The sequence below is a fragment of the Lissotriton vulgaris genome, chromosome 7, assembly GCF_964263255.1.
Source record: "Lissotriton vulgaris chromosome 7, aLisVul1.2, whole genome shotgun sequence".
Lineage (NCBI taxonomy): Eukaryota > Metazoa > Chordata > Amphibia > Caudata > Salamandridae > Lissotriton > Lissotriton vulgaris.
Window position 1 is genome coordinate 1,306,694,811 of NC_141695.1, and position 576,716 is coordinate 1,307,271,526.

General features: G+C 47.0%; 1 protein-coding gene and 1 pseudogene across 1 annotated transcript; both read left to right on the forward strand.

Annotated features, from left to right (window-relative positions):
• Positions 1–100,238: 100,238 nt before the first annotated feature.
• Positions 100,239–471,940, forward strand: PFAS (phosphoribosylformylglycinamidine synthase). Its single transcript, XM_086931905.1, has 29 exons — positions 100,239–100,446; positions 145,767–145,917; positions 173,002–173,137; positions 193,076–193,181; positions 193,873–194,059; positions 217,142–217,247; positions 218,689–218,829; positions 223,638–223,762; positions 240,790–240,918; positions 241,268–241,399; positions 247,458–247,586; positions 273,717–273,790; positions 294,998–295,154; positions 295,989–296,050; positions 321,392–321,553; positions 321,679–321,789; positions 338,688–338,819; positions 344,799–345,029; positions 390,054–390,234; positions 397,291–397,374; positions 400,575–400,730; positions 424,006–424,125; positions 439,217–439,362; positions 440,827–441,037; positions 441,511–441,602; positions 442,208–442,322; positions 444,474–444,632; positions 445,136–445,288; positions 470,630–471,940. The coding sequence occupies exons 2-29, from the start codon at positions 145,779–145,781 to the stop codon at positions 470,950–470,952; spliced, it is 3,999 nt and encodes a 1,332-aa protein (XP_086788031.1). The 5' UTR covers positions 100,239–100,446; positions 145,767–145,778; the 3' UTR covers positions 470,953–471,940.
• Positions 313,863–316,331, forward strand: LOC147703556 (uncharacterized; annotated as a pseudogene).
• Positions 471,941–576,716: the final 104,776 nt, after the last annotated feature.

The window sequence follows — 576,716 nt, forward strand, 5'->3', positions numbered from 1 at the left end:
TGTATGGGGTTCTGGCTGTGAAACCTGCGACAGAAGAAAACATGGGTAAGTATATATGGTACTACAATGTTCAAGATGCACCACAGTTTAACTCAACCCAACAATTACCTCTTCTGCCTGTACTCCCGTCTGCCTGTGCAATTGTCTTTGTAGCACGGTCTCACGAACCTGCAAAAGAAATAGGGGTGCAGATTGTGAATCTATTTATCCAGCAACCCCCAACCCAACGAGGAACGTAAACAGAATTACCTTGTCTTTGTGGTACTCGCACCTGACCACTGTAATCCAAATACCTTACAGACTGGAAACCTACAAGTAAGTCAGCAAACGCTCGAAGAATTACAAACTATGCATGGGACCGGTCAAGAGGCCCAAGACGAAAAATGACCAAATAATTACCTGGGATTCCAGCCTAGGACAAATAGGGGTGTGCCCATGTGTTCCATTATTAGCATCCATTATCTTATCTAAACTGGTCTATAAATCTGAATCCCAGGGTAAAGCGGCATCACAGAAGGTGTAACACAAAATACAAATTGTGCAAATGCTTGAGGTGGGTGAACAAGGTAACCCACAGGATGGCTGAGAAGCACACAATCCATCAAAAGATCCCAACTGAAAATGCTGCAGTGGCTGACAAAGAATATGATTGACTACGTTCAAGCAATTTTCAGGCAACCATAAATATGTCAAGATAACTGAAGAATGATGGGTCTGCTGCAGAGAGATCTAGGTTTTGCCTACTGGAAGTTGACTCATTAAGTAGCCGAGGAGGTTAAAATGCCTGATGAAAAGCTAGTGAACCATGCAGATAAAAAAATCACATGTAATGTAACTAGGTCAGTGCATTACTGCTTCAGTCAGAAAGCTCATTTTGTTACTTGCAGTTTATAACTTTAAATCCTAATATAGAACACTAACCTATTAACTACCAAACAGCTGCATTTCCATTCATTGCAATGGCAGAAAACCTGCGACAGACCACCGAGCGGAAGAGTAACAGGTTTTGATTGTAATAACTTAAGGGTGTTTTTGAACAGTAAATAAAACATTTGTAAAAATGCAGCCTTAAATTTAAAAACCTGCATCAAGAGGAATAACCTTCAATCTTGTTTTACTTGCAGAGATTTTTACATATTCCCCACTTCTTCATTGCTTTGATTTTGTTCACAAGAAAATGTCACCCTTAGCCATCAAATGCTAATCATAAGTACATTGACATTATGAAAATGTCACATAAGCAATCGGAAACCTTGGTCCAGCCTGAGGCGCATGATATTGGCATGTAATTGATGCAACAAACGTCATTTAAAAAAATGGCAGACTCATAATTCCAAAAATGGATACCCTAAGGAGTGACAGGATTTTGTTCTGTACACATACTGAAATTGTGGATTCAAAGCTGCTGTCAAATGAAGGAAAAAGGAAGCACTGTGAAATAAAATAACTGCCTAAGATCACATAATGCCTCATCCATTCCTGTTTGGAAGCGGGGACCCCCAAGCAATTTGTACAACTTAAATTTCTTTTTAAAAACGCCTTTTGAAGTAGATTTCAAGAGGGGGACAGCCTGAATTAGGTCTATTGCCATGGACATGTATGCATACAGATGTGTCTTATTTATTGGTACGCAAGGGCTTGTGGAAAGTGAGCACTCAGACAGCACGAAAATCCCTGTCCTTTTTTTCTTCCCTCTGTTACCCTCGCTGTCCCCGTGCTCTCTCTGCCAAGTCTTTCCTCCCTTTGTCCCACTTGTTTTTGGTGCCCTTCTGCCCTCTGTCCCACTCATTTTTGGTGCCCTTCTGCCCCACTCGTTTTTGGTGCCCTTCTGCCCTCAGTCCCACTCGTCTTTGGTGTCTTTATGCCCTTTGTCCCACTCGTTTTTGGTGCCCTTCTGGCCTCTGCCCCATTTGTTTTTGGTGCCTTTATGCCCTTTGCCCACTCGTTTTTGGTGCCCTTCTGCCCTCTGCCCCACTCGTTTTTGGTGCCCTTCTGCCCTCTGCCCCACTCGTTTTTAGTGCCTTTATGCCCTTTGTCCCACTCGTTTTTGGTGCCCTTCTGGCCTCTGCCCCACTTGTTTTTGGTATCCTCTGGCCTCTGCCCCACTCGTTTTTGGTACCCTTCTGCCCTCTGGCCCACTCATTTTTGGTGCCCTTCTGCACTCTGCCCCACTCGTTTTTGGTGCCCTTCTGGCCTCTGTCCCACTCGTTTTTGGTACCCTTCTGCACTCTGCCCCACTCGTTTTGGTGCCCTTCTGTACTCTGTCCAAATCGTTGTTGTGCCTTTATGCCCTTTGTCCCACTCGTTTTTGTGCCTTTATGCCCTCGGTCCCACTCTTTCGGCCTCTGCCCCACTTGTTTTTGTGCCTTTATGTCCTATGTCCCACTCGTTTTTTGTGCCTTTATGTCCTGTGTCCCACTCGTTTGTTTGTGTCTTTATGTGCCTTTATGTCCTGTGTCCCACTCGTTTTTTGTGCCTTTATGTCCTGTGTCCCACTCGTTTTTGTGCCTTTCTGCCCTCTTGCCTCCTGTTCCGCTCGTTTCCCCAACTGCTGTGGCCTTTTGTTTAAATATTGCTGACAATCATAGCCCCTTCACGGGCTCCGATTAACAGCAATACTTAAACAGAATGCCACAGTCTGCCCCGCGCTTTCCTAACAAAAGCGTAGGCAGTTTCCAAACACAGCGTGTACTTTAGCACACGCTGTGTATGGAAAGTATCTACGCTTGTTAGGAAAGCGCGGGGCAGACTGTGGCATTCTGTTTAAGTATTGCTGTTAATTGGAGCCCGTGAAGGGGCTCTGATTGTCAGCAATATTTAAACAAAAGGCCACTGTCTGCCCGCTCCCACCCCGCTCCCACACAGCCGCAGCCGCAAGCACCATAATCACCACAATCCCCACCAGCCCTCCCCCCGCCTCCTTACCTGCAACTCCTCACGCCTGCTCCACCGCCACCACTGGAAAAGTGCCTCATGTTCGCGCCGCTCGCTTTTTAAAAGCGGCGGGCGGCGCGACTCTCTTGCGACGTCCTGTGTGCGCGCTCCACGCTAGGTGGTGCGCGCTGACGTCAGGGAAGGTGCGCGCGCACGGCCTAGAAGGAACAGTGATTGGGACTATCGACCGCCGCTCCACCCATTCCTTTAATCTACCAAGGATTATTTTTGAGAATACCTTTTCTCCAATGTCCAACAAATTGATTAATCTATAGTTCATTGGATCCTTCCTTTCACCCTTTTTTATGTAAAAGTCTTATTATTGACCCTCTCCAGGTTTTGGGAATAGAGCCTGAGTCTAAAATAGCAACAAACATATGAGATAAGAAGCCTGCCCACCAATCTATCTGCGTTTTAATTATGATGGCGAGGAGGTTATCAGGTTCTGCTGCCCGAGATAAGTTCAACTTCTTGATTGTTTCTTTTACTTTCTCTGAATTAAAAGCTGGTTTTAGCGCTTCTACGGACACTCTCCAAATAGATTTTTCCTTATTATTTCCAGAATCCTACGAGCTTTATATAGGTTACCTAGGTAGTTCACCCAAGCCGCCTCTTCCACAACACAGCTCATATTTCCTGAAGTCCTACCTGCGGCATCCTGTATCAACCTTCAGAAACGTTGTATATTTTTAGTTTCTCTTGTCTCTAGTAGATTTTCCCAACATTTTTCTTTAAAGGTCCTTTTCTGCTTCCTTACTCAGGATTTATATTCTTTCTTCAAACTAAGCAGGATCTCTACGTTTCCGTGGTTTTAGCATATCCTCTGACGTCACTCTATTTTCCGAATGGCCTTTTTTTTATTCTGACAGGCAAGGTTAAACCACTTAGGTTGCCTACCGTGGCTATGTGGTGATTTTACCTTAACCGGTTTCTTATCTTTTCAAATGCACTCTAAGGCATTGCACCGCCTGAGCTATTTTATCCACGTACCATACTACCTGCTGACCTTCAACCCTATCCTCCTTTAAATTTTGTTGAAAGATTACTAATTTCTCAATGTATTCTTCCGTCAATTTTGTAGTCAGGCGCTTGCGATATTCCACATCTTGGGGGATCACTCTCTCGCAGTAGTTTGTTGGCCCCCTTAAACATTCACCATACAACGCATTATGATCACTATCCCTGCGCTTGATTACCCGGATTTTTTTTGCCATGGCATAGTTCCAGGCCTGAATAAAGATATAATCTATAGGACACTGTTGATTGCCTACTCTAAAAGTCTGTGTAGCTGGGCGGTCTGGGTCCAACATGCCTTTTAAACATTTTAATCCCATAGAACTCAGAAACCTCCCTAATGCTTCATCCTGTTTATTGGATAGACATGTGGGAAACTTGGCTAACCCTATATTATAAGAGCTCAAAATGTCCTCAAACCAGTGATCTATTTTTTCATAATTTAGTTTGTGATTAAAATCGCCCATTATCACCATTGAGTCTTTTCCGTACATTTCATTTAAATTAGTTATATCCTTTTTAAAGTGCCCCATTTCTGTATCATATTCTTTTTGAGAACCCCATTAAATATATACATTTATGAGAATTGGGTAGTCATCCTTCCCCTTTCTGCCTGGATGGGATACCTTACAGACCAACAACCATTCACATAATGTGCTAATTGACTTAACCTCTTTCACTAGCCTGGTTGAGATGAGAGTCATGATCCCGCCTGAAGGGCGTCCACATTTTTTCATTTTGCTGGCTGGCTTATAGATCCGAACAAACTCTTCAACTGCTGGGGAGTTGCCGCATAGCCATGTTTTCTGTAAACAAATAATATTGAGATACTTTACAACATGATTTAAGCTGTCCACCTTTGTTTGTCCTCCCAACCCATTTATGTTCCATGAAATTATTCTCAGGCTATGCGGCAACTCGGTGTCCTAATCGATTTCACTAAGACACCCTGACTCGTTCAAACCCCATAAAGATATGCTTAAGGTGCTGTTATCTGAGCCCCAATTGCCCCACTTTTTATTAGGTTCCAGGTTCTCCACTGCTATGGTAATGTTTGCCATCTCCCCGCGTCCCCCTTCTACCAACTTCACCTGCCTTTCTCCCAGCCCTACATGGAATCTCGGAAAGTCTCCTTCTTGCTTTTTCCCTTCTTCAATTTCTACCTCAGAAATTATCCTTATGCCCTCTTTCAGTATCTCTTTCTCCGCTTTCTGAATAGCTGACTTAACAAGGCCTGAGTAGACTTGGACCTTTGTATATTCTGCTCATTTGTTGTTACTTCTAAACCCAACCCGTCTCTGATCCTTTGTATCACTTTCTTTTAAATTTGAGCACTTTGCAAAAGCAAATAGAAGTTGGGAACAATTTAGAGGGACGATCTTCCTTTGTCTTTTCCTCCCCATTTCTTGGTCAGTTGGTTTAAAATATATCCACATTTTGTTTTTATTGCTCTTATCTGAAGGCATTTTTGTATCCCAATCTCCTCTTCTCTGCCATTCCTTCTTACTAGGTAGTGTGTTCATTCTACTTTCATCAACTGCTGGTCTTCTAGGGGGTTCTTTCCCTCCTAACTTATTTCTGTTAATTTTTAAACACTTATCCTCCCTACTAAATGTGCAGGTGCAATTTTGCGGTACCCTTCTCCCTTCTGCTTCTGTGTCTACTCCAACAGCCCTTTTTTTATTTCGCAGCATTCCATTTTCATAAATTTGTACTCTGGTCCGCAATTCCTTACCCTTCTCTTTTTTTGGGGCCTTCTTTCTTCCATGTGTATGAGTTGTTCTTTTATAAGAATAACCAAGGTTCTGCCGTTTTGGCCAAGATACATCTCCCCGACTCCTTACCAACATCGGCCATCTGGAGATGTACACATCATGCTGAACACTTCCCTCCCCAGTGGCCCCAGTAGCCCCTGTGTTCCCTTCACTACAACCTTCTATTAGGTGGTCTTGTACTGGTTTAACCATTGTTGGCATCTGCCCCCTTATCCCCTGCAGTTCTTCGACCATTTTTTTAAACTGTATTTCATGGTTATTTAACAGGGTGCTATTTAACACAGAAACTTCTAACAACCCTTGCAACATTTTCTGCAGCATCAACATGATGTCCAACATAGAAGCAGAGGATGATGTTGTCATAGCTAAGCCCAACGTACCATTCAGTAGCATTTCATTTACCGAATCCATGAGCTTGGTGCTTTGATTTCCTACGTGCTCCCTACTTCTTTCCAAAATAGTTCTTATAGCAGAATTTGACAAATCAATGTGGACCCCCACATCTTTAGACCCATTCCCTGCCAATACCTCATCCTCAACCCCCAACAAGGAAAAGATCTGAGGTGAAGATGAAATTCTGGGTTCCAGGGGGGGGTGTCGATGTGGCTTATGTCACTATGTGTGATAGAGGAATCGACAGTCTCCGTGGCCTCCTCTACACTTGGTAGCTCCTTACTACTTTCTTGGACTTGACCTCTTCCCGGTGTAAGTGTCCTCTTAAAGTGCTTCCCCACAAAGTCTTTTATTGATTTGGACACTAAGCCACCTTCTTTTCCACAACCTGGTGTTGTATCCACTGTGGTGGGTTTCTTTGTAATTTTCCTCACCCCCCTTTTGTCGATTTCCACAGGAGTTTTTGTGGGCACCCCTTCAGGCACTTCTTCAACTGTCACCATTTCCAACTCATCAAAATCTTTCGATGAAGCTTTAAATAATTTCCTTGACTTTGCCTTTCTTGGCACTATTCCAATAGGTCTTCCTTATGTAAGCTGTACTGTTTATATGTTACATCTGCTTTGTAGAATTGCCAGCCGGTACAGTGTAAGCACTCAAGCAAATGGTTCTATCTCTTTACACCATACCATGCGCCGCCCACAAACTCAATTTAACCTTTGTCGCAAGCTTACTTCTTGCTCTTCCTGAGATTTCTATGCTCAAGCCCAGGTCTGGAATATGAATAAAAACAATTTAATAATTTTAATAGTTTAACAAACACTTACCTCCCCTGTGTGCTGACTGACTGACCATGGTTCTTAGTTCTTTTTGACACTGGATTTGCTACAGGCTAAATGTCTCTATATGCTGGAGAAAGTATTTTTAAAATAAACGTCTTTGGCTCAGAGCCTGACCAGAGCAGACCCGTCCTCACTAGCCCCACTAATACCGGCGTCTTCCGTCTTCCGGGGGTGTTAAAATGCACAATGCCCCCGCTGCTACTCCTCACCAGGGTCCTAATCTCCCCCTCCGGGTCCGCCAAAAAACCGGATCCACCAGAGGATGCAGGGGGGGAGCTCACAGCTGAGTATGGGTGCTAGAGTTAACGCTAGTGGATGTTGCTTCTCTCACGGTGCCGGGCATACCAGCCGATTCTTACACGACCCCCAACTCGGCTCCCCTCTTGCTTTGCGCACTTATTATCGGCACTTTCAGTGATCGTATGCGGAGCACTCGACTTCTGTGCCTTCCGCACGATCGTCACGTTGCCTACGTTGCCACGTCAGTCACAGTCACAGGGGTAGTGATTTTCAACTAAAACAACAGCCTGAGGTGAAGTTTCATCACTGCGACATAATAAAATAGACTTGGGGTGAAATTGGCCTGTAGGGAAGCATAAGTAGCACCTGATGGTTCCCAGGCGGAAATTTGTCAATTGTGCCCTTTTCCAAACGTTGTTTGCATTTGAGGTTTATGGTTCGGAACCTACTACTGTTTGGAGGCAAACCAGCTGTCCCCTGTTAGGCCTCATCAGCTCCCTGCCCTCTCTATAGGTCATGGATCTGCATAGATAGAGTTCCTTGATCATACCCAGATCCCCTTTTCTGATAGTTTCAGGGGTGGTAAGCAATTCAGGCCTGCCCAAGGATTCCACTTTTTTCGCGATATACTTGAGCCATTGGATGCTTAGCACAAAGTCACACACCAACAGTAACGGCTGCTACCGACCGGGGGTGGGGTTGGGAGGGGAGGAGGAACAAGATAGGGGAGTATAATAAAAAAAAGCACTTACCTCTTTACCACCAGCCGCCGTTTCTTCTTTATATGTCCTCCTCTCTGCAGGAAGCACACACAGCCTCCCAGAATCTCCTGACCAATCACAACGCTGCCTTAGCAGCGTTGTGATTGGTCTGGGCACAGTGGTTCGGCACTCAGACAGGGGCTGGCAGGCTGTGCATGTACTCCACCCAGATTGTAATACAGCCTGTGTGGAGAACATGCAGAGTGCGCATGACGCTTTGGCCATCTCAAGATGGCCAAATCGCCATGCACACTTTAGGTGTTACCACCACACCTCCCGTGAGGCAGGGCCCCGCCAGCCTGGCTTTAGCTGCAGGCTGAATACAATAAACAAAATGTTAATAAAGAACGTTATTATCATGTTCTTTTTTGTATTCAGCTTGCAGCAGAAGCAGTGGGACAACGCTCCTCCGCCTTAGCAGAGGAGCCGCCACTGCACACCAGACAATCTACAATAACCTTTCGGTTAAAAATTGCATCGGATTGCTCCATATGGAATCCATAGAAGAAGTGGGCGAGTCCCACCGTGACGGGAACAAGGCAAGGCCCAGTTCTTTGTGCAAAATGAACTGGAAACTGCCTGGGCCCAAACTTGCCAAGCGTCTGCAAAAACAATAGTGCCCATATCGGCCCTTACACCAGTCCCCTACAATAAGCAGAACATGTAATAAACAGACCAGACAAATTGTTGATGGGAAAACGGTGTGCAGGTTTATTAGCATACAATGCCAACAAGGGGGGTTATCTTACAGATGATCCAAAGGCAAGCTGCACCTCGCAGCTTACAACCTGATGGACCTTGTAGCACCACGGCCTTGGCCAGACGGTGCTTCACAGTTGTGGTGAGAGGACTAGCCCCTCCCAAATCCGGTGAACTCTTTGTCCACCATCTTGCTCATACCCCCCCTACGAGGGGCGGAGCGTTAATCGACCCCCGGTTGTCCAGGTTTCCAACTGCCCGTAGGATAACGGGGCGCAGTCGCACCCCAGGGTCCACCGCACAGATCTCCCGGGGATATTAGGCCTCAGCACCCTTTGTGCTCCTGAATAGGGACTCCTGCGTCCCTTTCGCCTCTGGATCATCATGTAACTCCTCCTGCAACATAAATGACAGTAATTAATACATTAAACATCCCCCCCCCCCAGTTTCCCCCTGCGATGTCGGGTAAGCGGTAGGGAGGGGAACATCATCGCGAAAGTGGCCAAAGAGACCGGGAAACTAGGGGAGGAAGCATATATACTTCCTCCCGCCCCTTTCGCAGACCGGAAGTGACGCGCCACCCCGGAAGAGGTAACCACCCTTGGGCTGGACGCGTGCCATCTTGGGGCACTAAGGGGCCGCCCTCCTATGAGGGTCCCCTGTGGGGACCATCGGTCTGCCCTCTTAGTGCCCATATCGGCCCTTACAACAGCCCCCCACAATAAGCAGAACATGTAATAAACAGACCAGACAAATTGTTGATGGGAAAACGGTGTGGAGGTTTATTAGCATACAATGCCAACAAGGTGGGTTATCTTACAGATGATCCAAAGGCAAGCTGCCCCTCGCAGTTTACAACCTGATGGGCCTTGTAGCACCACGGCCTTGGCCAGACCTTGCTTCGCGGTTGTGGTGAGAGGACTACCCCCTCCCAAATCCGGTGAACTCTTTGTCCATCATCTTGCTCACACCCCCCCCCTACGAGGGGCGGCGCATTAAGTGACCCCCGGTTGTCCAGGTTTCCAACCGCCCGTAGGATAACGGGGATGCCGTCGCACCCCAGGGTCCACCACACAGATCTCCCGGGGATATTAGGCCTCAGCAACCTTTGTGCTCCTGAATAGGGACTCCTGCGTCCCTTTCGCCTCTGCATCATCATGTAACTCCTCCACAGTCCTGGGTGAGGTGACCGCCACGACCAGGGCCCCACACCTGTACCCACCTTCATTACTTGCATCCTGCTGTTCCAAGATCATCTCCTAAGTCTAGTAGGAAAAGGTCCATCCCCACCTGGGATAGGTGAACCCCGTCGCTGTCAAAACAACCTGTGGACTTTGCATGTAGCTCTCCATGTCTTATGAAACCAAAGCCCTGTTGGTCAGTGAATTTGCGCATGGCACAATTAACCCTCCTAAGCGCAACCTCTAGTGCTAGGCCTGATCGCGCCCCGTGCCACACTTGGCGTGGCATGATTTCTGACCACCAAAGTTCACAGGAGCCCAATATGTTACTGATCTTGCACAACTCCTCCTTCATGTCCCACAGCAATATTCTTTTGCCTAAAGCCGATAAGTCGTTCCCTCCAGAGGATGCAGGGGGGGAGCTCACAGCTGAGTATGGGTGCTAGAGTTAACGCTAGTGGATGTTGCTTCTCTCACTTCACGGTGCCGGGCATACCAGCCGATTCTTACACGGCCCCTAACTCGGTCCCCTCTTTCTTCGCGCACTTATTATCGGCACTTTCAGTGATCGTATGCGGAGCACTCGACTTCTGTGCCTTCCGCACGATCGTCACGTTGCCTACGTTGCCACGTCAGTCACAGTCACAGGGGAAGTGATTTTCAACTAAAACAACAGCCTGAGGTGAAGTTTCATCACTGCGACATAATAAAATAGACTTGGGGTGAAATTGGCCTGTAGGGAAGCATAAGTAGCACCTGATGGTTCCCAGGCGGAAATTTGTCAATTGTGCCCTTTTCCAAACGTTGTTTACATTTGAGGGTTATGGTTCAGAACCTACTACTGTTTGGAGGCAAACCAGCTGTCCCCTGTTAGGCCTCATCAGCTCCCTGCCCTCTCTATAGGTCATGGATCTGCATAGATAGAGTTCCTTGATCATACCCAGATCCCCTTTTCGGATGGTTTCAGGGGTGGTAAGCAATTCAGGCCTGCCCAAGGATTCCACTGTTTTCGTGATATACTTGAGCCATTGGATGCTTAGCACAAAGTCACACACCAACAGTAACGGCTGCTACCGACCGGGGGTGGGGTGGGGAGGGGAGGAGGAACAAGATAGGGGAGTATAATAAAAAAAAGCACTTACCTCTTTACCGCCAGCCGCCGTTTCTTCTTTATATGTCCTCCTCTCTGCAGGAAGCGCACACAGCCTCCCAGAATCTCCTGACCAATCACAATGCTGCCTTAGCAGCGTTGTGATTGGTCTGGGCACAGTGGTTCGGCACTCAGACAGGGGTTGGCAGCAGGGCCGTTTCTGCCATTAGGCAAGACTAGGCGGTCGCCTAGGGCGGCAAAAGGGGAAGGGCGGCAAAAAACATGCATGCCTTAACTTTTGTTAAATAAATATACCCCTTTTATTTGTGCTGTACTCGTTAGAATACAGTTTACCGGAGACACTGTGATTAGAGTGAAATGTGGCGGCTACCATCGGCAAAACGCATTTAGCGCATCTCGGTTTTTTTCATAAGGGTTATGCTTTCACACCATCTGTAAACAGCATTTGAAACAGTCCAACAATTATTCCATTTAGAATTCTAGACAGTGACATCTCTGCATAGACAGCGCTAGAGAGATTATTGCACCTAATCTGTATGCAGCTCCAGAAACACTCACAAATATTTTACTAAGAGCTCTAGGCAAGCTTACATCTTTTCTGTATACATCCCTAAAGGCAGTCGCGCAATATTGCATAGATAACTCTAAACAATCTACCATCTCATCCGCATACAGCTCTAGAAACAGTCTTATTCCACACAGAGCTCTAGACAGTCTGGCATCGTATCTAGAGACAGTTCTGGACAGTCACGTAACATCTGTATGCATTGCTAGAGGCAGTCACAGAATATTGCATGTACAGCTCTAATGAATCCTACATCTCATCTGCATACAGCTTTAGAAACAGTCTTAGAAGTATTCCAAACAGAGCTCGAGCCTAGACAGTCTGGCGCATCTCATCTATAGACAGCTCCTGACAGTTGCATCTCCTCTGCACACAGCACAGCTCTAAAGTCACAGATCTCCAGTTTGTGTGCCTCATATCAGGTGCTGTGCGTCCTGTCTTGAGCTTGGCCCTGTACATTGCAGAACCAAGAGCCATACAAAGATGCCCGTGTAGAACTGTACCGAGCAGGTGGCGGGGTGTGCGGTCCGTTGTCTTCGGGGGATCCTGGCTTTGCATCCTGGGACTTGTAGTTTGCTCCCGCACGTGCCCCTCGCACTCGACATGGAGAATGTGTAATCTCAGGAACGAAAGCAATGAGAGATGGGGAGAGAGACGAGGGAGAACGGGGAGGAGGGCGAAGGTGGCGAGAATTGGTGGATGGGGTAGAGGAAGGTGCGAGGGGCAGAGCTGAACAGAAAAGGTGGAGGGAGCGGGGAAATGGTCGTATTATATTGAATTGAGGGGGATCGGTGGAGGACGGAGATGAATGGGAGAGAGGAGCAGCTTGCTGAGAGACAGGGAGAGAGAGAGAAGGGTGGTGGAGGGAGTGGGGATGCAGACCTGACCGAGGAAAGGAAGGGGACTTGGAGACGAGAGGCCGAGTGCTAGGGATGATCTCCCCATGTAATATTAAATTTTAATAGCAGTGAGATTTTGGACTCCTGCATGTCTGGGATCTTCAGATTAAATCACGGGGGTGAAGAGGGGGGTGGTTCTGTCCTACTGCCAGTGTCTGAGGTACTCAGCTTTAAGAATAGTGTGGTCCTGGCATGCTAGTGGTGTCTGAAACCCTTACAATTAATGGCAGTGGGAGATCAGAAGAACTTATTCTTTAACTTCATGGAGCCTAATTCCTGTGCTCGGAGCCCTCAGTGGCAGTCTCTGATTCCGCCTGCTTCTGGTGTCTGTGGCCCACAGCTTTAAGAATAGCGTGGTTCTGACCTGCTGTGGCTATCTGAGAACCTTAGAAATGGCATTGGGGTTCAGACACTCGCCTGATGCTTGTGTTCAGAACCCTCTATTTTTATTATAACAACTTTTCATCAGATTTTGCATGGAACAAAGCAAAACAAAAGTCAAGCCTAGGGTACAGCTTACAAGAGATAAAGACAAATTGGCAATGCCACCTACACATCCACCTGTAGCGGCTTACACATGTCCCATGGGTCAGAAAATGTATTTCCATTGGACACAGCAAACCAAGGGGCCACTGTGAAACGAAGATATAGGGCATCCCTCTCCCAAAACTCAACCTGAGACGAGCTTATAGGAACGCAACTCTGTCAATGAGCCGCGTCCTGGGTGTCCAGGGTTCTATTAGAATCCCTCTATGGTCGGCCCAGTCCTTCTCGCCCCATAAAGCAGCATTCTATGGGCTGGTTTGATTCTGCGTGGGTCTGTGTATCTGCCTGTGTAGGGTGTGATTGGAGGTGGTAGAGGCCAGTCGCCCTACTGTTCTCCCAACTGAAACCCATGATAGCATAACTGAGTTAATACCCTCAGAAAAGGGCAATAACACTTAAATAGCTGAAACAATTGATATAGATGACTTACTTTATTATGGATTTGACAGTCCAAACGAGATATAGAGGCACCAAAGCAGGCCTCTCTTCCCCAACACCTGGATGACAGGGGGAGAGAGTGATGGTAGTAAAAGGGAGGGGGCGGCATTTTTAAATTCTCGCCTAGGGTGGCAAAACACCTAGAAACGGCCCTGGTTGGCAGGCTGTGCATGTACTCCACCCAGATTGTAATACAGCCTGTGTGGAGAACATGCAGAGTGCGCATGGCGCTTTGGCCATCTCAAGATGGCCAAATCGCCATGCACACTTTAGGTGTTACCACCACACCTCCCGTGAGGCAGGGCCCCGCCCACCTGGCTTTAGCTGCAGGCTGAATACAATAAACAAAATGATATTACAGAACGTTATTATCATGTTATTTTTTGTATTCAGCTTGCAGCAGAAGCAGTAGGACAATGCTCCTCCGCCTTAGCGGAGGAGCCGCCACTGCACACCAGACAATCTAAAATAACCTTTCGGGTAAAAATTGCATCGGATTGCTCCATATGGAATCCAGAGAAGAAGTGGGGCGAGTCCCACCGTGACGGGAACAAGGCAAGGCCCAGTTCTTCGTGCAAAATGAACTGGGAACTGCCTGGGCCCAAACTTGCCAAGCGTCTGCAAAAACCATTCTCTTCTCTGTGCAAGCTGATAAGATCTGGGAAATTCCAAGAATCAACACATTCGGGAGCCTCTTGTATTACACATGAAAATCTTAAATATATATAAAAATTCTTCTCTTTATAAATTAACAGATCCGCCTTTTTTAATGATTAGAAAAAAACATGAAAGTTCTGAAAAAGTAGAAATTTGTATTTTGCCTCAGTAATACGGTGCAATAGCCTGCATACGTAATGTGTATGTTTTCTCATATTGCAGTGAGTTTTAAAACGTTTTTTCTACAGTTGTAAACGAAACATCTCACTTGTGTACAACTGTATTTTTCGCAGCAACATAATTGAAAACCCATAAAAAGGTTACATCACGTTTCCATTTATATGGCAGGAATACCGCAAAACCTTATTAATTATGCAATTTCAAGATGTGTCGAAAATGGAAATCTCCACAATTTGAGTGATAAATAAACATTTTACACAGGACTGAGTAAAATCATTCTAATAGCGTTTCTACATATTACAATATCTAGAAATATTGTTCTGTTCAGAGTTCTGACAATTGCCTAGTCTTTTTTCAGATGCACCCTGTGTACGCAAATGGCCTGGTCTCCTTGCAGACAGGCATTGTGACGTTTTCACCTGTGTGATGTCACAGTTCATGACCCTGGGCCATAGCTATCAGGATCACAACAGGATCTTCAGTCTGCCAGGGCAGCGGGGAATGACAGGTGAGGGCCAGCTAGACTCTCGGAGGCAGCAAGATGGAGACCCCAATGACCTCTCCGGTGCGGATCTTTCAAAGCACCCCTGGCCACAGGCCAGTCCGGCACCCGGAAGTCTCGAGCGAATGTTCTAAGAGGTATGAGAGCGCACCTCAGCACACAGGTGTTCAATGGGGAAAGCTACATACGTATTGTCTTTTGGGGTTAAAAGGTTAAGGTAGTCATATTGCGTAACGCGTAATCATATTCTCTCCATCATTGAGTGCTTTATACAAAATGTGCAAGTCCTGAAATTATAAAAGTTAATCGGGTGTGTTAAGCGGGTGGCTGAACGGGCCACCATGTGTTCGAGCTTCCGGTGCTGAGGCAATGTGTCTCTTGGGTCAGATGTCTTCCAGTTTCAACCTCGGATTTGATTTGGGAGGGGTCTGTTACAGTATGTGATGCAGACAGACTTGTAGTCGTTTTTAAGCTGACTGCCTAGGCTTTCATTGTGAAAGTAGAGGTTGTGCTTGATGTGTTTTTTGCACAAAATGTAACTGTTCAGAATATCTTCGTCTTAACATTACTGGCCGCTTTGTTGTTTTGCTTTAACCTTCAATTGTGTTCATTTCATGTTAAGCAGAGAAAGACCGCCCTACCCCCACCTCCACCCCGTATGCCTCATTTCCACAGACCCTCCTCTCGCTGCTCTTTAACTACATCACTCCGAGTGCATAATGTACTGGAGGGGAGCCCATTATCAACACCGACTGTCCGTCCCAATTTCGTATATCTTTCTAAGACTTTCTGAGCCTGTGCATTCAGGCTCAGAGGTATGAGGAGGGCTCAAGTGTTGAGGCTTTGGTTATTCCCGGGCCTCGACCATGCTTCTTTCAGTGCCAAAGTGGAAGGGCTTCTTTCCCACCCTGCTTCACAGGCAGCACAGTAACTAAGCCAGGACCCTCTGTCCCGGAACCTGCGTTTTCAAGGGTCTCATTCGGTGGCATAGCATGAAAATTGGCGCCCTGTCCCCTAAGTCGGTAACAAAAATTACAGACATGGGTCGGTATGTGTCTCCAAGCTCTTCATTCTACCTGCCTTTCCTTCTCTCCACGCTCTTGGTCCCTCTCTCCACTCATCTCCTTCCTCGCTTTCACTGTCGTCTCACTATTCCCTTACCTCTGTCTCTCTTTGGCTCTTTTGTCTCTCAAATGTTCTTATCTTCTACGTTCCCTTCTCCCCCGCAGATCCTCGCGTTTTGCCCCTTTCGCACACTTTTCCTTTTCCTCTTTTGCTTGTCCTTATTTTTTGTCGCACTTTATCCGCTTCTTCCATTATGTCGACTTTCCTAATTTTCTCTTCTTTCCACCTTTCATCCTTCAACTTGCTCTCCTCCATTAACACCTTATCCTCTATTCCCTTGTACCCAACCTCCAAAATGACCTTACTATTTACTAGTAATCTTCATTACTCTGAGCCATAGTCCTCCTCGTCAGAAGTCCTTAACACAAGAGCTCCCCCCCCCCCCCCCCCCCTGCGCCTGAGACAGCTGGCTTTCCAAAGCATAGAAAAAAGGAAGAAACTTAGTTTAAAAACATGTTTCTTCCCTTTCAATCTGGATGCCCTGCTCCCTCCGTCTATCTGCCATCCTCACCCCTGGGGGCTTTCTGCAAGTACCACGCAAAACAGGGGACTGTAGGTGCCAAAGGAATAAAGTTGGGAGGAAGGGGGGGCAGTACTGTGACGAGGCAGACTATGACTCATGGTATTGGAGATTACCAGCAAGTAATAATGTCATTTTTACATGCCAATAATGTCAATCAGAAGTATGTGAACTGGTCCAGATGGCGTTTCTACATATCTTGGTAATGATACTCCACATGCTTCCGCCTAAAAGGTAGCTGCTGCCCTAGTTGAGCGATCTTGTGAATTACGGGTTCCTTCCACTCCCATTGACAAATAGGCTTGGGAAATGACTTAATGCACCCATTTACTAAGGTTATCTGTTGTCCCCCCCCCTTATTACCAGGTCCATAAGAAGCAAATAAATATTCTGACCACTTTAGTTTTTTCTAGTTATATCTAAATGGCTCTTCTATCATCTAGAGATAAAGGAATTGAGTTATCAGAGACTGGCTCAGAAGCAGACTGTGGGTAATGGCCATCTTTTGCGTGACTTCGTCCATATTTTTGCCCTATCTTCTTGCTTCCTTCAGAACTCAGTGCACTTTACTCTTGCTAATGCTAACCAGGAGTAAAGTGCATGTGATCTCCCTGTAAACATGGATACATTGACTTTTTCCTGAATGGCATATAATTCCCTAATATACAATGTATTAAAATGCATCCATGCCTGGAACTTATATACCACTTGTGGACTCCAGCACATATTGTCCATCCACTACAGTGGCAATGCAAACATGGCTATTTATTTATTTATTTACTTATTTATGCGTTTTTATATAGCGCAGACTTTACCCGAAGGTGTCAGAGCGCTTCACAATAGGAACATAACTAATACATGAGAAAATTACAAGTGAGCAAAATACAAAAGCAAACTTTACATTAAATGAAGCAAAAATGACAATCGTGTGCCAACAAAATACAAGAGGTAGCAAACGGTGCATTACAAAAGTGACAATCGTGAGCCAACAAAATACAAGAGGTAGCAAACGGTGCAGGCCTACCATGCTGCAGTGCAAAACCTACAGTGCAACCTGTCAAGATAACCCTTTTGACAGATAAAGACATCCATTTTAAATATTTGGAAGTCACCCCTATGAAGGCCTTGTAGCCCACAAAGCAGGGTGCATAGTATTTAAAAGTGGGACAGGTAGAAAGTAAATATTACCATCTCCCTACAGTGACAAGGCCAAAAATGCTATTTTCACGGCAGCATGACTAGCTGTGCTTTGCAGAAAAAGAATATAGATTAAAATACTTATACTACTGTGTCAGCAACAAGGCTAGTTAGAAAAAGATTTACACCACTAATTTTAATAGTTATGACAATCCAATTTAATGGTGGAGTAGGATTTTTAATTAAAAATTTGTAAGTAGTTCTCAGAAGTGAGCTTTACCCTGCCTTAAGCTCTGGAGGGCTAATTTACATTAGCTCCCCAGCAAACGCCAGCCTGTACTTGGCCTGACTGAGGTATGAAGGAGGTGTAAAATTCCTCCCAGGAGCAACACAATAGGTACATTTGATCAAAAGGTCAACCAGAATGGGCACTGATGACTCTTCTGAGCTCTGTAGAATATTCAGGGTGCAAGCTATGGGCATCCTGGTGGCACAACAGTATCAAATCCTGCCTGACAGACCTGTCTGAAGCACATGTAAAACATTTGTATTCTGAAAGGGATCACACAGAACAAGAGAACAATTATTGTGAATTTCCTGTCTGGGCTCTGAGAGACCCTAGATTTTTCACTAGATATCAATCTCCTAGTTTGATGTGGGCCCTGACTATGCTTCAAACTGGATGTTATTGTTATATGTGTCAGGCACTGCTGATTTTCCTGTGAGACTCCCACACACACACCCAGCCCTCAGAGCCTAGGTTTAGTGTGTGCAAGGAATTTTTCCACCTTGAAAATTCTCCAGCAATTGACATTTTCGACCCGTTTGCAGTAAGGCCAGTGGAAACTAGTACTGAAGATGTGAGTACTGGTGTCCCAGGGAACTTTTAACGCACTGCTTAGGGAATCTTCAAGAGTCACCCCAACGCACTAGCTGGGGGACAGGCATGAATGTGGCACCCCAGGGTACCATCCTCAGAAAACATTTTGGACCTGCAGAAGAAGAGAAGAGCCTAGAAGGACTGGACCTGCTCCCCCATGTACCCAGGACAAAGAAGTAGACCCACAGGTCAGTCGGCTGATCTCCTGTGTGACTACAGGGACATAGCCAGTCCTAAGATGCCTTTTCCCTAAGGTGCCCTGCTGACCAGTGTCAACTGGACTTGGACTGGACTTTGCCACTTTCCTTTGCCTGATACCTGAGAGTCTCTAAGTGCCCTTCTTAAGATTCTGGGCCTTAGAAGTGTACTACTATGGTTGTTAGGGATTTAGAAGAAATGTCAATGTTTTTCATCTGAGAAGTGACAAAGTCCCTTGATGCATTGGGACTTAGAACGTTTTTCAAACTTTTTGACTTTCACCGTGCCCAATCCATTTGTTGTATCCTTCCAGGGCTCCATTGAGATTGAATAAAATCATGCCTAGGTTCCAATCTACTGTGACCATTGCCTATTAGTGGCGCTCTGTGATTTTTGGCTCTATTTGTACTTACAACTTAAAAAATTCATATCTCTAGTTCCCCTTATTGGATTTTTGTTGTTTTTGTAATTTTTTTTAATTAAATTCTTCTTTATTTCTCTAATTTAGTTTATTTAATTTCTTGGTGTTTTGACTTTATTACTGTTTTGGTACTACAGAAATCATCGACAAATCTCAGGTAAGAATTTGAAATAACAAAGCCACCCAACTCCCCCAATCTCCCATGGGGAGGTGATGGCTACATAGAAGCTCACATTAGCGGAAAACCACAAAATGACATCTGATTCAAATTTTCAAATGGCTTTCCTAGCAGACTTCTATTCTATTTATTAGCGCCACTAGTTTTCTTAATCGGATGCTTATAAGTAATCTAAAAGTTCAAGGAACAATCTTAGAAATACCTCCATAATATTTTTAAAACTCTCTAAAGGCTAATTATTGAGCTGACAACAAAAAAAGAAGCCAGGCCCTTTAAAACCCTTCTTTTAAGGACGAACAAGAAATCTCTACTTTCTTCTGCACCAAGTGTCAAACTTCTTCCAATGTTTACTATATGAAGGTAAAGTGAATGGTTTCCTTTATTACTTGAAAAACAATAGCTACTTCTCTAGAGCACCCAAATTGCTGGAGTCCCAAAATCTCAACTTCCATTCCTTGGGCAAAGATGGAACAACTTCTTTGAAAATACAATTGGAAATACCAGAGGAGGCAGCTATAAGGGGAGATAAAAATGACAATCCACTGCCAGCTGATTCGGAGGTGGAAACCATGGCTGACGAGGACGCAAGATGATATAAATCTCCTATAGAATCCTCTGAGGTACCGTAGGGGGGAGGAGGAGAACTAGTGGAAAAGCACAGATAATCTCCTTGGGTAAAGGAGTCAACCCCCAAGCATTCGGACACCACAATTCTATGCACAATTGATGTAGAAGAGCATTAGACAGTGGGGGAACCATGCTCAGCTGTGAATGACCAAAGAGTATCAGGTGAAGCACTTCCTCACTGAGATGGGAACACTCTGAAGATGGAAGATTTTGACTGAGATGTCTGAATGGAAAATTTCCCTCTCTGGAATATGCATTGCTTTCAGGAAATATAAGCAAGACCATGCCCATGTTCAAAGGAGTGCGCTATTTTGGCTACCGCCATTTTTGTACCCCCTGGCAATTTACGTAGTTTCTCTGTCCCATGGACTAACACAACTCTCTTTTGGAATATTGCAGTCTCTCTGAGACCAATTGCTTTTGAACTCCAGCACTTCATAAGTTGCCCCAACCCCCAATGACTCGCATCCTTTGTTAGTATCAGGGGAATTGGGGCCTGCATCACAGCACCTATTTTCTCTGGTACCAGCCACAAATAGAGTAACTGCGAAATGTAGTTTGATACTGGCATCCTCTCCTCGTAGTCTTGCAACACGGTGGACCAATGTTTCAATAAGTGATGCAGAAGAGGTTTCAAATGATTGTGAGTACAGGGCGCCATCAATCCCTGAACATTCAACTATGACCTGGTCAAGGCTTGAGAACATGTCAGGAGACTGGTTAATTAACTTTGCAAAAAAATAAATCATTATTGAATCTGCAAGAACCACATAACCTCTTTCAGTGTTGAAACAGGCACAAATCAAAAGTATATCTTGGGCTTGTTAGAATAAACAACTCAACGAAAGCCCTTGTTACGCATCACAGATCCAGTAGATACTTTTTGGGCCCCCCACTTCTCATTTTCAGGCGAGGGAGTTTCTAGTGAATATCTATGAACCACCCCATTATGTGTATTTTAATAAAATACTGGTGCTAATATCTTGGTGAAGTCTCGTGAGGAAAAGCATAATAATGGTAGATCTTTGAATTGATAGTGGTGATCCTCTTCTGCAGACATAGATGAAATTGACTTCTCTGATTAATTGGAGCAAGGACTTATGCCTCCTGGAGCTCAAACATCACAATGAAGTTTCCTTTGCAAATTAAAGGAATCAAGTACATTAAAGATGCCATCTTGAATGGTTTGTAGAGGACATATTGGTTCAAAGTTTTTAAGTCTATAACTGGTCAGAACCTTCTGTATGGATTATCATTTTTTTTGTGAATATCTTTATTGCATTTTTTTTAAATAATATTTTCTCAGTACAGACAGATCAATCATACGTTTCCAGCACACTTAAAAACTAACTTAATGTCTCTGTGTCGTTCTACATGGTGACTTGAATATTGCTACTCAATGAGCGCAGCACACGTCATTTTTTTAAACACAGATGGTTGCGTGCATTAACGATGTAGTATAGGCATATAATACCCAAGTATGCTGTCGCCTCCAATTGAAGGGAAGGACATGTTAAACATATGTATCCTCTGCCAGCAGTGATTAATCAAAGGCAACCTAGTCCAGTAGCGCAGTTACATACAGTTGGTGTATAACACGATCGTTGAATAACAATGGACAGTGAGGTATAAGTAATTAGAAGTGAACAATGCAGCTAATTATAAGATATCCACCTTTATCTGACATTTGAAACAGAACTTAATAAACTTGAAATGAATACAAAAACGAAAGGAGATTTCAGGTTCATAGTCATATATATGTTACTAGTGTGTTGTGTGTCTTTCAGGGGAAGCCGCGCCAGGCGCCGTGTACTTGCCTGTGAGTTTGGGCTACTTTTCCTGAACAGTGTGTATTCGTGTGAAAGTCAAAGCATCATGTGTCCAGGCCTGTGCTCCTGTAATATTCTGAAGGAATGTGGGGTTGCTGCTCAGTTCGATAGTTATTTTCTAAGGTCTCTTGTGTGCCTGGCCCAACTGTATCACCCAAGCACCTTTTCAGTCCTCATTACTCACTCTCTGTGCGGGGGGATGCGCACTGTGCGGTACCAGTGTGTGTAAGAAGCTTCAGGATATCATCCCAGGCCTGTGCAATGGGGAACTTACGTAGGCCAGCCATTTCTTCTCTATGAAGAGTGATGCTCTCCGCCTGTGGCCAATTTTCTAAAGATTTTAACCAGTGGAGTGCCTCCGGTGGTTCTTTGTGTTTCCATCTCCTAGTTATCAAACGTTTTGCAGTGATTAGACCTAAATTACAGAATCTAGAGCTGACTTTATTAGCTTTTGTTCGTTTGTAAAATTCCAAGCCACACAGACAACTCCTGAGGCGGAAGCCGGGAGTCACGCTCGACAAACCTAAGCACTGTAATTTTAAAACTGTGATTTTACCTGTGTTTTTTCACTTTGCCCAGAGCACTCCCACTCCTCTTAAATCTTCGACTTTCTACTACGCAGCCGATATTAACGCTGCCGCGGGTCTTATCAAACCTTCTGCCGCCATTACCGAGGGAAGTGAGGCAACGCCCACAGTCCTGAGGCCATGCCCCCCCTGACTGCTACTTAAGACGCGATATTGACCCTGCACGCATTAGCCACACAGACAGCTCCTGAGGCGGAAGCCGGGAGTCACGCTCGACAAACCTAGGCACTGTAATTTTACAACTGTGATTTTACCTGTGTTTTTTCACTTTGCCCAGAGCCCTCCCCCTCCTCTTAAATCGCCGACTTTCTACTGCGCAGCCGATATTAACGCTGCCGCGGGTCTTATCAAACCTTCTGCCGCCATTACCGAGGGAAGTGAGGCCACGCCCACCGTCCTGAGGCCACGCCCCCCCTGACTGCTACTTAAGACGCGCTATTGACCCAGCACGCATTAGCCACACAGACAGCTCCTGAGGCGGAAGCCGGGAGTCACGCTCGACAAACCTAAGCACTGTAATTTTAAAACTGTGATTTTACCTGTGTTTTTTTCACTTTGCCCAGAGCACTCCTCCTCCTTAAAATTGCCGACTTTCTACTGCGCAGCCGATTAAGGCTGCCGCGGGTCTTATCAAACCTTCTGCCGCCATTACCGAAGGAAGTGAGGCCACGCCCACCGTCCTGAGGCCACGCCCCCCTGACTGCTACTTAAGACGCGCTATTGACCCAGCACGCATTAGCCACACAGACAGCTCCTGAGGCGGAAGCCGGGAGTCACACTCGACAAACCTAAGCACTGTAATTTTCAAAACTGTGATTTTACCTGTGTTTTTTCACTTTGCCCAGAGCACTCCCCCTCCTCTTAAATCGCCGACTTTCTACCGCGCAGCCGATATTAACGCTGCCGCGGGTCTTATCAAACCTTCTGCCGTCATTACCGAGGGAAGTGAGGCCACGCCCACCGTCCTGAGGCCACGCCCCCCTGACTGCTACTAAAGACGCGCTATTGACCCAGCACGCATTAGCCACACAGACAGCTCCTGAGGCGGAAACCGGGAGTCACGCTCGACAAACCTAAGCACTGTAATTTTAAAACTGTGATTTTACCTGTGTTTTTTCACTTTGCCCAGAGCACTCCCCCTCCTCTTAAATCGCCGACTTTTTACCGCGGAGCCGATATTAACGCTGCCACCGGTCTTATCAAACCTTCTGCCGCCATTACCGAGGGAGTGAGGCCACGCCCACCGTCCTGAGGCCACGCCCCCCCTGACTGCTACTTAAGACGCGCTATTGACCCTGCACGCATTAGCCACACAGACAGCTCCTGAGGCGGAAACCGGGAGTCACGCTCGACAAACCTAAGCACTGTAATTTTAAAACTGTGATTTTACCTGTGTTTTTTCACTTTGTCCAGAGCACTCCCCCTCCTCTTAAATCGCCGACTTTTTACCGCGGAGCCGATATTAACGCTGCCGCGGGTCTTATCAAACCTTCTGCCGTCATTACCGAGGGAAGTGAGGCCACGCCCACCGTCCTGAGGCCACGCCCCCCTGACTGCTACTTAAGACGCGCTATTGACCCAGCACGCATTAGCCACACAGACAGCTCCTGAGGCGGAAGCCGGGAGTCACGCTCGACAAACCTAAGCACTGTAATTTTAAAACGGTGATTTTACCTGTGTTTTTTCACTTTGCCCAGAGCACTCCCCCTCCTCTTAAATCGCCGACTTTCTACAGCGCAGCCGATATTAACGCTGCCGCGGGTCTTATCAAACCTTCTGCCGCCATTACCGAGAGAAGTGAGGCCACGCCCACCGTCCTGAGGCCACGCCCCCCCTTCCCATCTATAAAATGTGCCTGCACCGGAGGCGCGCCAAAGGTAAGCTCATCTGTGCCCGTCCGGGCCCAGCTGGCCCTAGGCCCAGAACCTATGCCCTATTCCACATGGGATCGATACAGCTATACTCAAAGAGACCTCATGTCACTCAGACCCTCTAAAAATTCTAACTGTCACTATATTCATAAAGGGGAAAAGGTCTTCCTCAACTGCGACCTATGCAGCTCACCCCCCCTACTGATGATCACTACTCCCTTCAAATGGCCCTCCTGAACTATAGATCCCTCCCAAAACACTCCCTAGAGATTAATCTACTAATCCAGGACCACAAGCTAGATATCCTGTTCCTTACGGAAACGTGGCTGACACTCAATTCTGAAGCCGACATCGTAAGTGCCCTCCTAATCCACTTCCAGAACAGGCCCCTAGGTAGAGGAGGCGGTCTTGCCATATTATATAGGGATACATTTTTATGCAGGGCAAAAGATAGCGGCAACGAAGACTGTGAGAGTTGTCATTTCTCTATACAAATATCACCCACAGTCTCCCTCTCTGGCCTACTCGTATACCGCTCACCGGGATGCCCTAATCGCTTCACTAGTGCCCTGATAGAAACTGTTACTGTACTAGCAGCCTCTACCCCCAACTTCACCATTCTGGGAGATCTCAATCTCTACTTCATTGACCCCCAGGACTCGGTGGCGACTGATCTCCACCTTGACCTTACCTCCTATGACCTGAGACTTGTCAATTCTGAGGCGACACACAACAAAGGTCATCTGCTTGACCCGATTTTCACCAACATCCACACGCTGAAGGCCACACTTCCCCACCCTCTCCCATGGACTGACCACTTTTTGGTCCCCCTCTTCTGGCAAATTAGAGCCATGCCACCCCAACCCCCCAAGATGCGTGTCATGGACAGAGCCTGGTCCAAACTCTCTGTTGAAGACTGGACTTCCATACTAGAACAGTCCTACCCCCCCCCCCTGCTCTTGACCCTGTGACTGCAGACACGAACCTTGCTAACTGGCTCACCAATTCACTCGACTCTATTCTTCCCAAGAGAAGCACTCAGAAAAAGGAGAAGAGAGCTTACTCTGCCCCTTGGTATACTCCCGAGCTGAAATTACTAAGGAAAGGATGTAAAAAACTGGAGCGCTCCTGGAGGAAAGACTGGGCGAGATCCAGGAAAGATGAATATCGCCATGAGAACATACAAGACGGCCCTGCGCAACACTATGAGGCATTTCCTCGATGAAAGAATTAAAAACTCCTCCTACTCCTCTAGAGAAACCTTTCTCATTGTTAAGGAATTGCTCAAGGTGCCGGACCCCCCTTTGGCTCAAGACAACTCTGAGGCCAAATGCAACAAATTGGCGAACTACTTTGACGCTAAAATTCAAAATATCTTAACTACCCTGCCCCAAGTCAATCACGGAATAGACTTAAGCTGTCATCCAGCAAAACCAGCCATTCAGCTGGATACCTTTGGTCCAGTGTCAGTGGACGAGGTACTCAAAACTTTGGCCATCATCAAAACGGCTCTCCTAGCGACCCGGTACCCATACGGATCCTAAAAATGATTGCACCCACCATCGCCACACCAGTCACTGACCTTATTAACACCTCGCTTCTGCAGGGAGTGGTCCCTCCTGGCTGGAAGAGAGCCATTGTCAAAGCCCTTCTTAAAAAGCCGCTCCTAGACCCAGCGGAACTGGCCAATTATAGGCCAATCTCCCTACTCCCCGGACTTAGCAAGGTTACGGAAAGGATAGTCAATAAAAAACTTTCCCATTTCCTGGAGTCTAACGGCCTTCTCCGGAAATCGCAAACTGGCTTTCGCCCGGGACAGGGTACGGACACCGCCCTTCTGGCAGTCGTTGAGGAGGCCTGATGCATTTTGGATTCAGGAGGATCAGTGGCAGTGATCCTCCTGGATCTAAGTGCGGCCTTCGATACGGTTAACCACCAGGTCCTTATTCAGCGACTGACAGACTTAGGGGTGACAGGGACAGGCTCACGTCATTTTTGAGAAGCCGCACCTTTCAGGTTTGGGAGAGTAACACACGATCAGCGGCAATCCCCCTCCAGTGCGGGGTACCACAAGGCTCCTCCTTAAGCCCCACATTATTTAATGTGTACATGGCCCCACTGGAGGAGGTGGTCGCCCCGTTTGATGTCAAAATCGTGAGCTACGCTGACAACACCCAACTGGTCATCTCTCTATCCCAACTCGACCAAGGACCGGGCTCCCTCCACATCTGCCTATCAAAAATATTTACTTGGATGTGTGAATCCTCCCTGAAACTGAACAGGTCTAAGACCGAGATTATGCTACTAGGGCATAAAGGATCCACCCTCCCTCCAAACATTTGGCCCGCCTGTTTGGGGGAGCCCCCCTCCCCAAAAAATGAGATCAAAAGTCTGGGGATCTGGATGGAACAGGACCTCTCATTTAAGACCCAAGCTAAAAAAATGGCGGGAGCCTGCTTTGGCCTCCTCCGATCGGCTCGGAAAGTCCTGCCTCTCCTTCCGCAGCCCTCTCGGAAGCTGCTTATCCAAGGACTTATCCTGTCCAGATTGGATTACAGCAACGCTATCTTCCTTGGGGCACCGGAAACCACTTTTAACAAGCTCCAACAGATCCAGAACGCTGCAGCACGGCTTCTCACGAGCACCCCAGCCAGAACATCAGCTAACCCAGCACTTACACTTCTGTACTGGCTTCCAATACGCGAAAGGGTAAAGTTTAAATCCCTATGTTTGGCACACAAATTGTTGCAGGATAAGGGCCCCCCATCCTAAAGAACTTAGTCGTGCCCTACAAAGCCAACAGACCACTCCGCTCAGATCATGAACGCCTAGTCACTGTGCCCAGAGTAAAAAAGACACGTACAGGAGGACGGCGATTCTTGGTCAACACAGCCAAACTGTGGAATTCCCTTCCCTTCAAACTCAGGATCGAACCCTGCCATCTGCGATTTCGGAAACTCCTAAAAACCCACCTCTTTCCTTGACCCCTTCCTTTTTTTTCCCTGATACCCCCTCTGGTCTCTCTGTTTTGGTTTAGCGCTGGGATGCTTCCGGGTAATTCAAGATGCAAACCTCCCATGTGTGTGGCACTTCGGTATTAATGCTGTTAGTAAGAGTGTCCGTGATTATGCGCCAATAGGAGTGAAGCAAGGGGCAAGACCACAGCATGTGTAGCAAGTCAGCATCTAGTAGTTGGCACCTCGGGCAAGCGGAAGTGGCAACATTGAAATATTTATTAATCTTATCGGGCGAGAGATACGCCCTATGCAATATGTATGTTTGTATGAGTTTGAAGCGTGAGTTACGTGGTATATGCGTAGCGCAGGCTAGGACATGTTCCCAGTCTTTGTCTGTCCAGGGCTGACCTCTGTCTTCCGACCGGAGTCTCTGCGGTGGCTTTAACACATGCGTGAGTAAGGCCTGCACTAGCCAATGGATCACATGTGTCCCCTCCCCCATCACATGTAGATACTGCAACAACTGATGTGTTTGTGGTTCAGTTGTCAGGTCTCCCCAGTGCAGCGTCAACGGCCGCATGATGGCTGCGTGCAAGAGAAACTGACCCGCTGGCAGGCCAGCATCCATTGTCAGTGTTGCAAAAGGCAACAAAGCACCATCTGTGTATAGGTCTCCCAGTGTTTTCACTCCCACCACAGTCCAGGGCGTCAATGCTACGTCTGTCACAAAATCCCTGCCTCGTGGTGTACCGATCAGCGGCAGTATCGGAGCGTAAGGAGTAGTATCATTCGTTAGTTAGAGGCTTCTTCTGTAGCATCTGTGGGCCAGTCCCATATGTAACTGTGTTGGACGGGGAAGTTTTGCCAGGGGATGGAATAAACTGTAAATTTGCGTCTGTGTCCATGAACACGTCGCCGTGGCTGTGTCAGCTAGGTTCTTGCCGCTGAACCATCGTGCCACCCACTGCAGCTGCGCAGCTAAATAATACAATTCCAGATGAGGGACTGCCAAGCCCCCACATTCCGGTGGCGCGTAATTTCTGCAACGCTATTCTGGGTCGTCCCGCGTTCCATATTAGACCCCTGAGTAACCCCTCCAGTTCCCGGAACAGCCGTGCCGGGACATATACTGGCAAATTTGCAAAGTAGTACAATAGCCTGTGTAGCACTATCATTTTAGCTAAGGTAATACGGCTCATCACATTTAGGGGCAGAGTCTTCCAAAATTGCACCTGCGCCCATATGGAGGAAATGGCGCACACTAGATTGCCTTCCAGTATATCCACAGGGGTTCTGTAGATATATATATCCAGATATCTAAACGTTGTCGGGTGCCAGGCAAGCGTTGCACCATTAATAGTTATATTAGTTGCGCCCACAGCCTCGCCAAAAGAATAAGCGCCGGATTTGGCCCAATTCACCTTAAGCCCCGAGAACTCCTCAAACCGGCGAAATATGCCAGATATGGCCGGTGGTATATTGGGCAAGTCTCTCATGTACAGCAGCAGGTCATCCGCGTATAGGGACACCAAGTGAAGACCATCTTCCAGGGGAATGCCCCAGTCCTTCCCACTGTCTCTTAGTAGAGCCGCCAAGGGCTCTATAGCAAGGGAAAAAAGCAATGGGGACAGGTGGCATCCCTGTCTGGTTCTGCGTCTAACCCTGATTTTATCCGATATGAGCTTGCCTGTGCGGGCCCTCACTATGGGTCGTTGGTACAACAACTGCACCATTTGCAGGTAGTCCTCCCCTAGCTCGTACTTATGGAGCACTGCCGCTAGGTAGGGCCACTCCACCGAATCAAAGGCCTTCTCTAGGTCTAGCACTAAACATCCAGACCGTGACCAATTCTCCACCGAATATTTCTGAACTCTGAATAATCTCCGGATGTTAAGAGAGGTGCTTCTATTCGGGACAAAATCATCTTGATCGCTATGGACCAGAGTCGGTACAAACTGGGATATACGTCTGGCCAAGGTGGAGGCAAGGATCTTATTGTCTGTGTTTAGCAAGGCCAATGGGCGGTAGGAGCTCAGTTTGTCAGGGCTCCTACCTGGTTTCAGGAGGGAAATCAGGGTCGCCTCATTTTGCGTAAGTGTGAGGGTCAAATATTCTAGGGCCGCTCTATAAACCCTCAGAAGCTCTCGTACCAGGATATCAGAGTAGGCCTTGAAGAATTCCGCTGGCAGTCCATCCGGGCCCGGTGACTTGCCATTCGACAGGGAGAAGATACTATCACGTAGCTCATCTGGTAACAGAGGAGCGCCCAGTTGGTCCTGCTGATGCATCTCCAGACACGGCAGTGTCAGGGCAGCGAGAAACTCCTGTATATCCGCATCGTGGCCCGTGAGCGAGACCTATACATTTCGGCATAATGCTCCACAAAGGTATCATGTATGTCTCTCTGGGTATGAACCGTGTCGCCACGTGTGTTTTGTATAGAAATCACAGGCATGGTAACTGTGTCTTGACGTATCAACCATGATAACAATTTGCCGGGCTTGTCACCCATGTGATGGGTGCGCGCCGAGTGTGCTGCGTAATTCAGATTACGGAGACGGTCAAGTAACCTGGAGTGTTCCCCTCTTAGTCTCATCAATGCCCCATCGTCCCCTTCCACAGCTTCTCCCTCACTGCAGAGCAGGCCATCTTCAAGCTGTGTGAGTTCAGTCTCTAATTGTCTACGCATGCCCGCTTGCATTCCAAGACATTCACCCTCTGACCACTACTTTAAACGCATCCCATTCCACTTGGGGCGTTGTGGCAGTGCCAGTATTCTCTTCAAAGTAACGCAGTATGTGTGTGGCTAGCAGACTCCGGAAGGGTGCATCTAGTAAGACATTTGGCTGCAGCCGCCAGGTTGGAATCGGAGGCCGGAGACGCTCCCATGACACTTCCAATATATGTGGGTTATGATCCGAATGCGTCCTCCCTAGGTAATATACTGCAGACACTTGCGGGAGTAGTTCCTCCGAAAGCATGTACCGGTCTAATCGTACATGTAAGCCATGTGCGCAAGAGTAATAAGAGTACACCCTATCATGTGGATTACGATGCCTCCAGATGTTTTTGAGGCGCCACTGGTCTGCCCAGTTAGTCAGCGCCTTTATGGCTATGTGTGTGTTTGTGCCTGGAAGGGGTGGGAAGGAGCGGTCCAGGGAGGCGCCAAGTACACATGTCATCTAAAAAGATTGCCTGATCGGTGTTGGGAGCGTATATTGATGCAATCACAACCTGTCTGCCATCCAGTGTGCCCTGCACAACCACGTATCTACCTCCCCCGTCTATCAATAGATTTGTAACTTTGAGTGGGACCCCCGGTTGCACCCAAATGAGCGCATCTCGTGCATATGCGGAATATGCTGTAGCATATTATTGACCTCGCCACCGGCGGTGTAAGCGTTGGATTTCTGATGTGGCTAAATGCATCTCTTGCAAAAGAGCTATTTGGATGTGGTGTCTCTTGAGGTATGAGTATATCTGATACCTTCTTGATGGTGTATGCATGCCTCGCACATTCCATGTGCCTATTTTAATCGCTTCTGTATGGATTATCATTATAGGGTGTTCACTCATTTGCATGGGGTCGTGGTCCCATACAAATGAGGGAATTATTTTGCCACTGCACCTGTGCTGTATTCCGGACGTTGGCGCAGAGGCAAACATGCCCTTAAGAGGTGCACTGAAAGTGGGCCTCTAAAGGGTGGGCACACTGAAAGTGCGCCTTCTAAAGGCAGTCCTTTGGAGGGGGAGTGGGAGTCCCATGGACTCCCAGGCATTCACCTGCAGGCAGGTGCAGTCAGTCACTGCACCTGCCTACAAGGGGATCTCTCATCCCTCTTGAAAGTGTAGGCAGCATGCCATCTGCACAGAGACACACGAAGCAGCTTTAAACAGCTGCTCCGTATTTCACTTGAAGCGCTGCCTATAGGGCATCGCAAGGTCGCAGCTGCCCTGAAGGCAGCGCATTCATTGTAATAAGGCGTATTGTACCTGTTTGTTCCCAGTGCACCCTTTGAAAGGTGCATCATGGCTCAAACAAGGAAAGTGCGCTGTATACAGAATACAGCCCCAAGTCATCTGTAAAATTACTGTTAAATCAAATTCAGTTTTGAGCAATCTTGCACATCAAATATGCTAATGAATGCACAATTTAACCATTTCAATTTCACAATTCGTTTTATGAACCAGAACTGGTGGAGGGTGGATGGGGGTTTTCCATGAAGATTTTGATTGAGGTAATTCATAACAAATTCATAATTAAAACAGTATGCCGCGCTACAGCAGATTGAAGAGTTTCTGGATTGGGGCACCAGGGGCTCAATTTACTGCACACAGGGTTCACGGTGCATGAGGCTTTCCCCCTAATGAGCATCAGAGAGCAACCAGAGATGTCTGACGCTGCCCTTCGCCTTTTCATAAATACGTCAATTATGACTTAACTCATTTCCCATAGACTATTTAAGGATATGAAAACAACAACGTCAATGTATTTTTCCCATTACCTATTGCACTGTCAAAACAGTGCAGCCATTTCCAGGGCTTGGAGTGCGTGGATTGTCAATGTGCAATGCAGCTGTTGGTGCCAAACGGCACCAAAGTCATTGCATTTTAAATTGTAGGTGCAAAGTTACATCAGCATGGATGCTGTGTTTGTCATCAGACTCATGGTTGGAGAAGAGATAGGATTCCTTTTTTTTTTTTTTTTAATTGAAAGTTCATAGCAATACAATATACACTAGACATGGCAATATATATAAATATAGAAATAAATATACATGATATATAGGCAGGAGCAATTGATGTAGCAAAAAACATTATATAAAACAGAACGAAGATTAAAAGAGTGGTGGTCGATTGGGGAGGAGCCAAGCTCGCGACCGTGTTGGCCGCTTTGTAACTCGGCTCCGTCAACCTTCCTGCCTGAACCGTGAATCCTGTACTCTATCCTGCCCCGAGGAGACACATTCAACGGAATATGGGACTATGAAAGGCTGCTTGCACTCGCCGTTTGTCCCGGGTGCTCCTGGGTGCCGCGGATCTTGAGCTGTGCCCTTGTATGCTCCAGAGCCTCCGTGGCGTGCAGGCCGGGGACTCGCCTGCTACGGTCGGCCGGAGCGGGGTATCGACGCCGACCCCTGGTGGAGGAGAGGAGTCGGCTGGAGAGGCCATTGTGCGGTTGGACCGGTGGCGACTGACCAGGCCCGGTCTGGTGGCCCGGGTGCCCAGCTGCGGGTCGCTGCCTCCCTCGGACGGGGGTTGACCGTACAGGAGGCTTGTCCCCCCCTTTGTTCTCCTGTCCGGCCATCTTGAAGCCCTCCGCCCGGATTCGGCGGGCGGCGTCCATGAGACGGTGGCGCCGTCCATGAGACGGTGGCGCCGGCTACTTCCAGTGTCTTGGCGACCCATCTTTCTGCACCAAGATTGACATTAGCGGGATCCGGCGAGATTCCGCTGAGCCTTGTTTGACGGCCCGTATCGGGGTCGAGGAACGTAGCGGCCTCATTGCGCCGACAAAATGGCAGTCGGCGCCCCGGGTCTCGGTCCTGTTGGGGGCGGCGAAACTGGCCTGTCGAACTGCACGTTGGCTGAAGAGTGTGGGAGTGAGCCCACGATCGGCGATGTCTTCGCCGCCTTGTGTTCCTGGCGTGCAACCATGGCTTTTGCCGCAGCTGTGCAGGATAGCGGTTCTGCCGCCGGGCTTGTTGGGCCGCCCTTCATGTATGCGGCCCGACCAAGGGAATGTGCTGATTTGTCTCTCCCGGCTGTTGAAGAGAATGCGACCGCCGCTCGTCTGAGAGTTCAAATGTCTGTCGCCTCGAGTCTCCAGGAGGTTTTGCTTGAGGTGGACGTGGGAGAGGGCCCCACGCCGGGGTCCATCCAGGTCAGTCTCGCTGGGGTACCCGGCGGTTTTTTGACTCGAAATGCTTGAAGGGGGTCCGGTGACTGTTCCGTGGGGGTAACCCACCCCTTTGGTCGGCGGGACTGTACCCACGATGCCTGCTGCTCCTGGTGTTGTTTTTCGCCAGTCTGGTCCGAGGCCGCCATTATCTTTATTGCTGCTCAAGACTTGGATCCCCTGTTTTGCACCCTTGGCCTGCCTTGTTCCGATCCTATGCACACTCCGTGCTTAAAGTACTGGTCAGGAGAGGACAGGGATGAGTTGGACTCGCCTCGGCGGACTGCTAATTAATGTGTGGAGATGAGGACTGCTCGCAGCTGTAACAGTATGACCAATTCCTCTTCATGTTCCTGATGTTTGAGTTTGTGTCGATTTCACCTCGACGTGGGTTCTAATTGTGTTAAGGTGGGGGGTGGGAGCAGACGGTTCGATTGCATACCTCCTCTCCACTGATTTTTTCTTTCCCTTTTCCTTCCTATTTTTGTCTGTAGTGTTCTTTCTTTACTTTCTGATTCTTCTACATTTCGGGTTCTACTTAGGGCAACAGGCACGCTGCTGGGGGGGTAGGCCGTAGCCTTCTGCAGGGGTGCAGGGTGGTGTGGGTGGGATGGGGTCTGTATATTGTTCGTTTTTCATTAGTTCTATGGCTCTTTTGCATCCCTTTATCGGGACGCTATGTCCGCACGCATGTCCCATGGGGTGTTTGCTGACAGAGTAGGACATTAGTCCTTCGCGTTAATGATAATGATAGCACACTTACACAGCCTACTTGCCTCGATCCCGGTTGTGGGTCTAATATTGAGTGCCTTATCCGCCATGGGGCGCATACTGCGACGCTGCGTTCTTTCTTCATTGTTTTTCACATTCCTTCTTTTACCCTTCCTTTCCTTTTCCCCTTCTTTGGGTTAGTATAGCGGATGGCTATCTTTGTGTTGAAGTTCTGACTCCTTGATTGGTACCAGCACATATTCAAGTGGTGACGTGTGGACGGTGGGCAGCGGTGGGAACTGATTTGCAACGTGGGAACTATGCGTTGCCTTCGCCAATTGTTGCTACTATTTCTGAATCTCACTGCTCCTTTGTATTGCTGCTTCACCAACTGCCCCCATGGGAATTCGGAAACTAATAGCTGCAATGTTCCTGCTATACTTCCAACTATAATATAAAATTAACCTTCTCTTATCCTGCTCCTAGCGGTTACATTGGGACTTTTACTGTTTACTGATTGCTTATTGAATGCTGAGGAACTGCTGGAGAATTTATATCCTATTTTGTGCGCCCGTAATGTGTTGTGGCCGGCCTGATTGGTTGTAGGCCCGTATTTGTATGTTTCTGCTTGCACAATAAAGGTTTTCAACAAAAAAAAAAGAGTGGTGGTCATACCGGAATCAGGGACTTGAAGGACATTATGAGGCCCCACATCTTAACAACCTCCATGTAGCCACTGGTGCCAAGATCCGTAGCCCCATTTCTCTAGATTTAACTCCCTTTAAAGCATACAGTTCTGACTCGATGTTGTGGATCCCTAGCATCCTACAAATCCACATTTGAAAGGTTGGGGCCTCGACATCCTTCCAGACAGCAGCAATTAATATTCTAAAAACAGCTACTGATATAAAAACGAGCGCCTCAATCTCTGTACTTAGACCCAGTTTAGCATCACAACCAATTATTAAAAGTGTCGGGGATAGGTCTATTCTGACAGCTAGCAGCCCTTCTAAAAACGATTCAATCTCCTTTTTGATGGGCCCTAGTTTTTCACAGCTACAAAACATGTGCATGACGCCAGCTGGCCCGTTCCCACACCTAGGGCAGTTGTTGTCCGCCCTCTTACCCCAATCGAATAATTTCGTTGGTGTGTAGTATAAATTAAAAAGGGTCTTAAAGTGCTGCGCTCTTAGGTTTGAGGGTCGCAGGAACCTTTTATCCATTAAAATGGCTCTATCCAAGTCGATATCTGGATCCCCCAGTTTTGAGGCCCAAGCTGTCTCTGTCTTGACCATGTCATCAGGGAGCACTTCCAAGAATAGCCTGTATATTTCCCTGATTCTACAGCCACCCCCCTTCATGTAATCCAGTAATGCACATCCTTTGGATATATTTATACAGGGTCTTTTTGATTTTATTGTATTTACCAACTGCATATACTTGAACTCTTGACACCCTTGTAGTGAATACCGTGACCTCAAATGTTCAAGGGGCCTACATACATCCTTTACCATTACTTGACCCAGTGTAGTGATTCCCTGTTTTTCCCAGTGTCTCCAAGGGCCATCACTACTTAGATGCGGGAATAATCCTGAATTCCAAAGTAAAGTATGTTGATTATACCTTGGAATACCCTGATTTTTCTGAACAGAAGACCATAGCCCCCATATGTCTTCCAATATTTTATACCCTGATGCCTTAAAATATCGTTTGTCAAATTTCCTCAACAGTACCCCATATACTTCACTCCCAAGGGCCAGCTGAAAAATAGAAGGGATATCTCCCTGACTGTACATAGGGTCCTCTGGAAAAAAAGAGTATAGCCATTTCTGTGAGAAGACAAGACCAATTATAAAACCTAAGGTTTGGTATTCCCAGCCCACCCCTTTCCTGAGGAAGAGACATGAATTTGCTTGATCTCCTCACCTTGCCGTATTGCCAGACGAAGTTCATAAAAATAGCTTCCATTTCCTTAATCAATATATCGTCTATTTTAAAGGGAATAGACCTAAATTTATATAAAATCTTCGGAAACATCATCATTTTAATAACATTGGCCCTGCCTATGATTGACAAGTGGAGTGTATCTATTCTTTTTAGATCCTGTTCCATCGTTTTCAATAGCGGTACAAAGTTATCTTTAATAATATCCCTTGGCTGAGCATTAATTGTTATACCTAAATACACTACTGAATCCATATATCTGTCATCCTGTTTGACTATATTTCTAGAACATAGTACCTGCGTCTTCGCCACATTTAAACGGTATCCAGATAGCCTCCCAAAGTCAGAAGTAATATTAACTATTCCCCTCATGGCACTGTCGGGATCCGTGGTGGTTATAGCTAAATCGTCCGCATATGCGAGGACTTTGGTGTGGAATCCATTGGTAACAACTGGCTTGATACTGATGCTATTCATTAGGAGGGTTATTAGGGGGTCTATATATAGCGCGAAGAGGATGGGTGAGCACGGACACCCTTGTCTCGTGCCCCTCGTTATATGAATCTGCCCAGAACTCTCGCCCATAAGCTGAATACTCGCAGTAGGATTAAAATACATAGCCTGGATTGCCTGCCGGAATCTGGGACCAAATCCTCTATCTTCCATCACTCTCCACAGAAAGCTCCACCTAACACGGTCGAAAGCTTTTTCCGCGTCGAGGAGGATCATTGCGACCCCCCCCTCCCCGGCAGCATGGATGTCAAACAATGTGATGGCTCTTCTTATGTGGTCAGTCGTACCCCTGCCCGGGACAAAACCATGCTGCCAGGGAGAAACCAGAGTCCCAATAATCCTCCCCAACCGTATCGCCATGATTTTTGCATATAATTTATTATCGATGTTTATTAACGATATTGGCCTATAAGAGCCGGGGCTTTCCTTAGGTTTACCTTTTTTGTGGAATACCACAATATTGGTTTTAGTCCAAGATTCCGGTATAACTCCGGTATTCATGACCCCGTTAAATAGATCCAAAAGAAGAGGTGACGTTTCTTCCTTCAAGCATTTATAAACCTCCAAAGGTATGGCATCGGGCCCTGCTGCCTTGCCAGCTGCTAAGTTTTGTGGTGCCTCGGATAGTTCGTCCATAGTAATACCCTGTTCCAAGGTTTCCCTCTCACTGGAGGTGAGTTTAATACCCATTTCCGGCCAATTTATACCCGGGCCGTCGATACCCGACTCTTCCTTATATAAGTCTTGATAAAATCTCCTAAAAACATCGAGGATTTCAGTTGGTTTGTTGAAGGTTCGGTCCCCTTCTTTAATTTCAGTAATAATGTTCTTAGATGTGGCCTGCCTTATCCGTAAAGCCAATGCCCTGCCTGTTCCCCTGTTTCGTATAGCCTGGCTCTCTGGGTTTGATATTCTGCTGCAGCTTTTTTAGCCAATTGCCTCTGGATTTCAGCCTTTATACTATTCAGCCGTTCTAGACTCGAAATGCCCTGACTCCCATGACATACATCCCTCCTATGTTGTTCCTCTGCCTCTGCTAGATTTCCCAACAGGCGTTCTCTCTCTTCCTTAGCTCCTTTCCACATTCGGCCCGTGTAGCTGATTGTCTCCCCCCTCAGACCTGCTTTAAAACTATCCCAGACAGCAACACGGGAGGCACTGTATCTATTCGCATCAAAGAATGACTGAGACCAGTCCTTCATGTACGCTATATAATTGATATCCACTAGCAGCTTTCTGTCAAAAGTCTAGGGTCTGGCTTTTTTTCATTTGTTTGTTGATGGCCATTGTTAAAACAAGGGGGTTATGATCTGATATTAACCTATGGAGCATTGCTATTTCCACATTAGGAAGATAGGTAGCCGATATCATAAAATAGTCCAATTTTGTGTGCTTATTAAATGGATGTGAGAAATATGTGAACCCGGGGTCATCTTTCTTTAAGCTTCCCCACACATCCCTCAACCCATGAGATTGAATTATAGAGGACACTGCTCTGAAGACCCGGGGCTTACGACCTGTGTATGGAGTATCGCTTACAAAATTTGCTGAGATATTAAGATCACCACAGATTACTATAGGGGCTGGCCAGTTAGTTAATTCCCTCTCTATGTGATCCATCACCCCCGGGTCATCCAGGTTAGAGCCGTATATTGAGCATAGAGTGATACCTAGGTTCATTTCGCATATTGCCCATCTTCCCAATACATCGGCCTTACATCTTTTTGCCCCCCCAAACCTACCCTGCCAATGATTGCTACCCCCTTTATCATTGGTCTGCGAGGAGCAGGACAGAATTTCATACCCCCTTAAATTTAACCAGTGTTTCTTTTTCCAGGGTAGGTGAGTCTCTTGTAGGCATAAAATGTCAGCTCCTATTAATTTGATATACTCCTCAAACCTGCCCCTCTTCTTCCAATTGTTCAGACCACCTATATTCAGGCTTACTACCCTAAGCCTAGACATAACCCTGCAAGGAACGTAACCACCATTCTAACCAGTCGAATGTCCTCCTGAACATATCATGAATATACCATTTTTCTTTCGACATTTCAGTTATATTGATATACACATTTATTGCATGAACTTTCTTTTCTTTTGCTTTCTCTCCCCCCCCCCACCCCCCCTTCCACTCCAGACCCCCTCCCCCCTTGACCCCAACCCAAACCCCCACCCTAGTGGAGCGCGCAGACTAAGTCTGTGCGTGTGATGGATGCAGCATAGCAGTGGACTCACTACATACGACTTGATAAACCACACCTCAGAATCACCTCAGAATCAAACAATAAACCATCAAATCGTAACACCAGAAAATCAGAAAAACCTAACCTCAGAAATCATACATTGCCCCGAATAACCGATATTCTGCCCCCCTTAGACTCCGTCATTCTTTTAAACGAATCGTTGGAAAACTGGTTAGAGGGCTCGCTAAAAGTTACTAGATTGAACAAGTCTGTTACTATACTGAGTCCAGAAACTCCCGAGCTTTAATTTCTGAGGAAAAGTATATTGTCTTGCCCAGATGGATTACCTTTAGCTGGGCTGGATTGATAAAATACACCTGTATTCTTTTGTCCTGGAAGGGCTTGATTAATTGTCTTAATCTCCAGCGCCGTTCAACGGTGGTGTGACAGAAATCGGGCCTTACGAAGAAAGAACCCCCCTCGAAGGTTCTTTTGGCATCTGGCCTCGCATTCTCTGCAATGGACTGTCTCAACAGAAAGTTCCCTATATAGATCAGAATTGCTCTGGGCTTATCTCCTGCTCTAGCATTCTGCCTCAACTTGAACGGTGTCCGATGCGCCCTCTGGATTTCAGTGGTCCAGTTCCACCCAGCAACATCTGGAAAAGCTTTCTCAAAGATTTTGACAATGAAGGCTTTAACATCCTGCCCTTCACAGCCTTCAGGAATCCCAAGGACTCTTAAATTGTTCCTCCTTAGCCTGTTTTCTAAGTCTTCCAGCTTCCACTGGACATCCTGTGCTTGTGCTCCAAAGATTCCACTCTACTCGTGGCTGCCGCCGCCTCCACTTCAGTAGCAACTATCCTCTCTTCCAGGTTTGAGACCCTATCTCCTACATTCACACAGGCCTTTGAGAGCTTTCTCACCACTCCTTTCATTTTTCTCATCGCTGCTTGGGCCTTGAGGCTATCTGATCTTGTCTCCTCCCGGTGCGCTGTGATCCCTTGATGAATTGATTCCATCATTGACATCATTGAAAGTTGTGTGGTCTCCTGATTCTGTACATGGCTCATCCCCTGGTTTGAGTTTCCTTGTAGCGATGTTGTCGGAGAATGATCCCATATCAGTTCTGCTTGATTTTTTTGGGGGAACGTAGCTTTAACAGCCGTTGATGGTAGCCCCACCTCTAGGTCGCTCTCTGACTCTGGATTGCTGCCGTCGATAGAGCTATGCAGCTCCTCATCCTCTGACCAATCGGCCTCCTCTGTTACGGAGAAGAAACACTCACTGGGGGTCTTCTCCTTCTCCTTCTCCCCAAGGATCGGGCCCCTCTGATTAGCGTTTGTTGGTAGTCGTCCTTGTTCGCCCAGAGCCACTGTGGCCACATCAGTCTCTTTCGATGGTTCGCAGGTGGCCGAGAGAATAGAGCCGTCTTTAGACACCCCTGAGGTCTCTCCCCCTTGACCAACCTGATCACTTTCGCAATTAATATTTGTGGCGGAGGGACCGGCAAGCTGCACCGCCTCACCTTCTGGAGACGTGGTTACCATATCATTAACCGGCGTAGGAGCTTTACCCTCGTTGCCCACAACCTTATCAGTGCCCACCGCCACTGTAATTGACAGCTCCGGGAGGTCCGTCTTGCCCTGAACACCATTCAAGACAACGTCCTCGCCTTCAGATTCCGGGTGTGACTGTGACTGTGGCTGTGGATCTGGCTCAGGCTCAAGCTCTGACTCTGGCTCTGGCTCAAGCTCCTCACCCTCATCTGTAGCCGGTAACGAGATAGTTGCTGCTGCTGGGGCCATTTCTGTTGTTTTGAGCTTTTTTTCCTTGTCCTTGCGATTCATCATTTCTACTATACTTATAGAGGCAGTGGCTGTGGCAGCGGCTTGTCTAGTTCTGGCGGATGGGGGCCTCATCTCTTTAGGGGTTCCCTGTCCTGGTATCGGTTGCCTTGTCCGACCCCCAGGCTGGACTTCGAGCAATACTGCCTCGGTGCCGACACTGTCCGCAGCAGCGCTTGCGGCATTTACGGGATTACCCACTGCACCGGCATTTTCGACCACGTTTCTTTTCTTTGTTGGCGGCTTACCTCCAGTGTTAGCTTTCGGAGCCATCCGTGGAGAAAGCTGCCGCTTCGCCATTCTTTGCCTCCTGTCTCCACAGCCCCTGGACGCCGCTCTGCCTCTGTCTCCACTCGGCTCCGTCCGAGCACCTGTGCTGCTCCGCCCCCTGGCTCCGCGAACTCCGCGAGCTCCACAGGAGAACCTGCCGGCCAACCCAATCCTCAGCAGTAGCGCAGGGGCAACCTTCAGCAGCCTGGGGGGGAGTGCCTTGCGGTAAGAAGCGACCAGAGGCATCCAAACCGTTGTGTTGAGTCTAGGCTGTCTCATACAGTTGATCGACTTCACCCCAGAGTTCTTTTGTATTTATTCACTCGAAAAGTCTCTCCATTGAGCGCCCAGTGACCGGCAGGTATACTCGGCAGAAAAATCACGGCATTCAGACAGCAAATGGTTACGGTGAGCCTGCGACCATGTCCACACTGCTAGCGCTGCTGCTCAGCCGTACCTTACGGCCGCCATCTTGCTCCCGAACCCCGCCCCAGAAATGCCAGTTGGCTCAAACAGTTGGCGCAGTTCTGTGTGTCGAGGAGAGATAGGATTCCATAGTATTGCCATAGTGCCAAAGCCCCCTCTGCAAAGATACAGGCAATATGGAAGGCGAAAATATAAATAGAACCAATGCCCCAAATAAGAAATATAAGTAATGTTAATACAGAGTTGCATGCGGATATAAAACTCATCACAATATCTGGGTCTAGAGTAGTCAGGATAATGCATAGGAGTCTTGACGTAGTAGTAAAGAAGCTACCTTAGACATCTTGAGGCCTAATTTTGGCTCCGACATGTGACTGTAAAGTGTGTGATTCTGATCAAAACACATAAGTTCCCTGTGTCTCGCATGGCAAATATGAGCGAAATGTTACGAAGCTGCAAATGAATGGAATGTCATTTGACTGTGGAAATCTAATGAGTAAATTACTAATTCATTTTCTGAGCTCCATTGCAACCCACCTTGGTATGCAGCACATAAATGCATGAATGCCTTTGTCCATCATGGACTGGGCAAGAGGGCACAGCAGAAACCCCTGACAACTTGTTGTGTGAAAAAGGTTGCTTTAATCGGGCAGGTGCACATCACAATATACCTATAACCCTAAGCCAAACTATGTTCATCGATATACATTAAAATTCAATATTACCCTGGCCTACCCCCCCCCCACACACACCTCTAAGTACCCCCTGAAGTTCCCCAACACAACTGCCTGTTACTGTACATATTTCCTACATCCTACACTGAATTAACTTCATAATAATGTAAATGAGTGGCTAGCACATTCGAGCATTCCTCCTTACCTAACATCTTATCCAAACATGGCAATAGCTCGTGCCACAACATATAACCTTTTCCCTTTCACCTGAACCTTATCCTCTTTGCTTCAAATTCCAGTGCTTCCCAAGTCTCCAATTTGCTTGACGCTCTGCCCACTTCACAAAGGAATGGCCCACTACCCCGATGTTCAATTCCTCCTAGGACTGGGCCTGACACAGAACCTAGAAGAAACAGAAACAGCCCATTAAAAACATAGCCTCATAGTTCCTCACCCGCCACAAACCTTCTGTAACACTTTGGCGACCACCTTCCCAATAGCATTATCCTGCCTTTTGACCAACCCTGCCTGTTTGCTTCCATCGCCACCCCTTTTCTGAAAGAATGTCTCCCATATTCTGTCGCCTAGTAGCCCAAGCTCTTTAACGGCTGGTGCAAAACTTCTAAAAGCTGGAAAACAGTCACCTTTGATCCATTGTCATGTGGACACACTCTCCCTTTCGAGCACCTACGCTGAAGTGTAAACGTGTGTCACCAATAATCAGGAGAAAAACGGCACACTGCATACTACATACTGTGTCAGAACTATCACCCGTCCTCTTGCCCTTTGGGTGAGCTTCAATACTTTTAAACAAATACCAACTCTTCCTGCCTTTTCTTCCATATCTGCCCACTCTAGGCCCCCTCTGCTCCTGCCACCCAACAACTCTGATACTAAAAATGCTCTCAAAGAACATCCATGTCATTAGTAAGACAAACAAATCCACTTCATTGTTAGTTCTACATATACCAAGTAGGGCCTCCATTGCCTTACACAGAACAGGCCATACCAACAGCTTCCTCCTCATGCCACCTACCCCTTTCTCTCTTACCCAACCTTTCAACAACCTAGTCCCCAGTTCCCCATCCATGGGCACATACCCCCACAGCAACTTACTGAAAAATGCAATACCAGCCAACTTACCAAACTAGTGACTCTTGGCCAACTTTTCTATTTCATATCTAAATTAAACTGTATAACATCGCCACCTCTCCTCCACTTATCCACCTCTTTTCATTTCCTCCATGCCCACAACTCTAGAAACTCCTTTCATGCTTGCACCTACGCCTTCCGAGTGGACTTCCGAAGTAGCCTGTCAGCTGTAAGATCCTCATGCACCTATCTGCCACAGATTTTCTGGCATCTGTATTTTCTCTTCAGCCAATCCTGTAGCAAGCCCATGGAACCTCTGCCACTATGAATAAGACAAAGCCTCCACAATATCATTGTCAACACCTGGAACATGTTGAGCCCGGAAAACTATAATATGCTGAAGATGGCCTAGGACAAACACTTGCAGTAACTTCAGTACTTTAATGGCTGTACCTGACGGTCTACTCACAATCTGTACCATTGGCATATGTCCACATTGAACTGTACTCTTTTGTTTCCAAACCTATCACCCCACAAGACTAAAGCTGCCACCAAAGGAAAAAAACTCCAATAATGCTGTACTCCTCCCATCATCCTTTCAACTGTCTGGACATTGTTCTGTACTCCAATGCCCTTTCTAAAAAAAGACCACATCCAATGCCGCCTGCTGCATCCAAAAAGATAGGAATATCTCATTCAGCTTCCTCCTCTAGTCCCCACAAGGAAAGTCCATTTAAGTGTTTCAGGAAACAGTTCTCAAAGCTAGGTGTGCCCACAAAGAAGAAGCATCCAAGTAGTGTATGGCTGTCTATCCTTCAGTCACAAATGTAAACACCCAGTGCAAAAAAGAGCTGAATGTTTGTGCATTAATAGAACAACCCATTGGCAATGTCTTGTTCACATACCATTGGCCATCAAATTAAATATCAAATTGCTCAAAATTTGCGGAGCGTACTGACAGTAAATAGAAGGCTAGTTTTATGTCACTCTTTGCCATATAAGCTCCTTCCATCACCTGCTTTACCGAGTCAATAATCACATTCACAGATGAATACCTAACTGCAAAATGGTCATTTGCGATATAGTCATTCACTGAATGTCCTCCTGGCCATGATAAGTGTTGAATTAGCCTAAATTATTCTTTCTCTTTCTTTGGCACTATCCCAATAGGGGAAACTATAAGCCTGTACATGGGCCAGTTGTTGAACAGGCCAGACATCCTGCAGCCCTACACTTCATTGTCCAATTTGTTTGTCACCACATATTGGCGGTCCAATGCAGACTTTAAATGTTCAGTCCATCGCCTGACCTAGGGGCCAATATAACCCAGTTCAAACCCCATATGAAATCCTGTCAATAACATCTGTGAATATTCTCTCTTGTCATACCACTGCAACCAGTATGCCATCCAATCTATTTTAACTGGTGTATAAGCTCCTACCAGCAGGTCCATGTGTACCTCTACCCCTCCATGGCTGTGTTTGCCAGTTCCCCCCTTGCATTCCTTGAACCCTGTGGCATTTTCTCCCCAATAAATTAGTGGGTGTTTGTCTGCACATCGGGAACACTATTGTCAGAACCTACAATATTCCCAGTTGAAAGCCTAATATGCCCCTCCCGAACCTGACTCCTCTACCCGCTGCTCACATCTCACGTTGGGGGAGATTCCCTTGAAAGATCACTTGCTGTTAAGACTGTTGGTACCTGCCTAGTTGGCGCCATCGATCGTATGCAGCCACAAACCATTATCTAACTTTCACCATTTCCCTTCCGCATCCTCAACCAGTCGTGCCCGAAACTCCTCATCGTACCAAGCTCATGCCTACCCCCCAAATGTGATGTGTGTTTTCCTCATCACATCCATATATTTAAAAGGGCCACATATCATTCTGGGTATTTCTTGCAATAAATGCTCAAATACATAAAAAATGTGGATGTCCAGTTTTTAATTGTGACCGGAACTATTGGCCTTTTTGGTTAATTCATGTTCCTCTTTTGACCCTTCTTGTGCCCTCACCCCCTCTATGCAACAGCTTAATAACGCCTCTGTATTCACCTTTCCAAATAACTTCTATTCTATTTCCCATTAATGGTGGCCCCAAAGGCTTCGTAATTCCCATGGTAACTTTTTTACTTTAAACTCTTTGCACTCCTTTTTTCCTTCACCCGCTTTCCCCTCTTTGTCCTTCTCTGTGGTAGGTAGAAGGTACCTTATCCACCTCTATGTTTCACCCATTGTCTCACCCCCTTTTCAAATCTCCTTCAATCTTTGACTCCTGAACAGACGAACCCACTCCTTTCGTTTCCTCTTTCTCTTCAGTACCAACACCCCTGTCTGCCACATAGGTCCTTTTCCGCAGTCGTACCTCAAATCTCATTATCTGGGCTTCCTTGTATATTCCTCCACGTTATGCGTTCCCCGAGAGACCCCCCAATCATTTTGACTTCTGTTTCCTGGTCACTCCATTCAAGCATTGCCGCCACAATAGGCTAGCTGCCTGAAGCCCCTCCTTTCTGGAGGCCAGCTGCAGTATTGTGCTGTGGCCCCGCTTGTCCTGAAATCATTCTGCTCCCTCAATGGCAGGGCATCTGCTGATGCCGCACAGGCCTTCGCCAATGTTTTCCCACCCCAATCCCCTGGCGCTCCAAAGCTGCAATCGGCCAGTTGCCCGTATCACAAAGCTGAAGATGCTTCTCCAACGCCCCCTGGTGGAGCAGTGTTGTCACTGCAGGCAAACTGCCCTCATTAGCCTCTATATATATCCCTGTTCGCCTCTGTCATGTAATCTAATCCCACTGCCAGTTCCCCAAAATACCTCTTATTAAAGGACATTTGTCTGCCCCCAACACCTACCACGGCACGGAGCCAAGCATGGTCTTCAAGTGACATCTCATGGGCCCCGCTACCTTTCCCCGCTCACCTCCTTCGTCTCAAAACCTCACCACGTGTCAGTGAGCAATCAAAGACTCCTGCCACCGCACCCTCTGACGCGCATGGGGCCGCTGGGGTCTTCCTTTGCGATCATTTTGAATAGCTTGCAAAATGTTCCTATTTATCATACATAGACACCTCTTAATATTAATAGAGCGTTTGTCCTTGCAATGGCATTATGGCAATTAAGGCTGGTTGCATACAAGGTGTGCGGGATGCATCTTTTGAACACCAAAGTTGGAAGTGAGCAATACTTTCTGCCTCCAATGCTGTCTGGAAAAAACTGAATGCATCCCTAAGTCCACTTCTGTACAACCTGCCACAAGGCACTTGTATGTCACAGGACAGAATAAACAGTCCCATGACAATCCCTGGACATAAGGGGCCAGGTTTACTAGGTTCTCCCACAGCACAGTGCAGCAGCCGTAAATGATGTGCTGCACTGCGCTGCCTGAGGAGAGACCAGGAGAGCGCCACATTTATTGAAAAATGGCATTCTTCTCCCCTCTCCCTCGTGCAGGGGCTGAATTCAGGTGCTGTGCGCCACAGAGACACCTTTGCGCCATGGTGCAAGGGTATCTCCGTGAGTCTAGCATAGATTTTGTACTGGAAGAGTCCCGTCCTGTACACAATACCATGCATAGACTGACTTAATCCCTTTTCTGACTTTGTGTGTGCGCTGTACAGTGCAGCAAACATACAGTCAGAAAATGAAGGAGAAATTAAAGGATTTCTCCATCCTTGTGCCTACTTTAAAAGGGGGCAGTTTTCTGACGCTAACCTCTGTCTTCTTTGTTTGATAAGTTGGGTTTAGCATCAGAAACCTTGGGTAGTCCAAGGTATGCCACTTTGGCACTAAGTATTGCGCTGCTTCGCGTTACTTTCCCGGTATTTGAAGCAATAAAATAGTTTAGCGGTGGAATGTAAATTGGAAAAAAAGAGTTTGCGCCGATTTGCGTCACTTTTGTGACGCAAACATGGCGTGAAATCTTAGTAAATCTCCCCCTCAGTTTTACATAATTTAAAGATTTCTATTTCAAAGTGGAATTCTTGGCCCCTACAGTTTCCATTGATTTAAGAATGATTAGAAGTATAATGAAGTGTTGCAATAATGCTGCAAAATTTCAATCTTTGTGCCGCAAAATTTCTATTTTTGCCCTGCAGAATTTGCATATTTATGCTGCAATATCCTGAGAGGGTGGGGTTTTGGGGGTGACTGTTTGTACACTTCTGTTTGCCTGATCCATTAGTGTATATTAGGCAGTCGGATAAGTGTGACGTATCCCAAGCTACATGTTTGCGACTGCCATAAGTCTGCCTGCTCGCAGGTCGGGTCGCTCCCCATGCCGCATGGCTCCCCCTGTGCACCTGTGACTCCTGCCTCTGCTGCTGCCGCCGAGAGTTCGCCACTGGTGTGCTCCTGTGGCCGCGATCTGGTGACTGCCTGTGCCTTACTGTTTTCTCTATTTTGCATTGCCATTTCTTGTTTTGCAGTGTTGCTGTATTGTGGGCGCCCTTAGCGCCCCTTGCCCGCTGTACCCCCCTGCTCCCCGCTTCCCACTGCTGCACCCCTGTGGCCCACCCCCTTGGCCTTCTGTTTCCCGTCCCGTCCCCGTCCCCCACGCCCATTGGCCACCCTGCTCCCGCCTCCCAGCTGCTCCTCCCTCCCACTTGGCCTCTTATGGAGGACGCCGCGCGGCAGTGAATGTGACCCTTGATCCTGCTCGCAGGTCGAGTCGCTCCCCACGCCGCATGGCTCCCATGTGCACCTGTGACTCCTGCCTCTGCTGCTGCCGCTGAGAGTTCGCCACTGGTGTGCTCCTGAGGCCGCGATCTGGTGACTGCCTGTGCCTTACTGTTTTCTCTATTTTGCATTGCCATTTCTTGTTTTGCAGTGTTGCTGTATTGTAGGTGCCCTTAGCGCCCCTCGCTCGCTGTACCCCCCGCTCCCCTCTTCCCGTCGCTGCACCCCTGCAGCCCTGCCCCCTTTGCCTTCTGTTTCCCGTCCCCGTCCCCCACGCCCATTGGACACCCCGCTCCCGCCTCCCAGCTGCTCCTCCCTCCCACTTGGCCTCTTATGGAGGAAGCCGCGCGAAAGCGTATGGGACGCGCCACCGGCGCTCGGAAGGTGTGCCAAAGGCAAGCCCGTCTGCGCCTGTCCGCCCCTGGACTGCGCCCAGCGCCAGAACCCCTGGACCCCGAAGCTGCCACAACACCAGACTGCACTCCGACTCCAGCACCCTCCATGCACTCAATCCCGGACGAGATCACCCCTGCTACAGGGCCACCCCGAAGCGCTCCCAAGGGCCCTTCACCTGCCAGGACTGCAGCTTCTCCAGCATCCGGCCCGCCAAACCATCAAACAGAGAACCCAACCACCTCCGATGCATCCTCAACACCCGCTCCGCTCACAATCACGCCATCGAACTCTGGGACCTCCTAGACTCGACCAACCCCGACGTCGCCTTCCTGACGGAGACCTGCCTGAACACCACCTCGGCACCAGACATCGCCATAGCCATCCCAGAAGGCTACAATATCTCCCGTAGAGACCGCACCAACGGAGTGGGAGGGGGAACTGCCATCATCCACAAGGACACCCTCTGAGTCTCGACCAGCAGTGACGACACCTTCACCACCGCCGAGCACATGCACTTTCAGATCCACACCGACCCCAACACCACCCTCAGAGGACCACCCATCTGCAGACCACCCAGACCCCGGCCACAGTTCAGCGACTCCATCGCCGACCTCATCAGCACCCACGCCCTCACCTCCACGGACTACATCCTCCTCGGGGACCTGAACTTCCACTTCGAGAACAACAACGACGCCAACTCCACCACACTGATCGACAACCTCGGACTCAAACAGCTCATGACGACACCCACCCACGCCGCTGGACACACATTGGACCCCATCTTCTCCGCAAGTCTCCACGTCTCCTTCAACTACACCACCGAACACCACTGGACAGACCACAGATGTAGCCACTTCATCTTCAGGAAACCCACCACACACCACCGCACCCAACAGTTACCACGCCGATGCTGGGGCAAGGTCACCGAGGACCAACTGACATCCGCCCTCGACCGGGGACCACCCGCCGACCCCACTCACCCCGACACCGCCGCCATCAACCTCAAACAGTGAATCAACGACTGCGCCAACACCCTCGCCCCACTCAAGACCTCCACCACCAATCACACCAACAAGAAAGCCGCCTGGTTCACCGAAGACCTCCGGACATCCAATCGCACCTGTCGGAAGCTGGAGAAGAGCTGGCTCCACGACCGAACACCAGCCAGCCACACAGCCACAAGAACGCCACCCGCAGACACCACCAACTCATCAGGACCGCCAAGAGGAACGCCTTCAAAGACCGTCTGGACAACAACGCACACAACAGCAAAGAGCTCTTCAACATCGTGAAAGAACTCTCCAACCCCAGCTCCAACACCAATGACATTCCACCATCACAAGAACTGTGCGATTCACTGGCCACCTTCTTTCACCGCAAGATCACTGACATCCACGACAGCTTCAACAACATCCACGACAGCTTCAACACCACCACCCCCACCTACACCGCCGAGACCACCACCCCTCCGACCACCACGCCCACCAGCCGCCTGTCCACCTGGTCCAACGTCAGCGACGACACCATCAAGACCATGAACTCCATCCACTCTGGATCCCCATCTGACCTATGCCCTCACCACGTTTTCAACAAAGCCAGCACCACCATCAAAACCCATCTCCGTAAAACAATCAACATCTCCTACGAGACAGCAACCTTCCCAGAAAACTGGAAGCACGCAGAGATCAACGCCCTACTAAAGAAACCCAAGGCGGACCCCAAGGACCTCAAGAACTTCCGGCCCATCTCCCTGCTCCCTTTCCCAGCGAAAGTCACGGAGAAGATCGTTAACAGGCATCTGACCCGCTACCTCAAAGACAACAATATCCTGGACCCATCCCAGTCCGGCTTCTGCAGCAACCACAGCACCGAGACCGCCCTCATCGCCGCCACCGACGACATCAGGATCCTTATGGACGAAGGAAAAACAGCCGCCCTCATCCTTCTGGACCTATCAGCAGCCTTCAACGCGGTCTGCCACCGCACCCTAACAGCACGCCTCCACGACGCCGGAATCCGAGAGAAGGCCCTGGCCTGGACCACATCCTTCCTCTCTGGCAGCACCCAGAGCATCCGCCTACCACCCTTCCACTATAAGGCCACCAAGATCATCTGCAGCGTCCCCCAGGGATCATCCCTCAGCCTGACGCTGTTCAATATCTACATGGCACCACTCACCCACGTCGCATGACAACATAGCCTCAACATCATCTCCTACGCCGACGACACACAGCTGATCATCTCCCTCACTGAAGACCCCCACACGCCAAAGCCAACCTCCACAGAGAAATGAAGGCCGTCGCCGAATGGATGAAGGACAGCAGGCTGAAGCTGAATTCAGACAACGGAGATCCTCATCCTCCGCTCAACCCCCTCAGCCTGGGACAACTCCAGGTGGCCAAAATCGCGAGGAACAGCCACAGAGCCCACCGACCACGCACGCAACCTGGGGGTCATCCTCAGCTCCGCCCTCTCCATGACCAGGCAGGTCAACGCCGTCTCCGCTTCCTGCTTCAATACTCTCTGAATGCTCCGCAGGATCTTCAAGTGGATCCCCTCCGACACGAGAAGAGCCGTCACCCAGGCTCTCGTCACCAGCAGACTGGACTACGGGAACGCCCTCTACGCAGGAACAACAACCAAGCTCCTGGGATGGCTGCAACGCATCCAGAACGCCTCGGCATGGTTGATCCTCTATGTCCCCCGTCGCAGCCACATCACACCCCACCTGAGAGGCTTGCACTGGCTCCCCGTCAACAAGAGGATCACCTTCAAACTCCTCATCCACGCACACAAAGCCCTACACAATACCGGACCAGCATACCTCAACGACCGACTCAGCTTCTACACCCCCACCCGCAGCCTCCGCTCTGCCAACCTCGTGTGATTAGTCGATGGATGGGGACCTGCTTTCCATTGCATTGCACTCATGCCACCTTCGAATACTCCCATGGGACAGGCCCACCAGTTCATTAAGTGCCGCCATGGGACACCTGGTTTTATGCATCATCACACGACCTCCACCCCAACAGAACTCCCCGCCCCCCTCCTCCCCCCTAAATAGTACAATCACCTGGGGAGTTAGAAAACTGCACAAAAGGGGGTTCCGGCTCAGGTTTGAAGTCTCTGCAGAGCTGGGGTCCTATTTACACCTCCCCAGGGCTTGGGAGGGGTTGTCAAGTGAGCTCCTTTTGTTGTGTGTAGGGTAGCTTTAGCTGTTGAGAGGCAGAGCATGGGTCCAAAGCCCAACTCGAAGAAGCAGAAAAGTAGCAGGAAGTAGAAGTGAAGGAGACAGCTGCAGGGCTTGTCGAAGAGGTGGGAGCCTTGCAGGCTAAGGGAGCCATCAGCAATGTGCGGGGATGAACCGGCAGGGCACCAAAAGCAACCAGCAGTGTACAGAAAGGAACAGAGCAGCAGCAATCATCTTTACATAGTGGCACTATGTACAGCGCCTCAGAGGCAGTGTAAACGAGCACCCAGTTTGCATCTATGCTGCAAAGCCTCGAACCTCCGGCCCAAGCCACGGTCATCACCTGTGCAAAGTGTGGCTGGGTAGATAACCTGTGAAAGTTTGTTTGGCAAAACCACAATGATTAAACGAGACACTGAGTAAAAGAGGCTTTCTTGAGGCAGTGCTGCATCTGATTATTTCTTGAGCTCTCTTGCAGCCAAAGTCTTGTCACCTATCCGAGACGACACAAGTTTACAACTGCCCCTACTGCTCCTCTTTTCCATCCAGAGCAGGGGGTGCAGATGGGAGCTGTATAAATGGCGAAAGGGAAGAGAGTGAAGGTGAAAGAAACGTGGATGACGGTGAAAGGGAGGTGGGTGAAGGTGAAAGGGGCGAAAGGTAAGGGCATGTGCATACATGGGTCATGCATTTAAGGGTCTTTGGGAATGGAAGAGTGTTGAAGGACCTGCGCAGAATAAAGACTGAGAGATAGGGTCTGAGGGGAGTTGGAGAGGAGCAGTAATAATGGTTTATGGGAATAGAATTGAGTGGGACGGCCTGTGGTGGTGGGCAAATGCGTGATAGGGCCCGTGAAGATGGAAAACGGAGTAATCAGATCTTTGGATATGTGAGAGTTAGTGATAGGGATGTCTTGAGATGAGAGAGGGAGTAATTGAGTATGTGAAGAAGGAAAACTGTAGTGATGGGTTCTGCTGCGATGAGAGAGTGTGATACAGAGTCTCCAAGGGCGGCAAGGGGAGTGATAGGGACTTTTAGGATGAAGAGAGAGAAAGGGTATACGAAGAATGCAAGAGTGAAAGAGTCTGTGAGTCTGGAAAAGGGTGCAGTATGAGAATGAGAGAGTGGTAAGTGCTATGGGTGTTGGAGAGTAAGTGGGTATGGTAAAAGAAGGTGAATTGGGGTAACAGATGTCAAGTCAATTAAAGCCTAATTTAGCATAGTCCCCGGCAACGATCCTTACGACCCTCATGGCCAACTACATCCCAGCACGATCTCTGAGGTCGGCAGACCTCGAATTGGCCGTGGTACCGCGCTTTAAGCGAAGCAGGGCAGGTGGACGCTCATTCCGAGTGCGGGCCGCTGCTCTGTGGAACTCCTTACCCCCGGCTATTCGCGCTATGAGCGATTTGCTTTCTTTTCGTCGCGCTGTGAAAACGTTTTTATTCCCTTAGTTATTTGTTTGTGCTGTTTTTAGTTGTGTTGTGTAGCTGCCTTGTCGGGCGCCAGGACGCTCCTTAGCCGGAGCATCTGTGCGCCAAATAAAAACCACATAACATAACATAACATAACATAACATAACATAGTAACTGAGCACCCCCAAACTATTGAGAAAGACCACAGCCCTCGGAACAGAGCAGTGGGACATGTCTGCAGGTGAGTTCATGACAGATGGCATAGCTATCATTGGTGTAACACATACAGTGTGTGAGAAGTTGGCCTGGTATATGCTGTCCACTAATTAAAGTGGGCACCCTGTACCAGTCCAAACAACCCTTATGGTGACTTAAGAGGTCAGAGATAACCTTAGAAAGCTATCCAAGTGGTATCTGTGGAAGCAGCCTTCAGGCTTAGTCTTGAAGGAATGTTAAGCAGCTTGTTTTACCAGAATGCAACCTTAGAGTATTGGTTAAATCAAAGGAGAACCAAACAGTAGTTATACTAATATGTATTTATTAATATAACTCTCTCTAGTACGACACAGTACAGAGTATCTTCTCTAGTACGACACAGTATCTTCTACACGAAGATAATCACAAAGTACACAATACTGTAACACAGAAACAATAATAAATAGCACTAATACACAGTGGGCTCCAGGGGGAGACTCGACCATATACTTAAATAGTGGTATAAGAACCATGACTCAAGTCAAGATAGTGTCTAGAGTGTGAGATGTTGGCCTGATATATGATGCTCACTAGTTCTAGTGATCACCTTGTATCAGTCCAAACAACCCTTATGGTGATTGGTTGTAAAGTCAACCTTATAGACCAGCTATCCTAGTAGCGTGGACAAAAGCAGTCTTTAGGCTAAACTCTGAATGGCATGTGAAGCCAGCTGTTTTACCACATATAACCCCTTGAATACCAAGTGAAAGGACACCACACAGGTTGTTATGAAAATAAACAGATATTTATTAACTAACATACACCTTTGAACTCTTTATGAGGTCAGAGGGCTAAGCACATGACCATACTCAAAAGGAAATACGAGTTCGCACAATATTTACAAGTGCGCCTTAGGGGAACGACAAACCATATACTCAAAACAATGGAATGCGAGGAAAGAAAGTACTGTAAGGAGATCCAGAGGCTGGAGGATCGCCGGGACTACGCTACAAACTAGGTAAGTAAGGAGCAGGAGGCCCACGGGACTCACGTGCAGAGTGGGAACTCTCACGCGGGATGCGTACCAACGTCTATGGATCTTACAGTTTAGAACGTTACGGATTCCGGACGAACCCGGCTGGATGGAGGGAAAACAACAGTGGACCTGGACACTAGGAGAGTGGACACAGACTTCAGCACCTAGAAGCTTTAGTTACCTAACCCACAGGCTGCGGGTGCATAGGGCTGAAGTTGCGTCGGGTTTGCTGCGTTGATCCCGGTGATGCCTGAAACAAGGAGTTGCTGACAGGCAGCCAGATGGAGGAGTCCGGTGGTTCCAAGGATGGAACTCAGAAGGAGGAGTCCTGAAAGGGAAGGGGGCAGAGTCTCGGTCACTAGCCAATGACGGTGCTGGAACCAGGAGGGAACCAGATGCTGTCGCCGCAGTCAGGTGAAGGAAGGGTCGCTTCTCTCTGTGGCTGCGCGGACCAGGAGCTGCTCTTCACAACCAGGCTGGAGGCACGAGCTGTCCCACTTAGTCTGCTGCTGTTGGCGGTGTTGGATCGTCGATCTGGTCAACAGGCCTTGGCTAATGCAAGCCACACGGTGGAACAAAGATGGTGTCTGGTGCGGACCAGGAGGGTCCGGGGTGCTCCTCTTTTACAAGGAAGCAAGGGCCAGTCTGGGGGACCAGACCAGCAGTGTTGGATTCTTCGGATCATCGTCTCAGAGGTCACAAGCCAGCCGGCAAGTGACCAGACAATAGGACAAGCAGCAACCAGGCAAAAGGGCCCCACGCAGATCTCGTGGATGCTGGGGGGCTGGTCTTTGGTGCAGGAGCTGCGTCGGTGTGGGGCTTCTCAAACCCCAATGCACTCACTCGAGGATCCCTCGGCGGTCGTGCTGGAAGCGCTGTGCAGGTTTCTCAAGATGGCCGTCTCCACGTTGCTCGTCGCACCCACAGGTCCCAGCTGAGTTGTGGATGTGGGTAGAGGTCAGAGAGGTCTGGAGGTCCGGGTCTTGTCGAGCTGGGTCGTCGGATTCCGGGATGGAAGGACTTTGCAGCAAACTGCACAGGAGCTTGATGGTGCCTGCGAAGCAGGATGGTCACTTCCTGACCATAGGGGAGATTCTTTAGTCTTCTGGAGATCAGGAGGTCGAAGGTCAAGAGTTTCTTCGTGGAAGTTGTCAAGATTAATCTAATCTGGAATGGGATCAGCTCCTACCTTTATTCAGCTAAAGGGGGCTGCACTACGACTAGTTCCCTCCTCTGGGTGGGACCAGGAAGGGGGGTGGTTACACCCCCTTTCCTTTGTCCGGTCTGGTGCCAGCTCTGGGGCTGGAGTGCCCCAGGAACTGGTTCAGACCGGTGTATGAACAGGGACACCTTGTGTGCCCCAGGCATGTCTCATTCCTTTCAGCCATGTCCTACCTAATACACAAAATTCTGTCTGGGGTGGTGCTAGCACCTCCCCAGGCAGGAAACCCTTTGTCCGAGCCTCCCTCGCTGGAAGGACTCCCAGCAGCAGGAGGTCAGACTTGTGTCTGTGGTGGCAGCATCCATTTTGTGATGCTGAGGCTCGAGTTAACTTGAACCGGGGTTCACAGTTACATACATGTCGTGTCCCTCTAGAAGGGTGGAATGCTACCCCCGTCGTCAGAATTGGCGAAGGGGTAGTATTCCACTTCGTATGACACCTTACTCGACATGTTTTGATAATGCTATGCCAAAGTTAGCATTGGACCGCGAGGTTCATAATGCACTTAAGAGTATATGGTATAGCGTTATCATGGAACAGCTATTAGGACTTGGTTCCGCAAGCTGCAAACGGGCTCAGCTCATGCCAGAGCACCATCTCACATAATTCCAAGCACTCTGCCTTCAGGATTGATAAGGCCTGCCATAGGAGTGACTGATAGGAAAATATGTGTCCATTTTAGGGTTAGATATAGGGATACTATATCTAAAGCAAAGGGTGATTACACCACCTTGCCCCAGCTGATTGATCAGCCAGTTGTGTCAGATTTGGATGGCCAGCCAGGGGTGGCATAATACATGCTGCAGCCCCTGGTAGTCCCTGGGTGCACCTATGCCCTGGGTACCTAAGGTACACTGTACAGGGACTGATAAGGTGACTCAGTATCCAATTAGATATGTACCTAAGGTACATGGAATCCATTTTACAGAGAGCAGTGGGCCTGGGGTCCTGAATAGCAGGGTCCCAGGTCAACTAAGTCGAAAAACCAGCAAAACACCAGGCAAAAAGCTGGGGGCAACCATAGTCAGATCTCCACCTTGCTACATAGAGGATGTAGAATCGCTGGGTCCCCAAGGAATCACCTAAGGTGAGTAAGTAGGGACCCCACAGAGGAGCGGTGCAGTGTGGGAACACGACTGCGTGCTCCGTACAATTCTATGGGGAAGTCGCAGTTGAGGTTTTAAAGTTTATGGACCCTTCCTAGTGGACTTCGAAGAAACCTTGTGGAAGTTAGAAGGTTTAGGAGCCATCCCACATGTGGATACTGAAGTACCAGAGTTACCTATCCCAGGGAAGCCGGGTGCGTAGGTCTGAAGTGGCATCAGAAACCGCTGTCGATCTCTATGGAGGACTTTGAAGAAGAGCCACTGCTGGGAAGAAGAAAAGTGTCCATCGGAATCCAAAGGTGGATTCTTGATGAAGAGTACCTGAAAGCAGAGAGGACAGAGTCTGGGTCACTCAGGAGTGACCAGGCGCTTGGTAGACGAATGCCCACCAATGCCAGGTGCTTCATGTGCCTTAAGGGGGTTATTGACTCTGCAGCCACAGGGACCAGGAGATGTCGGGACACCCAGAAGCCCGATGCAACCTTTCCCATGAAGGATGCAGAGTGCTGAGGGGTCGGTGTCCGGCGGAGCACCAACAAGCCTTGGCAGAGGCAGCTCATGCAAAAAGTTAAGGAAGGTTACGGTTCAGACCAGCAAGGTCCAGGAGACTCACCAAACACAGGGGAGTCAGGGCAGCCTCTCGGGCAACCATGGGAGCCCAAAAAAAGCAGCATTGACCCTCATGAGGACCCACCGGCGGCCGGCCCAGGAGTCACAAGGGGGGTCTCAAGCCATTTCACAAAGCAGCAGCCCACGGAGCATTCAGAGCAAGGAGGTTGGAGTTCTTTGTAGGAAATGATGCCAGACGATGGGGCTACTAGTAAAAGCATGCTGTGCACAGGGGTACGGGTATTGCAGCCCCCACGAGGGATTCTTACCTCAAACTTGGTAAGAAGCCAGATCAGACCTCGAGGGACTCGGAAAAATAACTCCTGTGTTGCTCTTGCCTTCGGAGTCTGTAGGAGCTCAGGAGCAGCAGACCAGTCAGTTGAGATGTGGTGCCTGCGGTTGCAGGGGAGTGACTCCTTCCCTCCAAGGGAGATATTTTCAGTTTTCCTTGATGCTCCACAGGTCCTGCATGGAGCCTGTATGGTGCACAGGCACAGACGATGCTTCAGACTGAGAGGGAGATCAAGTCGTGCCCAACCAAAGTCCAGCGAAGTCCAGAGTTTCCAGACGGTCGAAGTTCAGTGGTTTCTGGTTCAGAATCTTGTCCTCATCGAATCTAGGGTTCTACAGCCAGGTAAGCCCTTTTGTACCCACTGGAGAGGGTTGGACATATTCAGGGGACCCTCCCTAGGGAGGGTCTGGACAGTGGGGATGTTGCTCCCATGTCCTTTGTCCAGTTTCATGCCACAGCTGGAGCCAACGGCTCCCAGGACTGGTTTGAACTGGACTATGCACAGGGACACCAAATGTGCCCCTCATGCAGAGTTACGGTCACTGGGAAGTGCACCCACAGTAAATCCTGTCTGGGAGGTGGTCACACCTCCCTGTGAAAGGATGCCTATTGTTCTGCCTTCCCCTGCTCGAGCTTGGCTCAGCAGCAGGAGGGCAGAAATGTGTCTCTGGTCTGCATCATCCATTTTGGGCTGCCAGGTACTAAAAGTCTGGTAGCAGGAACACCAGGGACCTCACAAAGCTCGTTTCTGAGGGGTGGAATCATACCCCCTTACCGGTCTGGGGGTATAATTCCACAATGTTTGACACCAAACATGATAGGGTTACTTTCAGCCATTTTAGAGTTGATCATCACGCGGTCGCATAATGCCACTCTATGTCGTAAATGGCTGTAGCACTAACAACCCGGGAGAATGGACTCCGTAGGCTGCAGGGGTGTCCTGCTCATAAAGTTGCACCGTCTTACTAACCAAGCACCATGCCTTCTGAATTGTCAAGGACTGCTATAGGGGTGACTTAAAGGTTTTAAGTGTAGTGACCCTTAGATATAGTAAAAATATATCTTAAGTAAGTGGTGCATGTACCAGTTTACACAGGCTGCAATGGCAGGTCTGTAAGTTCCGTTTTGCATGGCCTCTTATGGGTTGCATAATCCATGCTTCAGCCCATGGGAGGCCTCTGGCTTACCTATGCCCTGAGTACATGGGTACCAAATACTAGGGACTGACAAGGGTACCCCAGTATCCAATCTGGAGTGTACCTAGGTACATAACATAACAGTTTAAGGAGAAAGCAGATCGCCTGGGGTCCTGATTAGCAGGATCCCAGTCAGACTAGTCAAAAACAGTATCACATGAAGCGAAAAGTGGGGATAACCGTAAGAAGCAGATCCTACTTTCCTACACAGTGGCACTAGGGCCCATGAATATGAGGATTTCAGGTGTCACAAAAAAAGTTTATTGAGGCAAAATGTCCATAAAGCTATCATGTATATACCTTCCAATCGAAAAATACAATAAATATTTTGCTACATCTCTTAAAAAGCAAACAATCAATGCATGGGTTAAAGTGCATTTACAATTTATTAGGCAGGGGCAATAAATTCCCTTTATTCCGTTGAATCTTATTACTGAATTCTGGCACGAAAAACATGTGATTGCATCCTAACCTAAATTTGAATGCACACAACCTTAAAGTGGGAGAGGGCAACCTATATAAATACTGAAATGCATCCTCACTTCCCAATATCCCCACAAGTAAAGCTATCGAGGGTTTGCATTTTAAACGTTCTTTGTTCATTCAAGACAATACATAGGCGGATCTTTTTATTGCCAGTTTAGAAGGGGAAGGCAGGCTCCAATTCCACAATGATACCGAGCTCCGTATGATTGTCTCAAAATTCTGAGATTGTCTTCTTTAAAAATTTTGCCCAATTTCTTTCACTGCTGCTTGGGTATTTCCAACAAAAAATAAGGTATCTACTGACAGATTGATAAAATACCTCAATATGTATCATATACCAAGCTGCACGTTTTAATTTGTATCGTATTGCCTGAACCATCGTTCCCTTTGGCATTTCCAATATTCTTTTTAACATGATACTCTCCATAGATTCCTAGCCACTATTTCTATCAAAGCCTATAATTTCAGAGCCATATCGAGCCAGAGTTGCAATATTATAAGCAAAAATAGCGAACACGGGCAACAGTGAGCATCCTCCATTTAAAATGTAACAAAGACCCGGCAGAACGAGGGGTTTAGTCTTACGCCCACCCCTTTCAAAGTTCACCAGCCACCACTGTGAGCATGTCGAGAACCCCAGTCCTTCAGAGATCGGCTTCTTTCTTACTTGTCACTGCCTGTCAGAGCAAGCGGGATGCTTGACGTTGGACATTGAAAGGAAAAACTGGACATTAGAAATGTCTGCGTCTTGTAAGTAGGAAAATGTGTAGTTTCTCACACCATATTCTTTGTACACCTGAAAACTGAGACACAGCCGTTACCATTTAGCTCATTAAGCATGGAATAACCTCACCCCTGTATGAAACCATGGGCCCCGTGAGTGAAACAACACTGGGACATGCAATTCAACAACACACTGTTCAGCGTTAGCTTTGAAGTTTTGGAACTGAAGTGACCACAGTGTGATATTCAGCACTCTACAAAACTCCACAATTAAACTTATTATGAGAATCAGTGAATGCATGTTGCATATAATAGTGCGCTTGTGGTGATTTATGGTGTGTGGTGAGCTATGGTGAATGTGCTTGTGGGGGGGTGATTTGTGGAAAAGTGCAAGAGTGATAGTGAGTTGGTGGCTAATAAGAGTGCATGAGTTGCAGTATATGCACAAGTGATGGTGAAAAAGGTGTACAATGATCAGAGTATGGTGACGGATAGCAACAGTGTGTAGCGTGGTTTTCGGAGTGTGGCACATGGTAGAAACAGTATGTACTAAAGATTTTGAGGTGATGGCAAATAACGTTGACAGTGTGGTGATGCTGACCAGAGTATTAGTGTGCAGTGAGGTGAGTCTGAGAGCTAGCATTACCACACAGTATTACCAAAGTATAGCTTTTTTCACCAATTTAATCTTATCAGGTGTCAGACGACAAGGAATTACAGAGTAAGTGAGGGAATTCTGTTCTTCTAATGCAAGGTGCATACAGGAACATTGATTTAGCAATCTCTTTAAATGATTATGAAAATCACCTGTAAAGAAAAAAACAGAAAAATATTTTTTGCATGTGGAGGAAAAAACGTTCTGCTCGGATCTTCCTAACGGAACTTTACAAACCCAGTTTAAAAGGAGACTCAGGGTTCTCAGGTAGGTTCCCGCTAGGTTACCTCTTTAATACCTTGTCAGTGCTGGTGGTAGAATTCTATTGACAAACAAGAAATGGAACTGCCAATTAGATATAGACTAGAGCAGCTCAAGAAGAATTGAGCAGTAATAAATCCGTCCATGTTGGCACAGCAGGTGCACAATGGGCTGCTTTGTGGACTACTCAGCAGTGTTTGATGGTGTCTCCAGAAATAAGCAGTGGAAAAAACGAAAGAGTTGGAACATCCCAGATAACTTCTTGAAGACTATTATCTCACTATATAGTGACACCTGGGTGAGGATAAAATTGACTAGGGACGTAGGGCCAGATGTAGGAAGCCTAATTCCGGTCGGTAAGGAGCTACATTGGTTACCTCAAAAATAGTGGCTTATAGTTGCACCTACTTCAGTAAGCCGGCGGCCTGGTAATATTTGATCACACCAGAGTAGTTTTACAAAGGGATCTGGATGCCCTGAACTCATATAATGAGCCAATGAGTTAACAGCCAATGCAAGTAAGCCCAATGTGGTAGGTAGTGGGCAGCACATAAGAAACATTCTTCTCAGATGGAGGCTGGGAAAGGGAATGATACGAACAGTAAGAAGCTATAATTATCTGGGAGCATGGCTAAGCAACACAGGGAAGGCAAGGGCACACCAGGCCAAGATGAAGGCCAAAACACAAGCAACTATATATGTGTTATGCAAACTGCAGTAGAAACTATTTATTTTATTTATTTATTTATTTTGAAGCTTATACAGCGTGCTGCTACCCCCGACGGGGGTGTTCCGGCGCTGCGGATAACGGGTCACAGGTGAGATCTAGCGCAGCTAAAGATTGGAAAACAGCCAGGTTTTCAGTTTGCTTCGAAACAGATGTTCCGATGTGATGAGCCGAAGGCCCAATGGGAGGCTGTTCCAGAGTTTAGCGGTCACCACAGCAAAGGCTTTGCCCCCCATTCTATAACGGCGAAATCGAAAACTATGCAGCTCCAGGACTATACAAATCAGGAGAGTAATAATATCTAAGTTGTTAGTAGTTGCAGGGTACGCTCAGCAATCTTTCCCAGGGCAGATGGAGTCTGCACTAGAAAAAGCTCAGTGCCAGAGCTACAAGTGTGTCTTTAAGTTGCCAAAGTACACAAGCAACTGTTTGACCCGGCTGGATTTCAGACTGGGCCAACAAAATATGAATGCATGGGCACCCTTGCAAAATATTATTCCCAGATACTCAAAGTTCAAACAGGATCACTAAAAGAAATACTTAAAGCTATTTTTGAAGAGGGATCGGAACCCTGGAACAATTACATGCAAATGTCAGCGTCCAAACTGACCTTAGCAATAGCCAATTGGTCGTTGAAAGAAGCAAGTTTCTTGGCAATAAGAACAATTGTTACTTACCTGTAAACAGGTGGTTCTCCAGTATTGGTGTCTTTCATAGATTCACATGCTTGAATATTCCCCGTCGTCGGAGTGGGAGTCCCACGGTAAATAAAATAGCAATAAATACTAAATATATATATAATATATAATAAATATATAAAGTACATAATAAGGATAAACCCAAAATATGCATAGAAAAAACATAGGAAACCTAACCACAAAATTCTACATAGGAATGCATGGGAATATAAAAGTTCCAATGCAGCCTATCCTTGTCATTATGTTAGTCCAAACTGCAGCCAATCAGGCGCCAGCAGCCCTCTAGAACCTTCTCCTCAGAGCTCAAGCCCTCAGATTTTCATAGCACAAGAGTGACCACAGAGTCTATGAGGAGAAGAGAGCCTCTGAGGGGAGGAGGGAGGGTCGCATGTGAATCTATGAAAGACACCAATACTGGAGAACCACCTGTTTACAGGTAAGTAACAATTGTTCTTCTCCAGTATTAGGGTGTCTGTCATAGATTCACATGCTTGAATATAGAATAGCTAGCAGTCCGTATCCCAACACAAAGTTTCCAGAATGCAATGTATAAGCAAAAGGTTGGAATCAACAGGTGTAATAACCCATGCCATAGAAGTTATACAAATATATGTACACTTAAAGAAGACATGAATAAACTGGAAACTATTAGGAGGAGGGAAGAACAGAGGCTCACCTTATTGAAAAAGATTACGGAGCACAGCTTGTCCAACTGCGGTATCTCCTTCAGCCATGGCACCCAGATTGTAGTGCTTTGTGAACGTATGCCTGCTGGACCATGTGGCTGCTCTGCAAATCTGATGCAATGGGACTCCGGCAAAGAGTGCAGTCGAAGAGGCCATAGACCTGGTAGAGTGGGCCCGTACTGCAGTCTGTAAAGGCTTTCCCGCCTTCTGATGGCAGAAAGCAATCGCCGAAGCCACCCAGCGGGCTACTGTAGGTTTGGTGACTGGTCGCCCTTTTTGAAAGCGGCCATAGGCTACAAAGAGCTGATCCGATTTTCGGAACTGGGCTGTTCTGCTGATGTAGAACTTTAAATTTCGTCTAATGTCCAAAGAGTGCAAGCGTTGTTCCGCAGGAGATTGCGGGTTAGCAAAGAAAGACTTCAGTATAACAGGCTCATTAATATGGAAGTCTGAAGGCACTTTTGGAAGAAAAGTAGGGTTAGTGCGTAAAAGCACAGAATCCGGTTTAAACTGTAGAAATGGTGGTTTGATCGTGAATGCATGCATATCACTCACTCGACGTGAAGACGTCAAAGCAAGAAGAAGCGCGACCTTCCAGGTGACATACTTGAGGTCTGCTTTATGGATTGGTTCAAAAGGTGCAGTCATTAATTGTGATAAGACAATATTGAGGCGCCACTCGGGAGGGGGACGCCGAACTGGAGGAAAAGTTCGAAGAAGTCCCTTGAAAAATTGACGTATTACCCTGGATGAACACAGGGAGGCGGAGCCATCATGGCGGAAGCGTGATATTGCCGCCAGAAAAACTCTTAAAGTAGCATGAGACAAACCCGACTGAGCCAGTTGGAAAAAGAAAGGGAGGAGCTCAGCGGGCGTGGCACGCAAAGGATGCACTCCGGCGTCAGCACACCAGTGGCAAAAGCGTTTCTATTTCAACTTATAGGTCTTTATAGTTGATGGAGCCCTGGCCTGAGCAAGGATGTCACGACACTCCTGAGGGATGGTTAGATGTGCGAATTCACAGTGTTCAGGTTCCAGGCTGACAAGCTCAGAGAAGAGGGGTCTGGATGGTAGATTTGACCCCTGTCCATGGAGAGAAGATCCATTCGAGGATGAAGAAGAATGGGTTTGCACTGAGACAGGAGGAGCAGCTCCGAGGACCACGCCTGTCGTGGCCACCTGGGAGCAATTAGAAGGATGTGGCAGGGTTCTCTCCGAATCTTCCAAAGTACTCGTGGCACCAGAGGGATCGGAGGAAAGGCGTAGGCGAAGAGATTCGACCAATCCATCAAAAGGGCATTGCCTTGGGATCCTTTGTGGGGATGCCAACTTGCGTAAGCGGGGCATTTGCGGTTCTCTGGAGCTGCGAAGAGGTCGATTTCCGGGAATCCCCAACGACGAAAGACCATATCGAGTGTTGGCTGGTGAAGTTCCCACTCGTGGTTGGATGATCGGGATCTGCTTAGGGAATCCGCCAGAACGTTGGACAACCTCGGAAATCGAACTGCAGCGATTGTGATTTGATGATTGATGGACCAGTCCCAAATCGCCTCTGCTAGGCGGGATAACACCGGAGACTTCGTTCCGCCCTGCTTGTTTATGTAATGCATGCAGGTTGTGTTGTCTGACTGTATGAGAACCGACTCCCCTTGCAGCACTGGTTGAAATTTCAGGGCCAAAAAGATAGCCATGAGCTCCAATTTGTTGATGTGCCAGGTCTTCTGGTGCAGAGTCCATTTCCCCTTGACGGAAAGGTCCTGGAGGTGAGCTCCCCAACCCTCCAGAGATGCATCCGTTGTTAATGTCAGATCCGGGGTGTTAAACAGAAAGGACGTGCCTGCCGCTAGCTGATGAGGTTGTGCCCACCATTCGAGCGCTTTCCTCATGGGGATGGTGATGGTAACCTGATCGTTGAAGGAACCGGTGACTTGACGCCACTGCTCGTCCAGTGCCTGTTGAATAGGTCGTGCTCGTAGTCTGCAATGAGGGACAAGAGCGATGCACGACGAAGCCATCCCTAGAAAGGACTTCAACAAACGGACTGAAGTGCACCTCTTTGCCAGAAGTAGTGAGACTAATCGGAGAATCCTTTCATGACGTTCTTGGGAGACAAACGCCTTTGCTAGTTTGGTGTCCAGCGTTGCTCCTAGGAAATCCTTGCAAGTTGTTGGCTGCAATTGAGATTTCTCCAGGTTGATGGACAGGCCTAAGGAACGAAAGACTGTCTGACAAATGTGAGTATGGTGCTGGAGTTGTGAGCGGGATTGCGATTTCAGGAGGCAGTCGTCGAGATATGGGAATATCTGGATGCCTTGGAGACGAAGAAAAGCCATGACCGGAGCCAACATTTTTGTAAAGACTCGGGGGGCCGACCGGAGGTCAAATGGAAGTACCTTGAATTGGAAATGAAGGTGCCCCACCTTGAAGCGCAGGAACTTTCGATGACCTGCGAGTATTGGGACATGGAAGTAGGCGTCTCGGAGATCGATGGTCGTCATGAAATCTCCGACAGAGAGTAAGCGCAAGATTTCTGTAAGCGTTAGCATACGGAAGGTCTCATCCTTGAGATAGTGATTGAGTGCTCTCAAGTCCAATATGGGTCTCCATTCTCCGTTTTTCTTGACGATAAGGAAAAAACGGGAATAAAACCCCTTCCCTCTCTGAGACTTTGGTACTACTTCCACCGCACCTTTCTGAATGAGAAGGTGAACTTGATGAAATAGTTCCTTGAGGTGCGGGGGTGGTGGTCCGGAAGGTGGCGTTGGAGGAGGTACCTCGACAAATTCCAATGCATGGCCTTTTTCCACAATGTCGAGTACCCAACGGTCCGTTGTAATGGAGGACCATTGAGAACCAAACAGAGAGATTTGCCCTCCAATTCTCAGTTCGACGGAAAAGTCATTGACGTTTGTTGGAAGTTCCCCTAAAAGTGGGCTTTCCTCGATAGTTTCTGGCAGGTTGCTGACGGAAAGATTGTTGACGGTTTCCGGTGAAACGTTGGTTTCCTTGGTTATAGGACCGATACTGACTGCTTCCTCCACGAAAAGTGGACGTAGTGCCCCGTCCTCGAGCACCCCGAAAGGGCTGCTTCTTAAATTGAAGGGTACCCAAGGCACGTGCAGTGTCCGTGTCCTTTTTTATGGATTGCAGCGCTTCATCAATATGCGCTCCAAATAGTGACTCGCCGTCATATGGCATATCCAGAATCCTTGCCTGAACTTCCTGTCGAAACGAAGTTGAGCGTAGCCAACCTTGTCGACGTAGGACGGCCGCTCCAGCGAGTTGGCGAAAACCAGTGCAGGCCACATCCACTGCACAATCAATGAGTTCCTCTGAAGTTCTTTCTCCTTCTTGCAGAATCTTCTGCGCTTCTGCTTTGGAAGCATCCGGAAGTAACGCCACATAGGCCGACATATCTGCCCAAGCCTGACGGTCATAACGACCTAAGATAGCCATAGCGTTAGCTACTCGAACCGTTGTAGAGGACATGGAGGAAAACTTACGCCCAATTGCATCTAGGCGACGGCCCTCTCGGTCTGGAGGAGCGGTGATAGTAGACGCTGGATTCTTCGAACATCTCTGAGCTGCCTGCGTAACGACAGAGTCGGGCTTAGGTTGACCTGTAAGGCATGTCGGAGATCCCACCGGCGCCTTATATTTGTTTTCCAACCTTGGTAGTTGTGCTGGCAAAGAGTTAGGCGTCTTCATTAATTTGACTCCTTCAGCCCAGATGAAATCTATAATCGGGACTGTGTGTATCTGTTTAAATGGTTGGTTCTTGAAATCATACAGGAAGCAATCTTCCTCTCTCTGGACTCGTGGCAATTTGAACCGTTGCGCCGCCCTATCCATTAATAGGTGGAAGCCTGCAATATCTACTGGAGGAGAATCCCCTGGCGGCACCTGAGAAGGGGATGGTGTCTGAGCACGATAGTCATCCCACTCCGCTAAATGTTCACCACCATCACCATCCACATCCGAAACTTCTCCATCCTCTCGCTCAGGAGGATTCTCGTCATCATCATCATCTGGATAAATTGTTGTATGAACTCGAACTGATGTGCTTCTATGAACAGTAACAGGCGGCGCTGGGTGTGAAGGAGCCTGTGTCGGCTCTGTAACTGGGTTCAACACCGATGGGACAGCAGCAACCTGTGGAGATGGTGGGAATCGCCGGTTGTAATCCTCCAACATACTTTGGAGGTTTGATATCATTGATATAGGCAACATTGCAGCTGGTATTTGAGAGTGAGTTGCTTGATGTTGGCCATACTGTTCCTCTTCATCGTTACTGAATTCTTGGCACTTTATGTTCAAGTCCGAAAGACTTTGAGCTTGGTCATCAGACTCCTGATCTGAATCAGTAGCAAACAAAGGAGAGGGAGGATTAACCATTTCTCCTTCTGTTAAAGTCCCGAACTGGATTGATTTGCTGGACTGTAGAGGCAATAAAGGCATTGAAGCAAACGAAGAGGCTGGCGTGGAAACTGTGCCCTGTGCCCGTGTCGACGGCATGATATCAGTCGTCTTCATTGATGGAACTGACTTTGATGTCGTCGTCGACGAGGAGATCGTCGATGGAGTAATCTTCATGGACATCGTCGTCGCCGCCGTCGACGGAACCTTCAATTTTAAGGTCTTCGTTGACGGAGCCGCAGTCGACGGAGCGGTTGTCGACGGAACGGTCGTCGACGGAGCGGTCGTCGACGGGGCAGATGACGTCGACTCTCTCGTCGACGGGAAAGCCGTCGTCGAGGGCGTAGACGAACCCACAGTCTTCGATCCTATCGGCGACGACGAACGGGCTGTCGACATGTGAACTCTCTTCGTCGACGAATCCGTCGACGCCGAAGCTGACGATGATCCAGAGGCCAGCGTCGTCGTGACTGTCGTCGTCGACTTAGATCCAGAGACAGCCATTCTCGTCGACGGAGTAGAAACTACCGTCGTCGACGGAAAATCAGTTTTCTTCACAGAGAAACTGGAAATTGAAGCAGAAGGAGCCTGAGAGCTATGTCTCGTGGGCCCAGACGTGGTAGGTAAAGGTGAAGACACCGCAGGGGTTAAAGCGAGGGATGTTTTCCTCTTTTTTAGAAATGGGGAGGGCACCTCCTGCACACTACCACGCTTAGAAGCTGCTTTAGAGTGGCCTGAGACGAGACTATCCGCATCAGAAAGTAGATTGTCTTTATCCTTTAGCCTTTGAAGCCAAACTAGTAAGCGGCCCTCTCTATCCTTAAGAGTTTTCTCTGAGAATTTTCTACAGAGCTTACAGCTTCCCACTTCATGGTCAGGATACAGGCAGTAAAGACACTTACTGTGAGGGTCGTCATGAAATAATCTTAGCTTTCCACAGGATGAACAAGCTCTGAAGAGAGACTTCTTACTTGAAGACATTGAAGAGAACTGGAAAACACTTGAAGAGAAGAAAAACTGAGCAGAGCTCAGGGAGACTCCCTTACACACGACGTGCGGTAGAAAATCTGAGGGCTTGAGCTCTGAGGAGAAGGTTCTAGAGGGCTGCTGACGCCTGATTGGCTGCAGTTTGGACTAACATAATGACAAGGATAGGCTGCATTGGAACTTTTATATTCCCATGCATTCCTATGTAGAATTTTGTGGTTAGGTTTCCTATGTTTTTTCTATGCATATTTTGGGTTTATCCTTATTATGTACTTTATATATTTATTATATATTATATATATATTTAGTATTTATTGCTATTTTATTTACCGTGGGACTCCCACTCCGACGACGGGGAATATTCAAGCATGTGAATCTATGAAAGACACCCTAATACTGGAGAAAGAAAGCTCTAAATAAACACGTTTTTGAGCTTTCAAGGGCAGAAGATATAGCCAGATATAAGGAAAAGGGAGAATTACCAGTTCTGCCTTCTTCCTATGCAGCAAACATCATGCAGTTATTTGAATAGTGCATGGGAAAAGAAATGCCAGAAAGACATCCAATGGGCCTCCAATCAAGGAATCGAACCCAGGAAGATATTGAAAATATCAGGTAATTGAATGCTGGCTGTGCAAATATAGAGTCATTGCTACACCTTGTATGTTGCTGCCCTGCTTTATTACAACCACGTCAGGTCCTTCGGCATGCGGTTAGGACTTACGCATAGGAAACCTCATGGCTTTTCACCTGTACAATGCCCGCAAACCTGGCCAAATGTGAAAGGTACATGAAAGCGTTTTGAATTGAACTGAATAAGGCAATGGGCCCCAACAAGCACTAGGAATCAGTAAAGAAGTGGAACTCGGAATTTTGTGGTATCACCTGGCAAGTCACAACTGGAAACATTGTTCAATTAGAACCTATTAAGCTGGAGGACAGCTACAGGTGCACCTCCCAGGCCAGAGCCAGAGGCAGTGTGAAGACTGGGGATGGGACCTGCCCTCAGCGGTGAGGGGTAGATTCGCTGGGGCAAAGTGAAAGCACAAAAGCACTTTATATATAATCATGTGATTATCTGAATGTATGAGGAGGTCTTAAAAGCTAGACTCATTTTTATTCCTGGGTGGCAGTCGCAAGATGGATAGGAAATACAGAAGTATTGGTGGCCTTCATCACTGTTTTAAAATATATTTTGCAATCATAGATGCACGTGTTATTAATGCCATCTGTTTTTAATTTGTCTGTATATTTGTACAACTGCAATAATTGTAGGTAATTATGCAATACATTTTTCATTCATTTTTTTGTATTCACAATTGGCTGGGAAAGAGTTACCGGGTCCTAGGGGGCAATAGTTGAGCCTTTGTTACTGACAGATAGAGGGGTCATCGATTTAGATGACCATTTCCCTTCATCTTCATAAACATGACACCTTTTCTTCCGCACCTAAGGAGCAGTGTAATGTGGCTGCCCACTGCAGCCATATGCTAACTTCACTGTGAGTGATGTAATATTTCTCTTTCACCTGGAGCACATGCTCTCACCTCTTTTCTTTATTGATAGGAACTATTACGGCTATGTATGTTTTTTAAACCCAAAAATAAATATCTATTTAATTTTTGCAATTTTTAAAGTGGCAAAAACCTGGCTAATTCCCTAACAACATTAAAAAAAAAGACAAACAAAAGAAGCATTGGCAAAAAACAAAATGCTGGTAGTCAATCCTTTACCTATGTGCTTTGCCAGTGCTTGATTTACATTCTGATCTGATGACAGGCATTGCGCATGGGGAACTATTTGTAACATAAATGTGTATAAAGGAATATGGTGGTATTCTCAATATAGAGGTTCCCCGACACATAATGGTTTATTACCCCATGGTGTATGCTGTAGTGGGCAGAAGAAATATGTGAACAGAAGAGCAGATGACTGACTGACGAGGGCTGGCTGAAACCTGTATAAGTAAGTTTATTATCTATATAACTTTAGTAAAATCTAAAGGGCTTGGCTAGCGCCATACCTGGAGAAAACAAAATCAGTGCTGGTTGAATGAGCACGTACAAGGAAAATAAAACACCTTGGTTGAACATAATTTAATTTAATTTAATTTTTTCAACCTTTATGCATACCTCTAAAACGTTGGAGACTCAAAAGACAGCTAAAATTGAGTTTAATTGTACGATGGTTCCATTGAAATCAATGTGGATGAAAATATCACTGACTGAGAGGATGTTTATCATGTTGTGTGATCCCATTCAAGGCTATAGGAGGTATTTTGCTTGTTTCAAGGAGGAAGATGATTTCAAGGACGGCAAAATAGGATGATTTCACTCCTTCCAGGTTTTCCAGGTCCATGAGTGATACATATTCTGCGCCAGTCCTAGATTTTTCTTTGAATTCTGGGACTTGCAGTCTTCTTAATTTCATTATAGAACAGGAGTACATGTCCTAAAGTTAAAAGAATAAACCCTGGACTGGAGCAGCATGTCATGCATGGAGACAAACATCCACTTCAGCCACACCACGCATCCCCTCTGGACAGACCACCACTGCGTACACTTCACCTTCACCACCACATCCAAACCCAAACCTGCCCTACGTCCGCCACAAAGGAACTGGAGCAAGATCACAGAGGAACACCTCAAAACCACTCTCCTCCTCGACCCTCCCTCCACCGCGACCGACGCCAACTCCGCAGCCAAGGAACTACACCACTGGATCGCTCGCGGCGCTGACAAACTCGCACCCCTCCGCCACCCCATCAAACTAAGCCCCCTGAAGGCCGCCTGATTCACCACGACCTCCAATGTGCCAGGCACTCCTGCAGATGCCTCGAGAAACTCTGGCAGAACAGGAAAACCACTGATGGCCAGAACAACTACAGGAATGCCATGAATGAATACCACCAGTGTAGAAGAGCCACAAAGCGGACCTTTATGAAGAACAAAATCCACACCAACGCAAGTAACGCAAAATAACTCTTCAACATCATACAGCAGTTCACCAAACCCCCCAGGGAAGCCACGGAGTCTCACCATCTCAGGACCTCTGCAACAAGCTCAGCTCCTACTTCCACCTAAAAATCAAGGCCCTCTAGGACCACTTAAGCGAACAGACTCCGGACACCACCCCCCTCTCCACCACCAACAACCAGCCAACCCTAACCGCCTGGAAACCCGCCACCACTGAAGACACCGCCACGGCCATGAAGAACACCCACTCAGGAGCCCCCACTGACCCCTGCACACAGCGCATCTACCATAGAGCCGTCACCGCCATAGCAACCGAACTAGGCTGGACCATCAACGACTCCCTCGGATCCGGCATCTTTCCCAACAACTGGAAGCGGGCAGAGGTCAAGCCCCTCCTCAAGAGACCATCGGCCAACCAGACGGACCGGAAAAACTACCGGCCCATCTCTCTCCTTCCCTTCCCTGCGAAAGTCACTGAGAGATTCATCAACGCCAAGCTGACCACCTTCATTAAAGAGAAGAACACCATCCTCAACTCCTCCCTGTCATGTACGCTCCACAGGATCCGGATGTTGATCATAAAGCCCACCTCCAAACGTCACAAACACTCCGATATATATCAACAGAGTGTTTGAGCCATTAGGCGAGGGGTAAATACGAAATAATAAACAGGGAAGGAAAGGAAGGGGTCTGCTGGGAAAGGGAGATACCTGAAATGACAAAACATACAGAGATAAGAACACCGTTCATTCGGCACTGTCAACACCTATGTACTTGTCTAACAAACTGAAAACCTGTGGATATAAACAGGAATGCGACAATAGGTTTTCTCCGATTCCCCTCTTGGCAGTGATGCTTGTGTCCTATATGAAATACGAATATGGTGAGACCAATATATAACCACAACAGAAGAATTCGAATCTGGTAATATACCGCCTATCCTACCTTCAATATAACATAGCCTTTTTGTAAATGGGGTTCCTGAGGTGAGATACCTCCTGAGACACAAGAGAAATGAGGGGAGCAAGGGTAGAAGCCTTGAAGAAGAAAAGCAGAACACGATAATGCGTGGGAAGCAAGAACCACAGCACTCCGCTCTGTTAATTCCACTGGCCACCACCAAGTTAGTTATTAATCCACAGTTATCAAAATGAAAATGTCCCAAAGGAAAAGAACTGAATATAGTTGAATAGTATTACACCATACTATTACTATTATTTCACAACATCCTATGAATCCATCTATGGCTTACACGGCAACGCGTAGCTGCGACCGCCACCGCGCTCCGCATGCAATTTTAATAAGTACACACCCTGTAACAAGACTCTTGTTCTGATGACACGTAGCTGCGACCGCCCCCGTGCACCACCTACTCACAGTAGTCAGGAAAAGGAAAGGTATAATGCTTTACAATAGATACATGAAGACACGGCGGCGTGTGGTGATTCCAACCACTTCGCTCCGCCCTTCTAAGAGAACCCAAAGCCAGGAAGTAACCTCCGTAACTCACAATAGACACGGCAACGTGTGGCAGAATACCACCACGCTCCGCTCCTTCGATAATACAATCCAAGAATAATGCGCTGTAGTTTCTTCACTACACGCAAGAAAGAAAAATGCCAACGCGTGGCAGCCGCCACCACGCTCCGTTCAACGACGGTTTACAGAAGGGCGGAATACAGCTCCTACCTTCTGCCGCTGGTCCCAACGACAGTGCCCAGAACGTTTCCTTGGAACAGCGAGAAGCGTCCTTCTTCTCCACTCGTACCCAAACACTGGAATAACACGCAACAGGAAGCGTGTCATGCAGACTAAAGTAGCCTCAGCCGGGGCTTCTGGGAAATGTAGTTTTTCTTGCCATATTCTGAATTAACGTAATACAGTCCTCCCAGCACAATCATGCAGGCGCTTAGTCAGACCCTGACACTCCCAGTCTGGATTCTGCAGCAACCACAGCACTGAGACCGCCCTCCTCGCTGCCACCGATGACATTCGCATGCTACTCGACCAGGGCCACACTGCAGCGCTCATCCTACTAGACACCATCCTTCGACACCATCTCACACCGCACTCTTGCTTCCAGATTTCACTACGCCGGTATACAACGAACCGCCCTCGACTGGATCCTCTCCTTTCTCTACGGCAGAACCCACAGGATCAGAATCCCCCCTTCCTCTCCGAACCTACAGAGAGCAACTGTGGAGTATCCCAAGGATCCTCGCTCAGCCCCACGCTCTTCAACATCTATATGGCCCCCCTCGCCACCATCGTCAGACAGCATGGGCTCAGCATAGTATCTTACACCGACGACACTCAACTTATTCTCCCTCTCACGAAGAACCCTAAAGTCACCAGACTCAGCTTCCAAGAAGGAATGAAAGACGTTGCAGCCTGGATAAGCGACAGCTGTCTAAAACTGAACTCGGAGAAGACCGAGGTCCTCGTCCTCGGACCCTCCCCCACTGCATGGGACAGTTTCTGGTAGCCCCCTGCCCTCGGAATCCCACCCATCCCGACCGACCCCGCCAGGAACCACAGCATCATTCTAGACTCCTCTCTCACCTTAACTCGCCAGATCAACGCTGTCGCCACCACCTGCTTTAACTCCCTCCACATCCTCTGCAAGACCTTCAAGTGGATCCCCTCGAATGCAGAAAGACTGTCACCCACGCACTCATAACCAGCAGACTGGACTAACGCAAAGCCCTCTGTTCTGGAATCAACAAGAGCCTGCTACACTAGCTTCAAACCATCCAGAACACCGCAGCCAGACTCGTCCTCGGAACCCCACGACACTCCACATGACCCAGCACCTACGAGACCTCCACTGGCTCTCCATCGGGAAGAGAGTAACCTTCAAGCTACTCACCCACACCTACAAATCCCTCCACAACATCGGATCCAAATACCTAAAAGAAAGAGTCTCCTTCCACGTACCCAAAAGGAACCTCCGCTCCGCCGACCTCGCCCTGGCCGAGACCCCACGCATCCGCAGAACCAGAGTAGGCGATAGAGCCTTCTCCTACGTCACAGCAAAGACCTGGAACGAGCTCCGAGTCAACATCAGAGGCTCCCCAACTCTGAACAGATTCAGGAAGAGCCTATAGACCTGGCTCTTCGACTGATCCAGAGCTGCACCCCCACTCTCCCAGTCCAACACCTTCCCTACTGTTGCGCAGACTGGAGTTGGAATAGTAAATTAAACTATTCCAATATCCAGCATCCCTCTAAGACAAGTCGTTAAAACGGCTTGCGTGCAGAATAAATGCATGCTAAAGATGCATTTGTTCAAATGACAAAGTTTCTAAGTCATGCATGAAAGCCGCAAGCGGAATTCCATCATACATTCTTTCTAAGGCCCACGTATGGCTAGCTGCTAGGTTTGCCACTTTGCAAGAGAAAATTACCAGTCATTTATTGCTATTTTAAGCGTCTGCAAAGTCCTGCATATGATACTAAATAGGACTGAAAACAAAATTGTATAAATTCCATTGTAACATGACTTTTCTGTCTTTGTTTACTTTAATTAGTAGTCATGGACCATTTACAAAGCTCTAGCATGCATTTAAAAATGCTTTGTATTTATATTTACTGTTTGAAGTATGCACAGAAAAAGGCTACAAATACCAGCTTTGGGTGATTTTATGGCAAGATACCGAGGCAAATGTTATGCATATCCCTCTCTATTGCCACACACACACAGAGCAGCAACTAGAACTTAACATTAGAACAAAAGAATTAAAATCTTACCAACATGCCAATCAGATTTAAAACCCTTAACCAAGCAGCTATTTTCCTTTCTTGTTGCTGCTTACGCACAGATAAGTACCATGATGTAAATTTGATTGAATGATGTGAAACTCTTTTATATTAGGTAGATTTATTTATTTCTGGTAACGATGTAAAGGCACATGGTGCAATTCGAATACATGCAGTCTTGATTGTGGAGAGCTGTCAGAGCCATCATTATGAGGGTTTGATGCTGTTTAAGAAATAGGTTGGCATGGGAATTATGCGAGTATCACAGATCTCTAGGGTTAAGTTTGCTAAAATAGCTCAATCAATTGTAGTTTTAGGAATATAGTTCTTATATTGTAGAAAAACGCAGCGCAAGCGATGCATGCAGTTTAAAGGTAATAGGGGTGCATGGGAGCTCAGAGCACTTCACTTACAGCTGGGCCCGAGTTTATGCTCCGCACAAGCATTTCAGTTTGAGCGTATGTTTTCCTGTCGCGCAAAGCAGGAAAAGAGTTGGTTCGGGAGCAGAATGGAGTTCGAGGAATCCACACACCTTGCCCGAACTGGCAGAATCGGTTTACTGTACATGTCATTTATTTATTTATTTTATTTATTTTATTTTTGTGTTTTATAGAGCGCGAACTTGACCCGTTAGGGTATCAGAGTGCTTTACAGAGTCATAGAGTTGTACAAGAGGCACCATAAATTAGTGAGGGTGGGTGGGGTACTGAGTACAAGAGGGATACAAAGTACAGTTAATTTTACAGTTGCTGAGGACAGGCCCCAGGTTTCTTGGTGGGGCGAAAGGTCGACGGAGGGACCCCCTCATGGGTCCTCCCCCGTCCCAGTCCTTACAACGTGAGGCAGTCCTGCCTCCACCCAGCCAATCACAACACCAGTATTCAAAAAGCTTACATAAACCCCTCCCACCTACCGCCATATCTGTTTTTGTTCTGCTCCGATGGCGGTCGGAACGCTGGTGCTCCCGGTTCCCGTTTCTGGTTCGGATTTTCTTCAGCACGGTGTAGTGAGTGTTTCATTTCCAGTTTTATGCTTCTGCATTGTTTACTGTGTGATTTTCTCTTGGCGCAGCCGCTCTGGTTCCCCGGTTGGCCTCGCTCCTGTTCTGGGGTCAGGGACGCTCCCCGTTCATGTGCTGGGCTGGGACGGGGAGTTTTCATGGTGCCCTGGCCGTTCCAGTGATGTGGCTCTAGTGCAGCGTCCGGCTACCGCGGCCATGGTCTTTTGACCTGGGGCTGTGGGTGGAGACTACAGGGCTGCCCATATGTTTTTTCTTTCATTTCACCAGTTTCACGTTGAGTGATTTGGTGATTGGGGGCAGTGTTACTTGGATGTTGCTGGGAACTTCCTTTGTTGCGTGGTGAGTTCTTATTTGGTTTGCTCTGGTTCGCTCACAATGTGTGAAGGGGCATCTTCACCTGTGCCTGCTTGGGCTGTTTCCATACGGCATAGTTTCCTGGTTCTGCAGGTGGTTGACGTTTTTTCAGATTCTGGGGCTGCGCTGAATACTTTAACGGGGTTCGAAACCTACCCATGCTGTCAGATTGCCCTGAGGTGGTAAAGTTTCATTCTGTGCTTTTACACAGTTGATGATTTTGGCTGTCCAGTCTGCGCTGCCGGGGCATGCGGTGCGTTGTCCTGTGGATGATGTTGGGGAATTGGGCTATTCCCCTTTGGGATGGTACATCCAGGGCATGTTTTTTTCTGTTTTGCTGGTCTTTATTCTGTTGATGCATGGTTTTGGCCCCGAATCTCTGGCTGTTGTGCTGTTTTTCCACACAGTATGGTTCCTCTGTGGTGGTTGACCTTCCCTTCGAAGGCAGTTGCCCTGGACACCGCCACGTTTCCCCTGCGTCGGACGCGTGGAGAAAATTCTGAAACTCTTCAATGTGGCCCGGGTAAGTGTAGGGCATTTAAATCTAACCCTCTCGAGTTGCCCAATGTAGTTGCATGCATTTATCGAGAGAGGGGCTCATAGCAGCCCAGGGTAATATGTATTTAAATACCTCACCGCCTTCATGTTGGCCATTTGATTTGGCCCTATTTCTTTAACCGGAGGTGCAGTTCCATGGCTTAACCGTTCGCTTGGGGAACTCGTATTACCGTCGATCTACTTACGGAGTGGGGTACTCCCCTTTGACCACCGTGGGAGCCGTGAATGACCAGTCTCATGTGGAGGACCAGCCCTAGACCACAGCCCACTGCGTGTGGCTCCTTAATGATTGTTTGAATCCTTTTTCCCACCCGAGGTCTGTAAACGTGTTCTTTAAAACATTCTCTATAGGACTAATGGATCCAGCCCCACTTTGATGAAGTTTAGCCGCCCTGCCTATATTCTTGGTCGCCCGGAACGTACTAGGGACTAAACCTTAAGAGGAACGCCAGATGGAGCCTATATCGATATGAGTTTGGTGTCACCTTTTTACCCTTCTCCCCCCTTAATTCGGTTTTCAGGGATGTACTAGCTAGCGCTGTTTCTTTCTTTGTGTACAGCTGTGACGAAAGTCTATTTGCTACAGTGATTATCAATGCTAAAAATAGTGCTGCCCCATGGATTTATTACCGGGGCCCTGTCAATAGAAGAAAGGTATTGATTCGAAATCAGCTTTACCTCTGTCTGATCACTCATGTGTTTTTTCTGGCCCCCCACGCCTGTTTGCTTCACTCTAACGGGGAACTATTTTTGAGGTGTTGGCATATCTGATTATTCCTGGTGTGGTTCTGATCGGTTTCTATCCTCTTCGGCACTTATATTTTCCACTAAATTTTCCTTTTCACCTTTGAATTATTCTGAAGTCTTGTATCTAATTGTCCCTTGGTGTGGCACTGACTGGTTTCTATATATTTTTCTCTAGCACCCTCTACTCTGATCTACTTTGATTGGCTTTTCTGTGCTCTCCATGTGTATAGATTTTCGTTTTTGTGCCTATATACTTGAATCTCTGAGTCTCTCCCTCGTTTTTTAATGTTTTTTGATTAATAAAGCTGACCTTGAAACCACATTTGATAATTCTTGAATTTAAAAAAAAATGTGTGAATACTTATTTTACAGATATTTTTCTCCCCTGAGCCTCCCCCACCCACACTCTCGCCCTGAAGAAGGTGTAAACCTGGTTGGGGCTATACACCGAAACGCGCGTTGTCACCATCTGGGGATCATCTGAGCGATTCGGGATATTGTTCCAACTGTCCCCAATTGATCACAGATTATAACATCTTTGTGGAGTGATATATGAATTTGTTGGGTTTGTGTGATTTGAATTGTATGCATGTTGGTATGCTAGTGTTGCTTGGTGTGTGGGCTATGATGAGGATGTAAATGAACTATTATTATAACTTTCTGTATTTTCCTTGTATTTAACAGTTATGACCTATATGTAACAGATTAATTTGGATTATATTTCTGAAATGGATAAATATGGTCGCATAAAATAAAATAAACTTTTATATCTTTATAAACATGTGTTCAGGAATTTCCTATATGGTTTGAGGTTAGCACGAATATAGTTGGACCTTTTTGAGGCCTTTTGAAGTGTTTGGGCAGGTAAATTCCTTTTGCTTTGATCCCCCTTCCCTTCCATAATGTCCTATCAGATATCCTGACTGATGCATGGCTTACGGCAGATACGCAGGGTATTCCGCCTTTTCTGGGTTGGCGGTTTCACCTGGCGGACTTTGTATCTCACTTTCCTGCATTTCCATATGCTGCTTCTCCTTTTGGGGTGCGTGCTGGCTCTTATTCGGGCTATACTTCACTGGTCCTTCTCATGGGTTGTGTGGACTTATTTGGCTGTTTTTACGGGTTCTGGGAGATCCTCCTTCCTGTCTTGACTCGGTGGGTTGAGTCTTCTCCTCGGCTGCCGTGGCACTGGCGCCTTAGTCCATTGTCTGTTTTTCTGTGGCTACTCGGCTTTTTGACTCCCTCTACTGACAGTGTGTGTGGTGGTGCTCTGTCTTCCTCTCAGCCCTTTCATGGTCGGGTGGGGCGGGGGCTGTGTTCTGTTTGGTTCCCGGCCTCTGTTGCGCCTGAGGCTGCCCCTGGGTGTTGGTCGCCCGGGGCTTTGGGTATTGTTGTACCCTGGAGGGGTCTCCATGACCTGGTGGTTGCGGTTGCATCTCTTCTTCTTTGGGTCTGTGTTCCACTCCGGGTGTTCATCTGGTAGTGGGTTCCCAGTCTCCGTTGCTGTTGTCGCAGTTTTTGGGGCTCTGATCCGTTGTTCCTGGCTCGTTGGTCCAGTCTGCTTTCCGACTGGTGGGTCCTGTCAGTCTTCGCTCGTGGTTGCCGGATTCCTTTCCAGGGCCGTCCCCCTTTTTGGGCTGTTTTCACAGTGGCTCGTGTTTCATTTTGCCTTCTTCTTTGGGCGTCGGCCTGTTTTTGTCTCTGAGCAATGTTGGCTGGTTCCAGTGGTGGAGCGGAGACAGGGTTCCTCTTCCTCTCTGTTCCTGGTCCTGGCGCCCGTTGGTTTCTTCCTGCACAGTTCTGTGTGCCGGAGCTTTGTATGGGTTTGTGCCACTGGGCGCTTGTTCTCCTTGCGGTCTGTCATTCCCCTCTTCCTGGTGGGTGTTTTTTTTTGGCTTCCCTGGATTTGGGATTTGACTGTTTTTCTTGTTCCATCCACCCGGCTGGTCTGCGGTTCCTGTAGTTTGCTGTGGATGGGCTCCTTTATCTGTTTTCGTATGTTGCCTTTCGGCCTCTCTCCTGCTCCCCTGGTTTTTCCCCGGTGCTGGCTCCTGCTGTGCAGGTTTTTTGCTAAATGGCAATTCCACAGTGCGGGCACCTGTTCTTAGAAGTTATACAGGGTCAGGTCTGGGATGGACAGGTGCTGTGGGTTTTTCCCAATGGGCTATTCTGGCGATTTTGGCGTTGATGGCCTTGTTCCAGTTTCTGGGGTTCGTATTGGTTCTGGCCATTTCTCATCTGGGCCTTCAGTTTCTCAGGCCTGTTGGTCACTTTGCAGGGGGCTGTTTTCTCCCTCTGGCTCTGTTCTCTTCCCTGTTGACTCCTTTGCGGGTCCTTCTGGGTCGCTGTTCTGCCCCGGCTCGGGTTGTTCGCGGATCCAGCGGGGGGGGGGGGATTGCCTCCATGGCTGTGGTTCCTTGGGCTTGCATGCTCCTCCTGTTCTTGGTGTTTCTTCTGATTGACTCCTTGGGTCCTTTTACGTGCAGATTACGTGGCTCTGGTTCCTCTCTCCTACTTTGGCCTTGTGGCTTTGCTCTCCCAACCTGGTGTATGGGGTGCGTTTCAGCTCCCTTCTCTCCTCTTGTTGTCCTCAGACGCCTGTCCTTGGGGTTGGGAGCCATGTTGGGGTCCTTGGTGGCCGACAAGTCTGTTGATTCTTGGGGGGGACCAGTTGCATGTCTCTGTTCCTGCTGGCTTCCGGGTTTTGTTCCCACAAAGCTATGGCTCATTGGTATGTCTTGTGCCTCTGGTGGTACTGGCTCCCACGGCTCACTCGGGTGGTGCCTCCTCTGTTGGCTTTGAGTTTCTGTTCGGGAACATCTGCGTTTTCATTCGTAGATGCAGCTTGGGCCGTTTCCTCCTATCCTCTGTTTTGTGCCATCTGGAGCTCGCTTTGGCTGCGCATTTTCTTTGTTTAGTTCGATCTGGTGTGGATTTGCATGGCCCCTGCCCATTTCCTTGGCCTTCAGGCTTTCTGTGTGCCTTTCCTCCTATTTTCAACTCCCGAATAGTCAGGGGATGTAGGGGGGGGGGGGGGGGGGGCGTAGGTCTCTGTATTGTTGGCCTCGCTATCTTTAGTTTTCGCTCCTGCTGCTACTGGCGGGGCAGGTGTGGCCGGCCACCCTTGACTCCTGCTCCGCTTTTGGGTCCGCAGCTGGTTTTTGCCCTGTCTTTGTCGCTTGCTTTGGATGACCTGGCTTTTGTGCGGCTGTCGTTGGCATCTTTGGGCTGTTCCTCTGTGGTGGCTCGTGACATCCGGTTGTCGGGTCGGCCTTCGACCCTTGGGTGCTGTGGTCGTCATTGGGGTTCTTTTGTCTCTTGGTGTTCTTACCATTGGGTTGATCCTGTGCTGGGGGTTCTTGCCTCTGTGTTGTATTTTCTCAAGTGTTTTTTTACAGGGCCTTGCCCCTTCTGCTTAGTCTGCTCAGTGGGTGGTGGTTTGTGCTTGTCGGGGTCCTGGGGCCGCCTTGGTGGTTTTTGCCCCTTTGGTGAGTCTGTTTCTTCAGAGCTTTGGGCTTCGTCGGCTGGTCTCTCCTGTGCTCATGCCTTCTTGGGTTTTGCCTGCTGTTTTCGGGGGGGGGGGGGGGGTCTGCTGTTGCCCCCTTTTCAGCCCTTGCTGGTAGCAGACTTGTTATGGTTGTCTGCTACAGTGGCTTTTTTGCTGGCCATCACCTCCGCTCGTCGGTTGGCTGTTTTGGGTGCATTGCTTGTTTCTTTTCCCTATTGGAAGTTCAAGTCAAGTCAAAAATGTATATAGCGCACTAATCACCCAGAGGGTCTCAAGGCGCTTGAGGGAGGGGGGTTCGCTACTTATCAAATAGCCAAGTTTTGAGTTGTTTTCTGAAGGAGAGGTGGTTCTGTGTGAGGCGGAGGTGGCTGGGGAGCGAATTCCAGGTCTTGGCCGCTAAGTAGGAGAATGATCTTCCTCCCATGGTGGCTTTTCGGATGCGTGGAATCGCGGCGAGGGCTTGATTGGACGATCGTAGTTGGCGGGTGGGGGTGTAAAAGGTCAGGCGCGTGTTGAGGTATCTGGGTCCTAGGTCATAGAGGGCCTTGTGTGCGTGGGTGAGGAGACGGAACGTTATTCTCTTGTTGACGGGGAGCCAGTGAAGGTCTCTCAGGTGACCGGATATGTGATTGTGGCGGGGTATGTCTAGGATGATTCGGGCGGAGGCGTTTTCAATGCGTAGGAGTTTTTTCTGTAATTTGGCTGTGGTTCCGGCGTAGAGGGTGTTTCCGTAGTCCAGTCGGCTTGTGCCGGGTGCTTGGGTGACCGTCTTTCTTGTTTCGGTGGGGATCCATCGGAAGATCTTTCGGAGCATGCGTAAGATGTTAAAGCATGATGATGAGATGGCGTTGACTTGTCTGGTCATTGAGAGGGAGGAGTCTAGGATGAATCCCAGGTTGCAAGCATGGTCCGTTGGTTTGGGTGCGCTGCCCAGGGCCGGCGGCCACCATGAGTCGTCCCATGCAGAGGGGGATGATCCTAGGATGAGGACTTCCGTCTTGTCTGAATTCAGTTTTAAACGGCTGTTCTTCATCCACTCGGCTACGTCTTTCATCCCTTCGTGTAAGTTGGTTTTGGCGGTGTTTGGGTCTTTGGTGAGGGAGAGGATCAGCTGTGTGTCGTCAGCGTATGAGATGATGTTGAGGTTGTGTTGGCGTGCGATGGCCGCGAGGGGGCTCATGTAGACGTTGAAGAGGGTGGGGCTGAGTGATGATCCTCGTGGTACGCCGCAGATGACTTCGGTGGCCTCTGATCTGAAAGGGGGAAGGCAGACTCTCTAGGTTCTTCCAGCGTGGAACGAGATGATCCAATCCAATGCATTTCCTTGTATCCCGACGTTGCTGAGGCGTTGTACAAGGGTGCTATGACAGACCGTGTCAAACGCTGCGGAGAGGTCCAGGAGTACGAGGGCAACTGTTTCCCCATTGTCGAGTAGTGTTCAGATGTCGTCTGTTGCTGCGATGAGGGCGGTCTCGGTGCTGTGTTTGGCTCGGAAGCCGGACTGTGAGGGGTCGAGGGAGCCGTTAGATTCGAGGAAGGCGGCGAGCTGACTGTTGACGGTTTTCTCTATGACTTTGGCAGGGAATGGGAGGAGCGAGATGGGGCGGTAGTTTTTAAGTTCAGTGGGGTCTGCTGTAGGTTTTTTCAGGAGGGCGCTGAGTTCGGCATGTTTCAAGCTTTCCGGGAAGGTAGCGGTGTTTAGGGAGCAGTTGATGATATCTCGGAGTTGGGGTGCGATGATGGAGTCGGCCTTGTTGAAGAGGGAACGGGGGTGGGGCCGCGGGGGAGCGGTCGGTTGGTGCGTTTGGCAGTCTGCCTGCCTTTTCAGTCCTTTGGATCTGCCTCCTCCATCTCTGGTGCTGGGACACTCAATGCATTATGTGACTGCTTCCTGGGCCGGGGCGGCGGGGGTTTCTATCCAGGAGTTTGTTGGACGGCCACCTTGCTCTCATGTATTTGTGCTACGTTCTTGGCTTGATGTTTTACATGCCTCTGCTGGCTGTTTTTCTGTTGGCATCTTGAACTCTGCTGTTCATTGATCTTTACAGATTTGTACTTTGCTTGGATCCCTGGTGTCATGCATTTTTTTTTATTGGTTCTCTGCTTGTGAGTTCCTCACGTTGTAAGGACTGGCACAGGGAGGAGCCATGAGGGGGTAATGTCTTGTTACTTACCGGTAATCTTCATTACCCCATTTAGTGTCCTCCCCGTCCCAGTCCTCTACCCTCCCGCCCTCCTGCTGTGTTTGTGTCGGAGTCTTGTTGATAACAGGCATGGCGGTAGGTGGGAGGGGCTTATGTAAGCTTTCTGAATACTGGCATTGTGATTGGCTGGGTGGAGTTAGAACTGCCTCACATTGTAAGGACTGGGACGGAGAGGACCCTAATCGGGGTAATGAAAACATTTGATATTGGCGGCCCTATTGATTTGGGTTAAGAACATTGAAAGAAAAGAGAATAAAGGTGGCCAATTTCTGGCCACTTTTGCTTAACAGTGTTCAGAAAAATCTCAATATCGGAGGTTGTCTAAAGAAGAAAGGTCACGAAAAAGGAACCTTGGGAAGTGTTGTTCTTTTGAACAGGGAAGAATATAAAACTTAAAATATAGTACATTTCTGAGAAGCAATATAATTTTAACCTCAAGATAATATATTTCTGGAGGCAGAAGATGGAGGAAAGGATGTTTATAGAATAAACTAGGGATTAAAAAGTACAGGAATGCGTGGATACAGCTTTTTTAACTTTGACTGATCAATTGAGTAAAAAGCTGGATGATTGTGTAGGAAAACAGCTGCCGGCTAAGGGAGAAAAAGCTGTTAGAACTGAGGATGAGGAATTTTGGTCTGTGGAGGAGGTTGACGTCAAGGCAGTTGTGCCAAATGAGATTTTTAAGGTGATGCAAAAAAGAAAGCTCCTACATGGAAGAGACATGATGGTCCACAAGGAAAAAAGAGACTAAAACTCATTTGGAGTTGGATGATAAGGCTATAAAGGCCACAAAAAGGGGTCACAAAGTGGTAGCTTGTGAAGAGTCATCAAGTAGTGGTGACATGGGGTTAAGTTGTTCTTCAGATATGGGGACTCCGCTCAAGAGAAGATTAAACACAAAAGACAGAGAAGGAATTTTAATTGCAAGAATCAAAGTCAAGGCATTTTAGATCCTTTGGGTGAGATGATGTGTGACCCTCCACTTATCCAACATCCGTTGTCTCCACAGTGGATTCCAGCAGATCATGTAGCAGAGTACGTTAAGTATTGGGTTAGGCGTGAAATGCTTAAGGACGTCAGGAACATGTTAAGTTCAGAATGTCCAATGACATTGTTAGCAAACAAAGTTGCTTATACCCCAGAAAACATGCTGTTTCTAAATAGGTCAGGACGTGACCCAAAGAAGAGGTTAGATAAGGGCTTAAAAGATTGCCAGGATAGGCTACTAGACATGCCCTAAACAGTATTTTCAATTTGTTTGAAGATGCATATTGGAAGGGTAAAAATATTGATGTTCAGGAATTGCTCCAATGAGTGCAGAGGGCTGTATGGTTATTGGGTAACTCCAATGCAGCTTTATGTATCAAACAAATGAAAAGCATTCTCATGAAAAGAGACCCAAACTGGCTGAGCTTGCAAGTAAGGAACCAGGGCAGGAAACTAATGGGTTGCTTTTTGGGGAGGCGTTTGTGAAAGAAATGGTCAGATATGTTGGAACCTTGAGTTCCATTCAAAGGAACAAAAATATATTAGGAAGGCTTTTGTAGGGGCCTGGAGAATGCTGGGTCGATTTCTCTGCCATAGATTTAGAATCAGGCGAGGTTATAGACCCTCCGTTTTTCAATCTCTGCGATTTTATCCGCAGCTAGGAAAAGGAAGATCAAGGGGTAACAGAAGGTCAAGAGGCCAACAAGGTCTGTTGGGGAAAATGACCTTTGTGTTCCCCATTAATGCTGTGAGGCAGACTTGCCCACTTTTCAACAAAATGGATGGAAATTAAGGTAGATCCATGGGTTTTGGAAACAGTTCAAGTTTACTGTATAGATTTTGTAGATGTACCGCTACAAATCAAAAGACCAAAAGGTTTTACCTTTTTCAACAATTCAAAAGAAAATTTATAAGTCAAGAAGTAAAGGAGCTTTTGGAAAATAGTGCTATAGAGATATCTTTGAAGGACAGGCTGTTTCGTAAGCAATATATTTTTCATGGAAAAGAAAGGGGACCAGTGATCAATTTGAAAGATTTGAACAAGTGGGTGTAATACATTCATTTCAATATGGAAGGTATACATTTATTGGGAGGCCTTCTAAGAAAGGGAGATTAGCTGAGGCATCTAGATTTTTAAAGAAGCATATTTAACAGTCCCAGTACATCACGATCACAGGGAGATTTCAATGGGAAGTAGTAATATGGAGGTTCAGTTGTCTCCTGTTTGGATTGACATCAGCTCCTTGGCGCTCCACGAAAGTGATGAGAAACAATAGGGACTTGGTTGATAGTTTATTTGGATGATATGCTTTCCATGGCAGAGAGCAAAGACCAGGTGCAGGAGCAGACAAACCTAGCAGTTCATGTGTTAGTATATCTGGGCTTCATTGTGGACGGAAGATGTCCTGTTTGGTGCCAAATCAAAGATTATATTTTTAGGTTTTCAGGTACGGATCTTGGAATGTGTGTTGAAGTTGCCAGTGGAAAAAGTGAAGGAACTTCTCAGGGAAATAAGGAAAGAGATGAAGTGCAATTGGGTTACACTTTGGCAGTTAGCAAAGATTTATTGTTTGTTGTCAGCATCATCAGGCAATTTTCCAAGGACCATTACATTATCTTGCATTGCAGAGGTTGAAGGCCCAGTATTTTCCTAAGGAAATGATTCAATTGAATGGGATACAAAAGTAGAATTGGAGTGGTGGAGGAAAAATCTAGAGGCATAGAATGGGAAAGCCATTTTTGGAAAGGCACCCAATTTGGTGATAGAAGCTGATGGAAGGTTAGGAGTAAGATGTGGTTCGGTGACAGGAGGCAAGTGGTCATGGGGGGGGGGGGGGGGGGGAAAGATATGCATATCAACTTCCTAGAGTTGTTGGCAGTGTCATTTGCGGTGCGGAGTGTTGTCAAGGAGTGTCATAGTGCTAGCTCAGCATATACCAGGTTTGAGCAATACAGTGGCAGAGTGGAATTTGAGAGGGACTCAAGCGATTGGATGTTGAACAGAAAAGTGTTCAAGACTTTAGAGACCATATGGGGTACATATGGGGTCCGTTCAAAACTGATCTGTTCGCAAGTAGGTTAAATACACAGCTGCAGCAGTTTTACAGTTGGTATCCGGGCTCAGATGCAAAGGAAGTAGATGTGTTCCTGCAGCATTGGGGGAAGACGCATTTATGCATTTATACCATTTGCCATGATACAGAGGTTGGTGGTGAAAGTGAGGAGAGATCAGGCAGAATTGCTGCTTATAATCTCCCTTTTGGCCATCTCAGGTGTGGTTCCCAGATGTTATGGGCTTCTCCATAGACAATCCAGTGCTCCTGCCGGGTACTTGATTCTGTTGGAGAACCCAGTGAGGGAATTTCACGAACTGGTGCTGCAAGGTCATTTGCAGATGATAGGCTGGATGATTTCAGGAGAATGTGACAGGTGTCAGGCTTATTGTCAGAAGCTACAAAGCTTATTAAAGAATCATGGGCACTGGGAACATTGAAGGCTTATAAACTGGCATGGAAGAGATGGGTATGTTGGTGTTCTGAAAGGAATATGGATCGCATTTTGGACTATGTAGCATGTGTTGTTAATTATTTGACAGGGGTTTTTCTAGACAGGAAAGCTTGCAGTTAGGTTAATTTAAGCAGGTCAGCTATTTTAGCAGGTCATGAGTTAGTGGAGGGGTTGCCTGCTGAGCAACACGATTCACTGAAAAGGTTGATAAGGAGTGTGTATTTTCAAAGTGCCCCTCGGTCTGAGGTATTCTTCTCTTTGGGATGTTAATATAGTCATGAAGGAGTTTGTCAGATTGGAATGTGAATGAGTTACTGACTTAGAGTGAACTTTAAAGTTAGCTTTGCTACTGTGTTTGGTTTCTTTCAGAAGAGTTCACATAGGAAAAGATCTAATAGCATGTACAAAACTATTTTTTACCCTAGTATGGAAGAAAATAGTAAGTTGTGAGTAATAAAGTGTTTGATATAATACGAGAAGAGAACTGTGAGGCTTATTTATAACCCCCTTGCGTTACCACTGTGTTAGTTTTAATATGGAGAAAAAATGATGTACCGACGGCGTAAGGGCCTTGAAAATAAGTGTGTGTGTGTGTTAGGAGATTCTCAATTGTTGCTTTCAGTCAGATATCCTCATAAATCTGTTTCAAGCACTACTATGGCTGGATGGGTTAAGGAGATCATGGAAAAGGTAGGTATTGATATTTCAAGATGTGGGGCCCATTTGGCAAGGAATGAAATGACTTCAAAAGCCTATACGGTGGAAGGAAGTTTTGGCAGCATTCTGGCTTTGCCAGATTGAGAAGCAGATTCTGTGTTTAAAAAATATTTTTTTAAACCAGTGGAGAGCTCTGTGAAGAATGTTATGGCAAGGCTTTGAACATTCATAATACTGGCCTCCAAGCCTTGCCATAAAATTCAGATTTTCTTCGGCAGGGGTGGGTAGAAAATTGTTATTTTATTAAAGAGATAGAGACTAATATTATCCTCCCTTTTTACTTCCCAACCTTTTAAGATTTATTTTGGTCTGAAGGAAATAATTGAACATGACGGAGAAGTAGATGATGGATTAAAACATCTATCATAGAAGAAGATTCATTGTGCATCCTGTTCAAAGATGAGACTTGTTTTATTCGCACCAAAAACGAAGGAAGATGGATGATTGGTTATGTTTTTTTTAAATCTGATTGGAATGTTGTTAAGCTTCTGATTATTATGTTCTAATGTTAAGTTCTAGTTGCGCTGTGTGTGTGGCAGATAAATATTTGCATAATATTCGCCTCTGTGTCTTTAACAAAAAAATGACTTACTACCCACCACAGTTGTGGAAAACAATAATTTTGCTAAATTTTGTACCAGCAGGGACATCAGAATATTGGTGCTGCTGGTAGGAAACCGGTCAGGTGGCAACTGTAGCGGTCTAGTTGTTGGCCGCATGTAGCCCGGGGACTGTTACCCCGGAACAGATTCACATACTTTGTATCACCCTCTGGGCAGGCGTGGCCAGAGGGTATAAATAAACGGGCGGAGGTCGCTCGTAACTTCCTGCCCAAATCCAGTCACTAAGTGCTTGTGTGTCCTTCATTACAACACAACGACATTAGCTGGGCCTACTGCCACTATTACCGGCCAGCAGCACATTGGCGAGGAGGGTGAGGGTCCTGTCAGCCACTTGTTGACAGACTGCGAACCACCTGTATTGAGGCTCCTGCATCGTGCCCCAGCTAAGGACACCGCTGCAGCATTGCACCATGAACGCGTGCTGCATTGGAAAGCTGCGCATGCCCGGCAGTTGCGATGGATGCGGCCTGCCTTCAATGTGGCTCAATCCTCCTACACCGGCAACACCGAGCCGCAGTGAAGGTTCGCGCGCACAGTGGAAGGCCCTAGAAGACACCCTCAGGGAAGAGCACGTGAGGCACATCAAGCGCCAGTTCCCTCCAGTGCTTTGTAAACCATGCCTACAGGCGAAAAGAACAGTTTTCACACAGCAGGAGGCACACGACCCGTGCACAGAGATGACAGACCAACAAGCGCAGGCTGCACCACCACCCCTCCTGCCACACGCCCAACAAGCTGGGCCCCAAGTTGTGCATCCAGCATCAAAACACTCGCAAAGCAATGCGCTTCCACCATTTAGAGAGCTCATAGACCCAGCCACGGCGTCTCCCAGATGGACCCTATGAATCAGCAGGTTGAACAACTACTTCACGCCGACAAGAGAAACAGATGGAGCAGGCAAGCGTTCCCGCCTACTGCACTTCGCGGGTGATGAGATCTACAAACTTGCCCACCTCCCCAACACCAGAGCACCCAACGACTATGATGCTGCAGTTAGGGCCCTGAATGCGCATTTCGACCCCCAACTAAACCCGTATTACGAGAGGTTTTAATTGCGCCAAGCACAACAGAGGGAAGGGGACTCGATAGACGCATTCCACACACAACTGCGTGAGCTGGCGAGCACGTCTATGGATGATGACCAAAACAAAGAAGTGAGTCCCAAGTGATCCAAGGATGCCGGAACAAAAACCTCAGATCCTCATCCTGCGCCAACCAGGCATCACCCTAGAGGACATCCTCATAATGGCCAGTTCGCATGACCGGTCTGATGCCAGAGTGACGGCGATGGACATAGCACTCACCCAACAAGCAGAAAGAGCGGCCACAATCAAGACAGAAAGGGTAAATGCGATCCAACCCCAGAACAGAGGTACCCGGGGCCGATGGCCTAGAAGAGGTGCACAGGGGTCGCGCTGTGGATACTGTGTCAGGGAAGAACACCCATAGAAGGAAGCCCATCCCAAGGGTGAACATGTTCGAAGTGTGGCACGCCCAACCACTTCACAATAGCGTGTGGGAGAGTCCTACGAAATCAGAGAACTCGAGGATGGCGTCCACTGTCAAAAGCAGTCAAACGCCTGTCACTGGACAATCCAGACAATCCCAGATCGGCACGCACAACCACCCGACAAAGGCACTACCTCGAGGATTCATCAACTGACGGAGTGAGTGTTACCTGATTTCCTTTGAAAGTGACCTCAAGAGGAAGAGGCGGTCACAATCGACGTGTGCCATAGAAATTGCTGGATCCCCAGTCACTGCGCTAATCGACACAGGAGCATCGATTAACGTAATGGAGTGCCAACAATATGAGCAACTCAACCCACGACTCGCACTGTCTCTCTCGCACATCGGGATCCTCACGTATGGCAGCCAAACCCCACTACTGCTCAAAGGGAAGATGACCGTCCAAGTCAAGGCAGAAGGGCATGAAATCACAACCATGTTTCACGTGGTCGACAGGGAAGCAGCATTGCTGGGAAGAACCACCATGGCGTACTTTCACACCACCCGTATGACGTAGCTACTGGCAGACGCCAGTCCTGTGGGGCTAGGAGCTCTTCTGACCCAGAAAATGAAACCGGGAAAATAAACTCTACCTGCTTTGGCAAGCAAAGCACTCACACCCACAGAATCCCAGTAATTCCAGATCGAGAAAGAGGCGTTGGCCATCAAGTGAGCCTGCAACCACTTCCACCTATATTTCAGCAAGCATCTATTTTGGGTGGTGACCGACCACTAGCTGTTAATCCCACTATTCAGTGGCACAGCACCACACCCTCCACCAAGGATTGAATGCTGGGCCATACAGCTGCAGCAGTACCAGATGGAATTGGTGTACAGACCGGGAGCAAAGAATCCGGCAGACTTCACGGCCAGTGGCGGCGGAGGACAGCAGCGACCGAGAACGCCTGACAGATGAGTACGTGGACATGATGTCTTAATGGTCCTACCCGCAGGCCATCGCCCTAGACGAGATCAAGGCTGAAACCTAGACCGATGCTGTGCTGATGAGTATGCTGCAATCACTCCAAGGAGGGTCCTGGGAAGACTTTCTACATGGGGCACACAGATAGAACTAAACTGAAAAAGATCGACTGGGAAAACTCTGGAGAATGAGCTCTGTAAGGCAGCCGAAAGAGCCTGGCGTTCACAATACGACTCTGTGGCTAGGCTGACCTATAAGATGGCGGTTAAGGCCTATCACCGGGACATTCGCCTTGGAAAAAAAGCCTACCTTGCAGGGAGGATAGAAGCCGCTTCTAACTCCTGTAAGGAGATTTTCACTATAGTGAGAGAATTCATGGCTCCGCGGTCCAATACATCTCAAGATATGCCCTCCAAATCCTGGGCTGCGGATCTTGCTAACTTTTTCACCAGCAAGATTAAACTTATCCAGGATTCCTTTCCACCGGGGGCGCCCGCGGGGCTGACCAATCCAGAGGATGACCTGCACTTCCGGCCCCGCTAGGTCCGATGTTGGCCGTTTTTCCACCTATTTCAGCCCCTGCTTCCTTAGCGCTTATGGGCAATCTCAAATCTGGGTTGCCTTTGGACCCTTGCCCCGCCAAATTCTTGGCAAAAATGGCGGAAGTGATAAATCCGCTGGCGAATCCACTCCTGAATCTCTCGCTGAGCCAGGGAGTGGTTCCGCAGGCCTGGAAGCAGGCAATGGTTATCCCTTTGCTGAAAAAGCCTGGCCTCGACCCTAAGGCTCGGGTCAATTACAGGCCTATTTCTTTGTTGCCTGCTCTGACGAAAATCTTGGAGAAGCATGTACATACGGTGCTCTCCAATTTTTTGGAAACACACGAGATTCTGCATGCCACTCAATCTGGCTTCCGTCCAAATCTCAGTACAGAGACTGCGCTCCTAGAGGTCTCAGAAACCATCAAAGGGGTTCTGGACACTGGGGGCAAAGCCATGCTGGTGATGTTGGATTTGTCGGCGGCTTTCGACACCGTCCCCCACGATGACCTTCTCGCAAGACTCTATGAGATTGGCCTACGGGGGACGGTGTTCAGCTGGTTTTCATCTTTCCTAGCTGGCCGCCGGCAAACGGTCTGGGCCTCCCCAGATTCCGCCGTGATGCCGCCTTTGGGAGTCGGGGTTCCACAGGGCTCCATATTGAGCCCAACCCTGTTTAACATCTTCATGACCCCTTTGGCCGCACTAGCGGAGTCGTTCGGGGCCCAGATCGTATCCTACGCCGACGACACCCAGCTCCTCTTCTCTTGCAAGAGGGGAGGAGACTTTGATGGAGAGAGTATCCGGGATTGCCTTGGGGCTGTTTTTAAATGGTTCCAGCTGAACAGCCTCAAGTGCAATTCCGATAAGTCAGAGGTACTCTTCTTCGGGTGTGCTACGGAGCCAGACTGGCAAGCTTGGTGGCCCAGTCACATGTTCCCTCCGTCTTGTTCATCCCAAATTGCTAAGAATTTGGGGGTCAAGATGGACAAGGGTCTGACGTTAAGATCTCAGATCCTTGGCGTGACGGGCACTTGCTTCGGCCTCCTTAAGATGCTGCGGAGGTTTCTACCTCTTCTGTCTGAGAAACATAGGAAGCTGACTGTGCAGGCTCTGATCGGCTCTAGGTTAGATTATTCCAACGCTCTCTACCTGGGCCTGCCAGAGTACCTACTGCAGTGGCTCCAAGTTGTGCAGAACGCGGCCGCGAGGGCCATTTTTGGCCTTAACAGGCGAGCAGGTGCTGCTGGCTTGTTGCAGATTTTACATTGGCTGCCCATCCGTAAACGGATTGTCTTTAAGGCATTAACTTTGGCCTACAAAGCTCTTCATGCGGTGGGAGCGAAGTACCTCCAAAGGAGACTTGCCTTTTATCATCCGGCTCGCTCTCTCAGGTCAGAATCTCTGTTCCTGGCGGTTGTGCCACGAGTGAAGAAAGCCCGCATTGGAGGCCGCTTCTTCGGACTGCTGGCGCCACAGTTGTGGAACACCTTGCCGCTAGCACTCGGGGAGCCACCAGCCTACTTGAATTTAGGAAAGGCCTTAAAACTTGGCTGTTTACCCTCTAGACTGTTCTGCTGTTCTCTTTGTTTTCTTCCTGCTTTTTACTTCGTTTTATTACTGTTGTTGTGTTATTTTGCTGTAGGTCTCCTTGTTTAAAGCGCCGGGACACTCTTTTTGAGTAGCCGTGCGCTATATAAAAACAAATATAACATAACATAACGTAACATAACAGTGAGTGACGAGTTGCGTGCTGCAGCAGATAGAGCAATACTAAGAGGTTCTTGAATAGTCATTCCCGCCATCCTCCAGGAGCGGGCCACAGCCTTGGCCCACGAGAGACATCAGGGGACAATGCGAATGAAGTCTTGGATGAGAGGGAAAGTATGTTTCCCTGTACTTGAAACAGCAGTAGACACCCTCGTGAGAAACTGTAGACCGCGTCAGCTTATGAGTAGCCAAGAGCATCCTACCCCAGTGATTACCGACGACCCAGCGACCGCCCCGTGGGCAAGAATCAGCATAGATTTTGGGGGCTTTCCGGATAGCCTTGTGACTGCAGTAATTATCGACAGCTACACCAAGTACCCTGTGGTCGAGGTCATCGCGTCCACGTTTAGTTACTCACCTACAACCCGTATTAGAGAAGACGTTCTCGCTATTCGGGTTATCCCACAAAATCAAGTCCGACAATGGACCCCCGTTTCAAGGAACCGAATTCAAAGACCTGTTAGCAAACCTGGGTATCCATCACCACCGGATCATGGCCACAAGCTAACACAGAAGCAGAATGCATCATGAGGACCCTAAACAAGGTCCTACGAATTGCCGTCTCCGAGCAGACTGACCCAGAGGTAGCCCTGCACAGATTCCTTCGAGAGTACCGCAGCACTCCTCACTGCACTACCCAGAGGTTACTCTGGTCCCTGATGCTGGCGGGTCCCTGGCGAGATACCATCCCTGCAGTCGATGGTTGGGCACCGGAGCCCTATGACCCCAACAAAACCCAGACACGGAGGACCCCGACCAATGAACAGGCCAGCATGAGGAGAAAGGCGAAGACGATGAATACCATGCCAAGGTGCACCGTCCTTGTGAACAACCGCCGCAGCGGCAGGAAGTTCCGCACCCCTTACAAGCCTGGAGTGTGGACTATACTGAAGACAAACGGGACTGCCATCACTGCCCAGAGGAGGGAAGAAGTTATTACCCGAAACATATCCTGGTTCAAGAGAATCCACAAAGTCAACACCGACTGGGTAACCCCCGGCCAGGTGGAAGATGGAAGATCTCAGTAGGAGACCAAGCTGTGGTATGCAGTCGAGGAACCCCGGTGACCGACACTCCCACCAGGTCACCGGACAATCTCCAGACGAGCAGAGGAGGCAGCCACCCATGGTACAAACTGAGACCAAATCTGAGGCCGAGTCAAAGACTTACAGACTTTATGTGTTAGGATTTTCATTTGTTTGATTTGAACACTGACTTGGGATGGGATGTAGCGGTGTAGTTGTTGGCCGCATGTAGCCCGGGGACTGTTACCCCGGAACAGATACACATACTTTGTATCACCCTCTGGCCAGGTGTGGCCAGAGGGTACAAATAAACCTGTGGAGGTCGCTTGTGACTTCCTGCCCACACCCAGTCACTAAGTGCATGTTTGTCCTTCATTGCAACACAACAACATTAGCTGGGCTTACTGCTGCCAACACTGGCCAGTGCCACAGCAACCATGTTATCTGCACCAGTTAGGTTGCAATATTTCTCAAGGAAAGTTAAAAGGCCATTTGCTTATGTTTTAACATTCTGCTAAGGCCTGTACAATATATATATATAAATAGAACTTTATATAAAATAGTCTGCTTTAATGAGACATAAATAGAGCATTATATAAAATTGTCTGTTTTCATTTTTAACATGCCTTTTCTGGTTTTGTTTACTTCAATTATCAGGTGGGACGAATGAATGAATAAAACATCCCTATGGCACACAGCTACTCAAAGGAGTGTCCTGGCACTTATTGGCATCCAGAAAGGCATTGCACAGAATGTTTGTGAGCCCCCCCCCACACTCCCCAACATCATGAATCATTAAGCCAGCACTAGAAAACTTTTACGCATGTAGTAATAAGAGGGGAGAAAAACACTTTATGGTGATTTTCCTAATTTTTGTTTCAGACAGGACATTGAAATATTAATCATGCCAGTAAAAAAACAGCCAGGTGACTTCCCTGTGCACGAGTCAAGGTTTTTGATTTACATTCTGGTACTGTAAACATGCTTTTATAATGGAACAGACAAGGCTTTTAAGTCCTTGAATTCGGTTTTAAAAAACGCATTTAGAGTTCTAAAAAGTATAACGTTTTTAACAAAAATAAATAAATCTGCATGATGTACCAAAAATGTCATCTTGAACCTCATCCAAGATGGCTTCTCGCTGTTTCGTACACCGTATGAACGCTGGAGGTCTAGTTCTTGCGCTTCACTGTCGCGCAATAAGAACAATCCACACCAATATAACTTGTAGCATAAAAGGTCACTTTTATTTAGGACAGTCAAAAACAGATATCCAAACTTTGTCATTGTTATGCATGAGAAAACAGAATACATTTTTCCCCAAACATTTCCATAAAATACTGTAACTTCAAAACATTTCCAAACCATTTTCCCATCTTTGCCCCAAATACTGCAACAAACCCCCATCACTGTTTTTCCCCTTGTTCTCTTTCCTCACCATTTTTCTCCACCCTCCCCCCACCCCCAGAGGGAAAGGATAAGCCCGCTCTAGACTATCCTGACCCCCCCCACAGAGCGCCTAATACTAAAGCACTAATAAAGGATAACTGTAAGAACTGTCCTAACGTGACATCTTTTTTTTTATATATGTATATCTATATATAAAGCAAATAAAGAAAAAGAACAAGAAAGTTAGGGAGGGTGGGTGGGCCAACAAACTGCGCCACAACAACCTCCCGCCTCCTCACAATGACGCCTAATCCCTCCCGCCTCCCGGACGTTCCCCCTAAATCCCGCCCCCCAACCTGCTCCGCCAATCGCGCTGTGGTGGATTGTTCCACCGCGCGAAACATCCCAGGGGGACACCGGCTCGCGCCACGGTCCCCCTGGGTTCCCATCGCGCAATAAGAACAATTCACACCAATATAACTTGTAGCATAAAAGGTCACTTTTATTTAGGACAGTCAAAAACAGATATCCAAACTTTGTCATTGTTATGCATGAGAAAACAGAATACATTTTTCCCCAAACATTTTCATAAAATACTGTAACTTCAAAACATTTCCAAACCATTTTCCCATATTTGCCCCAAATACTGCAACAAACCCCCATCATTGTTTTTTTCCCCTTGTTCTCTTTCCTCACCATTTTTCTCCACCCTCCCCCCACCCCCAGAGGGAAAGGATAAGCCCGCTCTAGACTATCCCGACCCCCCCCCCACAGAGCGCCACCCAGGAAAACCAAAGAGTTTTCCTGGCCCCACCCAAATGTGAAATGCAAATAAAAGTTATTTCAACATGTTGTCACACCACAAGTTCTCCCCCAAATGAAGAATCAAAAAATCCGGAAATCCCCTGTCCCGAGATAATTTGGAAGGTAAAGGAAATAAAGCACCCCATTTCATCCCCCCCACCCCCTTCCAAAACTCTTCATGACCTCTGCTGTGTAATCCCAATCCTCGACCACAAATTGGTTGTTCCGCATATGTAGTCGACCATTTGACAAAAGAATGTCCTATAATCCAGGTCCTCCTTTCTCGTGGTAAGGGCATAACTCGACCTAAGGTAAAAAAGACAAACATAAGCCGGCATACCTACCCAGGAAATGGAAATCAATGACGAATATATCGAGCACAGCAATCAGATTTCCATCTGCCTATTTTCTGTATGTCTTCCCAACCCCAACCCAACCTTAAAGCCTCAGTCGCCGCTCCAATTCGAAAAAGAATGGGTCCCAAATGATAAAGGGTTCTTACCCACCAACGTCAACAGTTTTCGTAACACCGCCAGTAACTGAAAACAGGTGATATTTTCCCCATTTGCATGACAAAAAACCAACCTTTGTCTAAAATGAGGGGATATCAAAAAGGATTCCCATCCTTGCAGAGGGCAACAACCCATTGTGCCAATCCCACATTGTTATCATGTGTAATGGGACAGTCCCTATGGGTGTTTAAAGACTGCAGGACGGGGGAGATAACAGCACGCATAAGAGTCAATACACTTTATTTAGTTATAGTATCGATGAAGGGGGAGGGGCACTTGGTCTAAAAGTTTGTTGGAGCGCTTTTCGTATAAATGGAGCGTTTATTAAAACATGTTTTTAATATTGTAGATACCCCCGAAGAAGGTCTTGAGGACCGAAATGCATTGGGTTGAATGTTTTGGAACCATGAAGTTTTAAATAATTGTCTGTGATTAAGCCTGGATGGGCACTCTCAGAATAATAAGACGCATAAAAACATGAAAACTTCGCATCTTTGACGTGATGGTGAAAAAATGTGTAAACATTGGAAAAGAACTTTAAAAACTTGGAATAAAAACTGTAAGAATTTGGAGTAAATATGGAATACGTGTGTATATCATTCACATTTGTGCATATGGCTGTGCAACTCCTTTGTGGCACGGACACCCCGTGCCGTTTACAGAGCTACGAAGATAAGCTCCAGACATGGCGAAGCCCAAACGTCTGCAGAATGTCCTGCCCGCCCTTACTACTCTGCAAGCAAAATTCAAATAACCAAGTAAGCGCTGTACTTGTCGGAGCTCAATCTTCTGCTTGCAGATCACTTCCCTCAAGAATTAACTAATTTCTACAACTTTCTCAGATGGTAAGCGAGCCATCATGGTCTCTGTATCGATCTCAATACCCAAGAATGTCAATCTGGTGGTCGGTCCTTCTGTCTTCCCTGGTGCTAAAGGACTCCAAATTCCCCCGCCATGTCCTGAAAACCATCCAGCACTGCCTGACACTGATTCGTCTGTGCCTGTCCGATGAATAAAAAATCATCCAAATAAAATGACAGACTGGCGCATGTCCACATCTCTGCACCAAACACCACTGTAAGAACGTGCTAAAGTCTCAAATAATGCACAAGAAATGGAACAGCCCCTGGGTAAGACTCTGTCCACATAGTAACCTCCTTCAAAAAACATTCCTAACAGCTCAAAATCAACTGGGTGAATCGGCAATAAGCGAAAAGCCGGCTGTACATCACATTTGGCCAACTCTGCCCTAGTGCTCGCCAAACACACTAGACGTAAGGCGTCATCCACGGATGAATAGGAAACATTAGCATCCTCTGGCAAGATGTAATCACTCACTGACTGACCCTCAGGCCAGGATAAATGATGAATTAGCCTAAATTCACCCTCTGCCTTTTTAGTAATCACCCCCAAAGGAGATACCATCTGATTGTCTAAAGGACAACGGCGAAATGGGCCCACTATCCTTCCTGCTTGTCGTTCTTTATCCAGATTCAATCGCACAATATGAGGTAGGGCTCTAGCAGACTTCAAATTATCCGCCCAGCGATGGTAACGGGGTCCCTGATAACCAATCCTGAAACCCAATCTGAAACCCCAGAATAACTTGGCCGCTGCATCAGCATCCGGATACATATCTAACCATACTAACATTGCCTGTAAATTAACCGGAGTATGTGCCTTTTGGGGACAACAGGTGTATTGGACCCTCTTCCTCTCTGCCCTCTCCCAATGCCACTAAAGGCTGGACTGGGGAAGTGTCATGAAAGATACTGACCCTGGCCCGAAACTCCTCATCATAATTGAGCCAGGCGTACCCTCTAGCCTGCAAATGTGCCCTCCTAATGATGTCCATATATTTAAACATTGCCACCGCTCTGTCCAGATGCCTCTCACGGTACACGCTAGCATAGATGAGAAAGGCAGCCGTCCAGTTCTCAATGTTCTTGGGCACTCTAGGGCGGCGAGACAGCTCCCATTCTTCTACCTTCGAGCCCTCCCTGGCTTGAATGTCTCTATGCAGTAATCGAAAGACATCTACAAACTCATGGTTCGAAATCTTTTGCGTTGTTTTATCAGATAGGTGCATACCTAACGGCATTGCCAAACCCATATAAGGCAGTTTTGACCTAGTAGTAGCCGCACCTGACCCTTGTTTCTCACTCTGCACATCCTTAACAAAATTTGAATTGTCGACATATGAGACATGTACCTGTGGATCTGCCCCCGACTCCCGAGACACCTTTGACATTGTAGCATCACCTGTACCAGATGCGCCCATTGCTGTGACACCTTTTTTGAAAAAACATTACTGTCACTTGCTACTGGACGTGACCACGCAGCCCACCAATTAGACTTACCCGGAGTAAGCTGCGCAGCCCGCTTCTGAAATTCCTGGGGATTATCGCGCCCACGATGTCCGTCTCGTTGACCTTGATCCGTCGTGAAATCCGCTCTTGATTTCTGAAACATACTAGAAGACGTGAATTTACCCCGAACCCAGCTCCTGAGTGACCACTGAAGGAGCCGCTTGTCTAAACATAATTTCCTTTTGATTATTACCACTGTCCATACCATGATAAAATGACTCCATTTTGATCAACCTGAAAATGTTCCATATTATCACTAGTACTTGGCAATTCGCCATCACCAATTCCCCCATCATATTCTTTCCAAGAGGTCACAGGCCTCCGCTGAGAGAACCCGGCCGTTATACCTGCATCCGCACAAGAGCCGCCTCGTGAATAACGTAACTTACCCAAAGCCACACTATGCTTCGCAACTGTTGACAAGGAAACCTTAGGGCCTGCCCTTGGAGCAAGGTCCGACACCAATTTCTGACCGCTCCAGCCAGAAACCGCCATAGACTTACCTTTCACAGCAACCTTGCTGCCCACTTCCGTCTCTTCATTAGACATGTCCGAATGTTCCACCCATACCCATTGACCACATTGCGGACTAAAAGCAGAGTCAAAGTCCACTGGAGGGTGGCCGGGCGGGTGACGGGATTCCGGAAAAATTGCAACAACATCTGCGTCATAGTATTCTAACAACTGACTTTGACTGGAAACCCCCACAGGCCAAACTTCAAGCCCTTGTTCTTAAATAACATCTTCCTCAGGAATATTGTCTGTGAAAAACAAGTCATTAGTAGGTTCCAGTAGCTGGAGATCCATTGCGCACCTGTCTATTTGGGGATCAATGTGGCCTGGCCGCATGAACCACCCGCTTGGAACACCCTCCCGCCCTGGAAACCCAGCTCCCCGTGAATATGTAGAGAGTCCTCGGCCTCCTCATTAAGCACCTCCTCTTCATCCTCACTATCTGTTTGGTAATCCACTAAAGCCACGCCATGGCCCACATCCAAGACATTAGGGGCTATATACACCATGGCAGCAGCTCGAGCAAAAGCATCAACATGTGGAGGAGTAATACTTAAACCTATGTCCACTTTTTGTAACCCTTGGGAACCTTTTTTCTGCTAAACCTCTGTTCCCCTGCCTGACTGTCACTGTTTACCCGCCCCACAGACAATGGACTGGCCTGCGTGGTGACCATGCCCCCAAAGTTGCTCTTACTACCTATTTTTCCTGCCCTCCTGAAATTGCGTGGCAAAAAAGGACCAATGTTGCCCTGTAAAAGGTCCGGTGCAGAGGCAGTGCGAGGTAGCCCTTTCTTAACACGAGCACACCTCCCAAAAGAAACGCGCTCTCCTCGGCTGCAGGGGCATTCTGGGGGCAGGTTGTGAAACCGGGGACGCACGGCTGGCTAACGGCAGACACGCCGCAATAGCCTGACTCACCCCTCTTGCCGCTGCCCTCTTAGACCGTTTAGCCCCTCCGTCCTCGACCAACACAGCGCCCGGCCGAAGCAGGTCACTCTGCCCTGCCTCCATGAGCGCTCGCACCGCGTCCCTCACAACACGCTCTTCCTCCATGGCAACGCGTCTCGTCAGCTGGGGCCGCCGGCTTCACCTCGTCGACGCCCACTCGGAAGAAAAAGTCGCGCACCAACAAACTGCGCCACAACAACCTCCCGCCTCCTCACAATGACGCCTAATCCCTCCCGCCTCCCGGACGTTCCTCCTAAATCCCGCCCCCCAACCTGCTCCGCCAATCGCGCTGTGGTGGATTGTTCCACCGCGCGAAACATCCCAGGGGGACACCGGCTCGCGCCACGGTCCCCCTGGGTTCCCATTGTCGTGACCCGGAAGCAGTTATGCTTTCAGTCCTCGAAGTCCCACGCTTCTTGAAACTTGTGGCTGGTACTTGCATCTGCACGCTTGGGTTTCTGAGGGCTCCGCACAGCAAAACGAGCGCTACCGCTGCAGCCTCGTAGGAGCCACCTGCATCCATAGATTGAGCACAGAACGGGTTCATCTCTGTGCAAACAATTTGGCTGTATCATTATTTAAGGTAACATTTTAGTGAAAGCATATGAATTAGTCATTTTACTTTAATACTTGTTTAGTTTGTTTGTAAGGTTGGACAGATGTGGAATTTTCTCTCTAAATTACAGAGTATGTGGATTAATGCATCGTATTAATACGTATTCCTTAAGTGTTAAGCAGATATTTTACTTTTGGTTTACATTGTACTAGTATGAGTGCTACACTGGAGTGTAAACGGTCTGGACTTGCAGGGGTTGACTGTGTTTTAACAGAGTGGGGACATGTCAGATTGTGTCACGACATGGAAGGCTAGGTCCTAACCTCGTGATTCCCCAACAAAGCATATCGGAAAATCTTCCCGTCACCTAGTCTCCTCAACGACATAGACTTAAAGTTTAATGTACAAACCCTATTAATGTGCCCCTCTAAATTATGAAGCGCCATATAAAATGAGCTATAACACGCTACAATATAGTGCTATATAAACGATAAGGGCAATGCAATATACTGTGCTTACCATGTGTTTATAAGCAATTATTTGTGTTTTCTAAAGTTTGCCCTTCCTCCACGAATAGTTGTAAATCTCGTATTTATTGTATGCAAAACGATATTCAACTTTGAAAAATAATTGCGGACAGACTAAAAGAACTCTCGTGTCTGCAGTAGTCTAAGGTCAGTGCCCCTATAAAGTATCTCTTTAAAAAAAATCTCCCATAGTAGTTTAAGTTCATGATCTTAAAATGTGGTCTTAGTACTGTGATTTGTATATCATTGAGTGCTTTCAGGCAAGGTACTAGTTCCCTTGCTTTACTGCTGCCAGTTGTGAAGCTACATAAAACTCCTTATAGTTCAGACAAAGACCATAAGCTGCAGCACTGCAAGGCCTGACAGTGTGACACTGAAAGTTCCCAGTTATTTTAACTCTGCACGTTTTGGATTCCCGGTAAAAACGTAGCTGGTTTAGATGCATCTATGATGCACGTTTTGGATTCCCGGTAAAACGTAGTTGGTTTAGATGCAGCTTTAAGTTGGTGGTTCATCGTGATTTCCAACTCCTTTTTCTTTCGTACTAAGTTTTGCAAGTGGGGAAACAGAAACTGGTGCGGCGACTTGTCGTCAGGGATGGTGGATTAGTCCAGCTTTCTTCTTGCCTGCTGCATTCCTAAAAATATTAGCTTCTAAGCCTATAGCAGCCATCCTGAGTTAGTGTTTCTGTGACTGCTTTAGATCTAGAGGCTGGCAATGCCCTCTGTAGTTGTTCATAGTGCGTTCACGTTGTTGAGCACCTGCCAGGTGGGTTAGATCCCTGACACCTTTGAAATGATGTGGGATTATTTTCATATTAAGTTGAAGCTCTTTGTCCATATTGGGGTGACCTGGTTTTCTCCTTATTGGCAATGTTTTTTTTGTTATCCCCCATTCCATCCCTGAGTGTGAGTATTTTAATTGAGAATGCCAAACGTGTTATTGCTGTTTACTGTGAATCGTTTCATCACTCCTACATGTGACATCTGGTCACATTTTTGTGCATTCAAAGACAGAGGTCAAATGTTAGGCTTTGCATTCCAGGAAGCTTGGTGGTTATTTTTATTTTCTGATCTAAACGTGAGACGATTTATGTGACAATCATGCTGGCTAGTGGAGATCTGCTTGAAAATGGCTGTACAGATTTTTTTTCCTCGCACACAATAACATTTAAATATCTAAATGAACTGTGTTGCTGATCAAATCAATACATTAGGTTATGACTTTTCCACACATTATCGTGTGTGTGCTGTATTCTTTTATTAGTAAGACTGTGTGTGATTGTAAAGGTAATTTCAATTGAAGATGTGTTGTCTGTAATGGCAGCACCCTACAATATCATGCATACTCGCAGTTACCCTACTGTACTCTACCTCACGCCAATGCACTCTACCCCACACTACTCTGCTAAGCACTCTGTCCCACTGGACTATACACCAATGCACTCTACACCACTTTGCTTAATATCAATGCACTCTACTCCAATCTACTCTGCACCAAATCACTCTACACCAAATCACTCTACACCAGTGCACTCGAAATCGCTGCCCTCTACGCCATTCTGTTCTGCACCACTTTACTGTACACCACTGCTCTCTTTGACATTGTACTCTGCGGCACTGCACTCTACGCCACTCTACTATACCCCACTGCACTTTACGACAGTATACTCTGCAACACTGCACACTCTGCCACTGAATTGTACGCCAATCCTCTCTAATCTACTCTGCACACTACAACTCTGTACTCTATATCACTGCACTCTTTTCCACTTCACTCTGAAAAACCAATACTCTATATGTCAATCTAGTCTGCATCACTTTGCTGTGCGCCATTATACTCTACTGTACACCATTGCACTCTGTCACTTTACTCTGCACCACTGTATGCCACTGCACTCTACACTAATGTACTCCATGCCATTCTGCTCTACACCACTGTACTGTACGGTATTCTACTATGTCTACCACTCTATATCTGCGCCAATGCACTCTACGCCAATGCACTCTACACCAATGAACTCTACACCAATGCACTCTACACCAATGCACTCTACACCACCCTAATCTACTTCACTCTGACTCTGCACTCTACGCCACTTCACTCTGTCTCTTTACTCTACACCACTCTACTCTATGCCATTAGAAAAATTTACAAGTTGTACGATCTTTCAGGTGCCTTGATGCCCTTGGGCTAAGTTGCGCATTACAAGACTCCATTCATTCATTCAGTCCACTCTATCCCACTTCACTATACACCATTGCACTCTTCACCACCGTTCTCTACTCCACAGCACTGCACTCTGTGCCAATGCGCTCTATGTCAATACTTTATGCCACTCCACCCTACACCACTTCACTCCACTCTGAAACAATCTACTCTATGTCACTGCACTCTATGCCACTCTGCCCTGCTCCACTCTATGCCACTGCAATCAATGCTGCACCACTCTACGCCAATGCACTCTACCCTGCACCGCTATATTCTACTCGGTACCACTTCACTCTACTCTTAAACAATCTACTTTACACCTCTGCACTTTATGCCAATCTACTCCACTCTGTGCCACTGCAATCAATGCCGCGCTACTCTGCTCTACGTAATTACTCTATGCCACTGCACTCTACCCTTCACCACTATACTCTGCAGCACTTAACTGCACTCTATGCCACTCCACGCCACTTCACACCTCTGCATTCTACCCTGCACCACTCCTTTCTACTCTACACTACTCCATTCTGCGTCATTGCACTCTATGCCACTGCAATCTAATCTGCCTCGCTCTACTCTACGCCAATGCACTCTACACCACTTAACTCCAAAGCAATGCACTCTACGCCAATCTGCTCTGCACCTCTGTACTTTATAACACACAAAAGAGCAGATCAGGTCTGGAGAAGAGTGTGTAGCTGTACTGGCCAGGGTGCAGAGTAAAAGGATGCATACATGAACACATGATGTTGAAAATCACTGGCTAGATGAATCCCATCAGACCACCCCTTTGGTGGAATTTACGTCATCTGGGATGTTACTGATCATACCAAAACACAACCGACCATGTAGTGCCGATGTAGAAATGGATGTCAGGAAGATAGCCGTGACAATCATCAAAAAGTGATCATGACTAGGGTGCAGTGCCTATATACCAGTAGTGAAAATAAAATTAACTACATGCGCGTCGTAAGGTATTCAAAACGCTCTTCATGTGTCAAAGGTTAAAAACACGCCGGGTAGTAAAGTTACCCAATGGCGCAGTGATGAACGGTCGACATGTTTCAGCTCTAGGGATTTTCCCAGCTTTCTTCAGGACCAAAGTCAGTATTGCTACTGCAACCGAAAGTGAATGTTAAATCAAATATCAAGCAATGTACTAAAAATTGAGTACATATCTACCAGGAACCATCACCGTAGAATGTCCACTGGAAGGCAAGGAGAACATCTTCTTCCTATAAGATGAAGTATGATTTACAACAACACCATATATCAAATACACATCTAGACATCTACACATAAGCCGCACAGACAAAACACACTTAGCATGAATAATTGACATTCAGCTTAATTTGAAAAAAGCTTAATAGCTCAAACAACATGAGGCATTTCCTCATGATGCTACTCACCCAGCCTTGTGTGGGTGAAGGCCCCACCTCACCCGGCAACCGCTCGGGAGTATGAGGCCCCGCTCTGTAGTGTAGATAAAAGGAAATCATGAGTGCACAGCTCTCTAATTTCCAAGCCAATTGCTCTACACAGGAACCCAACAGACGTGTGATAGTGCCCTTACTGTTCACCCACGCCATACCAACATAACCGTCTATCGGACATCTTACAGACCCAAATGCTAACATACCCCTAGTCAAAGAGAAAACCTACTCATGTTTGAGCCAGTGTAGGTGTTACTCATAGGTTATAAAAGACAATGAATAATTATGTGTGCCCCCAGACACGTGGTCAGGAGTAACCAAAGTAAAGGGTTCAACAGATACCCAACAAAGTTTAAACCATAAAATCCCTGGTGGGCACCTAGGAAACTCATGGGCTTAACAGTCCAACAGATAATTTATTCAAGTTGCCTCCCCTGTACCATGAGACTCAATGGTGCGAGTCACCACAATTCTACCACTAACCAACAGATAATTTATTCAAGTTGCCTCCCCTGTACCATGAGACTCAATGGTGCGAGTCACCACAATTCTACCACTAACCAATAGAAGTTAACTATGGCGGGTTAACCAGAGGACTAACCTGTCCGTCGGTGCCACGGATTGGGACCCGAGCGGAAAATGGAGGTGTCGGTGTGGCCGCCCCTCATACCTTTATAGCCACCATTAATCCAAAAAAGTGGCCGATAATCGCCAAGCAGCAAACTCTGGCGTGAAAGAGAAGACACTGGTCATACGCGCATGCGCAATTGCGCGAAACAAACTGTGGGCGTCAGCGTGAGCAAAGTGATACTACTCTTACGCGCATGCGCTTAGACGAAAAAACTCAAGGGTAATGACTTCTGGACCGTTATTATTTATCCAGTTGTAAGGAGGAAATTCCCAACTTACAGTAAATAGGGACAAGGATACCGGGGGTGCCGGAGGTTAGGACAAAACCCTAATATCCAGGCAAAGTAATTCTACCTTGACAAATGGAGGACCGTTTGGCATGTCCTTTGCCTGATATATATTTATTTCAAAAAGGGTTTAAGGTAAAATATCTCAAGTGAATTGCTTGTGATACGGGGGGGCTTGTTAAGCAATCATGAAAAAGATTTATCTGTGTGGAGTCACACTCAAATGGAGTGTGGCATCCACTACTGATTGTTTCTCCTTCGGAGTATTGTATCTCCAAATACACACTAGTAGTAATGTTATAAAGGGTCGCTTTTTTTATATAAGGCACATCTAGGCCTATGAGTGGGGTCGTTTTATTCATGCTTAAAAGGGATTTGTAATTGTCTCAGATGTCAGAGAAAGTAGGTGCCAGGATGGGTTCATCAGAAGGGAAGCATACACAATTATGTTAGGTGAGCTTCAAGGTTGCAACCAGAGTTGCGTTGCATCCATTCTCAAAAGAAGACCCGCAACTAAAAAGTTGCTCATGATACTAGAAAACAAAACAGGTATGTGGAGGGTCGAGGGGATGTTTAAAGACCAGTCTGCTCATACCCCTAAATACAATTTACAACACACAAAAGAGCAGATCAGGTCTGGAGAAGAGTGTGTAGCTGTACTGGCCAGGGTGCAGAGTAAAAGGATGCATACATGAACACATGATGTTGAAAATCACTGGCTAGATGAATCCCATCAGACCACCCCTTTGGTGGAATTTACGTCATCTGGGATGTTACTGATCATACCAAAACACAACCGACCATGTAGTGCCGATGTAGAAATGGATGTCAGGAAGATAGCCGTGACAATCATCAAAAAGTGATCATGACTAGGGTGCAGTGCCTATATACCAGTAGTGAAAATAAAATTAACTACATGCGCGTCGTAAGGTATTCAAAACGCTCTTCATGTGTCAAAGGTTAAAAACACGCCGGGTAGTAAAGTTACCCAATGGCGCAGTGATGAACGGTCGACATGTTTCAGCTCTAGGGATTTTCCCAGCTTTCTTCAGGACCAAAGTCAGTATTGCTACTGCAACCGAAAGTGAATGTTAAATCAAATATCAAGCAATGTACTAAAAATTGAGTACATATCTACCAGGAACCATCACCGTAGAATGTCCACTGGAAGGCAAGGAGAACATCTTCTTCCTATAAGATGAAGTATGATTTACAACAACACCATATATCAAATACACATCTAGACATCTACACATAAGCCGCACAGACAAAACACACTTAGCATGAATAATTGACATTCAGCTTAATTTGAAAAAAGCTTAATAGCTCAAACAACATGAGGCATTTCCTCATGATGCTACTCACCCAGCCTTGTGTGGGTGAAGGCCCCACCTCACCCGGCAACCGCTCGGGAGTATGAGGCCCCGCTCTGTAGTGTAGATAAAAGGAAATCATGAGTGCACAGCTCTCTAATTTCCAAGCCAATTGCTCTACACAGGAACCCAACAGACGTGTGATAGTGCCCTTACTGTTCACCCACGCCATACCAACATAACCGTCTATCGGACATCTTACAGACCCAAATGCTAACATACCCCTAGTCAAAGAGAAAACCTACTCATGTTTGAGCCAGTGTAGGTGTTACTCATAGGTTATAAAAGACAATGAATAATTATGTGTGCCCCCAGACACGTGGTCAGGAGTAACCAAAGTAAAGGGTTCAACAGATACCCAACAAAGTTTAAACCATAAAATCCCTGGTGGGCACCTAGGAAACTCATGGGCTTAACAGTCCAACAGATAATTTATTCAAGTTGCCTCCCCTGTACCATGAGACTCAATGGTGCGAGTCACCACAATTCTACCACTAACCAACAGATAATTTATTCAAGTTGCCTCCCCTGTACCATGAGACTCAATGGTGCGAGTCACCACAATTCTACCACTAACCAATAGAAGTTAACTATGGCGGGTTAACCAGAGGACTAACCTGTCCGTCGGTGCCACGGATTGGGACCCGAGCGGAAAATGGAGGTGTCGGTGTGGCCGCCCCTCATACCTTTATAGCCACCATTAATCCAAAAAAGTGGCCGATAATCGCCAAGCAGCAAACTCTGGCGTGAAAGAGAAGACACTGGTCATACGCGCATGCGCAATTGCGCGAAACAAACTGTGGGCGTCAGCGTGAGCAAAGTGATACTACTCTTACGCGCATGCGCTTAGACGAAAAAACTCAAGGGTAATGACTTCTGGACCGTTATTATTTATCCAGTTGTAAGGAGGAAATTCCCAACTTACAGTAAATAGGGACAAGGATACCGGGGGTGCCGGAGGTTAGGACAAAACCCTAATATCCAGGCAAAGTAATTCTACCTTGACAAATGGAGGACCGTTTGGCATGTCCTTTGCCTGATATATATTTATTTCAAAAAGGGTTTAAGGTAAAATATCTCAAGTGAATTGCTTGTGATACGGGGGGGCTTGTTAAGCAATCATGAAAAAGATTTATCTGTGTGGAGTCACACTCAAATGGAGTGTGGCATCCACTACTGATTGTTTCTCCTTCGGAGTATTGTATCTCCAAATACACACTAGTAGTAATGTTATAAAGGGTCGCTTTTTTTATATAAGGCACATCTAGGCCTATGAGTGGGGTCGTTTTATTCATGCTTAAAAGGGATTTGTAATTGTCTCAGATGTCAGAGAAAGTAGGTGCCAGGATGGGTTCATCAGAAGGGAAGCATACACAATTATGTTAGGTGAGCTTCAAGGTTGCAACCAGAGTTGCGTTGCATCCATTCTCAAAAGAAGACCCGCAACTAAAAAGTTGCTCATGATACTAGAAAACAAAACAGGTATGTGGAGGGTCGAGGGGATGTTTAAAGACCAGTCTGCTCATACCCCTAAATACAATTTACAACACACAAAAGAGCAGATCAGGTCTGGAGAAGAGTGTGTAGCTGTACTGGCCAGGGTGCAGAGTAAAAGGATGCATACATGAACACATGATGTTGAAAATCACTGGCTAGATGAATCCCATCAGACCACCCCTTTGGTGGAATTTACGTCATCTGGGATGTTACTGATCATACCAAAACACAACCGACCATGTAGTGCCGATGTAGAAATGGATGTCAGGAAGATAGCCGTGACAATCATCAAAAAGTGATCATGACTAGGGTGCAGTGCCTATATACCAGTAGTGAAAATAAAATTAACTACATGCGCGTCGTAAGGTATTCAAAACGCTCTTCATGTGTCAAAGGTTAAAAACACGCCGGGTAGTAAAGTTACCCAATGGCGCAGTGATGAACGGTCGACATGTTTCAGCTCTAGGGATTTTCCCAGCTTTCTTCAGGACCAAAGTCAGTATTGCTACTGCAACCGAAAGTGAATGTTAAATCAAATATCAAGCAATGTACTAAAAATTGAGTACATATCTACCAGGAACCATCACCGTAGAATGTCCACTGGAAGGCAAGGAGAACATCTTCTTCCTATAAGATGAAGTATGATTTACAACAACACCATATATCAAATACACATCTAGACATCTACACATAAGCCGCACAGACAAAACACACTTAGCATGAATAATTGACATTCAGCTTAATTTGAAAAAAGCTTAATAGCTCAAACAACATGAGGCATTTCCTCATGATGCTACTCACCCAGCCTTGTGTGGGTGAAGGCCCCACCTCACCCGGCAACCGCTCGGGAGTATGAGGCCCCGCTCTGTAGTGTAGATAAAAGGAAATCATGAGTGCACAGCTCTCTAATTTCCAAGCCAATTGCTCTACACAGGAACCCAACAGACGTGTGATAGTGCCCTTACTGTTCACCCACGCCATACCAACATAACCGTCTATCGGACATCTTACAGACCCAAATGCTAACATACCCCTAGTCAAAGAGAAAACCTACTCATGTTTGAGCCAGTGTAGGTGTTACTCATAGGTTATAAAAGACAATGAATAATTATGTGTGCCCCCAGACACGTGGTCAGGAGTAACCAAAGTAAAGGGTTCAACAGATACCCAACAAAGTTTAAACCATAAAATCCCTGGTGGGCACCTAGGAAACTCATGGGCTTAACAGTCCAACAGATAATTTATTCAAGTTGCCTCCCCTGTACCATGAGACTCAATGGTGCGAGTCACCACAATTCTACCACTAACCAACAGATAATTTATTCAAGTTGCCTCCCCTGTACCATGAGACTCAATGGTGCGAGTCACCACAATTCTACCACTAACCAATAGAAGTTAACTATGGCGGGTTAACCAGAGGACTAACCTGTCCGTCGGTGCCACGGATTGGGACCCGAGCGGAAAATGGAGGTGTCGGTGTGGCCGCCCCTCATACCTTTATAGCCACCATTAATCCAAAAAAGTGGCCGATAATCGCCAAGCAGCAAACTCTGGCGTGAAAGAGAAGACACTGGTCATACGCGCATGCGCAATTGCGCGAAACAAACTGTGGGCGTCAGCGTGAGCAAAGTGATACTACTCTTACGCGCATGCGCTTAGACGAAAAAACTCAAGGGTAATGACTTCTGGACCGTTATTATTTATCCAGTTGTAAGGAGGAAATTCCCAACTTACAGTAAATAGGGACAAGGATACCGGGGGTGCCGGAGGTTAGGACAAAACCCTAATATCCAGGCAAAGTAATTCTACCTTGACAAATGGAGGACCGTTTGGCATGTCCTTTGCCTGATATATATTTATTTCAAAAAGGGTTTAAGGTAAAATATCTCAAGTGAATTGCTTGTGATACGGGGGGGCTTGTTAAGCAATCATGAAAAAGATTTATCTGTGTGGAGTCACACTCAAATGGAGTGTGGCATCCACTACTGATTGTTTCTCCTTCGGAGTATTGTATCTCCAAATACACACTAGTAGTAATGTTATAAAGGGTCGCTTTTTTTATATAAGGCACATCTAGGCCTATGAGTGGGGTCGTTTTATTCATGCTTAAAAGGGATTTGTAATTGTCTCAGATGTCAGAGAAAGTAGGTGCCAGGATGGGTTCATCAGAAGGGAAGCATACACAATTATGTTAGGTGAGCTTCAAGGTTGCAACCAGAGTTGCGTTGCATCCATTCTCAAAAGAAGACCCGCAACTAAAAAGTTGCTCATGATACTAGAAAACAAAACAGGTATGTGGAGGGTCGAGGGGATGTTTAAAGACCAGTCTGCTCATACCCCTAAATACAATTTACAACACACAAAAGAGCAGATCAGGTCTGGAGAAGAGTGTGTAGCTGTACTGGCCAGGGTGCAGAGTAAAAGGATGCATACATGAACACATGATGTTGAAAATCACTGGCTAGATGAATCCCATCAGACCACCCCTTTGGTGGAATTTACGTCATCTGGGATGTTACTGATCATACCAAAACACAACCGACCATGTAGTGCCGATGTAGAAATGGATGTCAGGAAGATAGCCGTGACAATCATCAAAAAGTGATCATGACTAGGGTGCAGTGCCTATATACCAGTAGTGAAAATAAAATTAACTACATGCGCGTCGTAAGGTATTCAAAACGCTCTTCATGTGTCAAAGGTTAAAAACACGCCGGGTAGTAAAGTTACCCAATGGCGCAGTGATGAACGGTCGACATGTTTCAGCTCTAGGGATTTTCCCAGCTTTCTTCAGGACCAAAGTCAGTATTGCTACTGCAACCGAAAGTGAATGTTAAATCAAATATCAAGCAATGTACTAAAAATTGAGTACATATCTACCAGGAACCATCACCGTAGAATGTCCACTGGAAGGCAAGGAGAACATCTTCTTCCTATAAGATGAAGTATGATTTACAACAACACCATATATCAAATACACATCTAGACATCTACACATAAGCCGCACAGACAAAACACACTTAGCATGAATAATTGACATTCAGCTTAATTTGAAAAAAGCTTAATAGCTCAAACAACATGAGGCATTTCCTCATGATGCTACTCACCCAGCCTTGTGTGGGTGAAGGCCCCACCTCACCCGGCAACCGCTCGGGAGTATGAGGCCCCGCTCTGTAGTGTAGATAAAAGGAAATCATGAGTGCACAGCTCTCTAATTTCCAAGCCAATTGCTCTACACAGGAACCCAACAGACGTGTGATAGTGCCCTTACTGTTCACCCACGCCATACCAACATAACCGTCTATCGGACATCTTACAGACCCAAATGCTAACATACCCCTAGTCAAAGAGAAAACCTACTCATGTTTGAGCCAGTGTAGGTGTTACTCATAGGTTATAAAAGACAATGAATAATTATGTGTGCCCCCAGACACGTGGTCAGGAGTAACCAAAGTAAAGGGTTCAACAGATACCCAACAAAGTTTAAACCATAAAATCCCTGGTGGGCACCTAGGAAACTCATGGGCTTAACAGTCCAACAGATAATTTATTCAAGTTGCCTCCCCTGTACCATGAGACTCAATGGTGCGAGTCACCACAATTCTACCACTAACCAACAGATAATTTATTCAAGTTGCCTCCCCTGTACCATGAGACTCAATGGTGCGAGTCACCACAATTCTACCACTAACCAATAGAAGTTAACTATGGCGGGTTAACCAGAGGACTAACCTGTCCGTCGGTGCCACGGATTGGGACCCGAGCGGAAAATGGAGGTGTCGGTGTGGCCGCCCCTCATACCTTTATAGCCACCATTAATCCAAAAAAGTGGCCGATAATCGCCAAGCAGCAAACTCTGGCGTGAAAGAGAAGACACTGGTCATACGCGCATGCGCAATTGCGCGAAACAAACTGTGGGCGTCAGCGTGAGCAAAGTGATACTACTCTTACGCGCATGCGCTTAGACGAAAAAACTCAAGGGTAATGACTTCTGGACCGTTATTATTTATCCAGTTGTAAGGAGGAAATTCCCAACTTACAGTAAATAGGGACAAGGATACCGGGGGTGCCGGAGGTTAGGACAAAACCCTAATATCCAGGCAAAGTAATTCTACCTTGACAAATGGAGGACCGTTTGGCATGTCCTTTGCCTGATATATATTTATTTCAAAAAGGGTTTAAGGTAAAATATCTCAAGTGAATTGCTTGTGATACGGGGGGGCTTGTTAAGCAATCATGAAAAAGATTTATCTGTGTGGAGTCACACTCAAATGGAGTGTGGCATCCACTACTGATTGTTTCTCCTTCGGAGTATTGTATCTCCAAATACACACTAGTAGTAATGTTATAAAGGGTCGCTTTTTTTATATAAGGCACATCTAGGCCTATGAGTGGGGTCGTTTTATTCATGCTTAAAAGGGATTTGTAATTGTCTCAGATGTCAGAGAAAGTAGGTGCCAGGATGGGTTCATCAGAAGGGAAGCATACACAATTATGTTAGGTGAGCTTCAAGGTTGCAACCAGAGTTGCGTTGCATCCATTCTCAAAAGAAGACCCGCAACTAAAAAGTTGCTCATGATACTAGAAAACAAAACAGGTATGTGGAGGGTCGAGGGGATGTTTAAAGACCAGTCTGCTCATACCCCTAAATACAATTTACAACACACAAAAGAGCAGATCAGGTCTGGAGAAGAGTGTGTAGCTGTACTGGCCAGGGTGCAGAGTAAAAGGATGCATACATGAACACATGATGTTGAAAATCACTGGCTAGATGAATCCCATCAGACCACCCCTTTGGTGGAATTTACGTCATCTGGGATGTTACTGATCATACCAAAACACAACCGACCATGTAGTGCCGATGTAGAAATGGATGTCAGGAAGATAGCCGTGACAATCATCAAAAAGTGATCATGACTAGGGTGCAGTGCCTATATACCAGTAGTGAAAATAAAATTAACTACATGCGCGTCGTAAGGTATTCAAAACGCTCTTCATGTGTCAAAGGTTAAAAACACGCCGGGTAGTAAAGTTACCCAATGGCGCAGTGATGAACGGTCGACATGTTTCAGCTCTAGGGATTTTCCCAGCTTTCTTCAGGACCAAAGTCAGTATTGCTACTGCAACCGAAAGTGAATGTTAAATCAAATATCAAGCAATGTACTAAAAATTGAGTACATATCTACCAGGAACCATCACCGTAGAATGTCCACTGGAAGGCAAGGAGAACATCTTCTTCCTATAAGATGAAGTATGATTTACAACAACACCATATATCAAATACACATCTAGACATCTACACATAAGCCGCACAGACAAAACACACTTAGCATGAATAATTGACATTCAGCTTAATTTGAAAAAAGCTTAATAGCTCAAACAACATGAGGCATTTCCTCATGATGCTACTCACCCAGCCTTGTGTGGGTGAAGGCCCCACCTCACCCGGCAACCGCTCGGGAGTATGAGGCCCCGCTCTGTAGTGTAGATAAAAGGAAATCATGAGTGCACAGCTCTCTAATTTCCAAGCCAATTGCTCTACACAGGAACCCAACAGACGTGTGATAGTGCCCTTACTGTTCACCCACGCCATACCAACATAACCGTCTATCGGACATCTTACAGACCCAAATGCTAACATACCCCTAGTCAAAGAGAAAACCTACTCATGTTTGAGCCAGTGTAGGTGTTACTCATAGGTTATAAAAGACAATGAATAATTATGTGTGCCCCCAGACACGTGGTCAGGAGTAACCAAAGTAAAGGGTTCAACAGATACCCAACAAAGTTTAAACCATAAAATCCCTGGTGGGCACCTAGGAAACTCATGGGCTTAACAGTCCAACAGATAATTTATTCAAGTTGCCTCCCCTGTACCATGAGACTCAATGGTGCGAGTCACCACAATTCTACCACTAACCAACAGATAATTTATTCAAGTTGCCTCCCCTGTACCATGAGACTCAATGGTGCGAGTCACCACAATTCTACCACTAACCAATAGAAGTTAACTATGGCGGGTTAACCAGAGGACTAACCTGTCCGTCGGTGCCACGGATTGGGACCCGAGCGGAAAATGGAGGTGTCGGTGTGGCCGCCCCTCATACCTTTATAGCCACCATTAATCCAAAAAAGTGGCCTCTGTACTTTATGCCACTTCACTAGGCCACTGTACTCCTTGCCACTCTGATGCTCTTCTGCATTAAACTCTGCTCCATTGACCTTCTACTCTACTCTGTGCCATTCCACAGCACTCTACTCCACTCTGTGCCATTCTGCGATACTACTCCACTTTACAACGCTCTGCGCAACTCCCTCTATACCCCTCCATGCCACTTTACTCCACTCAGTTCTATGACACACTACTCCACTCTGTCACTCCACTCTGACAGTATACTCCGCTGTACGTCACTCTATAACACTACTCCACGTTACAATACTCAACCCCTCTCTCCTTTACCCTACGTACTTAGCCATGCTGAACAGCAGCCACCCTGGAGTAAAACATGGCTAAAACATTTTTGAAAGCCAATCGCTCTTGCATAGCCAAGACCTATTGGCTTTGCCAATGCTTGTTATTTTACCAACCCAGGAGAGTGCAAATGTGTTATTGCTATTTCCCTCATCTGCTGCTCCCCCGCTCCATTTTTTTTTTCTATTTAAATCCCCCACCTCGTACTTCTGTCGCTCTCCATAAACCATACTACTTCTGTTCCCCTGCCCTTTCCACTCCCAGCATTATTTAATTTATTTGTGTTGTTAATTTGTCTTGCAGGCATAGAAATATCAACACCCCCCCCCCTGCTCCCCATTGCTTGTGCGCCTCTTGCTGTTTTTTTAATCCACCAACCTTCTTGTTTCTATTCCCAGCTTTATTCAATTTATTTTACTGTTGCACATTTTTTACACACATGGCAATATCTGATACTTTATGGCATAGCACCTGTCATTTGTTCCCGGGCTACTCAGTTTTAAATAAGCTCTTTCGCCTATGTTTGTTTGTTTTTATTTATTTATTTACTGTTCCAAGTAGTGTCTGCCATCTTTGAATGGTAAATAAAACAAGAATTTGCAATGCAATAGGTCTTGCATGTGCGAGAGTTTAAGCTTATGGGCATTGTAAATGACAACGCCTTTTATTATCTGTTTTGATAATTAACACCTTGGCTGCTGTGACTTTTCCCCTCCTGTGCTGACATTTTATGAATCCTCATTATTCATGACGAGCTCAGCTCGTCATAAGCACAGCTCAACCGTGCCACATGACGAGCTGAGCTCGTCATGAGCATCGAAGGGGTTAAAACACAAATAAAACGCATTGTCATATACATTGTCAATAGCTCAAACTCTTTTAAATGCGAGACCTATTTCACTTCAAATAAGCGTCCGCCGTTGTCCTGGGCTGCTTGGTAAGTGAAAGCACACATGGCGCAATGAATGTTGTAGGAAAGCGTGTTGTTCCTGAAGTTGGAGAAACTCATTAAATAAAATAGTGTCTACAGACAAAATAAGACATAAAGTGTAGCACAACAGACGTAAAAGGGCCAGCCCTCATCGGAGGTTACAAATGAAGACAAGGCAGTACTAAGTAGGGACTAACAAGCCTATTAATGAATCGGAAGCCAGCATTGACAAAGGACAATGACACAAGCCAATGAAAAATATGGGCGGCGAGTAGCCAGGTTTCAAGTCCATACTCTAATACACCATGTCTCTCAGAGCAGTGCATGCACTGCCCATGCTCAACCTAAAAATGACACGATGGCTGTTTCATGTTGTGTGTTCTAATGACACATGCACACAGACGTCACCATGCTTGCCCCAGGTTGTTTTTTAGGTCTCGGCTAGTAACGCGCTGAAAGCGCGTTCTCGCCAGAGAACTATTGTCGGCGTCTCAGCAGTCTGAGAACACCGAAGTGAGACAAGACCTGGCCGCGCGCAGCGTTTCCCCATAGGATAATGTGGTGCGCGCGGCCAGGTCTTGTCTCCACAGCATTGCAGGGCAGACAGGATCGCGTCGCGCGCCTCTCTGGAATGCAGGGGGCGTCTGCAGAGGGGCGCGCGGCGCTGATAAAAGCTTCGCTTCTATGGAGGGCATCTGCTGCGCACGTGTGCGTCAGAGGCTCTTCTCCAGTGTACAGAGGCGTGTTAAGGCATTTTTTTTATTTTTATTGTAGTTCGTGTCTTACAAAGAAACCGGTGATGCTCACTAAGAGAACGATGCTTCATTCGTTTTCATATCAGAGCTGGGATTGGATGTTGCAACATGCGTGTAAGAATGGTAGATGAAATGGCCTCGCTGCTGACTTGTTCTGTGCGTTCATTACAATATGATCTGTTTTAAGGTGGCAGAAGGCATGGTGACATCTCTGCAGGCCATAGAGTAAAACCCAGGACTGACGGGGAAACAGAGTTGTTTTTCCAGGGATGGTTTAGCGGTGTCACTTTAGATTACTGCATTCATTGAATACTTTAGAAGCAACGGGAAATCTTTGGTCACTTTTTTGTGGGGAAAACTGACTCCTGACCAATTCGGCACAGCTGCAGAACAGGAACGTGGCATAGATTTTGGGTTGGACATTTATTTTTCCAACTTAATATCCATTGAGTTAATCTTTCGGGTAGCAATCGTCATTGTAACATTTAAACATACTGATTATTCGTTAAGATGCAGTAAAACATTGAAGATGGCAGTAGTCGAGAGCATAGCGTATACATTTATGAAGCCCTATTTCTCCAGAAGCTTGTCTCTTTCGTAGACTAATTTGTGCTTCATCGCATTTCAGCCCGTGCGCTCGACCCTGCAACGCCTGTGTGTACTACGAGTGTATCTTTCCAGCTTAAAAAGGAAATTGCATTTCGCAGACTATTTTTAGAGCCTTGGAAGAGGTTTGTTTTTGTTGGCACAGAACATGCAGTGAAATGTGCAAACCAGATGTTGTCTTACTTTCCAGAGCCAATGGCCTTGTGTGTTTTATAGCTCAAGTTTAGCCAATCTGCCTGTTATTGCACGTAAAGCTAGGAATTGCAGAGGTTATCGGCCTCTGAGTGCAAGAAATATTCTCCCAAGGCATATGTCTCCTGGCTCCCTCTCACTCAATGCGTGTGCCCTTTTTTCACAGGCACAGCCTGTATTGTTTTATCTGTGTGCATTCTTGCTTCTGTGGAACTGTTGACATGTTGGCCACACAACCCAAAAAGAGATGGTATTTTAGGGATCTGTGATAGTGGTTTTTATAGTGATGCATTTAATTTGCGGTTTCTGTTTGTACCAATATAAGAAACGCCGCATCCCCGTTTCCTGCACCCAGGACCCACCACCACACAGCTCTGATGATGCACCTCGGGCAGGTGCTCACAGCTGTTATTATTCACACAACTTTGATGATGCACCTCGGGCACGGGGCTGACGCAGTTATTATTCACTCTCAAAAAAACAGGAGCCTAGGGGGAAACAGAAGCAGGCCGCCCCCCACTCAAATATCTCTCATACAACAATGGCCTGCTCCTGAGCAGCTCAACGGCTAAAAAAGGAAGAATTTACTCTTGTGGTAGAGGGAGTATCTATCTTCTATCCACTGTATTACACACCGTTGTAATTTTCAGTCTGGCAATGTTGCCAAGACGTGTGTATGTATATCAGTACCACCACCACGCTACATATATGTCCTCCCTTCCATACGTGAAAAAAGGGGAGGGGAGGTTGACAGTGCCTCACGGAAGCAACACCAAGGAGAGGATTGTATCAGACTGGTACTCGCCTGATTCCTCACTTCTCATCATCGGCTACTGTCAACCTTAAAGAAATGGGAGAAAAACAAACATAAAGAAAGTGCATATAGGTCAAGCAACCGTGAGGTGTTGTGAGTGCTGAGGACCCAGTGTGATATTTCCGTGCCCAATTAAGTGAAAAAACAACAAAAATACCACTATAAAAAGAGTAAGACTAACTGGCAACTCATGACTTTATTCTGTGCTGTTAGCTCACTCTGATTAAAAGTCAACCAACATGTTTCATCACTTTGCCTTACAGTGATTTCTTCAGGGTTTCTTGGTGGGTCAGCGTTTAACATGCACCTTTCAAAGTCTTCCCTTATTGTACCTGTAGCGAGTGGTGGGACACAACAGACAGACACACACAAATGTTAAAAAGTCTCAGCGGGTAGCACCGAGCCCGGTGCTCACTGGCACATGACAAATTCCAGCTAAATAGATTTACCAGGTGGCCTTCTGTGATGAGCCTACCCGGCCCCCGTGGAAGACTGTTTCACGTGTATCGTTCCCTGTCTCTGTACTGGGACGCTTTGAACCGCCAAACGGTCGGTATCTGTGGCAAAAGACGAAGGCGAGAAAGTTTTAGTTGTAGTACATCTCGCTTAGCTTATGCCTATTAAATTGCGGGCGGACGTGATCTTATCCGGTCCCTCTTTCCCTTTAGTTACAGCTCCTACTCCCTCTATCCTTTAGCAGCCTGGTTACAAAACTCCTTACCGCATACGCGTGCAGGTGTGGTCTCGGCTCACCCCTCGTGTGCTGTAGCGGTGCAGGCCGGCTGTTTACAAGGCCCGTTTCCGGGTCACGTGGACCAGCGTGACGTGCTACGTCACGTCAAACGGCGGGCCCCACAGGGCAATGCCCGGGTGAGGTTTCAACCCCAAGGCACCTCTGACCAGGACCTAGGAGCCCTATTTAGAGCTTTTTTAGGGCAGCACCAGTCCAACCAGAGAGGGGCCAACACGAGAGGCAGAGGCAGAGGAAGGGCCCGACATATAACCAACACAAACCAACAAACCCACTCCCCAAGGATCACCCGCAGCAGGGGTCGCACGCCAATATAACTCCTCCAGAGAACATAGTGGTAAATCTATCTGATTACCAATTGACACCACATGAAAATGCTGTGCTGAATAAAGGTCTCGGCTTCGTCCCTACCCCCAAGCATGATAGTTTCCAATTACGAGGTGAACTCAATGGAGTAATGAGAAAAATCAAATTACGCAAATTCTTTGAGGGGAAAGAAAAACCACCTCCAACACAGATTTCTCCACAGATCTAAGGCGTCCCTCAAACTTTACACCTTTGAATCGGCAAGTGGGCCCCGAGGTGACAGTTTTTGAGCAGAAAGTCCTGCAGGACATTGCGGACTTGGAGAAACAACAATACCCTAACAAACCAAGCAATATGTCAAAAACTGACTGGCTGGCAGTCGAATCGCTGCAAAGCAATGATCTTATCACCATTAAACCGGCCGATAAGGGCGGGGCAGTGGTGGTAATGAATACCTCCGACTATGAGGCAGAGTGCAACAGACTCCTAGGAGTCAGGGAACATTACCAACCTCTGGCTAGAGACCCTACACCTGACCTACAAACGACTATACAGACCATGGTGGCAGCTGCCCGAGAAAAGAAGTGGATCACAGTAAAAGAGGCTGATTTCTTGATCAATCCATCCCCTAGAATACCAGCATTCTATATTGTGCCCAAAATTCACAAGCCACAACGTCCACCGCCTGGAAGGCCAATAGTCTCAGGTATAAATTCTGTACTTGAGCCGCTCTCCCAGTTTGCGGATTTTTTCCTGCGTGAGTGTGTTATTACACAACCCTCATACGTGCAAGACACCACAGACGTCTTGAGACATCTCCAAACGGTCACATATAATCCTGAGGAAAATCTATTGGTGACGATTGATATTGAGTCACTCTATACTAGCATACCCCAGGAGGCGACGCTGGTGGCAGCAGCCCGCTCCCTGGGGGAGCTAGAATGGTTTTACGACACAGCACAGACTCTAGTACTGCAGTGCATCGAATTAGCTTTGACCCGCAATTTCTTTGCACACAAAGACCAACTGTTTCTGCAGACCTCAGGGACTTCAATGGGGGCAACTTTTGCCCCCAGCCTGGCATGTATCTATGTCGGCCAATTTGAAGCCAATCACATCTATCACGCCACCAATCTCTTCCAGGGGAACATTGTCCTCTGGAAGAGATACATAGATGACATTCTGTGCATCTGGAGAGGAACACCTGAGACATTGGACTGTTTTCTAACATGGCTCAACACACTGGATAGATGTCTCAGGTTCACTTGGAATATAGTCCGATACAAAGCCACCTATTTGGACCTGGATATCAGTGCCATAGACAATAAATTGGCAACATCTGTACATCAAAAACCCACAGACAAGAACTCGTTGTTACACTATAAATCATTCCATCCCAGGGCTTTGCGAGACAACCTTCCTGTGGGACAATTCATGAGGTACCGGAGAAACTGTACAACTACCAACAGCTACATGGAACAATCTGAAGAACTGGCTGATAAACTTATCGCCAGAGCATACCCCCGGAAAACCATAAAACAGGCCAAGAAACGAGCACTGAATACACCAAGAGAAGCTCTACTCGAGCGACAACCGAAGGAAACCGAAGATTGTATTCCAGTGATCACTACTTTTGGACCTCACTCCACCAAAATCCGCCAAATAGTGAGAAAACACTGGCATATCCTGAGCACCAACTCTATGCGAATGCCACCACCCAGGTTCGCCTTCAAGCGATCCTCCAGTTTGAAGGACCGGCTGGTCCATACAAGACCACAAGTGAAGCTGCCCCACTCTAATCTTCCGTCTGGCCACTACCCGTGCGGAGAATGTACCATCTGTCCTCTAACTATGAAAACAAACTTCATCACTAGGACTAATGGAAGCACATGGCATCTAAACAGCTTCAGTAACTGTAACACGTGTAATGTGATATACAGACTAACCTGTCCATGTGGATTGCACTATATAGGGCTCACCACCAGAAAAATCAAGTTGAGAATTCAGGAACATCTCAGCACCCTAAAGACAGCAAAACTCTCCACCAAACTGGTACAACATTTTAACAGCTTGAAACACAAACCCAGAGACCTCCGCTGGACCGTGTTAGAGAGAGTGCAAGGTGACACACATAATATGAGCAATAGATTATTAAAGAAAGAGGCACGATGGATCTATGAAGAGTTAACAGCTGACCAAGGCCTCAATGACATTATTGAGTGGAATAAGGTCTCAATGACCTAGAGTGCGATCCTGATGAATCAACATATGAACAAACAGCATAACACTGAGACTAGTGGCTCCCCACCTAGTATGAACATTGTAAGGTGTATCACCCATAGGGGACCCTATGTAGAAGTTTCACACCACCAGCTGTTAAGTCAACCCTTACTGCATAATAAATATCTGTGGTATGGTGACAATAGGAGCATGTACCCGAATGTCAAGTAACCACAAAAGCCTTTGATGTTGGATCCCTATAAAATTATCGTGTCATATTCCACTGTGCTTTTTCATAATGGCAGGGACCTAATAGATATAAGTGTCCCACTCGAAGATGGCAATCGCTGTATAAACGTGGCAGTATGCCATGCAGAGAGGTGAACAACACCATTAGGAATTTACTAATTTGCTTCACAATTTAAATAATGGAAAGAAGTATTCAATTCCACGAGTCCCCGGGGCTGGTTTCCGCTAATTTATCCAACTAGGAACATCCAGCCTAGTGTATCCCACAGTGGTGACCATATCGTACCCTTCGAGATACTTTCCCGTTCAAAGATGGCGCCCGCCGTTTGACGTGACGTAGCACGTCACGCTGGTCCACGTGACCCGGAAACGGGCCTTGTAAACAGTCGGCCGGCACCGCTACAGCACACGAGGGGTGAGCCGAGACCACACCTGCACGCGTATGCGGTAAGGAGTTTTGTAACCAGGCTGCTAAAGGATAGAGGGAGTAGGAGCTGTAACTAAAGGGAAAGAGGGACCGGATAAGATCACGTCCGCCCGCAATTTAATAGGCATAAGCTAAGCGAGATGTACTACAACTAAAACTTTCTCGCCTTCGTCTTTTGCCACAGATACCGACCGTTTGGCGGTTCGAAGCGTCCCAGTACAGAGACAGGGAACGATACACGTGAAACAGTCTTCCACGGGGGCCGGGTAGGCTCATCACAGAAGGCCACCTGGTAAATCTATATATCTGGAATTTGTCACGTGCCAGTGAGCACCGGGCTCGGTGCTACCCGCTGAGACTTTTTAACATTTGTATGTGTCTGTCTGTTGTGTCCCACCACTCGCTACAGGTACAATAAGGGAAGACTTTGAAAGGTGCATGTTAAACGCTGACCCACCAAGAAACCCTGAAGAAATCACTGTAAGGCAAAGTGATGAAACATGTCGGTTGACTTTTAATCAGAGTGAGCTAACAGCACAGAATAAAGTCATAAGTTGCCAGTTAGTCTTACTCTTTTTATAGTGGTATTTTTGTTGTTTTTTCACTTAATTGGGCACGGAAATATCACACTGGGTCCTCAGCACTCGCAACACCTCACGGTTGCTTGACCTATATGCACTTTCTTTATGTTTGTTTTTCTCCCATTTCTTTAAGGTTGACAGTAGCCGATGATGAGAAGTGAGGAATCAGGCGAGTACCAGTCTGATACAATCCTCTCCTTGGTGTTGCTTCCGTGAGGCACTGTCAACCTCCCCTCCCCTTTTTTCACGTATGGAAGGGAGGACATATATGTAGCGTGGTGGTGGTACTGATATACATACACACGTCTTGGCAACATTGCCAGACTGAAAATTACAACGGTGTGTAATACTGTGGATAGAAGATAGATACTCCCTCTACCACAAGAGTAAATTCTTCCTTTCTTAGCCGTTGAGCTGCTCAGGAGCAGGCCATTGTTGTATGAGAGCAGTTATTATTCACACAGCTCTGATGATGCACCTCAGGCACGGGCTCACAGCTGTTATTATTCACACAGCTCAGATGATGAATCTCAGGCAATGTAAATGACACTGCCATTTATTTATGATTTTAAAAAATAAATAAATAATCGGCAATGCCAATAGCTCTACCTTTAATGCTGCCGAGACCATTGCATTGTAAATGCTTGTTTAGGTTGAGCCTAGCAGTGCGCATGTGCTGCTCTGCGAGGCTTCTTGTGGCTTATCTGTGTGGGTCTGACTCCTCCCACACACTGGATTGGCTTTTGCGTGTGTCTTTCAATAATGAAAGCATGCAAATGGCTAAAGGCGGGTGCATGTCCCACCTCTTTTCTAAAGTTCACTCCCACGGCGTTTTGCTCTCGGGAGCGAGCAACAGGGTAGGGTGGCAGTGCATTCCTCGTGGGTCAGGTACTATTTCCACACAACTGCGCAGTGTTTTTGCTTTTGCTTGTTTTACGTTGCGCTGAAGGGTCTGTGGCTGCGAGCGGTGTTCTTCCTGCTCACCCTGGGGGCTGAAGAGAGACTCTCTGCACTCTGTTGCTGTAGCCGTTACTTGCAGAGCACAGTAAGCGTGTCAGTGTTTTTGTTCATAAATATCTGCTAAATTATTATGTGTGAAACTGAAAAGAAGATACCACACTTGTTTTTGTCCTTGCGCCGTCAGGCCTTGTAGTGAATCTAGTTCTTGGAAACATCGGTGCCGCCATGCCTCTGTGCCCTAGGGTTCATCATTGCAGGAGACCAGGTTGGGTACTTCTGTGAAGGGCTAAAGGTAAACTTTCCCTGCGGCACTCATTGTCAAAACCAGGAGCGGACGTGACGCTTTTGACCCTGCCAAAAACAAGGAGCAACCTCCTATCACCTGGGCAATGAGCTGGAGATTTATTTATTTTTCATTAAAATGTCCCATTTTTAGGACTCGGCCTGACGTAGGCAGCGCATGCGCTGCCTCGTCATACGAGGCTTCTTAGAATCGATACGATTCCAGCAGCCTCGTCCCAACTCCGCCTTCAGCTTTCATTCGTGCGCGTCATTTGGCATTGCGAATTATGCCGAAGGCAGTGCAGTGATTTCACTGATGGCATGTCAATCCCTCCTTGTTTCCTCCCTTTCTCCTTTTGGGCACGCCCACTGGGATTGGATCTATTACCCGCGGCGTTGCCTTTAATTACTGGGGAAGCACTATTTGTTTCCCCTTCCGTCTGTCTCTCTCAAAGACGCAGACTTTCCTCTTCTCCGCACGAACAGCCGAGTAATTATTTTGTCTGGATTTTCTCAGCCTCTGGCGGCGAGTCCCGGGACCATGGACTGCGTACTGTTGATCGTGGACTCAGGGGGACTGTGCCTGTCAAGAGTCTGCAAATCCCTCTCAGGGTTAGTAGAGTGTTAGATTTTTTTTTTCTGTTTGACCTATGGGCTCGCCCTTTTAGGAGTCCCCCCTCAGCCCTCCCTTGAAGCACTGCTGCTCTCCCAGCTCTGTCAATGCACCTCGGCCCTTCCTCGAAGTATTGACGCTCTGTCAGTGCACCTCGGCCCTTCCTCGCAGCTCTGCTGCTCTCTCAGTACACCTCGGCCCTTCCTCAAAGCACTGCTGCTCCCCCAGCTCTGTCACTGCACCTCAGCCCTTCCCCAGTGTGGCAGTAGCACCCAGTGGGCAGACCTAGCATGCTACCTCAGGCTCTGGGGTGAGAAGGAAGTGAATGGTAATAGACGCCTGGGACATGTGGTGGTTTCGGAGCCCAGGAGACAGCCCTGTAAATAAGAGCTCCGCTGCCCCCACCCCCAAAGCCCATCTCCATAAAATAATAATGAAAAGCCAGCGGCTCCCTCACACGGCAGCCTGCAGAGGAGGCTGCTGGGAATTTATGTCCTGTCATTTACAGGCTCCAGTGTTATGCAAATCTGTTCCACGGCCTCCCTTGTCCTTTACGGGAAGAGCAGCAGCATCAGACGGGGGACATCCTCCTCTGAGGCGGGGGACATACTACTGCCAGCCAAGGAGGGCACAGCATCCCAGAGAGAGTGCACAGCACTGCGCTCTGGGTCATTCAAGAGACATGCTCCTGCCAGCCTACGGAGAGCAGTCAGCATGGAGCACAGTGTCTCAGAGAGGGAACACTGCCCTACACTGCACTCAGGCTCAGCCATCCACCGAACTGCATCTCAGAGCGAGTTCACTGCACTGAGGGTCAGACGAGAGGCCTCCTCCTGCCAGCTGAGGGAGAGCAGTCAGCACAGAGCACAGTACCCCAAAGAGTGCACCGCACTGGATTTAGGCACAGTCATCCACCTCACTGCACCTCAGAGAAAGTGAACCGCACTCTGGGTTAAGAGGGAGACATCCTCCCGTCAGTCGCGAGATATCAGCCAGTATTAAGGACGTTTCCCCAGAAGAAATACACTCAACTGCACTCAGACGCAGCCATTCTCACTGCATCTCAGAGTGTGCGGCATCCAGGTGCAGCCATCCGACTAACAAAATCTCACATGGAGCACTGCAGACATCAACCTCTCAACATCTCACACAAAGTACTGCAATCCTCCTCACCTACATTTCAGAGTGCACTGCACTTCGCTGCAAAGCATCTCCCAGAGAACACTGGGGCCATCCTCCTTACAGCATCCCACAGAAAGAACTGCCATCTTCCTCATCCATGCATCTCAGAGAGAGTGCACTGCTCTGAGCTGCAACCCATCCACATAACAGAGAGAAACAAGCATTGAAAATGCAATAGGTCTCGCCTTTGATTAAGTTAAAGCCATTTGCTTTGCTAATGGTATTGTATAGCAAATCAGATGGCTTTACCTTAATGAAAGGCTAGACCTATTGCATTTTTAACGCTTGTTAATTAAGTGGGGAAAGCAGGTTCATTTATTTATGACTTTGCCAATGCTTGTATATGTTTATTTAAGCACACTACGAGACAGCAAATGTTTTTAGGTCTCGGCTAGCGTTGCTGCGCACATGCACAGCTCTCTGCGAAATTTTATGTTTTGAAGGTCCTTCATTAAAGGGCTTTAAGCCCCGCCCCTCTTTCCCATTGGCTTGCGTTACCGTTTATGCTAAACGGTGGGCAGCCATTGGGAAAGAGCTTTTCCTGACGTAGACTTTTCTCTTTTTGAGACGGCCTACTTGGACGGGCTCGCCTGCTTTCCTGCTGGTGTAAAAGGCTTCTTATCTTTGAGGCCATGTGTTTAAACACATGGCCCCATAAAGACAAGAGATCCTCTTACTTTTGGGACTGTGCCGCGCTTGTTTTCCAGGCAGAGGGCTGCTGCTTGCTATCTTTCCCTCTAAAGATGACCTCCCTCACTCAGACTTGGTGATTCCTGCCCCCAAGAGGTTATGCATCCAATACATTTCTCTCTCCTTATTCCTCGGTAGATCCAGCTCCCCAGATCTATTTTTCGGTGCTATATCTCCCTTCTCCGGGTGGATCGCCTTTCCCGGAGGAATCCTCGTCTCTCCAGATAGAGATCCGCTCGCTCACTGCTCGATATTTGAGCTGTGTCCTTTCTTGGAGGATCTCTCCAATGAGATCCCTCCTTCCCGGGTGCATCCCACCTCCCAGTGGATGCCTCCCTCGCGGAGCGCAGATCTCGTCCTCCCGCGGGCCCGCGATGCAGCATCGCCAGAAGGAGGCAGCGACGGGCAGAGCCGCCGGACCCTGCGCCTACCCCATGCCCCGGCCACTGCTCCCCGGAGGCGGCTGCACTGCGGACGGCAGCGGTGCTGGATGAGGCCAGAGCCCAGGGCTGGAGACGCAGCGGAGACCGACCCTGCCCCCTTTCCTCGCACCTGCCATGAAGCACAACCCGCCCTGCACCGATGGCCCCTGGCCTGTTCATGGAGGTAAGGGCCCGACTATATCGCTGCGTGCAGAGAGCACTCGGACGGGGCTCTCTGTTCCTCCTTGTGTGAGTGGTGGGGGGCAGTAAAAAAGTGTTAGCTTTAAACCTCTGGTCTCCTCATGCCCCCACCTACAGAAACCAACTCCCTGTCTCTTTTTGTTGATTACATCTGTTCATGTATGAATGCATTTACTGTTTTTATAGCGCTAAACATACCGCTGACATTACGCAATGCCAGGCTGCACACTCCAATCACGTTGAGGGCAGGAAATAGCCCCCTCTCTCTCGCACCTGAGCTGCGACAGGCGTGAACTGTCCTAGCGGACTGGTGTGCACCGCCATAATCCGCTGTAATCACAGAGAGGGGTGCCCCGGGGAGACTGGCATGCCATTTCTAAGCCCACTCCCCATATACTTTTATGTGTATTGAAAGGGGCCTTGTGCTCATGCAGCCGGGCAGATACGGAGATACTAAAATTATGTTATAAAGTGCTAAGTCTGCCACTTAAGCTGGGCAAAGGCTTCACGGGGGCATCAGGCACAACTGGCAGCGGTTTTATGACTGGGCTCGTCTCTTGTATTCCACGGGTCTGGTGGCGAATGGCAGTTGTACGGTGGCACATTTGCAGGGCACAGGTCTGTTGTCATGTGGCAGTTCTATAGGGACACGTCTCCTGCAAACTCTAGGTCTCTCCCTAGGCAATTCTACAACGTGCCCCATCCCCCTGCACGGAACGTGCCTGGTGCCATGTTACAGTTGTAGAAAGGCACATCTCCTGCAGAGCACAGGTCTGGTGTCATGTGGCGGGGCACGTATCTGGTGTCATATGACAGTTGTATAGGGGTACTTGACCTGCCGGGCACAGGTCTAGTAGCATGTTTCAGTTTGTACAAGTGCAAAAAAGAACAATTGATGGACAGAATGCTGAACAATGTCAAACACTTACCCCCAGGGCAGAGATCTGGGCCTAAATTCATCCTTTTCCTTTTTTGCTCTCCATGACATTCGAGGTTGGACCCAGCCATATGCAAATCAGTCTTGACCATGCCCCCAATGAGAACAGTCCAGCTCGAACTGCCAGGCCAGGTCCTCCCTGAACAGGAAACGAGGATCTGGGGACCGGTTTCAGGGTATCGTTTTACACGGGACGTGGGTGGGTTAGGGTTTCAGGGCTTAATGTTTGAGCACAATGACAAAAGCTGCTTCTAAAAACATATAACCACCAGGCACACCATTTACATTGGTCCCCCACAGCCGTCAAAAGGCTGAAAAAACACTTTTATCCTACTGGTTTCTATGCTGCACCCCTCATTGTTGGTTTCTTTGCATAGTTTGTTTTCCTTTTTAGGTTTTAACTTTATAAATATTATAAAGTGCTAAACTCAGCCGTGGCCAGTTTAAAGCAATACAGTAGGCATTTAGGGCCAGATGTACAACCCTTCCATTTTGTGACTCACAAATTGCTTTGTAATGCGACTCGTAATTTGTGACTTGCAAAATGGAATTTACAACAGTGTCTCAGACACTGATTGTGATTCCCAATGGGGTCGTAAATGACCTGGCTCATTTATATCCATAAGGCTGGTCGCAATTTGCGACTCTATTGGGAATGGTTAGCACTCGCAGGGATGGTGGCCTGCTGGGGTCAGCAGACCACCATGTCTGTGACTGCTTTTTAAACAAGCATTAAAAATACAATAGGTCTCGCCTTTGATTAAGTTAAAGCTATTTGCTTTGCTAATGGTATTGTATAGCAAAGCAAATGGCTTTAACTTAATAAAAGGCGAGACCTATTGCATTTTTAATGCTTGTTCTACTGTCTACCTCGTGTAAGTTTTCCCATCTGTTGTGCTTGTTGCCTGTGCTCTTCCGCTTCTGCCCTCGTATGCTTCTCCCCCACAGAGTTCGTTACTTTTTGTCTGGGAGCTTCTGCCCCCCCCCCCCAAACACCCCACGTTTTGCGCTTTCATTTTTTTCTTCTATTTGCCAAAACCTCCATGTTTGTTCTCCCCTCCCACGAGCCCCTGCTGCTGCCTTCTCTCGGCGTTGCCTCACACTCTCTTTAACCTAACTCGCTCAGGTTTCTTTCCCCAAATCTTCTACCCTATACGGCAACTGTCAAAATCAATATGCCTGTCTACACTCAGGATATAAAATGGAGCGTAACCTTTAAACTGTCACGTTACATGCCCAGTTCTTCATGGGGAAGCAGCCTTCTCACTACTGTCTCTGCCGCCACTTAGTAACAGTAAAACAGTGTTGATTAACAAAGATAAAATGCATATTTGCAGTTGTTGCCACTCCTAACATAATTAAAATGCACAGATTGATAGAGAAGCACCCCACTCCATTTGGGCTAACTTTTTTTATTTTTCGTTTACCCATTGAACTTGGGTCCATAAATAGAAAAAAAGGCACTCATGTAATTTTTTAGGCGCATGTATTCTTGGTATGTGTGCCTACAAAATGACAGGCAGGTCGCTCGAGTTTTTCTTTCTTTTTTAAAAGCCATGCTGCTCATTATTGGTGGTCTATGCAACACGGCTTGAACTACTGGCAAAGGCAATAGGTCCGGAAGGCGAGACCTAGTGGCTTTGCCAATGCTTGTTTTTTTTCTGATGGCACGCAGCCTCGGCAAAAGGATTGGCAAAGCCAGTGCAATAACTGCCACCCACTACCTGAGATGAGGCGATAAGTTGCCTCGATGAACATATGCCACCACTGATCAATAAATGTGAAATGGTAATTTTTTCCTTTATCTCATTTTGAAATTAGCATCGTTTTAACAGAAGACATTATTTATGAGTCCAAGGAATAAAAAATAATCAAATTTAGTGAAAAAGACTTACTAATCTTTAATGCAAAAACATCTAACTGTACGGGCAAATTCACAAAAACATTTGACTTTTTGAAAGTTGTACTCCTGGAGTACAACTTCACGTAGTCATAAAGGCCCTTGTGAGTTGGCCCTATAGTTTGGAAAGTAGGAGTATATGAAAAATAGGTTTCAGGTAAGCAAGAAGAACGCACCAAAACTGAAGAAAATAATTTAGGGCCATCGAAAATATTATGGTGCCAATTGACAAAGGCGTTTGAGTACATGTATAGGAACTTTACGCTCCTATACATGTTTGTCTGAATTGACCCTACAAACTCTACATCCTCCAAACTAGGCTAGTTTTTCCATTTTGTGAAACTAAAGATCAGGCGATTGTAAATTTCAAACTGGCTTCTACCGGAACAGTCAGCTGACGTACGCTGTCTCTGACCGTGCAGCCTTGAGCTAGATAATATAATGGTGTGTGTCCTTGGAAGGATTTCAGCTAGATTTACTCCAAAAGCTTGTGGCTTTGCTGGATTTGTTTTAAGGCCCAATAATGTGTATCTGTGTTGGTTAAGGAGGGGCTACAGGTATCTGTGGATTATCTTGAACCCTTCTTGGATTTCGGGTCCTGCCCAATGTTTCAATAGTGTGTCGGCCTACGTGGTCCCAGAGAGGCTGATTGGGTTTGCCCGTGTGTATCGATTAGTTTACTGATTAACGGATGCAGAGGGGGTTAACCTCTGTTCTAATCTGCGTATTTCACCACAAACACTTTAATAAAGAAACATGATAAAACCTTGTTTGTGTCCTACTGCCAGTCTGTTCACGGTGGCTTTTTCAGGGTAAAGCGGAGCCGCAGGGAGTCTGTAAACGGTGTCTCGCGCTTGGCCTGCAAGACAGTCACCAGTTGCAAATTACAACGCTGAATTTTTCGGTTGCTCACTAACCAGTCACATGCCGGGCAAGGGTTTTTGATGGATGGTTGAATTCGAGTTGCGGCGTTGCTACTAAAAAAAATCAAGCGATTTCTTCACGCTTTGAGATCCTAGAAGGGAGTTTTTTTGTTCAATTCGTGTAAGTTCTGTTTACTAAACATGGCAATTCTGAATCCTTTAAAAATATTTATGAATCTTTTTGGCAAATCTAAAGTGTATTTTGCGTGATTTATTCTTTTTACGTCTATATCTCAAATAGGAAAAATACAGCTTTTGCTAATTTTCCCGCTTGTTTTATCTTCCTTGTCATAAGAATTCCGGCTATGCTGGTAAAATCCTGGCATGATTGCTACCCTAAATGGGAATCGTTTGCGCAGATAATTCTGCATGAGAGGTGTGCAGAGCTTCTATTGTTGGATTCCTTAAATTGAGGCACAAGGTGAAGAATTTGGGGATTAATTATCATATGCAGAGCACACGGACGTCGTATCGCAGCCTTTTCATGTTTATAACTTGGTAACAGGAGTATTGTCCAGCCCGTCTATTGTTCGGTCTCTTTCACCGAAGGAGCATGGATGGAAATGTTTGTTTTTCTGTTCTCATTTCCAGATGTCCTAGACTTACACACTTTTAAGTATCACAAGTTTCGCAACCCTTTTTTTGTTTGTTCAGTACCAGAACACCAATTTTTGGGCAACGGTGCGCTCTCCAACCGTACAGTCACTAGAGGAACGTTTTTTTTTGCTTCTCTGACATGAATACAGCTATCCAACGGTACACAGTATGAACTTTTCAGTACCCACTTTTAAGAGCTTCAAATGTGAACACTTCTGATGGTTGAAGATGAAGAGGAAGCGCAGTTTGAGGCAGGAGTCGAAGTGCATTAAAACAAGCATTGGCAAAGTCAGTAGGTGTCGCCTATTCAAGAGCTATTGGCTTTGCCAATGCGTTTTAGCCATGTTGTAGATCAGCATCGTTTAGATAGATAGTACACTTTATTCGGTTTCAGTATACAATAAAACCATAAAAGTACAATGTAAACACATTTATACTAAGGAATAAGTGAGAAAGAAAAACATACATGTATATTTATGGACTTTCAAATGATTCAAATGAAACATAAAAATTATGCAGTATTAAATGTTTAAACGGTTGCAGAAAAAGGCCTTCATAGTATAATTAAAGATTCTTCCTGTGTCTAATACAAAAAGTAAATTCAGAGTCCAGGTGTTGAAGAATGAGAAGGGCGGGGCGACACTGACGTAAGCCTAGGCTTTTTAAAATAGGTACACGATAGAGTTTCCTAGGTTCTAAATAAAATTTACAAAAAAGGGTCATTTGTATCGTGGATTGAGAAGAGGTACCATCGCAGGGACACTCAGAAAGCGCCCTTGACCAATTGTTTTCTTCAGGGAATGTGGTCATCCTGAAAATAATATTTAATCTGAAATGAGTCAGTAAACGTCTTTACATAGCTAATTATAGGGCCGGTTAAGTAAGGCTGAATACACGTCGATGTTTGGATCATTAAGGTGTGCTGCGTTGAGGGTTTGTAAACTTCAGCAGACAAGCGAAGCTCAGCCAAGTGCCATAGACATTTAATTTTTAACACTTTCCTACTGATTTGACTTGACTTTAAAGGGTGTAAATATATTTGTTCTAAACCTATGTCATATAAAAAGCTTTTGACATAATGGAGCCATCCAATCTTAAAGGCGTTATCTAGTTGAAAACAATCTCTCACAATGTTTTGCGTGAGGCATAGCTTTTCAGAGGTCCATATGTGATGCCATAAGAGTATGGGTTCTGACTTGATAAAGTCAGTGATATAAGGCAGGCCCAGCTCTAGATGGCAGCTGAACGTAGAGGTACCCTGGGGAACAGCTAAAAGGTACCTCAAAAACGTGTTCTCCACTGTTTGGAGGGAATCAGCTTGAGCATAGTCCCACACCCCTGCAGTGCTAATACATTTAGCTTGATAGACTCAAATCAATTCCTTGGGCGCTCTTTTTCCTAGTCTCTGCGAGAACTTAATCAGAGCCATTGTAGATTTTAAGTACTTGAATTTTCTAGCCTCAATAGCTTTTTTCCAGTTTCCTTTCTCGTCTATCAGGACTCCCAGGTATGGATAAATAGGAGTATTCTCTACCCTGAAATTATTAATATATATATTTTTCCCATTTCCACGTTTGTTCCCACAATTCATCACATATTTTTTTTATATTAATTTTTAAATCAAGGTTGGACATGAATTTGTTATAGCGGGACAGGGAGTGCTGTAATTCATTTGCGGTACGAGCTATTATCACAGCATCGTCCGCATAATGGAGGGCGGGGATCGGACGATGCTGAATCAAGGGTATGTCCTTTGCCCCTTCTAACATGGCTAATTCGAAACCATTTGAGTATAAAATAAAAAGGAAGGGGGCCAGGGCACAGCCCTGTCGGACCCCTCGCTCTACCTTAAATGAATCAGTCAATTCTCCCCCAGCACCAAATCTCACTCTTGCTGTGGCACGCAAGTACAATTCCTGCAAGACTTTTACTAGGGGCTCCTCTACGCCTAGACCAGTTAAAATAGTCCATAACTTCGAGTGGTCCACGCAGTCGAACGCGGCTGTAAGATCTACGAAGGCCAATCGAAGACTACCACCTTTAATGATAAATTCAAGACCTGCTCAACAGTGCCCATACCTTCCCTGAAACAGTACTGGATGTCCGAAAATATCTGGTTTTCTATAGCCCAGGGCTGGAGGCGATCTAAAATTATTCGCCTCACCGTCTTTCCAAATGAATCCAGTAGAGAAATGGGACGGTAGCAGGTCGGGTTAGAGCGGTCATCCTTTTTTAAATACTGGGATAAGTATAGATTGTGACCAAGAATCTAAAAGGCCAAGTTTACAGGTTGCGTTTAGAAACCTTAATAAAATAGGCGCCCAGAGATCAGAATTAAATTTATAAAAATCTACAGGAACCCTGTCGCGACCCGGCGCTTTCCCTCCTTTACTAGCTTTTAATGCTTTCTTGACTTTTTAATGTGAAGTTAAGGTCAAGATGGAATGAATGTAAGGGTATTGGTAACCTGATTCAATATTAGGGGGGACTGATCTATATTTTTAATTCCCGATGTTCCAAATATTTTTGAGAAATGGGCAATCCAGGTCTGTTCATACTAATCTCTATCTTATTTGAGTCTCTAATACCGGTCAGAAATGGTGAGTTTATCACTTGCCAGAAGGTGGGACTATCGTTTAAACAACAGCTTTTATGCAATTCCGCCCATAGTTCCTCCTTTTATTTTTGCTTTTCTTGTCCTAATCTCTTTATTGTATATTTTTCTAAGGAGGACAATCTCTTTTCTGTCTCTGACTGGCGCATTAAGTGCAGTTTTTAGGTTTGAATATGCTTTTCTACAGGTGGAATTCAACCATCCTGCCTGTCTATTTTTTTTTCCTTTAGGTTTAGAGGTTAGAGCTTTTTGAATGGAATCGGTTACTGACATAAAGTTGTTGATAATCTCCCTCGAGGTAGCAGTATCTGCTAAGAAGATATTTCTTTCTTTAAGGGAGTCGTTTACAACCTTTTCCGTAATTTCAACCGGGTAAATTTTTTCCCACTTCAAAACATAACCATTTGACCTAACCAGACTTATGGCTTCTTCCCGATAGGGATTCCGCTGTTTTTGCCTTTCTCCCATCATAGGAAGAGAGAAAAAGATCGATATAGGAAAATGATCACTAAATGTGGAATCGTGGGTTTGGAAATTTGCAATCAGGGAAGAAGCAGCGCTTGTTACAAAAATAAAATCAATACATGTAGATGCACCATTTCCATGAAAAGTTGGTGTAAGAGGTACCATTTGCGAGACCATTTCATTTGCCGGGATTAATTGGAGACACGCAATAGTCTCATTTAGACAAACCCTCACTCCCCTTTCCCTCACTCCCCTTCCCCTCACTCTCTCACTCCCCTCCTCACTCTCACTCACTCCCCTTCCCTCACTCCCCTTCCCTCACTCCCTCACTCCCGGTTCCCTCACTCCCTCACCCTCACTCCCTCACTCCATTTCCCTCACTCCCCTTCCCTCACTCCCTCTCTCCCTCCCTCACTCCCTCACTCCTTCCCTCACTCACTTCCCTCACTCACTCACTCCCTTCCCTCACTCACTCCCTTCACTCACTCACTCCCTTCCCTCACTCACTCCCTTCACTCACTCACTCCCTTCCCTCACTCCTCCCTTCACTCACTCACTCCCTTCACTCACTCACTCCCTTCCCTCACTCACTCCCTTCCTCACTCACTCCCTTCCCTCACTCCCTTCCCTCCCTCACTCACTCCCTTCCCTCACTCACTCCCTTCCCTCACTCACTCCTTCCCTCACTCACTCCCTTCCCTCACTCCCTTCCCTCACTCCCTTCCCTCCCACCCTTCCCTCCCACTTTCCCTTCCCTCCCACTTTCCCTTCCTCCCTCACCCCCTTCCCTCCCTCACTCCCTTCCCTCCCTCACTCCCTTCCCTCCCTCACTCCCTTCCCTCACTCCCCTTCCCTCACTCCCCTTCCCTCACTCCCTCACCCTCGCTCCTCACCCTCGCTCCCTTTCCCTCGCTCCCTTTCCCTCGCTCCCTTTCCCTCGCTCCCTTTCCCTCGCTCCCTTTCCCTCTCTCCCTTCCCACTCTCCCTTCCCACCTTCCCCTTCCCTCACCCTTCCCTCACTCTCTTCCCTCACTCTCACTCCCTCACTCTCACTCCCTCACTCTCACTCCCTCACTCTCACTCCCTCACTCTCACTCCCTCACTCTCACTCCCTCACTCTCACTCCCTCACTCTCACTCCCTCACTCTCACTCCCTCACTCCCTCACTCTCACTCCCTCACTCTCACTCCCTCACTCTCACTCCCTCACTCTCACTCCCTCACTCTCACTCCCTCACTCTCACTCCCTCACTCTCACTCCCTCACTCTCACTCCCTCACTCTCACTCCCTCACTCTCACTCCCTCACTCTCACTCCTCACTCTCACTCCCCTCACTCCCTCACTCCCTCACTCCTCACTCCCTCACTCTCTCACTCTCTCACTCCCTCACTCCCTCACTCCCTCACTCCCTCACTCCCTCACTCCCTCACTCTCACTCTCACTCTCACTCTCTCACTCTCTCACTCTCTCACTCTCTCACTCTCTCACTCTCACTCTCACTCTCTCACTCTCACTCCCTCACTCTCACTCCCTCACTCTCACTCCCTCACTCTCACTCCCTCACTCTCACTCCCTCACTCTCACTCCCTCACTCTCACTCCCTCACTCTCACTCCCTCACTCTCACTCCCTCACTCTCACTCCCTCACTCTCACTCCCTCACTCTCACTCCCTCACTCTCACTCCCTCACTCTCACTCCCTCACTCTCACTCCCTCACTCTCACTCTCACTCCCTCACTCTCACTCCCTCACTCTCACTCCCTCACTCCCTCACTCTCACTCCCTCACTCTCACTTCCTCACTCTCACTCCTCACTCCCTCACTCTCACTCCCTCAACTCTCACTCCCTCACTCTCACTCCCTCACTCCCTCACTCTCACTCCCTCACTCTCACTCCCTCACTCTCACTCCCTCACTCCACTCTCACTCTCACTCTCACTCCCTCACTCTCACTCCCTCACTCTCTCACTCTCACTCCCTCACTCCCTCACTCTCACTCCCTCACTCTCCCTCCCTCCCTCTCCCTCCCTCCCTCTCCCTCACTCCCCCTCACTCCCTCTCTCACTCCCTTCACTCTCACTCCCTCACTCTCACTCCCTCACTCTCACTCCCTCACTCTCACTCCCTCACTCTCACTCCCTCACTCTCACTCTCACTCCTCACTCTCACTCCCTCACTCCCTCACTCTCACTCCCTCACTCTCACTCCCTCACTCTCACTCCCTCACTCTCACTCCCTCACTCTCACTCCCTCACTCCCTCACTCTCACTCCCTCACTCTCACTCCCTCACTCTCACTCCCTCACTCTCACTCCCTCACTCCCTCACTCCCTCACCCTCACTCCCTCACTCCCTCACTCTCACTCCCTCACTCTCACTCCCTCACTCTCACTCCCTCACTCTCACTCCCTCACTCTCACTCCCTCACTCTCACTCCCTCACTCTCTCACTCTCACTCTCACTCCCTCACCTCACTCCCTCACTCTCTCACTCTCACTCCCTCATCCCTCACTCTCACTCCCTCACTCTCGCCTCCCTCCCTCTCCCTCACTCCCTCCCTCACTCCCTCTCTCACTCCCTCACTCTCACTCCCTCACTCTCACTCCCTCACTCTCACTCCCTCACTCTCACTCCCTCACTCTCACTCCCTCACTCTCACTCCCTCACTCTCACACTCTCACTCCCTCACTCTCACTCCCTCACTCTCACTCCCTCACTCTCACTCCCTCACTCTCACTCCCTCACTCTCTCACTCTCACTCTCACTCCCTCACTCTCACTCCCTCACTCTCTCACTCTCACTCCCTCACTCCCTCACTCTCACTCCCTCACTCTCCCTCCCTCCCTCTCCCTCACTCCCTCCCTCACTCCCTCTCTCACTCCCTCACTCTCACTCCCTCACTCTCACTCCCTCACTCTCACTCCCTCACTCTCACTCCCTCACTCTCACTCCCTCACTCTCACTCCCTCACTCTCACACTCTCACTCCCTCACTCTCACTCCCTCACTCTCACTCCCTCACTCTCTCTCCCTCACTCTCACTCCCTCACTCTCACTCCCTCACTCCCTCACTCTCACTCCCTCACTCTCACTCCCTCACTCTCACTCCCTCACTCTCACTCCCTCACTCTCACTCCCTCACTCTCACTCCCTCACTCTCACTCCCTCACTCTCACTCCCTCACTCTCACTCCCTCACCCTCACTCTCACTCCCTCACTCTCACTCCCTCACTCCTCACTCTCACTCCCTCACTCTCACTCCCTCACTCTCACTCCCTCACTCTCACTCCCTCACTCCCTCACTCACTCTCACACTCTCACTCCCTCACTCTCACTCCCTCACTCTCACTCCCTCACTCTCACTCCCTCACTCTCACTCCCTCACTCTCACTCCCTCACTCTCACTCCCTCACTCTCACTCCCTCACTCTCCCTCACTCCCTCACTCCCTCACTCTCACACTCTCACTCTCACTCCCTCACTCTCACTCCCTCACTCTCACTCCCTCACTCTCACTCCCTCACTCTCACTCCCCTCACTCTCACTCCTCACTCTCACTCCCTCACTCTCACTCCCTCACTCTCACTCCCTCACTCTCACTCCCTCACTCTCACTCCCTCACTCTCACTCCCTCACTCTCACTCCCTCACTCTCACTCCCTCACTCTCACTCCCTCACTCTCACTCCCTCACTCTCACTCCCTCACTCTCACTCTCACTCCCTCACTCTCACTCCCTCACTCTCACTCCCTCACTCTCACTCCCTCACTCTCACTCTCACTCCCTCACTCTCACTCCCTCACTCTCACCCCTCACTCTCACTCCCTCACTCTCACTCCCTCACTCTCACTCCCTCACTCTCACTCCCTCACTCTCACTCCCTCACTCTCACTCTCACTCCCTCACTCTCACTCCCTCACTCTCACTCCCTCACTCTCACTCCCTCACTCTCACTCCCTCACCTCACTCTCAACTCTCACTCCCTCACTCTCACTCCCTCACTCTCACTCCCTCACTCTCACTCCCTCACTCTCACTCCCTCACTCTCACTCCCTCACTCTCACTCCCTCACTCTCACTCCCTCACTCTCACTCCCTCACCTCACTCCCTCACTCTCACTCCCTCACTCTCACTCCCTCACTCTCACTCCCTCACTCTCACTCCCTCACTCTCACTCCCTCACTCCCTCACTCTCACTCCTCTCTCACTCCCTCACTCCCTCACTCTCACTCACTCTCACTCCCTCACTCTCACTCCCTCACTCTCACTCCCTCACTCTCACTCCCTCACTCTCAACTCCCTCACTCTCACTCCCTCACTCTCACTCCCTCACTCTCACTCCCTCACTCTCACTCCCTCACTCTCACTCCCTCACTCTCACTCCCTCACTCTCCCTCACTCTCACTCCCTCACTCCCTCACTCTCACTCCCTCACTCTCACTCCCTCACTCTCACTCCCTCACTCTCACTCCCTCACTCCCTCACTCTCTCACTCCCTCACTCCCTCACTCCCTCACTCTCACTCCCTCACTCTCACTCCCTCACTCTCACTCCCTCACTCTCACTCCCTCACTCTCACTCTCTCACTCTCACTCCCTCACTCTCACTCCCTCACTCTCACTCCCTCACTCTCACTCCCACTCCCTCACTCTCACTCCCTCACTCTCACTCCCTCACTCTCACTCCCTCACTCTCACTCCCTCACTCTCACTCCCTCACTCTCACTCCCTCACTCTCACTCCCTCACTCTCACTCCCTCACTCTCACTCCCTCACTCTCACTCCCTCACTCTCACTCCCTCACTCTCACTCCCTCACTCTCACTCCCTCACTCTCACTCCCTCACTCTCACTCCCTCACTCTCACTCCCTCACTCTCACTCCCTCACTCTCACTCCCTCACTCTCACTCCCTCACTCTCACTCCCTCACTCTCACTCCCTCACTCCCTCACTCTCACTCCCTCACTCTCACTCCCTCACTCTCACTCCCTCACTCTCACTCCCTCACTCTCACTCCCTCACTCTCACTCCCTCACTCTCACTCCCTCACTCTCACTCCCTCACTCTCACTCCCTCACTCTCACTCCCTCACTCTCACTCCCTCACTCTCACTCCCTCACTCTCACTCCCTCACTCTCACTCCCTCACCCTCACTCTCACTCCCTCACTCTCACTCCCTCACTCTCACTCCCTCACTCCTCCCTCTGTCTCCATTTCTCTGTCTCCCTTTCCCTCCCTGTCTCTGTCCCTCTACCTCCCTCTGTCGCCCTCTTCGATCTCACCCTGACTGTGTGTCACCGAGCTGAGACCGCTTCCCCAGCCTGCTTCCCCAGTGCGCACAGACACACAGCCCCACCCGAGCACTTAACAGGTCTTTAAAAAGACCATTTGTTGGTGTATGGGGCTTTGCTGTATTTCACCTCCTCTTAGCGCCCCTGCAGCTCCACTCTGGCCTCCCTGGAATGAATCGCCTGGCTCACACAGAGCAGCAGAGGGTTTGCAGACACTCTTTGAAAACACGGGTACGATGTCTCATGGTCCCCGGGCCGCCACGGAAGTCTTGCCGGGCAGCTGCCGGCCCGCGGGCCGTACTAGGAGTACCTGTGGTGTAGAGCACAGTGGTGCAGAGTTGAATAGATTGGTATAGAGTACAGTGGTTTTGAGTAAAGAAGTGTAGAGTTCATTGGCGTAGAGTGTAGTGGTGTAGGGTGCAATGGTTAGAGTAGAGTGTCGTAGTGTAGTCTTGTAGATTAAAGTCGTGTAGAGTAGATTGTTTCAGACTAGAGTGATGCGGTGTTGTGTGGAGTGGTTGCGGGTAGACTACAGAGGCTTAGGGTAGAGTAACAAAGTGCAATGGTGCAGATTAGATTACAGTGGCTTAGTCGGCTGGCGTAGAGTGCACTAGTGTTAAATTGAGTGCAGTTTTGTAGAGAGGAATTGCAGAGAGTGGACTAGCCTAGACTGGAGTGGTGTAGAGTGTATTAACGAGGAGTGCAATGGTGTAAAGTGGTGTGGAGTGCATTAGCATTAGAGTGGTGCGGATTGCCATAGAGCGGAGTGATTTAGAGTGCAGTGGAGTGGCATAAAGTGGAGTATGCATGGTGTGATAGCACACTGCCATTACAGACAACACATCTTCAAATAAAATTACCATTACATTTGCGCAGACATAGTTTTACTTATAGAAGCATGCAGCGCACAAACGAAAATATGTGGCAATGTCATCACCTAGTGTATTGATTTGTATTGATTATATTTAATATTTGTTTCCACTACACTTCAGAATTGTCTAAAAATGTGCTTCATCTGTGCTTTCATAAGGAGGGATAAACTCAAGCTGGATGGACTAAAACAAATAAAACAGAAAATTAAAAGTATTCTCGGGGTTTTTGATCGTTATTTGGAGAGACACTGTCACCACGTTCAGAAAAAAGGCGGGTCTATCACCCTCACATTCACTCTTAATTGCTCATGTTTATAGAATTAGTATATTGCATCCCCTCTAATAGTAGAACCACAAAGGCAATTATAATTTGGCATAGAACTATTTATTAAAATTAATCGATCTTTTATAAAAAAGCAAATATATATGCTTGAACGGTATGATCATAGACGTTCCACTTTTTAATACAGTGCCTAGTGCTCGTCAATTTCAAAATCACAAATGCACACAATTTTTAATGCAATTAAAAAATAAACAACATATAACAAGAATACAAAAATATTTAAACATTTTGTTTTTAAAAAAAAAAACCTTGTTTGGGTTGTGAAAGCTAGCAAAAAAAACCAAAGCAAATGCGAGTTACAAACCACCAAGCAATTGGTAAACAATGGGTGGAATGCAGTCCCAGGAAAACTTTCTGAATGTCCCCAAGATGTGTTTAACAAACAAGCCAGCTGCACTGTCTGGTAGGCTTTGATTTAAAAAGGGCTTTATAACACAGCCAACGTAAGCCAAGTCGTAGCGCTTTTTAGGTCTCGTTTATTCCATCCCGTAGGGATGGTAGGCGAGATGTATAGTAAGGGTTTCGAAAAGTCTACCCACTGCGGATCGCGTACAGTTCATGGGAGCCAGGCGAGTGCACAGGAATTCGGTCCCCTACCCCTCCCACAAAGCAAGACAAGACAAGAACATCAAAGCGACGGCGGCCGCTCTGATTCCAATTGCCACCAGCCACTTCACGCGCTCCGCAGGTCATAAACAGGACCATCTGCTCGTGCCCAGCTTGTACACCATATAGTTTTATCAGTAAAACTGCATGTCATAGGAAAATGTGCGTCCTTTTCAATGTCCGCATGCTACTACTTCATGATTTATGTATTAATTAAAAGTGATGGGTTTAAAGCATGATTTGAGAAACATGCCTGCTCACGCCCTATGAAAATGCTGTTAATGAACTAAGAGACAAGTCGGGGTCATGTGTATGGTATATGTAGCTAGATTTGTATTATATATGGAACAAAGGTTAAGTCTAATAAATAAAACGAGTTTTTAGGTCACGCCTATCGGCAGCGTGTGTGCGCTGCTCGCTCTGCGAGGCATGCAGTAGTCGAATATGCCTTGGAAGCCTCACCTTCTCTCCGTCCATATTTTTGATTAGCTGGTGTCATTGTCCTTGGTAAATGCTGGTTTCCGATTGATAATAAGGCTTGTTAGTTTCTCCTTGTTACCGCCCTGTCGCCATTTGTTATATCCCATGAGGACTGGATCTTTTACATGTGGCGTTACACGGTCTCCTTCATTAGTAGGGTTGGCACTATTTAAAAAAAATAAATTGCAGCACGGTCCGCTTTCACTTTAGCGGCTGCGCTTGTTTATTTAATTGTTTTGCCGTGCAGTCTGAAAGGGAGTGTTTCTGCTAACTATTCTAGCAAGCATTTGCAATGCATTAGGTCTGGCATTTACAAGAGTTTCAGCTATTGACATTGCAAATAACAATGCCTTTTATTTTTGTTTGCGGTTTTAAAACCTAAATAAAGGGCATTGTTATTTACAATGCCAATAGCTTAACCCCTTAAGTGCTGCGCACGTTCACCGGCCGACGGCACCACTACCTCCGTAGTGCTGCCGTTGAACGTTCGAACTGCACCTGCGCAATGGAACGTCCAGCACTGGAGCTGGATGTTCCATAGCAGCTATGAGGTTAAACTAGCGTAAATGCGAGACCTATTGCATTGCAATTGCTTGTTTGTAAAGCAGTCATGCTGAACTTGCATAATTGAAGGTGCTCCTTGTATGTGAAAATGGCAGCTTAGTGAATTAAAATATTTGCCCAGGATCACATCATTTGGAACCAGTTAGTGGGTCAAGAGCATTTCAGTTAGGTCGAGCAGATTATGTAAGTCACTGGATCTGCAGGTCTAGTTACATTTTAAGATTTTTCGAAGTCTGTGCTGGTTATGGGAGATCTAGTACAGATGGGGATCATGATGGGTCTGGGTACTTATAGTGACAGGGGTCTCTGGTGCTAATGGTGACTGGAGGTACACAGAGTGATGGTGACTGGGGGTATTGCAGCTGATATTGACTGGGAAGCACAGAGAGTGATGGTGATCGAAGACACTACAGATAATGGTGAGTGGGATAATTGGAGCTTAAGGTGACTGGAGGCAGTGCTACTGATGGAGATTGACTGAGAGGCGCAGAGAGTGATGGTGACTGGGGCACAGATCTGATGTTGACTGGAGGCCGTGCAGATGATGTGACTGTGGACAGTGGAATTGATGACTGGAGGCAGGGCTACTGATGTTGAATGGGATAGCGGTACTGGTGTTGCATGTGGACACTAGTAGTGATAGAGACTATAGAATAGTGCCATTGTAACTGGGGCATCTATGAGAATTATTGGGGCAGTGGTATAGAATGTGACTATATGCACTGACCAAGATGATGACTGGGAAGAGGGGTACTGATAGTGACTATTGGCACTTCTACTGTGGATGACTAGTGACATTGGCAATGAGGTAACTAGAGGCGCTGATGATGGTGACATGCCACTGACGGTGACTGGGGTTAATAATGATGGTATTGGAGCACTATTACTGATGTTGACTGGTTTCCCTGATAGTGAGTAGAGGATGTGACACCCGTTGAAATAGTGTCTGGGGACCATTGTGCTGATGATGACAGTGGTAATAATGGCTACTGAGGCAGGCATGGCAATGGCGACTGGAGGTAATAGTACTGATAGTGACACTGGTCGTGGTGGTGACTGGAAACACTGACATTAATGGTGACTTAGGGTAGAGGTACCACTGAGCACCGTGGACTGTGATATTGATGAAGACTACAGTGAAAAGTGTGGGTATTCATATAATAATGACACCGGTAGTTATTATGAATGGGGATTCTGGCACTGCAAGTTGCTGAAGGTTCTGGGTAACTGCCTATTAAAAGCTTTCGATCACATATATCAGTTGGTGACACACTTGCAGTTCTTCTTTGTTATCATCAAGCTTCAAGAGCACGCCATCAGTTACAGCCAATTCCAACTTCCAAACAGATTTTACATTTGCAGATTAACCAATTGCACACACTTGTATTTCTTTCGGACAGCAGACGCCCTGGCTAGAAGGCTTGTTCATTGTTTAGCTGTCTGGCTGTCCTTGGAATTCACGGCACTGTGGAGTCCCTCACATCCTCTTCAGCGGAGGCGTCTTAACTTTTGGAATTAAAAAGTAGGGGAACGGTTTTGTCAAATTAAAAAAGTATGGGCACGTTGTGCCCCTCAAATCCTGCCCACTTTAATCGCTGCTTTGAGGCAACGTGTATGAATTGATTATAGCTACAGCCGAGGTGGGGGAGGAACTTTTATTTCTGCTTCACGAGACTGTAAAAAGATGGTATTGCTTTTAAGGGCCTCACATAAGAACATGTAAGTGGAATGTTAATCCTAACTATTGATTTTCTTGCACCACATCAGGTGCGTTATCCCACTAAGCTCAATATTTGGAGCCATGCACACGTGTGCGACCTCAGACATGCATATGTTGCAGCGTCCTGATGGACAGTCTGAAAAAATGCATTTAGTAAACAACGGGGCATGAAATCCTTTTTTGACCCCGAATTTCAGGTTCCAATGATTCACTTTAGTTCGTCCTCTACTTGTGCTTTACTTCAGGTCTGGAATAGCTTAGCGGATATTTAGTTTGGATCAATAAGAAGCAGTTTTTTGATTTGGCTTGCCAGTGAAAAGGGTTGCAACAGTTATATTGGTCATTGCTATCTGGATTGTTCTTGAGGGGGACCTGTGCAGGGGGATCTGCTAGCCTAGATTGGAAAGGGGATCAGTACTAGAGTGAGAGCTGAAAGAATCTATCGCAAATGTAATACTAGCCCCATATTGCACAGAGTAAGCAAACTGAGCTGGCGAGTCTTAACTTCTCTCTCCCCGCCATCCTTACACCCCGACATAGTATTTTAAGCTCATCAGCTCAGTTTACCAATTCGTAGTTTTTACTCGCAGGTTTTAAGAGAATCGCACGAAAAAGTGGTTGAAAAAATGGCGGTCTACCTACTATACATCTACCCAAACACTCTAGAGTATCTCACTTCCTCGAGAAGCTACACTAGCTTCCAGTGCGCAAGCACATAATGTTTAAAACCCTGACACTGACTCACCAAGCCCTCCACAACAAGGGTCTCTCATATTTGAATCGAGGATCAAGGAATGCAGACCAGGGAGGTTGCTGCACTCTAGTAATGCTGGATTGTTTACAGTCCTCCATTTTAAAAAGCAAAGGAGAGTGGGTTCTTCCTTCATAGAAACGGCAGGATGCAAATGGAACCAAATACCGGGCCATCTGAGATCCTACACTGAGGAAGCAATCTTCACAAAAGCACTGAAAAGTTCCTGTTCAAACTCTAGGGTTGCATGATCCTTGTTGATTCTGCCATCCAGCACCTGTTTCTGATGCCTAGCGCTGGAACACTTCTTGAGTAGCCGAACTATATATAAAAAACATTAATTCATTCAAATAGACAGAACTTCAAAGCAATATCTCTCTTTAGCAGAAAATCTTGTTTGGTCTTACAAGAAAATTGTATGCCGGTCTCTTAGCCTTTCCAGTCTGCTTCCCCCAGCTTTTATACATTTCCCCTGTCTCAATATAGCCATACCGGCTCCTTAAGAGATTCAGAGTGGACTTTTGGCCAGAAATGGTTATATCTGAGTGTTTGCGTGCACAGCCCTGCACTTTTGTGATTCCTAATTGTTGGGATTTTTAAAAGTGGTATGTACAATTGTGTCTTCATGGTATGTATAGTTGTTTTCATGCATCATTTGTATTTTTGTTCTCCACCAGGCCTGTCCCAAAATGACTGTGCATCGCTTTTTCCAAAGTGCTTCCAGTGGTGTGGACACGAGTCACGGGAGCATCCTTAGAGGTGCTGGTAGCAGTTCAAAAAATGTCCTGAGCGTGGAGAAGGAGCTGTGTTTTAATGTTAACTGGACAGGTATGTGCCCCAGTTCTGATTTAAACCACATCTGTTTAATTCCTCACAATGGGATATATCCTTAAACTGTCTTGACTCCACCTTGAATGGAAGGCTGAAATTAAAATGATGTATCCTCCATAGTAGGTCCCTTGTTTGTGTGGTTGAAATATCCACCTTCAAATACAATCTAGACAGACATATTTTTGGGCAAGCCTGCTGCAAAAATGGAAAAGCTGGAGGGTTATGGTTCATTTGGTGATTTCAGTTCACACATTTGGTTGAACCAGTCAGTCCTTTCTATCTTATTGTCATTGAGGTATAATCAAATTTTAATATGCTCTGAAAGATTCACTTATTTTTAAAGTTAAAATATTACTTTAGTTTTATTTATGCAATCCATGGCAATAAAAACATCAAAAAAACGAATAAAAACATAACCATCACTACCCCCTTTAAAAAAATAATAATAATCTTATACTGCTCAGAATTTTCCGATTTTAGAACACAAATGAAAATCATTCAAATCAATCACATAGACAAAAACTTCCTCCACTCTACATATCCAGATGTAATAAGTCTCTTCTTGTTTTGTGTAAACCTTCATAGAATATGAACACATGCATCAGTGACTGAACTGGCCCATGACACAAAGAGCATGTTAAATGAGTTCCCAATTGCTTTTTCTCATTCTTTGTTTGTAATCTTTTATTTTCATTTTTTTAAACATACAAAGTATTTGCTTATTGTGCCATAATTATACCATTCCGGTACCCTTTCAGCTCAAATGAGTTCAGTAATGTGCACCACACGAGTCAGAAAAAGGTGCAAAACCACAAGTCTGCAACCTTAAAGATTGCCAATCGTATGATTTGTGCAGTGTATGCACAAATGTAGCAATGCCAGCTTAATACCAAGATATCTTTAGGGTGTAAGGCATGGGGCATGAGGTCACCATATGCATACTAGTAATCGTTGAAAGTGAACATTGCTTCCAGTGTGAGGGGGCGAAATCTTAGTGCACCATCTCATGGTTGTCTTTAGCTTGCTCAGAAGGAGTGCCAGTGCAAGCAGTTTCCGCGATGCCTTTGGGATGTCCCAGACACATCCCAAAATTGCCACCAGGGGTAAAATGGAGAGTGAATCACAGTAATCTCACGACTTGTGTCCCATATCGGTGTCCAGTAGTTAAACCACATCATATGGCTTAGGTCAGCATTGGGTGTATTACATCTCCAGCAGTTCGGGTTATCTAGGAGGCCATAGCATTGCCAGGCTTCATGGGCTGTAATTTGCTCTGTGTAGGAGTTTTAACTGGATTAGTTTAGGTAGTCTTCCCCCAAACATTTTGCCTACTCACATCTCTTGCTGAAATTCAGTTTTGTTGGCTTTAGGACTGTGTGCACTTAACCACTGCTAACCAGTGCTAAACTGCTTGTGCTCGCTCCTTAAAGCATGGTAACATAGGCCTAAACCTGGATGGCACATTTCATTTACTTATGAGTCCCTAGTAAAGTTGTAGAACAGGTACCTAGAACCTGTAAAGTAAATACTACTTGTTGACCTAAAGCACTCTATGTACCTCCCCCCTTAACAAGCCCTTTAAAACAGTTCAGCCCTTCTACTGCAGTTGTGTATAGTTTTAAACTGCCAATCCGACTTGGCAAAATAAACCTTTTGCCATGCCCAAACCTCCTTATTTAATACATGTCACCCCTAGGGTAGGCCCTAAACAGCTCCTAGTTGAGCTCCTCCTGTAAAGGAAGGCCAGCTCTCCCTTGCCCGAGCTTGTGACTTCGCCTTTAGTCTTCATGATGAGGTCATCATGGTTCAAAGTACTTTGACTTAGTTATAGATCCTGGAGATCGAGTGAGTTTTATCAGGGTTAGTGATGATGAACGTGAGCAGCAACCGCTCAGGGGGTGCCCTCTGTAATATAGGACACAGCTCTTTCATTGAGCCCCGTAAGCCACTATAAACGAGTGAGTCCATCAAGGTATTATGCAGAATTCCTTAGTGGTAACCCTAATGATATGTCAAGAACTGGAAACACAGAACGAGTCTCCCCACAATCTTGAATTGCTCTTCATGATACTTTGACATGCACAATACTCTGATGTGACTGGGAGTTGCGGGTGACGAATAAGAGGTACATGTGGTGAGCGATTGCCAAGATGGCCATCAGCATTGTCAGTCTATTCTAGACTTATCTTGTGCACTCAGTGTATATCTCCCTAGTGGAACGCTGCACCTGCTCTAGTCTATTCTCAACTCAGTGGGAACTGACCAGGTTTTACATTCAGCAACCAGCCTTCCTTCCCTTATTATACATTTGCAGCTTTCCGAGGATGATGACTTTATCATATGATCATACTGTGTGTGGCAGACAGATTTCTGATAAATGGCCCCATGTCTCTTACTGGGTCATGGTGTGCTGCCAAGATGCAGTGCTTGAGGAGAATCACTCCACACTGTCTGATAGCTACTGTGGCTACCTTACAGAATAGCTCCCACTGCTGTTGTCTGTGGTACTTAAATCTGTATTCAACACCTACATCTCGATGCAATAAGATGCACACCCTTTATGAGTAACTTTGTCCTTGAGCAGTGTTTAAACACCACCTTGTGTGTAATGCCTTCTTTTGGTTAAGTCTCTTGCTTAAAGCATATCACCATCACTCGCCCTGACAGCATTGCCTTGTCATTAGACAGAAAATATGTTTAAAGTGGGCATTGTGGCCTGCAACGCTTTGGAGGGCATTGTGAAGCATTGTCCAGGCCACTCAAGTCTATCATGGAAACGATTATCACATTATTGCATTGGCAGTGCAGTATTTTTCTTTCTTGAGTTTTATTTTTAACAACTTTTTCTAATGATTTTTGGAGGATGCCTTCCAAAATGTGCCCCCCACTACCCCCAACCTGTCCTCCCTACTCCTATTTGTAGTTGCTTGTTATGGCCTATATGCTTTAGTATTTTCCGAATACTATTCTATTCCTCCCCGTGCTCTGAGATTTAGCTGGTTGCTGAGGCCCTCTTATGCACTTGTGTTACAAAAAACCCCAAAAACTAGATCTTGTGAGGAACATACCTATAACTCTGCCTCCCACTAATGTACTACTCATTATTTGACACATGAAGACATCACTGATTACCTCACCTGTGACTATTGATCACACCACTGTTTGGGGCGGTAGGGGCAACATAACGACAGAGAGTAGGGTGTGAAGTATGGGAGTGGGTGCTGAACATTGGGCTTTGCCAATGATCAAGCCAGCAACCAGATCACGGTAAGGGGCAATGACTGGGGTTTAAAGTCTTGCCTTATGGCATGAGGGAGGAGACAGTCTGTGGGGTAGTGTCAGCATGCCCCCATTGAGAGTGCTAAGCACAGGCCTTCACCAAGAGCCTACTCAGTTTGACCAAAGGGTGTGCTCATTGGGCTCTTGAGATAGTGGTCTTAAGATTATAACCGGACATGAGGCTGAGACATTCACCCAGTGGCCACTGGGCATAGCTTAAGGCCAGGTTCATTGTTCCTTATGAGTATGATGACTAGTCCAGGGCCTAACTGCAGCGGAAGGTCGACGGCTAGAGGCTGTTTTCATAGCCCTCTTGGACCCATTCTCCCTCCTGTTGTATACCATTCCTTTCTCCCACAGAACCTGCTCAGTTCACTCAAAAGTTGAGCTTCATTGTGCTATAATGGAGTTTTATGTGGTATGAATGAGGTCAGTTATGGAATCATCTGTGATAAAAGTGTATGAGATTGTGAATAATGCTTAGAGAAGGTGAGCTATGGTATCATAGCTAACAATAAATGGGAGCTCAAAGGATATTAATAAAATCCTTTTTCAGGGTGGCTCTCTAGTGACAGAGTTACTTCAGTGTTAGTATGAAGAGTGAACGAGGACAGGAATACGTTTTTATTGTTGTTGGACCTAGATTACCCAAGCCTACATATGGTAGCTTGGCACAGTAGTGGTCTACAGCTAACTCAAGGCGTTGGCTAAGTACTTACAAGTCTCACCCACAGTAACACAGTGATGAACCACTAAAATAAAGACACAACACCTCTGTTTGGAAAAATACCGTTACCTTTTATAAAAATAATATGGCTCTTTGGATTTTAAATCATACAGGTTACAACATCAATTTCTTTTAGGAGTAAACATTACACTTTTACTAGGGAAATTACTTTTCACTCTTCCAGCTCTGGAAAAAGGGCAGTAAATCACATACTATTGTCAAGGATTCAGTAATACATAAAGATAACTCTTTGGATAATTAAGTGAATCTCCTTAGTTTCACACTATGCAGGGTTACTTTACATTAATGCACAATGACACCAATACTTTAATAATAAAACCTGCCAATTCACTGGTTATGCTAACACATTCAGGGTTATGCTCTCTAACCCCTTATCTTCTATGGCACAGAATGAATTCCAAGGGAATTAAAATGGTCAAGGCACCTTGGTTGTTTATAGAACTGTTATGGTAACTGTTAACTTTTACCCCTTAGCGCCCAGCACTTCCTTTCCACACCCCCACTCTCCTTACTGTCTTGGTGGCAGATATGCCACAGTCCACAGGCCTTCAGATGGCACCTGCCTCTTGGGCTTCCCCGACCAGCTGCTTTCCTGTTGCTGGCGTGGGGGGAAACCTTGCCGACTTCCTCAGCCCAAGCGCGCTCCCACCTGTCAGCGCTGGGCTAGGGGGCCTCGTTTCAGGCTCAGCGCGATGATTCCCCGCTGCTGTGTGTCGCTAGGGGCTGGCTGGGCAATCTTCTGCTTTGGCGCTAGTTTCTCCCGATAGTGCTCGTGAGTGGGGGGATTACCGCCGCTGACGCGGCGCTCAGGGGAATCTTCCGGCGCCACCTCAGGCAACCCGATGGACGCGCTGATCTCTTGAGCATGCGCGTCGCTCCTCGACGGCTCCGCCTCTCGAGTCGCGCTGCTCCTCGGCGCCTGCGCGTTCCTCGCCGGACCTCGCCTCACCGGGAACGCTGCCCCCCTGGGCCTGCTCGACCCTAGGCCCCTCCTGCTTTAACTAGCGGTCGCGCTACTGTCATGCGTGGAAGCGTTTCCAGGCTTCCACTGACGCGTCCGGTGCCCCCGGGGTCCCGCAGACAGTTCACACAGCGCCGCTCTCCACACGCTGTCACTTCCCTCACTTGGCTCCAGGGAAGGTATCCTCCTGATCGGGCACTCGCGCCTCCGGTTGCCACAGGTTCCACAGTCCCCCAACCTCACCAAGGCGCTTCAAGGGGTCCACAACTGATTCGACACCCTGGTAGGTGCAGCGCTGGGCAGGGGATGTGGGAATAAGTTTCAGAAGGAAGGTCCTGTCAGTTTTTACGGGAATGCTGATTAAGAAGGGTCTTCCTTCTCACGTAGCTCGATTTCTTTATCAATAGTTGTTGTCTTGAGAGAGGGATCGGTCAAAGGCTGAAGGGGGAACAATCCTCTGAAGTAACTGTCAGCCTCAGTGACAAACTAGCTGCTCTCAGTGTGTCCACCTCCTCTCACCACTGCCTCACTCCTCTACTCTGGGGTCAGCACAAAATGGCTGCTGGTCACTGGCCTTATATAGGGTGGCCTGAGACCTGCAGAAGTCTCTAGTTAATTCCAGAAAGTTCCCCAATGTTATCCTATGGACCTGTCCTCCAGCAGTGTCCGTTATGGCAGTTGGTGGACACCATTTTAGGTCTCTGGAGATCCCTAGATTTTCAAGGGGGTGACTAGGCCTCACAAGTATGAGGGAAGAATGGCGTCATCGCCAAGAAACACCTAGCCCCCTGACAGCATTAAAAATTCCTGATGGACACATGTAAAAATAAAAAATAGAAACTCTGGGAGGCTAAGGGGGACAAAAATAAATCATGATGGTTAGAGTCTTCCCAGAAGCAGACAGGTCTAACAATTGTGGTTTCTGTAAAATGGTTTAGTTGTTAGTCAAAGCTTTTAATTAAAAAAAAAAAATACAATCCAGAAATGAAAGTTATTCTTTTGTTAGTATATGTACCCACTGCCTTGGTGAACCGGGTTGCATGCTTTGTTTCAGCGAAACATTTTTACATTTTCATTTAGTGTTCTTCTCTTTTTCTTGAGCTTTTTTGAATTATAGGAGAGGTGCCATTGAGCATGTGCATGTTGTCTATATATTAGTAATGATCTTGAATACGGTCATGATTGATGTAAATAAATATCACTCTTTGCTTAAAAGTGGTAGTTTTGGCAAGAATCCCACAATGAGAGTGGATTAAAGTTCCTATGCTGCCTTATCCATAAGTGAGCATGCTTTGGGCCTGTCCACTTGGGCAAATCTCACTCCAACTTGTTTGATAGGCCAGAACGATATCATAAACAGAAAAGGCAGTTCACCCACCATGCCTTTGGACTGGCTATGGGAGAGAGTAGAGGGAGGGTGTTAAGACCCACCCTGTTCTTCCATTGGGCCGGAAGGTGACTGATCATATTCCTTTGCCATGCTGAGGGGCTCGTGGATTTTAGTGACCCATCCCCAGTGTTTCGGTACCACAGCCTTGCCTATGGGCTGCAAAGAGATATAGTAAGTAAACGATTTGTAGAGCGCGTAAATGCCTGAAGGCTTCTTGGTGCTAGCAATAGACCAGCAAGTCCTGTAGCAGACCTAATGTGAGGGAGAGCATGAAGATCCCAGATTTTTGCTGTTTGCTGAATAGTAGTAGGTCGGAATGAGCTCCATTATCAAGGTCATATATTTAGTATTGGCGTTCTGCTACTACACCTCGCCCCCCCTCTTTTCATCCTCCTGGGGTCCAAAGACTGGAGCGGGTATACCCACAGCATGGCCAAGCGCCAGGGTGGGTTTGTTAAAACACCCCTTACCCGTGAACTGAGGTTTGTGTCTCCTCAAGAGGGCTTGTTTAGCCCCCTTCCACCCCCACCTTTTCCAAGGTTCAGGAACGCATACCAGGGCAGCTAACAGCCCCCCTTCTATATAGCAAAAGAATACTCCGGTGACTACATTATTCTGGTACTCTTTTAGAGGAGTGTGTGCTCTGTCGTCATTTCACCATGGTATTTACCATGTCACGTAGCCTGCAATGGCAGTCTACATGCAATTTGTCTGGGGTCCTTCATGGTGTCATAAGATATGCTACAGCCCTTAGGGATCCTCTGTGGTACCTGTGCCCTAGATTCCAGTGTGCCATTTACTAGGGACTTATAGAAGTGCCACAGTGTATGCCAATTGTATCACAATTGTGTGTTTTACCTTGTTTTAGGGAAAGAGGTTTTGCACTGGGGCCTGGTTAGCAGGCTTCCAGTTGCACATTCAATCGAAAACATCAGTATTGATTAGCAAAAAGGTGGTGTGACTATGACAAAAAGGGGCACTTTCCTACATATTCACTGTGTCGTGCCCCTTCGATTATTCCTTTGGTCTCCATTTAATTCTTGTTTATCTAATGAAGAAGACCTCCCCATATGAGAAATAAATGACCCATAATCGTGCAGATCCCCCTCAATTACCTATTCTTTCCTTTAACCCTGCTATCTTCCTCTGTGGTAGCAAAATAACCCCGAATAGTCAATTTTTTAAAGTGTGAAAATCACCCTCTTTGCGTGCACTTTGTGATTGAATTGTACATCTATTGGGGGGTCTGACGTAGCATCTACTAAGGGAGTTTTGTAGGTAATCGTTCAATTACGAGCTCATTTGTTAATATATCCATTGTTAAACACTGGAAAATGCAATTGTATCAGTTTCAGGCTAGTCGAGGAGAGTGCCTTAGTCAGATAACAAATGAATTAGTAAGTAAGAAACCCCCTCTAATTTGTGACAAAGCCAACATCTCAACGTTACAATCTGCACTGGGGCTTCTTTCAGTGAGGGTGGGGTTGATCTTACAGTGAAATGCAACATCCCAACCACACAACTATGCTACATGCTCAGTTCAATTGAAAGGAAGGGGTGGGCCCTTAGGGGACGGAGGGTAGGTAGGGCCACAATAATAATGTAAAACAAGGGGATTGTACCTATGCCTCCGGGATGTATTACTAAATCACTCAGTAAGACAATAGATAAAGCTAAATGAATTTGTTTTACCAAGACAATTTATTTTGTCAGTATCTTTAGAATCAGTTTTTTAGATGATTATTTTTTAGGCAAGAGAATCTACATTATCAACTCAACCTCTAGCGACTGAATTTTCACAAAAGACTAATGTACACTTAACATACAAAAAACATTGAATAATCATCAATAGACCTTAACAAAAAAGGACTAATGTACATGTGACATACAAAGAACATTAAATCAACATATATCATTTCATTCCAATTATCAAAAAACAGTTAATCATGGACAGAAAGAATTTGCCAATATTCAATATGCATTCAGTTTCCACAATGTGGTGCACTATTTCTTTTTAGAACCACATGAGTCAAAGTTTAAACATTCCTTTTAAACTTGAATATTCATATTAAATGTATTAACAAGAATTTTATGCGAACTAGTGCCGTAGCCGACTCGTTTCGAGTCCTGTAAAGAAAGTCACGGGGCTCTCATCAGGGCAGCATTAAATGGATTCCACAGGGCTCTCATCAGTTCAGCATATTCTTCTGTCCATCAGCGGGACTTCCCAGGCTTAAGAGCTTGCGTATGAACAACCAGACTGATGATTGTAGGATGTTGGCCCACCACCTACTGGTGGTAGTTCGGGCTGGACTGTTCCCATGAGGCACAGGGTCAGACTGATTTGCATATGGCCATGTCTGAACTGGGGTGGCAGAGTGGGCTAAAGAACGGTGATGGATTAAACCCAGATCTGTTGACTGGGTGTGAGTTTGATTGGTTCAGATGCTCAGTCCATCACCACCCCCTTTTGTACCACTTTGTTTGCCATGAGTTGGCAGGGTATGCTCAGAAGTGAGTCCCTTGCTCACTTTGCCACTGGATTCAAGCAAGCCTGGCTGAAGACGGCTGTAATGCCAGAAACTGGTCCTAGGAAGCTTGAATCCAGTCCAGGGAAGGCATGGCTTGGCAGTTCGGGCTGGACTGTTCCCATGAGGCACAGGGTCAGACGGATTTGCTTATGGCCATGTCTGAACTGGGGTGGCAGAGTGGGCTAAAGAACGGTGATGGATTAAACCCAGATCTGTTGACTGGGTGTGAGTGTTTGATTGGTTATGATGCTCCGTCCATCACCACCCCCTTTTGAACCACCTACTGGGGGCACAAGCACCCCAGCCGCTTCTGTAACAGAACTCTAGTGTTTAAAAAGAATGTTATGCCCATACCTGGTAGATTGTTTGAGTTATTGAGTTTGAGTCAATCGGGAGAACCAACGTTGCCAATAAGCCACTGCCGCAAAAGACTGCACACTATTATTGAAGGGCCCCTTAGTAAACAGTGTAGGGATAAAGCAAATCAGTACATACACCTCAAATGACTTTCCTCTGTGACATTAGCAGCAATTGCTAAAACAGCAGAATGAATGCATAGAAAGTAATTCCTACAGCGACCTCTACCTGTCTCGAGCTTAGCCCATGGAAAGCTGCAGCTCCTAGCCACATGGGATAATGGCTGCCTGTTGTTCTCCTTTCAGCATTGCTTGCTACTCACAACCTCGGCCTGATGCTCCCCTCTGGGCTTGATGCTCTGCACTCCGGTGCTCCTGGGACCCCCCTATGATGCTGTTTTTGTTTTAAAGCCTTGAGAATGTGGGTACATTTTACAGGTACCGTATAAAAAAGTCAGAGCTGTGTTACCACCTTGCAGCATGTACTTTCTTATTTTAAACCTTGTATTCCTCCCCAAAAAACACTTAATAAATTACACCAGGCTTCTCAAACAAGTAGCTTGTGAGCTACTAGTAGTGCAAGTAGCTCTCCTGTATGCAGCCAAGCCTACTAAATTAGACGTGTATGCCCGGCTGAACTGATATAGTGATACTAAAACTGAAAAGTGTGTTCCCAAGATGAAAATGTGTGTATTTTCACAGCTTATTAGCTGATGTTTGGACAAAAATGGTTGACTTTCCAAAATATTTTGTAATATCTGTATCATGTTGCATTGGGAAGACGTTACTATTATTACCTTAGGATTTGTGACCTTCAAATTGGGCCCAAGGGTCTTAAAGTGTGCAGTTGCCTTGCTGAGGGGAGAGAGATTATTTGCCTTCTTCTGAAGGATTTGAACTGTGACTGTCAGTAGCCAGAAGTTCTCCTATTCCGAGCTGTGCAAGAGTAAGCGGGAAGAGCATTTGTGTGTGGAGCTAGTGCATTACCTGTTCACTTAAAGGAGGAGACTGGTGCTTACCATGCTATCCTGTGTCTGTAGGGTGCTCTATTTACTTTTCTTCAGCTACAGAGGTTGTATCGGACAGTCAGCCTACTCACTTGGGATGCCAGGTACAGTTCCACTGGCTGGAGGAAGTCTCCCTTATTCTAAATGTTTGAACCATCTTTCTACCCCCTGTGTTTCTGGATATATCGCCATAAATTTAAGCCGCAGTCGCACAGAATACTGAACTGATCATTTCCCAGTTGGGGTTGGTGCAGCCAGTGATTGCTCTGTGTTCCCTTGCCAAAGAAGAATCTTGACTGCGACCAATAGATCCGGAGTTATACGGTGTTATGGGAAAGGTCACCCTTGGAATGAATTTGTGAGAGCTGATGGTTATTTCTATTAGTCCTCGTCAAAGTATAAGGACAAGCTAGGTTCTTGACTGGTTGGGCCTTTTGCCAGCCAGTATACTTGTTGCATCAGGTATGCACATCTCTGCAGTTAATACAGGCTCAAACGCCACATTACCCATGTTTTCAATTTGAAAGGGTTGTCTTACATTTGTTCCAAGAGGAGCAGATCAGTGCTGGAGTTTCAGGATGCCTACTGACTGGGAAAATTACTCCCATTTAGTTAAATTGTATCAACGTTTTCCCCATATGGATAGCCACAAACTTGGTTGGAATTGATTCCTCTTCCGCTAATCCTGGACAACCGTGAAGCGGGTATAAACAATGCCATCTGTGGGTAACAGGCTGCACATTTAAAGGCCATGGTTTTTCCGAATTGGTGCTTCTTGATCGTAACACTCTTTTTACAATTGACCAAAACGTACTACTGAATCTTGATTTTGAAACTGTAGAACATTGTTATAATTCAAGTTAATTAGAGTCTACGCCAAATAGCTAAAAATTAAAGGCTGGGCTGAGAGGAACATTTATTGCCTGTAACCAAAACAGGTAATAGATTAAAGATGTAGGCTGGAGACCCTTCAATAGTAGTGTAAAGTAGCATGGTTGCCAGACCACCCAGTGCTTACCCTCTGGTCCCTAACTTTCTGACGAGGGCATATATTCTGAAAAGTTGTTAATGCAACATCCTTGTGATTCCAGATTTCCTGGTATCGTAGAATATGTTATTTTAGAATGAAAGCAACCACATCATCAGCTTTTAAAGTTTGATAGCGGCCAATGCATTCCAAGTGCAAGCTATGGCATGTTTCCTTGGGTGGGTGTACTAAACCATCACTCTGTCACTGGAGATTTGACTTCACCCTTGGGCTTGGCACTAATGTATCACTTAAAAAGATATCTGAAGCAGTCAATATCCAAACTCTTTGAGCAGTGTGGTGCCCATGCTGTACTTCCTGACTTTAGTGTTAAGCTCTAGTTACTTCTTACCTTAGCTTGACATCTTCCTTGGCATTAGGTGATCTATGATGCTTGTTGAGTCAATTCCTTTGAGCCCCACTGTCATTTTGATTGTCGGTTACAGGAGGTTTAGGTAGCAATCTGGCATAGTTTTCATCAACCAGCCACTAGATATCTTCCCATCCATAGATAAAACCAGTTAATTATGGGGCCACCCATGTCACTATGTTTGTATCATTGAAGTGCCCTGGCCCTTCCTTAGAGTCCTAAATTCTGTGCTTTCAATCATATTTAAGTCCAGTGTTTTTAAACCGGATAGGCTTGTGGTAGCAGAGTTCTGTTGCCCCAGTGCAAAACATCAGTATTACCGTAGTGGTATACTTTGGATAATAAGTTATTCTGTAGGCTAGTTCAGATTCTTTGTTGACCCCCGTGTGCCCCAGTCTATGGTGGTATGACTGTGAGTGTCATACAGTCTTGATTTAATACTTGCTTTTGCAGCCCATACTCAGGGATCTTAAGATCTTATCTAGCCTGCAGTCCTCCCTCCATAGAGTTATCCTTAGAAGACTGGTTTCCCTATTCTGAGCAGTGGTCTTCAAAGTCCTGTGCTGCATTTTCAATTACCAATACGACATGCTTTTGTTACATTTAAAAAATCTAATTACCATCTGCATGACTTCTAATTCATTCAGTGTAAAAGCCAATGTGTTCTGAGGGTGAGGAGCCTTTTATAAACTCAATGGTTACGTTAGCATAGTTTTGGAACTAAAACTTTGATTTAACAGAGGTGGACATTATCTTGGTTGTTTAATTATCGCGTCTTGGAGATGGTAAGGTTTCCCAGTGCTCTCTCCTCCTCCCCTCCTTTTGTTGAGGTATATGCTTAAACCCTCCACAGTGTCAAACCTTGTGAAAAATACATCTTTAAGAGTACAGAATGTGTAAAGTGTAACTTAATCATATTGTTTTTAGCACCAAATATAGGGCCCCTAAGCCTCATGTTTACGGTCATACTAAGTTGAGAAGGAATTCACTTCCACCATTTGTCACTCCCTTGCCTGGTGAGGGGACAGTAGTCCTCTACTACGGGACAATGTATATTTTGGGTGTACCACCTGTCATTTATGTCTCGGACTATGTTCGGGCAAATGCAAAACATAGAATCACTCCAGGTGGTTTGATGATTTAGAGCCTCGGGGGTCACAACATACATTTTAGTAAATAATGTACAAGATCGAGGGAGAATGTCACTGTGACCTGCAATTAACAGACTTTGGTTTTACAACCTGACACAATTGAGAAGCATTGCGAATATTCAAGTTTTCAGAGCACATTTAAACATGAACATGCGCAACATACTTTAACATTTGTACACTGCAAAGACTGCATACTTCATCTGTAGGACATGACCTTTGATTTGTAAAAGCATGTAATTCTCTATTGAGGGTAGTATGTTATAGAGCAACCAAACTTCACTTGGAGATGAGAAGTATTGTTTTCATATTGTCTAGTTGAGGACTGCATCCTCTTTTTTTAATGCATACATGATTGGGGGTTTCAGACAAAATACTGTTTGTATGACTTCCAGTTGACCAACCTGGTACAAGCTCAGCTTCTTGTCAGATCCTGTTGAATCTTAGGATCAATCAACCAACAGGGCCCACTAGCACGATCCCCAACCAGACATCTAATGTAACCCCAAATCATGTTGCCCAAATAGATAAAATTACATCCAGTAATCTTGATCATCCTCAGGAGCGAGTAACCATTACCCATGGGCTTCCGCAGGGGGGGGGGCAAGGAGGGGTGCTTGCCCCCCCCCCCCCCTGGAACGACCCTCCTTGCCCCCCCCTGCGGACTCCCATGAAAACCATGACTTCAATACGGGGTTCTCACTCTCTTTCCTCTCCTTTCTTGTATTTGCTTCCTTGTGAAATGGATCCAAAAAAGAGACGCTTTTGCTGGAAATGTTGCATTTTAATTCCAAAGTGCAGCATTGGGAATAAAAGGCTAAAAATATGAAAAATAGATAAATAACTAAGTAAAGTAAGACAGAGTGGTAGCAAACTGGCAAAACTGATTTTATTCACACTGAAACACATTAGCGCCACTTTTACAGAGTTCGCCAGTGAAGCGCTATTTTTGTTTTCTTGTCTGTTTTCCCTGGACTTGAAACTAGTGCACCAATCCTGGAGGTACTGCAATGTGTGGATTGGAAAACAAAATGTGTGCTGCAGCTCTGCGTCCAGGGATGTGGTCTTTTTACCATACTGCGTACGTTTTGTAAGGATATAAGCAATGGCCATTGAAATGGGTCCACTCAGGGCCCTGTAGTCGTGTCCTTAACTTTTCAGGCAAAAGCATTCACTGATTTCTGAATAGTGAGTGTAAAAGCATTAAGGTTACCATGTTGTTCCTGCTTACATTTCCCATGGTTTGCTAAATTTTGCATTCCCTATAAGTGTTTGCTTTTTCCAGGATGTTGTAACTTTTTTTTTTTTGTTGGCTGCATATTGCTCTTGTCTAGTGCGTAATTTAAATTGAGCTGCATCTAGGTGTTTATAGCGGCCCGGGTAACAATTGGGTTGTAGTTGTAGACAGTGGGAGTTTTTCTCAGTGGGGCAGTACGGTGTTCAGTGGGGGAGAGGATGTGGCACTATGGCCAGAGCTGCTGAATTTGGAACTGGGAACCAGGTTCAGCCTTAATAACCAGTCATCCAGACCACTCTCCTGCAAGAGCACAATCACATGCTAGACCTTAGAAGGCTTCGCAACACCTTAGAAGTCCTGGTGTCTTTCGCACAAGCATTGGACCCTAGCATGACAAGTGTAGGTTAACCTTCAAGGCTTGTCCACCACTATCCATACTGAAGTTCACCTCCAGTCTTGCGGGCAGGCCTATTGGTCACAGGACCCTTGAGAAGGGCCAGCTCTAGGGCGGTGCAACCAGTGTGACCGCACCGGGTACTGACTTTAGGTGGAGGCATCATGTTTGCAAGTATATTATGGTTTTAAAAACGCTTGCTGCCTCCTTCCTGGTCTCAAGCACTTTTCGGCAACAATAAAAATGTCATGATGACTGGTGATTAATGTTCTTCCTAGTGAGAGATCAGAATTTTGTCTAGTGGAAGTTTTGACTCATGGAAAGGTAGCTCAGAGGGTTTATGTACCGGCTGCAAAGAACATGCGCTATGCAGATCACAAAGTGCACATAATGTAAATAGGTCAGTGGACTACTGCTTTTGTCAGAGAGATCCTTTTGTTACTTGCAGTTTACAAGGTAAAATTCTAACTTAGAACAGTGAGCTATTAACTGTCATCTAAGAGCTGCATACAAACTGCAAGGTATAAATTAGAGCATTATATCCCCCCCGTCTTTGATTATCCTAATGTCTCAAAAAGTGTTCTTTTGGACAGAAATCAATTCTGATTATTAAGGAGAACCCCCAACCATGGTATTACGTTTTAAATTCCGGGTATTGTGTTTCTCCAGACCAATCACTATAAAACTATACCGGCTACTAGTACGGTTGTCATGTGACTCCTACATCTTGTAGTCCTTAGTCTTATGTAAAGTTTTCTATACAGTGATTTACATACATATTGACTGTCTCTGTGTAATGTGTGTGATGTAAAGTGCTCTGACACCCTGGTATAAGTGGCGCTGTAAATCAAATTAAATGCATCTGAGAAAGAGTGTTTATGGAGACTTGGAGGGCACAGTTAAAGGGTGGTAGTGAGGGAATCCATGGCAGAGGTGGTCATTGGGGGCACTAACAAACATTAATGCACAGGACACCACCAGTGCTATGGCTGGCCCTGCCCTTGAGGCCAGTCTGCCTCACCGATAGGTACCTCCATTGACCTTGTTTCAGCAGTAGTAGCTGCAACTCACCAGGGATTGGCAATGCAGGATTTTCACGCACACCAAACTAAGTTCGCAAACTTCACAGTCTCCCTGCTTCATTCACAACCACTTTTAACATGTGCTGCCTGCTGTGGGGCCACTGGAATTAATTATGTAGAAAAGGATGACAACGTTATGCCGTAGTGTTGACTAAATTATGCATTAAAAAAAAGCCTGCTGCGTAATGCAGTATATTTTCAGATATTTTATTACTTTGACGTGTGTACACATGCTAACAGTCTCTGGAAAGATTTTGCCTTATTAGTACCAGTGTAACATACAAACGCAGCAGTGAGAAAGGTGACCAGTCAACCTTTACAATAGGCCATCCACTCCGCAGCAACACACGTCACAGTTTATATTAACTTTTGATATGTTTGAGCTACAAACAATTTATTAGTTTAAATGGTCAGATCATGCAGCAGATCTTGCATTATGAGGCAAATATGGCAGAGCCATAATTTTAGAGAAAACATTTGCAAACTAGGATATTTTGCCATTCATGTTTGAACTGCTGTTGTGGGAAAAGGGAGTAGTGCTGGATGACAGAAACTCCATGGCTCGGAGACAAATGGCTTGTGTTTCCACATTATATCGTATTTGGTACATGCTGTGATTATTAGAAGCATATCCCACTTTGTGAATATATTTTAATGTCAATAACTCATTATAACCTTAAATAATCATGTGTTTCCATTGGTTGATTAAACTGGGCAGTGAAATGCCAAACAAATACTAAAAATTGGGATGTCTGCGCATTCTGGCCACACCTCTGGCTCCACCCACAGATCCAATCCTTGGGTTATTCCCGCCCTCTGATTCTCCGCCCACTGTTCCCCTACTTTTTTTCACCACTTCGACCACTGTGTAAGACTCGGCATCCCTGGACCTGTGATGTGCCGCCACTGCGGGCACCGCATGTGCCACACATTTACGGTGCTGGGCTTCTGCATAAGAGAGCTGGCCATTATTGTATCCCTAAACGTGCGCACGTTGTCAGTTTGACATTGACTACACGTAGAGGGACTCTTAAGTTTCTTTTAAAAAATATAGCTAACATTTGGACCTATACATTTTATTTTGTATAAATTATTGAATGTGTGTAAAATGTAGCAATGCCCAGGGAATTCTAGTAAAGGGAGCACCCATTGGCGAATCACTAGCGTGTGTGATTGCTGCATTATTTATTACTAACTTTGACGTTGTGCTTTAACTTTGGATAAAAGTTATCATGCATTCTAGCACCAAGAAGCCAATATTGGGGAATATGTGTGCTACAAATAATCCCTAACATACACTGTGCATACAGTATATTTAATCTGGTGCTTTAATCATAGGCTGTTTTAAAGTATTCTGATAAAAATTGAATCGTGCTGAAGACAGCCTTGATTAGTGTTGGGATCGAGGACCCGGAAGTCTGCACACCTAGCAGACAGAGATAAAGCGCCTTGTCAAAAAGTTTAGCGTTTTCCCTACAGGTGGTGTTTGTTGGCCTGTGGCAGGGTCAGTCACATATCCTGGATTCCTGGCATTTAATTGAGTCTATCTCAGTTCTGCGCCCCAGTGTTTCTTGTGCCCCACCTGGCACACATCATGTCGGAGGATGGTGATGACGTTAACATTTTGCCCCCCCCTGGAAAAATTTTTGCGGACGCCATGCCATTACCCTCCCTCCAGCATGTTGCCCTTATGTGGCAGTTCTGGCTAATGTCTCCCCTTAGAAACCTGGTGATAGAGAGACAGTAGAAGGCTGTTAGACCTGGCACCATTGGCGTGGGTCTCCCTTCCATTTTTCGCTGTTGTCTCCTCTGTTTTTGCTGGTAGTAGATGCTCTGGGAGCTGTGCCAATGCCATTCAGTGCCATAGCGCAAATGCTCCCTGTGTAAAGAGGACTGTGAATTGGTATATCCCTGATTGGCTTACTTAGTTTACCTGTTAGTCCCTATTAGTGTTGCCTGTGTGTGCCCAGGGCTGATAACCCAAATGCTGCTGTTGGGCCTGCAACGCTGGTTTGCGCCACCCACAGAAGCAGCTTGTAAAGTGTTCCTCAGACCTGCCACTGCAGTGTCTGCGTGCAGTCCAGGACTGCCATCTTGGCTGTGAAGTGCCCACACTTCCCAGCCCCTGAACCTTCCCTTAGAATCATGTCAATCACCCCTATGGTAGGTGCATTGTGTGTGTAAGGTAGGACATGGCTTGATATGTGTAGCATGTCCTGGTTGTGAATCACCCTCCATTTTGTTTTTCACTGCTGCAAGGCTACCTGTTCGCCATAGGCTAGAATGGGCAGACTGGCTATTACATCTTATAGTCCTACCTGACTCAGGGAACATGGTAGAAATTCGAGTTTAGTTTGCCTGAAATCAGAATGATAAAAACATATTTGAGTGAAGTTGGTTTTAACATTGTGTTTGAAAGTAGGTATTTTCTTGCCTAAGCCTTCCAGTGTGCTCTGCTGTTATGTGTATTTGCTGTCTGGGTTTAGAGGGGCAAGGCAGGCTGAGTCAGACCTGGGTTGAATAGAGAGATCTGCATTGAGTACTGGGTAGGAGTAGCTCCTTGACCTGAATAGGGCTGTGCCTGGCAAGGCGAATGCTGGCTCCACCTCCTACTGTGCGTCTGATGGCAGACCCCCTCTTTCTGAAAGGAAGGATGCAGCCTGGTAATCAAAAGGCTACAGGCCTGAGCAGAACTGGTTCTGGCTGGGCTCAGTGACTAGAGACTTTTGAGAACAAAGACTTTTGGGGTATAAATATCTGTGCCCAAACCCCTGATTTTTGTATTGCTCCTGGATGTCAAGAAGAACCTCTGTCAGTGTTACTGAAGGAATCTGCAGGAGAGGACTGTCCTTGCTTGAGCTTATGTGCTGTTTCTTGGATGGGCCTGCAGTAGTTCCCCTTGGACTAGAAAGAAGAGGGGAAAGGACTTTTGAGAGACTTTTCTTTTGCTAAGCGATCACCCAAGAGCTAGAAGAGAGCTAGCCTCCTGCTGGAGTCACAGGCACATCTTCCTCCCCCCCCCCCCCCCCACCAGCCTCCTGATTCCTCCCAGCCAGGATTTCTATTTGCAGGTGAGGCCCCTGTGAGTTCCAGGGCCTCTAGCGACTATTTCAGCACTCTCTTCTCTGTAGTAGACCTAATGCCTGTTTGCGAGCCGCAGCAGCTGAAGAGCGTAAGAAAAATCACTGCGCTGCTGCCGCCGAGTGCTCGCAAACCAAAGAGCATCGCACGCTTGCGGGCCAAAAAGTGCTTGCTAACCCCAGAGATCATCGCATCGCATGTTTACGGGCTTTTTGAAGGCTCGCTACCCCCGGATCATCGCATCGAGATAATCGCATCACGACATCGCAGAGCGGGTGCCGTGCGTCTGCCATTTTCCTCGCGTCGCACCCGGATCGTCGCTCCTTTGCGGGGCGTCATTTTCTTTCATCGCAACAAGATCGTACACGCAACAGGATCAGCACATCCTCCTCCCTTGCGGCAAGGATTCAACGCATCGCCGGCCTAGCGGGGGGAAAATCATTGCTACAGCTCGTTTGCGACATTTTGCTTGTTTTGCTACGAAATCCAGGTACTTTGTAAGTAAAAGGGTCGCAGAGACCCCTGCTTTGAACTGAACCCACACTTGGAACTCTTTTTCCAGCTTTTCAAGAGTACCCCCATTTTTCAGTATTGTGGCTTTTTACCGTTATTGGTCTTGTGTTAAGTCTATATATGAAGATACTTATTTTTTATAACTACTTGTGTGCGGTCCCTTTGTAGTGTCCTTCACTGTGTTACTGTGTATGATCATAAATGCTTTACACACTGCCTCGGAGAGAAGTCTAGCTGCTCGTGCTATGTTACCACAGGATTGAGCAGGGGTTATCAAAGGGTGTAGCCCCCTTACTCTGACTTAGGAAGAAGGGTCCCTAATTGACTGTGGCCAGCCACTGCCAACTAGAGACCCCCATTTCTAACAAAGGCCTAAAGAATAAAGTGGTTTATTGGCTTAGTTCTAAACATATGTTTTCACCAGCTAATGCACACCAAATTCTATTCATGCAGAGAGTGAGGTGGATTGGGGTGAAACCCCGAAACAGATCCTAGGATGCCTGTTTCTGGTCCAGGGACGACCTAGCTTGGCAGTTCGGGCTGGTCTGTTCCCATAAGGCACAGGATCCAGACTGATTTGCAAATGGCCAGGTCTAAACTGGGGTGGCATAGTGAGCAAAAGAATGATGGATTTAACCCAGATCCCTTGACTGGGGGTGAATGTTTTGATTTGTTCTGCCTTCTGTCCATCAATTGTGTGTCTTTTGCTTCCTCGCCCGAATTGCGCCAGGTATGCCCAGACGTGGGTCCCGGGTTCACTGTGCTACTGGATTCAAGCTATCCTGGCTGATGAGGGGTGAAACTCCCAAACCAATACAAGTATGCTTGTTTCCAGTCCAGGGAAGACCTGGCTTGGCAGTTCGGGCTGGACTATTCCCATGAGGCACAGGGTCCAGACTGATTTGCAAATGGCCATGTCTAAACTGGGGTGGCATGGTGAGCAAAAGAATGATGGATTTAACCCAGATCTCTTTATTGGGAGTTAATGTTTTGATTTGTTCTGCATTCCGTCCATCAATTGTGTGTTTTTTGCTTCCTCACCCTAAGTGCTCCTGGTATGCTCAGACGTGGGTCCAGGGCTCACTGTGTCACTGGATTCAAGCTATCCTGGCTGATGAGGGGTCAACCCCCGAAACCAGTTCTAGGATGCTTGTATCTGAAAGAAACAGGTTAGTATTAGATTCCTTACCTTAGAATAACCCCAGGCGTCAGACTGGATCCGAAAACTTTTGCGTAACAGTACCCATGCGCGTCGGTAGGCCTTGTCTGCGGCTCCGCGTCCGTTGACTGCGCCATTGGTGCCGGGATGACGTCGCCGGAGTACTTAGACGCCGCCCTCGCGCGCTGATGTCAGTTCTTCTTTTTTCCGCGCCAGCAGCGCAGTTCCAGAAAAAGTGGTACCCATAGTCAATTTTTGACTAACTTTTTCGATCCCTTCTGATCATTTTTCGAAGTCTTTTCGACTCTGAACGGTGCCGGTAGGGATGCCTGGATTTCAACCCTGTGAGGACTGCAACGACTGATGTCAGTTATCGACCTTCACCGCCGGTGCATTCACGGTCTCTGCTTCGACCAGGACGACAAGGCCTGCCCCAACTGCCGAGCCCTGTCGGCGAAAGCTAGGCGGGAGCGGTCCCGCAAGCGGTTCGAGCTCCGGCAGTCGGCCCGCGCCCCGAGAGGTCCCGGTCTGGAAGGAGGTCGAGGGACTGGTCGCGGGGTCAGAGCCATCATAGCTCCGGGAGTTACCATCGGTTTTCGGGCTCGAAGTCGTCAGGTAAGCACAAGAAGTCGAAGAGGCTTCATCGCTCTTCTGACTCCCCCCCCCCCCCCCCCCCCCCCCCCCCCCCTGACGCTCACGCGATGCGGCTGGGGGTTCGGGTGACACCGCCCGCGCGGCTCCGTCGGAGTCGCGGGCGTCGCGGCCTGCTTCATACCCTCCGGTCCCTGGGCAGCATGCGTCGCCGGAGGAGATCGAGCGCTTCCTCATGGCCATGAGGTCTCTCTCTCTCTCTCCTCCGACTGGCTCCGCGGCGCCTTCGGGCCCAGTGGACCCGTCTTGGGCCCCAGCGGATCGGGTGCTTCGGCCCAGACGCCGGCGGGTGCTTCGGCCCCGACGCCGCAGGGCCCTGCTGGACCCGCCTCTGGATCCTGGTCGTCGCCGGTTGACCTGACGACCTCACCGGCGCCGATCCCTAGGGTGTCACCTTCGGGCGCAGCCGTCCCCGATGCCTCCCTTGATCCGGTCCCGGCGTCAGAGCGGCGCCGCTCTCGACGCCGCTTGGAGAGTTCTACTTCAACGAACCGGCCCCATCCTTTGACAACCCTGATTATCAGGAAATGGGTGATGAGGTGTATTGGGAGGGGTCTGAGGACCCTCTGACACGTGATTGTCAGTCCCGACAGGACTGGACAGGTGAACTTGGGGATGCCAGTGGTCTGGACACTTCGCCAGACACTGGTTTTGTCTCACCCCCTACCGTGGCTACGGAGGAGGAGGCAACCTACAGTGTGGTGCTGACGCGGGCGGCCAGGACCTTGGGCCTTGAGCTCCCCGTCGCTGCCGTGAGGACTAACCTCCTCACTGAGGTCCTTAAACCGCAGTCAAGCTCGGCTGAGCCTCTGCTGCCGTTTAATGAGGCCTTGACTGACGTTCTTTTGGGCACTTGGTCCAGGCCCGCTACAGGTCCGCCTGTAGATAGGAACGTGGCCAGACGCCACCGCCCGGCCCCGGGTGACCCTTGTTTCCCGTCCACCCATCCCACCCCGAGAGCCTGGTCATCCAGGCCTCAAACTCCCAAACCGCATTCCCGACGGCTCTGCCTGATCGGGAATCCAAGAGGTACGAGCAATACGACAAAAAGGTGTTCTCCTCCCTGAGTTTGGGACTGCGGTCTTCCAACACCGCGTGCCTCTTGGGCAGCTACACCCACTCTCTGTGGGACACGGTCTCGAACGTGCTGCCAGACTGCCCGGCGGAGGTCAAGGCTAAACTCGCCCAAGCCCTTGCGGAGGGTCGAGATGCGGCACGTTTTTCCATCCGGTGTGGGCTGGATACCACAGACTCACTGGGCAGAGCGATGGCAACAACCGTGGCGATTCGTCGCCACGCCTGGTTGAGATCCGACAACTTTTCGGCCGATGTCCAGCATACACTCATGGACATGCCGCTTGATGGCCGTCGCCTTTTTGGGGACAAGGCAGACCATGCGCTTGAGCGCTTTAAGGACTCCAGGGCTGCGGCCAAGTCCTTGGGCCTCTCGGCCCCGCGCCAGCAAACGGGTGCCTTTCGCTCCTTTCATGGCCAAGGAAGGGGCGCTCCCACACGTGCTGTCAGCCACGCACCGCAGACTAATCTCCAACGCGGTGGCGGCCGTGGAAACCGCCGTGGCGGCGGTCGAGGACAACGACGGGGTCAGTCCACACCTACCCCTGCTGCATCCACCTCAAAACCCTCCTAGTCCGAGCTTTCAGGCCCATGTGACGCCAGTGGGGGGCAGGGTTCGCCATCACCTCCTCCACTGGCGCACTGTCACATCGGACAGGTGGGTGCTGCAATTCGTCCAAAGGGGCTACTCTCTCCCCTTCGAGGCGACCCCTCCAGCCATGCCACCGCAATACCACCGCGTGTCGGGGGATCACTTGCGGCTTCTGCAGGAGGAAGTTACGGCCCTCTTGGCCAAGGGGGCCATCGAGCGCGTTCCTGGGCCAGAAGTAGGCCCCAGTGATCTATATTTTAGTCCCTGTGATTGATTGACAGAGCAAACAAAGCACAATGCACGTGTTATTGTTCTACAAACTGTATCAGAATTTTAGGACGGTATTTGATACCCATGCTGGTTGCCCAGAATATTAGATCTCCTAAAGCTGCAATGAAATACTTGGTGACACTAGGCGACCCTGTCTCGTTTTACAGTATTACACTTTTTAGGTTTCGAACCTGGCGAGGGGCACGAAGTGCCCCTCCCAGTTTGAAAACTATTGTCTTCAGTATGGATGTCGGCCCCGCCTCTGCCTCTCATTGGTTAGCTCCATAAATGGAGGCTAGCCATTGGGAGGCAGAGGCTGTCAATCGCGCTTTCTCTCGAAAACGCGATTCGGGGGCGTTTCTGGTGCTTTTTTTAAGCCCCGCCCCTTTGTCCCGGGCCGCGCTGCCATTGGCTGCCGGCCCGGGACACCCCCGTGACGTCATTCCTGGGCCGCGCTGTGATTGGCTGCCGGCCCGGGACACCCCCGTGACGTCAGCCAATCACAGCGCGGCCCGGGACCTGACTTGTTGACTATCCGATCTCTTTCTCCTTTGGGCTCTTTCGGAGCCAACGTACAGCTAGTTTATTTTCCGGGGCTGTAATAATTCTGCAGTTGTTAAGGTTAGTAACTGACACTACGGAGACCAAACTGAGAAATGTTGTAAATACTCCTCCTGACTGGATATTTGTGAGGCTCTCTCTCTCTGCTGCTGCTTTTCCATAAAAACGATTTTATAGGGAATATGTATTGCTTAGGTTGAAAAAATGTGAATAAGAAATCCACCGAAGGTTAAAACCTGGCTACGAGCACAATCAGATTACATTTTCCCCTTATAAAAAAACGCCCTGCCCTGCCTTGTTGCGGCGGATGTAGCAGTTCGCTTGGCTACTGCTTATCTGCAGAGGCAGTCCCTGGCGTCTCTGGTGCTGGTAATGATTGTTTTCACGAACAGGAAAAAAAAACGGCAAAGCAAGGAGTGGGCGCGAGCTCCGCTCACCTCAGGTGACCCATAAGCCGAGTTTCTGAGTCTGTGTGCTGACGTAGTTGGGTCACGAGGAGACCGTTAGGGAAGGTCAACAAAGTACTAAGAAACAAAACAAATAGATTTTTTTCTTGAGGGCATATAATATAACGTGTCTCGTGCTTTTTTGTACCCAAATTCCCTTCTCTGCCAGCATGCGGAATGCTTAAACATGTTTGCATCAGAGCTAAAGAAACTCAGCGGCCGTTTTCATTTCGTGGAGGGTGTCCCCGTAGCACCAATAAAGGTGCTCCCTCTGGGTCATACCACCACACTGAAACAGAGGGAAAGGTACATGTAGGGGGTCAGAATCATGAAACAGAAACTTCTCAAACGACAACACTGCGCCTTTAAAACAGCTGCTAAAATCAATGCCAGGAAAATATGCATCCTTGAGCAAAATGGCCAGTCAGGTGCCCACTCTACCTAGACATCATACTTTACAACTCTGGCAGGCTGAGGCTGATTTCTCGTGCTAAAGCAATAACCATTGTAAAACTGGGCGGATATTTAACATTCTCGAGAGGCACCTGTCATGATTATATATCTCGCGCACGGTGCAGTTGACTGCACATAAGCATTTCCATTATCCATTAAGTTTCCCAATATGCTGATGAAATGTAAATTCTTTATGACATGTTGGAGTGTGTTCCTACAATAATAATCCCTGTGGCTTGTGCATAACTCCATGTGCAGTTTAATATCATTTATAGGTCTGGCCATTGTTGATAGGTCTCGCCATCCTTGTTGATAATAATTAAAAATATATTTTTTTAAATCAGAAATAAAATACATACATACATACAGGGCCAATGGGTTAGCCCTTTTCATCCATTCTCTGTTCACGTAAATGTTGCTTTCACTTGGGTCAATGGGTTAATGAACTTCCGACATTGGCCCACCTGCACTGTGAATTACGACGTTTTCCTGGTCACACGTGCACATATAGCTACAAATAAGTGCCAGGGATAGTGGTCAACACTATACTTTGACAATGCTTCCTTTCCATTCTTTAATCTTTTTATTATATTTTTCTATTTATCTCTATGTGCTTAAATTAAACATGCAGGTTACAGCAATGGAAGGCCACTAGCACTTTTCTTTTGCACCCATTGGAATCATATTTTCCTCTTTCATATTTATATTGATTCTTTTTGGCAAGTACATCTGCTTGCTCTGAAGCACCTGTACTGTTCTATTAAAATTAATATGCCATATTTGTTTAAATTTACATAAAAAGTAAAAATAAAAAATAAAACACTGCACCATTTTGCCAAGGACAGGCATATCGGTTTTGCCAATGCTTGTTACTATCTACATGGCCTTGCACCTGGATAAAATTATGGTGTATTCTGCAGATTTAACTAAACATACTCAACACGTGAAAGTAGTGGTATACAGAACTGGAGATCTAAAACTGGTTTAGTAAAATGTTGTTTCCACAAGATACTATTATAGGCGCTATTAAAGGATATTACATTCTGATAACATTGTTCAGTCAACTTCCGGTTAATAATACACATAAGCTCGTCGGATACTGCCTGGTTTAGCACACGCTGAGGAGCCTCCACGAGCAAGGTGAACACTGCATTCCAAGAAGAGATGAGATTGGATACAAGGGTAAACAAGCACAACGAAAGCCAATAGTTATTGATTAGGACAAGGTGCCTCTGGATACACCCATCCACGTTGTCACTCATCCACCTGTCAATGTACACGTCCATGTGCACAATCATTCATCGCCCAAACACTTATTCATTCCTGCACTCACACCTTCATTTACCCACCTCTTGTAAGGACCGCTACTAAGCTGAAGGGAAACATGCCTAATGGGCATCAATGTGGTGCTGAGGCCTACTGTATCGCCAATAAGACTCAGATACTCAAGGGGATAGAGAGCTCAATCTAGAGTGAGAATGCGATGGAGTGTAGCAAGGTCAGTGATGTGCAATGTGTGAGATTCCAGTGAAGTATAGGATATTAGTGATAAGAAGGTGAGACCGCACTAAAGTGTATGAGGGCAGTCATGTGAAGTAAGACTCCAGTGAAGTGTGAGAGGGCAGTGATATGTAACAAGTGAAACGCTAATGAAGTGAACAGTGATGTGCAATGAACGAGACTTCAGTGAAGTGTATGAGGACAGTTATGGGAGGATGAAACCCCGCTGCAGAGTACAAGGGCAGTAATCTGTAGGTGAGACCATAGTGAAGCACAAGCGGATAGTGATATGCAAAGCTTGAAACTCGCGTGAAGTGAATGAGAGCAGTGACATGCAATGTTTGGGACACCAGTGAAATGTATGAGCCCAGTGATAGAAGATGAGACTCCTCTTACCTGCATGAGGGCAGTGATTGTGATTGGTGTTGTGAATGTGTGCTCGTGTTTGGCTTGTGGCTTCAGTCGTCTTTTTTAGCAAGATAAAGGTGAGTGCAGCGTTTCTGTAATGCCCCGTGTTTTGAATGTTGACTTTTGCACCGAATGCTCCTAACACGTAATGCCCAGTGTTGTGAATGTGTGCTCGTGTTTGGCTTGTGGCTTCAGTCGTCTTTTTTAGCTCGATAAAGGTGAGTGCAGCGCTTCTGAAATGCCTCGTGTCCGAAGGCGAAACCGTTGCATTGTAAATGCTTGTTATATTAAATGCCATAAAAATAAGAAAAGCTTATTGTAATAGCTAAGGAATTGATATTTATGTATTTTTTTAATACTTTTAATCTGACTTGTATAACTTTTTTTTTAGATCGATCTCATCGACCGTTGCCTAAACACAATTGATTAATTGCATATTTGAATTGTAGGAGATGATCGATTGTATAATCTGTTATGCTTTATGTACTAAATAATTCGCAATTCAGGATGATGTGACTGGGGTTTTTATCGCTTTTATTGCTCCTATTTATATATTTGTATGTGTTTTACCTATGTACTTTTATGGTTGTTATTTCTTTCAACCAAATAAAGTTTCTGAATGAATGACTTCCAGATTTTTTTAAATTCCCTAATCATTGTATCCTGCCTTTCTTTGCACTTTTTCCAAATTGTGTTTTCCATTCTTCCCTTCTTTACTACTATTTTCTATCAAACTTTTCTTCATTTATCACTTCTCTTTCTGTTTGCTCGTTTTCTCGCCATGCTCCTATTTACTCATCTTATTCTCTGTTCTCTTCCCCGTATCCCTTCACTCTCTTTTAGGAGATACTCCACCAAGTTCCCACCAGAAGGAGATCCTGCAATGGTTGTTTGCCTGCCCTTTTGATTCTAATGCTATTTCCAGCTCCTCATTCCTCACACCAAAACCTTCAGATCTTCTGGTGGAGATTGGGCCCAGGTAATTGTTAAACTAAGGGGATTTTCTCTCCTGTCACTCTGCTCTTGTAAACTGCAAACAAAAGCTCGTAAAGGGTCCTGGATAAAACAGAAGCGATCTCCAAGAAATTCTAAGTTGACAGAGGTTCGTACAAGCTAGATCATTAGCCGACTGTTCTCAAATGTACTTCATTCATCAAAATCAACTGTAAAGAAATTGACTTGATAACCTGCATCTCACCACTTCCCCTTGTCTCTTTCTGGAGATTTGATGCCACATTGTTAGCTAGTCCTTTTTCTCTGACTCTTCTAACTCCACCTTCACTACCACTTTTTATCAGGAAGTAACTCCAATTGCAATATTTGGCTGAATTCGGAACGGAAGATATGCTTAATGAGGTAGCCTGGTGGTTATAGAATGTGTTCATCTTTTCACTGCGAGCACATTATACAAAGTGACTTTATTATGAGATGCCTGCTGACACTTTCCTTATGTGAGCTGTAGTGGGTGGAGGCACTCTCACCTACCTACATCAGGACACAATTCTTTTCTTAGTTCTGTTTTTTTTTTTTTTTTTTTACTGAACTCGTTGGCACCATTGATGTAAAGCAATCTAATACCTGCAACTTGCCAACCGAGTTTTCGTTATAAAACGGTGCATGAATTTGTTATATTGTAGCATCTCTACAATACCTGAAGGTAAGTTTTGTGTTAGTCTTAAAACAGATCTACCAAAATTAGGTGGCTGCTTTACACTGTTGTATGAGTAATAAAGGGGTAGGCCCTTAGAACTCGAGGAACTGGGTCCATATGACAGTACAAATAAGCGTTGGTCCGAGTTGCAATGTGACTCATGTACAATATTTAGTCTGTATCATATCGAACTGACACTCGCCACATAAACATTTATCATAGATTAACTCACATTTATCAAAAGGAATCAAAAGGAGAAAGATTTCTATGCATTTATTTCTGCATAGTCAGTGTTCACCAATACTGGTATTTGCGTACATACATTAATATATTTCTTTGTGTCCAGGACACAAAGAAATATATTAATTTGACCTATGTGTGATGCAACTTTGGAACCTTGTACACTTTGATTGTAAAGGCGTGTTTTGATTTCAACGTGATGTCTTTAAAAAGTCACACCACCTTTACCCGGTCCCTCACAACCTTCACACTTTCCCTTCCCTTCCCACTGAGAGCACTCTGAAATGTAATGATTTAATAATTGCATTCAAGTACTTCTGTGTTTTTTGAAATATTTGATACAACTAAGCTGATTAATGTACGCAAATACCAGTATTGCGTGAACACTGACTATGCAGAAATAAATGCATAGAAATCTTTCTTCTTTTGATTCCTTTTGATAAATGTGAGTTAATCTATGATAAATGTTTATGTGGTGAGTGTCAGTTCGATATGATACAGACTAAATATTGTACATGAGTCACATTGCAAATCGGACCCACGCTTATTTGTACTGCTTTACACTGTTGGCCTTTTATTTGCATATCTTATCTTGGGTAGCAGTTTGGCAGGATTGATGAATTGCATATGTGGCGTGAATTATTGTTGGGAAGTTCTAAAGGTGTAGGGCAAGAAGTAAAATGTGGAAGGGGGCCTTAATTATGAGTGCTGATGTGGTACTTAGATTGGATATTAATAGCCCAAAATGTTTAGCTTGTCTGCAAGGTAAGATGGCTATTGTGTGTGGAGTTTTTGTGTGCAATTGACAAGGATTTTCATACGGCATAGTCTAAGTGTGGTAGTGCTGTAGAGTTGTGTTCTAGTACTAAATCTCTGCAAGCCTCCTTTTGCTGTGGTTGCAGTTTCAAAATATCTCTTCCCTTGATACCTTTAAAGAAAGATTTAGGCTAGGCCGTTTATGACCAAATTAGTGCAGGAGTGGTGAGTGATTCAGGTTATTTTTTATGGTTCGTTCACGCTGCTTGAGGACTGCATCAGTGCTAGTCTGTGTAAACACAGAGGTCCAAGCTTACCCCAGCATTAAATGCCCTGTACAGCAAAGTAGTGGGCATGGTCTTCCTTCACACTGTGATTTCTTTATATTCTTAGATATCGCACTCAGTGAAAATTTATTAGAACCATTATAGTCTACCTATAGTCATACCTGCGAGGTGCATGGAAGCCATAGCTGGTTTATGGCTAGCATATTATCGTCCACATATAACACATTCTCTCCATTTGATGTCTTTCATCTGCTCATGCATGGCATTTTGGGTATTTGTTTCCTGCTCTTTTCCACAAGGGGATATTATGACTTCACTTATATACTCTGATTACACTTCAACCAAGCATCTCTACACAGTCCAGTTGCCCGTTGGAAGAGATTCAGTGAACTTGGGAAGTCTGGTAAAAGTAACCCAGAGTCCATGCTTAAAAAAATATGATTGGGAGTCCCTCTAGGCACATTGACAGCTGGGTATGATTTGTTTTAAGAGACACTTTGAGACTAAACCATTACTGCTCTAGAAATATGGAGAATAAAAATGTCATATTCTTATGTACAAGATTTTTTTTAAACTTGTTTTTGAGCATTTGCATTACACACGGTATGACAACGTAGCATATCGTCTACGACATTGTCTTAGATAATAAAACGGTACAATCCAGTGCAGCCGTCCATCGATAAGGAACAAATAAGACAATGATCCAGAAATTGGGGCCGAGTGCCAGCAATAGCAGTCAATTTTGGTTAAACATGAATCTACTTATATCGTATACATAATATGCGTCTCCGCATATGCATTGCAAACTTAGATTGTGTTACCTAAGCAACTAAATGCAGCCAATGTAACAAACGTGAAACATAAAGAAAAAAAACAAAAAACAGACCGCACCCAGTGTGTGCACTCCAAGTGGCAAGGTTTTTAGGACAGAAGGGGGTCCCATGATATCCAGAGCCAACCCAAAGGGGGTGCCCACCTCCTCCCATCGGCTAAAAACCCCAGGCAGACACATGGTCCAGGAATTTGGGGGCCCACCCTACATATCCACCGAGTGTGTCACCGAGTCCATAACTGGTGAGTGCACCATAGGGGAGGCTATCTGTGGCTCCTCTGCCATCAAGCCTTCCAACATGTCACCCCAAAGCTCCAAGTCTCTCCGCATTCCCATCTGTGCGGACCAACCTTAACTGCCACTCCTTACTCTCGCAGGTCCACCCTCCATGTGTCCAGAGAGGGGGGATTGGGACACGTTCAGTGGATAGCAAGCCGCCATTTAGCCATCACCAAGTCCAACGGGGCAAACCTGCGTTTCATCAATGACCCTCGTTATGGGATCTGTAACACACCCAGCAATCAGTGTCAGATTGAGGTCTCTATCTGGACCTCGGTGATCTCCTGCAGCTCATGTAATATCCAGTCCCAGTAGTTCTGCAGTTTAGAGCAAACCCAAGTCATATGGAGGAATGTTGCCAGCTCCATCCCACAGCGGGGGCAAGCAGGAGATCGCGTGGTGTAAAATCTTTTCGGTCAATGACCATTTAGGTTGGTGCAGTGCAAATAAAATGTTTTCAGATTGGCTAAGCTTCAATTGGGCATTGCTGGCAACCTCCTGAACTTGTGTGAAAGCCCGTCTCCGCTCCTCCTTTGTTAGGGGCTCTAGTAGGTTAGTCAACAACCTATTGCGAACTCCTGCCACATCCACCCTGCACTCAAATTTCAGGGCTTTTTATATGCAGGAGATCAGGCCTCTGGAGGAGCCCGTGTCCAGCAGTAGCTGCAGCGTTTGTGACTCCTCCGGGTCTGCCAGGAAGTCGACCCAGATCTTGCGTGCGGTCCGTGAGATCTTACCACTTTGTAAGAATGGACGGGTTCATAATTGAAAAAATTCTAGTTCATCCTCCAATGTAATAAAGGTGCCTTTGAGGTAGAAGTCTACAGCTGTGGATCAACCTCCTCATACCACTGTGTTAGATCCATTACGGAAACAGGGTAACCATTACAGGGGCAGCAACCTATCATATGTGGCCCTACAAAGCATAACCGCTTGTTACGAAACCTCTGCAAGCTGACTGACAATAAATGGGCAGTCCGTCGGTACCTTCGATCCCCTCATCAGTCCCCAGGTTAATGCCAGCCACTGAGTGGAGTACATGGGACACCCTTCTCAGGTTCATCTGTGTTCCCCCCACATTGGTCATGGTGGACCAGTCGGTCAACACCCGCTGTAAGCGCCAAGGCCTTCTCCAGGACCTTCGCATCATCCCCTATCATGGACAGGGGAGGGTTGGAGCTGGGGGTCCATCGGGTCTTTGCCGGGCTTCGGGAACATGACAATCTGGCCCCCTCTCATTAAGCACAGCAGCAAATCATTTTGACTGGATTCATGAAGAGTCTTGAGCAGGCGGGCAGCAGGAGTGCTGCAAAGACTGCTAATATTCTACTGGAAGCACACCCGGGACCGGAGCCGTACAGCGCACCATGGTACTAATTGCCTCCTGCAATTCCTTCGAAGTTACTCCTCGAGTCCTTGACCCTGTGCTTCCGTGAGGCGCAGGAGTACCAGATCATTCAGGCTTCCCCTGCGGCAACCAGGGGATTCTGAGGACCCCTTCTGTAGGCAGTTGCCAAGAACGAAAAAGAAGGGTACACTGGGCAGATGGGAGCGATGATTGATGTTTTATGGGGTTAGGACAAGTGTCCAGTGACCAAATCCCGGTCCAACAGGGTCCCCGGAGGGGCAAGCCTCGGGAAGAAGGTCCCAGGGTGCCACGGCACCCCAAAGTGCGACTGGCCTCAGCAACTGTCACGTCTCAGCTTGGCCTTACGTGCACCCTGTCATTCAGGATCATTGGGCAAACCAAGTACTAGGAGGGTCGAATGTGCTGGTAGTCATCCGCGAATTAGGCCCATTAAGGCAAGTAACAGGCCAGTCACTGGGTATTAGGGAGGCCAAGACGAGCAGTAAATGTCTCAGTTTGGGGGAGTGTCTTGGAGATGGACAGTTGTAGGGGCGCATCAGTATCTCTTTGACCATCTAGTGCAGGTGAGAGGGATTTGTCAATTTCCTGGAGGCAGGCTTATTAATGTATGCTGTGTTGAGCACGCCTGCGGGGCCTCCATGCCGTGGGGCCTCAATGCTGTGGGGCCCGCACATCTCCTCCCCCCCCCCCCCCCCCCCCCCCCCCCCCCCTCACCCCACCAGTCCAGGCCAAAGTTCAGGTGTGGGGAAATACAATCTTTAGTGATGCCTCTGCACCTTATGGGGCCCCCACAGCCTCTCAAATCAGTCAATGGGCATTCCCAAAGGCCGATACACCCCTGCGATGACCCTCCCCACATGGCCCAGGCCACCGCAAGCAGGAAGATCTTTACTCGGACAGTGACGATCACTCCTTTAGGGCTGCTCAAGACTTTTTTTTTTTTATTATTAAATATTTTTATTGGGTTTGCAATACGTAAAGCATTCCAGTGCAACAATCCCCCCTCCCTCTGATCTGACTTTGATTACAAATACTGTATGAGCAACAATGCGACAATCCCCTTTCAGGTGAGTACACAGCCATTTAGCCATCAACCCTTAGCTGGGCAGGCGGCGATCGTACCATATCCACAAATATGCATGCCAATCGGTTACACGACCCCCTGCACTCCAATGCATCAATCTCCTCCATGCAGTCTTAATCTAGAGTCCCCGGTCGTCCTCTGTGGTGGGAATGTCACTGTTACTGTTAAGGTATGTCTAGTACAACCCCCAGAAGTTTTTCGGACGACTAGTAGGGGGCAACATCTCGCTGTAATTCTCGGACTGTGTACAGCAGTATAACATATCATGTGCCCAGCGCTTAGGTGTAGGCGCAGGGCCTCTCATCCAACAGCAGGCCACCACCCTCCGGGCTATGAGCAGTTTCATGTCTACCAATCGCCGTGTGGCCCTGGGGAGCTTCTTGGTGTATCCCAGGTGCGCAAGCGCAGGGTCAGGTGTGAGTTCTATTTCTATTATGCTGCTTATCTCAGTAAAGATCTTGTCCCAGAAATACCATATGCCTGGGCATTGCCATGCCAGGTGCAGGAAATCTGTGTCCGGGACGTGGCATCTTTTACAGTCCGCAGTGTCGCGGAGGCCGTACCTGCGCAGCTGCGCCGGTGTGTAGTACACCCTGTTGAGGAACTTGAAGTGAACGAGCCGGTGTCTGCCATTAAGGGATAACTTCCTAGTGTTAGTGCAGCAGTATCGCCACATGTCGTCGTCAATAACCATCTGCAGATCAGTTTGCCATGCCAGACGTGCCTTCGTGTATGTGTGTTCCCTGTGCGCCTGCGAAATCTTATATAGGTTGGACAGTAGTTTTTGAGGAGTCTCGGCCTTAATGACATACGTGAGTTCCGAAACCTCAGGTGGCTCAGCCATGTCCTCGCCCAACAGGTCTGAAAGAGCGCATCGCACCCTGTGGAACTGGAAGCGGGTCAACAGAGGTGCATCTGCTCTATTAGTTGTTGCTTGCTCCCAAGTTTTGGCTATCCCATCCTGGAACAGATCCCCTGCCACTTTAACGTCAATATTGTGTAATGCAAGGACCACCCCTTTCTCCTTGATGGGAGACAGCCATCGAGCCCAATCTATCGGCATTATTGGGGTGTATAGCAGGGCACCCCCCTGTAGTTGCAGCAGGCTGTGCCATGCATGATTGGTTGCGGCGATTGAGTCCAGTATGCCGGTTCTGCGATCCACCGGCTGGAAGATCGTGGACGGGAGCGAGAGAGGGCTGGCAAAGAGTGTTTCCATTCGGACATGTGGAATACTGCCATCGCCGGGGAGCCAGTTATGTAGGTGCGCGGCTTGTTCCACTCTATAATAAAGCTCTAAGTCTGGGGCACTGAGCCCTCCCATGCTGTAAGGTAATGTGAGTAGTGTCCACTTGGCCCGGGGTTGTTTCCCTGCCCAAGCCAGTTTGATCAGAAGTTGTGTTAGTACTTCCCAAATCCTTTTTCAAACAACTATCGGAAGTGTCATAAATAGGAACAGGAATCTGGGCAGCACTACCATTTTCATTATGGATATTCGTCCCAGTAGGGAGAGTGGGAGCCTACACCAAGCTTCGATGTAGTCTTCCAGCCTGCTGAAGGCAGTGCCATAGTTTGCTCTAAATAGTATCTCAGCATCGGTGTGGAGTTGTATACCTAAGTACCTGACTGTATCAGTAGTTCACTGCAGTGGATATTCCATTTCAATGTTCTGCGTGAGAGGGGTTAAGGGGAAGGCCAGTGACTTCGACCAGTTTACCTTCAGGCCCGATAGGGCTCCGAAGCGGACCACTTCTCTCAGCACTGGGGTTAAATTGTTGTCAGGGTCACGAACATACAGCAAAGTATCGTCAGCGTACAAGGACACCACTATCTTGTATGTGGGGAAGCCTATGCCTTCATTGCCATGATACTCTCGGAGTGCACAGGCTAATGGTTCGGCAACCATGGCGTATAGAAGGGTTGAAAGCGGGCACCCCAGTCTGGTGCCTCTACTGATGGGGAAGTCTTCGGTTACCGAGTCTGAGCCTGGCTCGCGGGCAGTTGTATAGTGCCCCTATCATCTGGAGGAATGGCAGCCCTAAGCCCATCCTCTGCAGTACTAAGCGCATAAATGGCCATTCCACTGTGTCGAAAGCCTTTTCCATATCTAGGAATATAGCCAGTGCTTTCCCATCCTGCCGGACATGCGGATGTTATATATCCGGTTCCTGCTGGGAATGAAACCAGCCTGTTCAGGGGCCACCAGTCGAGACGCCAGAAGCGCCAGTCGGTTAGCTAGTACTTTGGCAAACAGTTTAGTGTCTACATTCAGTAGGGAAAGAGGTCTATACGAGCTGCATTCGTCTCGTGGTTTGCCTGGCTTTGGTATCGCAACCAGAAGTGCCTCCCTCATGGATTGCGGCATACTGCCCTCTACGCAAATATCATCAAAGAGCGTAGAGAGGTGCAGGAGTAGTTTGTCTTGAAAGGCCTTGTAAAACCCCACAGTGAGGCCATCTGCGCCCGGTGCACTACCAGCTCGCATACTCGCCAGTGCTTCCGTGATTTCATCCTTTTCTATTGGGAGCATCAGGAATTCCCTGTGTGTATTAGTCAGCTTAGGTACATTGATGTGATCCAGGTAGTCTGTGATGTCTTCCTCAAGGTCTCCACTTTTGGACCTGTATAGTCAGCATAGAAGGCCTTAAAAGCTCATGGTATGTCTGCTTCTTCCGTCAGCACCTCCCTGTCTTCCGATTTTATTTCAGAAATTTGTTGTCGCCCCCTTTTCTCGCTTATGACCCTGGCCAGGACTGAGCTGGGTCTCTCACCCTCACCATACGTTCTCGCTGTTGTGTACTTTCCCATGTGCGTCACTTCACTGTCTGCTTCCTTATGATACTCAGTGAGGAGAGTCTTGATCTCTTCACCTGCTGTACTGTCCGTTTGTCTGCTCTGTCTGTCCTCAAGGGCAGCCAGACGTCGCTCAAGGTCAGTCAGTCTCTGCCTAATGGACTTGAGCACACCTGAGTGTTTGGACATTGCTATGCCTCTAATATATACTTTAAATGTTTCCCAGACTACCTGGAAGCTGTCTACAGAACCCACGTTGGTCTCAAAGAACACGTCTATAGCTTCCGCGAGTTCTCCTCTAAATACCGGGTCCAGGAGGGAATAGGGAGGGAATCTCCATGTGAAGGGCGGGATGGTTTTGCCTGGAATGTCCAGCACCAAAAGCACCGGTGAGTGATCCGACAAGGTCCTGGGAAGTACCCTGCAGTCCCTAATCTGCCCCAGCCTGGAGGCCGATGCCAGCCAGTAATCTATTCTGGTATGGATATCATGGTATGCAGAGTAGTGAGTATACCCCCCTTGCTCTGGGTGTCTGCACCGCCACACGTCCTCAAGACTCATACTCGTTTTGATGCTCCTCATTGCCAGAGCTGCCATCGAGGGACGGTGGGGTGGGCCAGCCGATCTGTCCAGAGCGGGTTCTAGAACCAGGTTGAAGTCCCCACCCCAAAGTATACAGTCAGTGTCATATTGTCTGGCCATGGCGGCTAGGGTTTGAAAAAAGTCGGGGGAGTCATAGTTTGGGCCGTAGGAATCGATTACCACCAAGTCTATGTTAGGCCCTGTGCACCTAGAGATAACAAATCTGCCCTCCGTGTCTGCACATAGAGAGTGCAAAGAGAGGCCAGACTTCGGGTTTACCCAGGTGAGCACTCCCCTGGCATGCGATGTGAAGCCTGCCACTGTTATATTACGTTCCAGCCCTCTGCAGTGCAGCATTTTGCTGGTCATGGGTTTCCTGCAGCAAAGCTGCGTCTATGTGTTGGCGCTGTAAATAGCTAATGACCTTCCTAACTTTACGGTAGTCATTCAGACCTCGCACGTTCCAAGTGAGGGCCCTGAGTTTGGGTGTGTGCGCAGCGTTGCTTGCATTGGCCATTTCAGCCATTAAGGTGAGCTAAGTGCGCATTAAAGGTGAATGCCTTTCTTGCGCCCAAAATCTGTAGAATGTCTAGAGTCATATACTATACCCCCTCTTCATCCCTGAAACTGTCCCATCCCAAAAACCCTGCATCCCCCCTCCCACAGCAGACCAACCCCAACAAGGCCTCTCATGAATGACCCCCCCCCTCCCCCCCCTCCCCCCCACTCCCCAACTGGGTCCTCAACTGTTGAATCCCCTTTCGGGCATTCAAGGTGCATTACGAGCAGGGGCCAAGGTTGCCGGACAGCAATCAAGTGTTAGTTTCAATGCCTGCCGACAGCCCCACTCCAAGTCCTCGCTGCACCATGCAATTACATCAGCTTACATGTAGTTACCAACATTGATTATCAAGCAAATCACACTGGCACAAGGGACACATCCCAGCCATTGTCTCTCGCCCACTACGCGCCCCCAGCATCTGCCTGGGCAAACTAGCAAATAACAGCCCCACTTGGCAATCCAATACTTAACGCGTGATTTAGTTGGGTCTCACCCATAAACTGGTCCGTCAGGGTATCAGGGCTCCGTCGGGAGAGCCTTGCTGGCCCTTAGCTTCGGGGGCATAGTGGTAGTTAGCTTCGATGTCTCCATCGGAAGTGGCCCAGTGTATATTGTCGTTGTAGACCTGCAGAGTCCGGTGTCTCCACATGTCGGCTGTAGGGCAACGCTATTCTTGGTCATCTAGCTGGCTTCGTCGGTCCTCGCAGTCTACCTGACTGTTGGAGTCCGCAAAGAAATGGGAATGCCCCTGCCGATTCACTCGCAGTTTTGCAGGATACAGCATGGCATAATCTAGTTCCAGTTCCCAAAGTTGTTTCTTAAATGGGGCAAAGTGTTTGCGTGCCTTTTGTACCCTCGCAGTGAAGTCAGGGTATAGGGAAATTTCCGAGCCCTCGAACTGTAGTGTCTTCTTATCTCTGGCTACCCGGAGGGCTGCGTCTCTGTCTCTATAATTGAGGAGCTTGGCAATGATAGGACACAACAGGACCCCCGGGCGAGGTCGTGGGCCAAGCGAACGGTGAGTGCGCTCCACAATGAACATTGGCGAAAATACATTCTCACCCAGCAATGTGGCGAGGAACTTCTCGACAAACTTATCCATGATGCCAGTCTGTGTCGTCTCTAGAACCCCCGTGATGCGTATGTTCGAGCCTCTCGAACGTGCCTCTAAATCTTTAGTCTTCTCCTGGGGCGATTGCATAAGTTTCCCTATTTTCTTGTGGTCGGAGTCCAATTCCGTTTGTGCTTCCTCGACCTCAGTGAGGCGTCGTTCGGACATGTCCAGGCGCTCCGCATGTTTGTCTACGCGTTCCGCCATGCGGTCCATCCGGTAGGTGAGTGCGTCTATTTTGGAGCCGATCGACGCCATGCTGTCTTTTTGGTCTTTTTCCATGGCTAGTAGCATGTTTTTGATGTCCGAGTAGTCCATATTCCCCACTCCGTTCGCCGAGTTGGATTTATCCGCCTCCTTGGAGTCTGGGGTCTTAGTGAGACGCTGCTCAAATGGAAGTTTGCTTTGGGTCTTATCGCCTTTCCCCATGTCGACGTCCTGAAATTTTGACACCACAACAATACGTGTGTTAGTACACGTACAGCAGCGAACCATAGACTTCCAGGACATAACTCCATAGGGAAATTGTACAGACCCTTCATTACGACAGATAACAAAGAAATGTCTTTTTAAAGGTGGACTCCATTTGTACTGAACCACCAAAACGCGTCAACGCTTTTTACCATTGTACAATTTAAGTCTCCTTCACCTATGTTTATATTCAAAATTAATAGTGGTGAAACATAGGTGTTAATATCTGGCAGCTTTAAATGTACCAACTGTATTTTACAAGTTTTGTGTTTTACAATTTTTGTCTGTCTTTTCAATTGTGCAGGCCACAATAGATTGTGTTATTACTTGTATGTTCTTTTTAAATATTTGATTAAGTAACCATGATATGTATAGGTATGTAATGATTTGTTTTTAATTTTCGGTTGCATAATAAATATGTTGTATCTTATACTTTTGTGATTGCATTAGTTTTGACTATAGTGTGAACTCTGAGGCTATGTTTTAGCTTTTCTTGTATTTATCTCAAGGGAACAACTTCTTTCTCTGGTTAGATAACCTCACTTCCCTTGACTGTTTTACAGGGTTCCTCTCTCTTTCTTAATGATTATGAATATCCACAGGATCCTGAGCCACAAAATGTACCATGGGAGGAGCCAACTGACCCTTACAACACCCATCCCATCCCTGATGTCTCCTCCTATCCAACTAAACCTTCACCCACTGATGACATCATTGTCTTCAACCAATTAATAGACAGGCCAGTACTATACCACAATGTAGATATGCACAATGACCCTGTCGAAGAAGACTTCTTATTTGATACCTTCCCAACATGAGAAAAAAGCGTCAGAACACTTCCCCTGCTGAAGGGAGTGTTAAAACACGCACCTGACATTTTTAAAGACACAGCCAGGGCACGGGTAATCAATCCCAGGATTGAAAAAAAGTATAGGGCAGCCCTAACAGACCCTACCTACATCAGAGGGCAGTTACCATTAGACTCATTAGTGGTAGGTAATGCATGCAAAAGGCCAACTCACAGACAACGGGGGAAGCACCTCCCCCTGATAAGGAATCAAAAATATTAGAAGCCTCCGGTAAAAGAGTAGCAGCACAGGCCTCCAATTCATGGAGGATAGCCAACATACAAGCTCTGCTAGCTCGTTACGACAGGGCGCATTATGATCAGCTTGAAAGCTTAATGCAACACCTACCTGAGCCTTTTAAAGCCCAAGCTGATGACCTCATACAGGAGGGAAAGTTCATCACAAACGCCTCTATCAAATGTGCGCTTGATGCAGCAGACACCTCAGCCAGGTCTATTAATACCAGTGTTCTACTTAGGCGACATGCATGGCTGCGTATTTCGGGCTTTAAGAATGAAGTGCAGTCCACTATTCTTAATCAGCCAGTAAACCAAGACTTCCTCTTTGGCCCTGCTGTCGACACCATTTTAGATAAAATGAATATGGACACAGAAACCGCAAAGTCCATGGGAGCATTGCAGTTTCAGCAACATAGAAGTTCCTTTCGACTCTCCTCATACAGGGCAGCTACACGAGGCAATACTTCCCAGACGTCATCATCATACAAAGGCAATACACAAAGTTCCTTTACCAAAAACTCCAACAGAGGAGGTTATAGAGGAAACAATTATAAGGGAAGAGGAAGTGGAGGCAATAACATCAGAGCCTCCACTGCCACAAAACAGTGACTTCCTCACGTTTCCTCCAGACCACCGAACACCGGTCGGAGGCAGACTACAACAATTCCTACCTGTCTAGAACGCAATTACCACGGACAGGTGGGTCAGACAAATTATCCAGTATGGTTATTGCCTGGAACTCACTTCTACCCCACCAAACATACCACCCAGACACCGTCCTATGTCCAAAGAACACATCACCCTGCTACAACAAGAGGTGAAATGCATGCTGGAAAAGGGGGCCATAGAGCCAGTCTCTTTCCAACATCAAGGGACAGGAGTATACTCCCTATACTTCCTTATTCCCAAGAAGGACGGTTCCCTCAGACCAATATTGGACCTCAGACCTCTAAATCGATATATATTGAGAGCACTTCCACATGATCATAGTACAGCAAGTGCTCCCATTACTACAGCAAGGAGACTTCCTAGCAACATTGGATCTCTAGGATGCGTATTTTCACATACCCATCCATCCATCCAGCTCACAGAAAATATCTCCGGTTCACAATAGAAGGTCAACACAGCCAATTCAAGGTTCTCCCCTTCGGGATAACCACAGCTCCAAGAGTGTTTACAAAATGCTTAGCGACAGTAGCAGCACACCTCGGGAGGCAACACATCCACGTGTTCTCGTATCTGGACGATTGGCTAATACAAGCGAAATCGTACCAACAGTGTGCAGAACACATGTCCCAAACCCTTCAGCTGCTGCACAGCCTAGGTTTCTCAATAAACTACCCAAAATCGCATCTGCAGCCATCCCACATACAACAATACCTGGGAGCCACTATAGATGCATCAGTGGCGAAGGCATACCCAAACACAGCGAGGATAGCCAGCATGCAGATGCTCATTCGGAAATTTCAGACACAACACTCTCTGCCAGCTCGAGTCTTCATGCAACTCATAGGCATGATGGCATCCTGCATATTCATAGTCCCCCCCCCCCCCCCCCCCCCCCATGCCAGACTTCAAATGCGCCCATTGCAAGAATGCCTAGCACGGCAATGGAACCAGGCTCAAGGGCAACTAAAAGACCTAGTGTTGGTGGACAGTCGCGGTCACTACTCTCTGCAGTGGTGGAACCCACAAAACTTTTCCAAGGGGCGACTGCTCCAAGAGCCAGTTCCACAACTAGTACTAACAGCGGGCGCATCATTGACAGGCTGGGGAGCCCACCTCCTTCACTACACAGTACAAGGGCTCTGGACAAACAAACAAAAGAAACTGCACATCAACCAACTAGAGTTGCTGGTGATATTCCTAGCCCTAAAAGCATTCCAAAAGTACTTGTGCAGCAAGACCGTGTTGATCCGGATGGACAACATGACCGAAATGTACTATATCTAGAAACCGTGAGGAACACACTCTCCACAGCTGTCCCACTTGGCACAGAGCATATGGAAGTGGGCAACTCCAAAATACATCTTTCTCCTAGCAGAACACCTTCCAGGGAAAGACAATCAGATGGCAGAACTGCTCAGCAGGCACAGCCAACAACTGCACGAATGGGAGATTCACCCCAAATTTCTCCAGCCATTCTTCCAAAAGTGGGGTCACCCAGAAATAGACCTGTTTGCCACAAAAGAAAACTCGAAATGCCAGTACTTTGCTGCCAGGTTCCCACATCCGTTGTCACAGGGCAATGCGATATGGATGAACTGGTCAGGCATATTTGCTTACGCTTTTCCCCCAGCACCGCTGATTCCGCTGGTGGCACGCAAACTGCTGCAACAGTCACTCACGCTAATCCTAATTGCTCCTACATGAGCGAGACAGCCATGGTACACAACGTTCCTGGAGCTTTCAGTAGTTCCTCATCAAAGGCTGTACTTCGCACCCCATCTTCTGACTCAGAACCATGGAGAAATCAGACACCCAGATCCCAATCAGATGAACCTAGCGATCTGGCTCCTGAAGTCTTAGAGTTCGGATACCTTAATTTACCTCCTGACTGCATGAACATTATCAAGGAGGCTAGGCGACCAACTACAAGAGCGTGCTATGCAGCAAAATTGAAAAGATTTGTTATTTACTGTAACAATAACCAAATCAACCCATTAGCTGCCTCCATACAAAACATTATATATTACCTACTGCATCTTCAAAGATGCAACTTAGCATACTCTTCAATAAGATTACACCTAGCTGCTATAGCGGCATACCTTCAAAACTGGCAACACCTTTCACTGTTTAGAGTACCAGCAATCAAAGCTTTTATGGAAGGTCTTAGAAGGGTGATGCCTCCAAGACACCCTCCTTCCCCAGTCTGGAATCTAAATATAGTACTTACCAGACTTATAGGACCTCCCTTCGAACCACTACACTCATGTGAACTGCCATTCTTAGCGTGGAAAGTGGCTTTCTTGATTGCCATTACCTCACTCAGACGAGTTAGCGAATTACAAGCACTAACAATTCAAGAACCTTTCATGCAAGTACATGCTAACAGGGTAGTTCTTAGAAGAAACCCTAAGTTCATGCCAAAAGTAGTATCACATTTCCATATTAATCAATCTATAGAACTCCCAGTGTTCTTCCAAAATCCACAGTCAGTAGCCGAGAGAGCCCTACACACACTAGATGTAAAAAGAGCTCTACTTTACTATGTGGACAGAACAAAATCATTTAGGGAAACAAAGCAACTATTTGTTGCTTTTGCACCACAACATAAAGGGAATCCAATATCAAAGTCAGGAATAGCCAGATGGATAGTTAAATGCATTCAAATATGCTATCAAAAGGCTAAACACACTTTAACCGTCCCCCCAAGAGCACACTCTACAAGAAAAATGGGGGCATCCATGGCTTTCCTAGGGAATATTCCTCTTGAAGACATATGTAAGGGAGCCACATGGACTACCATACACACTTTCACAAAACACTACTGTGTAGACGTGCAAGCAAAACAGCAAGCTGCTGTAGGCCAAGCTGTCCTCAAAACTCTTTTCCAAACTGCTGCAGCTGGCACAGGTGACCACCGCTAGAGGAGATACTGCTATACAGTCTATGCACAGATATGAATTCAGCAGCCCACATGCCTCGAACGGAATATGCTACTTACCAGTATGCATCTGTTCTTGGCATGTAGGGCTGCTGGCATTCATATCGCCCGCCCTCCTACCCGGTGCCTGTCGCAGCTGCAGCATTATCTTTTGCATGGCCATCTCTTTCTTTACTATCGCCATCTCTGCCACAATGGCGAAAAACAATCTGAGGATGGAGAAGATGCCCATGCGCACTGTAGTCCAGGGGAGGAGTCACCTATCTTGTGATACTTCGAAGTCGCTTTCAGGACAACAAAGTACGATCATCCGGACCTAACACTAAGTGGCGATCTATGCACAGATATGAATGTCAGCAGCCCTACATGCCAAGAACAGATGCATACTGGTAAATAGCATATTCCTTCGGCCTGCCCGGTCAGTCTTTGGGCCACAAGGTCACCGCCTCTCACCATGTGCTGCGTCAGAAATGGCCCTGCATCCACAGTGGGGAAGGATGCCCCGAGGCGAGCACTACAGGCGTCCTGCTGCCGTTCTTGCAGTCATGTGCGTGTCCTCATGCCTCGGGTATCCCCCCTGCGGCTCCCCCTTGCCAGATCCAGCTGCCGAGGCCCGAGTGTCATTGGCCAGTGTATTTCCCTTACCAGCGTTGCAGCAGTGCCCGGAGGGAGGGCCCACAGAGCTCAGTTGCTAACCGGTTGCAGCAGTGTGTGGGGAGGCGGGTCCGGCTGAAGTGTGCCTCCCCCTCCCGAGGTCCGGGGCTCACCGCTTCTCGCGCCGGGACCGTAGCTCTCACCGGCCTCAGGCGCCTCAAAGAGCCGCACGTCGCCGCACGCAGTCCGGCCTTAGGATCACTCAGGGCTGCAGCTTGTGGCCTCCCTCGCCGCAGGATTCCCCTCCGCCGCCAGCCCTCCGCCGCCAGCCCTCGCCGCAGCGCCTCCGAGCGCAGATTAGGCCACCGCAGACTGCCGGGACACGGAGGGTGCTATAATTCGCACTTTTTAGTGTTCGAGTCTAAGCTAATGAAGGATATTTTTTAATTTTGTAGGGCAGCGACGCGGAGCTATGGGGTTACGCGTCCGCCATTGTCGCCGGCAAGCTCCGTCCCCCACCAGGGCTGCTCAAGACTTCATCATACCTCCAAGGTCTGCATTAGGTCTGCCAGGAGGACATTCAACCAACACAGCATTCATACCCTCTAGGTCACAGCTCAGCGTGGACCGCACATCTGAGTCGTGGCGAGACCTCAGTTGCTCCAGGAATCCCTTGAAGGGTGGCCTCATCATGCAGATTGCCCCCGGATCTTTCTCAGGCTGGTCACAGGATTTGTTAGAGCACGACTGATGCGGCTGCCATCTTGGCCACACCCCTCATGTACATGATTTCGTCTAATTTGCATTTGTTGAATGTGGACTGGGAATTCCAAAGTCCAGGTGTGCTTCAAACTTATTAGAAATCTTAGGTGGCGATCCATGAAACAGGTCTGTTTCCCCTCAGGACATTAAGTGAACATTGACGTAAGTGGTCTTCAAATGATAGATTGGAAAGTCAGATTAGCCAGGGTGGACACACTCTGTTTTTTGAGAAGCCAATTTGGATCTTTTTCCTTATTCTGATTGTAGCACAGTAGTAACTAAAACAAGGTTTTAAAAAACTGTGATAAGAGGTTTGCAAATCCTCAATCCGATTACTGAGGCTTTCTAACTATAGGGCTCATAATAAACAGTTGAGTCAACAACCGCCAAGCAACTGCATTGATGATTGGGGAAGAGGTAATGATGGGCTGTTTAGGAAGAGAGTTTTTGCGTGTAGCATTTTGATGTCTTTATTAGTAGCAAGTTCATATCCAGACATCTACAGATTAGCCTACTACCATTGACTCAGAGCCACAAAGCGCTCACTGAATGGATCCGAAACTGCTTCAATGCCTCCAAAGAAATCTTTGCCAAAGTGTAGGAATTTGTTTCATGCCACCAGCTCCACTACTATCACCCCTTCACCGGACCTCTGTTCTCATCAATGTCACTACTTCACTAACAAAATTAACACCATTTACAAAACTTTGCATCTCAACCTGACATCTCCTCCCTTGCTATCTTCCACTCAGATGACAGACACTCCGGACACCACCCAGACCTGCTGGCCAGGAATTACCACACTGGAAACTGCCAACACGATGTGCTCCATTTAATTGGGAACTTTAAAACGTCCAATCGACAATCAAATCTCGATGTCCAAGAAAGTCAACATGGTCATTTCAACCTGCCTCTACACTCTTAAGCTCCTCAAGAAAGTCTTCAGATGGCTAATTTGAATGTCTGTCACACAAGCCCTAATCACCAGCAGATTGGACTACGGCAACCACTTTGTCCGCATCAGTGCACTACTTACCAAAAGGGTCAATATCGTACAGAATACAGGAGCCAGACTCACTCTCAAACTACTACTTTACACACACAAACACCTCAAGGAGCTCCACTGCCTCCCTATCTACAAATGTGCCCTCTTCAAATTCCTCACGCACCCCTACACAGCACTGTACAGTCAAGACCCAGCATACCTCAACAGCTGCAACCAGTTCTACACACCGACCACACAGCTCTGCTCAGCCAGCCTTCTCCTACCCCTGATCCACTGAATTCACCAAGCTATGATCTCCCTTACCACATCACAGCTGCTTCTTAGAATTCTGCATGATACTGAAAACAATATCTTCCTGTTTGATATGTGCTATACAAGTAACCATAACCTAGCATGATGTTGTATTTTGGCATAACCGGTTGAGAGGAAGGTGGACCGGCACTTGAGATTTTGTGTTCCTGGGAGTACCATTGTGTTACTATGTCCAATCTGCTAATATATTCTTGGGTATGGGAATGCCCCTGCATGGTATTCAGACAAATACCCCTTCCTTTTGTGCCGGACTGGTTGTATATCTGATATCCTGCATTAATTTTGGCCCTGGCATCACGGTCTTCTAGCATGTGTGCAGAGTCCTAGGCCCGTCCCTGACAGTAGCTCTTTTAGCAACGCTTAATTTATGAAAAGGTAAGTGGAAGGGCCCATCTTAGGATGCCACTGCATCTTGCACCACCTATTGCCCATGCCAGGGCTGCTAATAGTACCAAAACAACTACTAGCCACCACACTCTTGCAAGTCTGACAATTCAAACTATTCCAGTCACCCAAAGATTTAACATTTTTATGTATATTGGATGATTAAACAACAACCATTGTTTTGCTCATCTCAAAATTAGACAACAGCACCACCATGTGGCAAACTGTCATTAGAACCGGTGCTGAGAATTAAGTGCTGGTGGCAAGCACAGGAGACCACCGGCTCAAATTAAGCATGTCTTCTAGAGGACCGAAGACAACTGTCCCTGCCCTGGGTTTAGAGCATATATTGCTGGTGGTAGCATTGCATGTTTTGTGATAATATATAGCTGCCCAAACCTCTAAATCTATGTTAGTGATTACTCTTGTATAAAGTTCCACTGTTATGATACCCATAACTTTGTGCTGAAATCATGTGTATATATCAAATCACTGTGCAAGTTTGGTATGCATGTTTTACATGAGTGTAGTGTTGTGTGTATGTATGTATGTGTGTCTGTCTGTCTGAGAACTGAAGCTACTGGGATCCATTTTGAATACCCCTCATTGACATGGCACAAGATGGACGGGGTGGTGAGGACAGCTTCTCAAGACTGGAAGTGTATTTATTACCTGCATTCCTGTGACTGAAGGGTGGCGATTCATGCACAGAAGCAGTAGAATGGAGACAGGGCTACCTATATGAATACCATGAAGACTTGGTTACCAAGGGCCTCGCCGATCTGTTTGGCAACAATCTATCCCGTTCGACTTCTGTCTGCGGTGCCTATGGGTCTAATGTGTGTCTGTTTACTGCTGTCAAAGGAGGCTAAGTGCTCATTTGTACCCCAGAGCTAGTGAGATGGTGTAATGGATATTTCATCTCACATGAAGCTTACTTTTATCGCTTGTTGTTTTGGCAGCTCTGATCACATTTTACTTTGTTTCAGTAGATGCATTCTGTTCTGATAGGCTATACTTCTAGAGCCGCAGATGAAGTATGACATCCAACTCTGAAATAAAATTCCAGCATCTACACAGACTGTGATTTCAGTCCTTTTTTTATTTTTCTGATTTTAAAAATCTCTTTTGTCCTACGATCATGGCAGATTGAACTTCTCCACTGCTTCATCGACCAATGCTGTGTCTGTTTGTCAAGCTGTCGGCCTCAGCAGTGTGGATCGAATTGAGTGCTCACGAAGGTACCTGATCAAGGTGAGATGTGGGTGAAGGAACAACTTGTGAGTTGTCCTGGGAAGAACTGGGCTAGCCGCTTGGATAGGCACTTATGTCTGAGACACTTTTTGACATTTTTACATTAACTTTTATTAAACATTTGAGTTTACAACTTAGTTTATAAGATACACCACTGATCTTTATATCTTGAGATCTGTTCATCATTGACTTTAATAGTCTCTGTGCTCGGGTAGGGCTTAATTTCTGAATCGTCTAATGCACTTCTATCATTACAATGTCTGTGGGCCCATTCATCTAGAGTGATCATGACCATACTTCTCATGTTTGAGATTAAAGAGTTATGATGCACTCTTAAAGTATCAGTAGAGTGAACAAACTCATTGAGCCCACACACTTGAGCATCACCTACTAGAGATGAGGAGGGAAGAGAAATAAATAAGGTAAACACAGAAGCGAGATGGATTACATATATGTCTAAGCACTGAAACAGTGGCTATGCTTATGGAGAGTAACAGAGATTTTCTCAGTTTTAGTTTACAACTGGTGAATGGTGTTGCTTTTGCAATGAAACATGTTATAGAAGGTAGACAAACTGAGTAATTATGTAAGTGAGCTCTAGAGAGTGCTAGGTTTTAGGAGGTTACATGAATGGACTATTGGACTTGTTCCATCCTCTGACATTCTTATTTCACATTTTCTTTCTTGCCAGTGTCAGAATCGTCCCTCTCTGTTAGAGGCGGAAGCCATTGTGGCTCCCCTCTATGACCGCATGACAGAGTGTTGCTATGATCAGCCTATTGAGAGCTTCGACATCACAGCAAGACCTGAGAAGGTGTTTGAGGTAGACGTGCTGGGCCAAGGCCGGGCAGCACTTGAGAAGGCTAACAAGGATCTTGGTAAGAAACCATCCTCCCCACAGTGGTGAATTGACTAAGTGGGCAAAGGGGTGCAAATGACAGAAATAGTTGTGGTGTTTGCTGTGATGACTTTCTTAGCTACATGAGCGATGTAGCCCGTGTACAGGATTTTGTGCGGAGGTGGAATGAGGCTGGGGTTAATGTGGTAGGGCGCAGGTTAGGATCAGATTAATCTGGTGGGATGCCTATGGATTGAGTTGAACCTAGAGGGATGAAAGCATGGCAGAGTTCAAGATAACATTCCTTTGATAAAACTACTCTACTGCAACCTTTTAAATGCTCTGATGTATATATTCAGTTAAGGCCCAGTCATAGACTGATTATGTTCCTTCTCTTCTGAGTTACTTCCCACTTTCTTCTACCACCTTCTATTACACGTGCTGCTGTCTCTTTCCTCATAATATGTTCTCCTCTGGCCCTTTCACATACCATGATCTTCACATTTCCTTTCCATTTTGGGCTAATCTTCCTCTGTCTTCATTCCCCTTCTCTATCTTTTGCCCCAATCTGACTTTACACAGTGTCTATGACTTCTATCCACCTTTTTTGTTTGCTGTCAAGTGTTTCCCTTCTCCATCCACCTTTGTTGTGTTTCTTTACATTGAAACCCTGTATTCTCTTCTTTCTCTCCTAATTACGTAAGTCTCCTAACCCTCCACCATACACTCGCATTGTTCCTTCTTCACAGGCCTTTTAACCAAGTCAAGTCAAAAGCACTTTATTCGATTAATAAAAATCATAAAAGTATACTATACAATAATAAATAATGCCAAATTTACATCAGTTTCAGTTTACAATAACAACAAGTTAAAAAAATGAATACCACGTTAAAATCATCAATTCATTATTTCTTAAAAAATCATAAACTATGGCACTATTATATCGTATTTGCCAGTCTAACTTTCCTGCAGCGAATAGATACCACAAGAAAATTTGTAACACCAAACATGATCACAGGGAGTTCCATTAATTGCAGGTAAAGTAGAGCTGGCTTAGTTTGTAAAAAACCCTTATTTTTTAAAAGTGGGAAAATAAACTTTTTCCTACCTATATTGTAAAAGGAACAAAAGAATATAAAGTGCATCGTGTCTTGGCGTGAATGGCCATCACATTTACAAGGGACCGCATCCTCAGGCCTACACCACCCATTAGGATCAGATAAAAACCAATGAATTTGATTGAAACGGAATTTCGTTATCAACCAAAGATGAAAAGGAACCGTTATAGTACTAAGGTATGGTTGGATGGATAGTCGAGATGAGTAGGAAATGAGCCCTAACCGTAGGTTTATTTAGTTGAACAAATTCCCGCTCCTGCTCTCTAAGCTTAGTAAAATTAATTTTAACCCAGCTTATATCAGCTTTTAACAGACCCTCCGGGTTTGTGAAGATCTCCGGGCGCCCCAGTTCCCTGGTAGTTGTTTTAATAAAAGACAGCCACTGGATTTCCTTTGCTTTTTCTAGTTTCATACAGTCCCTTATAGTCGCATGATTCAGAGTGAGTATAGGGTTCAACCATGTTTTTATCCATAATAGAATAGGGGCTATGCTTATAGTGTCTGAGATATAGCCCATCCCTAGCTCTTGATGGACCGCAAAGGTAGCTGTTGATTGGGGGAGAGCTAAGAGGGCCCGGAGGAATTTATTTTCCTCTTTCTGGATAAGCTCAGGTTGTTCGTACCCCCATATGCCAGCCCCATATCTTGCAATTGAGATGGACTTAGCTGTGTAGATGGATAGGATTGCTTCACATGGTTTCCCCCCTAACCGCTTCGCGAAGCCTAAAATTGCAGCACATAAATTGCCTTATACTCTTCATCTCTTCTCTTTTAACTTTTGTGTCTATTTAGTCACACGGCCTAAATTGTTGCCTTGGTGGTACCTGAAAGCATACACTTGTATTTGTTTTAGCAATGTAACCAAATAAGCCACAGTGCTTTTGGTACTATTTAATGCAGTCTTACATTGCCTGACCCGCTCATGGTTGAATGAATTTAATGGACTTAGTGAAAGAGCATTGCAGATTACCCATACAGGGAGACAGAACTTTGTAGGCTGATTGCTCTTCCTTACTGGAAACATTTTATAATTCATCATAATGAATAATTTTTGAAATATTTGTTAAATAATTAGACTATTAGGGTATATTGGAGCCTGAAAATTGTTGTAGGTCTATATAGATAATAACGATTTCAAGTAGTTTTCTGTAAAATCGTTGTTCACATTTTACCAAACATTAATAGACACACTTTACGCTTTAAACATTCTAAGATGGCAGTCAAAGTTAGACATAGAGTGAGCTGATGACTGACATTTTAGACCTTTCAGCGATATCTGCTGTGCAATTCCCTCCTGTGCTGCAGTGACCCAGGTCATGTTCAGGCTCCTTTGCCGCTGTTGCAGAGAAATTAGAAGCAAGCCAAGAACAGAGGAGAAAATGGACCACCCTAGTTACAGGATAGGGCATGAGGAACTGGAAAGTAAATGCTCTGTCTTTGTGGAGTGCATGAGGTGTGGCAGTTCTCTCTGACTCGGAGTACCATCAGACTGGAGATAAAAAAAACTGCAAATCCTCGGAAGTAATCCATCTACATCTTTGCTTCTACAATATCTAACAATATCTCTACACACAACAAGCTTGCACCATAATTTTTACAGTTCAAGAAAGATATGATGGCCTATCTTTAAGAGGCATATTTTATCCACTCCCTGCTTAGGTAACAACCTGCCTTAGTTTATTACCGGTTCTGTTTTTTCTTGTGCACAGTAACTTCCTCTTTAAGGGCCACAGAAACACATTTCCTGGCATACTAGCAAACGTTTTCTCCCAGATGCATTATGGTAAATGAAGGGCATTTTGATAGAGACTTCTAGCCACAGGTTCTTCACCTTTTGAATATTCCCCAGGAGTCAGATTGGATCCGGAAACTTTATCAGCAGTGCCTCTGCCTTCTGGGGCGTGGCACCTGCTGCTCCTCACTGACCCCATTGTGCTGTGGAAATGATGTGGGGCCTATATAGCTACCACCCCTGCACGCTGATGTCATTTCCTTTCTTTCTGCACCACCAGGTGCGGATCCGGAGTGCTCGGGCCTTCACAATCTCCACCTTTATGCTTGGAGATTGAGCAGGGACAGCGTAACACCTTCGACCTTCCTCCCGAGGTGATTGGTTGTCATCTTGGCAGACAAACATCCCTCAAATGAAAACTGTGTACTCCTTTTGGGACAAATTTCTCGCTAGGTGCGGCACATGTCAGAGTTACTCCCTCCAGGTAAAGTTACCTGAAGTTCTTTTGTTGGTTCTGGCAAGGCTTTGCTTTATGTACAGTTAAGGAATCTCTTTCGGCCCTTTTGGCTTTCTAAGAGCTGCTAGATCAACCCTCATTCTTTAAGTCACCAGTTGTGATGCAATTTTCAAAAGGGCTTTAATATCTATTTCCCCCTTCTCCCTTTGTATAGCCACAATGGGACATTAACCTGGTCCTGACTTCATTTTTGTGCCATCCATTTGAGATACTTCAAACCTTTCTCTTATGCGTCCTTACCATTAAGACTGTGTTCCTCCTCTCCATCATGTCACCATGGTGAGTGAGTGAGCTTCCAGCTCTTTGTGTCCATCCACCATACATTATCTTCTTCCCAGTCAAGCTGGTTCTGCGAACTCTGGCATCCTTCCTGCTTAAAGTTGTGACCCCATTCCATGTTGGTCAAACCATCAACCTTTCGGCGTTTATGCACCTCCTCGCCCCTCCAAGGAGGAGTAGAGACTCCATCACTTGAACCACAAGAGAGTGCCTAGCTTATACATAGATTGTACCCAAAAATACTGGGTCGGTTATCAGTTCTTTGTGGGGTTCTCTCGAGCAAAAAAGGCAAAGCAGTACAGAAGAGAAGCAGCTCCACTGTATCGTGCTCTGCATAAACATCTGCAATACACTGGCTAAAAAGCAGCCTCCTGAAGAACTCATTCTACTAGGGCCAAAGCTGCTATCACTGCGTTAGCATGCGTTGTCCCTGTCCTAGACATTTGTCAGACTACGTGGACCACCTTCCATATTTGAAGCACCATTGCCTGGACAATCGGGTTCAATGAGATCATTCTGCCCACCCTGTCCTGCAGGACCTCCTGGTTTGAGTTCATTCACAGACCCACCTCCAAATACCTATGGTATCTATTCAAAAGGTGAGGAATCTGCAGCTAGAAGTCTCTAGCAGAAGAACAAGTTACTTATCTTCAGTAATGCCTTTTTGTAGCGATTCTATGTAGCCACAGATTCCTCACGGATCCTCCCCTTTCTCTGATGGGACTATATTCTTTAATAAGAACCCAAGCCTAGGAATCTGCACTCTGTCTACCATTTCAGCCACAGCGTCTGGGCGTTCGTACCGTCTCGAAAGCAACTGATGGCAGCGTTTGAGAGTGGCGCCTATATAAGCCCTGCACGTCACTTCCAAAGTGGAAAATGTCACTATGGAGCCGCAAGATGCCACCTTCTGACACACAGAGGTACTGCTCAAAAAGTTTCCTGATCCAGTCTGATGCCTATAAAATATTCTAAAGGTTAGGAATCTGTGGCTAGATATTCTCCACCAGAAAGAGAGTCAACAAAGGTTAATAACTTGTTTGGTAACTCTCTTTACATACAAGTATTGATTTGTTCCCCATTATTGCCATAACCAGTGCTGTATATCCCTAGGCATGTGCATCTATATTATTACCCTTCCTCAGCGGGGAGAAACATGTCAGCTTGAGGGTGCTTGGAAAAATTGCTTAAAGTCTTTTCAGATTGAGTAGCACTCTTGGAGTGCAGGTGCATCCACAGGGGCTCTTCAGCCTATTTTCCAAGGTAGAGTCAATAAATGGGGAGGGGCACACGCTGCCCGGCATGGCATCACACATTTTCTCCCAGACCTTTTATGGCAAATGCGATGCTTTCGAACGGTCACTTCAGTTTAGTCACATTCATTAGCAGCGACGACCACTTAAATACCTTTGAGTGGTACTTAACCTGAAAAGACTTTGAACAGCATTTCCAGACTCCCCTAAACCACTGTGTTCCTCCATGTTGGTGTACAACAAAAATCCAGAAACATATGTACATAAATATGCAACACTGGCTGCACCAAAAGGGGGAACACTTCAATATCTGTGAGTAAACTAAAATGACATAATGCAGTACATTTGCAACAACGCTTCTGGGAGAAAATGGATGCTGGTACACCAAGCAGTGAAACAGTCCAGTGGGTGAGAGGGCAGAAATGGCCTTTCAAGTACAGATAAAAACATCTCACTGTTATTGTGCTAACATGAACACTTATTTAGTAACCATTGGTAAAACCAATATTTCTGGATTTAATGTGCTAATGCATGCAGCTTTTGAACATTCGAGTGAGATGCACGGTAGGGATGCAGAAGAAGGGAATATAGGGAGCTATAGTTGTGAATTAGTCCCTCATGCGGGTGAGTGGAGGAGGAAGAATACACCAAAGCAGCGAATAGCATTAAGTGAGAGACAGAGAGGGAGACTACTGGGCCCAGCCAAGACACTATTGACAATCTCAAACTAATGAGTGAGGGGTTGGTGGAAGAAAGTTGATGGTTGAAAGGGGTGGACCCTAAGCCCACTCTGTATTTTGCAGGAGGTCTGTTAGACTGCTTTTTTAAAACCTAGATCTAAGAAAAAGGGATTCTAAAACACCTTACATTCCACAACAATGAAAGCAGCAGCAGCTGTATTTGCCTGAAGAGACACAGAAACGAGCAGCGTGCTGACTCTCCTGTTGAGGATCCCAGTCGTAAGGACTCCCGATTAGAGGATTCGTGTCCGGTTCCTCCGATTGGGACTCCAACATATGAACTGTACATAAAGCATGGAGTAGGTCCTATCACGTATAATGAAGTATGGATAAAATACACCCGCAAGGATGGTGTTTTAAAATGGCCCCAATATGGTAGTTTTGACGCAGAAATTTTAGATAACCTCGAGGTCAAACTATTCAAGAAGAAAGCCCGGCCGGCGATGTTTGACTCTTTTCGCTTATGGCGCAAAGAAGCCAAACAGAAAGAAATAAAATTAGCAAAGAAGAATAAAAGAGGTATGTCAATGGTGCAAGCTGCCATTGCATACAGGGATAATGAGGAAGAGCAAGAAGGTGAACAAATGCTCAGGAGTAAGAAACTAGCAGTAGATAAATGCTACCCGATGTTGCCCCATGAAGGACAAGATTCGAAGGGAACACCCGAGAAAGATCCATTAATGTCCCATTTATTGAATTCACCACCCCCGTATACATAGAGTATTACTGGACCCCCGAAGCGTTTTGTTATACCGCGCCCCGGCGCACGAAATGCAGCTCTTGCACAAGCACCAGCTCCTCTTCAGCTGGTTCCTACCTCTCCAGCACTGCCCTCTCAAGGGCCGCCGCCTTTGCTACATACTCCATCTACTTCTTCTACAACTTTGCCTACTGCTCCAACTGTTTATCCTGATACTACTTCTGCCACTGCTTCGACTTCCTCTGCTATTGCCTCGACTTCCTCTTTACATCAGCCTGTCTTTTCCGGCACATCTGCCTCTCCGCAAGCTTCTCCTTCTGTTCGACAGAGTGGCAAGTACTGTCACTGGTCTGTTCTCACCTTTCTTTGGGTCGCTTAAAACGACCCCTAAAACAGGACGTAGACAGTTGCGTAGTCAACTGCCTGATTACGAGGAAAGAGAAGTGCTGAATGAGTTAGCACGCAAATGGGTTACTGACACTGTTAGATACGATGTTCAGCCTGTTATGGAGGTCTTCCGACAATGGGATGCACCCACTCAGAGATATGTATTCGAGGAAATGTGCGTATACCTTTGCGAAGACTTGGAGACAAATGATCCCAAACGCAAAAGGCAGGAATTATTTCATATGCGTTTTAAGTTCTATGAAGGCATGATTGTAGGTGCCGACGTTGAAAAATCAATAGATTATTATCCTATAGGAGTAAAGGAAATGTCTCTAGATCATTGTACGAAGATGACGTGTCAGGTAGGAAAAAGGCGCGACAGTACCCTATGAGAGAAGTTCCTCCAGTTTGGAGGGAAGGTGATGCGAATGCACATCCACCCGTTCCACCGCATTTCCAGCGTGTATGGGTACATGTCCCCTGGAAAAGATCTGAAGTTTTAGCACTCAAGCAGACATTACCTGATCCACGTAAAAATCCTGCTGGGTACTATAAGGAGTTATCACAGACTGCCAGCCCATGTATAATGAATTTAGCAGATGTAGACATGTTGTTTGGGAACGTCGTTCCGCAGCCTCTATGGAGTAAAATTCGTCATACAGATCATGATCAAGAACTAGGCGACACATGGGCTAATATTACTGCTACAGATGCTAGACAAATTGGTGGTTCTAAACCTGAGCCTTTAGTAGCTGAACTTCCTGGTAGAAATATCACGTACATGAAGACCTTAATGCCTGAATTGCGTGTACATTGGGACAAGTTGTCTGCGTGCAAGCAGAAGAAAGATGAGAATGTGTCTGACTTTTTCACAAGGTTTGAAGAAACTTTCGTCGATCATAGTGGTCAGGATGTGGCTACCGAGGGTGGCCAAAGATTGTTTGTAGACAAATTTGTACATAATTTGCTTCCTGAACTGTGCAATAAACTGAAAGATTCAGAGAGTGCTTGGGCCGTTTCCACGTCAGCGCAGATTTTAGCTACCGCCCAGTACTACGAAAATAGACGCAAAGACGAACTAGATAAGGCAGACAAAAAGACTAAAGATTTAAAAACTAAGGTTCTTCTCAAGCAAGCCTATCCGCCTCGTACTGCTAGTCAGCCCAATTATCAACAACCACAGCAGCATTCGAGAAACCCACAAGGGAACGAGTTTTCCCATCAGCGTTTGCAGTACGGCCCGAATCAGTGTGCCTATTGCAAAGAAGAGGGTCATTTCAAAAATAATTGTCCAGCTCTGGCGCGCCGCCTAAATGGTGTTTCCGGTGCAAGAGGTAGAGGTGTTCAACAGGCTCCTAGGGGTAGGGGCCGTGGAAATTTCCCCCAGAATACCGCTTCTTTTCCGCCTCAGAATTCTATGAATAGCTTTGATCAACAGAATAATGCGTCTTCTAGGTCAGCTCAGTACTATGCTGATGACTATTACGCCGAAAACGAGAATGAGAGTAATAATTGCTAGGACTGCCATGGACAAAGAGAGGGAGTTGTTTCAGTTCCAGTAGATCAGAATGGACCTTATGTCGAGGTGAGTACATCAGCAATGTCAGAGCCATTTCTGCTGGATACTGGTGCTACAAAAAGTTCGATTATGCACTCAAAACTTCCTGGCGCACCTTTGTCTGGCGAAATGAATGTTTCAGTAGGTTTTTCTGGCGCCCCGGTTAGGAACCCGATTTCATGTCCTATGTCCCTTTCTGTTGGCCCATGCGAATTAGAAACACCCCTCATCCTTACAACAGGTGTTGGCGAAAATTTGTTAGGTTTGGATTTGTTAAAGAGATTATATGCTACTTTGTACTGTTCTCCTTCCTGAGTACAACTTACACTTGGTAAGAAAGTGATTTCTCCAATGTATTTGGCAAAGGAGAATATTCCAATTGAATTGTCATCTCTTCCAGATATACTTTGGGCTAGTGGCTCTAATGATGTAGGTCGTTTGGAGATAGCACCGTATGTCATAACATTGAAAGCCAATGTTAGGTTGCCACGTATTCCCCAATACAAGATCTCTAGCGAATGTGAGCAAGCATTGTTGACGATTATTTACGATCTGATTGAGAAAGATGTAATTGAAGAGACAACAGGCAACATTTGTAACAGTCCTATTTTGCCTGTCTTAAAGCGTACTGATCCTTCGCAGCCACCTGTGTACAGGTTTGTGATTGATCTCAGAGAAGTGAATAAGATTATTGTACCACAGTTTCCAGTTGTCCCCGACATTACTGCCTTATTGACAATGGTTCCAGCTTCAGCCACTTGGTTTTCGGTGATTGACCTGAAGAACGCTTTCTTCAGCATCCCGATTGCTGAGGAGAGCAGAGATATTTTTGGCTTCAATCTAGGCGGACGAAGCTTCCGCTTCAAGCGCGCTCCTCAAGGCTACTGCGAAAGTCCATCAATATTCAGTCAGGCTCTGAAAACACAACTAGACATGATTGTCCTACCTGATGGTTCAACTCTGATACAGTATGTGGACGATCTCCTGATCGCTGCAGACACTGAAGAAATTTGCAAGCAAGCCACATTTTCGTTATTGCGTCACTTATGTGACATGAAGCACAAATTCTCTCTTTCAAAACTGCAATTTTGTCGACAAGAAGTGACCTACGTAGGTCACATCTTATCGAAGGAGGGAAGGAGACTGACCCCAGAAAGAATACAGGCAATTGCAAGATTGAGTGCCCCCAGGACACAGAGAGAAGTTCGGGCTTTCTTGGGCATTACATCGTACTGTAGACAATGGATACCGAATTTCTCACTACTGGCTAAACCTTTGCTGGCACTACTCTGTAAAGACACACCCGATCCTATGCCCTGGTCTGAAGGTTGTCAGACAAGTTTCCACGAGTTGCGTGATGCATTGTGTTCGGCTCCTGTGTTGGGCAACCCCGACTACAGTAAGCCTTTTACATTATATGTCCATGAGAAGGAAGGTTGCGCATTATCAGTCCTGACGCAATACTTTGGGGACAAACAGCGCCCATGTGCGTATTTCTCAGCGACTCTAGATCCTGTGGCTAAGGCATTACCAAGTTGCTTGAGGGCCACTGCTGCAGCAGCTGTCTGTATTCGACAGTCTGCTGGGTTAGTCATGAATAATACTCTGATCGTTATGGTCCCACATGCAGTAGACATTTTACTAAACAGAACAAAAACACAGCATTTAACTAGTGCTCGACTGTCCAGCTATGAGTTGACACTCTTAGCGAGTCACATACCCATAAAGAGGTGTGATACACTCAACCCCGCTACGTTATTACCCATTTCGGCAAAGACATGAGATTGAAAAACATGATTGCTGCTTTAGGACAGAAGAAGAGACAAAAGGGAGAGTAGACTTGCAGGACACTCCCCTTCCTGAATGTAATGATACTTTATGGGTTGATGGTTCATGTTTCAAGTTGCCAAATGGTGATACGACTGCAGGATATGCCGTAACGACATTGCACACTATTGTAGAGGCCGCACGCATTCCCCACAATTCTGCGCAAGCAGCAGAGTTAATCGCACTTACAAGAGCGTGTGTGTTGGCAACAAGAAAGCGAGTGAATGTGTATACTGATAGCCAATACGCCTTCGGCGTGGCCCACAGTTTTGGAAGATTGTGGCGTGAACGTGGGTTCCTGACGTCACATGGTGCAAACATCCAACATGGTCAATTAGTTAACGAGCTTCTCGAGTCACTGACCTTGCCCCTACAAGTTGCGATTGTGAAATGCAGTGCACACAGAAAGATTCAAGATGATGTTGGTCGTGGGAATGCATTTGCAGACGAGGTTGCGAAAGAGACTGCAAGGAACACAATGAGTCGGATGTACGTTGTAGGTCCTGCGAGATGGATTACTGATGTGGGTATGTGTGAGGACACTATTGAAAGTGTGAAGTCTATACAATCTGATGCCACTGAGAAAGAGGTGAACGAATGGAGAGAAAGCAAGGGAAGATTGGATGCAAATGGTTGTTGGGTCGAATTGTCAGAACATCAGCGTTGGCTATTACCTGACGCATATGTACTTGCAGTGGTGACAATGGCCCATGGAATGGCGCACATCAGTGTGAAAGGAATCTGGAAACTGTTGGCCCCAGTATGGCAGAATAGTGGTATCCCAAAATGCGCGGAGAATTGGGTCAGGAACTGTATGGTGTGTTTGAAGCACAATCCCGGTAGGGGAACCCCAACTCCAGCTGGTCATTTTGCGCCTCCAACGTATCCGTTCGAGGTTTTGCAGCTCAATTTCATCCACATGGAGAGGTGCAACAACTTGAAATACGTGCTTGTCGTTGTTTGAGCCTTCTCCAGGTGGGTGGAAGCGTACCCCCTTGAGGACAACACCGCCTTGTCAACTGCCAAAGCCCTGGTCAAGGAATTCTTCCCTAGGTATGGTATGCCTAGAATGGTCTGGAGTGATAACGGAAGTGAATTCGTGGGACGAGTGATGAAGAGAGTGTGCGAATGTCTAGGCATACACCAGAAATTCCACGCTGCAAACCACCCCCAATCAGCGGGATTAGTAGAGTGCTACAACGGCACGTTAAAGTTAAAACTAGCCAAGATGCAAGCCAGCACCGGTCTCAAATGGCCTGACGCCCTGCCTTTAGCACTCCTGTCCACCAGAATGACTGTCCATTCCAGACTAGGACTTAGCCCCCATGAAATTGTGTTTGGCCGCCCAGCCAACATCTGAGGTGTGCCAAGGCCCAAGAGACTGAGCGAAATAGAGCACCCTGTACTGCTTGACTATTTGTGTGAATTGACAACTAAATTGCGTGTTTTACACCAACAGGTCCACAGCTCCTCTCCACCAGCATCTGACGATCCAGGCCACGCCATTGAACCTGGCTCCTGGGTCCTAGTCCGGAACTTCAGGCGAACCAAGAATGAGGAGCCTCGCTGGACCGGACCTTTCCAGGTCCTGTTAACTACCCGTTCTGCAGTACGTGTCCACGGCAAGAAACATTGGGTGCACGGCGCCCATTGCAAACGGGTCCCGTTGCCCCTTCCATATGACCGATGGGTCCAGGAGGGAATCGCTGACTCTGAGACCGAATCCGTACCGCGCTTTGCGCCCTTCAGCGATGCACGATTGAAAGGAACTGGCACAGAAAAGGAGAGTGATCGTATTTTGCAAGGATTTGTGCCACCGTCAATGCAGTTGGACACTACAGAACCTGAAACATTGTTTGAAGACCACACCGTACCTGGGAAACGATGATATAATCTGAGGTCAAGAACAAGAGACTAATAAAAACAAATTAATACGACCCTCCTTTCCCCCAAGAACTATTTTTGATTTTACAGCTCTCTCGCCCAGGGAACTTGCTCATTTTTGATTTTCGAACCGCCATCCGGTTCTGCTGCTAGGGTCGCGGTTGATAGTCTGGGGAGTGCAGCTGGGGACGTTTAGGTCAACGGTTCTGGTTGGTCTGAGGGAATTACCCCGGACTGAACAGAACGCACTCCCTGGCCGAATCAAACTCCCATCGCGGGCAGCAACTAGAGGATGGAGTTTCCGAGGGTAGAGAGACCTGCTAGACCCACGAACTTTAAAAAGCAAATATGCACAGTGATGACCAGAAAAAGATTTCTGATACTATGTATTTTAATGTTGTGTAGCAGAACGATGTTCTTGATTGCCTATACTCTATCCACGTTTCAAGTTACCTTTGTAAACAACACTCAGCCCACACCTCCTCCTACTGTTCCTACACACTCCTTTCACCCTCTACCTGAACACGAGTCTGCCAGAAGACTAGAATTTGTAAATAACTCATTCATCCAACTCCTACACCAACACCAATCTATAATGAACACATCGAACTGTTGGATATGTGGACTTATGCCGCTCACAACCGATAAGGGCATCCCTTACTTTGTCCTGCCATTCAGTTACTATGGTTCTCTGTGGGCTTTCCAGACAATGTTCCTGTTTTCCATAGAACCATATCCCCCGCATCCCATAGGGAGCAATTCCAGCAACAAGGCACTAGTGGCAGGAATAAGGAATATGAGCAGGGATATTGACACGTATCGGACAATTCCCAAAGATGAGTTTACCCCGTACAGTAGGTGGAACAGCACTCAGTATGGGATTTCTTTGAGTAAGAGCCAGAAAACACAGAAATCCTCTCCGGTTTGGATAGTACCCCACCGAGGTCACCTATGTCTGCAAGGTATTGGCAGGGATCCCAAAGCACAGTTGGGGAAGAGCGTATGCACGGAAACGTATGTGTTCGCATCCCGAACTTCCCCTCCATTCTTAGCGGCTAAGGGTACATACTTCGTCTGCCATGACAAAGCATACACATGGTTGCCCCCTGACTTCTCGGGCACAAGTTTTATCTCGTTTCTGCTGCCACCCACCTACACGGCCGGGGCAGATTACCATCGGACAAGGACAGTTAGGGGTGTCGTGAGTCAAGACGACACTGCGGGTCAAGAGTTTGGGGACTTCGCAAAGGGTTTTCTGACGTTTTGGGGGCCTATGGTGAACAGCAGGAACATTCGCCAGTTAACAAGGATAGTTGAATCCGCCGTGACTGAGACGGCCGGTGCCCTTAGTAACCTGACTGCCGAGCTCCAATCAGACCGACTTATGACCCTTCAAAATCGGGTTGCCCTAGATGTCATACTTGCAGACCGTGGTGGTGTATGTAGAGTGGTCCAATCCAGCTGTTGCATTTTTCATCCCTGATAATGCTCCGACAGTGTACCAGGCCATCTCCAAGCTGCACAAAATCTCTGATTCCCTTCACGTGGATAAAGGGGATTGGTCCTTGCTAGGGTGGTTCTGGGAACTGATATCTTCCTGGGGATGGAAAACTCTGATCTTCATTGGGATGATCTTAGCCATTCTGTTTATGTTCTGCCTGTTTGTGCAGTGCGCTCCTACAATATGTGGCCTCTGTGCTACTTCATGTGTAAGGAAGCCTGTGTCAAGGGACGAATTGAGCAACAGAATGATGCTACAGGAGCATCTCCATGAATACAGATTTGGACTCAGATTAGCATGAGTTATTGCCTAATATGAGGGCAAAAGGAGGGTCTGTGGTTCTGAAATTCTGGACCCTGCTGTAATATGGTACCGAGGTCCAACCCTCGTGTCACAAAATATCATCGTACCATGACAAATTTGGTATCGGCAGACTGGTAATGATTAGGACATTATCCCTGTACATTTGCGTCGTGATTGAGCGATGCTAACACCCTTAAATCATGGTTTCCGTTCTGAACCCTCGGACTCCATTTTGTGAACGGCATCCATCTTATGGCTTGCCCTCATATAAGTCAATTGATTAAAGCTGAGCTTGATCTAAAAGGACACGTCCACCTTAGCTGACTTCCCCATGACCTGGCCAAACTGACTCCACTGCCTCCAACCAAACCTGTTTGGGCAGCTCCTCGCCCAGTGGCCGAATAAGATAGCATCAATGCATAACATGCCATAAACCATTCACTACCTACAGACCATGTTTTCTACACACATACACCTGTCCATGTTCCTTGTTTATGGCCGGTTTTACGACAAGGAGGTGCCCTGTTTTATTGGGGTTTCATCGATATCTGATGGGAGTTCTGGGCCTGGCTGGGTAATCTATCACAAACTGGACGTCTAAAATATGGGTTGGCCAGCATGACTTCACTCTTTGCCTTGTTATAGAAATATGTGTATAACCGTATCATAAACTCAAGAATTCTTGCCTGCAGCTGTTATTTTCGTATAAAAGGAGAAGGCTGGTTCTGTAAAATCGAACAGTCTCCTGAGAACTTACGACCCGTGCTGTTGTAATTCTAGGACGCATGTTATTTGGTTGCAACCAATAAAACTCGATCTCTGACTTCACCTAGAAGACTCTTGGTTTCTGTGGTCCGGAACAGGGAGAACTCAGAGGTCTTCGGGTGTTATCCCCGGGCACCACCGGGTTCCTAAAAACCCGGCACCTCAGTATCCTGCGAAGGCCTCCGGTGCCCCTGCATTTATGATCTTTCTGCCCCACACCCCATGATTCTATAGCTGTCCAATAACATGCTTCCTGTAGCTCACAGGTTGCCTCTAAGTAGCTGTCACATAATTGCCTGTTACATGGTTTGAGACAATGCGTTAAGTGCTGTTAAAGCAGCACTTAAAAACACTGTGTGCCTGGCTCTGTTAGGCCTGGGAAGCTGACTGGTCAGTGCACCCTTTTCTGAAAACGGTTTACTTTCTTTGTTTCTTTCTTCCTTTCTCTTTTTCTCCCATCTTTCTCTCTTCTCTTCCCTTCCTTCATATTTTTCTACTTTTGTTCTTTCTTGTTTTCCACTCCCTCTTCATTCTCCTATTTCTTTTTCATCCTTTTCATGCTTTCTCTCCTTTCCTTCTTTATTTTCTTTTTCTTTTTGTTTTCATTCTCTTATGTTTGCTGTCTTCTCTCATCTTTTTTCTCCTTTTCTCTCTTTTACATTTTGACTTTTTATCTTTATTTGGCTCATTCTTGGTCACTATTTCCTCTTTTACTTTAACTTTCCCTGTTTTTCATTTGTCTTGCTTATTATATTTTTGCTTTTCTACTTTTTCACCCCTTTGGTTTTTCTTCTTTTCTTTTGCCTTTCTTCTTTTCTTCTCCTGCTTTTGCTCCTTTCTGTGGTTCATATTTCTTTTATCTTCCTCTTTTTTGTTCTGTCTTTTGTATTTTCTCTGCTTCTTTCATTTGAATTGTTCTCACCTTTTTTCTCCTTCTCCCTTCCTCGAATTCTCTTCCTCCTTTTTTTCATCTTTTTTGTCATTCCTCTACTCTTTTTATTTCTTCCAGTTTCTTTACCTGTTCTTTTCTTACCGTTTCTGCCTATCTTCTTTTTCATCCCTCTTTGATTTGTTCTTCTTTACTTTACTTTCCTTCCTTTTTTGACAGTGTTTAACTTCTTGGAGAAATCTCTTCATGTATTACTTTGGGTCATGATTGGCTGACAGGCATGCCCTGAGGTACTGACTGCAGAGGTATGTTTCGTAGCAGAGAGCTATGCAGTCTGAATGTGCCTTGCAAAATATACTATAGCTAATGGTTCTAGTTAAATTTGCAATAATTATGTCAAAAAATAACTTTCTGGTTTGCTTGTTTGTGGATGCTAATCAGTGATGCAAATTCAGGCAACGGGCCATAGCTTCTAGTGCCTCACTATCTGGAGGCAGACTGAGTTTCCTGCAGCAGCACTGTGTATTGTCCTTTTTCAAGCATTAAGTGTGGGCTACATCAACATTTCCCTTACAGGTGGTTTTGTTTTCCAAATTGTGTCTGTGGACCATTTTTCTTTCCATTCCTAGACGTTGCCTTGTGGTCAGAATCTCCATCTGGCTGGTGCGGCATTGTTTTATTTATTCATATACTGCTGTTTGAAAAAAAAAAAATGCAGGGACCTCAAGGCTCATTTGTTTTTGCATCTGCTCAATATTCCTAACTGAACCAGGCTCAAAACTCAATTGTACTTCTATAAAGTTTTTATTCGTTTGATGTGTGAAGTGTTATGATTGCATAATCCGGTCTCAGTTGCTTGAGGTTGGTGGTCCATTACCTGAACCTTTATATACACCCACTTGGATCTCTTTGAACCTCATACGTGTGATCACTTGAGTACTTAGCACTTTGTTTCTGTCTGTTAGTGAGCAATGAAAATAAATAATGCATTATTGCTGCTGAGTGGTAGTTGTTGTGTTCTGGCCTCTTTCTCTTTTTATGATGAATGTTTACCAAGCTTGTGTATATATGGAAAATTGATTCATCTTTGTATTGTTGATTACATTGATTGAGGCTCAAATGTTTTAGCATACACTGCCGGGAGCCAATGTTTCGGTGTTGACTTTATTGCTCCAGGTTCTAGGAGGTAATAGAGCTGCCCTTGTTATATTGGGAACCTGTAATTCAAAAGAGGAAATGAGAAATATTTTGTATAAACGTGCACAGGAAAGATGATGATCAGCTAGTAGCTAAGCTGCGAACTTGGAACTAGGGTACCTGGATTTGAATACTGGCTGTGGCACTTGATTAAGAATTGTGTGGGTCTAGGCAAATCACTTAATCTCCCTTTGACTAAAATTATAAATGTGTGGTTTGTAAAACTGTTGTAACTTTGTGAAATATAATGTCCTTGTACATATCCCCAGTTAATAAACACTTGTTTTGTCTTCCTACACACAAATTAATGTAAAGCATTATGTTGCTACCCATCTGGTTTTAGATTGCATAAATACCAATCATACCTTTTTTTAAAATAATTTATTTATTTATAATTTAGGTAGAAAAAAGAGCAAATCATTACATATGATCCATACAATTTCATAGTTCTTAACAGAAAGCCTAGTTTAAATATATCTTTCCCCAAAATTACACATTTCTTCTAGGCGTTCCCTGATGTAATCCGCTTAAAGCACATAAAACTTAAAACTAAGCTTTGACTCCCAAAAGAAGAAAAAAGAAAAGTAAAACATGTTCCCAAGCATTGTTCCTCTTCCCAAATTTTATGGAACTTCAATATGGCACCCAATCTGTGGAAGTATAATTTTTCCTTGGATTCCAGCTGTTTCATCTTATGCACTCACTCATTGGTCGCAGGTTGGAGTTGTCACCAGTTTCCATTTTTGAAGGATCAAAGATTTGGCCACTAATGATGAAATAAATAGTAGCTCTTTATGGCGCAAAACTTGATTAATTTCGTTTAAATGGAAAAAGAGGAAGAATCATCATTTTTAGTAATGCTATTTGACCAATAATCAAAAGTGGGAGAGACTGCCATTGTCTTAGTAAGTTCTTGGCCTAGGAAAGTATTTAAACATAATTGAACTATAAAAGCTGCTTAAAATCATGGGGTAAAATAATACCCAAATATCTGATTTAGCCGGACCTGCCGACTTGTATCTGGATCTTGATCGGGAGTACTTGGACCGAGCAGTTGAATAACAGCACCTATGACTTTGAATTGTTAATTCTTTAGCCCCCTAGCTCTTAAAATGTGTTAATATTGCTAAATAGGCTAGCGATGTTTTGTTTTTCCGCCTCCAGGTAAAGGATTCAATCATTAGCAAACAATTACGTCTTGGGAGTCCCTGGCAAAGGTGCCCTAATCTGAGAGTCTTGCCACAAAAGTGAGGCTAGAGTTTCAATAAATCGTGCAAACCGCACTAGCGACATGACACAACCCTGATCGGTGCCAGGTCAAATTTCAAAAGATCCTGTCATATGAGAATTTACTATGATTTTTGCCTCTGCTTTGCTATATAAATTCCGAAGGATCTTCACCACTTTAAGGAAAAAAATTAAACCTAAGTAAAATAGCAAAAAAAAATCCCACTGAACTAAATCAAAGGCCTTTTCTGCATCGACCATGATGATCGCCGCTATATAATGATATAGCATTATTGGGGGGGAAAAAATCAACGGCCTGAATTATTAAATTAGTATTAGTTGCGATCGGTCCTCCTAGCAGGAAGCCACATTGATCCCATCAACAACTTCCTACGTTGGGGGAGTTATTCTAGAGGCCAAAAGTTTAGTGAACAATTTATAGTCCTTATTAAGTAAACTAGTGGGATGATAGGATCCCAGCTCGTCAGATGGATTTTCCTTTTTTAAAAATCTTACTATTGCAGCTTCGGACAAACAAATTGGGAATCTTGCATCCCTCGAACATTTAATTGAATAGTTGAACCAGCAGTCTCTCCACTTGAGCTGTAATTGTTTTGTATAGCAATGCTGGCAAACCATCTATCCCACAGGCTTTCCCATTAGGAAAGTTTTTGATGGCTTCCTGTTCTTCTGCTACTTTAATGGGAGGCACAATCTGAGTCTGTTGGTCTCTGCTAAGCAAAGACAAATCTAGTGCCTTAAGTTATTCACTAATCGACTCCGTTGCAGTAGGAGATGAAGATGTGTATGATCTTTTATAATGCCTGAGAAATGCCTTCTCAATTTCCGCCATTTGGTCTACCATCTGACCCCTATCCTCCTCGTAGATTTATTTAATGGCAGCATTGTTGCGTCTCTTTTAAACTGACCATGCCAGAAATCTCCCCACATGCTCGACCTCTTCATAGAGTTGCTGGAAGCATGTATATTGATTAACTGTCTTCTGGGTGTCATAGTGTTTCTTTAATTAACGTCTAGCTTCTCTCAAGTTCTACTCCGTTGTTTGGGAATAATATAATAAATGCTTTTGCATTGCATGCTCAAAATTGCACTTTAAAATCATTGTCTTTTCCCTCTTTAATTTAGCTAACCTGGCTTTATCCCCGATAAAGGCTTTGCATGACTCCCAAATGTAAAATATGGATGCTGATCCAATGTTCCTCTCTAGAAACTCCGTGAGACTGGCTTGCCTAACTGGGACCTGACCCAGCCAGCCTTGATTTATAAAGTCTTATCTAGTGACCCCCAAGAAAATTCTGTCTGCTTTATGTTAACCCCTAACTCCATTATTGAAACAACATGGTCCGAGAACAGATTTGCGAGGAAAAAGTACTTCCCTCTAATCCATTTGGACGAAATTATGAAGTCTATCCGTGAGGCTGAATTGAACCTCTTAGAAAAGCAAGTGTATTCCTGGGCCAGCGAGGACTGAACTCTCCAAGGATCATGTAATGCTATCTCTTGAACCATTCTGGCCAAAAACGTTGAAGATCTAGGTTTGGGATGAAAATAATTTAATATTCTGCAAGATATTAAAATAACCCCCGTTTACCAAAAGGCTAGGACGTAGATGCAACGCTTTCTCGAGATCTTCAAAACGAGATGTATCATCTTCCATTGGCCTATAAAAGTTCACCGTCTGGAGACACTGATTATCAATTTTTACACTTGCTATTATCCATCTAGCCTTGGACTCTTTAATGACCTGGTAGACTTCCCCCAAAAAGTTATGCGTGAACAAATCCGCAATCAACGTAACTGCTGCTCCTACCGATGCAAAAAAAGGATTGGGAGATAAAATTCGGGATTCTAGGTGGAACGGGTTGAAATTTAGGGTGAGTTTCCTAAAGCAGAATTATTTGGACCTGTGTTGACATAAGCCATTACAGCATAGATTTAAGCTTAATTTGATTATTGACCCCATTACTATTACATGAAGCTATCTTAATAAACTACCTGTCTGCCATTAAAATTAAAAAAGCTCCTCAATCACCGTACTAGCCCTCTTTTGAAGCCTTGCTCCCTAACCCTCTTTGCTGCAAATAGCATCCAATAGGCTTCTCTACATATACAGGCTTGTATCCCCAAAGACCATATCACTTCCAATCATCTCTACCTGTGAATTCTTTCCACTTTTTTCCCTCCGTGCCCCGTAGACCCCAATCCACTCCCCCTACCCACCTAAAGCCACAGACTTTTCCCCAAACCCCAACCCTCCACTTGTCACCCCCCCCCCCCTTTCCCACTGGATGAGTACCTTGGTATGGTACTGTCAGAGCCCTTCCATGTGAGAGGAAAGCAAGATGGTTGTAATACATTACAATGCTAATTCCACCCAGGCACAATTCTATACCATGGAGATTCTAAAAGGCTTAAGGAGGAATGTCCTCTAGGAGCAATGCACCTATTTTAGCAGAGCATCAGAGATTTGAACACCTTATCTCCCAGGATTGCTGTCTCTGTGTCCACCCTCCCCCCCGACGAAATGCAAAAGTGTGTTAGTTCTTTCGATAGACTGAAATATATGCAACCAGCCTTTAAACAATACTGTAAATTTGGAATTGCTGCACAATAGCTGCTGGTGCCCCCTGGCACTTAAAGTCATTAGTCCAACAAACTCCTGAATCCGCCATACAGCTAGGATCGACATGTCCAAATAAATCGAAAGGTAAAGTTGTCCGAAGTAGAAAAGGACTTATTTTTAATTGTCTGTGACAAAATCTGTTGTTTAATCCAGACATCGCCAAAATTGGTCAGGATTGTGCGTGTGTACTTGGCGTTTGTAGACCAAACTGCTGGAACCCGATGAGCCTGGACAATGGTTAAATCTCCTGCTGGTTTTTCGTGAAAGACATATTTGTGTACCGGGTCCGATATAAGCTTTATAGCAGTTTGTCCTGCTTCCTGATCCTCGGGTATACCAATGAAAATCAGATTGGTGCCCCGGGCCCTGTTCTCGACATTATCTAGCTTTAATTGAAGATCTTTTAGCTCTCCTTGCATTCTTGAGCAAATTCATTCCTGTTTTTGTAAGTATCTTACCAGGTGGATCCCTTCAGTTCCACTTGGGTGATGCAAGAAGCTAGTTGTTGAATATTTTCATTAATCAGCTCGAGTTCATTGGTTTTCCGATGAACATTTTCTTGGGAAAACTTCATTTCCGGGGGCTCATTTAAAATCCGATTTAACTTACTCTCAATAGAAGCCGGCTGAAAAGTGCTTACTGTTGACTCTATTTGGTTTCCTGGTTGATTCAGATCCCTGGTCGTTGAGGTTTCCTTTTCCAGAGCTGCGGCCAACTCCACACTGCCCTGTATATCCATCCTTGCAGACGTCTGGTCAGTTCCACTCTCTCTCTGTACTCCCTTCAAGCTTCACAATGTGAACAGGTACAGCATTTTCCCTTTGCCAACTAACAGGTCATCTATGGGTTGAACTGCCTGGGCTGTAGGGAGTTCAATTATAGCTGGAGTGGGTGAAGAGAGATACTCTAGACTTAGTGAGGATTCCAATCTATCACTTGTGTCCCATAGTTGGTCATATCAGACCCTATCTAGGGATAGCGCCTGCTAGGCTGCTGCCTGTGATCATATTTTGCTGCTGTGTTCTTTCACCTGCTGATAGCGTCCTTTCTCACTTTGAGAATTTTTTCTAAAGGTGCTTGTGTTCATTGAGGGCTCTTTTGAAATGCGTTTCATTTAGGAAGATGGTCTGCACAAAAAAAGTCAAAGAACCGCCGGGTCCACTTTACACCATGGATTTTACACATCTCCTCTCAGTGTCTTCTGGAATAGGAACCATTTTATAAGCATTAGAAAAGGTTCTCACCGTCAGCATATGTGGAGCCAATCTTCAAGTGCCTCTATCCTGCCCCCGCAGCGATATCCAGAGTAGTTGTTCGTTTGCACCCTGGGATCGGACAACAAAAAATAAGGGGGGAGTGGAGAGTTAAGCGACTTGGTAGGAGCGACTCCAGTTGGTACACTGATCTGCTGCTTGGATAAACTCAGCTTTCCAGTTGGGCGGCCTTAAAGCAGTGAGCGTAATGGTGTAGTAAAGTGCCAGGCCGAACGTTCCAATGTTACGGCTCTCCAGCTCTTTAAACCTTTTGCCGCTTTACCCCTACTACTATAGAGGGGCTAGCGCTGTGGTGAACTCGACTCACCGGGTGGGCATTTCACTGTTACAGCTTTCCTGCGATTTTAGTCACTTTTGCCACTTATTGCTAAAGAGGGGATGTCTCTCTGGCGCTGTAATGATTACCGGCTCTACAGCCGGGCGAGGGAGGCGGCCTGACTCCTCAGAAAATGAGGGCGTGCCAAGGTGCTGTATATTTGCCGCTTGCCACTTTTCTTGAAGATAACTCTGGGTGCATTACGAGATACTCTGCTCGAGAGCAAAGCGCTCTTCGGTATCCATCGGCCATCTTGCTTGCTCCTCTGCGGAACTGGCTCAACTGCGTAGCATGACGGGAACTTGACATGGTCCCTAAATACTAGTAATACCTACATGCACAGGGAATAGGGATTCTCTTGGCAGCAACGCATGGGCAGTATTTTTGTGTGTAGTAATTGTTGAAAAAGCAATCTGCGCAGTGTAGGTGTATGATCTTACCAGTGCTCTGACTTCATTAATTGTTAAAGCTGATCTTTGCCCTTTATACATTTCTTTTTCACTATTACAGATGTGAGCTGCTGGGACTTGTGGGCATTTATCTATCTAGATAGCTGACTTTTGAAGGTGACCAAAATTGTGTGATTTTATGCAGAGCATTTAAAACACCCTAAACGCTCCCAACGTTTTTTTCTGTAAGTCTGTGTGCTTGAGGTACAGAGACTATAAGTAATAGAAATGTTCTTAGGAAGGGCTCATTTGCCCCTTGAGGGTTATGAATGTGCTGTGACAAATTCCTAAAATGAACTATGTTTCTTGCTTCTGCATCATGACCCCCTGAAATCCAATATAGGTTTTGTGAAATACTTTTCTATCCCCCACCCCATGCTGCCTGCCCTCTTCTCCACTTATATTCCTGTGTGTGTATATACGTGTTCTTGCATTAAAAACATATTTATTTTCTGCGCAGAATCTCTAACTGTTGCTTTGCCATTGTGTGTTTTTTCTTTATCGGTGCTTCTTGTTGGCTCCTGGCTTCATTATTCTCACGGGTTGCTCACATTTCTTTCAGGTTTAGCTTTCGACTCCTGGGATATGGATTTTTACACCGCTCTCTTCCAGAAAGTCCAGCGAAATCCCACCAGCGTGGAGTGCTTTGACCTCGCCCAGTCCAACAGGTGATGCTTGAACCTGGGAGGTGATGGGTAAATATAGCAATGGTGTTTGATTTAATGGCTACAGATAGGGCTTCAAAAGTCATGAATGGGTGTCGCAAGACTTACCCAGATCGAGACAGCTAACCTGTATTGCCCTTTGCCAAAACCTAGAATGTGTGGTTTTTGCAGTTTTGTGTAAATAACTGTTTTTGGCATTGTGTTGGATAAAGCAAGGACTAATGGAAAAAAATGCTTATGGTCCTCTGAACTTTTTGTACCGCTCTATCATCCCAAGAAGCATCTTGACACTAATTGCAAAGGTTTGATTGTTTCCCAAGTTAATGGTACTCATTTTGTCGCCCTCTGTGGTCGAGAGGCTGAGTGTCTTTGCAGTAATTCAGTCCTCTGACCATTCCAGCAGTGGATGCTTTAGTCAGCAGTTACACTTCTTCTTTTTCATATGCTACTAAAAGGTTGACTGGATAAGGAAGTCTCCATAAATAGAGGGACTTTGGCTGTCACTCTGGCTAGAAAATTCAAAGAGCTCGGTATTATTCATGCAGTTGCTGATGGCTTAACTGGGAATTGCTCTCTACTTAGTCCCTTTGAATTTTTACAAATGAAAAATGTGAGCTGCTTTTTTTAATGCAACATTACCTATTGTAGTGGCGCTGTATATTATCTCACATGATTAGTTGTTGAACGATCTTCCGGTTGTATGTAATTCAACAACACAAGAAATGCCAGACACATGTTTCACTTGGATATGTATATCCAGGAGATTATTTCAAGGCAAATTGTTTATTACATCTTGTTGGAGTAGCGTGGAGCTCCATCTGAAATGATCAGAGTAGAAAAATCAAAAGATCTAAATATCACAATCTGATGTCGTAGACTTCAGAGAGATACAAATCCTACAGTAATGCTGCTGGTAAGTTATTTTGAGTGTACAGGATTCATAATTCTGAAAAAAACAAAATGCTATATGCAGCACTTTAGGAAATTCCTTAATAATAAAGGATGGGTTTACACATTCTTAAATGCAATGGCCTTGACCGGAATTAGTAAAATTATTATGGAAAGCTTTATTGATCTAGATGATGAAATGCTTCCAAATAAGTCTTAAAATAACAGGTGAAGCTACTGCCAAGGAATTGAAAATGGCTCTAAACCATTTCAATCCAGCATGAATTATTCCTCAGATAGAGGATGTAAGTGTATTTTAAAAATGTAATTGTGTCAAGTTCACCAGCTTGCCAATATGTGAAAGAGCAGACATTTTGTTTTCATTTTGCGTCCATAAGTTAATTTCCTCCAAATATAACCGTGCAATGTAAAAAAAGGAGCAATTTTGTCTAGAAATGCCATGTTTATATTTCCTGATTCCCCCAAATAAGAATTCTTAGATTTTTTTTGTTACTCCCAATTAAAAACCAACCTGTCTTCTCTCCATCTCTGAAAGTGAGCACAGTCGACACTGGTTTTTCAAAGGCCGGCTCTTCATTGACGGGGAGGAGAAGAAGGCATCCCTGTTTGAAATGATCATGAAAACCCAGGAGAGCAGCAACTCGAACAATGTTATAAAGTTCTGTGATAACAGCAGGTGAATGCCCTCATTAATTTGTGATCCGACCTTCTTTCGCACGCATATTCATGAACTGTAGGTGCCAAGATAATTAACCATAAGAGAAGACATTGTTTATGTGTTTATGTTGGAGTCATATACACAAGAAGTGAAAAGTATGGCATAAGGTGTAACATTTTTCTTTGTAAGCTCTAGGTGGTAATGAAAAACAGTCTCCTGATACAGCATTCGGAAGTTTCCCTTTAGTGGGTCATGAGTATTTACAAAACCATGTGCTCTGTGTCTCTGTAAATTGGTCATTTTGCCTTAAATGGACACAGTGTGTTGGTTGAATATTTTGACACTATTTAACATGACTTGCAGAGCATTGGTGTTATTTTGTTCAACTTAGATTGGATATTATCACTCCTCTTGCATCCGTTGGTATATGGCAGTGTTGATTTTCGTGGTCCATTTGACCACACGTAAAAGTGTTCAGTAGATTGTCTGTCCGATGTTTATTTTTTTTTTTGGGCGTCTCAGACTATTTGTAACATTCAGTCTCTGAGTGGGTTGTTGGTTTTAGCCTGTGGGTGTTTTGGTCAGAACTAGTGCGTGTTAACGTGGTATACATAGGATGGTAGTTTGCATGTAGTCATTTGGATCTGCACATTGTAAGTTGATGCACCATGAAACTCCACAAATTTTTGTATTACAACTGTCCATAAATGTAGGAAAGTGACCCTTTTTGCAGAGCTCTTTCCCAAAATTCTACTATTGTTTTCCTCAAATGGCAAAACCTTTAGCACCCTCTGTAAGTCCCTGGTAAATGCCTGAGGTACTAAAGCACGCCCTTAAGGGCAGGAGCACAAAGTTTGCCACACTAATGGGCCTCTCACCAAGTGCATGCAAGACTACCATTGCAGGCTGCGTTTCTTGGTGCAGACAAAAGTGAAAACACAACATGACACACAGTCCTGCGGGCCATGTCTCCTAACACTGCATGTAATATTTGTAAGTCACCCCTCCAGCAGCCCTGACTGCTCTAAAGCAGGGTGCTAAATATACCATACAAGTCATACCTGCATGAGCAGATATGCCCCTGTGCTGGTCAGTCCTATTGTTGCCAGTACAAGTGACCAGGGAAGCCATTTTAAACCAGGTACTGGGCACTGGTTAAAACAAGTTCCCCAGCTACATGATGGCTTTACCGAAGAAAGGGATATCGGTTATTTAGCAACTCGTATTGATAAATTCACACTAATTCCAGGTGCCCCCTGAAAACTTACCAGCCTTGGGTCTGGCTGTTGAGTGGCCTCTGCCAGCCTGCCACCCATGACGCTGTTCTGACCTCCAGCGAGAGCTTTTTGCTCTCAGGAGACCCAGAACAAAAGCCTATCAAGGAAGAGGATTTAACACCCTCCTCACACAGGATGGCCTGCTACGTATCTTCCCTAAAGGGACTAGCTTCATAGAGATGCTGCCTTTCGAATGCAAATCCGGCTCCCCTCACAGGAGAGGGGGCTGAACCCCCTTTGTCCAACACTTTTGACACCTGGACAGGTGAGAAAATTAGCTAGTCAGTAGGCATGCTACCCCCAGGTTAGTACCGCCCTTAAGGTGGGCAAACTGAAGTAGATAAAACTTTTCAGAAGTGGCCATCTGTGATAGCATACCTAAGAATTCTGGGGCAGGGTTATGCCCACTTCCCACAGGAAGTGATCATATACAGGGCGTAGTGACCCCAAGGGTCAGTAGCCCATTGGTTGCTATCCTCCCCTCCCCTAATACCCATAAATTGCATATTTAGGGCAGTCCCTGGCACCAGAGAAGCAGATCCGGATGACCTAAGAAGAAAGAGGACACTGGAGAGCCGCAAAAGCACAGAGGAGAGAAGTGACTGACCTGTTACCAGCCCCAATGGCCTGTCTGCATCTCTCTTCGAAAACTGTGCCAAAATCGACTCGTCCTGCAGGTGTTGACTCCAGAAATGTGGGAGGACTGCCTGCCTTTGATAAAGAACCAGGACCTCACGTGGGACAGCGGAACTGTTCCTTGCATCTCTCAGCAATTCTAAAAGAAAGGACTTTGAGACCTCCAGGAACTGACCAAATCCGACAGCTAAAGCCACCACTGCACCTGTCGTCCTGAACCTGAGTCAAAGTGGGTTAACTGTGCCATCTAAGTCTTCCAGAACCCAAGTCCATCTTGGTTTCACCCCACGTGGACTCCCCGACGTCGCCTGCAGCCTCTGCACGCATGCCTCTACCGCGAATGCTCCAGTAAGGAAAAAAACGATGCTTAGGGTCTCTCTTGAAACTGTCACCCCAGGGCCATTGGGAAGAGAACCAAAGGTGTCCCTACATTACCGAGCATCGTGAGACCTGAGCCTCCCTGTTGGTTCACCCCGACTGGCCTCCTAGCCAGAGCCTGCAGCCTCTATTTGCAGAGACTGATCTCAATAGAATAATATTGGGCTCCCGGCACTGTTTTGCAACCTGCACCGGTCGCCCTCGACCCACTGGGAGTGTACTACTGGTGCTGCCTTGGACCTTGCCCACCACTCACCTGAACTCCTGGAGATTAGTCCCTTAAATTGCTGTAATATACCTGTTTGCAGAACGTGTTCTTCCTTCCATGGTATAACCCTGCAGAACTCAAATATTGCACTGTGTCCACTTTTTGAACTGAAAAGAATTCATATTTAAAACGTACTTACCTGAACGATTTTTCTCTGATTTCTAAACCTATATAAAGATACTTGTTATTTTTTATAAATTGTTATGGCTCTTCTTCTTGAGTTTTGTGTCCTTTATGGATCACTAGCTTGCCCATCGTGCGTTGCTGCGATCTCAGAAGAAAGGAAATTCAAGGAAACTCGTTATGATAACATTAAATTTACACTGTGTCATTGTTATTGAAACGTATTCATTTTATTTTTGAAAACATTTCTAAGTGTGGCTTGAGCAGTGCGTCCTCGATTGGCTTCCAATCTTGATTCTGGTTGCTCTCCTATTTCATTCAAGCGGGCTTGAGCAGTGCGTAATTGATCGTTTTCCAATCTTGATTCTCGTTGCTCTGCTGTTTCATTCGAGCGGGCTTGAGCAGAGCGTAATCGATCGGTTTCCAATCTTGATTCTCGTTGCTTGTTCCTTTTAGGAGAACGGGCTTGAGCAGTGCGTACTCGATCAGCTTCCAATCTTGATTCTCTTTGCTCGTTCGTTTGAGAATTACGGGCTTGAGCAGTTTGTATTCGAACAGCTTCTAATCCTGCTTCCCGTTGCTAGTCTGTTTCTGAAGCTCGTAATGCCTTTTTCTTTCGTGCTTCTAATGTAGATTGACCAACCGATTTCCGGTTGGGGGTCATAACTGTCGACGATGCTCGCAAATTCGCTGTCTATTTCAGTATTCGAAAGATTATGAGGGCCCTGGAGGGCCGATTTAAAACAAAAAAAATAATAATAATTTGACAGAAACCTTTGCGGGAGTGTACTCAACAACTTCCCAAAGTTTCATGGCGATCAGATGAATGGTGTAGTAATGCATAAAGGACAAACAGACATACTTTCGTTTTTATATATATAGACTAGCTTACCCGTCGCGCGTTGCTGCGATCTCAGAAGAAAGGAAATGTAAGGAAACTTGGTATGATAATATTCAATTTACATTGTGTCATTTTTATTGAAACTTATTCATTTTAATATGGAAAACATTTTAAAGTGTTTTAATTCTGTTTATTTATTTGAGTGCTTGTGGATACACGTTTTTTTTTTGTTTTTCCGTCTGGTGTGTACACGAATAAATCAGAAGGTTTTCCGACGCGTGAGCTGGCCACATACAGTTGTCTATGTGAGGAGCACGGATTCTCCAAATCTAGTCCACACACTTGCAGCGATTGTCCTTGTGCTTTGTTGATGGTTATTGCAAAAGCGAGTCGCACCGGAAACTGTAAACGTTCAGTATTGGAGATTGAGTGCCCTGGGTGGCCGGGGGGCCGATATTTAACACATTTTTTTTTTTTGCCAGAAACCTTTGCAGGAGTGTACTCAACAACTTCCCAAAGTTTCATGGCGATCGGATGAATGGTGTAGTAATGCATAAAGGACAAACAGACATATATATATATATATATATATATATATATATATATATATATATATTACGTGTATCTGGAGATGTCTTGCACTCTTCTCGGTTAAGCCTAAGGCTGCTCGACCACACTTCCCCTAACAAAGCACCTTGGGATTGCTATAGCAAGCCCATGTCGACTCATAAGGGAAACCCTGGAGACTCTACACAGTATATCAGGTTATAGATATGTCACATGAAGAGCCAGCTTCATATAAGAAACAATCACATTTCAATTTGCACTTTTGCTCTCTACTGTATGTTTCTGGTAACTATGGAGAGTGATTCCATTAGAAGGAGGGCAGTGGTACATGATTTTAGCGAAGAGGTTTCCTGCCATATAGTCTCTTGCAATATTGATCTTGTTCCTTTTCATTTTACAGGCTCAACATTCCCAATCTCACGATGGCCACATTCCTTTCTGCTATCCACTATTTTTATATGCATGTCTCAATCTGAAATTTCTGTATTCACTCTACCTGTACAGATTATACTGTTCTCCAAAATATCGTGCTATCCCTGTATAAATAGTCCCACTTTTTTTGTTTTCATGCATAGACTAGGGCATTCCTACTTGTGCTTGCTCCTTGTATGCAAACTTCAACATTCTTCTACTTGCACATTGTTTAACTGATCTATTTAATCCTTTCTTAGTCCATTCATTAAAGGAGCTGCCAGTGAAAAGCTGGATCAAATTCTTATTTTTGGGTTTTTTCCAGTGGGATTCAAGGAAGGGAAGTGTTATCCTTGTACCCTACAGACCCATCTAAAGCCAGCCACTTCGAGCAGCAGAAGTCAACCCGTCATGTCATCTTCACAGCTGAGACACACAACTTCCCAACGGGTGAGCAATCATCAGCATCTTCTCTTTATCTACACTCATTCCTTTCTTGTAATGATTTTAGTGTCACCCTGACCTGCAGGATTCCTTCCTTTCTTATGCAATGTTGTATTTTCAGAACTCTCTTGCGTTGCAGTCCTATGTCCTCTTTTAACTCCACGTCTTACATTTTTCTTTTTAGGTTATTTTATCATTCTTCCTGCCATTTTCCTCTCTATTTCTCTTCCTTTTTTGCTGAATGACTTTTTTTACACTGCACCCCCACCCCATCCTTTTTAGGTCTTGCCTAGACAGCTCTTGCACTGTCTCTTCAAACAGGTTGAAAAACTTTGCATGCAATTTGTGGATGTAAACCTGTTAAAAGAAACTGTTAAAATTCTGCTCCTACGGAATATAGCCTTACACAAGCTTTCTAGAGGCACTTAAGAGATGACACAGTCACTTCCCACTGTAAAAAATGAAGCACAGTGCGTGTCGAGACCCCAATACTTCAACAGTGCAATAAATAAGTGTTTCTTTTTAGCCATAATTACAATTTGAGAACACCCCACAGAGATCCTTTTTAAATACTATACAGCAGTACATTCAATAATACAAAATATTGTTACAGTTTATGCAAATCATATACACCATACAATAACTATGTATGTAATATAAAACATACCATCAACTTAAAAATATAACAAGGGTATTGATACACTGTTGCACTTTGGAGAAAGAACACTTTGCTTTGGTTCGGGTTTTCAATGTTTATTGAATGTTCTTTAGGGAATCAGTTAGTTTATTCTGGTTCTCTTTGATAAAGAACTGTTTGTCTTGGTTTCTTTCTTCCTGGGTACGTCTCATAGTGTTTCTCGGGAGAATGAAATGGGAACTTATGAGGACTTTGTCCCTGTGTCTCACAAGTGTAGGGAAAAGAAGTGAGGGTATGTACGAGAGCCACCTGTCTCCACCACCAGTGTCGTTTTTTAGTGTTTTACGCGGGCGCCATGCAAAAGGTTTACACAAAAAGCTTACCTTCCGTATGCACTTTCCAGGAGCACTCAACCCCCTCCCTGTTACACAGAGGAACCGCCCGTCTCACCAGGGCCCCTCTGAAACATAACACGAAAACCTCAGACAGCCACGCTCCTCCTGAAGCATGGTGGGCTAGTCTGTGGTGCTTGATGGGTCCAGCTCCCTCTTTTGCTCGGTTCGCGTGGAATTATGTTCTGCAGGTCGGGTTTCTGTTCTGGACGCGCCGAGGCTCTCTTCCTCAGTTTGCGACTTCTAACCAGGTTGGGTGTGGATTCCTTCCTCATTCTCCATACAATTCTGCCTTTGTCACGGGACACGCTGCCTATCAAGGCGCCTCTGGATTCTCCTCGTTGGGGACGGGTTCACGTGACGTAGTCATGTGATGGTCCTCGGAACCCTCGAAGGTCCCTGTAGTTAACAATGCTGTCCTGATCCCTCCTATCTGGATCCTGTGAAGATGAAAGATAGAGGAGAAACGTAAGGGGGGAAATATGGACTCGCCTTCTCCCTCCCATCACAGCGTTCTCAAGTACGTCGTGACCCAAACATAGTAGCAATCATTAGTATATTCAGTGTATGCGTGTCCATTCAATGCCAGTTCGGCAGGTGCAGTCCTCTGCGTCCACTTTAAGAGCACCCTCCTGGAACAGACACTCGTTCCAACAGAATGGTTTTGTCTAGGGTCAGCTTCCTCTCCAGTATCCGCCTTGCCCCGCACGGAGCACTCCTGGCCCCGTACAGTGTAGTGTTGCAGAGTAAAATATAGTGGCGTAGAGTAAACTGGTGTAGAGTGCATTGGTGTTTAGTAAACTGCCATAAGTTCGAGTGGCGTGACGCATCATTAATTGCAATGGCGTACAGTGCAGTGGTATAGTGTGGAGTGGTACAGAGTGGATTAGGTCATGTTTAGTAGATTGAAGTTGCAGGGTAGAGAAATGGTGCAAGTAGAGTGCAGTGCTGTAGAGTAGGGTATTGCATAGTGCAGTGGTACAGTGTAGATTAGAGTTCAGTAGCATAGATTGTGATGGTGTAGCGTAGAATGACGTACAGTGCAGTAGGTTAGAGTATTGTAGAGTGTAGTGGCGTAGACTGCAGTGCTGCACAGTAGAGTGGCAAAGAGTGCAGTGGTGCACAGTAGAATATAGTGGAGTGGTGCAAAGTAGTTTGGCGTAGAGTGCATTGGCATTGAGTGCAGTAGTTAAGAGTAGAATGCAATGGTGCAGAGTAGAGTGTAGTGACGCAGAGTAGATTGGTTTGACAAAGTAGAGTAGGGTGGAATAGAGTACAGTGGCATAGAGTAGATAGTTTCAGAGTGGAGTGGTGGGTAGGGTACAGTGGTGTAGAGTGCAGTGTTGTAGGATGCAGTGGTACAGAGCAGATTAGAGTGGATTGGCTTAGAGTGCAGTCGTGTAGAGTGGAGTGGTGAACAGTTAATTGCCATAGAGGGCCGTAGAGTGATGCAGAGTAGAGAGCAATGGCATAGAGTGGTGCACCAGTGATTGCAGTGGCGTGGAGTGGCGCAGAGTAGAGTGGCTTAGAGTGCAGTGGCATAGAGTAGATTACTTCAGAGTAGAGTGTAATGGTGCAGCATAGAGTATCTTAAATGAAGTGGTGCAAAGAAGAGTGCATTGGTTTACAGTGTACTGCTGTAGAGTCGAGTCCTGCAGAATTGAGTGGAGTGGTGTAGATCACAGTGGCAAAGAGTGGAGTACAATAGAGTGCGTTAGACTTCATTGTCATAAGAGTGGTATAGACTAGAATGAAATGAAAACAAATATATGAAGCGCACATATACCCAAAGGCGTCAAGGCACTTAAGCCATTAATCCACCTGCGCTTAAGATCCAGTCAACACCCTGGGGAACTAACAGAGCCTGGTACACTATGAGGTAAAAGGCCAAGTTTTAAGGGCCTTTCTAAAGACCATGTAATTTTTCCAGGCTTGTAAGATGTCAGGGAAGGGCTTTCCACAGCTTGGCTGTGACCCCTGAAAAGGATCACCTCCCCACCTTGCTTTTCGAAATTTTGGAATCACCACCAGACTGTGTTTAGCCAAGTGAGGGGCCTGGTCAGCAAATACCAATGGATGATGGCCTTCAGCCCCAACATTTGTAAGGCATTATGTGAAATGCACAGAGATTTAAATAGGAATGAATGAATGAATGAATAAGGATTTGTATCGCGCAACTATGCCCAAGGGCGTCAAGGCGCATAAAAGATGGTACCACTGCTGTAGGTGTAAGGCGTGCGCCGACTATGGATAAGCTTCTAAGAAAAGCCAGGTTTTTAATGCCTTGCAGAAAAGCAAAAGCGATGTTTGTCCTTTAAGCTCAGCAGGAAGCATGTTCCACAATCTAGGAGCGAGGGAGGAGAAAGCCTTCCCTCCCCATCTGGCTTTGACAACTTGCGGAACAGACAAAGAATTCTTATTGGCCAAGCGTAAGGCCCTACTGGGAGCATAGAAGGACACAAGGGACTTAATGTCTTCTGCTCCCGACCCATACTGAGCAGTATGGGTGAAACATAGAATCTTGAAATTTATCCTGGACTGAATAGGAAGCCAGTGCAGGTTTTTCCTAATAAGAGAGCCTGAAGAACGTCTCGGGGCGTCGACAACAGACCTGGCAGCTGCATTATGCACAGTTTGTAGGCGATGAACCAGCTTTTTGTTCATGCCTAGGTACAGTGCATTGCAGTAGTCCAGCCTTGAGGATACGAGGGCGACCGTGACCTGTTTTCAAGCTTCAGGGGTAAGATAGTGTGTAATCTTCCTCAAGATTCTAATCACACCACAGCATGTTGACACCGTCCTACTAACTTGTTTGTCGAAGGAGAGCATGGTGTCTAAGATAACCCCAAGGTTGCGGGCAGAATGGGAGGGCAGAGGGCAGGCTCCAAGGGTGGAGGGCCACCAATCGGTGGACCAGATCTCCTGTTTGCCCCCGAAGATAAGGACTTCGTTTTTCTCCCCGTTTAATTTCAGAAAATTCTTAATCATCCATTACAAAACAGCTTCCATGCAGTTCCTGAAATTGAGGGCGGTGCCACTCACCGATTGCGAAACGGAGACCATGATCTGGGTGTCGTTGGCGTATGATAACACTTCCAGCCCAAACGATCTTACAAGCCTGGCGAGCGGGGCCACGTAGATATTAAAAAGAGTGGGGCTCAGGGACGAGCCCTGAGGGACCCCTCATTGCACAGGCTTGATGGGAGAAAGGAAGTCGCCCAACTTAACCCTCTGTTTTCGTTGGTTAAGAAAGGAAGTCTGGAGGCTCAGTGCTGGTCCACCCACTCCCATCTCTCTAAGGCGAGCCACCATGATGGAGGGGGACAGGGTATCGAACACTGCTGTCAGGTCGACAAGGATCAGAAGGGTAGTCTCGCCACTGTCGACCTTAGCGCGGATGTTGTTGATGACCACTGTGAGGGCGGATTCAGTACTATGTGCCCTCCGGAAGCCATGCTGAGAAGAATCCAGCCGGCTGGTGTTATCCAGGAAGGTACTCAAATGGTGGTTTAGATGACCCTCTAGCATCTTGGCGGGGGCAGGGAGCAGGGAAATGGGGCGAAAATTCTTTAAATCCCGGGATCTAAAGTAGCCTTTTTTAGAAGCGGTTTAACTATCGCCATTTTCCATGGGGCAGGAAAGATGCCTTTAGAGATTGCAAGATTGATCACCTCCATAAGAGGGGGCAACAGTACCTCCCTGCACTCTTTAAGGATCTTCAAGGGGCACGGGTCCAGAGGAGATCCAGATTTAAGTTTATCCAGGAGCAAATTCAGTTGTTTGTTCATAGTTGAGGAGGGGGAAATTGGAGAAGTTGAAACCGGCATCATTGTACTGGCCTTCAGCTAACAAAGCCACCAGAGAAGTTGAGACCTCTAGGTCTAGATTTAGGATTTCCAGAGCTGAGTGAATATCCACTATCTTAGTATGGAAGAAGGTGGAGATCTGATCACACAGCTCCTGGGACGCCACTATGGGATCTGGTGACTGGAGGACGGACAGGGAATCTATGATTTTAAAGAGTTCCCTAGAGCAACTAAGAGAGGTCGTCAGCTTAGTAAAATGGGCCTTCTTTTCTACCATCACCGCTGATTTGTACCCCTTAAGGAGAGTTTTGTGTTTTTCTTTCCTTTTTCCTTCGGATCAAGGTGAGACCACCAACGTCTCTCTTGTTTCTTACAGCCCTGCCATAATAGTCTGAGGGAGTCCGAATACCAAGGAGCAGATGGTCTTTTTCTGGCAGAATAGTGCTGTTTGACCGGAGCCCTCTCAATGGTGCTAGAGAGATCAAGAGCAGCTGTGTCGGTGTCCATCATTATGGGGGGCCTGAGACTGGACATCAAAGGTGCAAGTGTGTCGTTGTTAATTCCCCTACAATTCCTTTTCAGTTCCCACTTACTAGGGTCCGACAGGGACACAGAGGGATGTTGAGATGTGAATTCAAGTGGGACGGCCATGTGGTCTGACCATGACAAGGGGAGGGGGGAGCCTATTACTAGCCTTGAGTCGTTGGTAAACACTCCATCCAGAGTGTGCCCGGCTGAGTGGGTGGGGCTTCCCACTGCTTGCAACAGTCCACAGGATGCCAAGGAGTCTAGCAAAAGAGAAGTATCGCCAGAGTTCAAATTGTCCAAATGGAAATTGAAGTCTCCCAAATGGTCATGTTAGGTCTGTCAATGTATGGTTCCAAGATTTTCAATAGCTCATGACGAAAGGCAGACCTAGAGCCAGGAGTCCTGTAGATCAGGAGACCAGAGAAAGAAACAGAAGGAGAAGGATTAAGGGAGAAATACATGGCCTGGAAAGAGTCCAGAGGGGAGGGGAGGAACTCGGTCCGGCATTTTAGTGAGTTTTTATACAGTATGCCTAAACCACCCCCCCTACGACCCACTCTTATCTATTCTTGCCAGGGCATAACCCTCCGGAATGGTATTAACAAGCTCGGGTCCTGTAAATTCGGACGCCCAGGTTTCCGTGATAAAAGCCCAAGAAGGCTTTCTTTCAGGGATAAAGACCCTGAACGCGATATTGTTCTTAACAAGAGACCGTGCATTAATAAGAAACATAGTATCCTTCCTGACTGAGGAGGGTTCTCGCTTATTAGGCATGGGCTGCTTTTTTAAGGGGTCTGAGGTGGTGGAAAGACTTTCTATCCTAGTACATCGACACTCAAAAGTATAGAGGAGCTTCTCTGGGGGGAACATATGATGGCAAGGCTGCCAGAGTGGTCTTAATGCTTGTAGCTCGTACGGGGTATACAGAGGACTTACTGAGGCCTGAGTATGTGTGGCACCGGCCTCCCTGGCCCCTCGTGCTTCCTCAGTGCTGACGGGCGCAGACGGGTTGGACTCAGGCGCGACTCCGGCGCGGGAACCGCGCGTCCGCTGCGCGGTGGACTGTCCATCTCCTTATATGCCTAATATAATTTGTTTCCTAAATGGAAGTGAATAAAGCTTAGCTAACACAGCCTCACTTCGGCATTCTGGACAATTTGAAGCTTATTGAGGGAAGATTTGTTGATGTTTAGATCAAGATCGTGAAACAAAAAAGTCCCTAAAGACAATAACGTTCTCTAAGGATGTGAGAGTCTATTCAACAATGCTGGTAGTCCATAATTATTGACTACCAGCATTGTTCGATAGACTCTCACATCCTAACAGAACATTACTGTCTTTAGGGACTTTTTTGTTTCATGTACTTTCCCCTTTCCCCGATTGGACTAGTAGGGGACCTCCCTCTCTTTCTCTAGATAGAGATTGTTACTGTAGTTCATACTTAATGGAATCAAGGCACCAACAGTTTCCACAGGGATATAAGGGAACATTTTCTGAAGTATCGTGACCATATTAAAGCATGCTGAAACAATTTGGTTTACCTGCAGGTCAAAGGATACGCTATTGGGTGATTAGCCGAGCTTTATGAATCCTGGATGATTGATTCTTTCACAATAACACCACGTTTTTTTTTTTAAAAAGACCTTTATTGACCATTTGCGAACAGCACACAGCTTCTGGCCTACAACCTCTGGGGCCGGCCGCCACCTTATCGTATATACACATTATGTATTTGATTACACAGCCTGTATGCCGCCACCCCGGAGGTGCGGCGGCGTCAAACATTTACATGTGCCGGTTGTTCGTGCTCAGCGTGCGAATATTGACAGGTCTTATTTTATTGTATAACAATAAACAACATTAACATGAAGTTGCCACTTTCGGTCATTCAATCTACCTGAAATGTGTGTACCACCCCCAGTCCGTTTCCAGTCACCAGGCGTTCATTTTGTGTATGTAGATCTACGACCACTCAAGGTGCCCAACAGCGTTTGCCATACTCAGTAGGGTGATTCTACAAGACAACCAGTAAGTACCTCCCAACCCTCCTCCCCTCCCCTTCCCTTCCCTTTCTTAGACCTAGGTATCCCCTCTGGTTTCCATCATTCCCTCCCCCACCTCCCTCCCTAGTCGTCCCCGCCCTCTTCATCCGATGTCAATATGTCTTCCTCTTCCAGCGGTTCACATATGTCCCCCCTGTACATGTTCCATGGGTCCAGATCTTGTTCCATTTACGTGGGCATGCTCTACTTGTGTATACTGTTCTCTCTATGATCATAACCCTGTCCATGTTGGAGCACCATTGTGTCAGTGTCGGGGCATCTGCCGCTCCCCATTTCTGCGCTATGTCGCGTTTAGCTATCATCATCCCTATCATGGACCACTGCTGTCCGTGTCGCGTAAGATCATTGGGCCCCCATATGTTGAGCAGGCATTTCCGTGGTTCGGGAATCGGGAATAGCCCCAATGCTTGAGACATGGTACGCATGATTTGTCTCCAGAACTCCTGAATGATACAGCATTCCCAAATAGTGTGTGAACAACGCGAAGGCAATACGGAGTTTGCGCCCTTTGTATCCTGTGGAGCAGCGTCCTTGTGTAGTACACCCTATGTAAGATTTTGAGCTGTATAAGCCGAAATCTTGCCGAAACGCCAGCCTCCTTGGGTGACGCCAAAGCCTCGTTCCATTCGGATTCATCCATTTCGCCTAGATCTTCCACCCATTTGTCCCTCAGCTTTAGCGTTGGATCCATAAGGTTATTGATCAGTTTGCGATACGTGAGTGACGTTGCCCTTTCCTGCATATAGTCCGTAAGGAGGCGGTCCTCGAGGGGTGATGCCTCCGGAATTTTCGTGCCACTTGGAATGACTGATAACAGCGCGTGGCGTACCTGTATGTATCTAAACAGTTCTGTGGGCCCCAGCTCGTACCTCTGCCGCAATTGGTCAAATGGGATCACAGTGTCTTTTTCCCACAAATCCCCCACTGTAGACAGACCAATGGTGTCCCACAGTGCGAACCCTTTACTACACCTCAGGTTGCCCATCGCGCGCGTGTCCCACAACAGAGTAAGTTGCGTAATTTTCCCTTTCCATCCCAGTTTTGCTTGTGCGGTATGCCACAGTGTTACCGTAAGCTTGGTGGGCCCCGTGAGTGGGCGCATTTTTCGTTGGTCGTAGAGAGGAGCCGGTAAGTTATTAGTACCCAGCTGATCTCTGTCCGCCTTATACGCTGGGTCTTCCTGAGGTACATGCAGCCACTGGTTGATGGGCTTCAGTTGGTCGGCCCAGTGGTAGAGTTGCAGGTTTGGCAACGCAATCCCACCATCGTACCACCCCCTATGCAGTTTGGCCTGGGCTATTCGTGCCGGGCGGTTGTTCCACATGAGGCCGGCTATGGACGCCAACACCCTCCTAAAGTATCTTACGTCTACTGGGTATGGGGTATTTTCTAGGATATATAAGAATCGGGGCAAGGACATCATCTTGTACAATGCCGCTCTGCCTAGCAATGTCAGTGGCAGCGCCGCCCAGAACTTAACGTCCTGCTTCAATCGCTCCAACGGCGGTGCGAGGTTCTTCTGGAAGAACTCAGCCGGATCCTTCGTCACATGGACGCCTAAGTATTTAAACGAGGTCCCCGCCACTTTTAGGGAGCATGTGCCGCCCAGTGTGGGAGTCGAGCCATGCAACACCTATAGTTCCGACTTACTCCAGTTCAAAGTGTACCCCTATCTCTTCCCTTGCTCGTCGCATAACGACAGCAGCGCCGGAATACTCCGTTCTTGTTCCGTCAGATACATCAGCATATCATCTGCGTACAGAGACAGGCGGTCTTCCCATCCCTCCGACCAGGTAATCCCCTTCAGCAGTGAGGTGGAACGTATCCGATTCGCTAATGGTTCTATTGCGATCGCAAAGAGCAGTGGTGACAGGGGACAACCCTGACGTGTTCCCCGCCTTAGTTGGAATGTTCGAGAGATATGGCCATTTGCCACCACCTGTGCTACAGGCTCTGTGTATAGTAGACGGACCCAGGCCACAAATTTAGGGCCAATTCCCATGTGTACCAGGACCTCGAACAGATACTGCCACTCCACCATGTCGAACGCCATTTTTGCGTCTAGCGCCAGTACAACTGCATTTTCCAATAATGTGTCTGCTCGAGCCAGCACACTGTGTACCCTGCGCAGGTTGAGGGCAGTATTCCTGTGTGGCATGAAGCCTGACTGGTCGGGGTGTATGAGTTGCGGGAGATGCGCCATCAGCCGGGTGGCAAGGAGCTTAGCCAAGATTTTAACCTCAGCGTTGAGAAGGGAAATAGGGCGATATGATGTACATTCTTCCAGCTGTTTCCCTGGTTTGGGGATGGCGACGATGGTCGCCTTCCGTTGATCCAACGGAAGTTCGGCCCTATCCAAGCTGTCTTTGTACATAGCCAACAGTGGTCCACTGAGGCTCTCCGAAACGGTCTGGTACCATTCTATCGGGATACCATTTGGTCCTGATGCCTTTCCCAGCTTGATGGCATGTATCGCCCTCTGTATTTCCTCTTCTGTGATGTCCGCCTCTAGCTCCGTCGCAGCTTCTGGCGTAAGTGTCTGATGTGGGATGTATTCCAGCGCTGCGCACGCCATCTCTGCTGACACTGCAGTGCCTGGGGTGTACACTCCCTCAAAATACTCAGCTAGGGTCTCCACTATCTCCTCGGGGCTCGTGTGTATCTGGCCCTGTTTGTCACAAATGCACTGTATCCCTCTGGCTCCACCCCCCCTCGTGTCTAGCCAGGCCAGCAGTTTCCCTGCCTTATCCCCTACGTCATATATTCTGTGGGCCGTCTCTGTTAACTGGGTCATTGTCTGTTGCTTTACATGTTCCCTATATTGCTGTTGCTTTAGGAGCAGGGCCTGGGATGTTTCCAGCGTAGGACTCGTATCATGCGTCCTATTTGCGGCGTGTAGGGCCAGTTCCAACTCGGACAACTCACGCCGTCTCTCTCTTTTATGACCCGTTATGGATGTTATGGCCTGTCCTCTCAGCACCGTCTTGTATGCCTCCCACAAAATAGCGGGGGACTGTATAGATTCAGTGTTCTCCGCAAAATAGTGTGACGTAGTCGTCTTGAGTGCCTTCCGCACCTTAGGAACCTTAAGATATGACGCGTGCATTGGGTAGATTCTCCTACGTGATTTCTCTTGCATAGACAATGTGAATGTAACCAAGAAGTGATCCGATATGCCCCTAGGGTGTATATCAACAGTGCCCACGTATTGTATCCCCCCTCCTAGCGCTAAGAAATAGTCGATCCGTGACAGGCTGTTGTGTAGTGGTAAGTGTACTGCCTCGCGGCACGGTGTGTGCATCTCCATATGTCGATTAGCCCCATTGCGGTCAAAAATCTCTGCATCTGTGAAGTGCCCCCCGCTTGGGTCAGTCTGGGAACCTATCCACTAGGGAGTCTACTGCTGCATTAAAGTCCCCTCCTAGTATTATGTCACCCCAGGTAGGTCCAGTAAGAATTCACCCAGTGCCAGAAACATGACCGAGTGCAATGCCGGGGGTATATACACTGACACTACATTTAGGAGCCTCCCTTCCCACTGCCCCTGTTTATCTGCGAAGCAGCCCTGTGCGTCTATCTTAGTGCTTAGCGTGATGAAATGTGCTGATTTCCTAACTAATATGCCCGTGCCCCTAGAACCTGTGGTAAACTCTGAATGTACCGCCATTTTGTAACCTTTTCTGTCAAGGGCCTTGGTTGTATCCCCTGTGAGATGCGGCTCCTGGGGGAGTACCAGATCCGGCCCCTTCCTCCTTACTGCATTCATTACCAGCCCTCTCTTTATCTGATCTCCTAATCCCCTCACATTCCATGATATGAGCCGGAGAGGCACCACTCGTGATCTCAGCAGCCCCACCTCAGATGTCTGTATTTGGGAGTCTTGCATTGTCTGGCTTACATCTGTGACATTGTGCGTCGGATCTCAGTTCAGGGGGTACCTCCGGCAAGTACTCGGTCAAAACCGTCTCCGTGGCCTGATACTTAGTTTGACCTCATTCGTGGAACTTCAGCAACCTCTAAACAAACCCTTCCTTCCTCCCCCCTCCCTGCCTCCCTGCTTAACGGGCCTTCAACCGCCCGCCTCCCCAACATAGCAGAGTGCTTAACCCATCCCTTGAACAGTGTACTTGCGCGCTGGGGTGGAATGTCCTCCGGAGCAGGCGACCTCCCTGCCCTCCTCCGAGCTCCCCAGGCCAGTGTCCAAGCGTGTCCGTTTTGCAGAGTTCTTTGGTTTACAGCATAGTGTCCAAACACCGAAACATCAAGCTTCCACTCCTCCTTCTGCTCCCTGGAGGTCGGGCGTTGGTGACCTAGTCACTCCCCCCCCTTCCGGACATTTGTGATCCCGTTTACCTATGGTCCCGGCGGTTTCGAGTGTTTTTGTTCGAGCGGTGAGCCTTTCCTGCAGGCCTCTATCCCTCCAACCTGTCCTGAGCCATTTCCGGCGTTTCAAAAAACCAAACCTTGTCCTCTGCTACCACCCTAAGGCGCGCCGAGAACAGCATCGAGTAGGGCAGTTCTTTAGCCCGCAGCACCCTCTTAACATCTAGGAAAGTTCTTCTCCTACGGGCCACTTCGGCAGTGTAATCCGGAAAGAAGGCGATCGTGGAATTCTGGATTTGAATGGCCGGAGAGACCCTCGCTGCCTGTAAAATAGTATCCCGGTCGCGGAAATTGAAAAGTCTAGCCTGGCTTTGGCTTCCCACCGGGTTCCCCCATGGGCCCTCTCCACCGAGAAGAAGTGCGAGAGGCCCTTCGGGTTTAACTGTGTCTTAATCAGTTCTTCCACGTAGAGATCCATTGCCCCTTTACCTTCCGATTCCAGAATTCACAGTATTCGGACGTTGTTTCTCCTCGAGCGCCCTTCCTGATCACCCATCTTTTCTCTGAGGGATTTGTTCTCGACCACCATCTTCTCCATTGCCACTTGCAGCTCGGATACGTCTTCCACCAGGGATTTCGTCACCACCTCCACTTGCTTCACTCTCTCATTCATTTTTTGGAGGTCTGCTCTGATCAGGGTGACCTCTGTAGCCGTAGATCCCACCGTGGTTTGCACCTGTGTCAGTGCACGCATCACGTCTTCTAGTGTCGACTTTTTCATCCCTTCCCCTTCCTGTGTCTTCCCCGTCGAGATGCGAGGTTCCGCCTGAGGAGGGTTGGTCTTTTCGTAGGCGAACTTGTCTAGTTTGGCCTGCGTTGAATTATGTTTGGATCCCCTGCCCGCCATAGTCGTTCTTGTGGCCACCTCACACCCTCGCTGTGCGGTTGCCGCGTCCCTAGGTTCCTCCTGTGAGTCGCTCCTTCTCCTCTCCGATCGCAGCCTCCGGGACGTTTGAGGGCCTTTGCTCGCCAGTGCAAGGCGTGGAATGAATCGGCACTGTGGGATATGTGCCGTGCTTTCTAGGAACGCATCACCCCTCGAGATGGTAGTTCGTCGGTGACACTCTCGCCAATCTTCTCCTGTGCCCCCGTGCCTGCGCGTGGGTATGCTACTTGCAGCGTCTTCCTGGCAATCAGCAGCTGCCTGCCCAGGGCACTGGTCACTATCTGCCCTTACTCTTCCCCTCCGGGCTCCTCCACGAGGTGATGTGATGGTGTATTGCAGGCGGAGCTAACTGTCCCGTGGCCTCGACCTCATCACGGGTGTGATCACTGTTCATTCGGTCAGTCTCCACCCTCCTGCATTATATCTCTCCTCGGGCATGGCAGTACCTCCCAGTTCCGACCTGCGTGACGCTCCCGCTCAATACAGTGTCACCTGGAGTCAAGAGTACTAGAGGGTCTAGTTAATGGCCGAACGCGATTTGGGCGAATTGCCCCGTCACTCGTGGGCTCAGGTAGATACAGACCCCCACCGCCTCAGTCCGCCCGTGTGTCTTTGTTCGTGCCTCTCCCTACCTCTCCAGTGTCTTCTCCACAGCACCGGGAGGGTGGGGGCCCCAATACTGCTGCACTCTTATGCTTCTCGCCGTGCGGGTCGCGTCTCGCTCTCTCCTGTCTTCCGGGAGTTCCGAGCGTTATTGCTGTCTCCAGCTTGCTCACCGATCTCCGTGATGCGTCACTCCCTCCGGTACTCTCAGGTTGGTGGCCGATGTTGTTATGGCTCCTTCCGTCACCAGCTTTGCCCCCCGTTTCGATTTCAGCAACACTTCCAGCGCCTGCTCCCAGTCTTCTCCTCACTTCCGCCCGGGCACTCCTGAGGGACAGTCCGCTGCTTGCCGCCTCTTCTAGGCCTCGCCTCGACGGAATCCAATTTTCGCGTTTCCCGGTGTCGGCCGGTTTGCGCGTTTACTCTGCAGGGCACCGCTCGCTCCTCGACCCTGTTCGCCCCTTCGGAGTGTATTCAGTGACGGATTAGTGTGCAGGATTGATGTGGGAGATCGCCTCGCTCCTGGAACTCCTCAGCTAAGCGGCCGCCATGATCGGCTGCTAGCCACGCCCCCAACAACAACACCACGTTTTTTGTCTTTTTGGTAGGTAACAGCAGAGTTCTCAGTACATCTGGCCACCAATTGCTGTTGCAGATTGAGGTTTAACCTCCAAAAAATAACTTTAATTTCAGACAGTTATACCTCATCCAGATGGAAATTGCCTTCATGCAGTCAAAAGTTTACGGCGATTGGATGTCCATCATCTGTGATATTAGCATAGGAGAGGGCCAGTAGGCCTAAGGACCAAAGCATTACAGCTAAAAGGGATATATATAAATTTAATAATTTAGGAATTAGGACAGATCCCTGAGGCACTGTACATGGGAGAACAAATGGACTTGATTTGAACTGACTAGAAGTTACTATTTGAGTTCTGTCACTTAAAAAGGACTTCAAACGATTCAGTGCTTTCTCCTTGATACCTAGCTGGGCTAGGAGATAGGTGAGGCCAGGGAAATTGTGAACAAAGCTGCGGGCAGATCCAAAAGGATCAGTGCTGCAGCCTGACCAACATCGACCAGTGCTCTAATACTTCCGACTGCTGAGAATAAGGCTGTTTCAGTACTATGGCAGCTACAGAAGCCAAATTGAGAGGTATATAGCAGCTTGTGTTCCTCAATGAGTGTTTTGAGATGTTTCTCAAGAATGTATGCAGGGATCAGCAAAATGGATATAGAGCAATAGTTTTTTTAGGGAGTTAGGGTCACGGTTTTGCTTTTTTAAAAGAGGCCTACATGCTGGGTTTTTTCTAAAACTATGTAGTGGGACATAGAGTGTAGTGGAGTAGAGAAGAGTAGAGTGCAGTGGGCTGGAGGGGTGCAGAGTGAAGTGGCGTGAAGTTTATTATGTATGGTGTGGTAGCGCACTGTCATCACAGACCACACATTTTAAATTGAAATTGCCATTAAATTTGTACAGACATATGGTTTTAATGATAAAACTATACAGTGCGCAAACAATAATGTGTGGAAATGGCAACACCTAGTATATTGATTGATCATATTCAAATATTTGTTTCCCCCGCACTTCAGAATTACCCAAAACTACTCCACATACTGCTCTCGTATCATGCTGCTGCTAAATGGGTGTGGCCAATTTGCATCACATGTTCCATGTGCAATGCTTGAATTTTTAATCGTCCCTGTGACTTAAGTGACGTAACTATGAAAATTGTTGTAGTACCATTAGCTACTCATTTTTTGGTGCGGAACTGATTTTCCCCTCATCAGACATTTCCTGAGAGCAAGATAGGAAAACAAGATGCAAACTGGAAAGGAGAAGGATGAGAGACTGAAAACCCATCACTAAGGGAATAAAGTAGGAACTTAAAAAAGTGGAATAAAGGGGTAGGAAGTGTCTGGTAGTGGATTAAAGAGTCATGATATGGATTCAGGACTACTCTGCCTTGGTATTCAGTGCCATGAGGTTTAATAGCACCAGCCAAGTACTTTTAGGCACCACTTTGGGCTCTGGCACTCAATAGTCTTCAAATTGGGCACTGTTTTTAAATCTTAGTATTGGTTCCTACATGTGTGACCATACCTTATTTCAGACTGTTTCAATTAATCTGGCCAAGAATGTAGGCTCTCGTCTCGGTTTGTGCAATGCCATCAGTGGTAATACAATGTGCCCACGTCCTCTCATTTGACTCTTGAAACTGCCTCTCTGTTCTAATTCAGTTGAGGGGGGGGGGGTACTGAGAATCACCTAGTTCCCCATTTTGTAATCTGTCACCTGTCTTTAACTCATCTCATGTGCCTGCTGGTTTTCCTGTGTCATACTGTTTTGCTCTGTCTCTGCCTTTCCTTTGTCGCTGCTTCATGACTGTCACTGCTATCAACGCTTGGTTCTCTTGCTTTCTCCACTTAAAGTCTTGAGCCTTAATCTGTTCCCCTTGCTCTGCACCCCCCCCCCCCCCCCAATATCTTACATCTCCACCAGTGGCAGACCACAAGATGATGGTGTCCTGAAGCTGAATGTGGTGAGGGGTCCTTCAGAGCTCCGTAACTCGCAGGTTTTCAGGGGTGCCTCTTCATTCTAAAGCCTGTGAAATGTGATAGGGTCCTGTTGCTTTCCCCTTCGTTTTGCACTTGCTCTGTGAAATCATCTTACAAAGGCACTTTTCACTCTGCATTGGATCGGTCCAAGGCAGTTTTTTCACAAGGTGCATCTTATGTGGCATTCTTTCGGAGACACGGACCTGATTTGTAAAGCATACATTGTAATACTTAATTTTAGTTCTTCTTTTTCTCTCTGAAAAGCTGCTCTAACACCGTTATGTACATAGTGGGAAGTTGAAGGCTGCTCCCCTTTTTGACCCTGCCTGTTTCTCTCCTGATCTTATTGCTGTAGGAAGGTATGAATGTGCCTTCTCTTGCACTGTATGCACTTGCTGCACAGCTCTTGGCTCGCACTGCATGCATTTACTGCACAACTCTTCGCCTGCACTGCACTCTTATGTCTGCACATATGTTCTTATGCATTGCTGCATTTTAACGCCCTACTACATCCGCTGCTCCCCTTTTTTCACTACCTACTCTTTCACAGCAGCACCAGCACATATTTATTTAGCATTTTCCCCTTCCTTGCACTGCTCTACTTTGTCGGTCAGGTTCAGGAATGCTCCCTTTTCTACCATTTGGTATTTGTCCAGCTCTCTTCGTGCACAGAGTTTTTTGTATTTACTGATTTCTCGCACCTAACTTGCATGGCTCTGTTTTCTTGCACCACTCTACAGGTTTGCATGGGTTTTTGCACACTTCCTTTATTAACCATTTGTCTCTTTCCCAGTTGGCCATGGTATAACTCAATTCTAGGCATATATGGCATTTTGCATATTTAATTTACCTTTCTGGGTAATCTTTCCTGCTTGAGTCTTTTCCTCACAATCTGTTATTCTTGTATGCCCCTCTAACTTTGTGTATTTTACTGATCCTTTGCTCAGATTGGCTCTTTTGCATGAGTCTTCAGCTTTTTGATATCTATCCAATGCACATGATGATCTGCATAGTTCCTTTTTGTGTCTTGTACTATTACTTTTTGTGTTTCTCTTTTTCACTGCCTTTTTGTTTGATATGCATTGTGTCCTATAGGAAAAATTATTGTCAAGAGGCAATTTATCTAAGAGTACAGCACACCTTTAAGTGACATCATGTCTTTCTCCTCCAATACAGGTGTAGCTCCATTCAGTGGTGCCACCACTGGTACAGGTGGCAGAATAAGGGACGTCCAGTCAACAGGCCGTGGTGCTTATGTGATCGCAGGCACTGCTGGATACTGCTTTGGCAATCTACTGATACCAGGTAAGTGGTATGTGTCTAAAGCTGAGTAGATAAAGTTGACATGTAAAAGTAGGCAGGTTATAACAAGAGTTGGTGGAGGAGGGGGGTATTGTGGGTGAATGCAATGTTAGTAGGATTCAATGTTCGTGGTTGATATTTTATTAGCTGGACAGCATTCACATCTATCCAGAGTTTGCAGTTCACACCTTCACTTTCTTTTTATTACCAAGCCTGCTAGCTGTTATATTCTATTCCTTATTTGGACTCTTTCATCTTCTCCTTTTAAAACTTTTGCATTCTCTCTCATACTTTGTAGGCCTTTGCAAATCCATCTTTCTTCTTAGCTTTCTCCCTTCCTGAACTTTTCCAGGTTATGAGCTTCCATGGGAGGACCCATCTTTCGAGTATCCCAAGAACTTCGCTCGTCCACTGGAGGTCGCTATTGAGGCCAGTAATGGAGCATCAGACTATGGCAACAAATTTGGAGAGCCTGTCCTGGCAGGTAATACCTAGTATAGCAGTTGATTGTATGGTGTGGTGGTTGATGAAAGTTTAGGATTGTGTGCCAGATCCTCCGCTAACAAGCTAGGATGACAGCTAGTTTATGTGAGTGCAGGAGATTTAAGGTTTCACAGAGGAACCAATATGGTGCTACGTTCTAAATTCTCTGGGAAGCCAAAATTCAAACGTTAATCTGCCTCACCAGTGAATCAACTAGATAACCCAAACTCCAGAACATCATTTAGAGACATTAGATATCCGTTGTCTTAGCAGACCATCTTAATTAATCTTAATATATGTATCACTGCATATATAACCTTTAGTTACTGTTTCAGTAATTGTTCGTCCTTGGATTTACTGTTGCATTAATCCATCTGAATCAACCCAGTAGTGTTATATTTCAGTAATCAACCGACATAATGTGGCACATTTGTCAGTCTGATCATTTGATACCATGGTTTTTCTCATGCATTCTGCGGGTTTATTCTTGTGCCATTACTCTTCAACAACTTCATTATTCTACCGGCCCACATAATCGAAGGCCAGAATGTCATTTATCACACATCTGTATATGGAATCCAGTTTTTAGGAATGTTCTGGAGACTGATGCCTAATGATGATCTTCATGAAAATAGTAGAACAATGGATTTACCACAAATGGTCATCTATAAGTGACTCAAAGTCAGGCTTCCTTCTCATGAGACAGTTGAGTTAAAACCCTTTCTTTTTGGGGAGGAGGTAAGCTCTGGTGAGCACGGCCACTTCGCCCTAGTTCTCCCCAGACTAATTGGCACCAATCCAAGCTCCCATTGTCCCTTAACAGTCTGCTCCCCATGACAAATTCACAATTTGTATTAGTAAGAACAGATTTGAATGAGATCCACTTTTAAAATATGCCTAGTGCATAATCAATACAAATTGAAAAATAATCTTTAAAAAGTAAAAATGTTAAAACACATTTTTTCATTTACTGTATTAAATACCAATTGCAATGCATCTTTTGATGAGCGATCCACCATATTTCAAAAACAAAGATTTCAGCAAACTGCGTCAATTAGCTAGCATGCAATGCCGGTCATGTGAGAAGAACAAGCACAAGGGTTTGGCGAGAGTCCCCTCAAAGATCACATAGTCTATTTTCTGAAGTAATCCCTCCGCAAGTCCGTATGACAGAATTTAATGGCAAAATATTCATGGAAAACAATATAAAGAATTGTCAAACACCACGTTCCAAGTTCCACTAGCTATAATCTCCATCTTCCTCTTTCCCCTACACAGGATCATATCATGTTTCATTGAACTGAACTTAATATTGTGTTTCAGATAGTTCTTAAGAGCATTACAAGACATTGCCATTAGATCAGCTCTGCTCAATCTTTAGTGCAAAAGTGCTTGATTAAAACTCTTGTACAAAGTAGATTCCCTTCTACATTGGCCCAACCCCTCCAAGCAAATTAGGCCTCCAAAATATTTCCCCTTATTGAGCATGAGCGTATGACCCCCATCAAAGAATTCCTACCAGCCCCCGAACATGAATACTAAAAAGACCAATTCAAGGCATATAGCTTCAATGGGGTCAAGTGTATTTAAATTGTAAATTTTACAAAAAATGTCCCCCCTATTTTATGTGGAGCTGCAGGATTGATTTTCCAATCCATTACTCTTTTTGGCAATATACCATGAAAGAGATGCACATTAAAAATACATGAGCCACAGTAAGTTAAAATCAACATCAACATGTTACGACAGATAAAACAAACCACCAAGTTATAAAAATACAAATAAAATTAATGCTTGGGCCTCCAAGTTGATGTATGATTGTAAAATGATTTTAAAAACTTTTTAAAAAATGAATGCATGGGCCCTGCAAGTACATAATATCATAGATCCACGGTTGAAATGTGGAATGGAATAATTAATGAATTCATAGATTATACAATACCATAAAAGTGCCAATTTAAATCAAAACAGTATGTTCCTGTTTCTTATCAATCATGCATGAAACAGAAACCTAGACAGCGCAAATACCAGATGTGGGGTCCTGTCGGCTTGAAGGATCCTAAAAGCTTCCTCATTCCTTGAGATGCCTAATTCCCTGAAAATAGGTATCAACCATTTTGCACATGATCCTTTATAGGCTGGACAAAAGCATAGCAGATGGGGTGGATTCTCCTTCTTGTAGCCACACATTTGGCACTTCTGGTCTATGGTATTCAGGATTCCTAGCCATTTTGATTTAAAACTGTTGAGGGGGAGGTTTCCATATCTAAATTGCACATAACGTTTTTTAGCTGAATTTTACTATGTCATTGCTGACATTTTCCAAATGGAGATTATCTTTGAATACCTGAAAGTAGGTAGAAAAAGTGTCTTCTGCATGCATTAGAAGGTTACTGCGTTTGTGATTTTAAAATAGTTTTTTTAACTCATGCACAGTAATTATTGGGCAGCAACCCACTGAATCATGCCAGAGATTGGACATGCCAGTCTCCTTAAGGGAGGCTTTGTCAAATTTGATCCAGGGGAGTTTGGTTGCATTCAGATGGCTGAGAATTTCCTCCAACCCATTTCAATATAACGAGAGTTCGGGGGTAACCCAGATGCATCTCCGATAAATAAGCTGGAGGAGCTCTGTCTTGTCAGTAATCTGCCTGAGTCCCAAATCAAGCCTCAATGGTAATAGGGGAGTGCTGACTGTTAGACATAAAAGCTGCCATATAAATCTATGTTCGAGGCATATGAGCTGCAGATCACACACTGTCCATAGATCGCCATCTGTTGTTGGGCCCGGATGTTTGCACTTTGTTGTTGTTCTGGAAGAGTCTTTGGAAGTCACGAGATAGGTGACTCCTCCTTTGGACCAATTGACTCCTCCTTTGGACCAATTGATGCATATGTGGATTGAGAGACTGGGCAGGCTTTGGGCTAGGACAATGTGCGACATAATTAAACAACCAGTGCCAGGAGATTTACCTTACTACAAGGGAGTATGGTGTGCTAATTTACATCATTGCTATGCCATTGTCAATAATATCAGACACAATAGCATATGCATCCCTACCTACCTCTTCATGTTATACGGTTCCTAGGAGTCTAGCAGGACTGTGTATTTAGAACAACCAAACTTCATAATACCTCATCCATATTGCCCAACCCCATACTTTTGTACTGTCTCAGGAAGCCGCCCTTAGTGCATTAACAAAGACACTCCATCTTGAGTGTGCAAACCTGCACACTTCTCCCATAGCTATCTTCCTTCTCAGGATGAAGGTCAGGGACAGTGGCACTGCATCTCAGTCACAGCTCACAATGGCGTTCCATGATGACCCCGGCGGAAATTGAACCTCTCACCGACTTCAGCATTGATGCTGTTTTTATAATAGAATGGCAGGCTGTTCACACTGTGCCAGTGGTGCAGAACACTTGAATTAGAATGAAGCAGAAGAGTCGTCTTCTACAAGCACAGAAAATAAAACCATGTATCCTGGTATGAGTTGAGGGATCCTGGAACTAAATGTGCAGACTACAGTGCGATAATGTTTATCTGGAATAAATCTGTGCACAGCACATTTTCGCAATGGAGAAAACGTGCAAACCACCATTAGAAAACAATGGTAAGTTAGAATGAAAAGATAAATTGGAGACTAAATGTAGGCCACATAAGAACCTTCCTTGGTCGGAAAAAGATGACTCAAAAACAAATAAGAAAATGTTAAAAGCCATTAAAAATGACAAATTAAAATGCCACACAAACTAATAAAAAATGAAGAAAAGAATTTCATAAAATTAAAAAGCCAATTAAAGTGTCTAGGGGGCATCCAAATTGAATTGTGGCATATCCACCATGTCCTCTACATCCATATCCAAAATGTTGTTGGGGCCCAGGGTTAAACCTGCATCTGGAGACAACACATGAACAGAGGCCTGAAGAACAAGATCCAAGGGACACAGAGATATTTTCAGCTCTTTCAACAGATGTCGAAGTGAATAGTGGCAGGAGTGCTGCTTCCGAAAAGGTACCAGAAGTCAAAGGAGCATCTGGCAAAAGCAAAGGCAGCCCGTAATAAGCATCTTTCAGCAAAGGAAGCATAATCGCAGGACAACACAATTGATGCAACCGCAAAGGATGCACAAGCTGATTCAAGTCCGGAGTCTGGGACATTTGCATAGCAAGGCCCAAGTCAATAGCACACTCGAAAGAGCACCATAGACAGTAAAACACAGGCTGCACACTCCGACACCACACAGGCCGAAAGGGCAGAGACCATTTCTCATTCAGTTCCAGTAACGACTCCAAAATACTGTATTGTGTGTTCACAACACAGGAGGATGTGTGGCAGTTCCAGTGGTATAACACCTTGTTGTGGGACATCCATTGCAGAGCAACAAAAATAGGACTAAAATAGCAACCATAAGGAATAGCACAATATGAATGCTTCCAAAAGAGCTGGAAACAACGACTGTATAAAAGACACAATAACTCCAAGCACAGTCTGAAACGTAGAAACAAATCCAGACCCAATCACTTTAAAAAAGAGTGCGCCGCTCCAGTGGTGTTAAAAGCATTATAAATATGGTGTATCAGCTCACAGAAATGCTGTGAAAATTGAGTGCATAACATTGGTTGTACCTCAGTCAAGAAATGGGCTACTTAGAGATCAAAAGTTTCCCAGGTAGATGCTAAAGCAACGTCTTTTTGAATCAATAATGGTTTCAGTCTGCTCAACGGATTCGAAAGAAGCCCTTTGGGCAACAAAGCAACTTTCCCCATAGAGTGTGTGGGGGGGATAGAAGATGTTAATACAGCAAGTCACAACCTTGGAAACAATGATTATATACGGTATACCTGGTTTCCTCTCGCAGCAACTCTGATAATTTAAAATTAAGGATCTGCCATTGAGAAGTAACAAAAATTCATAATTTATCAATGGTACGGGAACATCATTCAAATAACACACAAGGTTAGTTGTGGATGCATTACAGACCTCATGAAGTTGTATTTCTCTACAATTGAAGGAATGACTCGAAGTGGCACACTCATGCTGACTAACAAAGACCTCATTTGTTCGTGCCTGCATCTTTATTCAAAGGGGAGTATCCACATTTCATGTAAAAGAAATGTGAAGGCAAGGACCCAGTTTCATGGCACACTGCAGATTTCATACCTTGAGGGCTAATTGGCTCATTCCCTATTTGGGTGTAGGTAAAACAGTCTTTATATCCTGAATATTCTTACAGTCTAACACTGTAGCCTGGGATAAAGCTGGCACTAACCATCCTCTGCAATGGGCGCTGGTACACATTGTGTGAACCTTTCAACTGCGTAGTCTAGTTTCTAACAATGAACAGTGTCCAGGAGACTTACAGAATGTTGAGTCTCTACAGGTGGTAGAGTGGAATGTAAAGCAGGTAACAAAAGGAAATAGGGTAGAGCTGATCAGCTTATCCACAACATGCTAGGATTTACCTCTCTTAATTGAGCAAGACCTAAAAAAATATTAATTTCATATTTAGCAGCAGTAAAACCAAATAGATCATTTGCACTGGTGTATTGATCATTTTAAAATGTCATCATTGTTTGAATTTCCCCAATGAAAGTCATGTTAACAATGATCAGTTTATTTCTAACTGGACTAAAGTTTATATGTAAAATGTAGGATTGGGGGAAATAAGCGCTTGGGTTGACACCCATTAACAAAGAGGATTGTGTGATTAATAATGTGTCACAATACTGGCTAGCCCTTGCTTGTTAATGAGGTCTAAGGGAAGGTGCTTGTACTCCTATTCAGGATGTAGGTGGTTTGGTTGCAGGTGAGGCCATTAGATGAGACTCTGGATATGTAGTAGTTTAGTGATAACAGTGGTTCGCCTCGGACGGAGTGCTGTGTGAATGGTCTGAATGAGTACTTAAGACTTGTGATGATGGGTGAGAATGTCAGAAGACCGAATGTTCTTATTACTCTGGATTGTGTGCATGCATTGGTCTTGGAGCTCTAGTAATGCTCCTGCCCTGTGGTTAGGCACAGAAACCATTGAATGTGCTGCATGTTCCCTTGCAGGGTTTGCCCGTTCCTTCGGGATGTGTCTGCCAAGCGGAGAGAGGCGGGAGTGGATTAAGCCCATTATGTTCAGTGGTGGCATCGGATCCATGGAAGCCATTCACATTAAGAAAGAGCAACCAGAGCCAGGTAAGATAAGGTTGTCTATGTATATCTGAGTCAAGAAGTATTTGCGTGGCTTGTAGTATGCTCCTGTCATAGGTGATGGCATGTACGGGTAATGGGTTTCACTTTCTAGTGAAGATAATTACATAACACTGTAATAGAACTTCATCATCACGTCATGGCTTTGACAAGACACTGCTACTACAGTGACCAGGAATATTCACATGATGTAGTTATCGAGAAAACACTAACATTAATATGAGGGAATCTGCCTAGAGGTTCTGATTCCATTAATAGGGTACACTTTGCTGTGACTGTTCTTGGCATATCAGTCTGCAGAGCTTTCAAACACCTTTACACCAGTGATTCTGGTATTGGGAAACACTGATGATCCTTGTAATGTGCTGCGTGATCAGAAGATGTAGTAAGCTGTACCCTTCTGCCAGTAGGAACATGCCATATGATGCTCAGTGCTTTTCCATGTCACGGGATCCTTAACACTGATTTACATAAGGATTGCTGGACTGTCCATGTATGAAAAGACAGTGCTGCACAGGAGCAAAGACCCCAGCATTACATTATTGATTAATGGAAAACAATAGCAACCAAATATATTTTTAATCACACTGTTAAACACCGTTCAAACTTTGTATCATGAACAAAAGCACACTGTAACAAAATGGTACCACCATCTAAAAAGCCCTCATATGCTAGTTGGAAAGAAAATGTTGGCATTCTAGTGAAGATCATTCCCCATGGTAAAAACATGTTTAGACCAAATTAACCTAATAGCATCATGTAAAGTTATCCCAGCCGCTGTATTATAAAAACGCACTTTGTTTGTGCCATGTGATTTTTTTTTTTTTTTGTGCTGACACTCATCAATCAGATTCTTCTGTCTTGTCTTGCTCTCCCCCCCTGTATGGTACCTTGCCTGTGGGTAAGAAGTGGGATTGGATATAGTCTCAGATCGGTCACTGGTCTTCCAGTACTTGCTTCGCACTATCCGTCGAATGTGTGGGAACTAAGGTGCGCTGCTCTTCTTGAAAGAAAGGGCAAGGGCAATTTTTTTCAAGACTGTGCTAAATGTGCTTACTTGTACTTGATTTTTAATAACGTGCAACTTTTTGATGTGAAAAGGGTAATGTAATTATTCTACATCATGAGACCGCATACCCACAATGGTACATACAATATAGCTAATTTCTTTGTAGCACTATACAAAGACCCTGTTTACATATGGTTTACATATTTTGACATCCATACTTCAGTCTGTATGGTATGTAGGTTGACTGGGTTCGAGGCATGTGGGCTGCTGAATTCATCTGTGCATAGATTGCCGCCGAGTGTTGGGTCCGGATGATTGCACATTGTTGTCCTGGAAGAGTCTTCGAAGTATCACAAGATAGGTGGCTCCTCCCCTGGACTACAGTGCGCATGGGCATCCCCGCCATCCTCAGATTGTTTTTTTCCGCCATTGGGTTCGGATGTTACTATCTTAGCTCAAGTTAGGAAAACTTTCTATAAAGCCAAAAGGCTTTCGATAGCGACGGTATTGTTTCGTTCGGTATCAGTGCCTTTGTTTAGTGGACATCGAGGACTCCACTGGTTTTTTCTTTCCACACTCGACTCAATCTTCGGTCTAACATGGAAAGAAGTCCATTCAAGCGGTGCCCGCTTTGCAATGCAAAATACCCGCACATCGATGTCCACCCGATGTGCAACAAATGCCTGTCCCCAGACCATAACGAAGCAAACTGTATGGCCTGTGCCCCGTTCAGGTCTAAGAAAATCCTCAAGATTCGAAACGCGGCTCGACTGGAGTCGAAGAAGTCAGCGCCTGTTCCCGAGAACATCTTCGGGACCGAAGACGAGGAGGTCGTTGATATGGAGGATCAGGAACACTGCTCCGATCCGGCTTTGGGCCATGAATCAAAGTATGACGCCGAAGACGGAGAGGTACAGGACGAAGAGGGGGACGTCGTCGATAAGGTAGGAGACGACATGGAGGCCCTTGGGGCCTGAGAAGATAGCTCAGGAAAAGAGCTAAGCCAACTCACTGACCTTTCCTAACCGTTGATCTCACACCCTCACTCATCATGCGGCATTACCAATAAAAGATCTCTGCTCAAGCGACCCTTCGGGGGACTCGTAGGGCATTACTTCATTGTATCTTTATTCCGACAATGATTTGTCATAAAAGAACAGCAATAAAACAGTAGAAATGATACAATAAAAAGTTGTAAAGTTAAAAGACACAAGTAAAACCAAGCCATACAATTGCTAGTTCCAAAACGTATCAGTTAAACCCACTTTCCCAGCTAAAATTAGGGGGCTGGCCCTAACACAGATCTAGAGTAGTGCCCTCTTCGTCCCAGCTTATGTATTAACCACCAGTGGCCTTCTGATATTCCACATAGCTGCTAGAAACTTGGTAACAGCAAAGAGCACGACTGGTGACAGATCAGACTTGAAAATCCTGAGTGCATGTGAACAGTGGATTATCCCCAGGTTTTTACATATCAGGATAATCCACCTCCGTCTCTGGTTCAGATAAGCAGGACATAAGAAAACAGCGTGCACCTCATCTTCCAGATCAGCGGTGCACCCTGGACAGTTCTTGGGAGATGCTGGGCACCACTTTGACGTATATGATCTTATAGGAAGGGATTCATGCCGCCATTGAAGAAAAAGCTTCCTCAACGGGGCTAACATCATTCAAGACGTTCTCAAACAAATAAGAGTCCTTGGGCATTAGAAAATTAGCAGTGAGAGTTCCCAAACGAGAACTAGAGACCAAGAGAGCCCTATTATTGTCACGGAACAACTGAACCAGCTGGCTCCGTGAAATTCCAACGCAAGTGTGCTCCGGATCGGACCACATCGAAGCCAGGCCAAGCTTCTCGAGTTCCTCTCTAACATGCCTAAACCACGGAGGTTTGCCCACATTAGACAGCCCCAGGACTTCAGTTAGTTCTTGCCTATAAACATTTAGCTCTGGGGAAACCGAATGTCTCCTCCAAAAGGTTAGGGGTCTGAGGGCCAGTTCTTCTTCAATTGGTCTGAGGCCAAGATCAAGTCTTAGCGGCACTAGTGGGGTACTCGGGGGCAGGGCTACTAACTGCCTTAAGAATCTGTTCTCTGCTACAGGGATCGCAGGGCCACACTTGAATCCCCACAACTCGGCCCCATGGGTCACTGCCCCACGTGCCCGCAGTTTGTAAATTTCCAGTGGAGGGCCAATCGGCTTAACCGAGGATTTACTCAGGAGTTTCAGAATGGCCCCAGCTACTTGGGTCAGCTTAAGTTGTGATTTCAGCTGGTGCTCGACCCAGGTAAATGTTTCATTAAGGATGAGACCCAGATAATCAAAAGTGTGTACTCTTTCTATCCGCACGCCCTCTATGACAGGGTTTGGGCGTGTTTTAGCGGGGGGTTAAAGATCATAAATTTGGTTTTTAGGGTATTAATTTCCAAACCCCGCTCCCGACAAAAACAGACAAACCCGTCCAGGACTCGCTGGATACCCATAGATGTCTTAGAAAGTAATAGGGTATCATCCGCTAACATAATTGCGGCGATCCTCGACCCTGCAAGCTTGGGGGCATCACTGTCTGATACCGCCTCCAGATGTGCGATTACCCAGTTGACATAGAGGCAAAACAGGGTGGGCGCCAAAAAGCAGCCCTGCCTTACCCCCCTGTCAACGGGGAATCGAGCTGACAGCGAGCTATCACCACCGCAACTGACCTGTGCATAGTTCTCAGCATGTAGTCAGATTAGCATGTTCAGCATTGTGTGTGGAACACCGAGCTCCCCTAATACAGTCCACAGTTTCTGCCGTGGGACCAGATGGAATGCCGCACGTAGATCTATGAAAACTGTGTAGAGTGACCCACGCCGATCTTGACAGTTTTCCAGTATAGCATATATAGACGGAAAATCTGATCTGTTGTGGAGACATTCTTCCTGAACCCAGCCTGATATGGGCTCAAGATAGAATGCTCCTTCTGTCCAGTCTAGGAGGCGATTTAAAATCAGCCTAGCATAGAGGTTTTGGGGCACATCAATGAGACTAATTGGCCTGTAGTTGGCTGAGAGCAGAGGTGAACCCTTCTTGAAGATGGGTACAATCTCTGCGCCCAACAAAGTACTAGGTACCTCCATGCCACCCCATATGGCATTAAAGATAGCTGTTAGATAGGGAGCCCAGACCGCAGGTTCATGCTTTAGGAGATCACCTGGTTTTTTGTCTAGGCCTGGGGCTTTTCCTGACGGTAGTTTGAGGATAGCAGACTCCACCTCCCCCACTGCAAACTCTGACCCTACTGAGCCACTCTGGGTATTAATGGGGCTGGTCCCTGCCAGTACCGATGTCCACACTGGATGTCCGCCCGGTATAAAGCGCGAAAATGCTCTTCCCACACCTGAGCAGCAATATTGGGGGCCATAGCCGCAACAGGTTCATCAGACCCTGTATTTACAATTTGCTAAAAGTTTTGCGCATCTTTTGTTGCCAGGGTCGTTACTAAATTGGCCCAGTGGTCCACTTCCCACTCTGCTTTAGCATGGTGGATTAACTGCCTGTATGCAACCCTTTTTTAATTTAATCAGTGCCCTGTTGTGATTTTGTTTTAAGGCACTGAGGAGCTCTGTTTTTGCCTTCCTACAGGCCGAGTTAAACCAGGTAGATTTTTTACCTGTTTTTTTCTTTTTTCCCAAAGGATTCAGGATCCCGGCCAGGCTAGTAATCAATTCCTGGTGCAGAGCCCCGAGCTTTGCAAAGGATAAAAGGGAAGTGTTCTCAGAGATCAGGGCACCTGCAGCTTCCAATGCCGTAACTACATGGGCATAAATTTCAGCCACTAACTCTGGGCGGGTTACTGCTTTATCCCATCTAATTCTTCGTCTGTTACTTGAGAGGAGTGCCCGGTTATCTGGTCCACTCCCACCCCTATGACTATCTATAGGGAAACCCGGGAAGAGGAAATCCAAGATTAAAGCATTATGGTCACTATCACCCCTGTCTTCCACCTTAAAATCCACGACCTTGTCCCAGGCACAGGTCTCTACAAATATATAATCCAGACGAGCCTCCTGGCCAGGTTTATTGAAAGTGCACCTAGCGGGTGTGTCTGAGATTACACGTCCGTTGGATGCCCTGATTGAGTGATTTAAGGTCAGGGAAAGAATTTGTACCGCCAGTGGCGCCCAAGACTTCGGCGGGGGTCCCACCACCGGAGGAATTTTCCAATGGTCGTCTTCCTCCGCAATTGCGCCATCCATTAGATCCGCCAATGGCTCAAAATGGGAGTTTAGGTCGCCACCCACCACAAAAGTAAGCCCCTGAGGGATCCTAGTTAGGAACAGAGCAAGCTCATCAATGGTTTTGGCCTCTGCTGAAATACTCACTGGTCTAGAGTGGACATTAACCAGAGCAAGTCTGGAAGCATTAGGTCACTCCAGTAGGATACACTGTACATCCTCCGAGGAGGTGTCTAAGATCTTAGCGCTACACCCCAGATGAGTTTTTACCCAGATTGTTAACCCCCCCCGATGGCCTTCCCCTCCCCCCCACTTTGCAGGCTTGGAGAAACTAGCAAAACCGGACCGAGATTGCTCCTCTCTTGCCCAGGTTTCTTGAAAGAGGCAAACATCATTCGTGTCAATAAAGGAACCCCATTCTGGGCAGGCCAGTTTGTTAGATAACCCTGCAATGTTCCAAGACAGGATTTTGAGTGGTCTTGTATCAATGGTTGTGTTTGGAGGTGGCATAGAATATTCCTTCACCACTTTTTGCGTAATTTCCATAGTTAAAGTGGCATCCCCCCTATCGGGGCAGTCAATGTTAATTGGCCCTCGCAGTACCCCCTGCAGTTCCCCCTTGTCTTTGTCCGGGTCTGTACCCTCCTCCACTGTCGGCTGACGCTTCATACATCTCGGCGGGACGACAAGTCCCCCCACCTCTGATTTCGGATGGTTGTCAATCTACCTGGTCCAAAAAGCAGAACCTGTTGTCGTGGAGGAAATTGATGGGCATAGGGGTGGTGTGAGGGTTGCGCCTCTGCCCTCCATTGTATCTCCTAGGACCCCCCTTGTCCACCCCTCTTCGCACCCTGTGACAGCTGGATCACTTAGGGGAGGGTGAAAGAAAGCCAGCGGGCGGGTCTGGATTGTGGTGCCAATTGTGCCACCCACCCAATTACAAATATGGGAGACTCGCCCTGCATCCCTGAAGTTAACAAGAACACAGTCCCCCTTGATGTTTGTAATGGTTTGACCCACCCATGGGACCCTTCTAACCATCACTATTTCGGTTGCCTTGTGCGATGGCAGGGGTCTGTGGATGTTTAACCAACTAACCACTTTATTTTTTAGGGAGGAAAACGTTTCTGGAGTAGAGCCGCTGAGCTCAGGAACTCCAGTGAGTACCACTACCAGGAGAGCCGCCGCAGGGGGCAGGTTAACTACCTTGCTCCATCTTACACGGCCATCCTCGGCGGTTGACCGCTCCACCCTCTCCCCACCCGTACCGCTACTTCTAGAACAGGGGTCTTCAAAACGGTCCTCGAGGGCCGGATCCATGCCAGATTTTTAAAACTACTACATGTATCTCAATGGGGATATCCAAAAAATCTGGCATGGAACCGGCCCTCCAGGACCGGTTTGGAGACGCCTGTTCTAGAAGGATTTGCTCTGTCTCTGCCTGTCCAATTTTAGAAAGGATGATTATAGAGAGTATTCAATTCGAGTCATTCTAAACATGGAAGGGGAACACAGGGGGCCGCAAATTAATTAATTAATACATAAACATGACTCCAATTATTTAAGAAGAGAGCCCTCAGGGTAAATACCAAACAGGTAACTCACCGAATCTGGTTCCAGGATGGCAATAATGGAGGCACTATTAGGAGCAACCAGGACCAGATGACTGTGGTTCCAGGATGGCAATAGTGGAAGCACTATTAGGAGCAACCAGGACCAGATGACTGTGGGGGTCCTATAAGGGAATAGTGTAATCCCCCTACTTCTCGGGATCGAGGGTATTGGTAAGAAAAACCCACTACAATAATGGTACTGCTATGTTCTTGTTTAATATGCACAAGTACACATAGATTAGGGAAAACAATAGTAAGAGCGATTCTAGTCTCGCACTACCAGGTCTCTCATACGTTACCCATCAGCTGTTGGCTCCTAGTTCATTAGGGCCGATGATCCAACTGTCCTCTGCATGGACACCGGTCCCGGTGTCCGGCCAACAGAGGACACTGTGCAGTGAAACGGCCGACAATGCCGTTCGAAAACGACTGATGGGGACTCACGCTGAGGCGTCCTCTTTAAATCTGCAACTCGCCTCGGGAACCCCTAGCCTGGCGCTCCACCGAGGGGCCAGAATCAAAATCAATAACGTCCCAAAACAGAGGCGCAGCAACCACCTCCTTTGGTGGGCGTCTCTGTTCCTGTCCATCCCGGGAGCGTAAAAACCAACGCTCGACCAGGACTCCAAATGCTGCAGAATGAAACGAGCGCTGCTCGCTTCCAGGAAACAATACCGGAGTTCCGAACTGCGGTACTTACTTCCAACGCCGAACTGCTCACAGCTCCTTGTTCCGTGAACCAAGGGAAATCAGGACACAACGGACCGTCGACCAGGAATCAAAATATTCGACAGTGTCCCTTCGTCCAAAGCGCTTTAAGTACGCATTTCCGGGTGCGTGATGCGCGCGCTTAGCATGCTGGATCTTGTGGTTCCTGAGCCTTCCGTGACGTGATCTGTTCTTCATTGCGGCTGTTGTTCTGCGTTTCCACCGCGCCCCGGAGATCCTGACAAATAGACGTAGCCGAGGTAAATGTAAGTCAAAGTCCGACCCAGTAATGTTCCGCAATTGAATTACCTCAGTGATGCTCTTCCTTAGTTGGATGTTAGAATCCAAAGGGCCACCGAACCGGAATTAATTTGGGGCAAAACAACACGATCGAGCTGCGTCTCGTCACAGTTTGCAAAAGATGGAAGGCGCGTCCAGTGTCTCCCGCAACGTAAAGTCACGTGATAGAGGCCGCCAACCACTTATTTATTCCGAGGACTGCCTGGTGAAGATAGAAAGGGGACTGATTCCTAGTGTCCTTAATCCGAATACTGCCGGGTAAAAATAAACGAAGGGACTACATTCCCGAGATTGAGGCAAAGATTATATCTCTAGTATACGCCAGTAAAGTGACGAAATACAATCTGCTCGCTGTGGATTTTAAAAGACATCATGTAAGATGTAGGTCAATATGAAACAGGTCCAAATGAATTTAAACACTGTTAATGTATATGAGTTACCAACCAGAGTAAGTGGTAAATTGAAAATATAATTGAATGAGTAACGATTTAAAATTGTTTAAAAACTAATCTCAGCGAATGCATGAGAAACATTAGCTAGGCAACACATAATTAATTGCATAGATGTATCTGTCTAAGTCCAAGTCAATATACAAAACGTCCAACACACCTACATTTGTCCAAAAACAGTTATACATATATGTACAGTTGCTACATCACTAAACAACAAATCACAACAATAACTAGGGGCAGCGCCCGATGATGAAGCATGACATCCCTGGAATATGTGAGGGCATCCGAGACAAGACTTGCGCTTGCCTCAAGTCTGTGGTGCTTAAACCTAGGCTTTTTCCTGTTCCCTCAGCTCTTCTCTCTTTTTTCATGTGGATGACTATTGTGCCCACATTTGGAACAGTTACCCCCTGTTTTGCTTGGGAGATTTCTTAGCCAAAACCTTTCTTCTAAAAAGGCCTGTGCAGCAGTCCATCCGAACAGTTGTTTAGGTGAACAAGTTTCTTGCTATCTGTAATGCTCCTTCTGATGGATGCTTTATATAACTGCAGATTCCTCATCTGCAGAATAATTTCAGGAACCAGACTGGATCCAGGTTTTTCAAAGCAATTGCTCCCACATGCTGACCCCACCTGTCTCCGTGATAACTTTACATTGTTGAAGTGAAGACATGGAGTCTCATTGACTCCTTCTGTATGCACTGATATTGTTTTTGTTTTGGACTTTTCCGAGCCATCAGACAGGGATCAATCACAAACAATTTGGTTTGACTGTTTCCAAAACTAAATTGGGACCTTTACAGATAAAGATAAAGGAGTCCCTTTAACCGAATGTGAGGAGGGTGCATTGAATTATCTGCGGTTAGATCACCCAACAGAAAGAGCGTTTCTGAAAGTAACTGATTTGTCTAAATGATGCATCTGATTGCAAATTCCTTGTCTTTAGATTATGTCCCCAAGCAGTACCTCCCAAAAGGTTAAGGGTCTGATTAGTGAACTTGTAGCGAAAAGTCCTACAAGCAAAATGGCTTTCGCTGAGGACCCGATTGCTGAGGCAGTAGTGCTTGGTAAATCTGTACACAGAAGGCCATGTAGCAGTCTTGCTAATGTCTAAGACAGGAAAGTCGGTTACAAATGCCATATTGTCTTAATGAATAGTATGATCTATTTTGACAATGTCAGGTTTGTTATGCCTTCCCCTACTTCATACCTTCAAAGTCCCTAATAAGCTGGTTGTGCACTCAGTATAAAAATTGAGGGCTGTTGACTGATCAAGCCAGTGAAGCCACTCCTCCTCTTTTGAAGGATGTGATGGAGAGAATCTAGCCAGACCCACGTGAAAAGACAATACAACCTTTTAGGGTAAAAGGAAGCTGTTTCCTCAACACTATTTTGCCAGAAAAGATATTAGGGAGGGTGCATTGACTATGCCTGCTGCTCACATACAGCACACAAAACTAATCACAATTAGAAAAAACTGTCTTGATGGTAAGAAACCACAGAGAAAACTGTACATGTGCTCAAACTCTACGTGCATGAAGACCAACCAAATGACTAATTGAGGCATAACGAAGTACTTATGTAGAAACATGTGCGTTCTACCTTTAAAGAATGTCATCAATAAAGGTGACTTGAATAAAGAAGATTGAACAGGCAAACACAGAAAGGCTGGAAGAGCTAACATAGAATCTTTAACTGTGGCTACCACAAAACCTTGCTAGATCAAACACAAAACAAATAGCAAAACATCTGATAATATTGCTTACACTGGATCATGCTGATGATCCTACTCCAGTCTGCAAGTTTGTCCCAGTTCCCTGAATAGATTGATTAAGTCAAGGGACACCTAGCCTAAAAAATCATATCTGTAACTTCAACAGGTTAGTCAAAACTGCTTAGGCGGTCCAGGCGCCCGTCCGCGCCTGGACCCAGCAAATGCCACCACTCCCGACACCGCTACGATGCCAGAACCCTCCACGCACTCAACACCGGACGACCACACACCTGCTTCCTGGCCGCCCTGAACCGCAGCCATGGAGCTTTTATCTGCCGGAACTGCAGCTTCACAAGCATCCGCCCCACCTTGCTGCCGACCAGGAAAGAACCCAACCACCTCAGATGCATCCTTCTCAAGACCCTCTCCACCCGCAAACACGCTGTTGAACTCCGGGACCTACTCGACTCAACCTCCCCAGACGTCGCCTTCCTGCCTGACCGAGATCTGGCTGAACCCCTCCTCGACACCCGCCATAGCCGTCCCGAAAGGCTACAAGATCACCCGCAGGTACCGCACCAACGGAGCAGGAGGAGGAATCGCTATCCTCCACAGGAACACTCTCCGAATCTCGACCAACTTCGACGACACCCTCAGCACCGCCGAACACCTGCACTTCTAGATCCACACTGACCCCAACACGACCCTCAGAGGAACCCTCATCTACAGACCCCCCGGACCCCGACCACAGTTCAGCGACTCCACCGCCGACTTCATCAGCACACACGCCCTCGCCTCTACGGACTGCATTCTCCTCTGTGACATGAACTTCCACCTCGAGAACAACACCAACTCCACCACCCTGATCGACAACCTAGCCAACCATGGACTCAGACAACTTGTCACAACACCCACCAACTCCGCTGGTCACATGATTGACCCCATCTTCTCCGCAAGCCCCCACGTCTCCTTCAACCACACCACCGAACTCCACTGGACCGACCATCGATGCATCCACTTCACCTTCAAGAAACCCATCACGCACCACCGCACCCAAAAGATGCCTCGCCGCTGCTGAAGCAAAGTGACTGAAGACCAGCTAACCACCACCCTCGCCCAGAGCACACCCGCTGACCCCAATGACTACGGCACCGCCGCCCGCATCCTCAGACAGTGGATCAACGCCTGCGCCAACACCCTTGCCCCGATCAAGAAACCCTCCAACAGTCACATCAACAAGAAAGCCTGCTGGTTCACTGAAGTCCTCCGGGCCTCAAAGCAAACCTGCCGAAAGCTGGAGAAGATCTGGTTTTTGTAAACGAACACCGGACAGCCACGCAGCCCACAAGAACGCCACCCGCAGACACCATCACCTCATCAGATCCGCCAAAAGGGCCTCCTTCAAAACCGCCTAGACAACAACACGCACAACAGCAAAGAGCTCTTCAACATTGTGAAGGAACTTTCCAACCCAAGCTCCAACACCAATGACGTCCCACCCTCGCAAGACCTGTGCTACTCGCTGGCCACCTTATTCCACGGAAAGATCGCAGACTTCCACGACCGCTTCAACGCCACGACCGCCCCGACAACCACTGAGACCTCCGCCCCTATGACCAGCATCCGCACCAACCACCTGCTCTCCTGGACCAACATCAATGACGACACATCTTCAACAAAGCCAGCTCATCCATCGCACCCCATCTCCGGAAAGTCATCAACACCTCCTTCGAGACAGCAACCTTCCCAGAGAGCTGGAAGCACGTCGAGATCAACGCCTTTACTCAAGAAATCCAAGGCGGACCCCAAGGACCTCCAGAACTTCCGGCCCATCTCCCTGCTCCCGTACCCGGCAAAGGTCATCGAGAAGACCGTCAACTAACAACTGACCCGCTACCTCGAAGAGAACAACATCCTGGACCCTACCCAGTCCGGGTTCCGCAGCAACCACAGCACCGAGACTGCCCTCATCGCCGCCACCGATGACATCAAGTCCCTGCTGGACAACGGAGAAACGGTGGCCCTCATCCTCCTGGACCCGTCATCCGCCTTCGATGCGGTCTGCTACCACACACTACGAACACGCCTCCACAACGCCGGGATCCAAGAGAAGGCCCTGGACTGGACCACCTCCTTCCTCTCCGGCAGAACACAGAGCGTCCACCTTCCGCTCCGAAGCCACCGAGATCTGCAGCGTACCCCAGGGCTCATCCCAACTCTGTTTAACATCTACATGGCACTGCTCACCCACATCGCCCGTCGGCACGACCTCAACATCATCTCCTACGCCGATGACACCCAGCTGATCCTGGGAGAACGATCTGGCGGCAGATCGTTCTCCCACCTCGTTGCCAAGACCTGGAACACCTTCCCCATCCACCTACGGCAGACCCAAGACCTGCTGACCTTCAGAAAACTCCTCAAGACCTGGCTTTTCGAGCAGTGGCAGCATTCCCCACCCCAGCGCCTTGAGACCCTCACGGGGGAGTAGTGCGCATTACAAACGATATGATTGATTGATTGCTTAGTTTCCATGCATAGAGGTGCAGACTGTGGAGATTTGGGTGCAGAACCATGCCTTGTTGCTAAGACAGAAGATCCTCCTGGAGAGACAGATAGATCGGAAGGCAAATGCTCAGGCTCAACAAGTTGGGGAACAATACTGTCCTGGTGCGATCCAGGGCAATCAACTTGACCTGGGCCTGGTCTGTCTCTATATTCCTCAAAACATGAGACCGGGAAGACCATGGTGGAAACTTGTATAGAAGTCATGTAACCCATTGTAGGCAGAATGCATGTCATTGGTGCGAATTGCAGCATGTGGTAATCTCAACACTGCACATTCCTAGTGGTGCTGAAAAGGTCTATCCATGGCAGTCACCACTGAAGAGAGTTTTGCTGATCCACTCTGGCAGACCAAAAATGACATGTTTATCCAAAGGTATGCTGAGATAGTCTGCCGTCGCATTTAGTGGCTCCATCAGATGGCTGACTACCAAGAAGATTCCTTGATCTACATGCATCTCCAAATGTGTAGTGCCTTCTGCCACAAGATCCAAGACTCCCATGTCTCCTTGTATGTTGGAGTACTGCCTGGTTGTTGTCCGTCAGCACCTGCATATTCTAATCCTTCATGAATAAGTAAAGATTGTCCGAGCCAGAAGGGTGGCACTACGCGCCAGAAGATTCATGTGAAGCTGTTGATCCACTCTGAAAACGTGGAAATTAAATCCTCCCCTTTTAAGGTTCCAGGAGCTTCTATTACCCAGGATGTCTTGTACTAGCAGTTGCCTTACAGAGTTGCTACTTTTTTTCTTGCTCATGTGACTGGGATCTTGGGAACACACTGGGTGTTTAAACTCCTGTTTTTGAGAAAATTTCTCTCTGAATAGTCATTATTTTGCTTTCACTTTGCACTTTTAGTAAACCTCCAAAGTGCCATGTCTTTTTTTCTGCACTTGTCAAACATTTCCTTTTTTTTTTTAGTGCTATCTCTCTTTGTGAAGTGCCTATTATGTGAGTGAAGGACGCTGCTTTAAATCTGCACAAAGTATGAGTGTCATGCCTAACTCATCATACCCTAGAGAAATGTGAATTGTGCCAGGTATCCAAAATGACCCTCAAGGACTGAGCAGGAATAAAGCTGAGAGCTAAGCTTGAGGGCTAGAGGACTCTACAAAAATAAAACAGAAAAGTCCTCCAGGGAACATTCCAGTTTCACTGGCAAGGCAGAAACGTCTCGCATAGGTTGCTCAAGATACAGAAAAGATGAAAAAAAGAGAAGGAGACATCATAGACACTGTTCTCACCATCAAAGCACCCATTCTACCATTTACAATCAAAGCTTCTCTATCCAACAAATCTGCACTGATGTGCTTTCAATGGAAGTGCTCAATGTTGATACCATGACTTCATTACCTACACCACTCCTTTAGCTCCTGGAGGTCAGGGCACACAACCACTTCCCCATCTATGACTAAGCATTCCAGCCATCAGACAGTGACCCACTTGCCGTTAATACAATCTGTACATTCAACATCATCGCAGTGATCCTCGATTACACCACCATCGTCCACGCATTTCTCGATGTTGACATTTTCACCAACAAAAGGCATTTGAGTTACCTCCAGTGATGGAGTCAACTATGCAAGTGTTAAGGCCTTCAAGATTGATTATTTCAGCTGACAGTCCTCTACAGGTAGTTCAAGAGACTCTCGAGTTACCATTCCTCCCCAAATATTTTCTCGTGCTACATCGATCTCACTGATTAAGAAGATTCTATTGTGACCTAGGCAGCATTCTGGATGATACGTCTCCCTATGCGGGGATCCAAACCTGCTACACATGCCCCAGAGTTGTGGAAGGCACATTGCGATCTATCCCCACTTACTTAACACTCTTCATGATATACACACATCATCCTCATATACTCCAACATCACCAGGTGTATCTCCAACAAGAATATCACCAGTAGATATCACAACTCTCCATTATATATAGTTGTAAGAATGGCAACAATACTGAACATTCCACTCTAGGAGCCCCAGACTACAGTCTCTGTTATAATTTTGACAGTGCAACCTAGATCTTCTACAAAGCCTCTCTCTTCATTGGTTCCAGGCTTTTTGGAACTCTCGGAAGAGAAATTCTTGACCCCGCATTACTAAAAGCAGAAACTCCAAGTTTTTTTTTTTTTAAAGAAAAAAAAAGTATAACCACTTCTTCAGCAACTGGATTTTCTTAAACCTGACCCAGGACATGGTCATTGTCTCATCACTCAAAAAAAAGCTTGCATGAGCACCTGACACCTTTGCATCCCTGGAAAGGGAGAGCTAAAGAACTGATACCTCGGGTAGAAAAATGTGCCGTACAGTAGCTAATTAACTGAAGAATGACAGTGCTACTGCACTCTGGACCTTTATGACCAACAAATATTTTCTCACAACCTACCACATCCTTGCTGGGCAGACTTTAGGGAGATAAAATGCAGGGTTCACTATTCTTCAACCAAGTAATCTGTGCAGCGGTTGATGTTGCAAACCCAGTGGCTTCCAATTTCTGCTACTATGTTAGCCTCAGATGCTCCTCATAGCCTTGAGACATTAAAACCGGATGCTCAGATGAAAATTCTGAGCATAACATTCTCCGCTTCATCGCTATGCAGAGAATATGACCAGGATGAAAACTGAAGCAGAAACTCTAAAAGCATTGGATTTTGAGGGAAAGAAAATATTCTTTGAGCCAATATATAATGGAAATACAGGCATTTTTATCCAAGGAGGGTTCATTCTTCTTCTGGCCCTATTGACCGCAGGAGCCGGAACAGCAATAGTGCCAGAGATTATGATATCATGAAAAAGGGTTCAAAAAGCAAGCCCACACAAGTGCCATCTGCCACCACCCCACAGCATCAACCCTCAAACAGCTGGCAGTGACACCTTAGTACCCCGCCCTCCCTTCATTCTGAACTTCAGTGGCAGAAGCAGTATCTTTCTGCACGAAAAAGAGAGAAATAACCATCAGAGACAAGTGAGAGCTAACTATTGTCAAGCCTGGGTACTTATTTCAGTTCAAGTGGAAACCACAGCCAGTTCCTCCAAAGTGGACGTCTGTGTTCCAACTTTACCAGTTAAGAAAAGAAACATCTATTTTGTAATAGAAGCAAGCTATTGAGCCAGCTGTTCCCTCTCACCAAGTGAAAAGGGATGTATTCCTGATACTTCCTGATCAAAAGAAGGCTCCGAAGAGCTATTTCAGACCCATACTGGATGTACAGAGTACCAACAGTTATCTCAAAAGGAAAAGATTTAGGATGTTATCTCTACTGAATTTACCCTCACCTCAAACAAGGTTACTGGCTTTGTGCCATAGACCATCATGATGCGTTATTTCCACATTCTCATCTACAAAATGAACAGAAAATACCTGACATTTGTTGTAGGAAGCACACATTAGCAGTCTACTGTCTCTTGGCTTGAACTTAGCTGCTTTCACCTTTTCAAAATGCATGTCAATAGTCAAAGCCTGTCTACGTCATAGAGGAATATTTATATATCGATATCTAGATGAGCGGCTGATAAAAGCATGCCTCTTTTTCGTATGATCACCCCCAACTTTTCGACTTATGCTGCTAGTTTTACTCTGAAATGCACTGGATCCTACTGACCAGTCCCCAGTGCATATGCTCGGACCCCCAAAATATGTGTACAATTGGCGACAACCCTATTGGCTGTTTTAACTCACTTGTAAGTCCCTAGTATTTGGTTCAAGAGGTACCCAGGGGTAGTAAGTTAAATGTCACTAGTGGACTGCAGTGCTTAATTGTGCCACCTCTACGGTGACAAAGGTAAAAATGTGACGGGCTGGCCTCTGTAGCCTATTCAGGCAGCATTAAAACTGCCAACTTGACATGGCCGAATAAACCCTTTTGCAAGGTCAAAACATTCTTTGTTAATATTACTGAGCCTCCCCTATGGCGGGCCTTGGTGGCCCACCAGGAAGGGTGCTACATATTGAAAAGAAGGGCATGTTCCTATTTTTTTTTTTTTAATTGGTTCACGGCATAAATACATCATCGTAAATCATAAATGCATCAACATACAAATGGAAAATGGCATATTTCATTCAAAACAAAAACCATAGCATCTTTTATATACAAAACATCCATAATGATAATTATAATCTCATTAAAATTAGAAAGCATTCTCAATCTTCATAGTAATCTGAAAAAGCCCCCCAGATTTTCAGTCCGATTTTTTTTCCTTTTCCTAGACCCAGAAACAGAAAAGAGACCCCACTCCAATTTATATAACTTATACATTCGTGCTCGCCATTGTTGAAATAGCGGTGGATTTTCCTGGAGCCACTCTGTAGCGATACATATTCGTGCTACAGTCATTGTGAAAAAAATGAAATAACGAAAACGATATAGTCTATCAGCAGGGTTATCATTGGGAATTTTCTCAAGCACCAACATAGAGGAAGTGATCATCAGGCGAACATTAAGCACTAAAGACATACATTTTTCAATATCTTCTATAAACCCCACCAATCCGGGGCAAGAAAAGAAAATATGTAAACTATCAGCATGATCGGCTTTACACCGAAAGCATTTTCCATCAAAACCCTCTCCCCATTTTGACATTCGTTGTGGTGTATAATCTAAATCAAATAGGGTTTTGAAAAACTGGTGCCTTTAGATTAGCCGACATTAAAACTTCTTTGGACAGCGAGATGAGATCTTCCACATCTACCTCAGTATCCCCTAAAGTGTTGGCCCATTTTACCCTTATTTTCTCCAAATCGTCTGATTTCTCCTCGAGAAGCATTCTATACAAAATACCAATCTTCACCTGGCGATCTATTCCCTCAACAACTTGGTGCTTTTGTAAACGTAATTTTTTTCTAGTAAGAAAATCCCTAATTTGTAAACATTTAAAAAATAGCTTCTGTGTAGGCCAAACTGCTCGCTTAATTCCACAAATGATTTGCCCTTGCCATCCGCCTGATACAAATCCCCCAACCATGTCACCCCCTTTTTTTGCCATTTCAAGGCCATTCCATCCAAAAATACAGTAGGCAATAACCTAGATGTGGTAAACGGAGTGTAATACGCCAACTTCCCAATTCCAATTGTACGAGTCCGCCATTTCCAAGTCTTATAGGCTCCTACTAATACTTTGAATCGGGTTCGCTTGTAATAACTGCCATCTATTTCAATGAAAAAACTTTGTCTTGCATGTGGCCCCATCAAAATCTCAAATATTGATGGGTGATTATACATGAGTTCCGTTGATTCCCCTATAGTCAACACTCTCATTCTTAATAAAAAACAAACTATATAGTAAAGAAAAAAATCTGGTACTCCTAACCCTCCCCTTTCAAATGGTAGCATCATAAATTTCATGGCCGTTTTGGTTTCCCAGGGCTCCAAATACATTTTCCACATAATGATTGTAAGGCCTGTAACTTGGGTTTTGGAAATTCCAAGGGTATTGACCGAAACAAATATAGCACTTTAGGTAAAACATTCATTTTTATAACGTTAGTCCGTCCAATGACAGTCAAAAATAAACGTTCCCATCTCTCAAGAGAAACCTTAATTTTATCATATACATTATTCCAATTCACATCAACAACTCGATCATATTAGTCTTGATCAATATCCCAAGATAGGTAACCTCCCCCACAACTCTCTCATCCTCCCAAGTTATGGCTTCCGAGCATAAAATCTGAGTCTTTGGTGCATTAAGTTTATAACCAGTTATAGTTCCAAATTCTTTCGCCAGCCTCTCAATCTCTAAAATAGCAGTGTCAGGCCTGTCTGTAACCACCGCGATATCATCCGCATAAGCGAACACAGAAAAACAAAAACCGGATACTATAAAGGGAGGAATTAAGGGATTCTGCCTTAATTGTTCTACAAACGGGTTGATATACAAAGCAAATAGTAAGGGAGAACATGCACAGCCTTGGCGAGTCCCTCTAGTGGTGTTTAAAGAAACGGAAAGCACTCCCAAGGCCGAGTTTTTAGCAGAAGGTTTAACATATAAAGATTTAATTCCCTTAATGTATTGGTGTCCAAAACCCATTTTAGCCATTAATTTCCACAAATAATCCCAACACACCCGGTCAAACGTTTTTTCCGCGTCTAGCAGAAAAAGCGCTAACTTCTGTTTATTTACAGCTGCAATATCAGTTCCTCTTTTAGGGATAAACCCATGTTGTTGTCGAGAAACTAGAGATGATACAACTTTGGATAGTCGATTGGCCAAAATCCTTGAATAGATCTCATTATCCACATTCAATAAAGATATTGGACGGTAAGATCCGACAATATCGGCAGGTTTACCTTTTTTACAAAAGACCGCAATCGTTGCATCCGACCATGTGATAGGAGGATTTCCCTGCTGTGCTTCCAATATTACTTGGAGCAATTCGTCCTTTAAAATATTGAAAAACATTTTATATACTTCAGCTGGTATTCTATCTGGTCCGGCGGCCTTGCCAACTGCGAGACTCTTCACTGCTATCTCTAGCTCTACCATAGTTATTGGTAAATCCAATTCATCTGCCATTAGGGGATCTAAAAGTTTCAAACCTGCCTCCAATCTGTCGCACCATTGCATATTTGTATCTGAACTTTCATCCTTGGAATAAAGTTCAGCGTAAAACTTTGGAATATTCGGAGAATACATTCCGGTTCTGAATGAGATTTACCCTGCGCGTCTTTCATTGAACTGATGTTCCGAGCTGTCTGCTTCATTCGTAGTCTTACCGCCAGACTTTTACCTATTTTTTCCCCAAATTCATAGTTTAGCATTTTGGATGTTAAAAATCTCCTTGCGATTTCCGTGTCCCAAAAGCCAAGAATATTAGCTCTGGCCTTTGCCACCTCATTTTCAACCTCACAAAGCTTTTTTACCCTTAACAACTTCCGTAGTTAACAGAATCTCTGCTTTAGCCAGCAGCTCATATAGTTTATCAAGTTCTTTTTTAAATCTTTTACGTTGCCAAGATGAGAAACTAATGCACTCCCCCCGGAAGACCGCCTTAAAAGTATCCCAGACAATACCAGTATTGGCCGTGCCATGATTATTAATAAAAAAAGATTGAATCCACCTTTGCATATGTGTATTAAATTCTTCATTCAACCCTAATTTCCGATCGTAAGAAAAAGTAGGTGGTGCTGCCCTTTTCGTTTGACTCTGTATTTCAATCATTATGGGAGAATGATCAGAGGTAATTCTGGGATAAGTTCTTATATTAGTCCCTTCCAGCAAATTTTCTGGGGCAAAAAAAGAATCTAGTCTAACTAGTTTTTTATGGGGATGTGAATAAAAGGTAAATCCATTATCCCCCTCTCAAAGCTTTCCCCATACATCAATTAAGCCTTGATCATGTAATAAATTAGCAAGAGCTTTGTAGACTCTCGGTTTCCGGCCTTTATAATTTCCATACCCCTCCAATAAAGCATTATTCATCAAATTTATATTCATATCCCCGCAAATCACTATCGGCTGTGGAAAATTAACTTACTCCAAATAAATTTCAATCAACGAGGCAGAAAATTTACTTATTCCAAATTAATTTCAATCAACGGGGCAGGATCATCCAAGTTAGCCCCATAAACAGTAGCCAACGTTACCTGCCTGCCCCCACTTTTACACTCTACAATAGCCCAGCGCCCATTTTCGTCCACAACCTTCCGTCCAACAATTGTAGTATTATCTTTAATTAGTATAGCTACCCCCCTTATCATACTAGTCTGCCTAGAAGCAGCAACTAATATAAATCCCAAATCATTTAGCACCTCCCTTTTTGACCACGGAATGTGGGTTTCCTGGATACATACGACATCAGGTTGTATATATTTCAATTCTGCAGCTATTTTCTGTCTTTTCTTCGGATTATTCAGTCCACATACATTCATTGAACAAATTCTTAACCCTTTTTCCGCCATTTTAATTCAAAATGTCCACCCATAGCTATGCCATTCTGTCTACCACCCTTTCTCCCATAAACAGAATGAGAAACAGAAATAAGTAATGCAGAACCCTTCTTTTCAAGTAACCTTTTAACCGCATTTTTTCCATGTATTTTGCTGTGAACTCTTTTTTTCCCCTCCTTTTTTACACCCCCCAGTGTCCCCTTTCCCTACCCAACCTCCCTCATCCGTCTCACTCACCCTTCCCCACCCTGCCCTTCTCCCTTGATAGAGGCTTTAGGACTTATGGTCCTGTGATGCGAGTTTGCCCCAGCAGCCCCCTGCCGTCCCCCTACAGAGCTATACCATTGTTCTTGATGAAACATAATCCCCCTAATCTGGTGAAAACTCCTGAGCAAACTATATATCAAAATTAAACATAGAACAATTCAATATCTCTCTGAATTGCAGTTACAATGTCATCAAAAATTCTTTTGCAGGGATTTCAGTCATAAAAAATCTAGTGCGATCCTTATGAATGACTTTAAGCTTAGCAGGAAACATTAAATATGCCTGCGCACCTTTTCCTTGAAATTGTGATATAAGCTGTCTTAACTGCCATCTAGTCTCAACAGATTGTTTGCAGAGATCAGGTCTTACAAAAAATTCACAACCGAGAGCCTTACTTTTCTTATCAGGACGCGCTTTCAAAAATAATTCCTCGCGAGCCTGAAAGCTATTGAAAGCCACTATTATAGCTCGTGGTTTCTGATCTCGTGAGTTAACTCTAAAAGGGAATCTATGGGCCCTTTCCACCTCCCGATCCCAATCCCATTTCTCAACCTCTGGCAATGCTTCTTTCAAAAGTGACACTATAAAACGTTGAGTGTCGGACCCTTCTTTCCCCTCCTTGATCTGCAAAAATCTCAAATTATTTCTCCGGGATCTATTCTCAATGTCTACAAGCTTCCAGTTGACATCTTCCTTGGTGGCCATATGCGTTTCTATAGTCTTTTGTTGTTGCGCCACCTCATCTTCTAATTTCGGAAATGCGTGATTCAGCCTCTGTAGCCCTAGTCAGAAATTCTGTATGTGATTTCACCAGCCTCCTCACGGAATTTTGCAGCTTTTTACAAGAATTCTGCACCCTCAGACTGTCCTCGCGCGTTTCCTCTCTATGCTGCATCATAGTTTGATAAATCAATCCTAGGGAAATATCCTCCATTTCTAAATCCAGATCAGTGGGGCCAGCCTCAGCATTCAAAGACTCTTCTTTCTCTTTGCCACTTGTATCCAAGCGAATCCTGCGAACAGTACCAAGCTCTGTCCCGTCATTCTCCATTGCTTCATTCAAGCTACTGTGCACACTTCCTTCCTCTAAGCATCCATCCTCCATGCTCATACGTGTGGCATATAGTTCTGCTAAATCCTCGGAGGAGGACATAGAGTGCTCTGAGAGGGAAAAAAAAAATCAGTCGAATCAGTCTCTCCCCCAGTAAGTATTGCGGGGTCAACGTTGCTCAGTAAGTCCACTTCATCTCCCCTCTGCATAGAAGAAGTAGTGGGAACACTATCATCAGACTGAGGGCAACTATTAGGCATATTAGGCATATTTAAAGATGAAGGTAAAGCCTGTGATATTTCCTCTGAGCTGCTAACGCTGTTTAAACTCTTAGCTGTACTCATCTCTTTTCTGTTCTCGGTTTGTCCTAAGTCAGGGGTGGAGACAGGGGTTAAAACTGGGATTACTTGAGCTGACACCGTCTTTTGTACACCCTCTGCTCCTGGCCCCCCAACCGCTTTTTGTGGCTTTAACTTCCCTACATCCTTAATTTTGGTTGCTGAAAACATGTCCGGAATTTTCTTATGCGTACCGACAGCCTCCCCCTCCCTATGTGGTAGCGCTTCAGCTTCTACATTATTACTCACAGTGGGAGGCGGAATAGCGGCTGACACCGATGCTGTTCTTGGTGTGGGAGGAATTATTGATGTAGTTGATGGGAGCGCCATCTCCACTCCATTTAGATTCTCCGTGGCGCCCCCCTGGCCCCGGGCTCTCCTACCTTTCGGCCCCATCTCTGCAATCGGTACTGCAAACAACGCCGACCGTTGGCTGCTCGGCTCACCACCACTATCTGAGCTGCCTTGCTTCACTCGCAGGCTGCGCGCGTTCCAGGTGTGTTGAATCAGAAGCCGGGACAGGTGCTGCCAGAAAGACGCCCAGCGGCCGGCGTGCCGAGTCCGGGTCAGTAACTCCGCCGCAGCTTGTAACACAGTCATGGAAAGATAAAGATAAATTTTAAACACTTCCCACTACTGCCGAACTTGTTGGCTCTGTATAACTGTTCACTTTGGCTCGCTCAGGTCCGTTTTTTCACCATAAATCCTTCAGCCCTGAGAGGTCCGTCAGGAGCAGCAAGCTCACGCGTCCAACGCAGACGCCATCTTGCCTCGGCTCCTCAGTCCAGAAGGGCATGTTCCTTTTGTGTTTAAAATTCCCTGACAGTAAAACAATGACATTGCCTGTTTTCACTGTTGCAAGGCTGGTCGTTCCCTTGACTAACATCAAGTTTTACTAGCCACTGCACTAAGCGTTAAGATCCATTTGAGACCACCAAAGATATTACTCCAATTCACAAAATAAATATTCTATGATTTGAATTATTATATAAACCCTGTCTCTGAGTTCGGATTTAAGGTAACTTTTAATGGTAAGGTAAGAGAAAGTCACCACTATGTTGCCCTAAACTCCGGTAGCCTTTTCTGTCTATCTGCAGTCATTGTCAACCAAGACAACATGCTGCCCCACTGGTAGGAAGCAAAGTGGTCCCAGGAAAAGGGAACAAAAAACTGTTGTTGCTACAGGATGTTTATCAGGTGGTGGCCACAGATGCCCCAGCTTCAAAGTTGATACCACCTTAGTGAATGGTGATCGCACCTTCACCTGCCTGCTCCTTTGTGTAGACCGACAGGTTAGCATCTCCAGAGGGCAAAATCTGTTGTAGAACTAATCTTCCTACAAGAGTCAATCTTGTAGGAAGATTGACTCATTACGCTGGGTAACTCTTAAGGGTTTGCCCTGAGCTCTGCACACGGGAAGAAGTACTGAGCTATCCTGGACTCAGGCAGAGATGGGTACTTTGTAATGTTTTTTTGGCCAAGCTCCCAGGAAGTGAAGTAAATTGAAAAGGGTTGTCCAGTGGTAACTGTTTCCCCATTCTTTGTGAGTCCTCCGCTCCCCCAAACATGAAGATGGGATAAAAGTGCCACGTTTGGCACTCAGTCCTCAGATTACTACAGGACTGAAAAACAGACATAAGAACTTTCCTGCTGCTCCCTGGACCCCGCAAAGACTGGCTTCCCCAAAGACTGGACTGCACCTGCTGTACCTGAGGAAGCCTGCTGTTCCCGCTTGTGGAAAAAAAGCTCCACTTGTGCCAGGATAGGAGAAGTGACTCCAATGGCTAGGTGGTTAGACTCCTAGTAATCATCAGGACCAACAGAGCATGGCAAGGGGAAATGGCCGCTAGGAGGTGCCTTTAGGGAGTTCCGTCTCCCCACTGCCTAATCCTTACATTATCTTGCCTTCGTCGCATGAGTACTGTGATATCTGCCCCTCTTATTCCGTCTGGACCCTCTGGGACGGCTTCTGAGTGATCCCACTCGCTGGGCAGGCGTATCTGGCGCTGTGGAGGGGAACAGGGGTGCTTGGGCCTAACTTGGTGAACCCGCTGTGCCTGGCGGGGCACTAGAGTTTCCATCTGCCTGATGGTGACGGCCTCCCACTCTTTCGGACCCCATCAGACCGGCGTGGCCTTAGATTGAGGTTTTTTTTTATCCTGCCGAGCTGTGCTCTCACTGACATACCATTACAACATAATGGCGTTACCCAAAAGACGTAGGACATGGATACAGTTTAGCCCAAACAATCTATTTTCCTCATTGAGGACAGTAGTTCAGTCCAGGCATAGATAATAAGGTTGTTGATGTTTCGACTCAGAAATAATGCGGTCACTCAAAACTTTAATGTGGATCTTCATCAGGTCAGATAAGTGGCGCAACCTGTATGGGGATACTTTCAGTTAAAAATGTGTCTGGTGTGTTATCATAAAACTAACTGCTCTCCTAACATGCAAAAACTAGAGCAGCATAGGTACTCGTCCCTCAGCTGGGCGAGCAAACCTATATGGATGAAGGCATGTGAGCTCCTGGTCTAGGGTTCATGCATCAAATAATTTCTACAGTTTTGAAAAAATCCCCTTGTAAAACCACGTGTTAAAATCACTTATAGAGAAATGCTTAATATGCTTTGGCACTCTCTCAGTGAAAATCGATAATTGCATGGGTGTGGCATACAAAGAATGAGACCCTCAATAATGTAGGTATTGCTAGAAAATAAAATACATCTGATTTAGTCTAAGTCAAGGAAACACAGTTGTATTGCATTAAAAAGGGTTGTATGCCCAAACAAGGCTTAATGCAGAGTACTTACCAAGTTCTCTTGCACTGTTAAAAAATACAGGGTGGGTGTGAGAGGCAGGCTCACCATATACTATACACACAACTGGGTATAGTGTGTAGTGAGTCCAGTGGGTCTCCAGAAGTTGTACAGAGGCTACGTAGATAACACTAATGCATCCTTTTGTTGTAGTTTGGGCAAGAAGTTAGACTTATCAAATGGTTGTGTTAATGCTGCTGTTGTACATACAGTGGCAATAAATGAGACACACACTCAATTAATAAATCCGAGACAAATTTATAAAAATAGTTCTTTGGTATATTTGTTTCCTAAGACGTCTAAACTTTCATAAAAGCAAATACATTTTAAAATAATTTTATTCTCCAATTCCTCCATTAAGTCACAGCAAATGGTGCACAAATGAAGTTCTTTCAGCAGATATAATTTAGTAATGGCAAATGCTAGATGAGAGAAGGGATGCATACCCAAGGGTGAAAGGGTGTTTCTTTGAATGAAGTCTGCGGCTGCCACCCTGACTGCTGGGAAAGAGTGGAAGATGCACCAGAGGCCACAGGAGCAATTTATTCCTCTATTGGCTGGTGCCCCTAGCAACATGTACAGATACAACATGCTTGTATGATCGTGGTGTATCCACCAAACCTCCAAAATGCATGTTATAATAACATATTAGTTACTGGTTTTATGTGCATAGGGTGTTATTATGATCAGTTTATCAGTTGATAAAGCTATGATAAATTGCTTTCTACTTTTCAGTATTGAAGTTTAGTAGAAATCGCCTTCGACCGTATTGATTAGATTAAGTCTCTAAATATAGAACTTATGATAGTTTGATGAGAATCCTACTTATAGACATTTAGGTTTTGAAGACATGTGCCGCTCACAAAATAGTGTCTTGCATAGCTTTCCACTATAATATTGGAAGAGAGACCTTACTTGCCGGCACTGAAGCATTCTGCTGGAAGCATCTGTGGCATTTCAAATGTATGTTCAGAGCTTGAAAACCTGCAAGAACTTTCACATGGTTACTGCTAATGGCTAGAGTAAACTGTCACTACAGATTAGTTCCTGGATTAGTAAAATGTTAAGAGGATACTTTGCTTACACACCCGCTGTACTTCTTAGGCCATCTGTGTGTGGTTCATAGATTCTGTCATAGTGTTCACATATTTGATTTGCCCTTTCTCTTGTATCTTTCAGGAATGGCAGTAGTGAAAGTTGGAGGACCTGTATACAGGATTGGAGTTGGAGGAGGAGCAGCCTCCTCGATACAGGTGAATACTGTAAAAGATTTGCTCAGCTAATTATGGTATGGTGGAGACCTATTGAGGATTCCAACAACCGTTCCACAAACGGCTCCATATTTGTAACATGGTTATTTTCCGACACAGTCATTATGCGAATATTATTTGGGTGAGAGCATTCCTCTAGGTCCTCATGGTTTGCTACTGTAACCACATCGTAGACCCTAGTTATCATCTGGTCGAGCCTCATTGACATGTTCCTGAAAACGTTTGTTTCTACTCGCCAGTGTATTAATATAGTTGGGGACGGTGTCTCCGTCGAAGAGCCAGGTCTTGAGCCTCTTCTCGAATTCTGTCAGCCAAGTAGGGGATGGTGTTTCAAGGTCTTTGCAGCAAAGTAGAAGGAGCTTCCACTGCTGCAGTGGGTGTGGCGGGTGCAATGGTGAATAAAGAGGAGCGGAGGTGTCTAGAGGTTGGTGGAAGTTCAGTTGATAGTTGATCTAGGCAGGTTCTAGTTTGTGGATGGCTGTGTAGGTTTGTGTGAGGATCTTCAACTGCCATCTCTTATTGGCGGGAAACAAGTGGTGGGTCTCTCTTTTTACATGTTTAGCCCCCAGATTTTGCCAGGAAATTGATGTGGTTTTGCTTGTAGTGCACAGGATCCCTGCCAACCAGGTTCCCTGTACCAGTGCTTCTTCCCTAAAAACTATTCCACAACTTGCCCTTCAGGCACCCTCTAAGCCCCTAGTAAGTAGTACCTGGGTGCCTAGGGTATTGGGACTGTAGAGTGTCCCCTATGGACTCCTCACCCAGGCCATGCAGACTGCAACTAGCACTGCCTAAAATATAGATGTCACCCTTCTAGTAGGCGTTACCAGCCCTAAGTCAGGGAGCACTATATCACAGGTGTGGGCATATCTGCATGAGCAGATATGCCTCCCCAATATTCCTTAATGTTGTTAGTGCCATGGAAGCCATAGAGAGTACATGGTCTGACAACTCAAGACCCACAGCGCCATGATTTCTTCACTGAACACAGGAGTGTTTGGTACCAAACTACTCACTATAAACCCTTACTGATGCCAGTGTGATTTTTTGTAGCTTGTACCTAGAGGGCACCTCATTGGTGCCCCATGAAAACCTACCCACCTAGAATAGCTGTAGGTAGCCTGCCTACCAGACATGTTTCTGTACCCCTGGGTCGAGATACTCCGCTTTCTGGGACCAGAAACAATGCAGGATGGGAACCGTGCTTAAGAGGGACGTTTTGAAGGTCTACTACCTTTGTAATGTGACCCCCCCCCCCCAGTCTCTGCTGCTAGCCCCCACTCTGGACGGGAAAATGTAGAGCCCTCTCCAACATGAGGGTGACATAATTGAGGATGTCGTCGCCGAACTGCTACTCCTCGAAAACACTCCTAAATTTGGTATTTAGGTGACTCCCTGGACCTGGAAACTAGTTCCCGGCCAACCTAAGAAGACAGACGAAGAAGACTCTGTGCTGCGAAGTCTGAAAAGGACTACTGACTTGGCCCTAGCGACCTGTCTCCAGCTTTGAAGACCCTGCAAAGAAGACAACACCTGTGGGGAGTTGGATTGTCTCTACCCCTACTTTCTGATGATATCTGAGAACCTGTCATCCAATCATCATGTGGAACCTTAACCATTGTGATGTACTTGTTGCTGTGATGATATTGTTTTATGTTGCATGAATGACTGTTATGTGGAATGCATGATAGTATGACTGTGTAACTTGAATGATGTGTGTGGGAAATGGTAATTATAATAATCTGTTGTGGAGTACCATTTTTGCTATGTATTTATTCCATTAAAGCCTGATTAAGTGTCTTTTGATAATATGAAAATAAAAATGAAAAACTATTTTGTTTAAATAATTTCATTATTGGATCATTATGATTTGTGCAGCTGTCTGCACCAGTGGTTGTATGTAAGTATTAGGACCCTTCCCTCAGGGCCTTTTTGTAATTTGTAGGCAGGTATTTTCTTTATAGTGGTTGACCTGCGGGAGCTGGACCTGTGACAGAAATTGTTGAATGTGGAAGAGATTATCAATAGTAGGTGCCCTTACCCCCCTTGTGGGACGTGATATGAGAAATCTCAATAAAAAGATTTAACAAAAAAAAAAACATAATTTCCTAAAAAATAATACAAATATATTTTGTGCTTGTGTGCTAAAAAAAATAATAAAAAAAATAAAAAATCAATAGCAGGTGCCCTATACAAAGAAGTATAATACATATGAAAGGAATCATTAATTGCCTCTTGCATATTTACCAACTTGCCCCTATGGTTATATATCGCCGTAATGGGAGGTTGTGAAGTGTCTCTCCATAGCCAAGCCAGCATTTTGCCCGCTTTGTCACCCTCTGAGTGTTGACGAGCTAGATATTGCTTGTAATCCAGCCTATCTAGTGTCTCCTTATAGGCCAGACTTGCCTCAGGCAGCAGGGGAACGACATGGGGATCTGTGGGTGCCAATCGTTCACACCTTTGAATTTCCGACTCATGTTTCTGTAGCTCTGACGCAAGTGCCATGCTGGAACCATATGTTGTTTTGATGGTGTGTCTACGAGTGACCAACTTAAATGCGTCCCATCTATGCCTCTGTTGGAGGCAGTACCTGTGTTGATCTGGAAATATACAGTGATCATTTGTGAGAGAGAGGAGCAAAATGTTGTGTCCCTAAGCGCTGTGACAGAGACACGCCAGGTCTGAATTCTAACCCTGTGGATGCCCCGTAAAAGGAATAACTGTAGTGGATTATAGTCAGAGAGTGTGGGCTATATATTCCGTACGTCCTACCTTAGACAAGGCATCCATGGAGCAATATATTGCGTCAATCCTTGTGTGGAGGTCATGTAGGAAGGAATAATGCGAATATGTATGCCTTTTTTAGGGTGTTGACTGCACCATATGTCACACAATTGCATGTGGTCAGCCCAGTCTCTCATGTTTTGTGTTAACTGAATGGATTGCGCCTCCAGAAGTTGCGGGCGCGAGCAATCCTGGTCCAGATCATAGGTGCAGTTGTAGTCTCCTCCCCAGAACGCTGGTGTTGTGGGGGTCAGAAAGTAAAGATGGTGTAAGTGTCTGCAGAAATTGTGCTTACCCTGTATTCGAGGTATAAAGGGAAATTTATGAAAATGGGGAACCATCTAAAAGACCCTCTAACACTACATAACGACCTTGAGTATCAATCCAGGTGTGTAATACTTTTAAAGGTGTGCATGATGCCACCCATATAAGGGTGCCCCTAGCATACCTAGAGTATGTGGTTCCTATGACTTTACCCCTCCAACGCTTCCAAAGTGAGGCAAGTGTTTGTATAGTGAGATGCGTTTCATGTATTAATAGGATTAAAAACTTGTGACTACGTAGATATTGATAGACTTTATGCCGTTTGACACTTCCTGCCTGTCCCCGCACATTCCAGGTTGATAATGTGTAATCACTGTTTGCCATCCAATCAACAGTGGAAGAAGGTAAATGAGCACTACAGTATACAGCTCCCCAGCCCCACTATCCTGTCCTAGCCAATATTCCTGCCCTCCTCCCCATGTTCACAATGCTGTTCACAACAATATTCCTCCTGTATTTTGTACATATCTTAACAAGAGAGAGAGATCACATTAAACAATAATAATTTCCCAACTCCCCACCCAAGCCCGGCTTGCCAACGGGCAGTTTGCCATCTACACTGAAATGCTATTGAACTTATTTTAAATTGAATGCTATAACAGCCACTTAATGTTGCTAGGGGGCGTAGCGATACTCCGCACTATCTGAGATAGGCTGCCATACATGGAATAACATTTCAATATCCTGTGTTGCAGTACCTTGTTTTTTGCTCAAAGAGAGACGAAGGTAACCAAGTCAACCCCCACGCAGGAGACAAATCATACATGCCCAGTCCACAAAGGCTCAAAAAGATTGTCGGGCATCTCCCAAGTTCATCTACTCCTTGCGGAATAATCTCTGGTCCTATTCCTCTCAGCTCTGCATGTTGTGAGTCTATTAGAATAACAACTGATCTTGCACCGCATCAGAGTCAGACCTGGTGTGTGTCATAGAGATAATCCGATGCGCCGCTGTCTTTATTGCCGGTGCACGTTCCTTTGCCAATTGGGCCTTAGTAGGACGTTTTATTCTGTTTCTTCCGCTCCCCCTTCGCGCGCCCACAAGTCTCCAAGTCGCCCTTGAATTTGCCAGGGCAGTGGGCGGGGGATGTGCAAATCTATTTTAGTCTATATGCGACCAGGCCTCCTCAGGGGTAGAAAAGTAGATATTGCTGTCTGTGACTGTTACGCAATTTGGCTGGGTATTGCAATGTGTATTGTATCTGATGTTCCCTGAGACATTGCTTGTCTTCCATATAGGAGGATCTGCGTCATTGCACAGTCAGGGTGTAATAGGGTAAATGTGTACTGGGGGCGTTCTCCTCCTGCCAGGGGCAACTAGATCTGGTCACTTGGAGTATATGGTCCCTGTCACAGTAATTAAACCTCGCCACCACTGGCCTAGATGGGTTACCCGGGCGAGGAGAGTGCAAAGATCTTGATCTTAAAATAAAACTTAAAGCGTGTTTTTATATAATTAGTGTGGATCTCATTCCTGCGTTCCCTATTGGTTAATGTTGTGCAATAAATGTCTTACACTCCTCTGTGTTAGGCCTAAGGCTGATCACCCACACTACCACTAACAGAGCACCTTTGGGTTTACATTGAGCCCTGTACACTTTTCAGTGATCTCTGGACTCTGTGCATGGTATAACCATCTAGCGGCATACCATATACAGAGCCAGCTTCCTACGGGGTTCATTCGGGGAGGTCCAGGATGAGTCTGATTGCGTCGTTCTGCTTAGTCTGGAGTCTTCTGAGGAGCTGGCTGGAGATGCCGACATAGAGTGCGTTGCCGTTGGAGAAGTGTGGCTCAATGGTTAGAGCGGCAGACCCTGGTGCAGAAGTCTAGCCCGGGACCAGGGTTCAATTCCCCGCCTCGGTGGGTCTTGGGCTCAGAAATTCCACGGACCTGATAATTCTCGCCTCGGTGCCTATTACAATCATGGAGTCCCACTCTGCAACTCTGGGCAATAGCTTGCTTAATCTCCTCAACGGCCCCCACAACGCTAAGGATGCCTGGCCTCCACCTTGGGGGTGCCCCGGAGTGGACGCCTCACAGGGAAAGCCAGGATGGGTTCAACAGCGGTATTCGTACAAGCGCCTTGAGACCCTTGCGGGTGAGTAGTGCGCTATACAAGTATCAATTTACAATTTTTTACAATTTACAAGGTGGCTGGTGACGAGTGCCTGAGTGATGATCATTCGGATGTTGGTTGGGATCCATCTAAAGATTCTGCAGAGCATGGGATGTGCGTGGAAGCAGGATGAGGTGACCTTAAGTGCCTGAGCAGACCCTGCGTATCCATGAGGAACCCCTATGCGAGCAGTCCTTGCCCTGCAGCACAAGGGGTGAAAGCACCATCTGATGTAATTCCTCCTATAATCTCGGTCACGGATCTCTCATGGCTGCCCATTAAATGGCACTACCAGGTCGCAACCGGCCACACTTGTGAACCCAGTTTCATTTCAGGGGCACGCCACTCAACAATGCTCTCACCTGTACAAGGGCCTGGGCACCCAGCTGCAATGTCTGCGTCACGATACACAGGCAACTATGGTGCCGCAGATCGCCGCTTCAGTGAATATCCTTCAGAACAAATTTTTTATGACTAATACTATTACCCTGCATTCAATTACAATGCATGTTGTATTACAATGCTGTCTATTACCACACATACCATTACCACGATAATGCCATCACATCGCATGCACTTTTACAACGCGTGCAATGTAATTGCTATCCACCTCGTTGGGAGGAAACAGAGGCTCTTCTGTTTCCTCACAACGTTGTGCACCGCCCCTCAGACGAAGAAGGAACTAGGAGAGAGGAACCACGAGGAGATTAAGGTAAGGGTGAATGGACCTGGGGTGGGGGTAGAGTTGGGGGGGTGGGGTGGGTTCGTGCAGGGTAGTGTTTCAGTGTAGGAAGCGGACTGAAGGTAGGGGGAGGGTTATGCAGGGGGTAGTGTTTTTGGGTTTAGGGTAGTGTTGTGGTGTTTGTGTAGGGTAGTGTTTTAAGGTTTAGGGTAGTATCGGGGGTCGTGCAAGGTAGTATTTGAGTGTAGGGACAGGAGTGGGGGTCGGGGGAGGGTCGTGCAGGGGGTAGTGTTTTAGGGTGTAGGGTAGTGTTGTGGTGGTTGTGTAGTGTATTAAGGTTTAGGGTAGTGTCGGGGGGGTCGTGCAGGGTAGTGTTTTAGTGTAGGGACCTGGCTGGCGGTAGGGGGGTGGGTCATGTTGGGGATAGTGTATTAGGGTTTAGGGTAGTGTTGTGGTGTTTGTATTTAATAGCATGCGTTGTTTTATTTTTTCTGGGTAAATGTACTTTTAATACTTTACATACAAATGTCGTTGTATTTGATTTGTCGTAATAACTTGCGAGGTCATTGAATTTGCGCGGTGAAAAATGTGTTGTAATCGCATGTGGAGAGTTTGATTTCGGGGTAACATCGTATATTCCTTCAGGGCGCATCATCTTAGGTGGGTAGTCTTGATGCTCTCTCCAGGGTCAATGCAGTGACCCAATGTCCAGGTCGCAAACAACACCCTGAGTGGGCGCAGTCACAAAGGCTGCACCAGCTCCTAGGCCTCCAGGGGCAACCATCTTAAACAAGATCTTCTGCAGCCGCTAGCATGGCAGCTATTGTTGCCCGTCCCACAGTGCAGCAAAGATTGAGTAGGTATTGATGCTCCAGCCCCTTCCAAGCAGCAGTTCAAGGCCAACCCTCGCCTGATAGCGGCGCTCAAGCCTCGAACAGGCAAACCAGCAGTCGTGGGCTCTGGCTGCTGCTCAGACCTCACCCCGCATAGGCCACACAAGCCGCATCCAAGTGATCTGCTCTGGTCTTTCTGTTGAATGTGGCCGCAGTGTGGCACTGTAAATTTTTTCCTGTTTAGACAGGATGTGCACTCACAATTACATGCACCAGTGGTTGTTGATATCAGGGAAAGCAACTTTAATAAGTCAGGCTGGAGAGCTCACTAACTAAGCTGCCCTCTTCGGTTCCGGCTCTTTGGCGCCCCATGGATACTCCATCTAACAGCATATTTCTCACTGCTCTCCCACCTCATAGAGTGAGCCTGTTGACATCTAAAAAGGGACCATGTTGGGAATCACCCCACTGTCACAGGCAAGTTGTTCCATGCTCCCTGTCTGTGGTGCACAAGTAAGTGCAATCAGCACACACGTGTCTTGTATGTGACTCTGCCCCGTCACAGCCAGTTCGGTATGGACATGAAGCCATACACTGGTGCTCTCAAGCAGCACTGGAAGAATTCTGTGGATGCACTCTGGTGGTCGGTGATATTCTAAAGGTGAGGAATCCCCTCCCTTTCTGTTGACGTTTAATACAGTCCACGTGTTAAAGGAAAAGGGTGACTTGCATATGAAACTCCATTACGTAGGGGATCTAATGTACTGATTCCACCAAACATTTTGCTCAGGTCTGAACTCCAAATATGCTGATGTTCTGGGTCTATGTACATCCCTTTCCGTTTCTTTGTAATGCACTTACAGTGCCCTTTTTCCATTCACTTCTTAATGCCTGTTCCTTGTTAAACCCCTTTTTGGGACTTTCAAAATTGCCACAGTCACATTGGCACATTGGCAACCAAAATACTGTTATCCCTAAAAGTAGATGTAAACTTGAATTTTGAAACTGGCATACATTAACATATGTACAGTGTGTCTTCTACATTTAAACATTTGTGAGGTAATTAAATGTTTCCTTGTGAATTGCAGTACATTCTATGAAGGGAAAAGCATGGATGAATGCCTGGATTGAAGCTGTGAAAATAAAACTCCTTTGTCTCTGCCACAAGCTAAGTTGTGACTCGAGTCATCGCATCCGGTTGTGGTAGTTAAAAGGATATCCAAGTAAACCACTTTTGGCAAACGTATGCTCACTGTTGCATGAGTGCACAAAATAAATGAGAAGGTGATCATCTTTCTAGAGGTTGATTTATTTGGTCTCTGCAGGAAGAGAAGTTGGGTGATTACAAATCCTAAACTGCTTTGTAATGGATTGAAATGCACCACAGTGGGTTAGGATGTGACATTAATCCACCTGGAAGGTTTGAGAAGGGAATGCACCATTGACCCATTATGAGTAAAACGCCATCCAAATCGGACTCCAATCCCCAACCCTTGAGCAGAGCAACAGAAGTGAATGCCTGGGCCTTCCAATCTACATATCCACATAATTGAACATCCGTGTTAAGGCTGCTAGGTTGATATTGCATTATGATAGAGGATGGTGCTTTTGCTCATCTCAAAAGAGGGTACCTCATACTTTCCATCTTTTGACGATTGACATTTCTGAGAATCCCAAGCTTGATGTGCCTTCTAAACATAGAACCGAATGTCATTTTCTGCCTTTTGCCATTTTGACTCTGTTCACAAAGTATCACTCCTCTTTAAATCTGATTTATACCGATGGAATAGTTACTCTTCAATAGATTCTCCAGATCATTCCAACTCAAGGATTCATCTGCAACCCGCATGAGCAGAATCTCATGCACACTGAACTGTTCAGGCTGGCAATAGAGTAAAATTACTCGCCACCAAAGGTACTGACCAAAGCATGCCTTACAGATGTGCACTCCTTAGCACCATTAGAACTATACAGTATGATTTTTGTATTATTTCGGCCACAATACGGAATACTGTAGTAGCCATTTATTTATGCAATTTATTGAGCGCGCAAATGCCCGTGGGTGTCTCGGCGCCATAGACTATGCAGGTAAAACAAGTGACTATTGATTGGAGAGCCAGGTTTTTATTTGCCTCCTGAATGTGAGTAAAGAAGGGCTTCTCTTGATATGGGGCTGGAGACTATTCCAAAGTTTGGTGGTGGCAACTAAAAAAGATCTGTCACCCCAGGAAGCTTTTTTAGTCCTCTGTACCGTCAGGAGATTTGTTGTAGAGGAGCGTAAACATCTAGAGGGAGTGTAGGCACATAGAGATTTTTTTTTTTTAAACTCCGGTCCGGAGGATTGAATTGCTTTAAAAACGATGCACAGGGCTTTAAACTTGGCTCTGTTTCTGACCAGTAGCCAGTGGAGCTGTCGAATTGTGTTGGGAGATTGGTTTGAATTTGGGGGTGCGTGTGAGCAGTCTGGCTGCTGCATTCTGCACCAATTGTAGTTTGTTTAAAACTCTTTCCTGAGCATTGATAAAAAGACCGTTACAGTAGTCAATCCTGGACATGTCTAGAGTACTGATAAGGGTCTTAGCAGCAGAGGTGGGAAGATAGGGAAGGAGTTTTTTCATCATTTTAATGATGAAGAAGGATCCGGATACAACTGCATTTGCATGGTGCATGAATGACAGTTTGTTGTTGAAGATAACCGCCAAATTTCTTACCTTTGCAACCAGTGACAGTGGTGCTCCCAGCTCTGCTGGCTACCAAGTAGGGGACCAAGCAGGCAGGAGGTTGCAAAAAAACATTACCTCCATCTTGTCGGAATTTAATTTAAGGCAATTATCTGCCATCCAGGTGCTGATTGCAAGCATTCCCTGTTGAAAGTTATGCACAATTTTAGCACCCTTGTTGTTCTTAACTGCCAAGACCGGTTGTGTGTTGTCTGCATATGATGTTATACCCAGGTGGTGGGATTTAATGACCCTCGCTAAGTCAGACACATAGATGTTGAATAAGGTGGGACTCAGCGGGGATCCCTGAGGCACATCACATGGTACGGCAAACAACAGTGAATTAAAGTTGCCAAATGTGACTGATAGTGATTGGTTGGAAAGGAAGGAGGCCAGGATGGCCTTAGCCCTGTGAGAGATCCCGACAGCTGCGACACGGTCAATCAGGGTCGCATGATCGACAATGTTGAAAGCCACAGAGAGATCCAACAATATTCGGACAGCAGCCCCTCCTCCAAGTATTTTCCTAATTTCATCCGAGGCCTTGATAAGAGCAGTTTCGGTGCCATGTCCCTTTCTGAATCTGAACTGGGATTCATCCAGACAGTTGTTTTGATCAATAAAGTTTGATAACTGGACATTCATGACCTTTTCGGCAATCATAGCTGGGAGGGGAAGACAGGCTATGGGTCTATAACTAGTGATGTCTGTTGGATCCAAATTACTCTTTTTAATAAGGGGCTTGATTACCGTTTTATCCCAAATAGAGGGCTATGTACCAGTTTTGAACATCACATTAAAGATATCGGCTAAGTTGGTGCCTATGATGTCAGGGAACCGTTTAAGGGTGGACGGAGGACAGGGATCTTCATGGGATCCCGAATTGATGGTCGTGAGTAGGTGTGAGACCAAGTCTGAAGAGACTTGATTGAATTCCTGAAGCGATGAAGAAGGATTATTGTCTAAGGATGTAGCTATGACAATGCCAGAAGGCTTTTTATTTTCTTGGGAAGCTACTAAATGTGTATCACTATAGATGTGGGTTGTGAAGTTAGAATATATGTTACTAACTTTTTCTTGAAAATAGGTCGCCAGTGAGTTACAAAGGTTTTGAGAAGCAACTGTGGAGGTGGTGGGCCTTGTTCAGATAGCCGGTTGACTTCCTGGTACAAGTGCTTAACCGAATCTTGTGCTGATTCAATTTGATTGCTTTTTTCAGTAACCAGAAACTGTTTATATTTGGACAGAGCCTGTTTATAATGAAGTTTTTTAACAGGATCGTAATCTAAGCGCCAGCGGCGCTCTTGGCGTCTACAAATTTGTTTCTCCAGCCTGAGAGCTTCGCAGAACCAAGGAGCTAACAGTATGGTCCTGTTATTAGACCTTTTTTTGGTAGGAACCGCTGTATTGACAGCGTTGGTAATCCAATTGGTGTAAAAGGTAGCTGCCAAATCGGGGTCAGAAGGAACAACTTGCTGGGAGGCGAGTAGTTTGGATTTGAACACTTCCGATGCAATATTGCCCCATGCTTTGAAGTGCTTGGAGGAAGTGGGTTTGGTGAGTAGAAGCAGGGATAGTTTTAGATTGAATTTCAAAAAGGACTGTGCAGTGGTCCGTCCAGGGCAAGGGAATAATATCACCTAAGATGGTTGGAAAAAATCTAAAGTGTGGCCCGCAGAGTGTGTGGGAGATGTAACTAGTTGAGTAAGGCCTGCCGCTTCCGTTTCAGCCAGAATGACTAGGGTATCTTGGTCGTCGTGGGCTTCAAGACCAAAAGGTATCTTTTCATTGTATCAATTTCTTCCTTTTGAGAATAAAATATGTGGTCTTTGTTTGAGCACTATATTATTATATTATATATAATATATGTAATAGCCATTCTATTGCAACTGTTTTTATTGCAAGGTTTTAAGTAGGCATCTCATGTGCAAGGCCAGATTTCTCATGAGCACCATGTCTGTGCCCGGTGAAGAGTCTAAGGCCCCCAAAAGAGAGCAGAAGATTAGAGCAAGTGTAGAGAAAATAAGGCCAAGCATCACGTGCTTAAGCGGACACTGGGAAGACTATATTTTCTGCGTACTGACGATTGCAGTGCAGATCTGAAAGAAACAGGTTAGTATTAGATTCCTTACCTTAGAATATCCCCAGGCGTCAGACTGGATCCGGCAAATTTTGCGTAGCAGTACCCCTGCACGTCAGTAGGCGTCGTCTGTGGCTCTGCGTCCGTCGTCGGCGCCGGGATGACGTCGTCGGAGTACTTAGACGCCGCCCTCGCGCGCTGACGTCAGTTCTCCTTTTTTCCGCGCCAGCAAGCGCAGGTCCGGAGAAAGTGGTACCCTTTAGTCACTTTTTGACTAAGCTTTTTCGATCCTTTTCGAGTCGTACGACTCCATTGGTGCCGGTAGGGATGCCTGGGTTCAAGCCCTGTGCCGACTGCAACCGACTGATGTTGGTTACCGACCTCCATCACTGGTGCCTACATTGCCTGGGGCCTGACCACGATGCCAAGTCGTGCCCCGACTGTCGGGCCTTGACGTCGAAGGCTAGGCGGGAGCGGTCCCGTAAGCGCCTCGAGCTCCGGCAGTCGGCCCGCGCCGTTCGAGGTCCCGGTCCGGAAGGAGGTCGAGGGACCGGTCGCGGGGCCGGAGTCATCACAGCTCGGTGAGTCGACTCCACTCGTCTGGCTCCAAGTCCTCAGGTAAGAGGCACAAGATGTCGAAGAGGCGACATCGCTCTTCTGCCCCCTCCCCCCGACGCTCGCGCGATGCGGCCAGGGGTTCGGGTAACACCGCCCAGGCGACGCGGCCTGCGCTCCATACCCGCCAGTCCCTGGGCAGAACGTGACGCCGGAGGAGATCGAAGCCTTCCTCCATCGGGTTCCGCAGCGCCTTCGGGCCAAGCCGCCCTGACTGGGAGCCCAAGCGGGCCGGGTGCTTTGGCCCCGGCGCCATCGGGTGCTTCAGCCCCAGCGCCGCAAGGCCCCACTGGATCCGGTTCTGGATTCGGGTCGCCGCTGATCGACCTTAAAACCCCGCCGGCATCGGCCCCTAGGGTGTCATCCCCGGTGTCGTCCCCGCACTACGCTGTCCCTGGTCCACCCCTCGGTCCGGATCCGGCGTCGGAGCAGCGTCGCTCGACGCCGCATTCGGCGCTGACCGAAGAGGAATTCTTCGAAGATCTGGGTCCATCCTTTATCCCTGAATTTCAGGACATGGACGACGAGGGAGACGGGGGGTCTGAGGACCCCCTGGCACGTGAGTGCCAGTCATTTCAGGACTGGACACTGGAACTAGGGGAAGCCAGTGGCCTGGATACCTCCCCAGACACTGGTTTTGTCTTCCCTCCTACTGTGGCTACGGAGGAGGGGGCTGCTTATAGTGTGGTGCTGATGAGGGCAGCCAAGGCCTTAGCTCTTGAGCTCCCCGTCGCAACGGTGAGGTCTAACATCCTCGCGGAGGTCCTTAAACCGCAGGTAAGCTCCCCAGAGCCTCTACTGCAGTTTAATGAGGCTCTCACAGACGTCTTTTTGGGCACTTGGTCCAGGCCCACTACAGGTCCCCCTGTAGATAGGAACGTCACTAGGCGCCACCGCCCAGCCCCGGGCGACCCTGGTTTCTTGTCCACCCACCCCACCCCACCCTAGAGAGCCTGGTTATCCAGGCCTCTACTTCCCAATCCACATTCCCAACTGCACCACCAGATCGGCAATCCAGGAGGTATGAACAATTCGGAAAGAAAATGTTCTCCTCCCTTAGTTTGGGGTTGCGGTCGGTCAACACTGCGTGCCTCTTGGGCCATTACACCCACTCTCTGTGGGATATGGTTGCGGCCGTGCTGCCTGAGTGCCCGGAGAGAGCCCGGGCGAAACTCTCTCAAGCCCTCGCGGAGGAAAGGGACGCAGCGCAGTACTCTATAAGATGTGGACTGGATACCACGGCCTCGCTAGGAAGAGCGATTTCCACATCTGTGGCGGTTCGCCGCCACGCCTGGCTGAGGTCCGCCAACTTTTCGGCCGATGTCCAAAACACCCTTATGGACATGCCGTTTGATGGCAGCCACCTCTTCGGTGGCAAGGCAGGTCATGCGCTGGAGCGCTTTAAGGACTCTAGGGCTATGGCCAAGTCCTTTGGCCTATCGGCCAGCGGCAGCAATCTTCTGCCCAGCGTTGCTTTCGTGGCCACGGAAGGGGTGCTCCCACACGTCCTACCAGCCACGGGCCGCAGACTAACATTCAGCGCGGTGGCGGACGTGGTTACCGTTGCGGCGTTAACAGGGGACAATGGCATGGCCAGTCCACATCTACCCCCGCAGCCTCCGCCTGAAAGCCTTCCTAGTCCGAGCTTTCGGGCCCATTTGACGCCAGGAGGGGCAGGGTTCGCCATCACCTCCTCCACTGGCGCACCATCACATCGGACAGGTGGGTGCTGCAAATCGACCGAAGGGGCTACTCCCTCCCCTTCGAGGCGACCCCTCCAGCCATGCCACCGCAGTACCAGCGCATGTCGGGGGATCACTTGCAACTCAGGTCTTAGCTGTCCTGGACCCGGGAGACTGGATGGTAGCGTTGGATTGCAGGACGCATATTTTCACATCCCCATCCTGCCGGCCCACCGGCGCTACCTGCGGTTCACGGTAGGCCACGAGCATTTTCAGTTTACCGTGCTCTCCTTCGGCCTTACCAGCGCCACACGGGTGTTCACGAAAGTGAAGGCGGTGGTCGCCCCAGACAGGTTAGGGGTTTCAGTCTTCCCCTACCTCGACGACTGGTTGTTGAAGGCGGGCTCGCCCCAGACAGTCATCAGTCACCTCCAGACTACGGCCGACCTCCTGCACCTGCTGGAGTTCTCCATCAATGTGCCAAAGTCACACCTGTGTCCCTCTCAGAAGCTCCTCTTCATCGGAGCGGTTCTAGACTCTGCGCAGTTTCAGGTTTATCCTCCCGAACAGCGGGTTTGGGATATTCAGGCTCTGATTCCGATCTTTCAGCCGTTATCCCGAGTCTCGGTCAGGTTGACGCTGTGGCTTCTGGGGCTGATGGCCTCCTGCATCCTTCTGGTGCATCACGCCAGGAGGCGGATGCGAGCTCTGCTGTGGGACCTGAAGTTTCAGTGGGCCCAGCATCAGGGCAACTTGTCCGACCATGTCTTGATCTCGGAGGGCACTGCAAGACAGTTACAGTGGTGGCTCACGGACCGCAATTGAGTCAGTGGCAGATCCCTCTCCCTACCCCAACTGGAGCACGTAGTTGTGACGGACGCGTCCCTCCAGGGCTGTGGGGGCCACATGGGAGAGGCGGAGATCAGAGGCCTCTGGTCTGCGGCGGAGTCCCGGCTCCACATCGACCTTCTGGAGCTGCGGGCGATCCGGCTTGCACTGAAGGCATTCCTCCCCTCTGTCGAGGGGAGGGGAGTGTAGTGCAGGTGTTCACGGACAACACCACCGCCATGTGGTACTGCAACAAACAGGGCGGGTGGGTGTGGACCCTATGCCAGGAGGATCTGCGCCTCTGGCAGTGGCTGGAACATCAGGGCGTGACCCTGGTGGTTCAACATCTGGCAGGTTCCCTGAACGCCAGGGCGGACGAACTCAGCCGTCGGTGCATGATGGATCACGAATGGCGTCTGCACTCGGATGTGGCGCAAGGTCTCTTTCAGCAGTGGGGAGAGCCTTGGTTAGATCTATTCGCCACAGAAGAGAACGCGCAATGCCTCTCTGAAATTTCCACCTTCTTAAGGCTCCCTGATCAGCCCTCTTTGTTCAAGTCCCCAGTTGTAAATAGGTTTTTGAAGGTCATCACTCATATGTTCCCTCCTGTTCCTTTCGTGATGCCTCAGTGGGACTTGAACCTTGTTCTGACTTATCTAATGTGCGCTCCCTTCGAGCCACTTCATAACTGTCCTCTTTGTCTCCTTACTCTTAAGACTGCATTCCTGGTTGCCATCACCTCTGCCAGGAGAGTGAGTGAGCTCCAGGCCCTTTCTTCTCAACCTACTTTCTTCTCTGTCCATCCGGACAAAGTTATGTTGCGGACGCGACCCTCTTTCCTGCCCAAGGTAGTCACAGCCTTCCACATCGGGCAGTCCATCACCTTGCCCACCTTCTTTCCGCCTCCCTCGAAAGAGTAAGAGAGGCTCCACCGTCTAAACCCAAAACGTGCGCTCTCATCCAGTTCCGGGTGGATGACCAACTCTTTGTTGGTTACGTGGGCGCTAAGAAGGGTCGGGCGGTGCACAAGTGGACCATTTCTCGATGGGTCGTCTTGTGCATCAAGGCTTGTTACTCTCTGGCTAGAAAGGAGCCTCCTGTGGGATTACGTGCCCATTCCACTCGGGCCACGGCGGCTACTACTGCCCTGAGTCAGGGAGTCCCCTTGCAGGATATCGGTCAGGCAGCTACGTGGGCCTCGCTGCACACGTTCGCAAGACACTACTGCCTGGACAGCCAAGTCCGGAGAGATGTCTTTTTTTGTCTGTTCCGTTCTCCAGGACTTTCTGGTGTGATCATTGGTTCGCAGACCCTCCACTGGGGTTGGTATTGCTGGGATATCTATTCTAAGGTAAGGAATCTAATACTAACCTGTTTCTTTCAGATACACAAGTTACTTACCTTCGGTAACGATATATCTGTAAAAAACAGTAGTTAGTATTAGATTCCTTACCGCCCCCCCATCATCCCCATTCTGCGAACCGATATCTAGGGTTAAGGTCACCCCTTTTCAGTTTTCTTGGCACCAGTTTTTTTTTTTTTCACGGCTCTGCGTTTCTGGCGCGGAAAAGCTGTGTATAAGAACTGACGTCAGCACGCGAGGGCGGCGTCTAAGTACTCCGGCGACACCATCCCAATGCCGATGACTGACGCGGAGCCGCAGACGACGCCTACCAACGCGCAAGGGTACTGCTACGCAATAGTTTCCGGATCCAGTCTGACACCTGAGGATATTCTAAGGTAAGGAATCTAATACTAACTACTGCTTTCAGATGCACAAGTTACTTACCTTCGGTAACGATGTATCTGTAAGAAACAGTAGTTAGTATTAGATTCATAGCCGCCCCACCCATCCTCCCCGTTCTGCGAACCGATATCTAGGGTTAAGGTCATCCCCTTTCAGGGCCCCAGTTTTCATGGCACCAGTGTTGGTTTTTATCATGGCTCTGCGTTTGACACGGAAAAGCTGTGTATAAGAACTGACGGCGTGCGAGGGCGGCATCTAAGTACTCAGACGTCATCCCGTCGCCATCGACGACGGACGCAGAGCCGCAGACAACACCTACCAGCGCGCAGTGGGACTGCTACACAAGATTTTCCGGATCCAGTCTGACGTCTGGGGATATTCTAAGGTAAAGAATCTAATACTAACTACTGTTTCTTACAGATATATCATTATCGAAGGTAAGTAACTTGTGCATTAATACAGTAGTTCTTCACATCCTAACACTGTAACTGAACATCAATATTACTTTTTCCTTGGTACACACTCCGAAGTGAATGCACAATGCTCAATTGTGCTTAATCATGATTTAAAATACATTTGCTTTTTTACTATTTTTACACAGTGCATGATAAAACAAATTGACTTTGACTTTCTTACTTTTGCTAAGATTTCCAGTGAATATACAAAGCATGAAGTAAACCATCATTGTGCATTCAGTTTTTTTTGGAAGCAGGGACGACAACACCAGAAATAGAAACAATCGATAAATACATTACTTTATCGCTTTAATTGTGTGAAGACAAACTAAACCTAAAGAATCTGTGTAGACCTGGAAAACATAATCATGGTTCCATCTTTCAGCAATGCATTTCCTGGCTACCAGACATTCCCCCACTATATATGACAGCGAGGGCATTCAAGGCATTGTAGGGAATTAAATGTTAAAATGTGTGCAATAGATGATCTTACCGTAGAGCATCCATGTTGTAATGCCTGTTCCTAGCCCAATTTGTACCCTTATGAATGACATCATTAGATGGTAGCCTCTTCAAGTGATATATTATGAAGGAGAAGAACAAAGCTTAGTCATGTGGGTTTGCAGTGGAATCTTGAGTTGGTGTGATCTGGAGATTCTTTTGAATAACTGCCATTTTGTCATTAAATACCAAATTTGAATACAAGTGATACTTTGGAAACGAGCCCACATGGTAAAAGTCCATATTTTCCCGATGAAAATGAGATATTTTGGATTCATTTGACTATACAACAATTTATAACATTGTCAAAAATACTTTAGCTTATTCTAGTGCATTTCTCAATTAACTTCAACTTTATCCAAATTAACATTTGAATGGCTTGTGATGCAAGTAGCCTGTCTGATATCACTAAACGTCTTGACAGTATGTACACTTGTTCCAGAGAAACATTTTGAGTTTGGCTGGAGGAAAAACAAGATTGTGATTCTGTGAAGGGAGACCAGTAGGCGCTTTCTTTTGATAGGTCCTAAAACCTTGGTGCCTCACCAGTTTCATTGGGGGAATCTAGAAATGATAAACAAGGCCATTCTGTTGTTTGCTCCTAAACTATTACATTGGTCAAGGGCATCAGCCTACAAATGTCTATAGTCAGTAAAAATCCTCTCCTTACTCTTTTGTGACCTTGAATAGTGCACTGGTAATTGGGCTGGCTGGGTTTTGATAATGTCTTCACAAACCTTGCTCTAGTCTTAGTAGTAGTAACAAATCAGTATATTTTGACCTGTAAAAACAACATAAAAAATACTTACACAGTAAATACAATTTGAAAATACATAAGTGCATCCACTATACAGGAATAGACTTAAAAATCTTCCTATAGCACATTCTATGTCACAAATGTCCATATTAAGCCAAAGTGAAATTGCAGATTAGGTTTTGTTCTTACAGCAGAGGTCATTATTCCGGTAGGTAGCCGAGCAGTTTCTTTAAACATTTCCCTTCACACTTATCCCACTTTGAGTCAGAGCTTAGACATAAAAAGTCAGTCCCATCAAAGACTGAGGGGACACTATTGCCCTCCATGCGGTAAACACAGGGGAGAGAGAGGGACCACCGAATACTTTCTTGAGTTTGTTTAACCCCCAATTTATAGATAAGGACTTGGCACCTCCCATTTCACAATATAATGCCCAATTCGATTTCTCAGTAAATTTTATCATTAAGTACCTATATGGGGTAACCACTTTTACAGGCTTTTCCATCCATTCCTTCATATTCTGTAAAATAGCCTTTGAGTATAATTTGGCCCCAACATCAATTACACTTAGGAAACGAAAGCTGTTGGTGTCTGCTGGGTTGTTTTTCTTGTGGATTGGTGTAATTACCACCCTTTCCAGCTAACTGGGAACATCCGAAATTGGTTATTGAAATAAATACCTTGAAGAAAAATGGGACCACCAATCAATATCAGATTTTATATCAAGTGGCAATTAGTCATGTGGTCCGGCAGCTCTCATCAATTTAAGGGTGAATATTATTTTAGTCAAGGAATTTACATTTAGCAAGCTCTTCTCTGGGTGAACCTAGGGGCATGTGCTTAGATGATCAGGAGAATTATTTAAACAGGTTAGGTAGACATCCAAACTTCTTCCAGAAGCGTACATCTTATTTGTTCCTGGACTATCTTACATCCTGTCTGGACAAGTTTTCGGAATTTTTTGGTATCCTTTGCAGTTAGGGCCAATACTATTTCTTCTCAATTTGCTTTAAAATAGTCCGATTTCTTTTGCTTTAGAAATGCCTTGTACTACACTTTGGCCATTATATATTCTGCTCTCCCTCAAGCCCACCAGATATCACTTTTTGTGCCTCACTTTGTGAAACCTTCTCTTTAAATCTTGGCATTGGAGCTCAAACCAGGGATGTTTCCTCACCAAGGAACAATCTCAGCCTTTACAGACAACATTACATTTACCTATTTCTGGCATCAAAAACGACTTCCTTCATTATCTCACCATACCACTGTACCACATCTATGCCCTCTCCCCCTCATGTGGAAATACTTTACTAGCTTGATATTCACTCATATGTGCTATACACATATCGTCAATGAGAGTCGTCGTTCTTTTCAGGATAGAGTTTTCCAGAGGGATCGCAGTTAGTCTCTGGGCGAGTCGCAATCAGAAAACCACCTTTAACCCCCAGTGATCACTTCTAGGGTTTTCATCCACTCTGTAGGAATGGCACAACACAAAGTTCTACGGTTGTAGAAACATATAATCTATACAACACCTCTAGTTGCTATAAACATAAGTTTAGTTTGCTGGAGTGTCACTATTAAAAACTATTAAAGAAACCATTTAGGACAACACATCCTAATTTTTCCAAAAGCTTTGTTAGCTGGAGTCTTGTTGCTCCAGTTTTTTCAACAGATTCTAAAGGTTACATAGCCACCCTCGCAGAACTTGCCTACATTTATGAGGTGTCCACTGGCTTCCAGTGGAGAAAATTATTACATTGAAATTGCTTTGCATCATCCACTCTGGCACAGCAGACCTAGCTAAATGCAGATTAATGACTGCTCCCAAATATGCTAGTTGCAGTAGTCCTTGTTGAGAGAACTTGTTCACTGATCCACCAGTGAGTCTTCAGACAGTAAACCTATGTTTGGCAGTGGCTCCAGGCTGCTGCATGACTTCAGCTCCTGCCAGAGATCTGAACCCTCCTCATTCTCCTGAAAACTGAACAGTTGACGCTGCAGTTTATCTGAAATGACAAGATGACTAAGGTAGTGACTAAAGAGTACCATATAGGTGTACATGCCTCACCTTCATTAGGGCTGTGAAATACTGACAAACCTTTCTGTCCGTGTGCACCCAGCCGATCTTTGGTGATCTGAAGACGTAGTGTAGCAGGCTTCAAAGCCCTTAAATAAATAGTGGTTCCTTTACTTGCGTTTGGTTCAGTCTACTTTCATGTCTGTCGTCAAGAAAATAATATGCTTTGCCTCTTGGCCCTACTTTGTTACTCAGATAGAGAATACTGCATACTTTTTTGAAGGGGCAGGGTTTTAAAAGCTGTCCCTAAATAGAAGCTCAGTTCAAGGACTGATGTGGCAAGTGCTATTGTAGAATTTCCTTACTCAGTAACTCTAAGCTTCACCCAACTTGTCCAGCTTTCGTTGTAGGAATTGCTTTATTTTGATAGTGAAATTAGGGCTTTTTCTATTAATAAATCGCTTAACATTTTTGTCCACTTTGATGTCACTCACTTTCCTTATTGTATTTTTATTGCCACCAGAACATCTTTCCGAACTTTCCACATGAAGCACACATGATTTAAGATTGACAAAGCTACTGTTTCTTTTCTGCAGGGTACACATGTTTGTTACAGTATGGCAATGTCAAATTCAGTAATTACTATGTGGAATTGTAGGATGCATTAAAAAAAATGCACTTTTGGCCCTCTCCATGAAATTTGCATATTGCTGACCGAGAGATCTGCACTTAATTCATTAGATGTATTTTCAGGCTTATAGTGCTAAAGTGGCACCCAGCCTGAAAAGCATACCTTTTCAGGTAAACTTTATTTGCGCCCCTCAGTATTGATACTGCTATATAAGAACTGTGCTGTAAATCCTTAAGTTCTTACCTGTAACACTGATTTCACATCCTGGTATCCTAAATTTAACAATCCTATACCACCTGCATAAGGGGATTGGGCAGTTCTAACAGTTAGGTATTTTCAATGCATGATGCTTCAACATGAAATGTGCAAGTGATACTAAAGCCTTTTGATCTGTGATGCTCTTTGCTGCAGGTGCAGGGAGATAATGCCAGTGAACTGGACTTTGGAGCTGTGCAGCGAGGTGATGCTGAAATGGAGCAGAAGATGAATCGAGCAATCCGGGCATGTGTGGAGCGCCAGAACATGAACCCCATCTGTAGTATCCATGACCAGGGGGCTGGAGGCAATGGTAAAGAACCTTGCAGGGCCTTTGATGAGCAATGAAGGGTTTGGGGAGAGGGCTAGCAAAAGGCATTAATAAAGGCACGCACAGCTTGAGGCCAGGGTCAGTATGGTGGGGTACCTATTTATTCAGCTAGTCCAAGAGGTAGGGAAGGTGATTTGAGCAGCAGCAGCTTCTCTGCCATGGCGGAGGAGCATCGCCCGACCTCTCAGCAGCCAAAAATATAAAACAATAATAAACTCTTGTTTATTATCCTTTTATTTTTCTCCCGGAGCAGAGGCTTCGGGCGGGGTCAGGGTCAAGGTCAGGGTGGTGATAGGCTGGAGGGAGAGTGTTGGGCACTGTCTTCACTGTGCACGCGGGTTTGGCCATCCGTCTCATGCCGGCCAAACCCACATGCACAGTGAAGCTCTCTCCAACCCCAGCTGCATTGCTGGGTTGGAGAGAGCAAGCATAGGCTCCCAGTCTGTGGGAGCGCAAATCATTGGCGCTCAGGCCAATCCTGACGCTGCTTTCAGCAGCATAAAAGCAGCGTCCGGATTGGCCACATTGCAGTCTGGGAGCTTTACCTTGAGAAGCGAGGAGTGTGATGCGGCAAGCAGGTAAGTGTTTCTTCTCATTCCCCACCTTCCCTACCCCCTTATCCACGTACCTCACCTCGCTGGTCGCTACTGGATATGAGAGGCATACTGAGAAGTAACGTAAAGCTGACATTGGGCAGGAGGGCATGGCATGGAGAAGGCAGTTGAAGTTGCTTCATAAGTGTAAGCAGACAAGAATGCTACAGGCCAAGTTGGTTCTTGTTACATTCACTAGATTCTATTTTTGTTTTCCCTTCAGGAAATGTGTTAAAGGAGTTGAGTGAACCTGCAGGGGCTGTGATCTATGCTGGCAAGTTCCAGGTTTGTTTGTGTTTCTTCCTTTGTCATTGCATATGGTCACTATTATCTCAGTTTTCATTGTGAATAAGCACAGCACACATTTTGCTTTCTTGGCTCCCTGGTTGCTCTTCAGCTCTTGCATCTCCTGGGTGCTTCCCTGGTGAGACATCCTTGCTTGACCTCCTTACAACCTCCTTATACACTGCCTGTACTGTGCACTATTTGCTCTGCTCCAATATTCGTTCCACGCCCATGTTTTCTCAATCCCTAGCCCTAGCACTGTGCCCCTATGCACACAACTTGACCCAGCACTGAGCCTCTGTGCCATGGCCAAGGTTCCTGGCTAGGCTCAATCTGGGTCTTTAGCTTTATTGTTTCCCTAGCTGGTCAGATTCTGGCAGTTGAGCTCCTGGTGTATCTCTTTCTTCAAACCATTGCCACCTGTCCCATTCATTTGTCTTTTTGTGTTTCTCTCTATAATAAATATTCCTAGCACCATTCACACCCTTTTCAATGAGATCATTCGAGAGTTCTGTTGTATTGCAATTATTTTTGTCAGTTTATTCTTTTCCTGTGAGACATAGCGCCTCGTCTAAGAAAGTTCTGTTAAAATGCGTTGAGGCAAATGTATTTTTTTGGGGAAAGCTTAATGTTACCACTTAGACCTCTCTAAATTGGGTTTTCATCCTTTGTTTTATACCTCACTCAAGCTGTTAAGAGATGAAACATTGCTTTGTCCGCTCAGCCTAACAGCAACACGTTATTTATTTGACAAATTCCTTAATCCCAACCCTGACCCGGCTCCATTACCTCCCAGCTAGGTTTGGAGTAGACTAGACCAATAAATATGTTCCATTGCTCCACATCTGTTTATTTGTTGATTTGTCATACAAAGCATCTTGTATTAGAAACATTTATCCCTAACAAATAATTTTATTTTGCCTTGAAGTATAGGAACATTAGTTTGTTAATGCTAGCTATCAAAAATTTCCAGAGTAAAATAGATATGTACATTACAATGTTGCACTGAGCCGAAAACAAGCTTACAATTGCACACTTATTTAATTATATTCTTTCAATAACACAGACTTAGTCACATGGGCAGTGGAGAGCTTTACTGAAAACCACACAACCTCAGCCGATTCAAGTTTGAGCATTCCTCTTACCAAAAACAAAGGGCATGCCAGTGAACCCTCAAGCAGATATGTTGAGTAAAAAGGAAAGGGGGGGGGGGGGGTGAAGGAGATAGGAATGACATGGGAAGGTAGCATTGGAGCACTCAGTGAAGCAAAACGCACCACAGTACCAGTCATCAGTACTAGCTACAGATACATTCCCCCAAGTCTCTGTGTGCCACAATATGTGGTTATCAATACGTGGCAAAGAGAAATTCAAAACATAAAACAAAAGAAAACTCATTGACAACATGCTAAATTCCAGGGCTCTAACCCTGCTCTGCTTCATTTTAAACACAGCAAGAGAGACTCTGTGTACAATCTGGCCGCATCAGGCTTTGTAAATAGAAAATGTTTGCTCCATTCACCACTCTTGGCATAACTAGGCTTCAGACCGAAGCGGTCACTCCCATGGCCAGGAATTATATCTGAATGTCTTGGAGATCTTTTCTCTTGTGTTACGTCTCAGGACAAATGTACAGGAGGATCAGGAAATGCCTGCTCTAAATTGGCAGCTCTTCCATTATGGAGTCCAAGGGAAAAGCAGGTTGGAATCGCCAAGGGTCACAGCCGTGAACAATACTTATATTTAGTTGAGCTGACTCTTTTCTGACTTCTATTGACTGTTTAATTCACCATGTCTATATCGGAGTGATCAGACAAAGACAGCTGAAGAGAAAAAAAGTCTCACTATCCATTGAGATAGCACCATCAGAGAGGGAGGTGAGAACTGGTACATCTGCAGATTTGCAGCCCTCTTCATTTTATCCAAGAGTTGAAGTCTACAGTCCAGTTGACACATTGTTCCCGGCGCACCACAAGTGAAGTCCTGCAAACCTTGTGCCTCCAGGTCTGTACCGTTCTCCAAAGTCTTCACATAGCCCAATTTGACGTCCACTGCGGCATCTGAAAAGTACAATCCCATCACCCTGTCCTTATTTTTTTCCATCGAAGTTTCTCGCACCAAGCCTACTTTCCTCATTTTTCTCTGCAAGATATTTTTCAGTCGCTGATTTCCTTCAGCTTCCTCAGCAGCCACTCTGTTTGCATGCCAAAGGAGCAAAGCATTCATGTCTGACTCTTTTGGGTTCCTTTTCTGACATCAGCAGAGCTTCACATTTCTAGAGTGCCTTCACTGTGTGGGAAGTACTCTTCATGGACAACGGTGAGTCCTATTCCCACTAGAGAACACTCAGCCTTATTTTCCACTCAAACCTTCTGGCATCCACAGTAAGTATCCTCTGAAAACCTCAGATCGGTATTGCTCTGGTTATGCCATCCTTCATCTGGCGTACCAGGAGATACCCACACATGAGTCATGACATCCACCGGACGTCAGCCTCCCAGAAAACCGGTCACTGTCTTGCCAACAGCTTGACGGCATTTCCAACGTCTGCTGACACCATATAGCCAAACACCAGTATTGATGGGCGAAGAGCTTCTGTCCTTTACCACACTGAGCGAAGTTACAAACCAACAATGCAAACGGTCTTCCAAGTGGTTACTCTCAAAGTGAATATACACCTGTATACTTGAACTATCAGGGGATCACCTCTGCAGACAAAGACTGGAATCATCGTCCCGATAAACAAAAGCTGGCTATTGCGGTTTCGTACTGACTTGGGTCACCACTTTTAGTAACTTTTTCTCCATTTGAGATGGAAACCAAATTTTAATTTTACTAAAATCTGCAGCTTAGCAGATGGTGGAATAAGTGCAAGTGAGGTAAATCCATCAATCCAGCTGGATTTCCACATACTTCCAGTGGTCCTGCCAGAGGTATAAATAAATGCTACGCTGAAGATGAGCTTTGACTAATCTGTTCAATCTTTCTCTTGGGGTAGGGAATCCAAGGAGGGTCACATGTGGTGCCAGGAGTTTTATTACTTGCTTGTTTAAGGTGTAACATTAAATAAACCAATACTTCAAATCTGGCACTGATTAATCCTTGGGTACTTTCTTAATCAGAAGGGGGAAAGGATCACTTGTCCTGCTTAAACCTTGGGTTCACAAGTCGAGGAACTGGTATCTCCCAACAAATATGACCCTCATACACGTGTATGTTGGTAATTTCTCTTCAGCGGTATATACTGTGTCCCCGCTTTTCTACACATGCGTGCGTAATCATCGAGTCATTTTTTGTCTTGTGCACCCTCCACCAGGAGGTTTTGCCTTAGGTTTAAGGCAGTAGTGATCGTGGAAAGTGGGGGGTCTAGTGGTGGTGTCGTTATTAAAAATCCGGACAGCCAGACAGAGGCAATTTAATAAGTCTGGATTCGGACTATGAATAAAATTTCTGGTGCACTCTTCGAATTGGTAAGGGATTCAAGTGCACTATATATATAAAGTTTAAAAAGAGGTCAACATGTTTCAGCCTTTGGTAGTCAGAGGATCTATAGGCTTTCGTCAGGACCAATGGGAGTGAGTAAGCAGTGAAAAAATTGTGAGAAGAATAAAGGGTTATTGACCTGAATCTTCGTGAGTTAAGGTTTCATTGTACCTTATTATTTCGGGAAATTGCTTCCTCGGGGATTTAGGCTGATCGAGAGAGGCCTTACTTAGTGCCTTCTTACTCGGTCCTGGCAGCATGTGCTGACTCTGCCTGTCGTCACCCGGAACTACGAGGAAGCAATTTCCCGAAAAAATAAGGTACAATGAAACCTTAACTCACGAAGATTCAGGTCAATAACCCTTTATTCTTCTCACAATTTTTTCACTGCTTACTCACTCCCATTGGTCCTGACGAAAGCCTATAGATCCTCTGACTACCAAAGGCTGAAACATGTTGACCTCTTTTTAAACTTTATATATATAGTGCACTTGAATCCCTTACCAATTCGAAGAGTGCACCAGAAATTTTATTCATAGTCCGAATCCAGACTTATTAAATTGCCTCTGTCTGGCTGTCCGGATTTTTAATAACGACACCACCACTAGACCCCCCACTTTCCACGATCACTACTGCCTTAAACCTAAGGCAAAACCTCCTGGTGGAGGGTGCACAAGACAAAAATTATTACGCACGCACGTGTAGAAAAGCGGGGACACAGTATATACCGCTGAAGAGAAATTACCAACATACACGTGTATGAGGGTCATATTTGTTGGGAGATACCAGTTCCTCGACTTGTGAACCCAAGGTTTAAGCAGGACAAGTGATCCTTTCCCCCTTCTGATTAAGAAAGTTAACTACGGAGACTGAAAGGATTCTCACTCTGCCTCCCCCATCCCCATGATTATACTAATCCTTGGGTACCACAATAGGGATCTCAATAGATTGAAGTCTCTATTGTGGACTTTTCAGTACACAAGAAAAATAAAATGTGTCCCACAGAAACTCCATACATCCAAATACCCACCACCAAAACAAGGACTGAACTCCAGAGAAGTTATTGGTGCTCCTTCAAAGATCTAGTGATGAAGTCAATGGTGACCACAGCATCTTGTAACTGTCGTCCATTTTAGACAGAGTTCGAAGTCACTGTTTGGGCTTCTTTCAATGACATCGACGTAGTTGTGGGACAGTATCCATTAAGTTGTCCCTGGAGTTTGAACACATCTGTGGTCTGATGGTTACAGTCATCAGTAACTTTATTCGATCCAATTAAAACATAGATCATAAAAGTATACAGGCTAAAAATTACAAAACCTAAAACGTTGAAAAAAATGAGAGCATGAAAATGACATTGAGTCCATATTAGCAAGACTTCAAGCCTGCCATTATCAAGAAGCGCAAAAAAATTCACTCAGGACCGCCAGGTGGACAATTGGATAGTTTGATTTATGTAACCAAATTCTACGTTCCTAACTCCCCGCATCTTCCCAGAGGTGTATAAAGCCTAAAACAACTTAAAAATTCATTGTACACAATGCAGCTATTGCATTAAAAAACCCATACAAAGAGGGACTGCCTTATAAAACATTAAATTATAAACACCTTTAACGATTGCCCCCTAAAATGTCATTCTAATTAGCTTCATAAAGTGCATACTTTATCCAGATCAAATAGCTTATTGTGGCGTCTGTGTCTTCTCCGCTATAAACAATTACCTCCTCCGCCTCCTACAAGCCCATAAGAAAATGGCTACAGAAAAAGATAAATGGGTCAGTAAGTTTCTCAAGGAAGTTCAAAGCTGGACGACATTGAGTAAAATTATAATGTTGCAAAAGGGGTAAAATATATCTTGATCTTTGTTCCTTGTAAAAGACACAGAAGAAAAATAAGTGGAGGTCAAATTGTTCCAAGGAATTATTGCATGGGCAGGTGGTCAATTCATTAAAACTATACCTCTTTGCAGGGAAGCCCAGCATCAAGAGAATTAAGTTCATTCGGAGCCTCAGTAGGATAAATCTATGATGGGGATATCTTAATATTTCCTTAGTACGAGTACTCTCCTTCCATTAAAAGCAGGGCCATTTGAAATAACATTACGAAGGATTTTGCGTAGTTTGCTTTCTTTCATATTCAGCCTTGGAAATAAATAATGCCTTTAATCGTGCATTCCGAAATTTAGTACATGCACTAGGGTTCGTAAATAAATCCGCTAATCCTAATGAAGTCAGAGTGTACCTTATGTACTGCAGCCATGTGATTTTATATGCATTATCCAGGGACAGGCACTTTTTCATTATAATTTGCGTTAAATTAACTGAGTTCCTTCTCCAAATTGAGTGCCAAAGCAGGAGAGGGCAAGCCATATGGTATCCGTCACATATGGTAAACCTAATTCTAAATGCCCAACCTAATTTGAACAGGAACCAGTAAGGGACATGACCCCCTTAAGGAAACCATGCTCTAACTTATGAAGAGGTTCTATTTGCACCATTCCCCAGAGCCCTGCCCTATAAGTCGCTCCGGAAATGGTCTTCTTGGTATAAACCTTTTTAGAGGCACGATTGGTTTTGATCTCAATTTTTTAATAAACCTAGAAATAGCTGTTATATTTCTTTTCATTACTACGGCCCTGTTTTCCACCATATTTGACCAGGACTGTTTTTTGTCAAATGATACCCCTAAATAGGGAAGGGTGTCCACCACATCCATATTCGGGTCCCTATTAAAAAAGACGGAATTCTTGTGGAGGGTACCACTCCTTTTATTAAAACAAAGTATTTTGACTCCTTTACCCTTAAATCCATTTTTTTCATAAAACTCATGTAGGCCCCTATAAGGCATTGTAGAGCCACCCCAGTTCTAGCTATTAGACCCCCATCATCAGCGTAAGCCAACATCAGGATAGGGAGTGTTTTAAAAGAAGGTTCATCCAGTGTGGAACCTTCCAGTGCGGCCTCAACCCCATTTGTGTAGATTGAAAATAAAAAGGGCAAGGACGCAACCCTGTCTGTCACCCCTCATAATCTGGAAGGATTGTGTGCTTTTCCCGTTTCTTCCATAACGCACACATGCCGTAGCTTGGGACTAAAGCTGGCAAATAAAGTTGATTACTACTTCATCATTACCCATCACTTCAAATATGTTCCATAATTTGGAATGATTCACAAAGTCAAATGTGGCTGTTAAATTCATCAAGGACATGTAAGTTTAGCCACTCTTTGCTGAGGTATGTTTGGAAGTAATCAGGCTCAGATTCAGACACTGATCTATTGTCCCTCTTCCTCTTTGGAAGCCATATTGGCTGGAATCAGGATGTTTTTTCCCTAGCCTATTCTTCCAGCCTGTTTAACAAAATACGGTCCATCAATTTTGAAGTACTATCCAAGAGGGAGTTTGGTCTGTAATTCTGGGGTTTTGCTTTATCACCCTTTTATATATTGGGATGATTAGTTTTCCAGGAAGCTATAGGGCCCAATTTCGATATGGCATTGAATACATTCATTAGAAGTGGGGGGCCACAGATCTTGGTGCTCTGAGAAAAAATCGATGGGAACCCCATCTGGGCCTGGGGCTTTAGCACTACTACACTTGCCCAGCGCTTTTCTTACTTCCTCCAGATTGGATACAAAGTCCTCCTTTGGGGTTGGGTCTACACTAAATTGATCTTGGATAATGTTATTTGTGTACCCAAAAATATGTTCAAAGTGGGCCACCCAAGCATCTTCACTAAAATGAGTGTCCAAAGTTATCTCTGTGTTACTTTTAAAATAGGGATCATTTATCTCCTTCCAAAATTCCAAACTATTCTTAATAGTTGCTGTGTGAGCGAGATTTTCCCAGGCTGATTCCCTCTGATCCCATTCCCTAGACTCCCGTGCTGACTTGTACACCTTTCGTAAAACCTTAATCTGGGCTTGTTCTCTAGTTTGCGGTTTAAGGGCCCTGTGGAAATCTTTTGGGAAATTAGAGCAGACAACATCAAACCATTGATTTACTGGGGCCTCCTTATGGGGGGGTTGGGTTGAGGCAAGTTTGATTCCACCAAGAAATTCTAAAAACAGGGGTGGTAATAAATCCGGGCATAGCTCGGGATCTAAACACTGTAATATTGAAATCAACTTGTTAGATAGAATCCGAAAGACTACTTTTACAGTATCAATTCTTTCCCATTTTAGTTAGTATCCGTTCCTTCTAGCCAAGATTGGCTTTGGTACCTTTACTGTTGGCAGTGTACTGTCATCCACCCCCAACATTACTACAAAAAGAATCACATGATCACTGAAATTAAAAAAAAGTAGTGTCTGTTTAAATAATGATTCCTCAAAGGGGAGCAGAGGCTACTAGAAAATCAATTGTAGAATCGTATTCACTACGTACTAAACTTTTTATAAAACCACCTGTATTTGTATCTACCTTATTGACAATTTCCATATTCCTGGTGGATAGCAATTGATTTAAACTATAGCCTTAGCCATGATGAGTAAAATGGTAAATTATGTCACCAGCCACGTCCACTAGCCCACAAACTATGTTCATTGAGTATTTACAAAACTGGACGTTGAGATCCCCTTACATACATAATGTTAAGATATTTTTGGTCATTGGATTGATTTTACCAATCTCTATTTCCAGTGTAGTTATCACTATTTACATATTCCCACCAAAGTTGTTGTTATAAAAATGTATCAAAAGTAAGTCCAGACACTCACTCCCTCAAATAATAGAAGATGAAAGTTGGGAGAAGGGTTTACAAACTTCTTAAGCTTAATGGGAACGTATTTGTTATTGGGGACAGTAGGCACCTTTAGCTCTATCTGACGGGGAGGGGATTGCTTCCATTTGGAAAGATCGGAACCTGTCTACAAAGATCTGGTCTACTGCCCAGGTCTCCTGTAGACATAATATATCCTGTCCCTGCCAGATGGACATCCGCTGTGGATTATCCATCTTTCTCGCCACACCCCAACATTCCAAGTAGCAAGTTCTGTGACTGGTACACCTCTTCCGTTGTTTGTCCTATTACCATCCCTTAAATTATAATTTAGATCCCACGGGGTCAGTCAATCGTAGGACTCTAGGTCTATCAAATGGGTGATGCGATTCTCTAACCTTATTCCTGCACTAACAGGTCTACCCGGGCCTTAGTTGGCAAAAAGGGTAGGGGGAGCCCTACCAGTTAGGCCTCTCACGCTTTAAAAAAAATAGGAGGAGAAATCGATCTATAGAAGTATTCCAATGGGGACACAGAAATCTGAGCACCAGATAGGAGACATTTGAAAACACCCTTAGTAAATTCCTTGCCACGTTTTGATCATTAAAATTAACTACTACACAGTCACCCGTTTCCTCTTTTGTAAAATGGCCCACCCTCTTTGCCATGATGATATGTCTATCCAGATTACTGCCCCTTATTACATGGTCTCTTATAGGAGTAGACAACCAGTGGAGTACTTTAGCCATAAGTTGTTCTGTTGATTCCCTTTGACCCTGACTCAGCTCTGGGTCATTTACCAAAATAACAACAAATGGTGAGGTGGCTGGGGTAGATCTAGAGTTTCATACTTTTCCCTACAGCTCCCTTTGCTGACGTCAAGACCAGCCCCTACTCCACCCCCACCCCCTATTCCCCTCTCCCCCCTTCTTCCCCCCTCTCCACAGCAGCTAGTTCAGAACAAATAATGCTCAAGGTAGAGAATTTGGTGGGTTTGTGTAGAGGCTGCAGGTACCCCCCCCCCCCCCACACACACACACACACACACACACACAGTGTGCCCTTGGACTAGTGCAGGGTATGAAGGTACACTCAGGCAGCTTTCACCTAATGGCCACTGTTTATGAGGCTGCCTAGTCTTTCATCAATCCTCACCAATCTATACGTTATTGGTTGGAGGAGCAAGGAAAGCATGTTTTCTAGTCTACTATGTAGGTCCTCGTTTATCGTTAAAGAAAAGGAATTGTCAGACGACTTATGGGCCATTGACTTCGCCTCTTTGGTCGATCTGGTTGTTCTAAAAACCTCCGGGTTCTTTGAGTTCAATTGCCCGCCCCCCTCTTTTCCTATTGACTGCTGGCTCTATTATAGAGTCCGATAATAACAGGGACCCAGCTTCATGCAGGCTTGCTTAGTGGCTACTGGTGAAACCGCAGGAGTCCTTCCACCCATCCCGGCCTCAATTAGCGGATCATCCGCCGGACACCGGAAACGGTGGGGGACTCCCAGATGCCCAAGCCGTGACAGTAGGCGCCAGGGCGCCCCACCAACAGCCATCCTGCGCCTGCTTGCTACCTAGGGAGCCACAGGGACGCCTGAGCATCGAGTGGAGGAAGCTCCAGTAGGCCGCGCTCATCCCCGTCCTTAATTAACAGATCATCGGCCGGACACCGGAGGTGGGGGTTGCCAGAGCCTGAAGCGTCAATTGGAGCCTTCAGAATTGCGGGCCCGCTACACCAGGCCACCCATGACCAGCACTTATCACAGGCCCCCGAGGCGAGGCGTACATCCAGGTACGGAGAGGGGCGCAGTCTCAGTCAGCAGCGGCCCGCAACGGGGAGGACAGCACCCCCCTTTCTGAAATTACCCAGCGCTGGAGTTGTCGTAGCCTGCATTAGCTCCGCCTGTACTCTCCCGAACCCACCAGAGGCCCTGCACTTGGCCCTCAACTGGTGGCCTTGGGACGCGACCCGCTCTTGGCAACGGAGTGCTTCACCTGGCTTCATCCCCTTGCCACAATGAACCTTCCCCACGCACCAGGCGCTCAGGGACCAGCAATGTTCCTCACCCCACGGGGTATCATGGCGGCGATCACCTTGCAAGCAGGAATTTAAGAAGATACCCCCCTCTTGACCACGCACGCCGTTGCGGGAATAGAGGCCCATCCAACTATGCCACAGCGAAGTAGGAGCATGGAGGTGTGGATCAGGATTGACAGACCCCGGAGTTGAACTGCGATCAGTCCACCTATCCTGTCTTGCCAGCTGCTTCTCGATCCCTACAACCTGGACTGTGGTGTAAGTCGACCCCTCCTGGTACGCCATCTTTCCTCCCGTACGACTTAATCTAATAACCGGGACTGTGTCTCCCCCTCTGCGGCGGCGAGACGCCACTATCTTCGATTTTGCCTGCGGGACCCCATGGATCCCTGACCGCTGCTGCCTCCTATATGGGTCCTACACTCCTTCCTGACACTCCTCCCTACCTGATACTGGGCGACAGCGGAACCAGCTGAGTATGTCCTCCACCAGGACGAAAAAGACCAAACCTTTAACAGATACCTTTGGCCGCTCTCACTCCAATTCTAATATGGCAAGCACCCTCTCCTGCGCCGTCTCGGCCGTCCCACAGGAGAGGAACCCATCACAAAAGCCTTCATGGAATCCTTGTTCTCCACCCTCAGAGAAGATCTCCAGATGGTGAAAAAGGACCTCACTGTCGAGATTAAGGATGTCGGAAGAGATATGGACGGCATAACGAGCGAGTGGCAACACTAGAGGAACGGTGCATCACTACCGCCACTGAACTTTCCTCCCTCCAGTAAGAGGGGAATCAACTTCAGGATCAGCAATTGGACGTGCAAATCCACATGAAAGACCTGGAAAACCGTTCACACGGACACAACATTCGCATCCCGGGAGTTAAAGCCACAGATGTTACCAACGATCTCTTCGTATTCACAGGGAACTTTTCAACTACATATTAGTTAACCGACCCGAGACTGAGATTAAATTGGACAGAGTTAACAGAGTGGGTGCTCCTCATGCGCTCAACGCCTCACCAGCGGGCATTCTTGTTTGCGTTGAGGACTTTAAAACGAAAGAGGCTGTCCTCAACAAAGCAAGGACCCTCCATCCCATCCACTTTAAAGATCAATCACCCGTGCTTTACCGAGACCTAGCCGCAATCACTCTACAACGACGCCGACAATTCCGCCCAGTCACAGACCATCTCTGACAGCTGGGAATCCCCTATTCCTGGGGATATGCCTTTAGACTCATTTTTCGCCACAGTGGCAAACTTCATCAGATGCGTTCACTCACAGAGACTTGCCATCTCCTAGGAATCTCCCTTCCTCAGGACGAAGACGACCATCACAAAGCAACCTCTGGGCCCGAGATCTCACCCTCTGGTTGGCAGCGCCAGGATAGAAGGTGGCCAGACAAAGCAGAAATATACAGGGGTCAGCAAGCAACTCTTGAGGCCACGTCTGAGGCGCTGGTGGGTGCCCCCTACAGAGACTCGTGAGAGGGCAGGAATGCCCGGCTTTCCTTCTGTACATCCCTAAGCGGGCGGGGCGGGAGCCTCCATCCTTGCTCGCTTTATGGACCCACTATGCAGTTATGCGATGACGGACTACTTCTCTTGATGCTGTTTGACTTGAACCTTTTCGTTGTTGCTCCCATATGGAGCTGGATCCTTCAGGGGTTTCTGTTTTTTTTTTTTCCTTTTGAGATTCCTCGTCCACCGTTCTCCATCTTCTCCACTTACCAGTCAGTCCTCCCTGGGGACCCCGCGCGCTCCACTACCCCTTTTTGCTAGCATCTGCGCACTGCCTCATGGCACCCCTTCGAGTCTATGACCCTGATGCCTCCCAACTCACTCAAGATCCTTACCTTGAACGTTAGGGGGTTGAACAATCCCATTAAACGCAGGGAGGTCCTCTCCTAGCTGGAACATTCCAAAGCAGACACATGTCTCCTGCAGGAGACTCATCTTCTCTCTAAAGACTGTTACCAGCTGAAACACGATTATTCCAACACAGCTGTTTTCATCAAACCCTACTAAATCAGCTGGGGTAGCTATTCTAGTATCCCGGTCCTTCCCAGGAAAGGTACTACAGAAAGAGGCTGAGATCAGAGGTCAGCTCTTCATGTACCAATTTACGGTGGGTGGCATGTCGTTTATAGCGAGATCCATATACGCCCCCAATGAAGGTCAGAAAAGCTTCCTCCATGACGCCCTCACTGACTACTACAGAACGCAGACTCATCCTACGGGTAGACCTAAATGTAGTTTTTGTTAATAGTAACAATCACTCCTGCCAACCTACAGGACAAGCAGGCGCTCTCTCAGCCTCCGGGATAGCCCGCGTGGCAGATCTAGGCCTAACAGACTTGTGGAGGCACTTTCACCCCCACAGCCGGGAATATGCATTCTATTCAGGGGCTCACAAAACATACGCCAGGCTCTATTACTTTCTTACCTCTAGCCCAATGTACGCACTTGTTACAGAGGTGGAGATCCTGGCCGCCTCTTTATCAGACCACGAGCCAGTTAAAACGACACTAAAGATTCCACCCATGCAACACTCAGCCCGCCAATGTCGCCTACGCGGTATCCTCTTCCACAAAGCTACTGTGATGGAACAGATCCAAAAGGCGATGAAGGAGTATCTCACACATAATGCCAATAGCGACAATACAATGGCGACGCAATGGGCAGCCCTTAAGGCAGTCATCCACGGGGAGTTGGTACGCAAAACGTAGTCATAAGAGGGCTGAACTTGCACAACAGGTACACTAGCTGGAGCAAATGTACCAGATGACCAGGGCTCCCAGAATTTGGCGCCAACTACGCACAGTCCGGCGACAGCTCATTGCCCTGGACTAAGATAGAGAAGAATTTGTGGCCCTCTGGTTGCTCCACTCTTTTTACACTGGGGGGATAGATGTGGCCGCCTATTAGCCCACAAACTCCGAGAAGTACGACAGAGCCAGGAAGTCCGCACTATTCGCATCAAAGGGGGCAGCCTGATGGAGGTGGATTCGGATATAGCGGAAACCTTTCGCGATTTCTATGCATTACTCTACTCCGCCCAATCCCTATATACCTCCTTTAGCAATGATTACATGGCAGCCTCAGGTTTAACTTCTCGAACACAAGCGCAAGCCGAGCACCTGGACAGAGACATTAGAATCGAAGAAGTGATCGCAGCCATTTCCCGTCTCAAATTGGGCAAATCCCCAGGGCCGGATGGCTATTCGGCTGCTTTCTACAAAACTTTCTGCACCTTACTAGCTCCCCTCCTGACTGACCATTTCAACTCCTTCACACAGCCAGTGGCAATCCCTGATGAGATGCTAGAGGCCTCCATAGTGGTCATACCAAAGCGCGGTAAAGGTAAAACATCCTGCGGAGCGTATAGGCCAATATCCCTTCTTAACATAGACGTTAAACTGTATACCCGCATTCTTGCCTCTTGGTTGACACCGCATATGCCCAACGTGGTGGAGCCGGATTCATTCCGCAGAGGCAAACGAGCGACACCACCAAACGGGTCCTTCACTTAATCGAGAAAGCCTCTCGGACGCAAGGGGAGTACATGTTGCTTACAATTGACGCCGAGAAGGCTTTCGATAGGGTACATTAGCCATACCTACAACAAGTCCTCATGCAGGTGGTATTGAGGGAGAAGCTCTGAACCCAGATCCTTAATTGCTATTGCTACTATAGCGACAGTCCGGGTTAATAGGCATACGTCTTCTCGTTTCTCTATTAGCAGGGGCACTAGGCAGGGGTGCCCTCTCTCGCCCCTCCTATTTGCACTGTACATGGAGCCCCTAGCCCTACGGGTTAAACGCCATCCTCATAACCGGCATCAAATTCGGGGGGGATGTACACACCATAGGCCTCTACGCCGATGATATTTTAGTCAACCTATCTGAATGGGTCCCTGCCCTGAGGTCCCTTTTTTTTTTTAATAGATAACTTTACACTAACATCAGGGTTCAAAATGAACATGGACAAGTCAGTGGCACTCAACCTCTCCTTATCCCCAACCACCCTTGCCCGCCTCCAAGAAGAGCACCCACTCCAATGGTCCTCCGACTCCGTCCCATACCTAGGGATACAATTAGCTTCCACTATCCCTACCACAGCCGAAATTAACGATGCCAAACTATGCACCCTCATACGCAAAGAGCTGAACCAGTGGAAACGCTACCTACTTTTCTGGCTTGGAAGCATAGCGGTCATCTAAATGACTATCCTCCCCCAGGTTTTATACCTGTTCCAGACTCTACCCCTCCGCCACCCCATTGGCTGGATTCAGCAGACTCAATCGGAACTTGCACAATTCATATGGCAAGGCCGTAAACCTCAGTTCAAGCATGCCATCGTTATCCTCCCTCCAGAGGAGGGAGGGCGGGAGGTTCCTGATCTCCAGCTTTACTCCTATGCCTCGCAACTAAGATACTTAGTCGAATGGTACCGGCTGGAATCAGAGAAATGCTGGCTCTTCCAGGACCAAGCCGTAGTGGCCACCCCCTTGCAGGGAATAACCTTCTGTTGGACCTAGTTCTGCCAAGTCACATAGGGTAGCCTGGCCTAGCGTAAGACAATCAGTAACCAGAAGCACATGTGTAAAGATTACACACCACCCAGCAGTAACTCAATGCACTTCCACACAAAAAGGACACTACACCACAATATTGTAGGAAAATACGTGTCACTTTATAAAAATAATACTTTGTTCTCTTTTCTACTATATATCCTTAGTCAGTACAGAAAAATGCATTTAACAGTGACTTTATCAATTACTACAAGTCTGCGAAGAGATCTCACAATTCAATTTTTCAGCATTAAAGTACAATACATAGATTCTCAGGGAGTAGTGTCTGGCCTCCTTACAAACTCAGGAAATCTTTGGTCCTCCAAGGAAGGTTAATACCAATTACCCCCCACCTGCAGCACCAAGGAAGGATGGCTAGTAACCCCCACCCTGCTTGTTCTGTGTAAGCTCTCCTCTAGATCTGTCACAAGGAGATTTGGTTACCAATACAATTTAATCAGCATTTAAAATCAGTTTTATGGCGTCCCTTGTGGAAGTCTTGAAGGCTCCTGACTGGTTTAATTCACTCTTAGTGAGGCCAACCATTAGGTACCGCTCCTCTGCCCTTTGATCGGGAGATCTACAACCTTTTATATCCCCCTCTCACACACTCCTTACTTTTCAGTGTTGGGCCCACTGGGCCAAAGTCTCGGAACGCCGGGGGAGGGAAGACTACACCGGGGCACTCGGCGTGGATCTGTCTGCCGCTCGACCCTCCGTACCTGCGAGAACAGCCTCTCGTTGTCGGAGCTAGCGCAGGGTAAAGGGCCACACACGCTGAAGGGAGCCGATGCTCGCCTCACGCCCGATTCCTTCTCAGGCGCTGACTCCGCCTTCCTTGAGGGAACCGGCCTGACCGGGCATGCGCGGGAGATTAGCGGCTCAGGGACAGAGCCTGCTCAGCTCCGGTGGACCTCCTCCTTTGGTTCCGCCCTCGCTCCAGGACCCGTGTTCACCCGGCGGGGCCTGCGCAGTTCGGGGATGAGATTCCTTAGCGCGAGCCTTCAACCACAGTCACCAGTCTAAGAGATATTGGGGCGGCCTTTGCTACACGGCCAGATCACTCGGCGTTTCTACCCCAGGCACTCTGCTTTAGCCTCCGTCTAGGATGAACCCGCTACCCCTATCGTAGCAGTTCGTTACCACAGGTACCAAGGGGGGAATTCTGTTGAAAAGGCCAGATGAAGCCTCTCTCTCTCTCAGTTCTTGTTGCGACTGACAAGGGCACTCCGGATTCCCTCTCCTCCACTACAATTCCTTCTTTTGTCTGATCTCCACTCTTTAAGTCTAAACCAGGACCTTTCTTACTGGGCAGTGATTGGAGTTACACTCCAGTTCAACCTCCCTCACCCACTCTTTCTTCTGGGGGCTGGATGGGGACAGGTGCCCAGGGTCTCCAGGATTTCCTCTGGCAGGGTCAGGTCGGTAACTATGAGGAGAGAAGGGTGGTGAAACATTAAGGAAGCGTCCCTACACTGGGAGATCAACCCTCTGATTATCCTACCCCCACCTTATGCTACAGCCTTTACTCCAGCTAGCCTTCTCTGAAAGACAAAATGGCTGCACTGCAGCTGTCCTTTTATAGGGTGGCCTCAAAAGGTCCAGAAGGGACCAGAAGGTTCTGGAAGGCCCCTATTCTAACCTATGGGTCCTGCCTAGGGATGACCGTTATGGCAGTTAATGGCCACCATTTTGTAGGTCTGGGTGAATTCTAGTCAGAAAAGGCACATGGGTCTGAGGTAAAAGACTATGAGGGCAAAAGAGCATCTATCCCCCAGGACAACACCATAAAAATCTAGTGGGCACAAAAAGATAAAAAGGGTATGAGGGGCAAAAAAAGGACAAAATAAATAATTAATAGGAGGGGCTACGCAAAAGGCCAGACAGGTCTAACACCTTCCTTTCGAAACCTCATAGACCACCCAACCTTTATACATCCTGTGTCACCCGATCGACACTTGAGGCTTAGGACCGCATCAACGTCACTCATAAACTGACTACCTTCCCTCCCCACTTACCCCATTATTTGCGAACACAGATTTTCAACCAGGCATGGAGACGAAGGCCTGGCACTCCACAGAATGCACTGCATTTGGTCACCTCTTCGACTTAGATGGGATCATTTCATTCTCACAGCTCAGGGAAGACTATGGCTTCCCGGAAGCGGAATGTCTGCGCTATCTGCAACTCCGATATTGGGCCCTCCACCCTCATATCATGTTTACGTTAGTTATTGCCATCTGTTTGTTTCTGGGCTGCTCCGCTCATCTTCCTCTTGTAACTCTACTGTCTCTGATTGCCATTGTTTGTAGCGCATTGCCTACATGGAGCGGTTGGCCATGTTATTTGTTGAAGAAAATTCTATAAAAGATTTTAACCATAAAACTGTAACTAAATAACAAAAACACTTTTACTTGCCGTTATACCGGACATGTTCCAGTGCAGTATCCAGGTACACTGCACTGTATAAGAAAAGTAATCTGTAAAGTAATCTACTTGACATTCTACTAAAAAGTCAATACTAAGTATATGTACAATCTTTCAAAGCATTGCATTACTAGTAGTTCTACTGTACTCAAATCAAAAGTATATTTATCCAGTATTTGGGTGTCTTTCATAGATTCACATGCCTGAATCATTCCCCGTCGACGAGACGGGAGCCTCCGGTATATAAAAAGTAATGTCCTATAGACATACATATAAAGGAATAGGCCTAAGGATCTCACCTTAGTGTCCTATCTAAGTCCTTATGTAAGAAGGACCAAAACAGAGTAGGCCCAAGGGTCCCACCTTGGTAGCCTATCTATGTCCTTTTTTAAGAAGGACCAAAGTAAAGAGAACCAACCAATCAGCTACTACCTCCTTCTAGAACCTTCCTGTCAGGAGCCTCAGTCTCTCAGATTTTCTACCGCACGTTGTGCTAGGGAGTCTCCACCTGAGTTCTTCTCAGGAAACGTGCTTCTTTCTTCAAAAACGAATTTTTCCCAACTTCTATTGCTATGGCTGATAGCCAGAAAAAAGGTCTCTTTAGAGCCTGTTCTTCCTGCAGTAAAAAAAAGGCTCCACGTAGAGGACAAACATGAGACCTGTTTATACTGCCTCTACCCCCAACATCAGGCCAAGGACTGCAAGATATGTAGAACCTTCTCGAACAAAACCCTGAAGGACCGAGAAGGACGCCTACTACTATGGCTGAACAGACTGAAGAACAAACCAGAGAGCGACTTGGTCTCGGAAGGTGAGAGCATTTCTGGTGCTTCGCAGTTCTCCTTGAAGAGGCCATAGGTTACTTCCCCTAGCCCCTCAGACACCCCTCCTAAGAAGGCCTCCAGAAAGTCTTCAGAGGGCAGAACACCAGTGTCTGACAAGGACCTTCCTGTCCCCAGGAAGCAGCCGCTGATTCCGGCGACAATGACAACGCCAATAGTCACCTCAGCGCAAAGAACCGTCTCGACGTCGACGACAACAGTGTCGACGATGACGGCATCGTCGGCATCTTCCTCGACGACGAGGACGACACCTTCATCGTCGGCGAGTAGACCTGTGCCGTCTACCGTTCCATCGACGACTAGGATTGTGCCGTCGACGACGAGATCGACGTCGAAGACATCGACGACGACTCAGTCGACGAAAACCGCGACGTCGACGAAGCCTCTCTCGTCGACGAGGAGTATTCTATCGACTACGACGAAACCGTCGACGACGGAGAAATTGCCGTCGACGAGGACCACGTCGACGAGGACGTCGTCGACGGACACACCGTCGACGAAGAATAAATTACCGGCGACGACGGAAATTGCAACGTCGGCACAGGCGTCGACGACCGCAGGCACATGGAAAGAGTCTGAACTACTTTCGCATGCCATGGATGCCCAGACATCCCATGTCACAATCAAAATAACGAAAAAGCCAATCACACCAGACATGACGTCACCCAGTAAGGTGCAACAACTGACCCCGTCCTGCTTATTGCAAGATGAAGAGTTGGAGGAGGAGTTATATACACAGGCCACTAGTCCTTCAGAATTGGTGCTTAAGTGCCAAAGCACAGACGAGGAACAAGAAGTGGAGGAGCACATGGAACAGACTATCCATACTCAGGTGCGCACACACAAGTAACACCGATGGTGTGCCTACCAGCATCCATTGTCTCGGACTTACAATTCCTCATAAAGGACTATAAAGAGCGGTTCCCAGAGAAAACCACTACACCTACACCTCCTGCTGCACAGGTGCCTGCGCCTGTACCTCGACATAAACCTCCTCCACTTGTACTTTCTACACAAGAGCCAACACAAGACATTCTCTCGTCCGACGACGAGGAGAGAGATCAAAAAGAAGGGGAGGTCCGTGACGACGACTCAGACCCTGACGCAGACCAGGACTACGTCGCTCAATCCCCGGCCTCTTCAGAGCCACAGTCTTCGGAATCACCACCTGTAGACATTGGTGGTTTCCATAACCTCATAGAGCGGGCGGGTAAACGGTTCCATATGTCTATGGAAACCCAGGAGACTGAATGTTTCCTCTACGATTTTAAGGAGCCTACAAAAAAGACGACTAGGTCAATCCCGATCATTGACTACCTATGGAAACAAGGCAAACAACTAATGCAAACGCCAGCTTCACTTCCTGTGGTAGTGCCCAGGCTTGATAAAAAATACAAAGTAACCTCATCGGCGCCAGCATGCCTCACAGGTCATCCCAAAGCAGACTCCGTGGTAACACAAGCGGCGCAGAAAAACTTGCGCAATCCAGCATCTCCTTTGTCAACGCCACCTGACAAGGAAGGCAGGAAGCTAGATACCATTGGAAAACGCTTCTCCACCACATCTGCAATGACGGTGAAGGTCGCGAATTCAATTGCACTCCTGGGCAGCTACAACCGTCCACTCTGGGCAGACATCGCGCCCTACCTAGCTAATCTACCAGAGGATTTAAGGGAGGAGGCACATTCGCTTCTCCTAGAGGGCCAAACATCTTCCTCTGAACTAATTGCCTGTGCAATAGACGTAGCCATGACTGGCTTCAGGCAGCTGGCAGGTGCCGCTGTTCTGAGACGACAAGGTTGGCTTAAGGCCACCTCCTTCCGTCAGGAAGTACAAACAAAAATCATCGATATGCCTTATGACGGCCAACATCTCTTTGGCGAAAAAATTGACGAGGCCCTCACCACCATCAAAAAGGACACAGATACGGCCAAAGCTCTGGGAACTCTACAATTTAGGAACCAGTCCTTTCGTGGTAACAGAGGAAGGGGACAACCTGCATACAGAGGATCCTACCAGAATAGGTCCTCCTACCCGTACACCCAGAGCAAGACACAGTACCAACAGCGTCAAGGCCAGACAGGACGTCAATCTTCCTACAATAAGTCAACCTACAGGGGAAAAAAAACAAAAGAGACCTGCTGGCAACCGCCAATGACTCATCCCAATGGCCAGCCCATCCACCATTGCATTTTTTAAGACTTGGAGGAAAACTCACGTTCTTCCTGAAAAATTGGCAAAAAATAACGACAGATCGGTGGGTGTTACAACTTATCCAATTCGGACATTCACTAGAATTTCTCTCAATTCCCCCAACGACACCACCAGCCAAACGGTCCCACAGACACCTACGGCTGCTTCTTCAGGAAATAGCTTCCATGCTTCAAAAGGGAGCGATAGAGAAAGTTCCACACACCCAAAAAGGATAAGGATTCTACTCCCACTTCTTCCTAATTCACAAAAAAGGCAAGAAATAGAGACCAATCCTCGACCTGAGAGCGCTCAATGTGTTCCTAAAGAAACAGTCGTTCCGTATGGTCACACTACAAGAAATCCTGGGCCTCCTGGAGGAAGGCGACTACATGACGTCCCTAGACCTGCAGGACGCCTACTATCACATTCCTATCCTCAAGGGACACAGGAAGTACCTCAGGTTCGCAGTAGCAGGAGCCCACTACCAATTCCGTGTTCTCCCGTTTGGCCTCAAATCTGCCCCACGGATATTTACAAAATGCCTTTCTCCTGTGGCAGCCTTCCTTCGTCAACAGGGTCACCAGGTTTTCCCATACCTGGACGACTGGCTGGTAAAGGCACCGTCTGCGAATGCCGCAGCCACGTCCTCCAGCGCCTGTCTAAATCTTTTCCGCCGCCTAGGCTTGACCCTCAACAGAGAGAAATCGACACTAGAACCAAACAAAGTCATCACTTTTCTTGGAGCGACTCTGGACACGGAACGCGTGCGAGCCTTCCCCTCTCAGGAGAGAAAGACCAAACTCATCTCCTTAGACACGTCAGTGGCATCGAGAAAGGCTCTGCCGGTCCGTACCTTCAAGTCTCTCCTCGGCATGATGTCCTCATGCATTATGCTCATTCCACACTGCCGTCTCAAAATGCGCCCTCTCCAGGAGGAACTAACGAGGCAATGGACACAAGCTGCGGGATCTTTCGAGGACCGCATACAGGTCACACGAGCTATGGTCAATCACTTGCAATGGTGAAGGTCGCCCAGACACCTGTCGCAGGGACTGCCGTTCCTGCTTCCGGCGGAACCACACGTAATAACAACGGACGCATCCCTAGAAGGCTGGGGAGCGGTCCTGCAAGAACTCCAGATCAATGGCAAGTGGACGCCACAGGAATCCAAACTCCACATCAATCTACTGGAACTAAGGGCAGTCTTTCTAGCTCTCCAAGCTTTCCTTCCACGCATCCGAAACTCCCCAGTGCTCGTCAGGACAGACACCACGACGATGCACTACCTAAACAAACAGGGAGGGACGCGATCACTTTCACTCTCTCAAGAATCGCAGAGAGTCTGGAATTGACTTCTAGAGCATGGAATAACGCTAAAAGCCGAATACGTCCCGGGCAAGGACAACGTCTTGGCGGACGCCCTGAGCAGGGAAAGGTCACCATCCCACGAATGGGAATTGGATATGGAGGCGCTGCAATATATCTTCGCGGAGTGGGGAACCCCGCAGATAGACCTCTTTGCCACCAAAGAGAACGCCAAATGCCCAAGCTTCGCAAGCAGGCTTCACCAACCAGGAACCCTCGGGAATGCATTTTCCATCGCTTGGCGGAACGTGTTTGCCTACGCCTTTCCACCATTTCCACTGATACCCAGGGTCCTCAGGAAGATGAAGTCGGAGCCCTGCACTCTGATCTTCATTGCCCCATCCTGGCCGAGGCAGCATTGGTACACGGAAATTCATCGCCTATCTGTCCGGCCTCCTCTTTGCCTACACAAACATCCAGCCCTGCTCACAATGTCTCAAGGCCAGGTTCTCCACCCGAACCTGAGCCCTCTGAAGTTGTCAGCCTGGCTCCTGAATACTGCGAATTCAGCCACCTGAACATTCCGCAGGAGTGTAGAGAAGTCCTTGCTAAGGCTAGAGCCGACAGCACTAATAAGACCTATTCACTAAAATGGAAGCGTTTCTGTGTTTGGTGTGTGGCAGAAGGCCTACACCCCTTCCATGTCACCCCACAGCAGCTGCTGCCATATTTACTGCATCTAGCGCAATCAGGCCTTGCGCATGCGTCCATCAAAGTACATCTAGCAGCGATATCCAGGTTCACTAGAACTTCCAAGGGTCCATCCCTGTGGGCGGACAGACTTGTCAAACAATTCCTAAAAGGTCTATTCAGATCCTTTCCACCACCAAGACCAATCCCTCAGTTGTGGCACCTCAACGTGGTCCTTCACCAACTAATGAAGCACCCCTTCGAACCCATCCATAAAGCGGATATCAAATTCCTTTCATGGAAGACGGCCCTCCTCCTGGCCCTAACCTCTGCCAGAAGGGTCAGTGAACTGCAGGCTCTCTCCATCCAAGATCCTTTTTTGCAATTCAGAGAGGACAGGGTCATTCTACGAACTAACCCCCGCTTCATACCGAAAGTCCCCTCTGACTTCCACCTTAACGAACCAGTGGTGCTCAAGTCGTTCTTTCCGAACCCAACTACTGCAGCTGAAAGAACACTGCATTCATTAGATCTGAAGAGATGTCTCAAATTCTACATTGACAGGACACAACACTTCAGAAAGTCATCCCAACTCTTCGTTGCTTTTAGCAAACCAAGGAAAGGCATGCCCCTGACGAAACAAAGTATATCAAGGTGGATCTCTTCCGCAATCACTTTCTGCCACGACAAGGCCGGACGGCCTTTGGAGGCAAGAGTCAAAGCTCATTCAACAAGAGCCATGTCCACGTCTGCGGCACTATTTGCTGGAGTGCCGGTACTGGACATTTGTAGAGCGGCGACCTGGAAGTCCCCGCACACCTTCACCAGGCACTACTGCCTGGAAACTGAGCTGTCGAGGGATGCAGCAGTGGGCAGAGCAGTGCTTCGCCATCTATTCCAGTGAGGTGAGCCTTCTTACATCCCACCATCCTTTACTGGTATGCACATTTCTTTATTCCTAGAAACTACATGACATTGCATGTTGGTGGTTTGCAGTCGCGTGATATGTATTATCTACAGACTCATATATGATGTACCATCACAGAATGTGCATAATGTATTGCTTGCTACTCTGATTCAGGCATGTGAATCTATGAAAGACACCCAAATACTGGATAAGAAATGCGTTACTTACCTGTAACTGCAGTTATCCAGTATTGGTGTCTTTCATAGATTCACATGCACCCTCCCGCCTCCCCTGGAAGGACTCACCTATCTCTCTAACAAGTTTGCGCCTAACTAGCTTGGTGCGTACGAAAATCTGAGAGACTGAGGCACCTGACAGGAAGGTTCTAGAAGGAGGTAGTAGCTGATTGGTTGGTTCTCTTTACTTTGGTCCTTCTTACAAAAGGACATAGATAGGCTACCAAAGTGGTACCCTTGGGCCTACTCTGTTTTGGTCCTTCTTACATAAGGACTTAGATAGGACACTAAGGTGAGATCCTTGGGCCTATTCCTTTACATGTATGTCTATAGGACATTACTTTTTATATACCGGAGGCCCCCGTCTCGACGACGGGGAATGATTCAGGCATGTGAATCTATGAAAGACACCAATACTGGATAACTGCAGTTACAGGTAAGTAACGCATTTCATACAACTGCAATACAAACTGTTTACAAACTGTATTAGTACTGCAAAGTACTTATAACTTACCTGTGCCAGGCGTGCTTGTTTCTAGGAAATAAAATAACTAAAAGAATATTTTGTATACAAACAACATTGGTCTAAAATCAGTCTGAGTGTGTGACAATCATTTGCTAATTGAGTGTGTACAACAAATGCTTAACTCTACCCTATGATGAAGCCTTACTTCTCGCCCACACTACCACAAATGGAGAGTGAGGTGCTATCTACTTTGACCTCTGCCTACCGTTGGGGTTCCACTTGATTCTGTGCACACTATACCTCACTTTGGTATAGTATATACAGAGCCAGCTTCCTACAGAACCACTATCTTGTGCAGCATGTACTGGCATCCAAATCAACCCTCTTATTCGACACATATGTGAATCGGATGACCTCTATCCCCCCAGCCCCACATACACTCACCCTTTATTCATGCCCCATACATGATGAAGGTAAGAAACACAAGTTATGGGGACTAAACAGACGTTTAACCAGCGAGAGTCATTAGCCGATTGGTGAAAACGCCTATTCCCTGAGCTCTAGATTAACTGCCACCTCCGCCAGTCAGCATGTAGCCTGAGTTGCAGCACAGTAGCCATGGCCACTCAGCAAGTGGGGCATATGCTTTCAGTGTAGTTGTCCTTTTGTATTTTGTGGGGTAGTAACTACGTCAAGGATTAGATTTGGGATACAAATTGGAGGTAGGACAGGACCACAAGCTTCCTTATTATTCACTTATCGCATTCTGCATATATCAAAATTGATCTATGCTCTATACATTTAAACGTGCAATGCATTTTGTGTTCCCAAGTATTATAAATCCGATTTTTTATGCCTCTGAATATGTGAAGGAGCATAAGGTTGAAAGTGTATTTTATGGCAAATCCTTATAATGTCCAACATTGTATTTACAGTTATACTATGTCTCCCACTTGTGCCAGCCTTCATGAATTAATTTGCTGATTTATTTTCTCAACATAACTGTTAGTTGTTGCATATTTTTAGCACTTTTCTTGTGAATAATTCAGTGCCTTCTTACTGAATGTATGCTTCTTATGTCTTTAAATGATTTTCATTTCTTCCTTTCATTCTATTCCTGTTTATTTACTTGCATCTTTTGCCTGGCGCAACAATTGCACCATCATACACAGCTCTAAACTTTTCTTGGTATTGTTAACTCTTTTTTATTTACATCTTTTTTTATTGATTTTCACAGTACAAAGACGACCTATTGAAAGCTTCATCTTTTCAGCATGTATCCAATTCAGAATGATAGTTATGCCTTTAGTGATGGGATCACTAAGTATACAGCAGTAGTTCAGTTCCATTTTCCATATGTTTCTTGTCCTGGCCTCTTGACTGTGTTTATGTGCCTTATTTGTATTTGGATACTGTAAGTAGTTACCTGTATCAAATTGTGCTGTCTGTTCTCCCCCTGCAGCTCGGTGATCCCACTTTGAGTGTGCTTGAGATCTGGGGTGCAGAGTACCAGGAGTCCAACGCTCTTCTCATGCGCCCTCAGGATGCAGATTTTCTGAAGAAAGTATGTCAACGTGAGAAGTGTCCTGTCGATTTTGTGGGTGAAATCACTGGTGATGGCCGAGTAAGTGACATTCATAATTGCCAGAGAACCTCTGATGGGAGTCTGAAAATATACACGATTCCCTGGGGAGACATGCGTTCTAGGAGACCACCCCCTACTGACCACACTTGCTTTCTTTGTTTCAGATCGTGTTGTTGGACAGGCATGTCCAGAATACTGTACTTGATGCAGAAGATCGACAATCCAAGCCTGTGGACCTGCAACTAGAGTGGGTTTTGGGCAAGATGCCCCAAAAGGTTAGAACCTTAACATTATGCAAGATGAAATGCTTCAGTTCGGTTTGTAAAACTTCAAAGTTTTCTGTAGTGGCCCAGTGGTTTATCTTGTAAGTACTGTATCTGTCCTGCTTATGTTGTATTCTACTGCAGGGTCTCTCAGAGACCTTTCTTCAGGAGGAGGCTGTTTGTTATTATGTGGTTTGCTGTGCATACTCCTCCACCTCAGTTGCTTCTCCTATGTAGGAAGGTGATCTTTTTCATGTTCTAAAGCTGTCAGCGGTCATATCCAGCAATGTGTATGGTCACTTGTGATTAATGAGCAGTTGCAGTGGTTCTGGGCACATGATTTCTTTTAAGGAGTTTGTTGACAAATGATAGGGAGTAAAACAGTGACCTTCCAAAGTACAAACATTGAACACAATGAATTAGTTGCATTGGTGACCAGCCAGTACTGTCCTCTTGGAACTAGTGAGATTTGTGAAGCCAGCAGTAGAGACCTTCCTGGACTCATTGGAAACTGATAAAGTGCCAGAAGAGCAGAAACGAGCATGCTGAGAGTAAAAGAGAAACCATGAAAATGACTACCTTCAGAGCTTGTCATCAATAGCTTGTGCATGGTCTCCACTAGAAGGCCACTTTATGAAAAGCAGTTGGAGATTAAATCTGCTCCTTCCTGCGAAGCATACTGGGACCTCATTACAAGACCCATGGACAGAAAACTGTATTTCCAACTTAGAATTGGAACTTTGCCCCTTAATGCTTTTACACAAAAGTGGTTGCCGAATAAGGACAATAAATGCCACCATTGCAAAGTCACAGTTGAGGATGTTTCGCACTTCTTGATTGTTTGCCCTCTCTACGACCGCCCAAGGAAAAGGTGGCTAAAACCAGCGTGTCAGAATTTAGGGACACGTAGATGCCTCGTGGCGCTCAGAATATTGGAAACAGACTGTACTCCTCATTTAGCGATTGCAGTAGCAAAATTTTTAGGGTGGGCGTGGATCATACGCACTCGCACTTTAGCTTGCGGAGTTGCAGACAATGTAATGTGATTTAATGTGCCCCATATCAATTAATTATGAACTATGGATGTAAAGTTTTTTAGTATTAATGTTTTTATTCTCAAACATGAAGCGACAGCACAACTAGTTTAATGTGAGTTTTAATATCTGATTGCATTTTAAGCTTAGTATTTATTGATGTAAAGATAGGGTGTTTAATGCTTTTATGACAAACTGTCGAATAAAGCTTTTTGAATTGAATTGAAAAGCAGTACCTCTGAGAACAGTACTAGTCCCAGTATTATTTAATGCATTGATTAATGGCCTAAAGTACATACTTTTGTTGAAAAGTTACACATTATTTTAACTGCACCTGAAGGTAGACAACTACAAATATCACGGATACTAGAAAATATGGCCTCCTATGAATTTCAGTGAAATGTAGGGAAGTCCTTCATGGTGGGCGTAGGATAGTAAAATGTAGCATGAGTGACGTCTCCACAAATCAGTCAAAAATTCCTGCAGGCCGGTTGTATGATGGGACTCCACAAGCCTTTACAACAGCGGTGTTACCATGTGTTACATTACCACGCAAGTCATTACAAGCGGCTTGCTTTATGGGGAACTGGACTGTGGAAAAGTGTACATTAGTGTTCCAACCCCAGTCTATACAACAGTACAAAAGGTGTTGTACCTAAAAATCCTGTACCAGTCCAACAAAGTGCCCCCTACAGCAAGTCGTCGTAACAACTTGCTTGGTAAAGTAAAGCAAGGTAACGTCGCAGTTGGGGTAGTTACTGGGTTGTAAAGGCAGCTCGTTGTTGTGACTACGAGGTAAAGGATGTTCCCCTTCAGACCCTTATTCATAAAGGGCCCAGACATGCATTCTGTAAATATGACTTTTGTAGAATTCACGTAGTAGGCCAGTGAGGTTCAGATTTTCATGCACAGGGTTTTTCAAAAGACCTTTTACTGTTAGGCAACCGTCGAGCTCTTGTGTCTTAAAATTCCTGAAAAGCATGAGTCTAAAGAATGGTTCTAACTGCAAATTCCTTGCCTTGTGAATATCCCCAGGAGCCAGAAAGGATCTGGATAATTATAGAGCAGTTCTCCTGTGTGCCACTAAGTAGTGTTGTTCAGCTCATCCTTGTGTGTTCTCAATTCACTTAAAGCTTTGTACTTGTGGATCCATAATATGCAAAGCACAGCCTTTTCATTGGTTGATAGAGCAGTAACCAGTTTCTAAATTAGTCTACTCTTTTTGGTGGATTCACGTCCACCGGAGAGATTCTGGTAAGCTGTGCAAAGCCAGGTCTTTGTGGCTTTTCAGTACTGAAGGATGCATTTTCTGTGTAAGCCGCTGGATGTATCATTGCACCCTCATGCATTTTCCATTCATACCTTTACTCGGTAGTCACTACCCCAACTGTGATGTACCATGCAAGTCGTTACAACGACATACCTTGGGGGGGCATTAGATTTTGGAATAGTATAAATTAATATTCCATGTCTAGTCAGTAGGGAAGAAGTTGATCTTAAAATCCAACACCAGTCCAACAACGCGCCCCCTAAAGCAAGTTGTTCTAACGACTTGCATGGTAAAGAAATGCATGGTAATGTAACAGTCAGGGTAATGACTGCGGAATAAAGGCGGGTCGTGGTTCTGCCTATGGGATAAAGAATGCTTCCCCAACACAATAAGGTTAAATATGGTCTACAGACTAGACCACTGTTATGTTATGTTATGTTATGGGGCATTTATATAGCGCATTATCACCGAAGAGGTCTCTAAGCGCTGTCCGAGAGGTGTCCATAGAGAGAGGCAGAGAGTCGGGATTGCTTTACATATGGCTCCAAGCTTCCAGGAAGAGAACCGTTTTTAATCTCTTCATGAAGGTAGCAAGTTGGTCTCTTTGCGCAAGCTTTCCGGGAGTCTATTCCATAATGGTGGCATCGTAGTTGAAAAGGCTCTCCGCCCCCCCCCCCCCCCCCCCAGCGTGGAACGTTTAAAACGTGGACATACCAGAAGAAAAGCTTCTGAAGACCGCAGCCTCCTACTGGGGACATAAAGGGTCAATTTGTCCTTGATAAAGTTCGGGCCGAGCCATAAATGGCTTTGTGAATGATACAGAGACATTTGAACTTCACTCGCTGAGGTATTGGTAGCCAGTGTAAGTCCTGCAACAACGGAGTGACATTTGTCCTCCTGGGTTTTTTGAAGATCAGCCTGGCTGTATCATTCATAACGCCGTGAAGCCTGGCCAAGGATTTTTTTGGTAGCCCCACATAAAGGGAGTTACCATAATGCAGACGGGCCAGGATCAAACCTGAGACCGCAGTCCGGATAGTAGAGAAGGATAGCAGCAATGACGGTTTCCGGAGTTGTCGCAGCAGTCCTACGCAGGATCCTACCACCACTGCTGCGACTTGTTGGGACATTGATAACGTAACATCAAGCTTTATCCCTAAACTTTTTACTACGGACGCTGGTACAGAAGGCTGTCCCAGTTCATCAATCCAGACCAGCTCACTCCAGGGGTTTTCTACTGTTGTGACTGCCAGACCCTCCTTTTTATCCGGGTTTAGTTTCAGAGAGTTTGCCGACATCCAGTTCATCGTAAATTTCAGGATGTCTTGCATTTTCGTCTGCGATGTAGGCGACTGGTGTATTTGGATCAAAATTTGGGTGTCGTCGGCATAATTATAAACCCTACAATCCAACTGATTTAGTGCAGCTATTAAAGGCTGCAGATAAGCATTGAAGAGCAAAGGGGACAGAGCTGACCCTTGTGGCACTCCACATGTCAAGGTCCCGGGGTGAGATACCAGGTTAGTTGGACTCTTTGGGAGCGGTCTCTAAGGAAAGAAGCTAACCAAGCGCTTGCTGTGCCCTGGATCCCCAGAGCAGCAATCCGAGACGTAAGTTGACTATGGTTCACCGTATCAAACGCCGCGGATGGATACAGCAGGACCAGAGCACACGGCGCCTTCCTATCTGCTCTCATTCTCAACTCATCCAATACGGAAAGCAAAACTAATTTGGTGCTAAAGTGAGGCCTGAAACTTGCCTGGTTGGGTTCAAGAAGCTGGTTGGTCTCCAAGTAAGAAGCAAGGGACTGCAGCACATGCTGTTCTAGTATCTTTGCCAGAAATGGCAACTGTGAGATAGGTCTGAAATTCTTCAGATCCTTCACATCCGCGCCTGGTTTCTTTAACAGCGGGATCACCCGAGCCTCCTTGAAATTGCTCGGGACCTGTCCGGTCACTGAAGAATGGCTCAGGAGCGGGAGCACCCTGTCGTTTATACTGGGTAGAGCCAATCTAAAGATCTTAGGGGGCAGGGATCTGAAGGGGAGCCTGATTTCACCCTCCACCCAAGCACTGTCAGTTGGTCGTCTGTAAGAGCAGGGAAAGAGGATAGAGTGGCGTCCACCACAGGAAAGTGAAACGTTGGCTCACTTGTGCGTGGGAAGGTTGGGGTATTCTGGATGGTCACCAGCAGATCACTGATCTTTCCCATAAAATAAGTTTGGAATTTTTGGCAATCCGTTTGCGTGAAAGTCGGTTTTTTATCTCTCTCTTTCCTCAGTTCATTTAGAACCTTGAAAACCTCCTTCTGTGGGTTGGCCTCTTCAGTAATCCTAGTCTCATAGAAGACTGCTTTCCGCATTAAAATAGCTTTTTTATAGGCAGCAAATTTTGTGGTGTTGACAGATTGATAGCTCTGAAGAGGGAGGAGTTGATTCAACATGGCATTTCTATCAGAGTCTATAAAAGCCCTCTGCTGACCTCTTGACACTTGCCAACAATGGAACCATTTCACTCCTATCGAGCCTTGCAAAAGTCATTGAATCATACATTAATGCGCTGTTATCCTCTCATCAGGAGGCTACACTATATCTGAATTCACATCAACGCAGTTTCCCCCAGAGCTTCAGTTCTGTCAATATTTACATTTCTAACTGAGCTTCCTGTTTGCCTAGACTTGGACAACACTGCCATCCAAATGCAGATTTTGTAAAGGCCTGGTGGGATTAAAATCATGATATTATTAAAGACACTTTCTCTCTTCTCACCTTCTTCAAACATTTCTGAATTATTGCTGCAGGAAAGAGCCCCTTTTTGTCATGGTCACCCCAATTTATTGCCACTGTTTTTTGACTGATGTGCACTAGGTCCCTGCTAACCAGGCCCCAGTGCCAGTGCTTGTTCCCTAAAAACTAGGCAAAATGGACTAATTGTAACCTAATTGGCACACATTTTAGCACTCTTTGAAGTCCCTAGAAGGTGGTACGTGTGATACCTAGGGCTGGGTACAAAAGAGGGTCCCTAAGGGCTGCAGCATGGATTACGCCACACTAAGGGACCCCCTACAAATTGCATGCAGGGTGCCATTGCAGACTGCGTGTCATGGAGCAAACCATTAGTAAAAAGAGGATATGGCACCCTCACTGTGTGCCATGCTAGTCATTGTATGTAATAAATGTAAGTTACCCCTACAGCAGGCCTTGTATCCCTTAGGCAGGATGCACTACATTACATGTGAGGGCATATCTGCATGAGCAGATATGCCCCTGTGTTGTCTAGTTCCATTACTAAATGGTACAAGTGAACAGGGAGGCCATCTTACGTATATGTACTTGGCACTGGTCTTTACGAGTTCCCCAGCTACAGGGTTACTTTACTGAAACCTATGTTGTTTGATATCAAACACCTTTCTTAATAAATCTGCACTGTTGCCAGTACAATATTTATTATGACGTGCACCCACTATCTAGTGTGCTTGCTGACTGGTATCTACCAGTCTACCACCACAGACTAGTCTTGGACCCATGCAGGTGAGAGCCCACACTCCCTTAGACCTGAAACAATGCCTGCTCCGGAAGAAGGTGTTCACACTTCATCAAGCAGGATGTCTAGAGATTTCGCATATCTAAGCCAGGGGCCTCAAAGCCCCTGCCTCCTTTGTCATACAGCCCCAGCTTCCCCCTGACCTGGGAGATGCCACCCCCTGCCCTGGGGCCCATTTCACACCAGGACAGGCGGGAAATTAGCTATACACACAAGATGATGGACGGAATGTTGCACAATGGCAAAACATTCACCCCCCAGTCACAGATCTGGGTTTAATCCATCGTTATTTTGCTCAACAAGCCACCCCAGTTTAGATATGCCCATATGTAAATCAGTCTTGACCCTGCGCCTCATGGGAACAGTCAAGACGAGCTGCCAAGCCATGTCTTCCCTGGATCGGAATCAAGCATCCTAGAACCGGTTTCTGGCTATCAGCCGTCTTTAGCCAGGATAGCTTGACTCCAGTGGTGTAGTGAGCAAGGGACCCACGTCTGGGCATACCCTTCCCACATAGGGTGAACAGCAAAACACACAAATTAGCTGTGCAATTAGACGTGGTGCACCACCAGGCTATTCACACCCCTGAGGTGGGCTACCTGATGTGCTCCATGATAGAAGGATTCCACCATCTTGTTTTTGGTGGAATTAGGAACTCCTGGACAGGTTTATGCCCCCTACCCACAGGAAGAGGTCATATAGGGAGTGTAGTCACTCCATGGGTAAATAGCTCATTGGCACTACCCTTCACTCCTCTTAGCGCCCCCAAATGTAGTATTTAAGAGGCCGCCTGACACCAGTCTGATTCAACGTACTAAAGAAAAAGGAGGACAAGGAAGAGATGAAGAACTCTAGAACTGTGGACTAGGCACCAAACCCTGCCTACCAGCTCCTGTCCCGACAATTGCAAAGACCCGGCTCGTCCTGCAGCTGTGCATCCTCCCAAAGCCTCGGAGGGCTGCCAGCTCTTCACAAACCAGCCAGCATCTTCCTTCAAGTGGAGGTGCCATTTGCCCGCAGGCACCAACCGCACAGCTCGGTTCTTCGATCTGCTGACCGCTGGGTCCACTGATGTAGCAGCAGCCCAAGAGCAGGCCACTGAGTGTCTAGGAGTTCAGCCCCGTCGATCCAGCCAGTCTTCATGATGCTGATCCACCCCAGAGGCTTCCTGCACCGGGGTACCAGAGCCTGTTGCAGGCACCAAGGCTGGTTTGTGTTCAGTCCTTACACCACCGCCAAAACCTACCTGCACGTCTAGGGACTCAGAGGCCAGCTCCACGCCAGAAGTCGTCTTTCTGGGTTTCTTTCTCCTTTTCTGCAGGTGCACTGAGAACTGAGAGCCTCAAACTCCCTGACCCTCTGTTCAAAACACCTATGCACCTGAGTCCCCCAGCCCGAGTCTGTTAGAAAGTCCCTATTTTGACATAGTTAGCCCCCCACTTTTTTACATGGAAATTGATGTGGTTTTGATCGTAGTGCACAGGTTCCCTGCCAAGCGGGTACGCCAGGCCAGTACTCTTTTCTAACCCTATTCCACAGTTGGCCTTTCGGGCCCTAGTAAGTGGTACCTGGTTACCTAGGGAATTGGGACTGAAGAGAGTCCTCTCGGGACCCCTCACCTAGGCCAGGTAGACTGCCACTGCCGCATGCATGGCCTGATGCAGACAAAGCAACAAAGTCGACATGGCATACTGCCTGTGTGCGCAATGCCAACTAGAACTGCCTATGGTATAGTTAAGTCACCCCTCTAGCAGGCCTTGCAGCCCTAAGGCAGGGTGCACTACACCACTGTTGTGGGCATTTCTATAAGAGCAGATATGCCCCTACAATATTAAAGTCCATTCTTATAAATTGTAAGTGGCAGGGAAGCCATAGAGAGTACATTGGTTGGAAACTCGACAACTCTAGTTCCCCAGCGCCATGATGGCTTTTCTGAACCCAGGAGTGTTTGGTAACAAACTACACCTCTCAATAAATACACACTGATGCCAGTGTGGGGTTTATTACAACATATACTGGAAACCTACCAACTCTTGTGTGGTCACAGACTGGCTTTAAGCAGCCTGCCACCACCAGACATCTTTCTGGACCCCTGGGTCAAGAGCCTCTGCCTCTCTGGGACTACAGACCTGGGCGGAGGTGTCACACCTCCTAACTCAGGTTGGGCACAATTGCTCAAGACGGAAGTGTCAAAGGCCACTGCCTTTGTAATGCAACCCCTAGCTTCTGCTGCTAGCAGCAGACAGCAGCACCCGGTTTACACCCCCACTTTGTGTGGAAAAACGTAGGAAGATTAGGAGGTGTGCCCACCTACGCCAACTCCACTCTTAATTTGGGGGAGGCAAGGTGAATCACATCTTTCAATCCCCGCCATCTTGAAAATGGGGAGACCCCTTCCATCAGGGCCAGAACTATGCCTCAGGTAAGGTATCCATTGGTCTTACCTGACACTCCCTTAGAATGACCCTAAATGTAGTATTTAGGTTGCTCCCCCAGACCCTCAAACTAGTTCCTGCCAACCTAAGAAAAAGGACGAAGAAGACGCCATGCAGCGAAGCCTGAAGACTCCTACTGAATTGGTCCCAGCCCTACTGGCCTGTCTCCAGCTTCAAAGACCATGCAAATAAGACAACGCCTGTCCTACAGCCAGAGACCTCGAGACCCTAGGAGGATTGCCTGACCTTTAATAAAGGTAACCACTCCAGAGGCCAGCGGCTCTGTCCCCAAGAAATCTACACAAAGGACTCTGGTGCCCTCCAGAACTGCGAGTCCTGCCCACTTCGCTGAAGACGCCTCCGGCCCATGTCCGGTGGCCCACCGATCCAAATTAGGTTCCCCAGGAATCCTGACCTCAAGTCCAGCGTTGGCTGACCCCTCCTGGACTCCACGCCGATACCTGCAGACTGAATACAGTGGCTTCCCCCTACAGTAGCTGTCTCTAGTAAGAAAAAAAACATCAAAGGACACCCCTGCACCCAAAGCCCCTGTGCCTTTGGAATCTCCACTTACCTCTGCCGTCACTTGTGTCCTCCGAGCAACCTCCAGGTCGACGCCTGCAGCCTTTTTGTCCACCCGAGTTTCTCTATTAAAAAGCATTGGGCGCCCTACACTCTATTTGCACTCTGCACCCATCTGCTCCTGTGCCGCTAGTAATGTATGTTTGGTGCTGCTTTTGTGGCCCTCCCTGTGCTTGCTATAACCCCCAAAGCTTGTTTCCCTTCAACCGATTAACCTACCTGCAAGCAGCGTTTCTCCAAACTCCCCCAGACTTCATTGAAACGCTTTGGGCCTATCTTCGAATTTGACCTCTTCACCAGTCACCCTTTTGCCGCTGGTGGTGCAGACTTTGTGCTTACCTGTATCTTGCCCTCTGGTGACCTTAACCCCTGAAGATTGGAACTGTAAGTTGGGTACTTACCGCATTGTTTTCATCCCTAGATTAACATTGAACTGGTTGAAAATTGAGCTGTCACCTTTTAAAAGACTAAAGTATTTTTCCTGAAAAACGTACATACCCTTTTGAGAAGATCTTGGTCTTAAATTAAACTTGACCAAAACTTATTTTTTTATAAAAATTGGTGTGGATCTCCTTTTTGAGTTGTCATTTATTTGTCACTGTGTGTACAACAAATGTCTTGCTCTCCTCTGTTTACTGCCTAAGACTGCTCACCCACACTAACACTAATAGAGCACTTTGAGTTTGTTTTCATTGAGCCCTGTCCACCTCTTGGGGAATCTCTGGACTCTGTGTTCGGTATAACCATGTAGTGGTATACCTTGTACAGAGCCAAATTCCTACAGAGTCCATTAAAACTGACAGTGTCTCTGTGGTCCTGAGACCCTCCAGAGCCGAGCCCTCTTTGGGTTCTGCCGGACAGGTCCCTTCAGTCACCCCCTTGCAGCCTTTCTTTGCAGGTTCTCTTCTCGACTGACCTGAACGTGTAGCATTTGAGGCTACTACAGTGAAAAGCACCTCTGCACCTGTACACCCCTGGGCAGGTAAACCTGTAATATTGGTGCTTTTTTGGACCATGACCCATACTTGCCTAACGTCCAGAGGAACAGTCCTGTAGGTTATTTGCAAGTAACCCTATACAGTCTTATGTTTCACCCATAGGATAACATTACCACATTTGAGGCCCATGCCTCAAACCTGACAACTGTAATTTCTGTTTCTGAAAATCGCTAAAACGAAAACTACTTACCTGATCCCGAAGATATTGGTGTCTAAAATTATTGAAAAATCTGTTATTTTTGCAAATTGGTGTTTGATTTCCGTATTGAGTTTGTCTCATTTATTGACTGTGTGTCTCATGTATTGACTGTGCAGTAAATGCCTAACACTCCCCTCTGATAAGCCTAAGGCCGCTCAACCACACTACCACGAATAGAGCACCTTAGGATTGTTAAAGCAAGCCCCTGTACACCAGTAAGGGTTAATTGTACTCTCTACATAGTGTACCTCATTTTAGCACGTATAGAGAAACAGTTTCCTACAATTGCTAATGTTGAAAAAGAGTAAAGTTGGCTCCTGTTGCACCTTTGAAGGAAAGTATCTACTGCCTTCGCCCCTGGATCTGGTTAGGAACATAGGAACTCTAGCATTCAGCTTGTTGGCAAACAGATATATTTCGAAAGTACATCATTTCGACTTCAACCTCCTGCTTGAAGCCCTCAATTTCCTTGAAATACAATCAGTGACAAAATTGCATTACCCTGGGATATGCTGCGCGTGAAGCATAATATTTTTGTCCATGCAAAACTGCAGAAACTCCCTTGCCAATTCTGCCATAACTTTTGATCAAAGACACCTTAATCTCTTCACAAACCTCGCTGCAGACATTGTCAATCCTCAACAAAATACAACGCTTTACTCTCATTCTTTGCCAAATTTTGACTGCAACTGACCCTGCAGCAATTCTAGGTAATTTGGGTATAACCTACAAGCATCTGCCCCCTTTTGTTACTGGTCCACATCTGTAGAAAGTGCCCCTTTTTGCATGGTCACCCCCACTTTTTGCCTGGTATTTGATGCTGTTTTGACTGAAGTGCACTAAGTTCCTGCTAATCAGGTCCCCTGTGCCAGTGCTCTTTGCCTAAAACAAAGTAACTGTTCAATTGTTTCCCAACTGGAAAGACCTTTAGCACCCCTGTAAGTCCCTTGTAAATGGTATGCCTGGTGCCTAGGGTATGGGTACTAAAGAGGGACACTGAGGGGCTGCAGCATGTTTTATGCCACCCTAAGGGACCCATCTCCAGATTAATGCAGGCTGTCATTGCCCACTGCATGAAATTATGCAAGCGTGAAAACACGACTTGGCACACTCCTTTTGTGCCATGCTGATAGACACTGCATGCAATATATATATATCAACTCTACAGCAGGCCTTATAGCTCTAAGACAGGGTGCGTTATATTACATGTGAGGACATTTCTGCATGAGCAGATATGCCCTTGTGCCATCTAGTTCAATTACTAGATGGTACAAGTGAACAGGGAAGTTGTCTTAAGTATATGTAATGGCCACTGGTCACTACGGGTTCCTCAACTATGTGATGGCTTAACTAAGACCTATGGGGTTTGGTTTAAAACAACTCGTCTCAATACAATTATACTATTGATTTATTAAGAGATGCACCCAGAGGACACCTTAGAGGGGCCAACCTGAAAACCTACCAGCTTCTTAGTGTGCTGGTTGACTGGTGTCGCAGGGATTCCGTGCTCAGACAGAACTGTGCATAGAGGCTTGGAACCTCAGTGAATTAGGGTGTACCAAAACTCACCTTAGTACCCAAAAATCCCCTACCAGACTAGCTACAGTGTCTCATTGGTTATTACAAACTCCAAATCCTAGACAAACCAGAACATGAACTTAGTACACCTCAGGTAACGTGGAACACAAGCACACTCTTTCGTTATGCAATCATTTCAATCCAGAACAAGGAGTAAAAGAGGACACGTGCATATTTGAAATGTTTATTCACTAATGCAGTGTTCTCAAACGCAGTATCTTAGCTAATACAAGCAAACATATTATAAGAAACAAAGTAATCAGCATAGTCACTAGTCCATAGAACACAAACGGTGAAAGCATAGTATTATGCTAAAATGAATAGGGTTTAATAAAACCCAATTCTCACCCTCCCTAGCTAGTATATTATATTATATCTAAGAACGTCTCTTGTGGGTTTTAGCAGAGCGGCCCCATTCCTCCAGATCCTAGTGGTAAGGGATCACATCATCAGCAACCAGCTCTCTGCATGCGAAGCACCATCAAGTGTGTTTGTCTGCTCTTGTGCAAAGCAATATAAAACGCGCCTAAAGCCAGAACTTGGCTGCAGCTGCATGTATGTTATGTCTAGGAACGTGGGAAGATCAGTGCTCACAACTACTGTGTTGAGATATCCTTGAAGGTTTCAGCACTCACTGTACAGACACAGCTCGCCAAGCAAGACTGATATCAATGCAACAACATATTATTCTCGCATGAATCGAAAACATTTTACTAGGCTCAAAGCTAAAGCAGTAGATATGTGCCGTGTGCAAATGCAGCAGAAAAGTAAAATGGCGTTTAAACTCCTAAAAAGCTCATGCTAACTTAACACAGTATTCAGGCTACATATATCAATATATCACTGGTATTGTCCAGCCTGCCACCACAGACATGTTTCCGACCCCCTGCAGATGAGAGCCCACTCTCTGAGGCCATAAACAATGCCTGGTCCGGAGGAAGGGGTTCACACCTCCAAGTTCCTGCCGCCTTTGATATGCAACTCCGGCTTCCCCGATAGCTGGGTGATGGCACCCCCTGCCATGGGCGCATTTAGGAGCAGGATAGGTGGGAAATTAGCTATGCAAGAAGGCGAGTTGCACTACTAGGCTAGTCACACCCATAAGGTGAGCTACGTGATGTGCTCAACTGGTTCTGCAGCTGTGCATACTTCAAAAGCCTCAGAGATCTGCCAGCACTTCACCAAGCCATCAGCATCACCCTTAAAGTGGAGGAGACACATGCCTGCAGGCACTGACTGCAATGTCCGGTTCACAGACTGCTGACTGCTGGGTCTCCGGATGCAGCAGCCGCCCAGGAGGAGGTCGCCATCCTCCCAGAGGTCAGATCTGTCTCCCCACCAAGTTTGAAGATTCCGGGACCCCAGGAGCCACCCTGCACCAATACCTGGGAAACTCGACCCCTTGCAGAAACCAAAGCTTATATGAAGTCCAGTCCAGACTCCAACGCTGCAAAGCCCGCCAGCCGATGAGGCAGATGAGCATTGCAGAGACCAGCTCTGAGAGTAGCCCAGGTGTCCTGTTCCGTCACTCTCTGCAGATCCGACCGAGAGCTGTGAGCACTTAGGATGCACTGGAACAGTCGACCCAAACCCTCTGCACCTGAGCTCCCTGGCCTGGATCCACGAACACAGACTGTGCTCACTAGGCTCCCATTAGCCTCCTGAACTGAGCCCTTTGTTGGGAGTTCCTGTACTTTTCCCCAAGTCCCCTCTGCAGCCTATTTCTAGGTGTGTTCCCATACCCTCTCCCCCCCCCCCTCTTGCGTGACAACAGTGTAGCGACAAAGCTACCAACCCATCCAGCACCTCTGCACCTGGACACTCCATGGCAGGTAATCCCCAACTGCTGGTGGATCTTGTGACCTTAACCCCCTAGCATCTTAAGTCCAAAATGGGGACTCCCAAAATACGATTGCAAATATTTATATGCAGTATATGTTTCCATCTCCATAGGAAAACGTTACCATGTAAAAGCGCATTTGGGTGACGTTGCTTGACTGTAAAAATGTACCCGATCACTAAGTTCTTGGTGTTATAAATTATATTATAATATCTCTTATTTTTCTCCTTCAGTGTGTGGCTCATTTATTGACTCTGTTTTTAACAAATGCGTGACATTACCCTCTGATAAGCCAAAACTGCTCGCCACACTACCACAAAAGAGCATTTATGATTAATAATTTAGGTTCTGTAAACCAATAAGGGTCGTCTGGACTTTCTACTTTGTGTACCTGCAATATCCCAATCTGTAGGCTGGCATCTGACTCAATGATTATATACATTTACGATCCAACAGGGAAAGCAGGAAGAACGGCACAACCCGGTGCATTTCCTTTAAGATGAATTTGTTTTTATATTCCCTCTTCCAAGTGCATAAATATAGTGCAGGATGACAAAAAAGCCTATGCGTTTCAACTGGAGCCTTCAACTTTGCCATAGAGGGGTCCCATCTAGAGTGTCATTTTAAGGGCACTGCCCTAAATTCCCCCCTCTACTAGTTAAAGGAGCAGCACTTGATTATACATACATATTAATTTCAACATGCAGCTTGACCTATAACTTGTTTTCACTTTTTTTTAAATATTCTTATTTCATATTTATATTCTTTAGTGCTATTTGCGATCTTAAATTATTTTTCTTTTTGTACTACAACAAAAATATAGATCATTATATCCAGATCGTATTCCTGTAAAGTACACCAACCAATGCAGCTTGGTAGTTTGCATTGTCTGACTACACCTCATTTTAGAATCCTAGGACATTTTTTAGTTTTTTGATTTATTAGGAGAAAAAAAAACTCCCCTTCAGATCCTCAGATCGATCTACATCTATGTTAATGAACTTGTATCTCAGTTACACCAGACTCAACAATCAACCTTTATTTAACTAATTTTTCACAGTTTTAGAGGCCTATTTTCACCTAATCCTATTAATGTTCATGGTTGAAACAACATGATATTTATATAATGTTTATTCCCCTCAATCCTCCAAAGATTGGGTGCAGACATGCTCGCAGTTACATTATTCCATATACAATGGTGCTGTTATGGCGTGTTTCGGCCAGTCCAGTCCAGGCCTTGATTACATACGTGCTGCTTTTTGAGTGACAGACTTGTAGACATCGCATGATGTATGAACACAGACAACATACTGTGAAAATCATCACAAAAGTGCAAAACCTTATGAAACATTATTGTGCAAAACACACAATTTTAAAAAATTCAGATAAATACTATCACATAGCTAATGACATTATTTAAAATTGAACCAGCATAACTAACGTTACTGTTGTGACTTTTAAAAAACGTTCATCTGTTTCAAATTATGTCAAATCAAATCAATTATCTTTATTTAGATATAACACATATATCTTTAAAAGAAGGTTACAAAATTCACATTGTGTATCAATAAATAAGATTAAAAAATCTTGAAGAATAAAAACATGGTCAATTGACAGTCATTATAAAAATGGAAATTGTCTTCTCTTAAGCCTCTTTAAATAAAATAGGGTAGCTTGAAGCATGATGTATAGGGAAAAAAGTTGTCTCTTCCTCCCTTTTATATTATACTCGGCATCAATGGTATCCTACTTTTAGGAAGCAGCCGACATTCCTGAGGTTACTGGTCATTTTATTTTAACCTCCCTAAGGGTTGGAAAGTGGGAGGGGCACTTTAGCAGGGCCTCTTTTGATTATGATTCATTGGTTTAAAAAACGAACAATTCAGTTATATTGCTTCTAATGAGACCGAATGAATTTTACATCCATAACTTGCTGTAAAACCAAAGCTTTTAAACTATCAAAAAAAATGGCAGGTCACCTTTAGTTCTAGATAGCATGGCATTGCCCACAAAAATACCTACATCATATTTATGGTAGCTGGTAACATTCCTGGATAAATCCTTTTATACCTAAAATGTCCGAGTCCTAGGCATATGAAAATCTAACTACCACCCTGCAAAACGAGTAAATATTTGATCAACACTGGTTATTAAAGCAAGTCATTGATAGTCTCACGATTAACATATATCGCTAACATACCATGTTAAAACCCATGTAATTAGAATCAAAATATGGATTGTTAAATTCAAACACTCCAATCTCATTCAGGGCTATAACAATATAAACAACACATATTGTATAAAAAGCCTGAGTCAGAAAACGAAATGTGCCTACATAGTATGACTATTGTATGTAAAAAAAAACTGTAAAGGGAAAAGAGGCCGCTGAGATTTTAAGTCGCATTTATCTTACATACACAGAATATATATTAACTTACATGAATATCTATCTGGAAGATTCATAGAAAGGTGTAAAACTTGTGTTCTTGATTCAGGCCATTTGGAGCTCTGTAGTCAAAATTAAAAAATGTTCTGGTCTCCAGCTTTCTCAACATCTGCTCTCGATTGACACCCCTTGTTAGTTTGGGAATTGCAGCAATAACAAAGTATTTGATACAATTTGGGTTGCTGTTGTGCCTTTCAGCAAAATGGCGGGCAACAGGATATGTTTGATCAACATTGGTGATCGCCCTCAGATGTTGGAGGTTCCTCTTATGGACCTGCAGCTTAGTACTCGCCACGTATTTCAATCTGCACTCACACTCGAGAATATAGACTGCATATTCAGTTTTGCAACTGAATCTGCTCCTGATTTTCTGAGGTTTCTCATTAAAGGGTGTGGTGTATTCATAAGATGTTTTTCCAAATCTACAAGCCCTGCATGTACTGCAATTGTGGAAGCTGTTTCTAGGTTGTAGCCAACTCTTTTTATCCACCTTGTCAGGACTACTTTTCACTAAGGCATTCCTCATAGAGGGAGCCTTCCTGAATGTAATAGATGGTACTCTAGGCAGAAGGGGCCCCAGTGTGACATTACCCTGAACTAGCGGCCAATGTTTTCTCATAGTGGCTCTTAGTTGGTTCTCCTGTTTGCTGAACCTCAATATTAGTCTTATAGTGGAGTCCGAATCTGCAGGGCGCCTATTAAAAAGTAGATCCTCCCTACTTTTTTGGTTCACTTTAACAAGTGCAGAATCAAGTATATCTTTTTTATATCCTCTTTGTAGATTTATAATTGCGTGCATCTATATGTATGGTCTCTTTCCCAACATAAATGATACTCTTCTTGATATCCTGTCGCCCCTGGGTCTTTTTCTTTCATGCTGAGAGACAAAGCCTGATGATTGCTGTCGCCCAAAGGGTCTATATTCTCGTAGATGATGGATTGTCTGTGAAATTGTACCATGAACTGCTTCATGTTTTCTTTTACAGGAGTTTGCCTTTAGTAGAAATGTCACTATCCTAAAACCCCTGATCCTTTCCAGTGACCTCACAGTGAAAGACGCCCTTCATCGTGTGCTGAAGTTACCAGCTGTTGGCAGTAAAAGATACCTCACAAACAAGGTACCCTATTGGTTTCTGTCTGTTAGATTAACTTATTAATGCTGTTTTAATTAAGTAAATGACATTTATTGGATCAGGTTAGTGATTAGTAACAAATTGTGTAAGTTCTAGGTACAGTAATGATTGTTAGTGGTATCTAATGTGGTCTGAGGGGAGTGCTATGTTATGAATGACATAAATGTTGTGTAATGAATGTGGTTAGTGTTAATGGAGAAGCTATGTTGCAAGTAATCAACAAGGTGAGTGATGTGTAAGGAATGAAGTTAGTGGCTTAATATATACGCATATCTTGCACCACTATGCTGATATCTTACACCGTTCAGCCATTGTCCAGCCATGGTGTGACTGCCCCTGTAATTGAGGTAAATTGTTGACACAGACTCTGGTGAGGGAACTGCTTGTTGGTTACTGGGATTAATTCGACCTTAACAAGTGTTGACGCACAACTCACTTTTTAGAAAGTTTTTTTCGACAGAACTTTCTTTGTAGAATGACTCTTTTAAACAACCTTGTTTATTTACATCAATGATGCTCTCGAGTTAGGAAAAGAAGATGAAAAAACAGCCAGTATTTATAAACAACCACGTTTGAGCCGAACCAAGTTTATTAGACAAGGGTTATTTGTGTAAACAAAACTGATCTGTTTCTTAAGGGAAACGGGAAGAGTGAGTATACCCCAGGAGAAAAGACAAACCAAAGCCAAATTTGAAGACAAAAAGGTAAAGTGCAATGTGAACATACACAGTATATTGGTTGCTTTAAAACAAGACAGCAGTATTTCTATTCAGTAGTTGGAGACACCGGGAATTAATCAGTTTATCACAGTTCAAAGAAACTGTCTTTGTACATTTGTCAACAACGTTTCGATCCTTGGAAGAATAAATAGGGTCTCATCAGGACTGAAATTTCTGGGGAAGAGAGGAAAACGGGGGTGGGAGGAGAGTTGTTTTAAGATATTGTGGATACTGAAGAAATTAAATGAGGATAAGTTGAAAGGTACATACCGGCTGATGTAGTGGAGGCCCAGTCTGGGAGGGTAGGACCACTATAAGTGGCGAGAATAGTTGTTCTCAATTGAGCAATATCTGGGATATGAATGGTTGGGGCGGCAATCCCCTTCTAAGTCCCTGAAAAAAACAATTAAATAAAAAGGCATGGGTACAACCTTATGCCGAATTTTGTTTGTTTGTTGAAATTGCATAAAGAGCCAAAATTGGCTCCCCTTAAAGAGTGAGGAGCATCTGTATTTGGCTCTCTCCAGAAGACAAGGGATCTTGTATGGGTGAGGATAGCACACCAACGAACGAAGTAAACCTCAGATGGAATCAGGGGAAATTGACAAAAAGGTGTCTTAGGAATGTTCCTCTTTGTGCATGGTTAGCCCCCACATTTTGCCTAGTTATGATGTGGTTTCTATCGTAGTGCACAGGGTACCTGCCATCCAGGTCCCCTGTGCTAGTTCCCTAAAAACAAATCCCCAAGTGGTACCTCTCGCCCCTGCTAGTCCCTAGTAACTGGTACTTGGGGCCTGGGAGCTGAAGAGGGCCCCCTGTGACTTCCCTCCCTGTGACCATGCCAATGCTCTTGCAGCTTGCATGCCCCTGTGAGGGTGAAAACGACAAAGTCGACAAAGCACTACCTGAAGGTTTAGTTAAGTCACCCTCTAGCAATCCTCACAGCTCTAAGGTAGGGAGCACTGTACCACAGGGGAGGGTATACCTGCAGGAGCATATATGCCCCTACAATATTGGGGTCCATTGCTTAATATTGTAAGTGCCAGTGAAGCCATAGAGGGCACATGGGCTGGAAACCTGACAACTCAAGTTCACCAGCACCATGATGGCTTCTCTGAACCAAGGAGTGTTTGGAACAAAACTACTCCTCTCAATAAACTCAATTTGATGCCAGTGTGGGATTTATTGAAACATGTACTCAGAGGGCCCCCCGGAAAACCTTCCAACCCTGGTGTGGCCTCTGCCCGGTGTAGGCAGCCAGACACCACCAGACATCTTTCTGGACCCCTGGGTCGAGAGCCCCCACTCTTTGGCACCAGAATCAAAGCACATCCTAGTTGGCGGTGTTACATGGGCACAGTGTTCGAGAGGGAAGATTCAAAGGCCTGCCGTCCATGTAAGGGGAACCCTAAACTCTGCTGCTAGCAGCAGATAGCAGCCCCCGGATTTACACCCCAACTTTGGGTGAGAAAGCCTGCAGGGAAAACTAGGAAGAATAAGAGGTGTGTCCTGCAGCCAGCGAGGACAGTGGCTCTGTCCACAAATAAATCAACCCAAATGACTATGGTTCCCTCCGGATCTGCGATCCCTGACAACTCTGTACCCAACAGCTCCGGCCTGTTTCCAGGTGGCCCACTGATTCAGAAAAGATTATACAGCGATACTGAGTCCAAGTCCAGCGTTGGCTAACCCCTCCTGGACTCCATGACAACACAAGTGTGAATACAAAAGGCATCCAAAGACCTCGACCGGCAAGAAAACCAGACATCAAAGGGCACCCCTGTACCTAAAGCCCCTGGGCCTTGGGGAGTTTGACCGTCTGTGTCCCTTTGAGCTACAGCATCTCAACTTAACTCCGCTGTCACTGGTTTCCTTCGTGGATCCTCCAGTTTGTCTCCTGCTGACTGTTATCCAAACAGAGTTTCTTCTTTGAAGGGCATTTTGTGCCCGACACCTTGTTTGCGCCCTGTACTTGGCCGCACCTGTGTCGCTGGTGGTGTATGTTTGGTGCTGCCCACTCGTACGTACTTAAACCCCCAAAGCTTGAGCCCTGAAACAATTTAACCTACTTGCAAGCAGTGTGTCCTCAAACACCCCAGGTCTCCATTGGGTAACATTGGGCCCGATCTCCAACTTTGACCTCTGCACCAGGTCGTCTTTGTGCAACTGTAATTTGGTTACTGACCTGCAGAACCGCAATTATTGGTTTCCTCTATAGGTTAAAATTGCAAGGACTAAAAATTGCACTGTGTCCACTTTTGAAACTGAAATGAATTTCTATTTAAAAACGTACCTTTTTGCGAAGATCTTGGTCTTAAAAGAAATCTTGAGCAAAGCTTATTTTAATAAAATTGGTGCGGATCTCCTTTTTGAGTCGTGTCATTTATTAGTCACTGTGTGTATAATAAATGTCTTGCACTCCTCTGTTAAGCCTAAGGCCACTTGCCCCACAATACCACAAATAGAGCACTTTGGGTTTACATTGTGCCCTGTACACTTCTGGGGGAATCTTTGGACTCTACCACTGTATAACCACCTAGTGGTACACCATATAGAGAGCCACCTTCCTTCAACACTCCACCAGAGTTAAAGGGTCTGCAGCTGCTTTGTTAAGGAATATCCCTATTCCAGATATTTGCAAAGCAGCCACATGGAGATCTGTCCATACGCTTGCCAAGAATTGCTACCTGGACTGTGATGGCAGCGCAGACACTCCAGTAGGATAGGCTTCCCTCGTCTTTTCTACTGCTTTAGGTAAGGATGGGCTTATCTATTCAGTGCTTATGACTATAAATGGAAATCTACGAGAGAAGAAATAGTTCCTTACCTGTAACTCTAGTTCTCTTGTAGGAGAATTTCCATTATAATCCTAAGCAACCCTCCCTCCTCCCTGGTGGAGTGAATAGAAGTAATCAATGGACCTTTATATAATAATCATGCATCGCCTCCTACTGCTCGAAAAGCCAGGTCTTGAGTTGCTTCCTGAAGGAGAGATGGTCCTGGGTGAGTCGTAGGTGGGTGGGGAGGGTGTTGAATGTCTTGGCCGCCAGGTAGGTGAAGGATCTTCCTCCGGTGGTGGTTCTGCAGATCTGTGGGATGAGGGCGAGGATGGCTGAGCGGAGCAGGCGGGTTTTGCATGTAGAACGTGATGCGGTTGTTGAGGTATTCGGGGCCCAAGTCGTGGAGAGCCTTGTGTGTGTGGGTGAGGAGTCTGAACGTGATCCTTTTGCTGACGGGGAGCCAGTGCAGGTCCCTCAGGTGGGCGGAGATGTGGCTGTGTCGGGGGATGTCGAAGACAAGTCGTGCTGAGGCGTTCTGAATGGGCAGGAGTCTTCTCTGTAGTTTGGCAGTGGTCCTAGCGTAGAGGGCGTTCCCGTAGTCCAGACGGCTGGTGACGAGGGCCTGGGTGACCGTTTTCCTGGTTCCAGTGGGGATCCAGCGGAAGATCTTACGGAGCATGCGGAGAGTGTTGAAGCAGGAAGAGGTAACGACGTTAACTTGCTTGGCCATCGTGAGGGAGGAGTCGAGGATGAAGCCCAGGTTGCGTGCGTGGTCGTGGGCTTGGGTGGGGGGCCCAGAGCAGGGGGCCACCAGGAGTCGTCCCAGGCGGAGATGCATGGTACGAGGATGAGGACTTCCGTCTTGTCGGAGTTCAGTTTCAGGCGGCGGAGCTTCATCCAGTCTGCGATGTCTTTCATTCCGTCCTGGAAGCTGGCTCTGGCGAAGGTGGGGTCGTTGGTGAGGGAGAGGATCAGTTTGGTATCGTCGGCGTAGGAGATGATGTTGAGGTTGTGCTTGCGTGCGATGGCTGCGAGGGGGCTCATGTACACGTTGAAGAGAGTGGGGCTGAGCGAGGAGCCTTGAGGTACGCCGCAGGTGATCTTGGTGGCTTCTGCGAGGAATGGTGGGAGACGGACTCTTTGGGTTCTGTCTGAGAGGAAGGAGGTGATCCATTCCAAGGCCTTTCCTTGGATCCCGGCGTGGCGGAGGCGGGTTGTCAGGGTGCGGTGGCAGACCGTGTCGAACGCAGCCGAAAGGTCGAGCAGGATGAGGGCGGCGGTTTCTCCGTTGTCCAGCAGGGTCCGGATGTAGTCTGTGGCCGCGATGATGGCGGTCTCGGTGCTGTGGTTCGCTCGGAATACGGACTGTGATGGGTCGAGGGAGCCGTTCGTCTCCAGGACGGGTGTCAGCTGTTTGTTGACGGTTTTCTCGATGACTTTTGCAGGGAAGGGGAGTAGCGAGATGGGGCGGAAGTTCTTGAGGTCTGAGGGGTCTGCGGTGGGTTTCTTCAAGAGGGCGCTGATCTCTGCGTGAGGGAGTAGAAAGAGTAATAGAGAAGATAGTGCCATCAACGCACAGGAATGCCATATATCTGTGCCTTCACTGTGTACCCTTCTGGGGATACAATTTCACCTAATGACACGCTGTGCCTGGGTAGTATTCTGAGGTGAGGAATTTGTGGTTGGATTTAGTGTTTGTCAGAAAGAGCGTTACCGAAGGTAAGTAACTTGTTATTGAAGTATTCGTGCTTCCTAATTTACTTCTATTTGTATTGCTCTCCCAAGTTTTCAAAGTGTCCCATACAGTAGAATGTGATGCAGTCAGGATCGCTAGGTCCTGCTGTAATAATACCAATCCATACCTTTAACCAGGACAGATTGCGTCTGCCCAGGCTTGCTACATTCTTTCCTGACATTCTGTATGCCAGTGCAAAAGCTGATAACAGATAATCAAACTATGTCTATTGTCAGGACTGAAAACAGACTCTCTCAACCAAGGAAGAATGTTGCTAATATATGCCCAGCACAACTGAGAAGGAAGCTCTGTTCGCGTGGCATGGGTGAAGCTGTGGTTGAGACTAGACTTATATTGCTCATGCAAACCAGACATCTCCATGGTCTCTGAGGCAGAGCCTCTGGCACAGAAGAATGCAAGTTACCATGTCTTAGGAGCAGGTGCAAGAACACATTGAAGGAGAACCACTATTTTGTGCAGGATGCATTAAGCTGCTACTAGTGAGGGAGCCTGCTGATTCAGTAAAGAATGCCCACAGCCTGGGAGCCACTTTATGGGCACTCGTTGAAAAGCGCGTTGCATATGTTTTTGTTCACATGTGAATGGAGCTTCATTTGATTTTTGGAAATATGGGTTTGGAGAGTTAGTTTGGTTTGTCTATAACTTGTGAGTTTTGATTACCTTTTCTTTTTCGCTGCCTATCCTTTCTCACACCCTTCTCTGCTTGCAGGTTGATCGCTCAGTGACAGGACTCATCGCTCAGCAACAGTGTGTGGGACCTCTACACACACCTCTGGCTGATGTTGCTGTGGTTGCTCTATCATACTTTGATAAGGTGGGAGCTGCAACAGCTATTGGTGAGCAGCCAATCAAAGGGCTGCTGGACCCTGCAGCAGGGGCTCGCATGGCTGTTGGGGAAGCACTAACTAATCTGGTTTTCGCCCGTGTCACAAACCTGAAGGTGAGAATAATTTAATATTGTTATGCAATGCAAGAGTTATCATGCAATATCTACAATGCTTTACATTTGTTGATATCTGATGCACTGTGCCTTTGTTCTGTTTGGGGTGGTATTCTTTCAGTAGGAACAAAATTGCTATGATCGTGGTGACGTTTCTGCAGTATTGTTAACTTGTCCCTCGCAGGGGATGTAAGTAAGAGGGAAATAGAGGAACATGTCATCTTACTACATTAGAGTCACACACTCTGCCCTAGAACTTGCCTGAATAACATTTAACCATTACCCTGCCTTATAAGTGTGCCGTTATTAGAGGGGACACTCTGAACCATAGTGTGTTACCTAATAAGGTGTTCATATACATTGGAGGGCGGATGAGGCGCTGTTGCAGAGGAACAGATCATGCTGCTTGATGCATGTATTTTCTAATACTGTATAAGCATACACACTTGTCGCTGTGCTGACATTATTTTGTAGTTAAGGTTGACACCTCAATCCTTTGGAAATTCCTTTACTGTGCCTTTTTTAACTAGGTCTCATTTGACCAAATTGCGCCAAACTAGAAGTAAAAGGCTTTCAGATCTCTGCCTTATGGCATGCTGAATTTTGTACAGCTTAGTAAAAGGAGGCAAATGTTATCAAATGGGTGCCAAAACAGGCTGTTTTTACAGCATGAAATGTCTTCTTAATGCACATTCTGCGCATATTTCTGCCATCTAGTACTTGGGGCCAGAAGTGCTGGACTACAAAGCTTCTCCCCTCTGTCTCTCTCTTTGTGGGGGTACCTAGGTAGAGCCCGAATGTGTCAACCATAAGCCCTCAATGCCCTACACATTACCACCATCTTGGATTCTTTTTTCTTGTTTTGGGTTTGGAGGTGCACGGAGTAAGCTCCCAAAGAAGTTGTCAAAAATTAATCTAGAGAACACTGAAGTTGTTTAGAGAACCTGGGAGAATGACGCTCGATCGAGCTTTCCGTGATATTCTAGGAGAGGATCCTAGGATCCTGCAACATCATTTTGTAATAAGTTCACAAGCTTTAAAATCTGCACAAGCTGCCATCAGAAGTGCACGTTCAACATTGAACATCCATTATATTTCTGCTTTCCAATCAACCGTAAGACCAAGGTTTGCCCCGCATGTTTATTGTTCAAACCCAAAGTTCAAGTTCAAAAAGCTTTATTCGGTTTGTATTACACAACCATATAAGCTGAACAATATAAAAGAAAATACAAGGTTAAAATATTATTACTCCTCTTTCTAAATAATCGTCATAAACACGAGTGTATTAAGCTCCTCTTCCTATCCAATTTTTAGAAAATTATTTTATGGACCAAACTTCATGGTAACCTAATACTAAAATAAAAACACACTGTTATAAATTCAACTAATAAATACTTCAAAAATAAACATTTTTTTACAAAATTCATTAATAACCTAAGTGAACCATATACCAATTCTTTATATTAAAGTGCACTGTGCTAAGAAAATATAATTTGCATAAGTGCAGATGTGCAAAATCGCTATCGCTATATCTAATTCCCTTATACAGTACTCGGGGGACTATGCAAATTCTCTTTAAAGTGATATATGCATAAGAGCGAAATTACAGTTTAGATTAAAATTTCACAAAACCATCTGGTATCTAGCAACTCTGCATTTCATTATAGTTTTTACAGAATTGTAAACAGTGGACTTTACAGTACATAAGGGTGCTCCCATTCTACTATAAAGTGACATATGCATAAGTGCAAATTAGCCATATAAAAACGAAGTTTCACAGTATTATAGATTTCCTAGCAGCTCTACTTTTCATTATAAAATGTACAACATAAAAACAGATATCTTGGCTATCAAAAGAAGATAACAATTTCATAGCATCTACTGTTGTTCGAATTTTATATTTTAAAAGGATAGGCTTTACATAAAATTTACAAAATAATAAGAAATGGCAGCAGCTCTATTTTGAAATATTATCACAAGGGCACTTCTCGGTAGGGCTTTCCCCCATTACGGGGAAGGCTACGAGATAGTGGGCAATTCCCAACCTAAGGCGTGTTAATACAAATCGATGTGAAGATCTTGACACATCTACCAAGTATGCCTGGAGCCCACTTCTAAGTTCAAGTTGCCTATAAAAGACAAATGTCTTTTGAGTCCTAATTAGTTTAACTCGCTCCTCCCTCTTATAAAACAGAAACGAGTCTTTTATCTCTTTCTTAGAAAAAGGTATTACATATTCAGACTCCTTAGAAATATTAAAATCAAATAATAAACTATACCAACGGGTAATAATACTTAGCCATGGTATGCGGGAACAGTAATCCAGCTTTAAGCAATCTCTGATTATGGACTGTGTGAACTCAGTTTCGCTCTTAGACCAAATGGAGCGCCATAAAGTAGGGGACGTAAAGCAGCCAAATCTGATATATAATTGAGGCGAGTTTCTTGATGAATTAAATCAGTGGAAGCTGAGGCCGGAGCACTCAACAACCGTTTGAGGAAACTGTTTTCATCTTTTTGAAGTTGGACTGCAGAGGAGTGGCCCAATAATCCAGCTACATACAGAGCTGAGAAAACACATCTGAAAGAAACACGTTAGTGTTAGATTCCTTACCTTAGAATATCCCCAGGCGTCAGACTGGATCCGGAAACTTTTGCGTAGCAGTACCCCTGCGCGTCGATAGGCGTCGTCTGCAGGCGTCCCCTGCGGCTCTGCGTCCGTCGTCGGCGTCGTGCGCCGTGATGACGTCGCTGGAGTATATAGACGCCGCCTCCCGCGCTGACGTCAGTTCTTCTTTTTTACGCGCAAGTAAGCGCAGATCCGAAGAGCAGTACTCCGGTCTTTGACCAACTTTGTTAACTTCTATCTCTTTTTGGTGCCTGATAGGATGCCCGGTTTCAAGAATTGTGACGGTTGTGACCGCACGATGTCGGTCACGGACCATCACCGACTATGTCTCCGGTGCCTGGGCCCCGACCACGAGTGGACGCCTGCGTCGACTGCCGGGCTCTCACTAACAAGGCTAGACGGGAGCGGTCCCGCTAGCTGCTTGAGCTCCGGGTGTCGGCCCCGCGTCGGGAGCGGTCCCGGTCCGGCCGGAGGTCCAGGGAGCGTTCGAGGGAGCGGTCGCGGAGCCGCGCCGAGCGCTCCGGAAGTCGTCACCATTCGTCGGGCTCTTCAGGTAAGAAACACAAGAAGTCGGGGCGTCGTCATCGTACCTCCGACTCCCCGCGACGCTCGCGCGACGCGGCCGGGGGTTCGGGTGACCCCAACCACGCGGCTCCGCGAGAGTCGCCGGCGCGGCCTGCTCCATACCCTCCGGTCCCCGGGCAAGGTGCGACGCCTGAGGAGATTGAGGCGTTCCTCATGGCCATGAGGGCGCTCAGTTCTCCGGCGGGGCCTACGGCGCCTTCGGGCCCAGTGCTACCGTCTGAGGGCCCTGGTGGGTCGGGTGTCCCTGGCTCGACGCCGTCGGGTGCTTCGGCCCCGGTGCCGTCGACGGCTCCGACCCCGGCGCCGCAAGGGCCTTCGGGGTCGACGCCGGCTGGTCTGCCGACCGTTCCGGCGCCGATTCCTTCGGGGTCGCCCCCGACGCCGTCCCCGCGCGGCGCCGGTTCTCCTGTGCCGGCTTCGGCCGGCGCCGGGGCTCCGGTGCCGGCTCCGGGCGGCGCCGTCCCCATTCCCTCCCCGAATCCGGATGCGGAGTCGGACAGGCGTCGCTCGACGCCGGGTTCGACGCCGATGGGGCCTATGAACCCCGAGGAGCCGGTCTACATTGTTGACTCCGAATATGGAGATGCGGGGAAGGTTGGGAGGGGTCTGAGGACCCTCTGTCATGCGAGTGCCAGTATGACGTGGACTGGACAGGTGATTTGGGGGATGCCAGTGGTCTGGACGACTCTCCTAACCCTGGTTTTGTCTCTCCTCCTTCCGTGGCGCCGGAGGCTGGGGCTGCATATTCTGTGGTGCTGATGAGGGCTGCCAAGGCCTTACACCTTGAGCTCCCCGTCGCGGCCGTGAGGCCTAACATCCTCACTGAGGTCTTCAAACCGCAGTCATGCCCACAGGAGCCACTGCTGCCGTTTAACGAAGCCTTGTCAGACGTTCTGTTGGGCACGTGGTCCAGGCCCGCTTCAGGTTCGCCTGTTGATCGGAACGTGGCCAGACGCCACCGTCCTTGTCCGGACGACCCCAAGTTCCTGTCCACCCATCCCACCCCCGAGAGTCTGGTGATCCAGGCCTCAACCTCCCAGACCGCGTTCCCGTCGGCCCCGCCCAATCGGGAATCCAAGAGGTATGACCAGTATGGCAAGAAGGTCTTCTCGTCCCTAAGTTTGGGACTGCGGTCTTGCAACACCGCTTACCTCTTGGGCCGCTACACCCACTCTGTGTGGGATACGGTCGCGGAAACTGCTGCCTGAATGCCCCATGGAGGTGCGGGCAAAACTCGGCAAGGCTGTGGCGGAGGGCCGAGATGCAGCAAAATATTCCATACGGTGTGGTCTTGATACGACCGACTCGCTAGGCAGAGCGATGTCCACGACGGTGGCGATTCGTCGCCACGCCTGGCTGAGATCCGCCAACTTCTCGGCAGATGTCCAGAATACATTGATGGACATGCCGTTCGATGGCTGTCGCCTGTTTGGTGACAAGGTGGACCACGCGCTGGAACGCTTCAAGGACTCCAGGGTCACGGCCAAGTCCTTGGGTCTCTCGACCCAGCGTTAGCAAACGGGTTCGTTTCGCTCCTTTCGTGGCCAAGGAAGGGGCGTCCCCACACGTGCTGCCAGCCACGCGCCGCAACAATCTTTTCAACGCGGTGGCGGCCGTGGAAACCGCCGTGGAGGCGGTCGGGGTCAACGGCGGGGTCAGGCCACACCTCCCCCCGCAGCATCTGCCTCCAAATCCTCCTAGTCCGTGCTTTCTGCCCCATGTGACGCCAGTGGGTGGCAGGGTTCGCCATCACCACGCTCACTGGCGCACAATTACATCGGACAGGTGGGTGCTGCAACTCGTCCGAAGGGGCTACTCCCTCCCCTTCGAGACCACTCCTCCAGCCATGCCACCGCAGAACCACCGTGTGTCGGGGGACCACTTGACACTTCTGCAGGAGGAAGTTACGGCCCTCTTGGCCAAGGGGGCCATCGAGCGCGTTCCTGGGCCATAAGTAGGGTGTGGTTGCTATTCCCACTACTTTCTGGTACCCAAGAAGGACAAGGGGGGCCTACGTCCTATCTTGGATCTAAGGAACGTCAACGGCTTCCTCCGGAAGGAGAAGTTCAAGATGTTGACATTAGCTCAGGTCTTGGCTGCTCTAGACCCGCAAGACTGGATGGTAGCGTTAGACTTGCAGGATGCGTATTTTCACATCCCCGTCCTGCCGGCCCACCGGCGTTACCTGCGGTTCACGGTAGGCCAGGAGCACTTTCAGTTTGTCGTGCTCCCCTTCGGCCTTACCAGCGCCCCACGGGTGTTCACAAAGGTGTTGGCGGTGGTCGCAGCCCATCTGCGCAGGTTAGGGGTTTCAGTCTTCCCCTACCTGGACGACTGGTTGTTGAAGGCGGGCTCGCCCCAGACGGTCGTCCACCACCTTCAGATGACGGCAGACCTCTTGCACGACCTGGGGTTCTCCATCAATGTGCCGAAATCACACCTGTGTCCCTCTCAAAAGCTCCTTTTCATCGGAGCGGTTCTGGACTCGGCGCAGTTTCGGGTTTATCCTCCGGAACGGCGGGTCCGGGATATACAGGCTTTGATTCCCATCTTTCAGCCGCTATCCCGGGTTTCGGTCAGGTTGACGTTGCGGCTACTGGGGCTGATGGCTTCCTGCATCCTTCTGGTGCATCACGCCCGGTGGCGGATGCTGGCTCTGCAGTGGGACCTGAAGTTTCAGTGGGCCCAGCATCAGGGCAACTTGTCCGACCACGTCTTGATCTCGGAGGGCACTGCGAGACAACTGCAGTGGTGGCTTACGGACCGCGATTGGGTCAGAGGCAGATCCCTCTCCCTTCCCCAACCGGAGCACGTTGTTGTGACGGGCGCGTCCCTCCAGGGCTGGGGAGGCCACTTGGGAGAGGCGGAGATCAGAGGCATCTGGTCTCCGGCGGAGTCCCGGCTCCATATCAACCTGTTGGAGCTGCGGGTGATTCGTCTAGCACTGAAGGCATTCCTCCCCTTTGTCAACAGGAGTGTAGTGCTGGTGTTCACGGACAACACCACCGCCATTTGGTACTGCAACAAACACGGCGGGGTGGGGTCGTGGACCCTTTGCCAGGAGGCTCTGCGCCTCTGGCAGTGGCTGGAACGTCAGGGCGTGACTTTGACGGTTCAACACCTGGCAGGTTCTCTGAACGCCAGGGCGGACGAACTCAGCCGTCGGTGCTCGATGGATCACGAATGGCGTCTGAACTCGGACGTGGCGCAAGGCCTCTTTCTGCAATGGGGAGAGCCTTGGTTAGATCTATTCGCCACAGAAGAGAACGCGCAATGTCGTCAGTTCTGCGCGTTGGAGTTTCCAAGACGGCACTCACACGGCGACGCCTTTCGGCGCGAGTGGAGTTGCGGTCAGTTATACGCCTTTCCGCCTATACCACTTCTGCCCAGAGTGCTGAAGAAGATCAGGCGCGACCGGGCCCAAGTTATCCTTGTGGCTCCGGACTGGGCTCGAAGGTACTGGTATCCCGAGCTACTCAGCATGTCGGTCGGTCCCCCGATCCGCCTGCCCCTTCAGGAGGACCTTCTGTCGCAGCAGCAGGGGACGGTCCTACACCCGAACCTGTCCAGTCTCCACCTCCATGCTTGGAGATTGAGCGGCGGCAGTTGAGGCCATTTGACTTGCCTCCTGAAGTCTGTGATGTGATTCTGGCAGCCAGGCGTCCCTCCACAAAGTCGGTATACGCCGTCGGTGGAACAGATTTGTGGCATGGTGCACAGCAAAGGCTGTGGATCCTCTTTCGGCCCCTCTTTCCGAGGTTCTTCTGTTTCTTCTCTCTCTTGCCCAGCAGGGCTCTGCTCTGGGCACTATCAAGGGCTACCTTTCTGCCCTTTCAGCCTTTCTAAGGCTTCCTGATCAGCCTTCTTTGTTCAAGTCCCCAATTGTAACGAGATTCTTGAAGGGCATCGCACACCTGTATCCACCTGTTCCGTTTGTGATGCCTCAGTGGGACTTGAACCTGGTTCTAACCTTTTTGATGTGTGCTCCCTTTGAGACCCTTCATTCTTGTCCTCTCCGTCTCCTTTCCTGGTTGCCATCACCTCTGCCAGGAGAGTGAGTGAGCTCCAGGCTCTTTCTGTCCAACCTCCTTTCCTGTCCATTCATCCTGACAAGGTGGTTCTAAGGACTAGACCTTCTTTCCTGCCCAAGGTAGTTTCTGCTTTTCACATCGGGCAGTCCATCACCCTCCCCTCCTTCTTCCCGCCTCCGCATCCTTCAAAGGATGAAGAGCGGCTCCATCGTCTGGACCCAAAACGTGCGCTTTCATTTTAGGTTTAAAGTATTTTATTAAGGCATAAAAAAGAACACGGGGAGGGGAGCAGGAAGTCAGGTAAACATACAATACAAGAAGCAAAACGTTGCAGCGAGTCAGAAGGAAAAGAGGGAGACAGGGTGCCCCAGAGGGTAACAAGGCAAAGACATAGGCAATAAGGCATTGTGTACGATCCCCCTGTAGGCCCCCACTCCCTAGGCAAGGTCAAGCGAAAATAACACTCCGCGACACAGTGAAAGAGAAGCATACCGTTCCACCAGCCCCTCGACCCCAGAAGGGAAGGAGAAAGAAAGGCAAAGAAGGAAAGAAGAGAAAACAATACCCCAACATCCCCGTCCGAAAGTCAGCATTAGAAGCATATAACTCCACTTCCCACCCCCAGCCCTCGGCCCCCAATCCGCACATTCACTCCGCCGCTGGCGCCGGCGGCGTCAGCCTAAGGAGGCGCAGGTACCGTGGACACGTAAGCTCGCGGAATTCCGTGGACAGCAGTGCCAAAAAGGGATGCCAGAGCTCCTCAAACTGGTCAACATTCCCAGCCACCGTTAGCGAGATCTTCTCCATGCCCAGTACCTGCCAGAGCCTATGCAACCAACCAGTGATAGAGGGGGCAGTGGGGGTGCGCCAAAGTACCAGTATATTCTGGACGGCGGAGCCTAGCGCAATCGCAATCTGCCTGCCCCTGCGGGATTTCAGCGGGTACATCAAATCATTGGGGAGGCCAAGCAAGACATACGCGGGGAAGCGCGGAAGCTCGATCTCAAAATGCCTGTCCACCTCATCTAAGACTTCCTTCCAGTAGGCCGACAGCACCGGGCATTCCCAGAGAATGTGCGTGAGGGTACCCTCCTGTCCGCAGCCGCGCCAGCAACCCTTATCGCCTATTTTGCGCATCTCGTAGAGCCGCTCCGGGGTGTAGTACCAATAGGTGGACACTTTAGTGAAGGTTTCCGTCAGCCCAGTGTGGTACGCAGAGTGCCTCGCCCGATATGCAATCTTGTCCCACTCCTTGTGGCTCAGGGTCCTGCCCAGTTCCCTGTGCCAGCGCTCCCTCCCTGGGTTATGGTAATGAAACGGCGGGGGTTGGAGAAACTTATACAAATCAGTGATGAGTGTGGCGTCCGAGGCCCGGGTTACCAACCATCGCTCAAAGGGCGTAATCGAACGGGCGGTGACGTCACGCACTGGGGGTTGAAGAGCCCAGTGGCGGACTTGCATGTAACGCAGTCTGTCCCCCTCCGTCAGGCCAAACTCCTGTCGGAGCTGCTGGAAGGGGAGCACGCCCTCCGGCCCGTAGATCTGGAAAAGCGCCCTACATCCCGCGCTCACCCAGTGGGAAAAGGCCCCCGGCTCCAGACCCGGGGTGAAGTCCGGGTTGCCAGCAATGGGAGTGAACGGCGATGGAAAAGTGGTGAGCTCCCGAAGCTCACACACCGCGTCCCACACTCTTAGCGGGACCCGGGTGATAAAGGAAGCGTAGAGATTAGGTGGTCGATGGATGCGCCGCAGGAACGGGACCTCCTGGAGGGTACGGCCTGCAACTGCCTGGTCTTGAAAGAGCCAGTGTTTGTCCGATTCCCACCGGCTCCACTCCACCAAGTACCGGAGCTGCGCCGCCTGGAAGTACTTCCGGAGGTCCGGGACTCCGAGACCTCCCGCCTCCGGGGCAAGCATGGAGAGGACCCGCTTCATCCGAGGCTTACGGCCCTGCCACACAAAGCGGGAGATGTCTGCCTGCGCCTGCCGTATCCAACCCACGGGGGCTGAAGAGGCAGAGCGCGAAAAAGATACAGGATCTGGGGTAGTATTGTCATCTTCACCGCCGCAATACGGCCTAGCCACGAAAGTAGGCCCTTGTTCCATCGGCCGAGTTCCTCCTTGATCTTTTTGCCCAGAGAGGAATAGTTAGCCGCGACCATAGCAGGCAGGGAGGGGGCAAGCAAAATGCCCAGGTAAGCCACCGTGGAGGAGGACCACTGCATAGGGAAGAGACTTTGAAGGTCCCGCCTGGTGTCGGCAGAAAGCGACACATCCAGCGCAGCCGACTTGGCCATGTTCATTTTAAAGCCCGCGACGCGGCCAAAAGCGTTCAGCTCCTGGACGCAGGCAGGGAGTGACCGCCTGGGGTCATCTAGGGTCAGCAAGACATCGTCCGCGTATAAGCTGACAGTGTGTGTGTATTGCCCCATCTTCACCCTAATAGCGTCCGGGTTGTCGCGGATCCTCTGCGCAAACGGCTCCATATAAAGGGCAAAGAGGAGCGGCGAGAGGGGGCAACCCTGTCTCGTGCCTCGCTCAATGGCGAAGCTGCCGGAGCTGTGTCCATTGACACGCACTGACGCCGACGGTCGCCTATAGCAGTTAAAGACCATAGTGCGGAACTTCTCGCCGATCCCCAGTTTCCCAAGAACCAGCTCGAGATATGGCCAATGAACCCTATCAAAGGCCTTCTCCGCGTCGACCGATAGAAGCATCCGCTCCCCCGGGACGCGTGAGGCCTTTTCCAGTACGTGCGTCACCCTCTTCGTGTTGTCGACCGTCTGCCTACCGGGTACAAAACCGGCCTGATCCGCCTCCGCCAGACCTGGTAGGTGTAGACCCAGTCTGGCCGCCAAGATTCCGGTATAAAGCTTGAGGTCAACATTTAGGAGCGAAATGGGCCGGTACGAGCCGCACAAGGTCCGGTCCTTCCCCGGCTTGGGGATAACCGACACAGTCGCCGAGAGGAGGTCCGGTGGAATGGCACCCGGTTCGGAGAAGGAATTGAACAAGCGGGCCAGGAGAGGAGCAACAGTGGGACAGAAGGTCTTGTAGAACAAGGCCGTGTAGCCATCCGGGCCCGGGGCTTTACCATGCTTCAGCCGCGCGATCGCGGAGATGACCTCCTCCACGTGAATGTCCCTCTCCAGGTGGTCCGCCTGGGAGGGGTCCAAGGCCGGGAGGGTCACGGAATCCAAATAGGCCTCAGCCTCTCCCGGTGGGGAAGGCTCTGAAGCGTACAGTGCCTCGTAAAAGGAACGAAAGATATCTGCCACCTCCGCGTCACCGGAAACCGGGATCCCACCCACTCCCACCAGCTCCTTCACCACATTGCGTTGCTGCGCGGCCCTGAGCCTATGGGCCAGGAGCTTACCGCACCTGTCCCCGCCGGTGTAAAAGGCATGTTTCAGGCGCAGCGCTGCGTACTCCGCCCGATCCAGATCCAACGCAGAGAGGAGTTTCCGTGCCGCCTTCAGTTGCTTCCAAACACGAGGAGCCCCCGTACGGCGGTGGACCTGCTCAAGCTCCCTAACCTGCGCTGTCAGTTCCTCCCTCTTGCGCTGGCGTTCCCTGTTTTCCGCCGAGGAAATGGAGATAAACTCTCCCCTGACGACTGTTTTCAAAGCAGCCCACTGCGTAGCCAGGGACGTGTCAGAGTTGTTATTGTGGGTCAAGTAGTCCTGGATGACCTCCTCCACCCGCTTCACTACCGATTTCTTATGGAGAAGCGTGTCTCGGAGCCGCCACATCCCTCTGGAAGGGGGGGCCACCGGCCACGCAAAGACTCCGGAAACCGGCGCATGATCGGACAGGGACAAGACCCCGATGTCCGCCGCCATGGCGGCCGAGCGAAGCGGGCCGCTCACCAAAAGATAATCCAACCGCGAATAAGTGCGGTGTGCGTGGGAGAAATAGGAGTAGTCCCTATCGGTGGGGTGCATGGTGCGCCAGAGGTCATGCAGGTCCAACTCCGCAATCTGGTCCTGTACCGCCTTAGAAAGCTCCCCTGTCTGCGGGAAGCGCTGGGCTGACCTATCTAAAGTGGAGTCGAAGACCATATTCAGGTCTCCCCCCAAGATGATATGGCGATCGGGCGAGGCAGTAACGTCCACCAACACCGATTCCAGGAAACGATCCTGGTGGTCGTTTGGGCTGTAAACCGAACCAACCGTAAAGGCAACACCACCCAAGCGCATGCGATACACTAAAAGTCTCCCCTTCTGCTCAGCATGTTTATACAACACCTCCCCCCCTAAAGGAGCTGGCTAGGAGAATGGCCACCCCAGCGGTCTTAGTCGCAGCAGAGGAAAAGAGTTGCGTGGGGAACTTAGCAGAGCGCAACCTATGGCAATCCCTGGAAAGTAAGTGGGTCTCCTGCAGGAGGCAGATATCCGCCTGCGACCCCTCCAACAAGGAAAGGATCGCCCTACGTTTCACGGGGTTATTCAGACCCTTAACATTAAGGGTCACAACTTTCAGGGGTGGCATCGCCCCCGGGGAAACAACGCGCTATGCCGCAGGCGGGGGATCAGCGGAGGGGGCGCGCGGGGTAGGGGTGCAGGGAAGGCCAAAAGCGGCATCGTACACGTTCGGACAATTTCGGACGGGACCCCCCCCACAACAAACCAACAGTGAAACCCCCCCAAAACCCCCTTATGGCAACCAGCCAAAACAAAAAGCAGAAAACAACACCCCATAGTCTCAGTCCAGCCCAGATGGGCGAGTCTGCAGAAAACAGTCAAGTGGACGTCCAGCCACACACCACCCCCCTCGCCCCCCCAGCCCCCAGCCCAGCATCGTCAAAGCTAAGAGCCTCTCCCCCCGGAGAAAAATTAGGCCGTTAAGGCCACACCAGTAGATTCAGGCAAGTTCCTGGCCGCAGTCCTCAGGGCCTCCGCCATTTCAGATCTGATGGTGGGCGAGTCTGGACGACTCGCCGGTGCTGACGATGGGCGCCTTCTCGACCTCCGTCGGCCCCGCCGCTCTGGGCGCCTCCATGCGGGTGTAGCCCCTTCCTCCTCCGTAGCAGTAAGACCCAGCACTCCGCAGACATCCTGTAAGGAGCGCAGCTGATGCAGCACCCCATTCCATCGAAAGATAAGACGGGAGGGGTGACCCCAGGAATAGGCTGTCTCGTGCTCTCGCAGAAAGTCCGTAGCGATGCGGAAGGACCTGCGCTTCTGTAGTGTGATGGCGGACAGGTCCTGATAGAGCGCCACAGGTCTATCTCGGAAGGTCAGTGGCTGCTTCCTGCGGGCCTCCGTCATGATGCGCTCCTTTAGGGGGAAATCCGGCAAGAATGCCAGGATATCAGGCGGGGGTGCCGATGACTGGCGTTGGCGGCCCACCCTATGTGCCCTGTCAATGCGGATTGGGAAGTCCGCTCCTTCCCCCAAGATGTCGCGGAACAGGTCCTGCAGGTAAGCCACCAGGTCCGCACCTTCATCCGCGGATGAAACACCCCGCACCCGGATGTTGTTCCGCCTGGACCTGTTCTCGAGGTCCTCCGAGTGGGCCTGGAGCTCAACACATTGCTCCCGGAGGCGGAGGACATCCTGCTGGAGGTGGGTTATCTCCTCATCGCGGCGTTGAGCCGCCGTCTCCACAGCATCGACCCGCTCGCCCAGGCCCTCGACCTCCCTGCGCACCTCCCGGACCTCTCCAGCCACTTCGGTCTTAAGAGTTTGAAAGTCCTCCTTGAGGGAGCTGAATAGGTCCTCCATGAAGGACCGCGTGACCGGCGGCTCGCCCACAGTTGCGTCCGTTGATGCCCGGGAGGCCCCCGGGGACGGCTGCGTCCTGTCGCGTAGTTGCTGGGACCTGCCGAGCATTTCCGGCAAAGTGCGGTCTCCTCGGGCTGCGCCTCGTCTTCCAGTCATCTTGGGGCTCGGCAAAGCCCAGGGTCAGTTGCTGTAGGCGAGCTCCGCCGCTCGTGGGCACCAGATGTGAGGCCTTCGCCGAAGACAAGGGTAGTGCGTCACAGGCGACAAAATGGCGGTCTGGGCCTGGGCAAGACGGCCCCTGGGCCAGTAGGACAGGCAGCAACGTCCGAAGTGTAGTCCTCCTGCTTCGTGCTCCCAGGGAGGGCAGCAGATGAGTTGGTGCCAGAACCAGCCGAGGCTCCCGTGCGAGAAGGACGCGGGCAGGGATCACTGGGCTCAGCCACACAAAGACAAGATGGCGGGAGGGTGGGACCCAAGAAGGCAGCCCGGGCCAGCAAGTCCATGGGCGAGTCTCAAATGGTAACGGGTCCGGAGAGCATGAATCCAATGCCCTCCTCCACCACCAGTTGATTTGTCCGGCTCGGGCACTGCTCGAACTCCGCCATCCAGCGCCTCCAGGCGCGGAGTTCGCAAGTCGTCACCCTTCGAGGCCCTGGGTAGGGGGGGGGATCCACCGGTGCAGGGCTAAGGTCCGTCGTCCAGCAATGGTGCCCGCCGCCAGGGCACCGGCCAGGGAGCCACCTCACTCCGCGGAGTCCGTCTAGTCCGCTCCCTCGGGATCACAGGCTTTCCGCTGTTCAGCACTCGGGCCAGCCGAGGCGCGCGGACAGCGCCGCACTACGCTCCGCCTCCAAGCTCTTCTCCTCGGGGCGACCCGGGCTCCACTCCTCGGAGCGATCTCAGAATGAACTTCTCGGGGACTTCCCCCGGGGCCACAGAAGCCAAAGTGGCACCAAAATGTGCCCCACGAACTCCGGCACAGTCCTCTCACCCGCGATGCAGCTGCGGGGGGAGAGAAGCGCAGAAATCGGGGCTCAAGCGGAGCTGGGCCGGAGGAGCTACGGGAGGAAGCGTCCGCTCACCCCGCCATCTTGGCCACGCCCCCGCTTTCATTTTATATGGATCGCAAACGCCAGTTCCGGGTGGATGACCAACTGTTTGTTGGCTACGTGGGTGCGAAGAAGGGACGGGCGGTACATAAAAGGACCATCTCTCGGTGGGTCGTTCTGTGCATCAAAGCGTGCTACTCTTTGGCTCGGAAGGAGCCTCCTGTTGGGCTGAGGGCCCATTCCACTCGGGCCACGGCGGCTACTACTGCCCTGGGACGGGGAGTCCCCTTGCAGGACATTTGCCAGGCGGCTACGTGGGCCTCGCTGCACACTTTTGCGAGGCACTACTGCCTGGACAGTCAAGTCCAGAGGGATGGCTTCTTTGGCTGTTCTGTCCTCCAGGACTTTCTGGTGTAGGAATGTATTGGTTCGCAGACCCACCACCGGGGTTGGTATTGCTGGGGTATCTATTCTAAGGTAAGGAATCTAACACTAACGTGTTTCTTTCAGATGAACAAGTTACTTACCTTCGGTAACGATATATCTGTAAGAAACATTAGTTAGTGTTAGATTCCTTACCGAACCCACCCATCCTCCCCGTTCTGCGAACTGATACCTAGGGTTAAGGACATCCCTTTCAGGGCCCTAGTTTCAAAATGGCACCAGTGTTGGTTCTCACATGGCTCTGCGTTTTCTGGCGCGGAAAAGCTGTGTACAAAGAACTGACGTCAGCGCGCGGAGGCGGCGTCTATATACTCCAGCGACGTCATCACGGCGCACGACGCCGACGACGGACGCGGAGCCGCAGGGGACGCCTGCAGACGACGCCTACCGACGCGCAGGGGTACTGCTACGCAAAAGTTTCCGGATCCAGTCTGACGCCTGGGGATATTCTAAGGTAAGGAATCTAACACTAACTAATGTTTCTTACAGATATATCGTTACCGAAGGTAAGTAACTTGTTCATCTTGCGTTGTATATGGTCACCATGTCATTTATTCTACGGTCCCCTAGTTTGGCAGCAAAACGAAATTAGTGTTCCTGGTCCCCTTATATCAAATATTTTCTTGCACACCAGTCCATTTGCCATTTCCTTCAAAGGTAATACCTATATAACAGAAGGTTTTAACAGCTTGTATTTTAGAGCCATCCAAGAAAAAGGACCTTAATGACTTTGTTGTCTTCCCACATATCATGGTATATATTTTCGATATATTAATTAAAAGTTTCCTGCCCTTGATAAAATCAGTAAATTCATCAATGAGCCTTTGAAGGCCTAACGGGGTACGGGAAATTAAAACAGTATCATCGGCATATAACAATACTGACACAACCTTATTATCTATTATTGGTGCGTCTGCAGAAATATTATTTAATACAGTAGCTATTTGGTTAATAAAAAGGGAGAATAAAAGAGGGGCCAAAACGCACCCTTGCCTAATGCCTCTTCTCACAGCAAAAAAGGGGGTTCGTTCGCCAGTTGGCCCATATCGAACACTGCAGGATAGTCTCTCGTATACCCGTGCTAAAAAGAACACTATCTCTTTTGGGGCCCCAGATTCAAGCAGTACCGTCCAGAGAAGAGAGTGATCCACTAAATCAAACGCACTGCTCAAATCGGCTAAACATAAAAACAAATTACCCCCTTCGCTACTGTGTATTTATTAATGAGTAGGTCCAAATACACACATTGTTCGAGGGTGCCTAGGCCCTTCCTGAATCCATACTGGACTGTGGTTAAAATTTTATAATCTGAGGCCCATGTTTCCAGTCTTTTTAGAAGCACCCTACTCATCACCTTTATGGATGAGTCCAATAGCGATATTGGGCGGTAATTGCAGGCTTCAGAACGAGAACCCTTTTTAGGGCTCGGCCTACGTCACCACTGCTCCGAGCCGTATTGTTACGGGGCGCAGAATAGTGAAGGAAAAATTCCTCAGTGCTTGCGATTTTTCAGTGTTTTTTTCTGGCATCTGCATGCTAATTGGCCCTCGCAGTGCTGTGTTTATGTTAGCCTTCACGCAATAGGCCATCTGGATTCGAGTTTGTCCACTTCTTGCATATTCCGTGTGGTTACACGCAGGGGAGTGCAATAAATTGACAATTACGAGCTGTCAGGGTGCCGCGGTAATTGAAGGCAGATGGTGGGCGCGCGTTCACCACTCTCCAGTGAGTTTGGTGGGCTTGCGTTCATCTGCTTTCTTTCATGTGTAAGTGCTGTCCTGGGAAAAACTGGCTTGGGCGAAATGGTTGCCACAGAACAGAAGCAAAAGTGGAACCTTAGCGGGATGAAAGGCTGAGTACAACTTGTAAAGGCTTGGACACGGGGATCTGACATTGCACGGGTGGTAAGAACCTTGACAACCTTTGTACTGTGTTTGGATTCTGTCGCCGTAGAGTACTTCAAGCCCTATGAAGGATTTTCGGTCTCCGTCATCCAGTTCAGCTACATGGCTCTGCTCTACGTGATTAATGCTCGTTCTGCACATCGCTGATCGAGACCACAAAGGGCAGGCACATTGTCATGTCAGCGAAAGGATCATTTTCGTTTATTTAATACGATGTTGTATAGCACGATCTTTACTCGAGGGGGACAGAGTGCTTTACATGGGTTCCTGTCGCAAGGTATAAGGACGTAGGAGTTCGAGGCATGTGGGCTGCTGAATTCATATCTGTGCATAGATCGCCGCCTAGTGTTGGGTCCGGATGATTGCACATTGTTGTCCTGGAAGAGTCTTCGAAGTATCACGAGATAGGTGGCTCCTCCCCTGGACTACAGTGCGCATGGGCATCGCCTCCATCCCCAGATTGTTTTTTTCCGCCATTGGGTTCAGATGTGTTTCGGTTCCCTCTTCGGAACCGGTAGTAGTTTACGTTTCTACTTGAGACCAAAAGGTCTATAGGCTGGGCGTCGGTATTGTTTCGTTCGGGTTATCTTCTCAGCTCCGGACGCTCTCTGCCCACCTCGTGCTCTCGGCGCGGACGGGCCTACTCGACGCTCCAAGTTCCCATCATGGAACGGACTCTGTTCAAGAAGTGCCCGGTGTGCACTTCCAAGTATTCACTCCTCGACGTGCACCCTGTGTGCAACAAGTGTTTATCACCGGACCATGACGAGACCAGGTGTATGGCCTGCTCGAAGTTCCGGTGCAAGAAGACCCTAAAGCATCGTCGGGCCGCTCGGCTCCAGGCCCAGTTGGCGGCGCCCCCTGCGACCCTGCCGGACAACATCTTTGAAGGTTTTGAGGTTTCGGACTCTAACCCTGCGTCGGAGGAAGAGAACGACGGCGCAGAGGATGAGGAGTTTTATGAAGCCGGCGACGAGGTAGGGGACGACGATGAGGCCTTTGCCACCGTGGGGGATAGCTCGGAGGAAGAGCACCCCCAAACTGACTCAGGGGTCAATCCCCAACATACGGCCCAGGTCGAGGGATCGCCTTCGGGCCTTAACCAAGACCTTGCTATTAGTCCAACTGCCCCGCCTCTCGGCCCGGCCACGGACATTTCGGATGAGCCACTCACGTTGAAGAAAACGAAAGTGAAGCCATCGGGATCCACGCAGTCGGTTTCGAAACCGAAAGTGAAAGCTCCACTGGTGGTGCAGAGGGCTCAGGAGGTGTCAACACCTAAGACAATCAAGATGGCCGACTTGAAGAGCCACGCCAAGTTGGCCGACCCCAAGGCCTCTGGGTCGACGCCGAAGGCAAAGGTGGCCGACGATGGTCGGGGTCGACGACCCAAAAAAGGCTCCGAAGATTCCAAGGCTCCGGCTGTACCGGCTCCGACCGTCGGAACCAAGGATGGCACGGTTTCGACTCCGAAGACGCTGCCCCCGGCAGACTCGGCTCCCGACTCAAGGGGAGCGCACAAGCAAGTCAAACCCTCTCCGACATTAGCGAAGAAGGTGGTTGAATCCCTCCAACGGATTCGAAGCGCTGAGGTTCCCGAGCCGGAGGGGGCGAAGCCGAAGCCCGCATCGAAGCCGGCGAAGGCGCAGACGCCTATTCGCTACACCCTGCCGCCAAAATCGGCGCCGAAGGCCTTCGCTCCGAAGCAGGGGGCGGACGTGCCCTCGAAAGAGACATCGACGTCCAAGGCAACGTTGGGGGTGTCAAAGCCTCGGCTCCAGCCACTCGCAGAGGAAGAGCGCCGAGAGGTCTTCATCGACCCCAATACTGGGAAATTGTCCCTCCTCAAAAGGAAAATCACCACGGAACCGGTGCTAGAGCATTTTCGGATTCCTCTTAAAAACAAGAAGGACTCGACGGGTGCTTCAGACCCTGTGGAGCCTTCGTCTCCCACACATGTGGAACGTTCTCCACCGTGTTCTAATGCGGGGGAAGGTGAAGATGAGGAGGGGGACGAGTACAACTATCCGGCGTACTCGGATCCAGAGGAGGAGCATGGACCTTGGTCTGCCGGAGCCGACCCGGACGACCCGCAATCGGGTCAGGAACCGCAGCTATTTGCGGCAAAGACCTCACCGACGGAGGACTCGGCGGCCTTCAACGCTCTACTCGAGAGAGAGCTGCGGCTAACCACGATGTCGAGCTGCACTCAGACCCTGTGGATGTGGATTTTTTATTTGACACTTTCTCAGTAGCCGAAAAGTCACTCAAAACACTGCCAATGCTTAAGGGGGTGCTCAAACACGCAACGGAGGTCTTCAAGGAGCCCACCCGGGCGCGTGTCATCAACCCTCGCATTGACAGAAAATATAAGGCAGCGCCCTCGGATCCAACATACATCAAGGGACACTTGCCTCTGGACTCGTTGGTTGTATCTAACGCTCGGAAGAGGGCGAACTCGCAAACCACTGGTGACGCTCCTCCCCCAGACAAAGAGTCCAAAATCTTCGAGGCCTCTGGGAAACGAATTGCTGCACAGGCAGCTAACATTTGGAGAATCTCAAATACACAGGCCCTACTTGCACGCTATGATAGGGCTCATTATGACACCTTAGAATCACTGCTGCAACACTTGCCTGACCAGTACAAGGAGGCAGGAGAAATGCTGATTCAAGAGGGAAAGCTCATTACAAACGCATCCATAAAATGTGCGCTGGATGTGGCCGATACAGCCTCCAGGGCAATCAACACCAGTGTGTTGCTTAGACGGCATGCTTGGCTTAGAATTTCAGGGTTCAAGCCCGATATTCAAACAACAATACTGAACCAATCAGTTAATCCTGACCACCTGTTTGGCCCTGAGGTGGATGCGACGCTGGAAAAAATGAAAAAGGATACTGACACTGCCAAGTCTATGGGGGCCCTCCAGTCTTAGCAGTTTCGGAGCGGTTCCTTTCGCCGCTTCCAGAGGCACCTCAAGGGGTCAGGCATCGCAGTCCACCCAGTATTACAAAAGTAACACTCCAACCTCATACAACAACAAGAGTAGAGGTGGCTACAGAGGCAATAACGTCAAGGGCAGGGGACGTGGAAACAACCGCTCCAGGTCCACCACCGCCAACAAACAGTGACGTCTTGTCACTGCCCCCCGACCATACAACACCAGTCGGGGGGAGACTCCAGCAGTTCCTGCCCGCGTGGAAATCCATCACCACGGACAGGTGGGTCAAGTCTCTTATCCAGTACGGTTACTGTCTGGAACTTACTTCCATTCCACCGAACATACCCCCAAGAAGCCGTCCTATGTCCGGCGAGCACTTGACCTTATTACAGCAGGAAGTCCTAGTCATGCTGCAAAAAGGGGCAATAGAGCTCGTTCCGTTGCAGGAAAGGGGTACAGGCGTTTACTCCCTGTATTTTCTAATCCCCAAAAAGGACGGATCCCTCAGGCCCATCCTGGACCTCAGGCCCCTCAACTGGTACATTCTCTCGGAGCACTTCCATATGCTCACGTTACAGCAAGTACTCCCTCTGCTTCAGCAGGGGGACTTCCTGGCTACGCTGGATCTGAAAGATGCATATTTTCATATCCCACTGCATCCTTCCCACAGGAAGTATCTCAGATTCACGATCCTAGACCAGCACTACCAGTTCAGGGTTCTGCCGTTCGGGGTCACCACAGCGCCAAGAGTCTTTACCAAGTGCCTGGCGACTGTGGCGGCGCATCTGCGACGCCAAAACGTCCACGTCTATCCTTATCTGGACGACTGGCTCATTCAGGCAAAGACAGAACAGCAGTGCGCAGACCACGTGTCACGCACTATTCATCTCCTGCACGATCTGGGATTCTCGCGGAACTATCCAAAATCTCATCTCCAGCCCGCCCACGTACGGCAGTATCTGGGCGCGACAATAGACACGCTGGCAGCCACTGCGCAGCCAAATTCAGTGAGAATCGCCAGCATCCAGACTCTGATCCAACGATTCAGACCTCAGCACTCGCTTCCAGCGAAGGTGTTCATGCAGTTGATAGGCATGATGGCCTCCTGCATCTCCATCGTCCCGCACGCGAGACTACATATGCGTCCGCTTCAGGAGTGCTTGGCACGTCAGTGGACTCAGGCTCATAGGCAACTGACAGACCTAGTGTTGGTGAGCGGTCGGGCGTACAACTCTCTGCATTGGTGGAATCCACAAAACCTTTGCAAGGGCCGACCGTTCCAGGAGCCTGTGCCACAGATTATCCTGACGACGGACGCCTCTCTCCAGGGATGGGGAGCGCATGTACTCCAATACACGGTGCAGGGACTATGGACGCTACAGCAAAGGAAGATGCACATCAATGTGTTGGAACTGATGGCAGTCTTCATGGCCTTAAAGGCGTTCAAACTACATCTGTGCAACAAGGTCGTGTTGATCCCGACGGACAACATGACGGCCATGTACTACATCCAGAAACAGGGAGGCACACACTCTCCACAGCTGTCTCATCTGGCTCAGAGCATGTGGAAGTGGGCCATTCAGAGGAACATCTTCCTCATGGCAGAGCATCTCCCGGGCAAGGACAATCAGATGGCGGATCTGCTCAGCAGGCACAGCCATCAAATGCACGAGTGGGAGATACATCCATCAGTACTCCAACCGTACTTCCAAAAGTGGGGTCATCCAGAGATAGACCTGTTCGCCACGCAAGAGAACGCAAAATGCCAAAGCTTCGCCGCCAGGTTCCCACACCCGCAATCACAGGGCAATGCGATGTGGATGAACTGGTCAGGCAGATTTGCGTACGCTTTTCCCCCAGCACCCCTGATACCGCTGGTGGCACGCAAGCTCAGGCAGCACTCGATGACTCTCATCCTGGTTGCTCCAACGTGGGCTCGCCAACCATGGTACACCACGTTTCTGGAACTCTCCGTGGTACCGCATCAGAGGCTTCATCTCACCCCCAGCCTTCTGACGCAGAGCCATGGCGACATTCAGCACCCAGATCCGCAACAGCTCAACCTGGCGATCTGGCTCCTGAAGTCCTAGAGTTTGGCTACCTCAATCTTCCTCCCGACTGCATGGACATCATTCGAGAGGCAAGAAAGCCCACTACTAGAGCTTATGTGGCTAAATGGAAGAGGTTTGTCATCTACTGTGTTAACCACAATATTGACCCGTTAGATGCTTCCATTCAAAACATCATTTGTTACCTGTTCCACCTGTATCAATGCAATTTGGCGTACTCTTCCATCCGCATTCACCTGTCTGCTATGGCAGCGTACCTCCAGAATAGGCAACACCTGTCGCTCTTTAAGGTCCCTGCGATCAAGGCTTTTTTGGAAGGACTCAAGAGAGTCATTCCACCAAGGACACCACCAGCTCCAGAATGGAACCTCAATGTGGTTCTTACAAGGCTGATGGGTCCTCCCTTCGAGCCACTGCACTCTTGTGAGCTTCAGTTCCTAACTTGGAAGGTTGCGTTCTTAGTAGCAATCACATCGCTACGGAGGGTTAGCGAGCTGCAGGCGCTCACCATCCAAGAACCTTTCTTCCAGGTACACGCTAACAGGGTTGTGCTCCGCACTAACCCTAAATTCTTACCCAAGGTTGTATCTCAATTCCATATAAACCAGACAATTGAGTTGCCAGTGTTTTTCCAGAACCCAGAGACACTGGCGGAGCGGATGCTCCACACCCTTGACGTTAAGAGAGCCTTGATGTACTATGTAGACAGGACAAAAGATTTTCGCAAAACCAAGCAGCTCTTCGTTGCTTTTGCCACACACCACAAGGGAAACGCTATCTCCAAAGCTGGGATCGCTAGGTGGATAGTGAAATGCATTCAGATCTGTTACGCTAAAGCTAAACGCACTCTCACAATTCCACCAAGAGCCCACTCCACTAGAAAGTTGGGGGCCTCTATGGCTTTCCTAGGTAACATTCCCTTAGAAGATATTTGTAGAGCAGCGACTTGGTCAACCACACATACTTTCACAAAGCATTATTGTGTAGATGTGCACTCTAAACAGCAGGCAGCTGTTGGCCAGGCTGTTCTCAAAACGCTTTTTCAAACGGCTGCAGCTGGCACGGGCGGCCGCCGCTAATGGAGGGACTGCTATGTATTCTATGCACAGATATGAATTCAGCAGCCCACATGCCTCGAACTGCAAATGCTACTTACCAGTATGCATCTGTTCTTGGCATGTAGGGCTGCTGACATTCATATCGCCCGCCCTCCTCCCCGGCGCCTGTAGCAGCTGCAGCATTCATTTACATATATTTATATGCTCTTAGCATGGGCATCACTCACATACGTCACTCCATCTCTGCCAATGGCTAAAAACAATCTGGGGATGGAGGCGATGCCCATGCGCACTGTAGTCCAGGGGAGGAGCCACCTATCTCGTGATACTTCGAAGACTCTTCCAGGACAACAATGTGCAATCATCCGGACCCAACACTAGGCGGCGATCTATGCACAGATATGAATGTCAGCAGCCCTACATGCCAAGAACAGATGCATACTGGTAAGTAGCATTTGCATTACGCGCGTTGCATGGGGATACTGACAGTGGCAAGTTGCATATTGGGTCACACAAGGAAGAGATACGGACTGGTAGAGGTGTTGTGGAGCTATGGGCTCCATCTTTGGCATCTCCGGTTCCTTTTCGTTAATTAGTGACATTTTATATAGCGCGAACTTTGGCCGAGGGTGCCAGAGCGCTTTACATTAGAGTTTGTTACAAAACATAACGTTTTAGGATTAGACATGTTACGTAAAGGTACAAACTGCATTAGGAATTGTTAAAGAGGTGTTGCAGAGCTCTGGGCTCCATCTTCGGCATCTCCGGTTTATGTTCGTTTACTCAATGTCATTTATGTTGCGCGGATTTTACCCGAAGGTGTTGGAGCACTTTACATAAGAGACTGTTGCACAGGATTGCAGGCGTAGAAGTTGTAGAGTCGCACAAGGAGGAGATACGGGCAGAGAGAGGTGTGCGGAACTCTGGGTGTTTTCGGTCACGGTTAATGATTCGGCAGTGGGGGGGAAGGCTCGTTCACAGAGTGAGTCACTGCCATTTATGTCTATCTGGCGGGCCGAATGATTATTTGTGTGTGGTTGGCTTGTGGGTTTAAAGCTGGCTTTGCATGGCGCGAAGGTTGCCGGTTCGGTTCCCCCTACGGGCATCCGAGATGATTGAAACAGATGCGCTCATGGTGGTGGTTACAATCAGAGTTATAAATTGCAAATGTACGAGTTGTGAAGTCACACAGGGCAGAGATGCAGACAGAGAGAGGTGTTGCAGAGCTCTGGGCTCCATCTTTGGCATCTCCGGTTCATTTTCATTTACTTGATGCAATTTTGTATAGCGCAAACTTTGCCCAAAGGCGTCGGAGCGCTTTACATGGGAGCCCTCTTGCAAAGCATAGGAACTTAGGCGTTCTGACACTGTTTACTTTGTAAATAGACTTTTCGCCTGTCATTCTTTTACTGCATGTGTTTTAAGAGACAGGCGCAGGTCCCGGATAAAGTATCCAGGTGGGTTCGTGCACTGTAGCAATGAAGGAACGACATCAAGAGCAGCTGTGTATCTAAGGCACTAAATCAAATGGTGAGGTGGCTGTAGCCCGATTCTGTGCTAGCCTGCATGTCACCCATTCAGTTTCGGGTGCATTACATCTGTAGGACAGTGGCAGCTGAGATGAGGTAAGGACGGGCTCATGGCAGCCTTTTGGGACATCTGTATGGTTGTAAACCCCGCTGCATTTCACACAGTGCTACTGTCTTATAATCAATGAGGAACTCGATAGTGCTGTGTGGTGCAGAGTGACAGTGAGTGCAGAGTGACAGTGAGTGCAGAGTGACAGTGAGTGCAGAGTGACAGTGAGTGCAGAGTGACAGTGAGTGCAGAGTGACAGTGAGTGCAGAGTGACAGTGAGTGCAGAGTGACAGTGAGTGCAGAGTGACAGTGAGTGCAGAGTGACAGTGAGAGCAGACTGAGTACAGAGTGACAGTGAGTGCAGACTGAGGGCAGAGACCGTGAGTGCAGACTGAGGGCAGAGTGACAGTGAGTGCAGAGTGACAGTGAGTGCAGAGTGACAGTGAGTGCAGAGTGACAGTGAGTGCAGAGTGACAGTGAGTGCAGAGTGACAGTGAGTGCAGAGTGACAGTGTGTGCAGAGTGACAGTGTGTGCAGAGTGACAGTGTGTGCAGAGTGACAGTGTGTGCAGAGTGACTGCGCAGACACAATTGAGTGCAGAGTGAGTGCAGAGTGACAGTGAGTGTAGAGTGACAGTGACTGAACACTGACTGCAGAGTGAGTGTGACTGCAGAGTAACAGTGACTGAACACTGACTGCAGAGTGAGTGTGACTGCAGAGTAACAGTGACTGCAGAGGGACAGTGACTGCAGTGAGTGAGTGTGCAGGGTAAACAGTGTGAGTGTGCAGAGTGAGCAGTGTGTGAATGTGTAGGGGCAGTGTGTGAGTGGGCAGGAAACAAACACTCAAACTAAGTCCACCACACACATACATAACACCACACACGTAAGACCACACATACACCACACACACACACACCACACACACACACCACACACACACACCACACACACATACACCACACACACATACACCACATACACCACACACATACCACATACACACATACCACACACACACACACACCACACACCACTCTCACCACCACACACTCATCACCACTCACCACAACACACTCACTACCACACACTCACTACCACACACTCACTACCACACACTCACTACCACACACTCACTACCACACACTCACCACCACACACTCACCACCACACACTCACCACCACACACTCACCACCACACACTCACCACCACACACTCACCACCACACACTCACCACTACACACACAACCACACACACAACACTACACACACAACCACACACACAACACACCACCAGCCGTCAGTGCACGCTTTCACCAAGCACAAACACCACCAGGCGTACAACACCAGCCGTCAGTGCATTCTTTTACAAGGCGCACTCACCAGCAACCGTCAGTGCACGCTTTCACCAAACACACACACCACCAGCCATCTGTGCACGCTTTTACCAAGCACACACCCACCAGCCGTCCGTGCACCCTTCCACCAGGCACACACACCTCCAGCCGGCAGTGCACTCTTCCACCAAGCACACACACCACCAGCCATCAGTGCACAATTTCTACAGGCAGGCACACACACCACCAGCGATCAGTGCACGCATCAATTGTTAACGCATCCACAATTAACTATTGTAGCAATCGCAGTATGGTACACTTTACTTTTAAACATATTCATCTAAAGCACAGCATGCCACCATTGCTACACTTCCAATCCAACCCACATAATTCCACTACACACCACATGCACACACTCCATAACACATGGCAAAAAGACATTGCCATTTACAATGCCATTAGCTCAAACTCAAATAAATCCGAGCCCTATTGCATTTCTAATGCTTGTTATAAAGGGGGACAATTAATGATTGGGCCCAGGATGTTTGGAAATTCCCCAAGGCTGCAGTATTAAAAATCCTTGTAAGAATCGGGGCCCATAAATCCATTGCATCCTTATATAAATCAATCGGGACACCGTCCAATCCCAGTGCCTTGCCCCCTTTGCTATTTACTAGCCCTTCCAGCACCTCTTCAACATCAATTGACATTGGTAATGTAGGCCATGTAAAATCATCATTAAAAAATGAGGTTAAAAACACCCTATCCGGATTAAAAATATTAGAAAAGTGTTCGATCCATTCTGTGCAGTTTACATAGGACGTCAATTCAGGAGTACAATTATCTTTTAAAAAAGGACTATTTACAGTTTCCCAAAAAAGTTTGCTATTGTTAGTATTGGCTGCCATGCTTTGTTTGTCCCAGGCGCCTACTCTCAACCCTTTTTTGTGTGCCAATACAGCTTGCTTATAATCAATTCGCAGCTGATGGACAAGTAGTTGGTTATGGGGATTAGTCCCCAATGCCAATTTCAACTTATGCAATGCTTGGGTACATTTGGAGTCAAACCACCTCATACCAGCCTTTTTCTGCCCTTTGGTATTTCTGGTTAGTACACTCTTAATTACACTATTTATGTCAGAAAATGTAGTTAGCAGGATGTCAGGGAGGACCTCTTCGCTAAGGCAGTAGTCCATAGCTTTTCTACATTTAGTGACCACTTCCATTTGAACCTTTGGTGGGTCTACTCCATCCCACTTAATTCTCATCCTATTGGGCCTGACAGGGAGGATATCGGATATACGGTCCTCTGTATTAGGTAATTTATTACCCCATTCTAGTAGTACTATAGAGATTCTGTTGTGGTCACTGACCACCTGTTCTGATATCCAAAGGTCAGTATAGAAACAGTTTTTAGTGATTACAATATGGTCTATGTTACTGTTCCCATTTCTCCCTATAAAAGTTGGACATTTAAAATGACCCTTTTTCATGGAACAGTCTGCAAATCAAGATCAAACTTTGCCAATAACGTATTTAGGGTCATACTGTATCCACAATGTGGGAAATGTAATGAAGAATCATCATTCCCATCTGTAGTATTGTGGGCCTTCATAAATCTGCATGAATTGGTTTGTGTTGCTGGGCAAACTCGAATATTAAAATCACTAGCCCACAGAAGGATTGCAAGTTTACTGGAGAGTGTCAGTGCCCTGTCTATCTCCTTTTCCAGTGGATCTAATAGTGCTCCCCTATCATTAATGAAATTATTATTGTAATGATTAATTAAAACCAAGTCCTTGCCCTTTGGTAGCTCAAGTCTCAACACTTGGCTATGGTTGCCAATAGATTAATAACTAATAATTTTACACCCAATTAATTTGTTTGATATGAGCAACAGCAGTCCACCTTTAGCTCTTCCTATTGGGAAGGGTATAGCATTTAGACAATAGGATGTATAACCTTCCACTACAACATGGTCTATACTCCAGGTTTCTTGTATACAAATAAAATCGTTACCACAAATGATAAAATCCTGCCAAAAGGGCGTATCTAATTTTTTACCAAGACTTGCAATATTCCATGTTGTAAGTGTGTACCCCTCCTGTATTACAGTTTCTATTCCTTGGCTAGCATTTAAATTTATGGTCACAGCAACATTCTCTGAAAACTCGGCAGGGTTTATGATGATTTGATTGCCACTCCCACTGTTATCAGTACATATGTGCACCATATTGGGGTCTGTATATAAGGGGTGGTGATTTCCTATTTCATTTCCCCTTCTAGTTAGTCTATGAGTTACCCTCTGCCCTGGCTCGTCTTTGGGGGGTTCCCCCTCTGGATCTTTATGTCAGTCGTTATCCTCTATCCGGCTCAAAGACTGGAATCTGTTATACAATGGAAGAGAGAATCGCATGGGGCGAGCTACTGATGGGGGGGCAACAGATTAATATTAGAATGATAAGCCATTAGGTTAGAGACTGAATCATTTACCAACAAATGTCTATAAAAATAGCCCAGTGGCAATAATGTTGTATTAAAATCCCAACATGACCAACATGAGGGGGGGGGGGGGGGGGGGGGGGGGGGAGCATTAAGTAAAGTTTTGTGTGCCCAGTTTGGCGACCTAAAATTAATTATTACGCAGTCGCCATCAAATATTTTTGGTGTAGGGCCTATCCATCCCACTCTTTGTGTAAGTATTATCTGTTCTGCACCTATTATTGGGAAACCACAATTTTTTGTTAACCAGTAGAGGGTTTTATTTTTTAGGGTTTCGTGTGTTTCTAATTGGCCTTCCTGCAGTTTAGGTACATTGCAAAGGACTGCGACATATGCTCCACATTCTGGTGGCAAATTTATAACTGGTGGTATATTATTGCCCTTAGGGTTTTCTGGGATACATGGACCTTTCATCTGCTCAGTGGCAATCCCCTTGTTTTCCCATTGCCTATTGATGGGGTTACACTGTTCTCCTTTAGTAATTTGTCTCATCTTTCCAAACTTTCACCAGCAATATAACGGCTAGTGTTACCATTAATGTTGATTCGATTATTTAAGGCTGTTTGGTCTGCTTGGCTATTTGCAATATTACCACTCGAACGTGTAGGTTCTGGTTTATCCTTGGCCCCCCTAGTTTTATGTTGTACAGGGTTGGTCAAAACCCCATTTAAGGTGATTACAGACGGAGGCGCCAGTGTCTTAGCGTAAGTTGTCTGGGTCGGATGGATGATTTTAGTTATCTGTTCCTCAATAATGCCTACCCTAGTTTCAATATTAGTAATTTTCAGACAGATAGGCCCCAGTAATGTTGATAACAGAGTCTCCAGAAACCCTCGTCACCAACCTCCATCTTACCCACACTGGGCTAGGCATCAACATCAATTGTCTGACCCTCACCCTTTTTTTCCCCTTTCGACCGGTTGAGTTTGGTACCGCTTTTCGATGGATACGGCTACCCTTCCCCCTATATTTATTTGCAAGCAGATCTTTAATGGTGTGATTTTGTTTTCTTTTAGCTTTTTGCCCTCTGGTTCTTGCAAGTGGACTTTCGGTATTTGACCTGTCCGATAATACAGGATCAGGGGTTAAAGGGACATCACTTCCCTCCTGTTCTACAGAATCATCAATTAAAAGAGGGGGCTCTGCACTTACATTCAGCTGCAACATTGTGGGTGTTAAAGAAAGTCTGCTAGGCAAAGTGGAAGGTTCAGGAAGCAAATTATGCTGTATAGAAGGAATCTCATGATTCTGGGCACCTGGAAGCCCGACATACGATGTCATAAGCATTGAATCAAAAGAGTTTGCCAAAGCTGAAGATGTATTTACAGATTGTAAGGGTGGGGGCATACCAATAGGGAGAGAGAGGCGCCTCTCTGTGTTTTCTATAGCTGTAGCAACTACCCTATGGTCTTTTGCAACATTTTATCTATGGCGGTCAAACTTGGAAGAGGGGTAGTTGTAGCTACTTTCTGCCTAGTGCTGGGACGGGACTGCGCAGGGATATTTTTACCCATATTTCTCAATACGAAGGTCAGTCACCAAGATATTCAATTTAACTTGAACGAGCCCACAATGGTATAAAGTGCGATTAGTGCCACAAACAAAGTATCACTGTACACCGGGAAGAAGATGTCCAAGCAAGGATCACTTTAACGAAACCCTCAAGGCCCAGTGAATTACCACAAGTTCAGATCTCTCAACAGTCAGTCGTAGCATCCAGCCAAGGGGGGTGGCCTTGCCCTGCCTCCTCCTGCCCCGGACGGCCACAGACGGTCCCGCCTTTGTCCCGGGCTTAACCCGGCGCGACCCGCGCGCGATCCTGCGACGCGGGGGTTCTCCTCGGACTTAAGCGCCTCTGGGCGTCGTAAGGGCGGTGGCGGCGGCAGCTTCCGCGGCAAAGGCTCCCGGGGATTGTAGTCCCTTCTCACCTCTCAGGCCACGCTGCGATGTAGTGGAGCAGTGGCAGCGAGAGGGGGACCAGGACGACCAGCGGAGCAAGCAGGAAAAGCAGTAATGCAGGTAAATTCCCCCACAAATGGCCTCAGAGATTCTTTTTTCTTGTTTTGGGTTTGGAGGTGCACGGAGTAAGCTCCCAAAGAAGTTGTCAAAAATTCATCTAGAGAACACTGAAGTTGTTTAGAGAACCGGGGAGAAGGACGCTCGATCGAGCTTTCCGTGATATTCTAGGAGAGGATCCTAGGATCCTGCAACATCATTTTGTAATAAGTTCACAAGCTTTGAAATCTGCACGAGCTGCCATCAGAAGTGCACATTCAACATTGAACATCCATTATATTTCTGCTTTCCAATCAACCGTAAGACCAAGGTTTGCCCCGCATGTTCATTGTTCAAACCCAAAACCTTAATTCATAGGGACAAAGTTAACTTGCCAATTGGGCAACTCTAGATTTAACAGAGTGTCTGATCTTGAGAGGCAGAAGAGAAATATTCTGAAGGTGACATGGGTTTCTCAAAGGACAATGATTTTGAGGGCGAGTAAGCTTGGGAAATACACCAGACTCACAGACATTGAAGAAAGCGCTCCAAAGTTCAAAGGTTTGGCTCCTTTAAAAAGCAGGCTAGAGGTCTACAGTGCCTCAAGGTAAAAAAAATCTGTTAGTGCCATCAAGATACAAGGCATCCAACCTGCTGATTTAAAATGCTGAACTCCAAATCTTCAGGCAGAAAAGCATACCCACAGGCACTCAAGGCTATTCCTGTCCTTCAGGTTCCAAAGGCAATGTTACTGATAAGTTGCTGTAAGGTATCTGCGTGGTTTCCAAGGATAGTCGAACTCTAAAGGGGAAGGAGGCCCAGTCTGCCTTGAAGGAAAACCCCATTGTGAGAAAACTGCCTCATCAACATCAAGAGGTAGAAAAGAACACTTGAAGCAGACATCTTATCTAAAAGGAAAAGGTTTTGGAGGAACACAAGGTTTGTAAGCCTATGGTAAGATAACAAAAAAGCCAAGAGAGTATTTAGAACTCCCAAAAATCTTAGAAACACCGTAAGGTGAAGCAGGACACTGAGAGGGTGGACAAGGAGTTCAGCTTCACACATCCTGAGGTGGAGAAGATAGTATACTATGTCCACAAGAAAGAGGAAACTCTCTGGGAGGACACTGAGGCAGACTTGCCACAGGAGGAGATGGATATGTATCCCTCCAGACAATCCCCACCTGATGACATGTCCATGTACCAAAGAGTAGTGAAGGAGACAGCAAATGTCTTTGTGGCCAATATGGAGGTCAGGAGAGAGGCTATTTTTTCATGTTAGAGACATTGAGCCCTGTGCAAAGAAAATAAAAACAGTTCTTGCCAATGTGCCCTACAACAAGGAAGGGAAATTTAACAGGCTAGCAACATTTAAAGGTGTCAAGCCTAGAATCGAAAAGTAGCATAGGGCATCATCTGAAGATCGTAAACATGTCCAGTCACTTGTCAAGTCAGACTCCTTCATAGTCTCCACAGCCATGAAGAGAGCGATGTCACCAACCTCTATGGAGCCACCATCAGACAAACATAATAAAAGATGGGGGAAGTGGGGCGAAAAATTGAGGGCTGCAGCCACCCAGTGGCATATTGCCAATTCTTGTGCCTTCCTCAATAGATGCACATAAATATTGGGAGGAAATGGGTGACATTTATGTCTCACTTCCTTGAAGAGTACCAGGCAGTGATTGAGGAAGGCAACAATTTTGCTAATGTGTGCCTCAAATCAGCACTAGATTCAGCTGATACAGCCAGCTTACAACTCTGCATGGGCACTGTACTCCGCATACATGCCTGACAATGCGTTTTGGGTTTCAAACCAGAAGTCCAGCCAAACGATGCGATTTACAAGCAAACATCTATCCAGCCCAGAAGAAGGCCAGATCCTAGAGAGCATGGAAAAAATGGCACGGCAAAAGCCATAGATGCTCTGCAGACACTAATGTCTTCCTTTAAAAGGATGGTGTCGCTGTTGAAAGAGGACAGAGGGGACCACTTTCGATTCCTCCGGTTTAGAGGCAACCTGTTTGGAGCTTGTTCTGCCAGACAACACAATAGTAACAACCTTCGCAGGCAGACATTTTTTCAAGGCAGGGCCCAGGCAAGAGATAGTGCCTCTAGGGGAGATCATTTCCACAGTTCTATAAAGTGATTTGATGCTTCCCGCTCCATTGCACTTAACACCTTTAAGAGGAGTTTATGGAACTTCCTGTACACCTAGGAGCTCATTAAGACTGTCAGGTGGGTTCTAAACCTGGTAGAAATAAGGTGTTTAATATAATTTATTGGAAAAATGCCTACTTACATCACGGAACCATAGGTAAAGAAAGGACCGGATACTGCAGGCAGAAGTTCAAGAACTATTACAAATGACATTATAGAAATAGTGCCCCAACCTGAGAGATATTCATGAGTTTTACCCAGTCTGCATTTTAGTACCAAAACAAGATCTAACTGTATGGACTGTCTTGGACAAATGGTTTGTGAAAAGGTTAATCAAAATCCAAAGATTTCAAATTACAACCCTCCAGGAAGCCATACCATTACTGGAGGAGAAGCAGTAAATGGTGACTATCCTTTTAAAGGAGGCTTACTTCCACATCCCGAAACACCCTTCTCATCTCACGCCTATGAGATATCTCAGGTTTGTGATGATGGGGGAATATTAGCAATTTAAGGTTTAACTATTTAGCATAAAAAACTGCACAGTGAGTGTTTTCCAGACCACCACCAGCTATAGCCGCCCAACTCAGTGTACTGGCTGGTAAAGGAAGTGAAGTGTCTTGAACAATGCAAAATAAACATTGAAGAGGTTGAGCCTTTTGCATCAACTGCGGTTCACAGTGAATTAAAAAATTATTCTCCAGTCCCAGAGGTGAAAAAGGATTTCCTGGGAGTAGATTTAGACACTGTGAAAGCAATGGTGTACCCTTCTATGAAGAGGGTCGGGTATTGCAGGGACAAGGTAACCTTTACCTGACGTCTCAGTTTCTAACTGTGAGAACAGTTAGAAAACTGTTGGATATGAAGGCTTCTTGTAATCATTTTATCCCAAACATAGGATTCAATGTTAAGGCCCATTCAGGAATAAGTGAGCAAGCAGGGGTAACAGACAATGGGAGAATATTGTGGTTGAAACTGAGAAGTTCCACAGCGAGTAAAAATTTAACAAGAAGCTAATATGCTTAAAGGAATGCCATTCTTGACTCCTGTACCGCAAGCCATCGTAACAGATGCCTGCATATTGACTAGTGACTAGGTACCTAGAGCTGAAGACATTTTACTTTGAGTTGAAAGCTTTTCAGAGTCAAATCATAAACAAGAGTGTTCAAATTCTAACCTACATTACAACCACAATATTCTGACTAAACAAACTAGGTGGAACAGTCTCTTGCCCACTATCAAAGCTACTGCAATGCATGTGCATGGTCCCACTTACAGCAGGCATTCAGCTCATGGCAAATCACGTTCCAGGAGTAGAAAACATTTACACAGACAAGTTAAGTAGGCAAATAAACAGCTCTCTAGAATGTGAACTAAACAATCCTTGATAGACACAATATTTCAGCATTGGTAAATTCTACAGATCAACCTTTTTGCAACAGCAGAACACATAAAATGCCAGTCCCTCACATCCAGGCATTCAGTCACAAGGACATGCACTGTAGATAAGCTAGTACAGGGCTTTTGTTTACAGTTCTTGTGCAGCAATGAAATTAAAATTTAGTTCTAGCAGATTCTCTGAAACCAATGCCCAAAGCTACACGTAACTACCTTACGAGAAGAGCAGCCTTTCATAGTGGCAGCCACCTTTCTGAAGAGGGTAAGCGGACCTCAGACTTTCACAGTGCAGGAAGCTTAACAAACCATATGGAAAGGAATGGTTATCATGAAAACATACTCTTAAGTGCTTACCAATGGTAGTGTAACCATTGCACATCAATCAGGCCATCACCCTTCCAACTTTCTTCCATCAGCCAAGTAGCCCAGGAGAGAAGGCATTGCACGCCCTAGATGTCAGGAAGGCAGTAATGTACTACATTCTGGAAAACCACGCAGTTGTTACAACAGTGGGTACAATAGTGACAAAGAAAAGTATTATGAGATAGATAATGCAGAACATTGAACCCTGTTATCTATTGGCAAACAAAACACCGAAGACACAGTCCACTAGGAAGAAGGGGGCCACACTAGCATATATGGCCAATGTCTCAGTACAGGACCTCTGCAAGGGAGCCACGTGGCAGCAGTTCACTTCATTCAGCCTCCATCCTGGATTGTCAATGTGCTCTTGGCAGTGAAGCATCCCTTAACAAAATCAGTATGCGCCTGTTGTTGGAACAGCTTTGTGGATTGGTTCAGTAGGTATGGTACCCAACATACTGACCAACTTCAGGCCAGACATTCTGAAGTGTTGCTGTCAGCATTGTCTCTAGCCCCTCAATGCCTAGCTTTGGGCACAGTTAAAGAATACTTGCCAGCACTTTCAGCTTTTTTGAGATTGCCCGATCAGCCTTACTTGTTTCAGTCACCTATTGTGCTGCATTTCTTGAAAGATTTCTAATAGGTTTCCATCTTCTCCGTTCATTACACACCGGTGGGATTTACATTTGGTTCCTACTTCCCTTATGTGAGTAAGAAACTGGCCTTTTGTTGCAGTTATCCCCTTTTTCTTGCCCCCTTTTTAGCTACAAGATGCTGATTTTCAACTCTACAGTGCACTGAGGATTGCTAACCAGACCTCCGTACCAGTGCTCCTTCCCCAAAACAAGGTGTTGTCTAATTGTGCTACAATTGACTAAGGACTTTAGCATCCCTGTAAGTCCCTGGTAAATGGTACACCAGGTACCTAGGGCATGAGTGCTAAAGAGGATCCCAAAGGGCTGCAGCATATTGGATGCCACTCTAAGAGACCCACACAGAAATTACACACATACAGCCATTGTAAGCTGTGTGGCATGGTGAAAACATGGCATGAATTACTCCTGTGTGCCATGCAAAAGCCACTGTATCTAATGTAAGTAATTCACCTCTAGAGCAGGGCTTTGAGCCCTGAGGCAGGGTGCATTATATTCTATGTGAGGCCATATCTGCAAAAGCAGATATGTCCCTGTGATGTCTAGTTCCGTTACTAGACATTATGAGTGATCAGGGAAGCCATCTTAAGGTATGTACTGGACACTAGTTAAAGCGAGTTCACCAGCTACATAATGGCTTCACTGAAACCTATGGTGTTTGGTACCAAACACCTCGTATTAATAAACCTGAAATGACTCCCGTGATTGATTTCTTAAAACATGTACTTAGAGGGTACCTTAGAGGTACCCCCTGAAACCCATCAGCCCTCTAGTGTGCTGGCTGACTGTTCCAGTCAAGCCTGCCACCGCAGACCTGTTTCCGACCCCCAGGAACAATGCCTTCTTTGAAGGGAGGTGTTTTACACCACCTCCAGGAATGCTGGTAAATTAGCATTTCAAAGCAGGTAGCTACAAAGAGTCAACCTCTTTAGGTATGCAAATCTGGCTTCCCTCAGAGGTGGGGGGATGCCAAAACCCAGCCCCGCCCTTTACCAGGGTTTATTTTCCACCAGGACCATCTGGAAAATAAGTAGTCAGAGAGGCGTGACCACCCTCAGTCTAGTTCCACCCCTGAAGTGGGCTGCCTGATGTGGATACGAAATTTAAAAGTGGGCCATCTTGGTGATGGCAGAATTAGGAACTCTGTGACAGGGAAGTGGTCATATAGGGGGTGTAGTGACCCCAGCGGTAAGTAGCCCATTTTCAACCACCCTGCACTCCCCTAACACCCCAAAATCTAGTATTTAGGGAATCCCCTGGCACCTAGAAATCAGATTATTGCCTACCTAAGAAGGATACATGAGCTGCGAGAAGCAAGGACTGTGGAGAAGCAACCGACTTGTTGCTAACCCTGCCGGCCTATCTACTGTTTCCGCTAGATTGCTCTAATGTTATCTATTCCTGCAGCTGGAGTAACTCCCAAAGCCTGGGAGGAATGCCTGCCTTGAACAAAGACCCAGGAACTCCTGTGGAGTAGCCGAGCTACTTCCCTGTATCCTGATGACACTCCAAAAGAACTGTGAGGACTTCAGACTGTCCCAAACCTGACACTGGAAATCACCACTGCACTGTGCCCCCTAGCCCGAGTTGAAGTGGGCCAATAGTGCCAGTGTGGTCCTTTGACCCTCCTAAGACCAAGCGTTTGCCCACAGTGGACGTGCAGACTCTTTGTGCAGCCCCCCTCTACTGCGAGCGATTCCAGGGATGAAAATCGATGCCTCAAAACACCTCTGCACCCGGCCACCCTGGCCTGAGGAGAAGAGAACCAAAGGTGTCACCCTGTCCCTGGGCATCGTGAGACGTGAGCCCCCTTGTTGGTTCAGCCTGACTGGTCTCCCAGTTCCAGGCCTAGCCTCTTTGTAACTGAACTTTTCCCCATTAAAGTGAATGGGGCACCCGACGTCGTAACACATCTCTGCACACCGAGGCCCCTGAACCTCCCTAGTTGACCTTTTGGTGTGGCCTTGGACCTTGTCACATACTCACCTTAAGTCCAGGAGATTGATCCCGTAAGTAGTTTTGAAATGCTCAAATGCAGTAAATGGTTTTCTCTCATAAGGTAACATTGGGCACCTAATGCTGAAAAGCACCTTTGCACCCATCCACCCCTGTGCTGCCCAGGTGACTTGTTGGTGCTGCCGTGGACCTTGCCCCATACTTCCCTTAAGTCCAGGAGATTGATCCTGTATGTCACTGTGAAATTGCACTGTGCTCATTTTGAGAAGCTGTAAAACTTGATAACTCAAAGAATTTAACAGATTATGTTGATCTTGGTATCTAAATTCATATAAAAGCATGTCATTTTTATAAATTGGTTTTGGATATCCTAATTGAGTGTGGTCTCACTTACTACCTTTGTGTGTGCAGTAAATGCTTAGCAATACCCTTTGATATGCCTAACTGCTTGCCCACACTGCCACAAAAGAGAACATTTGGGGTGTAATTTGTGTCTCTGTAATTCCTTTGGGATTTGCCTGGACTCTTTACACAGTGTACCTCTTTTTGGTTCACTATTTTAAGAGAGCTGCATTTTTACATCTGTTGACCCTTCAGAGATCCTTTCTCATGCCATAACATTGTTGCAGCGTATGAGCTACAAGTCCATTTTCCACCCAGACAAACTGGTTCTGAGAACTCTGGCATCCTTTTTCTGAAAGTGGGAACTCTTTTCCATGTCGGGCTGAACATTACCCATGCAGTATACTTTGTTCTGTAGTAGGGGATCTCTGTGTATAGTCATAATCTAGTGAATAGTCCCGCCCATGTGCGCGGACCCCAGAGCAATCAAAAATAATCTCTTAAGCTGTCAAAACATGCAGACCTGCATAGACACTTAAGAGAGAATTTAAAGACCGATAATGCAGCCTATATCCACAGGCTACACTGTCCAATACTTCAACTGGAAATTCCACCAAAAACCACAACAGCACAGCCTGTCCAGGGTTTTCCACAGAGAAAAACCTTGCTTTTAACAGCAAAACCCTCTGGAATGATAGAGAGGAAGGAGTGGACAGACAAGCCCCATAGGCTGCCATTATGTGGCTCAAAACAGGATACTGTGCCTTTAAGCGAACTTTCCAGAAGCCTCACAGTATCCCAGAATGCAGTGCAGGTCCCTTTCACCTTCAGTTCTTTTTGAAGGCGTAACACGCCAGACCTGTAGCATTCCTTACATGAATATCTCTCTCCACCGGGGAGGAGGGCGGGCGCTTATGACTATAACAGAGATACCCCTACTACAGAACTGGAGTTACAGGACAGAAACTACTCCTTCTGTAGTAGGGGATCTCTGTGTATAGTCATAATCTAGTGAATAGAATGGCAAGCCCATCCCCACACCAAAGCGGCGGTGGAGAAACGAGAAATAACACCACTATTGTGCGAACAAATTTCGCAGCAAAGCCTGCTCAACCTGAGCATCTGCCCTGGTATCAGTGTCCAGACAGTAATGCTTAGCCAAGGTATGGACCGACTTTCAAGTGGCGGTCTTGCAGATTTCTGCAATCGGAACATTAAGTAGCAAAGCAGTCGTGGCAGCTTTGCCCCTGGTGGAACGAGCCTTAGGTTTACCTCCTACGGTCGTATTAGTCTTTTGGTAACACAATTGTGTACAGGACACAATCCACCTAGAGATGGACTGTTTTGAGGTAGCAAGACCGGTCCAGACTGATCCATAATTGACAAACAATTGATCTGAACCACGAATATCTCTGGTTTTAGCCAGATAAAATTCCAACACCCTCCTAACATCCAGGGAATGTAGGGACCTTCCCGCTGGAGATGCAGGATTCTGAACAAACGTAGGCAAAGTTATTGTCTGGTGGACATGAAAACCAGAAATAACCTTTTGGAAGAAATTTAGGGTGAGTATGCATAACAACCTTAGCAGCATGAAATACAGTATAAGGTTCTTGGCAACACAACGCCTGCATATCACTCCCCCTGCGGGCCGATGTGATGGCCACGAGGAACGCCGCCTTCCAGGACAGATGCTGCAACGAAGCCCTATGAATAGGTTCAAAAGGCTCCTACATCAATCTGGACAGCACAACATTCAATTCCCATGAAGGCGAAGGAAGCCAGACAGGCGGAAATGCTTTCTTCCAGCCTTCCAAATAATCTTTGATCACAGGGATCTGGAAGAAGGAAGTCTGAAGGGCATTTCCTGTAGGCAGTCAGCGCAGCAAGATAAACCGTAATGGATTAGACATTAAGGCCCGACTGCGCCAGGCGTAGAAGATACGGAAGGATGACATCTTCCTTACACGTCGTCAGGTCATGGTCCTTAGACTTGCACCAGATGCAAAAACCTCTTCCACTTGTAAGCAGAAGAAGTCCTAGTGGAAGGATGCTTAGCCTCCTTCAGTATGTCCGTACAAACTTCTGGTAGATTCAAATGGCCATATTACACTATCTCAGGAGCCATGCAGCCAAACTCAAAGACGAGAGGTTGGGGTGCAACATCCGCCCCCTGAACTTTGTGAGAAGGTCCGGCCTGCAAGGCTTCCGTATGAGAGGACGGAGAGACCGGTGAAGCAGGTCCGTGAACCACCACTGTCTGGGCCATTCCGGGGCAATCAGGATCATCCGCGCCCTGGACTGGGACAGCTTGATGAACACCGCCGGAATCAAGGGAAAGGGTGGAAAAGCGTACAGAAAGCTGTTCGACCAGTTAATCCAGAACGCATTCCCCAGCTTCCCCACAGGCAGTACCTGGAGGCGAAGACTCGGCATTTGCCGAAGACTTCTCCTAGTACTTCGTCGTTTATGACCCATTCGTGGTTTTCCTTAATCAGTCTGCTCAGCACGTCTGCCTGAACATTCTGCACACCTGGCAGATGGGCAGCCGTCAGAGTCAGTCCTCTGGATAAAAACCAGCGCCAGATCGCCCGCGCCTCCTGCGACAGAGTGCGCGTATTCGAACCCCCCTGCTTGTTGAGGTAATACATTGTGGTCATATTGTCCGTCTGTACAAGCAGAGAGTGGTCTGGAAGGACGGAAGAAACGCCTTCAGTGCCAAGTGAACAGCTCTGAGTTCCCGGAAAATGATGTGATACGTGGACTTCATCGGGGACCACGTTCCCTGTATCTGCAAGTCTCCGGAAAGCGCCCCCCAGCCGTGGGGAGACGCATCCGTCACGACAGTCTGTGTGGAAATGTCCTTGTGAAAGGGAACCCCTCTTAGGAGATTCTCCGCTGAACACTACCACTTCAGAGACTGAAGAGCACGCAGAGACAGTCGTATCTTGTCGCCCAAAGATCCTTTCCTCTAATCCCACTGATCCTCCAAGCACTCCTGCAAAGGTCTCATGAGCAGCCGTGCGTGTGGCGTGAGGAAAATCTTTTGCCTGCCTCATTATTACACTGATCAATTTTTATGAGCAAGTAGCTAGAAAAGACATAGCTATGAAACTCTGTAGAATCTACACAATCTTGGTCAGAATATTCCAAGACACTTCTAGCCCTCATGTTGTCCTGCTTAACCACATGGCTGCTGCGGGGATTTTTCCCCTGTGCTGCAGATTGCACTTTTGCTGCAGTTATGACGAGCTCAGCTCGTCATCAGCACACGACACCCGTGGGTGATGACGAGCTGAGCTCGTCATCAGCAGCGAAAGGGTTAAAACTCATTCCCTTAAACAACCTCTGAATCAGTCAAGTCCAATGGGAATTGGAATTGCAGTGGCCGCAAACTGGAGCGTCTTGGGATGATGTTGGAGACTCATTTCGCCTCAAATAGGCTCTGCTGTGGCACAGATTTTCAAATAGTCTAAATGCAGGGCTCCCATTTCTCCCTACAGCAACCAGAATCAACATCATAACTGATTTCTCCTTGGAAAGTTGGAGAGCTCACATACAGGAGCTATTTAAAAAAGGTCTGTGGTCGGAGGAAGAGCAATCCCTCCTCAGTAACATATTGGAAGTAGAGGCCATCTAGGTAGGTCTGCCAGCGTTAAGCCCGGCAAAGCAAATCTTCCTTATAAGAACCAACAACACAACCTATGTGTATTACATTGCAATAGAGGAAGGCACAAGGTCCTACACCCACCCCATCAGAGGCAGAGAGACTTTTATGGGACTTGGCCATAGCAAACAGAGTTGTTCTTTCTGTTGAATATTTACCTTTGCAATGGCAAACTGAGTAGTTTTTTTCTGTGAAATAATTACCTTGGATTTCAGAACATGTGTCTAACCTTCTCCATCCCCCATGGTAGTGCTACTAGAGGTCACTCAACTAAAAAGAGCTTCAGCAAGTTTTCATGAATTGGGGTCATTGCAACCTAGACTTCTTTGCAACCCTGCAGAACAAAAATGTCTGTCATGCGCAAGCCTGCGCTCTTAACCAGGCTTCATGCTCAATGCCTTTTCAATGACATGGTTGATAATCATTTCTTCTCATTGTATTACAGAAGGCCAGGGCAGATTCATGTAGCTGATATTGATAGTTTTAGCGTGGCCAGGCCAATTTTGGTACACTGACCTGGTCTGACTATCCCGATAGCTACCAATCCCACTGAAGATCCATCTGAAGTTTCTCTCCAGGAACAACAACTAGTTCTTGGGTCATTACTTGAGATTGCTGATCACTGCAGTTGGATTGCTGACCACCTAAAATTCGGATGTGTACATCTCAAAAGATTGCAGGGCATTCCTGATGCAGGTGCGAGGACCAAGACCTATAGTGTTAAGTAGGAGCATTTCTGCATTTAGTGTGCCAGTTAAATTCTGAATGCCATTTCTGTGAAGCCACACTAAATTCTTGTGTGCCTACTCCATCTGGCCAGGAAGACCTAAGGTACACCTCAGTCAGGGTACATCTGGTAGCAATATTCAGGTTCAGAAAGACTGGCAACACTCCATTCTTGCTTTCTCAAAGGATCGTCAGACCGTTTATGAAATGTTTATTCAGCGCTTCCCCCAGTCTGAAGACCTCTTGTGCCAAAGGAACTGAACATAGTGCTCAGTCAACTAACAGTACCACCTTTTGAACCCAGCCTTAGAGTAGATATTGAGTATCTCAAATCCTCCTCTTGGCTTTCATATCAGCAAGACTACTGTGGAGTGTCAAGCTTTCACAATAAAAGAGCCATATCGGAAATTCAGAAAAGACAAAACCATCTTGTGCACCAACTCAAAATTCATGCCTAAAGTGCCGTTCGATTTTCATTTGAACAAACCTGTTCTACTTCATCTGTGTTTCCAAATCCTTCAACAACACCTGAGAGAAATCTACACATACTTAATATTCTCAGGTCCATCTAATTTTACATGGCTATATCAAGGGGTCAAAGTGCCTTAAAAAAGTATAGGAACTGTGATGCTGCATGGGTCAGAGAAGTGGCAATAAAACCCAAATACTCAGTAGTTTTCGTGGTCTTTCACCGTCAGGTAGCTACTTATAAAGTAATGCGCAGCTTAAATGAAAACAAAATTTAAAAATTTGAAATGCACTATAGTAAATTATAAAACCCTGTGAGTTAATGAACTGCAGGTGTATGTGTGTAACCAGAGAGCCACAGAAATAAATCTTGGTTGGTGCAGTGGAGAATAGTGGCTTGGGTTTTTTAGTGCTACCAGGTCACCGCCTGTGACAGAAAGCACTATAAATGTGTAAGTCACTTTAAACTTGCAATTTAGCAATACCCAGACTGTACGTAATGCAATTGTTTTTACATAACTGTCCCTTCAACACTTCGAGGGGTTTTAATCGCTATATAAAAACGATTACAAGTAAAGGCGCACACTTAACAGTTCAGTTGTTAACTTTTTGCAGTGGCTCACAAAAAGAATACAGGTTAGTCATCACAAAGCTTGGAGTCATTAGATCAATTAAAACCCTTACTGGCTCCCAAGCACCCTTTACATTTCCAGATTACCACATAGTGTACATTTGCATTTTTTTCAGTCAAGCGGGCACCCTGGCAGGAATGTTTGTGTAACTGACTGCCCGGCTTCGGTTTCAAAGCACAGGAGGCTTTCTGAATGACACTTCAGCTGAAACATTTAAACTATCGGAATTAACTGTCCCGGGATTGTTGTCTTTTTACAAAAATTAGGGGAATTGCTTTTCATACATCAAAGTTGGGGGACGTTGTGCCCCTCCAATCCCACCCACTTCGATCACTGGCTATGACAAACAGTTTAAGAACATCTGTCAAACTCATCATCTTTTGGTTGCCTGGGCAGATACTGCCACTGACTAAGCTGGGCATTGCCCGCTGAAACACAGCCAACATCATATTCTACCACAATAAAGTGATTTACTCCCTTGGAAGGGGGTGACAATGTTCTCTGTTCAGGAGTGCTGCTCCTGGATATCTGCCACACAGCTGTGAAAGCGTAAGTAGTCAGTCACCATGCACTACTTCCTGCCTGGAGTTAAACACAGCAGCAAAATCTTCAGTTGGTCGATTAGCCATGAACAACTTGTTTCACTGAAGGTGAGCCTTCCTACTATCAGATATTTGTTGACATTGCATACTTTTCAGATTGAAGCATGTTGAATCCATTGAAGATTCAGTGCAGGCGAAGAGATTAGTGCCCTATAAGGCTAGTTCTGTAATGTTGACACGCATGTGTCAATTCGTTGTTTCCCAGTCAGAGGCTCATAAAATATGTCCTATGTTGGCATCGAGGGTGAGTAGCGAGCTCAACCATTCTCACTCAATGGCTGAAGTTTAGGCTGTTTCAGATGAGGTGGAAGTGCTACTAAACAAACATTGTTGTTGTACCTATGGCTATATCAGAATGGTTTATTGCCATATCAAATGTAGGGTGGTGGGCAGCTTGTTGGCTGAGAGTGGTTCAAGTATGTGAATCTTTGAAAGATGCCAATGCTTGAGAACTGGAGTTACAGGTGAGTAACTAATGTCTTTTACCTCCTGCCCCTTACCTCCAACTTGTGCGGAACATTATGTTATAATGTGATTTTGCCGATAACAAATTGTGTAATGCTGAGGAATACACAACATATCCCTACTGTCTTCCCACTCACGTGTCTCCTTTCTGCCAATCAAAACACTTACTGCACACATCACCCGTGTACCCCCTTTTTTAAATCATAACTCCAGAACTAAAGCATTTTAGATCTGAAGCTAAAGAACTAATGGGGCTTCCTGGGACAGAAAAACTCCAGTGGTTTGCTTACATAAAAAGTGAGAGTAAGAGGCTGGGTAATCCGGATCTCTGGAGCAACCCTGAAGTTGCCTGTACAGAGATGTCTCGTGCTGACCTGGTGAAACTCTATCGCGACCACCAGAGGGAGGATATCCTCAACAACTCTATGTTGGGTTCTTCAATAACATAGTTTCTTAGTATTAAAGAGGATTATAAACTTGAGCCATTTTTGGACGAGATTCTACCCAGTGGAGCGAAGAAACTCTATGTACAATTTAGACACGGTACACTACCCCTCAAGGTTTTCTCTCATAAATGGTCCCATACTAAGTTGTTGGAATGTCCAGAGTGTGGTGCACAGGAGGAGACTGAGCCCCATGTTTTTTTCTTCTGCCCATGCTATAAGTCTCTCGGGCAGCATTGGCTTATCTAACTGTGTAGAAACTTGGGGTTCAAACAATATCGCCAGACATTTAGAATTCTAAAATCTGACACCTTCCTGCCTGTTGTATTTTCAGTTTCATGTTTCTTGCACGCCATGTGGCGTAGGCACTGGTCATTCATTAAAAATATCCCCCGTTGATAATGTTCTGATTAGTCCATCTTGAGCTGTGAAACAAGCGTCCCGTTTGCTTATTACTTGCATTTCTTGTATATATTTTTTAACTTTTTACTACTTTTTTAACTATGACCTTAGCTTTTATGATATTTAACTGAGTATTTTGTATTCTATTGCTGATGTACATAGACATAAGGGTGTTTTTATGGATTGTATATTTGTATCTTTTAAGGTCTGTGACCGAAATAAAGATTATTTGAATGAATAAATCATAATGAGGACCTTACAGACTGCTGGAGTCAATATTTTTTGTTTTGTTTTTGCCTTAATGGGAGTCATTTGCTTACATCATGTGGTAGTGAGAGTTACTGTGTAGTATTCGGATGGGTACTGTAGTTTGCTACAGGTGTCCCTGGGACATTAGGTGCTCACTGCACTCCAAATAAATACCCATGATTCTCCCTGTGAGGTCTAAATTCTATCCAATTAGTGAGGTTGTGCAGTCAAGGCTTACTCTGTCAGGTGGTAGGGCTTAAACTCTGATGTAATATCTGGTTTATAAATCCTAATCAGATCCAAAAGCAAGATTTGATTACTTAACCACACTACCGAAGGAGAGTCCAGGTTCAAGTCTGAGAACTTTGCATCCATTGAGATATGGAATAATACCAAAGAGCCTTGGGTGTTGATTGTAAAAGAATTCTCACCAGTAAAGTGCTCAGGACTTTGGTTCATCACTGACCCTCTACTATGTGGCGTAACCAAATTATTTCCATATAAAACTGTCACTGATCATTCCCCCTGCTATCTCATAGAGCCCTGAGTCTTATTCACATATGTTTTCAGGATTGGGGCAGGATGCTCAAAACATCCAGATTAAAGGAATTACACTCAGTCTTGCCATGTTGTTCCCTTTCTTTCTTTTAGGATGTTAAGTGCAGTGGAAATTGGATGTGGGCTGCAAAGCTTCCAGGAGAGGGTGCAGCACTGTACGATGCCTGTGTGGCAATGTGTAATGTCATGGCTGAGCTGGGCATTGCAGTTGACGGTGGAAAGGACTCTCTCAGCATGGCAGCACGTGTGGGTGCAGAAACAGTGAAAGCTCCTGGTGAGTCATGACTCGTGTGCTTACTCCATTTACAGTTTTTCAACTAATGCACCTTAATGAGAACTTCAGTGTTTTCTTAATTTAATAGTTAATAAACGGGTACCTGAGGTTTATTGTGTTGTTGCAATAAGCTTTGTAGGGGTCATTAGCACACACAGATTGTTACCTCCTTTTATCATCCTTTGAACAATAGAAAGGTGAGCAGCTGTCCGGTTCAGAGCTGCATCCTTGGGTTCTGCAGATTCTACTTTTCATCCCCTTATGTGGTTTGCGAGGGCACTAGATAACAGAAAAAATATTTATTGACGAGATGAGGAACTCGCAAATGCTTCTCATCACCCCCATCATAGGCATCTACTGCTCCTTCCTACTCACCAGTGTAAATGCTCTTGAATGCTGCTACCCTACGAACCCTTTCAGATTTGGCAAAACACCACTATACTTCTGCAGCAACAGGGTCGCTGTATTTTTTTCTGTTTTTGTAACCTTGCCGTGTACTGAGAACCTCATGCTTATGTTTTAGAATTAGACACTTGTTTCCTAGGGATTATTCTACCTAATGTCCCTTGCCTTACGTGGTGCTTGGCTGGCTATTTCATGTGTTTCTTTTAAAAATACAGTAATGAAATAATTAATTTTAAATATAAAAATGAAAGATTGTTATAAAATGATTGTTTTAAAATGGTTCCGATATTACACTGTAATTCAATAGCCTCACATTGAATGTAGTGAGGGCTCGAATTCTGTGAGCTAAAAAGCGTTACTTGCTCTTCTTATTTGCTGGGCCAAACACTGTGTTCCCCTCCACCCCAATCATCACCACCACCAGGATTTCCTGAGCAGCATTTTACAGAATCATTTTTGGCAACTTTGCACTTGTATCTAGTTCATCACACCTCAACAAGCAAACCGTTAGCTTGTACACGCGTTAGTCGTTATTTGCCTCTGATGATATCTAATGTAAATATAGCAATAACTCGTTAGACACCAGGCTCTAGAGTGGCTTGAGGTCTGGATGAAAATAAATGAATCCCAGTGTGTTTTTAAAAACAGCAAGCTTCAGAAGGTCTGTCTTCTGTGTTGGATCATTTTATGCTGCCATCCAAATTAATCAGATTATCTCAAGAGGTTAAACGAGGCTTTTAAGCAGTAGTGTTGAGCCTGTTTTGGAAAGAGATCAGTGGAGGTCAGGATCCGCAAATAGGTGGGTGTGCTTTGCATTATTCGGTGAGCATCCTTTCTCGGCCACATGGTATGGTCTTTCGGAAAGCTATAAGTAGTAGCCTGACCTTTGCCTTGTCAAAGATCCCAAGCGAAGACGATTGGAAAGTGAAACCACCTAACCCCGCACTAGCCACCCCCCACAAACAAACACACACCTCTCCCCTCTTGTCCCTTTATTTTAAGCCTAGGATTATGTGGAGGCTGGCTCAGCAGAGATTTATTTATTTTATTTCTTTTTAAGGTTTTATATAGCGCGGACAAGATCTTTGCAGATATCAGAGTGCTTTACAGAAACAGGAGGTAGGGTAGACAAACTCTTGAAAACAATATATTATTCGGTAGTGAGTAAGTTGAAAGGTAGGATAGAAATCAAATAAGAGTATACACACTAATAAACAATCAGGAAACCAATAGTATAGAAAGCCGTGCAATGTCTTTGATCCAGTAGCAATCGAATAAGAGTATAGCACCCAAGGGGGTGTGTATGTATGAATGTGATATTTGCAGTGCAAGCACAAAGCCAGAAAGCAATATAGAGCTATGTCACGCATCAAGACTGTGAAACTATTCTAGATTGTGTGTGAGGGTTGACGTGTTGCTTTTAGATTATGCAGCATTCGATCAGTGAGTTTCCTTTAAAGTGTTATTAGGAATTATCCTCTGAAAAGCTGGGTCTTCAGCTCTTTGCTGACCTTCAGAATTTATATCACCAGCTTGATGCGGGATTTGGGATTTTATTCCATAAACTGGGATATTTTTGATTTGTCTCACAATCAAATTTCTCAGATTGTGACATATTATACAAATTGATAAGTACATTCTGAGCTGATTATTCCCCTCATTTTAAGCACCACCGCAAGTTTTGTTTTTATCGCTGCAAAAAATGACTTATTCACATAGAGGTATTCAATAATGTTCTTGCGTTATTTGAAAGAAATGTGGGAGGCATTGAAAAAAAGAACTGTGTTCGTGAGACACTGAAAATGGACCAAAATCCCTGCGGGCCAAAGCCTGGTAACTCCTGTGAATTTTCATAGACTACCTGGGCTGCACCAAGGCAAGACTCAAACCAGATCACTGAGGAACAGGTATGAGTCAAGAATAACTACAGCTGGCATGGGATAGTTCAGCAACGCTTTGCTTCTAGTGATATTCTGAAGCTCTGTGGTAGATATGGTTTGGAGGGACACGCAAAAGAAACCTAGCCATCATTTAAAAGGAGGTTCTATTGGGCCTGAATTATGGGTAGCCACGTTCTTTTAGTAGGAACTAGGCAGTTGGCCTCACAAGCGTACACTGCATCCTCGGAACAATCCCTCTCTACCTCTTAAAAGAGATTAAAATAGTTACTTTAAGCACATAGCAACACAGCTATTAGTAGCCATGCTGGCATAAGGGGAAATACTATCTCGTGCATGTTGTGATACATAATATTGAACCAACAAAAACACGGAGAGATGACAACGCACAAAGTACTAAACACACATGCATAAAAGCACTGCCCATTATATAGATGGCCACATGAATTATGCAGTAGGGATGGCCAAATTATGCAGTAGGATTGTATATGTGTATATATATATATATATATATATATATATATATATATATATATATATATATATATATATATATATATATATATATATATATATATTACCTACTGGCGATAGCCAGTAGGTATATATAGTTAGGATTTTTTCTCTATGGAACTTTTGAAAATTCTATGCCTAATAACTTTGGCGTTTGTGGACGGAATCGGCTGAAATTTTCAGGAAAATGGCACATTTTGTTTCTGAGCAGCCCCTGAAAATTTGGTCGGGTTTCGTCAAGGGGGGGCTGAGAAAAAAGGGGGGTCCCAAAACGCGTTTTTTGCATTGAGTTTTCCATAGGGCGGTTGGACTCACTTTTAGCTCGAACGGCTGAATGGATTTGCACGAAACTTGGCAAAATTGTAGGGACTGTTAGCCCGATGTGCCTTTGCTAGGTCTCAATATATGTGCTTCAGTGGATTTTGAGAAATTAACGTTTAAAACAAGATATATATCTGTAACAGCGCTCCGGGCAGCGCTCCGGTTCGCGAACTTTTCGCGTATCGGAACTTTGCGAAGCGAAGCTGATTGGCTCTCCGGTGTCTGTCAACATTCTAAACAGTCCGGAGCGGCCGCCATCTTGTCTCTCGGTAGGATCGAGAGACAAGAGGAGACCAAAACAAAGGGGGAAATGAAGGAAAGGGGGCAAGGTAGACCCCTTCTGACCCCCTAGGATTGATGAGGGGGATATTATAGAGCCACGCCGGGCCCAAAAAAAAAAAAAAAAAAATTCCGATTTTTTCGCCGTAGAGACGCGTCTTGGTTCGCGAACCGGGCAGCTAACCGGGCAGCTAACCGGGAAGCTAACCGGCAGTGTAACCCAAAAAAAAAAAAGAAAAATCCGATTTTTTCGCCGTAGAGACGCGTCTTGGTACGCGAACCGGGCAGCTAACCGGGCAGCTAACCGGGAAGCTAACCGGCAGTGTAACCCAAAAAAAAAAAAAAATCAGATTTTTTCGCCGTAGAGACGCGTCTTGGTACGCGAACCGGGCAGCTAACCGGGAAGCTAACCGGCAGTGTAACGGGAGTCTGAGGAGTAGCTGATTGGCTGTCAATATTGTAAACAGTCCGGAGCGGCCGCCATCTTGTCTCTCGGTAGGATCGAGAGACAAGAGGAGGCCAAAACAAAGGGGGAAATGAAGGAAAGAGGGCAAGGTAGACCCCTTCTGACCCCCTAGGATTGATGAGGGGGATATTATAAAGCCACGTGGGGCCAAAAAAAAACCAAACAAAAAAATCCGATTTTTTCGCCGTAGAGACGCGTCTTGGTACGCGAACTGGGCAGCTAACCGGGCAGCTACCGGGAAGCTAATCGGCAGTGTAACGGGAGTCTGAGGAGAAGCTGATTGGCTGTTATCATTGTAAACAGTCTGGAGCGGCCGCCATCTTGTCTCTCTGTGGGATCGAGAGACAAGAAGTGGAAAAAAAAAAGGTGTAAATGAATGAAAGGGGTAAGGCAGACCCCTCCTGAACCCCTAGGATTGATGAGGGGGCTATTAAAGTTCCCTGGGGGGTGAAAAAAAAAAATTTGAGATTTTTCGCGGTAAAGGTGCTTCCTGGTACGTTAACCGGGCAGCTAACCGGCAGCGTAACGGGAGTCCGACATATTGTGTTTTTTGAACGTTTGTGATATGTGCACGTGTGGATTTTGTCTAATTAAGGTTAAAAAAATATATATATATCTTTAAGCGTGTTCTGGCGCGCTTACGTTTTGGGTTTGGTTTGCGCTGCAGAGACGATACGTCACGGTTATGCGATGCATCATGAGGCGTCTCACGGGCTACGTGATACGTCACTTAATAAAGAATATATTTTACAGCTATAGATATTAGCTTTTAAAAAACCAATGAAATTCACAGAAAAAACCATAGGTTATAGACCATATATAGTTAGGAATTTGCATTTACAAAACCTTGAAAATTCACTGAAAAAACCATAGGTTATAGACCATATATAGTTAGGGATTAGCATTTAAAAAACCTTATTTTATTTGCACAAAACCATTGAAATTCCATATATAGTTAGTTGCACTAACTATATATCGCGGACCCGCAATCCACTGCTAATGATGTCACATATTACATCATTCATGACATGGTCAGTGACATCACTGATGACATCTCAAATGACATCACTGATGACATCACTGATGACAACACCCAGTGACTGTATGTTTCTGTAAAGTTAAAATATGTCTTACATATTGAAGAATGAGTGGATGTATAAGTGTCTGGATGAAGGATTTAGTAGGTGCATGACTGACTGTATGAGAGAATGATTAAATGTGTCTCACTGAGTGCATGGGTTAGTGATTAAAGTGTCTTAATTTGGCAATCAATATTTATGTTCTTCTGTAAACTGCTGCATGTTTAAATCAGTAGCTATATCAGTAACTATATGGGTTATTGAATGGTTGCCCAAGTATTTGTATGGGAGACTGAGTGTGTGTGTGGGTGGCTGGGAGGTGTATAACTCTGTGCATAGATGTGTGAGCGGTTGATTCCCTAGGTGTATGGGTTCAAAAGTGCATGTAGAAACAGCTGTATGGACAGTTGACTGTGTGCATGAGTATATTGGTGAGTGAATGGATATCTCAGTTCTACATGTCAAAGTAAGTACATATGTAAAACACACTCCATGTGAGAGTTGACATATATAAATAACTGAACATAAGAGTCAGTGAATGTGAGAGTGGCTGTATGAATCATTGTGAACTTGTATCAAGGATTGTATAAGAGAGTAAATATGTGTTAGTATATGTTTGAATAAGTAAGGTGTGTATAACTGTATAGTTAAGGAAATGGAGATGTGATTGATTCTTTGCATGACTGAATAGGTGTGTGAGTAACTCCATGGATGTGTGACAGTCTGTGAGTGCCTGTTTACACTGAGTGTATCAAAGGTTATATTAGAGTCTGAAGATGTATTATCACATAAATGGTATCATCAGTGATGTAATCAGTAATGTCAAATGAGATGTCAGTGATGTCATCAGTGATGTCATCAGTGATGTCATTTGAGATGTCATCAGTGATGTCATCAGTGATGTCATTTGAGATGTCATCAGTGATGTCATCAGTGATGTCACTGACCATGTCATGAATGATGTAATATGTGACATCATTAGCAGTGGATTGCGGGTCCGCGATATATAGTTAGTGCAACTAACTATATATGGAATTTCAATGGTTTTGTGCAAATAAAATAAGGTTTTTTAAATGCTAATCCCTAACTATATATGGTCTATAACCTATGGTTTTTTCAGTGAATTTTCAAGGTTTTGTAAATGCAAATTCCTAACTATATATGGTCTATAACCTATGGTTTTTTCTGTGAATATATATATATATATATATATATATATATATATATATATATATATATATATATATATATATATATATATATATATATATATATATATATATATATATATATATATATATATATATATATATATATATATATATATATTCACTGAAAAAACCAGAGGCTCCACACCAGCCACAGCCAGCTGGAAATTCCACCGACACAAAACCACCGAAATTCCCACGTCATAGCCAGCCGGACTCACTACAACCTGCGCGCCCGCAATGCACCTGTTAAAGTACTGTGATGACATAACCGAAGAGACTCTTGTAAGTGGAAGTTTTCACAGTTATTTTATTACATCGCTAATCAGGAGCCATTGAAGGATGGGAGGAGCTTATATTTTTGGGCCAATGTCTTTTTGCCTAGACTGTATTCTGCATCTTCAAATTGTAGGCCTTTTGCCTGGCCCAACATTGGACTGACAGAGTTGATATCTCTATTGCATGTCATTTTGGATACTTTAGGAAAGGCTTTTTCAAAGATATCTGCCTTAATGTTGTGCAGGTCAGCTGCCGAGTAAAATAAAGGATGGTTGGTGGGAAATGGCGAAAGTAGAGTAAAGAATAAGTCTAGGTCAGACGGCTTGATTTTGGTTTTGAGGCCTTTCAATATCAGCTGCAATTGCTGATGTAATTCTCAATGGCATACTACGTGCAAGGTTAGAGCGAGGTGAATGCTAATGTCTTCAGTATAGAAATGAAAGGGAAAATTATTACCTGAATCTTAAAGCCATGTATCTGAAAACTCCACATATAGGTTTCATTGGTAAAACTAGAAGCATCAATCCAAGATATAATCTACTCCAGTAATTGTCTCCTAGTTCACAGCTGTACATACTTATGTATCTTTTCTCAACTTTATTCAATAGGGGCACTTGTTATCTCGGTCTATGCTGTCTGTCCTGACATCACTGCTACTGTTACTCCTGATCTCAAGAATCCTGCAGGGAAAGGTAAGGTTAAGTGTGGGTTTGTAATTTGTAAAGAGTTAACAGATTCATATTTGGTTTACTCCCCAAAATCTCAGTGTGTTTGCAAAATGAGGATAACATTTGGAGATGCTCTGCTTTTCCCTAGTTTAATACATTTTCAGGTGTCACTCATACACCTCACCTGTTCGTTGTAGGGATATGCACGGCTGTGCCAATAAGTTATTCCTATATAGCTATTCTTGTCTGTGTACAGCCCAGTGAAGGCAAAACTGTGCAAGTTAACCTTATTCCTCACCTGTAAGATCCTTGTGTGATTTTCATTTGACTTTAATAGTGTGACCAATACACTGGAATAGTAATAGGCCAGCGTCAGTCCCAGCCCAGAAATAGACACTGCTCAAGGAAAGCACCAAGATCCTGACCTCTGAGTCCTGACGCTCTTAATTTCAATGTGCCGTGCAATCCTCTCTGCTGCCAGGCCATTCATTATAACTCAGGAGCTGATGCTCTGCTCCTTTAGTACATTGGATTGATTAGATCAGATAGATTAAATGTATTGTACAGTTTGTTAAAACCTTTGCAAAAACGTTTCTCATTAAAATCTTTTGGCATATATCGGTCTTTTAGAAGGTAAAAAATCCACTTAATCATAAGTGTAAGTAAAGACAATTAAAAAAATAATAATAATAAAAGAAGAAAAAACGTGCGATGAGTGGATAGCACATTAAAATGTACCCCTAGGCTCCAGGAAAGAGGGTTATAGTCCCAGGCATTGTGTCGGTGTTAACCTGATGCTTAATAGTGCTGGGTCAGCTCGATGTTGTCCAGTTCAGGATAGACGCATATTAGCCCCGGGTGTACAGTCGAGCTCGTCAACGTTGTCCACAGGGTATTCTTTTAATTTGCCCCCATGGTACATGTATTTTTATTTCTCTCAAAAAGTCTAGGATTATGCACCCTCGCTTATTCTACAAATTGTTTTCAGACATTAAGTCAGGAATGTATTAACTGAAATCAACGTGTCTGCCTAAAGTGCTTGCCTAGCCAAATGCAGGTATTTCTGAATATACAAGGTTGGTCATAAGGCATTTATTCCTTGGGAGGGATGTGCTCCATCTTTTTTTATCATGTGTTGATTGTCACACTTCCTCTAAGCGATACAGATTATTCTAATGTTAACCTATTCAAAACATATTGTGAATAGCTGATAAACAAATCTAACCACACTCTTATAAATAGACAGTGAGGGCTGAACGTCTAAGCCACTAGCTTCTTTAAGCAGACTCAGTCAGTCCTGTTTCCCCTTAGCAGGTGGGTAGCAAATAACCTCCTTATTAGCTTACTATTGCCAGTGATCCCTGTTTCCTGAAAACATTACATCATTATATTTTCCAAATACTCTTATTGTTTGCTGCAGTGTAGATGTTTTCATATTCGTCCAGTGTTCCAGGAAGGAAAAACGAATTGACAGCTCACACAAACGTTGAAGATCAGCTAATCAATGTTCATGCAAATGCTTGACCATTTCGTTCATAATCTGACCATTCAAAATCGCTATTACAGATAGGATCTCCCATTCTCAAAATCTGTGTATCTGCTAAAGTGCCATTGTCAAAGCATTACAGCATCTAGCTACCCTCTTGCTGCTCATAAAAGACTGCTAAAGACAAACATTTATATTTTCCTTTGAGAAGAGCTCCCCGTATTATTATTCTTTTCAATTTAGGGCAAATTCCTTTGTCACAGATAGCTTCTTGTTTTCAAGTATGAGCATTCCCAGTAGGGGGAGTTTAACTCACGGACAGGTCATAGCCATAACTTTGATCCAGTCAGAAAATAACAATACACACTAGCACACAGTTATGGAGAAAAAGTGAACTCTAGAGGACTTATCGTAGAAAGGATATAGAATCATAACTTAACAGCTGTCTATATCACTTGTAATTAAACTGCACTGTGCATTCTAGAATCAGTCTGGCACCTAGTAATGAAAGGTTCCTTCACTCTGTATGAAAAGAATTCTTGAAAAGAAAAGTCAGAAAAGAAGCAGTTTATCAAAGGTTTAGGCAGCTGTATTGTGATCCGGCTTTGCGGCAGCTGTGACCAACGGTGCAGCCTGGGTAGCAGATTGCACAAATTTAGCATTTGTAGCTTAACAAATTTCACATTCATAGGTCGTTCAGTTTAAACATGAGGGTATTCTGATTTCCTGAGATAATTTGTCAATGCATTCTTGTGTATATTATGCTTTCAACCTTTTTCTTTAATCGTTCAGTTAAGTTTTATCTTCTTTCTTCCGGGTTGATTTAGAGCTAATTAATCAGATTCACAGGTGAGAGGCCCGTTGGGATTTGAAGGCTCAACTGCCATAATTGTTTGTGTTTAGCCTTCTTTCTACTCTGCATAGTAACTATAGATGTATAGAGACTGCCTGAGGTAAAGGACCTCCAGCCCCTTCTAGTTCATTATTTCCCTTGTCTTCCAGAACACCACTTGGGCCTATTTTGCCCATATCCAACTACCATGTACGTGGTACTTTTTTTTTTCTTCTTTTTCCGAAGCTGTTATTCTGATATTGGTGCACTGCTTTGTGGTGTTAAAAAGTTTGTGTTGCTCAACTTCCTCAAGTGAGCTGCTCCTAGGCAGAAATAATGTGAGAAATGGGCTGTAGAGCTTAGTAGCTAAAAATGGCATCTATGGTCCAGAGCTATAGGATGTGTACATTGGTAGGCAGATGTGAGTACAGCCATGATTTAGGGGCTGTAGGTAGAGAGCATAGCTCCAGGGGTGAGAGTGTGGATCCATTGCAATGGTTTTAGTTACTGGGATGCTCAATAAAAGTTGGTAGTATTGAGTCCAGCCATGCCATCAAGTGAGAAGGGACAGCCTGAGAAATCATTGCATCTAAATTCTGGCATGGACATATGCTTGGTTCTGGAGATATATGCTGTGCACACTGGTTGAGCACATTTGAGTACAACCCTAATATAGGCTTCATAGGAGGGAAGCAGAGTTCCAGAGGAGGTTGGTGTATTTAATAGGGTGTCCAGTAAAAGAGGGTGGGAGCATGTCAGGTCATGCTCACCACTGAGAGGGAGTATGTCTGCTTAGCCGGGTTCTCCAACCACTCATGCAATCCTCTTAGTAGTCAGGAGTGCCTTGTCTCTGATGGATAGAAGCTATGCTATTATGGTTTTAACACAGTCTTCATCTCTTTTCAGGAATACTTCTTTATGTGCCAATTAATCTGAGCCAAAATCGTCTCGGAGGGAGTGCATTGGCTCAGTGTTACTCCCAGCTTGGAGACTGTTGCCCTGATCTGGAGAATCCAGGAGTTCTTGCTGCCTGCTTTAATATTACTCAGAACTTGCTAGAAGGTAAGACAGTCTGCAATTCACTGACTAACATTGCGCGTACTACCATAAACTAAAGCAGGGTACAGAAGTAAATTGTTCTTTTAACATTGAATGTTTTTAGGTGTGATTGTTAGACCACTGTTGTAAACAAAATACACAATAAGGATCTAAGAGAGAAGCCCCAATGAGAGAGCTTATCACTCCCTAGCAATATAGAAATTCACAAAAGATACATGCTCTCTAAACAAATATGCCATGTAAGTAGCTACTAAATAGCAATCGCCTTCCAAAACGTGTCAGAAAAAATATGGGGGATTAGAGAAAGATCTTATCTTTAATGACGAGAACCCTCGCTCACCCAAGGGTGACATGCTTCATCATAGGCCTTCCGTCTTACACCAGGGCCGCAAGGTCCAGGTGTGGGCTACAACTCTTCAAAAAATTGTGAGTGAAGAGAAGCTGAGGTGTTTTTAATAGGGGAGGCTGAAGAAGTTGGTGAGTGGAGGGCGGAGTGACAATAAAGTGAACATTTTTTAAAACTGTCTTAAGGGGACCCAATAACTTTATTCAATGGTACCCTTATACAGGGTTTAAAACAAAGAGGACTAGGGGTCAGTAACAAATATACCCCTACTAGAGGTCAACATGTTTCTGCTCTCACTTGACTCCAACCGGAGTTGATGGGCATTCCTCAGGACCCAAAAGAAAACTAGTCACTCTGCAAAAGTGAAAGTGATAAAACACAAAAACATACATTGTTCATCACAGTTGATTATACTGGCCGTCAAAGGTTTGTAGCCTGTATATATGGCAGGTGATGAATACACCGTCGCATCTGTAAAGATAAACAAAAATCATAAAACACTTATTATCTGATCACCATTCGTGTGCAAAGTAAACTTCATCCCTAAAAGAGCCCGGCATGCATATCTTCAAAAAACGATAATATTCATGTGGTGATTACCTGGTGGGACGAATTCTATTACCTCTCTTCAGCCATAAGGTACCCCACATCGGGCTCAGCTAGGAAAAACAAAAAGCAGAAGGACACTTGGCAGCAAAAGGACACTTGGCAGTCATGAGGAACATACAGACTGTACATTTTATACAGTGCATATCCTGTATACTCTGGGAACACTCCAAAAAGGAGACGTGGCAAAAAGGATCATTGCCCGTCTTCATATTAAAAATAACCTTTCTGAGTCTCCATAACCTGGGTGCTTATCCCACTACAGCGTTTTTAATTCTATTTAAAACTCTGCTAAACAATGAGGGTTACATGCACCTTCCCATCAATCTTATGCAGAATTATAGATATCCAGTCAGTCTTCGGAGCCGACTACAACAAAGGACTTCAAACTCAATAGTCAAATACAGACTACCTAGATACCACAGATGGTGAAAACGGCCCAGGCTCTCCCCATCAATATTCGTCCGTTCACAGACTCTCATGAGTTTTTACTCTGAAAAACAACACTCACCCGCGACCCGGACTCTCTTGTTAAAAAATATGGGGATACTGGCCCAGCCTCTCCCCGTCTATACTCGTTTGTTCACAATAGTCTCTCATTCATCTCCTGAGTTAAGACTGAGATGATGCCACCTAACTTGTCGTCACTTGTGAGGTGCAACCTATACTTAATTCTTTATATTCTGGAACTGCAGTGCCAATTCAGCTGCATACATGCTCTGTACCAGTGAAAAGATGGTTGCCAGGCATTGCAGAAGAGTCCCATTACCTCCTCGTTAGTCTTCCTCGCCACATGACTTACATAGTGAGCTTCAGCTCCACACCAGAACCCTCCAAAGTAAAAAAAAAAAAAGCCTCCCATTCCCTCCCAATATGGCCGACCAGATCACCCCTTACCTCTATAAGAGGCGGGCTCGCCCAACCAACAGCCTGTTTTTTTAGTTCTGCGCGATTCTCTCCAGAGACGCTGTACAGGATGGTGGGATCTGGGGTCCCTTCTGGCTCGGGATTACGCTCCCGTCCGCCTTTGGTTGAGGGTTCAGGGTCTGATGTCGGCTACCATCAATGTTCTCCCGTGGGTTCGCCTCCACCTGTATCCCTTGGTCAATCATCTGCTCTCCCTCTGGGATCCCCGCTCGGAGGATTAAGAGTTCGAGGTCCTTGTCTCCCCTCAAATTCGTTCGGATCTGGGTTGGCTCTTATAGAGGTCAGGGGTGATCTGGTCGACCATATTGGGAGGGGATGGGAGGCTTTTTTTACTTTGGAGGGTTCTGGTGTGGAGCTGAAGCTCACTATGTAAGTCATGTGGCGAGGAAGATTATACTCTGACTAATGAAGATTACCGGTAAGTAACCGGGGCAATACTCTGCAGTTACCTGAATGGGCTAAAACTAAGTTCTTCAAGGCTCAGTAGATAAGCAGTAGTGTCACCATACAGATATTTTGGTAAATTGTATTTTTAAGCTGGGGAGTCTAATTCCCACCTGACCTGCCCCAAACTGAATATCAAGACTTTTCAGTTTTATCACGCCTGAGAAAGGGAAAATCTTGACCCTTTCGGTCAGTGGTCACCACCCTGGGTGTGGTTGCAAATCACGCATCACCAACACAGCATTTCTATGAGAGAGAAGGAACACAGATGTAAGATACCAGACGTTCAAGTTAGAGTGGCACTTTATTTTCAATTGATAGGCAGAAGAAATAAATGCATATCTGTACTTGCTATAATGCAATGTCCTAAAAATGATCCAGACTTCGCCCTGTCTGGAGTGAATGATAGATGACGAATGCTCAAAATATCTCAAGGCAAAACAGGAATAAAAACGTATTAAAAGAACACTATCACAGATGACTACAGATCCTACACTACTGAACCTAAGGATATAGAACGCTAATGCTCAAGGGCAGAATATTTATACATTTTTATCAGGACCCGGAATCATGTGGCCGAGGCACAGAAGGCGCAAGTAGAATTAAATTAAATATTACATTTAGCTATTAATTTCAGTGTCTGGTAGTATCTAGGAGGAAGACCAGCCACCTAATGTCTGAAAAGCCTAACATGCAGGACTCCAGCTATAAAGAGAGATAGTTAAAGGGCCAGAGATCTAGAGAGAGAGAAAGGCTATCTGCCCTGGGAAATCCACAACCTGAGAGAGGCGTCTGTGTCCCAAGTCAGATAACTTCGGCTAGCTGGCTGGGGTGGTGGAGCATTAGTGTCCCGGAGGCTGTTCAAATTAGGGTACAGGGGGAGTGTGTGACGAAGCGAGTCGGATGTGTGGTGGGATGAAGTGCGTGAGTGGTTTGATGAGGCGATGGACACATTGTCTGCATTTTCATCGTCCTCCTCACCAGGTAGGACTGCGATGGAGGTGGGGTTCAGTTGTAGCGAAAACTGCGCATTTATTTGTCCTGGCAATCCTGGCACTGTGGCATGCAGTGTTGGGCTGCCACCGGCGACAGGAGTTATATGTAGGGGACTGACTGGGGCTGGCATTGTGACGGGTACGGTGGCTGGCACTGTGACGGGAGTGGTGGTTGGCACTGTGACGGGTAGCAGTGGGCCACTGCTGGTGCCGGGTGGCAGCGATGAGGCAGTACTACCTTCACCAACGGGTTGAGGGTGTTCAGGTGCGGGAAAGAGGTCACTTGGGAGTTGACCGTATCAGACAGTTGGCAGGTCATTAGTTGTGCTCTGTAAGTCTGGTTCTTTGTTTTCAGCGGATGCTATTGCTGTGTACATGCCATTGGCCTGGTATGGAGGGGGCGCAGACGGGTCAGTGGGCAGGGTGGCAGGGTGTTCCTGCGGGTTCTCTTTAAAGATACGCCAGAGAGCTAAGGAGTCTTTCCTTTTTTGTAATTTTGTGCCGGAATATTTGGTGTTTAGGAAAGTGGTGGCGTGCTCGAGAATATTTACGTCAAAGGATCCTTCGGAGGGCCAAGGATAATCCATAATCCTTGTTAATTTGTGAAGCTCCCTACAGTGTTTGAGTATGCGTTTTTCCTGTCCACTGAACATTTTCAGGACATGTTGGAGTGGTGTTGCCATGATGAGATATTTGTGTGCCCGCAAGGCAGAGCCTTTAATGCAGGGTGTTGGCTATGCTTCTCTAAAGATCAGGCACTAGTTCCTCTGCTACACCCGTTAGGACCCGGTCATAAACACCCTTTTGCAATTCACTATTTTGTGTGGGGGTGCAGCCAGGGAACTGGAGTTGGCCGCCAAAGCAGGCGCCTGCTATCTGGGACTGGAGTGGGTGTCTGGGGAAGAAGCTTGACAGGATTGTTGGTCCTTCCCAATTTGTAAGACGCAAAATAAAATATATATGATAGCCGTAAGGTGTTTTATACACAGTGGAATTCAGTATCCTAGTCATGAGGTTACTTAGTGCATATATGGTAGCTGTAAAACCTATGTGGGATACAGTCTGCTGTTTGCCTAGAGGGACAGACCAACCCTGCCTGGGTGTCTTTCACCTAGTTGTTGTGAGAGTTGAGCTCTGTGGAGTGTGAAGTTTGTACAGGGGTACAGTCGTGAGGATGCAGGTCTCTGATAAGCTCCTCCCCTACTTCATTACAGACAATGTGGTAGAGTATGAATCTTAAATCTAATTCGTCAGGTCCCCTGTATTTTCCTTCTGGGGAGAAGTCAGGGAATTCAAGATTGTGACGGGCAAAGGCGATGCGAATTTTGCTTTGCAGTGGGTTCCGTGGCCAGGAAGACGTGAAATTCTTTAAGTAACAAGGACCCCCTGATGTGGATAAGACTCCTGGGTCAGGGACAACAATTTTTATGTAACAGCAAACACCCAGGCAGACTTTGAATACAAAAGCTGGCTATATGATAATACATAGACATAAAAATATATTTATTAACAAGTAATGCAATGGACTGAAATGATATCAAAAAGGGTAATTTTTAATAAAAGATCAATAAATACACATAATTCATACAGTACACAATAAAAAAGTTCATGTGGCTCTTTTGCAAATATCTATTAGAAACACATCATGATATGTAAAAAAAGGATCTTTGTTTTCCTTTTTAATGAAGAATAGGGCTGTGTGTCAACGCGTTTCGACAAAGTCTTTTGTCTTCATCAGGACTAGTGGATATTCAGCCACTTTTTCTAAATGGAATAAAACAATGTTTAAATAACTTGAAGATCACAGTACATTGCTTTTCTTCAGAAGTAAATTATCGTCAGATTGATAAAACTTTCTCTTAGCCAGACTTATATTGTAGTATAAGTTACATAACAGATACACAGTTGGAAAACAAACACAGTGCATGTACAAAACATATTTCATAAGTTCAACAAACAGCAATACACATCTATCAATATAGTCTAAAACTTAGTTTTAGACAAATCTGTAGATACTAGGTGGAAATTGGCGTAACATTTAGAAAATATCACATTGTAGATCAGGGCCTAAGACTATGACTAAAGCATACGATCATTCCATAAGAGAGGTTTTCATATATCATGATCCTTCTCTGGTTTATTTAGCAATTATTAAATTTTTATAATTATGGACTATTTTTATATTCATGCTAAGGGCGGGTAAATTTTACTATATATTTAGTTTATTAGTGTGCAATTTCTCTAAACTGTATCAGCAGGACGTCTAGTTATAAAAGCCTAGAAATAACCCAAATGTAGTTGAATAAATTCAAGCACCTTTTAGTTTATACTGCATTAAGCTGATAGACAAGGACGATATATTTAGCAACAGTTGAGCGCAAGAAAACCTTCCTTGATTAATTAAATTATATTTCAGTTAAAATTATCCTTACCTACAAAAGATTATGACCAAAAAGGTTCAGAGTTGGTGAAGGGAGTAAGGCACCTTTCCTTTAGTGTCCGGATTCGGTATGTGATAACTGTTTCAAGAAAAACAATGCGCTACGTCAACTCCATTACCAATTACACAGGGTTCTCCCTATTCTAACTCAAGAATCTATTAGGTAATTTTCTTACCTGCTAAAGCAGTGTTCACTGCTTCCGTCTTACTCCTACCTACACCTACTATTCGTTGTTTCTTTAGGAGGGAGACCTCAAACAGCACCTGCCATTTTGATGATCCGTTATCGTAGCGGTTGAAATTGGTGTTAAGCCCGTTAACTGGAACAAATACACAAATAGGTTTTTGTCAGACCGCTTTTTCTTTAATGACAAGAATTATTTTAAGGGTCCAGAGCTGTTTTTCTTTGTTGATAATTACCTTTAGCTCTCGTGCGGTGTTAACCCCTTAAGTGCTGCTGACGGCCAATGGTCGTCAGCAGTGCTACCTCCCCAGTGCTGCGCACGACCATTGAACGTCCATTCAGCACTAGTTCTAATGGACAGCGCAGCACTGGGGAGAAATGTTTACACGCAGCTAAGGTGTTAAGCAAGGCGCGGTAACCATTAGAGACTAATGCGTATCAAGGGTCCGCTTTTTTAAACACAAGGCTGTGATTCCGATAAAACGTACGTTGGCCGGGATACGCCCACTAAACAGAGAAAAAGAATAAAAAAATGCCGAAAACCACTAAATTAGAAGTGGAAAAAGAATAAGGGAGGAGAACTTAACACAAAGCCCATTCGGGCAAGACGGAGATACAGAGTCACGGGATTGCGTATCACAGACGTGAGGTACGCATGGGATGTGCCGGATCCTTACCGTTTAGACAAGCGTGCTGCTCAAGTCGTCTCTACCTCCCTCAGTGGTTCGGGTTGATCAAATGTTGATTACATCCGGTCTCTTTACCACTGCTATTTCTCTAGGTAGACCCCGCCCCTATTTAAAGCGACAGCAAACTTAACTCATTATGAGTAAATGCTAGAATCACCGTTTTGGGATAAAGTAAACGGGGACTCAGGAATTTGCATTCTGTGCTGGGATCACCGTTTGGGATTAAATGAACGGGGACTCAGGAATTAACATTATATTATTGCGCTATCATTTCTTGAGCTTGTATATTTTATTAACATAACAAACTTCTAACCGTGTTATGTTATTGCGTTTTCCCATGGCAATTCTTGATTCAGCCCATGGGAAAAAGTCCCGAGGGTAAAGATCCAGAAGACCTCTCTTTTTCTCCGGATCTCATCCCCTCCTTGGTTTTTCTGCAGATTAATTTTTTCTAAAATGCGCCATTTCAGTTCTGCAGGTTTGTGTTTGTACTCTATAAAATGATTTACTAACGGGGCTGTAGTTTTCAGTGTCTTAATCGCTGACCTATGTTCAGTTAGCCTGGTTTTTATTGCGCGGGACGTCTCGCCCACGTATCCAAGGTTACGTGAATACAGTGGGGAGTTCTAGGCCTGGGGATAGTAGGCGGATCCGGATGTAGATCCACTCTGGTGTTTTATGCACGGACGTGCCGAAAATTCGTTTATCGTATACTGCCTGAAGAGCCTGCATGGGGCTTGGTTCCTGTGGGCGACACGCAGGTGATGCAGAGGTGTAGTGAAAGCTGCTATGATCCTTTACTATAGGGTCGGTGGGGCATGAAAAGATTTGTGCGAGAGAGCCTTTACTGTAGGCTCGGTGGGGCGTGAAAATGCTGGTGCGAGAGATAGGGTAACTTGGCGAGGGTAGGCGTAGTCAATATTGAGTGCCTGAAATATTGAGAGTAGGACAGTGCTACTGAGGGGTGTAACGTGGACGAAGCAAGAGGGGTGGCCGTCAGAAATGCCTACAATGTTATTGTTGATCAGGAATATTGTGATATGATCAGTGGTATGATCACTCATTCCCTCATGTGAAGTTGGAGCAGTGAAATGGGCTCTGCAGGTGTGGCAGAACGTAGGGGCCACAGGATTTTATGAGTGATCGGACAGAAGTGCTCTTAAAAGGGGTGATGTATCTTGTTGAAAGTGTGGGTGATAGGAGTAGGAGTTGGAGACGGATGGCGGGGGTGAGTCTGGGCCTTTTTCTTCTGGCGGTGGGATGTACACTATTTCAAATGCAGCACCTGACTGTATGGAATCTAGTGAAGACTCGTCTTCAGTGATGAGAATGGGTGAGGTAGCAGGGTGATGTGGGTACTCTGGGTATCGAAGGGGAAGTGAGTGGGGGACAGACAGGGTGGAAGAGCCAGAGGCGTCTTCTGTATACAGCAGCTGAGGGGCCGTGGTGTCTAGAGATGGTGGGGTAAGAGATATGTCTGGGAGGCTATCAAGAGATTGGGTAGAGATGTTAAGCTGGGTGCCTGGCGTAAGGTTAACTCCTAAAAGTGTCCAGGCGCCTGTTAGTATGGTGCGGTAGTCGTCGGTAAGGGAAGTGAATTCGTTGGTTGTGGAATTGTGAAGTATTTCAGGTCTGCCGTGAAGGAACTGAATAGTACAATGTTGAATATGTGGGGGGCTGCTGGACATTACGGAAAAACGGAGGTGTAAGGTCTAACACGTGTAGGCGAGGGATGTAGGGAGGCAGGGGAGGATGAATAACCTTTCCCCCCTTTTGGCAATCAATTGTGAAGCAAATGATTGGCAAGAATTGGGCGTGCTGTCCTTGGAGAAAGGAAGGGCAATGCAGGAAAGGCAATGCAGGGGCGGGGGACGAGGAACTGGCTACCTATGAGGCGTGTGATAAACTTTAGTGAGGGGCAAGGCAGGGAGCAGGTAACTCAGAGACTGTGGGAACAGTGGGTCGCTGGGGAGGGAAGTCCTGGCGGACTCACAAAGCACAGCTGCTACTTACACAAAGCACATGGATTCAAAAGCACATGTGACATATAGCAGGGCACATGGACAAAACATGAAATGGAGAGGATGAATAATTACTACATAAAATATTCAACTCAACATAATGACAGAACAATAAATACTGATGACATACAGAGGATGCATCCTTAATGAAAAATGACCAATGTAGATATGAAATCTCACTAGTTCAAGAACAGATTAACGACCTAGATATGAAATCCCACTAATTTAAGACCAGAGATGTCTGTAGTGGCAGAGCTGACAAAGAAGGCGTGGCATGAACACCAGAGGTTGTGAGCGAAGTAAGATTTTGTGAGCGAAATACTGTCAGAAGCAAGACGTTGGTAATGACTATAGACCCAGAAATGGAACGCCGCCAACGTAAAGATGAAATGTCAGGAGAGCGAGAGACACAGTGTAAGATGATGGCAGTAGTGAAAGGGGATGTCAGCAGTAAAAAGGTCACGGAGAAAGGCAGGGGCAGGGGGTACAAATAGTAAGAGTAGGTAAGGAAAGAAGAGGGTGGGGCAGAGAAAAGAGGTGCCTGTGGATAGGGAGAGAGAAGAGGTTTGCAGTGGCAGCGAAAGAAAGGATGAAGGTGGAGCAAGGAAGAGGAGGAAGAAGGAGAGTGTGAGAAAGTGTGTAGAGTTGGAGGTTACGGAAGGGCGGGGGCTCGGGGGAGCTGTGGAGCGAAGGCACCGCTGCGGCGCCAGGGGAGGAAGTGGGCCGGTGATGGAGTGTATGAGCCACAGATAGCACAAAGTATTTCCTCTTTCTGTGTGGGCGGAGGGCACGATGTCAGAGGCAAGCGGCAGGAGCGATGTAGGAGTGGGACGGAGGTGTAAAGTGCGACAGCCAGACCATGTAGAAAGAGATCGTGAGGAAAGTACAGTGAAGGAGGAGCCCTCATTGAAGAGACGTGCAGGAGAGAACAGCTGAGAAATGAAGGGCTGTCATGCAGGGGGGGGGGTGGGGGGTGCTGAATCGGGCTGTGAGAAATGAAGGGCTGTCGGGCAGGGGGGGTGGGGGGTGCTGAATGGGGCTGTCAGGCAGGGGATCGGGGTGGGGGCTGCTGACTCAGATGAGAAAGACAACCAGGGGAGGAAGTGGGACCGACAGCAGTGTAGGATGTTTTGGAAAGGAGAGACGAGATAGAAAAGGTTCAATCACAATGCAGTATTCATAATGTAAGAGGCGAGTGTCAACAAGACCCCTAGTGGAGAAACCCCGACCCTGGATAAAACCAGGGAACACCCAGCTCCCCAGACTCGAACTGGGAGAGGGATCGCAAACCTACCCACAAATAGAGTGGTAGGGTGGGACTTGAACCCAATCAAGACCTGCAAGGTCCGGAACACACCCAGCTCACAGACTTGAACGGTCGAGAGGGATCATGAACCTGGGGGTAGTTGACAGCAAAACACATACCACAAAGCACATCATAAATCATTCCCTCCGGACTGGAACCGGCAGGGAGATGAGCCTCGACAAGCCACAACTGCAACTGTCAAGAGCCGATAAGTTGAAGAAGGTAAGAGTGAGAAAAAACTGTGACCACTGAGAGACACATAGGGTTCTTGAATCGCGACCATAGACAATGCTGCAGGGGGGTGTTCAGGAGTCCTACCCAGAGCCGGCCCCAAGGGGACCGCACACAGCCAAGTAGCTGTGGAAACTCAAGGGAAAAAATAAAACGTTCCTTGACTCACCACTGGTATGCAAGAGGCTGTGGCAGGACCCCCCAAGGCAGCTCGTGGAAGTCCACCGGATTCCCCCGCAGAATGGACAGGTACGATGAAACGTTGGGCGCCAGCTGAGAAAGGGAAAATCTTGACCCTTTCGGTCAGTGGTCACCACCCTGGGTGTGGTTGCAAATCACGCATCACCAACACAGCATTTCTCTGAGAGAAAAGGAACACAGATGTAAGATACCATACGTTCAAGTTGGAGTGGCAATTTATTTTCAATTGACAGGCAGAAGAAATAAATGCATATCTGTACTTGCTATAATGCAATGTCCTAAAAATGATCCAGACTTCGCCCTGTCTGGAGTGAATGATAGATGACGAATGCTCAAAATATCTCAAGGCAAAACAGGAATAAAAACGTATTAAAAGAACACTATCACAGATGACTACAGATCCTACACTACTGAGCCTAAGGATATAGAACGCTAATGCTCAAGGGCAGAATATTTATACATTTTTATCAGGACCCGGAATCATGTGGCCGAGGCACAGAAGGCGCAAGTAGAATTAAATTAAATATTACATTTAGCTATTAATTTCAGTGTCTGGTAGTATCTAGGAGTAAGACCAGCCACCTAATGTCTGAAAAGCCTAACATGCGGGACTCTAGCTATAAAGAGAGATAGTTAAAGGGCCAGAGATCTAGAGAGAGAGAAAGGCTATCTGCCCTGGGAAATCCACAGCCTGAGAGAGGCGTCGGTGTCCCAAGTCAGATAACTTCGGCTAGCCGGAGAACAAACCACGCTCATGCCAGGCATCCGCAGGAAAGTTCTGCCTTCAGATTTGACGGTTGGGTCTGATATACCTGAAAATGAGGAACTAAGGTTCTATGGTGACACTGGCCTACGCCCATTCAGTGCAGGCGGTTTGACCATGTGTTCTAGGACACCGGAAGGAAATCTTTACAGAACATTATGTTACATACATTTTTTCAAAAAGGACATTTTGTACTTTTGAAAGAGAACATTTTCGTCACTTACATTTCTAAAAAGGGAACTGTAGTGTCTTGGTGTGGACACGTTCTAGTGTTCCTGTGTGATGTAACACACTCTACACCCACCCACCACAGACGTCATGGTGTCACATGACGCTGCCAATAAAAGAGGCTGAGCGCACGTGCTCATGACCTTTCCTACCACTCAGTCCTGGTGTCCGTGTCCATCCTTGCTGCGCTTATCATGAGGGCCCAGGGCCCATACTTTCAATCATTACAATGGCGACGAGGTCGGTAGTGAAACCCACGCGTGCCACTACCCTACAATGAGAAAAAGGGGGAGAGAGTGCCGCCTGAAGTGCACCCCCTGCAGCAAGGCGCAGCGCGCCGAGAAGCCGGTGGGCACGTCGGAGCCCCGCAGTGACCGGGAGCCACACAGCAAGCCGACCGGAGCCCACTGCGTCGACCGCCACCAACGAGTGCCACCAAGTAACGGCGGACCGCCCAGAGCCCACCTGTGACGACCGCGAGGCTGAGAAACCCCACCGGAAAAGGGCACGGGCCGGGCGGAGCCCACCCGCCGCGACCGCGACGGAGCATCTGGCCTGCCGGCCGAAGGTGAGCCCCAGGGGTGAAGTGCCCGCCATGAACTGGGCCAGGAAATAAGCAGCGCCAGCGGAGCCTACCCGCCGCCTGCCCGAGTCATCCCTTGCCCCCGCCGCGTGTGTAACGGAAGCGGCGGGGCCCAGAGTCAGCCACGGCGTGAAGGGAAGGCGGCCGGACCCGACAGTTAACAAAATCAACGAGGGGGAGGGAGCGGAGTAGCTAACCGCCTCCCGACCCCCCTCGTAACGTGGTCCGGGCCAGCGGAGCCTACCCGCGACCTGCCGGCGGCACCCCCAGCGAAGAAGAGACTCAGCAGCGCCAGCGGAGCCCACCCGCGGCCCGCCGGCAGCGCCCAGTGAAGGACAGTGACTGCAGAGCCAGCGGAGCCCACCCGCGGCCTGCGAGAAGCAAGGCAGGTCTCCGCCGCGCAGCGTGTGCGTGTAGAAGCTGCAGCGGCGGGAGACCGGCGAAAGTGGGGCCAGCGGACCAAGTACATTCAAAAAGACAGAGCCGGCGGAGCCCAACCGCGGCCTGCCTCGAGCGTCCCCCGCCAGGGAGGAGTGACCGGAGCGACGTACTCCCCCGCCGGAGTGAATCAACTCTCCCCCGCCCGCGTGAGTACTGCCGAGGCGGCTGCGGACGGGGAGAGAGAGCGAGGGAAAAGCGGGAGAATGCATGCGGCCAGTGCGGCCGCGATCTAAAGCGTCCCCACCTCGTGGGCAGGAACAAAGTGCCTGGAAGCGGCCCGCGCCGCCAAGACCAAAAGTCCCCCCTTCTTATGTGCTCCGTGTGAGGAGCAGAGTGCCGGTAAGCGGTCAAAACCGCCAAAGATTAAAGGAGCTCCACCGTCAGCTATATGGAAAGTGTGCTCATTTAACTTCAAAGTGTGCGATACACGGAGCCTGCACACCACAGTACTGCCTCGCCTCCATGCCTGCATTCCTGCCCCAAATGTACACAATAAAAGGGAAGGGACTCACCAGATAGGCAGTGTGGGGCCAGGTTCCTAGCGGCTGCTCCAGCTCCAGCCCCCCCCCTGCGCACTGAGAGAGAGACAACAGTAGAGTTCACACAGAAACGAGGTAGACAAGAGCCACCAGACAGGAGCACGCCAAATTTAAGTCTACCGCCATCTGGTGGCCAAGGAAGGGAAGCACATCTGCATCTAGAAGAAACAAACAAGCATTGCACAACACCAGGCAATGCAGCAGCAACAAGAGTAACGGACTGAGTAAAGCCCACAAGGGAAATTGAATCTCATGCGGCAAGTAAGTGTGCAAACAAGCACGGAAAAAAAAACCCACACGCACCAGCAAGGATTCGGCGGCTGCCACTTCCGAAGCGACGTGGGAAGAGGCACGTATGTCTCACGTAACATCAACACCTCACCAAGCATCCAAGCAAGGACAAAACGTCTGGAGAAAACGACTGCCAAGCACTGGAGGAACGATCAGGGAATAAGACTGCCGAGATCAGAAGACGGAGAGAGCAGTGACTCCTAGTGGCCACAGGAGATCACCGCAGCATCAACTACTCCTGCCAACTGTCCGAAGCAGCAAACATCTGACGCCAGCCAAAGCAGCAAGTACCCAACGGTCCAAAGCAGCACAGTACTGGACGTCAGCCAAAGCAGCAAGAAAACGACGCCAGCCAAAGCTGCAAGTACCAACGACACGCAATAAGTGTCCGAGAGCCTTGAAAAGAACAGGCGCAGATAACGCGCCACGTGGCAAGGCACAGCCCCCACGAGATGGAAGAAGGGCACAGGTAACGCCACAGTGCAGAACAGTTACCGAAGACAACCACTAAGTGTGGCGTCCCCAGAAGCCGATCCACAGAAAGATCGCGTACCAAGTATGACCCGCGACGGGTTCTCCAAACTACATCAGAAAGTCCGACAGGACGACCGAAGAAACCTGCCAAAACATCAGCAGGAGCGGACCGCCAAATGGTCCAGGACGTTCGACCTAGTCAAGGTCTCTGAACACCATCCCACGAACGTCTCCAACAAGAATCTAGAGAAGAGGGTTCGCGACACCAACTCAGGAAGCTGAGGAAGAAGGAGGAAGTGTTCCAGTTGGGGACAAACCAGGATCACACATGCAGCGGGCGCGCCCTGCATGGAGGAGCCAGGTCAGGAGAGTAGATGCAAGATCGGACCGAGTGATGTCGCGAAACAAGAAGGGAGTAAAGGAGAGATCTGTGTGGCACGTTGCCACCGTGAAAAGAAAGGAAGAAGAGGAGAGAGCTGTGTGGCACGTCTGCCACTGCGAAAAGAAAGGAAGAAGAGGAGAGAGCTGTGTGGCACGTCTGCCACTGCGAAAAGAAAGGAAGAAGAGGAGAGAGCTGTGTGGCACGTCTGCCACTGCGAAAAGAAAGGAAGAAGAGGAGAGAGCTGTGTGGCACGTCTGCCACTGCGAAAAGAAAGGAAGAAGAGGAGAGAGCTGTGTGGCACGTCTGCCACTGTGAACAGAAAGGAAGAAAAGGAGAGATCTGTGTGGCACGTTGCCACGTGGCCGTTGCCACAGTTAAGAATGGAAGGAAGCGTATTCCACGTGGCCGTTGCCACAGTTGAAGAGCAGAAAGAAGTACATCCCCGTGGCCGTTGCCGCAGTCACCAATGGAAGGAAGTAATTCCACGTGGCCGTTGCCACAGTTAGGAGTGAAGAAGATGGCAGTGCAAAAATAGGTCCCAACTGTTAGTCCGAGGCCGAAATGGTACGTAACCACCCACTCCACGACGTACTACAAGAACTCCAACCGCACCCGTGACCACGGAAGCCAACTACAGAAAGACTGTGAGGAAAAAGGGGCTACCCAGTCGTTTACAGACTGTTTCCATCTAGCACCACCAACCAGTGCCAAGCGGACAAATGTTCCCCGAAACAGACTGAACGCCATCTGCCCATTTCCAAGCATCGGCGGATAGAAAAGCTTGGCGGAACTGAACACTTCACTGCATCCCGAGATAAGTCATTTTCCCCAAATGTGAATTATTAAGTTGGGTCTTTTCATTGATAAAAAAGGGGAGTGATGTAGTGTCTTGGTGTGGACACGTTCTAGTGTTCCTGTGTGATGTAACACACTCTACACCCACCCACCACAGACGTCATGGTGTCACATGACGCTGCCAATAAAAGAGGCTGAGCGCACGTGCTCATGACCTTTCCTACCACTCAGTCCTGGTGTCCGTGTCCATCCTTGCTGCGCTTATCATGAGGGCCCAGGGCCCATACTTTCAATCATTACAGGAACATGTTGTACATTTCTAAAAAAGGAAATTTTTTGTCACGTACATTTCTACATATCTGCAAGTGCGAACCCTTATGATAGGTGCTGTTTATTGCCAGAAATTGCTGCTTATACTTGTGCAAGCTATGTTTCAAAATATAACGTTAGCAAGGGTTTCAGGAAGCTGTACCAACGGGCCCCCGTCTGTGTATGTGTGGGTGTTGGTCTTGAAGCTGGCAGTGAAACTAACAAATCTCTGAAGGCCTAATTTCACCTTGTTTATTTCAATGCACAGAAACATATGTTTTTTCTTTTAACATCCTTAGGCCTAGCAGAGTTTAATGTGAGAGGCTGTTATAATAAGATGGTAGCCCCAGGACATGTTTTAGGGCCAAGCATAGTGGGTTCATGGGCCTAAGCATGGTGCATGATGACACTTAGTCATTTTAGCATATTTTCAGATTTCTATCACGTAGGGCCTACATCAGACCTTTATCTTACCAAGGCCTATAGACATCTCCTTTCTGGTAAATTAGATGGTAGACCGGGACCCTCCATCACGCCCGAGGTGAGGTCTTCTCCACAAAGACAGTACCTAGCTGTTAACTGATAGTACCAACATGCCTGGGCCTATTTGTCCTACAACGTTCATGTTTTGATCAAGACTCCAAGTGTTGAATCTGCAGGAGAAATACAATTAACGGGGAGTAGTTTCTTACTGGCTTAAGTTCACTAGTGGTAGGGAACTCTCTAAATTTAAAAAAATCTCCCTTTTGCCTCAGATTCTGTTAGTTGTACATTTTAATTCACAGAAACTTGCCACTTTGATAAAACTCCTGTTTCTTGGTCTTGCTTGGTTAATGTTGCTGGCACTGAATCCACTGCATTATTTCTATCTAGAGACTTTGTGAATTAGAGTAGTAACCCCCCTTAACCTCTGCAATTGTTTGTATTCCTAGCCGTAGCTTAATTGGATTCTAACTTAACCCTGTGAGGACCAAAGCCCTAGAGTAACCTGTGACCCACGTTTCTAGCCTTCTTTAAAATCCTTAGCTAATATTGTTTTTAAGGACGTTGTTGCATAGTGCTAGTGAGAAGATCCCCTACTGTTTTGGTCCCTCCACACAAAGTCTCCTAAGCCGTTTGTAACCACTTCAGATGTAAAGCCACCACAACCAGACTTAACTTGAACAGTACCTCAGATTCCCTTCAGTGGAGTATTTTGAGCAATGTGGTGGCTATTATCCCACGGATGTCTTCTATGTGATCACAGGAACAAGAATGTGATCCCCATTCAGAAGTACTATGTTTATCCTCCTGCCCTACAAACCGGGCCTAAAGTCATGCCTCCCTTTTCAGGATGACTCCTGAAAGTAGAACAAGGAAATATAGAAAGAATATCTCTTAAGCAGTTTAGACCACGATCATGGATCACAAAGGGAACATGGTGTCTTTGAATTTACTATAATGCTGCTCTTGTGCTCAGACAAACAGGTAGTCAAACCAGATTGACCATATACTTTTCTAAAAATTTTTGTTGGTCTTTTGCCATCACTGACCAAAAGATTTGACAACCGACTCATTGTGGGGTATGATGTGAACTAAAACCTTCTTAGTGCGCCATCCAGGCTGATAAAACGTTTCAAAGCATGATGCTGTGAACTTCCACTTGTCTGGTGAGGCTAAAATCCTTCCTCTTCTCTCTGGTTTAAAATTGTGGTTACTCCTTCAGCTCTTTCGTACTGTATTCCAAAAACATAGGGTTTGTATATTGGTTTTAAAAGAAGTCAGTACCAGAGAGTTCTTCATGCACATTGACAAAGAAATTAAAATATCTCCCTGCCCGGGAGTTGCTTTTTGTCCACTGCAGATTCTACAAGACTCTAAGAACTAGAATTGACTCACAGGAATCCCAGAGGGCAGATCTGTCCTTGGAGGAACGGTGAGTGCCACTCCACTTAACGAAATCTCAGCAAATGGCGAGAGTTTCCCAGGAACAGTAACTCATTGGTCCTTCAGATCCCAATGTTGTTTATCTTCTACCCGCTACAAGAAAGACGTTTTGCAACTGTTAGTGGAGGTGGCAGATCTTGAGATGATGTTTTACAGTGTCCTGTACTCTGAAACAGAGCAAATGTTTGTCTCAATGCTATTGCTATACCGTTCCAAACCTGAACACATCTAGATAAAATGCTGTTAGTAGTCCTCAACCGTTTATAATCTCTTAAAGAAGTCGGCCTCTGCGCCAAAGACTTGCAAACTAATTTACTTGATGTAGTGACTAAACCAAATTGCTCCTTTGGCTTCCACTGCCACTTTCCATCTCTCCTACGTTGGATTGAAATATCAGCTGGTGGAAGCCTCTTCTTCAGGGAGTTCCCTTTGTTTCTGTAGGACATTTGGCCCCTCTGGTTGTGGACCCCAAAATGTACTCCAGACAAAAGAACATCTGTAGCCTGAAACTCAAGCTGATAATACTATTTTCTAACTGTGTTAGCGAGAAGGGCACTGATCTAAACAGAATATCTGAAAGAAACAGGTTAGTATTGGATTCCTTACCTTAGAATATCCCCAGGCGTCAGACTGGATCCGGAAATTTGTGCGTAGCAGTACCCTTGCGCGTCGGTAGGCGTCGTCCGCGTCCGTCGGCGCTGTGATGATGTCGTCGGAGTACTTAGACGCCGCCTCCGCAGGCTGACGTCAGTTCTTCTTTTTTCCGCACCACCAGCACAGATCCGGAAAAAGTGGTGCCCTAATCACTTTTTGACTAAACTTTTTACGATCCTTTTTGATCAATTTCGAAGTCTTCAACTCCGAACGGTGCTGGTAGGGATGCCAGGATTTAAACCCTGTGAGGGCTGCAACCGGCTGATGTCGGTAACCGACCCTCACGCCTGTGCCTTCACTGTCTCGGCGGCAACCACGATGACGAGGCCTGCCCCGACTGCCGAGCCCTGACATCGAAAGCTAGGCGGGAGCGGTTACGCAAGCGGCTCGAGCTCCGGCAGTTGGCCCGTGCCGCGAGAGGTCCCGGTCCGACGGAGGTCGAGGGACCGGTCGCAAGGTCGGAGCCATCATAGCTCCGGGGGTCACCATCACAGCTCCGGGGGTCACCATCACTCTTCAGGCTCGAAGTCGTCAGGTAATCAGGTAAGCACAAGAAGTCGAAGACACGTCATCGCTCTTCCAACTATCCCCCCCCACCCCCACCCAATTACCCACCCCCGGCGTGTCGGGGGATGACTTGCGACTTCTGCAGGAAGAAGTTACGGCCCTCTTGGCCAAGGGGACGATCGAGCGCGTTCCTGGGCCAGAAGTAGGGTGTGGTTGCTACTCCCACTACTTTCTGGTACCCGAAAATGGCAAAGGGGACCTACGCCCTATCTTGGATCTACAGAACGTCAACAGCTTCCTCCGGAAGGAGAAGTTCAAAATGCTGACCCTGGCTCAGGTCCTAGCTGCCCTGGACCCAGGAGACTGGATGGTAGCGTTAGACTTGCAGGACGCTTATTTCCACATCCCCGACCTGCCGGCCGACCGGCGCTACCTGTGGTTCGCGGTAGGCCACGAGCACTTTCAGTTTACCGTGCTCCCCTTCGGCCTTACCAGCGCCCCACGGGTGTTCACGAAGGTGATGGCGGTGGTCTCAGCTCATCTGCGCAGGTTAGGGGTTTCAGTCTTCCCCTACCTCGACGACTGGTTGTTGATGACGGACTCGCCCCGGACAGTCGTCAGCCACCTCCAGACGACGCCAGACCTCCTGCACCAGCTGGGGTTCTCCATCAATGTACCGAAGTCACACCTGTACACCTCCCTGAAGCTCCTCTTCATCGGAGCGGTTCTAGACTCGGCGCAGTTTCGGGTTTATCCTCCCGAACAGCGGGTTCGGGATATTCAGGCTCTGATTCCAATCTTTCAGCCTTTATCCCGAGTCTTGGTCAGGTTGACACTGTGGCTTCTGGGGCTGATGGCCTCCTGCATCCTTCAGGTGCATCACGCCAGATGGCGGATGCGGGCTCTGCAATGGGACCTGAAGTTTCATTGTCCCAGCCTCAGGGCAACCTGTCCGACCTTATCCTGATCTCGGAGGGCACTGCGAGACAGCTGCAGTGGTGGCTCACGGACCGCAATTGGGTCAGCAGCACATCCCTCTCCCTTCCCCAACCGGAGCACGTAGTTGTGACGGACGCGTCCCTCCAGGGCTGGGGAGGCCACATGGGAGAGGCGGAGATCAGAGGCCTCTGGTCTCCGGCGGAGTCCCGGCTCCATATCAACCTTTTGGAGCTGCGGACGATTCGTCTAGCACTGAAGGCATTCCTCCCCTCTGTCCGAGGGAGTGTAGTGCAGGTGTTCACGGACAACACCACCGCCATGTGGTACTGCAACAAGCCCTGGTGGTTCAACACCTGGCAGGTTCTCTGAACGCCAGGGCGGATGAACTGCATGATGGATCACGAATGGCGTCTAAACTCTGACGTGGCGCAAGGTCTCTTTCTGCAGTGGGGAGAGCCTTGGTTAGATATATTCGCCACCGAAGAGAACCTGCAATGTCATCAGTTCTGCGCGTTGGAATTTCCAAGGCAGCACTCGCTCGGAGACGCTTTTCGTCGCGAGTGGAGTTGCGGACTGTTGTACCCCTTTTCGCCTATACCACTTCTGCCCAGAGTGTTGAAGATCAAACGTGACCGGGCCCAAGTCATCCTTGGGGCTCCGGACTGGGCACGAAGGTACTGGTATCTCGAGCTACTCGGTATGTCAGTCGATCCCCCGGTTTGTCTGCCTCTTCAGGAGGACCTACTGTCGCAGCAGCAGGGGACGGTCCTCCACCCGATCCTGTCCAGTCTCAACCTCCATGCTTGGAGATTGAGCGGCGACAGTTGAGGCCATTTGACTTGCCTCCTGAAGTCTGTAATGTTATTCTGGCAGCCAGGCGTCCCTCCACAAAGTCGGTATACGCCTGCAGGTGGAACAAATTTGTGGCATGGTGCACAGCAAAGGCTGTGGATCCTCTCTCTGCCCCTCTTTCTGAGGTTCTTCTCTTCCTTCTTTCTCTTGCCCAGCAGGGCTTAGCTCTGGGCACTATCAAGGGCTACCTTTCTGCCCTTTCAGCCTTTCTAAAGCTGCCTGATCAACCATCTTTGCTCAAGTCTCCTATTGTAACTCGTTTTACTGAAAGGCATCACGCACATGTTTCCCCCTGTTACGTTTGTGATGCCTCAGTGGGACTTGAACCTTGGTCTTACCTACCTGATGTGCGCTCTCTTTGAGCCTCTTCACAACTGTCCTCTCCGCCTTCTTACTCTGAAGACTGCTTTCCTGGTTGCCATCACCTCTGTCAGGAGAGTGAGTGAGCTCCAGGCTCTTTCATCCAAACCCCCTTTCCTTTCTGTCCATCCGGACAAGGTTATGTTGCAGATTAGACCTTCTTTCCTGCCCAAGGTTGTCACAGCCTTCCACATTGGGCAGTCCATCACCTTGCCCACCTTCTTTCTGCCTCTGCATCCCTCTAAAGAGGAAGAGCGGCTCCACCGTCTGGACCCAAAACGTGCGCTCTCTTTCTATTTGGATCGCACACGTCAGTTCCGGGTGGATGACCAACTCTTTGTTGGTTACGTGGGTGCACAAGCGGACCATCTCTCGGTGGGTCGTCTTGTGTATCAAGGCTTGTTCCTCCTTGGCGACGAAGGAACCTCCTGTTGGGCTGAGGGCCCAGTCCATTCGGGCCACGGCGGCTACCACTGCTCTGGGCCGGGGAGTCCCCTTGCAGGACATCTGTCAGGCAACTACGTGGGCATCACCGCACACGTTTGCAAGGCACTACTGCCTGGACAGCCGAGTCCGGAGGCATTGCTTCTTCGGCCGTTCCGTCCTCCAGGACTTTCTGGTGTGATCATTGGTTCGCAGACCCACCACCGGGGTTGGTATTGTTGGGGTATCTATTCTAAGGTAAGGAATCTAATACTAACCTGTTTCTTTCAGATGAACAAGTTACTTACCTTCGGTAACGATATATCTGTAAAACAGTAGTTAGTATTAGATTCCTTACCGCCCCACCCATCCTCCCCGTTCTGCGAACCGATATCTAGGGTTGAGGTCATCCCCTTTCAGGGCCCTAGTTTCAATGGCACCAGTGTTGGTTTTTAACATGGCCTTGCGTTTCTGGCGCGGAGAAAACTGTGTCTAAGAACTGACATCAGAGCGCGGAGGCGGCGTCTAAGTACTCAGACGACGTCATCACGCCGACGATGGAAGCGGAGCCGCGGACGACGCCTACCGACGCGCAAGGGTACTGCTACGCAAAAATTTCCGGATCCAGTCTGACGCCTGGGGATATTCTAAGGTAAGGAATCTAATACTTGTTTCTTACAGATATATCGTTACCGAAGGTAAGTAACTTGTTCATTAGATTATTATGATCTTTTTAAGCACACAGACAAGTAGCACTATCCCACCTGGCTGTAGAAATATGGTTTAGGAATCTGCCGAAGAACTCTATTTACCTGGCCACCCACATAGCTGGAACATATGACTGAAAACTTGGTTATGCTCCACACTTTCTATCTGGATGTGGTTGACTCGGTATATTGTTGATTGGGATTCCTTTAGATAACCTCTTTCCTTAAACACACTAAAAACACATATCTTCTGAAGTGATAAGCTTTTGGTTGCACTGTCTGCCTCTTCGTCACATGTGTTTTTACACATATCTTCTGAAGTGATAAGCTTTTGGTTGCACTGTCTGCCTCTTCGTCACATGTGTTTTTACACATATCTTCTGAAGTGATAAGCTTTTGGTTGCACTGTCTGCCTCTTCGTCACATGTGTTTTTTTTTATTTAGAGAGTTTTGTAGCACTCTCATTACATTGCCTTCATGTGCTTTTCTAGAGCTCCCACCAGGTAGCCTGGGAGACATGGTCTACATGAGAAGAATTCCTAGATGAATTCACCTAATTACCAGTTTAAAGGGTATGTCTAGTGCTACTCTTGCCTTTACCATGTCTTTCCATGTCAGGATGTGCAAGTATTGTTAATCAAAAGCACATTTGGTCATAGCTTCATTATGAAAACGAGCATTTGCAATGCAGTAGGTCTTGCATTTACAAGACTTTGACCTATTGGCACTGTAAATGTCAATAGCTTAAAATCTTGCAAATGTGAGACCTATTGAATTGCAAATATTTGTTTCCATCGCCCCATGCTGCGATTGCACTTAATAGAGGCCACGCCCATTTCTTTAGATAAGCCATGTAAAAAGAAAGGGGCGTGGCCTCTTAAGTGGAAGCAAGGACAAAGACACAAGCCAGTGAAAAATATGGGCGAGGCTTCAAGTTCATACTCTAATACAGCACGCCTCGCAGAGCAGTGCATGCGCTGCCCAGGATCAACCTAAACAGAGTGATATTTGCTGTAAGCAGGCATTGGTACCTCTCTGGTTCTATTAACAAGGAGTGTGCATGATCTCACCTTGCATCACTGATTCAATATAGACATTGTATGGGGCAGTGTGCCTCTGATTGCTTTAACACCACAATGTCCTTCAATAAAGGTGCAATTATGTATTTAAAGGTGTGCTCTGTGTAACCTGCCCGGGATGTTTGCACTTGCCTGAAGGTGAAAAGTTTGGTATATTTTAGGTATTTGGCACGATAGTGGTCACCCATGGTGTATTGCTTCTGCTGGCATAATATTGTCAAGTCTTTAAATATTATTTCCATTATTGGCATGGTGGTGCCCAGCACTGCTGTCATGCTTGCACTGGCATATTATTGTTTTTTTTTTGGAATTCCTTTATTACATTATCGCTACAGCTGTGTGAGGCCTCTGCTTGGAAGATTGCTGTAACAGGTAATCATCTATACACTCAACCATTCATCCAGCCATCCATTTGCTCTTATTCTGTTATTGATTCATGCACCCATTCACCCTTTGTACATGCCCTCAATCGCTCACTCATGCATCCATGCACTCTATTATAATATAGTAACTTGTTCTTACATTCAACTAAAAGACACATCCATACTATCAATACAAAATAACTTTTTAATCGATGAAGAGACCCTTTGACTTATAGAAGAGCCCTTTGCTGTAACTGCATTTCATGTCTTCCAGATTCTTTGGTGAGTGCTGGCCATGACGTCAGTGATGGGGGGCTCATTACCTGCCTGCTGGAGATGGCATTTGCAGGAAACTGTGGAATGGAAGTGGACCTTTCTGTGCCTAGAGCCAGTGGTGAGTATGAAGTGTGACTTGTGAAGGGAGGGATCTATGAAACATACTTAATCACCAGAAACACATGGGGAGAGGATTTGCCTCCGAGTAAGGTCTTTCAATTACTGAACTTATATGTGCAAGTGACTGTGTTCTTATTTCACTGCAGAAGTAGACTGGCCAATAGGGAAATAGGGGATACAAACAGTTCCTGGCAGGAACTGTATGGACTCCCCTATTTCTGTTTTCTGAGAAACAAGTAAGGCAACCATGCCAGAAGTGACTAACTCTTCCCATTTGAAAGGCCTCATCTATTATGGAAGTTTTCAGGATTTAAAGTGGCTCAGTTTGCTACTGTTTCCCTGCAGAAGCAAGTTAAAGTGTGCAGAAATATATTAGCATACAGATTTTGTATGATCTTCGAAATGTTTTTTTTTAATTCAGTGCAGGCTGTTACTACTTTTGCGCTACAAAATGTACACCAATGTACAAAATTGGATTAATTATTGTGGGAGTTGATTTCTCAACTAAGGAAATAATTGCAACCCTTAACAAGGTGAACCTGAAAAGGCCCTATATTAATTAACCTGAGCTCAATCCCTTGGTAGCTATGGCACAGAGCAGGCACTTTTAACTTGGGGCAATGTGTAAAGTAATTCTGTAGTACTAAAACTGTAATAAAGTCCAAATGCAAATCAATAAAAATCCCAAACTGAATTAGAAAAATAGATAAAGATGTATTAAATAAAATGATACTAAAATGACAAATCCAATAAGGGGAACTGGAGATATGAATTTTGGAGGTTTTTAGTAAAAATAGTGCCAAGAAGCACAAAGGTTAGATTGGGACCAAAGGCTTGATTTGAGGCAGACTGCGATGGGGTGTGGGAGATACACCAACCAGGTTTATCCTGGTCAACAATTTTACCTTCTAACTTTATTTTTTAAGTCCCAGTCAATCACAAGAGTACAAGGCACTATGACTTCAGGGGAGACACAGGTCTAGTTGCCACTGCTTAGTTGGGCATTTACATGAAAAGGCGTATTGCAGCTTATTGTCTTCCTATAGCCAAAGAGGAGGTCAGCAGACTGACCCTTGGAGTCCACATCTTTGTCCTGTGTACAAGAGTGAGCAGGTGCAGTTCTCCAGAGTTCCTCTCAGGTCAGACAGCATATCCAATCTTCTGATCAACTGCAATCTAGAAGGTGTTCTGAAGTGAGTATCTGGTGATGCCACATTTCTTCTTGGCAACAGCTAGTGAGTGGACATGACTTCTGTCATGTCTTTATTCAATCGGGTAATGGTTTGAATGCCTTGACCTATCTAATTTTTCAGGAGCTGCTGTGTGCTTTACTGCAAACAGGCCCAAAATGCAGTATGTCAGAGCAAATCTGAGACGGTGAAGGTGTTGTCTACACTTAACTTGGGCGCTGGGGCCGTTTGTGAGGAATTGTACTGTGGTAATCCTAGTGTCCTCCCAGATTTAACACTAAAATCCAGTTTGAGGCAGGCACTGTACCCAAAACAAAAGCAGAGACCGAAAGCTGGTAGGGCAACTGCAGGGCCCTTCATAAACTGTAAAGTAATACACAAGAGTTGTCATGGCTCCTTATTCAGGTTTACCCCAAATGTTACATGTGGCCAAAAGACGTGTCAAGCAGGCTTAAACACTATGCTGTCAAAAAAACTGCCCATACTCTGCATAGTCTGTTGAACTGAGAGGAATCATCTCTGCTGATTATGGTCAGCCTATTGTTTGCTCCTGGCAAGCATTTCAAACCTTTTTTACTAACCGTGGGCAAAGCACTACGCTACGCTCACGTAGTTTGCAAAGTTTCCGGTACTTCGCACTACGCGAATTGCACGTAGCAGAGTGGAAAATTCATAGCGTAGCGCAGTGGTCATTTTTTGCTTGCTCGCGGTCCTCAACGTCAAGTTGGCGACCGCGAGCAAGCAAAATGAGAAACTACCAGTCCGCGTTAAGAAAGCTGCCGCTCGAGTAAAAATCTACTTGAGCTGCAGAAAACTACAGCTTGCACTGTGCAAGATGCAGTTTTCAATAATTGCACAGTGCCGGATGCTTGTCCGCACTGTGCATTAATTGAAAACTGCATCTTGCATAGTGCGAACAGGCTACTACGCAGTTCGCTTAGTGCTACGCGTAGCTCGGTTAGTGTGAAGTGCACTTCGCATAGCTAGGCGTAGCGCTACTTCGCGCACTACGCCCAGGGTTATTTTTTACATCTATTCGAGGCTAATCACTGGCTGAGAGAAACTGGAGTACCAATGCAAATTAGTCTACTGACAGTTCAGGCAGGTGAAGGGTAACTTTCTAAAATTTGCTTTTCCTTACCATTTATTAAACATCCAACTTTTTTAAATTTGATTTGTGCTTAGTATTAAAACAGTTGGGAAATTATTTTTCTAGCTGGCTGCTTTCCCGAGTTAGCAGTATTAGTATTTTAATCTGTACTCTGGTTTTCTACATAGGACAGCTAGACTTCCCACCGTGGAAATTGCTTTTTGGTTCTTGTCACTGTAGGTAGATGGTAATATTAATTTTTCTACATGTCCCGGTTTTAAATGTCATGCACTCTACCTTGTGGGCTGCATACAAGACGTAGGGGGGATTTACATATTTTAGAGTGGAAGGTTGTCCTTGCTAAAAGATTATTTTAACCAGTGATACTGCAGGTTAAACAGCAGCAGTCCGGCTAAACAGGGTAAGCCTGATTCCATGTTTGCGCTGCCACTGTAGTGGATGGTAGAATAGGCCTTGTAATCCACAAGTAGCACTTGAATGTCCAAGACCTGGATGCACTTTGTACCGTATACAATGTATTTATAGGCAGGTTAAAGGTTCCAATTAATACGAAAATGTAACCATATTTAAGGGGAGCACAGGCACTTCACTACTGTTTAACAGGGGTAAAGTGTGCAGAGTTCTAAAACCAGTAAAAATATAGGGCCCATCAAATCCCGAACAATGTGAGGTGGCCACGCAAAAAAGGCAATTTCCTACAATCTGTATTATATAAATGCACTACTCGATATGTATCCATAAGGTTTGAAACCAGCGAAATATTCATTTTTAAATGAACTTATATTTAACATATGTCATGTTGAATTGTGTGCAGTGACTGCACCTTATGATAAATGTCTTCTTGTACAGGGCTAACTCATTTATTATCACCCATTTTAAAAGCAGGATGCTTGTTTATTTATTTGTGAAATTGTGCATAGCTCAAGTTGCAGAACACTTTACACAAGAACTGCTTCTTGTCAGCAACAAATGATAACAGTTAAACAGAAATTCAGTGTCTCTCCTGGTAATAAATATTGCCTCTGAAAATCTAGCATTAAGTATTAGCAGTGATATACAGGACTGAATATATTTATTTGGTGATGGCATGGGTCTTCTTTCTTGAAGGAGTCATAAGACAGCATTGTCTTAATGGCTGATGGAATAGAGTTCCAGACCCTAGACTATTTTCAAATAAAGTTGCTTTAAGGTGTTTGTTTTCTTAAATCCCAATGTTTTGAGGAGCTGAAGGCTCCTTATGTTGTCCTGTGCTTGTTTACGTCTTTTGAGAGCCAGTTGGCTTATCTTTTGACTTTCTGTCTTTTAAATGTCTGAGGGGCCAGTGTGCCCCTAAACTCTATTACTGTTATGAGATTGGTGATTCAATCTTTTGAATATATGTTTTCAAACAGTGTGGTGTAGCACTGGTGTTACCTATGAAGCATGCAATGGAAAATCCATATTTCTTAAGTTTCTCACTTAGTGTCTGTGTGTTTTGTGATGTCTAGTAGGGATCACTTTACACGAGAGAGAAATACCAGAGGAAGTAGTCTGACTAGTCAGCCTGGGTTGCAGTCTTAATTTAATTGTACCTTTCTCACAATGAGAAGGTAGAGAGTGCCTTCTTTGTTGTGGGTGCAATTTGAGCATAGTTGATTGAGATGATTGCTAGAAATGAAGATAGCAGTAATATTGATAATTCCTTTCCATTAACCCAGTGTAGGTTTAATTATCAAATGAATGTCATTCAACTTGAAGGATTCAGTGATCTGTTACACCACTTGTTCCACAACAATCTTATTTATAAATCATTGCAAAGATCTTACTGATGATTCCATGCAACCTCTGTATGACACGGATGTGAAGATGTGGGCGTCCACTTAGTATACCTGATAGACCAAATACAAATAAGGATTAAATCTGTCTCAGAATCTTTAAATCCCATGTGCTTCCTTGGATGGTATTATCTCTTTCAGTCTGGGGTTTTCAACGTACCACGTGAGGTTGTTTTATGTACAGAGAATTTAAATGGAAATAGTTTACTTTATCATGATTCTGTAAATCTGCCTTGGCTCTTGCCCTCCTAGACCTATGCAGAAATAGTCTAAAGGGCAAGTTTAAGGAAGACACTCTGCCATTGTGAGTAGCAATGTCTCACCCATTTTGTTTACTTTTTGAATCACAGATTTTTGTCCTTATCAAGGCTCAAAGTAATATATCCTTGGGATCTTTATTGCTTTAAGTTAGTGTGTGCAGATAAATGTAATTTGAGGCTGCTTAAAATATGTTGAGGCTAACAGTCCTGAATGTGTTTATAATACCTTGTGTAGGAAAACAGGCTTTATGCAATTTTCCCCCCACTTTTTGCCCCCATTTGGACTGCAAGATGCTTTTTATGACTCTGAAATTGCACTCGAGCTGGCTATCCAGGCCTGAGTGCTAGTTCTCTCTCCCTAAAAATGATGTAAGTAAATTGGTAAACCCCAATCGACAAAACCTTTATCTCCCTTTTAAGTCTCTGGTAGGTGCTAATAAAAGTACCTGGGCATTGGAGTTAAAGGGGTCACCAGGACTTGAAGCACTGTTTGTGCTACCCTGAGTGAACCAAGTGAAAAAATTACAGAATGCCTGCCATTACAGAGTGCATGAATTGCTGCTCCAAATCAGCATTTTCCCCACCATGATTGTTGTGATAAAGTGCCTCTTTTGACATGGTTTCCCCCCACTTTTTGACAGGTATTGATGTGGTTTTGATTGTAGTGCTCAGGGTCCCTGCCAACCAGGTCCCCTGTGCCAGTGCTTCTTCCCTAAAAACTATTCCGCAATTGCACCTTCAGGCCCCCTGTTAGTCCCTATTAAATGGTCCCTGGGTACCTAGGGTATTAAGACTGAAGAGTCCCCTAGGGACCCCTTTTCTAGGCCAAGCAGACTGCCACTGCAGCGTGCTTGGCCTGGTGTAGACAAAACGACAGTCGCCATCGCACACTTTCTGTGTTCCATATCAACTAGCATTGCCTAAGGTATAGGTAAGTCACCCTTCTAGTAGGCCTCACTGCCCTAAGGCAGGGTGCACTTTCCCACAGCTGAGGGCATATCTACATGAGCAGAATTACCTCTAAAATATCTAATTTTCCATTCTTAGACCTTGCAAGTGCCAGTGAAGGCATAGAGTACTGTTGTGCTGTCTTTCGTGAATTATAGCCCAACAGCTGAGCAGATGGACAGCATGTTAAGTTAAAAAAAATAGGGTGACATTTCTTTAAATAACTGCATGTGTCAATATACATTGTGGTATAATGCTAATATTTACCAGTGGATGTACTGTTATGTAAGGCTTAGCAGCTTAAATAGCTAAAACACAACAGACCTCAAAGTATGAGTGCGCGTCTATCAGATAAATATGGAAATGGACACAAAATAAATATGGATCAATACAGACAAAATGGCCAAAGAATCAATATGGATTAAGACGGAAATGCTGAAAAAAATAATTACCATAAAACCTCGGAGCCCTTATTATGATTAAAATATATATATATTTGTTGGCTAACATGTATATAGGTCACTGCATAGTTTATATTTATTTAAGTAGTTTGTACAGCGCGCAGCTACCCCCGGAGGGGTGTCCCGGCGCTAGAAACGGAACCTCAGAGAAGGAGGAGTGGAGCAAGCTTATTACAAGATAGGGATCATAATTTGGAGAACAGCCAGGTTTTTAGTTTAGCACGGAAGATGGATTCAGATGGACAGAATCTGAGGTCGAGGGGGAGGCAGTTCCAAAGTTTGGCAGTGATTACGCTGAACCCTCTGCCGCCCATTCTGGAACGTCGAAAGCGGGGAGCAGTCAGGAGGCGCAGGTTGTTGGATCTTAGAGATCTGACAGATTGAGAGATGGACACTCGCTTTTTCAAGTAGCTAGGTCCAAGGCCGTTGATAGCTCGAAAGGCGAGGGTGAGGATCTTGAACTGGATGCGGCTTGCGATGGGGAGCCAGTGGAGCTCTTTGCGATAGGCGGCAACCGACTGACGGTAGGGAATATTTCCTATCAGTCTGGCAGCCGCATTCTGAACGATCTGAAGTCGATCGATCAGGTATTGCGGGGCACCGGCGTATAAACTGTTGGCGTAGTCCAGGTGAGAGGTGATGAGGGCCTGGGTAACAGTTCGGCGGGCATCCAAGGGAAGGTACGGAAGGATCTTCTTGATCATGCGCAGCTTCGCGAAGCAGGCAGAGGTGACCTTGTTAATTTGTGCTTTGCACGAGAGTGAGTCATCGAACTGATAGCCCAGGTTACGTGCTGATTGGACAGGAGTGGGTGCAGGGTCAAGTGCAGTGGGCCACCATAGACTGGGGGAAATCGGAGTTTTCTGGTTAAAAAACAAGACTTCTGTCTTGTCAGCATTCAGTCTAAGATGATTGTTGGTCATCCAATCACAGATGTTGTTCAGACATTGGCGGAAGTTGGCAAAGGTGGAGTCTGAGTGGTCTCTAAAGGAGAATATCAGCTGAGTATCATCAGCGTAAGAGACCACTCTGACTCCACAAGACTCCACCACTGAGGCCAAGGGTGCGAGATAGACGTTAAAAAACAGAGGGCTGAGGGCAGAGCCCTGCGGAACACCACACAGCAGGGGTTTACCCTCTGACTTGAAAGGCCTGAGCACCACCTTCTGAGTTCTGCCAGTGAGGAAGGATTTGATCCAGGCGAGAGCGGAGCCACCGATTCTGACTTGCTTTAGACGGTTTAGTAGGATTTTGTGAGAAACCATATCAAAAGCAGCGGATAGGTCGAGGAGGACCAGCATGGCCTCCTCGCCCCTATCCACGCCTTCACGGATAGTCTCAGCCACTTCCAGGAGAGCAGTCTCAGTGCTGAAGCCTGCTCTGAAACCGGATTGGGAGTCGTGCAGCAGGGAGTTATCTTCCAAATACTCCGTAAGTTGTAGCTGCACGGCCTTTTCCAAGATTTTTGCGGGTTTGGGGAGGAGGGAGATGGGACGATAATTGGAGAATTTAGTGGGATCGGCGTCGGGTTTTTTCAGAATGGGGACCAGCAGAGCTTCCTTCCACGTCGTTGGGAAGATGCCATGATGGAGGGAGGCATTCCAGATGGAAAGAAAAGAGTTGACCAATGAGGGAGCTAGGTCACCCATGGTCTTAGCGGGAATTGGGTCAGAGGGGGAGCCGGATCTGCATTGGGTGAATAGCCTGAGAGCGGTCTCGAGGGACAACTCGTTGTAGGACTGCAAGGCAGCGGATTCCGGGGCCATCACATGGGGGATCGGGGGGGTACCTCAGTAGGGAATGAGGTACATATTTTTTCTATTTTTTCAAGGAAATAGTCCGAAAGTCCATCGCATAAAACCTGGCTGGAGGTGTTCTGCGAGGCCCTGGCGGGGGGGTTAACAAATTCCTTGACAATATTAAAGAGAGTTTTAGAGGAGTTCTTGGCGTTGGAGATTTGTAATGCGAAGTAGTCTCTCATGGTGGCTTTTTTTAGTTTCAGAAATTTTTTCAGAGCGATTTTGTAGATGGTTTTGGATTCAGGGTCGTAGTTCTGCCGCCACTTGCGTTCAAGTAGTTTGCATCGGCTTTTTTCCTCACGAAGGGTAGTAGAGAACCAAGGGGCAGAGGGGCGGGTTCTGGCAGAGGAGATGGGTTTGAGGGGGGCGATGGAGTCAATGGCAAGGAGCAATGCCGAATTGAGTCTAGAAACGTTTCCATCAATGTCACTGGATAGAGGGTCTGGTTGGAAGTTGAATAAGGGGTCTAGGGTAGCACAAGTGACTTTGTGCCATTTTCTTCCCAGCTCTTTCCTGAGTGTAGTGAGGGCGGGTCTCGAACTTAGCTGAAGGTTAAAAGGGATAAGATGGTGATCAGACCAGGTGAGAGGGAGGGAAGGAGGACAGTGATATTGGAGAAATTAGCAAAGATTAGATCAAGGGTGTGCCCAGCTGTGTGTGTAGGGCCCTTGACTAGCTGAAGTAAGTTCAGGCTCTGCATAGTTTCTAGCAGGTTGTTAGCTTTAGAGCAGAGAGAATTGTCCACGTGGAGGTTGAAATCTCCTAGCACCAAAAAATGTTGGTGTTTGAGGGAGAGATCCGCCAGTAGGTGGGTAAGTGCCGTTAAAGAAAGAGTTGAGGCAGTGGGAGGGTTGTAGACTAATGTGCCCGCCAATACTACAGCCGCGGTGTCAGCGATAGTGAAGTGCAGAGCTTCAATCATCCCGATGTTCGTTAATTTGGTGATGGACAAGTTGAGGTGGGATTTTAGGATGATGGCAAGACCGCCACCAGATTTGCCGCCCTCACGATTGATGCCCTTTAAGAGGTAACCCGGAGGGGTAGCAAGCTGGATATCGGGGGCAGAGGTATCTGTGAGCCAAGACTCGGTGAGGAACAGGATATCCCAGGCGTCGGAGATAATTGACGTCCATATCTCGTTAGCGTGGCGGGGCAAAGAACGGCAGTTAAGCAACCCTGCTTTCAACGTCAGGGGCTGGGACAGGTGTTTCGGCAGGCTGAGGCAGGGAGGGGGGCGAAGGCTCCAAGGCGGGAGCGTAAAATTGCATTGAAGGCAGTTGAAAGAGGCATCCTCCAAGTGATCAGGGGTACAGCAAGTGGTGGAAGGGCAGGTGGTGGGCTTTAGGCCGTAAAGCTGGGATCTGGTCCAGCACGTGCGACCAGTGACTGCCGGACAGGCAGGGGGACTGGCCCTGGGCACGGGCCAGGCGCGGACGGGCGCAGACGGGCTTGCCTTAGGCGCGCAAACGGCGCTCCCGCTGCGCTCGTCCGCTGCACTTGCGTGGGAAGCACATTTAGGGAGAGAGGTGGTGGGCGTGGCCTAACTGGTGGGCGTGGCCTCGCGTTGAGCAGCGATGGCGGCCGTGACAATCTTGCCCCCAGAGCAGCGCTAGTTCCGATGTTTGTGGGGAGCCTGGTAGGCGTTTTGCACAGAGAGGAGCTCTGAATAAAAGGTAGAGTTGTGAAAATAAGTAAAACACAAATTAAACAATCTATTTGAATATACAAGTGTGGGTCTCTAGGTTATTTTATTTTATCTATCACAGTAGGTGATGACATAAGTTATTTGATATACGCTTATGGGTCTCATTTTATTTTATCTATCAAAATGTGTACATATGATCATAACAATTGTATCTATAAATGCTTCACTATGGAAATATAGGGAACATATAAAATAACAAGCACTGGCGTTGCCAATAGGTCTCGTAGTAGGAAAGTTGGAGCTATTACAATTGCAAATAACAATGCCTTTTATTTTTGTTTTCATTTTAAAAACATAAAGGGCTTTGTCATTTACAAAACCAATAGCTCCAACTTTCCTACTGCGAGACCTATTGGCAACGCCAGTGCTTGTTTCTACTTGTTACTCAGTTTTGCATTTGAAAGCGTTGATAATGCTATGCATTTTAATGTAACTCAAGCTGTCAGCCGCAGAAGAATAAAACCATAGGTGACATTGAAACTAATGACCTATAGGATGCACACAGCTGTTGAAACACAAAGCAAAGGGGATATGGCCTAGCAGCTAGAGCTGTTGGCATTGGAATTAGGCAACCAGCTTTAAATCCTGGCATGGGCTCAACATCCTGCCGTTCTGGACAAATCACTTTATCTCCCAAGCCCTAAAGAAATGTGTTTCCTAGTCTGGTTTTCGTGCCATAGGTCAAAACAAGTTTGTGTTATATAAAACTGCAACAACAAAAAATGCATTACTCACTGAGGCATTTATTAGATTTTAGTTTTAGGTGGCATTGCTTTCATATGTCCACTAATTAAAACATCTACTGTCTGTATACAATATTTCCATGTTAGGCTGAGGGATCTCAGCCGAAAACCTGTCTGTGCTACTGTGTACTCTTTAATTTAATTCGCATTAAATGCATTTACATTTTGTGTTTCAGTGCTGTAGTGCCCGTTTTCCTCTTTTTTAAATGGAAGCTGCAATAAATTCTTGATACAAGTGCTCGTTTTGGTGACCTTTTCTTGCAGCTTTCAGTTTTTAGGGAGCATGCATTAGTGTGCCACACCTGAGCACTATTCTTTGGTGATTTTGCCACCATTTTACACCTTTCCTCCAAATGTCATCCTAGATGCTTGGTTAGTGGAGCTTTTTGATCAAGAAATAAACTATTTATTCTTGGCACCAGCTACACTCATTGGGCACCTTCAAGCTTTATAATGATCTCAGGACCCGCCTGACAGACATCTCTAAAGACTAGCCACTTTTATTCTTGCAAGTAGTTGCAACGTTTGTATTTTTCCATCACACTATTCCACGTTTTTCATTTACGTTTTTCTCTTTTACTTGTAAAGGGGCCATTATTAGTCCCAAACTATAGAAAAGTTAGAACGAAGTGTCACTTTTGGAACATAAGTGAACCACACCACCACACAGCATCAGCAAGCGTGCACACACAAAGTGGAAACTGATTAACAGAGATCTCCTTCCCAAAATGTCAAATTGACAACGCATTTCGTTTCACGCAGTATGCTGCTCTGTGAGCAAGGACACGCTGTACTCTGCAAATTGTACGAGCGGATACATTTGTAGGGCTGAGTGTATGTTTCTTTGACAGGGCGGGACTGACATGTGCCAGTTTGCTGAGGGCCAAGGGGGACAGTGGGAAAGTGGGCAATTTTATTTATGAAGCTTGCAGGCGCATTCATTTCGCCGTCACTCAAATTCCGCGGGCGGAAAGCTGAAGTGGAGCAACTCCTCAGAAATGACATACCAGGGTGCAAATGGCAAGGTGTTTTTCGCGTCTCCTCTTTGACTGTCATCGAGCGGCAGATGTTGCTGAAATGACATAGCACGTCTTTTCAAGGTCAGAGAAGCTCTGCCGGGGTAGTCCAGACTCGCTGTGTCATCTTTGCAGAGGCGGTTAGGTGGCATGATTTGCACAGATGCAGTGAGTCTGTCTAAGGGCTGTACCCATCAACTATTACACAAGTGACATAAAACAATAACGATAACTTGTTTGCATCTAACACAATAGTTTAAAAGTTTATTGTTTTGAAACGACATCACCATAAATGATACCATAAAATATATATTTCTCGTGGCAAAATTGCAAAAACGTTTTACTTTTTCAAAAAGTCTAACACAATTAATTAAAATATTCGAAATCGTAAAAATAAATGCAGTTCAGGTTATGAAGTATTATACATCAGGGAAAGCATATAACACTTTACCCGCAATTCTGCTGTTTCTCGGCGCTGTAAAAAATAAATGTTACTATTACCCAAATTAATGGGACTCAAATAACAGATGAATGAATCAGCCTGCAGATTTCAAAGGACATTATTGTAGGCGATGTGGGTAAAACAGACTAACAAGGCACGAGTAGTTTTGCTGGTGAAAGGAGATGCGTGGAGGGAAGCCGGATGGGGGCGGGAGAGCCTGGTGGGGGTCGGGAATGCAAATGGCAAGGTGTTTTTTGCGTCTCCTCTTTGACTGGCATCGAGCGGCAGATGTTGCTGAAATGACATAGCACGTCTTTTCGAGGTCAGAGAAGCTCTGCCGGGGTAGGCCAGACTCGCTGTGGCATCTTTGCAGAGGCGGTTAGGTGGCATGATTTGCACAGATGCAGTGAGTCTGTCTAAGGGCTGTACCCATCAACTATTACACAAGTGACATAAAACAATAACGATAACTTGTTTGCATCTAACACAATAGTTTAAAAGTGTATTGTTTTGAAACGACATCACAAAAACGTTTTACTTTTACAAAAAGTCTAACACAATTAAAATATTCGAAATCGTAAAAATAAATGCAGTTCAGGTAAAGAAGTATTATACATCAGGGAAAGCATATAACACTTTACCCGCAATTCTGCTGTTTCTCAGCGCTGTACATAATAAATGTTACTATTACCCAAATTAATGAGACTCAAATAACAGATAAATGAATCAGCCTGCAGATTTCAAAGGACATTATTGTAGGCGATGTGGGTAAAACCCAGACTAACGAGGCACGAGTAGTTTTGCTGAGCAGTATAGAGTGCAGGCATGGTGAAAGGAGATGGGTGGAGGATGGGGGCGGGCTTGGGAAACTGAAACTACGGCCGGCCTGCGGCCGGCCATGGATAATTAGGGGAGGAGAAGCCCTTTGATGTGCTGGGCTGGCCTGAATGCGCGTGCTTGTTTGCTCACGTGATTCACGTGAACTTCATGAAAACCGCGGGGCTGAAAGCCCTTGGTTTGACGATAATTTTGGCCACTTGAATTCTCGTTCCCTCAATGCGCTTGCGCGCATTGTAGGTCACGAGACCTAAAAAGAAATGTATATTAGCAAATAAAAAGAAAAAAATAATACATAAGGAATTAGCTTTACTTATAGCAACACTTGAAAGTCGGATTGTCTGTTTATCCATACATGGACATATGAAACTTTATACAATACAACTTTATATCTCTTTAATATTTTCCAAATACATGTATACATTTCTATATAATTATGTATCTCTACACTTGTTACTCTACTTCTACTGTAGAAAAAGTAAATCCAATAAATGGGAACATAAAAAAAACCACTTAAACTCTCTCTAATTTACTACCCTCTCATTTGATGCATCTTTCATTACATCCTCATCCACCACTCTCTGACTTATCCCAAACCTTATTCTACTACTATAATCTCCCAAATAACCCTTTATAGACTCTTCCCTCTTCTAGCTCTCCTTGCCTAACCACAATCCTAATTTTACTACTATTCTTCCCTCATGTATCCCTCCTTTAATTTATCCCAAACCTAAATGATCTCTCTAGTCCCTTTTTCGACTGTTCCCTCCTCTATCCCTCATTTGATTAATCTCAAACCTTATCTTACTACTATGATCTCCCAATTAAACTTCATAGACTCTTCCTTCCTCTATCCCTCCATTCATTCCAACTAACAAACTCACATGTCCACTGCTCAAATTAAGAGCTTTGATTTCCCTTTACTAATCTATCACTAATCCACCTAATCCACGGGTAGTAAGCGATATATAAATATAATTAAAATTACTTGTTCACCCACAGTCCGGTTCTTCTGGCCCTTCTGCTGATCCCCTAGAAAAAGCACTCATGATGGGTAAAGGAAACATCAATCTATCATTAAAGTCTTCATGGAAGGTCTTAAACGGGTAACTCCTCCCAATTACTTCCTGGGGCTTCAGTATTGTCCTTGTTGACCTTATGGAGGCAACCTTTAAGCAACTCAGTTCACATCCACTGCAGTTCCTCTTGTAGAAGGCATTCTTCTCTGGAACGTTAGTAAACTTCAAGATTAGTCATTAGAGGAACAACTTATGTAGGTACATAATGACAGTTTTTCTGACAAAATACAGTTTTACAGCCAAAATCACAAACCGAAAAGGCACTGATGGGCTGAGGCCTTCTTGTATTATGTCTCCCACAGCTTGTCCACTAGAAAAAACAAATCAGTATCTTTTATTTTTTTTGCATATTACGTGAATTCAGCTTTATCACCAAACCAAACGTGCACTCCCTGATGTATGTAGGACGCATTTCAATTGCGAAAAGCAGCCACGAATGCATATTTGGATACAATCCCACTTGCAGACATTCGTAAGATATTTGTAAGGCAGCCTATAGTGCTTTAGATTTACATTCTCCTTAACCACCTTCCTGGAAGCGAGCACAATACAAAATATATGAACACCATCAGAATGTATGCTCACTTTAGTACGCATACATTTATTTTCTAGTCAACCGACCTGGGGGCCGATTATGATGATGTGTGGAAACGTTCTGCCCGACTCCGTCTCTAAATTGGATCCGACCGACTTGCGGTCGGCGGTTCCGCCCAACCAATTACGATGCGAGTGAACACTGTTAGGTCGGAGTCCCATTGACTCCTATGGGAGCCTGTGTTCTGCCCGACAACACAGGCTCCTATGGGGAAATGGGGTGTTTGAGGAAAACCCTGCACCCTGTCGGGTGCACCCCAAGGTGCCTGCTGCACAGTGCAGAGTGTTACAGGGGGGTCCTTTAGGTACCCCCTCGGTCCCTAACCAGAGGCCGCAGGTTGGAGGGGGTCCTGCTAAGAGCCCGCAAAGCCACTTTCCAACAGCCTTTTTTTTGTCTGACCGGCCAACTCAGAAAGACTGTTGGAAACAGACATCGTAATCGCTCGGTCGGAAACGCTGTTCATAGAGCTGTACAATCTGGTTCCGGCCAACACAAATTCTCCGACTGCCTTTTGGAACCGATTCGGAAAGACCATGCAGTTTGCAATCCGACCGCGAACATTGTAATTGGTTGGGCGGATTGGAAACCGACCAAGTGGGACGGAAGCATTCAGACATGGTAGAGGAGATTCCAACTCTCAGGAGGAGGCTTTCTGCCAGACATCGTAGTCAGCCCTTAGTGTTTTGCAGCTCCACACATACTTACCCTAGAGGAAAACACAATATGAAGTGGAGTATGTGTCCTTGTGTGTTGTGGGTTTCAGGGAAGGGAACACGAATCCCCTTGAAACTGAAACTCCTTCAAGAACAAACAACTTTGAATGTTCGAAGTCCAACACTAGGTAAAAGTAGTGTGCACATCATGTGAATCTACACCGCTACATGCTACAAACCGTTTGTTACAGTTAACTGATACTTTCCTTGCAAAATTCACTGCTGTTGATTTATTGTAACCTAACCCACCAAAAAATCAAGCCAAATAAATAGACCAGACAACAATCTTTTTTCATGATAGTGAATTAACGCACAAGAACATCTGCTTTAAAATGTACACACGTTCTCTGGTATGATGAATACTTTCTATCTGCAGCTCTTGAGATACTGTTTGCAGAGGAACTGGGCTTGGTGTTGGAGGTCCAGGAATCTGCTGTGGACACAGTGGCTCAGAAGTACAGAGCGGCAGGAGTGCAGTGCATAAAGATTGGCTGTACTTCAGGACAGGGGCCACAGTCTTTGGTAAGTTAGTAGAGTTGGATTAATATAGAATGGTTACCACTGCTATCAGGTGAGCAGAACCTGCTTTGTTTTACTGTTGCTCATAGGCAGAGTGGCCATACATCGCCCCTCCTTGTTCTCCCAGTGTGCCTATGGGGCCTGAAGCCTTCTCTAGGCTGTTGCATAATACAAACTGACATTCTTGAAAAAAGGAAATACATTATATATGTTGGGACATGTGTGATTATGCACATTTATTAGTAATAGTGCATCCCGATAGACAGTTAATTGGGCAATTCCTTAACACAGTACTGTAGTGTATTGTCTCCAAGCACATACTTTGGGCATAGTAGCTGCAACTCTGTCATACAGTCATTGCCCCTTCTTTAGCAAGAATCCCCGACTAAGTGAAGGTGAGCTTGTATGAGTGGAATTAGTCTCTGCTCACTCTGAAATAATCCACATTAGAGATGTGATCTGGTGATTATGGCAATAGCATTCGGACGTGCCATTGGCCATATTAAATAAATAAAAAAGTTTCTGGGCATGTCCTTTTCTCTCTGTGCCTCAAATTATGAATGTGCAATGTACAAATATAAAAAGATCAGTACCCATGTACCCAATTTGCTGGCTCCCTTAGGTATTGGTTGCTGTAGTCTAGACTCAAGCACACCTTGTACTGTTTTGTGTTTTTGGGTCTCTTCAAGGTGTATTTATCCATTGCCCATGAACGTAGCCCTACTCCAGAAGGTGGACTAAGGGGCAGATTGCCTTCAACTGGCAGTGAGAGAACCTTTTGATGGCAGAGAAAGGGAGTGACAGCCAGCATAGAGTACCACAAGAAATGTCTAGCGACTTTGGTGGTGTGCGCATGATAGTCAGTGAAAGATGTATCAGCAGGGCAGTTGGGGGGCAGAGCCCCACAGAATAGGGACTATATATTAATGATGCATCCCATCTTCAAGGTATGGTAGTGAGGGATAGATTCTTGTACAACGAGAATGACGGGAGTGGGTCGAACTCTGCATCATTGATTGACGCTGAGAGGGGACATACCTTCTCTGTTGGGGGACCTTTATCCATAAAGGAGCACAGCCGCACAGAATGTGACTTGGTTAAGAGTAGTATAATATCGGACAGGGAGACAAAAAGAGGATATAATGAGTATTTGGTGGAGCAAAGGAGAAAGCAGGAAGGGATATTACTGAACAGTCAAATGATGTTTGGTATTGCACAAACCTTTGTTCAGCCACTGTTGGCCTTTGTACAACTGCATGCATGCATGGGCCAGGTTTAGAGTCCACAGGATCTAGAAATGAAGATGGCTACAGTGTCCGCAACTAAGCATGCTTGCTGTGCACGAGGAAATAGAATGCATTCAAGGGCATTTGAATAATAGCACAGTTTCTCTTTCGTCTATATTATTTTGTCCATAAGCAATAATATTTTCCTTGTAATTCCTTCCTTCTCTTGGATTTTGTCCAGGTTAAAGTTTGTGTAAATGGTGAGAATGTGCTCTGCGAGGAGATGGCTTACCTCAGAGGGCTGTGGGAGTCCACCAGCTTTCAGTTGGAGAGGCTGCAGGCAAATCCAGTCTGTGTATCGCAGGAAGAGGCTGGCCTTAGCACACGCAGCGGATCCAGCTTCAAGCTCTCCTTCGACCCTTCAGAACAGTCTCCAATTCTTCAGGAAATAGGTAATTATGTCCTTTGCACTACACTTCTCGCAGAGCTCTGGAATGGTGGATGTTATAGTAATTTACAGAGGTTTCAAGTCTCTAGGCGTTGATCAAAGAGTGTTAGAGCTGTGGCAACAGTACTCTAAGTTCTATATTTGTTAACTGTTTAAAGGATTCTGTTCCCTCTTCATTTTACATTACGCTTTTGGCCTTAGACATCATCTTCTGCTGCAATATTCAGATAGTCCTCTTGTGGGATTTAGGAAATGTTCTTTATGCTAAAGGTCATCTTTGGCTTTATAGAGAATCGTTATGCAATTAGCAGTGTAGTGATTACATTGTTGTATGTTCTGCAGTTACATCTGCTAGCACCAAAGTTCGCTGTGGTTGATGGCACACGTAGAAAGCAAAATATGCATTCACAGCTGGGTGCATAGGCTTTAACAGTGCATAAGCTGTGTACATCGTAACCAAGTTTTGTTCACTAACAGGTGTGTCTCCACCTCGAGTTGCCGTCCTGCGGGAGGAGGGGAGTAATGGGGATCGTGAGATGGTGGCTGCCCTACTGATGGCTGGCTTTCAGGTGAGATCAGGGCACTTTGATTCTCTGTTCCAATATATAGAAATTGGGCATCAATGTTACTCTCCACAGCTGAGCCTCCTATGCCATTCTGGTACCTGTAGATTACACTCATTCATGGAAAGCAACATTCCTGGTACTGCTACCAAGAGCCTATGTATTTGCCTGTTCTTGTTGTCTTATGTGCAGCATTTCTTGTTTTATCACTTGGTTTGAGAATCAGAGCCCCGGCAGTGCACCTTCCTCCAGAACTGTATTTTTTTCTTTCTTCTGCTTTCCCTATCTTGAGAGAGTTTTGGCAAATCACAATCTGATTATGTAATGGGTTGTGTAACAATATCAAGGAGCCCCTTCGGTACTATCACAAAACCTGCACGGGGAGATGGGGGGTAAACTTAAGAAATGACCACCTTGTGATACCCGTCTGTCGAAAAGCTGTCTCTGCTTCCCTCCAGTGCCAGGCAGTTATGGAAAGGGAGCCGGTTCTTCCATATCGGTTATCTTTAAACTGTGCTCAGAGGAGATACAAATGTCTTCCCTCTTTGTCACTTGTTCGTGTCCTAGCATAAGCCAATCCTGTACTTCATGTTGCCGTTCCCTCTTCTCAGGTGTGGGATGTGACCATGCAGGACCTCTGCTCTGGTGCAATTACCCTGGAGTCCTTTAGAGGTTTAGTTTTTGTTGGAGGATTCAGCTATGCAGACGTGTTGGGATCTGCTAAAGGTGAGTTTTATATAAACAATACATTTGTGTAGTATACTAGAATTGAATCTCGTTTAGCAGTCATCCTAGTACCATCCAAAGAATAGAACGTGTAGTAAAGCCAGTTGAATAAATTATTTAAATGAGTAGGTACTACAATTGCCTTTTACTGTGAGCTCAAACATATATATAAATATGTATTTTAAATTAAAATGGGTATTGATGATTGCTATCCTAAATGCTGATAAAAAGTCTATTTGTCAAATTTTATTGACATACCGTACTAATTTACTGACCTACCGTACTAATTTACTGACATACAATACTGATTCATAGACATACCGTACTGATTCATAGACATACGTTACTGATTCATAGGTATACCGTACAGATTCATTCCTGTCACCCTTATGTTATATTTTGATTTTTTTGTACCCAGTTTTGTGGTATTTATGTTGGCATGTAGGTCTGTATTAATTTTTTTCTCATCTTATTCTTATATTTCCATATTCATTTTGTAGTTAGTGACCAAACTAAATTACATCCATTGTACTTCAACATGTATTATTGTGATAAATGCACATTCTCACTTCAATGCCTGTAATGATGTTTGTGCACTAAATGGCAATAGGTGATGAAGAATTATCAGTCCTGCGAAAATATCAGCCCTGTAGTATTATCACAATTACTCCTGCAACTATTTGGCCCATCATAAATTCTTGCCTTTTTTCATTTTCCTTAATCTCTCAAAAAAACATAGCTAAAGGAGATGGTTATGAGCAATTAATATCAGGAAGAGACCCTCAAAACATGCCTTATATTCTATATTCTGTTTTTCAAAATGCAAAGTAAATTGGGAAACTGGCTGATTTATATCTGTAGGTATATGTCTAATTTCATCAAAACTAGGAGTTTTCTATTTAGTCCTGAATAGGTGCAGTAAGCGGAAATGGGCACATTTCAGGGGGAATGTGATGTCCATACATATGCATGTTCTGAAGTTTCACGGTATTATATTTTTAGTTGGGGTACTTTATTCTTGAAAAATAAATATAGCTATTTTTTCATTTCAACAGCGCGTTCTGCCATTAGTATGGCATTCTTGCTATAACAAGGAAAGGCCGTTTTGCTTCCTGATTTCAACAATTTTGGCATCCCACACTTTGAGTTGTAATTTCAATCATGTAGTATTTGTTCTATTATTGTTCGTAACAGGAGTGTTTTAATAATTGATGGGAAATTAAGAAGGACACAGTGAGAGGGATGTGTAACCCCCTTGATCACTTTCAGATGGGTGGTGTTTCCTCCTATGATCATTGAGAATAATAGTCTTGCTCGGTGCTTAATTTGAGCCTGTGGTTTACGGTGCTCGGCATCTGCACTTAATTGTCAAAATATATGCTTATGACAGCTGCCACATGGTGACGCTGTTTGTATAATTTAGGGATGATCAGAACAGCAATTGTTTATTAATTCAGTATACATTAAAAACAAATAATACCTGCGCCCAAGCCTTTTTTATAGCTTTTGGGAACTGCAATAATCCGAAGTATCACACTTGTAGCAGTGCTGGTTAGTAGTTGTGTAGGAACTGTCATTGGCAATGCTGGAAGTGACAATGAGTGGTGCAAGCTGCGGAGGGCTCCGGATGGAGGCACTGGTACTTATTGTTTTTACAAATTCAGCACTGCTCTTCCTTCATTTCTTCACCATCACATATGAAGTGTGCATTCATATAAAGTTGCGCTTATGATGCACGACTCTCTAATAGATAAAAATGCTTGCAAAGAAAATCTTGTCAGGATTCTGGGGTTTCTGTTGATAGTTATCATAATCTTCTGTAAATCCCTCCTAAACACCACCTACTGGTTATTTTCACATGCAGAATACTGATCTCAATACAGCAACAGGTGATGGAAACATGCACATGTGTGAGAATCCACATACGTTGCCAAGCTGAAAAAGGAATGTTACTAAAAAGTAAATTTTTACCTCAATCCTAATGTTTGACTCCTTTGAAGGGCACCCCCTTTCAACACGTTATGTACTCTTGTGCATATGTCGTCGACATACAGTGATAACATTTAACTTCTGTACATTTTAGTACCATATATGTCAGTTTGGGTGCTGCTCTGGTAAAGAGATAAATCCTTGTTCCTCATTCTTTCCTAGGGTGGGCGGCTTCCGTGATTTACAATGCCACTGCCCGTGCTCAGTTTGAAGCTTTCCAAAGGCGCAGAGACACCTTCAGTCTTGGAGTTTGTAATGGCTGCCAGCTGATGGCCCTCCTGGGTTGGGTAGCACCCGATGCACAGAAGAATGAACAGAAAGGTGAGTTCAGAAGCACTTATGCCATCGAATGTATTGTATGTACGTGCATCAAGTGGTACTGCTAATTACTTCATAGAAGATGTTTTGAGGGGCACATCTGCCCTGTAGTAGTCATTCCAAAAATCCAAGTGTAGACTCATGCATTGGTCCACAGATTTGTTTTTGAAGTGTTGCTTTGTTGCAGAATATTAGGTCTTTCTGATTAATTTGCTTTTGGATCTCAGTGAGAAGATGAACAGCCTATCACAATGTGAACCACGCCTGATAGTTTCAGTTCTGTTCGTAATTGTGTACTTTGTAGTTCAGGAGAACATATCAAGGCTGGCTGATGGTGAAGCTCAGGTTATTGTCGATTTAGTTAAGAACTATGTAAATGTCTGAATTTATACTTGGACAAATGGGCTTCCATAAGAGTGTTACTACTCAAGTCCAGAGCTAGACAGGTGGTTGACGGTCCAAAATGCAACACACTTTTTATTCAGCACCATTTTCTTTGCTCACAGATGTAGACATCAGTCAAGGCGTCCTGCTGAGCCACAACCAGTCTGGGCGATTTGAATCACGTTTTGTTAGCGTGGCTATTCAGGAGAGCCCTTCCATTATGCTGCAAGGGATGGCTGGCTCTGTCCTTGGAGTATGGGTTGCACATGGAGAAGGTATGTGAATATTTCGTTTTTGATCTGGGCATGCAATATTGTGAGTTTCACTTTATACCTAATATGAAGGTGAGTTACTAGTGGTAGACAAGTTCTTCTTAGTATTGTGAATTTGTTCGTAATTGATCTGTACCCTTAAAACATTATCCGTGCAGGAGGAATCCGAAAAGGCGAAGGTTATGAGACATAAGTAATTCCTGTCTTGATTACCTATTTATGCTTCTCTTTTTGGTGTTCATTTATTTATAGTAATTACTTGTTCCTGCCCAAGAAGGCATCAGGACACTGCTATGTAAAATAAATATAATAAATAATACAAATGATGATAATTAGAGAAGTGCTCTATTCAAGTGACTTTGGTCACACCATCTGGAACTCATAATTGACCATGTTCGAACTACGACTAGGAGATTTTGTTTGTGTGGCTGCATTCGGAGTGAAGTGATGTTTTTTACACTGGCTGGAAACCCCTAGGATAGACCTGCTCTAAGCTTGTTGGTCTCCACCTTCTGCAAACTTGAGCACTGGCCTGCTAAAAAGATTGCCAAGTATGACTAGGGCTTAATAAGGTGCAATAGCAATGTTTAACTGAATATGGTAGATATCTGCTGATCAGCGTAGATTACAGTAGCTCACAGGTAACCACTGTAGCAGGTTGGTGGCATTTGCTCGAGCTACTAACTTTTTACAACAGCTGGGATTCTGCAAACAACAAAAAAAGTGAAACCACGGGCCAGACACCTACATCGTGCAATTGTTTGGGATTTAATGAGACACTCCTTTGGTGGGTGTACCTTCTGACTCTGTAGTTGGCATAATAACGTTTCTACAAAACAAGCGAAAATAGAAACTCTTTATTTTGATGGATCTTCTTCCACCAGATTCTTCACCATATAAATGATCTTAGCAGACAAGTTGAGCAGGCGGTACTTGGCAGGTCATGAGTGGTGCCTACATTCCTAGGTGGCACACAGCTTCTTCCAACAGTGGGGAGAGTCCTGCTCGAACTTTTCGCCACCATTAAGAATGCACAATGTTGAAAGCTTGGCGTTAAAGTTTCTGCAAGAAACTCAATAGGAGAGGCATTCTGGCTGGAATTGAACACTGGACTCCTGTACGCCTTCCCACCCCTGGCTCTCCCTCCATTTGTTCTGAAAAACATCAAGAATGACCAGGTCAAAGTCTGGATTGGGCTAGGAATGTGTGGTACCCGGAACTTCATAGCATAGGCATCTGTTTTCCAGTCAGGCTACCACTTCACATGGATCTTCTGATGCAGATGCAGGGCAGAGTGCTCCAACAAAATCTGCACACCCTCCATGCAAGGAGTCTGAATGGCAGGGACTGACTGCATTTTATCTGCCACCTGAAGTGGTGGAGGCCATTGTTGTGGCCCAGAGCGCTTCAACTAAATATACTTTTGTTGGACACTGGGACAGATAAGTGACCTGGTGTGGTTCTCATAAGACTGCCTGACGTCCTTTTGTTTATTGTATCTTTGGTCCTGCAAGGCTGTGCATTAGACCCTATTAAAGGTTATTTGCTTAGCCTTTCTACGTTTACCAGATCACCTTCCCTTGTTTAAGTAAACTGTTGTAGTGAGATGTATTAAAGGTGTGACACACGTTCCCTCCCAATTAGTTTGTGATGCCACAGTGGGACCATAACTTGGTCTCGACATTTCTCATGTGTATGACCTTCAGGTCAATGCACTGATGATCGCTGTGTCTTCTGACATTAAAGACTGTCTTGCTCAATGCTGTTACATTAGCTTGTCACATGAGTGAACTTCAGACACTTTCAGTACAATCGCCCTCGACTCAAGTAGCATTCTTGTCAAAAGTCAAGTCTCCCTTACACATGAGGTAATCCATCACTCTGCCAGCATTCTATGCTCCCTCTCACTTTTCAAAAGAGTGGAGGAGGCTCCATCCACTGGAACCCAGAAGGGCGTTTAAGCTTTTATAGTGATTGCACCAAGGGCCAATAAGTGGATGATCATAATTTTGTAGGGTTCGCTGAAGCAAAGAAATGAAAAGCTGTACAGAGGATGACCCTGTCGAGGTGGGTAGTCCTCTAAAATTTAGATTTGCTACATAATGTCTAAGAAGCAGCCTCCAGAAGGTCTGACAGCCCTTTCCACCAAGGCTAAGGCGTTGGCACTTGGAGTGCCTATGCTTAACATCTGCCAGGCTGGTATATATGGTAACCAAAAGATCAGTTTAAGGTTAAAATATTCTCTTCTGTGTCTTCTTGTCCAGACAGATAGAGAACAGGCTGTTATATGAGGTTGGTGAATTTGAGCCTGTTTGTCTCAGATTTCCATTGTTGCACGGCTGTTAGTAGCACAAGACAGCCAAGTGGGAATGGTGCATTTCATTTTATTGTCTGGAAAACCTATTCAGCAGGGAAGGAATTATGATTCTTCACAACCCACCATACAGCAACAGTATCTGGGAAGAGCATCAAGAAAAAAAGGCCATGAAGGTTGTCACTTCCATGTTTCAGCCTCAGTACTGGATCTCTGTGAGAGTGACACTGAGGTTTCTGGACCACCTGGCCTCCTGCATTCTGCGTGTCGACTATGCTAGGTGGTATATGCGGGCACTGCAGTGAAACAAGTCCATTGGGCCCAGCACGAAGGGAACCTGTTAGATTCAATTAAAGTTTTGAAGGAGACTTAACAGGACCTAATCAATCAATCAATCAGTGACACTTATAAAGCGCGCTACATACCCGTAGGGTCTCAAGGCGCGGGGGGGGGGTGCCGCTACTGCTCGAACAGCCAGGTCTTCAGCTTCTTCCTGAAGGAGAGGTGGTCTTGGGTCAGGCGCAGGTCGGACGGGAGGGAGTTCCAGGTCTTGGCGGCCAGGTAGGAGAAGGACCTTCCTCCTGTAGTCGCTCTTCGGATGCGGGGGACGGCGGCGAGGGCGTGGTTGGCTGATCGGAGGTGGCGTTTGGGAGCGTAGAAGTTGACTCGGCTGTTGAGGTAGCTCGGGCCTTGGTCGTGTAGGGCTTTGTGTGCGTGGGTGAGGAGGCGGAAGGTGATTCTCTTGTTGATGGGGAGCCAGTGAAGGTCTCTCAGATGTCCGGAGATGTGGCTGGATCGTGGGATGTCGAGGATGAGTCTGGCTGAGGCGTTTTGGATCCGCTGGAGTCTCTTCTGGAGCTTGGCGGTGGTCCCGGCGTAGAGGGCGTTGCCGTAGTCCAGTCGGCTGGTGACGAGGGCCTGGGTGACGGTCTTCCTGGTCTCTGTGGGGATCCACCAGAAGATCTTCCGTAGCATGCGTAGGATGTTGAAGCACGCCGAGGAGACGCTGTTGACTTGCCTGGTCATGGAGAGGGAGGAGTCCAGGATGAAGCCCAGGTTTCGTGCATGGTCTGTCGGTTTGGGTGCAGTGCCCAGGGCGGGAGGCCACCAGGAGTCGTCCCAGGCGGAGGGTGAGGAGCCCAGGATGAGGACCTCCGTCTTGTCCGAGTTCAGTTTCAGGCGGCTGGTCGTCATCCACTCGGCTACCTCTTTCATCCCTTCGTGCAGGTTGGCTCTGGCGGCGGCGGGGTCGTTGGTCAGGGAGAGGATCAGCTGGGTGTCGTCGGCGTAGGAGATTATGCTGAGGTGGTGTTTGCGTACGATGGCCGCGAGGGGGCTCATGTAGACGTTGAAGAGGGTGGGGCTCAGGGATGATCCTTGGGGGACGCCGCAGATGACTTCGGAGGCCTCTGACTTGTACGGTGGTAGGCGGACTCGCTGTGTTCTTCCGTCGAGGAAGGAGATGATCCATTCCAGCGCCTTGTCCTGGATTCCGATGTTGCTGAGGCGCCGTACTAGGGTGCGGTGGCAGACCGTGTCGAATGCCGCGGAGAGGTCTAGGAGGATGAGGGCCGCTGTTTCTCCATTGTCCATCAGGGCTTGGATGTCATCGGTGGCGGCGATGAGGGCGGTCTCGGTGCTGTGTTTGGCTCGGAAGCCGGACTGTGAGGGGTCGAGGGATCCGTTCGTCTCGAGGAAGGCGGCCATCTGCTTGTTGACGGTCTTCTCGATGACTTTGGCTGGAAACGGGAGAAGCGAGATGGGGCGGTAATTCTTGAGGTCGGTGGGGTCCGCTGTTGGTTTCTTGAGTAGAGCGCTGAGTTCGGCGTGTTTCCAGCTTTCAGGGAAGATGGCGGTGTCGAAGGAGGTGTTGATGATGTCTCGCAGGTGGGGTGCGATGACCGCGTCGGCCTTGTTGAAGACGTGGTGAGGGCAGGGGTCGGTCGGTGATCCGGAGTGGATGGAGTTCATCGTGCGGATGGTGTCTTCGGTGCTGATCGGGGTCCAGGCGTGGAGGGTGGTGGTGGGGGGGGGTGGCTGGTCGGTCGTGGTGTGCGTTGGTTGGTTGTTGAAACTGCTGTGTATGTCCGTGATCTTGTTGTGGAAGTATGAGGCGAGGGAGTTGCAGAGGTCTTGCGATGGGGTGATGTCGTTGTTTCCTGCGCTGGGGTTGGAAAGCTCTTTCACGATGTTGAAGAGTTCCTTGCAGTTGTGTGCGTTGTTGTCCAACCGGTCCTTGAATGCTGTTTTCTTGGCGGCGCGGATCAGCTGGTGGTGTTTCCGGGTGGCAAGTTTGTAGGAGGTCCTGTTGTCCGGTGTCGGTTCCCTTTTCCAGACTTTCTCGAGGGCTCGGCAGTTCTTCTTGGAGCTCTTGAGTTCGTCGGTGAACCATGGGGCCTTCTTGCTGCCGGGTCTGCTAGGCGGGGTCCTCAGCGGGGCGAGTTCGTCCGCGCAGTTGCTGATCCACTTCGTGAGGTTGTCGGCGGCCTGGCTGGGGTTCGCTGAGCTGGCAGGAGGGTGTTGGCTCAGGGAGGTGGCGAGCTGGTCTGCTGTGATCTTGTTCCAGCTTCTGCGGGCGGTCTGTTGCTGGTGTTGGTGGGTCGTCGTTCTCTTGAAGGTGAAGTGGACGCAGCTGTGGTCCGTCCATTGAAGCTCTGTGGCGTGGCTGAAGTCGATGTCTGTGCTGGATGAGAAGACGGCGTCGAGTGTGTGTCCGGCGAGGTGGGTGGGGGTGGACACCAGTTGCTTGAGTCCCAGGTTGGCGAGGTTGTCGAGCAGGGTGCTGGTGTTGTGGTCGTTGTTGTTCTCCAGATGGAAGTTGAGGTCTCCCAGGAGGATGTAGTCAGCGGAGGGGAGGGCATGCGGGCTGATGAAGTCGGCGATGTCCTCGCTGAATTGCGTGCGTGGTCCAGGGGGTCGGTAGATCAGGGTGCCTCTGAGGGTGGTGTTCGGGTTGGTGTGGATCTGGAAATGCAGGTGTTCGGCGCTGGTCAGGGTGTTGTCGGTGCTGGTCGTGAGACGGATGGTGTTCCTGTGGATGATGGCGATGCCTCCTCCCATCTGGTTGGCGTTTCGGTCCCTCCGGACGATCTTGTAGCCCTCTGGGATAGCGATGGCGATGTCGGGAGCTGAAGAGGCGTTCATCCAGGTCTCCGTGAGGAAGGCAACGTCAGGGGCTGTGGCGTCTAGGAGGTTCCAGAGTTCGATGGCGTGTCTGTGGACGGAGCGGGTGTTGAGCAGGATGCACTTGAGGTGGGTGCTGCTGGAGTTCGACTTGGCGGGTGCTGGTGCGGGGCTGGTCCGGATGCAGGAGAACTTGCAGGTGTGGCAGCTGAAAGGTCCGTGGGTGCGTCTTGGAGTGGCTTGGTGGCATTCTGGGAGTCGGCCGGTGTTGAGAGCGATGAGGGTGGCGGCTGAGTACGTCAGGCGGGTAGGTCGAGGTCTTCGAGGTCCAGGGGTCCTGGAGCTGGTCGCGATCCGGTCGCGGACGGGCGCAGACGGGCTTACCTTTGGCGCGCCTTCGGCGCACAATCGGCGCGCCCGCTGCGCGTGACCGCTGCGCGTTCGCACGGTCGCCATTTAAGGCGAAGTGCGCGGGTGGGCGGAGCAGCTGGGAGGCGGGGAGGGTTACAGAAGACAAAAAAGGGGCGGGGACAAGCGGCGGTGGCGGGAAGGGAGGGCGGGGGGCGGCGCGGTAGGCGGACAACAAGGAAGGAGAGCAAACACGGGGAAAAATGCTAATACAATTAAACAGGCACAAATTAACGCAAAAACAGGGCAAAAAGAGAGTAAAACCAAGTTTACACAAGCAAGCACAAAAAACCGTCAAAACAAGGGCAAAAACACTCGCAGCGGCGGCAGCCGGCAAACGAGGCAGCAGCGAGGCAGAGGGCAGGCAAGGGGCACACGCAGCAGCTGGTGGCCGTGCGGCGCGGGGGTGTCCCACAAGTGGGTCACACTCACCTGCGTCGCACGGTCGCCATTTAAGGCCAAGTGCGCGGGTGGGCGGAGCAGCTGGGAGGCGGGAGCGGGGAGGGTTACAGAAGACAAAAAAGGGGCGGGGACAAGCGGCGGTGGCGGGAAGGGAGGGCGGGGGCGGCGCGGTAGGCGGACAACAAGGAAGGAGAGCAAACACGGGGAAAAATGCTAATACAATTAAACAGGCACAAATTAACGCAAAAACAGGGCAAAAAGAGAGTAAAACCAAGTTTACACAAGCAAGCACAAAAAACCGTCAAAACAAGGGCAAAAACACTCGCAGCAGCGGCAGCCGGCAAACGAGGCAGCAGCGAGGCAGAGGGCAGGCAAGGGGCACACGCAGCAGCTGGTGGCCGTGCGGCGCGGGGGTGTCCCCCTACAGTGGTGGCTAGTGTCAAACTACTCTCCCTGCCCCACTGAGGTGATGGTGGTGACAAATGCATCATTGCTGAGATGGGAAGGTTGTCTGGGAGACATTTAGATATGAGGACTCGAGTCTACAGTGGAAACCCATCTGCACATCAGCGTGTTGGAGTTGCATTCCATTTACCTGGAGCTTAAAGTAGTCCTACCATAGATCAAAGGGAGGTTCAGGTTCTCACTGACAACAACACTGCTACGTGGTATTGCAAAATGCAGCACAGGGTATGGTCCTGGGATCTCTGACAAGAGGCACTTCTTCTCTAGCTGGCTGGAGCGGGAGGTCATTTCCCTGGTTGTGAACCACCTGGCAGGATTTTTGAGCGCCAGGACAGACCAACTCAGCCTGCAGCGCCTGGCAAATCACGAATAGCAGTTACATTCCAAGGTTGTACAGAGCATCTTCCAGCAATGGGGAGGACCCCAGCAGGAACTTTTCACCACCATTGATCACATGCAGTGTCAAGACCTTTGTGCGCTTGAGTTTCCAAAACAGTTGTCTGTCTAAGATTAATTCTGGATGAAGTGGCGCACAGGGATTTTCTATGCCTTTCCGCCGCTGCCTCTCCAGCACTGAGGTTTAAAAAATATCTGGAACAAACTGGCCCAGTTATCCTTCTGTCTCTGGATTGGATAAGGAGAGTGTGGTACTCTGCATTTCTGACATGAGCATAAGCCCTCTGACCAGTCAGCCACCCTCAGGAAGCTTTCCGAGCACCCACAATATGGACCTGTTACCAGTGAAACTGGCAGATATCTTTCGGCCTTAGGGTGTTTGCCAGACCAGCAATCTTCTTTGTTTAAATTACCTATTGTGATGAGGATTCTAAAAGGTTTGGCTCATATGTTTCCTCCTAAACCCTTTGTGATGCCAAAGTGAGATCTCAGTTTGGTCATCACTTCCCTAATGTGCACACCCTTTGAACCAGTGCACAGCTATCCATTATGTCTTCTGACTCAGATGCTGTTAGCATTATGTAAAATCAATTCCTTTTGTATTGTAGATGCCCCTGACGAAGGGACGGTGAACCCGAAATGCATTGGGTTATTTTTAATAAATCGTCACGTTTGGAACTCTATGGCGCTCCTGTGTTTGTGAACATCATCGTAAAAACTATGAGTAAAATGGATTGAAAAAATTGAAACTAAGAAGGATTAAACGCAAGTGTGAAAATGTAAAAAATGAGGAGTAAATAAGTTGAATTTAATTCATTTTATTCATTTAAGCATGCGGCTGTGCAACTTGGTGGAAGCCTACCAGTTCCCCTTGTGTTTTGTTATATCTGCGCATTGGGGCAGAGCGCGGACAAGCTTGCACGCCTATCAAGTTATGAATCGGTTTAAACATGGATGAATAGGACCATACCGGTGTGCGTCTCACCACCTCTCATGTTCTGACTCAGAAGGCCATATTCCTGATTACAGTAACTTTGCTTGCCCACATGAGTGAGCTCCACGCGCTCTCGCCTTTCACCACCTTTTTCCCTTATAAAGTTGAGGACCAGGGCAGCCTTTATTCATGACTACTTTTCATCTTGGACAGTCCATAACCCTCCTTTGCTCTGCCTCACCTCCCAGAAGGGGAGGAAGGACACCATTGGCTTGATCCCAAGAGATCCTTGAGCTTTTACATCGAATGCACCAGAGACAGATAAGCTTTTTGTGGGATTCTCTGGAGCATTCTTGATATATGTTAGGCTGCAACGTGGGCATCCGTGCACACGTTCACAAAGCACTACTGTTTTGCCATCTAGGTCCGATGGGAAGGGCATTTCGCCTGATTGGGCCTGCAGGGTATTTTGATCTGAGTCCATTCCACAGACCCATGGCCTTGTGAGGTTGTGCTTTGGTATCTATTCTAAAGGTGACAAATCTGCAGTTAGAAAAATCAATCAAAAGAACAAGTTATTTACCTTAGCTAATGCATTCTCTAGTGGATACCGCCGCCCCACACATCCCCGATTGCCTCACTGCCTTCCTAAGTCCTGATTCCATGGAATGGTCTCTTTTTTTCTGTTCTAAAAAGGTCCCAAACTAGAGATATGCACACTGATACCTCTGATTATTGTTGGGCTCTGCGTCCAAGGGCGCGGACAGTCTAGAAGGAAACTGACCTCAACGCACAGGGGTTGTGCTTGTATGCAGCTCCATCATCACTTCCAGGGTACAAAAGGGCAGCACCATGTCTTATACCACTCTAAAGGACCCCCATACAAATTGCATTCAGACTGCTATTGCAGGGTGCGTATGGTGCTCACCATGGTGAAAACACAACATTGCACACGCCCCAGTGTGCCATGCCCAAGTCACTGCATATGATCTATATGTCACCCCGACAGCAGGCCTTTCATTATAGTATATGTGATGCCCTGGTGATTTTTAGTTCTATTGCAAGTGCGCAGGAAAGCCATCTTAAGCCATGTACTGGGCATTGGTCATCATGAGTTACCCAGCTACATGAAATTACTGGTGTTTGGTATCAAACACCTTGTCTTATGAATCTGTACTGATGTCAGTACTAGATTCATTATGGCATGCACCCAGAGGGCACCTTAAATGTGCCCCTGAAACTTTACTATTCTCATAGTGTGCTGGCGACTGGACTTTTCCAGCCTCCCACAACAGACATGTTTCTTCTGCCAGGGAGAACCCACACTCTCATTGTTCTGAAACAATGCCCGCTTCGGAGGCAGGTGTTCACACCTCCTCCAGCAGGATGGCTAGTGATTTAGCATATCAAGGCCAGGGGCTTTAAAGCCCCTGCCGCCTTTGATATGCGACCCCGGGTTCCCCCTGACTTGGGAGATGCCACTCCCTGCCCTGAGACCCATTTGGCACCAGGACAGGCAGTAAATTAGATAGTCAGGAGGCATGTTACACTGTCCGGTTATTCACACTCCTAAGGTGGACTACCTGAAATGGACATGAAAAGAAGATTTCACCATCTTGGTTGTGGTGAAATTAGGACATCTGGAACAGGGTTATGCCCACTCACGACAGGAAGTGGTCATATGTGGGGTGTAGAGATCCCAGGGGTCAGTACCCCATTGACTACTACCCTTCATTCCCCTTAATGCCCCTAAATTGAATATTTAGGTTGCCCACTGACACCAGGAAAACAGATTTGACTTCCTGGGAACTGAAGAGGACAAAAGAGCAGAACCCGCGAGAATTGAGGACTGACCAGGAATGTGACGCAAAACCCTGCCTAACGGCTGGAACCTCAACAATTGCAAGGACCCGACTCGTCCAAAAACTGTGCACCCTCTCCAACGCTTTCAGGACTTCACAGCACTTCGACAACTAGTTAGCATCTCCCTTTGGTTGGAGGAGCCATCCCCCTGCATCTGCAGCCACCTACAAGTATCTTCCCGGTCCACTGTGATGCTGGACATTTTGCCCCAGAGGGAGCAGAACACTAGAAAGGGGAATTCCGTACTCAAGGAGGTCAGATCCGTCTCCCTGCCAAGATTGAAGACGCCAGGACCTCCGGGAGCCACCAGCACCAATGCCCTGGGTACTGGAGCATTTGCAGCAACCAAGCGATGCTGCGTACCCAGTCTGGTCACTGCAGACACCTACCTACCAACAAGGGACTTCAGGACCCAGGAGGACTTCATCCAGAGAGCCCCTGCTGCCCTGTTTCCTTTCTCTCCAGGTCACCCAAGAACCGTAAGAGCCCCTAACTTCTGCGGCGTGCCTGACAAAATACCTCTGCATCCGTGCACCCCATCCTGGGCTTACGAAAATCGATGATGTCTCTGTTGTCCTGAGACCCTCAAGAGCGGAGCCCCTATATGTGTTCTTCCAGACTGGTCCCCCAAACCCCCCCCCCCCCGTCGCCTTTTTCTTGCAGGTAGTTTCCCATTGACTTTAACAGGTAGCATTTGAGGCTACCGCTGCGTAAACACATCTGCACCCGGATACCCAAGGGCAGGTCAACTTGAACTCTTGATGCTTTCTTGGGTTTTGGCCCTTACCTATCCTAATTCCGGAAGAACAGTCCTGTAAGAAATTTGCAAGTGACCCTATGCAGCAAATGTTTCTCTTATAGGATAACATTACAGCGTTCAAGGCTCATGCATCAAATCTGACAGCTGAATATTCTGTTTATGAAAATCGCTAACTCGAAAAATACCTACCTTATCTTGAAGATCTTGTTGTCTAAATTAACATAAAAATCAGTGTTCTTTTTATAAATTGGTGTCGAATTTTCTAATTGATTGTGTGTCTCATTTACTGACTCTGTGTATGCAGCAAATGCTTAACACTCCACTTTGATAAACCTAAACTGCTCGACCACGCTACTACAAAGAGAGCATTTGGGCTTTTTTAAAGAAAGCCCCTGTAACCAATAAGGGTTGTCTGGACTATTTGCATAGTATTCCCCTTAGGTGCACTAAATAAGTAGTCTTCTTCCTATAAATGTGCCATCATGACATATAAGGGGCTGCCGGTGACATAAGTTCCTTTACTTCCTTCCATGCCTTTGTTGATGTGGTTTCCTGAGCTTGAACAGCTTGAACTGTTTTTTTTTATTTGTTGTTCTCACTGTTTTTGTCATTCAAGACTTTTTTGGCAGCCTGCGTCCCCCAAAATCCTCCAGCTTTAAGCAGTCACTCAAGACGAATGTTAATTACTGACTAATATACCCAACTGTCTTTGATGCTTAGGTAAGTCACATGATGCCTTAGCATGCAACCTTTCTGGCCTCCTGGATCTAAAGTCCATAAGGAAGAAGAAAGTCAAACATATGGCTTTATAAAGAGATAATTCAATATCTTCTACCAGATCTTTGTAAAGGGAATGCTCTGATATCCCATCAGGGACATGCTCTCCCCAATGGCATAACAATAGTGAAACAACAGAAAGCACATCACTAGTCTAAAACATTGAATATTTTATCCCCGGTACAATAAAATAGCAGTGTAAAATATATAACAAACCGTATATAATATAAAATGGCCATAGGCCTCAAACAACATAATATGTTTAGTAATACATCCACCTCATTTGAAGGAACTCCAATTTAATCCAAGGAGGTGGAAGCTTAAGCAGTGCTACTCCCCCTAGAGGCCACCATAGCTCAGATTTCTACCTCTATCGCACATCGTGATTGAGGGAGTCCCTGGTCAGAGCTCTGCTCTTAACCTTTCAGTGTACCTTAAATTGTTTCCATTTTGTTCGGCCCTGGATTTGAACCAGCCCGATCTACAGCGCTAATGTACCGTGAGTTGTTTTAGGGAAGATTGCCACATTTATATGGACCAGGGAGATCTTTATGGTTTGACAAGAAACGGTTAACATGGCTGATAGCGAGAAGAGATCTCTCTTTAAAACCTGTTTATCACGTGGCAGCAAGACAATTTACAATGATGATCCACACTCTGTATTTATTGTCTTTATCCTAAGCATAAGTCAGTGGAGTGCCAGATCTGTAAGTCTTTCTCCACCAAGGCTCTTAAGGAAAGAGAAAGGAGGTTGGCATTATTTCTTACAAATAAAGATAATTATCCTCCTCCTAACTGGGAAGATTCAGTGAGAAGTGCCCTCCCCAACCACTCATGAAGGCAGCGTACAAGAGGAGACTTTTACAGTTTCCTCAGCATGATCTATTTGGTACAGTGCGTGCAGAGACTCCCCTGTGACAAAAAAAGGAGGAATCTTCAAGGGAAACCTCGTTGGTGACGAAATCATCTACGTTGGAGTCCATAACTCCTGATTGGTCATTGACAAAGATACCTTCAACGATGACACCATGGTTGAAGACACTGTAGATAATGGCGACAACACCGTCTGTCGAGCATTCCGTCAATGACTGCATAGGTGATGTCGAGCATGTCGATGTCAAGCATGCCGTCAACAATTACCATACCGATGACTATTACCATACCATTGGCGATGGCAGCCGTACCGTCTGAGACTATTGCCATACTGTCCAGGGCATCACCGTTGGGAACCATGCAGTCAATAAGTAACATGGGGAAAATGTTTTTTTTCACCTTTAAGGGTGACTTATTTGCCTCTAGCACATTTATTACAGTCATATCAAGAAGACAAGGCTAGTGATTATGCCTCACTGACCGCTTACAGCCCAACGCAATTGGATGTGAGATATGTCTCAGATTTTAATTAGGATGCAATGGACGATGAGTCCTACAGTAAATATGTCTGTCAACTGAAGTGCAAGTCTGGAAGTACTCAAATGGATTTAAGGCAGAATCCACCTAGATACTACAGAGGCAGATGTGGTCCAAGTGCCAATGGCCTTCTTATCAGTATTGCAACAAGTGATGGATACGTTTACTAAATTATTGCTGCAACAACCCTCTAATAATCCTAACCATGGGGTTACCTGCTGCTCCAGTCTCCTCAACCTGCTCCTTTACCTGTGTCACCTCCAACGCCAAAGGGATTGGTCCGTAGAAAAGACATGGATGATGTTTATTCTAATGGTTCTACCTACCTTTTCTGATGTAGGAGAGGAGGTTGGGCTACCACCAGACAGTGATGCAAGGGATGATTATGGCCAAGATGTTATTGTCCCAAGTGGAAACTATGGAGCAGTTCCACAAGATGCGCTAGATGATCGCTCTAAATTTCATTCGTTGATTGAAAGAGCTGCCAAGAAGTTCAACCTACCAATGACTTCTGAAGATCACCATGTTTTCTATATGACTTTAAAGAGCAACCATAGAAATATGTTAAATCCATACCTATTCTTGATTGTCTGCTCAGAAGGTCTGAAATTAGTGAAGACACCTGCTACCATTCCAGCTGTGACACCTCTTCTGGAAAAGAAATACAGAACCCCAGATTCAGCTCCTGCGTGCTTCACTGGTCATACTATACCATGTTCAGTAACTGCTTAGCAGCTCAGAGAAAAAACGAGACCCCAATAACTCCATCTTCTAGTCCACCACACAAGGATAGCAAACGAATTAACAATCTGAAAGAGACACGTTCGTGATAGATTCCTTACCTTAGAATATCCCCAGCCGTCAGACTGGATCCAGAAAGTTTTGCTTAGCAGTACCCCTGTGCGTCAGTAGGTGGTGTGCTGCCGCTCCGCGTCCGTCACTGGCGTCGCCAGCGCCGAGATGACGTCACGGAGAGTACCTAGGCGCCACCCATGCACGCTGACGTCAGTTCTTTATTTTTCTGCGCCAGTAAGCGCAGATCCGGATTGAGCATTTACCTAGGTCACTTTTTGACCTCTATTTTGAGACTTTTGTCTCTCCACCTATTCTCCTGGTGCACGTAGGGATGCCCGGTTTTTAGTCTTGTGGGGCCTGTCGCCAAAATATGTCGGTGGCGGACCCCCACGATGTTTGTCTCTACTGCCTGGAGACCAATCACGACTGCCGTGGCTGTCGTGCCATGGCCCCCAAGGCCTAACAGGAGTGACGCTGGAAGTTGCTGGACGTCCAGCATTCGTCACGTCGCTGCTCCGGGTCTAGGGGCCGTTCCCCGGACCGTTCGCGATACCGGAGTCGTCGCTCCTTGGACTCCAAGTCTTCACCTTCGGATTCCGGTAAGCGTCAGCTCCAAAAGAAGTAGAAGAAGCGTGTTCGCTCTCCGACATTCCCCATCGCTCCTCAGGGGCAGACGATTGGGACAGGGGTCTCGCCCCTGCGGCTCCTCTGGAGCCGCGGAGTCCCGCGGCCTACCCTCCATACCCGGGTCCATCGGCGACTCCCGAACAGATGCAGGAGTTCCTTGCTGCCATGGACCTCAGGCTCCCGCCGGCGCGCCTCTGGGCCCCGCCGGCCAGTGTCCAGATCCTGTTGGCCCTGCGGCTCCGCCACCGGCGCCACAGTATCCTACGCCGCTGGCCCCGGGTGCCTTTTATCCCACTTTTGCCCCGGTTTCGGGACCATTTTGTTCCGACCTGAGATCCACATTGGGACCCGGCGCAGTTTTAGGCGCAGTTTCTGACGCCATTCGTCCCTTCTCCGGCTCTGCCACTGCGACCGGCGCCCTCTACGCCAGAGTCGGGCGACGACTGAGAAGGGTCTGAGGACCCGCTTGCTCGGCAATGTGACTCCGAACAAGATTGGGTAGACAACTTGGAGGATTCAGGCGACCTCGATGTATCCTCTGACCCTGGGCTCGCCTCTCCCCTGCCTACGATGGAGAGTGCCTCCTACACGATGGTGCTCCCTCGGGCTGCTGAGGCCCTCAACCTTGACCTCCCCACAGTGGCCCTCAAGACCAACCTCCTCACCGAGGGGCTCCAGACGGCGGATACTTCGTCGGAGCCGTTGCTTTCCTTTAATGACGCCCTTACAGAGGTCCTCTTAGGCACTTGGTCGAGGCCAGCCACGGGGGCCCCGGTGGATAAAAACATTGCCAGATGCCACCGACCGGCGCCCGGTGACCCCGCTTTCTTGGCCACTCACCCTACGCCCGAGAGCCTGGTCATTCAGGCCTCGACGTCGCAGAGTGCCTTTCCCACGGCCCCACCGGATAGGGACTCTAAAAGGATGGACTAGTTTGGGAAGCAGTTGTTCTCTTCGGCCAGCCTGGGGCTGCGGTCGGTGAACACTGCTTGCTTGTTGGGCCGTTACTCCCACCCGGTGTGGGATGCCGTTGCTCAGGTGTTGGCTCAGTGTCCTGAGGAGGTGCAGGCTGTCCTTTCTGAGGCGGCGATTGCTGAGGGTAAGGATGCGGCTAAGTTTGCCATTCGGTGTGGGTTGGACACCGCCGACTCATTGAGCAGGGCGATTTCTAAGACTGTAGCGTTGCGGCACCACGCCTGGTTGCTTTCAACTGGGTTCTCGCCCGATGTCCAGAGCTCACTCATGGACATGCCTTTTGATGGCACCCGCCTGTTTGTCGACAAGGCTGACTGTGCACTGGAGCACTTTAAGGACTCGCGTGCTGCAGCCAAGTCCTTGGGTCTTTCTACTAAGAACCCGGCCACTCCTGGTTTTCGTTCCTTTCGTGAACAAGGTGGAGGTACCCAGGCAAGCTCAGTCAACAAGCCTGTGCAGAACCAGCCTCAGCGCGGTCGTGGTCGCGGCTTCCGCAGGGGCGGGTCAGGGAACCAGCATGCGGGTCCGTCCACCTCCACCCCGCTGCTTCAACCTCCAAACCTTCCTAATCTGAGCTTCCGGGACCACCACACGCTGGTGGGTAGCAGGATCCGCCACCACCTCCCCCACTGGCGCGAGATTACATCAGACATGTGGGTGCTGCAGATAATCTGACTAGGTTACTCCCTTCCCTTTCAGTCCTCCCCTCCAGCCATGCCACCTCGGTGCTACCGCATGTCGGGGGATCATTTGGTTCTTCTCTGACTGGAAGTCACGGCCCTCCTGGCCAAGGGGGCAATTGAGTGCGTTCCTGGACAGGAAGTGGGGAGTGGTTGTTATTCCCACTACTTTCTGGTCTCCAAGAAGAACAAGGGGGGCCTGCGCCCCATCTTGGAACTCCGCAATGTCAATCGCTTCCTCCGGAAGCAGTAGTTCAAAATGATAACTCTGGCTCAGGTCCTGACTGCCATCGACCCTGGAGACTGGATGGTGGCGTTGGACTTGCAGGACGCTTATATCCTGCTGGCCCACCGGCGCTAACTGCGGTTCACGGTTGGCCAGGAGCATTTTCAGTTTGCCTTGCTCCCTTTTGGCCTTACCAGTGCCTCTCGGGTGTTCACAAAGGTGATGGCGGTGGTTGCAGCTCATCTGCGCAGGTCCGGGGTGTAAGTCTTCCCCTACCTCGACGACTGGTTGTTTAAGGCGGGCTCGCCCCAGGCAATCGTCCACCACCTCCAGAATACGGCCGACCTCCTGCACTTGCTGGGGTTCTCCATCAACGTGCTGAAGTCGCACCCAAGTCCCTCTCAGAAGCTCCACTTCATTTGGAGCAGTTCTGGATTCGGCGTAGTTTCAGGGCTATCCTCCCAAGCAGCGAGTCCGGGATGTTCAGGTTATGATTCCGATCTTTCAGCCTCTATCCCTGCTTTCAGTCAGGATGACCATCCGGCTCCTGGGCCTGATGGCTTCCTGCATCCTGTTAGTGCAACATGCCAGGTGGCATATGCTGGCTCTGCAGTGGGACCTGAAGTTCCAGTGGGCGCAGCATCAGAGCAACCTATCCGATCATGTCCAGATCTTGGAGGGCACTGCACAACATTTGCAGTGGTGGCTCACGAATCGCGATTGGGTCAATGGCAGATCCCTCTCCCTTCCCCAACTGGAGCACACATTGGTGACGGATGCAACCCTCCTGGGATGGGGAAGCCACTTGGGAGAGGCCTTTGGTCTCCGGCGGAGTCCCCGCTCCATATCAACCTTCTGGAGCTTCGGACGATTCGACTTGCACTGAAGGCATTCCTTCCCTCTGTACGGGGAAGTGTAGTGCACCGGCAACACCACCGCCATATGGTACTGCAACAAACAGAGCGGGGTGGGGTCCTGGACCCTATGTCACGAGGCTCTGTGCCTCTAGACATGGCTGGAACATCAAGGCATTACCTTGGTGGTTCAACACCTGGCAGGTTCCTTGAACGCCAGGGCAGACGAACTCAGCTGCCGTTGCTTGATCGATCACGAATGGTGTCTAAACTCGGACGTGGCGCAAAATCTCTTTCAGCAGTGGGGAGAGCCTTGGTTAGATCTATTTGCCACCGAAGAGAACGCGCAATGTCATCAGTTCAGCGCGTTGGAATTTTCAAGGCGGCACTCGCTTGGCGACGCTTTTCGTCGCGAGTGGAGTTGCAGTCTGTTGTACGCTTTTCCGCCTATACCACTTCTGCCCAGAGTGCTGAAGAAGATCAGGCGCCACCGGGTTATTCTTGTGGCTCCGGACTGGGCTCGAAGAGTATGGTATCCCTAGCTACTCAGTATGAGCATCGATTCCCCGATCCGACTGCCTCTTCGGGAGGATCTTCTGTCGCAGCAGCAGGGGACGGTCCTTCACCCGAACCTGTCCAGCCTCCACCAACGTGAGTGGAGATTGAGCGGTGACAGTTGACGGCTTTCGACCTTCCTTCGGAAGTCTGTAATGTCATTCTGGCAGCCATGCGTCCCTCCACTAAAACGGTATATGCCTGCAGGCGGAACAAATTTGTGGCATGGTGCACAGCAAAGGCTGTGGATCCCCTTTCTACCCCTCTTTCCGAGGTTCTTATGTTTCTTCTGTCATTGGCCCAGCAGGGCTCTTTTCTGGGCACTATCAAAGGCTATCTTTCTGCCATCTCCGCCTTTCTGAGGCTTCCTGATCAGCCTTCTCTTTTTAAGTCCCTGGTTGTTAACCGTTTCCTCAAAGGCATTACACACACGTTTCCCCCCGTGTCTTTCATAATGCCTCAGTGGGACTTGAATCTTGTCTTGACCTACCTGATGTGCGCTCCCTTTGAGCTCCTTCATAACTGTCCCTTACGTCTTCTCACCTTAAAGACGACCTTCCTGGTAGCTATCACCTCTGCTAGAAGAGTGAGTGAGCTCCAGGCTCTTTCTTCCAAACTTCCTTTCCTTTCCGTTCATCCGGACATGGTGGTTATAAGGACTCGTCCTTCTTTCTTGCCAAAGGTTGTCACGCCCTTCCACATCAGGCAGACCATCACTTTGCCCACCTTTTTTCCGCCTCCGCATCCTTTCAGGGAGGAGGAGAAGCTCCACCAGCTGGACCCAAAACGTGCACTTGCTTTCTATCTGCAGCGTACACAACAGTTCCGGGTGGATGAACAGCGCTTTGTTGGCTACGTGGGCACCAAAAAAGGTTGGGCTTTGCACAAACGGACCATTTCCCGGTGGGTCATTCTGTGCATCAAAGCATGTTACTCCTTGTCCAAGAAGGAGCCTCCTGTGGGGCTGCGTGCCCACTCGACCAGGGCAACTGCAGCCACTATTGCCTTGGGACGCAGCTTTCCCTTGCAGGACATTTGTCAGGCAGCTACGTGGGCCTCGCTGCACACGTTTACAAAGCACTACTGCCTTGACAGTCCGGTCTGGAGAGACAGCTTCTTTGGCCGTTCTGTGCTCCGTGACTTTCAGGTGTAATCCTGTTCGCAGACCCACCTCTGGGGTTGGTATTGCTGGGGTATCTATTCTAAGGTAAGGAATCTATCACTAACGTGTCTCTTTCAGATGCACAAGTTACTACTTGTGTAACGATATATTTGTAAGAGACATTGCTTAGTGATAGATTCCTTACCGCCCCACCCATGCTCCCCGTTCTGCAGACTGATTACTAGGGTTAAGGTGATCCCTTTCAGGGCACTAGTTTTATGCACTAATGGTCAGTATCTTGAATGGCTCTGCGTTCCTGGCACGGAAAAGTCATGTACAGAACTGGCGTCAGCGCGCATGGGTGGCGCCCAAGTACTCTCCGTGACGTCATCTCGGCGCTGACGACGCCAGTGACTGACGCGGAGCCGCAGGATGCAACCTACTAACGCGCAGGGGTACTGCTAAGCAAAGCCTTCCGGATCAAGTCTGACGCCTGGGGATATTCTAAGGTAAGGAATCTATCACTAACTAATGTCTCTTACAGATATATCGTTACACAAGTAGTAACTTGTGCATCTGGGTCAGAGAATTTCCTCTATGAGAGCAACCTCAATTAAGACCGCCAATGCCCTAGCGATTCTAGATTGTTAAAATTACCAGGCGTGGCATGACATCGCTCCATTACTGGATCTTATCCCTGAGGAAAAGAGGGAAATGACAAGAGCTATCCTAAAGGAAGGAGAACAAACCTCTTCTTTCATTATTGACACAGCAATGGATGCTTCAAATACAGGTTTTCGCTAGCTGGCAGAAGGGACTGTACTATGGATGCAATCTAAAATCTCAGACATTCCTTTAAATGGGCTAACTCTTTTTGGTAAACATGTTGATGAAGCTCTGCAAGGCCTTAAAACCAACACTGATACAGCAATGATGTTAGGACTGGTGCAGTATTGCAGATTTGGGTAATCTGCATTTCGTCGCTCACGGAGATTGCAAAATTTCAGAGCAGAATTCAACCATTATGGGGATCAAGAACGCCCTTATTATCCTCAAAGACAGTCAGACCATGATCAAGCATATTCCTTTAATCGAAACCAAAGGCAAACTGACTGGCGGTCGGCAGGAATGAAAAGAGGTTCCTCACAAGTATGAACCAATTATAATCAGAAAAGAGCCTACCTCCCAGCTCGTCAACCCCCCCCCCCCCCCCTTTTTTCCATCTGGTCCTTAGAACTTTGTCCATCAAGAAAGGAACATCCTCTTCGTTTGAAGGAGCAGCAAATAGAAATTCTCATGCCTCTCTCCAAGGGAGCCATAGAATGTGTTCCCAATTCACAAAGGAATCAAGGCTTCTAGCCCATGTTCTTCCTAATAATACATATGGCTCATTCACTGAAAAACCCAGGAAGTACCTTTGATTCTCAGTAGCGGGTCAGCACTGCCAGTTCAAGGCACTCCCTTTCGCGCTCAAATTGGCATTGAGAATATTCTCCAAATATCACGCTTCAGTTGCTGCTTTTCTCAGGAGAGGTAGTCACCAGGTGTTCGCATACCTGGATGACTTGCTTAGTCCAAGCGCCATCCAGAAAAAAATCAAAAGCTTCCACAAATCCTTGCATCAATCTCTTCGGGATACTAGGCCTCACTTTGAACAGGGACAAATCACGTTGGTGCCCCAAACACCGATCCAATTTCTGAGATAAATGCTCAACACTCAGTAGGGGAAAGCCTTTCCATTGGCAGAAAAGATACGAATGTTACAGTCAATGTCAAAGATTATTACTGGAAAGCAATCAATACAAGTGAGGCAATACAAGTCCCAAATAGGAATAAAGGTATCATGTATAGGTCTCATCCCGTTTTGCAGGCTTTGATACCTGTTCAGCAAGTGCTGAATTCGCAGTGGAAACAGGTGGAAGGTTCATGGTAAGATATGTTCTGCGTCACGATGCGCTTGAAACAAGCTCTGATCTGGTGGAGAATTCCAGAAAACCTAACTGCCTGTCTCTCCTACCAGTAACAGAAAGGTTATTACTCACCACAGATGCATCCATGGACGGATGGGACTCTCACCTGCAAGAGCTTTCAGTAAAAGGCCTTTTTCAGAAGCAAGAGAAGAAGCTCCACATGAATGTGTTGGAACTCCACATCATAAGACTGGTTTTACAATTGTTCCTTCCCAGATTGGCATCCATGTTCCACATAGCCAAGCAAGCAGGAACACGGGCCAGGATCCTTTCAGAAGAAGCTCAATTGCTGAGGAACTGGGCCATTTCTCACAGGATAGACATTACTTGGGAGCATCTGCCAGAATGGTCTGGTGGTTGCGCTCAGCCGGCAAATGACGGATTGTCACAAGTGGAAACAAGAACAGAAACAGGTGGATTACATTTTCAATCAGTGGGGTCAACCCACAATCAATCTTATTGCCATTCCGGACAACAGGAAATGCCCCTGCTTCTCAAGCAGGTTCTGGCATCCAGGGATGATGGGAAATGCTCCTTCGAGCAGTTGGTTCAAAATATTTGCCCAAGCCTTTCCTCCTTTTCCCTTGATCCCCAGGGTGTTGAAGAAGGCAAACGTAGAACATTGCACTCTGATCCTCATTGCTCTGGCGTGAGCTCTCCAGTACTCTCACAGCGAGCTGCTGCAGGTGACAGGTCAGCCAGCCATTTCTTTGGGAGTACATCCGAGTATGGTATCAAGACATCATGGAGAGATTCTCTATCACGATCCCATGTCACTGAGCTTGAAAGCATGGTACCTGACCACCTAGAATTTGGACATTTGGATCTATCACAAGAGTGTAAACCTATTTTAGCACAGATGCATGCTCCAGAAACCAATAAGACTTGTACATTTAAATGGAAACATTTCTGTGTCTGGTGAAGGAATAATGGGCATCATCTGCTTCAAATAAAGCCTTCTCAGATCCTGCTATATGTGTTACAGTTGGCCAAAAATGGTCTCAAACATTCTTCAGTCCAGGTCTATCTTGCTGCAATATTGAGATTCAGAAGGACGGATAGTTTCACATCTACTTTGTTTTCCCAAAGGATCATTAAACAGTTCATGAAAGGGCTTTTTAGAGCATTTCCACCTATTTTACAGCCTCCGTTTCCATGGGAACTTAATACAGTTGTCAGTCAGCTGGTTTTACTTCCTTATGAGTCTATACAGAGAGCGGATTTAAAATTTGTTTCAAGAGAGTGCTACTCCTGGCTCTGACATCTGCTTGGAGAGTAGGAGAGATTCAGGTATTGATAATCGGGGAACCTTTTCTCCGGTTCACTAAAGACAAAGTGATACTCTTAACCAATCATAAATGTATTCCTAAGGTGCCTACTGACTTTCATTTGAATGAACCTGTTATTCTTAGATCCTTGTTTCCAAATTCATCTTCAGCAGCAGAAAGATTATTACACTCTATACTTGCTTAGATGTCTCAAATTCTATATAAACAAAACAGAGGGCATGTGCACATCAGACTAGCTATTTGTATCATTTGCACAGCCACAAAAGGGTCAAGCCCTGTCCAAACAGGGGATAGTACATTGGCCCTAAGCCAATATTGCTTTCTGTCATGCCAAAGCCAATCGTCCTCTCTAGGAAGAGTGAGGGCACATTCCACCAGAGGCATGGATTCAACTGCAGCACTCCATGCTGGGGTGCCTTTAAAAGACTTCTGCCATGCAGCTATCTGAAGGAGCAGGCATATGTTTATGAAGCATTACTGCCTAGACATGGACACAGAAGCTGAAGCAGTAGTGGGACAGGCAGGCCTGGGAAACCTGTTTAGTTTAAGGTGAGCCTGCTTCCCGCTTTGTTGTATTTCATATTGCGTACTGCTTGCTATTCTGATTCAAGCATGTGAATATATAAAAGATCCAATGTTGGAGAAGAAATTACTTACCTGTAGCTCCAGTTCTCCAATATTGGTATCTTTTATATGTTTACATGCGACCCTCCCTCCCTCCCTGGTCAGAGGCTCAAGGTATTTTATTCTCACATGTGTGCTTTGAAATCTGAGCTATGGTGGCCTCTAGGGGGAGTAGGAGTGCTTAATCTTCCACCTCATTGGCTGAAGTTTGGCTTCTTTCAAATGAGATTGATGTGTTACTAAACATACTATGTTGTTTCAGGCCTATGGCCATTTTCCATTATATACTGTTTGCTTTATATATCTTAAACTGTATACTGCTATTTTAATGTACCTGTGATTCCCAGCCTGGCGGGGAATGATTAAAGCACATAAATATATAAAAGATATCAATGTTGGAGAAGTGGAGTTATAGGTAGGTAACTAATTTGTTACTCTTCCAGGTCTCCTCGCGAGAAGCCTAGGAATGCTCACCTATTCATGATCAATTTTAGCATTACAGGAGCTACCACAGGTCACCTCTAAAAGGGCTCTATACAAAACAAAACTGTGCCTTCCAGAAGGTTATGACGGTGAATTTCCTTGAACATTTCTATGGTGTACCACCTGGAGCCTCCAAGGTTAGAACTGGCTTACCACCGTTTGCTGACACTTCAACTACCTCTGACCTTAACTTTGTGAAAACCCGTGGAGAAAAAGCCAACTTGAAAGGAAAGGCTTTGAACCGAACATGCAGGTCTTCTAAAATGACTCGCAACATTTTTTGTGATGCTTTCAAATTATGAATGGAAATACACGTCTGGAAGATCCAGGGAAACTAGCCAGCCCTGCACTTGATGAGTTTTAAGTACCCATGGTAACATCAATATTTTGAACTTCTCCTTCTTGAGAGTTCAGTTATGAAAGGCCTAGCATAGGACAGAACAGTCTGCCATTCTTTGGAATAAAGAATTATCAACAAAAGCTTCCTTATATGACACTCTGGCAGAGGAACTGGTTTGATGGCTCACTTCTGTGAGACTTCATGTTTGTATCAATTGAGGAGGGGTAGTGAAGTTCTTCCAACAGCATGGAGAGTAACCATAACTTAAAATCTCATGGGCCTACTGGTCTGAGGTTATCTCGGCTTTCATCCAAGAGAAGGCCCTTGATTGGCTCACCTCCCAAAATAAGGTGCTCTGAGTCAGAATGGAAGAAGACTATGAGGTTTTGCTGCTCTGGTTTTAAAAAGGGCAGCAGAAGAAACATCTGCCTTGTGTCCATGACCTGCACCTCTACCCCTGAAAGGACAAATAGGTTGTTATGGAGACTGTATCAGGGTTTGACGCTGCGCTGCACTGCTGGTGAAACGTGTGAGACAGTAAAGGCAAACCTAGGGCCTGAGTAGTTGATTCACTCTATGAATCATTCTAGATAGAAGCCTGCTTTCTCTCAAGGCAGTCTTTGCCCATCAAGGGTTATATAAAGCAGCTATGCATGCATGTCTCAGGAGAATCCAGTAGTGTGCCTCCTGGCATGCCTGCTGAGTACCACACTGAAGGCCATAGATAGATGTAATGCTCCCTTCAGAAAGGGTGTGCTGCAGACATTCATGGTATAATCATTCCTTGTGTGTCCTTAAATATGGTTCCTAGAAGGATGCTTTGCTTTGGAAGTAGTCCAAGTAAGAAATCTGCGGCAGTGCCTATCTGTTAGAGGAACTAGTTACTTACCTTATTAACATTCTTCCTCCTGGATGGTCCTGCTCTTTCTGGATGGCCCTGCTCCTCCAGATTTCTCTCAATTCCCCTCTTGATGATATTTATCACTTTCCTTGAGGGTTTCTTTATTTTGCTGTCTTCTCTCTCTTTTCATGGGGAGGTTTAGAAACTGGGTGGCACAAACGTCCTCTGTGTCTGTATATGCTGTTTTCCTGTTACATCCAGTGTCCATGCGCCACCCTAAATGACGTTGCATAGCATAACCTCATTCCGGTGACTCGTGAAGTAAAAACAAATCCAGATTCTCTAGGATGCCTGAGGAAGGTTAGTGTAAAGAGTCTTATGGACCTGGACCATCCATCGGGAAGAACATTAGTAATGGTAAGTATTTTGTTTTTTGTATTGACACTTTCATCATTTCATGTAAAAAATAATACAATAACAGTTTTGTGCATAGCCCCAAGATGACTATTAGTTTCTAAATAGTTGCAAAATTCACTTACCATAAAAAGCAGACCAGACCCTGTTGGGGTCTGGTTCACATTATATAGAACCATGAAAAGATAAACATAAACCTAAGATATCTGGAGTGCTTCTTTATCAGCTCTGTTTCTGCATACTTGTGGGGTCCTGGCAGGAGACAGAGCATCTTTACTCTGTCACCTTATCCTTCAGAGGTTGATTTTTCTTGTTAATGGGGTATAAACAAAAACAAATCACTTATAAATTATCTACGGTCTAAACAGATATGTAATATAACTGAAACTGGTAGAATTCTGCAATGGGAGAATATTTATGAGAGTGAATGAGGAAATGGATGAAAAGTGGAGTATGAGTAGACTTCAGACTGACTTTGGAGCGTCTGTCCAAAGGGAATGAGGCTTCTTTGAGAAAGTGAAGAGGGCATTTGGGGAAGATGCATCTCGCCCCTTTCCAAAGAGTTGCCCAGTGTATTATAACACACCGGGTGCTCTTTGTGGGATCAGGACCACTTCATAGGCTGTGATGTGGGGCTTTATATTCATTACATTCCTACACGATGAAAAAGATCATTTTAATTTGAATTCTTATCTCTTCCTCTTGTCACTCCTTCAGGTTTAATGCGATTTCGCAATGAGAAGATCTTGCAAGATGTAACATCACATCAACTGGCCCCTCTCCGGTATACGGATGACTGTGGAGAGCCCACCCAGGAGTACCCTATGAACCCCAATGGCTCACCTTTGGGTATTGCAGGGCTTTGCTCATCTGATGGCCGCCATCTGGCTATGATGCCACATCCAGAGCGCTCCGTCCTCACTTGGCAATGGCCTTGGATGCCCGAGGACTGGCGCAACGCCCTCACCGTCTCACCGTGGATGCGCATGTTCCAGAATGCCTGTGAATGGTGCCTTAAGAACCCGAGTGGCAGCATTTAATAGGGATTAAGCAGAGCACATTATGCCTTTTCATTCCAGACTTTTATTCTTTATCAACCAAGTATCCCCGACTCTACATGAAGAATAGATCTGCATGAGCGCTCTTGAGAAGGACCTAACTTGTCCTAGAGGAGGCATATGTCACACATCAGTTCCTGTTTCCTCGCGAAAATGCTGTTGAACTCACTCTTCAGTGAAGGTTTCCCACTTTTTAGGGAGAGTGCAAGAATGCATTAGTGGAGCGCCAGCATTCCATGAAAGGACTACTCTGTGTGCACTAATTTACATTTTTGATGCAATGCGATGTGCACTCCTTTCTGAAGTTTCAGCCATCAAACCCACACTGTGTGTGCACTGCAAAGATGCTGGGACAATGAGTCCTGAGGGAACCTGAAAGTTCCTTCACATTTCTATTTTTTAAAGGTTTAGTTCTCTTGCATAACTAATTTGTATTGTGCCAAGTTAGTTGAGAGACACTTTGGGACCTATTGGTTATTTGAACGTAAAAGTAAATAAATGCTGACTAGTGAGTGGTTAAAAAGTGTCTGTATGTGACTGCAGATATACAAGTTCATCCCAAAGAGGATTTCTGGGAGTCAAACATTATCAAGGTAAGGGGATTTCACAGGCCATTAGGACAGCCACTTCTAACATTTCTGAAACTGAGTAGTCTTGCCCAGTGCCAAGCAGTGTCTTACTTTCTGCTGTTCCATATTTCTCCATTTTAATGTGACACCACTGAGCCTCTGAGCACCAGCTTGGTGAAGGTCCAGCGTAGCTCCTGATCTTCATGACTTCACTCTCCAGCGCTTTGAACATAGGTTGACTACTAAACCTATGGTCCTAAAGCCCAACCATCACCAGGAAGGGTAACCTCAGGGTTCCTCAGTATTAGCCAAATATGCCTGCAGCACTGGAAGATTTTACAATACAGACTTTCTTAGAAATTACTCTGAAAATATTGATGCAAATAAATATATTGAAAAACTATGCTCTCCCATTTTCTTATTCGTTTTGACATGCATTGTAAACTGTGACGGTAGTTAATGAGAGAAAGAAAACAACTGATGCTCTTTATCCATCAGTAAGAAATGAAGTGAAAAGCTTTGATAAGAAGCATTTTTTTAAGCTCTTTTTTTTGTCTTGTTAGGTAAAGGTAACCAAACTTCAACAAAGTGCTGCAATTTTTGGTAAATTTCATTTCAAAATTCTGGACCCAAATAGTCATTAAGAATTAGATATTGGCAACGACGTGGTTTCCCATCAGTTAGTCTGTGCCTTTAATTTCCTCCAATCTCATCAAGTATGTCTTAGCTCAGCTTCCCATTCTTTTGTAATGTAACTCTTTGCTCCCATTAGCCCAAGGGAGCCACAGGGTTAAGATCGCTCTTGTCAAGTATACACCATTTTGAATCCCTAATGTTTTGTTGCGTCTACCTAATCATTGCTTCCACTGTTGAGAGCTCATTAATTATCTTGCTCCCATAGTCTGTATTACCTCCCGCCACCCCAAAAAAACTGCAGTAAAAAAAAACACTCTCCCTCCTTGCATCTCAATAAGGCGGGTCTTTCTGCCAATCCCATCTTAAAGAGTCTCTTTTTATAATAGTGGCCCCTATGTTGGATCTTGAGTTGGATGAGCCACAATTCTTGCTCCCTTGAGGCCTTCGGAAAAGTCAGGCATATTATTCAGGGTTATGTACATAGCAGAGGCTGCCCCTTTAGTTACCTGTTCACTCAGAACCCTACCTTCCAGGGGACTAAATTCCAGTAGTTCACACACCTCTAAGGAGTACGTTGTCTGGCCATATTTTAGTTGTGTGTATTTGTGTTTCTAAGAGGGGATCCTGTTCGTACTCTGTCACTTTTGTGTAAGCGGATTCATTTTTACCTGCCCGCTAAGACCCCTATCTTGGATATACCAATGAGATGCCAGTCCCTGAATCCCTTCAGCCTCTTCCGCCTCTTCCCATCTTCCGAGAGTGTTTCAAGCCATTCCTTGGTGACTTTCTTTTTCCAGTCTTGAAGTGCTGTGGTCCTGGTCCAGGCACAGATTAACACCTGCTTTGCAGCAGGCAGTCCGTTATTCCCTGCAACAGTGTCAGAGTTTTCTCCCTGCCGATATTATGGTCTGCTCGTCGGATTTTGATTCGGCGGACCATAGTTTGACGATGGCAGAGACTACTCGATCTCTGCCATGGTCGAACTTCTCCCATGGAGCAATGGCCTTCTGAGATTGGCTATATATCTGCCCACATAATTTAGATGGGCAGGCATATAGCTATTTTCAATGCCCAGCACCGCCAGGGAAAACCTGGTGGGTAGGGGCAATGAAAAGTGCTTAATGCCCTGTAGCAGGGATTCTGCTCCTACACAGAACTGTGCATAGAGACTTGGAACCTCCGTGAATTAGGGTGTGCCAAACCTCACCTTAGTAGCCAAAATCCCCTACCAGACTAGCAATCAATGTCTCATTGGTTCTTCCATACCCCCAATGATTATACAACCCAGAACATGGAACTTAGAATACCTCAGGCAATGTGGAACACATGAACACTCTTCGTTATACATCATACCAGTCCAAATAGGGGGGTAAATGAAGACACATGAAAGTTTGAAATATTTATTTCTAATGCCGTGTTCTCAGGCGCAGTATCTTAGCTAATACAAGAAGACATATAAGCAACAAGATTATCAGTATAGTTCTGTAGTAGGGGATCTCTGTGTATAGTCATAATCTAGTGAATAGTCCCACCCATGTGCGTGGACCCCGGAGCAATCAAAAATAATCTCTTAAGCTGTCTTCTTTGCAGTTCTGCATAGACACTTAAGTAAAAAAATCAAGACAAATAATGCAGCCTAACACTTCTAAGACTACAAAGGCCACCACTTCATCTAAACAGTGAAAAGTATATCCAACAATGTCAGATTTTACACATTTTTACCAAGTTTCCTTCAGAGAGAAAACTCCCCTTCACCAAAATCCTTGAAATGATAGAGAGGAAGGGTTGGACAGACGAGCCCCCATAGGCTGCCATTATGTGTCTGGAAAAGGGATACCTTGCCTTTAAGGACCTCTCAAGAGACCCTCGGTATCCCAGGATGCACAGCCAAAGTCCTTTTACTTTCAGTTCTTTTTTCCAGCTCCTGCTAGCAGGACCCTGGAGCATTGAGCTCTCCCTTTTTGGGTATTTCTTCAATGTTTGACTCTTCAAGTGTTTTGAGTGTTTCACTCGACGTCTGGGGTCTTCCTCTTCCTTTTGCTGTGTTTGTTAGCCAGTTTTGCCCACTCTTTCTGTCGAATATGCCTGCCTTATTCGACAAGTGCCCTGAGTGTGCCAGGAAGAAGGCTAAATCTGACCCCCACAGAGTATGCATACTCTTTCTTGCTTCCTCCCATGTCCCTGAAGCCTGTGAGATGCGTCAATCTTTCTCCAGGAGGACCCTGCGTGATAGGGAGAAGATTAGTCTCCAAGGCTTGGAGCAGAGGAGACATCAAGAACCAGGTGGGCCTGGGCATGGAGGGACTCCGTCATCGTCCTCTGCCCGTGCTTCGGCCTCTGGGGGTCTCCCCAGTCAAGAAAAGGCACCGGTCCCGGTCGACGTCGATGGCTTCGACGTCGGTGTCGAGAGGCATGACCACTATCTGCTCCCCGTCGACCCAGGGCTCTGGGTCTAAGCAACGTCTACGTTCGACGTCGAGGGGAAGGACGTCGAGACCTCGGACGAGGTCGACGTTGTGGACTTCACCAACGTCGACACATCATCGACGTTGAGATGAGTCCAGGAGGCACCAGCGCTCGCCGTTGGGGCGACACCGCCGTTCGAGGTAGACTCGACGTTCGACGTCAAGGAAAGACAAGTCGACGTCGAGGAGAAGAGTCGACGTCGAGAAGTGCATCGACATCTAGACGATCGACGTCGAGAAGCAGAAAGGCGAAGAGGTCGAGGAAGGAAAAGTCGACATCGAGGAGGCGTTCAAGGATCGGGGCGGTGTCCTCTGCCTCAGTAGTCAGCCTGTCTTCTGCATCTACGAGTCCCCGCTCGCGCCGGCGCTCCGCTGAAAAGAGGTCTGCCTCCAGAGCATCCTCGTCAAGACCTGTGCAGAAGAAGAGGAGAGTGGTCAAGTCTTCGTACTCTTAATATTCTAGGACCTATTCACCTTCTAGGCCCAGGTCGCCTACGCCTCCACCATTGCCTCCGAGGAAGCCTCCTCCGCTACCTCCCTTGCCTCCTCCTCCGCCTCCACAGCTGTCTCCTCCATCTCTGCTGCACCTTTCGTCACCGCCTACGAGGCCTCCATAGCCTTGGACTCCGGTTCTGCCTCAGCAGGTCCCGCCTCCTGTAAGGCCAGTGGATCGCCCAAGACCTAGGATGTCTAGACCACGGTCCAGAGGGAGACATAGATCACGGAGTGACCGTCTATCTTCGACACGGTCCCGTCATCGTCACCGGAGGGATAGGTCACGGTCCCGTCATACGGACTCTTCAAGTGGCCGGCGAAATTCTCCCACCATGTCGGATTCCCCCATACAAGGGTGTCACCAGTGGATGACATTGTAACATTTCAGGAGGTGCTATTGAGAGGGGCAGTGAAGTTGGGGATCACTTTCACTGTACCCACACCTTCTACATCGGTGATATTTGAAACCTTGCACAAGCGGCATTTGTCTCGCCCCTTGTTGCCCTTGTTGCCCTTGGTGCCAGGACCGGAGGAACCGGCTATGGAGCTTTTTCTGACTCCGGCCTCAGTGAAACCAGCTCTGTCCCGGCTGCAGAAAAAGTACAGGCCCCCTGATTCCGATCCGGCGTTCCTGAGATCAGATCCGATACCGGATTCCGTTATCGTAACTGCGGCCAAGAAGCAGCATGCTACTGCCCCTTCTACGGTGCCGCAGGATAAGGAAAGCCGTCAGATGGACTCAGCTGCACGGAAAGTCTGCGGGACGGCGAGTGCCTCGCGCACTTGGTTCGCTACGAGCGCTCCTTGTGGGAGTCCCTGCAGCAATTCCTAGGGCTCCTCCAGATGGATAGGAGAGAAGACTTCCAGGAGATTTTGAATGAGGGTATGATGGTCTCTAACCAGGTAGTCAGCTCTGCGGCGGACGCCTCTCTCCTGGCGGCTCATGGCTACTGCCATGGCATCAATTTACGACGACATTCCTGGTTGTGCCTTACATCTCTGAAACCGGAGGCGCATCAGAGAGTTGCTAATTTACCATTCTCTGGCTCGACTCTCTTTGGGTCACATGCGGGCGAGGAGATGGCCCTCATGAAGGCAGAAGTAGAGACACTTAAATATGTTGGTTTGGAGAAACTAAAAGAGCGGAAGAAGTCCTTCCGTCCGTTCCAGAGGCAGTATGGTTCTCAAAGACGAGGGCAGGGTCGTCAAGCTGGTCAACAGCAACAACAGCAGCAGTACCAGCAGCAGCCATTCCAGAAGCGCCAGAGGGGCAGAGGCAGACAGCAGTCCTCCTCGGCGAACAAGGGCCCGGCCGGGTCTAAGCCCTGAGGTGTTACTTCCCCCTCTTCCGTTACCCACTCCAGTAGGGGGAAGCATACAGAATTACTTGTCATAGTGGAGAAAAATTACTCAGGACAAGTGGGTGCTGAATATTGTTTGCAATGGATACAGTCTTCGTTTCGTCAGCCCTCCTCCAGCGATTCCACCGGTTTGCTCGCAGTTCCAGCTGCACGAGCTCCAAGCGGAGGCCGATACCCTGTTAAGGAAAAGGGCGATAGAAGACGTCCGTTTGTCTCAGGGTCTTTACTCTCGGTTCTTCCTGGTATGCAAGAAGGACAAGAACGAATTCAGGCCCATTCTGGATTTGCGACAAGCAAACAAATGGATTTGCAGGGAGAAGTTTTGCATGCTGTCTCTGCACCAGATTTATCCTCCGCTGCAAAGAGGAGACTGGCTTTGCGCAATAGATCTGCAAGATGCATACTTCCATGTGCCCATTGCATGGAAACATCGGAAGTTCCTGCGATTTCTTGTCGGCACAAATCACTAAAAGTACACCGTACTACCGTTTGGACTGAAGTCTGCGCCCAGGACCTTTTCAAAGTGCATGGTAGTGGTGGCGGCTCATCTGAGAAAGAACAAGGTGTTTGTCTACCCGTACCTGGTCGACTGGTTGATCAAAGCATCCACCTTCCAGGAAGCGCAATTGCACTTCCAACGGGACGGCCGTTCTGTTGAACCAGCTGGCGTTGCACATAAACATGTCCAAGTCTGTTCCGACTCCTGTCCAGTGCCTACAGTACTTGGGAGCCTCCATCGATACTCTTTCAGCAAGCGTGTCTCCTTCGGAGGAGCAACGCTTAACGATCCTTCGGAAGGCTCAGGCTCTCATAGCTGTTCCATCTACGACAGTGAGGACGGTGTCTTCTCTACTGGGGTCGATGGCCTCTTGCATCTTCCCATCGCCACACGCACGCCTCCACATGAGGCCGCTGCAGGAATGTCTGGAGTCTCAGTGGGACCAGAAGCGGGGGAGCTGGGACGACAGGATCTGGCTGTCCTCTCACTCTCAACAGTCCCTGAGATGGTGGTGCTCAGCAGAGAACTTCCTCAGAGGGGTTCCATTCCACAAGGATATTCCCATTCAGACTATCTTCACGGATGCTTCTCTCCACGGCTGGGGAGCGCATTCAGGCCATCTACAGATCCAGGGAACGTGGTCCCCGGCGGAATCCACGTATCACATCAAATTCCTGGAACTCAGAGCTGTCCACTTGGCACTGAAGGCCTTTCTTCCGTCCTTCCAGACCAACTCCTTGCTTGTACAGACGGACAATACGACCACAATGTATTACCTCAACAAGCAGGGGGGCTCGAGATCGCGCACACTGTCACAAGAAGCGCAGGCGACTGGCACTGGCTGCTAGCCAGAGGACTGACTATAACGACTACCCATCTGCCAGGTGTGCAGAATGCTCAGGCGGACACACTCAGCACGCTGGTGCAAGAAAACCACAGGTGGGTTCTAAACGACGAAGTGCTAGTAAACGTCTTCGACAGATGGGGCACTCCGGACGTAGATCTGTTCGCCACCACCGAAAAACAGAAAATGCCCAGACTTCGCCTCCAGGTAATACCAACCGGGGACTCTGGGGAACGCGCTATGGATCAGCTGGTCGAACAGCTTTCTGTAAGCTTTTCCACCCATTCCCCTGATTCCGGCGGTACTCATCAAGTTGTCTCAGTCCAGAGCACGGATGATCCTCATTGCTCTGGAGTGGCCCCGACAGTGGTGGTTCACGGACCTGCTTCACCGATCTCTCCTACCCCCACATGCGGCTGCTATGTCGGCCGGTCCGTCTCACGAAGTTCGGGGGCAGATGGTGCACCCTTACCTCTCATCGTTGAGTTTGGCGGCATGGCTCCTGAGATAGTGCAATATGGACACCTGAAACTTCCTGACAATTGCATGACTATACTTAAGGAGGCTAAGAGACCTTCCACTAGGACTTCCTATGCCTACAATTGGAAGAGGTTCTGCATCTGGTGCACTTCCAAGAACTATGATCCGACAACCTGCAAGGAAGATGTCATTCTTCCGTACCTTTTGCATTTGGCTCAGTCTGGCCTTAATTTTCATTCTATTAAGGTTCACCTTGCAGCATTAACTGCGTATAGGAAATACCCTTCGCAGACATCCTTCTTCCAGATCCCTGTGATTAAAGATTTTTTGGAAGGATTGAAGAAAGTGTTTCCTCCTGTTCGGCGTCCTTCGCCATCATGGGAGCTGAATGCGGTGCTGTCCAGGATGATGAAGGAGCCTTTTGAACCTATCCATAAGGCTTCTCTGCAGCACTTGTCATGGAAAGCGGCCTTCCTTGTGGCCATTACATCGGCCCGCAGGGTGAGTGAAATTCAGGCATTGTGTTGCCAAAAACCTTATACTGTATTTCATGCTGCTACGGTTGTGATGCGTACTCACCCCAAGTTCCTTCCTAAGGTGAATTCTGATTTCCATGTCAGACTATAACTTTACCTATGTTTTTCCAGAATCCTTCCACTCCAGCGGAAAGATCTCTTCATTCCCTGGATGTCAGAAGGGTGTTGAAATTCTACTTGGATAAGACCAAGGACATTCGTAGGTCAGACCAATTGTTTGTCAATTATGGGTCGGTCAGGACTGGTCTTGCCACCTCCAAACAGTCTATCTCGAGGTGTATTGTGTCCTGTATTCAGTTATGTTATCAGAAAGCTAACAAGACCTTAGGGGGTAAGCCTAAGGCTCATTCTACCAGGGGCAAAGCAGCTACAACAGCTTTTCTACGTAATGTTCCCATTGCAGAGATCTGAAGGGCTGCCACTTGGAAGTCGGTCCATACCTTTGCTAAACACTACTGTCTGGACTCTGATGCCAGAGCAGATGCTCAGGTTGGGCAGGCTTCGTTAAGAAATCTGTTTGCACAGTAGTGGTGTTGTCTTTTTCCTCCACCGCCGGATTGGTTGTTGGGATGGGCTTACCATTCTATTCACTAGATTATGACTATACTCAGAGATCCCCTACTACAGAAGGAGTAGTTTCTTACCTGTAACTCCAGTTCTGTAGTAGGGGTATCTCTGTTATAGTCCAGCGCCAGGATGCCCTTGGTGGTGACAGGTTTGCGCTATATAAGTATACCACAATACCAATTATAGTCATAAGCGCCCGCCCTCCTCCCCGATGGAGAAAATGATAATGTACTGTATGCTACAGGTATTGCTTTATACACCTTCAAAAAGAACTGAAAGTAAAAGGACTTTGGCTGTGCATCCTGGGATACCGAGGGTCTCTGGAGAGTTTCTTAAAGGCACAGTATCCGTTTTCCAGACACATAATGGCAGCCTATGGGGGCTTGTATGTCCAACCCTTCCTCTCTATCATTCAAGGATTTTGGTGAAGGGGAGTTTTCTCTTTGAAGGAAACTTGGTAAAAATGTGTAAAATCTGACATTGTTGGCTATCCTTTTCACTGTTTAGATGAAGTGGTGGCCTTTGTAGCCTTAGAAGTGTTAGGCTGCATTATTTGTCTTGATTTTCTCTTACGTGTCTATGCAAGACTGCAAAGAAGACCGCTTAAGAGATTATTTTTGATTGCTCCGGGGTCCACGCACATGGGCGGGACTATTCACTAGATTATGACTAGAACAGATACCCCTATTACACAACTGGAGTTACAGGTAAGAAACTACTTACTATTCCATAAAATACAAAATGAGAAAGCATGTTACCACCTTGGCTGATAGGGGTTTTCCCCTCCTGTGCTGGAAATTGAAATAGTCCATGGATCATGACAAGGTCAGCTCGTCATAAGCACAGCTCCACTGTGTCTCATGACGAGCTGACCTTGTCATGAGCATGGAAGGGGTTAAAATGCTAAATGGAAAACAGGATATAATACACTATCTCTTACCCTCCCTTGCTAGTAGGTTATTTTATATCTACAGAAGGTCTCTTGAGTTTACAAGGGCGGCCCCATACCTCTGGTCCTAGTAGAAATGTATCACATCAGTTTCTGCACCAGCTCTCTGCATGCAAATATTCTCCAAGTGTGTGTGAGCATGTCTACGCAGTGCATTATTAAACGCGCCAAAATCAGAGTTGGCCACAGCTGCATATATGTTATGTCTAGAACGTGCGCTGATCAGTCCGAACAACAACCACTGTGGTAAAATAACCCTGAAGGCCTCGGCACTCGCTGTTCAAACAAAGCTTACCAAGCAAGGCTGCTACTATAGGAAAACATATCATTCTCGTGTGAAGCAAAACAGTCCGCTATACTCTAAACATTTATAATAATGTGTGCCGTATGCAAAGGCAACAGAAAGGAAAAATGGCGTTTAAACTTCTAATAAGCTCATGCCAACTTAACACAGTGTAAATGCAAGGCTCGCCCGCATGACACCCTCCCTTGATCCGAGCACGGAGAAGACAAAGGGCAAATTTGGAAAGCAGAGTTCAAGAACGACAGTCAGAAGCAATTTCAAATTGGCACAGGGGAAAAACGTGAACAAAACCTCATAATTTGAACATACTTCAAATCAAGCAGTTCTAGCAATGGACTTAGTAAAGTCAATAGGTCTGGGTAGAAAAAACGAAAATGAGGAAAAAAAATATCCGATGTCCAACTAGCGACCTCGGTCATGGAAGAGAGAGAAGCGAAGACACATCTCAATCCAACAATATATATGCACAATATGTAGCAACAGCCTCCAATAGGAAGTCACTGTTCTCATCCGAAAACATGTCAGCCATCCAATTCAGCAAAGGGAAAGAACATACATGTTCTTCAATTACCGAAGCCTCTAGTACCATCAGAGGGCAACTCAGTGTTTCTTCAATGAAGCTGCGAGCCAAGAAATATTGCGCCGCTGCGAAAATATTTCAACGTCCCAGGACTCCATGCATCGCTGCAAAGGCCATAATCCCTCTTCCAGAACAAAGCAATTCATGAGCAACTAAGAGGCTCATAAGCTGATCATAATCCACATTGGGAGACACCGTATTGCAGAGACACAAATCCAGGGCCGAGTCGAAATCGCAACTCAGGCAATGAAAGACAGGATGGACTCATGTAAAGAAGGAAAATCGAAACGATAATCCATAAGCTGCATTCAAAGTGGCAAGAGGCAGCGCTCCCTAGTATTCAAGCATTCGGTTGCGGAGCAGCAACAGTTGTGACAGATCTCCTTGCAACACAGGACGTGCATCCATTTTGAAATAAAGAAAACAACAGAAGGACGCCTGCAACCAGCACGAGCATTAAGGGAAATCCACCAAACAGGCTGGAAAAAATCGAATGAAAAAATGCTGGGAATACACCAAATATAGTTTAAAAAGAAGTCCCAAGGCCGCTGCTAACAACTTTTAAAAAGTGCGCCAGCCCTGTGGTGGAGGATGCATTAAAGATAGTGTGAATTAATTCACCGAAATGCAAGGCCAAATCCGTATTCAATAAAGCATGCACTTCTGTGCGGGTGTTTGCCACGTGAAGGACAAATGTTTCACGAGCAGATGTGAGGGCGACTTCTTTCTGGGACAATAGAGCTCTTATACGACTCATCTTGTTGAACTCTGCTTTCAAGGTCGGAATCGTCGGCCAGATGGAAACATCAAGCTTCCCATGCGGTGGAGGAAACATTACATTTTTACAACTAACTACCCGCTCACTGACCGTAACCACGTAAGGAATTCCGGCTACCATCCCACAACAATCTTCAATATTTAAAAGTAAATAACTCCTGTTTGCCAGTAATGTGAATTTGGGTATGAGCCCGAATAATTAAGGACACCACAACACTGTGAACACCTCTTCTACCTCCCTTGTATTAGGGCTAAGCTATTTTTTAGAACTGTACTCTATTTAGTATATTCGTATACCGCCCCTATTGGGTTTTACATGTATTTTAATGACTATTTTATCTTGTGTATATCTTTTATGATCTTTCATGATCGAAATAGAGATTTGAAATTGAATTGAATTTGGGTATGATAGCAGGTGCCGGTGTACCTTTCAAAATACATGCTAAATTCGGCTCGTTCTGGATACAAGAGTCATGTAATTAGATATTCCTACACATTAATGAGTGATCTGGTGTTGTAGTGCAATCTTCACCATTCAAGTAAACCTCTTTTCCCTCCCTAAGGCGCCTATAGGTAAATGGTAGTGACCAAGCTTCATACAGATAAGCGGTGCCCAAAGGTTCATATCTGCCAATTGCATAGTACTTCATACAGGCCTCGAATTTGAAAAGGGGAAAAGGCAAAGTTATCAATCCATCGATAAGACACGTTGCCGAATTGGTTTCAGCCACACAAAATTGTAGCGGTTCTAACTTTTCAATGTGTAACATAAAAAAAGTTGCATCTTTCATGGACATAAAACGTTGTTTTTCAGTCAAATTAAACAGGGCAAATAAAGATGAAGTATTCATGTAGTGCCAAGGCACTTTCCCTTACTTTAAGGCCCGCAAGGTTCATGCAAACTGCATAATAGAACGCAATTGATTTTGACCTTGGTACAAAACAGACACATCATCTTGCACAGTATCAACAGATGAAACAATATTATCTAATGCTGTTATTTACAACTGCAAGCACCTTTTCTAAATTTGCTTGATCTATAACCCTAATGCGGGAAGCCGCCTCAATCTGGGATAGTTTCCAGACTTCGTAGCAAATGGCATATATCCATCTTTTAGATCTGCCGGAAGCCGGGCCTTTCACAAAATCATTTAGATCAACATAGTCAGTCAATTTAGATAAATGCAGCCTAACTGACGCCAAAGTGGAATGTTTGAGCCAACTTTGACATCATTTGCCTACAGAATAGGTAGTCACAGAATGGCCACTTTCAAAACGTGGATCCACTCTGGCCTGTGTGTAGCCTGGAGCTAAACCCAGAAACGATGCTGGCAAGAATCAGCACTTCTGTGCCACAGCAACCAACCCTGAGGATCCAAACTGGATATGTTAAACGAAGAATTCAGTAACAGAGTCTGTAATTCTCTGATGGAAAACTTGGTATTATTCCAACCGGAATATTCTTCTAATTCAGGAAAAGGAGCATTTAATTTTTTAGTAGTAGCCAATCCAAAGCAAGTTGTTTGTGAAATTGTAGAATTCAAAAACAACATATGGTTCGGGATGAGGCATGCACGATACAAAGCCTCGGTGCCTTGCACTTGCCAAACCTTAGATCCTCAAACAGATTTAAGATCAATAGTGTCTTTTCACAGCTCATAGCCTCCAACAGCCAATTGGTCTAAAAAGGACTTTGAATACAATAATTTTGTGTGTGTAAGTCTAACCTTGGAAGTGGACTTTTCGGTCATTTTAAAATAAAACGCATTGGGATTTGACTGATTAAAATCAGTAAAGTATGTGAACCTCTTTCAAAGAGAAGTGGAACTGCCTTGCACAGGAGCTGGACAATGTTCCCATTGTGTATAATTAACAGTATTTCTCCTAGTAGTGATTGCCAAAGTGTTGGTAACAAAGCAAATCGCCATAGTTTGCAGAATCTAAATACAAATCTTCAGCATCCAAGGCAGCGTAATATTTCAAATCAGAAAACAAGGCTTCTACGGCCTGAACATCCCAATCATCAGAGCGTATATTCTGTTTAATCACGTCTCCCTTAGAAACCCTTAGGACATTTGGGACATTTATAACCTCTGTGGGTCCGTGGATGTGAAATCTAATAGCATCCCACACAATCCCATCTAAGACGGGCCAAGCAGTGATGTTAACAAAAGCCAGGTCCCTCTTCAATCTGTGTGATGAGGAATGGGGAGCCAATGTTCCATTAATATGTCGAATGCATGTTCTTTCCTCAACGTAGTGTCTGTTGATAAGGTGGAAAAGATACACCACAAATCAAATAGACGTGAACAGGTAAATCGAAAAAAGCACCAACCAAATGTAGGTCCAAGGAGGAATCAAAAAATGTTTTTTAAACAATGTTGCAAAAACAAAGTTTTGAAGGCGTTTTCGATGTGTGTGAGTCCGTGTCAAATGAAAATCGGGATTCTGTGGCCAAACAAGTTTGCAAATCAGGCATTGATAAATCAGTGGGGTAAGTATATTCAGTCTCATCAAAGTGAGCACCAGGTAGTAAACTCAATAAAGGACTTGAAACTGCAGGCATCTCGAGGGCCACATCAGGCCTGGGGATAGGAGCCGGGACCAAAACAGAATTTCTCAAATTCGATGGACATTAGACTGCCGGAGTCATACTAAGAAGAATCGGCCACTCTGTGTAGTTTGACATTGTCAAAGGAGATGTACCTTTGTTCTTTACGACCTGGAAGTAGTGGTAAAATGACTGTTCTTGTGCCCTTCACTCCAAGCACTGGAACTGGAGCTCGATATGAGGGACCAAATTCTTTCTTGTTTTCGATCTTCTCTCGAACCAGTTCTCCAACTTGGGGTAGCCAGCCAACTACCGGATTCTGCAACGCAGTCTCAGATGTGGAGGGCGAGTGTTCCTTTGCAAGACTGTCTCTCGTCTTTTGTAGATCCTGTAAAACATTACAATGTTCATCTACGTCAAAGGAGGCAGCAACCGCCACCTGGTCTAGACCGTCAAGGTCCGGGACGAACATCTTGATACCAAAGAGCATTTCGTATGGGGTCCGCCCACCCAGAGACCTTCTAGGGAGATTTTTAAGGGCACGCTGCACGCTATTGAGGTGGGTCAGCCTGTGCCTATAACCCTAGCTGTCAAAGAATGCTTTAAATCTTGGTTCATTCGTTCCACAACACTATTACCCTCAGGTCTGTATGGAGACGAAAACTTGACTTGGACCCCCAACGAAGACATGGCATCCTTATACCCCTTAGAGGCGAAAGCAGGACCCTGATCCGAATGGAAGGTGCCACAGGCAAAAATCCCTACAAAGATACGCAAGTCTTTTAAGACAGTTCGCGAATCAGCGCTGCGGTGTGGCCACACCCACACAAAGCGTGTGCATGAATCTACTGCTACTAAGATGTACTTATACGCAGTATCCTAGGAAAAAAGACCGCAGTGATCTAAGTAAACACAACCAAGTGGCTTATAAGAAATGTACAACTGTGTCTGGGGCGGACGTGCAGCAGTCGAAGGTTTAATCTGCTGGCAAATGTCACATTGAAGGACATAATCACGCGTCTGTTTGTACAGGCCCCGCCACCAGAAACATTGTTGTAACTGAGATACAGTAGCCGAAACGCCCGCATGGGCGGACGCAACACCTTCATGGGCAGCTGTAATCAGTGCGGACCTGCGGTCCGCGTTGGGAATCAATCTTTCACCAACGTCCGGTATTTTCACATAAGGAATTTTATCAGGACTTAAGTGATATGAATACTTTGAAGTGAACCCCTTAGGATATTTACTTCCCTTCTCAGTTGCGGCTACAGCCGCCAAGATATCATAATCAATCCTACTTTTGGAACGCGTAACTGCTGCAACCAAATATGTAGATACTGCTGATTTTGCGGCCTCATTGGCCAAACTATTGCCAACAGCTTGAACTCCCACGCGCTGATGACCGAGAGTGTGAATTACATACACGAGTGGCAACTGCTCTTTAAGCTCAGCCACTCGGACCCAGATCATTTTATGTTTTATTGTACTACCCTTGGAATCACGAAAATCATTCTCAACCCAAAAGAACAGGTTTTCATTGTAACACGGGACACAGTAGTAAGAATCACTCACAATAAGAGTCGTCACACTAGGATCAGCGTATTCCAATGCAAGCATCAGAGTACGGAGCTCTGCCAATTATGCTGTACAGTCCCCCAATGTCTGTGTGTGCACGACATCGGACCTGAACTCATCATTCACCATGGTACCTACCACAATGGCACAAGCTGAGACGTATGAGTGTTTAGACCCATGCGCAACTTGCGCTGAACCATCAGTATAAATGATAAAAATGGAAATCCTCTAAAGGCCGCATAGTCCATGGCGCAGGATGAACAAACTCATACTGCAAAAACTCTTGTGACTGTAAGGAGGCATCAAAAAGAAACGTGACATCTGGAGACGTCAATGATGCTGCCCATTGTATCCACCCGGGATGCAAAGCTTTAGAATTTGGTACACTGGCCCTCGTTACTGCCTCTAGAGCAGAATAGGGGGTAACAACCAACATGCGTTTTCCCTGCGACAGTGCACGTTCCTTAAGAATCGCCATTTGCACTGCTGTCAAAACTTTTTCCACAGTGGAAAACGCATTTCAGCGGAAGTGTACAAGTGTGACTTGTAAGCAATAGGTACTTTGTCTCCTTCATTAAAAGTAAGGTAAGTGAAACCCACCGACCCAGGGATGATTCTTATCACCAGGTTGGTGTGGTTATCACGAGTCAGTAAGAATTTAAATTCTAGAAGATTAGCCTGCAAAGATTGCAAAATGGTTGAATGTTCAGGCAGCCAGCACGATTTGGTAAAAGTAGGTTGTATCAAAGCATACAAATCAATCAATCAGAGTACTTGTAGAGCGCGCTACTTACCCGTGAGGGTCTCAAGGCGCTGAGGGGAGGCGGAGCTACTACTGCTCGAAGAGCCAGGTCTTGAGTCTTCTGAAGGCGAGTAGGTCTTGGGTCTGCTGTATGTGGGTAGGGAGGGTGTTCCAGGTCTTGGCGGTGAGGTAGGAGAGAGTACCTCCGTCTTGTCCGAGTTCAGTTTCAGACGGTGGCTCCTCATCCAGTCGGCGACGACCTTCATTCCCTCGTGGAGGTTGGTTTTGGTGATGTGTGGGTCCTTGGTGAGGGAGAGGATGAGCTGGGTGTCGTCGGCGTAGGAGATGATGTTGAGCTCGTGCTGGCGGGCCACTTGAGCGAAGGGGGCCATGTAGATGTTGAACAGTGTCGGGCTGAGGGACGAGCCCTGGGGGACGCCGCAGAGGATGTCAGTGGCTTCGGATCGGAAGGGTGGGAGGCGGACCCTCTGAGTTCTGCCAAAGAGGAAGGACGTGGTCCAGTCAAGGGCCTTCTCTTGGATACCGGCTTCTAGGAGGCGTGTCTTTAGAGTGCGATGGCAGACCGTGTCGAAGGCGGCTGACAGGTCCAGGAGGATGAGGGCTGATGTTTCGCCGTTGTCTAGTTGGCGCCTGATGTCGTCGGCGATGAGGGCTGTCTCGGTGCTGTGGTTTCGTCTGAATCCGGACTGGGACGAAACAACAGCACCGAGACAGCCTCCGCTAACAAAATGTCATAGGTAGTTGTAAGATTTTCCTAAAATACCCCATTTATGGTACGTTGTATGTCACCTTCAATCAAAAGCAAAAACAACAAGTGATGGACTGAATGTGGATCAATGTCACACACTCCCCCAGTCAAAAGATCTGGGCCCAAATCCATCGTTCTTTTGCACTCCACACCACCCTGGGTTAGACAATGGCGATATGCAAATCAGCTCTGACCCTGTTGCCCCATGGGAACAGTCCAGTCCGAACTACAAAAGCCATGTCCTTCCCAGAACGGAATCAAGCATCCGAGGACCGGACCGGTTTCGAGGTAACACCTCTCATCAGCCCGGCTAGCTTGACTCCAAGTGGTGTGGAGTGCCTGGGACCCACGTCTGGGCATCCCCAGCGCACTTAGGGCGGCAATTGCAAAAACAACAAGTGATGGACTGAATGTGGATCAATGTCACACACTCCCCCAGTCAAAAGATCTGGGCCCAAATCCATCGTTCTTTTGCACTCCACACCACCCTGGGTTAGACAATGGCGATATGCAAATCAGCTCTGACCCTGTTGCCCCATGGGAACAGTCCAGTCCGAACTACAAAAGCCATGTCCTTCCCAGAACGGAATCAAGCATCCGAGGACCGGACCGGTTTCGAGGTAACACCTCTCATCAGCCCGGCTAGCTTGACTCCAAGTGGTGTGGAGTGCCTGGGACCCACGTCTGGGCATCCCCAGCGCACTTAGGGCGGCAATTGCAAAAACAACAAGTGATGGACTGAATGTGGATCAATGTCACACACTCCCCCAGTCAAAAGATCTGGGCCCAAATCCATCGTTCTTTTGCACTCCACACCACCCTGGGTTAGACAATGGCGATATGCAAATCAGCTCTGACCCTGTTGCCCCATGGGAACAGTCCAGTCCGAACTACAAAAGCCATGTCCTTCCCAGAACGGAATCAAGCATCCGAGGACCGGACCGGTTTCGAGGTAACACCTCTCATCAGCCCAGCTAGCTTGACTCCAAGTGGTGTGGAGTGCCTGGGACCCACGTCTGGGCATCCCCAGCGCACTTAGGACGGCAATTGCAAAAACAACAAGTGATGGACTGAATGTGGATCAATGTCACACACTCCCCCAGTCAAAAGATCTGGGCCCAAATCCATCGTTCTTTTGCACTCCACACCACCCTGGGTTAGACAATGGCGATATGCAAATCAGCTCTGACCCTGTTGCCCCATGGGAACAGTCCAGTCCGAACTACAAAAGCCATGTCCTTCCCAGAACGGAATCAAGCATCCGAGGACCGGACCGGTTTCGAGGTAACACCTCTCATCAGCCCGGCTAGCTTGACTCCAAGTGGTGTGGAGTGCCTGGGACCCACGTCTGGGCATCCCCAGCGCACTTAGGGCGGCAATTGCAAAAACAACAAGTGATGGACTGAATGTGGATCAATGTCACACACTCCCCCAGTCAAAAGATCTGGGCCCAAATCCATCGTTCTTTTGCACTCCACACCACCCTGGGTTAGACAATGGCGATATGCAAATCAGCTCTGACCCTGTTGCCCCATGGGAACAGTCCAGTCCGAACTACAAAAGCCATGTCCTTCCCAGAACGGAATCAAGCATCCGAGGACCGGACCGGTTTCGAGGTAACACCTCTCATCAGCCCGGCTAGCTTGACTCCAAGTGGTGTGGAGTGCCTGGGACCCACGTCTGGGCATCCCCAGCGCACTTATCCTCATTCGGTCCATCACCTGTTGTTTTTGCAAACTCGCTATAAGTGTACTGGGGATGCCCAGACGTGGGTCCCAGGCACTCCACACCACTGGAGTCAAGCTAGCCGGGCTGATGAGAGGTGTTACCTCGAAACCGGTCCGGTCCTCGGATGCTTGATTCCGTTCTGGGAAGGACATGGCTTTTGTAGTTCGGACTGGACTGTTCCCATGGGGCACAGGGTCAGAGCTGATTTGCATATCGCCATTGTCTAACCCAGGGTGGTGTGGAGTGCAAAAAAACGATGGATTAGGACCCAGATCTTTTGACTGGGTTGAATGTGTGACAATGATCCTCATTCGGTCCATCACCTGTTGTTTTTGCAAACTCGCTATAAGTGTACTGGGGATGCCCAGACGTGGGTCCCAGGCACTCCACACCACTGGAGTCAAGCTAGCCGGGCTGATGAGAGGTGTTACCTCGAAACCGGTCCGGTCCTCGGATGCTTGATTCCGTTCTGGGAAGGACATGGCTTTTGTAGTTCGGACTGGACTGTTCCCATGGGGCACAGGGTCAGAGCTGATTTGCATATCGCCATTGTCTAACCCAGGGTGGTGTGGAGTGCAAAAAAACGATGGATTAGGACCCAGATCTTTTGACTGGGTTGAATGTGTGACAATGATCCTCATTCGGTCCATCACCTGTTGTTTTTGCAAACTCGCTATAAGTGTACTGGGGATGCCCAGACGTGGGTCCCAGGCACTCCACACCACTGGAGTCAAGCTAGCCGGGCTGATGAGAGGTGTTACCTCGAAACCGGTCCGGTCCTCGGATGCTTGATTCCGTTCTGGGAAGGACATGGCTTTTGTAGTTCGGACTGGACTGTTCCCATGGGGCACAGGGCCAGAGCTGATTTGCATATCGCCATTGTCTAACCCAGGGTGGTGTGGAGTGCAAAAAAACGATGGATTAGGACCCAGATCTTTTGACTGGGTTGAATGTGTGACAATGATCCTCATTCGGTCCATCACCTGTTGTTTTTGCAAACTCGCTATAAGTGTACTGGGGATGCCCAGACGTGGGTCCCAGGCACTCCACACCACTGGAGTCAAGCTAGCCGGGCTGATGAGAGGTGTTACCTCGAGTCCGGTCCTCGGATGCTTGATTCCGTTCTGGGAAGGACATGGCTTTTGTAGTTCGGACTGGACTGTTCCCATGGGGCACAGGGTCAGAGCTGATTTGCATATCGCCATTGTCTAACCCAGGGTGGTGTGGAGTGCAAAAAAACGATGGATTAGGACCCAGATCTTTTGACTGGGTTGAATGTGTGACAATGATCCTCATTCGGTCCATCACCTGTTGTTTTTGCAAACTCGCTATAAGTGTACTGGGGATGCCCAGACGTGGGTCCCAGGCACTCCACACCACTGGAGTCAAGCTAGCCGGGCTGATGAGAGGTGTTACCTCGAAACCGGTCCGGTCCTCGGATGCTTGATTCCGTTCTGGGAAGGACATGGCTTTTGTAGTTCGGACTGGACTGTTCCCATGGGGCACAGGGTCAGAGCTGATTTGCATATCGCCATTGTCTAACCCAGGGTGGTGTGGAGTGCAAAAAAACGATGGATTAGGACCCAGATCTTTTGACTGGGCTGAATGTGTGACAATGATCCTCATTCGGTCCATCACCTGTTGTTTTTGCAAACTCGCTATAAGTGTACTGGGGATGCCCAGACGTGGGTCCCAGGCACTCCACACCACTGGAGTCAAGCTAGCCGGGCTGATGAGAGGTGTTACCTCGAAACCGGTCCGGTCCTCGGATGCTTGATTCCGTTCTGGGAAGGACATGGCTTTTGTAGTTCGGACTGGACTGTTCCCATGGGGCACAGGGTCAGAGCTGATTTGCATATCGCCATTGTCTAACCCAGGGTGGTGTGGAGTGCAAAAAAACGATGGATTAGGACCCAGATCTTTTGACTGGGTTGAATGTGTGACAATGATCCTCATTCGGTCCATCACCTGTTGTTTTTGCAAACTCGCTATAAGTGTACTGGGGATGCCCAGACGTGGGTCCCAGGCACTCCACACCACTGGAGTCAAGCTAGCCGGGCTGATGAGAGGTGTTACCTCGAAACCGGTCCGGTCCTCGGATGCTTGATTCCGTTCTGGGAAGGACATGGCTTTTGTAGTTCGGACTGGACTGTTCCCATGGGGCACAGGGTCAGAGCTGATTTGCATATCGCCATTGTCTAACCCAGGGTGGTGTGGAGTGCAAAAAAACGATGGATTAGGACCCAGATCTTTTGACTGGGTTGAATGTGTGACAATGATCCTCATTCGGTCCATCACCTGTTGTTTTTGCAAACTCGCTATAAGTGTACTGGGGATGCCCAGACGTGGGTCCCAGGCACTCCACACCACTGGAGTCAAGCTAGCCGGGCTGATGAGAGGTGTTACCTCGAAACCGGTCCGGTCCTCGGATGCTTGATTCCGTTCTGGGAAGGACATGGCTTTTGTAGTTCGGACTGGACTGTTCCCATGGGGCACAGGGTCAGAGCTGATTTGCATATCGCCATTGTCTAACCCAGGGTGGTGTGGAGTGCAAAAAAACGATGGATTAGGACCCAGATCTTTTGACTGGGTTGAATGTGTGACAATGATCCTCATTCGGTCCATCACCTGTTGTTTTTGCAAACCTTCAATCAAAAGGACAATTTCAAAAAGCCTGTCAGGGGGAGCTACTCTAGTATCAGCTGTCTCTACAACAACATATCGGTCAGTCGCTGTCACCTTCAATAGTGGACGCAGGGCCTCTCGCATTATGGTAATCTCCGCAGGGCTGTCCAACAGCGTCAGCACCCATGTCTGATTCCGAAGCTGCGTTCTCACTATCTGTGGCATATCTCGCTGTCAAAGCGACAACTTTCTTTTTCTGAAACTGGGGTCTTTTCTGTGAAGAATCGTCCTGCTCGCCTTTTCCGTCTTTCGGGCGGGGCTGGTCCCGACTCTGCTGGCCACCCCGACCTCTGCCGCCGCCTCCACCACCGGACGATGAGGCCGATGTGTCCTGTGAAGAACGAGGAGAGTGTTGATCAGGAACCTGAAATCTATCAGGCGACTTAATCGTATTGCGGTCACGCAAATCATAAACACGCTCAGTAGAAGCAGGTATGGGTGATGGGGAACGGAACTCCTGTTTCTGTTGTTGTTTCTCCTGTTTTCTATTCCTGTTCCAATTTTTCTTTGGAGCATTGGTTTGAACGTCTGTTTCAGACTTCGCACCCTGAGCTTGTTTCTTATCTTTAGCAGAAAAGGGCTTGACACCGAAACTATTGAGGCTAATGGTTTTATATTCAGCAGTAATAATTCTCGGTAACTGTCGGGGTTTGTCAGCATCGGGAACATCGCGCAAGGCAATAGCCACTTGAAAGTTCACCGCATCTCCCTTCACATTAGAAAGGACGAGATTGGCTACTACATCAAATGTGCCAACAAGTCTCATTCCCAATTCAACCGCAGCCTCAGGTCCGTGTTCGTCCTGAACACGCTTAATGACTGTTGGAAGGACAGCCATTGACAGAGTGCCGAAGCACCTCGTATACAAAATTCTCCCTCGTGTCTCAGTCACCTGCTTCTGGTACCAAGTTGTTGGGTAAACTAATTGTAAGAATCCTGTGTTTTTCAACGGGAGCCGAATTAGGAAATACTGCTTCCAGCTGGTCAAACATTTCGGAAAGCCAAAAAGGCATATCATCCTTTTCTTGGGGACACTGCCCATCACTGCATTGACCATCACGGGACTAAGCTTCATTCCGCTCGGTCCAGCCGGAAGGGCTGCAACACCAGGGGTCCGCTCTGGAAATTGCGGGTAATGTATTGAACTAGGGCCCGAATAACACCAGCAGAGTTATACAGGGTCCGTAATTCAGCAACGGGGACTTGCCCCGCACGAGGATGCGGGGTGAATCCAGCCAAAACCGCCCAAGAAGCGCCCGAAATGGACAAAGGACCCAGTATAATCGGCGTTACACATTGGGGAAGGGCGCCATTAAACCAAACGCGGTGCTGCCATGCAGAAATCGGAATCTCCTGTGTCCTATAAGGCACATATTCCAAGGGCACGGCTGTGTGAGCGTAAGTCTCAAACACCCGAGTAGCTTCTTCCACTGCGGGAAATGTCACCCATGAGTAGAAAATCTCAAACGGGTAGGCAACCTCAGCACTCACCACCAAGATAACTGCCATTCCCACCAAACTAACGTTATATGCCTGCAAATGATTGCGGACCGCAATGCGACTATGCTGCGGTATGTCAATGTTAGCCATAGCGACACAGAGAAGAAAGGGTACAATGTAAAACGAAGTAGCACAACTGGGTAGTAATTCAAAAGGAAACCGTTTTGAAAGATTCAAGCTTGAAAAAGACCTATGTAATTATAGGTAGGTTTGACCGACACTATTATTATCCGGAAACAATAGTGAAGGTGTTAAGGACTGATAAAAGTACTACTCAAGTGTCATGTAATAAGACCACCAGCGTTGGGTGCCATGTAGCAGGGATTCTGCTCCTACACAGAACTGTGCAGAGAGACTTGAAACCTCAGTGAATTACGGTGTGCCAAAACTCACCTTAGTAACAAAAATCCCCTACCAGACTAGCAATCAGTGTCTCATTGGTTCTTCCATACCCCCAATGATTAGACAACCCAGAACATGGAACTTAGAATACCTCAGGCAATGTGGAACACATGAACACTTTCGTTATACCTCATACCAGTCCAAAACGGGAAGTAAATGACACGTGCAAGTTTGAAATATTTATTTCTAATGCCGTGTTCTCAGGCGCAGTATCTTAGCTAATACAAGAAGACATATTATAAGCAACAAGATTATCAGCATAGTTACTATTCCATAAAGGAGAAAACATGTTAAAATGCTAAATGGAAAACAGGATATAATACACCTATCTCTTACCCTCCCTTGCTAGTAGGTTATTTTATATCTACAGAAGGTCTCTTGTGTTTACAAGGGCGGCCCCATACCTCTGGTCGTAGCAGAAATGGATCACATCAGTTTCTGCACCAGCTCTTTGCATGTGAATATTCTCCAAGTGTGTGTGAGCATGTCTACGCAGTGCATTATTAAAAGTGCCAAAATCAGAGGTGGCCACAGCTGCATATATGTTATGTCTGGAACGTACGCTGATCAGTCCGAACAACAACCACTGTGTTGAAATAACCTTGAAGGCCCCGGCACTCACTGTTCAGACAAAGCTTACCAAGCAAGGCTGCTACTATAGGAAAACATAATATTCTTGTGTGAAGCGAAACAGTCAGCTAGACTCTAAACATTTATAATAATGTGTGCAAAGGCAACAGAAAGGAAAAATGGCGTTTAAACTTCTAAGAAGCTCGTGCCAACTTAACACAGTGTAAATGCAAGGCTCATCCCCATGGCAGCCCCCTCCTCCGTTGGAGAAAACTCCCATGGTGAGGAGAGCATTTTTTTATATGCTAAAACAAAATCTTTCTTTGTAATTTTCTTTTTGAAAATAAAAACCAAAATTGGAACTTTGCATTATGCCTCCGTCATGTTTTTTTTTATTTTTTTTTTTAAAACCTTTATTGGTACTTCAACCAGTTACAAATATGGGCCTACAACCACCAGGGCCGGTCGCTAATCAGTTTCATCACAGCAAGTCAGTTAGGACACGACTCGGCAGCCCGGGAAGCGAATGTACCACAAATTCAATTAAAACTGGCTATTAAGCATACCATGGGAATGACAGGATTCTAAAGGCTCCATTTTACAATATAAAAATAGAAGGATCAGGTGCCATACAATATCACAGTCTCGCATAAAGGGCGGGCAAAATAGTAGGATTTCCACAGTTAGATCGATCTCATTTAAGACAGTGGCGCTAAGGCATACAATTCAGGATAAACAAGCATACAATCACAGTTCGCACCAGTTAAGCGCCCGCCCAATGATACTGAAATACCGTGAAAAGTATAGGCACAGATAAGAAAAATCGATAATTGACAGAAGAGTGGACCCACTACGCTGACCCGAAAAAGGAAGAAGCAAAAGAAAAGGCAAAAGGAAGGATACAAATGAGAAAAAAGGCCATAGAAACAATAAAGGAAAAACAAAAATTCAACTCCCCACCCTGCACCCCTGCAGATGACTACGGCCTACCCCCCTAGCAGCGTGCCTGTCGCCCCAAATAACTGAAACCCAAAATATAGGAAGAACAAAGAGAAATAAAGAAGAACTAAACCCCTACACTAAAAGTAGAAATGGAGGAGGGCTTTATCGTACGCATTCCCGGTCTCCCCACCGCCTTAACAAAGAATCCCCCACAAAGCTGACACAATCGAGCAGAATACAATAGAAAATTACACCGGAGGAAACTATAAACCCCGCCCTGTCTCCGTTAACCTAGTAAAGCAATCCCGTTACCGATGAAACCATAGTGTGAAACCCAAAACAACAGTCTCAGCCTTGGCCCCGTCGATCAAATTTGCTGATTCCCTCCGATAAGTAGAGCCCCATCGTCAAATTGTCAAAATATACACAGAAGTTGCCGAAATATAGTCTGTTAGATGGAGAAAGGATGGCAAATCCCAAAGTAGATGGCCGGTTCCAACGATGCCCCTCCCCGACTCCGAGGCCAGACACTGTCCCATCCGCCATCTTGATGGACCAGCTGGGAAGGGGGTGCGACACAATCCAACACAGTTCACAGTTCCGACCAAAAGTTTCCAGAGTGGGAACAGCAGTTAAATGTTCCGCTGGTTGCGAAACCAAAGATTCCGACCATATAGTTGATACGCAGATCTCAGCATGTTCGAACAGTTCCACTTCTGTAGGGGCAGGCACAGCTCCATGCACCGGGTCTGAATGCACCGCTGGGGTGTCTGTCGAGAGTTGAGCTGGCCGCCGGGTCCTGGTCAACGAGTCAGGGTCCGGTCCCGATCTTCTAATTCCATCCACTGCCGACATCAGATTCCAGACCTGGGCCTCCATAGTCACCTGAAGTGCCTCGAGGGCTGCCAGCACTAACCGCAATGACGGGCCGCACTTAGCCCGCTCCGCCGGGTTTCTCATAACATCAGGCATAGTGATCCTCTCGGAGAGTCGCCTTCCCCAGGGGAAGATTAGTCGGAGCAGGAATGAACCGTGAGGGACAGATCGTCAACATGCATTCGTGCGCGCCAAGTCTCCAACCCAAAGGCACCGGTGATGCAAACGCTAGGCCTCCGGGTCAGGGACCCCCGCTACACCACCTCGGGCGTCACTCGTCTCCTCACCTTTGATACGAGACCAGGCAGCAGATCGGCAGCAAAGCAATCCAAAAGATGTCGAAAGTTCCATGGACCGGACCCTGCCGCCCTCACCGGTCCGCTGTTGTTCAACTAGGACCCGGCTGGACCAGCACTCGAGACCCCGGCTTCCAGACTGGGTTAGGCCTCAAGTCAAACCTCGACATTACTCCACTCCACAATGTCGGAAAAGTCTCGGGATTGCTCCATCGGACTGCAGATTAGTTCATAGACACGGATATGGGGTGGAATATCAGGATAGATGACAGGATCTTCGAGCGAAAGACGGAGGTCAGCGGAGCCGGGAGACTACGCGGCCATCTTGCTTGCCGTCGTAGATCCTCCCCCCCACCTCCGTCATGTTTGATGAAGCTGTCTGGTAAAGTTACAATGTATTGGCAGGAACCACCTTGAGAGAGGTCCCTGTCAGTGCATGGCCGACATTTCAAAATTTGGCAGGCGGCACCTCCTTCAGGACTACGGAGTAATTTACTCCGTGGTGGAGGACCGCCATCCATCAATATCAAAATCCTGCCTTTGGTTGTTAGTGATATCAGCTTTGCTTCAGTACCTGATTTCTAATAAGACCTTTAAGCGATCTCTGTATCTCCAACTCATGAAGGATTGATAAAACTGTATCTTTACATCTTTATATCTATGTAATATATGGAAGCAGTATTCTGGACTAATATGCATTTCTTCCTTTAGACCGCTACCTTCTGTGTTATATGAACACATACACTGTCATTCAGCTTATGTTCAAAGTGACAGGTATATAATCTTGAATATAATACATGTACATTAATATTATTATTATAGAGCTCACCTGACAAAAAGCAATCCCTTTTCCATCTACTTCCATACTTTAATACCATGCATGTCAAAAGAAAGGTTATCAAAGTCAGCCATCTGTAGTCTGTCTGTGAGTTCCAAACAACTATGATATCAGCTTCTTCAGTGCCCAGACCACTGCAAAGGATTCCCGTTCTATTGCACACAACCTCTGTTACCAGGAAGTAGCCTCCTTCTGATGACTACTACAGTTTGGTCCAAAACTCCCCATTCAGCTGTGAGAGTACATCCCAATGCTGTGCTCTGATGCATCTGCATGCACAATCAATTATTTTAAGTCAGGTGCCTTGAGCACTGCTGCTGTGCACATTGCCTCCTTCAAGGTGTCAAATGTTTTCTAGCACACGACTGTCCAGATCACCTTCTTGGGCTGCTTCTTAGAAACCAACTTGGTCAAGGGTCAACAAAGGTGCCATATCCCTTGACAAATCTCCTTTAATAACCAGCGAAGCCTAAGAAGGCTCTCACCTCAGTCTTGGTTTTAGGAGATTCCCAACCCAGGGTGGTTTGTATTTTGGGCTGCACTTTGCCCCAATCAGCTTGGTGGCCCAAGTATAACGCAGATCCCTGCCCTAACTAGCACTTATTGGCCTTCATAGTCAGGACTGCCTTCTATGGAGCCTGAAGCACTACCCAGAGGTGGTACAGGTGGACATCACAAGTAAAACTGAAGACTGCAATGTTGTCCATGTAGGCAGCACTGAAGTGCGCCATTCCAGCCAGGACTTGGTTGACTAACTTCTGTAAGTAGGGAGGGGCATTCTGTAACCCAAATGACTTCACCCAAAATTTGAAGTTGCCCTCGGAAGTGGAGAATGCAGACCGCTACTTTGTCCCCTTGGTTTAGTCAATCTACCTGTACCCTCAAGTCCAATGAAGTGTACTCGTAGGCTCCCAACCGGTCAATGAGCTCATCAGCTATGGGGATGGGTAAGCATTTGTCTTGGTCACAGAGTTAAGGTCTCTGTAATCTACACAGAATCGGAGTTCTGCTGTGATGCCTGGTGGGGCGGCCTTGGGTACCAGAACCGCAGACTGGGCCAAGGACTGTTAAAGTGCTCAATTACCCCTAACTTCAGCATCTTGAAAACCTCCCCCTTGATGCTGAATCTCACTTTATCCGACAGCCTGTAGATCTTATTCTGCACATTCATGTTGCCTCTGTGTCAGTCTCATGGGTACACCAAATGATGAGCCTGTGGTAAGTGAGAATAAGGAGACAAATTGCACCAGCAACTTGCGGTATTCTCTCTTCTGGTGTGGAGTCAGAGAGGGGGAGAGGTTCACGTGCTCCAATGAACCATCTTGCTCTTAAGAGGAGAGGCGATCTGGGAGAGGTTCTGTCTCCTCCTTACCTCAGTCTGCCACCAAGAGCATTGTGACCTTGGACTTCTCAAAGTTGCACCAGTTAGGTGATGTCCCCCTTGCGCTCCTTAGCCTTATAAGGCCTGGGCCATCTATCCAGCAGAGCAGCCTTCTGGTCATGCCAGAACTGTATTACTTCCTGGCTGGCTTCAAGTTTCTCAGTGGCCTTTTTCCAAAAATGCATCATTTGAGTCCTGGGAGCCAACATTTAACTAACTACATTTTGGTGGGCTTATTGGAAATGTACTCCTAACCCTCCTTAACAAGGCAGAGAAGTCCTCTTAACCAGGCTGAGAAGTTCTCAGACCGGATGGCCATATAGTAGTTCAAAGGTACTGAATCCTACTCCCTCCTGAGGCACTTCCCTGTAAGCAAACAGGCATGGCAGGAGGATGTCCCACTTATGCCTCAGGGGCTCTGACAGACCCATTAGCAAACCTTTGAGAGGTTCTTATTCAACCTCTCAACAAGCCCATTGGTCAGGGGATGGTTGGATGTGTAGAACTTGCAGGTTATCCTACACTCATCCGATATAACTTCATGTATGCTTACATGAAGTTGGTGTCCCAGTCAGACACCACCTACTTGGGGTACCCACCCGGTTAAATATCACATTCTGATCGAGACTTCTAGCCATAGATTCCTCACCTTTTGAATAATCTGCAGACATCACACTGGATCCTGAAACTTTTTCGTAGTACTACTGTGCACCAGAATGTGTCATTATGCGATTCCGCACTGATGCCGTTCCACTCTGGAAATGACGTGCAGTGCCTGTATAGGTACCACTCCCATGCGCTGATGTCAGTTGCTTTCTTTCCGTGCTACCAGATGCAGATTCAGAGGTTCCTCTTTTCTTTCTAGAAGCTTACCTTGATTTTCTTTCAAACTTCTTCAGGTTTCAATCCTTGTAGGGACTGTCACAAACAGATGTCTGTGACAGATCTCCATCAGGTATGCTATGACTCAAAGACCTGTGATGACTGCTTGTCGATGAACCCGAAGTCCATCCGGGAAAACAAGGTGAAACTTAGTCGGCAAGTTTAAGAAGACTCTTGAGTCTGGATTGTTTCAAATCCTGCTGTGTGTCCAAGGTTTGAGTCCTGGAGTTTACTGAACCACACCAAAGGTCGGTCTTTGTCCTCTCAATGTCTTCAGGTAAACACAAAGAATCAAAGCTTGTTTCCTCTCCCTCTCACCACTCATATTTGCATGAGCAACCATGTTCAGGGTGCCACCCATCTCTATTTTGCTCCCAAAGTCGGCTGACTTTGAAACCGATTCTGCTGCTGGTTCCAGTACAACTCAATTTTCAGGGCCCTTCAGTCAGGCAGTGTCAGGTCGAAGAGTTCTGCTTAGCTATGCACTGGCTCTTGTGAGCCCTTCCGACTCCCTCTGGAGTGCCTTTGATCCCCAATGAGAGGCACCACCTGAAATACCTTGAGTGGGCACCAGCTGCACCCACTGAGCCTTTCTTTTCTCCGGAACCTATTCCGGCTCCGCTCCTGGCATCCAAACCCACACCGGGCCCTGGTACATCAAAGCCAATGCCGACCTCCCCATCTGAGGTGGTGGACCCAATTCTTCTATCCGACACCGGTCCAACCTCGATCGGCGTTGCACCCAAATCAGACTGTGGCGTCACTTCCTGCCCTTGGATTTCCACAAGGCAGACAACATTCCTTGCATACCCTCTTGGGGACTGACTTGGATAATGACTGTGACCCGGGTGATGAGTTTGCTCAACCCGATGAGAATGATAACTGGTACGACTTGCAGCAGGCTAGTGGCCTCGAGGCCTCCCTGGAGACAGCTATTTTTTAAAACCAGACAAACCACAGAGGAATCTGCCCCCTACACCATGGTCATGTGTAGGGCGGCCGAAGGTCTTGACCTCCTGCTACCCACCTTGGAAGAAAATTAATGTTTTGATAGTGGTACTTTAAATGAACAAGATATCTTCTTAGCCCCTTCTGCCCCCTCAATGAGGCGCTGACTGACACCCTTTTAAGGGCATTAACCAAGCCTTGCTCTGGATCTCTAGTCAATTGACCGATTTCCAGACTCCATTGCCCCACTACAGGAGACCCAGCTTTTCGTCTGCAGCACCGTTCACCAAAAAGTCTTGTGGTGCAGGCCTCTGCCAGCTGCTCAAATCCCAATGTTTCCTACCACTCCCCTGCTAGAGAATCTAAGAGAGTTGAAACATTTGGTAAGCACCACTTTCTATCGACTAGCTTAGCCCTCCGATCTGTAAATGCCATCTATTTGTTTGGACACTACTCTCATGCCCTAGAATCTGGTGGCACGAGTCTTCCCTGGTATACCCAAAGGCCTTCACCCTCTGCTCTCTCCGGCAATTCAAAATTCTTGTGATGCAGCCAAGTTCCTAATTTGTTGTGACTTAGACACCACTGACTCCATTGGGTGGGGTCTAGACACCATTATTGCTATTCACTTTAATTTGCGTCTGCCATCGGCTACAGTCTCTGATGGACATGCCTTCCAACATTTTAAAAAGAGTAGGGCTACCGATTGCTCTCTGGACCTTTCCGCCCCACCCACTGAAACAGTTCCATTGCTCCTTTTGTGGGATTGCCGAGGCATTCCTTACCACAAGCCTATCAAACCCCCGCTTGGAACACAGCAGTTTCACTGCCAAGGTCAGTGTGCTGCCCAGTCCCCCAGCAGACCCACTTGCCAAACCTCTTTAGTGTGCCCTTACAGGGGCACAGCCAACAAGGTGGGAAACCGAATCCAATGTTTCTTTCTGGGTTGGCACGCAATCACATTGGACAGGTTCTGGCCTCAAATTGTTCACGAAGGATACGCTTTACCCTTCCTTCTCTACCGCAACTTCCACTGTAAATCCAACGACTGACTGAGGCACGTCCCAGGCAGTCGTCAGCCACCTCTAGATTATGGGGAACTTCCGTCATCTTTGGGTGTCACTATCGATGTACCAAAGTCACACCTAAATTTGTAGATGGTACCCTTTGCAAGAGCATTTCTGGACACAGTTCGGTTTCATACCTTCACCTCCCCCCGGCCCACCAAGAAAAGAGAGTCCAAGACATTCCGTTTATGATCCTTATTTTTCAGCGTCTGTCCTGGATTTCAGTAAGGTCGACTTTGAGGCTGCTGGGACTGATAGCCTCCTGCATTTTTGCTGGTGGAGCATGCCAAGTGGCATGTGCAGCCTCTGCCGTGGGATCTGAAATTCCAGTGAGCCTAACCTCAAGGGAACCTCTCCGACCAGGTTCAGATTTTGAAAGGGACAGCAAATGATATGCAGTGGTGGTTACTGGACTGCAATTGTCTCAGTGTCAGAACTTTCTCTCTTCCCCAACCATAGATCACAGTGATGACCGATGCATCCTTTCTGGGCTTGGGTGTCCACCTGGGAGAAGCGGAAATCAAATTCCTGCTCCATATAAATCTTCTGGAGCTGGAGACCATCCGTGTGGAGCTGAAAACCTTCCTATCATCCATCAAGGGGAGGGTTTGTACAGGTGCTCACAGACCCCACCATCGCCATGTGGTACTGCAACATACAGAGAAGGGTGGGGTCACAGACTCTGTGCAGTAGGCATTACGCCTCTGGAAATGGCTGGACCACCAAGAAATCAATGTAATCTGGCATGATCATTAAAGGCCAGGGCGGATGAACTCAGCCATTAGCTCCTTGTGAATCACGAGTGGCAGTTACACCCGCAAATGGCTCATCGTCTCTTCCACGAATGGGGAGAACATTGGCTCCTTCGGTTTGGCACCGCTGAGAATGTGCAATGTCAGCAGTTTTGCATGTTGGAGTTTCCAAGGCATCTCTCGCTCTGAGGCGTGTACCACTATGAGTGGAACTAGGGACTCTTTTATATGCCTTCCCACTATTACCACTCTTGTCTCAAATTCTCAAGAAAATCATGTCAGACGGGACCCAAGTCATCCTTGCGGCTCCAGATGGAGTATATAGTATCCATACCTCCTGGGCTTCAGAGTCTGCTCTCCGATTAGTCTGCCTCTCTCGGAGGATCTGCTGTCGCAGCATCAGGATCAAGTCCTCCACACAGGCTCGACGTTCAGAAGCGAGATCGGCCTGTATGATGAACATTGGTCACATGGCTTCACGACTTTGTGGATGACTACAATGGACGCCAATCTCTGATCCCAGGGAAGAGCTCAGAGATCTCGCGATTCCAAAAACATTTGGCGAAGGTGTGGGGCCATCTTGTCTGGACTAAATTTGTACAGCTCTATCAGGATAACATTCGGGCCGGAGACCTTCCCTGAGCGAAAGGGAGTGGATAGCAAGCGCTATTTCATCAGTAGAAAAATCCACCTCCATAAGCTCCCTGTCTGACTCCGAAAGGCTAGGCAGCGCGATATCCCTAAGTAGCAAATGTGAATCCTCCTCCGGCCTGTCCGAGACCGGCGCGTAGACCTTCTGAAAGTGCTGAGCAAAAAACGCGACTATCTCATCCGGGTCCACAACCCGTTCACCGTCCTCTCTTACCACAACAGGCACCACACGATTCAACCTTTCTCTCTTATCCAACCACGCAATCAACTTCCCGGCCTTGTCACCAACATCATACAAACGCCCCTGCTGCTCACGACTCATCATCCTCGCCGCATCCGTCACCAGCGCTCTGTAATCGGCCTGTTTAAGGGCCAAAAAATGCAAACCCTCGGGTGTAACCCCAGATTCCAACTCTTCTTCCAGAGCTGTGATTTCAGTCTCCAATCTCACCACTTCCTCATTCTTGCTTTTTCTCATGCTAGCAATCAGGGACAGGGCTTGACCCCGGATAACCGTCTTATAGGCCTCCCACAGGGAAACTGAAGAGGACACAGACCCAACGTTCTCCGCAAAGTAATGGTCCATACATTTGACCACCTCAGCCCTGGTTTTTGGATTGCGTAGGTGCCAGGGGTTAATTGGGGCAACCCGGCCCTCAGCTCCCAATTGTACATCAATCGTAAGCCAGAGAGGGGAGTGATCCGAGATCCCCCGAGCGAGATGTCGAATTTCCCTCACAGAGACCATCTGCACCGCTGGCACCAGGATATAATCAAGCCTCGAGAGACTCCCTTGCGCTCCCGAATAGAAGGTATATTGCGCCTGTCCAGGGTGCAGGTGCCTTCAGCAATCCACTAAACCCAGCGCATCCAGGAAGTTGCTCATCCATAACTGTCATCTCAAAAGAGTCCTGGGGGGGTTACGATCCTCGCTGCCACAAACAACCGAGTTAAAGTCCCCACCAACAACCAACATGCCCAGAGGGAAGTTCAATACCACTCTACCCAAATCAGAAAACGTGATGGACTGTAAACCCGGTGGGACATACACAGAGAGAACGGAGATCGTCTTCCCCTCCCAGGGACCCGTAATGGCCGCGTATCGACCTCTATCATCTAGCACAGTATCGTCTATCTCCAAGGGGAGGGAACTCCTGACCAGGACACCCGCCCCCCTCGACCCAGTAGTGAATCCTGAATGTGCCGCCAAACGGTATCCCCTTCTATTCAATGCATGGCAAGCATTCCCTATCAGATGTGTCTCCTGCAGTAACACTATATCCGGTGAAAGACGTTTCAGATACTGTAAAACTATCCCCCGCTTGATCCTATCACCCAGACCATTGACATTCCAACTCAGCACCCGCAGCCCCCTACCCCCCATTCCAAAAACATGAGCTGTGCTCCCCCCACAAAGAAACAGGCACAGTGGCCAGAGTATGCAACGAAATAGAACCTCGGAATAAACAAAAAAACAAAAAGCCCCCTCACCCCCAGGAAAGCCCCTAAAACGCACACCCCCACTCTGCACCCCTGCGTTAGACCCGAGAACAACCCCAACTTGCAGTGTGCCTGTCGCCCCATTAAACTAATCTACGAAAAGAGAGAGAAAAAAACCCTTAGAGGAGGAAGAATCCCGAGCCCTCCCACCCCCGGGTAATCAACAGCAGTTCATGCACATAGGAATAATCAAACCCCCGCTGTAAGTCCGTATAGATGGCACACCGGTAGGCACTCACTCCACCCGTTCCTCCAGGCCACCTTCAGCGCCCTTTGATTGTTCCTGTCGATCACGGTGCGCCGGCAAAGTATCAAGCCAGTCACTGGCAACCTCCGGGCGATCAAAGAAGAGCGCACGCTCCTCGTATTCGATCCTCAAGCGAGCCGGGAAAAGCATGGCGTTCTTTAGTCCCATGTCTCAGGCGCCGTTTCACCCCGGTGAAGCTCATGCTTTGTTTTTGCACCGCTTGCGTAAAGTCTGGATAAAAACTGATCGACGCATTGTCAAATTTAGTGGGTCCATTGGTGTGTGATGCTTGCAGGATAGCGTCTCTGTCCCGAAAGTTAAAGATCCTGGCTATAATAAGTCTTGGTGCGGCGCCCAGTTTAGGCCTACCACCTGGGACTCTGTGGGCGCGCTCCACGGTGAAAAAGTTGCTGAGTCCCTTAGGCGCGAGATGATGCAGCACAAGGTCCTCCACCAAAAGATCCGTAGAGAGCTCCGAGGAACTTTCCGGGACACCAATAATGCGAACATTGTTGGGCCTGGCCCGGCTCTCGAAATCATCCAGCCGACGGGCAAACAAGTCATTTGATGATCGGAGACTACGAACCTCCGCCTGTAGGTCAGAGACATCTGTCGTGAGACTTGCGGTCTTAATGTTCAGTGACTTGACCTGCTTGTTGGTCTTTGCGAGGTCCGTTCTGATAAGGTTGACTTCAATCTCCACAGTGTCTATCTTTGAAGCCAGGGTCTCATACTGCTGACCCATCGAGGTCTTCACACTGGCAATGGCGCCCATGACATCTCGCAATGTCAAGTCTTCCGTTGCAGGAGAGCCATCCCCAGTCTCATCCAAGACTTTACCCACTCCACCAAGAGATCCCTTCGGGCGGGCGAAGCGATTAATAGTATTGGATTGGGCGACACCCCCTCGGAATGTGCCCCTGGTGGCCCTCTTCTCACTCTCCGACCTGCCGCCATGTTGGGTAGCGAGCCCAGTCGGGCCGTTTGAGATCTGGTGAGAATGGCTCTCCGCAGAACCGACCTGTGAAGTCAGGGATGAGGGCGAAAGAAGGAGAGGCGCGGGGCCAGCAGCAAGGCACAGGCCAGCAGTCTCAACAGACAGCGAGTCGCAGTAGTCGATGACCAAAAACTAAACCGAAAGTACCTCAGGGGCGACGGAAGGGTCTCAATGACCGTTGTTGTTCAATTGCCACCTGGGTACTTCGAAGACTCGAGGCCGCGGAGAGTCGTCAGTGTAGGCCACAAAGTTCCAAGATGCAGAGAGTCCGGTTCCCAGCGGCCAAATCAATTTTTGAAAAGAGATATCATGTCAGCAGGGCATCAGCTAGTAGAACCCGTTGTCAAAATCAGGATATGTGGCAGGATAAATGCGGGAGGTGGAAAGGGTCTCGGGAGCCCTGTGCTCACGCGTCCATCTTGGATCCGCGCGAAGCTCCTCCTCCCCCCGCTTTTGGCACCATTAAAGGTTATCTTTCTGCCTTCCTATGGTTGCCTAATCAGACTTCATTAGTTAAATCATCCGTTGTGATGACGTTTTTGAAAGGGTTGAAGCATCTGTTACCACTTCACCTATTGCGATGCCCTAGTGGGACCTCAATCTCATCCTAACTTATTTAATGTGTACTCCAACAGTTTTTCCCTACAGCTCCTCACCTTCACTACTGTGTTCCTAGTTGTCATCACCTTAGCACGGTGTGTGAGTGAGCTTCAGGCTCTGTGTGTTCATCCAGTATATAGTACCTTCTTCCCTGACAAGCTGATTCTACAAACTAGAGCATCCATTCTACTGAAAGTTGTGACGCTGTTACACATTGGTCAAACTATCACTCTTCAGGCATTCTGTGTTCCACTTCACCCCTCTAAGGATGAGAGGAGACTGCATCACTTGGACCCAAAATAGATCACTCAGCATCTATATCACCCGTTTAAAGTCAATGGGAATTTCCCTGGATTAACTCTTAGAAATTAATTATGTATCCTAAATGACATCTTATTATAACACAAGCATATTAAAAAAGAATTTTTTTTAACGCAAACTAAAATATAACGTTTACACGTTTTCTTTTTTTGAAAAATATTTTCCTCCCTTTGCAAGGTATTTTCCTTACCATAAGGAAACCAAAATCAATATTCAAATTTCAGAGAAAACAATTTACCTGAAAGACAATTAATATAAACATTTCTTAAAATACAGTACACATTAATAAAACATTCATCATTATAAAAAAAGCCATTACAATGTGCATAGAAAGCATATATCACAGAAAAATTGAATATGATTAGTTAAAAAAACAGACAAGTAAACCCCTTATTTTCAATGGATCAACAAATGTTGGTCCCAAATAATCAGATCCAATAGCCTTTATGTTACTCGTGTGAGGCTTCCAATGTCCAAAATTGGCGTATTTATGAAAACCACTTGGCTTTACTTGGATTCTATGAACATTATGCGTTGACGCGTTTCGGTATTTAAGCCGTGGATATGGTCACACCTTCCTCAGGACAGAATTAATTGGGGTCATCAACACCAAGATGGTGGAATCCTTCTAAATATTAGAGAAATATCAATCAATACATGTTTTTGTGTCTTATTTACAATTGCATTACATATTTCTTAAAGAACACAACACCTTTTTCATGTATCTATAATACAGTGGCTTTTCTTAAGGTAGATTGTACTTAATGTACTCTCTCTACACGTATCCTAGATATGGACAACAAATGTATTCCAGTCTTCTTGCTTTCAAACATTACATTTCTGGTTACTCGAAGGTTGGTTACATATGTTCTCTCACCCAGAAGGGTAGCATTCTTATACCGTTACATTCTAGATGTTAGTTTACTTTAGTTTGGTGTCCTAACACGTGAACAACCTATACTGACCTTAATAGTAGAACTCGCATTATCGGAATCCTTAGTGAGGAAATATATACTATTTTATCCGATTTACTGCTCATCACCTCCTCATCTTACTGGATATGATTTGAATGGTATCTTTACGGGAGCTGGGGAAGGCAAGAGGTACACTTTATGTTCAATAACTATAGTTAGCCCTCTGTTGTACTTGGAGTGGATATTCTCCTTACCTTTTGTAATTTTTATACAATCTTTTCCTTTATAGTTCTCATAGACTGTACTGCTTCTCTCAATGCTTCGTAGATTTTACAAGTCTTGGGTTTTGATACAGGGTTCTATCCTGGAGATAAAGTGAGGGGGTTCTTTTAATTATATCTCACTATTCTTTTCTAGCATGTTTTAATGTCTAATACTTGCTCCATGCTTTCTTACCCGTAATCCTTATAACTATTACGTTCAACGCGGTAACACCTTGAGTATCGACTTTCAGGTTTGTCAGTCAGCAAGATTCTTTGAACTGGATATGCTCTAAATAAAAAGAACAACACACGCTAATTTCATGAAGTAATGGGATTCAGTATAGGGTTATGATATTAATTATTTTCCTTTAACATGGGAAAAGTTAATAATTTTGATTGTAGGAGAGCTCTCCTATTTGAGAAACATGCGTTCTGTTTCTGTAGCAGAACAAACATGCTTTACTGTTGTTTTATTCATAAATATAGACCGCTTTTAGTTACCTTGACTTTCAGCTTTCCCCATATATTTTAATTACAGCTGGAGTGCCGCTTGAAAGTAGTGGAGGGGAGGAAGATATACCCCAGCGAGAGCAGATATGATTACAAAAACAGAGGGACTACAGTTTGACGGGGAGAAGGAGTATCTAGTGACTCTCGATGTAGAGTCACTATATACTAATATACCACAAAAGGACATGATTGAGGTAATAAAGAATCTGCTAGAAGAAACAGAGATCATTGGTGCTAACAAAGAATTCATAGTGCAGTGTGTCTCTATGGTATTGTTGAATAAATCTTTCTCTTAAAAAAAGACTTGTACATTCAACTTCAGGGAACGAGCATGGGCGCAACTTGCGCACTGAGTTTAGCATGCATCTATGTCAGTGTTTTTGAGGAGAAACACATATACAATAATATAAGCCCCTTTTATGAGAATATCCGAAACTGGACCAGATTTATAGATGATATTTTTTTTATCTGGTCAGGGCCGGAAGATACTCTCAAAGAATTCCTACTATGGATTAATCTTGGAGACAGTAATCTTAGATTTACAGCTATATATAGTAACCAAAAAGTAGATTTTTTTAGACATCAGTATAAAGAATGAAAACAATCAGCTTGCGGTAGAACTTTTTAAAAAGGAAACAGACAGGAATACAGTTTTACACTATAAAAGATATCACCCCAACAGCCAGAAGGATAGTATACCCTTTGGTGAATTTCTCCGCCTAAGGAGGAATTGCACCTCACTTGAGGATTTTTACAAACATGCCGAAATGACTAAACAGAAGTTTAGAGAGAGGGGTTATCCTAAGAAATTAATAAACCACTCTCTTAAAAGAGCCCGGTACTACAATAGAGAAAGTCTTCTCGAGAAAAGGGAGAAAAACTCTACTGGGGAGGAAATTGTCATGGTAAGCCAATTCTTAGGGTTGGCAAATCAGATAAAAAATGTGATCAACCACAATTGGAAGATCCTGAATGATGGATCAGAGACTGTATTGCCCAGACGACTGTACGCGTGCAGAAAAAATAAGAACTTACGTTCAACTCTAGAACACACCTACAGAGATGACATAGTTGAAACACAAAAAACCTTGACGGGAGAGAAAGCAGTTGGAAACCACAAGTGTGGAACATGTAGTGTCTGTAATCTCTGTTTGGTTACAAAAGAAATCTGTCTAAACTCTGTAAAGCATAGCTTGAACACTCTGACGAACTGCAGAAGCAAATATTTAGTGTATTTAATCCTCTGCCCCTGCGGATTAGAATATATAGGCGAAACAGGTAGGGAGCTAAGAGTGAGAATAGGGGAACACAAGTCCGCAATTAGATTAAGTAAAGAGAATGCCCCTCTAGTTAGTCACTGGAAGGAAAGAAATCATAGTGAGTCAGATATAAGATGGGTGGTTGTTGAAAAAATCAAGGAACAGACCAGGATGGGCAACACCAAAAAAAGACGGAAACAGCAAGAGCAGTGGTATATGATTAAATTCAGTACCATGGGGGGCGTGGCCAAGATGGCGGAGTAGAAGGACGCGGCCTCAGCGAGCTCCTCCGGCCCAGGCCCCTGAACACCTTATTCACTGCTGATCTCCCCCCATCGTCGCTAGCCGGCGACGGCGGGTGCAGTGGAGAACTAGCGGACCTTGGTGGGAAGAAAATTTGCTCGCTAGAAGGCACGGTTAGCGGACTGTGGAAGCGGAGCCGCGACCCTCGAAAGCTGCGGCCCGACCGGAAGTGCCGTTGGGCCCGCCCTGTGAGCAAGCTCGAGCCTGAGGTGCTGTGCGGAGGCCGCCGGCGAGGCCTAGAGGGGAGCGGGGACCAGCTCGGGTCCGCCCCCTACTGCAGTGCGGAGCCGTTGACTGTAGCGCTGAGCAAAAGCGACCGAGGCGACGAGAAGTTGGTGCCCTGCCAAGAAGTACGGCCGATAGATAGCCGTGGGTGGGACCGGAGCGGTGCTGAGGATTTCGGAGGCCCTGCCTGGCCTGGCTCGGGGCGCGAGACCGTCCCACCCGCTGAAGCTCAACAGGAGGTGGCGGGTGCCTGGCGGTGCACTCGGGCCCAGTGGGGTCTCAGAAGCCTTTGAAGCGGCTGGCCGCGGGGAGTTTTTCGGCTCCCTTATTGTGAACGGATTGCGTCCGCTCGGCAGCGTGCTACGGAGCGTGGACGCCATCTTGGGCTGGAAGCTAAGTCCCACCGGCCTAGTACTGAGGTGGAGTGGGCAGGAGTTGTTGCCCGAAGTGCACGAGGAGGTGGAGAACGGGTGTTGGACTGCACCACAGGAGCGGCGTACGACCTAACAGGGCGGTCACCCAGCGGGTAACTAGGCGGTGTAGTGCACGCTACTGTCGCTGGTGAGGATTGAACACTTTTCTTTGGCGCCCAAGATGGCCGGCAACAGGGGGAACAGGAAGGGTGACCGCACCCTACCGGAGATGCTGAACAGGAGCAATGCTCGGCAGGACCGCGGACAGCCCTCCCCAAGTCAGTCTAGCAGTTCACAGGGGGCGAGCGGAGGGGAGCCTCCAGTTACCAGGTCATTCCTTGAGTCGCTTTTTAGCTCCCTACGTGAGGACTTCCAAACTCTTAAGCAGGAGGTGGCGGGAGAGGTGCGAGAGGTCCGGAGAGAGGTTGATGGCCTGGGAGAAAGGGTCTCCTCCGTGGAAGAAGCGGGACATGCCCGGGACGAGGAACTCGCACAGCTTCAGCAGGAACTGATCAGGCTCCGGGACCAGCAGATTGATCTACAATCCCATGTGGAGGACCTTGAGAACCGTTCCCGGAGGAACAACATCAGGGTCCGGGGCGTTCCGCTCGGAGAAGAGGGGGAAGATGCGGCCGCCTACCTGCAGGATCTGTTCCGGGAAGTCCTGGGTGAGCCGGCAGACTTTGCTCTTAGGATTGATAGGACACATAGAGTGGGCCCACGACGTAGAGCCCCGGCGCCTCCCCCCGATCTTCTGGCCTTCCTGCCGGACTATTCCCTGAAGGAAAGGATTCTAAGGGTAGCTTGCACTAAGCCCTCCTTGGAGTTCAGAGGCCATAGGGTGGCCCTCTTTCAGGATCTCTCAGTGGTCACCCTACAAAAACGCAAGTCTTTCAAAATTGTGACTGACTTCTTGCGGGAGCATGACACTCAATATTCTTGGGGCCACCCTTTTCGTATTATCTTCCGCTGGAACAGAATATTGCATCAGCTGCGCTCCCTTCAGGACACCTGTACTGTATTGGGCATCACGGCGACTGACGAAGATGCTCTGACTCCACGTCGTCGCCGGATCACTAGAGATGGCTGGCAATCGGTCCCTGGCCGCAGGTCCTCGACTTCTTCGGTGAGACCGGCCTCGCCTACTATCCGGGCTGAGATGGATAATGCTGTGCGAGAGGTCGCTAGAGAAACGGCGACAGAAGAGGTTGCTTTGACAGCCTAAGAATTCTCCGGGGGGAGATCGACATCGCTTCTTCTTTTTTGAGCTACAGGTTTGGGGGCCTGGGGGGGTGGGAGGGCAGCGGGGGTGGTGTTGTGGCTGGACGTCCACTTTTGAGACTTTCCCATAGACTTGCCTTTTTGGGCCGGCCTTGGACAATGGTTTCCTTGACTCCTTTCTTGGGGGGACGGGGACAATGTTTTGGGTTTGGGAGGGGTTGTTTTGGGGTGTTGGGGTACCGGGAGGGGTCGTGGGAGTTGGGGGTGGGGGAAGAAGTTGTCCAGTGCGCTGTGCTAAGGTTTGTTGCTTTGCCTGAGTTTCTCCACCTTGTTTTGATTTGTGAAGATGGGGATGAGCATGGGGAGGTGGTCTGTGGGGTTGGTGCGTGTGTGGTGGATGACCTGGTCACATTGGGGCTGGTGGTTGGTACTAGGCCGCGCTGCGCAGGGGGGAGAGGCGTTACATACTGCTGGTGGGAGACTGAATTGCTGTTTGAGTTGGGGGAGTAGGCTCGCCCACTGTGTTCATCACGCAGGACACTTGCGCCTTTACATACATTTCCACCTATGCCTCCTCATACCTTTAAAATTGTGACCTTGAATGTCAGGGGTCTGAACAATCCCGTTAAGCGGCGAGCGGTGCTTTCCCTGTTAGAAAACACTCAAGCAGACATTTGCCTTCTTCAGAAAACCCACCTGTTACCACAGGATACACATAGGCTACGCTCTGGTAAATTTCCGACGCAGTTCTTTTCTTCCGGTACTACCAAGACAGCCGGGGTAGCGATTCTAGTGGCTCGACACTTCAGGGGGGAGCACATCCATAAATTCGCAGAAATTAAAGGGAGGATGTTGGCACATAGGTTTCGGGTTGGGGGCATTACATTCACGATAGGCTCCCTTTATAGTCCCAATGACAAACAGGAGCGGTTCTTGCAGTCTGCGGTGGAAGAGATTTCAGCCTCGCCGGATAGGCATGTTATCCTCGGGGGCGACCTTAACATGGTCTTTGATTCGGTAGTCGACAGATCTGCGCAGCGCTCCCTGCAAGTCGGGGAATTCTCAGCTGGTTGCAAGGCGAGACTTGCGGAGGTGGACCTCCTGGACCTCTGGCGTCATATGCACCCCGTGGACAGGGATTACTCGTACTACTCCCACGCGCACAAGACCTACGCGAGGCTTGATCACCTCCTGGTCACCTCACCGGTGCAGGCCCTAGCGTCTGCCGTGGACATGGGGGTTATTTCCTTATCGGATCATGCCCCTGTCGATGCATCCTTCTGCTTGCCACCGTCTGCCGCCCCGGCGAGGGTCTGGCGCCTCCGGGATACTCTGCTCCACAGGAAAACGGTAACGGACCGCATTGAGCAGGTACTCCGTGAATATTTAGCGCACAATGACAACTCAGATACTACCAGAGCCACCCAGTGGGCAGCTTTGAAGGCGGTCCTCCGGGGAGAGTTCTTGTCAATCTCCGCGGCCGAAAATAGGGAGCGCAGGATAAAGAGGGATGAGCTTACTGATAGGGTCCGGGAACTGGAGTTGATCCACCGCAGAACTGGGGCTCCGAGGATTTGGCGGCAGCTTAAAGAAGCAAGGAAACTTCTTGCCGCCTTAGATGTGGATCGGGCGGAATATGCGGCCCTCCGACTACGCCATGCTTTTTATACTGGGGGGGATCGCTGTGGCAAATTCTTGGCCAATAGACTCCGGGCCACTAGACAGAGCCCGTTGGTGAAAGAACTTACTGATCCCACGGGCGGTGCAGTGACAGACGATGCCTGCATCTCGGCCGCGTTCCGAAGGTTCTATGGAAGCCTCTACGCGGGTGACCCGCCGTATGTGCCGGCTATGACCTCCTACCTGGACTCGGTCACTCTGCCCTCCTTGGACCCACTACAGGCGGACCACCTAAACAGGGACATTAGCACAGAGGAAGTAGTGACAGCTATTGCCAGACTCAAGCACGGAAAAGCACCAGGCCCAGATGGCTACTCAGCCCTCTTCTATAAGACGTTCTGCGGGTCGTTAGCCCCAATGCTCACCCGCCTTTTCAACTCCTTCGCGGAACCTGGGGCCATCCCGCCTGACCTCCTGAGGGCTTCCGTCACGGTCATCCCCAAACCGGGGAAGGATCCTAAACACTGTGGATCTTATAGGCCGATATCTCTCTTGAATGTCGACCTGAAACTCTATACTGGGATTTTGGCAAGCCGCCTGGCGCTCCATCTACCCGGCCTTGTCGACCCGGATCAGGCCGGTTTTGTTCCGGGACGGCAGACGGTGGATAATACAAAACGAGTGGTCCACCTGCTGGAAAAGGCGTCCCGGATTCCGGGTGAGAGGATGATGCTCACGGTTGACGCAGAAAAGGCGTTTGATCGCGTGCATTGGCCCTTCTTGGAACAAGTACTGGTGAAGGCGGGTATTGGAGAACGGTTTTGCACTATGATCCTCAACTGCTATAAGGAGCCCTCAGCAGTGGTCCGGGTTAACGGCCACACCTCCGCAGCCTTCTCCATCGAGAGCGGCACCAGGCAGGGCTGTCCACTTTCACCCTTGCTCTTCGCTCTCTACATGGAGCCGCTCGCTCAAAGGGTGCGGACGCGACCGGCGGTGGAGGGGATACGGATGGGTGGATTTACCCATGCGGTTAGTCTCTACGCTGATGATGTCATCTTCACATTGGCTACACCCCGGACATCACTTCCGGCCTGTATGGAAGAACTGGCGGCGTTCAGCACAGTCTCGGGCTTTAAAGTAAATATGGGGAAGTCGGTGGCTTTGGATATCTCCCTTGCGCCTGATACCAAGGCATATTTGCAGACCAGGTTCCCGTTACTGTGGTCCTCAGAGGCGATACCATATTTAGGGATTCAGATTGCCCCGACGTTGCCAGCCATGGTCTCAGCCAACTACTTGGCCTTGGGTGCCAAGATTAAGACCGAGCTAGGCCGCTGGAATCGCGGCATCCTCTCCTGGTTGGGTAGGATTGCTGCCGTCAAGATGACGATTTTGCCACAAGTGCTCTACTTATTCAGGGCCCTGCCGCTGCTGCCGCCAAAGGGGTGGATACAGCAATTGCAGTCGGACGTAGCCCGTTTCATTTGGCAGGGGAAAAAGCCTAGGTTACGCAGGACCCTTTCCCTTTTGTCTCCGGACGCTGGAGGCCTAGGCATTCCCGACTTCCGTAAATACTTTCAGGCGACGCAACTGCGGTACTTGGTCGAATGGTGCAGGTGGGAGTCGGACAAGCATTGGCTTTTCCAGGACCAAGCGGTGGCGGGCGGCCTCTGCAGGAGATACCGTTCCTACACCGGACTCATCGGCCTAAGAATCTTTATGCTTCCTTCATTACCAGGGTACTTTTGCGGGTCTGGGATGCGACCTACCTTAGGTATGACCTCACCACATTTCCTTCGCCGCTTTCGCCGCTAGTGGATAATCCTGCCTTCACCCCTGGGATGGAGAAAGGAGCTTTCACACATTGGCGGCAGGCAGGATGCAGAGCATTATGTCACTTGTATGGCCAGAGGGTGTCATCCCGTTTACACAATTTCGGCTGGATTTCTCCCTCCCTGAAACGGAGAGACACCGTTATATGCAAGTTCGGCATTGGGCCCTTCAACCACAGGTGCGGGAGGTGGCGGATAGGATGCTCTCACCGTGTGAGAGATGGCTGCTGTTCCGTACATCGGACTCGAAACTAATCTCGGACCTGTATAAGTTTTTGCAACTACCCTCAACACACTTCCATAACCCAGGGAGGGTTAGATGGGAACGGGAGCTTGGGAGGACACTGAGCCCCAAAGAATGGGACCACATATCCTATAGGGCGCGCCACTCAGCCTATCATATGGGCCTTACAGACACTTTTAATAAAGTGTCCACTTACTGGTATTATACGCCTGAGCGGATCCATGAGTTCGACCATAGTAAGACGGACACATGCTGGCGGGGGTGCGGACACCGGGGTACGCTCACGCACATTCTCTGGGACTGTCCTCTCTTAACTGACTACTGGAAGGAAATGCTGGATGAAATTGATTCTCATTTCGGCATAGAGCTCCCGCGCTTCCCGGCATATACTCTGCTAGGACTCCCAAATGATTTAATGTATCCCCCCAATCCAGAAGAGGCAGGCAGATCGCCATTGCACTCGGCTCTGCAGTTCAGAATATCTTGATACACTGGCGTACAGACACAGTACCCACGACAACGGGCTGGCTCCACAGACTTTGGCATGTGCTGGGTATGGAGAAATTGTCTTTGGTGGTGGCTGGGGATGTAACGCAATTTAATGAACTGTGGCAACCATTCCACTCTTTGCTGCTCACAGAGTTTAGGGAGCTCACCTGTCCGAGGTACCTCCGCCTCCTACGGCTTACGAGCCCGCCAGCGCCAGATCAGTGAGAGGGATGAGACCTTCCTCCCCAATTACCTACAGCCTTGGGAGATAGGCTGCATGTTAGTAGCGCACTGGACAGGGGTGGGGGGGGGGAAGTTGGGTGGGGCATTGGGACGTTGGGGTGGTGGGGGATGTTTGTACTAAAATGTTGTGACATGCCGGACTTTTGCTCCTTTTCATTTGCTGATCTTATACTGCTGTATATAAGTTTGGATGTGTCACACTGAATGAATAAAATACTTTAAACATAAATTCAATACCATAAAATGTGGACTGAACACAAGAGAGGACTGGGAACCTCTACTGTAAAAACAAGGAAGGTATAAACTATATAATTATGATCAGATGCGGGAAGCACTATCTGGAAGATCTTGTACATGCAGATCTGTCCACCCTTGTATAGCAAACAATCCTTAATGCCGGTATACACTAGTGATTGTAGAGTCCTTATCTTAAGTGACCGCATCAAGGTAAGACCTATATGACAACCTATAGATTCAACCGTATAGTCATTAGGGAGAGGTAAGCAAATACAATCTAAATAGGGAGGTTATTAAGCCTGCATGAGTGAAGTTACATAGAATCCGTGATGTAATTAAGTAATTTTAGAAATTGCAGGAAAATAGAATTCAAAAGGACCGATTTTCATATAGATAAACCTGTTGCAAAACGACTATAAGACGAAAACAGGGAAGAAGATGATATACTGCCCAACAAAGCAAATCTAGTATAGAATTTGACCATCCCAACATGGAGACCACATAGTAGATAGAGCGCTGCTCGATTGTGAATGCTCAAGGAAGTCATGGTATAGTAGAATTAAAGGGGGCGCTTTCTATACAGAGAACCCCTCTGTAAAATAAGGGTATTGTAACAAGAGTTAGTACCATTCAAGAAGGGAGGACCGATATACGTAATCTGAGGCGATAACGGCCCACCTCAATTAGTCCATAGGGAGATGTAAGGCTGTCCCGCGATATATATCCAATACAGATAGTGACCATTGTAAGATGGCGGCCAAGTTATACACAGGGAGCTGTTCTAATGCGTCTGCGCAAGGAAGATGCACGAGCATGGGAGCAGCGTGGATCGATTAACCGCAGCTGAAAACAATCGGCAATTAGGGAACGATATATAATGGGCGCCCGTTCCTACGAGAAAATAGAACGAGACGGACCCGTGGTTAAGCAGGAGGCAGATAGCTGAAAGGTAAGCCCACGGCACTAAGCCCTCGGCATTTAGCCGGATAGAAGTTATCGTTAACATAGAAGGTGGGACTCTGAGCCATAGGAGATAATGGGTAACTATGGTCTTACTAACAGAGGACTGTAGCTTTACCGTAGTTTAAATTGCAGTGATCCATAGAATCTATAGAATGTGTACTACCTTACTATATTGAGAAGATTGAAGCGGCACTCCAGCTGTAATTAAAATATATGGGGAAAGCTGAAAGACTCAGGTAACTAAAAGCGGTCTATATTTATGAATAAAACAACAGTAAAGCATGTTTGTTCTGCTACAGAAACAGAACGCATGTTTCTCAAATAGGAGTGCTCTCCTACGATCAAAATTATTAACTTTTCCCATGTTAGAGGAAAATAATGAATATCATAACGCTATACTGAATCCCATTACTTCATGAAATTAGCGTGTGTTGTTCTTTTTATTTAGAACATCTCCACTTCAAAGAATCTTGCCGACTGACAAACCTGAAAGTCGATACTCAAGGTGTTACCGCGGTGAACGTAATAGATATGAGGATTACGGGTAAGAAAGCATGGAGCAAGTTTTAGGAATTAAAACATGATTAAGGGTAAGAAAGCATGGAGCAAGTTTTAGGAATTAAAACATGCTAGAAAAGAATAGTGAGATATAATTAAAAGAACCCCCTCACTTTATCTCCAGGATAGAACCCTGTATCAAAACCCAAGACTTGTAAAATCTACGAAGCATTGAGAGAAGCAGTACAGTCTATGAGAACTATAAAGGAAAAGATTGTATAAAAATTACAAAAGGTAAGGAGAATATCCACTCCAAGTACAACAGAGGGCTAACTATAGTTATTGAACCTAAAGTGTACCTCTTGCTTTCCCCAGCTCCCATAAAGATACCATTCAAATCATATCCAGTGAGTTGAGGAGGTGATGAGCAGTAAATCGGATAAAATAGTATATATTTCCTCACTAAGGATTCCGATAATGCGAGTTCTACTATTAAGGTCAGTAAAGGTTGTTCACGTGTTAGGACACCAAACTAAAGTAAACTAACTTCTGTAGTAGGGGATCTCTGTGTATAGTCATAATCTAGTGAATAGTCCCGCTCATGTGCGTGGACCCCGGCAATCAAAAATAATCTCTTAAGTTGTCAAAAAATTGCAGAACTGCAAAGACACTTAAGAGAAAATTTAAAGACAAATAATGCAGCCTATATCCACAGGCTACACTGTCCAGTACTTCAACTAGAAATTCCACCAAAAAACACCACACATACAACACAGCCTGCCCAGTTTCTTTCACAGAGAAACTTGCCTCTACCAGTAAAAGCCCCTGGAGTGATAGAGAGGAAGGCCTGGACAGACAAGCCCTATAGGCTGTCATTATGTGGCTTAAATAGGATACTGTGCCTTTAAGAGAACTTTCCAGAACTTCTCCAAGTATCCCAGAATGCACAGCAGGTCCCATTTACTTTCAGTTCTTTTTTCCGGCTCCTGCTAACAGGACCCTGGTGCATTGAGCTCCCCCTTTTTCAAGGGTTTATTGGATTTTTGTGCACTTTGTGTTTTAAAAGTGTTTTCAGTTTGTGTCTTGGTGCTTTCCCTTCACTCCTGTGTGTTTGTTCAGGCTTTTTAGGGCTCTAAAATGCCTGCTCTTTTCGACAAATGCCCAGCATGTGGGAGGAAGAAGGCCAAGACTGATCCACACGACGTCTGCATCATCTGCCTTCCTGAAGCACATGTCCCTGAAGAGTGTGACATCTGCAAGAACCTTTCTGCAAGGACTCTGAGGGAAAGGCTGAAGATTAGGCTTCAAGGCCTGGAGGACAGACGACTGCAGGCTGCAGGTGGGTCTGGGCAGACCGGGAAGGCTCCCTCTGCCTCTGCTGAGGCCTCTGGGGGGGCTCCCGAGAGGCAGGAAGACCAGCAAACGGTCCCGGTCTCCGTCGACGTCGATTGCATCGACGACGACGTCGAGAGGGATGACGACGGTGTGTTCACCATCTCCCCGGGGCTCCGGGTCGAGACAACGGGAAAGATCGGTGTCGAAGGGCCGAGGTAGGCCTCCGTCGAAGTCCCAGTCGACGGCCTCTTCGTCGTTGACGTCAGCGTCGAGCCATCGACGTCGAAGAAGGCATGACAGGCGTTGGCGCTCACCGTCAAAGCGACACCGCCGTTCGCCGTCGAGAAGACGATCGGCTTCGAGAAGACGATCGGCGTCGAAACGACGATTGGAGTCGAGGGGATCCTCGACGTTGAGGTCCTCGAAGGAGCGGTCGGTGTCGAGGAAGAGCCGACATTCGTCGTCGAGGTCTGAACGTTCGACGTCGCGGAGGCGGCGTTCGGCGTCGAAGAAGCGTTCGACGTCGTGGAGGCAACGATCGATGCCGGAGTCGCGGAGATGACATTCGACGCTGGAGACACGACGCTCGGCCTCGAGGAGGAAGAGATCAGCGTCTAGGAGTTGTTCCAACTCTCCTAAGAGGCGCAGAAGGAGTTCTGGCGCCAGAAGTCACGCTGGTTCTAGTGGAGGGCGCCGGAGAAGGCGATCGCCTGCTGGAGGGGTAGGTTCACAGTCCCCTCCCCCGAAGAAGTCACCGGGCTCGGTGTACTCAGTGGTTTATACACTACCTCGGCCTAAGGCCGCTCCTCCCCCTGTTCCTAAGGAGGATCCTCCCATCAAACCTCCACTTCCGCCACTACCTCTCTCAGGACAACCACCACCACTTCCGCCTCGTGGGCCCGTCCCTCGGTCGGAGATACCTCCCGTTCCTCCGCCAAGGTCGACGTCACTGCCTCCCCTTCCAACACCACCTAAGGGGACGCCGAAACCGAAACCTCAGGATAAGCCACGGAGAACACCTCCACTGAAACCTGCGGAACATCCACGGACTGGGAGGTCACGTTCTCGTTCCAGGAGGAGGGAACAATCACGCAACAGGTCATCCACGAGATCGAGACGGCGCCACAGGAGGCACAGGTCTCGTTCCCTGACTAGGTCCTCCGAGACCAGGGACTACTCCCCGACTCTGTCTGAGTCACCAGAGACGAGAGTATCACCGGTGGACGATCTAGTGTCCTTTCACGACGTCCTGTTAAGGGGTGCAGCTAAGTTGGGCATCTCGTTGACGGTACCCACTCCCAAGACGTCAGTAATTTTCGAGACGCTGCACCAAAAACATCTGTCTCGACCATTACTGCCACTGGTGCCGGGCCTGGAGGATCCGGCCATGGACCTTTTTGCTCACCCCAGCGGTGACTAAGGCGGCCCCCTCGACACTACAGAAAAAGTACCGGCCTCCCGATTCGGATCCGGCCTTTTTAAGAGTGGAACCTCCTCCGGAATCTGTGATAGTGACGGCGGCTCGTAAACAACATGCCACCACTCCGTCATCCACGGTCCCACCGGATAAAGAATCTAGGTGGATGGATTCTGCTGGGAGGAAGGTTTGCGGAACGTCGGCTACGTCTATGAAGGCGGCGAGCGCTACGGCCCTGTTGGGGCGCTACGACCGCGCACTCTGGGAATCCCTCCAGCAGTTTGTGGAACACCTGCCTCGTGACAAAAGGGAAGATTTCTAGGAGGTGTTAAATGAGGGGATGTTGGTGGCGAATCAGGTCATCAGTGCTGCGGCCGTTCTTCCCTCCTGGCGGCGCATGGCTTCTGCCATGGGATTAACCAGAGACGACATGCTTGGCTCCGCCTCACGTCGTTAAAACCTGACGCCCAACAGAGGGTTGCCAATTTGCCATTCTCTGGCGAAACTCTGTTCGGTAAACATGTGGATGACGAAATGGCCCCCGTGAAGGCTGAGACGCTCACGGCTGTGGGCCTGGAGAAGCCCAAAGAGACTAAGAAGTCCTACCGACCGTTCCAGAGGCGGTTCGGCGGACAGGGCAGAGGGAGTGGCCAACCTTCAGGACAGCAGCAACAACAACAACAGCAGTTCCGAAGGCCGTTCCAGAAGCGCCAGAAAGGCAGAGGAGGCCAACAGTCGGCAACAGTGACCAAAGGCCCACCCGGGTCTAGGCCCTGAGCGCTTACTTCCCCTACATCCGTTACCCTATCCGGTGGGGGGAAGCGTTCAATTTTTTCTGGCAGAGTGGAGAAAAATTACTCAGGACAAGTGGGTGCTGAATATTGTTTGCAATGGATACAGTCTTCGGTTCACCAGCCTGCCTCCAGCAATTCCGCCGATCAGCTCAGCAGTTTCAACTGCGCGAGCTTCAGGCGGAGGCGGATATCCTGTTAAGGAAAAGGGCGATAGAAGACGTTTCTCTGTCTCGGAGAGGAAGAGGTCTGTACTCCCGGTTCTTCCTCGTTCGCAAGAAGGACAAGAACGAGTTCAGGCCCATTCTAGACTTAAGGCAGGCAAACAAGTGGATTTGCAGAGAAAAGTTTCGCATGCTGTCGTTGCATCAGATTTATCCTCTGTTGCAACAGGGACACTGGCTGTGTGCTATAGACCTACAGGATGCGTACTTCCATGTGCCCATTTCACACAAACACAGGAAGTTCCTGCGATTCCAAGTCGGCGCCAATCATTATCAATACACAGTACTCCCATTCGGACTGATGTTTGCGCCGAGAACATTCTCAAAGTGCATGGCGGTGGTAGCAGCACACCTGAGGAAGAACAAGGTGTTTGTCTACCCGTACCTGGACGATTGGTTGATCAAGGCCTCCTCCTTCTCGGAAGCTCGAGCGCACTACCAGAAGACGTGCGTTCTCTTGAACAAGCTGGGGTTGCACATCAACATGTCCAAGTCTGTCCCGACTCGGTCCAATGCATACAGTACTTAGGAGCCTCCATCAATACGCTGTCAGCAAGCGTGTCTCCTGCGGAGAAGCGAAGCTTATCACTCCTTCGGAAGGCTCAGGCTCTTATGACCGCTCCATCTACAACAGTGAGTACGGTGTCTTATCTACTGGGATCGATGGCCTCTTGTATCTTCCTAACGCCACACGCACGACTGCACATGAGACCGTTGCAAGAGTGCTTGGGATCTTGGGACGACAAGATACGACTGTCTCTGCATGCTCTTCAGTCTCTGAAGTGGTGGTGTTCAGCGGAGAATCTCCTCAGAGGGATTCCCTTCCACAAGGACATTCCCACTCAGACAGTCGTGACGGATGCTTCCCTCCACGGCTGGGGGCGCACTCCGGAGACTTGCAGATTCAAGGAATGTGGTCCCCGACGGAGTCCACGTATCACATCAATTTCCTGGAACTCAGAGCTGTTCACTTGGCACTGAAGGCCTTTGTTCCGTCCTTCCAGACCAACTCTCTGCTTGTACAGACGGACAATACGACCACGATGTATTACCTCAACAAGCAGGGGGGTTCGAGATCACGCACTCTGTCGCAGGAGGCGCAGGCGATCTGGCACTGGCTTCTGGCCAGAGGACTGCCGATAACGGCTACCCATCTGCCAGGTGTGCAGAATGTTCAGGCGGACGCGCTGAGCAGGCTGGTTCAGGAAAACCACGAGTGGGTCATAAACGACCAAGTACTAGGAGAAGTCTTCGCAAGGTGGGGAACTCCAGACGTAGATTTGTTCGCCACCGCCGAAAACAGCAAATGTCGAGACTTCGCCTCCATGTACTACCAGCAGGGGACCCTGGGGAATGCGCTATGGATCGACTGGTCGAACAGCTTTCTGTACGCTTTTCCACCCATTCCCCTGATTCCGGCGGTACTCATCAAACTGGCCCGGTCCAGGGCAAGGATGATACTCATTGCCCCGGAATGGCCCACGCAGTGGTGGTTCACATACCTTCTTCACCGGTCTCTCTTCCTCACATACGTCTGCCGTGCAGGCCGGACCTTCTTACGAAGTTCGGGGGGCAGATGTTGCACCCCAACCTCTCGTCTTTGAGTTTGGCGGCATGGTTCCTGAACTAGTGCAATATGGCCATTTGAATCTACCTGAAGATTGCATGGACATACTGAAGGAGTCTAAGAGGCCTTCCACTCGGACTTCTTATGCTTACAAGTGGAAGAGGTTCTGTATCTGGTGCAAGTCCAAGAACTATGACCCAACGACGTGCAAGGAAGATGTCATCCTTCCTTACCTTCTACATTTGGCGCAGTCTGGACTTAATGTTCACTCTATTAAGGTTCATCTTGCTGCATTGACTGCCTACAGGAAATGCCCTTCACAGACTTCCTTCTTCCAGATCCCTGTGATCAAAGATTTTCTGGAAGGCTTGAAGAAAGTATTCCCTCCTGTCAGGCTTCCTTCGCCTTCATGGGAACTGAATGTGGTGCTGTCCAGGTTGATGAAGGAGCCTTTTGAACCTATTCATAAGGCTTCGTTGCAGCACCTGTCCTGGAAGGCGGCGGTCCTCGTGGCCATTACATCGGCCCGCAGGGTGAGTGAAATTCAGGCGTTGTGTTGCCAAGAACCTTATACTGTATTTCATGCTGCTAAGGTTGTTATGCGTACTCACCCTAAATTTCTTCCCAAGGTTATTTCTGATTTTCATGTCAACCAGACCATAACTTTGCCTACGTTTTTTCAGAATCCTTCATCTCCAGCGGAAAGGTCTCTACATTCCCTGGATGTTAGGAGGGTGTTGAAATTTTATCTGGATAAAACCAAAGATTTTCGTAGGTCTGACCAATTGTTTATCAATTATGGATCAGTCAGGACGGGTCTTGCTACCTCTAAGCAGTCCATTTCTAGGTGGATTGTGTCCTGCATACAATTGTGTTACCAAAAAGCTAATAAGACCTTAGGAGGTAAGCCTAAGGCTCATTCAACCAAGGGCAAGGCTGCCATGACAGCCTTGCTCCGTAACGTGCCGATTGCAGAGATCTGCAAGGCAGCCACTTGGAAGTCGGTTCATACCTTTGCTAAGCATTACTGTCTGGACACTGATGCCAGGACAGACGCTCAGGTTGGGCAGGCTTCGCTGCGAAATCTGTTCGCACAGTAGTGGTGTTAATCTTCTTCTCTCCACCGCCACTTGGTGTGGGGATGGGCTTGCCATTCTATTCACTAGATTATGACTATACACAGAGATCCCCTACTACAAAAGGAGTCGTTTCTGTCCTGTAACTCCAGTTCTGTAGTAGGGGTATCCCCGGTGGAGAAAGTTATTCATGTAAGGAATGTTACAGGTCTGGCGTGTTACGCCTTCAAAAAGAACTGAAAGTAAATGGGACCTGCTGTGCATTCTGGGATACTGGGAGAAGTTCTGTAAAGTTCTCTTAAAGGCACAGTATCCTATTTAAGCTACATAATGACAGCCTATGGGGCTTGTCTGTCCAGGCCTTCCTCTCTATCATTCCAGGGGCTTTTACTGGTAGAGGCAAGTTCTCTGTGAAAGAAACTGGGCAGGCTGTGTTGTATGTGTGGTGTTTTTTGGTGGAATTTCTAGTTGAAGTACTGGACAGTGTAGCCTGTGGATATAGGCTGCATTATTTGTCTTTAAATTCTCTCAAGTGTCTTTGCAGTTCTGCAGTTTTTTGACAACTTAAGAGATTATTTTTGATTGCCGGGTCCACGCACATGAACAGGACTATTCACTAGATTATGACTATAACAGAGATACCCCTACTACAGAACTGGAGTTACAGGACATAAACTACTCCATCTAGAATGTAACGGTATAAGAATGCTACCCTTCTGGGTGAGAGAACATATGTAACCAACCTTAGAGTAACCAGAAATGTAATGTTTGAAAGCAAGAAGACTGGAACACATTTGTTGTCCATATCTAGGATACGTGTAGAGAGAGTACATTAAGTACAATCTACCTTAAGAAAAGCCACTGTATTATAGATACATGAAAAAGGTGTTGTGTTCTTTAAGAAATATGTAATGCATTTTGTAAATAAGACACAAAAACATGTATTGATTGATATTTCTCTAATATTTAGAAGGATTCCACCATCTTGGTGTTGATGACCCCAATTAATTCTGTCCTGAGGAAGGTGTGACCATATCCACGGCTTAAACACTGAAACGCGTCGACGCATAATGTTCATAGAATCCAAATAAAGCCAAGTGGTTTTCATAAATACGCCAATTTTGGACATTGGAAGCCTCACACGAGTAACATAAAGGCTATTGGATCTCATTATTTGGGACCAACATTTGTTGATCCAATGAAAATAAAGGGTTTTTTTAACTAGTCATATGCAATTTTTCTGTGATATATGCTTTCTATGCACATTGTAATAGCTTTTTTTTTATAATGATGAATGTTTTATTAATGTGTACTGTATTTTAAGAAATGTTTATATTAATTGTCTTTCAGGAAAATAGTTTTCCCTGAAATTTTAATATTGATTTTGGTTTCCTTATGTTAAGGAAAATACCTTGCAAAGTGAGGAAAATATTTTTCAAGTAAAGAAAACGTGTAAACGTTATATTTTAGTTTGCGTTAAAAAAAATCTTTTTTAATATGCTTGTGTTATAATAAGATGTCATTTAGGATACATAATTAATTTCTAAGAGTTAATCCAGGGAAATTCCCATTGACTTTGATTGTCTGTAGTACCCTGTTCCCTGGAACAAGTGGGGTCTTCTCTCTTTTGTTAATCTATATCACCCGTACCAAGGAACACTGGGTGGACGATCAGCTCTTTGTGGGGTTTGCCAGAGCGACAAAATGAAGGGCTGTGGAGGAACATGGTATCTCACGCTGGATTGTGCTCTGCATTAAAATCTGCTTTGCAATAACAAAGAAGCTGCTGCCAGAAGGACTGCGAGCCCATTTCACCAGGGCCAAACCTGCTATCACTGCATTAGGTCGCAGAGTCCCTGTCCTAGACATCTGCCTGTAAGCTGCATGGGCGTCCCTCCTTACGTTAACAAAGCACTATTGTCTGGACACCCAAGTCTGCAGAGCGGGGCACTTTGCCTACTCTGTCCTGGAGGACTTTGTAGTGTGAGTCCATTCACAGACCTGCCACCATTAGGTATTGCTTTGGTGTCTATTCAAAAGGTGAGGAAGCTGCATCTAGAGGTCTCTATCAGAAGAACAAGTTACTTACCTTCAGTAACGCTCTTTCTGATGGACTATCTAGCTGCAGATTTCTCAGCAATTCCAGCGACTGGGCTCCATCCATACCTAATAAATTTCCAAGTCTAGAAATCTGAATACTGATCTACCAATTTGCTTTTAGGGCTCCACATCTGTGGACTCGGACACTGGCGAAAGCAACTGATGTCAACGCGAGGCCCCACATGTCACTTCTGGAGCACAACAGCAACAGTGCAAAGCCACACAGTGCCACCTTTTAGGGATGCATATATACTATGGAGTAGTTTCCGGATCTAGTCAGATGCCCAGTTAATATTCAAAAGTTGAGGAATCTGCTGTTAGAAAGAGCATTATCAACGGTGAGTAACTACTTTGTCATTACCCCCTGCTCTCTTTTGGCAACTTGCATCCTGCGAACCTCCTCATATGCTGTGAGGGCTATTTGAAAGTCCACTTTTGAGGCCCCCATTCCCAAGGTCATCCTTCTCTCCTTGCAGAGCTTCCTTGACCACCACCTTGAGTTTATCAATGCTGCTGAGTTCCATCCAAATCCTTTGTTTTAAAGCAGGTATCACAGGTATACAAATGTGAGGCAGAAATAGAATTTGGAAAAAAGGAAAACAAAATATGGTCAATTAGGAGAATTTACCAAGAAGTCAATTCTGATGTCAGATTATTATTAGGGATTTTTTGTTTTGCACAAATCACAGAGTGGCAGTGCACAAACACAAGTAGAGCTGAACACCAGTATAAGAAATTGGTTATTAGTTGAGCGAGAGGAAGCCCCACTCAAATAATAAATACAATCCATGCCAGAATAACATCAAAAGTCACTCAATAGGGGGGCGGAGCTAGCCGGCGTCGATGGCGGACGTGTGAGCTTTCGGCTCCTCGCTTAAGCCCCTTAAAAATCCTGCAAAACTATCCTGCTAAATGCCGAATTGACTGGGTTCGGTGCCTGGTGACCCCCGGTGGCCCCCAGACCCGGTTGAGTGGCCCGGAGCGCCGGTGGCTGTGAGTAACGGCCCGCACAAGATTGGCGGCGGAGAGAGGCGCGGACCAGGCCTGAAGCAGCGGCCTGCCCTGTGGCGCTGGCCGCACGACGTCACCTGACGTGCGGCTCCGGCACCCGGAGGAGCCGGAGAGTGCGGCCCGCAAAAACTGGGGCGGAGCACGATTCGCATGCCCGCCAAGGCTCATTTGGAAGACCAGGCGCAGGGAAGATACGTCTGCAGGGACACTATCATTAGTACGCCAGTCGAGGCCAGACATTGTGCTGGGTGGTTGGCGCACCCCGACGCGAGAAGCACTCCGGAGGTTACTCCTGCGACGCAGCCGCCATTTTAGGCTCGCCAGTGCCACCGTAGCGGGGACTGTGGAGTGTGCGGTACTCTACGCTTGCGGCTTTTGCTGGACATTTCCAGGGTGAGATCCGCTCTGGTGCTGGGCCCCCACCATGGGGAAAAACGATGCAACGCAAGCAAAACTCTCGTTTGACCGCCGGAAAACGAGGGGGCCAGAGTCACAGGTGGCAGAGGCCTCCCCGAAAGGTGCCGCAGCGTCCTCGACCCCTGCGGACCTTAGAGAGCTGCTAGCGGCGATGGAGAAAGGAATCCAGAACAGCATAGAAGCGGTGGGCTCCAAGATCGACGATTTATCGTACCGCATGGACCGCATGGCGGAACGTGTGGACAAACATGCTGAGCGCCTTGACATGGCAGAACGGCGTCTCACGGAAGCGGAGGAGGCACAGACCGAGTGGGACAAAGACCGACGACAATTCGGCAGGTTGCTCCAAGTGATCCGTGATAAGGCCGAGGACTTGGAAGCGCGCTCCCGCAGATCGAACATTCGCATAACGGGAGTGGCGGAATCGACGCAGACGGGCAAGATGGAGCTCTACGTGGAACGCCTGCTGAAAACGCTACTTGGGGAGGAGGCCTTCTCCCCAATGTTCATAGTGGAGAGAGCGCATCGCACTTTGGGCCCACAGCCCCAACCTGGTCTGCCACCCCGACCCATAATTGCCAAGCTCCTAAACTACAGGGACAGAGACACGGCCCTGCGACTGGCTCGGGAGAAAGGACAACTACAGGTGGAAGGTATGAAGATATCTTTGTACCCCGACTTCACAGCCAAAGTACAGGAGGAACGCCGCCAGTTCATACCGCACAAGAAGCAGCTGCGCGAGCTGGGCCTAGACTATGCGATGCTGTACCCGGCCAAATTGAGGATTAACACCGGAGGGAAATCGTACTTCTTTACGGACCCGAAGGAACTGCAGAAATCACTGAAAACTTGGGCCAAAGAACGCAAGGAACACCGACAGCGGCACGGAGAGGACTTGGAGGAGCCGTCAACGATGGAGGAACAAGACTGAGGCATCACGCCTGTGGATGCACTCGGAGTCTCCCTGTTGTGGGCTATGGCCTGGACTCAACTAGAGACAATGGCCGAGAGACGGATGGAGACGCATCACAATGACTCAGGCCGCATTGTTGTTCATGGTCCCATTCACGTATGCTGGTGAGGCGATCAATATGTTATGATTGGAAACGGGTGGGGGGGCGGGAGGGAACCAGGTGAATCCAGCTTGAGGTATTACAACACGGGGGGGCTGTGCGGGGGGACGGAACTGGAGATAAGTGAACTTTTACACCACTGGTGGTTACTACGCAGTTTCGGCACGCTTTGCCCCTGCGCTTTTGGCTGAGGAACTCCCCAGGGAGTTGGGACTAGTATCGCCCGCTACTTTGGGGCAGTTGTGTTGATGGGGCAATGTGGGGGGTGCTGTCTGGCCGGGTTGGGGGTGGTCAGCTGTGGGTGGGGCGGGGTCAGGGGGGAGGGTGGATGGTCGAAAGTTGAGGAGTTTGTGGTTTGGGAATTGAAGGGCCTGTGGTTTGCTATGGATAACTGGCGAATGATGTGTGGGAGTGAGCGGGGTGACTGTCTGCCAGACTTGTGTGCTGAGGTACAGCTTGGTAGTCAGATTTCTCCCGATGGAGTCAATATGATGTGCTATGATTCAAGATGTCTGCTGCTGTAGTGTCTGAGCACCCGCAGCCGACGCGCGCGCTGTCCCTGCTAACCTGGAACGTGCGAGGGCTGAATGACCACCGGAAGCTTAGGAAGGTGATGAGCTTCCTAAATAGGCACCAAGTGGATGTAGCCCTGCTGCAAGAGACACACCTGCCTGTCCACAGCAAGATGTTGCAGGTCAGAGGGTTGGCAGGAAATATAGCAGTAGCGGGTTTCACCTCACACGCCCGCGGTGTAATCACCTGGGTTAACCCTGCCTCGAGACTGAAACTTACCCCACTATCTGTGGACACTGAGGGCAGATATGTAGTGGCTAAGTGCACGGGGAGGGGGTTGGACCTGCTCCTGGTAAATGTTTATGGCCCTAACCACGATAGCCCGGAGTTTTATACAGCACTGTCAGCTACCTGTAGGTCACACACACACACCAAAATGTTATGGGGGGGAGACTTCAACTTTGTGTTTGACCCCGACAGGGATCGTTCGGCGGGCCCTGTTAGGCGGCCAGTTGCGTCCGCTGTCCACATGAGAGCGGAAATGACGAAGCTGGACCTGGTGGATGTTTGGCGGGAAAAGCACCCTTCGCAAGGCGGTTACACGCACTACTCCGCATACCACAACATACATACTAGGATAGACTACTGGCTCGCCTCCTCCTCGGTACTGGGTGGCATCGGCTCGTGTACAGTTCTTCCACGCACGTTATCGGACCACTCCCCGGTATTGCTCAGTCTCTCCACAGCTAGGAAGGGGATACCGCCATATACTTGGCGATTCCCGCCCTACGCGCTCCTTGATGACGCCTTCCGCGGGGAACTAGCGGAAGACATAGAAAGGTTTTTCGCCACCAATACTAACTCCGTAGATAGCTTCTTTACTGTGTGGGAGGCCTTCAAGGTCTATATTAGGGGGATGGCCATGTCCAAACACTCCAGTGTCCTACGTTCCATTAGAAGGGATCTCTCTACGCTTGAGAACAAGATTGCCGCCCTGGAAAGGGAACGACTGACGGACCCGGAGGGAGAGGCGGGACAAGACCTAGCGCCCATGTTGGCGGAATATCACGCGCTTGCGGATAGGGAAGTTCTCTATATGGGGAAGTATGCCACGGCTCGGGCTTATGGAGAGGGGGAGAGACCGGGGGCTCTGCTGGCGCGTATGGCCAAGGGGTCCCGTAAACCATTGGTGGTGGATGAATTGCAGACCCCGGAGGGCACCCGAGTGATTGAGGAGGACCAAATATTGGAGACGTTCCGCCGATATTATTCGGACCTGTACCGTGCTAGGGCGGGGGGTGTGGAAGCCGAGATAGACGATTACTTAGATTACATCTCGATGCCGTTCCTTAAAAATTCAGACAGGGAATTCCTGATGGCCCCCTTTCATGAGGATGAGATACTGGATGCACTGAGTGGCATGCGCTCGGGGAGCGCTCCGGGCTCTGACGGGCTCACGGCAGGCTTTTACAAAGCCTTCAAGGACCTATTGCTCCCTCATTTGCTTGCCCTCTTTGATGCAATCTGCGAAGAGGGCGAAATGCCGACCTCCATGCGGGAAGCGTTGCTGGTCACGATCCCGAAACCAGGGAAGCCCCTGGACCAATGTGGGTCGTACCGCCCGCTCAGCTTGCTGAACGTGGACGCGAAGCTCTACGCGAAGGTCCTAGCCAACAGACTCGCGCTGCTGGTCCCGGACTTAGTGGCGCCGGAGCAATCGGGCTTTGTACCCAGCAGGAACCTAACTTATAATATCCGCACGGTGCTGGGGACGATACAGCATGTGAAGCAGGAGAACCCCGCCTTGGCGATATTCTTAGACATGGAGAAGGCGTTCGACTCTGTCGAATGGCCATTCATGATTAGGGTCCTGCGCAAACTGGGGCTGGGAGAGCCATTTCTTCAGAGAATAGGGGCTCTTTATCATCACCCTTCGGCCCGCCTGCGTATCGGCGACAGGGTCTCGGCACCGATACACATCGGTAGAGGCACCCGACAGGGATGCCCCTTGTCCCCCCTGTTATATGCATTGGTGGCTGAGCCACTAGCGTGCGCCATGCGAGAATATCATAGCCTGGAGGGTGTCAGCTTCCCCACATACAAGATTGGCATCTCTACTTATGCAGATGACACCTTACTGTACGTCCGGGACCCGGTCACTAATCTAGCACCGATACTCAGGGAGGTGGTTCGCTTTGGGGCGCTGTCGGGTCTCAAGGTGAACTGGGATAAGTCCATTGCTTTCCCCCTGACCCCAGTCACGCGGCCGTTTGCGATGGAGTATCCCCTACAGTGGACGGATGACTCCGTGAGATATCTGGGCATCCGTCTCCACACGGACCCAGAGATCCTGATCCGCGATAACTATGGGGTTGCATTCACCAAGCTTGAGGAGGATGTGGACGCCTGGATTAAGCTCCCCCTCTCCTTGATGGGCAGGATTGCCCTTATGAAGATGGTGGTACTCCCCCGGTTCCTCTTCCTCTTTGTTAATATTCCGGTGGTCTTGTCGAAATCGTTCTTTAAGCGCTTGAACCAAGTCCTGATTAAGCTCGCCTGGGGCGGAAAGCAACCTCGTGTCAAGTGGACGACACTGATGCTCCCATGTGAGATGGGGGGCCTGGGGGCGCCGGACCTGGAGCGCTACTACAGGGTGGCACAGGCGACCCACTTACACTCCTGGATCCATGGAGATGCCCGCATTCCGCATCTCATACTGGAGAAACTATTCGCTGACCCACTTCCCTTACCCGCCACGATTTGTCTCACAACAGACCGAGCAATCGGGCGAATGGACTCGCTTAAGGCGACGAACCATGCGTGGCAAGCACTGCTGAGAGAAAGGGGGTGTCCCTTACTGTACTCCCCGCAGATGCCGGTAGCCTGGGCCCTGTGGTTGGACCCGCTCAATGAGAGGGGGGTGATAGAGGCCTTGAAGGCCCTGGGAGTGCACACAATGGAGGACTTGTTCTTGGACGGAGCGCTGAAAACCTGGGAGCAACTCCCCCCTGTTGCCCCGGCTCCATCGCTGCTGCAGAAGTTTCAGTATCACAGGATACGGTCGGCCTGCAGAGTAATACTGGGCCCCGCGCTACAGGAGCCTGAGGAGGTCCCAGAACTGACGCACATCATCAGAACGAAAACACCGGCCAAATTGATCTCTGCGATTAACAGGCTTGGGCCTTCTTATCAGGCATTAACTACTTCGGCCCCTAGAGCGGCGTGGGAAGCAGATCTCCGAACCCCCATAGACGATGCTATGTGGCGCTACTGCTGCGCCAACACTCGCAGGGTCTCGCTTAATGGCAGACACCGCTTGGTGCACTTCAAATTTCTACAGAGAGTATACTATACACCGGAGCGGCTACACCGCTACGGCCTACGTGGCTCCCCGGAGTGTGAGCGCTGCGGGACTGGGTCCGCTGATTTCCTCCATTTGGCATGGCTGTGCCCGGGAGTGAGTGCGTTCTGGGAGGAGGTCTTCGCGGAGTTGGAACAGATTATAGGGGAACCGCTGTTGAGATCCCCATCGCTTGCGCTACTGGGCTTCTCCAAGCCGTTGGCTCCTGCGCTGCGCAGATTAGTAGACGTAGCGTTGCTACTGGCCAGAAGGGTGGTGGCTGCGTGCTGGATGCGCGGTCCTCTCCCCACCAAGACGAGGTGGCTCAGGGATCTCCAATACTGTTGCACACAGACGGAATTGTACAGCGAGCTGCTGCCGCCCAAAAGTAGACCCAAGTCCTTTTGGGAGCTCTACAAGGAGTACCAACAAAAGGGGGAGGTGGACAACAGTGACATGTCGGAGGAAGTGGACCCACAGGATGAGGGGTTAGATACGGCTATGGAAAGGAGACAATTACCGCAGGGGGGGCTTTAGTGTTCCTCTGGGGGGAGGTGGGTACAGGTAAGGTGTAGGTGAGGGACGGGGACGGGGGGATTGGTGTGTCATGGCTCAGGGGACAGGGCTAGCGGGGGACGGGTGCAGAATACACACGGTATGTACACGACATCACGCAGGCAGGAAACGTCCCTAGGACTCCTTCACGGTTCTCAATAGCAAACGGGGTGGGCCTGGGGGGGGTTTGGGGGTAGTTTGGGTTAGTTTTTCCCTTTTCTATTTTTGGTTTTCTGCCCTTTCCTGGTTCATGAAAGACCGTACTATTATACCTCCATTGATTGCCTATTGACTGTCTTGCTGCTACGCTGAGGGCCAACAGTGCAAAATCACATTGTTCTTGATTGAGTTATGACATTGAGTTACGCCGCTGGGCCCCCGGGATGCCGGCACGCAGGCTGTGTATTAGGTGCAGCGAATCTGCTTTTGGAACTTATGTAAACTTTGATGCACTGTACAGTCGAACTGCAATGACATTTGTATTCTGACAGTTGGCAACGTTTGCAATAAAGGTCTTTTTTCAAAAAAAAAAAAAAAAAAAAAGTCACTCAATAAACCTGTGTTTCCTCTGGCTGCTTGGCACAAAAGCAGTCCGCTTAACTTAGGGGCAAAGTGTTAAGTATTTATACTGCATTCAAACAGTAATAAAGTGAAAGCACAACACAAGAAAAATCTCAAACTAATTCAGACCAATAGTTAATTTAAATAAATATGACACCAAAACGACAATAATTCTATCAGTAGGACCAGAGTTAATGTTTAACTTTCTGGTGAAGATCACACCAAAAAGCAGAAAGCACTGCTTGCTGTTATCTGGTCGCACTGGACTGGGGTAAAGTCACATGTTCACGTCAACCGCAATGGACTGGTGGGTTGTGGGGGGGAGGGGTTTGGTGCAGAGACCAGGTTCATCCCGCTTAGGAGTTACCTTCTCAAGTCTGTGCAAGGAGCTGCTGTTAATGTTGGTGGGGGCTGCAAGGAGATTGTTGTTAGCACAAGGAGGAGGTCGGGTGTTGAGGATGCTGGCTGTTTTGGTGCTGAGAGCGTGTAGTTGCTGGAGCTTCATGTTGGTGAAATATTGTGGACAGTCGCTGTTTGTGCGAATTGCAGGTCCAGCTAAAGCCTTGCGTTGTTGGTCATTGCAGGGGGTTTCGTGGCACGAAGGGGCTGCTTCACCGGCTCAAAGCATCCAAAACGTAGCATTTTTACCTTGCGTTCAAGAGGGGTACACTCCAATGCCAGCCATGGGTCCAGCACCGGGAAGGGCACCTCTTGTGAATTAGGACTCCCTCCAGCAGAGGCAAGCAGCAGATCTAAGACCGGTCCAGTTGGTGCTAGTCAGATAGGCAGTTGCAGGGAGGCCTCTGGAAGCTTGTGTCTGTAGCTCAAACACATGGTCAGCCAACTGACCCTTGGAGCCACTTCTGGGGAACCTGGGTTCAAGCTAAGAAGGTCAAATGTTCTTTCTTCAGACAGCAGCACAGTCCTTCTGAATATTCCCCAGTTCCAAGAGTGTCCTGATGAGAGGTTCTGAAGGTGCTACTTTTATCCCCAGTGCCAGCCTGTGGATTGACGGGATGCCCCCTTTGTCTAACCGTCCCCTTTTCCTGTATTTGGTATCAAAATGTCCAAGGTAACAAAGGGCATGCGGTGAGCCGGACCCAAGTGTGACCTGCTTTTGTCAATAGCAGGGCAGACAGCACCTAGAAGTCAGGAAGTGGGTGGGCAAACCCTGAGGTTACCCTTTGAAGCTCAGGTAGAGCTAAGTGGCACCTCCCAGGACATCCCGCTCAGGGGAGCATTACCCTGCCCTACATCCAAGCCCCTTTTGTCACCAAGTGTGAGAAAGTGCCATCTTTCTTGCCTTGGTATGCCCCCACATTTTTCTGAACTGCTAATGTGCTTTGACTGAGTGTGTCCTGGGTTCCTGCCAACCAGGTACCCAGGGCATGTGTTCCTTCCCTAAAACTGTGCTGAAACTAAAAACCCAATTGGCATCTCTGGACACCTGTCAGCCCCTAGTAAATGGTACCCAGGTCATGGTGACCAGAGAAGACCCCTGAGGGCTGCAGGACTTATTGTGCCACCCTCAGGGGCACCCACACACTGCCTTTGCAGGCTGAGTGCCTAAGTACAGAACTAAACCAAGAGTCGACATGGCACACATCCCTGTGTGCCATGCCCACAGAACCCACTGCCCTAGCATACTTCAGTCGCCCCTCTAGCTGGGTGCCCTATGCCGGAGGTGTGGGCACAGGTGCATGAGCCCTGTGCCCCTACAGTACCCAGGGCCATTCCTGGGCACTGTAAGTGCAGTGATGCCATTACGAGTATATGGTACTGGGAGGTTGTCATTACGAACTCCACTGCACCATAATGGCTACACTGAAGACTGACAAGTTTGGTACCAAACTTCTCAGCACATTAAACCCGCACTGATGCCAGTGTGGGATTTAATGTAAAATGCACCAGAGGACATCTTAGAGATGCCCTCTGAAATCCTAACCTACAATCCACATCTGGGCTGAGTGGCTGCAGAGGCTGACACACAGCAGACATGTTTCTGGACCCCTGGGTGGCGAGCCCCCCGCTCTCCTGGGCCTTCAACAATGCACATCCTGGGCGAGGTGCTAGGTCTCCTCCCCCAGGATGGGCAGGGGTAAGCTTCAGAGGCATGCCGCCTCTGTGAGCTTCTCCAGACCATTTGCTGTACCCAGCAACTGGCCCCCACCAGTTCTAACCCCCACTCTGGCGGGAAGACAGGCACGAAAAACTACCTCAAGAAGGGGGGTGGGCCACCCTGTGCCAACCCCACCTCTCAGGTGGGGGAGACGAGGTGAAGCACAACCCCGGGCTCTGGCCATCTTGTAGATGGGGAGCCCTGCCCAATCCCAGCTAGGCTCCTGACCCACTCCCACAGGAGAGGAGCAGACTAGGGGGTGTACTCACCCCAGGACAGGGACCCATTGGTCCGTGTCCTTGCCCTACATGTAACGCCCCTAAATTCAGTATTTAGGGGCTCCCTGAACCTTCCTTCCTCAGATCCCGATACGAAAAGAAGAAAGAAGATCAAGAAGAAGACCCGCCATGCAGCTGCAAACAACAGGACAACAACAACTGACTTGGCCCCGGCCCTACCGGCCTGTCGATCCTGGAACCTGCTCCTGCCTAATCCCGGCGACTCCTGCGGACAGCAATCTTGGGACACCCGGAGGACCTGCCTGCCTTGACCCTCTTAAAGACTGGGACTCCCATCAGCAGAGGCTCTGCTGCAACAACTCACCTGTTGCCAACCAGGAAGCTCCGACCAGCCCACTCTGCACCCGCTGAGCCCGGGCCGGGCCCAACCGAACCAAGACCACAAGGACATCCCCCCTGACGACTGGGACCCGAAGTCCAGTGCCCAAAGACCCTCCTCGACAAACCAGCCGACGCCTGCAGACTCAGAACCAGGGCCCAACCCAACCGCGACCAGCCGGGGGTAAGCTTTTCAGACACCCATGCACCCGGCGCCCTACAGCCCCCTGTGACTCCCTTTGGGGTACCTACCTGTGCTCCAAGATCCCAACTTACCTCTTGAAGTGCTGGTCGCGCCTGGAAAGTCTCCGTCCCCGAGCACTGCAGCCTTTGTTACTGTTTTTACATTTCCCATTGGATAACATTGAGCGCCCGACGGCTCAAGCGCACCCTGCACCCAGCCACCGAGTGCGGCTGGCTGTGCCACCTTGGTCCTATCTTACTTCCCCCCCTTGTCGTGAGCAAGTGACCAGGAGCTCAGCTCCCACAGCCGTGTGGCCTGTTAGCCAGCAGCCGCCAACCGAAGGCCCCCTCTCCCTCATTGGATATCATTGGGCCTACCTACCTCTGCACCCGGCCAGCCCTGCGCTGCTGGGGCAGAACCGACTATTCTTAACTGACCCTGGGGGACCCCTGAGTCTACACCCGGAACCTTAATTTCACCAGCCAAGTACTCACCTGGAAACCGGTAACTCACTTACCTGCCATTGGATAACATTGACCCATTTTGACTCTAAAATTTTCTAAGTGTGATGTTTTGAAAACTGCAAATATTCATATAAAATCAGCCGAAGCCCGAATTCTGAAGTACTCACCTGCAAGCAGGCGAGAAGCCAATACTGTACGTTGCAAAAACAACAATTGATGGACGGAATGTTGCACAATGGCAGAACCTTCACCCCCAGTCACAGTTCTGGGTTTAATCCATTGTTATTTTGCTCACCGGACCACCCCAGTTCAGACATGGCCATATGCAAATCAGTCTTGACCCTGTGCCTCATGGGAACAGTTCAGCCCAAACTGCCAAGCCATGTCTTTCCTGGACCGGAACCAAGGATCATAGGACCGGTTTCTGGCTATCAGCCGTCATCAGCCAGGATAGCTTAATTCCAGTGGCCTGGAGAGCACGGGACTCACGCCTCAGCATACCCGTCCCACTCGGGGTGACAAATGCAAAAACAACAATTGATGGATGGAATGTTGCACAATGGCAGAACATTCACCCCCAGTCACAGATCTGAGTTTAATCCATCTTTATTTTGCTCACCAGACCACCCCAGTTCAGACATGGCCATATGCAAATCAGTCTTGACCCTGTGCCTCATGGGAACAGTTCAGCCCGAACTGCCAAGCCATGTCTTTCCTGGACCGAAACCAAGCATCCTAGGACCGGTTTCTGGCTATCAGCCGTCATCAGCCAGGATAGCTTGATTCCAGTGGCCTGGAGAGCACGGGACTCATGGCTGAGCATACCCGTCCCACTCGGGGTGGCAAATGCAAAAACAACAATTGATAGACGGAATGTTGCACAATGGCAGAACATTCACCCCCAGTCACAGATCTGGGTTTAACCCATCGTTATTTTGCTCACCAGACCACCCCAGTTCAGACATGGCCTTGTGCAAATCAGTCTTGACCCTGTGCCTCATGGGAACAGTCCAGCCCGAACTGCCAAGCCATGTCTTTCCTGGACGGGAACCAAGCATCCTAGGACCGGTTTTTGGCTATCAGCCATCATCAGCCAGGATAGCTTGATTCCAGTGGCCTGGAGAGCACGGGACTCACGTCTGAGCATACCCGTCCCATTCGGGGTGACTAATGCAAAAACAACAATTGCTGGACGGAATGTTGCACAATGGCAGAACATTCACCCCCAGTCACAGATCTGGGTTTAATCCATCGTTATTTTGCTCACCAGACCACCCCAGCTCAGACATGTCCAGATGCAAATCAGTCTTGACCCTGTGCCTCATGGGAACAGTCCAGGCCGAACTGCCAAGCCATGTCTTTCCTGGACCGGAACCAAGCATCCTAGGACCAGTGACTGGCTATCAGCAGTCATCAGCCAGGATAGCTTAATTCCAGTGGCCTGGAGAGCACGGGACTCACGTCTGAGCATACCCGTCCCACTCGAGGTGACAAATGCAAAAACAACAATTGATGGACGGAATGTTACACAATGGCAGAACATTCACCCCCAGTCACAGATCTGGGTTTAATCCATCGTTATTTTGCTCACCAGACCACCCCAGTACAGCCATGGCCATGGCTGAAGACGGCTGTAATGCCAGAAACCGGTCCTAGGAAGCTTGTTTCCGGTCCAGGGAAGGCATGGCTGAACTGGGGTGGTAGAGTGGGCTAAAGAACGGTGATGGATTAAACCCAGATCTGTTGACTGGGTGTGAGTGTTTGATTGGTTCAGATGCTCTGTCCATCACCAACCCCTTTTGTACCGCTTTGTTCGCCATAGGTTGGCAGGGTATGCTCAGACGTGAGTCCCTTGCTCACTTTGCCACTGGATTCAAGCAAGCCTGGCTGAAGACTGCTGTAATGCCAGAAACCGGTCCTAGGAAGCTTGTTTCCGGTCCAGGGAAGGCATGGCTTGGCAGTTCGGGCTGGACTGTTCCCATGAGGCACAGGGTCAGACTGGTTTGCATATGGTCATGTCTGAACTGGGGTGACGAAGTGGGCTAAAGAATGGTGATGGATTAAACCCAGATCTGTTGACTGGGTATGAGTGTTTGATTGGTTCAGATGCTCCATCCATCACAACCCCCTTCTGCGCCGTACTATACCTTGCAGCCCAGTACTGAACCGCAAAAGTAATCCTTACCGGGTTTATTAGTAATCTGTATTTTCTCCATAGGAACCCATTGTCTGTTTTCCTATGAAATTTCTTCTAAGTGCCTACTTTTGAAAACTTGAAATATTCTTTAAAAATCATACGAAATACTGAAACGCAATTACCTACCTGTTTTAAGTTCAGACCCCAGTGCTGGCCCTAGAAGCCCAGTACTGGATTACAAAAGTAACGCGATCATACTTTACCTACAACCTGAATTTTCTCCCATTGAATAACACTGCCAGATTGTCATTGAAAAGTTGCTAAGTGTGAACTTTTAAAACAGCTTTATATTCATAAAAAATCACCACAGTAACTAAAACGTTTTTGCTAACTTGGTTTCAGCTTAGACCCTCTAGGATCTAGTCCTGGAACTACTAAAGTAATCTGTACTGTAATCAACTGTACTTTTATGGTAACAATTCATTGAGCTCAAAGCTAAAGTGTTTCTAGACTTGAGTTGCCTTCAACAACTCCTCACCTGTTGTGTTCACCAACTTCATTGCTTCCTTGCAAAGTAATTTTATGAGAGTTCTCCTATCTAGCAAAGTATGTATATATATATATATATATATATATATCACTGAAAAAACCATAGGTTATAGACCATATATAGTTAGGGATTAGCATTTAAAAAACCTTATTTTATTTGCACAAAACCATTGAAATTCCATATATAGTTAGTTGCACTAACTATATATCGCGGACCCGCAATCCACTGCTAATGATGTCACATATTACATCATTCATGACATGGTCAGTGACATCACTGATGACATCACTGATGACATCTCAAATGACATCACTGATGACATCACTGATGACATCACTGATGACAACACCCAGTGACTGTATGTTTCTGTAAAGTTAAAATATGTCTTACATATTGAAGAATGAGTGGATGTATAAGTGTCTGGATGAAGGATTTAGTAGGTGCATGACTGACTGTATGAGAGAATGATTAAATGTGTCTCACTGAGTGTATGGGTTAGTGATTAAAGTGTCTTAATTTGGCAATCATTATTTATGTTGTTCTGTAAACTGCTGCATGTTTAAATCAGTAGCTATATCAGTAACTATATGGGTTATTGAATGGTTGCCCAAGTATTTGTATGGGAGACTGAGTATGTGTGTGGGTGGCTGGGAGGTGTATAACTCTGTGCATAGATGTGTGAGCAGTTGATTCCCTAGGTGTATGGGTTCAAAAGTGCATGTAGAAACAGCTGTATGGACAGTTGACTGTGTGCATGAGTATATTGGTGAGTGAATGGATATATCAGTGCTACATGTCAAAGTAAGTACATATGTAAAACACACTCCATGTGAGAGTTGACATATATAAATAACTGAACATAAGAGCCAGTGAATGTGTGAGTGGCTGTATGAATCATTGTGAACTTGTATCAGGGATTGTATAAGAGAGTAAATATGTGTTACTATATGTTTGAATAAGTAAGGTGTGTATAACTGTATAGTTGAGGAAATGGAGATGTGATTGATTCTTTGCATGACTGACTAGGTGTGTGAGTTACTCCATGGATGTGTGACAGTCTGTGAGTGCCTGTTTACACTGAGTGTATTAGAGTCTGAAGATGTATTATCACATAAATGATATCATCAGTGATGTAATCAGTAATGTCAAATGAGATGTCAGTGATGTCATCAGTGATGTCATTTGAGATGTCATCAGTGATGTCATCAGTGATGTCATCAGTGATGTCATTTGAGATGTCATCAGTGATGTCATCAGTGATGTCACTGACCATGTCATGAATGATGTAATATGTGACATCATTAGCAGTGGATTGCGGGTCCGCGATATATAGTTAGTGCAACTAACTATATATGGAATTTCAATGGTTTTGTGCAAATAAAATAAGGTTTTTTAAATGCTAATCCCTAACTATATATGGTCTATAACCTATGGTTTTTTCAGTGAATTTTCAAGGTTTTGTAAATGCAAATTCCTAACTATATATGGTCTATAACCTATGTTTTTTTCTGTGAATTTCATTGGTTTTTTAAAAGCTAATATCTATAGCTGTAAAATATATTCTTTATTAAGTGACGTATCACGTAGCCCGTGAGACGCCTCATGATGCATCGCATAACCGTGACGTATCGTCTCTGCAGCGCAAACCAAACCCAAAACGTAAGCGCGCCAGAACACGCTTAAAGATATATATATATTTTTTTAACCTTAATTAGACAAAATCCAGACGTGCACATATCACAAACGTTCAAAAAACACAATATGTCGGACTCCCGTTACGCTGCCGGTTAGCTGCCCGGTTAACGTACCAGGAAGCACCTTTACCGCGAAAAATCGCAATTTTTTTTTTCTTTTGCCCCGCAGGGAACTTTAATAGCCCCCTCATCAATCCTAGTGGTTCAGGAGGGGTCTGCCTTACCCCTTTCATTCATTTACACCTTTTTTTTTTCCACCTCTTGTCTCTCGATCCCACAGAGAGACAAGATGGCGGCCGCTCCAGACTGTTTACAATGATAACAGCCAATCAGCTTCTCCTCAGACTCCCGTTACACTCCCGGTTAGCTTCCCGGTTAGCTTCCCGGTTAGCTGCCCGGTTAGCTGCCCGGTTCGCGTACCAAGACGCGTCTCCACGGCGAAAAAATCGGATTTTTTTTTTTTTGGCCCCGCGTGGCTTTATAATATCCCCCTCATCAATCCTATGGGGTCAGAAGGGGTCTACCTTGCCCTCTTTCCTTCATTTCCCCCTTTGTTTTAGTCTCCTCTTGTCTCTCGATCCTACCGAGAGACAAGATGGCGGCCGCTCCGGACTGTTTACAATGTTGACAGCCAATCAGCTACTCCTCAGACTCCCGTTACACTGCCGGTTAGCTTCCCGGTTAGCTGCCCGGTTAGCTGCCCGGTTCGCGTACCAAGACGCGTCTCTACGGCGAAAAAAATCGAATTTTTTTTTTGTTTTTTTGGGCCCCGCGTGGCTCTATAATATCCCCCTCATCAATCCTAGGGGGTCAGAAGGGGTCTACCTTGCCCCCTTTCCTTCATTTCCCCCTTTGTTTTGGCCTCCTCTTGTCTCTCGATCCTACCGAGAGACAAGATGGCGGCCGCTCCGGACTGTTTAGAATGTTGACAGACACCGGAGAGCCAATCGGCTTCGCTTCGCAAAGTTCCGATACGCGAAAAGTTTGCGAACCGGAGCGCTACCCGGAGCGCTGTTACAGATATATATCTTGTTTTAAACGTTAATTTCTCAAAATCCACTGAAGCACATATATTGAGACCTAGCAAAGGCACATCGGGCTAACAGTCCCTACAATTTTGCCAAGTTTCGTGGAAATCCATTCAGCCGTTCGGGCTAAAAGTGAGGCCAACCGCCCTATGGAAATGAACATGGGAAAAACGCGTTTTGGGACCCCCCTTTTTTCTCGGCCCCCCCTTGACGAACCCCCACCAAATTTTCAGGGGCTGCTCAGAAACAAAATGTGCCATTTTCCTGAAAATTTCAGCCAATTCCGTCCACAAACGCCAAAGTTATTAGGCATAGAATTTTCAAAAGTTCCATAGAGAAAAAATCCTAACTATATATACCTACTGGCTATATATATATATATATATATATATATATATATATATATATATAATTACCTACTGGCGGACTCCAGTAGGTAGTTATAGTTAGGATTATTTTGAATACGGAAATCGCAACATTATATTGGGAATAACTTTGGCGACGGTTGAGGAATATGCCTGAAATTTTCCTCAAATTTGAGTCGCGGCGCTCCGCTCCTTCCCTGAAAGTTTGGGGGGATTCGTCAAGCGGGGGCCGAGATAAAAAGGGGGTCCCAAAACGTGTTTTCCCCATGTTAATTTCCATAGGGCAGTCGAACTCACTTTTAGCCCGAACGGCTGAATGGATTTCCACCAAACTTGGCAAAATTGTAGGGACTGGTAGCCCGATGTGCCTTTGCTATGTCTCAAGATATGTGCTCCAGTGGATTTTGAGTAATTTAGGTTCAAAAAAATATATATATCTATAAGCGCGCCCCGGTACGCGCACCGGGGCGCGAACCAGCGCGCTACACGAGTTCGCGCACGGAAAGCTGATTGGCTCTCGGGTGTCTGTCAACATTCCAAACAGTCCGGAGCGGCCGCCATCTTGTGTCTCGGTAGGATCGAGACACAAGAGGTGGCAAAAACAAAGGGGGAAATGACCATAAGGGGGAAGAGTAGACCCCCCCTGACCCCCTAGGTTTGATGTGGGGGCCATAAAAGGGCCCCACGGGGCAAAAAAAATAATATTTTTTTTCAATTTGCGCGGGGGGAGCGCCCGGTACGCGCACCGAGGAGCAGACCGGGGAGCGTACCATGGGGAAAAAAGAATGACAGAGTTTTAAAAAAATTTAGCCTTTTTTTTATAAATTGGAGGTAGTTCTAAAAAGAACTGTTTTTTTCTTCTTTTTGTTGTTTTATATTTTTTTGTTTTTTTGAACATTTTGTACTTTTTTTGGCTTTTATGAACTATTTTATATTTTTTTGTTATTTTTATGGGGAGAAACAAAAAACAGGGAATTGAAAACGGCTCAACTGGAGCAAAAAAAAATCAGGAAAAAATTATGTTTTTTTGGGTCAATTGTGGTTGTCACCAGCACCGTTGATGAGCTTTATGCTTTGCTCACCATAGGTGATGGTTTTACCACAAAAAATACAAGTGATCTTGTATTTTCCAAACTGTGGTTGTATGTTTGGGACCATCTCCCTTGTCTCTGGTCCCGATGGAGTGGGTTGCTTTCTTTTGGAGGTGCTGGGTGAAGATTGGGGAGGGTTACTGACCAATTCTCTCACCTCTGCCGCAGCATAGTTGTTAGTCATGGTGTGATTACCAAAAGAATATTTTTTTGTAGGGTTCCTCCTAGAAAGTTCACAGCCACAGATCAGACAAGTCACTTTTGCTGCATTGACTTTCTTCTGGCCTCTTGGGAATTTAAAAAACTCCCACACAATGTGCTCTCTCGGTTTGTAAGGGGGATTGTCTTCAGGAAGGAACGTCCTCTCCTCCTCCTCCTCCTCCTCTTCTTCACCACCAATGTGGTGTTGTGGTGTCCTTGTGGTGGTGGTGGTGGTGGTGCAGATGCTCCTGCTGCTGCTGCTACTGTAGCCATTTCTCAATGAATGAAAACAGGTCTTCCTCACTCAAAGAACAAAGTGAGAATGAGGATAAAAGGTGGGGGCTTTCATCATTAGGAAATCAAAACTGTCCTGAACCAATGAAAAGTGTTATTTTCAGGTCACATGGCCAGGGCTTTCATCATTTGGAAACCAAAACTGTCCTGAACCAATGAAAAGTGTTATTTTTAGGTCACATGACCCGAAGCGCTTACGCTACGTGCCCCGGGGTGCGCCCAGGGGCGCGTCGCGTAAGCGCATCAGATGCTTACGTTGCGCGATCGTATGCACTTGAGTGCTTCCGGGTGCGCTTACGCCGTGCCTATCACGCAGACGCGGCTACGCGATACGTCACAATAATGTTTTTGTTTGCGAGAAAAGCGCTAACGGGACGCTCACCAGTACGCGCCCTGGGGCGCGCAGAAAGACTGCGCTTACCGGTGCGCTCACCGGGATGCGCACCGGGAGCGCTCCAGGGCAAAAAAAAAAAAACATGAACAATATACATAAAAAAATAGTATTACATAAATATACAATATAGGATTCATTATAAAAAAGATTACATTTCATACCTATAGAAATTTGCTATTAAAAAACCTTTGAAATTCACTGAAAAAACCATAGGTTTCACACCAGTTATAGTTAGGAATTAGCATTTAAAAAACCTATGAAATTCACTGAAAAAACCATAGGTTTCACACCAGTTATAGTTAGGAATTAGCATTTAAAAAACCTATTAAATTCACTGAAAAAACCATAGGTTTCACACCAGTTATAGTTAGCTGGAAATTTTACTGACATAAAACCATTGAAATTCCCACGTTATAGTTAGTTGGACTCACTATAACTTGCGCGCCTGCAATGCACTGCTGATGACGTCACATATTACATCACTCATGACATGGTCAGTGACATCACTCAACCAGCACTCGCAATTGGGCTGCCTTATAATGCATCTGAACGTCCGGCAGTCCCACCCCACCCTCCGCGTGGGGGCGCCGAAGGAGGGAGAAGGAAAAGCGCGGCCGGCCGCCTTGCCAGATAAAGCGTAAAATCATGGTTTTGAGTCTCTGGAAAAAATCAGGGTCAGGCCAACAGGTAGTGCTTGGAAAAGGTAGAGGAGTTTAGGCAAAATAGTCATTTTGATTGCGTAGATCCAGCCCAGCCAGGAGAGGAAGAGAGGCTTCCATTTCGCAAGATCCGCCTGGATTTGAGCGAGTAGGGGGGGGAAATAGGCTTTAAAGAGCCCCTGGAGCGTCGGGGTCAGGGACACCCCGATATACTGGAGAGTTTTGGAGGCACAAGCGAACGGTGTCGAGGAGCGGAGCTGAACTGTCTCTCAGGAGGGAGGGAGAGGTTAAGAATGAAGGACTTCCCAGAATTCACCTTAAAGCCTGACAAGGACTCTAAATGGGTTAGTTCTACATGGAGGCTAGGGAGGGACAAAAGGATGTCATCGGCAAAGAGGGAGATTGTATGGGGGTCGCTGGTAAACGGAATGCCGTTGATACTAGGATTCTGCTGCACAGCCACCGCCAAGGGTTCTATGCTGAGCGGGAATTGCAGTGGGGAAAGGGGACAACCCTGTCGGGTCCCCCGGGAATGCATGATGGAGTCGGAGCAAGCCCCATTGACCACCACTCTAGAGGTGGGGGCGCGATAATTCGCTTGCACCATGTCGATGAATTTGGGTGAGAAGCAGAAGGTGGTCAGTGCCCAGAACAGGAATGACCAGTTGACCCGGTCGAAGGCCTTCTCCGTGTCAAGGCCCACCAGAATCTCTGGAATGTGGAGTTTGTTAGCTTTTTCTATGAGGTGTACAATTCGTCTGGTGTTGTCATATGCCTGCCTCCTGTCACGATTTTATCCCTGTACACAAGACCCAACACTGCAGGAACGTCGACAGTCCCAGTCCTCCCCCAATGCCCCTGCAGAAACCACCGCAGATACACCAGTGAACTTGCCACACGAGCACCAGGAGAAGGTGAGGGAGAGAGAGAGAAAAAACACAGCACCCCCTCGGCTTCTATAGGGACGTCTGAATGGATATGTATGGTATCACAGCACCTACAAGACAAAACAGAGAGGCCACATAAAGCTATACCATGATAAAGGGGTCAAAGTCTCTGTGCCCATACATGCATGCATACACAAATCCCACATGACACTGTGAAATGACCTCCTACCAGTTTATGGAGCCGTGTTCTCCTGGAACCTAAGCGTCCAATTCGTCACTGGATATTCAGCGTCTCTCTCCTCCTTATCTTCATAGTTGAGGGAAAAAGCATCAAGCACAAAAAACCCTCAGAGGCAATCGGATTCTACAAAATAGTGGCCACTCTTCTGCCAATTCGCGGGGGAAAAACCTGAAAAACGCTATTCTCCAGAACGTCCATAATTCAGCCCGGAACCAGCATAACGATGCGGAGAGGTTACTAAAATCCCGGAAATGCACCCGATAAGAAACGCGCGGCCGCGCGTTTTCTCGTATTCCTTGTCTTTAGTATTCGTGAGGTTTGAATGTTCATCAAGGCATTTTCGGACTTACACGTCCGTGTAGTACAGCGAAAATTCCCGCAGTTCCAAATATCGCTAAAAGAACGGCGCAAAGCACCGTAACGACCAAGCACCCAAAACGAAAGTCACAGCAGCCAGGAAAACTACAGAAGTGAAGAAAAACAGGGTAGCGATCCAACAGGTAAAGGTACAGGGAGGGGAATAGGGGCACGAATAGAAACCAAGCACCTGACTCAGGCTACCAGTTCCTTTTAAAGGGCCAGACACAATCCAGGGACTACAACATGCATAGACACAGAGACAGGACAAGGAGACAGGGAAATAACAAACGAATCCTAACACCTCCCTTTAATAAAACCGGACTGGTCCGGGTGAATGAGAAGCGGCATGAGATCATTCAGCCTTTTGGCGATGATGGAAAAATAAAGTTTGGCGTCTAAGTTGAGCAGTGCAATCGACCTGTAAGAGGAGCAGCACTGGGGGTCCATCCCTGGTTTGGGTATGACTGAGATCACTGCCTCTGCCATGGTGCTAGTCGTCCTACTCTCGTCGGCCATTGCATTGAAAAGAGAGGCCAGACGTGGAGAAGCTCAGGGTCAAATGTTTTATAAAAGAGCGCCGTATAACCATCGTGTCCGGGGGCCTTGTTGGATTTCAGTGAGGAAATCGCCAGGGTGACCTCAGCAAGAGTGAAGGGGGCTGTAAGTAGGTCATTCCATGCTTCCAAGAGCCGCGGAAGGGCGAGGGAGTCGAGGAACGCCTGTTGCGCGTCGCCAACTAGGGAGTCCCCTGCATAAAGGTTCTCATAGAAGGAACCGAACAGAGACGCCTTCTCTTCGTCTCTGTGGATGATCTGGCCAGATGGGTCAAGGATCCCCCAATATATTCTTTCTCCCTTTTGTCTCTTAGTTGGCGTGCTAAATGTTTGCCTATTTTATTGCCCTGAGTGTACGAGAGCTGCTGTAGCTTAAGGAGGGTAAGTTCTGCCTTGTTGGAATAGATAGCCCGGAGCTTGCCTCTGAGAGCCGTAAGGTGTCGTTGTTTTTGTCGAGTGGGACCTTCCTTGTGCGAGAGCTCCGCTGCAGCAAGCTCAGCCTCGAGCGCCTCACGTTCACGGGCGCGCTGCTTATTCAGAGCGGAATTAAGGGCAATGCACTCGCCTCATATCACCGCTTTAAGGGTATCCCAGTTAGTGAATTCTGACGTGTCCTCTGGGGAGTTATTCTCAAAGAAACTAGTAATGGCGGAGCGAAGCTTAGTGCTCTTAGTGACTCTTTGTCACGTGTGAGAGAGGGCGGGAAGTACCATCTAGGGGCAGCCGGCACAGGTCCTCCCCATTGCAGGCAGATTGAGTAAAGGCTGTGGTCAGAAACCAAGAGAGGAAAAATGTTTGCCTCCTGGAGAGTGCCCCGCAGAGATTGGCTAATGAAAATGTAATCTAGGCGGGAGTATGTCCCGTGGACGTGGGACAAGAATGTGAAATCCCGTGTCTGTGGGTAAAGTGCCCGCCACGTGTCCAGAAGTCCCAGGTTCCGAAAGTGTTGTTGTGTCTCTCCCGTGAAGGTTCCTGCATCCGATCTCTGTGTGTGTGTGTGCTGTCAAGCTCTTTTTGCCAAATGAGATTGAAGTCGCCTAGAAGGAGGAGGGGCCCCTCTACAAAATCCACTATTTTCCCCAACAATCCAGATAGAAAGGGCGTTTGGCCAGTATTGGGAGCATAAAGTGCTACAAATGTGCAGACTCTTCCTCTCAGAACTCCCTTCACCATGATCCAGCGGCCTTCCTTATCACCCTGAACCCCTAGTGGCTAAAACTGGAGCGCAGCGCGGAAGAGCAGGGCCACCCCCGGTTTTTCGTGGCTGCTGAGGACCGATAAATAAGCGGGAAAATTTTGTGCTTGAGGCGTGCTTCGTCTGCCCTTGCTAAATGAGTTTCTTGAATGGCGATCACGTCTAGATGATGGTCAATAATGTACTTCCACACTTTGAGCCGCTTCTGCGGTGAGTTGAGGCCCTTGACATTCCACGTGGCTATTGAAATAGGTGTTATGGTCTCAACGGAGAAGCGACATTCTCATCAAGGCTAAAAGGGATCCTACTGACCCGTGTCCAGCCACTATGCGTATATGGACAGTGAAACTAAAGTATAACCCGAAGCATACAGAAAAAAAATCCCCAAATCGAAAAGCCACCACCATGACTCCCCACCCTCCCTCCCACCCACCCCCCCCAAAACCCCATCTGGAAGCGAGGCCCCCCATCCCCCAACCCTCAGCCCCCCACATCCTCCACTCCGAACCAATGAAACCCTCAAACTCCCAAAACTCAACAGTGCAAGTAAAAAGAAGAAGCGGTACTCTATTAAACAGTCCCCAGCAGCAGGGGAACGTGGCTCCATCCAGTTTCCCTCCCAAGTCCTGATACAGGACACTCCCTTACAGAAGGACAAAAAAGCACTACTCATCCAGATCCTGCAAGCAGTCCCCTCTGGCGCCAGCCATAGGCCCTGTAAGGGCCAAGGAAATGGTCTGCTTCTCACGTGCCCCCTGGAGAGTCCGTCACCAAAGCCACTGAAGCCACCGCTGCTCCTCTCTCCCGTAGTCTGAGTGATGGGTCAGGTTTCGCCGCTGGTGTGAACTTGCTGACCTTTCGCCACTCCATGGCGTTCCTCCGCCGTCTGTTGGGGGAGCCAGTGGCCTCAGCCGGGGTAGTGGGCCACTCCAGACCCAGCATGTCAAGGGCCGCCTCTAGGGACCGGATTTGGATCAGCTTGGCCTTCCACTTGAAAATGAGCCTGAAAGAATGCCCCCACAAGTAGGGGACACCCTGTTCTCGTAGAAAGTTAGTGACAGGCTTAAAATCCCTCCGCTTTATTAGGGTAGAGGCCGCAAGATCCTGGAACAACATGGGGCGATGTTCACAAAACTGAAGTGGAGCAAGGTCGCGTGCCTTTCTGAGGATCCGCTCCTTAAGCTGGAAATCGTATACACACACCAAAATATCGGGTGGTGGGGCCTTGGGACCTCGCGGCAAGCCAACACGGTGCACCCGGTCCATTTGAAGCTTTTGCAGGTCTTCCTCATTTAGGATGTGGCGAAAGAGAGCCTCCACATATTCCCACAGGTCCGACTCGCTCCCCCACGCCGTCTACGTCTCGCCGCATCTCCCTCAGATCCGATGCCAGCTGGGAGTGCAGTTCCGTGATGTCCTCCTTAATAGCATTGAATAAGTTCACCATGAAGGCTTTGGTCGCCGGGGCATCAGCGTCCTCCCGCTGTGGAGACCTGGTAGCGGCCGGCGAGGCCGGCTGAATGGCCGTTTTCTGGGCGCCCTCCTATGGCAGTTTGTCTTTCTTGGGTCTGTTCGCCTCCATTTTGTCACCCACGGGAGCTCGCAGACAAAGCTACAGTGGAGGGAGCTCCAGCCAGCGCTTAATCTCCTTCTGTCAAATCCGCCGGCGTGGAAGGTGAACAGTGATAGGCGCAAGGAAAGGCCGGGTGGCCCGTCTCACCGACCAAAGTAGCAGTGCGTCCCCAGCAGTCAATACGCCCGAGGCTCACCGAAGCAGTCAGCTCCTCTAGGCAATAAGGCCCAACCAAAGCTCTCCGTCGTCTTCCAGGCCGTTGTAGATATGGAGGACACTGAGTGGGTCTCACCGCCTCGCCATCGGACCCTCTCAGCCGCAGCCCTCTCCCTGTACCAGCATCCTCGTCCCTGTGCCTGTAGAGGTGGACACCAAAGTTCTAGGCTGGGGGACCGCAGTGGGGATCACAAATCGGGCAGCGGCGAGGGCCTGCCACCTCTACTCCGGGCTCTATGCTCCGTGATGTTCCGGGGCGGGGTCAAGAACAGGGGCCCGCCATCCCCTCTGGTCTTCCCAATGCTCCTCGGGACGCTGGGACGTCTGGGCTTCCCGGATACAAGCGCGGGCCTACTCTTCAGATCAGGCCGCGTCGCGCCTCTCAGGGCTAGATGCTCCGCCCCACCCTGCAGTGCTGGACTGTCACCAGCCTCTGCTGCTGTCCGCCGGTCCGTGGACCGATGTGTCAGCCGTCGATCTCCGCCCCCCCTCCTCACCTCATAGAAAGCGGCCTGTGAGGCCTCTGATGTGCGGCAGGCTGCCCCCGCGACCGGGCTCGATTTTGGCAGGCTCCGACCTCCTCCTTTCCTGCCGCGGCGGCTCAGCAGGGCCTCCTCGCCTCCCGTAGGTGCTAGTGCTGCCCCTTCCGTTCTGGGCTCAGGACGCCCAACCGCTGCATCCGGAGTACTGGCTGTGTCTTCCCTGGGCCCGCTTTCACCGCCGGATCGCTCGCTCCGTGAGGCCTCAGAGGATGCCTCCCCCTGTCTGCCACGAGGCATCCCTGGCGCACCTCACCTCCAGGCCGCCCCGCACCGGAGCGTCGTCGTCTGCCCCAAGGCACTTGCCAGGGTTGCAAACCACCGCTGACCGTCTTCAGGGCGTCTGACACCGCTGCTGGGGCAAAGAAGGGCGACTCACAGGCCAGAATACAAAGCTATCTAAGTAACGGCGCCGGAGGGACTCTCAAGCACGTCCTACTTCGCCACCATCTTGGCCACGCCGCAAAGTATATTTTTATGCATGTTGGTTCTAAAAATAAAACAACTATATCTTTGGATATAACAAACATTGACCTGGAGTTCAGTCTTTGAGTGTGTGAAATCCTTTGCTGACTGAGTTTGTACAAAAAATGCTTTGCACTGCCCTCTGGTACTGCCTTACTGTTCGACCAAGCTACCACTTTTGAGGGTAAGGTCAGTCCTGACTTTAACCTCTGTTATACCTTTAGGGTTTGTGGACTCTATACACACTGTACTTCATTATTGTCCAGTATATATAGAGCCACTTTCTCACATTGGTGGATCAGCGGTGGGATACAATCTTGCATTTGTTGGACTACTTGGTTACCATCTGATCACACGACAGAACTCATAAATTTGCCTTTAGAATTCTGAAATTGGTCTTTTCCAAAAATACTAAAAGTCTAGTAGGGCCTTGCTTAAGTCCCATTGGAATTTTTGAAAAATAAAAGTCACTATAAGCTAGGGTAGAGGGTTAGAACTACCAGGTTAGAATGTCTCAAAAGAACCCAGCTGTTAGTGAAGGTAATGTGGACCTGGTGGAAGAACTTGACCTCACACCTTACTTGCACTTGGACTTCAAAGAATCGATGGCCCTGTGCAAAGTTAAAAAAATAGTTGTAGCTCTGCATCCAACCAAACAAGGGCTCCAGGAGCTCCTGGCTCAGTATACAAAGGACCACCCCTCTGAGCAATGTGATACCTAGCCAGAGGAAGAAGGGGTGGAAGAAGAGGAGGATAATGGTCCCCCCACCATCCCTAGGGAGGAAAGGGTCTCTGTACCCTTAACTCCAAGAGTCAACCTCTGGGAGCCTGAGAACCACACAGGTGGACTGGGCCCCAGAGAACACATTGGGGAGGGCTCCAATGAAGAGGACAACTTCTTAACAAAGTTGGTCAAGAGATTAGACCTAGAGACCAGACTCCTGGCTCTAGAAAAAGAAAGAAAAGAGATGGGCTTAGCCCCAACTCTGGTGGAAGCAATACCAATAATAAGGATAAAGAGCAATCTTATGATCCTAAAATCCCCAAAGGGAGTGTCCCTAAATTTGAGGAAGGTGATGATATCACCAAGTGGTTCACAGCCTTTGAGAGGGCTAGTGATATCAGAAGATTAAAGAAACCTCCCCGGGGGGCGCTCCTGTGGGAACTGTTCTCTGGTAACTGCAGAGACAAGCGTCTGACCCTCTCTGGGCCAGATGCAGGGTCTTATGACCGCATGAAGAAAACTCTGATTGAGGGATTTGGACTCACTACTGAGGAGTACAGAATTAGGTTCAGGGGGGCTCATAAAACCCAGACCCAATCTGGATAGATTTTGTAGACTACTCAGTAAAGACACTGGATGGTTGGTTAACTGGACACAATGTGCATGATTTTACTGGACTTTATAATTTGTTTATGAAGGAACACATTTTGAGTAATTGCACAAATGAAAAGTTGCATCAGCATTTGGTAGACCTAGGTCTAACTTCTCCCCAAGAATTGGGAAAGAAGGCAGACCACTGGGTCAAGACTAGGGTGACAAGGACAGCCACTGGGGGTGACAAAAAGAAGGTGGTCACAAAACCTCCACAGGGGAAAGGTGGTGAGAGTCCCCAAGATACAAAAGTCTGAGTCTTCCAAAGGGCCCCAAAAACCTGTACAGGTGGGTGGGTCCCAAACTACTCCCTATGTGCCTCAGCCCTATAGGGGAAGAAACTTTGATCCTAACAAAGCCTATTGTAACAACTGTAAAAAGTTGGGCCATTTAACTGTAGACAGAACCTGCCCCTACAATAAAGCCCCTAAGGCACCCAATACAGCTACTCCAGGGACAGTAAATCTACAGATGGGATCAGAGGAGTGCCCAGAGCAAATCTGGGAATACACTCAAGCTAGTCTAGTCTCCTTGGGGGAAATGGAGGTTGCCAATGTAGCTGGTTGGCCACCCAACTGTAGCACGTATCTGCAATACCCCTCCATTAATGGAACTAGAGTAGAAGCCCTGAGGGATACAGGTGCCAGCATCACTATGGTAAAGGACAAGCTGGTTTCCTCAGAGCAATACCTGGCTGGGAAAACTTACCCAGTCATCAATTCTGACAGCATTACCACCCAACGCCACTGGCTATGGTGACATTAGGATGGGGGAGGGGACTGGCCTGAAACTGGTAATGGTCTCTCCACAATTGCCAGCTGAGTGTCTGCTTGGAAATGACCTGGAAACCTCAGCCTGGGCTGAGGTTGAGCAAGTAACCCATGCAGCCATGCTGGGTAACCCTAGACTGGTGTGTGTGCAAACAAGAGCACAGAGCAAAAAGAAGGGTGAACAAGTAGGTTTAGAAACTGAAAGTATGGCCCAACCAACCAAGAGAAAAAGCAAGGAGTCTGGGGAACCAGCTTCTACACAGCCAGCCTCTCAGGACCCCTCTCCTCAGGGGGAGGACTTGGAAACCCTAGAGGGAACTGTGCCCATGGAGCTTGAACCTTACCAGGCTGGATTCCTGGGCCCAGGGGGACCCATTAGGGAAGAGCTGTGCCAGGGTCAGTGAGACTGCCCCACTCTTGAAAGCCTGAGACAGCAAGCTGCTGCAGAAGCAAAGGGAGATGTCAGTGGTACCCACAGAGCTTATTGGGAAGAGGGATTACTGTATGCTGAGGCAAGAAACCCCAATTCTGGTGCTACCAGGAGGGTGGTAGTGCCTCAGAAGTACATGGAGTTCCTCCTAACTTTAGCTCATGACATCCCCCTAGCTGGACACCTGGGGCAAACCAAAACTTGGGAACGGCTAGTTAGCCACATCTACTGGCCTCAGATGAACGAAAAGGTGAAGGAGTTTGTGAGCTCCTGTGTTACATTTCAGGCCAGTGGCAAGACAGGTGGCAAACCAAAGGCCCCCCCTGATACCGCTGCCAGTGGTGGGGGTGCCCTTTAAAGGGTAGGTGTGGACATTGTGGGTCCACTTGAGCCTCCCACAGCCTCAAGGAACAAATTCATTCTAGTAGTAGTGGATCATGCTACTAGGTACCCTGAAGCAATTCCCCTTAGGGCTACTACAGCTCCTGCAGTAGCCAAGGCCCTCCTGGGTGTCTTCACCAGGGTAGGGTTTCCTAAGGAGGTGGTTTCAGACCAAGGTACCAACTTCATGGCTGCTTACCTGAAACACATGTGGAAGGAGTGTGGGGTACAGTACAAGTTCACTACTCGATACCACCCACAAACCAATGGTCTTGTGGAGAGGTTCAACAAGACATTGAAAGGTATGTTAATGGGACTCCCTGAAAAACTCAAAAGGAGCTGGGATGTCCTGTTGCCATGACTGCTTTTTGCTTATAGGGAAGTGCCACAGAAGGGAGTGGGGTTTTCACCCTTTGAACTTCTGTTTGGTCATCCTGTAAGGGGACCCCTTTGTCTGGTGAAAGAGGGTTGGGAGAGGCCTCTCCAAGAACCCAAACAAGACATTATGGACTACGTGCTTGGCCTAAGGTCCAGAATGGCTGAGTACATGGATAAAGCATCCAATAATCTTGAGGCCAGCCAGGAGCTGCAGAAGCACTGGTATGGCCAAAAAAGCTGCCATGGTTGAATTTCAACCTGGACAACAGGTGTGGGTTTTGGAGCCAGTGGCACCAAGGGCTCTCCAAGACAGATGGAGTGACCCTGACTCTATCCTGGAGAAAAAGAGTGAGGTCACTTACTTAGTGGACCTGGGCACTAGCAGGACACCCAAAAGGGTTATCCATGTGAACCGCCTGAAACTCTACAATGACAGGGCTGACCTCACCATGCTGCTGGTGACTGATGAGGAACAGGAAGCAGAGAGTGAACCTTTCCCTGATCTCCTCTCTTCCAGCCCAACAGATGGGTCAGTGGGTGGAGTGGTCTTTTCAGACACCCTCTCTCCCCAACAGCAGACTGACTGCAGGCAAGTCTTGCAACAGTTTGTCAGCGTCTTTTCCTTGACCCCTGGTCTGACCAGCTGGTATACCCATGATGTGGACACTGGTGACAGTAACCCTGTCAAAAACAAAATATATCGACAATCGGACCAAATCAAGGAAAGCATCAAAGCTGAAGTCAGCTAGATGCTGGAGCTAGGGGTGATTGAACCCTCTTGAGAGCCCCTGGGGTAACCCAGTGGTTCTGGTCCCCAAACCTCATCAACAGGGTGGAAAGAGAGATGAGGTTCTGTGTGGACTATAGAGGGCTCAACTCTGTCACCAAGACAGATGCTCACCCCATTCCAAGAGCAGATGAGTTGATAAACAAGCTAGGGGCAGCCACATTCCTCAGCACCTTTGACTTAACTGCAGGGTACTGGCAGATTGGCATGGCCCCAGGAGCCAAAGAAAAGACAGCATTCCCCACCCCTGATGGGCACTGTCAGTTCACTGTAATGACTTTTGGGTTAAGGAATGCTCCTGCCACCTTTAGTGCAGCTTATCTTGATGATATTGCTGTCTTTAGCTCCACCTGACAAGATCACCTGATCCACCTTGGGAAGGTGCTACAAGCCCTGCAATCTGCAGGACTGACTACCAAGGCATCCAAATGCCAGATAGGGCAGGGCACTGTGGTGTACTTGGGTCACCTTGTTGGTGGAGGCTAGGTCCAACCCTTACAGCCCAAGATCCAGAGCATCCTGGACTGGGCAGCTCCAACCACCCAGACCCAAGTCAGGGCATTCCTTGGCTTGACTGGGTTCTACAGAAAGTTTGTGAAGGGATATGAGTCCATTGTGACTCCCCTCTCAGAACTCACATCCAATAAAATGCCCAAGAAAGTGAACTGGACTGTTTGCTTCTTTCAGGGTGTCAAAAGCCTTTTGGCAGCTATGTGCTCAGCACCCATTCTAAATGCACCAGACTACTCCAAGCAGTTCATAGTGCAGACTGATGCCTCAAAGCTGGGGATAGGAGCGGTCCTCTACCAGATCAATGAGGAAGGCCAAAACCAACCTGTTTTCCTTTATAAGCAGGAGGCTACTCCCCAGAGAGCAACATTGGAGTGCTAATGAGAGGGAGGCCTTTGCTGTGGTTTGATCCCTGAAGAAGTTGAGGCCCTACTTGTTTGGAACTCACTTCCTGGTTCAAACTGATCACAGACCTCTCCGATGGCTAATGCAGATGAACGGGGAAAATCCAAAACTACTGAGATGGTTCATCTCCCTACAGGGTATGGACTTTGAAGTGGAACACCGACCAGGGACTGCCCATGCCAATGCAGATGGACTTTCGAGGTTCTTCCACTTAGACAATGAAGACTCCCTAGGGCAAGGTTAGTCTCATCACCTTTCGTTTGGCGGGGGTGAGGTTGTGTGAGAAATTGCCATCTTTCATGCCTTGTTATGGGCACACTTTTTTTCTGAACTGCTGATGTGCTTTGACTGAGTGTGCCCTGGGTTCCTGCCAACCAGGTACCCAGGGCCTGTGTTCCTTTCCTAAAACTGTGCTGAAACTAAAAACCCAATTGGCATCTCTGCCCCTAGTAAATGGCACCCTAGGTACCCAGGGCATGGTGACCATAGAAGACACCTGAGGGCTGCAGCCCTATTGTGCCACCCTCAGGGGCCCAGTACCCTGGCACCCACACACTGCCTTTGCCGGCTTAGTGCCTAAGTACAGAACTAAACCAAGAGTCGACATGGCACACATCTCTGTGTGCCATACCCACAGAACCCACTGCCCTAGCATACTTCAGTCACCCCTCTAGCTGGGTGCCCTATGCCAGAGGTGTGGGCACAGGTGCATGAGCCCTGTGCCCCTACAGTACCCAGGGCCATTCCTGGGCACTGTAAGTGCAGTGATGCTGTAATGACCTGCTTTTACGTATATTTTGGTGCTTCTGTCAGTCACCAGGCCATTACTTACCACATCTTTTCTCAGGATCCAGAAAGACACCACATTTCACAATACTTACCTAAGAAAGGAATAAACACTAAATTACAACACCTCCCCATCCGAGAGGGTACACAGCGCATGCTCCTCTTAGCAATGTATTGGATAGAATACTTAGAATTTGCACATCACTTGCCAGGAGTAGAACAACTTCCTATAACACAATTACCTGCAAGAAGGGAATTCACTCATCCTTCTACAACATAAGCATTTGGCCAAGAAGAGTCCACACCTCCTGCTACAAGGAAAAGGCGAATCGGTATATTTGGTATATATTTATTAGTACATTATAAAAACACCACACGGTAAGCCAAATGCATCTATCATAGCAGACTCTAACAGTTCAATAGAATGATTGAAACACAATCAAGGCAAACATATGTGTATAAATATATGTATATAAATGTATGGAACCTGAAAACAGAAAGAGATAGTAAGCAAGAACAGTAGGAGAATTAGAGATTAGTGGAACACCTCACCAAGTCCCATTTTCACTTCGCTAGAAGGGAGTCCGTTTCTCCAGCCAAAACAGGATTCTCTGCTCCACTGTCACAGCTACACGTCTGTACTGTGATGAACTACCAGAGATCAGAGCTCGGACACTCCCTTTAGTAACCAGTGGAAACGCTTGTCGAAGCTTCTAGCAAGCCTCGCCTCCTTTCCCATCAGATTCCTGTACCACTTCATACCAAGGACACGCCATCGGCTGGCCAAGCGTCTGTTATGACTTCGGCATAAAGTGAGCACATTCCTCCAACAAGAACCGGTCCTCTCTAGTTTAGAAAGAGCGAATAACAAGTAGGAATTAAAACATCACCTCTCACCTAAAGAGGCTCAGAAGATGGCGACAGTTTAGAACATGGAGTTACTCAAGCATAGGCCTCTATTCCTGCAAAAGAGCAAAATTAGTATGCAAGAAGGCATAAGATTATGCCAAAGCCAATAGGCAAGCCCTGCCATTAAGCAAGATAAATGCAGAAACAGAAAGGTGCATAATCAAACCCTACTTTGTAGTGTATTCATACTATGCAGGCCTACACATCACTGTGTTATTTGATAATATAAATTGCAAAGCAAAATGACATGAGAGCATGTGAAAGGCAATAGTCAGCACTGCCATAAGACAAGGTAAAATCAGAAACAGGCCTACATATCACTATATTAGGCTAACATATATTAAGATGGTAGTGGGCAATGGTCATAATCGAGCCACTTATCAATAAAAATAGCTCAGTCACTACAGATGCCATTAAGAGTATATGGTGCTGGGAGGTTATCATTACGAACTCCACAGCACCATAATGGCTACACTGAAGACTGACAAGTTTGGTACCAAACTTCTCAGCACATTAAACCTGCACTGATGCCAGTGTGGGATGTAATGTAAAATGCACAGAGGGCATCTTAAAGATGCCCTCTGAAATCCTAACCTACAATCCACGTCTGTGCTGAGTGGCTGCAGAGGCTGCCACACGGCAGACATGTTGTTGGAACCCTGGGTGGAGAGCCCCCCTCTCTCCTGGGCCTGCAACAATGCACATCCTGGGCGAGGTGCTAGGTCTCCTCCCCCAGGATGGGCAGGGGGAAGCTTCAAAGGCATGCCGCCTCTGTGAGCTTCTCCAGACCATTTTCTGTACCCAGCAACTGGCCCCCACCAGTTCTAACCCCCACTCTGGCGGTAAGATGGGCGCGAAAATCTACCTCAGGAAGGGGGTGTGCCAACCCCACCTCTTAGGTGGGGGAGACGAGGTGAAGCATCACCCCGGGCTCCGGCCATCTTGTAGATGGGGAGCCCTACCCAATCCCAGATAGGCTCCTGCCCCCCTCCCACAGGAGAGGAGCAGACTAGGGGGTATACTCACCCCAGGACAGGGACCCATTTGTCCCTGTCCTTGCCCTACCTGTAATGCCCCGAAATTCAGTATTTAGGGGCTCCCTGAACCTTCCTTCTTCAGATCCCAATACGAAAAGAAGAAAGAAGATCAAGAAGAAGACCCGCCGTGCAGCTGCTAACAACAGGACGGCAACAACTGACTTGGCCCCAGCTCTACTGGCCTGTCGATCTTGGAACCTGCTCCTGCCTAATCCCGGCGACTCCTGCGGACAGCAACCTTGGGACACCCGGAGGACCTGCCTGCCTTGACCCTCTTAAAGACTGGGACTCCTTTCAGCAGAGGCTCTGCTGCAACAACCCATCTGGTGCCAACCAGGAAGCTCCAGACTAGCCCACTCTGCACCCGCCGAGCCCGGGCCGGACCCAACCGAACCAAGACCACGAGGACGTCCCCCCGGCGACTGGAACCCGAAGTTCAGTGCCCAAAGACCCTCTTCAATGAACCAGCCGACGCCTGCAGACTCAGAACCAGGGGCCACCCCAACCGCGACCAGCCGAGGGTAAGCTTTTCCGACACCCAAAGACACCCCTGCACCCGACGCCCTACAGCCCCCTGTGCCTCCCTTTGGGGTACCTACCTGTGCTCCAAGATCCCAACTTACCTCTCAAAGTTCTGGTCGCCCGTGGAGAGTCTCCGTCCCTGAGCCTGCAGCCTTTGTTCCTTTTTGACCTTTCCTATTGGATAACATTGAGCGCCCGACGGCTCAAGAGCACCCTGCACCCAGCCACCCGAGTGCCGCTGGCTGTGCCACCTTGGTCCTATTCTACTTCCCCCCCCCCCCCCCCCTTGCCCTGAGCAAGTGACCAGGAGCTCACCCCTACAGCCGCGTGGCCTGCTAGCCAGCAGCCACCAGCCACCAATCGAAGGCCCCCTTTCCCTCATTGGATATCATTGGGCCTACCTACCTCTGCAACCGGCTGGCCCTGCGCTGCTGGGGTGGAACCGACTATACTTAACTGACCTTGGGGGACCCCTGAGTCTACACCCGGAACCTTAACTTCACCAGCCAAGTACTCACCTGGAAACCGGTTACTCACTCACATGCCATTGGATAACATTGACCCATTTTGACTCGAAAACTTTCTAAGTGTGAAGTTTTGAAAACTGCAAATATTCATATAAAATCAGCCGAAGCCCGAATTCTAAAGTACTCACCTACAAGCAGGCGAGAAGCCAGTACTGTACCTTGAATCCCATTACTAAACCGCAAAAGTAATCCTTACCAGGTTTACTAGTAATCTGTATTTTCTCCATAGGAACCCATTGTCTGTTTTCCTATGAAATTTATTCTAAGGGCCTACTTTTGAAAACTTGAAATATTCTTTAAAAATCATACGAAATACTGAAACTCAATTACCTACCTGTTTTAAGTTCAGACCCCAGTGCTGGCCCTAGAAGCCCAGTACTGGACTACAAAAGTAACCAATCATACTTTACCTGCAACCTGAATTTTCTCCCATTGAATAACATTGCCAGATTGTCATTGAAAAGTTTCCAAGTGTGAACTTTTAAAACAGCTTTATATTCATGAAAATTCACCACAGTAACTAAAACGTTTTTGCTAACTTGGTTTCAGCTTAGACCCCAGGACTGAATCTAGGATCTAGTCCTGGAACTACTAAAGTAATCTGTACTGTAATCACCGGTACTTTTATGGTAACAATTCATTGAGATCAAAGCTAAAGTGTGTCTAGACTTGAGTTGCCTTCAGCAACTCCTGTACCTATTGTGTTCACCAACTTCATTGCTTCCTTGAAAAGTAATTACATGAGAGTTCTCATATCTAGCAAAGGATATTTTTATGCCGGATGGTTCTAAAAATAAAACCACTATATCTTTGGATATGACAACCATTGGCCTGGAGTTCAGTCTTTGAGTGTGTGAAATCCTTTGCTGACTGAGTGTGTACAACAAATGCTTTGCACTGCCTTACTGCTCGACCAAGCTACCACTTTTGAGAGTAAGGTCAGTCCTGACTTTAACCTCTGTTATACCTTTGGGGTTTGTGGACTCTATACACACTGTACTTCATTATTGTCACGTATATATAGAGCCACTTTCTCACACCATGTCTGAAAGGAATACACAACAATCCACAAGAGAGCCATTCTCAGTCACTTGGCCCTGCACCATGGTGGTTAGCACATTTTGTTTAGGCATAAAAATAACTTTCAAAATAATGTTATTTACTTATTAAATGCAATTAGGTAACCCAGAGTTAGACTATGGGAGAGATAGCCTTAAAGCAGTAAAAACAAAAAAGACGGAGTTTTTCCCTTACAGAACATGTAAAACTTAAGTGCACATGTCTTGATTTTTAAATACCATGCCCCATGTGGCTTTGGGCATACCTTAGGGATGCCTTATCAGTATTAAAAAGGATGGTTTAACCCTGACAACTGTTTTTTAAATCGTTTTGCTATGTCAAAATCTTTTTAAAACTGCACTGCAGGTTGCGAAGGCAGGTCTGAGACATGATTTACAGTTCTACCTTAGTGGATGGCACAGTGAGTGCTGTATCCCACTAGTAGAGTTTAATTTATAGGCCCTGGGTACATGTAGTACCATTTAGTAGGGACTTATAAATAAATTAAATATACCAATTAGGTGCAGGACAGTGTTACTATATTTAAGGGAGAGAGCACAAGCACTTTACCTCTGATTAGCTCGGAAAAAGTGCACATAGTCCTAATGCCAACAAAAAAACGAGTGAAGGAAAAATGTCTGGGGGAATACCACACCAAGGACATCTGGTCTAACAATACTTGAAATACCTTTTTTAAGTGTGTATTTTTGTACTGTGCTGTTCATCAGCAGAGGGATCATCCAAAGTGAATGCCCGACCTGAAGGAGAATGGCCACTGCCCCCTCATCAAATCATGTGAGGTGATTGAGAGCATGACTCGTAAACCGAGATGAGACCTTTTGTAATTGTGCCCATGTCAATAAACTTCATACCGGCTCTCTCCTTTTATGTTTCCTCCACGCACCCTCTATTGGGGTCTCTTCCTTAAACCCTCCCTCCCCATCTAGGACAAGTATGTTGTGCGCACACGTTTTATAGTAACATGTATTAATTGTGCTCTTCGTTGGGATATTGTGCTCAAGTACATACATAGAATGATGTATCTTACACATGCTGCCTGTGACTTTTTTTTTGTGTGTTCTTTGTTTCAAATTGGCTCCTCTACCACAATTCATGCTAAAAGTTTTTGTACAATTGACCTTCAGATCCAATTTAGTCATAAAGGTACTGAATGATGATATCATTAATTGCATAGCCAGGTGGTCCTTGCCATCAAAACTGCATCATCTGCATAGATAAGTGCAGGTATTGATCGCTTTTGTGCCATAGACATATCTTGACAGTCTTGGAGCAGGACACTCTCTAAATCATTAATGTATATGGAGAATAGGAAAGGTGCGGGAACGCATCCTTGCCTCACACCCCTCGCTATATTGAACATTCTAGTACACTCCCCTCTTTTGCCATATCTGATCGTAGCCCTTGCACCGTAATATAGTTCTCTAAGGAATTAAATGATGTTATTGTCCACACCCAGCCGAGTCAAAATCAACCATAATTTACTGTGTGTTACACAGTCGAAGGCGGATGTTAGATCCACGAATGTTAAATATAACCTACCTTCCTTGGCCCTAGTATATTTTTCATGAATAATAAATAAATTGAGGCATTGGTCAATTGTCCCAATCCCTTCTCTAAAACCATATTGGAGGTCACTAACAACCTTATGCTCCTCAGCCCATAGCTGCAGCCTATTTAAGATGACCCGTCCAATTATTTTGATTGTTGAATCAAGCAGAGATATTGGGCGATAGCAGGCACAGCTAGCCCTGTCCCCCTTTTTAAAAATAGGGACAGTAATTGAATCATACCATGTACTGACTAGTCCCACCTTATCTGCAGCATTAAATAATATTGTAAGTAGGGGCGCCCACAAGGCTATATTATTCTTTAAAACGTCCACTGGAACGCCATCCGGCCCGGGTGCCTTACCACCCTGGCTGGAATTTATCCCCTTAGTTACCTCTTCTAAAGTAAATTTCAACACCCTTTATATTTAATCGGAAGAGTTGAATCCTTATCCGAGGCTAACATCTCACTCAATGAGAGTCCATTAGTAAATGGGGAGCTGTAAAGTGTATCAAAATGGCTCACCCACTCATCCTCAGAGATGGCAATTTCCAGCCTTGCCTTAGTATTATCTTTAAAATAGGGTGCATTGACAGCCTTCCAGAAGGCTGTCATGTCTTTCAGTTGGGAGGCATCAATTAATGCCTCCCACGATTCCTTCTTCATCGTATCCCTTCTATTTTTTATTGCAGTTTTATACATTCTACGAAAATCCCTGATCAGATTTTGATCACTAGGTTGGCTTCCCAAGGCCCTCTTAAGATTGGAATATGCCTTAGTGCATGCTGGGTCAAACCAGCCTTTAGGTTTACTTTTTGGGTTCTTTAATTCTACCCATAGATTATTATTAATACATGTTGTTATTTGCCTGAAACTAGAGATAATTTCTGCATTATCAGCGCCCAAAACCAGGCAGATGTTAAAACTCGTTTTACAGGCCCTTATAATTTTACCCAGACATTCTTCAGGCACCACCTTAGTCCACTTAAGTGTATATCCATTTTGCCTTGAGATGTCAATATGTCTTGAGTATAATCTAGATACATTTTCAGTACTACCAGGATCAACTCGCGGATCTGTTATATCCACCCTTATAGGATAGTGGTCGCTAAGGGAAGTTTCCAACAATGAGTAATGGAGAACACTGTCTTTATAACATGTGGATATCAAAATGTAGTCGATTACCGATGATAACCCTCTACCCATGAAGGTAGCAGAGAAAGGGACTTCTGGTTGACACAGCATGTTAGCAAAACCAAAATCATTCATGAACATTATTTTGTTCAGAATATCTCCCGTTACTGTATGTTCAAAATGGGCAAATGAAAGCTCTCTTTCTCCTATTAAGCCACAATTCCCCTTTCCTATTCTGTTATGGAGGGCACAATTAAAATCACCCCCCCCCATATAACTAGAAACTCTTTGCTATCATTACTAATTAGTTTGCTAAGTTCATGTTTCAGGGCTTTAAAGACACCAAGTATATCTGCTGAAGGGACATTGTTGTACAAATTCACAATCAAAATACAGACAGAATTATTCAAATGTAGCCCTACTATATGATAAAAACAGTTATTGTAAAAAGTCTCCATGCTTTTACATTTAAAAGAATTTGAAACGTAGGTGCAGAGCCCGCCTTTGGCTCTGCCATGTAATGAGCCGATGGCAGGAGTAAATATTGTCTTAAAACCATTCAAATGATACGCTTCCTTGGCCCATGTCTCTTACAGGCATATGACGTCGTGATCATTGGTCATTTTTACCCATAAAGGGTTATCCAGTTTAGCTCTGAGACCTGCGGTATTCCACGAAATGAGCGACCACTTTATCATTTCCTTACTGTTGCGCCCCTCGAATTCACAGCATTTTCCATCTGATCGAATATTATATCATCGGTCAAACTTTGACCGGACACAGTAGTCGTATCAGAATGTGCGGTCACTGTGCCCACATGTCCTGTAACTAATGAGTCCGGGGGATCAAAAATCTCCTGTATATTCCTGTCTAACGGGGAAGTCGTTTCCACAATATAACTAACCTTTAATGTCTCTGCTATTGGTCAATCCACCGCACCAAGCCCAGATAGAGGTTCAAAACAATTACTAGTTTGAACATTAAATTGATCCCCACCTCGAAGATAGTTGCCGCTTTGGTAATAGTCATGTGGAACAAATCCTGTGTATCTTGTCGGTATGGATGGGGCCTGGAATTGGTGACCTTGATGGGATTTTCCCTTGTATAGTGTTGATTGTACGGCCATGGGCCACTGTTAACTGCTGGGGCTGTTGGATAGAAATAGCTCAAGTCAAAGGAGAAGATGCCACCCGGATTATCATAATTCATGAAACTACTAAGGAACTGTACCACTCTAGGATCTCTAAAGTTAACTATAATACAGTCTCCATTAATGTCCTTTATTTTGTGTCCCACCCAATGCGCCCTACGTACATTTAGGATTTCCCCTCGCAGGTATGGTCTAAGGGGTCTGTTTTTACTTAGCCAAAACATGACCTTGTTTTTTAACTCATGAAAGGATTCAACCCTATCTTGCGTCCATTCTGGGACACCTGCCAGTACGATAACGTATGGGTAGGAATCTGGGGGAAGGTCAACTCTCGTCCTGGGCCATTTATAATTACTCGATACTACTTTATTTATCCCAGGGGTAGTTTCTAATTTCTCAGGGCTCTTAGCTGATCTATTTTTTGGTCCCTCTTGTTGCCCACCTTTGCTTCACTTGTGACTACCTTAGAGGCCATATGTGCAGTTTTTCCACAGTCTAACTTTGGTGTTTCTCTCCATGCATGCTTGGTTTCCCTTTCGGACTGTTACCTGTTTGGCAGGAAGTGATGTGGCAGTACTATGTGTCTGTATTTTAGCCTCAACCATCTTCTCCAGCATCACTGAATTAGCCTGAGTAATTTTCTCAAGTACCCCTAACTGGTCACTGATCCTTTTTGTGCGTTCCACTAACGGAAAAATTAGCGATCTTACTAGTTGTTCAATATTTTCTAAGGTGCATTCTTTGCCACTCAATTCTTTCTGTATTGTTTCCACAATAACTTCAGGAGGACTCCTTGGGTTAATGATGATATTCCCTGCTTGTTTGAGTCTGTCAAACCTATCTGTATTCAGCTTATTATTTACTTTAGGTGGGGAAACTTTGGACTTCTTAGAATGTCCACCCTTCTGCTTATTGCCGCACCGCTTCCGCTTTAGATTAGTACCTAACGCCTGTTCTTGTACTTGGGGATTTGATGCTATGGATGGTTTATTAGCTGTTTGCATATTATCACTCGGGGCTGTGGCTGCCCTGGGTAGAACCATAAATGATTCTATACTTAGGTCTGGTCCACTAGTATCTAGGATTACTGATAAATCTTGTTGGTGCTGTGTAGTAGTTACAGACTGTGAACTTATGACAATTGGATGTTCAGGAGAAGGTACTAGGGCTATCCCCCCAGTGAGGATCTCCTCAGAGACATAGAGTCAAGGGATAAGCTCCGTTCAGTTTGGGCAATCTTCTTTTCTACTATAGATGCAGCCCTGGTAATAAGTGCGTCTAGACTGCCAGTTAGCCCCATCACTCCCCCTTTATTTCCTGGCTTGCTCCCCTTAGGATTTTTAGATGCCGTTACCGTTAACAAAATCTTATGGTTTAGGAAGCAATTAAAAATAGGTCAATAGAAAAAGAACGGTAAAAGTATAATTAAACACAAATGTAAAGTCTCACGAATTTGGGGAAGATCAAAGGGAGTGGCCCAGTCCAGTCTCTTCCTGCCTCTGACAGCCACAGACTGCCTGCCCTTTGGCCGGGCTTAGCCCTGCGCTCCCGCGCGCTCCTGCGATGCGGGAAATGGCCTGGAAATTTAAACTCCAAAATTAGAGAGTCTCCCAGGGACCAGAAAGGACTGGGTAATAAGAACTATATCAAAATATTTCCTTTCTGTGTATTGATCTTTCAATTGGTGACCATACGGCCTACACACTTAAATTGTTGTCACATTATATTTACCATCTTATGATTACTAATGGAACGCCACACATCAATATTATTCTTTATAACTCTCAAAGTTTTATTTATATATTTTTTTGTGAAATTTTTTTTTTTAAAAACAAGAACATATTACATTGGTACACCTTATGGATACAGCTATATTTATAAAAAGTGTGCTCTGTTACAATTTCATCCACTATCTAACAAATCCAAATTACGGTATCTACTGCAGAGTCACACATCAATTTAAGAATCCTGGTGTGGTCAAATTAAATGCATTATACAAACAAGTTATACACAGTAAAAAGTCCCATTGTCACAAAAAAATATATAAATAAAACTTTGAGAGTTATAAAGAATAATATTGATGTGTGGCGTTCCATTAGTAATCATAAGATGGTAAATATAATGTGACAACAATTTAAGTGTGTAGGCCCTATGGTCACCAATTGAAAGATCAATACACAGAAAGGAAATATTTTGATATAGTACTGGAAATTTAAACGCCTCCTGGCGCGATGACTCTGTGTGCAGCTTCCGTCCGCGGGTGCCGCTGGGGTTTGTAGTTCTCCAGGCTCACCCCCTCTCGGCGGCCGTAATGGTGGTGAGCTTACGGCAGCGAGGGGTGAGCAGACAGACAAAGCAGCGCTGGAGCAGCGCATCCTGTGCAGGGTTCGGACCGAAGTTCAAGTGCCCCCAGGGGAGCTGGTTTCACACTGGTCCGGTAAGATTCCCCCCCAAAGAGTCAAATAGCTAAATGAAGAAACATGGTTATCCAATTAGCGTGCAGTAGCATGGGTAACCCAGGGACCAGAGTCAGACTGGCCCACAGGGCAATCTGGCATTGCCCGAAGGGCTTTTCTGACAGTTTACTATGTGGGCTGGTTTCTTAGCAGTTTATGGGCCTGTTTTTTGGCCAGGTGGTCCGTTTCTTACTGTTGATTTCCCCAATATTACCTAAAACATTGCCTGCAACAAACACACGTCTGCAGTCTCCCATACCTTGTGAAAAACCTATAAAGCTGATCTTTAAAAGTTCAAAACGTTGCCTGATTTGCAAATGCTGGTCGCTTGTTTTAGCTGCCTGCTTCACTAATGGGGGCCACTTTTATTTTGATGGGCCTATAGTTTGTTCTAGTCCAAACCTGCTTGGAACAGTAGTGGTAACAAAAGCAGCCACACATGATACTGCAGAGTAGCCTCTGGCTGCTCCAGGACCCCAGGAAAGGCCTTGCTGAGTGAATGCATTCCTATATCCCCAACTTAAATGTTTCAGGCTGCTATAATGATGCAATTTAAATAGAAAAGGAGAGTACCCTGCCTCAGGATATACAGGCCCTAGCTAAGGGGTCCAACAGATATATATGAAGGGGTGATTAACCTAGGGGTTGACACAACACATAACAATCACATGGTCAAATCAAATAGACTATACAGTTCATGTTAGAAAATATATATTTTTTATTGTTTTCTGATAATAAGGATATTAAAAGATTTTTTTTAAGAAATATATTTTTTTTGTGTATCATCAGTACATATAAGTTATAAATAAGACAAACATAGATATAAAGACAACAACATCAAGAAAGTTCGTCCTACCCAGTAACGGCCAATCTTTACACACACAGTATCATTCACTTCAATCCCTACTCACTCTTTCTCATCTAATACCATACACCATTCATTCTACCATTCATTCTTCTACTCCTTGCAAGTACAGCACATAGGTGGTTGATGTGTTGTATATATCGGGGTGTTAATCCAGGTAGATGGTTTTAGCTACGGGTCCTGATGTAGTAAGGACAATAACCGTATTCCTGGAGACATACGCCGACGCGCGTTTCGGTGACAGGCCAGTTAGGCCGCACCTTCGTCAGGGCAAGGGGCAGTATACTGAGACGGGCACAAGGATAAAATTCTGCAAGATAGAGAGCAAAACAAAATTCATTTTACTTTTATGTATATACATGTACTATTCACAATACAATTCTGTGCTAGCAACAAATGTTCTTCATCATTAATGGGCCACTGCATATTTCAGACATTTAAAGAGACTTCCAATATTTCAGCAAACTATTTTGTCCATCCGATAAACATTGGAGCAATACTCCTACACTTGACCGTTGATCGCCATGTAGTGTCAAACCCTCTAGAGACACTCCCTAAGATAGATTCCCTAGTAAGTGGAATCTAGTAGGCATCATGATAGCCTTAACTGTATGGACCATAGAGCACATTTAACACAACAGAAAATCTTCACTTACATGCAGGTATATAGACTTCTTTTTATCATACATATTCAAACAGTTCACGGTCTCTCTCAGCACTCCTCTCTTTTGTACACGCATGATTCTATAATACAGCTCAGGGACAAGGTCCCGGGACGGCAGATAGTTCAGCTAATCATCATTTGTCAGTATAGATCCCAGCTGGGGGCAGAACAGTATTGTATAACCATATACGCAGCTATTTAGTTATTCCTAGGCCTTTCAACTCAATATTTTACCTGATTGTGAATTTAGCTCTGTTATTCAAATATATCAGGCATCAGATGGCGTCATTAGAATACAGGGGCGCCGATGCTGCTGGTATATCAAAGGCCAGACTTCAGGCAATTCAAATCCTGTGAGGGGGACAGATAAATATCCTCTTATATCAAACTACTAGGGTACCTCCAAAAGGGTCAGATTTCAATTGTTAGTCCATACCCCTACTGTTCTCTGAGCTTATTGCCATAAGGTGTTATAGATGTCTTTAGGTATCCATCTCTACAACCCTCTTATTTTTTAGGGAGATCGGGGCTACCAGATAGAATCTGGCTAGAAAGTATTCATATTTTGCCTACCAAGCATAATATAGTATTATCAGTGTTTGAAATACCTACCAGTATTGGTCGGCACCTTAGCGTAGTGCTTTTATTCCCCCTTCATGTTTTGGTGGTCATCTAGGTTCTAAAACAGTGGTTGGCAACAATAGAGCCTAGGTGGTCCGTTTCTTACTGTTGATTTCCCCAATATTACCTAAAACATTGCCTGCAACAAACACACGTCTGCAGTCTCCCATACCTTGTGAAAAACCTATAAAGCTGATCTTTAAAAGTTCAAAACGTTGCCTGATTTGCAAATGCTGGTCGCTTGTTTTAGCTGCCTGCTTCACTAATGGGGGCCACTTTTATTTTGATGGGCCTATAGTTTGTTCTAGTCCAAACCTGCTTAGAACAGTAGTGGTAACAAAAGCAGCCACACATGATACTGCAGAGTAGCCTCTTGCTGCTCCAGGACCCCAGGAAAGGCCTTGCTTAGTGAATGCATTCCTATATCCCCAACTTAAATGTTTCAGGCTGCTATAATGATGCAGCCATAGACCAAGAAACCCCATCAGTGATCTAGAGCTCTTCCTTCAATTCCAAAAATGTACACAATGTACCTGACTCGTAAAAGATACCAATATGCAAAAACGTTGCTTCTTGTCAGTTGCCCCGTCTTAATTTTCTTGCATTCTTCAAACCGTGTTCCCTATTGTTGCCACTACCTGAAAGAGACTATTAGTTATAGGTTCCTCACCTTAGAATGACCCCCAGACATCAGACTGTATCCGGAGAAATATGTTCGTAGCAGTACCCCGTGGGGTTAGTCGACTCCGTGTTCGTCGTTGATGTCGTGGTCGCCGGAATGATGTTGCGGTATCTACTTAGATGCCGCCCTCGTGCGCTGGTGTCAATTCTTTTTTTCCCGCGCCAGCAAGCGCACATCTGGAGAGAGCGGTAACTCCAGTCACTTTTTGACTTATATTATTTGACTTTTGTTGACTTCTTTTTTGAGTCGTGTTGAATCCTGTTGCTCTAGGGATGCCATGTCAGACCAGCTTTAAGGCTTGTGACTCCTGTTACAAACTGATGTCAGTCAAGGAGCCACACCTTGTGTGCCTTTGGTGCCTGGAGCGCGACCACGACCCGAAGTCATGCTCCGACTGCCGGGTCATGAACCCGAAGTCTTTGCGGGAGCGATTCTGAAAGCTTCTCAATGCCCGGCAGTCCGCTCCACGCTGCTCGAGGTCCCAGTCGAGAGGGAGGTCGCGGGACCGGTCGCGGATAAGTCACCACCACTCATCATTGAAGTCTTCGGGTAAGTCGAAGCACAAAAAAAGATGAAGAAGCATCATCGCTCTTTGCATTCTTCCCATCCGTCTGCTGATGCGACGCGGGAGGCGGATGGTGCTCGGCCTGCAGCTCCACCGACTGAGCCAGCTGGGTCGGCTCCGAGTTTCCCTCCCTTTCCGGGAGCCGGAGCAACCTCTGCCCAACTGTGTAGCTTTTACAAATCCCTCTCTATCTTAGGGAAGCCCGACTCCACTGGCACGCCTTCGGGCCCCCTGGACTCCGTTGGCCTCCGAACCCGGTGCCGAGGTGCCCCCAAGGATCCAGACCTGAATCCGGATCGGTGCTGTTCGACCTTACGACACTTCCTCTGGCGCCAAATCCGATGTCTGCAAAAACAACAGTTGATGGACAGAATGCAGAAAAATGTCATACATTCACCCCAGTACAGAGATCTGGGCCTAAATCCATCGTTTTTTTGCTCACCATGCCTTTCCAGTTTGAACCCAGCCATATGCAAATCAGTCTTGACCCTGTGCCCCATGGGAACAGTCCAGTCCGAACTGCCAAGCCAGGTCCTCCCTGGACTGGAAAAAAGCATCCTAGGACCGGTTTTGGGCTTTCAGCCCTCATCAGCCAGGATAGCTTGATTCCAGTGGAATGGAGAGCACAGGACTCTCTTCTGAGCATACCCGTCCCACTCGGGGTGACAAATGCAAAAACAACAGTTGATGGACAGAATGCAGAACAATATCATACATTCACCCCAGTACAGAGATCTGGGCCTAAATCCATTGTTTCTTTGCTCACCATGCCATTCCAGTTTGAACCCAGCCATATGCAAATCAGTCTTGAACATGTGCCCCATGGGAACAGTCCAGCCCGAACTGCCAAGCCAGATCCTACCTGGACTGGAAACAAGCATCCTAGGACCGGTTTCCCCTCATCAGCCAGGATAGCTTGATTCCAGTGGCATGGAGAGCACAGGACTCATGTCTGAGCATACCTGTCCCCCTCGGGGTGACAAATGCAAAAACAACAGTTGATGGACAGAATGCAGAACAATGTCATACATTCACCCCAGTACAGAGCTCTGGGCCTAAATCCATAATTTTTTTGCTCACCATGCCATTCCAGTTTGAACCCAGCCATATGCAAATCAGTCTTAACCATGTGCCCCATGGGAACAGTCCAGCCCAAACTGCCAAAGCAGGTCCTACCTGGACTGGAAACAAGCATCCTAGGACCGGTTTCGGGCTTTCAGCCCTCATCAGCCAGGATAGCTTGATTCTAGTGGCATGGAGAGCACAGGACTCACGTCTGAGCATACCCGTCCCACTCGGGGTGACAAATGCAAAAACCGATGTCGCCACATCGATACAGGTTGTGTCCCCAGCCGGCGTCGACCCCGGCCTCCACCTCGACATGGACACGGAGCCGGATACAATGCTGATGGCAACCAGGTGAGGATGAGGAGGACTGTGAAGGGTCTGTGGACCCTCTTGCAGATCATGTTCCGCCCAGGGCCACAGGTCTGCGCAAACTGTTCTGCCGCTGCACGCCTGGGGACATGGGACCCAGTGTCGTGGGTCAGGGGTACAGCAGGTTGGGCCAGTCCACCAGTCACCCCTCTGCAGCAGCTTCCAAACCTTTCTAGTCTGACCCTCCAGGACCACCAGTTGCCAGTGGGCGGCAGCATTTGCTATCACCTCCCCCACTGGCAAAACATCATGTTGGACAGGTTGGTTTTGTAGATAGACCAAAGGGGCTACTCCCTCCCCTTCCAGACTATCCCTCCATCCATGCCCGTCAATACCATCACATGTTGGAGGATCACTTGGCCCTTCTCCGCCAGGAGGTTGCGGCTCTCGTGGCCAAGGGAGCCATCGAGCGCGTCCCTGTGCCAGAAGTAGATCATGGTTGCTATTCCCACTACTTTCTGGTACCCAAGAAGGACAAAGGCCCGTGGCCTATCTTAGACCTCAGGGACGTCAACCGCTTCCTCCAGAAGGAGAAGTTCAAGATTTTGACTTGGCTCAGGTTCTGTCTGCCCTCGACTCTGGATACTGGATGGTAGCATTGGACTTGCAGAACGCCAATTTCCACATTCCAGTCCTGCCAGCCCACAGTTGTTACCTACAGGTCACGGTGGGCCACGAGCACTTTCAATATACCATGCTCCCTTTTGGCCTTACCAGCACCCCTCGGGTGTTCACGAAAGTGATGGTGGTTGTCGCAGCTCATCTGCGCAGATTAGGGGTTCCAGTCTTCACCTATCTCGACAACTGGCTGTTGAAGGCAGGCTTGCCACAGGCTGTTGTCTCCCACCTCCAGACTACCGTGGACCGCCTGCATTCGCTGGGGTTCTCTATTAATGTGTCAAAGTCACACCTGAGTCCCTCTGAGTCTTCTCTTCATGTGAGTGGTTCTGGACACAACGCAGTTTCTGGCCTATCCTCCCGAGCAGCGAGTCTGAGATATTCAGTCTATGATTCCTATCTTTCAGCCTCTCTCTTCGGGTGTCCGTCGGAATGACCCTGTGGCTGCTGTGCCTCATGGCCTCCTGCATCCTGCTGGTGGGTCATGCCAGGTGGCATATGCAGTCTCTGCAGTGGGACCTGAAGTTCCAGTGGGCACAGCATCAGAGTAATCTTTCGGATTGCGTCCAGATCTCGGAGGGCACTGCACGCCAATTGCGGTGGTGGCTGACGAACCATGATTGGGTCAGCGGCAGATCCCTCTCCCTTCCCCAACCAGATTTCACAGTGGTGACAGATGCATCGCTTCTGGGATGGGACGGCCACATGGGGGAGGCAGAGATCAGAGGCCTCTGGTCTCTGGCAGAGTCCAAGCTCCACATCAACCTTCTGGAGCTCCGGGCGATTCATCTAGCACTCAAAACATTACTTCACTTTGTCTGGAGAAGAGTAGTGCAGGTGCTCAGGGACAACACCACCACCATGTGGAACTGCAACAAACAGGACGGGGTGGGGTTGTCGACCCTATGTCAAGAGGCTCATCGTCTCTGGACATGGCTGGAACATCAGGGCATATCACTGGTGGTTCAATACCTGGCAGGTTCACTGAACGCCAGGGCGGACGAGCTTAGCCGCATGTGCATGATGGATCACGAATAGCGTCTTCACTTGGAGGTGGTGCAAGGTCTCTATCAGCAGTGGGGTGAGCCTTGCTTAGATCTATTTGCCACAAAAGAGAATGTGCAATGTCAGCAGTTTTGCGTGTTGGAATTTACAATTCGGCGATGCTTTTCGTCGCAAGTGGAGTTGCGGTCTTCTATACGCCTTTCCACCTATAACACCTCTGCCCAGAGTGCTGAAGAAGATCAAGCGCAACCGGGCCCAAGCCGTTCTTGTGGCTCCGGATTGGGCATGAAGAGTCTAGTATCCCGAGCTTCTACACATGGCCATAGATCCTCCGATCTGATTGCCTGTTCGGGAGGATCTTATGTCACTGAAGCAGGGGGCCGTCCTCCACCCAAACCTGTCCTGCCTCCAACTCCTTGTGTGGAGATTGAACGGCAACAGTTGACAGCTTTTGACCTTCCTCCCGAAGTCTGTAATGTAATCTTGGCAGCCAAGCGTCGCTCCACTAAGACGGTATACGCCTGCAGATGGGACATATTTGTGGCATGGTGCACAGCAAAGGCTGTGGATCCCCTGTCTGCCCCTCTTTCTGAGGTTCTTTTGTTCCTCCTTTTTTAGGCCCAGCAGAGCTCTGCTCTGGGCACACTTAAGAGCTATCGTTTAGCCATCTCAGCCTTTCTTCGGCTGCCTGATCAGCCTTCTGTTTTCAAGTCCCCTATTGTAAATATATTCCTTAATTGCATTACTCACCTCTTTCCTCCTATTCCTTTCATAATGCCTCAGTGGGACTTGAACTTAGTCCTGACATACGTTATGTGTGCTCCTTTTGAGCCACTACATAACTGTCCTCTCAGACTTTTAACTTTAAAGACTGCTTTTCTAGTGGCCATCATCTCTGCTCGCAGAGTGAGTGAGCTTCAGGCTCGGTCCTCTAAGCCTCCTTTTCTTGCTGTTCATCCAGACAAGGTTGTCCTAAGAACCAGACCTTCCTTTCTTCCCAAAGTGGTTACTTCTTTCCACATTGGTCAAACCATCAATTTGTCCAACTTCTTTCCGCATCCTTCAAAAGAGGAAGAGAGGCTCCACCGTCTGGATCCAAAACAAGCACTATCTTTCTATATGGATCGCACAAGATGATTCCAGGTGGATGACCAACTGTTGCTATGTGGGCGCTAAAAAAGGTTGAGCCTTGCAAAAACGAACCATCTCTCGTGGGTCGTTCACTGCATTAAAATGTGTTACTCTTTGGCAAAGAAGGAGCCTCTAGTAGGACTGTGTGCCAATTCCACCAGGGCAACGGCAGCAACTACTGCTTTGGGACGTGGAGTCCCCCTTCATGGGTGTCTGCCAGGCAGCCACCTGGGCATCTCTGCACATGTTCAAGAAACACTTCTTCCTGGATTCTCAAGTACGGTGAGACGGCTTCTTTGGCTGTTCTGTTCTCCAGGAATTTCTGGTATGAACTTAGTTTTCAGACCCACCACCGGGGTTGGTATTGCCTGGGTATCTATTATAAGGTAAGGAATCTATAACTAATAGTCTCTTTCAGATGAACAATTTACTTACCTTCGGTAACGATATATCTGTAAGAGACATATATTTGTTATAGATTCCTTACCGCCCCAACTATCCTCCTCGTTCTGTGAACAGACTTCTAGGGTTATGGACTTCCTTTCAGGGCCCTCGTTTTGTGCACTAGTGGTCAGTGTCTTGCATGGCTCTGCACTTCTGGCGTGGAGAACTGACGTCACCCTGCAAGGGCGGCGTCTAAGTAGATACAGTGACGTCATCCCGGCGACCACGACGCTCACGACGGACGCAGAGTCGACCTACGCCACCTATCAACGCGCAGGGGCATTGCTACGAAAAAAATTCTCCTGATCCAGTCTGACACCTGCGAGTAATTCTAAGGTAAGGAATCTATAGCTAATATATGTCTCTTACAGATCTATTGTTACCGAAGGTAAGTTACTTGCTCGTTTGGTTGCTTCTGTGAGGGCATTTTCAATACAACTGGTAAGTACTCAATGTATGTGTAAGAAAATGCCTCTTTTTGGTTGATCATTCCCAAAGTTTTGGACTGAAGCTTCTGATTTTTCAACTCTTAAAGGGCATTGAATCCTGCCAAATAAGCCTCGGTGCCAGTGCTTTGACCCTTAAAATGACTGTCTAATTGGT

Bases quoted from the DNA above. Each gene is read 5' to 3' on its own strand.
- PFAS (XM_086931905.1), top strand. From the start codon at position 145,779: ATGACTGTGCATCGCTTTTTCCAAAGTGCTTCCAGTGGTGTGGACACG. The intron at 223,763-240,789 runs GTGAGCAATCAT...CCTCCAATACAG, and splicing joins GACACACAACTTCCCAACGG to GTGTAGCTCCATTCAGTGGT. The intron at 397,375-400,574 runs GTAAGGTTAAGT...ATCTCTTTTCAG, and splicing joins CAAGAATCCTGCAGGGAAAG to GAATACTTCTTTATGTGCCA.